The 576,716-nt window shown below is 41.7% G+C and overlaps 3 protein-coding genes, 2 long non-coding RNA genes and 1 pseudogene across 5 annotated transcripts; 4 read left to right on the forward strand and 2 right to left on the reverse strand.

The window, feature by feature from the left end:
- The first annotated feature begins 334 nt into the window (after positions 1 to 334).
- Positions 335 to 167,320, forward strand: LOC148776419 (uncharacterized). Its single transcript, XR_016038175.1, has 4 exons — positions 335 to 864; positions 160,960 to 161,180; positions 163,301 to 163,448; positions 167,153 to 167,320. It is a non-coding gene; the product is annotated as an uncharacterized LOC148776419 (long non-coding RNA).
- Positions 3,421 to 51,860, reverse strand: HIF1A (hypoxia inducible factor 1 subunit alpha). The gene is made up of 15 exons (XM_055435408.2): positions 51,455 to 51,860; positions 28,596 to 28,786; positions 27,956 to 28,101; positions 27,784 to 27,868; positions 22,581 to 22,693; positions 21,822 to 22,024; positions 15,909 to 16,015; positions 14,719 to 14,866; positions 11,661 to 11,881; positions 10,796 to 11,082; positions 9,295 to 9,417; positions 8,736 to 9,160; positions 5,908 to 6,016; positions 5,221 to 5,347; positions 3,421 to 4,744 (listed from the first exon to the last, which is right to left on the reverse strand). The coding sequence occupies exons 1-15, from the start codon at positions 51,487 to 51,489 to the stop codon at positions 4,593 to 4,595; spliced, it is 2,472 nt and encodes an 823-aa protein (XP_055291383.1). The 5' UTR covers positions 51,490 to 51,860; the 3' UTR covers positions 3,421 to 4,592.
- A 3,763-nt stretch (positions 167,321 to 171,083) lies between the features above and the next one.
- Positions 171,084 to 186,196, forward strand: LOC129562919 (uncharacterized). Its single transcript, XR_008687278.2, has 4 exons — positions 171,084 to 171,180; positions 171,284 to 171,362; positions 171,622 to 171,674; positions 186,021 to 186,196. It is a non-coding gene; the product is annotated as an uncharacterized LOC129562919 (long non-coding RNA).
- Positions 186,197 to 217,989: 31,793 nt separating this feature from the next.
- Positions 217,990 to 451,837, reverse strand: PRKCH (protein kinase C eta). The gene is made up of 14 exons (XM_055436882.2): positions 451,323 to 451,837; positions 378,459 to 378,522; positions 329,479 to 329,629; positions 324,234 to 324,268; positions 322,287 to 322,375; positions 320,667 to 320,796; positions 317,663 to 317,790; positions 314,464 to 314,607; positions 314,109 to 314,282; positions 284,891 to 285,045; positions 241,115 to 241,253; positions 240,286 to 240,474; positions 220,670 to 220,813; positions 217,990 to 219,279 (listed from the first exon to the last, which is right to left on the reverse strand). The coding sequence occupies exons 1-14, from the start codon at positions 451,683 to 451,685 to the stop codon at positions 219,133 to 219,135; spliced, it is 2,052 nt and encodes a 683-aa protein (XP_055292857.1). The 5' UTR covers positions 451,686 to 451,837; the 3' UTR covers positions 217,990 to 219,132.
- Positions 275,467 to 276,043, forward strand: LOC129563155 (large ribosomal subunit protein uL11 pseudogene; annotated as a pseudogene).
- Positions 451,838 to 495,690: 43,853 nt separating the features above from the next.
- Positions 495,691 to 499,153, forward strand: CDC50B (cell division cycle 50 P4-ATPase accessory subunit B). Its single transcript, XM_055436658.2, has one exon. The coding sequence runs from the start codon at positions 495,957 to 495,959 to the stop codon at positions 497,016 to 497,018; it is 1,062 nt and encodes a 353-aa protein (XP_055292633.2). The 5' UTR covers positions 495,691 to 495,956; the 3' UTR covers positions 497,019 to 499,153.
- Positions 499,154 to 576,716: the final 77,563 nt, after the last annotated feature.

A 576,716-nucleotide genomic window follows, 5' to 3' on the forward strand; every position in this document is an offset into this window, starting at 1 on the left:
ATGCTTAATTTAAAACGCAATCTCTGAGTGCCTTAAGGCTAAAATCTTGAAATAAACACACAACTCCTCTATTTTTGACAAGTTATTAGTAGATGGGGAGTAATTTTTTAAAAAATCTTACATAGCTATTCAATCTTTTAGGCAACCCCTCGGTATTTCTCTGTTCTACAGAGCAGAGGATCACACTCCAAAGCATCTGCTTAGGTGTTCAGAAAACAGTTCAAACTACAGCAACAATGCCTATCTCCGTCCTTCAGATCTCTCCGCCACCACCTGCCCCTCTCCTTCCGCAACCCCAACTTCCAAAGCGACCAAGTTTGAGGAAAGGCGGGCAGCAAAACCCGACGAGTCTCGGAAGACAAGAAGCAGCACGGAGCCCTCGCGTCAAGCGGCTGCTCGCGATCACCCGCCCGCGCGCGTGCTTCCAAAGGCCGGGCTGGGCAGCGCCTCCACATGCTCTCCCACACGTAGGCGGCAGCCTGGGGCAGCGGCTCCACGCGCTGCTCCTGCTGCCTCGCGCCGGCCCCCAGCCCCGGGGAGGGGCCAGAGCTGCGGTGCTGCGCCCCAGCACGTACTGGGGCGTGGCCTGCAGGGCGGCGGGCGGGGTTTGGAGAAGTTTCTTTGGGCGGTTCACGTTTCACATCCTTATCATGTAGGCACTAGGGCGCTAGAAACAGAAAGGGTAGCCGGTCCCTTCCGCATCCTAGTTATTTTCCCCGCTGAGGGTCTGATCACTGCCGCTCTCAGGCACCTGTCTTTCCTCTCCGTCCGGGAATGGAGCCAAGAAAAGGGAATAAAAGAAATTAAATAATACAAGGAGATCGGGTGTCTGAGCAGCGTCTTGGATAAAACCGTCCACTACAGGTAAGAAAAAAATTATGTCCAAACCTCGGAAAGGTGTGAACACAACAAAGCTCCAGAAGGCGTTCATAGGAGGTAGTGGTAAAGTGTAGCTTTTGTCTTACAAGGAGACTATTTTATTTCAGATCCTACAGATTGAACTAATTCTCTGTAAAGTGATCTGGGACAACAGGTTCAGCGCTATTTAAAGGGGTGAAATACGAGCGAAGTGGTTAGTAACAGACTTAAAAAAACACCCGAGTAACATTTTTTTCTTTACATTTTTGTTGGTTTTAGCTAACAACATGTTTGCAAAGGTTTTAATCAAACTCCGTTGTTAAATTTTTTTGTATTCGTTGCAACTTGTTTTTGACGTTGCTACATTATAAATTTGAACTTTTAGAATGCTTAGGTTTCAGCAAACCCTGTAACTTTAAGTTCATCTTGTTTTTTTTTTTTTTTTTGTATTTTAAAGGTTGTAAGGAGAAATCGAAATTTAGAAATGGTAGTTGTGAGATTAACAGAAGCTTAAAAGAAAATGAATGTCTAGCATGCCTTTAAATCAAATAGCGCTGCCAAAATCATACCATATATTCATGTGGCCTTTTATAGTTTATCACTGGGCTTTTCATAAACCACCTCATTTACCTGCGAGTTAATGTCGCCATAAGCAGACACCTGAATCTCTAGCTCAAACTCAAAATTCACTAAATAGCACCAGAACACTTTTATTCATTTCCATTTGTCTTGTCATTCCTCTCACAGAACATCCCCTCATGTCCTCTGGGATTGCATTACCGCCCTCAGTTCCCTACATCCCTATTGCTTTCTATTGATACTTGCCATTTAAACAGTTAATGGGGAAAGGGGTAGGGTTTTACTGGACTGGCTAGCACCCCACCAGCTCAGAGGCTCTGAATCTTAGGCTACCTCTCCAAGACTTTTGTCATCTACAAAATGAGATACAGGTCCTAATTCATAGGGTTTTTTGGAAGATTGTGAGATAACACGCAAAAAGCTTAGCACAGAGTACCAACAGACATTAGGTTTATTTTAACTTTTAATCTAAAACTAGTACGCAGCAGTGGTAGAATCTCTGTGGAACTCTTTCAGTTCCAAAGTGAACAATGAAACTTAGAGCAAATGAACAAAATACACCAAACTCCTTTGCCATACTCTCTTCAGATGTGAAAATAACACTATGGTCATTCATTCACATCAGCATCAGAGAAGGGGAAACTATAGCCATGCATAAGGAAGGGAGACATTACAGGTCTGTCTATGGTTGCTGGGGTAGAGCTATACTTGGATGAAGACATAAAGATATTTGTGGTGGTCTCAAAGAGGCTGACATGCTGCTGGAGGAAGGACTGGTTCTGCTATTTAAAACAGCTTCAAGCACTCCAGGGGGCTTGTTTTCTGAATGAGAGGGGTGGATACTTGTTTTCTTCCAGCTGCATTGTCCTTTGAAGTGGCTTTCTCATCTAAATTACTGCTCCCAAAAGTCATTTTCCTGCTCTTGGTCATTACAGATCTGACCATTACTATTACTTGAAAATGATAAAACTTCTAGATTTCAGCTTAGTTTGCTACCAAAATGAGAACTTATTTCAACCGGGAATATTAAGCAACTACTTTATTCTAAAATACCACCTCCAGTACTATCTGTAATTAAATCAGAAGCACTTTGGATCATAGTTTGCAGTGAAATATGCATATGCCTCACAAAACTTAGATTGAGCCTTAGTAAATGTTTGTTCCCAAACTTTCATATAATTGTAATCACATTTTCTTCATTCTAAGATTAAAAACAGCCACTTAAGGTCTGTGGCTTAATTTTATTCAGGATGTTCCTGTAACCTCAGTATACTGGGCCTAAGGCTCTGTATGTATTTAATTTATCCATAAAAATAATCTGCTGTTACTTTTAGGAGCAAGCATTCACTGTTTGTTATATCTTTTTGTGCTGTCTGAGTTTTTAAATTTTAAATGAGAATGTACTATTACAATTTAAAAAATCGCCATTTTTAAAATGTAGGAAAATGAATAAAGCTATTAAATTTTAAAACATACAGTATCATTAAGGCAGAAACAAAGCAAGGTTTTTCTAGTTTCATATTAAGAGTCAGAAGACCTAAGTTTAAATCTTTGGTCTGCCATTTATTACCTTTAAGGCTTGGACAAATCCTTTATCACTCAAGGTCTAAATAACTTCATCTGTGAGTGAAAATAAATTGGAAATCTTATGAGGAACTTCTAACCCTTACAAAATTATGTAATTATAATGTTAAGGGTTTGTTTCATTCATCCCATTCATATTAAAACATTAAAATTTTTTTTACTTTAATAAATGTTCATAAATTCATAAATGACAGTTTTCTAAAAGCATATTTTCTATGGCTTGTTATTATTTAACATTACAGTTAGGGACACAGTGTAAATTAAAGTGATGGCAATAGGGTAAATGTAGAAATAGCAAGAATAATGTAATATAAAATACTTAAACTATTGGTAAACAATTTCATGAGTTGGAGGTGTTGAGACAAATATTATTTCAACATAAAAGCTGGTCAAAGGGGGCCTGGTCCACAGAAGATGTTTATTTGATGTAACAAAACAATACAGTTAGTGTTAGAAGATCCAACCACAAAGAGCGAAAGGAATGAAACATTTGTACAATGCACATAGAAAAACAAGATGTTTACTGTGACAACTATGTATCTCTAAAATAATGCTTCTAAAATTACTCAATTATTGAAATCTATATGAAAACAGAGGATGTTAATAGCGACAAAGTGCATAAAACCAAACATCAAATTTTGAGCAAATTAACATTACTAGGCAATTCTGCTAACAAAGCATAATTTTTTTTTTTGTTCACAATCTGCTCAAAATACCTTTATACCAACAGGGTGGGCAGAACATTTAGGTTTAATATCAATTACACAATATTAGCATAAACTTCCACAACTACATATAGGGTATTGTCTTCTTTTGAGCTGGCAAAGTGACTACAGAAACATCAAATCATTTCTCTGAATTGAGAATTTTATCCAAATAAATGCCACATACCTTCCAGATATATGTATATCTTTCTATATCATGTAAATGGCTTTACCCATTTAAATAATAAATCATACAAGCATTTAAGAATCATTATTATATGATTAACAATGTCATGATCCAGGTTTAATAATTTCATAGGCCAAAAAAAATTTCTTCTTAAAAACTAGTTTTATAAATGCAGAATATATTGCATGAGTAACTGCTGGTATTTTTTTAAGAAAATATATTGTGCAATTGCGGCTACCATGTACTGCTGGCAAATCATTATTGTTTATGTAAAATGTGAAAAAACTGAGTAAAAATTTTTTAAACTCATCATGATGAAAGGTTACAGCCTTCTTAAAAAAATTATATTGGCATCTTATTAAAAATAATCCGATAAGGGACAAACTCCCTAGCCCAAAATAAATAAATAAAAAGGTGCATTTTAAAAATGACGCTACTGCAATGCAATGGTTTAAATACCGAAGAACTGTGAAAATGTGCTGTGTGTGATCTGGCGTTAAAGAACATACTAAAAAAGAGCATTAATGTAAATTAAGTAGAAAGGGGATCAAAATTGAACTAACCAAGTTTGTGCAGTATTTGTAGCCAGGCTTCTAAAATTAGATATAGAAAATATAAATAGACTGCTTTAGGTAATGAGCCACCAGTGTCCAAAAAAAGGAATGAGATTATGAAAAAGCTCAGTTAACTTGATCCAAAGCTCTGAGTAATTCTTCACCCTGCAGTAGGTTTCTGCTGCCTTGTATAGGAGCATTAACTTCACAATCATAACTGGTCAGCTGTGGTAGTCCGCTCTCATCCATTGATTGCCCCAGCAGTCTACATGCTAAATCTGAAAAACAAAGAGATATCTAAGTATTCATTCATTTAATCAATGAATATTATTAAACAGCAACTATACATTAGGTATTGGGAAAAACAAGGCCAGTTAGCTATAGAAGGTTTTTAGTCTGTTAGGCAAAACTACAATTATGTAATCAAGAAAGTACAAACAAGCATTACTGGTGCTATGTCACAACTGTTTAAACGAACCTTGAAGGTGCAGAGGAGTGATTTAAACCAATTTAGAAAAAGGTATTAAAATGTATAAGTTTCAGCTTCTATTCATTATTGATAGCACACAGAGACAGATCAAAGATAATTCAGAGTTCCATCTGGAAACTATTACTGATCAAATAAAATGCAACCTTACTTTTTAATCCTGGTAAGGAATGGAAATCACTCTCACTTGGAGTAAAGCTCGTAAATAAAAGTTTCATATACTTTAATTCTCTTTGTGATGTATAATGGCAGAAAGTGTAAACTAACCAGAGGGTATTAAAATAATTGTCTTTTGCTCCATTCCATTCTGTTCACTAGATTTGCATCCTTTTACACGTTTCCAAGAAAGTGATGTTGTAGTTGCACGATCATCTGGTTGCTGTAATAATGTTCCCTGAAAACAGTAAAATTATTTCAGTTTTACTATGTTGAATTTTTTTTTAAATCATGGACTTTGAAATCAGTATAAATTTGCTAACAAAACATAGGCAAGATTCTTAAAGACTGCTCTCAGTTATTAATTCTATTTCTTAATACTGCTGTGATGAATTCATTTGCCACTCATATGACAATTGTGTAAAAATGCTTTCCAGTTAATTTGGTCTGAAAATATCAGTATGGGTTATACTAGCACTGGCTATGTTCTGTGGGTAAGAAAAAGTAACCAAAGTAACCAAAAGGGAAGAGAAAAAGACTCAGCAGTGATCCTGGGTGTGGACTGAGGGGAGAACTATACTTACTCTAAATAGGTCTCTAGTGTTTGGAATTTTTTGAGACTGTATTCATTAAATGTTTGTACTTTTAAGAAAGAACATGTACAAAGTGAAATAAACCAATGTGTAACTTCTGAGAATGTAACATTAGTGTTTGGAAGATATAAGGAGTTACCTATATATCTAACTCAGAAATAGCACATCAGCTAGAATAGAAAAGCAAACATGCTGTCACACTTACAATTCCTACTGCTTGAAAAAGTGAACCATCATGTTCAATTTTTCGCTTTCTCTGGGCATTCTGCAAAGCTAGTATCTTTGGATTTAGTTCTTCTTCAGGAGCAGTAGTTCTGAAAACAATTTTTTAACAAAAAATATGGTTGTTTTATTTATTTAAAAAATATCCCATTTGCTTTTTAAACAAAATATATAATGCCTACTTTCCAACATTAAGGGATATAATGTTATACATAAGAGTTTTCCTGATTATACTAAAGTTTATTGCCCTAAAAGTCAAAGCTTAGTTTTTAAAACAAAATTTCCTATTCATTACCCTATTTATAAAACAGAAGTGAACAGAACTAAATTGATGTTAAAGAGTTAAATATTGGCCTTTCATTCCACCTAATACATACATATTCTTGGGACTACTGTAATACAAGATCAGTTTCACATTTGAATAATGCTTTCACTGTTTATAAAACATTGCATCTTCGTTAGTTCATTTTAGCTTTGCTCTAGCCCCCAAGATAATACACATATATAATACATATTTTATAGATGAAAAAATTGAGCCTGTTAGGTAACTTGCTCTGTTTCTAATTAGCTGCAAATATGGAAGTACACTGTAGGTCTCCTAATACCCACTCTCCTTCCCAGTGATCTTCCCACTAAGCTGTTTTGCCCTCAGTATTGATCTGGTTATCAAACTTGAACTATCTGCATCTAAAATTAATAGTAAACAGTAAAGAACTGTTTTATGTGTCAAGTACATCGATTTTGTTATATGTTTTGTGTTTTCAAGAACCAGCTCCCTACCCCAAACCCCAACATAATGATAACAGATGCTTGTTTTGTTCATCTAGTTGAGAATGGAGTATGGGTAAGTGAGGTACTACTCTAACTGCTCTCCTACATGCAGTGTTGTTTTGTATTTTTAAAAAATTCTATAAAACCTTCAATATATAGACAGGCATATTTTAATTTTTTATATACATGTTATCTTTATTAAGGATAACTCAGTCTATCATGTAAATATCATCTTAGTAGTAGTACTTTTAATAGTTTATTTTCAGTCTTTAAAATTTCAAGTTGTCTGGTTTAATACAGCACTTTGATTTTTTCAAATTACCAAGAGAGGTAGTAAAGAAAAAGCCTCCATATAGTTCTGAAAGGTAAATTCATTTCTTAAAGTGTTTAGTGCATACTTTATTGGAACTAATATAAAAAAAAATTTGTTAATTTGACTAGATGTTTGTTGGGCTTTGGTTTTAACAAGTACATACTTATATAGAAAACTGAAAAATCTCATCTCTGTAACTATAAATTACAGATCATTGTTACTTCTGTTGCTAAGTTCATTCTTTTCTTCATCCAATAACCATTTATAAAGCAAGTACTCCATGTTAGGTACTGAGTTAAATATTAGTAACACTGTCATTGCCCAGAGGAGCTCCAGAGTTGGTTGGTGATACAGTAATAGTTCTTTGTTAATTTAAAGATGCAAGATCTTTTCCAAGTTCCGGGAAAAGGTCTCTACTAGCATTCTAGGTCAAAGTAGTGATGCAGGGCAGAAGAAAAAGTCATAAGCTCTGGCTATGGCAGTGCTTTTTCCTATTGCTATTAATATCTCAGTCTAGGCGCTGTGGAAAAGGAATCGTTTCTGTCCCCCACACACCGCCCCACTGACTTGTTTTCTCTGACTATAGCCTCAAATTTAAAATACATAAAATCCTATTGCAAATCATACACCAAAATTATAACTTAAAATTTTGGTGGTGTCCATATGTTTGCTCAACTTAACTCCATAGAAGCAATGCTTAGATTCCTATTGTAGCTCTTAAAAACCTATTTTAATACTTAGGGACTCCCCTGGTGGTCTAAGAGTTAAGACTCTGCACACCCAATGGATGTATTTATCAATATATCCATTTCCAGCTCTATGGGTTTGATCTCTAGTTCCCACATGCTGCAACCAAGGCCTAGTACAAACCACCCTCCCAAAAACCAACCTATTTATTCTGTGATATAGCTAGTGTTCTATAAATAAAAAGGAAAAACAAAAAGCAATAGTTATAAATATGGTTATATATAACTACATAGTTATCTATCTACTATATATATATGTATATAAATATAGCTGTAACTATACATACAAAATTTTTAAATGCTTATTAAGTATCTGTATTGAATGCTGAGGACTGAAGACCATCAAGTTCAGTTTGGAATGGAGAATTATTAATACCCTTAAGTTGGAATGGCTTCCCTGGTGGCTCAGATGGTAAAGAATCTGCCTGCAATGCAGGAGACCTGGGTTTGGTCCCTGGATTGGGAGGTCCCCTGGAGAAGGAAACAGCTATCCACTCTAGTATTCCTGTCTGGAGAATTCCATGGCCAGAGGAGCCTAGCAGGCTCCAGTCCATTGGGTTAGAAAGAGTTGAACACAACTGGGCAACTAACACATACACTTAAGTTGGGATGGCTTTTCTTCAGGTAAGCTTAAAAAGAGCTCCGAGAGGATAGTTAACTAGTCTGATTTAAGCAATTACAAGAAACTGGGCCAGTTTTTGTACATTTATAGAACTTACTGGCTGGATTTTATTTTTAGAGGTATTAGAAGACCCTCCTACTCCTACATTTAGATAAGTGATGTGACTATGAAGTAATACACAAGCTAATTTAGAAACAGTTTTTTGAGTACTTGTTTTAAGTTCAGAATTAGTATGTCAATTTTATGTTTCTTAAAGTATAAATATGAAAAAGTTTTCTATGTTTAAAAATAATTTACCATCATACACATTTCCTTAAGAATAATGACCAAACTATAAGTTTAATGTTACATATAAATACCTTTGACTCAAAGCGACAGATAACACATTAGGGCTTCTTGGATGAGATTTTTCTGTCTGTTCTATGACTCCATTTCCTGCTCTGTTGGGTGAGGCTGTCCGACTTCCAGTATCACTATATGGTGACGTTGTGGCACAAGGAGGTTCTTTAGGTACGTGGGGAGGAGATGGAAATGCAATCAGTATTTTAATGTCTTCCATACCATCTTTTGTCACTGTTTTCAATTCATCATTGGTGGCTGTGGTAGTGGCGGTGGCTATAGGAGGTTCTTGCATTTGAGTGGGCTGGAATACTGTATTTGTGCTTGCACTTTGAGGACTTGTAGAACTGTTTTCCAGTGGTGACAACTGATCGAAGGAACGTAACTGGAAGTCATCATCCATTGGGATATAAGGAGCTAACATCTCCAAATCTAAATCAGTGTCCTTTAAAACAAGATACATGAGTTTTTACAATGGCCATACCTTATGAAGCAAAAACAAGTTAAACCCACAGCCACTTGAGAATAAAAATTAATAAATTTTAATAGAAAATATATATAATAAACAAGTTTATATACCTGAGTGGAAAATGGATTCTTTGCTTCTGTATCTTCAGCAAAAAGTTTCTCTACCAATTCCAACTTGAATTCATTGACCATATCACTATCCACATCAAAACAATATTCACTGGGACTGTTAGGCTGTAAAAAGAATCAATCTATTTTACTTTTCTCTGAGGAAGCTTGCATAAATGTTTTGCTAGTTGTTAGAATTTGCAAACTTGATCTCAGAGAATACACAACAGAACTCTTCTCTTCTATCAAATTATCTAACTAGTGAGAAATTAAAATTTTGTCAGTATATTCATTTCTAACTGTACATAACATCATTTGTAAAATTAAAAGATGTGTTTATCTGCTTATTCTAAGGAATAAAACTCACCTAATAGTTCAACTCCCAATGGTACCTAGCTGGCCAATAACTAGATGATACACTAACTGGAATCTAGCTGTGTACTGAGGCCACGTTGCTATAGTGATCTACCTAAAAACTGCACAGCAACTCTGGGGGGTGGGGCAGGGACAGGGCTGCAGACTGAAGTTTTTTACTTGTATTCACCTTAATGAATGTGGTACTAGTTAAGTTTTCAGCAAGAATTCTAACCAAAAAATGATAGCTGTATATTCTAAGCATAAACTTTTGCCTTCCTCATCTTAACAGTTTTGTTAAATTTTGGTTGGATTAGAAACAAAATGATTCAAACATTTTTGTGCTAGACAAAACTGAGCCCCCAGAGAATAGATATATTCTCTAGAAGGCTATGACATGTCAGATCTCCTACTTTTAGCTTGCCAGTTTGAATCAATAAATATTTAATGTAAAATAATGTATCACTTTTTAAGGCCTACTTGAGCCTCATTTATCAACTCATAATACTCAAATATGAGCTTCCCCGTCCATGAGCATGTTTTTAGACATAAGAAGCTCTGAAATCAAGTATGTCTAGATTGGGATATAGAGCCCTATTTGATATCTTCAGTCTTGGCCCAGCTAGCCTTTAAAGATTGTTTTTATTCTGTATATGAGAAAACTAATATCAAGACAGAACTTAAATTTAATATAAAGTTTTTACTCTGGGTAAGACTTGGTATTTTCATGTAATACTTACATAGAACATCAATACAGTGATGGAAATTGTACTAAACTGGGCAAAACCCTTTGCTACTGGATAATTCTCCTACTCAAAGGGTAATATAAATGGGCTTGGAGCAATCATAAGCACACAGTATTGTCCTCTGTGGATGTCTAAATTCAAGACTTTTATTGTCCTGCTGATATTAAATAGAGAAGCAATATATGTTTCACCTTTTGCCTTATGTTAAGGCATCTCCTTCCCACATTCCTGACTGTTTTTGCGCCTGAAACAATGGGACTGAGGTCTAAGTTAGGCATAGCTTTTCCAGTAATTTTTAAAAGTCACACAAACAAAACTATGACATGTGGTTCAAATTTACAAATACATCCCCAAACATTAAAATCTATAAAGTTATCCTTTTCTAATTATATTATGACACCTACCTCAGGTGAACTTTGTCTGGTGCTTCCATCAGAAGGACTAGCTGGCTGATCTTGAATCTGGGGCATGGTAAAAGAAAGTTCCAGTGACTCTGGATTTGGTTCTAACTTTAACGCAACTTCTTGGTTGAGTGCAGGGTCGGCACTACTTCTAAGTGGCTTTGGAGTTTCAGAGGCAGGTAATGGAGACATTGCCAAATTTATATTCTGCAATTTCTCATTAGATGAGGGGAGCATTACATCATTATACAATGGAACCTCCTCAAGTTGTTGGTCATCAGTCTCTGTGTCTGTAGGGGAAAAGTCAATTTAAAGATCACCTAGATTTTAACATATACAGAAATTTATGTCCCCTCTTACAAAAGGTTTGTCTAGTTGACTTAAGTAACAAAAATGTTACCAAATTTTACTTAATCTAAAAGTCTGCAGATAATGTGGTATAACTGTAAGTCTGAGTTATCTTACCAATCCACTATTGACAACTTCTGTAATCTATATAGCATAAAACCCCCTGCATTCCAACCTTCTCCATTAAAGTTTAACCTAGTTTGAAATTAGTTTTCTTTTTCAATATCCGGTATTATGGTATGACTCCTTATTTATTCTTTAGCTCAGCTTATGGCTACTGCAATATAACTGCTAACATGTGAAGAAAATATGACAGCAGGATACAGAAATAGCAGAGTAGCTGAGAACAGTTAAAAGTGGGAAGAAGAAATACCCTAAAAACACTATGAAGCACAATTTCCAACAATATGACAAAAGCAGGAATGCTAAGAAATTACATGGCCAAAGGCCACAATGTCCAAATGATTATTAACAAAAACTGTTAACGTTTAGGCAATTAACAAAATAACAAAAGACCCACCATTGCTGCCAAAATCTAAAGATATGATTGTGTCTCCAGCAGCTGGGGCCAGCAAAGTTAAAGCATCAGGCTCCTTCTTAAGTTTATCAAAGAGACTGCTTGTGTCTTCTGATTCAACTTTGGTGAATAGCTGAGTCATTTTCATGTCTGAAGATTCAACTGGTTTGAGGACACATTCTGTTTGTTGAAGGGAGAAAATCAAGTCGTGCTGAATAATACCACTGTCAAAAAAGAGAGATTAGTAATTCTTAAATGAGCACCTGACACAATGTTGGAGTAGAAGGACTCTGAAATGTCTCAAAAAAATTCAAAATTCTGCTTTATGGAATGATGACTTAAAACATCTCTCATGCCTACCTGGTCATGTTCAGGGTTTAAAATCCCAATATGAAATAAAGACCTATTAAAATTCACAATACAGGATAATTCAAATATTTGATTAATTTCAATTAAGAAACTTCAGCTATCCCTTTGAGAAGACTGATGGTGACAAAGAAATGTAATAGTCAAGTACATGTAGGACAATAAACAGATCTTTTGTGCCCACATGGAATGAAATTAACACAGAACTCTTGGGCACTAATATATGAAGCATGATCTAAGGATGGTCCTAGAATATTAAAATATAAAGATAAATGACGAAGGTCCTTCTCAGAGGGGCACTGCTTTTTCCTTGGTGGTAAGAAAATGATCTGTGATACCACCTACAGGATAGAGTTGAAGACGGATGATGAACAACAGCTTCATCTTCATGTTTCGCTTAATTTTGTTGTTGTTTAGTTACTAAGTCATGTCTGACCCTTTTGCAACCCAATGACTGTGGTCCACCAGCCTCCTCTGTCCATGGGACTTCCCAGAAAAGAATCCTGGGGTGGACTGCCATTTCCTTTTCCAGGGGATGTTCCTGACTCAGGGATCAAACCAGGGTCTCCTGCATTTGCAAGCGGATTCTTTACCACTGAGCCACCGCTGCTTTAATCAACAAACTTTAAGTGTTTACTAAATGAACTGAGGATTCAAAGTTCAAAATATCTAACCCTTGCCTTCAGTTCAGTTCAGTCGCTCAGTCGTGTCTGACTCTTTGCGACCCCATGAATCACAGCACGCCAGGCCTCCCTGTCCAAAACCAACTCCCGGAGTTCACCCAAACTCATGTCCATCTAGTCGGTGATGCCATCCAGCCATCTCATTCTCTGTCGTCCCCGTCTCCTCCCGCCCCCAATCCCTCCTAGCATCACTCTTTTCCAGTGAGTCAACTCGTCGCATGAGGTGGCCAAAGTATTGCAGTTTCAGCTTTACCATCAGTCTTTCCAATGAACACCCAGGATTGATCTCCTTCAGAATGGACTGGTTGGATCTCCTAGCAGTCCAAGGGACTCTCAAGAGTTTTCTTCAGCACCACAGTTCAAAAGCATCAATTATTCGGCGATCAGCTTTCTTCACAGTCCAACTCTCACATCCATACATGACCATGGGAAAAACCATAGCCTTGACTAGACGGACCTTGGTTGGCAAAGTAATGTCTCTGCTTTTTAATATGCTATCTAGGTTGGTCATAACTTTCCTTCCAAGGAGTAAGCGTCTTTTAATTTCATGGCTGCAGTCAGCATCTGCAGTGATTTTGGAGCCCAAAAAAATAGTCTGACACTGTTTCCACTGTTTTTCCATCTATTTCCCATGAAGTGATGGGACCAGATGCCATGATCTTTGTTTTCTGAATGTTGAGCTTCAAGCCAACCTTTTCACTCTCCTCTTTCACTTTCATCAAGAGGCTTTTGAGTTCCTCTTCACTTTCTGCCATAAGGGTGGTGTCATCTGCATATCTGAGGTTATTGATATTTCTCCCAGCAATCTTGATTCCAGCTGGTGCTTCTTCCAGCCCAGCATTCCTCATGATGTACTCTGCACAGAGGTTAAATAAGCAGGGTGACAATATACAACCTTGACGTACTCCTTTTCCTATTTGGAACTAGTCTGTTGTTCCATGTCCAGTTCTAACTGTTGCTTCCTGACCTGCATACAGGTTTCTCAAGAGGCAGGTCAGGTGATCTGGTATTCCCATGTCTTTCAGAATGTTCCACAGTTTACTGTGATCCACACAGTCAAAGGCTTTGGCATAGTCAATGAAGCAGAAATAGATGTTTTTCTGGAACTCTCTTGCTTTCTCCATGATCCAGTGGATGTTGGCAATTTGATCTCTGGTGCCTCTGCCTTTTCTAAAACCTGCTTGAACATCTGGAAGTTCACGGTTCACATATTGCTGAAGACTGGCTTGGAGAATTTGGAGCATGACTTTACTAGCGTGTGAGATGAGTGCAACTGTGCGGTAGTTTGAGCATTCTTTTGCATTCCCTTTCTTTGGGATTGGAATGAAGACTGACCTTTTCCAAACCCAATGTGAAAGTAGGTGTGCAAACAATTAAAATACAAAGTGATAATTGCTAAAATGGAGGAGGTTTGTGTCACAGAGGTCAACAAGCTGAAATTTGACAGCCATAATATTCACAAGCCAGTCCACTAAGAGAGAGTTCCTGAATACCCAAGAGTCATGTGTCCGATCATACAGCCTTTTACAGTAATCTCACAAATAATTTCACTTAATCCTCATTTTAACCTTTTGAGTTAAGTTTTATCATCTCTCCTAAATGGACGAAATTCAGAGAAATGAGATTTCCCCAAGTCATGGAGCTAATGAGGGACAAAAGCTATGACACAAACCTAACTATTCCAGGGCCAGAATTCCTTTCATAAAAATAATATAGTTGCCTTGAGATAGTTTATGATGATAGCTGTATGACTAGAACAAACTAATCCATCAGAGATGTGGTCTTTTTTCAAATGGGAGTAAACAGGATGGGGATAACTAGCTACTGATGGTAATTAGTGGAATCAGTGACAGATAGCTGGCCTAGAAACTCAGGTCGAAATACTGAAAACCATAATTGGGTAGAGATGTGAAAATAAAATCCAGTTATCATTTATAATCTTTTCTATAAAAGAAAAGAGTATTCAAAGACTTAATACTTGCTGCCCCCTAATATTTATTTTCCAAGCTTACCTCACAACATAATTTACACATACAATGCACTGGGGCTGAGAGTTCTTAGTGTTATATATGACAGTTGCTTGAGTTTCAATCCAGACATATCCACCTCTTTTGGCAAGCATTCTGTACTGTCCTGTTGTGACTTGTCCTTTAGTAAACACTAGGAGTGAAAAGGAAAAAAGTGTCATGTAGAGAAGATAACTTCCAATTTTCAATTGAATGAATAAATGCAATAAATGAATAAATTTAAACAGTTGTAACTGTTTAAATTAAGAAACAGTGAAAACACCCCAGGATAGCTGAAAAAGTACCTATTCCATTCTTCTAATCCCCCAAATAAACTTTCTTGCCAACCTTCACTTTAAATAAGATGAAAGCCAGGAATGAGGGACAGCAGTGACTAAAACTCCTTTAACAACTTACATGTTGAACATATCAGAAATATTAAAGAATGAATAACTCTAATTCTACTGAGAACATTCAAGAAAGTGGCACTGCTACCAGTTCCTTAAATTCCTGCTATAGTTTCCAGAGAAGCAAAGATGCTTCAAATAGTTGTGCTAGCATATTTGAATTTCAATTGGTATCATGCTAAAGTCTTCTGGCAATGTAGGCAATCTTACTTATTGATTTGGAAGAAATTACTAGATAAACATGATGATATTATCATGAGTATTGAGACCCTCACTGCAGACTTAGGCCCATTCTATAGTTCAAGGCTAATGATGCTAACTCAGTGACATTCAGTCATCCCTAATCACGTTGGGAAGTCATATTTAGGGACAGATTAAACAGGCAAGTGAGAATTACATCTTAGGTCAAGGGTACTTATTTCTACTAACTGTGCATGATGTTGATTATATTCACATTCATTAATCTGTTGAACAGAGACTTTCTGAGTGCCTTCTTTGTGTTAACTGTTCTGAATTCTTAGGCATGAGTTCTGAAAATGATGCTATAATATTCTATTTTTTTTTGTCTTTGTAAAATGCCAGGGTAGTTTTATACATTATCAAATGATTCTGCTTTAACTGGTATTAGTTATAACAAATATGAAACAAAGATTTAATGATCCAGATCACTTAAGAGGTTTATTCAAATGTTTGGTCTAGGAAGATTTGGTTAATTTTAACCAAAAAGTCAGATATACAACCAAACAGTAGAAATTGCAACAGTTAAATAATTAGAATGTCTATACTTACTATCATGATGAGTTTTGGTCAGATGGTCAGAGTCCAAGGCATGATAATATTCATAAATTGAGCGGCCCAAAAGTTCTTCTGGCTCATATCCCATCAATTCTGTAATTCTGTTAAGTAAAAAATACAAGTAAGAATAAAAGTGACATAAACTAACGAATAAAATTTTGCTTCATCAGAGTATCTGATATGCATAAATCTTACGGACACCTGAATTTTCAAAAATAAAGAGCATTCTTCTTTGTTTAAATAAACTTGATACCTCACCTTTAGTAACTCTACAGATACTAAATGCAGCACCATGCATTCCTTTAAGCTCCAAGGGTTCACCCTGCTGCTTAACCCTTATATCTCCTTCACCCAAACTTGTTACCTACTTTTATCATATTTTATTGTACATACTTTTGGTAATAAGACAGTTAATATAATAAATAGTTATGAAGGGCTGCTAAATTAAATAATATAAGCTTCAAAGGCAGTTAATGATATTTAATTTAAAATATAGAGTAAACCCATAACATTATTTTTACCATAAAACCAGATTATTTTTGTGTGTGTATGTATAAAATCAGATTCTTTATGCGACAGTTCTCCTAGGCAAGGCTTCACACTTTGGGGAATCAATATCTATGATAAAACTTTAATATGGGAACTAAATAAATTCTTATTATGTTGGTTTTGGAAGATGCTCTTGTACTTAGTTTTTGAAATTACAAAAAATTATAGAAATTCATTTTAGATGAAACAGTGATATCAAACTGAAAATGAACTAGAAAGTAATTCAGTTACCCATTCTGCTCCTTAGCAGTTCAGTTAGGACACAGACTATATTTTATGCATCTCTCTAACCACAGTCTGAAATGGAACCCATTTCATGAGAAATAGTATCATGCTAACAGAGATACTCTCTCCTCTTCTGGTAGCAAAAGATGAGTTAAGTTCTTTGATTTCTCAGACTTTAGAATTCAAAGGGCTTTCTAACTGAGGTTCAAGCAAAAGTTATGTAATATACTGCATACAAAACTATAAAAAAACCAACTAACTCTAGAAAACACACAGGGGAGGTATCTTTAGCCTAATAAATGTATAAAAGTAATACTGTTTGTTGTCACACCTTAAGGAAAGATCTGCCATAGTTTATTCCAAAATAAATAAATAGATAAATAGCTGATTTGTAAAAAAAAAAAAAAAACCCAAAACTCAACCTTGGACTGCAAGGAGATCCAACCAGTCCATCCTAAAGGAGACCAGTCCTGAATATTCATCGGAAGGACTGATGCTGAAGCTGAAACTCCAATACTTTGGCCACCTGATGTGAAGAACTGACTCATTTGAAAAGACCCTGATGCAGGGAAAGCTTGAAGGCAGGAGAAGGGGATGACAGAGGATGAGATAGCTGGATGGCATCACTGACTCAATGGACATGAGTTTGAGTAAACTCCAGAAGTTGGCGATGGACAGGGAGGCCTGGTGTGCTGCAGTCCATGGGGTCACAAGGAGTTGGACACGACTGAGTGACTGAACTGAACTGAAACCAAACTAAGCCAAAATCCAAAATTGTTTACTAAGGGCTATCTCTAAGCACATCAACACTAGGTGGCAGCATTACAAGGAAACGTTAAAAAAAAAATCACAACAGTCCTAATTATGTTTTAAAAGTGAAGTAGCTCAGTTGTGTCTGACTCTTTGCGATCCCATGGACTGTAGCCTACCAGCTTCCTCTGTCCGTGGGATTTTCCAGGAAAGAGTACTGGAGTGGGTTGCCATTTCCTTCTCCAGGGGATCTTCCTGACCCAGGGATTGAACCCAGGTCTCCCACATTGCAGGCAGATGCTTTACCATCTGAGCCACCAATATAATTTTAATTAGTCTTATATTTTAAATTTTTTTCATGGAATTAAATTGTTTTCATTATTTAAACCTTTATATTCTTTTATGTGCCTGGCATTGTTCTAGATGTGAAAATGCAAAGGCAAAAACTCAACTTCTGATACACTTAACCATACTACTTAAGAAATTATGCGGCACGCAGTGACAGTAATACTGCAGGAATCAGAGGAACCACCCCTATCCATGATAAGGAATCATGGGGATGAGGGACAGCTTCTTACAGGAGACTTATGAGTTGAGTATAGAAGAGAGTCAAAGAGAGTAAATTATTTGGGGAAGAAAGTACACTAAAAGCAAAGACAGAGATGAGAAAATGCTTGACATTGTACAGGCAAGCTAGTGGGGAGGTGAGGCTGGAGAAGTAGGCAGGAGAATTAGATTAATGAGAGCTTTTGTATATCATGTTAAGGAGCTTTGATTTAATCAGATGTCCATCATTGCCTCTCAATCTGAGTTGAGGTACCTCTACCACAAAGGGACAAAGCATGTCAAAATATAACAACATGGTTTCCTAGAAGGTCAATTTTATTCATATTTGAGGGAGAAAGGTAAAGTTAATTTGACATTAGCTTTTTGTACCAAAAGGGGAAGGAGTAATCAAGAAAATTTAACCAAAAAGTGTTTTTAATGGACTATAAACCTGTAATCTAAAACAACTATGCAGTACACAATTCATTTGTTCTAAGTATCATGGGGCAGGAACTATTTAATATTAAACTTCATTTCTACCTCAGTACGTTCAGTTCAGTTCAGTATGTTACTGTGCCACAAACATTGTAGCTACTCATGTTTGAATGATTACAAGTGGAATTAGTACAATAAAGTGAAGAGGAACTCAAAAGCCTCTTGATGAAAGTAAAAGAGGAGAGTGAAAAGGTTGGCTTGAAACTCAACATTCAGAAAACAAAGATCACAGCATCTGGTCCCATCACGTCATGGGAAATAGATGGAAAAACAGTGGAAACAGTGTCAGACTTTATTTTTTGGGCTCCAAAATCACTGCAGATGCTGATTGCAGCCATGAAATTAAAAGACGCTTACTCCTTGGAAGGAAAGTTATGATCAACCTTGATAATATATTAAAAAGCAGAGACATTACTTTGCCAACAAAGGTCCGTCTAGTCAAGGCTATGGTTTTTCCCGTGGTCATGTATGGATGTGAGAGTTGGACTGTGAAGAAAGCTGATCGCCGAAGAATTGATGCTTTTGAACTGTGGTGTTGGAGAAGACTCTTGAGAGTCCCTTGTACCGCAAGGAGATCCAACCAGTCCATTCTAAGGGAGATCGATCCTGGGTGTTCATTGGAAGGACTGATGCTAAAGCTGAAACTGCAATACTTTGGCCACCTCATGAGACGAGTTGACTCACTGGAAAAGACTCTGATGCTGGGAAGGGTTGGGGCGGGAGGAGAAGGGGACGACGGAGAATGAGATGGCTGGATGGCATCACCGACTCTGTGGACATGAGTTTGAGTGAACTCCGGGAGTTGGTGATGGACAGGGAGGCCTGGCGTGCTGCGATTCATGGGGTCGCGGAGAGTCGGACACGACTGAGCGACTGAACTGAACTGAAATAATAGTCATTTGTGGGATATTTTTTATCTAAGAAGTCTGATATGTTAGAATTCCTCAATACTGAGCAAAATATTTTCCACGTTGGTTCTTAATAGGTATAGCTGTGAGAAGTTCTAGAAAGAGTAACCAGAAAACATCTATCTCCTGGTCAAACTCAAAATCTTACTTGGTTGGCTTCTAAGCAGGCTGCTTTTAGCTCTCTATCATGACCATTTTGCCAGCTTTCTGATATAACCACACTCCCTTTCATTATCATTCTAACTCCATCACTTTCCTTTCTTCCCAACCCACCCCTACACTTTATATACTGAGTTCAAAAACATAAAGATAGTTCCTGAAGAAGGATGGGCATATCTGTTCTATCATGCATTGATATAAATACTGGCACCAAACACCATATCTCTTAGCATTTCTGTCTTCATTTTTCTTAAAGTTAACCCCAGTGGTGAAGCAGTCACTATGTGCACTAAGCACTCAACAAACTCTTAAAATCCTTTCCACAGCCTTTTGAAGCATGGCCCTTATTTCACAGATAAGGAAGATGAGATTTAGAACAGCTAAGTTCTAACACCCAGGCCACACTAAGTACCAGGACTACAAGCCAGGATTGAATCAAGAATTATGTGATTCCAAAGCCAGTGCTTTGTCACATTTTCCCGTCCAGTAGGATAGGTCTTAAAATCAATTTTCTTGTATAACGTTCAATTTTAAGATAATACAAATATACATGTATTATACTGTGACAAACTCATGCTCAAAGAAAAGTAGAAATGTGTCTAAAATCAACTGGATACAAGCAGCAAAGTCAGCATTTAGTAGTCTGGTTACAAAACATATGCCTTCAGCCACTATGTTACAGTTTTACAGTAAAAAATGGGACAAGCAAGCAAATAATTATGAAACAGAAAAAAGGCTATGACAGACCACATATAAGGAACAGTAGTTTTTTAAATAAAGAAAGCTCTACAAGTAGATGCAGTAAGTGACTCTTAGAAGCTAAGTTTGTGTCTGGAATTAAGAAAACTATCACTGTACTAAGACAACAAAATAGCATGTGGAGTTCTCTGGAAGTAGGGTATTAAGGGCTACATCAGAAGAGTCGTCCCATCTTCCTGATTAATTCGGGAAAATCAGGAACGTCTGTGGTGGTCCAATGGTAAAGAATTCACCATCCAAAGCAGGGGACACAGGTTTGATCCCTGGTCACATCCCACATGCCACAGGGCCACTATGCCTGCACACCACAACGAGGAAGGCCGTGCACCACAACAAAGGCCTAGCACAGTCAAAAATAGTCAAAAGTCTCCTCAAACAAAAAAACTGGGGGGAGAAGTCAGCAGGGGCCAGATCATAAATATCTTTCCTTGCCATGCTAAGTTTAGATTTATTAAAGAGGTCTATTTTTCTTTCAGCTTTTCAAAATGCATGTCTTCTTTTGATAAATAAAAATCTCCTACCCTTCTAATATTTTTATAAACAAAAGTTTGTGTGTGAAGACGAAGGGAAGCAATGAGGCATTTTCACAAGACATGATCTGATTTTCACATTAGGAAGTTCACTTCTTGGAAACCTGGATGAGATTAAAAAGGCACAAATGCTGGTAGAATGCAGTTAGGAGACTTTAATGGCAATAGTTCAAGCCAAAGGTAATAATGAGCTGAAGAACTCAATGGCAGGAAAGCAAGAGTGGAAGGAGGGAATAGAGCAGACATACATAGTAAATCTATTAAGATTTTGAAACAGAATGTAGATCAGTGAGCAAAAGAAAAGTTAAGGATGACTTTCCAATTTTTGCTGGAGTTATATGTCTATACTGGTATATTAATCATGACAGGTATTGTAAAAGGAAAAACTGTTTCTGAAGTTGTTTTGGGATAGGAGTGGTTCAGTCAAGTATGGAAATATTTAGTTTATAATACAGAAGAATATCTATCTAGATAAAAATATCAAATTGGCAATTAAATGTAAATGGATAGAAATCTGCGAAACAGCACCATCAGCATGGATAAAGTTGCTCAGGAAAAATACGTAGGATGAGGAGATGACCAAAGACTTTCCTTTCTAGTCCACAACCAGAAGTAATCCTTCCTCAAATTATGTACTGTATGTCTCTAAAATATTTTTCTTTAAATAAATTAGAACACCTATAGGAAAAAAAACACCTCATCTTAATAATCACTGGATAGCACCTGCTAGAGTAAGTATGCATGGTACACAGTAAATGTTCAATAAATGTGGTTGAATTAATCTATAAAGTTAATCTTACCAAATTCGAGGATGTATGACTGTATTCAACTTAAGTGGAAGGAAGCCTGCACACCACAACTAGAGAACTAGATTTATTAAAGAGGTCTATTTTTCTTTCAGCTTTCAGTCTTTACTATAGTCAATAGTTAAAACAATTCTGTGGACTAATTAAAAAAATTCAAGTTATATTTTATATTTCACTTACCTTTCATCACAATAAGAAAATTTCATATCCAGACTGTGACGACTGAGAAAAGTCTTGCTGTCTAAAGGAATTTCAATATTTGATGGATGAGGAATGGGTTCACAAATCAGCACCAAGCATGTCATTGGTGGTTTTTTATACCCACACTGAGATTGGTTACTGTTGGTATCATATACATGAATATGGCCTGTGCAGTGAAGTACCTGAGTATGAAGAAAAACAGCAGTTTTTTAAAAAACTTATGCTAGTGAAAAACAAAATACAGAGACAGTTGAGTCTGACATGGCAAGTTTACTATCATTAGTAGATCACTATACTTTTGAAAATCAGTGTTTTTTCTACACTACCACCCATGACCTACTCTTCAGGTACCATAAGATTAGTCCTTGAAAAAATTTCCCTTCATACAAATCTGAACTTGTTTTTCATTTATCTGGCCACTATATCTGTTTGATGGTTATTTCTTGCTCTGATGATGATGTTTCAAAACTGAGCAAAGAAATGACACAACAATGAATAAAATATTAAAGTGTATCAAGAGTCAAACACTGGGTGGTTGGCAAAGCCAACAGTGCACATAACTTAAGTTCATGCCTCTTAACTGATGAATCACTAAACTTTTTTGGATATCAAATCTATAAACATAAAGGAACAATAAGTTTTCCCTCATAGTTCTAATGCTGTCTTAATACTAGTAATGTCAAGATGCATTAATTTATCTAGAAATCAGCTGCATTCACAGATCATTTTTATACTTACTTTCCATGTTGCAGATTTTATGTTCATAGTTCTCCCCCGGCTAGTTAGGGTACACTTCATTCTGAGAAAAAAGCTCCGCTGTGTATTTTGCTCTTTACCCTTTTTTACAAGGCCTAATGAAAACATGAAATAAAATTTAAAAACATAATTAAATACACAAATTTGTTACAGTAGAAGCAGCACAGTACCCAGTACCTAGGTGCTACTCAATGAAAAGTCTCAATATGAGAACAATGCTTCACACCTGCTTTGCTCATTAGAATACATCCAAGGGATTTAATACATTTGTAGTAAGTAATGGGTTCACAATAGCAGTGATTCCCTGAGATGGTGAGATGAGAATAACAATCATTTCACATTCAAGCCATTAGAGATGGTCAGATTACAAAGAAATATAAACATGGTATGAATATGCTCCCTAACTGTGTTATCAGTATATAAAGCACACTCCCCCCAAAAATGAACTTAAGCAAACTCCTCCAAACTTTTACTAAATGTGTTAGCTCAATTTATAACAAACATTCTGTATATTTATAGAACTTTTAAAATATAAAATTTCTCTTCAATAACAAATAAAATTTTTATATATCTGATTTTTCTAAAATCTTCCTCTAAAGCAAGGAAGAAATTATCTCTACTTTGTTACTAGGGGAAAAAATAAAACATATTAACCGGAAGTGTGTTTACTCCCATTCTAAGCCTCAATAACTAATAAAATGAGATTACACTCAACTAACAAAGAGCAACTTGATTTCTTCTCTTCATTGATCAGTCTGATTCAAGCCAAATACTTCATTCAAGTATTCATTATTCGGGATCTGGATTGGCTATTTCAGGCAATATAAAGATGAACAGGACAAAATGCCTGTCTAGAAGAAGTTAAAAATTGAGTAGATGTAGTGAGGTCAGTGACAACAACACAATGTAAAGTAAATGCTCAAAACTTACAAGAACACTTTAAAAAAGTACAAAGAGAGATCAGGAGATAAGTTTAAGTCAAGGGGAAATCAAAAAGTCCTTCTCAGAAAAACAGACATTATAATTTCAGTAAGTAGAGTTGAGTAACAACATTTGAGCAGAAGGAAGAGTAAAAAACATAGAGCTGAGAAAAAACATCACATATTTGGGGAACAGTGTGCATAATTGTTTTAGTGTATAATTCAGTTTGACTCTAATATAAAGTACATACAGAAGAGTAATCGGACAAAGTTAGAAGGGATGGTTAGGGCTATAACTAGAAAGAGCCATGGGTGCCACAATTACATCAGTCTTAAATATACAAATGCAGCTTCCAAAAAATTTTGAGTTGGGAAGCACAATAGCAACCTAAGGAACATTAATATAGCAGCAATATATACGTGTTAGAATATAATGATGGTAACGAGGGGCTAAGCAGCAGGCAGTAGAAGTGAAAAAAAGGGTGACAAAAGACAAATGAAGAGGTAGAATCTATCAAAACTTGGAAGATTAATGGCAATAAGGGAAAAGAGAACCTTTAAAATAAGATCTGGAGATATTAAGGCTAGTATATTGAAAGTGTCAAGTCAAAAAGAATACATTTAAATTTAGGCTTGCATAGCTAGAAATACTAGACTCTTGAGAAAGAAGAGTTCTAGTTCATACTCAGAATTATGGAACACAGGCAAGTTGGGACAGTCTTGGTGCTGATACAAGTTATTCAGGTTTACTTAAATAGGATTGAATTTGCCCTACCTGGAAGCAATTGAAAGTGAATTTTAAAAAGATGCGACAAGAACCATAATGGCCTTGGTGATGGTATAGGTGTGTGTATTGGGGCTGGGGCGGGGGGGACAAGGAAGGGTCCTTGTGGTAGCAGCAGAGATCCACATGTAAAGTCTCTGAGGTATTTTCAGTTCTTCATAATCTAAACTTGAATTAGATTGCCCGTTGGAAACCTAAAGCCTTTGAACTGGGACATGAAGATAAATTTAACACTAAGGTAAGTGAAAACTACTAGCATTTTCTTAATAAAAAAAATTTTAAACAACTAAGTTTTCAGCTCTATAAAAATAAATACTTTATAATAATTTAATGAACTCTAAATTCTTTTTTTAGAATTTAAATGAAATAGAATTATGCTGTATAAACATACCATAGGCTCTTAGTATATCATTAAAATGTACTGTACTGTAGCAGCCCTACTTTGCTAAAAGTGAAAAATCTGCATTTTTGTTTCCCAACAAAATATCAGAAATTCACTAACCACCATTAGGAATTATTTTAAGTTCATAATTAAATCACAAATCTATTACAATAAGAGTAGTACATGTGCTTTAACAAAAGCATTTGGTTAAAAACATACATCTATTATGTGGAAATGTGTTTTACAGTGATATATGGTGTTATATTTCTATTATTGTGATGAAAAAGAAAGCAATACAAAAAGACGAAGTGTTTATTAAAACATGAAGAAAAAAAAAAGAAATAAATGGTTTTGCCAGCACTGAAGAGATTATAGAAAGTAAATAAGCTAGATCAAACCTGTTTTATGTAGTAATTTTATAGTTTATTTTAATTATTTCAGTTGTAAAACATTGTTATACTGTTAATTAGTTCTGATTGTTCATATTAAACTATTGAAATGCAAAAAAATAAATAAATAAATTTTAAAAAAATACATCTAAGCTGTAATAAGTAGACTAGATCTGATTTAGAATAATGCATTAGCATCATCACCAAACCAAAATAAGACTTCCAAATATCTATTCATTTATAGTCTAGACCAAGGGAAGCACTGAGCTGCCAATACAAACGTCAAAGTATAAACACTAGAAGTTATATATTAAACTCATCAACCCACTTAGGTCCTTGCTCAGAGTATATTTACTCCTTTACACAGAATTCTAAAAAGTATGCATTTGCTTTTCCAAGTTCACAGTAAACACACGACATGAAATTAAAAAACAGAAGAGGGCTCCAAGGTAAGAAATGGCAGTAGGAATGTATTGAGAGTTGGTGAACATAGAAAGAGCTCTGAAGTACTAAGGAGTATGGACTTGAACCACTCTACCTTAGTCTGACCCTCACTGTGCTAACCAAATAATCTTCGGCAAGTTACTCAGTAACTCTATAACTCAGTTTCCTCAGTAGAACAGAAATTGTAACTTCATAAGGTTTTTAAAGGAGTAAAAGCACATAAAATGCAGAAAAGTGTCCTGGCACAGATAATTTCTAAATAAAGGTTAACTTTTAGTAGAAATGAGATGAGGTTAAAACAAAAACCATAAAGAATGACTGACAAAGAATAATCAATAAGGTTTAATGTAGAAACAAACAAACATACACTTAAATGGGAGAGCTGCAAAGAACAACTGCAGAGCACAGTGACAAATTTTCAGTGTGGTAACTGAGTCATGAAAGAAAGATCCAGTTATGATCCATATACTCTGCTTAAGAAGGCACAGTTATGAAAAGACTTTATTTGTTAAGATTTGTAATACACAAAGTACTTTTTCCTCAAATCTTGGAACATTTGATTATTTTTAACAATTCATTCCTAAAAGTTAAAGGTCCTAGTAGGTCTTTTTTAAAGAGATGGGAATACCAGACCATCTTACCCTTCTCCTGAGAAACCTGTATTCAGGTCAAGAAGCAAGTTAGAACCTTACATGGAAGAACTGACTCGTTCAAAATTGGGAAAGGAATACCTCAAGGCTGTATATTGTCACCCTATTTATTTAACTTATATGCAGAGTACATCATGTAAAATACCAGGCTTGATGAATCACAAACTGGAATTAAGATTGCTGGGAGAAATATCAACAACCTCAGATACGTAATGATACCACTCTAATGGCAGAAAGCGAACAACTAAAGAGACTCTTGATGAGGGTGAAAGAGGAAAATGAAAATGCTGGCTTTAAAACTAAAAATTAAGATCATGGCATCCAGTCCCATCACTTCATGGCAAATTAGAAGGGGGAAAGGTGGAAACAGTGACTGATTTTCTCTTCTTGGGCTGCAAAAATCACTGTGAACAATAACTGCAGCCATGAAATTAGAAGATGCCTGTTTCTCAGAAGGAAAGCTATGACAAACCTAGACAGCATATTAAAAAGCAAAGACATCACTTCGTCAACCAAAGTCCATATAGTCAAAGCTATGGTTTTTCCAGTAGTCATGTAAAGATGTGAGAGTTGGACCATAAAGAAGGCTAAATGCCAAAGAATTGATGCTTTTGAACTGTGGTGCTGGAGAAGATTCTTGAGTCTCTTGGACAGCAAGGAGGTCAAACCAGTCAACCCTAAAGGAAATCAACCCTGAATATTCACTGGAATGACTGATGCTAAAGCTGAAGCTCCAATACTTTGGCCACCTGATGCGAAGAGTGTACTCATTAGAAAAGACTGTGATGCTGGAAAGGATTGAAGGCAGAAGGGGACAACAGAGAACGAGATGGTTGGATGGCATCACTGACTCAATGGACACGAGTTGGAGCAAACTCAGGGAAATGGTGAAAGACAATCTGGTGTGCTGCAATCCATGGGGTCACAAAGAGCTGGACACAACTTAGCAACTCAATAACAACAACAAAAAATGCAAGGGCATCTGTAATGTAATACTTTGTAACTGAACTATATAATATTCAATTATTATGAACAATCTGAGGGGTCACATAAGCAGTTATGTTTTAAAATTTGGTGAACTTTTCCTTGGGCATTCAGTTTGAACCCAAACTGGCACCTTAACTTTAATATTAAACTATGTAAAATCCTATTATATGTATGACTGACTTCCTTGCCTTAATATTAATATTAAATTAATTTACTTGGTCCTGATTTTTATTTATTTTTCCATTTTATTTTATCAAGTCTTATATCTCTATATTTACAGAATTACATGGGCTTTTTTCAAAACGTAGGTATTTTTATGAAATTTCTAAACAATAGAATAACATGGATATAAAAAAGAACAGAGTAACATTTTATCAAGCATGAAATGAGGTTTTGCCTTGCTGCCACTGCTGCTGCTAAGTCGCTTCAGTCATGTCCGACTCTGTGCGACCCCATAGACAGCAGCCCACCAGGCTCCCCCGTCCCTGGAATTCTCCAGGCAAGAACACTGGAGTGGATTGCCATTTCCTTTAGGTTAGTACAACAGCAAAATTTTAAGATTAGTGATAGTATCCAATTAAGTAAAATCACCTGTCACAATAAATCAAACAAAAAACTGTTCTTCTCACCATTTCTGTGTGTAAGCATTTCTCTCATTTCCTCATGGTCACATGGATGAGTAAAATCAAACACACTGTGTCCAGTTAGTTCAAACTGTAAAAATAAAAACATTTAAAAAATTAGATCTATAACAAAATCATAAACACATACAGAACAGCTCTTAATATGTGGGCATTTTACCTGAGTTAATCCCATGTATTTGTTTACATTATCAGAAATGTAAATCATGTCACCATCATCTGTGAGAACCATAACAAAACCATCCAAGGCTTTCAAATAAAAGCAATTCATCTGTGCCTTCATTTCATCTTCAATATCCAAATCACCTAAAAAAGACACAAGAAGAAAAAATGGTTAAAATTTTATACTTAAATGACAGTAATATTCAGATGATTTTATATAAGTTTTCCCCAGATACTTTATTTAATACATGTAGCACATATTTTTTCCATATATTTAAATTTTTTCTTCTGTCATTCTTTTAATACAGAACAGTCAAGGCCAGAGAACAGAGACTAAATTTAGATTTGCCAGCTGCTTTTAATGATTATTTAAAGTAATGAAGCAAGGCAAACCACTGAAAAGAGAAGGGTCATGTCATTAAAAGTAAGATAAATATAGGTAGGTAGGTAAGTATGGCAAAAGTAAAAGATGGAGAGGGAGGCCAATATCTTAACATTCCTGACTGAAGCTTTAAAAGTAGGTAATAAAAAGGATATCATGTTAAAGAAGTGAGAGTAAGACCACCTTCTAAAAGTAATTTCCAATTACTTTTGATTTCTAATTTTTAGACCTATCATGCCCTTGTAAAACAACTCACCAGCATCTAGAAGTTTCCTCACACGCAAATAGCTGATGGTGAGCCTCATAACAGACGCCTTATCAAGATGCGAGCTTACATTATGGGGGAGTGGCAACTGATGAGCAAGCTCATAAAAAACTTCAGACTCTTTACTTCGACGAGATCTGGCTGCATCTCTAGACTTCTCTTTTCGACGTTCAGAACTTATCCTATTTAACAAAAGAGGAGGAGAGAAAAAAAAAGACAAAAATTTAAACGTCAGTTTGCCTTTGCTTCAATAAAATTCATTTTACATTTTTCTCTTTACCATGAAAAGATTAGAAGATGCCATGTAACTGTATAGAGACTTATCCTACTACATAAATGTATTTTTACAAGATAGCTATACAACTTTTTGGATTACTGTAGACAAAAGGAACTCTCATAAGAAGTCCAATATAAAACTTTTTATCTCTCCAAACCAGTGTTTCCTCCCTGGCACATCAAATTAGAGGATGTTTTTGATTTGGCCAAAACCTTACAAGTAGCCTGTATATCTAAGGCTGTACTTTCACAGCCATTCATAAGTAGTCCTCAGAGCTTTCTTACCCTCTCCCCTACCACACGAGCAATCCAGACTATAAGCTATAGGAATTTATATTAGCATCTATAATCAGCTACTGTTTTCAGCTTGCTTACTGCCTTAGTCCCTTTTCTTTACTGACACAAAAGGTACCAAATAAATGCAGGGGTAGGGGAAAAAAAAGATGTGGCACAATACTAAAAATTTAAGAGAACAGGCTAAGAAAGATTACTGGTGAAGATGCATGCATGTGTGCTCAGTTGTGTCCGACTCTGTGACCCCATGGTAGCCCATCAGGCTCCTCTGACCATGGGATTTTTCCAGGCAAGAATATTGGAGTGAATTGCCCTTTCCTTTTCCAGGGGATCTTCCTGACCCAGGAATCAAACTTGAGTCTCCTGCATTGGCAGGTGGATTATTTACCACTGAGCCACCTGGGAACCCCAAGAAAATTACTGAGGGTGTCAATATAATTATGTATCTTTAGGCAATGCTTCCAAGAATAAAACCAGTTAGAAAGATTTTCATAAGTCATCCAAGCAGAACCATCTTTCTTTGCATCACTATGTAGCATCATCTATTCCTCCTGACCCAGCTGAAGGTAGACAAGGCTAACCTGGTTCTGGCCTTAGCGGCTTCTTTAGTAGCTATTGTTTATAGCCTACCAGGCTCCTCCGTCCATGGGATTTTCCAGGCAAGAGTACTGGAGTGGCTTGCCACTGCCTTCTCCGTATTAAAAACCTACTACATGTCAAACATTATCCTGTACTACTTCTCTCAAAACAATCTATAAATAGATTAAATATTATCCCTATTTTACATACTAGGAATCTGGGATTCATTAGGTTAAAAATAGCCATGCTGTAGCAGACAGGATTTGAATGCAGGTATTTTCTTATTTACCTCTCTGCTCCTCCACAAGGCTTTATCTTCTTAATGCAGAGTGTGGCTTCTACCTCAGTCAGCTGCTCTCCTATGACCCTCAACCTAATCCAATTAAGTCAATTATTTATTAAATGTTGAAAATAACCACTACCATTTACTAAGCACTGAGCAGTAGAGTATGTTAAGGATCTTGCCAGCATTATTTCAGTTAATCTTCCTTATAGTCTACGAACTAAGTACATAATTGCTTCCAGGTAAATATCTTCTCCCTCCAGCGATCTGCAAAGCTACAGATTCAATCACAGAAGTACCATTCCCAAAAACAAGCAAGGTCCTCGTTCTCAAGAGTATGCTTCTGTTAAGCTGTATAATAAAAAGTGAAATTCTAGCATCTGTGTTTTGACAACAGTGGTGATACAGTTTTAGCACTTGCTCAAGTTTGTGTGCTCATCTGACTTTTATACTTTCATAAGGTATGTGAATATTTACTATTATTAAGTGAACTTTGACAGAAAAAGTTCAATTCAAGCATCTAGATCAATTTAACTTGAGTATCTTGAGATTTAAGGTGAGCTATTAAAAAATATTACTACTTATAACTTGGTATTTGTGAATCAGGATTATCTCAATGCTGTAGAATTTTTTTAAAAAGACACAAAAATATATTACATGCTAAGGCTAACATGAAAATCTGACAATGTCCTCAGTCTAAAACTTCATTTTTTTATTTGCATTCATTGTTCTCATTGACTTTAACTAAATGTTTTAAATGTACAATAATAAAAGTTTAACATCTCAGACACTATTTCTCTCACTTCTTTTCCCTTTTGGATTGGTAGGTAAGAGGAAGCAATGGCAGTGGGAAACATACTCCTATCTGGTTCAAGTAAAATCAACAACAAAAAAAGAGTGATAATCAATGATCTTATGATAAACATGGATATTGATTCAAATGCCATAATTAGTCCAGGTAATCAGAATTTTACCAGAAACTTCCATCAGATTTACTAAGCCCTCTTTCATTTAATTTCTCAACCAAATATAAGCTACCAACAAATTACTACCCAACTGAAATACTTGGTGAAAAACAAATCCTTATATTACATATTATATGCTTTTAAAGGGCATCTGATCAAGCTAACCATCATGATGTATTATCTCCATACCTTTAGAAATATTTGTATTGTTCAGAACTTTGAAGATAATGATTGTCCAAGATATGGCAACTAAGTTTATAAGACAAATCCATTACAAATGAGTTTGAAAAAAACGTTTAAAGAACAATGTATAAGCTAGTGAAGACTGTGAGAACAGGAATTTGAGCATTAGCCAAGTTTTTTGGGGAAAAAAAAAGTAAGCCTTATCAAAGAAGTAATATGATACCTCAAGAGCTGACAAACCTAAATTAGATGAAGAAGGTGATGAAAATCAGTATATCTTCTATTCATAATCAATCTAGACATAAAGCAATCAGGAGACCTGTAATAAAGATTTAATGAAGAAATTTATCTGGTGTTCTTCACATGTGACTCTAGGAGCTCTTAAAACATTTCTCAGGTTAAAGCTAAAACTTCCAAAACTCTTAATAGAAGTTTCAGCATCTGAACTGCCCAGTTTCTTGTCTACTCACAATAAGGTTCTTTTTATCAGGTCATACCCCACAGAATTACAGTACTATTGACCAATAATTATTTCTAGTAGAACATGGAATCTAGGTTCCACAAAGGTGAATCCTGTACTATTTACTTACTTATTCTTAGATGGCACAATAAAACTTTTGTAGACCAGAACAGGCAGATTTTTAGCATGCAAATAAGGGTACCGTTTTTCTCTAAATTATCAATTCCATCTATGTTGTTTTTATTAATACAGATCAAGTAAAGTTCTGCTATTAATATGTCTGCATAAGGTGCCATTCATAATCTGATAGTCATGCTAGAAATCAGTCAAGAGTACAGTAAAAATTCTGTCTTTTGAATAGTTTGCTTACCCATTTCCATGACCATTTTAGAATCAATGTTTGCATAAGCTAGCAATATAGCTCAATCTTTGTGATCCTCTAGCTTTCACATACTATTTCATTATTATTTAACATAAAGTACTGGACAAAAAGCTAACAGTTATATCTTCATATGATTTTGTATAGGAAATACATTTACAGCTGCTTTCTTATTCAGTTTCTTGAGTACAGAGTTCATGAATAAGCAATAGGCATTTTACAAAGAATGCCTATTATTCTTCAGATTAGTAAGAATACAAAACAATTGCATATATGTTAATGCATCTGTATTATCTACTAACTGCACAAGAAATGCCTGTTGGCATTCCTAATTGTAAATATGTATGACTTCAAGAACTGAAGTTAGATCATAATCATTCAAAATGTTAACAGATGATCAGACATTTCTAATAAATTTAATGTATAAATTTCTTAAAAATCAACTGTATTATTTGCTGCTTTAAATATTCTTTCTGACCTTGAAGGTACAAGTTGTTGTTCTGCACTTCTCATGTAAGTATTTATATAAGATAGACATTCTGAAGTGAAATTCCATGATCTAAAGGATGTGGCATTTAAATTATCCTTTCCAAAACGGTCTGTTTCCATTATTTTGTCTCTGCCAACCCACGAATGTGTGTATTTATTTGCCCATGTTTTCTGCAGTAATATATCAATATTATGGATCTTTTTTATCATTTTAATTTTTGCCAAGCTGTTAGGTAAAATTTGTGTATCTCACTGTTTTCACTGCCCGGTACTTCTTGACATCTCCTCAGGTCAGAGGAAATTCCAAGGAAATTTTCATTCTTTAGTTGGTATTTTGGCCTGTAGCTTTGAGTCTAAACATCTATACATGGTACATACAATGTAAACATTGGTATTCTAAACATTTTTCAACTATTAACTTATTTAAATTATTATATCATCACCATATTACAGATAATGGAACATGAACAGTTTACCTAAGTTTACGCAGTTAATTAATGGTAAGCCTGTATTCAAATAAGCAGTCTGACTCTAGAAACCATGGTATTAAATAACACTAGACTATGCCGCCTCTCAGAAACTTATTTTAATTACCAAGATAAGTACTTATAAGTCCAGACCATTATTATAAAGTTCAAAATTGGTTTCCTTCACATCTCCAAAGACATAAAGGGGAGGTACAGGGGTTGGCTTTGGAATTTAGAACCTGATCCTAAACTATTCAGAGGAACTCTTTTCTAGAGTCTGCTTGTAAATCCAAACTTCTAATCGAAAGGCAAGGCATCTTTCTGCCCCACCAACTACCTCTTAAAGCAAAGCAACTTTTAATTGGTACTGCCAAACACTAAGGGGAGAGAATCAGTAATCCAGTCTACCTCATATACTCTCACTAGACTTTATTTTTAATTTGTACAAAGGAGTATCTCTGTACTTAATTTAAATATCTTAGCTCACTATTGTTGGTGTTTTATTTGCATAACATTCAGATCCCCAGAGTAAAACCAATCTGCATACATACTTCAGGAGATGTGGCCAAGGTACTCTGGTACACAAAGTACCTTGAGAGAAAAGATGTAGAGAATTACCCCCCTTCAAACACTTATTGAGCACTTACTATGTGCCAGGCACTGTGTACTGCTTTCACATACATACAATGCTTTCGTTATATGTATTTTAATTATCATAATATTTTAGAGAACCAAAACACTAGATGGGAAGTGACCTTCCTGAACCTCAGAATAAACTTCATTCAAGAACTAGTAACTCAATAAATATTTATTGAATATTTATCAAGTACTATGCACTGTGGAGGTACTTGGAATATAGTGATAAGCAGAACAGAATTCATGGAACACAGCCAGCCTCCCCCTTAGTCTACTAGTTACTTAATGCAATATTCGCAAATGCCGGTCAAGGTGCATCATAATTACCTGGGAAAGTCAACATTTCAAACTTCTGGGCTCTATCTTTGTAAATCTGATTCAGTAGATCAGAAGTAGGGCCCCCAAATCTGGGTTTTTCTAAACTCCCAAAATGTGTATTATACACAGTGAAATTTAGGAATCATTGACTGAACTAATCTTCACTGTCACATTCATTTAATGTTGCCCTCAAATTACTACCTCAATGATACTTTCAAAATAAGAACTCTGATTTTGTCCTTAAAATCCCATCAAATGTACTCTTCATAAAGTCTAATTATTCAGGTGAAACCTTCCTTTAGCTAGTTTCCTGCCCATCTCTTCATCCTCATCATTTCCCACATTTCTTCAGCCACAGTATAGTTACTCAAAAGGATAATAGCTTATTCATTTCTGGCTCACTATCCTACTCTCTCTGCTGGGGTATCCTTCTCAATATGTAACTTGGTAAATTTATGTGAGAAACTTTCAAAATTCAATTCCATCATCATTTTGTCTCTGCATTTTTTCAAAACTGCTCCTCTCCCCTAGATCAGACCACTCTGGTTATTTTGCAATAATTATGTCCCTCTGAGTCGGACACGACTGAGCGACTGAACTGAACTGAACAGTCCCTTAAAGCTTCTTGGAGGCAGGAAACTGCCTCATTCATTTCTGTGTTCTTAATAGGAAACATGCACAAGTGGCTTTAGTACTTGGCCCAAATCTGCTATTTGATTTGACTTCAGCACTGAATTTGTGCTTTACCAGCACTCCTATGATCCTATAGATTACAATCATAATTAAACAGCATAACAATGTCAGCACTATGAACAAGGCATACTATTGGGATTTACTGTGATTATCCAGATATGCATTTTCAAATATAAGTAAGCATACTACACATAAGTTAGAATGGGGGGAAAAAGCTAAAAAAAATAAATAAATCACTAAGCAGTATTAACAGTGAACAGCACCAATACCATCACCAAGGAAGAGTAAGTGATCTCAACAGAGGGGAGATTTAGAGCACAGGCAGAGAGCTGAGAAACTAGAATACCACCTTGCTAAAAAGAAGCTTGAAGTTTAAGATTACTTCCCTTATCACTGCAATCTATTCAGGAAAATGCATGAGGTATAGTTAATGTTCTTAACCAATTAAATCAACACCTTTTTCACATTTATTTTATGTCTTCCTAGTCCAGCTGGAAACATGATAGTTGATTCACTTTGTTTTCTATATAATCTTTTCCAAGAGAGCCTTGTAATTATTATAAGACATGAAAGTTTTCATTAAGTTGATTTCTAACCTTGTTCTTTTTTTTTAAGGGAGGGTTATTCAGAAAACAAAGATCATGGCATCTGGTCCCATCACTTCATGGGAAATAGATGGGGAAACAGTGGAAGCAGTGTCAGACTTTATTTTTTTGGGCTCCAAAAATCACTGCGGATGCTGATTGCAGCCATGAAATTAAAAGACGCTTACTCCTTGGAAGGAAAGTTATGACCAACCTAGATAGCATATTAAAAAGCAGAGACATTACTTTGCCAGCCAAGGTCTGCCTAGTAAAGGCTATGGTTTTTCCCGTGGTCATGTATGGATGTGAGAGTTGGACTGTGAAGAAAGCTGATCGCCGAAGAATTGATGCTTTTGAACTGTGGTGCTGGAGAAGACTCTGGAGAGTCCCTTGTACTGCTAGGAGATCCAACCAGTCTATTCTAGAGATCAATCCTGGGTGTTCATTGGAAGGACTGATGCTAAAACTGAAACTCCAATACTTTGGCCACCTCATGCGACGAGTTGACTCACTGGAAAAGACTGATGCTGGGAGGGATTGGGGGCGGGAGGAGAAGGGGACGACAGAGAATGAGATGGCTGGATGGCATCACCGACTCGATGGACATGAGTTTAAGTGAACTCTGGGAGTTGGAGATGGACAGGGAGGCCTGGCATGCTGTGATTCATGGGGTCGCGAAGAGTCAGACACGACTGAACAACTGAACTGAACTGAACCCTTAGACAAGTATTTTGTATTTATTATTAAAAGTATTCTTATTATCCCTAGAGGAGGAAATGGCTACCTACTCCAGTGTTCTTGCCTGGAGAATTCCATGGACAGATGAGCCTGGCAGGCTACGGTCTATGGGGTTACAAAGATATGATAGAGTAGTATGCAAAAACAGCAGACTTTACAACAAAATTTGAGTATGAATCAGTTTCTCTCTATGTAACACATATGTATGCATATAAATAAATTTATAACTTACAAATGCACAGATAAAACCAGAAAAATACAATGATAAAAAGTTTAGCAAAGTTTACAAACGTTAAAAATTAGCAGTTTCAAGATGGCAGAATCAGATTATTTTGTTTTTAAGAAAAATTCCCATTGAATTAACACTATCAATGCACCTGCACTGAAAAACCTGAAAGTAGCAGTCATGTAACTTTTAAACGTGTTTCCCAAAAAGACTACTGAAAACAATTTTTTTTCTTCATTTTGGAATAAAGCAAGTACAATCATACTTTTTCCAGGGAATGGAAAGTAAAACTGAGTAAACAATATAATTCAATGTTTTTAGTTTCTCATTCTAATCAATTTTCAGATTCTGAAAATTAAACACTTTGTAATTAATTTGAAATGCCAAAAAACAGGTGAAATAGTTTGTTTCTAGCAAAAAATATTGAGAATACATACAATTGTATTATTTTTGAAAGCAGCTTAAAATTTTTTTGGTTTAGATGATCGTTATCTTACTTAGTTGTTGCTGTTTATTCACTAAGTCATGTCCAACTCTTTGTGACCCCATGGACTGTCACTCACCAGGCTCCTCTGTGCATGGGATATCCCAGGTAAGAATACTGGAGCAGGTTGCCATTTCCAACTTAATATATCCAACTTATAAACTTATGATCTCTTAAATGTCCACAATTAGAGAAAGATTATTCACCTTCCAATAATCTCACAAAGTGCTTAGTTTTAACACTATTTTCTAATGTTCCAGGGAAATAAAAAGAAAAAACTGAATCAGTTTGAAATTAGAGGGTACATTCTGAAAATGAAATCTGTATCACATCTGAGATAGCTTTAATATGTAAATGTCCTATTTATGCACTAATTAAATTTCTTAATTTGCTAATACATTTACATCTGTTTACATGATTGTGTGTGTGTAATGAAGTTGTTTTGAAAAAGAATATGCTTTTGTTTTTCTTCACTAATGATTTAAAAATCATCTCTCTCTTGGTTCAGAATCAGTCTTGAGCCTTTCAAAAAAAAAAATCTCTGATCCCCTGCAATATATAAAGTATTAGATAAATTAAACCAAAAAATGTGAAGCTATTACTCTAAGATGGAGGTTTCTCAAACTTTAGCTTCCCTCACAATCAGAGTTTCCAATTTGAAAGACTGGATCATCTGTAATGCTAATAAATTAGCAGGTAATACCAAAGATGTTGGTCTGGAGAATACCTTGAGCCCCTCTGCTCTAGGAAAATACTTTGTTATGTGTCCTTCAAAAATGCCCAGAGAAGTAAAAGATTGTTTACTAAATACCTTCTCTTTAAAAAAATCTGCCCAAATTCTTTACAAACACAGACAATATATCTGGACTGTAAGACATTAACACTGCCACATATTTAGAATGTAACTATAAAATACAGTATGGACATAGACTAATCAATGGCTGACCTATGGTATGCATCACAATTGCCAACAGAATTTTTCTCCCCAGATATTTGTGACTAGATCCCAACCCTGGAAATTCAAATCGTAGGCTTGGCACGTTGGTTTAAACTACAATTTTCTGTGTACAACATGATTAATAAATTGTCACTGCTATATGTTACATATGAAAATTGCTGAGAGTAAATTCTGAGTTCTCATCACAAGAAAAAACTTTTCATTTTTAAAAATTTTGTATGTATGTAAAATGATGGATGTTTGCTAAACTGATCATTACATGACGTATATAAGTCAAATTATTATGCTGCCCACCTTAAACTTATTCAGTGCTGTATGTGAATTATATCTCAATAAAACTGGAAGAAAAAAACAGATGACACCCATTAAAAAATAATAATAAAAATACAACCTTCCCGATGATTCTGATGAGCAGTCCTAGATGTTTGTGTTTCATCTATGGGTGCTCATAAAATTTACATATTTTGAGTCTCATCTTCAATTTACCAAGTCAGAATCTTTGGAGGTGAGCACCTGGGAATCCTTCTATTAATTAAACACCCAGGTGATTCTTAAGCTACAGCACTTTGAGAACTATTAGCAGGTCTTATTGGAGAAGGACATGGCACTCCACTCCAGTACTCTTGCCTGGAAAATCCCATGGATGGAGGAGCCTGGTAGGCTGCAGTCCATGGGGTCGCTAGGAGTTGGACACAACTGAGCGACTTCGCTTTCACTTTTCACCTTCATGTATTGGAGAAGGAAATGGCAACCCACTCCAGTGTTCTTGCCTGGAGAATCCCAGGGACAGGGGGGCCTGGTGGGCTGCCGTCTATGGAGTCGCACAGAGTCGGACACGACTGAAGTGACTTAACAGCACAGCAACAACAGGTCTTATGGAGAAGGCAATGGCACCCCACTCCAGTACTCTAGCCTGGAGAATCCCAGGGACAGAGGAGCCTGGTGGGCTGCCGTCTATGGGGTCGCACAGAGTCAGACACGACTGAAGTGACTTAGCAGCAGCAGCAGGTCTTATAGCAGAAATTTAACAGGATAGCCAGCAAATTTGAAAACTGAGAAAAACTTATTTTTAACTATAACTACATAAATATATCACTAGCTATCTAGGTGGCTCAGTGGTAAAGAATCCGCCTGCCAATGCAGGAGACTCAAGAGTCCTGGGTTTGATACCTGGGTCAGGAAGATTCCTCTGGAGTAGGAAATGGCAACCTACTCCACTATTCTTGCCTAGAAAAGTTCATGAACAGAGGAGCCTGGCAGGCTATAGTCCATGGGGTAGCGAAGAGTCAGACATCACTGAGTGACAGAGCATGCACGAACATACACATACCACAACTATGTCTGTCAGGCAGAACACTGAACTGAGTGAGCAGTAAAATTGCTGGGAGAACAAGATACGACTGCTGGGAACAAGAAGCTAGAGGCACAATTCAATAAGTCAGTAATAAAGTGTGTGCTCAATAAAACCAGTAACTTTTCCTCAAAAGATCAGAGCATTATTAGGTTTTGCATGCGTGCTCAAGTAGTGTCCAACTCTTTGCGACCCCATGGACAGTAGCCTGCCAGGCTCCTCTATCCATGGGATTTTTCAGGCCAGAATACTGGAGTGGATTGCCATTTCCCCCTCTAGGGGAATCTTTCTGACTCAGGTATTGAACCCGTGTCTCCTGCATCTCCTGCAGTGGCAGATGGATTCTTTACCATGGAGTAAAGATGACTAAATGAAAAATGTGACAATGGTGCAATGTTTTTTCAGTTCTCTGAAACAATTTTTTATAAGTCAGTTCTTAAAACTCTTTATGAATGTCACAAACATCAAAGCATTGAGACTCACTCTCTGTAACAGCTGTGATTTAACGGCTTTCCCAAAATCATATCACCTACTCTACCACTCTTCTCCCTTTGTATTACCTCCCTTCTTACCTTGTAAATTCCTTTCCATTTCCCTTAGCATATGCTTTCTTTTGATAGTTACAGAACTGAGACTGGTAATCAAGGTCAGTGACATTAAACTTTATGCATGTGTATATTCAGAAAAATGTTATCCTTTTTTAAAAATATTGTTTTTGATGTGGAGCATTTTTAAAGACTTTGTTGAATTTGTTACAATATTGCTTCTATTTTATACTTTAGTTTTTTAGCCCTGAGGCATGTGGGATCTTTACTCTCTAACCAGGGATCAAACCCGCAATGCCTGCATTGGTAGGTGAAGTCTTAATCACTGGACCACCAGGAAAGTCCCAGAAAAATATTTCTTTAATTATTTGCTTAAAATATAACAAGATACGTAAGTTATAACGATGAAGTTTTTTTCTCATATAGTAGGAGGAAAACACATGTACCAAAACAAAGGTATATACACAGAAATCATATCCTGAAGATTTTTCCTATTTAGTTCTAAACGCTGACCATGATGAAGTTTCTGAAAATAATGACAAAAGAGAAGCTCTTCTGAAGCCATGGCTTGATTCTCCACCTACACTAATCCATCCTATCCAATGTTACAAAATAAATTTTCAACTAACCCTCTGATCCTATTTGTCTATAAAAAGAGAATAAATAACACTATTACTAAGCAGCAGCTCTCAGATTCCACCTAGGAATAATGCCGCTGTATTTAATATGGCCTATGCCTTTCCACAAATCAGAAGCTTAACACAGAAATTTTAAATTAAAATATAAAGAAATTTAAGGATGTTTTTACAGAGGAATAGAAGAAAGAGACACAAGTACCTTTAGATATTTGAAAAGGATGTCATACAAAAGGCAGATTTGGCAATTTATGCAATTTTAGAGAGTAATAAGTGGGAGTTAACATGGCAGGCTTTGCTCAATAGAGTGAAAGTGGTTCTAAAGGTAAACTCTGAGAATTTCAAATTTTTATTCTTATTTTGGTGGCGATGTAAGAAAAAAGGGGAAAAAGCATGTTCTGGATCATCTAGAAGATCTCTATAAGGTCTCTATTCTTATGCTATAAACCTTCTATGTTTGAGGTTGCATATGTTTATGATCAAATCGGTACCAAACAATCACTAAAAGGAACAGGGTTACATTTTAAAATATGGTATAATCATGTTGAGGTCACTAGGCACATCTCAAAGGTTTACAAGTATTACTTTGCTCTAAAAGAGATCTAAACATTAGTTGGGATTGAGAAATATTGGAATAAAGAACTTTCTAACATTTAAAGCTGCAAAAATGTGCTTTTTGTGTGTCTCTAAGAAAATTCTTTGGCTCCAAAATCACCGTGGACAATGACTGCAGCCACGAAATTAAAAGACACTTGCTTCTTGGAAGAAAAGCTATGACAAACTTAGACAGCGTATTCAAAAGCAAAGAAATTACTTTGCCAACAAAGGTCTGTCTAGTCAAAGCTATGGTTTTTTTCCAGTAGTCATGTATGGATGTGAGAGTTGAACCATAAAGAAAGCTGAGCCCTGAAGAACTGATATTTGAACTGTGGTGTTAGAGAAGACCCTTGAGAGTCCCTTGGACTACAAGGAGATCAAGCCAATCTAAAAGAAATCAATCCTGAATAATCATTGGAAGGACTGATGCTGAAGCTCCAATACTTTGGACACCTGATGTGAAGAGCTGACTCATTGGAAAAGACCCCGGTGTTGGGAAAGATTGAAGGCAAGAGGAGAAGGGGGCAACATAGGATAAGATGGTTGGATGGCCTCACTGACTTAATGGACATGAGTCTGAGCAAACTAAGGGAGATAGTGAAGGACAGGGAAGCCTGGGGTGCTGCAGTCTATAGGGTCGCAAAAAGTCAGACATGACTGAGCAACTGAACAATAAAGAAAATTCTCAGAGTAGATTGGCAAATTTGTAAACACAATTATAGAGGATATTCCTGTGATGGTTGATATTAAACTAATAATACTTAAATCCTAAAGTCAATTATTTTGCAAGAATCTCAAACCTTAAATCACACTGCACTAAAAAATAAAAGATGCAGCACATAATAAATGAATCAATTAACATAAAAAACTGAATATTTAACTATAGGCTGAGCCATCAACAATTCACTGCTCTGCTTAACAAATAAGATGCACAAATATCTGCTGAACAAATGAATGTGCAATAATCTGTTATAGGCCATCGTGCTTAGGTGTTAAGAGTAGTGGTCTAGGGCTGAAAAAAATTTTTGAACCATTGAAATAAATCAATTTATTATCCAAGAAAGTATCCCTTCCTCCACTCCTATTGAAGGCTCTACTGATTTGAAACATAACTCATATAAACATTTTAGCTATGTTACTGCAAAGGTAGGCAATTTCCAACTCTTCTCTGAAGACTAAACAGACATTTAATGAAATTTTGACCCCCAAAATGCATGGAAAAGCAGGCTTTCTTAATTTTCCATCCTCTAACAACCAAATAAATAACCTTCAGAGTATTTTTCTTCCTTTACTATTACCACTGTAGAAAATGATTATTTTATAGATGTCTGCACAAAAAAAGTATCTCCATGTAATTTTCAAAGGCCAAACATTCATAGAAAAATACCAATGTAGAGGAAAAGCAGCACTAACTATTCTTACCACTATTATAAGTTCACTGATGGTTTGGCTCAAAAGGACATCAGCCCTTGCCAAACTGTCCTAAAGAAGACTTGACGGACTCTAAATAATATCAAGAGATTTCAGGGAAGTGGAACTCTTCTGAAAACAACTTAATAAATATAATAATTGTATGAATACAATTATGGTTTCCAGTTTATTAAGCCCTTACTTTATGCCAAGAACTGTTAAGAGTGTCCCACATGGGTTGATATCTTGTTTGTCCTCACCACAATCCTATAAGGCAATTATTCTTATCCTAATTTACATATAAACAAAGTGAGACCTAGCGAGGTAAAGCAACTTGTGCAAGATTACACAACTGAAGGAGCAAAGCAAGCAGCCAGCCTCTAGAGCCAAAGCTCTTAGCCAGTAGTCAGTCATTATGACAGTTCTCGTAAAGAAATGAAATGAAAAACCTAGTCCAGAGAAGAGATTTTAAGCTTCCCCAAAGGCACACAGCAAGAACAGTTGTAGACTGACCAGGCTTAAAAGAAGACTCTGTAGCATATGAATTCAGGCACTTTGCAACAAAAACCTATAGCCCATTCATTAGGATACCAGCACTGATCAAGAGTCCTTTATAAGGAAATAATTAATAATCTACATCAAGACAATCAAATAATATACAAACGATATTTGACTCATGTAATCAGAGAACTCCATTGACATAGTTAAAAATAATGGTCCAAGCAGGGCAAACTGGCATTCATCCAGGAGACTGATACGTAGATATTAGAAGACAGAGGGAGTTTTTCTTCTTTTTCCTTTTTATCATCACAAACTGTATGGAGGCAAGCATGGGAATGCTTAGTGGCCATATTTCATACCACATTAACAGACTGTCACTGGCAGAATGAGGCAACATGCAAATCGAGCAAAATATAAACCAAGTAAAATTTAAGGGAAAGCCTGAGATTACATTTTAAGGACATCACTTAAGATTACTGGGTCTAGTTGTCCCTTAAACCAAAGCCAAATTGTGTGAGCTAGTAACAGCCTCCCCATCCAGCCCCTGAAACTAGTTTCAGCGGTGTTTCATCACTTGCAATAAAAAGAATCCTAATATACTAACAACAGAGAAGGCAATGGCAAGCCACTCCAGTACTCTTGCCTAGAAAATCCCATGGACAGAGGAGCCTGGTGGGCTACAGTCCATGGGGTCGCTACTAGTTGGACAAGACTGAGCGACTTCACTTTCACTTTTCACTTTCACACATTGGAGAAGGAAATGGCAATCCACTCCGGTGTTCTTGCCTGGAGAATCCCAGGGATGGCGGAGCCTGGTGGGCTGCCATCTATGGGGCCGCACAGAGTCGGACACGACTGAAGCAACTTAGCAGCAGCAGCAGCAGCAATATACTAACAAACAGCCAGTGTTTCATATTAAAAACAAACTTTAATGATGATCAAGTATAAGAAAAGGACACTCTCAAATACTGCTAGAGAATATAAACTGATCTAAACTTACTAGACATTTAGAGTAGATTGTAAGAAATGTTTGCTAAAGATGAAACAAAAGTAGATATCTTCCACAGTTACCTAGCTGATTTTCCACAACCATACACATATGCATCGTAGTAATATAAACTTTTTATTTGGTGTTCTGCATATATAGGAGAGTACCTGGTGGCTCAGTCAGTAAGGACTCCACCAGCAATGCAGGAGACCTGGGATTGATGCCTGGGTGGGGAAGATGCCCTGGAGAAGGAAATGGCAACCTACTCGAGTATTCTGGCCTGGAGAATCCCAGGGACAGAGGAGCCTGGTGGGCTACAGTCCATCAGGTTGCAAAGAGTCAGTCATGACTGATCAACTAAGATACACACACTGCATATATAGAATTAGTTTTTAACATATCTTAAGATAGGGTATTGAAATATTTTCAAGGCTTGTACATGTTACATAGCTATATTTATTAACACAATGTGTTTTCTGATCTGGTATTAATCAATTCAGTTCAGTCACTCAGTCATGTCCGACTCTTTGTGACCCCATGGACTGCAGCACGCCAGGCTTCCCTGTTCATCACCAAACTCCTAGAGCCTGCTCAAACTCACATCTATTGAGTCGGTGATGCCATCCAACCATCTCATCCTCTGTCGTCCCCTTCTCCTTTGGTATTAATAAACAGCATAAATATTTAAGTGACAAAAAAATTAAAACTCAAGATTCAAGAAGGTTCTAAAGTAGCACAAAAGATGATGCAGACGCCCCAGCGTAAGAAAAATTCCTATGAAAAGAGCAACATAGAAGAGCAACGATGACTTCCAAAAAAATCCTCTTAAAATCATTCTCTGCTTTCTTTGTTCACGCAGTTATTCTCCTTGTTTATTTACTCATTTAAATACTTATTAAGAGGTCACAGTATACCAGTAATCTCTTTCACATTACAACTTTCAAGTTAGGTCTATTTGTGACCTTGTTCATTGAAATGTTTCAATTTCACAACTGAAAAAAAGAGAAAGGAATCACTTTAAAGAAATTTGCTTAGCATCTGAATTCTCAAGAAAAGATCTATATATAAGCAGAAATACACTCAACTCAAAGATTTAAACGTTCTGCCTTTAAACTTTATGTTTACCGTAGTATGATTCATTTGGAAAAACAAATTCTCACAAACTATTAGAAAAAGTGGAGAAGCACATGGAAATGTCACTAATAAGGGGAAACTCAATATTAACTAGTAGTAGTCATTTTAAATACTGTAACTTCCAAACCAATAGGTAGAACTACAGTAAAACTGCAAGAACTACAGTGAATTATATTTCATTACTAAATTCTGTCCCATTTATGAAACAATAAATTTTCAAAATCATACTTGGGAACAATCTTTATGTTTAATATTATAACCAAGTGAAATTTTTAAATGAAGACACTCATAACAGGTGAGATCACCAGAGCAAAGAAAACATAACATCTTGAGAACAGTTTTCTAATATAAGTAAGCCACTTCAATTATTGTTTCAAGTACTTTTAAAACAAAGTTACTAATGAAATGGGACTTTAGCAACAATATAACAAGTAGAGACCATTTTAAACACTAAATACTCTTCTGAGAAAGTACTGGTACATCAGATCTTTCAAAGTCACTAGAAAAACTTAATTCTCATTTTACAAATGCTTAACCTCACTTCTGATAAAGCTTCTAGGAGCAACTGTTCTCTGTTGTTTTAAGTTGGTTAATTATCCATAAGCAAATCCTTAAAAACACAACCACTTCAACATATACATTATGACGGCTACTATCGTAAAAACAAAAAAATAACAAGTGCTGGGAAGGATGTGGAGAAAATAGGAACCCCTGTGCACTGCCAGTAGAAACATAAATGGTGCAGCCACTATGGAAAACAGTATGGGCAGCTCCTTAATTTAAAAGAAGAGTTATGATATGATCCAGCAATCTACTTCTGGGAATATGTACAAAATAACTGAAAACAAGATCTCCAAGAGATATTTGCACACCCATGTTCATAGAGTCACTATTCACAATAGTTAACAAGTGGAAGCAACTGATAATAGAAATTTTCACATATTGCGGTATGAAGAAATCATTCTGGCTGTACATGAGTTAACTTAAAATTTTATGCTAATTAGAACAGACTGGTTTACCAAATATACACTGTACATATGCTTCAGTTATTAAAAAAAGGCGGGGCGCACACTGACCAGAAGTATGATTTCAGTTCTGTCATTTTGCCCTGTGCTTGTTTTTCATTTTTCCTTGCTCTATTACCATTTGTTTTCTATGCTAAATGGTGTTTTCTTTCATCCACTGATTTAAAAGTTATGTCTATTTTTGTTCTACAAGTGATTTCTTCAATTAAAAAATATATTTGTGGGCAAAAAAGATTAAATGCCTCCCTTTGGGATGCCAAAGCTGGTACTTCTTGGATGATAAGACTCCCTTCCCAGGTGCCAAGGACATACTGACTCGCTGTGTTCATGCTGATCTGTGGCTTTTTTTTTTTGGAAAGCTTGAATGAATGTATCCCTATTGTTCTGACAAGACATAAACTGTGCTGAAACCATGCTTCTCCAGAGCAGTTTCTTAGAGTAATCTGGGAGGCTGTCTTCTGGGCTATAGTCCTCAGTTTGGTTCAAAGAAAACCCTTTCTTATTTCTATTATAGATTGTTAATTGATTCTTTTTGTCGATATAATCTAAGTGTCCACTGAAAGATGAAAGGATAAATAAAATATGTTATACACTATTCAGCCTTAAAAAGGAAGAAAGTTTTCACACATGCTACAACATGGGTGATCTTAAGGACATTATGTTAAGTGAAAGAAGTGAACTGAAAATTTCTCACTCATGTCCAACTCTTTGCGACGGACTGTAGTCTGCCAGGCTCTTCTGTCCATGGAATTCACCAGGCCAGAATATTGGAGTAGGTAGCCATTTCCTTCTCCAGGGGATCTTCCCAACCCAGGGATCGAACCCAGGTCTCCCTCATTGCAGGTGGATTCTTTACCATCTGAGACACCAGGGAAGCCCCAATGAAATAAACCAGTCACAAGAAGACAAAAATTGTATGATTCTACTTATAAGAGGGATTTAATAGTCAAACTCATAGAGCAGAATGATGGTTGCCAAAAGGTAGGAAGAGGGAGAAATTGGGGATAGTTGTTTAATAGAGTTTCAATTTTACAAGATGAAAAAGTTCCAGAGATTGGTTATACAACAATGTGAATATACATAACACTATTGAGTTGTACATTTAGAAGCAGTTAAGATGGGAAATTTTATGTTGTTTTTAAAACCACAACTTAAAAAACCCCATAATCATTTTAAAAGCTATGGGAGAAAAAAGTCACGAGGTAATCACTTATAAATGTTTCTATTGAATTAATTTTATAGTTTTTCTAAAAGAATCATATCTGGCAAAGATATGTTTATTATTTTTTACTGCAGAAAACACAACTTTTAATATAAAACTCAATGCACATACAAAAAACTTAATTTTTTGATGCTCCAAGAGACAGAGATACAATTATTTTTAAAATTCCAAGACCTAAAACAAATTTTAAAATTATCATTATACTTTTACTGCTTATCTTAGTTTCAAATTCTTTTTTCTAACCCTCTAGTTAAGTAGAAAACATACAACACATACATCACAAACAGCAGAAGGCTAAGTATAAAATCCACCAACTTGGATAATCAGTCCCAATGTTTACAAAAGAAAAAAAAGAAGGGAAAAAAGCATTCTTCTTATGAATTAAAATCAATTTCTTAATAGAAAACTAATCCAACAACATGTTTAAGTCAGTATTTTCTTCTGCTTGGAAAACCAAACCTATGTTAACAATCTCAGACAAGGAATATAGTACTTTAAATATCTAAATTTTTTAAAATTACATTTTAAGAGGACAAGTGTATACACAAGCACAATAATCTAACCCAAATCTTTAATACCCATGCATGGTAACATTTTTACTTTACCACCAAACATAGACTGTTATAAGTTCTTCTGAAAAATATCAGTCAAGAGACTAATTCCTCAGCCTTCTACACACCATTCTTAGCATACAATAGAATGTCACCACGAAATCTTTACCTTGAGCCCAAACCCCAATAGAGCTGCAAGGACAATGAAAGTCAACAGGTAGAAAGATTGGATGTTACCTAAACTGCACAAAATGCCTCGTAGTGGACCAGTAATGAACTACCACAGTTAATCTAAAACAACGTGGTAGTTCAGTAAACAAATACATGTGGAAGAATGCACTAATATAAATATTATACAAATTAAGCTACAAAAAACAGATAAATAATACAGACTTGAAGCCTTGCCTTGAGATAAAAGCCAATGATCTTGGTAAGGACACTTTTTCTACTATGTAGACTCATATGTTTTACCACACTTATTTTATCAACTCATCATATTTAGGAAAGATTAATATTTACAAAACTGTCTACTCCAAACTGGCATCAAGACACACATACACAAAAAGGTTTGTTACTGCCATTTGTAAGACTGCAGTGCCTTGCACATACCCTGCTAAAATGAACTGTCTGACTAGTATATGTGATTATGACTCCAGTCTCTGAAGTCCAGAGAAAATTTTTAGTAGCCTATTTCGGGAGGAAACAAGGGGATAAGGAAATGTGAAAAAAGGGGGCCTACGGTAGACACTAGATCAGATGCTCAAGAATACTTGATGCTAGATGCCAACATAATTCAGGTACTGTTTTAACTAAAAAGAATCCCTTTAAACTTCTGGGTCCAATGATAGTCTTTTCATTTTTAGGAGATAAAGAAAAGAAAGTAGGGAGAAGAGGAAGTAACACAAATATCTGGAAGGACTTGCAAAACCAAAAAGTTTTTAAGTGCTGTGGAAGTTCAATTAAAACTTTAACAAGTAACATCTACTTTCAAGTATATAATGTTACCAAGACTCCTAAACCAAGCACTAGGCATTATCTCATTTAATTTTCTCAATAACCACTAAGATGGCTGCTATTATTACCATCATTTCAAAAGGAGGAAACAGGCTCAGAAGCAAGCATTCACTAAAAACTTGCCCAGGCTCACAAAGCTAACAAGTAAAAAGCTGGACTCAGAGGTGTCAAGTTCAAATCTTAAGCTCTCAACCATCAGGCAACCTCTTCAAAGAGGAAATCAAAGTAAAACTGTAACAAGAAAAATGTTCACTAGTGAATGAGAGGTTCTTGATTTTTAATGACCAAAGTTAAGAAGTTAAGGAATATCCGTTCTCAGAGATTTTACTTTAATGATACAACTATGGTTTGAAAACTCTGAAGGAATCTGCCCTGAAACCTAAGAGAACAACAATGAACCTCTTGATATTCCACTGAAATCGAAAATTCAATATTAATGTGCTATAAATCCAATCCTTATTACTAAGCAGTCAACATGAAATTTCCTATGTGAAATTTATTATAGCCATACCCAACTTTTGTTCTGATTTCTTCTAATTCTTTAGCTTTTGAGTTTCCTAGCTCTCCTTTAAAAAAAACAAATTTGTCTCCCCCACCTGCACCCTACAGGCTCATTTAGTGAAAAAATTCTAAGGAGAAAAATCTCTGCCCCTCGATCTCCCAATTTTCTTTTTAAAAAGTTTTAAAATTGTTAGTTAGAAAAGGATAAAAAAAGACCTCTCTAACAAACAGTACCTATAAGTTGTTGAGTACCATTTGTTGTGTTTAACTTAATTTACCAGTTATAACAACTTCTGTAATAAGAAACATTAAATCCAATTCAAGTTTACGCTAAATTTTCAAATGAGAATATTTTGCAAATAACAAATGGGACTGAGGAAAATTAAGAACTGGTTTAGACTTGGGAGTGATTAATTCAGTAGGTAATTAATTCATTTATATTAAAGCTGCTTATGCTCTTCTCAACTTATGAACTGCAAAGGAGATACAAGTACAATGTTCTGTTCTGTCGCTCAGTCGTGTCCGACTCTTTGCGACCCCATGGACTGTAGCCTACCAGGCTTCTCCATCCATGGGATTCTCCAGGCAAGAATACTGGAGTGGGTTACCATTTCCTTCTCCAGGGCATCTTCCCGACCCAGGGATCCAACCCGGGTCTCCCGCATTGGAGGCAGACGCATTAACCTCTGAGCCACCAGGGAAGCCCACAAGTACAATAAGGAATACAAAAAGGGACTGACTGGTGCGTAACTTCATGTACAATGTTAACTATGTTTAAGCACTAAGGACAGAATATTGACAATACACTGAGGTGATGTGCCTGAGGTTTACAGCAGCCTCATCATTTCATCAAAAGCCTTGTAATCACCTCTACAAAATTAATTGCAATTAATTCCTGGCAACTCTTGGAATTAGGTCTAGATTTGTTTACTCACTTTTTAAATTTTATACACGCTTTCTCTGGTGTATACAAACTGAGAACTTATCATTCTATTAGAGACAGACCAAAAAAGAATCCACAAAATCGCAGGAACATAAACAAGTTTATCTTCTGCTGATACTGATTAGGGCACTTAATCTGTCCCAGAAGAGTGCAAGGACTTAACAGTAAAGCCAGACTACTAACCAGAACTCTTAGCATAAATCTTCAATTCCTTAAAATAATTTCCTCAAAGGTTAAAATACCAGAGTGAACCAAAAGGTGGGGGGACGTGGCGGGGGTGGGGGGGCACTTAATTCCACTGGTTGGACTCACAATTCTTAATCCTATAATGCACCAGTTAAGACTCAAACTTCGAGGTGTTTTTAAAACTTGCATTAAGTTCTAACAAGATGGTTATTTATTTACTTCGCGTATATTTTAATATACCTCAATTTCAGAAAAATCAGTCGGGTCAATCTAAAAACTTCGCAACATTTTAGTGCTGCATTTCATTTGCTCTGATCATATACCCATATACGTCCCCCCGCCCACAAACTCATTAAAAGCGTTTGCCTGAATTTAGCCACCCGCTACGTTTTCACTAAGATATTTTCAAGAATGAATGAAGCATATAATTCACTTAACATCTGGGCTCTCATGACAGGTGATAGAAACACAGGTATCCAATTCTGACGTTCTCATTAAAATGTTACTATTTCTCTAAATTCCCGTTACTCCGAGTCCTGCTCTAGGCAAGTTTTTCAACGCGATTAAAACAAAACAAAACCAAACCTGCACGTGCAAACGAAAAAGTTAGCATCCCAGGCCACCGCGGCAAATCCCTAATGCACAAAGGCAAAGACACCCGCCTGGCCGGACAACCGCAGAGCAAGATCTCTCCCAACCAACCACGCGAGCTCCTAGGTCGGAAACCCAGGGCCCCGAACCCACACTGAAGCCAGGACCTGCGTGCAAGGGCCGCCCCGGGGCCGAGTTTTCAATGGAACAGGAGAAGATGGGGGCGGGAAGGAGCGGAAGCTCGGGTGCAAGTGGCGGCGACCAAGCTGCGGCTCATTTCTCTTCCCGGGGTTTTCAGGCTGGGGGAAGTCCACCCGGAGCAGGGCACGCGGCAGGCCGGGGGTTTGAGGCGGGTAGGGAGGGCGACGCGAGGCCCGGGCTGCCGGGAAAGGAGGCGAGCAGGGCCCAGCCCCCGGCCCCCGGCCCCCGAAAGCACTTTAGACGCGTCTCCCACCCCCCCACGACAAGATGGCGACGTGGACAGTGGGGAGCCCGGCCGGCGAGGCTGGGGGAGAAAGAGAGGAGGGGAGAGAGGCAGAAACAAAAAGGCGGCCCCCAGGGGCGCGGAGGCCGGCCCGCGAGCCCCCGGCGGCGGGCGGGCGCGCCGGGGGGGAACGGCGGCCGGCGGAGGGGAGTGGGCTTACTTTTTCTTGTCGTTCGCGCCCCCGGCGCCCTCCATGGTGAATCGGTCGCCCGCGATGCCTTCACGGCCCGCGGCCCCCAGGCTCGCTCCGGCCTAAGCGCTGGCTCCCTCCGCACGCGGGGAGGGGAGAAAAGGCACGTCCAGAGGTGGGGGCTGCGAGGCGGGAAACCCCGCGTGAGATCAGAGGAGGGAGAGCAGACGGCAATCGCAGAGGTCCAACTCCGGCTCCGAAGAGCCTCCCCTGGGGCAGCTTGTCAGGGCCCGGGCCGACGCACTGGCCAAAGCGGCAGCGACGGCGATCCTCGCGTCCCCTCAGACGAGGCGGCTCTGTGCTCTGAGGAGCTGAGGCAGCGGCAGGGGGCGGGCAAGGGCGGAGGCGCGCTCGGCGGCGCGCGCGGAGGGGAGTGTTGGGGGGCGCGCGCCCGCGGAGCCCGGCGCGCGCTCACGCAAGCCCGCCTCACCTGAGGGGGAGGCGGGTTCCTTGAGAGCCAATGGCGAGGGACGCAGGCGGCCAGTCCCCACCCCAGCCCACGTCGGTCTCAGCCAATCAGGAGGCGGTCAGCTGAGGCACAGCTGGGACGCGCTGCCGCGCTCACGTGCTCGTCTGTGTGCCGCTGCGGAGGCAAGAGAAAGGAGATGGGGTGCGGCCAGTCTGGGTCTGGGGACTCTGCGCCTTCTCCTAGAGAAAGCAGTGGCTGGCTTTGGGAGGCGCTGCTGAGAAGGGATTTCGGTGTTTGGGTCTCAAGCCCGCATCACACTTCCTGCTGTCGGTGCAGCAAGTCTCCAGTTCTCTTTCTTTTCGGCAGCTGTGCTGTGCAGGGTTGCCGCCCGCTCTGCCAAGTCCCAGTTCAGAAAAGCAGACTTTTTTGCGTCGTGGCAGGAAACCCTCGGTCCTTCTACTCAGATGTGTTACAGTGGGGTCTTTCTTGCCAGGTTACCCAACCAGGCCATGTCACCGACCGCACCCTTTGCCATATAACACTAGGGTACTCTCTTTATCCATTAAGTTTCTCTGTGATGAAGTTTGATTCCTGAGTAAATACGAATGCAAATATAAAATAAACAAGCTCCTCTTGCTGTAAGCCACTCAAGGGAAGTAGTTAAGACAGCAGGAACTCTTAGAATCTGAAATTATTTTAAGCAATACAAATAGGTGTAAGTGACTTTTAAAAAAGTACAAACCTGAATTTCAGGGGCGGGGGAAGAGTAGGAAAAATGGCTTTAGGTGGACGGTTATATTCTTGTTGCTTTTCAAAGGGTAGAAAATAATCTTAGATGGATTTAGAAAAAGGCAAAGATGGCCCTTAGTTTGGGACTTGGCACCTTGAATTGAGATCACCGTGTAGACAGGAAAGAAGAAGGAAAACCCTTACCAAGACCTAAGCAGGAGACCTGCACCAGAGTTAACTCAGTGGCAGCAGTATTGCCTATTTGCTAACATGACCTGGAAAGCTGCTGGATAAGACTTAATCACTACTTGGCTTTTGAAGCCTACTTTTCAAGCCCATCAGTCTTTGAAATGAAAAAGAAATGTGTTTTGAGTCCAACAAAGGAGAATTGCACACATATCTCCAGTTTGACACTAGATTATTTTACTTCTCACCTTTGCCTTGTTAGTTATATTGCTACAATCTGGCTTCAGATTATAAATTAATGTGGATATCTGAGGAAATTTCAATTATATTGTCATATAAAAACAATGGTCTACGTAACAATGGTCTACATAAACTCTGATAAGACAAAAATCAATTCACATAACACATATTTTTAACTCATCAGCAAATCCATAGAGATAGGATTAAAGATTGATCTTAATGCCACTTTCCCCCTCCAGATCTACAACTCTGAATGACATGCCTTCTTGAAAAGTAACATGGGAAATGCCTGAAAAAAGGAAAGGACCAAAAATAGTTACTCATGTTTTCCTTCTTAATCGTGAAAAGAATGACTGTGTAAATTAACAATTGTTTAATGTTCGAAAAACTCAGTGTTAAGAACACTAATTCCAGAGTTAAGAGTGAGCTTAAGTACCAGCTCTGATATTTACTAACAAGTCATGTAATGTGTGCCTCAGTTTACTCATTTATGTCTAAACCACAGAATCAGGGCATGATTAAATGAGACAGTACATGTAAAGTACTTAGAACAATACCTGGCACATAATAAACTATCAATAAATGTTAGCCATTAGTATTGTTAGGGTTGTGTTTTCATTATTCTTATCATTATTATTACCTCCATATTTGTGCCACTGCTAGTGGTAATTACTTGGGCTTCTACCAAAGGTCACAAGTTTTAACTATCCAAGACTGCCGATTATATTAATATAAATTCACATATATTCTTTGTTTTCAACTGTGAAACTGCTCACAGTGTTCCCACACTTGTATATGACCATGATTGCAGAGATCTTCAACCATTTCCTTTTTTATTTTACTGGTAAGAAATTCTATCTGGCCAGTAATCATACCTGAAGGGTATAGTGTTTATTACAACAGAAAAGTGAGCCTTTTGTAATATCAAATCTAAGTCATTTTTTAAAGTTTGCAGCAGAATGCTAATCCAATCAGCAAAGATATTTTTGGATAGTCATTACATTTGCTCAGTTTACTTTTCCTTTCAAAAATATATAAAATTCAGTATTTTATGTGTGTATGTATGTATATTTGTGTTTACCCACACAAGTGAACTTGGAAAGCAGTAATATTCAGCTTGTGTTTTCACATAATCAAAAAGGAGCTAAATGGTATACCTTAATTTAATCAATTCTGTTAACTAACAATTCTAAAAAGCAAAATTTCCTATGGGATAAAATTTTAAATTATCCTCTCTATAAACATCCATTAACAAATGCATTTAGATGATTATAATGTGACTAAACCTTAGCAAACAATCATATTTGATTACTCTCTAATCTTTGTAAGTGTTCAAATTTCATTCCAAGTCACTTTGCAGAACTTTCTAAGTAAGCTGAAAGATTACTCGAAAATGATGCAATTGACCCTTAACCCATATTTATAGTAGGAAGTTAGACAGTGACTCAGGAGGAGGCAGGATAAAACCTGAAATTTTAGTACTAAGTAACATGGAGTGTTGAACCTTTTAAAGAGTGAAACACATCAGATTCAGATCATTTAAAATGCATCAAACTATATAACAAGACTTAATGGTCAGCAAGTGATTTTGGCTTAATATTATTCTTAGTTCTCCTCCTCTGCTCCATCTTTATCTAGTCTAAGAACAACAAAAAAGCATATCATTTGGAAGGAAGTGCTTAGCAGATAATAGACATTTAAAAATTCTCTTTTTCTTTTCTTTCAAGGATCAAAACAGAAAATAAATATGTATATTTGTCTGAAGTTTTGGAAAATAAGAATACACTGAGATTTTGACACTCAGTTCAGTCGCTCAGTCGTGTCCAACTCTCTGCACCCCCATGAATCACAGCACGCCAGGCCTCCCTGTCCATAACCAACTCCCGGAGTTCACTCAAACTCATGTCCATCGAGTCGGTGATGCCATCCAGCCATCTCATTCTCTGTCGTCCCCTTCTCCTCCTACCCCCGATCCTTCCCAGCATCAGAGTCTTTTCCAGTGAGTCAGCTCTTCGCATGAGGTGGCCAAAGTATTGGAGTTTCAGCTTTAGCATCAGTCCCTCCAATGAACACCCAGGATTGATCTCCTTTAGAATGAACTGGTTGGATCTTCTTGCAGTCCAAGGGACTCTCAAGAGTCTTCTCCAGCACCACAGTTCAAAAGCATCAATACTTCGGCGATCAGCTTTCTTGACACTAGCACTTTTCTATTATGATAGGTATTTTAAGCATAAATTTACAAAGGAATGTCAAAGGATTTTCAGTTTCTGGTCCAACATGTAAGGAGCTTGGAAGCATCCATCCTCACAGTAAGAAAAAAAGCTTAACAAACTGAAAACCAACAACTCATCTTAGATTCACCAGGGAAATGAGGCCACAGGGCAAACTGCCACCCTGAAAGTGGGAGAGACAGACAGACAGTTATAGAGAGTCACAGCTTACCAGAGGATCACAGTTTACCAGGAACAAAAGCCAGAAGTTGAAGTCAACATCACAGCTGGAGTCAACCAATATCAGTAGGAACAGTTTAAACTGCAAGTGAGGAACTGCTGGAGGCTCTAGTGGACCTGCTTGAGAGTTAAAAACTGCAAAGGAGGCTCAGCCTTCGAGGAGCCCCACAACTTTCTTGAAATTCAACTCTGAGAAACTAAGAGATTATCAGTGTTAAGATCAGAGGAAAATATCTTACTTTTTGCATGGCTAGTGAAAAAATAACCCTTCTGAAATACTTTCAGAGCATTCTGTTTTTCTTAACAAGATCCATCCTCAAGGGAAACTATTTTACCAGAGCCTTGGCCACCTCATGCGACGAGTTGACTCACTGGAAAAGACTCTGATGCTGGGAGGGATTGGGGGCGGGAGGAGAAGGGGACGACAGAGAATGAGACGGCTGGATGGCATCACCGACTCGATGGACATGAGTTTGAGTGAACTCCGGGAGTTGGTGATGGACAGGGAGGCCTGGCGTGCTGTGATTCATGGGGTCGCGGAGAGTCAGACACGACTGAGCGACTGAACTGAACTGAACTGAATGTGCGTTAGGGAACAGGGACCACCCAATGCCAGCCCCTTTTAGCCTTCAACGTGAGAGAAGGAAAGTGCTCAACTCAGTCTCACAAAACAGCTGATCCCTAATCACAGGACTATATCGCATGTTTCTCTTCTCCCACACCTTGCCATATCACCACATCAGTAGGGCTCTTGGGTAATAATAGAGGATTACAGCTAAGAGAAGTGCAAGCCTCAGACCCTAGTTAAAGAGTTACTAGGGATATGCAAAAGCAACAAGAGAAACAAAAACAAGGACACTAGAGGAAATTTTAGCTTCAGACACCACAGCTACAGCAAACAATAGCATAGCCTATCTTCTGGCCAAACAAATATAAATTTCAAAGTAAAGGCCTATCTACCTAAGTTCCTTTTACCTGATATTCTATGTATGATTTTCGACAACAAAACTATGACTTGCTAACAAGCAAAAACCATAATTGAAGAGATAAACCAAACATTAAAACCAGACTCAGATATGGCAAAGATTTTATAATTATCAGACCAAGAATTTAATATAACTATAATTAATATGCTCCTGGATCTAATGGAAAAAGAACTATATGAAAGATGAATAAAGTAAGCAGAGAAATGGAAATTCTAAGGAAGAATAAAAAAATACTAGAAATTGAAAGTAACGTAACAGAAATAATGCTTTTGATGCGCTCAACAGTAGACTGGACATAGCTAAGAAAAGAATGAATGAACTTGAAGATATGCCAAGAAAACAAGTCAATGAAAAAGATGGAACAAAATATCTAAGATCTGTGGGACAATTATAAAAGGTGTAACCTAACTGTAATGGAAATCCTGGGAAGGGAAGAGATATAGAAGGAAAAAGGAATATGTAAAGAGACAATGGCTGAAAGTTTTCCAAAATTAATGACAGACACCAAACCACAGGTCCAGGAAATTTAGAGAATGCCACATAGGATAAATATTAAAAAAAAAAAAAAAAAAGTTTGTTCAAACCGGAAAAGCAAAGACAGAAAATCTTGAAAGAAGTTATGGGGCAGTGGAAATATTTTACCTCTAGAGGAGGAAGAATGAGAATTATATTGGATTTCTCTTTAGAACCATGCAAGCAAGAAGAGAGTGGGTGAAATATTTAAACTGTTAAAAGGAAAAGAAAAACACAAAACACCAATCTAGGTTTCTATTGCCAGTGAAATTATTCTTCAAAAGTGAAGAGAAAATAGCCAAAGCAATCTTGAAGAAGAAAAATGGAACTGGAGGAATTAACCTGCCAGACTTCAGGCTCTACTACAAAGCCACAGTCATCAAGACAGTATGGTACTGGCATAAAGACAGAAATATAGATCAATGGAACAAAATAGAAAGCCCAGAGATAAACCCACGCACCTATGGACACCTTATCTTTGACAAAGGAGGCAAGAATATAAAATGGACAAAAGATAGTCTCTTTAACAAGTGGTGCTGGGAAAACTGGTCAGCCACTTGTAAAAGAATGAAACTAGAACACTTCCTAACACCATACACCAAAATAAACTCAAAATGGATTAGAGAGCTAAATGTAAGACCAGATACTATAAAACTCCTAGAGGAGAACGTAGGCAAAACACTCTCCGACATAAATCACAGCAGGATCCTCCAAGACCCACCTCCCAGAATATTGGAAATAAAAGCAAAAATAAACAAATGGGACCTAATTAAAATCAAAAGCTGCTGCACAGCAAAAGAAACTCTAAGCAAGATGAAAAGACAGCCTGCAGAATGGGAGAAAATAATAGCAAATGAAGCAACTGATAAAGGATTAATCTCCAAAATATACAAGCAGCTCCTGCAGCTCAATTCCAGAAAAATAAATGACCCAATCAAAAAACGGGCCAAAGAACTAAACACACATTTCTCCAAAGAAGACATAAAGATGGCTAACAAACACATGAAAAAATGCTCAACATCCCTCATAATCAGAGAAATGCAAATCAAAACCACAATGAGATACCATTTCACACCAGTCAGAATGGCTGCTATCCAAAAGTCTACGTGCAATAAATGCTGGAGAGGGTGTGGAGAGAAGGGAACCCTCTTACACTGTGGGAATGCAAACTAGTACAGCCACTATGGAGAACAGTGTGGAGATTCCTCAAAAAACTGGAAATAGAACTGCCATATGATCCAGCAATCGCACTCCTGGGCATACACACAGAGGAAACCAGAATTGAAAGAGACACATGTACTCCAATGTTCATTGCAGCACTGTTTATAATAGCCAGGACATGGAAGCAACCTAGATGTCCATCTGCAGACGAATGGATAAGAAAGCTTTGGTACATATACACAATGGAGTATTTTTCAGCCATCAAAAAGAATGCATTTGAATCAGTTTTAATGAGGTGGATGAAATTGGAGCCAATTATACAGAGTGAAGTAAGCCAGAAAGAAAAACATCAATACAGTATACTAACGCATATATATGGAATTTAGAAAGATGGTAACCTGAACCCTGTATACGAGACTGCAAAAGAGACATAGGCATATAGAACAGTCTTTGGGACTCTGTGGGAGAGGGGGAAGGTGGGATGATTGGGGAGAATGGCATTGTAGCATGTATATTATCATAAGTGACCAGTCCAGGTTCGATGCATGATACAGGATGCTTGGGGCTGGTGCACGGGGATGACATGGAGGGAGGATATGGGGAGGAGGGAGGTGGGAGGGGGGTTCGGGAGGGAGAGCACATGTACACCCGGGGCGGATTCATGTCAGTGTATGGCAAAACCAACCAATATATTAATGTAAGGTAATTTGCCTCCAATAAATAAATTAAAAAATAATAATAATAAAAATAAAATAAAAAGACAGACAGTAAATCAGAGAGAAAAATACAAATATAAAAAAAAGTGAAGAGAAATAAAATGGAGGAAATGTATTGCTGGTAGATCTGCCTTATGAAAAATGTTAAAGGAAGATTTTCAGAGAGAAGGAAGGTAATATAAATTAGAAACTCAAATCTGCATAAAAACCAGAAAAATATTATGGAATGAATAAATGAAGGTAAAATAATTTTTTTTAATGTTCTTATTCGGCGATCAATCCTGGGTGTTCATTGGAAGGACTGATGCTAAAGCTGAAACTCCAATACTTTAGCCACCTCATGTGACAAGTTGACTCACTGGAAAAGACTCTGATGCTGCGAAGGATTAGGGGTGGGAGGAGAAGGGGACAACAGAGAATGAGATGGCTGGATGGCATCACCGACTCGATGGACATGAGTTTGAGTGAACTCCGGGAGTTGGTGATGGACAGGGAGGCCTGGCGTGCTGTGATTCATGGGGTCGCAAAGAGTCGGACACGACTGAGCGACTGAACTGAACTGATTCTTAGTTGATCTAGTAAATAGCAGTTTGTTCAGAAAAATAATAGTAAAGGTATATTTGGTGATTATGTTTTACAGATAATGAAATGAGTGACAGGGATATTAAAAGGGATAGGAGGGAAGAATTGAGAAAATGCTAGTGAAAGGTATTTGCACTACTGATGAAGCAATATAATGTTGGATTTGGATTAGTTATAAAAGTATATTGTAAACTCTAGAGCAACCACTAAGTTTTTTTTAGATATGATTGATATGCCAAGAGAGGAGAGAAAATACATAGAATGAATCACAATGAAAGCTTCTTTTTAAAACCAAAGAAGGCAGAAAAGGAGTAGAAGACAAAAAAGAAACAAAGAACAAGGCGAATAAATAAAATTCACAGAAACAACACAAACAGAAAAACTCTGGAATGAATAATCAATAATAGCAAGATTTGGATATAAGGTTAATATAAAAAAATCAATTGCTTTCCTAAATAAAGAAATAAGCAATTGGAATTTGAATTAAAAACATACAATACTATGGACTATAGTTAATGATATTATATTGTATACTTGAAAGTTGCTATGAGAGTAGAGTTTTAAGGTCCTCACCATAACAAGAACAACTATCAGAAAATGGTAATTGTGTGAGGTAAAGGATGTATTAACCAACCTTAGAGTTCTCAGAATTTTGCAGAAGATTCATGTGTCAAATCATCACATTGTACATCTTAAACTTACACAGTATTATAAGCCTATTATATCTCAGTTAAGTTGGTGGGGGAACGTGAGACTCTTTATACTAGCAGCCCCCTCCAAAAGAAATACTTAGGTAAAAATCTAACTTAATATGTACAAGACTTATGTGAGGAAATAGAAAAGGAAATGGCAACCCACTCCAGGATTCTTGCCTGGAATTCCATGGACAGAGGAGCCTGGCAGGCTCCATGGGGTCACAAAGAGTCAGACACAGCTGAGTGACTATCACTCATTATGTGAGAAAAACTATGAAACTCTAATGAAAGAAATCAGAGAAGAGCTAAATAAATAGAGATTTCGTGTTCATGGATAGGAAAACTCATAATTATTAAGATATCAGTTCTTCCCCTGATTGATCTATAGACTCAATGCAATCCAAATCCCTAGCTAGTTACTTTGCAACATTGAAAAACTGATTCTAAAGTTTATATGGGAAGGCAAAAGATCAGAACTGTAAATACAGTACTGAAGAAGAACAAAGTAGGAGGACTGACTCTACCAAAATTCGAGATTTACTACAGAGCTACAGTAGTCAAGACAGAGTGTTATTGTCAGAAAAGTAGACAAATGGAGCAGTGAAATAAAATAGAGAACTCAGAAATAACCCCCACAAAAATAGCCAAATGACCTTTGACAAAGAAACAAAGGCAATCCAATGGATAAAGAATAGCCATTTCAACAAATGGTGCTGGAATAACCCTACATTCAAAAAAGTGAATCTAGAGTTCAACCTTATTACACATTTCACAAAGGTTAACTCAAGATAGATCCTAGACCTGGATGTTAAATGCAAAACTGTAAAGTTTCTTAATGATAACATAGGAGATAATCTAGGTGACCTTCACTTTAGTACCAAAAACATGATCCATGAATGAAAAATAGCTAAATTGGACTCCATTAAATTAAAAACTTCTACTTTGCAAAAGACACAGCTAGGGAAATGAAAACTCAAGCCGCACACTGGCAGAAAATATCTGCAAAACATCTCCCATAGAGGACTTCTATCCAAAATATACAAAAAACGTAAAACCCAACAATAAGAAAATAGATAACTCAATTAAAAACTGGGAAAAAATTCTGAACAGACACCTCACAAAAGAATATATACAAATGGAAAACAAGCCTAAAAGAAATGTCCAATATCATATCTTGTTAGGGAATTACACATTAAGTAACAGTGATGTACCACTACATATTTAAAATGGCTAAGATCCAGAATATAACCAAATGCTAACACAAGGAGCACTAGAAGCTTTCATTCATTGCAGGTAGCAATGCACAAAGGTACAGTCATGCTGAAAGACAGTTTGTCTTTTCCAAAGCAAACATAGTCTTACCATATAATCCAGCAGTCACACTCCTAGACATTTACCCAAAGGAGCATGAAAATTTAAGTTCACACTAAAGCTACACATAAATAGTTATGGCAACTTTATTCCTAATTGTGAAGAATTTGCAACTGAAACTTGCCAAGAAGTAAATGGATAAACAATAGACTATCAATCAGTGCTAAAAAGAAATGATCTATCAAGCCACTGAATGGCATTAAAAGCATGTTTAAGGAAGACCTTAAATGCATACTGCTAAGTCAAAGAAGCCAATCTGGAACAGCTTCATTCTGTATGATTCTAGCTATATGGCATTCTGGAAAAAGCAAAACTTTTGGAGACAGAACAAATACCATTGGCTGCCAGAGACTAGGAGGAGGAGAGGAGGAATGCATAGGTGTAGCACATGGGATTTTTAGGGGAGAGAAACTATTTTGTATGATAATCTCATGGTGGATACATGACATTATGCATAAGGCAAAACTCATTGAAATGTACAAAGTGCGGGCCCTAATGTAAACTGTGGACTTTACTCAATAGCAATATATCAATCTTGGTTCATCAATTATAACAAATGTAACACACCAATACAAGATGTCAGTAATAGAGAAAACTGTGGGTTTGTAAGTGGAGTAAGAAGGAGTACATCGGAATTCTCTGTGCTTTCTGTTTAATTTTTCTGTAAACCTAAAATTACTATAAGAAATAAAATCTATTGATTACAAAAGAAAAATGAAATACTCTCCCAAAGTCAAATTTTCATATATTCCTGAATAAAGCAAAGGGCTTAAATTTGTAGGAATAAATCTTGATGAAGCATCCCTTTGATTAGGAAGAAAAGTGATCTTTGAATATTTTTCCAATATCAGAGTCAGTTGGGAGATTCTGAAAAGTCACAGCTTCTTAAGTTTTTTCATTTCTAGAAAGTAAAGACATAAGAGAAAAGAGAACTGTCTTTTCTTTGAAAATAAGTGGAATTAATACCTCTTGATCTGATCCAAATACTTTCAGGATTTCAACTTTTTTCATCTGTATAAAAGTTGATAATTTAATAAACCAAAAAAAAAGATGCTTATTAAAAATCTGCCTTGCCCATTTCCTAGCCCCCATCCCATCCCAGACCACACCAATATGTTAGCATATTTAAAACATATCATGTTTAATTCATTGATTCAATATATATAGTAACCCTTCTATTATGGCCAGACATATACTTCTCACTTAATATGCAGGTTTGTGCTCCATTATAGAGTGTAGAGGGGCTTCCCAGGTGGCATTAGTGGTAGAGAACCCACCTGCCAATGCAGGAGATGTAAGTGATGCAGATTTGATTCCTAGGTCAGGAAGATCCCCCTGGAGGAGAGCATGGCAACCCCCTCCAGTATTCTTGCCAGGAGAATCCCATGGACCAAAAAGCCTGGCAGGCTAAGATCCATAGGGCCACACACAGTCGGACATGACTGAAATGACTTTGCACGCACATAGAGTATAGAGACTTTTTATGGACAGAAATTTTATCTTGGCAGCCCCAGAAGATAGGATAGCAACCAGTTCAAAGAACAATTATCTCTTGAACACTGGCCATGTTCTAAGCACTGTGCTAAGGATTTTTAGAAATGCTCTTTCATTTATGAGTTAGAAATTGTGGTGTACCATTATGGAACAGTAAGTTTATGGTCAAAGAGCTAGAAATACAAAGTCAAAAAGCTAGGAATCAGTGAAACCATGACACGCCTTTATGTTATTCAAACTGTGATACCTGCGTGGCGAAAAATGCTCAGAGCAGTAGAAGAGGGGGCTGGGGGGACAAAAACCTAGTGTCTATTTTAGAATGAGGAAAAGCCAAGTAATACAACTACCTGTGTGGGTGTGTTATGCATTTGACTAGGAAAAAAATCAAATGCAGCAAATGAACAAATATAAAAAAGTTGTCCTGACTTCTCTTGCCTATTCTTTCTTTGTAGAAGGACCTGCTGTTACCAATTATTTGTGTCTACAGAGAAATATTCAATTAATACACCAAAAAATCTGTCTCATGTCCTTTCCCTTTTGTACAAATGATGGACTAGTACATGCTTTGTCTACCTGTTGAATTCATTTGATGTGATATTGTTTGTAGGTTATTTCTTCTCAATTTGTATATAACAATTTCAATATTTATAAAAAACAGATGTACAATAAAGAAGAATGCAAAATCACAAGAATTTTAAAGTAAAATTAATATAACATTAACATCTATGAAAAAGATCTCTTAAATTTGATAAATAAAATGGAGTTTATCTAGATTAGTAGAGAGATTCAACAGCTAGAAAGACTAATTTTCATAATACAGTTTGCTTTGGGAAAACCCTACCATGTCAATTTCTGTTCATGGAAGCTATCAACCTTAAATGAATTATAAATAGAGAATATTGCTTTCTACCTATACACACTATTCTAACCAGTTAAAAAATATTTTTTTCTCTTCTTCATCCTTACTATCTCTACAGCAGCTACTCTGATTTTACATATCATGATGTGCTGTGCTTAGTTGCTCAGTTGTGTCCAAATCTTTGCAACCCATGGACTGTAACCTGCCAGGCACCTCTGTCCATGAATATTCTCCAGGCAAGAATACTGGAGTGAGTTGCCATTCCCTCCTCCAGGGGATCTTCCAAACCCAGGAATTGAACCCATGTCTCCCACATTGCAGCAGATTCTTTACCGTCTGAGCCACCAGGGAAGCCATAAATATCATATATTCTATTTTTCTACCTGCAAGGACATGAAGTCTGTTTATTGTGAATAATTAACAATTTCAAAACCTGGTTCAAACCAGCTTAGCTCCATCTGATTTTTATGAAAATGAAGGGTGAAAAGTACACTATGAATCTAAGAATTCTAAATTAGGAGTTTTAAGAATTTGCTTGCTTGATTTTTAGCATTTATAGTTGTGATATGAATTAATATTATATAATTATTGCTTATTTGGGGCCAAAATTCAGATTTGCTCACATATCTCTAGAAGAGAAAATCTTCAAGTTCAAAATACAATCTGCTGAATTTCTACCAAAATTCTGATAAACAATAGCTCTTGCTAGACTGTAACCTCCCAGAATTTCTGTACATCTCCATCCAACTTTGTTTTGATGCTACAAAGAAAACTTTTTTTTTTAATAGTGATTCCAGCAGTCAGATGACTGAGGGTAGGTGAGAGAATCCCAAAATAAGTATTATGTCAGAAGTGCTACTTTTATATACTTTGCAGTCTAGTCATCCTCTCCAAAACAACTGTGGTTTCTATCAGGAAGAAAACACTAACAGAATATTAAAAGTGCCAGTTAATATGCCATTTAAAAGGTATTTTCCTTCTAAAATGATAATTTCCACTACAGGTTGCATCTTTTGTTTTACCCAGGGATTTTCAAATAAGCATTTATAAATGAAAAACTGATAGAAAAATTAAAGGAGAAAGAAAAGAAGGATCTTACATTGCCTAATATTTATTCTAGCTTGGTTTTCTTTCCATGTGCCCTAAGCCACAACTCAAATTTTCCAAATTTTGGGTGGATAATGTTTTCCCTTTGATTTTGTGTGTGTGTGGGTAATGCAGAAACATTAGCTGTTTGGCTCTTATATTGGAAAATTTATAAAGATCCTTTGGTTAAGTGTGTCAGAACTTGCCTATGAAGAACCAGAGGCAGTTGCAAGAAGTTGGTTAATTTTATACACAGACTTGCAAAAACAGGTTAGCTACTCTCCTGTGTAAGTGTGAATTACAAGGCAATATCAAGGCAGCCAAAGCTTCACAGCGTTACCTTATTATCAGGGGTTAGGATATTGAGCATGTCCTATGTGCCAAGGTTTGGGGTGGATCTTGAGAATTACAGACATTGTCTCTCATTACTTCAACCAATACCTTCTAGTCCCAATCCTCACCTTCACCTGTTTCCTGCCTACACTCTTGGGATTGTGAGAGATAAAAGGAAGACATTCCAGTAAGTTATTAAAAGGTTTTGTATTTGGATAAGCATCTGGATACATGACCTGACTATTCCCTCTACACTACCCATGTGACCAAGCAGTGGAACATCTGTGATCCTTGCAGCATGGGTGTTCTCCAATCCCTGTCCAGATCCTGTTAGCAATATCTATGGCAACCAGCTTCAGGGACAAGATTTTACCTTAAGGTTTTGTTGCTACTGGAACTTCCCTGATACTTTCTGTTGGAGCAGACAATCCCAGAGCTTGGCTATCCTAGGACCTCTGCCACTGCTGCCGCTGCTAAGTCACTTTAGTTGTGTCCGACTCTGTGCAACCCCATAGACGGCAGCCCACCAGGCTCCCCCGTCCCTGGGATTCTCCAGGCAAGAACACTGGAGTGGGTTGCCATTTCCTTCTCCAATGTATGAAAGTGAAAAGTGAAAGTGAAGTCACTCAGTTGTGTCCTACTAGTAGCGACCCCATGGACTGCAGCCCACCAGGCTCCTCTGTCCATGCGATTTTCTAGGCAACAATACTGGAGTGGCTTGCCATTGCCTTCTTTGCCTAGGACCTCTAGGAGAAACCAAATGAGAAAATTATGTTGTAGGAAAACAGGAATCCATCCTGAAAGCTATCATATTGGTGTCATGGTGGATACACAAGTATATCCATATTTCAAAACACATCAAATGCATAAAATGGATTTATATTATTGTTTGTGAATTATACCCCAATGAAGTTAATTAAAATTGACACGATCATAGGAGACTCACCACCTGTTCGCTGTTCCACTATTTTAATTTCTGACCCTTTACTTGCTATCGTTCCCACCAGGTTATACTTTAACTAGCAATTAGTTGATCATCAGAGAGTTGTCTACACCTTAGCTTTTGCTTGTTCATCTCAGCTCTGTCAGTGGCCCATTGGCTCCTGGATCCCAGCTCTGTTTCTCAGAGCCTTACACACCCTGTTCTCACTACTCCAACCAGAAGAACAAATATAGCAGTTGATTGCCAGCTGGTTCAAAGGAGAAGAATCCAGAGGATAAAATAGCTGAATGAATACTCTCTGCTCTGAAAAGTAGAGAGCAAATAAAATGGTCAGACCCAGATTTTAAAAGCTGGCTCTTTTCTTCTTCCTGCTTAACCAAGGGCTGCTGGGTGTTTAGGAAATGAATGCCACCAAGGGTATAAGCAAAATACATGTGTCATTCTGTACAAGGCAGATATGAGACATACAGGTGGTTCTCACATTGCATGTGTGTTTCCATAGACATATTCTTAGAAGACTCAAAGACTTGCAAACTACCTCTTGGAAGACTGAAACTTGAATATTAACCCAATACAGAGAAGCAGTGGTCCAATAGAGCTTCCCAACTAAAGAAATATACTGCCCAAAAGAGTATTAGCTGTGTGTCTTATAAGCCTGAGAGAATAGGTTACTTTTAACAACACATGTATCCTTTTATGCCCAGTATTTCAGTAGACTATAAGCTCTGGCAGTGGTTTTCTGTCTTGTTGAATGCTAAATCTTTAATGCCTTGAATAGTACCTAGAACAAAAAAGGAAGTCAATAAATACCATTTTGTCGACCTCCAAAAACCTGGGCTCCATGAACACTAGTGTGAAAAGATCCTGGAATAAGGAGTGGTGGTAATAAATATCATATAGCTTACTTGGAAGCCTATGGAATAAGCATGGTGGACAACTGTTCATTGAATAATTTCTGATAGGAAGCATAATATCTGAGAGCACTCTTCTTTGATGTGATGAAATAAGTATGACACATGCATCAATATCTTGGATACCTGATGTTTTATCCCATCTGCTATCTAGATTCTTTGGGACTCAATTTTATCACCTGAAAAATGAGGGATTTGAGCTATAGAATCTTCAAAGTCCCTTCCAGCTCCAAAATTGTATGACAAAACTCACCTAAAATAATTTAACTCACAGCTTCAAAAAAATTAAACTGAGAAATACAGAATGAATGTCATTACTTAGTAGTAGATGGACAAAGACCAAAATTTTAATTAATGAGAATAATAATCCTTCATCTTTGATTAGTACATTTAATATTTTTAAAGCACTTTCACATCTATCATCTTATTTGATAGTCAAAGCCGGTTTACAAAACTGTTGAATATAATTCTCTAAGAAATAGGTTCATGGCATGAGATCTCACAGAAAATTAGTCACAGAGATAAGATTATAATCCAAATTTCCAGAATCCTAGTTTTAATTTAAAATTGAATTAGACCACAGCTTTGTCTAACTCAATGAAACTATTAGCCATTCTGTGTAGGGCCACCCAAGACCAATGGGTCATTGTGGAGAGTTCTTTCAAATCGTGTCCACTGGAGAAGGGAATGGCAAACCACTTTAGCACTGCTGCCTTGAGAACCCCATGAACAGGATGAAAAGGCAAAAATATAGGAAACTGAAAGATGAACTCCCCAGATCTGTAGGTACCCAATATGCTACTGGAGAAGAGTGGAGAAATAACTCCAGAAATAATGAAGAGACAGAACCAAAGCAAAAACAAAGCCCAGTTGTGGATGTGATGGTGATGGAAGTAAAATCCAATGCTATAAGGAACAATATTGCATAGGAACCTGGATTGTTAGCTCCATGAATCGAGGTAAATTAGATGGCAAGAGTGAACATCGACATTTTAGGAACTCAATGAACTAAAATGGAATGGAATGGGTATATTTAACTCAGATGGCCATTATATCTACTACTGTGGGCAAAAATTCCTTAGAAATGGTGTAGCCCTCATAGTCAACAAGAGTCTGAAATGCAGTACTTGGGTGCAGTCTCAAAAATGACAAAATGATCTCTTTCATTTCCCAAACCATTCAATATCACAGTAATACAAGTCTATGCCTCAAGCAGTAATGCTGAAGAAGCTGAAGTTGAATGGTTCTATGAAGACCTACAAGACCTTCTAGAACACCCCAAAGAGATGTCCTTTTCATTATAAGGGACTGGAATGCAAAAGTAGGAAGTCAAGAAATACCTGGAGTAACAGGCAAATTTGGCCTTGGAGTACAAAATGAAGCAGGGCAAAGATTAACAGAATTATGCCAAGAGAACACACTGGTCAGCGCAAATATCCTCTTGCAACAACACGAGAGATGACTCTACCCGTGGACATCACCAGATGGTCAATACCAAAATCAAACTGATTATATCAAGATGGAGACATTCTATACAGTCAGCAAAAACAAGACTGGGATCCGACTGTGGCTCAGATCATGAACTCCTTATTGCCAAATTCAGACTTAAATTGAAGAAAGTAGGGAAAACCACTAGACCATTCAGGTATGACCCAAATAAAATCCCTTCCAAGTATACACAGTGGAAGTGACAAATAGATTCAAGGCATTAAATCTGATACACAGAGTGCCTGAAGAACTATGGATGGAGGTTTGTAACATTGTACAGGAGGCAGTTATCAAGACCATCCACAAGAAAAAGAAAGGCAAATGGTTTTCTGAGGAGACCTTACAAATAGCTGAGAAAAGGCAAAGTGAAAAAAACTCTAAGCGAAAGGCAAAGAAGAAAAAGAAAGATATACCCATTTGAATGCAGAGTTCCAAAGACTAGCAAGGAGAGATAAGAAAGCCTTCCTCAATGATCAATGAAAAGAAATAGAGGAAAAGATAGAATGGGAAAGACTAAAGATCTCTTAAAGAAAATTAGAGATACCAAGAGAACATTTCATACAAAGATGGGCACAATAAAGGACAGAAATGGTGTGAACCTAACAGAAGACGATATTAAGACGAGGTGGCAAGAATACACAGAACTGTACAAAAAAGATCTTCACGACCCAGAAAACCACCATGTTGTGATCACTCACCTAGAGCCAGACATCCTGGAATGTGAAGTCAAGTGGGCCTTAGGAAGCATCACAAAGAACAAAACTAGTGGAGGTGACGGAATTCCACTTGAACTATTTCAAATTCTAAAAGATGATGCTGTGAAAGTGCTGCACTCAATATGCCAGCAAATTGGGAAAATTCAGCAGTGGCCACAGGACTGGAAAAGGTCAGATTTCATTCCAATGCCAAAGAATGTTCAAACTACTGCACAACTGCACTTACCTCACACACTAGCAAAGTAATGCTCAAAATTCTCCAAGCCAGGTTTCAACAGTATGTGAACCTTGAACTTCCAGATGTTCAAGCTGGATTTAGAAAAGGCAGAGGAACCAGAGAGCAAACTGCCAACCTCCACTGGACCATCAAAAAAGCAAGAGGGTTCCAGAAAAATGTCTACTTCTGCTTTATTGACTATGCCAAAGCCTTTGACTGTGTGGATAACAACAAACTGTGGAAAATTCTTCAAGAGATGGGAATACCAGACCACCTGACCTGCCTCCTGAGAAATCTGTATGCTGGTCAAGAAGCATGAGTTAGAACTGGACGTGGAACAACAGACTGGTTCCAAATTGGGACAGGAGTACATCAAGGCTGTATACAGTCACCTTGCTTATTTAATTTATATGCAGAGTACATCATGTGAAATGCTGGGCTGGATGAAGCACAAGCTGGAATCAAGATTGCCAGGAGAAATATCAATAATCTCAGATGACACCACCCTTATGGCAGAAAGCGAAGAGGAACAAAAGAGCCTCTTGATCAAAGTGAAAGAGAAGAGTGAAAAAGTTGGCTTACAATTCAGCATTCAGCAAACTGAGATCATGGCATCTGGTCCCATCATTTCATGGCCAATAGATGGGGAAACAATGGAAACAGTGAGAGACTTCATTTTTGGGGGCTCCAAAATCACTGTAGATGGTGACTGCAGCCATGAAATTAAAACACACTTGCTCCTTGGGAGAAAAGCTATGACCAAGCTGCTGCTGCTGCTGTGTCACTTCAGTCGTGTCCGACTCTGTGTGACCCCATAGACAGAAGCCCACCAGGGTCCCCCGTCCCTGGGATTCTCCAGGCAAGAACACTGGAGTGGGTTGCCATTTCCTTCTCCAATGTGTGAAAGTGAAAAGTGAAAGTGAAGTCGCTCAGTCGTGTCCAACCCTTAGCGACCCCACGGACTGCAGCCTACCAGGCTCCTCCATCCATGGGATTTTCTAGGCAAGAGTACTGGAGTGGCTTGCCATTGCCTTCTCCAATATAGTCACTAGCTGTCTGTGACCAAGCTAGACAGCATATTAAAAAGCAGAGACATTACTTTGCCAACAAAGGTCCGTCTAGTCCAAGCTATGGTTTTTCCAGTAGTCATGTATGGATGTGAAAGTTAGACTATTAAGAAAGCTAGCACTGAATAGTTGATGCTTTTGAATTGTGGTTTTGGAGAAGACTCTTGACAGTCCCTTGAACAGCAAGATGATCAAACCAGTCTATCCTAAAGGAAATCAGTCCTGATTATTTATTGGAAGAATGGATGTTGCAGCTGAAACTCCAATACTTTGGCCACCTAATGTGAACAACTGACTCCTTTGAAAAGACCCTGATGCTGGGAAAGATGGAAGGCAGGAGAAGAAGGGGACGACAGAGGATGAGATAGTTGGATGACATCACTGACTTGATGGACATGAGTTTGAGCATGCTCCGGGGGTGGTGATGGACAGGGAAGCCTGGCAAACTGCAGTCTATGGGGTCGCAAAGATTTGGACATGACAGAGCAACTGAACGGATACTGATCGTTTTAATTTTAGTTTCTTATATATATGTATATATATATATATATATATATATATATATATATAGGGGCTTCCTTGTGGCTCAGACGGTAAAGCATCTGCCTGCAATGCAGGAGACCCAGGTTCGATCCCTGGGTCAGGAAGATCCCCTGGAGAAGGAAATGGTAACCCACTCCAGTATTCTTGCCTGGAAAATTCCATGGATAGAGGAGCCTAGTGGGCTACAGTCCATGGAGTCGCAAAGAGTCAGACACGACTGAGCGGCTTCACTTTCATATATATATAATGTCCAGAAATATCTTTTGTATTTCCTCTCAGAAGGTAACAGAACATTCTAGGTGGGCCAAAACTGGAATTTGAATAAGCTTACTTATGGGCAAGTAAATAACTTCCTTTCTACCTGCCTTTGTGTCTATTCTGTTTGATTTTATTTAGACAAATATATCTAGAGAAAACCATAATTCAAAAAGATACATCATAATTCAAAAAGATACATGTTTTTGCAGCACTGTTTACAATAGCCAGGACGTGGAGGCAACCTAAATGTCCATCAACAGTGGAATGGGAAAAGAAGATGAAGTACATATATACAATGGAATATTACTCAACCATAAAAAGGAATGAAATAATGCCATTTCCAGCAACATAGATGAACCTAGAGATTCTCATACTGAGTGAAGTAAGTCAGAAGGAGAAAGATAAATATCATATGGTATCACTTATATGTGGAATATGAAAAAGGGTACAAATGAATGTTATCTACAAAGCAGAAATAGAAGAGTTATAGATGTAGAAAACAGACTTATGAATACCAAAGGGTAGGAAATGGCAACCCACTCCAGTGTTCTTGCTTGGAGAATCCCAGGGACGGGGGAGCCTGGTGGGCAGCATCTCTGGGTTCACACAGAGTCAGCCACAACTGAAGTGACTTAGCAGCAGCAGCAGCAAGGGGGAGATATAAATTGGGAGATTCAGATTGACATATACAGGCTACCATACATAAAATAAACAACTAATAAAGACCTACCATATAGCATAGGGAACTCTACTCAATACTCTATAATAACCTATATGGGAAAAGAATCTAAAAATGTGTGAATATGTGTATTTGTATAACTGATTCATTTTGCTGCACACATGAACCTAACACATTGTAAATCAACAATACTCCAATTAAAATTTTTAAATAATTATAAAAATTAAATTTAAAAATATTAATGAGCTATGCTGTCATCCAAGTCGTTTCAGTGGTGTCCAACTCTTTGCAAACCCATGGACTGTAGCCCACCAGGCTCCTTTGTCCATGGATTTTTGAGGCAGGATACTAGATTAGTCTGCCATTTTCTTCTCCAGGGGGTTTTCCCAGCCCAGGGATTGAACCCATTGAACTCCTAAATTGCAGGTAGATTCTTTACCACTGAGTCAGTGGGCACTAAACCTTTATGTCTTCCAGTCCTGTAATTTGCTCCATCAGAAACACAGGGAACCAAATTCTATGGTACTTGTGTTTCAACAAACCATAATTTTACAGCAGCAAAAGCAGATGCCCTAGTATAATCAGTTTCTTAAAAATTTACAAACATGCATTCTTACAACTTAAAATCACAGGTTCTATCCCTGGGTTGGGAAAATCCCCTGGAGATGGAAATGGCAAGCCACTCCAATAGAGTTATACAGATAACAAATCATTGTCTTATTGTCAGAAGGGCCTTATTGTCAGTAACTGTGTTTCATCAACCTAAGCTGAAATTTTTATTGTTTTTAATGTATCAAGTAATTGTTTTTCAAATGTTAACTGATATCTCACCTTTGAATTGAATTATTGCTCAATGGCAGTTCTTTTAAAATACCATATTTTGTTGCAACACTATTGTAATTGCAGTCTCAGCAAGTATATGAGAACTACCAGATTTTGCAGTGGTTTTTGCAATCTTGTAAGACCTAATCATTCCATTGTTATTTCTTTACATTTTAAGACTGAGTTTTGAGAGATGACCCAGAAAAAAAAAAACATGTTTCAATGTACCCATGTTTAACTGAAGTTCACATATTAATTTCTTTTCTCAGTTCAGTTCAGTTCAGTCGCTCAGTCGTGTCCGACTCTTTGCGACCCCATGAATCACAGCACGCCAGGCCTCCCTGTCCATCACCAACTCCCGGAGTTCACTCAAACTCATGTCCATCAAGTCGGTGATGCCATCCAGCCATCTCATTCTCTGTTGTCCCTGTCTCCTCCCACCCCCAATCCCTCCCAGCATCAGATTCTTTTCCAGTGAGTCAACTCGTCGCATGAGGTGGTCAAAGTATTGCAGTTTCAGCTTTAGCATCATTCCTTCCAATGAACACCCAGGATTGATCTCCTCTAGAATGGACTGGTTGGATCTCCTTGCAGTCCAAGGGACTCTCAAGATTCTTCTCCAGCACCACAGTTCAAAAGCATCAATTCTTCGGTGATCAGCATTCTTATTGAAGTAGAACTGGTACAGAACATTATGTTTCATGTGTACAACATTATGATGCCACATCTGTGCTAATTACAAAATGATAATCACCAAATATATATTCTTCTTTACTAAAAAAAGTATTTATATTACGTAACTCCAAATTCTGTTTTTAAATTTTGAAATATTCTATGCATTTGCCTGCTTTCTCAAGATGTTTGCTTTCCAAGTGATCCAAAAGTCTTAATGGTTTTATAGCCTCAGTTGCAAAAGTACTATCACAATATACGACGTATAGATTGTCTTGAACAGATTTGCAACAAAACCACAGGCTGATGTTCAGTAAGATATTGTTGACCATCTTTTCCATTTTGGCCCTTAAAATAATTAATGGTAGGTTGACGGACTTTTGCAGAATCATAATAATAAAATGTCGATTATTTTTACCTAATCCTCAAAGTTCAAATCACACATAAACACTGAGAATCAAATATAGACAACATCTACAAGGTAGTCAATGGCAACCCATAGGCACAAGCAGTGTACTCTCGATTTACAACTTTAAGATAGAGCAATCCATCAAGAGAAAACCTGCCAATCACAGCTATTGTTCATCATAGTTTTCTAGCACTCACCTTGAGTACCTTTTGTGTATTTTCTGTGAAATCAATGTCAATCAATTCAGTCCAGTTCAGTCGCTCAGTTGTGTCTGACTCTTTGCCACCCCATGGACTGCAGCACGCCAGGCCTCCCTGCCCATCACCAACTAGCAGAGTTTACTCAAACTCATGTCCATTGAGTCGGTGTTGCTATCCAACCATCTCATCCTCTATCATCCCCTTCTCTTCCCATCTTCAATCTTTCCCAACATCAGGGTCTTTTCAATGAATGAGTTCTTCACATCAGGTGGCCAAAGTATTGGAGTTCCAGGTTCAGCATCAGTCCTTCCAATGAATATTTAGGACTGATTTCCTTTAGGATGGACTGGTTGGATCTCCCTGCAGCACAAGAGACTGTCAAGAGTCTTCTCCAACACCACAGCTCAAAAGCATCAATTATTTGGTGCTAGCTTTCTTTATAGTCCAACTCTCACATCCATACATGACTACTGGAAAAACCATAGCTTGGACTAGATGGACTTTTCCTGGCAAAGTAATGCCTCTGCTTTTTAATATGCTATCTAGTAATGTCAATGCTGCTCATATAATGCCCATGAAAATTCAATAAGAGAAATGAAACTTTAAGGAATAATGATTTTGGTCAGATAGAGTTGAACTTTGGAGAAACATGAAACATTGTAATATCTAAGAGTTTTTTCCATCCAATAATCAACTTTTGCCCTTGTTCAAAATGCAAATACTAGAGGTATTTGAACATGGGAGACAGTGAAGGACAGGGAAGCCTGGCATGCTGCAATCCGTGGGGCTGCAGAGTCAGACATGACTGAGCAACCGTACAACAACAACAGAGGTATTTGTCATGAGAAATGAGATCATTTGTAGTTCATGGGGAGCCTCAAAAGGAAAACCATAAGGTATACCTCTGGTGTTCTGGCTCAACACCATGTCTTTTGCTGCAAAGAACTATAAACCATTCAAAAACCACTCCATAGGCTCTTGGGCCATGATAGAGACAGAGCATATGACCATGAGACATCTAGTAGCCATTTAGCTAGTGCAACCCATCATAACTTACCTAAGGACCCACTTGACTGCAAAGGAGTGCAGCCATGGGACATGGCCAGGGATTCATTGGTCCTATCTCACTGTATCCCTCAGAGGCCATCAGTCTGATAGAGCAGTGAAACAGCCTCTTAAAGATGCATCTGAAGCTCCATCTTCAAGGTAATCTCCCAGGATGTTCTATACATCCTAAATAACAAAGATTATATGGTACTCCTGTATTGCTTATAGGTAAAACTACAAGAGTTTGGGAACCAAAGAACAGAAAGGGACTGTCTCTTTATATTATCATCTCGGAGACGCATTTGAGAAATCTGTATGTCTTATCCCTGCTTTGGGAACTGTGGGGCTGAAGGCCCTTTTATTACAGGATATAATAAAATTCTCATTGCATTTTAAGTTTCAACATTCATTTGGTCACTTTGGGCTCCATGTGCCAAAAGACCACTAGGCAAGGGAAAGAATCGCTACCCTGGCAAAAGTAATTGCCCCTAATCATCAGGACAAGGTAGGGCTACTGCTCTACTGTAGGCACAGGAAAGAAGATGTTTGGCTGCAGGTGATCCACTGGAATCTCGCTTGGTTTTCTTATGCCCTCTTGTTAAGAGTAAACAGAGGGACTGCTCTGGTGGTACAGTGGATAGGAATCTGCCTGCCAATGCAGGGGGACACGGGTTTGATCCCTGGTTCAGGTAGATTCCACGTACCATGGAGCAACTAAGTCTGTGTGCCATGACACACCTACAGCCTGTGCTCCACAACAAGAGAAGCCAGCCAGTGAGGAGCCTGTGCCCAGCAACAAAGGATAGCTGCTTGCTGCAACTAGAGAAAGCTCAAGCAGAGCCACGAAGACCCAGCACAACCAAAGACAAAAATAAATAAATAACCATTTTTAAAAGAAAGAGTAAATGGGTACCATCAGCAGCTACCACCTGAGGAGGGAAATGCTAAGTAGCGGCTCAGATTCCTCATGCTGCCTGGATCACAGAGGAGCTAAATGAAGGTGGATAGTGGAGGAGGATAATGAGGAGGAGGACTGCGATTTTAAGGTCAAATACTGCTTTGGGTGCTGTACTTGACTTTCTAGGTTGCCCAGAAAACATGAGATTCCCCAACCAAACTCCTGAAGAAGCTGCTGCGAGATGGAACAAACTTGTAAGAAATAAGTGGATTGCTGTGTGTGATGGTGGGATCTAGTGGTTTCCATGGGCGCCACCCTCATCTACTTTACTCCTCAGTGCTGACTCATCCAAGCCATCCTGCTGGGAATGGCAACTGACAGCACAACGCTTTGTCTCTCACAGGACATTGCCCTCAACCACGGAGAACTGCCTCACCACATGCTGTATCCCGTCTTGTGGAATGGTCTGCAGCCAAAGTCTTGTTGATTTAGGTACAAAGGCAATTGCCTTAGTTTGAGACAACTCTGAAGGGACTTTTCATACTGTTCAAAAGGCAAAAAGATAGGAAACTGAAAGATGAACTGCCCAGGTTGGTAGGTGCCCAATATGCTACTGGAGAACAGTAGAGAAATAACTCCAGAAAGAAAGAAAAAACAGAACCAAGGCAAAAACAACACTCAGTTTTGGCTGTGACTGTTGATGGAAGTACAGTCTGAATCTGTAAAGAGCAATATTGCATAGGAACCTGGATTGTTAGGTCCACAAATCAGGGTAAATTGGAAGTGGTCAAAAAGAAGATGGCAAGAGTGAACACTGACATTTTAGGAACTCAATGAACTAAAATGGACTGGAATGGGTGAATTTAACTCAGATGACCATTTTATCAACTAATGTGGGCAAGAATCCTTTAGAAGAAATGGAGTAGCTCTCATAGTCAAAAAAGAGTCCAAAATGCAGTACTTGGATGCAGTCTCAAAAATGACAGAATGATCTCTGTTCGTTTCCAAGGCAAACTATTCAATATCACAGTAATCCAAGTCTATGCCCCAACCAATAATGCTGAAGAAGCTGAAGTTGAATGGTTCTATGAAGACCTACAAGACCTTCTAGAACTAACACCCCAAAGAGATGTCCTTTTCATTATAAAGGACTGCAATGCAAAAATAGGAAGTCAAGAAATACCTGGAGTAAGAGGCAAATTTGGCCTTGGAGTACAAAATGAAGCAGGGCAAAGGCTAACAGAATTATACCAAGAGAACGCACTGGTCAGAGCAAACATCCTCTTCCAACAACACAAGAGACAACTCTACACGTGGACATCACCAGATAGTCAATACCAAAATCAAACTGATTATATTCTTTGCAGCCAAAGAAAAGAAAGGCGAAAAGGCAAAATGGTTTTCTGAGGAAGCCTTATAAATAGCTGAGAAAAGCAGAGAAGCTAAAGGTAAAGAAGAAAAGGAAAGATACACTCATTTGAATACAGAGTTTCAAAGAATAGCAAGGAGAGATAAGAAAGTCTTCCTCAGTGATCAATGCAAAGAAATAGAGGAAAACAGTAGGATGGGAAAGACTAGAGATCTCTTCAAGAAAATTAGAGATACCAAGGGAACATTTCATGCAAAGTTTGGCACAATAAAGGACAGAAATGATGTGGACCTATCAGAAGCAGAAGATATTAAGAAGAGGTGGCAAGAATACACAGAAGAACTATACAAAAAATATCTTCATGACCTAGAAAACCACCATGTTGTGATCACTCACCTAGAGCCAGACATCCTGGAATGTGAAGTCAAGCGGGCCTTAGGAAGCACCACAAAGAACAAAGCTAGTGGAGGTGATGGAATTCCAGTTGAACTATTTCAAATTCTAAAAGATTATGAAAAATTATGTGAAAGTGCTGTATTCAATATGCCATCAAATTGGGAAAATTCAGCAGTGGCCACAGGACTGGAAAAGGTCAGTTTTCATTCCAATCCCAAAGACAGGCAATGCCATAGAATGTTCAAACTACCACACAATTGCTCTTATCTCACACGCTAGCAAAGTAATGCTCAAAATTCTCCAAGCCAGGTTTCAGTAGTATGTGAACCGTGAACTTCCAGTTGTTCAAGCTGGATTTAGAAAAAGCAGAGGAACCAGATGTCAAATTGCCAACGTCTGTTGGATTATCAAAAAAGCAAGAGGGTTCCAGAAAAATGTCTACTTCTGCTTTACTGACTGTGCCAAAGCCTTTGTGTGAATCACAACAAACTGGAAAATTCTTCAAGAGATGGGAATACCAGACCACCTGACCTGCCTCCTGAGAAATCTGTATGCTGGTCAAGAAGCATGAGTTAGAACTGGACATGGAACAACAGACTGGTTCCAAATTGGGAAAGGAGTACGTCAAAGCTGTATACTGTCACCCTGCTTATTTAACTTATATGCAGAGTACATATGTGACATGCTGGGCTGGATGAAACAGAAGCTGGAATCTAGGTTGCTGGGAGAAATATCAGTAATCAGATGACACCACCCTTATGCCAGAGAGCAAAAAAGAACAAAAGAGCCTTTTGATGAAAGTGAAAGAGGAGAATGAAAAAGTTGGCTTAAAATTCAACATTTAGAAAACTAAGATCATAGCATCTGGTCCCATCGCTTCATGGCCAATAGATGGGAAATCAATGGAAACAGTGAGAGACTTTATTTATTGGGCTCCAAAATCACTGCAGATGGTGACTGCAGCCATGAGATTAAAAGACGTTTGCTCCTTGGGAGAAAAGCTATGACCAAGCTAGACAGCATATTAAAAAGCAGAGACATTACTTTGCCAACAAAAGTCTGTCTAGTCAAGGCTATGGTTTTTCCCGTGGTCATGTATGGATGTGAGAGTTGGACTATAAAGAAAGCTGAGCACCGAAGAATTGATGCTTTTGAACTGTGGTGTTGGAGAAGACTCTTGAGAGTCCCTTGGACAGCAAGGTGATCCAACCAGTCCATCCTAAAGGAAATCAGTCCTAAATATTCATTGGAAGGACTGATGTTGAAGCTGAAACGCCAATACTTTTGCTACCTGATGTGAAGAACTGACTCATTTGAAAAGACCATGATGCTGGGAAAGATTAAAGGCAGGAAGAGAAGGGGATGAGAGAGGATGAGATGGTTGGATGGCATCACCTATGCAATGAACATGAGTTTGAGTAAACTCCGGGAGTTGGTGATGGACAGGGAAACCTAGCGTGCTGCAATGCATAGAGTCAATAAAGAGTCGGACACGACTGAGCGATTGAATTGAACTGAACTGAACTGAAACCCTCCCCTAGTTCCAGGGCTCAGTGTTGGATTAACTGAAGTCTCGTTGTAAATGTATCGTGGACTGATTTCTCCTTCTGCCAGTTCTATTTTCGTGTCTTCTTTGTAGGTGCATTTCTTTAACAGTTATTCCTAGTAAGTCTGCCATGTACAGCTTTTGGTTTCAAAGTATGTTTCCAGGAAACCCAATCTTATACCACTACCTGGCCATGCAACCAAAAGCTTTGCAACAAATTAACCCTGGCAGTTATCCCCAGCTCAATCAGGTGGTCAAAGTTTTGGGGTTTAGAGAAACAAGATGTGGTTAAACAAGAACTCACTCAACTTCCTGCATCCCCATCACAAAATTACTTGCACCTATTCTTATCCTTATCTCTTTGTCTTTGGGAAGAGATATCTCGCCTGTTGTAAGCAGCTAATTCCTGCTGTTTTGTTTGGATTTCGTCACCTGCCCTTTCCTCAGGGATCTGGAACACACTTTATCTCCTCTCTCACTTGTATCCTCAACCTCCGCTCTGATTCTTTCACCTCAGAATACAAATAAGCTCACATGCTTTCCATCTCAAAAAGAGACTCTTGCCATAGTCCCTTCTACCTACCTGATACTGCTTTTACGTCACAGCTAAGTTTTCTTAAGAAAGTAGTTTACAGTCATTGTTTCCACTTTTTACTTACTGGCCATTGCTTGTTCCCATTGTCTTCTGTGCCTATCACTCTAAGATAAACTACCTTTACATAGGTTGCAAATTACTTGATTCAATAAATGATTTAGAATTCTTATCTTACTTTACTGATCTGCAGAATTCAACTGTTAATTCCTTCTTGAGACATTTCCCTTGATTTCCAGAATACCACCCTTTGCTGGCTTTCATGCCATCTGCCTCTTGTGCTGCAGCTTCTTTATTTTATTCATTTATTTTACTGTTATTCTGTTCTTCTATTTTTCTTTATTTTCTCCAGTTTCTTCTCATTTATTCTCAGTGCTTTTTAATGAAGAATTTCCAACTGGAGAAAAGTTGGAAGAAGTGTGCAGTGAATTCCAATATACCTATCCTTTTCTCACGTACGTTTTCACACAGCCATTCTCATCTCATATGTCTATTTTAGACCATTTCTGAGTTCAGACCTATCTGATCCAAATGGACTTTTCTATCTTGATGGCCCAGAGGCCTCTCAAGGTCAGCACGGTGAAATTCAACTCATGATTCTAGATTTACCCTTTATTTTTCCTTTTCTTTATCAATCAAGTCATCAAGTCCTGTTAACTCTATTTCTTTAATATTTCTTTACTCTGTCCAAGTTCAGGCTCTAACTATTGTCTCAACTGCTCTTCCTGCAGGCAGCTTGCTGTCTCCAATTCATTCCTCACATGGCTGCCAGAGTGTTGTTCCTAAATACAAGCACAATCATCCGATTTCTTGTTTAATATCTTGCAGGAATTTCAGCTTAAGCTCTTAACGCTTTAGCAAGGTCATCATTATCCTTGTTAGCCTCATCTTTCACTATCTTTCCTCTCAAACGTTATGAACCAGACTATATGAAGCTACCTGAAGTTCTAGAGTGTGCTTCTGTGTTCAAACCGTGTTAACTTTTCTCATACCTTCTCTTACTTCTTCACCTACTCGTCTCCGTTCCAACTTCCAATAACTTTTCCAAGTTGTCCTTCAAAATTCAGTTTTGATACTACTTTCTCTGGGAAAATTTCCCCAGCCTTCCCTTCCTACCATCCTATCAGCCCCTTACAGGGCACCTTTCCAGAGCACCTTGTCCTTATTAGTTAATTAGTTGATTCTTTTCATCAAGATTTGAAGGCCTACAATGTATCGTGCACTATATAAGGTGATAGCAGTAAAACAGTAAAAACAAACAAACAAAAAAATCAGAGCTCCTGCTCTTAAAGAATTTAACCACAATTTGAGGATTAAATCAGTAAAGGGACAATTATGATAACGTGCGGTTAGCTAATGAAAAAAAGTATGCACAAGGCACTCTGGGGATTCTTAGAAAGAAGACAAGTCTGCACTTGGAGAATAAAGGGAGGTTGTTCAGAGGAAGATTCTTCTAAGATAAGAAGGAAGAATACGAATGAGGGGAAGGGAATGAGTGAAGGAGGGGGTGGCTGGAGAGAGGAAGGAGACAGGGAATGTGGTTTTCAGGGTGCTAATTAGTGACAGCCTGAATCGTTCATGGTAGGGAGTGTCCCCAGTGCTTGGCCCAGCGCCTGACAGAGAGTAGGCACTTAGTGAACATTTACTGACCGAGTGAATGCAGACAGGCCTGAATGAGTGAACAAATAAACACATGGGGCTGAAAACAGAAGGGGCCAGATTTGAAGGACCTCATAAGAAAAGGAGTTTGGATTTCATTCTGAGGACACCCCACTGGCGCTCCACAGAAAAAAGGCTTTAAGCAAGAGGTTGACATAGTCAGATTTATACTGTAATTAAGAGTCTGGGTGAAATGAATTGGAAGGAACGCGAGACGCAAGTCTAGCAGCAGGAGGTCAGTTAGGAGTCTGGTGTGATCACTGATGTCAAATGGCAGTGATCTGAAAGAACGACATACAGTTGGGATGGAGAGGAATAACTCTTTCGAGAGATCAAGAACACAGGTCAAAGGACTTAGCGATTGATTGTCAGAATGAGGACAAGAAAGCAATCAAGTTAGCTCAGGCAATTGCTGGCAGCCACGAAGGCAGGAAAACAGACAGGATGAAGAGGTTCTGGGGATGAAAATTTGTGTTTTGAACATGTGAGTGAGTTGGAGGCATTCTCTGGTCCTGGGCCTATTTGCCCACAGATCATTTTCCTTGCTCTGTTGTGTGTCGACTTGCTGGCTGCAATCCTTGCGCTCTCATGTTAGCTGGTTTCTGGCTTGGTTTGGGCATGGGAGGCACTGGCAAGGGATTAGAGAATCAGAGGAGGGGAAAGGCCAGGATATTGTTCCTCTTCCCTTCCAGCCTCCAGCATGTCTCCAGCTGTGGCTGCGACTGCTCTGTGGCCCTAGCTCTCTCCAGACAGGCTTGTTCCACTTTTTTCCAATAACCCCACGCTTTGTGTTTGAGTGACACATCACCTGCTTGGTCTCTCCTGTCTAGGAGTGGCGGTGACTTCCTGCTGTTGCTAGACCCAGGATTCCCTCAAAGCCTCCTGTTTGGCCTTTCAGCTCTTTGCTCCCATGGAGTATTCAACTCTCTTTTTATTATCATTATTATTTTAATTTATTTTTAACTGGAATGTAATTGCTTTATAATTTTGTGTTAGTTTCTGCTGTACATCAATGTGAATCACCTATAAGTATACATATATCCCTTTCATCTTGAGCCTCTCTCTGACCTGCCATCCACCCTTCTAGGTCATCACAGAGCAGCAGGTTGAGCTTCCTGTGCTCTACTGCAGCTTCCCACTAACTATTTTACACATGGCAGTGTACATGCTTCAGTGCGCTCTATTATCCCACCCTCTCTTTCCCTCCTGTGTCCACAAGTCCATTCTCTGCATCTGTGTCTTTATCTGTGCCTGCAAATCAGTTCGTCGGTACCATTTTTCTAGATTCCATATATATGTGTTCATATACTAAACTTTCTATTTTAAATATTCAGAGTGGGTTCTGTTTTTCTGAGGAACACCCAAGTGGAGATATGCAAAAAACAGCTAACTGTGTAGAAGAGAGATATGAGCTCAGAGTCATCAACACATGGAAAACTGGAGTTTCTATCATAGCACGTACTTCCCTGGAGGGTAATCGACTCCTTACCTATCCAGGTGCTGCATCAGCCTGAGAGATCCTGAAGTATAGAAAGATCAGCCTAATTTCTGTCCATACTCCCAGGGCCAACTCAACACCTGGTGAAGAATAGGCACTCAGTAATGTAAGTTTATTGAATGAAGACATGAATGCTTAATTCCTTCACACTATTGTTAAGCAGTATTAATTGGTGGATCCACTTTTACAGTAAAACTGAACTCAAGCAACCTGAGGAGTGCTCAATCTGAATTAATAAGAAATCTGAACCACTGAATACTTGTTAGCATAGGTAGTTTTATTGCCCTCAGGATTGTCATGATACAAGTGAAACAAAAGCAGTAAGTTGCCCCAGTTGTTAAGTCATTTACTGAGCAGATAAGAATAATTAGAAATCATTGCTGTTATGCATATAACTGTGTATATAAAGGATATTGCTAAATAAACAGAAGATAGCAGGTTTGTTTCGATGCGTTAAGCATTTCACTGAATCCTCTAATCTTGGATACACAATCGATTTCCCAGGAAAGGATCTGCAGAGGTAACCTCAGCCAGGGTTCATACTACCAAATCTGAGCCATGGCTGAATAAATCAGAAGTTACAAACAATGCACTGCAAAGTGCAAATGTTGATATGGTATTAGTGGTTTTGACAGTAAGAGAAAAAAAATGCTGTCAATATAGGACATTTCATAATTCAGTAAACTGAGAGCCAGTTGTTGTTGGTTAGTCACTAAGTCATGTTCGACTCTTTTGCAATCCCGTGGACTATAGCCCTCCAGGCTTCTCTGTCCATGGGATTTCCTAGGCAAGAATACTGGAGCAGGTTTCCATTTCCTTTTCCAGGGGGATCTTCCTAATCCAGAGATCGAACCCATGTTTGCTGTGCATCTCCTATTGGCAGGTGAATTCTTTACCATTAAGCCACTTGGAGAGCCCAAGAGCAAATTTTATTGATTTAAATCATGCATTGTTCAATTTACTAGTTATATGACTGTATCTTTTTACACACAAACACACACATAAAGTGGAAATTCGTTGTTTGGGGCCTATAAGAATTTTGTTTCATTATTTCAGAACATGCAAATGAGGGTATCAGAAAACAGACTCAAATGGCACAAGACTAGTCAAATCAAGGAACGCTAAGGCTCAGAGTTTAGTAAAATTGTCAAGTAAAGAGGGAATTTTGGCAGCAGTATATATCTTCTATCAATGCTTATATTGGGATTTAGAAAAATGGTACTGATGAACTGATTCGAAGGGCAGGCATAGAGGTGCAGATGTAGAGTCCAGACTTGTGGACACAGTGGGGAAAAAGAGAGGGGAACAAATCGAGAGGGTAGAATTGGCATACATACGCTGCCATGTGTAAAGTAGATAGCTAGTGGGAAGCAGTTGTATAGCACAGGGAGCTCAGCTCGGTGCTCCCATGATGACCTAGAGAGTTGGGATAGGAGGTTGGGAGGGAGGCTCCAGAGGGAGGGAGTATATGTATACAAATGGCTGATTCACGTTGTTATACAGCAGAAACTAACACAACATTGTAAAGCAATTATATTCTAATAAAAATAAATAAAAAGATTGTTTTCATACTAGGAAGGCTCTCATTTAAAGTTATTGATACCTATATATGACAATTTCCTTTAAGAGCAAGGACTTTCTAATTCAGAGGAGAGTGAGGTCTGTTCTTAAGAGCTAGGGTTTCTGGGCTTTGCTTTTGTCACCAGTAGGAGGGGCCATACTGGGTTCTGCTTTGCATGCTGCGAGATCTGTGATCGGGAGGAAAGGAATGAGGCCAGTGACAGCTTCAGTTTGTCAGAAGACTGCTTCAGAGGACTGTCTTCTGGTGGTGGAGAGCCCATCAGAAATATTTCCTCTTGCTTTCTACATGAAAAATGGAAGTAGCAGTGAGAAGCTAGAGACAGTGTGTTCTTGATATCATACTTTGACTAAATGACAAAACTCTTATTTTAGAATCATTTTAATTTTGAAAAAAACAGCAGCAACATGGATTTATCACAAAAATAAAAATAAAAAAAATTAAGTCATGCCTAATTTCACTATGTAGAGGCAATCTCTTCTCTCAATTTGGAATGAATTCTTCTGAGACCACTGCCAATTGCTGTAGACTGAATATTTGTGTCCTCCAAGAGTCATTTGTTGAAACCTAATCCCCAAAGTGGTGGTATTTGGAGATGGGGCCTTTGAGTCACAAAGGTAGAGCCCGTAAGAATGGTTATGCTGTGATAATGAGACCACAGATTGCTCCCTTGCCTCTCCTCCCCTGTGAAGGTACAGCTCGAAGATAGCCATCTGTGAACCAGGAAGCAGTCTCTCATCAGACACCAAACCTGCAGCGCCTTGATCTTGGACTTCTCAGCCTCCAGAATTGTGAGATATAAATGTTGTTTATAAGCCACCCAGTCTGTGGTATTCTGTTTTAGCAACCTGAACAGACTAAGACACAATTATGCATATTTAAAAGGATCTTCATATTATACATACAGCTCTACAATCCACTTTTTCTGTGCAAAAATATGTCATCTTCCATGTCAGTACCTAGTTGCACTATTGATGATGTTTTGGTATTCCATTTCATACATTCACTGTAACTTATTTAACCAACAGCCCCACAGAGAGATATTTGGCCAACCTCCAGTTTTTCACTATTGGATGCCTAAGATGAACTCTTAGCAACAATTTTTTAAGGTGAAGCCTCAAGCACCTGTCATAAGATATTTGTGGATAGGGTGAGAAAGATGGAGAAGGAATTAAAAAGGCACTCACAGGAGGACGCAGGGAGGTGTTTATGAATTGATACTATTCTTGATGGTTCTTGACATGTACAGTAAATCAGTTAACAGGAGTGGGGTGGAGGAGGATAGTGTGAGGAGGGAAAAAGTCCAAGAGACTGAAATGACAGTTATGGAGCAAGAGAAACACAGAGTCAGACAACAGATTGAGAGACAGACAGATGGCAAAGGGAAAGAAGGAATGCTACTAGAAAAAGTAGAAATGATTAAAACATTTATCAAGGCTGCAAAAGAAGTTTTGTGATGATTGCAAAAAAGACAGTGACATTTATACCACTCAAGTAATCATATATTATTGAATAAATAAAAAGGGGGACAAATTTCCCCAAGCCTGGAAACTTTGATTATCAGAGTAGATATGAAGTAACCTTCTAAAACCTAAAAAACAGTAGCAGATGCAAACTATTATATATAGAAACAAGGTCCTACTGTATAGCACAGGGAACTATATTCAATATCCTGTGATAAATCATAATGGAAAAGAACACAAAAAGACTCTATATATGCATAATTGAACCACTTTGCTGTACAACAGAAATTAACACAATATTGTAAATCAATTACACTTCAATTAAAAAACAAAATAAAAACCCTGGAACAAAGAATAATAATTAAGAATTTTCATTTTACTTCACTTAATTCACTAACCCACATCACAAATTGAAGATTGTCATTTAAAAAATAGCTTATGTTAACCCTTAACTCTGACACTTTGTTTTCCCTTATAGTGATTAACTGGGGTTAAAATATTTTGCATCACTGCTTTGCATCACAGCCCCAGAGAACATGAAAGAGGAAGGTTAGCTTCCCTTTTCTCCTACTGTGGTGCCCGCTTCCTGTTTTAGAAAAAAGTTGTGAACTGTCACTTTCTCTAGAAAATCATTCTTCCGTATATTTTAGAGTAGGGTGGTATGTGCAATTTGTGGGGGCTTGAAGATGGCCTCTATGGTGATATTTTCTACATGCATTTGGAGAAAACAATGAAAAAGCATTTGTATAATGAACATCACTTATATACATATTACAGTACATTTAAAGTTTTTAAAAAATCAACATATGTAAAGAGAACAATCCTGACATCCCATGGGAGGCTATCAGACACAAATGAAATTATTTATGTGAAAGTGTTTCTGCTGCTGTTACTTAGTTGCTTAAATCAGGTTCAACTTTTTTGAGACCCTATGGACTGTAGCCTGCGAGGCTCCTCGGTCCATAGGATTTCCCAGGCAAGAACATTGGAGTGGGTTGCCATTTCCTTCTCCAGGGGATCGAACCCAAGAATCCTGCTTGGCAGGCGGATTCTTTACCATTGAGCCACCTGGCAAGTGTTTGGCAAGCTCTAGAAGTCTGTACAAGTACAAGATCTTTTTAATATTACTGGAACTTGATTATACCCTGGCATCTGCAGAATCTTCTCAAAGACAGAATTTCTTCTCCTTCCCCACATCAATTGGAATGAGGGAACAGATCAACAAACAGCCTTGCTCTTCATTCTCCTTCAGTATGATCACTTGCATGGACAGAAAAATTAGGAAAACGCCTTTTCCTTTGTTAAATCTGTAAGAATTGGTCAGGTTTTCACTCTTTTAACTGAAAAAAAAAAAAAAATCTACTCAAGCCCGGCTCATATGAATTACATCCTGTGTGGGACTCTGTCCTGTGTCACCGACACACCCCAAGTGAAGGGAAAGGGTGGTCATTGCTTCCCAATGCTCCTAAGGGCATTTTAATTAAAGCACTGATGCTTCATGCCCCACAAGTATAGCATGACTCAGCAAGGTTAGTCACGCCATTGCACCTCTGGAGCATTAGAACACATCTAGTCACATGACCTTGGAGCTCAAGGCCACCAAACCAGACTCATTTAGCGGAACTGCTCACTCAAGTCAGTCCTGTTACTGAATGACCATGGGATAGGGCAGATCAAGGGCAGCACAGACCACTGTGAATTCTTGACAGAAAGTTTTTCTATCATGTTACCTTGAGTCTAAGCTAAGTGTGTGCCAATCACCTCTAAAGAGGGGGTGGAGGCAAACCTCCTTAAAGATTCTGATTCATGTCTTCCACTTGGAGAGAACTTTTGGTCTGTTCATATTTGTGGCTTTTCTCTGTTCCATTGAAGACTGAGGCATCGCACACATGAATGAGCCCAAAGTATTTTAAAGGAAAAAAAGCTCCAGATCTCACCTTCAGCCAGCTATGCCCCACCTCATCATTTTTTTCATAGTACCCACACGTAATTTAGGTCTCTCTGAGCATCCTGTTTTTCTGAAAGTGTAAGCATTGCATGTATAATTTGCTCGCCGTGTCATTCTGAAATCTTTAATGCATATGGTTCAAACATCTTGCTTGCTTTTTGATTAATGCAATGCCAGCTTGATGCTGCTAAGTCATGTCAGTCGTGTCCGACTCTGTGAGACCCCATAGACGCAGCCCACCAGGCTCCTGTCCCTGGGATTCTCCAGGCAAGAATACTGGGGTAGGTTGCCATTTCCTTCTCCAGTGCATGAAAGTGAAAAGCGAAAGTGAAGTCGCTCAGTCACGTCCGACTCTTCGCGACCCCATGGACTGTAGCCTACCAGGTTCCTCCGTCCATGGGATTTCCCAGGCAAGAGTACTGGAGTGGGTTGCCATTGCCTTCTCTGGCAATGCCAGTTTATTTACTGCAAAAAAAAATCTACTTTTTCTTCTGGAAGAGGAAAGTTAAATACCATACACATTTAAGGTATTCTGTGTTCCAGTCTAATACAGAGGCTGCTGCTAAAGTATTATACTTTAACACACTGTCAGGTAATTCCACAATTCTGTTTACTTATTGGTTTTATTTTTATGTTGTTTTTTTTTAAATATGGTGTTTTGTTTAACTGCTACAAGTTAGAAAGACATCTTTAACGTCAATGATGTAGCTTCTTCACTCAGGAGTTTTAAACTGGCCAATTCTAGAAGTGAAAAAAAAACTAGCATATGTGGTTAGTTGCACTTTTTATGGCTCAGCTTTGTGTTTTAGAGATGTTAGGGATTCCAAATAAAACAAACAAGCTTATCTGCAACTGCTCCAGCAATTCTGGTGTATAATTTTGTTTGTTGGTTTTGTGTCAGGGCTTCATAATCGGCATGATATTATTCATGCAGGGTCTAGTTTTGGGTGTAGGAAAGGTGCTACTTGGTAATTTTTTCTTTTACTTCTTGGAATTTTTGAATTCTGCTTAAAAATGACAAATGTCTGCTCCCTTGGGCTTTCGGTACCTGTCAGACTTCACATTTACATTTCTGTCCCTTTTTTTTTCCCATTAATCTTGATGAATGTTTTGGAATGTGCTCTGAAAAAATGCACACTAATATGTAGCAGAGACACTTACTTTTTTTCTAGCAGAAGCTCATCCTGTGACATGTTTAGGCATCAAAGGATGGTTGCTATGGTAGATAATATCTGAAACTCCATATATACCTTGATTTCTGATCCCTTGGAAAATGTGGTCCTTGAGAAAGGAAGTGGGAACCCACATAGGCTTTCAAATACTAGATGGATTCAGATTCCAATATCGGTGCCTTTGAAGTTGTTGTTAGGAAATCATTTGAGTAACAAGTCAAGTCATCACCATATCCTGATAACCCACCAAGTAGATAAATTACTTCCTGTAAATTATGACATAGAACCTCCACCCACGGAGATCCACTCTATTACCCAGCTGTCTTTTAAGTAAATTTTCTCTCTGAAAATGGTTACAAGAAACCCAATGTAAAATATACTCACAAGTATTTACGTAAGTACAGAGAGAGGTAGCATTTAAAAATGAGTCTAACAGTCTTCTCACCCTTTAAATCTGCCAGTTACCAAAATTTTCTATGGCATCTTGATCTTTAAAGGAGCCCCAGGAAGTAATTTAATCCATTCCCAGACATCTGGACAGACAAGCTAATCTTATCTTATTCTTCAACAAATGTAGCCAAGGCTACTCCTAGCCCTTACAGTTTTGCTTTATAAGTAGCTTTTTAAAATTTTTTCCTCTGTTAGTTGAATATACCTGTTTCCGAGAATTGAGTCAATGACTGGCCCATTAAAAGGAGCAGAAAAGAGAAAGATTTGCCAGGACAAACTTAATATAATTGAATTTTAATTCAGACCACACAATGAATTTTAATTCAGACCACAAAGTAGACAATGATAGGCGTATTATTATGAAATGATTTAAGTGTGGCCCTAAAAATAGTATTTTTACCTTGCTATTGCTGGCTATTGCTCTAGCCTGGCTATTACTCCCTTTACACCTGCTCAGAAATGGAGCTCTTACATCTCCTTTGACAGCTATGCACAGATTTCAGTTGAGGAGTAACCTGACATTCAATCCATGTCACAATGACCCAGGTGGTGTGCTTGTTTCAGAAATGGAAATATATAATAAATTTGTTCCTTCTCTGGTCCAGTGCATTGGGCAGTATTATGGCTACAACATGACTGTGTGTGCTTATCTCAAAGAGTTTCTTTTTTGTCTGCTTGAGTACTTTCATGGCTTTTCAATGTCCAAATGTAATTTAGTATTTTCTGACAATTATACTTTTTTAAAAAGTATCTCTTTTGCGTTTGTTATTTTCTGTAATTTCTTTACTTGGTCATTCAGAAACTCTTTTAACCAGATACTCTATTTATTTTGCATATCCAATTTATTCACTCTGATAATTTTTGTTTGCTGTTGCCATAAAAAAGCACAGCATTTTTACCCCGAATGGAATATATCTAATCTATTTCTCTCAGGGTTAAAACACTAAGCCCAGAGAAAACAAGTGAGCTCGTCAAGGTCAACAGACACTAGAGTAGTTGAAGGAGCTGAGTCTAGCACCTCCAGCCTTCTGATTCCTAGCCCAGGAATTTTTTGGTGAGTGGGGAGGAATTATTTTTAAATCACTTTTTAATATGTTTTGTCACATGGATTTCAAAATTCCTGCAGATAATTTCAATGAGTGACTAGTTTCTCCTCTAATTATTCAGATTATATCAATTGTTCTTTAATGATTTAAAATTTTGTGCAAGTGGGGCTTTCTTCTATGTGAAAGCAGATACATCATTTCCCAACTCTCTCTTCTAGGAGCCACTAAACATGAGCAAAATATTTACACTTATATGGATACAGTGTTGTACCATTTAACTCGCTGGTGATCAGTCTGGACCTGTACTTGGAACAGCTCTATTCATGTTTTATTTTCTCCTTCCAGAGAGTGCCGAGAATACAAAGCAACTCTCACCCATCTACTTGCTTAAGTCTCACTAGAAAGAATTTCAGTGAAAACATTAAAATATACAGTACTGAGGCATTCAAACTATATCAGCAAGTAGGTAGAACACAACCTTCTAAACCATCATCCACTGAAAGTATCCTTTTATTTGTGACACTAATTCATTTAAGAAAGACTTCCATCTAAATTAGTACCACATCTGAAAACAAACTAACACATAAATCCAGAAACAATTAGGGAGAACAGTCAATTAAATCATCTAAATAATATAAATGGGAAAACACTTTCACAACTCTCTGCCTGATTTTGCACTAGCCATGATATCTTGAATGTTTCTTCCAAACAGAATGTTTAAATTAAAGTTGTCCAAAAGCAGCTATTTTACTCAGGGATGGGAGTATCACTGACTAGTGCATCTGGATTAATTTATATTTGCATTCACTACGTAGTAATCATCTTAGAAAACAGAAGAGCTTTGGTGGGTTTGGATCCATGTTTAGGGAGTTCAGGTGCTAGCTGGATGGCCTAGAACTGTTTCCCAAACTTTAGTCATTTGCCAGTCCCCTTTATGATTTTTGCAACTTCCAACCATATACCCTTTATATATTTCTTATGCCATATTTTATTTTTCTTGAAGTTGAGTAAATTGAAAACTTAAATATGTCTATTTAAAAGGAAAATTGTATTACTCTTATAAACAGGAAACTACTTGCCAAAATATATAGTAAGCGTGAATGTAAATAAAATCCAACATTATTCTATTTTATAGTGTCACTTTAGAAGACTGTGATCTTCCAATCTGTCATCCTTTTTGATAAAAGTTAGAGTAACAGATTTTGCATCAGAGGACTATTAAATACAAACTTGCATCGAACTGAGATTTTCTTGAGGTTATCGGAAGGATTGAAAGAAATTTAGAAAAAGGAAAATCTGCTTCTGCAACATCCTCTCCCCCAGCATTATCCCACACTGTGATGCTGGGGGTCTTTGAGCTGTCCTGCCAATGCACAGAGCTCACGTCTGCCTCTGTACCTTCACAATTGCTATTTATGCCCTTCCCCAGAAAGGACTTCCCCCAGAGTCTTACAGAGCTCTCTCTCCCACTGGCTTTTATTCAAGTCTGCTTTATCAGAGAGTTCTTCCCTGCCTGACTACAGGCAGTAAAATACAGGCATACTTCATTTTAGTGTGCTTTGCTTGATTGGGCTTCATAGATACTGCCTTTTTATTTTTCTTACAAAGTAAAGGTTTGCAGCAGCCCTGTGTCAGGCAAGTCTGTCAGCACCATTTTCCCAACAGCACGTGCTCAGTTCATGTCTCTGTCATATTTTGTTAATTCTCGAAATATTCTAAACTTTCCTATTATTATTATATTTGTCATGGTGATCTGTGATCAGAATCTTCAGTGTCACTATTGTTTAGGGACACCACAAATTGTGCCCATACAAGATGGTGAACTGAGTTGCTAAAATGACAACAAAGGATTTAGAATATTACTTATTCTATTTACTTTAGAATAAACTTAGTTGATAAAGTAGAGGCAAGTTTTAAGAGGATTGACTCCAATTTTGTGGTAAAATGCTATCAAACAGCACTGCAGCTACAGATAAATCATTTATGAAAGGAAGAGACAATAGATGTGACAAATTTCATTGTTGTCTTATTTTTTTGAGAGAGTAATCATTTTTATTGAAGTATATATAATTGATTTACAATGTTGTATTAATTTCTGCCATATAGTAAAGTGATTCAGTTATCATTTCATTATATATGTATATTTTAGATATGTATACATATATAATTCAGTTGTTATATGATTAAGTTTTATAAAAAAAGAGACATTATATATCCAAAACAAACCCCAGAAGAATCTGCAAAACATATTGACCTCTTAACCTCCAGGTTATAGATGTCCTGGTGATTTTCACTTCTTTTGTTATACTTTAATTTGATGACTGATTTTATCCCCAGTAAAACCAGTCCATGATTACAAAATTTCTGTTTTTGTAATCAGGCAAAACAATAGTGCTAGTTCCGTGTAGAAAAATGAGTGGTGTTTAACACAAGTCCTCAGCTCATTAAAGTTTGGAGTCAGTAAGAATTAGGGCACTGAATCAAGCCTTGTTTAGGTAAATAAATTTAGTGAGAGAAATTCCAGTCTACAAAGCTGCGGTTTTAATCCTTAACTCCAGGCGGTCATTTCATAAGTGGTTTCCTTTGGTCATATAAGGTAACTGTGGGTCACGTAAGTTCTGTTAGAAAAACAAATCAAGCCTTCTGTCCCACTAATGGTGGATCAGGTAACTTTCTCTCCAGGAAGAAAGACCATATTCTATAATATCAATAAGCTTATCAAGGCTTCCCTCACCCCCTGATTCTGCTTAGTGTCTTATAGGGCAGGCTAATGTTCCAAACAAAATTTAGATATGTTAAATTGATAATTCCATTTTGCCATTAAGAATTATTTTGCACTTATAAAATTAAAGTGTCACCTTGTGTTTATTTTTAAAGCAGGAAAATATTGATGAAGAAATTTGTCTTTCTCATTTATTGTATTCTGGAGTGAGGTTTATTTATACTCAGTGAAATGATCACTTTTCTGGTAATTTCTCTTTTTCCCAGCAAAGAAAGCTTAATCTTCTTTCTGAAAATGATTCTATTTGGGCAGCAAATCCCACACTGAAAATTGTTCCAGATCTCAAATTACATAACTTGAACAGATGGCAGTCTCATGGTTTTGACATGTTGGGCTACAGTCCTAGGCCGTGCAGAAGAACCAGCTCTGGAGCCTTCCAGTGGACAAGCAGACAGATCCCATGAGCAAGCAAACCTGTATGACCATGGGATCAGGTTGAGAACTGCAGTCTGGCTCAGCTTCCCATGTTCACAACTCCGAAGCAAATTCCTCAGGATCCTGAAGGACATACCAGTAGTCCTAGAGAAACTAGTAGTAAATTTGGTTGAATCAAAAAAATAAACAAACCTTTTTCTGTGAGAGAAAACAAACTCTCAGGGAATGCTATACCAGAAGAGGGATATAGTTTATAATAAGAGTTGCAATGTCACATGCAGTTAGTTATCGAATGGATATATTATAACGGTGTCTTGGGTTTGGAGCACAAAGAGATGAAACGGCTAAAAATGTCTGTCTTCACAGAGCTCGAAATTTAGTGGGGAGAAGGACAACTAATCAATCAATAAACAAATGAACAAATAAACGTTCACATATGCAGGTGAAAAGTGCCAAGGAGAAAAAACAAATGCAGAAAAGAGAGATAAGTATGTGAAATTTTAGACAGGATGGCACAGAAATCCTTTTTAAAAAGGTGACATTTACTGGAGAAGGAAACAGCAACCCACTCCAGTATTCTATTCTTGCTTGGGAAATCCCCATGGATAGAGGAGCCGGGTGGGCTACAGTTCATGGGGTCAAAAAGAGCAGCTGAGTAGCTTTTACTTCATTTCCATATATACATAACTTTAATATCATACCCATTGAGCAAAATAAGTTTCATAAAGGTGTTTCAGATCTTATTTAAATTAAATTAGACCTTTTGTATCCAGAACAACAACAATGTTCAAAATTTCACAGGTCAGTTTTGTTATTGTATTAGTCCAATGTTAAACATTTTAAATGCCTGTTCCTAAGACTTGTTTTTGATAAGTTTATCTTTAGTGTATTGTTTTCCAAATAAATACAATAAACAAACATCTTATTTCCTTAAAAAAAATAAATAAAAAAAAATTAAAAGGTGACATTTGAGTAAAGACTGAAGAAAATAAAAATGCAGATCATGTGTACTTTGGGAGAAGGGTATCTAGAGAGAGGATACCTCCAGTGCAAACGCCCAGGGTCAGAGGGACAGTTGGACTGTATGAAGAGCTACAAAAATCCCAGGGTGGCTGAAGCAGGGGAAGGTTGCATGAGATGAGATCTGGGAGAGAAAGTGAAGTCAGATTATGCAGAGTTTAAAAGAGCATAATTTGGAATTTGTCTTTTATTCTGAGTGAGGTGGAAACCAAGAGGAGGGTTTGGAGCAGACAAAGGACATGATTTGAATGATTATTTCTCAGGATCCTTTGTGTAGAAAATCAACTGTAGGGTAGTAAGTGCAGAAACAAGGGGTGAGGGAATGAGGGGCAAAAGGGAAGCATTTAGAATGAGCGATAAGGAGCTAAGAAATAATGATTTGAACCAGAAGGGTACCAGTGGAGGTGATGAAAAGTGCACAAATTCTAAGTCTATTTTTAATGTTAAACTAACAGTTCTGGTTCATGAATTAGATATGTAAGAAGAAAGAGAAGCGTCTAGGATCATTCCAAGATTTGGGGCTTGTGCAGCTGGAAGGATGCTGTAGAGCTGAGAAGTGTTGTGAACAGGAGAAGAATGTGGGAGGAGGAGCAGATTTGGGGGATATCAGACTTTTGAGATGTTTATTAGATATCGCTGGTGGCTCAGAGTAAAGAATCCGTCTGCGATGCAGGAGACCTGGGTTCAGTCCCTGGGTTGAGAAGATCCCCTAGAGGAGGGCATGGCAACCCACTCCAGTATTCTTGCCTGGAGAATCCCCACAGACAGAGGAGCCTGGTGAGCTATAGTCCATGGGGTCGAAAAGAGTCGGACGTGACTGAGCAAATAAGCATAGCACACATTAGATCTCCAAATGGAGATGTTGAGTAAACAATGGGATATACAAGTTAGGTGTGCCAAGGAGAGATTTGGGCAAAAGATAAAAAAGTCTGGGAATCATAAAGACATACATAGTATTTAAAGCTATGTGACTTGATGAGTTTACCTAGAGAGGGGAGTGAGAGTGAGTGTAGAACCAGGTAAATATAGACAGTAATCATTTGTATGGAATGCTGCTGATTAGTAAGATGAGGCAAGTTGGCAATTGAATTTAGCCATATACAAGTCATCATTAATCTTTATAAGAGGAGCCATAGAGAGTCTAGGGCAAAAAGCCTTGTTGCAGCAGGTCCAGGAGAGAATGGAGACATTGAAGAAAGACAATTCTTTCAAAAACATTAGCTTTGGGGACTTCCCTGGTGGTCCAGTGGTGAAAGTGTTATTCGCTCATTTGTGTCCGACTTTTTTGCAACCCCATGGACTGTATCCCTCCAGATTCCTCTGTCCATGGAATTCTCCAACCAAGAATACTGCAGTGGGTAGCCATTTCCTTCTCCAGGGGATCTTCCCAACCTAGGGATCGAACCCACGTTTCCTGTATCTCCTGCATTGCTGGCGAATTCTTTGCCACCAGGGAAGCCCAGTGGTGAAGACTTTGCCTCCTAATGCAGGGGGTATGGGTTCAACCCCTGGTTGGGCAGCTAAGGTCCCACATGCCTCGAGGCCAGAAAATCAAAACATGAAACAGAAGCGATATGGTAAATGGTCCATATCAAAAAAGTACTTTTAAAAATTTGCTTTGTTTCAAAAAGAAGAGGAATGAAGTGGTAGCTAGATAGGGAGGTGGGAGCAAGAGAGGATTAAATAAAACTTTCTATTAAAGTATAATGATAAAGTACATGATAAAATGCACACTGCTTACATGTGTAGCTATCTTTAATACAACCAAACACACAGAGAAGCACCTGGGAAGCCTCATGCCTGGTACCTCCCAGTCACTATTCCCACCCTACTCAAGGGCAACATCTGTCCTGACTTCTAAAACCACAGATTCACTTTGCCTATTTTGTATTTAACTTAAATGGAATCACACTGTTTGTACTCTTTTGTATTTTAAAGAGTAGTTTAAGCTGTAGCTTAATCTTCCTTATTACTGTATAATAACCCATTGCAAGAGTATACCAAGATTTATTTATCTATTCTACTGTTATTGGGCACTTGGGTATTTTCCAGTTTTATAAATAGTGCTGTTATAGACATTCTGGAATATATCTTTCACTGAATATGTACATGCACATTTTACTGGTTATATGTCAATGAGTGGATTGCTGAGGCATACAGTATACATATGCAGAAGGACACAGCAACCCACTCCAGTGTTCTTGCATGGAGAATCCTATGGACAGGGGAGCCTTGCAGGCTAGAGTTCATAGGGTCACACAGAGTAGGATACGACTGAAGTGACTTAGCGTGCATTTTTCAGCTTTAATTTTCCAAAATGGTTGTACTAACTGCCTCTCTCTCCAGCACTATAAGAGGGACTTTATCAGTCACAGCAGTGATTTTATCTCCATCTGTCACTCATTTGTCCTATATCTCAATTTGTTGAGAATTAAAGTTGTAAATGGGAGTGGAATTTATTGGGCCCCCTTAAAACCTTAAGGATAAGATTACTGCCCACAGTTTTATGAGAACTGACCACCAGTATAGAACCTGGCACCGTGCCCGACACAGGATATATATGCAGCATGTGTTAGTTGTTGCTCTTATTTTGCCATCCTCCTCTCAGACCTACTTCCAAGCAGTGATATCTGCACATGCTTTCTTTTCAACTCACACTTACTCATCTGATCTTATTTTACAGGGTTGGGAAAGGGGAAGACTCAGGTTTCTTCACTGATCCTATTGTAGGGCCAAGAACAATACTGAAGCTCAAACACTCCTTTCCATAACTCCTGTTGCAAGCGTCCATTAGATCAGGCATCTCACCGGGTTGTTGGAAGGGCTGAAAAACAGTTACACCCTGGCTGTGATAGGTTTCACTGTAAAATAAGTCAATTAATAGGCCATCTCCAAGAAAAGGATACTCTTTAGAAAAGGCAGAGGAACCAGAGATCAAATTGCCAACATCCGCTGGATCATGGAAAAAGCAAGAGATTTCCAGAAAAACATCTATTTCTGCTTTATTGACTATGCCAAAGCCTTTGACTGTGTGGATCACAATAAACTGTGGAAAACTCTGAAAGAGATGGGAATACCAGACCACCTGACCTGCCTCTTGAGAAACCTGTATGCAGATCAGGAAGCAACAGTTAGAACTGGACATGGAACAACAGACTGGTTCCAAATAGGAAAAGGAGTACCTCTAAGGCTGTATATTGTTACCCTGCTTATTTAACTTATATGCAGAGTACATCATGAGGAACGCTGGGCTGGAAGAAGCACAAGCTGGAATCAAGATTGCTGGGAGAAATATCAATAACCTCAGATATGCAGATGACACCATCCTTATGGCAGAAAGTGAAGAGGAACTAAAAAGCCTCTTGGTGAAAGTGAAAGAGGAGAGTGAAAAAGTTAGCTTAAAGCTCAACATTCAGAAAACTAAGATAATGGCATCTGGTCCCATCACTTCATGGGAAATAGATGGGGAAACAGTGGAAACAGTGTCAGACTTGTCAGACTTTATTTTTTTGGGCTCCAAAATCACTGTGGATGCTGATTGCAGCCATGAAATTAAAAGACGACCAACCTAGACAGTATATTAGAAAGCAGAGACATTACTTTGGCAACAAAGGTCCGTCTAGTCAAGGCTATGGTTTTTCCCGTGGTCATGTATGGATGTGAGAGTTGGACTGTGAAGAAAGCTAATCACCGAAGAATTGATGCTTTTGAACTGTGGTGTTGGAGAAGACTCTTGACAGTCCCTTGGATGGCAAGGAGATCCAACCAGTCCATTCTGAAGGAGATCAGTCCTGGGTGTTCATTGGAAGGACTGATGCTAAAGCTGAAACTCCAATACTTTGGCCACCTCATGCGAAGAGTTGACTCACTGGAAAAGACTCTGATGCTGGGAAGGATTGGGGGCAGGAGGAGAAGGGGACGGCAGAGAATGAGATGGCTGGATGGCATCACCGACTCGGTGGACATGAGTTTGAGTGAACTCCGGGAGTTGGTGATGGATAGGGAGGCCTGGCATGCTGTGATTCATGGGGTCGCAAAGAGTCGGACACGACTGAGCGACTGAACTGAACTGAATTTTCTGAAACTACGAGTTGCTCCAGGACCATTTTGTGTCTTTCCTGACCTAGTCCTAGAACCATAATGTAGGGCCATATTTCTCTGAGGAGTCCTGGTTCCTTTTCTTGGCACGTGGTATTAGAAACCAAGATCTGGGTACTAGGAGTGCTCCTTGCTACTGGGATGTCATTATTTCTGGGCTCTCTCAGGTTAGAGAACAAGGAAATGTACTTGTGTATACTAATCCCTGTATATACGTGCCTGTGTGCATGTCAAGTCGCTTCAGTTGTGTCCGACTGTTTGTGACCCTATGGACTGTAGACCTCCAGGCTCCTCTGTCCACAGAATTCTTCAGGAAAGAATACTGGAGTGGGTAGCCATTCCTTTCTCCAGGGGATCTTTCTGACCCAGCAATCGAACCCAGGTCTCTCACATTGCAGGCAGACTCTTTACTCTCTGAATCACCAGGGAAGCCCTCAATTTCCTAAACTAATTTTTAAGTTTGCATACATTAAGGTTCAGCCTTCTTGCTGTGAATATCTTTGGGTTTTGACACATGCATAATGTCATGCCTTTATAATTACAGTATCATACAGATTAGTTTCATCACCCCAAGAAATTGCCTGTGCTTAATCTACTTAACTCTTCCTCCCCTCTTCCTTAGAAATCACTGATGTTTTTACTGTCTCTAATAGTTTTGCCTTTTCTAGAATGTCAGAAAACTGGAATCATATAGGGTACAGCCTTTTCAGACTGGCTCCTTTCACTTAGCACTATACATTTAAAATTCATCCCATGCCTTTTGTAACTTAATAGCTCATTTCATGTTATCTCTGATGCCATAACAAAGACCCCATATGCCACAGCTAAGATCCAGCACAGCCAGGATAAGTAAATAAATAGTTTTCTAGAAAGTTTTTTTACATCCATAATCACAGTATCAGTACAGTAGCCAACTTGTTCAGGGGAGAATCGTGGCTCTGCCTCTAACCTCCGACTTGACTCTGGGCAAATGTCTAATTCCTTTCTCCTGTAATAGGGGATACCAGTAGTGCCTACGTCTAGCTCAACACATCGTGAGAATTTAATGAGGCTCAAGAGTGGAGAAGAAAATGGCAACCCACTCCAGTATTCTTGCCTAAAGAATCCTGTGGATGGAGGAGCCTGGTGGGCTGCCGTCTATGGAGTTGCACAGAGTCAGACACGACTGAAGCGACTTAGCAGCAGCAGCAAGAGTGGTGTCCTTCTTTGGACAAGTTATGCTGCTGTTTGAAGGCTCAGCCAAGATTAGCTACAAATCTGTTGATTCCTAATCCCATGCTTCCTCCACTAGAGATGAGTTAACACCTCAACTTCATTTTCCTGCTCCCTAGCCAATATGAAGACCTCTTCAACACAAAGTCATTGATCTAAACTAGTCAGTTAAGGAAACCATCTTACCATGTATGTGTGCTTGGTAAGCAAGGGATCTGATTTTAGCTAAATGGTATGATCCAATAGATCCAATAGCCATCAGCAGAAACAGTCTTTTTTTCATCTTTAAATGGAAGAAAAGAACACTTTAAGGGATAGGCTCTCCCTTAAAGATCAATGAATGGACTAAGCATTAAAGTAGTTCAATGATTCATGATTAAACTGCATGAACATGAATTTAGTGCATTAAAACTCTATGAATATATTTAAAATGTCTAAAAAATCCCCTCGGTGGACATAAAGTGAATCTATTCAGAAACAAGTTTGGGCAGTTCACATCTGATACCTAGTGTTTTCAGAGTAAGGTTTAATTATTCTTAGAGATTTTAGAGCTCTGTATCCCAGCCAGAGAATGCTTATCTGCTTTATGCTAGTTTTTACCTGCAGAGTTTTTGTCTCTGTGACATCATTTATTTGTTCCTGCATTTTAAAACGCATTGCATAATGATGGGAACTGAACTAAGAGGGTTAATCATACCCTGGCAATCCTTGAGCATGCTGGAAGCTACTAAGAAAACTTGAAGAAGAATGCTATTTCAAGATATACTCAGATCTATTCTGAGTTGAATATGGCCAGGTTGACTTTCTATGATTATTTGTTTGCTTATGTAAACAAATGAAGGTTCAAAATTCCTCTAGGACTGACAGATAGAGATTAATATTAGTAAAATAAACAAACAGAAAAAAATACACAAGTGCTTTCACACACACACACACACACACCTTTGCTGCAATCTTTTTGGCTTGGACGAGATAGATGTATGTGTGGTACGTGACTGGAACTATCAAAGAGTATCACTGAATTTCCAAATGACCTGCAATGATTGAGGTCAGTTGAACACGCTTAAATTATCCAACTGGTCAGTGTCATAGCCTAGTTTGGAAACCATTTGTAGATAAAATTACATTCTACACACAACAGAAAATTTTAAATATGCAGATATCTTTATAAAGATACATTTAGACTAAATGTAATGGAGAAGGCAATGGCAAGCCACTCCAGTACTCTTGCCTAGAAAATCCCATGGATGGAGGAGCCTGGTAGGCTGCAGTCCGTGGGGTTGCTAAGGGTCAGACACGACTGAGCGACTTCACTTTCACTTTTCACTTTCACACATTGGAGAAGGAAATGGCAACCCACTCCAGTGTTCTTGCCTGGAGAATCCCCGGGATGGGGGAGCCTGGTGGGCTGCCGTCTATGGGGTCCCACAGAGACTGAAGTGACTTAGCAGCAGCAGCAGCAGCCTAAATGTAAATTATATCCTAGTATCATTAGAAAGGAATAATAATGATCAACTCATTTAGTGTTCAGTTTGTAATATGAAGGATAGCTTTCTGTTGGGTGGGCCAAATCTTTGTCCCTGGAATATTGGTGTCAGAACTTAGAAGTGTTTACTGACCTGTGTACTTCTATTGGGAAAATCAGGAAGTGTTGAAATTTTTGTTCCTTACTTCACTTGTTTTATTCATTCTACAGATATTCAGCACTATGTACCTGGCATCAGGCTTGGCCCTGGGGAACAGACAATCCAACAGCATTTGGGGAACTGAAACAGTTCTAGAGCCAAGTGCTCTGAGTGACTACATGTTTTAAATCAAAGTGGAAGACCCAGGCAAATTAAAACAACCAAAAAGTTTTGACCAGTTTTACCTGTGCACACCTAATGTACCCACACCAACTTTCACTAAATCTTTATTGGTACCTTTGCCTTCTTTCTAACCATTGTCTATTGGCTGTAACTCCAGTGGATTAGCTATAATTGACAAACCTGATGCTAAAGCTGAAACTCCAATACTTTGGCCACCTCATGTGATGAGTTGACTCACTGGAAAAGACTGATGCTGGTAAGGATCGGGGGCAGGAGGAGAAGGGGACGACAGAGAATGAGATGGCTGGATGGCATCACCGACTCGATGGACATGAGTTTGAGTGAACTCCGGGAGTTGGTGATGGACAGGGAGGCCTGGTGTGCTGTGATTCATGGGGTCGCAAAGAGTCGGACACGACTGAGCGACTGAACTGAGCTGAACTGAACTGAAAGGCTTATAAATGCAAACAACCTCCATTTATTTACTTCAACTATTCTTGAAGTACAATAAGAGGCAAATAAATGTCATTTCACACCATAATTAGGTACAAGATTTCAGACTTTTACTTAAAAACATCAAAATAGACCCAGAAATGACCACTACAGAGGTATGTGGACATTCCTTAGAATCTCTTGCTACTTACTGTCTATTTGCTGGTATTGTTTTCCTATAGCTTATTCTTCATTTTGGATCACAGATGACTATTTGGTAAGTGTGTTTAATTCTCCTGCAATTAGATTTGCAGAACATATTATTTCATGTTAATGGAAAAGTTTTTGAACTGCAGCCAAATTGCTGTAGGACAAGCAGATTTTGTTTTCTTATAATTTCATTAGTAAAATATGAGGATACCAATATTGAAATGTCACAAAAATGGAGTTTTAAGTCAAACATCTGTGTTCCCTTAAAGGAGAATATCCTTTCTGAAGCTGGGAGCTTCATTAGTGAACAATTAGAAATAAACCTGCAATAAAATAAAAAGAATTCAACTAAAGGGAATTTTCTTTCATTGCCACTGTTCCAGTAGTTTGGCTGAATTCTTTTTGTTTTATTTAAAGTTTATTTCATTATCGTAAAAATAGAAAAAACACATAAAACTATAGAACAGAAAAAAAATCACTGGCTTTACTCTGTATATGACTCTGATGTGCTTCCCTGAACACAAGATGTAACCTGAGCCCCCAAGAACCTGGTTCCTTTCCCTGGCTTGACACAGCACCTGCTTCTCACAGATGACTGAAAAGATACCCTGCCCCTCCAGGTTGCTTGGCTTCATTTCTGTTCATTGCACTACCATTTTACAGGGTGTAATTACATATTCTGCAAGAGGTGGAAGGTTCTAGTGTTTAATGTTGACAACACTTCAAATTCTATGTGTGCTCAGTGCTATGGAACTAATGTTTGAGTTGCCCCAACATTCCAGTGTTGAACTCCTAACCTCCAATATGATGGTATTTTTAGGTGGGGCTTTGGGGAGGTCGGAGAAGGCAATGGCACCCCACTCCGGTACTCTTGCTTGGAGGGTCCCATGGATGGAGGAGCCTGGTGGGTTACAGTTCATGAGGTCGCTAAGAGTTGGACATGACTGAGCAACTTCACTTTCACTTTTTTGGGGAGGTAATTAAGTCATGAGGTTAGTACATTATAAGAACAGACGTGAGAATGATCTCTGTCTCTGCCACACAAGGACAGGGAAAGAAGGTGGCCATCCATAGATCAGGGAGTGGGATCTCACCAGAACCCAACAATGTTGGCATGCTGATCACAAATGTCACAGGATTCAAAACTAACAGAACTACATTTCTGTTAAGTCACTCAGTCTATTTTGTGATAGCAGCCCCAGCAGACTAAGACATCCTTGTACCAAAAAGAGAAACTACTTAATTCATGGCCCATGGTGGTACAGACAATAGGGAACATCATGTCTAGTGCTGCAAGAGAGCAAGTGAAAGAAAATAAACTCTTATTTAGATATAGCAGTGAAAAGCACATATCCAGGATGAAGGGTATGGTATCTGCTCCTCTTAGTTCTGGGGACTGCTATCTTTAATAACTTTAGAGAGACAAGGATAAATTGGACTGTGAGAGCATGACTACTGCGTCCCGCTGACTGCACTACCCTGGTGCAGAGAACTCGGTGGACACTCACAAATAGTCAACAAAGTGAAAGGAAAACAAGGAGAAGGTAGTAGAGTTCTAAAACTGGCCATGTGGTCAAAGATGAAGAACACATTCAGCCAAGGAGAAAGAGGCTCAAGGGACACAAAAATTCTCTTCAAAGTATTTGAAGGAAATCTTCACGTAGAAGTATTAGGCTCAATGTGGGGAACAAAATAAGTGACTGCACACGGAGGAATTTACAAGTGTAGTTGCTTGAAATTGAAGAGTAGCCATTGTAACAACCCTTGATTAGTCTTGCCCACATCAATTCTTAGTCCTCACATCTTCCAGTCACTGTAATTGTTCATTCATTCATCTGTTCCTTCAAAAATATGTATTGAGCATCTTCTATATGCCAGACACTCAGTTAGCTGCTAGGGAAACAACAGAGAGCCCAACAATCATGGCCTCTTCTTGCATTCAGTTTACAAGCTCATGAAAGAAACAGTCAACAATGAAATCAGACTGTGCAAAGTAACTTGCTTAAACAGAAGCTGCAGGATTGTTTGTTAAAGAAAACAAAAAGGAAAATTCTGAAGGGCTGGACAAATGATCTTACTAGTCCTTACAAGCCCAGAGATGGCTGGGATTCTACATTTTCTGTCTGTATTCCTGTCTTTTGGGGAGGCCTGTGACTCCCAGACACCCGGGAGTCAGTATGTTCATCTTCATCCTCTTCCCCTTCACTTTCAAGCCACCACTGAGTGTTGACCATTCCAATTCTAGCTCCCATACCCATACCACAAGGTCATCCTCACGATTGCTGCTATCGTCTTACTGAGTCCATGTCTCTAGTCCAGCAGTTTGCAAAGGACAGAGGGCAGCATTCCTGGAGATCCCAAGGCAGTTTGTCTGTTGATCATAGGTTGAGAAATAGGATTCTTCTGTGAAGTGGATGGAATGATAGTTTCCCCAAAGATATGTTTATGTCCAAATTCTTGGAACATGTGAGTGATGTCTTATTTGGAAAAAGAAAAGAATCTTTGCAGACATAACTGAGTTAAGGATCTTGAGATGAGTCAACCTGCATTCCCCAGGTGGAGCCTAAATGCGATGACAAGTTTCTTTACAAGAGACAGAAGAGGAAAAGACAAACAGAGAGAGGAGAAGGTGATATGAAGACAGAGGCAAAGATTGAAGTGATATGGCCACAAGCCAAACCAAGGACTACCAACAGCCACAGGAAGCTAGAAGAGGCAAAAAGATTCTCCCAGAGAGCCTCTGGAGAGAGTGCAGCCACATTCACACCTTGGTTTTGGACTTCTGGCCTGCAGAACTCTGAGAAAGTAAGTTTCTATCTGTGCCATTTGTTACAACAGCTTTAGGAATCTAATACATTGTGCCTCTCACCATTCAAAACAGCCCAGTATCCACAGTGCTGTCATGGGGATCTTGTTAAGTGGGAATGTGAGTAGCTCACACTTCTGCTTTAAATTATCCTTTGCTGTTTCTGTATAGCGTGGTAGCAGTACTTCCTTTCCTTACCAGGACTCTAGGAAAGACCGTGTTATCTTAAGTGACTTGTGCCCCTGGGGGCACACAGGTGACAGTCAACTCACAGAATGATGAAATTAGTGCCCATTCCCTCCCACTTAAGAATTCAGATTTTAGAAGAGAACTGAGATGAAACTTTTATAGGGAGAGACACTCTGATTTAATTATTAAATGTAATTAAATTGCCTCAGTCGTATCTGACTCTCTGTGACCCTTTGGACTGTAGTCCGCCAGGTTCCTCTGTCCATGGGGTTCTCCAGGCAAGAATAGTGGAATGGGTTGCCATGCTTCCCTCCAGGGGACCCTCCCGACCCAGAGATCGAATCTGTGTCTCTTATGTCTTCTGTACTGGCGGTGGGTTCTTTACCACTACTGCCATCTGGAAAGCCCAATAAAAACGGAAAAGAAACCATTTGCAAATGCCATTTTAGATTACTTAGCACGCACCCCTGCTGATCATCATTTGCTAACTGCCTGGTGTCTGCCTTCCTCCCCAGTCTCTCCCCTGAGTGGGTGAGGTTCAGCAGGGCCAACTTGTTGCTAGTTCTGAAGACACAATTTGCTTTTTCAGGCCTCTTATCCTTTGCACATACACTTCCCTTTGCTTGGAATGCCCTTCCATACTTACCTACCTCCTAACTCCTATTCATCTTTTAAAGCCAGATTCATACATTTACTCCAGGAAGCCTGTTTGCCTGTGTAAGATTTGATCATTCCTTCTCTTATATAATGACCTCACTTTTTATAAAATAAGTTTACTTATTATACTATACTATCAGTTCAGTTCAGTTCAGTCGCTCAGTCGTGTCCGACTCTCCGCGACCCCATGAATCACAGCACGCCAGGCCTCCCTATCCATCACCAACTCCCTGTTACTATAACCCTATGTTTATGTGTCTATTTCCTTGAAGGTCAGGTCACTGAAAACTCATCTTAGTATTCTGAGTGTCTAACGCACAGAAGAAACTCAATACCAGTCTATCAAATTATATTGATTTAGAATATACACTCTGGAATCATTGATCACGCTGAGGCTTGTGATACTGCTTTTGTGTTGAAAATAGCACAAATATCAATATTTAATGGAATTTTTCAAGGTTTTCAGGGAGCAGTTGTGAGAGGTTGATAAAGATAATGAAGAAAATACAGTTATTCCTTAGGCAGTCACATTGGATTTCATAGAATGAATTCAAGAACTGAAAACATGATCCACTTTAGGAAGATTGGGTGATAAAATTGAAAGAGACTTTTATACTCCACAAGAAGAAACATTAAGGAATTTTGAGAATGAGACGGCATTTTCTCTTCATGTTTCACATGCAGCTTTGTCCTGGACCCTGGTTCTTGTAAACTGTCATCTGCTGAATCCTTCTACGTAGCTTTCCCCACACCAACAGAAGAGTCCCGTTTTCCCCAGAGACCAGAAAGGCACTGTGGCTCAGGTTTCCTGATGTTTGGAATAAAAATAACACAACAATACCATTTCCACACGTTCTCTAAATGGCTTTAAAGGACATCTCTTGATAAAAGCAGTTTCTCTCCCTGTCCTGAAGCCGGGATTCTGCCCGAGCTGTTTTCAGCCTTGTTTTCAGTTGCCGCTGGCCAGTGGCAGGATTTCACACTCAGCTGCCACTTCTCATTATTGCCCACGGCTCCCTTTTTCAGGCAGGCTTCTTCTTCCAGGCAGACATATACACACCAGAGGCAGACTGCAGATGGGTGAGGTGTGGCCCCTGGCCTTGCTGGGCTGGAAGGATGCTCTGGGAGGTCTGACGTACATTCATTTTGACTAGGCAGGACTTGCACCCCACTTTCCAGACAGACAGTGCTTTCTCGCCCAGAACTGTGAGTGTGGGAGGTTTAACTACTTCTCAGGAAATCACATTCAGAAATTTATTCAGATCAACATAGACATCAATGAAGCAGACATCTCTACCCTGGGACAGTGAGCCTATGGACAACACTGATAGGTTTCCTTGCTCTCTGGCTTCAGATGGAGCTTGGCCAACAGGGAGCACCAGTAGAGTGTTGGAAGCAGAGAAGTGAGGTCAGGATACATTTTCCCCGATTCCCTCTCTGAGAGGTTGCCTCGGGCTAGCTGTGCTCCTTGACCTGAATCACTGCTCCTAAAGGTGCACACCTTGAAACACTCAAGGTGTTTCTCTACTTTGGACTCTCTCCTTTTGAGTTCCAGTAATCATTCCCTTGGGTTTTCCTGGTGGCTCAGCCAGTAAAGAATCTGCCTGCAATGCAGGAGACCCTGGTTCGATTCCTGGGTTGGGAAGATCCCCTGGAGAAAGGGATGGCAACCCACTCCAGTATTCTTGCCTGGAGAATCCCCTTGAACAGAGGAGCCTGGTGGGCTACAGTCCATGGGGTCACAAAGAGTCGGACACAACTGAGAGACTAAGCACAGTACAACCATTCCCTTCCTTTGTGCTTTCAGGTACAGTGTGGTAAATGCTGTGCAATTACCAACCTTGGGTTTCTGTACTGTCCCCTGTGGCTCTACTAATACCCCACACCTTGGTAAGTCTTCAAGTTGAATGTTCCATCTGTTTGCTATTGGGAGTTTTGCTGATATACTCATCTAGACTGGAGTTATAGTAGAAGGTCTATTGAACAGGGATTTTTTGGTCTCGAGGGACTATTTGGTTTCAAAGAATAGAAACTTAGATGTTGAATGAAAAGAGGGCTGATTGAAATGGTACAGGGAAACTGAAAAACAAAGGACATATGATATGGTCAAGTCATCCCCTTTGAGAGCTACAAAGACTCTGTTTCTTGACTTTTGTAGTTCCTTGTCTCTATTGTCTGTTCCATTTTCTGTATAGAGCATCCTCCATTTTCTCTTGATTCTTCCTTTATACCCCCTCCCAAAACTTTATCTTGTGCATGGTATTGTCCTGCCAAAATCCTGACTTCATTTTGCATCTCTGACCTGGCAATTGCCCTTAGTAATTACGTAGAGATTATTGGATCATAAAGAAAATTAATAAATAAACTAACAAGATTGAAGTTATCAATGAGGAGATGAAGCAAATCCAAATCCTTTTGGAAGAGGTAGAGTGAAAAATGAATGGATACTTTAGGGACAACATGGAATACGTTCAGTTCAGTTACTCAGTCGTGTCCGACTCTTTGTGACCCCATGGACTGCAGCATGCCAGGCCTCCCTGTCCATCACCAACTCCCAGAGTTTATTCAAACTCATGTCCATTGAGTCAGTGATGCCATCCAACCATCTCATCCACTGTTGTCCCCTTCCCCTCCTGACTTCAATCTTTCCCAACATTAGGGTCTTTTCAAATGAGTCAGCTCTTCACATCAGGTGGCCAAAGTATTGGAGTTTCAGCTTCAGCATCAGTCCTTCCAATGAATATTCAAGACTGATTTCCTTTAGGATGGACTGGTTGGATCTCTTTGCAGTCCAAAAAAAAAGTGAAAAAGTGAAGTCGCTCAGTCGTGTCCGACTCTTTGCAACCCCGTGGACTGTGGCCCACCAGGCTCCTCCGTCCATGGGATTCTCCAGGCAAGAATACTGGAGTGGGTTTCCATTCCCTTCTCCAGGGGATCTTCCTGACCCACAGATCAAACCTGGGTCTCTGGCACTGCAGGCAGATTCTTTACCATCTGAGCCACCAGGGAAAGTGGCTTTATTTTAACACCCTTATTTTACATGAGGAAATTGAGGCCAGGAAATGCAACTTACCTAGTCATAGTCACACAAAATTGATATATCCTGTCCCAGTTCTCCTTTCTTAGTTAATTACCTGTAGTACCCAAGATGATGTCTTCAAATCTAGGATGTCTAGGATAGAGGCAGATTTCAGTGTTCATGGAAAACCCTTGAGAGACTGACTTCCACAGTAGGTCAATAAGACATGAGATGGCCATATAATTTATTGTCCTAATTGGGGCCATTTTGAGAGTGGAAGCAAGTTCTGTTAATAATTGGGCCAACAAGAGAAGCCACAGGAATGAGAAGCTCATACTCTGCAGCAAAGAGTAGCCCTTGCTCACCACAACTAGAGAAAACCCATGTGCAGCAATGAAGATCCAGCACAGTCAAAAATAAGTAACAAAAAAATTAAAATGATTGGGCCAGAACATCAGGCAAAATCTGAGAGTGTCTCTCTATATAAGAGACCATTACAGAGAAGTGGTAAAAGGGAAATTTCATGCTAATTCATGAAACTCGTGAAGCCTGAAGAACAGGTGCCAATGTAACCAGGCCCTTGTCAATGAAGTTTGCCAAGGCTCAGAGCCACCATTTCCTGAAATCAAGAAGATGGACTCATCTTAAATGCAGAGCTTTGGGTGAAGGTTCTTTATATAACTGTGGGTTTACTGTTTCCTTTGATGGCAAAGGATAACCATTTATCTGTCAAATTATAGACCACTTGTCTGTTGGACAGCTCTCAGAATCACATATGTCTTTTCAAATTGTGAGGTCAAGTTTTTCAGTCTAGTACCTTGAGGAACAAAGAAGTTATGGCATCAGTTCTACCACTGATCTTGATTTGTTCTCTTTTACTTCATAAAAAAAAAATAGGGGTAATGGAAGTCCTTTTATAGGGCAGATCTGTTCTCTTATTTATCTTACTCCATAAACAGAGGACCAAGCTACATCATGTTTCCAGGTCACTGACCATTAATTGATGCTTTTGAACTGTGGTGTTGGAGAAGACTCTTGAGAGTCCCTTGGACAGTAAGGAGATCCAACCAGTCCATCCTAAAGGAGATCAGTCCTGGGTGTTCATTGAAAGGACTGATGTTGAAGCTGAAACTCCAATACTTTGGCCACCTGATGCAAAGAGCTGACTCATTGGAAAAGACCCTGATGCTGGGAAAGATTGAGGGCAGGAGGAAAAGGGGACGACAGAGGATGAGATGGTTGGATGGCATCACCGACTCAATGGATATGGGTTTGGGTGAACTCTGGGAGTTGGTGATGGACAGGGAGGCCTGGCGTGCTGTGGTTCATGGGGTCGCAAAGAGTTGGACATGACTGAGCGACTGAACTGACCATTAATGCCTCTTCCATGTCTGTATCATGGCACCTCTGTCAAAGTCTAGTGTTAATTGAACTCCAGCCATAAACTGTAGGAAATAGGGCTGTATACCAAATCTTTTCCCTCTTCCTTCCTGTGTATATTCAAATAACATGTTACCATTACACAAAAGAATAGGATCTATGCCTTTCAGATAGAGCAAAAAGGAAGACAATTTCTGCTCAGGAATTGGCTTTATATTTTTTTTAAATACAAGTAAATTAACCTACTGACTAATACTAATAATTTCCAGAGAGAGCAATATGCCTAAAAAATGTCAAAAGTATAATTTCTCAATTGGTGGAAAACCTTCCTCAATTAATTGAAATATAAAGCAGCTCCATTAGATAGATTGTCTACTCATTCATTTGTTCTTCCCTTCCATCAATAACCCTTGAGTTCCTTTGGTCTGGTTCTAAGCTGAACACAAGACGGTAGTTTATTTTATCATGTTAATTGTTGGCTTATTTTTCTTCTAATTTATCCTGGCTAGCTTATCAAGGAAAAATATCATGGAAAATTTGATATTTTTTAAAAGACTTAATAAACTTTTTTCATGATCAAGGCAATTAACCATTAACACCTATTTTTAATATTTTTTTAACATCAAAATTGTATTTTCCATGTTGGCACAGAACTGTGCAGTGTCAACCAAATATCTGTCTATATGCATGGATAGATTCAATGGTTTTCTTTTGGAAAAATATTAGCCTAACAGCCAGGAACCTTCATAGCTCTTGCCAACATTGAAGAGGAATGACTTTCTCTCTGGCTATCTCTGAAAGACAACTCTTATTCCCTCATTCCAGCTTTCTCAAGTGCCTGGCTAAATTGCCCTGCAGTCAGAAATAGTGTCTCATACTTTCCAGTGTCAGAAAATACCCTTTGACATTTTCCACGGTTTCTCTTGAGACATCTGATATTTGAAAGAGACACTCCAAAGATGCTACCTGGTTCTTCTTCCAGGCTGCCTAAATTCTGTTGAACTAAAGCAGTTTCTTGGCCAAAGTATCTGTAATTCTTCACATGCCCTTTGGAAAACTCTCAGACTTATATACATTGGAAGACATTCTAGGATCTTATTTTTAAGGAATTTAATTAAACATAATATAAACAGGTGAAATTTAATGTTTAAATACAAAATTATAGACAATTTTATACTCCCCTATATTTAATAATAGAAATCATATTTCTGTCATTTCCCTTTCTATTTCCTCCGTGCTGATCCTCCCAAATTTAATATGAGTTCAGGCTGTTTCATATTTGACACCACTGGGAAAATATCAAAATGAGGAAATTATGATGAAGTCATGGATTTAGGATTTTTGTTTACTTGTGGCACTATGTAGGGAAATTGTAGTTTTTCCTGAGTTACTCTCTCCTCTCCTCCCACTTCTGGGGAGAAGTGGGTGTTGCTGGACTACTCCTTCTATCTTAACTCCCACAGAATCCAAGTAGAGGATTCTGAAAAGCTTCTGTTATCAACTCAGCTGTAACTAGCAGATCAGATTAAGTTTAAGACAAGAACACAATCAAGGCATGTAGTTTCTTGAAGGTCATAGTTTCTATTTCTTTTAATGAGAAAAGGTTGCACTAAGAAATTAAACTATCAATAATATTTTGAATCTCATTAATAGTAAATAATTCTATTTCTCAGTGTTCATCTCTTAAAAATTAAACATAGACTCTAAACAATCCAATATTTAAGTTGAGAGGGATCATGGGGATAGAAGAAAGAAGGACCATTTTGGAAGAGAGCTCATGTTGGAACTAATCTGATGTCAGTACTGGTTAGATAGCTGAATTTTGCAAATTATTTACCTTCCTTTCTAAGTTAAAACAATATTAAGATTATACCCATGGCAATGTCCCCAGTTTGCATCAGATGTCCTTTCTTGAATGGGAGAAAAAGAGAAGAAAGGGATGCAAAAGAAATTAATTATCCAGAAATGGTAGAAGTTCCTTGACAATATGTTACACTTGTAAGCATGCATAAATTTCTGCCTTAGTAGAACTACAGAATTCGTAGTTCTAATTCTAGTAGTTCAAAAAATAAATTTCTTATACAATTTCAAACTATATTTCCAATAAAATGCCTTCACTGAGTTACAATTTAATTTTATACCTTTAAGACTTTATTTAGAATCTACATGAAAGTTCTTTTGAACACTTGCATAATTTCATAAAATTGTAGTTGGAGATATTGAATCCCCATTATCTAAGGGCCATACAGCAACTCATCTTTGAATTTAGTCTAAACATTATTTTATTTTATAATTTTTTTTAATTCATATTATTAGAGAAAGGTACAATATAGCCCAATATGTTTCTATTTTTGTCAAAGCTGTTAAAAGTCTCCAAATTAGATTTATTTCCCAGCTGTAGCAATTCATTTAGTTCAAATGCCTGGTGATTGTCATTTCTCTCATTTTAAAAGTTGGGCATATACTTTTGTATTTACCATAACAAAATGGAAAAGATACAAATAAGAAATAGATTAGGCATTCACATTCATAAATTCTATTTGATTGCTTTTAAAAAAAGTTCTCATTAACCATGAGTCATATTGTTTTTATTTTGTCTTTGACAACATAAGCATTTTTTATAAGGCTGAAATTAATTTCATTGATATTATTAGTGGGGACAGACACTTGCTCCTTGGAAGAAAAGCTATGAAAATCCTAGGCAGCATATTAAAAAGCATAGACATAAATTTACTAACAAAGATCCATATAGTTAAAGCTATGGATTTTCTGGTAGTCATGTACAGATGGGAGAGTTGGAACATCAAGAAGGCTGAGCACTGAAGAGTTGATGCTTTTGAACTGTGGTGTTGGAGAAGACTCTCGAGAATCCCTTGGAGTGCAAGGAAATCCAACCAGTCCATCCTAAAGGAAATCAACCCTGAATATTCATTGGAAGGACTGATGCTGAAACTGAAGTTCCAGTACTTTGGCCACCTGATGTGAAGAGGCAACTCATTGAAAAAGACCCTGATGCTGGGAAAGATTGAAGGCAGGAGGAGAAGGGGACAACAGAGAATGAGATGGTTGGATGGCATCATCGACTCAATGGACAGGAGTTTGAGCAAACTCCGGGGAACGGTGAAGGACAGGGAAGCCTGGCACGCTGCACTCCATGGGGTCACAAGGAGTCGGAACACAACTGAGTTGACTGAACAACAGATGACCCCCATGGGGTCACATGGGGACAGGACTGAGAGACTGAACAACAACAAAAATAAGTGGGAATCATTATAAATAGCAAGTTTGTTTAAAAAAATATAAACATATGTTTTCTCTTACACAACAATTATGAGAGGTGATCATAAAATTAACTTCCAATGTTTTGCCAATTGCCTAATAGTCAGGAATAAATACTGATTGCTTGGTTAATGTGCTAATTTTCAGGTCTTTATCAACATGGTCTTCCTGGCTATTGGCCTTGAACGTAATTATGGGTATAGATTTGGCTTGATACTTCACTTTGGTAAATAAATATATTCTTTCTTTAGCCATGTCTTGATGGAAAGAGGAATATATTTACATGAAGTAAGCAGCATATTACTCTGGGGAGAGATGAGTCTTGATTGAAAAAATGGAATTTTAGTTTTATGTGACAGCAGCTGTTCTGCAATATGTGTCACAATATAAACTAATTTTGATTCTTGTAATAAGTATCTGGCATTTTTCCTGACTTCTGACTTTCAGCAAAAGTCATGCTTAGGTAGGACAATACTTCTTAAGGATATTTCCTTTATCAATATTAAATGTGAAAACTATAACTAAATACATGTTTGACTTTGTGTCTTACAATATTAACACAGGCTGCCAAAAAATTTGGTCAACTTTTATATCAGTGAGGATCAAATTCGGCCACCTAGATAATAGTAATAAAAGAAAACATAGACACACACAAATATAAAAACAGCACCAACTGAAATAAGTTGAAGAGTAATTCTCTTAGCCTAGAAGAAGATCCGAGGTAGGCTTCCTATGGTTCATGTAGTGGCTCCACAACATCTCACTGTTCTCTCATCCTCATGATGTCATTTTATGGCCGATAATGGTTGCTTGCACTCCAACCTCCGTGTCTACATTTCAGTCAGAAGAAATCGGGGAGCAAGAGAAAGGTCTGCCCCTCTCCATTTTAAGGAAACTTCCCAGAAATACCAAATAACAGCGTCACTTACGCATATTAGTCAGAATTTAGTTATATGATCACACCTCGTTGCAAGGAATATTGGAGCTTTGGTCAGTGAAATGGGCACATTGCTATCCCAAATAAATGCAGGATTCTGCAACTAAGGAGGAGAGAGGGAATGGATATTGAGCCAGGCACTGTTTTGTTCACCAGATGAAGAGTATCACGTAATGGTTAAGGGCATAGGTCTGGAATGAGGTTCCCTAGTTTCAGATTCTGGCTCCACCCATTACTAGTTTTGTAATCTTAAGCAAGTAACCTAACCTTTCAGTGCCTTGGTTTGTCACATGAGTTGACAATGGAACCTAACCCACAGGGTTCAGTTCAATTCAGTTCAGTCACTCAGTCGTGTCCGACTCTCTGCGACCCCATGAATCACAGCACGCCAGGCCTCCCTGTCCATCACCAACTCCCGGAGTTCACTCAAACTCATGTCCATCAAGTCGGTGACGCCATCCAGCCATCTCATTCTCTGTTGTCCCCTTCTCCTCCCGCCCCCAACCTTTCCCAGCATCAGAGTCTTTTCCAGTGAGTCAACTCGTCGCATGAGGTGGCCAAAGTATTGGAGTTTCAGTTTTAGCATCAGTCCTTCCAATGAACACCCAGGATCGATCTCCCTTAGAATGGACTGGTTGGATCTCCTTGCAGTACAAGGGACTCTTAGTGGAAAAGAATATAAATCACTTAATACAGTGCCTGACAGAGAAAATTATCAGTGATTGCCATTAATGTGCTTTAAAATTTTTATTTATTTATTTGTGGCTGTGTGGGTCTTTGGTGCTATTTTCTATGCTGTTGCGGGCTTTCTCTAGTTGTGGCAAGGGGAGGCTGCCCTCCAGTTGTGATCGGCATGCTTCTGATTGCAGTAGCTCCTCTTGTTGTGGAGTGCGGGCTCTAGAGCACTGGCTCAGTAGTTGTGGTGCTGGACTTAGTCGCTCTGCGGCATGTGGAATCTTCTCCAGCCAGGGATTGAACCCATGTCCCCTGCATTGCAAGGTGGATTCTTAACCACCTTGACCACCAGGGAAGTCCCTACTAATGTGCTTTTGATGTGTATTATCTCATTGAGTCCTTAGAACTATGAAGTACAAATTCTTACTACCCTCATTTTACAGATGAAAATCTGAAAGATGCAGAAGTTAAATAATCTCTATATTGGGGTTCCCAGGTGGCTCAGTGGTAAAGAACCCACCTGCTAATGTAGAGATGTGGGCTGGACCCCTGGGATGAGAAGATCCCCTGGAGAGTAAAATAGCAACCCACTGCAGTATTCTTGCCTAGAAAATCCCATGGACAGAGGAGCCTGGTGGGCTACAGGCCATGGGGTCACAAAGAGTCAGACATGACTTAGAGACTAAATAACAACATATGTCATTCACTTAGCAAATGGCAGAAGCTATACCAGAGCCCAAGTCCCTTGACTACAATCTGTAAATTTTTCTATTGTGCAGATGGTTTTATTACCAGATATTGGTAATATGATATCTTAGTCAGAACTTTCCAGAAAACAGGTCTCAAGACAAAATCTGGGCACCACTTGTTATCAAATGCAACTGATTCTTTAAACCCCCCAGGACTGTTGCATGAAAGTTCATATGAACTACTCCTCCAAATAGCCAGTGTTGGAGAAGGAAAAGAAAAAATGGTATTTTCTAGCTCCCATCTCCCACTGATGAAAAATCTCCTCTATATGTAGGAGCAAGTGGGCCTCACAGTATCACATTTCAGCAGCAATATGAAGGCCCCAGGGTAGAAGGTCAGACGCCTGTACTATGACTATGAGGCAAGGTACTGTCAGGTTGTTTCCACCTGAGTGATTGAAGCCCACCCAGAATTGGTGCCACAGAAGTGGCTGGAGCAGAACCTGTATCTGTAGACTGTGGACACAGGTGAGGTCAAAAGAGTTCATAAGAAGAGGGGGGGTTCATAAGAAGTGTTCAACAAATTGGACAACCGATCCGCCCTTAATAAATCTTTTATAGCTCATAGCTTGCAGCTAGGTCAAACAGGATATTGCTTAGAGTAATTGTTTAGCTTGTGCTTACCCTTCCAGGTTTAATAGCAGTTAAATATAAATAGCAATGAATGCACTGTTGACTAAGGCAGTTTGTAGGTGGAGTTGCCAGGTAAAATAGAAGTTGCCCAGTTAAATGTGAACTTCAGACAAACAATGCGTAAGTTTGTTTCCAATATTTCATGGGCATCTAGTTAAACTTGACTTTCAGGTAAATAATGAATAACTTTTTGCGGCAAATATGTCAACCCACTCCAGTACTCTTGCCTGGTGAATTCCATGGACAGAGGAGCCTGGCAGGCTACAGTCCATGGGGTCCCAAAGAGTCAGACACGCACTCACAGATCACAAATATTGCATATGACATATCTATATTTAAAAAGTTGTTGTTTATCACACAATCAATCCTAATGTTAGCTCACATTTAGGTCATTTAAGATCACATAAGATCATTTAGGATCTTAGCTAAGCACCCAGAACTGGCTCCACATAAAAGTAAGTAGATACATGTGATTGAAGAGGATAACAGAACTTTTCTACTCAAAAATAATCTTACTGTGTTTGAAACATAGGAACTGAAATTTCTACCTTTCAAATAATTTTTATGATATTTCATCTGCAGAGATTTTAATTGAAATGTAAATAAAGTAACTCTAAAGGGTTCTTCCCATCTGCTATCATACCTACTGCCAAGTCAGAATGGCTTAGTTATCATCCTGTAGCTATATAACCTGAAACATGTGAACTTAGATGCTATTAGGGGAAGTGGGACTAGAGAATCGTGCATGGGTTTTGTATGGTTCCATTGTTTATTAGCTAGAACATTTCATGTCACCCCATGTAAGAAAGCTGAGCAGTCGTCTCTGTTGTCTTTCTCATCTAGGATGAGAGGAGGACTGGACGTCTGAACACAAATAATAATTTTCTCATAGAACACTGAAAGATTAGGAGAAAGCCTTAAAAGTTAGATTTTGATTAGAGAGAAGATCAGTGAAAATGATGATCTCTTTTATCACGTGTGCATGCATGCTCAGTCACCCTCTTACGTCCAACTCCGCTTTAGATTAGCCTGCTAATCTCCACTTGGCAGGATTTTTCAGGCAAGAATACTGGAGTGGGTTGCCATATCCTCCTCCAGGGGATCTTCCTGACCCAGGGCTTGAGCCTGCGTCTCCTGCATTGCAGGTAGATTCTTTACCCACTGATTCATTGGGGAGGTTCCTCTTCTATCATCCTGCACCATAATTAGTAGTATTTTATTTGTTGCAAAATCCTAAAAGTTATGCAAATATAAACAGTCCCATTTTACAGATTGAAAATTTGAGACTGAAACATTGACTTGGCCAAGATAGCATAGAGACTGAACGTTCATTTGGTAACTTGAGATTTCCTGCATTTTCTACATTCAGTTCAGTTCAGTTCAATTCAGTCGCTCAGTCGTGTCCGACTACATTGCTGCTGCTGCTGCTGCTAAGTCACTTCAGTCGTGTCCGACTCTGTGTGACCCCATAGACAGAAGCCCACCAGGCCCCCCCATCCCTGGGATTCTCCAGGCAAGAACACTGGAGTGGGTTGCCATTTCCTTCTCCAATGTGTGAAAGTGAAAAGTGAAAGTGAAGTCGCTCAGGTGTGTCTGACCCTTAGCGACCCCACGGACTGCAGCCCACAGCTCAAATTTTTATTCAAGTGACAGAACATCTAAAGGTTATGATATTCCTTGGGTAACATCTACTTAATTCATAAAACTATATTATATGTATACAGCTTAAAAATCAAAATCATGAGCAAACATTTAAAACATTTAAAAAATATTTAAAAATGGCTAAAATAAAAAATGAGCCATCTATAAGTTTTTCAAAGAATATTACTTTAGAAACTAATAAGCAATGTACAACAACGTTTTGAGACAGATACAGGTATTACTGTCACTTTGCATGTGAGAAAATGGAATACAGAAGTAATGGCGCACAGTCAGACAGCAACCCAACCTCTTTCCATGGAAACCCACCCCATTTTCCTTACAACAGAGAGTGTTATTACTGGAGCAGGGCTCGTGGGGGAGGGAGTGCCTTATCCTCTTTTATTTCTTGCTCCAACAACTCATGGAAATACAGCTACCAACCACATACAGTGTTCTTCTGGAAACGATTTCTGAGTAATACTGTTTTCTTTGTCCTGTTATATTTCTTGTGATGCCCAGTGATTTTTTAAAAATTTATTAATTGAAGGATAATTGCTTTACACTATTGTGTTGGTTTCTGCCATCCATACATCCATGTATGACTGATACATGAATCAGTCATAGGTATACATATGTCCCCTTCCTGTTGAACCTTCCTGTCGAACCTCCCTCCCACCTCCCACCCCATCCCACCTCTCTAGGTTGTCAGAGAGCACTAGTTTGACCAGTGATGTTTTAATGTGTCCCGTTGTTATCAGGTTTTCCATGGTGGCTCTTTGATCTAGCTTAATAGGAGCAAGTGTCCTAGTTTTCAAGCAGGCAAGTGTCTCCCTCTTGGATTTTTGTAGTTCTTCCTATGTTGAAACTACATGGAGAGACAGCAAACCAAAATTCTGCAGCTGACCACCCCAAAATATTATTTTACTGCTATTATTGGGGCCTTTTTGTACCCACAGGTGGTTGTGGTTTGAGCAAACAAAGATGGGATATGGTGTAAATAAAGTAATCCTCCTTGCCTCCCTGAACATCCTGATCATATGATTTGGCAGGGTCCAAGCAGCAAACAGGTGGCATTCAAACCAGCTGAAGAAAGAGAGTGCAGTGAAGGGAGTACACACAAGGGTGAGGGCAGGGTTGAGGGAAACCTAGAGGGGATAGTGAAACCGCTGTGTGCTAACAGTAGCAGGGTGCTGCTACCGTCTCTACGGCCTCTATGCCTGAGAGGGAAGAGGAGGGGGAGGTTACAGACGTCCACCCATGAGGACCTGTGGCATTTAATGGAGGAATGCAGTCACTGTCAGACTATGACCTGGCAGGGTAGAAAATCCCTGTCTTTTTCTACTTCCTCCTGACCTTTAGCTGGTGATCCTCACTGGCTAAACCCAACCAGAAATCAGAGGGCCAAGGAGCTGAATAGACGCAATCCACAGAGGTCAGACTCTTGGTGGCATGGAGCAGGGCAGAGGAGGGTACAGCACAGATCTCAATCAAGGAAGGAGAGAAGATCCAGTACAACTTGTACTGTAATCAATGATAACCTTGTCTTGGAAATGACTGAATCTTCTCATATATTGTTACACAGTGTGTATACTAACAATTATGGGGAATTACTTATAATGAGATCTTAAGGGTACAGCATGATTAAAAAGTCATACCTCTTGTCTATACATATTACAGGTGTATCCGTAAAATTTCTGAATTCATCTTTAAGAAGAACTGTACTTTTTACACAAGGCTTTTAAAGGAATCATTACAACATCAAAAACATTATTGTATGTTCACTAAAGGCTATAATTAGTTTTTCACAACGTATGGGCTTTCAAATGCCTTGTTCAGAGAGACCAAAATTTCTAACATTTTCGGGAAGAGAACTTATGGGCAAGACAGGGATGTTATTATGGGTTAACTGTCCATGTAGTGTGATTCACCAGCATCAGCAAAGTATCTCCCCATTGGACCCTCAGATGGTACATCAAATAATTAGAAATTCCTTTTTATGGATTAGTGGTTTATTGTTGTTGTTGTTTTTGGTAAAATGCAAATGCCCTGAGAATTAGAACATCATTCACTCACTTAATTCTTCCTTTCTGTTCTGTCAGTCCGTTCCGTCGCTCAGTCGTGTCCGACTCTTTGTGACCCCGTGGACTGTAGCCTACCAGGCTTCTCGGTCCATGGGATTCTCCAGGCAAGAATACTGGAGTGGGTTACCGTTTCCTTCTCCAGGGGATCTTCCCGACCCAGGGATCGAACCCGGGTCTCTCGCATTGGAGGCAGACGCTTTAACCTCTGAGCCACCAGGAAAGCCCTAATTCTTCCTTTAATAAACATTTATTGTTACTATCTATGAGTAATTTGTTAGATATTAGAATAAAACATGAATAAGACAGTCCTTGTTCTCACTGTGCTCAGAATCTAATGAAAATTTGGCAGAGTTATCAATGACCCCTGAATTGGTTGACAGATGCCATGGTATAATATCACAGTATACTGTGGAAGACTGTATAACTTTCTTGGAGGAGAGAAGAGGGAAGGAGGATGGTAAAGATAAAGAAAGACTCTTTACAACTGAAATAAGACCTGAACTGAAGATCAATGAGGGTGCAACAGATGGATAAAGTAGAGGTGAAGTGAGGGTAGAAATTAGATTTTATAGGAAAAAACTGGGCCCTTCATCAGATCATATCCAGAGGACATGAAACTAGAGATTATTGTAAGGTCAAATGATGAAGGACCTCAAATACCATTCTCAGCAGTCAAGGAAGGATTAAGTGGAGGAGTGGCTCTTTAATATTCGACCCACAGAAAAATCATCCTGAGCAGTATGGAGAACTGAGTGGGAAAGGCAAGACTGGAGAATGAATCGGTTAAGAGGCCCTTTTAAAGGTTTTAGCAAGAGATTAGAAAGTGTGAGCTAATGAGGTAGCAGCAGTAAGAGTGGAGAAGATGGAGGATTCTAAAAGTATTTCGTTTCTGCCATAAAACAGTGTGAATCAGCCCTAAGTGTACATACGTTCCCTCCATCTTGAACCTCCCTCCTAAAGCTCTAAGTCATCACAGAGCGCTGGGTTGAGCTCTCTGTGTTATACAGTATCTTCCCACTAGCTATCTGTTTTGCAAATGGTAATGTATATAATTCAATGCTCAATTCATCCTACCCTTTCCTTCCCTTGCTGTGTCCAGACATCTTTTCTCTGTGTCTGAGTCTCTATTCCTACTCTGTAAATAGGCTCATCGGTACCATTTCTCTGGATCCCATATATATTCATTAATATATGAGGTTTTTTTTTTCTCTTTCTGACTACTTCACTCTGTATAACAGGCTCTTGGTTCATCTACCTCACTAGAACTGACTCAAATTCATTCCTTTTTATGGCTGAATAATATTCCATTGTATATATGTACCACACCTTCAAAGAAATTATCCTCTAATTAAAAATAAAATAATTTTCAGACAGCTGGTATGAGGGATAAAGAAAGTATTGTCTTAGTACTTTAGAGTTTTTGTACTTTCTTATTAAAAATAATAAAAATTTTAGAGAAGTAGCAGGTTACTGGACATGACCTTGTAACCCATTTGCTGTGGTGAAGACTTGAAGAGGGTGTGAATAATTGAGGGAGGAGCTCCAATTAGAATCATGCCCATGTTATTGTCCTGGGTGACTGGGAAAAGGTTCTAGCATCAGCTGAGATGAGAAATACAGGAGGAAGAAATGTGTGCAAAGGAAAATGATTGAATTTGGTTTTAAACATCTTGAGACAGAGCCTGGTTGAGGGGTCTGTGGGACTTGTCAGAGTATGGCTGGGAATAAAAGTGGTGGTCTGGAAGGACTCTCCTCAAAAGACTACATGGATTAAGCACTAAAGAGGTTTAAAGATTAATTTTTAGGGAAGCCCCTAATAATATATTAGAAAGAAATGTTAAGAAAGAGGAGATGAGAACCAGAGATGACTGAGCTCATGGGGAGAGCAGTTTCTAAGGAAAAAGTGGTCTACAATATCATATGCTTCAGAGAGAAGGTATATTAATCAGGACACATTTGGCTGCAAGAAATGGAATTAAAATGAGTGATGTTATTACAGATGACTTCTCAACACATCTGAGGTGGGTGGTCTCTGGTTTTGTGGCCACTTTCCATCCTTCTGCTCTGCCACTGTCAGTGTATCAGAATGGTCTCCCTAAGGCTTATAGGCTGGCCGCTCCACGCAGTTGAGAGCATCTCAAGCAGAAAGCAAGGGGAGTGGAGACAATGAAGCATTCTCTTTGTGCACCTCATTCCCTTCCAGGAGGAAAAATCTTTCTCAGGGGCCCCATCAGACTTCTCCTTATGTATCATTGACCACGGTTCATTCCCACTGTTAGACAAAGTGGAAGGAGTTGCCATGACTGGTTAGATCAATCATGACTCATCCCTGAGGTCTGGGCAAATGAAACAGTTTAGTTAGCAAGAAGGATGGGAAAAATGACAATTTTCATCATCTGTCTCCTACAGGACTGAGTGTATAAATATTAGTATCGATCTCCCAATTCATCCCACCTGTTCCTTTCCCCCTTTGGCATTCATATGTCTGTTCTGTACATCTGTGTCTTATATTTCTGCTTTGTAGATAAGATTGTCTTTGTGCTGTGCTAAGTTACTTCAGTCGTGCCCAACTCTTTGTGACCCTATGGGCTGTAGCCAGCCAGGCTCCTCTGTCCATGGAATTTCCCAGGCAAGAATACTGGAGTGATTGGCATTTCCTTTTCCAGGGTATCTTCCCCACCCAGGGATTGAACCTGTGTCTAGACCAATCTTTTTCAGATTCTACATAAATGTGTTAATATACAATATTTGTTTTTCTCTTTCTGACTTACTTTACTCTGTATGATGGTCTCTAGATCCTTCTATGCCTCCACAAAGGACCTAATTTCATTCCTTTTATGGCTGAGTAATTGATCCAACCAGTCCATTCTAAAGGAGATCAATCCTGGGTGTTCATTGGAAGGACTGATGCTAAAGCTGAAACTCCAATACTTTGGCCACCTCATGAGACGAGTTGACTCACTGGAAAAGACTCTGATGCTGGGAAAGGTTGGGGGCGGGAGGAGAAGGGGACGACAGAGAATGAGATGGCAGGATGGCATCACCGACTCTGTGGACATGAGTTTGAGTGAACTCCGGGAGTTGGTGATGGACAGGGAGGCCTGGCGTGCTGTGGTTCTTGGGGTCGCGGAGAGTCGGACACGACTGAGCGACTGAACTGAACTGAATTTTCCACTGTATATATGTACCACATTTTCTTTATCCATTCCTCTATAAAACAGATACCTAATGAGAGCCAACTATATAGCACAGGAAACTACTCAGTTATCTGTAGTGACTTAAGTGGGAAGGAAATCCAAAAAGGGGGGATACATGTGTACAGATAGTTGATTCACTTTGCTGTATAGTAGAAACTAACACAACATTGTAAAGTGCTACACTCCAATAAAACTTTTTAAAAATAAAAGGACTGAGGAGAATCCATTGGATTCAGCAGTTAGAAGCTTATTGGTGAGCTCAGAAAGAGATTTCTGCGGGGGGCTGAGTTAGGGATTGGCACTGAAGCCAGATTCCAATGGACTGAGCAGTTACAGAAGTGGGCTGTGGATGACTCCTCAACTAAATGTAAATAAGTTTTTCAGTCCTTTCGGAAAACATATATTGATGAATTTATCTATTTAGCTATAATTTCTTGCCAGAAATTATCTAAGGGTTAAAGGAAAGAGAAACCAGGAAAGAAGTTGGAACACAGAAGACAAGTTTTGCCCAATTCATCATTTGAACAAGGAGCTCTCTTTGGCAAGGAACATGGTTTTCTCGAAATTTCTCCAAATTTAAATTTCTCCTCGTTGCTAGGCTCAGCCACAGACTGTAATTTTTAGAAATCTGAGCCAGTAATGAGAAATGGAAGTTGTTTGGAACTCTGAATAGAGCCACACTATTTCCCAGCTGCGTACAATTTGGGGGGTGGGATGTGATTAAAAAATTGCTACAAAGCACTTAAATTAAATTAGTTAGGAGGAGATTCAATTTTGAACTCCTTCCAGGATTTTTAAGAGAGATTATATACTTCATTAAAACTATAAGGATAAAACAGAAGGTGGAGTGATACAGCTTATTGAATGAAAGCATAGATTGTCTACTAATGCAAGGCACTGCATTTTTTCCTTCTGGCACTTAAAAATAGTTTGTGTGTGTCTGTATCAGCTTCAAAATGCACCTTTTCCATCGCTGAGTAGAGTGGTAGGTAGTTTTCCCTTCATATCAATCAGTCTAAGAATATATACATAATCAGTTAATTTTTTTGGTTGCTGAATCTCTTTTTTGGATTCTTGTCTATTTTTCACAATTTTATTTTTTAGAGCAGTTTTAGGCTCACAGCAATATTGACAGAAGATGCAGAGATTTCCCATACATATACCCCATGCCTTTATACACCCACAGTTTTTTTAAATTTATATCTCCCACAAGACTGGTACATTTGTTATAACTGATGAGACCGCCTTGACAGATTATCACCCAAAGTCCATACTGTACACTAGGGTTCATTCTTGGTGTTGTACATTGCTTGGATTTGGACAAGTGCATAAAGACATGTATCCATCTTTATAGTATCGTGCAGTATCATAGTCCTCTGTGCCTCTTTTATTCATCCCTGGCTTCATTGATCTGTTGACTGCGGCCACAGTGTTGCTTTCCTAGAATGTCGTGTAGTCGAAATCATATAATCATATGCAACCTTTTTAGTTTGACTTCTTTCACTTAGTAATATGCATTATAAGTTTCTCCATATCTCTTCATGCCTTGATAGCTCACTTCTTTCTAGTGCTGAGGTCTAGATATACCACAGTTTATCTATCCATTCATCCACTGAAGGACATCTTGGTTGCTTCCATGTTTTGCAATTATGAACAAAACAAACATGAAGACAAACATAATAAGCCAGTCTTCTTGGTTGATGAGTTGTCTCCTATGCAGCTCTGGTCACTAGGTCTTAGGTTTTGAGGTTAAGAAAATATAAAGCAGTAAGAAAAACTGTGTCTTGTAGATAAATTTATTGGTCAAAGTCATCATAAGATAACGTGACCTCTTTCTCATTGTATGGCACTATGTTTAAACACGCATTTTAGTGAAAGCATCTTAAGTACAGGGAAGTTAAACACAGAGTAATTCAGTCTGACTCTATCTGGCTGGCGCCTTTTTGAGCGGTATTATTCAATAGGAAACAGAATTCACTCTGGGTTTTAACAATTTAGAAACATAAAGTATCAGAGCTGAAGGACTCTAAGCAATTGTCTGATTAATAGAAAAAGAAAACAGAGATTTAGTCATCTTTGTTAGATACAGTCCTACACTAGAATCTGGGTGTCCTGACTTCAATTTGGCTTTTACTCTATTGTGGCGAGTGTCCTCACTTTCCCAAGATCTTATCTAATTAAGACAAAATCCTAAAATCTAAACTGTTGTACAGTTCACTTTAATTTTCAGGGCTTCAAATAGCTTAAAAATCCATATTGCCCTGCAACTGTTGTTCTAAGCAATGATAAGCAGCCAGCTCAAAAAAGCTTTACACATGTAGAATTGCTAAAGGAAGGTTAAGCTGCTATTTACTTACTAACCCAATCCTTTCAGTTTCTTTTCTTAATGGAAAGTTAAAAGAAAATTTCATCTAGTTCTTATAATTATTCTTTCTTACAATAACAGGCTAGAAACTAGGCATTGTAACAGTCCGCGTTCTTAGCTGCAAATAACAGACACCAAACTTGCTAATTTGAGAAGAAAGTGGAATTTAGTAGAAAGTTATTGGATACTTAACTCTCCAGAAGGAGTAAGAATCAGGGTTAGAGGATATACATCCAAAATCAAGCTGAAAATCATGCCTTGGAACTAGTCCTATGAGCACCAGAACTGCAGTTACTGCTGCTGGGTGGTAGACATTGCTGATGGTGTTCCAAGAATCACCAGAATTGAAACCTGAGTATTGCTACTTTCCCTGATGACTCTGGAAATTGGATGTAGCTGCCATCCCAGCTACTAGCCATCAACAGGAGGGATTTGGTTCAGTCCCCTCTTTGGACTTTAAATAGTCTCTAATTTAAAGTTTGGGGCAACTGAATCTGATTGGCAGAAACTTGATCAGGTGTCAATGTCCTAGCAGCAAAGGAAGCAGGAAAAGCTAGTGTCTGGCATATTCAGTTTCTACACTGGGAGGTTAACTCTTTCTCATAAGATGAATAGTTCAGATGCTGGGTAGCCAAAAAGAAGGACAAATGTTGAGTATAGTGACTGATCACAGTAGTTTCATTATATTTGTTTTTTAATTTAATTTAAAATTAAAAAATCATATAGAATGTTTACATACAACATTATATCAGTTTCAAGTGTATCATTTTAATATTATTGATTGTTATGAGTAGGTAATATGGTTAATACACTACAAAATTCAAAAGATAAGAAAAGAAATACAGTAAGAAACAAGTGTTCCCCTCACGTGACTTCCAGCCATCCATTTAGCCTCTCTTGCATAGTTTACTGTCACCATTTACTTCCCCTCCCTGGAGGAGGATTGTATCTCTACACTGCTCCTCAATCCTTTGAAGTCAGGCTAGGCCATGTGATTTGTGTAGGTCAGTGAAATTCTGGGCTGAAGCTTAAAAGCCAGTTTAGGTATTGCCTCATTTTCTTCCCTTCTACCATGTTGACTGTCAATATTCAGGGTGGCCCTAGCCTGGGTTCCAGAATGTACTAGATATTTTATATTTGCCTTTCCAGATTCCACCCTATCCATGATATTCTATGCCCCAGGAGGCTGCCTTTTACAGCCTATGGCTGCAGATCCCTTGTCCTCTCTCTTCTGGGTGGTTCTGAGTAATGAGAGGCACTGGCCAGATATCAGAGGGCAGAAGGAGAGTGGTGTTGGGTTTATTCTTTCACTCCCTCCCTTCCAGGTCTCCATGGGCTGGTTGCATTCTTCTACCAAAGATCTCCATCTCCTCCTGGGTAGCATTTTATCTCTTTAGGTCTGGGAGCTACTGTCATAGGCCCCAGTGTTAGTACTTTCTTTTGTTGATTTCCCTCAACCTTATCCCTCACCCTTGTAAATAGTCTGCTTATTAAGCTGTCCTCAATTACTTCTTTGAATGTGCCATCTGTTTCCCATAGAACTGTGACTGACACACAGAGTTAAGGACAACTATTGTGAACTGAAGACCCTTCCACCAACCAGCATTGGTCATGTAGCATGAACACTGAGATCTCTGGGTTGTTTGTTACCCCAGCAGAACCATGTCTGTCCTGACATACTGTGTTTGTCACATGTATGTGACATGTGACACACCCCATGTTTCTAGTTCATATAATGCAGTTATATTTTAACCAGCAATTGATGTCACAATCAGTATGGAGCTTAATGAAAACAGACATGCTCAGGTTCTATTCCTAGAGAGTCTAATTCAGTAACTGTTAGATACGGCCTGGCCTTCGTATTTTTACTAAGCTCTAAACTTCTGGTTTTGAGGATTTCTGATACTAAGAATGTGATGGTCCAGTGGCTAAGACTCTGCACTCCCAATGCAAGGGACCCAGGTTTGATCCCTGGTCAGGGAACTAGATCCCACATGCCACAACTAAGAGTTTGTATGCTGGAACTAAAGATCCCAAGTACCAAAACTAAGACCCAGTGCAGCCAAATAAATAAATAAAAACAAAATATTTTTTTTTAAAGAATACTGTTTCTCATATTGGCCTATGGCTGTTCAGAGATGCACTCTGACTTATGGAATATGAGAGTATATTAGTCGAGTTCTCCAGAGGAACAGAATCAATAAAATATGTACCTATATATATAGAGGATTTTATTTCAAGAAATTGACTCATATCATTACGGAGGCTGCTACTCTAAAATCTGAAGTCCAAGTTTGAAAGCTGTCTGCTGATAGAATTCCTTCTTGTTCAGAGGAGGTCCATCTATTGTTTTGATTGGGCCTTTAACTGCTTGGATGAGGCCCACTCACAGTATGGAGGGAAATTTGCTTTACTCAAAGTCCATTGATTTGAAGGTTAATCTCATCTAAAGATGTCCTCACAGAAACATCGGGAATAATATTTGGTCACATATCTGGGCACTATGGCCCAGCCAAGTTGACACATAAAATTAACCATCACAGGGAGTCATGTGATACCTGCATAGGATTAAATGCAAATAATTGACAGGACTGGTAAACTGATTCCATTGGCAGAAATGGTAAAAAATTTGAATACATGCCATTATCTATATCTGTCAACGCCAGTCAGATTAGACACTGGCAAAGTCTAATATTCACTATGTGTATATAATTTCCCTTAAATCTATGTAGAACAACTCTGTGTAGCCAAGTCTGTCTGCTTGGCATCAGACAGACCTAGTTTTGAGCCCTTGATTCCATTCTTTGCTTGCTGTGTAGATCTGGACGAGCTCCTTGAACTCTATTTTTCTTTTCCTTAAATACTTCTCTATTTGGCTGCGTTGGGTCTTAGTTGAGGTGCTTGGGATCTTTCCTTGTGGCAGGGGCTCTCGAGCTGTGGCTCGCCAGCTCTGGAGGTCATTGGCTGGGTAGTTGCAGCACGCAGGCTTTGTTGCTCCCCAGCATGTGAGATCTTAGTTCCCTGACCAGGAAATGAATCTGCATCCCCCACATTGTAAGGTGGATTCTTAACTGCTGGATGACCAGGTAAGTCCCTCCTTGAACTGCTTTTTTAGTTTTCCTCATCTAAAAATTATTTTCTTTAATGTGAGGATTAAGTTAGAAAATGTATATAAAGCACTTCGTACACAGTACGACCAAGGTCCGTCTAGTCAAGGCAATGGTTTTTCCCGTGGTCATGTATGGATGTGAGAGTTGGACTGTGAAGAAAGCTGATCGCCGAAGAATCGATGCTTTTGAACTGTGGTGTTGGAGAAGACTCTTGAGAGTCCCTTATACTGCAAGGAGATCCAACCAGTCCATTCTAAAGGAGATCAATCCTGGATGTTCATTGGAGGGACTGATGCTAAAGCTGAAACTCCAATACTTTGGCCACCTTATGAGACGAGTTGACTCACTGGAAAAGACTCTGATGCTGGGAAAGGTTGGGGGCGGGAGGAGAAGGGGACGACGGAGAATGAGATGGCTGGATGGCATCACCGACTCTGTGGACATGAGTTTGAGTGTACTCCGGGAGTTGGTGATGGACAGGGAGGCCTGGCGTGCTGTGATTCATGGGGTCGCGGAGAGTCGGACACGACTGAGCGACTGAACTGAACTGAACTGAACTGACACAGTACCCAAAACATAGTTGATGCCCAATATGGGTTTAATTAAACATACAACTTCAAAAACGACTGAGTGCAAAATTGTATTATAGTTCATAGTCATATATAAAGAGACAAACCACTGTGAAGTCACTTAGATATATTTTTCTTTGAAAAATACGAGAAATGATGCTAACATAACTCATCATTCCAGATTTTTATCTGATGTACACACACCATGATAGGATTCCTGGAAGTGAGGCAGAAAAAAAGAGTTCAGCTAGGCGGGGTGGGAGAACAGCTCAGATGTCTTAGCATTCACTAATCTTATGTCTGGGAACAGTTTCAGACTGGGGATAGTTACATGGATGTATTGGCAAAGAGCCCCTCTCTCCTTTAACTAAGTATAAATGACTCATTCCTAACCTTAATGAGAAAAGTGAGAAAGGAAGTGTGAGCCCAGCGTTGGCGGGAAGAGTCTACGTACATTTTCTGCCTTTCCGCAATCAAGACTGTGGTGTATTGTACAAAGCCAGTCCCAGGCTCCCCTCCTTTTGCAGGGTAGAGGAAAACTGATGCTATTGAACCAGGGATTTATTCAGCTCAACATAATCAAGAGCCAGAGAAGAGATTAGCAGCAGTCGTAATTTTTATGAGTAGAAGTAGTCAGAGCTAGACATGTACTCCCCTGGATCATAATCTTGACCTTTGCCTCATCATCTTAATTATTTGCAGCACATCTTCTGGGCAGCTACTAATATTCTGAGATCACCAGTCTGTGACTATCACAAACCCCGTTCTTGTTAATCTGGTTTAATCCCAAACTGCTTAAAAGACAGGGGATCCAAAATAGCAGTATTAAAATTTGGGAGATGAAATTCCATTGCTTCCAACAGTGCTCTGCTACTGTTCCTAAGAAAGTTTTTGGATAGAACAGCCAATAAGTATTTCCCCCTTTGTGTGGTGCTCTTAGCTCTTCCTTATACTCATCATATCTTGCTTTGCTCTATTGATTACCTGGGTCCTAGGATATTGGCATCAAGGTTCTGGTGAGAACGACTTTGGATCTTTTGAATGTCTGGTCACCTTCTAAATACATTCACAAAAAAACTAATGAGGATTTTTTCAGAAACACTCCTCTGTTCCACGTTTTCCTGCTCTTATTAGAATCACAAAACAATTGTGCCATCAACTAAGTGTATGATAATATCAGTTGGGGGTAAACATTTTACAACTCTACACAATTTTATCACCTTTAGAAGGTAACTGATTATATTTTTGAGAGAAATCTCCCTTTAGAAGCATCAGTACATCGTTTGCTCTTATTGTTTTCAGGCATCTTTCTTCCTCTGTTCCTTCCTTTCCTACTACCCTTCAGCAAAGATAAGGTGGTTCAGGAAAAAGGAAGAGCTGGGGGGGCGGTGAATCAGGAAGGAGATCAGTAGGACTTAATCTTCCCCAGTCACATGGTGTAACATTAGGACTGCATCTCCGATGGACTTTGTGAGATACAATAGAGTAGAACTACATCATCTCTAAGTCTCTCCTGGTCTGTAATTCCATGAACCCCAGGAAGTATAAACAAGGATGTTATCTTCTTCAAATGAGGAAGTGACAGGGTTACATAATACACTGCTTCATCCAAGGTTTAGGGCTATCCCTTAGTGGGACATAATTGTACCCATTTTTGAAGAACTGAGTATTTATGAACCTTTGAAAAATAAAGGCGATTTAAAATACTGACACAGCTTGCTACTATCTTAAAGAATTGTCTTTCTTTCTGGCATTTTTTGGTGATTTTCACCCCTTCATGTACTTTTTTTAAAACCGAAGTACAGTTTACTTGCAATGTTGTAATAATTTCTGCTGTACAGTAAAGTGGTTCTGTGTTATCTGTATTTATAATATTCTTTTCTATATTCTTTTCCATTATGGTTTATCACAAGATATTGAATATAGTTCACTGTGTTATACAGTAGGACCTTATCTATCCATTCTATACACACTAGTTGGTATCTGCTAACTCCAAACTCCTATTCCATTCATCCGTCACCTTGCCTCCTCCTTGCATTTTGAACTTTTTATTGTGGTTAAAAAGCACACATACCATAAAATTTACCATCTTAACCACTTTTAAGTGTACACTTCTGTGGTGTGAAGTAGATTCACATTGTTGTGAAACAAGTCTCCAGGACTTTTCCACCTTGCCCAACTGAAATTCTATACTCGTTAAATAACTCCCCTTCCTCTGCCTCACCTCAGCTCCTGGTAGCCACCTGTTCTACTTTCTATTTCTGCGAGTTTCACCACTTTAGATACATTATGTAAGAGAAATCACACAGCACTTGTCTTTTCATGACTGGCTTATTCCACTTAGCATAATGTCCTCAAGGTTCATTCAAACTGTAACATGTGAAGGCCTTTCCTTCCTTTAAAGGCTGAATAATAGTCCATTTTTTATACATATCACCTTTTGTTCATTCATTAGCCAACGGACATTTATGTTGTATCCACTTCTTGGCTATTGTAATATTGTTGTTTTCGAAATACTGAAATTTAAATTTCAACTTCTGACTGACTCTGGTGGATTTCATAAACACAATATCATCTGTAAGACACATCTGACAATCAGGGAGCGTATGGCATGAGAAGAGAGCTGAAGGCAGAATCCTAAAGAATCCAACCCCTTTAAGATGTCAGCAGATGAAGAAGAATGAGGCTGAGAAGGAAGCATCAGTGAGAAAAAAGAGGCCCAGGAGATGCGGGCGTTTCCAAAGGGAAGCAGACAAATGTCAGAGATTGCAGGGAAGCCAAGTACGATAATGACAAAAGGGTGTCGGTAATAACAAAGCTGTTAGGATTGTTGCAGTTTCAGAAGAGGCAAGATGTTTGATAAAAAGTGGGCAGAGAAGTGAGTGGGAAGGGAAAAGTTAGAGAAATCTGTTGAACACCACTCAGCATTTAGGCATGAACAAGGGGGAAGAGATTGAGAATCGTGAGAGGAAGATGTGGTGTTTTTTGTTTGTTTGTATTAAGTTTACAAGAGACTTGAGAATGTTTGCCTTCTGGTTTCAGTGTAACTGAAACCAGTTATAACTGGCAGCTCTTTTAGACTATCCCCCATCTGAACAGATTACAATAATTTTTTTGTTTGGCCCCATAATTTCGTGAGTCAAGAATTCAAGAAGGGCTTAGCTGGATGGTTTGGCTTTGAGTTAGGTAGTGTGTGAGACTGAGGGTCCACTTCCAAGGAGCTGCTTCACCCACACGTGTGGCAGCTAGTGCTCCTTGGCACCTCTTTCCTCCAGGGCCTCTCACAGAGTAATCACACTCGTTACATGATAGCTCTCTTTCAAGAGTGATTATTGACCTAGGCTTGAAAGTCAGAGAATGTCACTTCCATCACTTGCTACTGGTCATGCAAGGCATTAAGATCCACTCATATTTAAGAAGAGTGAAGGAATAGACTGTACCTCTTTGGGGGATGGCATGAACCCATAGAGAGGCAAGGATGTGATGGTGGCCATCTCGGAAACAGGTGGAGAAAGAGGATTTGCTGTTATCCAGGGAACTGAACGTGCAGGAGTGGATGAGACTTTTGAGACTGGATATCCAAAGATGGGTACATTGAAAAACGTTTGTCAAGAGGAGCGAGTTCCTTTCATGACACTGTAGTCCTTTATACAGCACACTGGCAGGTAACCTGAGGATATTTTTCAGGATGGTGCAAAGTCTCAGAGTTCAATCTACTTTTTTCAAGCAACTATCCCTCCCTGAGAGGGAGTTCAGGTACTTGGGGAGCCCTTTGCTAAGCCAAAGGGTACTGTGGAGGGTCACAGGTAAATATACAAATGATCTACTGCCATTCATTGATCTTCTGAACCCTCCCATCTCAAGTGCATGCTGAAGTACCTCTGTGGTCAAAGGTCATTCTTGCTGTCTGCCCACCTATCTTTAGGAGTGTAACCTTCTAATAAAGATAGTGTTCTGTCTCTTTGAAAGGAAGTGTAGTGTACAGTTCCCAGGGTGAAGCTATCTACTCCATTTACTAGTGATGTGATCTTGGGGCAAATTGCTTGACCTCCCTGACCATCAGTTCTCCCATCTTTACCACAGGCAGCAATAACCTCACCATAATCTCAAAGGCTTGTTGTGGGAATAAAATAATTCATGAAAAGAGACACTCCATAAGCTCTCAACAAAGAGATGCATTTTTTTTTTTTTAATTAAAACTGTATGTCTACAGATGAGCTCCTCAGTTTCATCTTAGGGTGGGAAGCAGAAGTTCGGATCACTTAACAGCCAAAGGCATTTGCTTGGAAAAGCTGGAAATCACGATGACTCACTCTCTACAAATGTTGCACTTTGAACAGAATGGAATTTTACCTCGTGTGCCACAAAAGCTTTACAAGCTTCTCCAAGGCCTAGTTTACAAGGAGAAAGTTTCCTGAGCACTTACATAAGATAATAAAACTCACTGAATCACAGGAGTAAGAAAGGGACTTTGAGAGTCTGTCTAGTCTGCTGCCACCTAAGCCACCAGACATGTGAGAATCTGCCTTTGTGCAGACATATCCCTCCTTTCCCAGCCAGCCTTGCCCTCCCAGGACCCAGCTGAGCTCCTGGAACCCCGGTCTTGCCTGAGTGAGAGCCCTAGGCCTCTTTGTTACCCAGGAGCAAAGTTGGAACAATGGTGTTAACCAATCTCTGGCCTGATTTTAAAATGAGATGTGACAATACAGCACTTCGACTAGCAGTTTTATAAATACTATAAAAGAAAATCTTCCTTGGGCCCGTTTCAAGAATGTAGGGCCTCGTGCTAATAAGTAGTAATGTGGAACTGACTTGATCGTTTGTTTAGGCTGCCAAATACCCATGGCATTTGTAACCACCTTCGAGGTTTCCCAGCCATCCCCCAAACCCTTCATAACATTCAGGTTTCTGCAGCTAGGGTCTTTCTCGACGTGACACTCTGAGCACTCCCAGAGCCTGATTGCCCTCAAGAGTCCCAGTTAGAATCTGACCTCCAAGTTTCCCTGGTGCCCGTTTCATCTCCTGCCCTTGCCATGAAAGTTCAAGGGACCCCGGTAGATCCTCCATGGTTTCCCTCCAGCCTGGGTATGACCAGGGCCTCTTCCTTCCCCACCTGCTAGGTAGGGTTTCCTGACCCTTTCTTTCCAGTCACACACTCTTCACACCCCAGTTAACTCTCATAAAGACAGAGTTTCCATATATGTTTATTTTTTCTTACTGCATAAAAAGGGAAGAAGCCCTGATTCTAGCTCTTAATCCAAAATGATTCTGACCAGACTGTCAGGAAAGGGGAAAGAAATGATGGGGGTTGGGAGTGGGTGTGTACATCTCCCTTATTCATCTGTTGATGGACACTTAGGTGGTTTTTATGCTGTAGCAATTATAAATAATTCTACTGTCAACATTGGGGTGCATGTATCTCTTCAAATTAGTGTTTTTATTTTTTTCAGATATATACCCATGAGTAGAGCTGCTGGTTCATATGTTGTTCTATTTTTAGAGTTTTAGAGAAAACTTTGTACTATTTTTCACAGCAGCTGTACCAATTTACTTTCTCACCAACAGTTTCAGAGGGTTCCCTTTTTCCCATATCCTTATCCTCGCCAACATTTGTTATTTACATTCAGATGATAGCCTCTCTGACAGGTGAGAGGTGATATCTCACTGTGGTTTTGATTTGCATTTCCCTGATGATTAGCCATGCTGAGCATCCTTCCACGTGCCTGTTGCCCATCTGCAGTCCCTCCTTGGAAACATGTCTATTCAGTTCTTCTGTTCATTTTAAAATTGGATTGTTGGTTCTTTGATGTTGAATTTTATGAGCTATTTATATATGCTAGCTGTACATGTGTGTTAAGTCACTTCAGCCGTGTCCAACTCTTTTCGACCCCATAGACTGTAGCTTGTCAGCTCACCAGGCTCCTCTGTCCATGGGATTCTCCAAGCAAGAATACTGGAGTGGGTAGCCATGCCTTTCTCCAGGAGATCTTTCCGACCCAGGAACTGAATCCACATGACTTGTGGCTCCTGCATTGCAGGTGGATTGTTTACCACTGTGTCACTGGGGAAGTCCATATATGTTGGTTCAGTTCAGTTCAGCTCAGTCGCTCAGTCGTGTCCGACTCTCTGCGACCCCATGAATCATAGCACGCCAGGCCTCCCTGTCCATCACCAACTCCCGGAGTTCACTCAAACTCATGTCCATCAAGTCGGTGATGCCATCCAGCCATCTCATTCTCTGTCGTCCCCTTCTCCTCCCGCCCCCAACCTTTCCCAGCATCAGAGTCTTTTCCAGTGAGTCAACTCGTCTCATGAGGTGGCCAAAGTATTGGAGTTTCAGCTTTAGCATCAGTCCTTCCAATGAACACCCAGGATTGATCTCCTTTAGAATGGACTGGTTGGATCTCCTTGCGGTACAAGGGACTCTCAAGAGTCTTCTCCAACACCACAGTTCAAAAGCATCAATTCTTCAGCGATCAGCTTTCTTCACAGTCCAACTCTCACATCCATTACTACCCCTTTATTGGTCATATCATTTGCATATATTTTCTCCCATTCAGTAGCTTGTCTTTTCATTTTGTCAGTGGTTTCCTTTGCTTTGCAAAAGCTTTTAAATTTCATCAGGTCCCATGTTTTATTTTTGCTTTTATTTCCTTTGTTTTAGGAGATAGATTTCCCCAAAATATTGCTCCAATTTATGTTAAAGATTGTTGTGTGCCTATGTTTTCCTCTAGGAGTTTTATGGTATCCGATGTTACATTTAGGTCTTTAATTCATTTTGAGTTTATTTTTGCATATGGTACTAGAGAATGTTCTAATTCCATTCTTTTACATGCAGCTGTCTAGTTTCCCAGCCCCACTTACTGAAGAGATTGTCTTTTCTTCAATGTATATTCTTGCCTCCTTTGTCATAGATTAATTGACCTTAAGTGCACGTGGGTTTATTTATGGGCTCCCCCATGAATTTGTAATACCTGACATACATTGAAAATGCTAGTGTACTGTGTGTATATCTGTGTTTTTTTGGTATAAAGTACACTTTTATGTGTAAAGCACAGACACACATATAGCACACTAACACTCTCCCCAGATAACTGTTTCACCCCTTTGGAACTCTAATCACCCCTGATGAAAACATATGCTCTAGAACCAGATCAAGACAAGGCAAGCAGTTAATTTAGGAGATGAGGAAGCCTCAGTGAAGGGGACAGTGGGACAGGAAGGAAGCCAGGAGAGTATGAATCAGAGCAGGTTCCTGCTGGCCTTTCACCTACCAGGGGTGCTCTGGGGGTCAGGGTGCAAGCCCCACTTCCAGGATATCTTGCCTGAGGGGCCAGGTATATACCCAGCCACTTTCATCAGTTGCTGGTTGTGGATAGTTCCCACCCACGTCCTTGCTGAAGGATGTTAATTCTCCAGCAATTTAATTTTGCCCCTTGCTCTGGCAGAATGGCCGTAGAGGACAGAGAAAGTCTCCAGGCAGTCATGTGTGTGGCAGCACCACAGTCATCTGTGGTGCTCATCCAGGGCACATAAAACCCTAAGTGCTGGTGGGCTCTGGGCTGGGCACTGACATTTGCTCTGTTATTTATTTATTTAATTTTGGATAGACTTTATTTTCTAGAACAGTTTTTGGCTCACAGCAAAATGGAACGGAAAGTACAGAGAATTCTCATATACTCCCTGCCCTCGACACATTGGTAACCTCATTCATTATCAACATCCACCAGCAGAGTGGTCCATGTGTTACAATCAGTAAACCCACACTGACACATCATTACTGTCCAAAAGTAATAGTTTACCTTACATAGTTACATACATCACACATGCTAATTTACATGGTTCACTCTTGGTGTTATATATGTTCCCTGAGTTTTGATAAATATGCAATGATACAGACCTAGCATTATAGTACCATACAGCTTCATTTCCTTAAAAGCCCTCTTTGCTCTGCCTATTTCATCCCTCCCTCCCTGCTGCATTATTTTTTGTTTCCTTCTAGTTCAGGTTACCATGTTGCACAATTTGTACATAGTTATAATCACAATCAGGGTGGGGGTATAATTTTGTACTGTGCTTTCTTTCAATTGAAGTATTTTTTCTGGGAAATTTTTATAATTATATATTTTAAAGACTGCATAATTTTGTTTCAAATGCATATACTGTAACTCCCATGACTATTTCCTTATTATTTATTTTTAGCATGTTATTTATTTCCATTTTTCCTGCTATTATAAATAAATAAATAAATTCCTAGAAAGATAAAACTAGAAGGCATTCACTAAAACACAGCAAAATGTTAATAATGGTTCTCTGTATGTGATAGAATTCTAGGCAATATTTTTTTGTTCTGTCCATTTTTCTATAATTGTTTTTATAACAGGAAAAACATCAGGTTTATGTATTAATTGACTAGGCCTAACCTAGTCGTTCAATCAAATGCTAATCTTGTTGTGAAAGTATTTTCTAGATGTGCTTAACATCTAACAATCAGTTAACTTTCTGTAGAGGAGATTATCCTCAATAACCTGGATATACCTGATGCAATCAGCTGAAAGACCTTAGGAGCAAAACTGAGGTTTGTGTGAAGAAGGAATTTTGTCTTGGACTGAAGCCTTGGCTCCTGCCTAAGATTCCAGCCTGCCCTTCCTGACAGCTTGCCCTATGTATTTTGGACTTGCCTATTCAGGTCTCATAGTCACAGAGGCCAATTCCTTCCTATGAAAGTATTCCCTTTGATCATTACCTTAATGATCTAATAATCTCTCGCTCTCCATTACCCACCCTCCAAAAAAAAAAGACATAGCAAAGAACATCTTATGGCATATAGATTTACCCCCTTATTTGTACTTTTTTGTCTTCCCAGTATTGAGATTTCTGGTTGTGGCATGAATACATTTAACTAACATACACATTCTTTATTATGAATCCCAAATAATTGGTATAATGAACCCAGGAGTCAAATTTAAAAATGAGCCAGATGGTCATGTAATGAGGTGTTGTTCTAAAATGGGTCCTGAAACATCTCTAGAAATATAATAAGATGGAAAAAATTGTATTCACCAGGAGCCCTCTCAAGGAGATTGCTATGTGTGATTGGAAGAAATAATTTGTTAAATTGCTTGGGCTGGGGGCAATGAGACTTCCAAAGAGAGTGATCAGAGAGAAGCTGATGGTCTCTAAACTGCCCTCTAAAAGTTGTGGTGGTTCCAGGTAATTGTCAGAACTTTTGTGGGCTGCAGTGTGTTACTTTGAACCAGAGCTGAACTGAAAGGTGAGGCATAGTTCTGTTTCAGTGGGCACTGTACCCCCATGAATTCCTTGGTCTAGTCTTTAAGAAATTTGAACAAATATTTAAACAAATGTTTGCTGAACGGAGCACCAAAAAGTCTGCTTGAGTTGTCCACTTAACTGGGCCACTGTTATGGACTTCAAGTTGAAACTTGAATTAAGTTGATAAACCACATGTAATATATGCTTACTGCCTTGGAATGACAGGGGCAAATGTTATGACATTTTTAGGGTTTAGAGTAGAGAGAGTTGCGCAGAGGTAGTGCTATGGAGAGCCTGAATCCCAGAAGATTCCAAAAAAGATGTAGGGTTTCAAGAACTGTTTTCCATTTATTCAAGAAATATATTTCAGGTACCAGGCATTATACTAAGAGCTATGGGTACAGAAGTAAGAGAGACAGTGATGGACACTCTTCCCAATGGAATCTGGGGGTAAATCAGGCAGGAACTGCATGATGATTACACACATAATTATTTCACAGTAAGCCTAGTGAAACAAGCACACATGATGCCATGAGGACATACAATGAGGGAACAGATTTGGATGAGTCAGAACGGCGGAGGCAGCTTTGCAGAAGCAGGAGGTGTTTTGGTAGGACTGACAGATGGAGCTGACATTTCTTAAGGTGCCCCAGAGTCCCTGAATTAGAAGTGAGAGAGAGAGAGAGAGAGAGAATGTGTGTGTGTGTGTGTGTGCTCACACATGTGAGGAAAGAGCAGACAGGAGATAGATGGAGGAAATCAGTACTTGTGGCTATTCATCTTGATATTTAGAAAGACCACCTGATCATATCTTAGCAAGTAGCCGAAGGAAGACAGCAAATACAGTAGGAATATGAGGAACTTTCTGATGCCTTAAATAGTTCTTGTCTCAGCAGGTGCTTACTGAAGGCTAAGTGAAGGAATGCTCTTGGATCAAAGGAATGGAAATCTCCTCAGTAAGCTGCAATAAATGTTAATTCCAAAACAATTTTATTAACATAAATGTTAATGATTTTTATTAACATAAATGTTAATTCCAAAACATTTTTTCTTCCAAGAAAACATAACTTTTCTTGGAAGAAAAGTTATGACCAACCTAGACAACATATTAAAAAGCAGAGACATTACTCTGCCAACAAAGGTCCATCTAATCAAAGCTATAGTTTTTCCAGTGGTCATGTATGGATATGAGAGTTGGACAATAAAGAAAGCTGAGCACCAAAGAATTGATGCTTTCGAACTGTGGTGTTGGAGAAGACTCTTGAGAGACCCTTGGACCACAAGAAGATCCAACTGGTCCATCCTAAAGGAAATCAGTCTTGAATATTCATTGGAAGGACTGATACTGAAGCTGAAACTCTAATACTTTGGCCACCTGATGCGAAGAACTGACTCACTGAAAAGACCCTGATGCTGGGAAAGATTGAAGTCAGGAGGAGAAGGGGACGACAGAGGATGAGATGGCTGGATGGCATCACCGACTCGATGGACATGAGTTTGAGTAAGCTCTGGGAGTTGGTGATGGACAGGGAAGCCTGGCAAGCTGCAGTCCATGGGGTCGCAAAGAGTTGGACACAACTGAGCGACTGAATTGAAGTGAAGGAAAAATTGCTTAGGTGCCCTACTATGTGACAGGCACTGTAGTAGGTGCTTTATCTAAAATTTCTCAATCATTCCAAGGTGACATGGCTACCCCAAAGGAAAAAGGAGGGAACCTCAGTCGAGAGATTTTTAAGAACTTACTCAAAGTCATAGACCCTAATACAAAAAAGCTAGGTGTTTGCTGTAACTACAATGGATATAAGAATAGAATCAATAATTTTGGAAAGAAGTCAACTATGAATTGAATACTTATACTGCATGTAACCCATCCCTGTAGTATGTTTTGGAATTAACATTTATCTGTAGCTTACTGAGATTTCCATTCCTTTGATTGAAGAGCATTCAGAGAAGAGCAAGTAATTAACAAAAATAAATGGTTGGATGAGATGTTTTTAACTTTGCTTTCAGACTTTTGTTGACAAGGTACCTTCTGTTCCTCTATTATTTCTAATTTTTTTGCCTTAACTGTAACTCTTAACTAGATGTTTTAAAAATGGTTTTGGCCCTTAATTTATTTTAAATGGAGTAAACTCTATAAAAGTGAAAGTCACTCAGTCATATCTGACTCTGCCACCTTATGGACTGCTGCCCACCAGGCTCCTCTGTCCATGGGATTCTCCAGGCAAGAAAACTGGTCCTGATCCAGGGGTCAAACCTGGGTCTCCTACCTTACAGGCAGATTCTTTACCATCTGAGACACCTGGGAAGCTCAAAACGCTATGAAAGTCTCTCTAATCAAAGAGAGCCTTGGGTTTTTATCTTGCTGAATCTACTAAGATCTGACCAGGGCAGGCTGGGGATAGTTGATATGTTAGATGGGCTTTGACAAGTTGGGAGATATGCTTTGACATTTCTGGGAAGGCCACTGCTCTACATTTTTAGGGCTCTTATTTGTCGGCTGTAAATAATAATCCTGGGCTTCAAAGTTCATCCTCAGCCTATTCTTGTGAATTAGGAATACCAGTAAAAGTTTTTGACTGCAAATAACACACTGACTCTGGTTAACTTAAGCAGAGAAGGAATTCACTAGAATGATATCAGGGAGCTCTGAGAGTCAACTGCAAGCCCAGCTGACAAACAAGTAGAAACCAAGGTTTATAATAAGAAGGCCAGATACCACCCTGGCACTATCACCACTTCTACGAAGATGAGTTCCAAACTCTCCTTCCATCTTTGAGTCACTTGCTCCAGATTAAAAATTCCAGGTGGAATTCTGCCGTACCTGATGGGCCAAGCTTAGGTTAGCTGTCAGTGCCCCGGCTTCTGCAACCGAGAGTAAGCAGGTGTGTTTTGGATTTCCATAGTACGAGGCACAGCTAGCAGTACAGTGAGGTACAAAATTGAAGCAGACATTCATTCTCAAGGTCTTCAGTTCTCAAACAATTAACAGTTTTCAGCAAGAATAAATTTCAATTTTAGAGATCTTCAAATTCAGCCAAATATTTCATGGATGAACTGAAATTTGCACATAAACAAAAATACTACACCATGCAGCCTACAATCTGTTTCATTGTCTTAAATTTTAAACACAAGTGAAAGCTCTGTGTGGTCAAATAGAATTGAAATCATGCATTTTTCTGTTTCTTTGTCTAGGCAACCGCTCTGCTATCTTTGCTTATTTCCAATCTGTTTAAATGTAGGAATGTGTTGTATCACAGTAATTAGAGATACAAAATGTGCAGAAAAGGGACCTTGGATGATTTTGAACTGTCACAAACATACTTTCCAAAGAACACCTGTGGCTGAGTCTACCTGTGTCATGAGCCACAACAACACAAACAATTGTTCAGAATGTGTTGGGAGAAGTGCTTTATTATCAACACTGTTTAAATTGTCAGCATGAAGCAGCAGACTGACTTGTTGTCAGTTTTATTATTGTTTTTATGTTCACTGTAGTAGTGTACCCCCCAATTGCCTGCACCCTCTTTCTCCCATCACCCCACCATTGTATACCGCTGAGTGGACCACCACACAGGAAGCTGGTCATAGAAGCTGACTCAGGAAAGAAACAATGGATACAGTGGAGGGAAAGGAGACCTGATTTGTACCAGGTCCATATATTATTAATAACTATCCCAAAGACAAAGATAAAACAAGATGGTTTCATAGGGCTGTCTTGGCTCCAGTCCCCTTCTTAAGCTAAAGCCCAGTGTGTATGAACCAGCTGGTAGGCTGTGAGCCCAGAATTGTGTGGTCCAGTTGGCTGCCCCCAGCTCAGCGCTGGCAGCTACCTCCGAGGTGGATGCCTGTGGCCCTGCAGGCAACAGGGGCAGAAAGATTGTCAGTTCAGTTCACAGGCAATGCGGCTGTGAGAAAGACAAGGAAAAATACACAGTCTGCCCAAGATGTGCCCTCATCTCTGAAAGATGGGATTCTACTGATCAAGATCAGATTCCTATCCTAGAAGCAGATCTTCCGCTAATTAGGCACATTAGCTTTGTGCAAGGTCGGGTGTAAAATAACTTTCATTTGGCTCATCTCAGAAGATGGGGCTGATGAGGGCAAGAGGATCTGGCCCTCATAACAAGAGCCATGATATTCAGTTCTTCAGGAAGACATTCCCAGTGCTGCAGCTGGACTTGCCCCCAAACGATGATTTTATAAAGAGTGTTCATTTTTAAAAAAATCTTTTCAACTTCATTAGAGAATACAAGAGTTGCCTAAACTTACCCCTAAGCCCAGACGAACAGACATAACGAATTCCCAGACGCACAGACTTGGCAATGACTGCTTCATCCCCGAAAAGTTGCTTTGCACTAAGCGTTTCTGACACTAATGTTCATGCTTAAGCAAACACATTACTTAGACAGAGAATGGCTCTGTCAGCCTGCCCAGGCTGCTCGGCACCATGGGAGTTGCAGCTGCATGGGGTCTCATTCAACCAGGCTTGGAGATCCAGTCCCAGAGACACATACGGAGACCCTCAGGTTCACACGCTTTTACACATCGCACACAATTGGCATCAAACAGCTGACTTCAAGAACTTCCTAGGGACAGAGAGAAAACTTGACTGATTATTAATAAGCTTGGCACAAGCTTTGTGCCATTCTTTCCCTTTCTCTTTCCTTTTTTTTTTTTTCTTTCTCTTTCTTTGACACGAAAATATCCACATTTGTGACAAACAGACCCTGTTGGAGAATCAAAGGATTTCTAGAGAAAATTCTGTTTGGGACCATTTCTTAATCTTTTCCACTGAAGTTGATTTCTTGGAGCATCTGTGTTCACATTAGCATTTCGGTCTGGGGCTATGAATTATGCTGTCAGAGGGAGTTTCAAACTGGGTCTGTTACCTGGATACCCACAAATATGCTTGGTCTGTTTGTATAAATCCGAAAAACCTTCCTTGTCCTTAGGAAACCAGGCCATTCTACATATTAGGAAGAGGAGAGTGAGTCCAAGCTCCTGTCGGTGCTCTGGGCCATTCGGGGAACAGTGCCTGGATAAATAACTGCAGCACGGAGACCAATCCATTCTGGACTCGGTGGCTGTGTTCCATTCATAAGGAGGTAGACGTCTCTGCCTGGAGAAACAGGATTGAGTGTGCCAGTAGACATGCCTAAGGACAAGCTCACAACTAAGTCACGTCTGCTTACACTCACAGCCATCGCTGCTAAGAAGTTCCTCCACGTGGTGCACACGATGCCAGAAAACAGCCCAGCTGCTGATGTACAGACAAGACGCAGGGACCAAAGGAGACAAGAGCAAAGCAGGCACTGGAGGGATGACAGCATTATTTTATGGCGAAAATCCTGGGCCATCTGCACACTGAGGGGGGCTACCAGGAGACTTGCTTAGAGATAATTCCACCCATTCTTCTCTCATCGGGTCAGACTCCAGCATGTGCTTCTGATGATGCCCCACATATGTCATCTTCACTCTCTTCATAGCCCACTTCCCCGCAGCCCAACTCCCGGAAGCCGACTGGGAGTGAGGGTGATCACATTAAGCTCAGGACTACGGGAGGCACCAGACTCCCAGCAGGCTGGTGAAGAAGATGCTTCTGGGGGCTTCCTACCCATAGATGCACGCCCCAGATGGCTGTTGTCAATCTCCATCACCCAAATCCCCCCAGGTTAAGGCCCCCGGGATCGACTCCCATAAGAGGGAGGGGAAGAAAGGGAGCCCCACGCTGAGGGGGCCAGCTGCTGGAGCGTTGGTTCCCTGCTGCTGGTGCCAGGCAGATGTTCTACTCCTCGCCTCTGCTCACTCATTTCCTCCTTCTCTCACAGCAGCTTGATTTTATCTAGTTCAGGGTGTCTTCAAGTATGATCCAGGGTCCACTGACAGGAAGGTCATCTAGAGTGCATGGTAACATGTAGGTTCAGAATCTCTGAGTGTGGAGCCCATGCATTTGTTCTTTTAGCAGGTACTTCAGATGATTTTCATGCACATGGAAACTTAAGAACCACTGGAGTTCTTTGGCCACTGCATTTCTATTTTTTTAAATTAACTAATTAATTTTTAATTTACCTTATTGAAGTATAATTGGCTTACAATGTTGTGCTAATTTCAGCTGTACAGCAAAGTGACTCAGTTATATATATATAGATATACATATATATAGATACACTCTTTTTCATATTCTTTTCCATTATTGTTTATCACAGGATACTGAATATAATTCCCTCTGCTATACAGGAGGATTTTGTTGCTTATCCAATCTATAAAAGATAGTTTGCATCTGTTATCCTGAAACTCCTAATCTATCCTTCCCCCACCCCTCCCCCTTGGCAATTACCAGCCTGTTCTCTATGTCCATGGGTCTGTTTCTACTTCATTGATAAGTCTGTGCCATACTTTAGATGCCACATATAAGTGATATCATATGGTATTTGTCTTTCTCTTTCTGATTAACTTTCAGTTCAGTTCAGTAAAGTTCAGTCGCTCAGTCGTGTCCGACTCTCCGCGACCCCATGAATCACAGCACGCCAGGCCTCCCTGTCCATCACCAACTCCCGGAGTTCACTCAAACTCATGTCCACAGAGTCGGTGATGCCATCCAGCCACCTCATCCTCGGTCGTCCCCTTCTCCTCCCACCCCCAACCTTTCCCAGCATCAGAGTCTTTTCCAGTGAGTCAACTCGTCGCATGAGGTGGCCAAAGTATTGCAGTTTCAGCTTTAGCATCAGTCCTTCCAATGAACACCCAGAATTGATCTCCCTTAGAATGGACTGGTTGGATCTCCTTGCGGTACAAGGGACTCTCAAGAGTCTTCTCCAACACCACAGTTCAAAAGCATCAATTCTTCGGTGATCAGCTTTCTTCACAGTCCAACTCTCACATCCATACATGACCACGGGAAAAACCATAGCCTTGACTAGACGAACCTTTGTTGGCAAAGTAATGTCTCTGCTTTTTAATATATTATCAAGGTTGGTCATAACTTTCCTTCCAAGGAGTAAGCATCTTTTAATTTCATGGCTGCAATCAGCATTTTCAGTGATTTTGGAGCCCAAAAAAATAAAGTCTGACACTGTTTCCACTGTTTTTCCATCTATTTCCCATGAAGTGATGGGACCAGATGCCATGATCTTTGTTTTCTGAATGTTGAGCTTCAAGCCAACCTTTTCACTCTCCTCTTTCACTTTCATCAAGAGGCTTTTGAGTTCCTCTTCACTGCACTCAATATGCCAGCAAATTTGGAAAACTCAGCAGTGGCCACAGGATTGGAAAAGGTCAGTGTTCATTCCAATCCCAAAGAAAGGGAATGCCAAAGAATGCTCAAACTACCGCACAATTGCACTCATCTCACATGCTAGCAAAGTGATGCTCAAAATTCTCCAAGCCAGGCGTCAGCAATATGTGAAACGTGAACTCGCAGATATTCAAGCAGGTTTTAGAAAAGGCAGAGGCACCAGAGATCAAATTGCCAACATCCGCTGGATCATGGAGAAAGCAAGAGAGTTCCAGAAAAACATCTATTTCTGCTTCATTGACTATGCCAAAGCCTTTGACTGTGTGGATCACAGTAAACTGTGGAGAATTCTAAAAAAAATGGGAATACCAGACCACCTGACCTGCCTCTTGAGAAACCTGTATGCAGGTCAGGAAGCAACAGTCAGAACTGTACATGGAACAACAGACTGGTTCCAAATAGGAAAAGGAGTGCGTCAAGGCTGTATATTGTCACCTTGCTTATTTAACTTTTATGCAGAGTACATCATGAGGAATGCTGGGCTGGAAGAAGCACAAGCTGGAATCAAGATTGCTGGGAGAAATATCAATAATCTCAGATATGCTGATGATTAACTTTACTTAGTATGATAATCTCTAGGCCCATCCATGTTACTGTAAATGGCATCATGTCATTTTTTATGGGTGAGCAGTATTCCATTGTATATATGTTTATTTGGACCCCAGAAGAACTGAATAATCATTCATCAGTTCACACACCACTGTCATTATCCATTTAGTCTCTTTACTAAAGTATAATTGACATACAAAATACTGCTTATGTTTAAAGCATACAACTTTTATAAGTTTTGATATATGTATATGTAGACAGATGTGTATATATATCATCACAATCAAGATAGACTAAACGCTTCCCATTCCGTTCTCCAACATGGGTACTGACCTGAACTTCTACGTATCTTTCCAATCTACCCCCACACGTTAGATATATATTCTTAAAAATATTCTGTGTTGCCACTTGTGTGTGTGTATGTATGTGCTCTTACTTCACAAATATGGTTCTGTGCTATGGAATTCATTCTGCTTCTTAACTATTTTCTTCATCATTAGGCTTTGGCGACCCACCCTTATTACTCTATATGAATCTCCTTTACTACCTCTCACTAGCCTAGTGGCCCATCCTGTTTATGTTTATGCTTAATGAAGTCACTGCTTTGTTAATAAATACTAGGTTGTCTCCAAGTCCTTGCTAACACACACACACGTTTGTGCACCATGATGAACATCCTTAATGTGTATCCTTACAATCTTCACATTCAAGTTTCACTGGGCACATACTCAGGGCTGAGACTGCATCTTCTACTTCTCTAGAACTGATTGCAGAGTGGTTCCACCAGTTCACATTCCACTAGCAATGTACCTTGGCTGTACTTGATAGTATCTAGCTTTCTGAGAAGTGACCTCACACTGATGCTTTAATTTGCATTTCTCTGATGGCTAGTGATGATGGGAATCTCTTTGTAAACTTATTGGCCATTCAGAGGTTTCCCTTTCTATTGGTGAAGTCCCCTCTTACCATGGACCAAATTCCAATCAATAGCTAGGTCTATTTCTGGGTCTATTTCTGTTCCATTGATTAACTTGCCTTTTTTCCTTTTTAAAATCATGCTTTTGTGATATACCTTAATATCTAGTATGGCATCTTTTTATTTACTTGTTAAAATTAGCTGCTTGGGAATGTTTATTCTTCCATATACATCCTAAAACCAGTTTTTCAAAGTCCCTCAAATTGTCAGAAGGGTATTTTACTGAAATTACATTGGATCTATAATTTGTAAAAAAAGTGATACTCTTAAAATACTAAACCATACCATAATTGAAGTAACACACCATTTTTTTCAGATCATTGTTTATGTTTATTCTTGGAATTTAATTTTTTTACAAAAAAATGTCTTGTGCATTTTTGTTAGATTATTTTCTAGACAATTAAGAAATTAAATTTTTCCCTTCCCAATTCCTCTATTATTCTTATTTTTACTTGACTAGACTTTTCCTTCACCCCAATCTTTTAACTTCTTATTTTTTATGGCTTCTTGGTCTCTCTGCTTTCCTGGCTTCAGCCCTTACTCCTCTGCCTCTTCAATTTTACTTCCTCATCCCATTCCATTGACCTGTAGCTACCTGGTCACCAGGTGTGACAATTTAGAAATTCTTTGTTCAGTGGGATTTAGAGGTGTTACCTAAGGCCAATTTTGACATGTAGCACAGGATGCCAATGAGGCTTATGTCTGAGGTAAACTGTAACTTGTCTGGGGGTAAAAACAGGATCTTTGACCTGCTTACCCAGCTCTAGGTCATGGAATAGACATGAAATTGGACTTGTTTCACAGTGAATCAGAAAAAAATTTTGGGTCCTACAATGTAAAATTCAAATCAACAGTTCAGTTCAGTTCAGTTCAGTTCAGTCGCTCAGTCATGTCCGACTCTTTGCGACCCCATGAATCACGCCAGGCCTCCCTGTCCATCACCAACTCCCGGAGTTCACTCAAACTCATGTCCACAGAGTCGGTGATGCCATCCAGCCACACTCGTCTAAATAATGAAGGCGTTTATGATCTCACATAACAGGAAATCTGGAGGTAGTGCCACGCTTGGTAGAGAAATTCAATGAGGTCATGTTGGCCTTTCTTCAGGCCTTTCCTTCATGGTTGCAAGATAGCCACAGTTCTAAACATAACAGCCTCACTTTACCACATCTAAGAAGTGAGAGGTTGGGGGTACAGGAGGCTAAAGAGAGCTCTCTCCTTATACTTTTTTTCTCCTTCCATCAAGGACAGAAATCTTTCCCAGAAGCCCCCTAGAGATATCTTTCTAGCTCATTAGCCAGAACAACGTGGCAATCCATTGCTGGACAAATGGAATAAGATTGCCATGATTCATCTAGAACAATTCATGATTTATTCTCCGTACTGGGCATTTTGCCAACCAAACAAAATTAATGTTCTGGAAGCAGAGAACACATGGGGAATGGCCTTGGGTAGAAAAATAACAAAGGTTCATGGTGTGATTGGGAAAATATTTGAGGCAATATCATCCATGTTCTTCCATCACAGGGCCTTGAAGTTGGAGTTTCTCACTTATGGATTTAGCAATATTGATCAAGTACTTGTTACAGTGGGCACTGGAAATACCATGATGAACAATTTAAGAAACTGTCATGCTGTAATATTGTGTGGGAAGAAACATTAAATGAATGTTCCCATAAAAATATAAAGTTACCAATTTAGTGAAGCGTTATGAAGGACAGGCACAGGGAACTAGGGGAGTAGATTCTTTTACATCTCAGTGAGGAGACACACAGGTGCTGGGAAGATTAGGGGCCCAGCAGAAGCCTACCGTTGTCGGGAAACGAGAGGAATCTCGAGGCAAGTAGCTGGTGCTCTATAATTCAGCAGTGGGCTCCAGCCCGTTCAGCCCCAATAGCCAGACAGAAACAAGGGCACATTACTGCTTACCAGTCCAGGGAGCAGACTTGTTTAGCTATCTCACAGCAGAGATCAAAGGGAACTAGAGGAAGCTGGATGGATTTAAGGACCTTGTCTCTCCTCTCTGCTACAAGGTCCCTGACCCACAGACCTCTCCTCAGGTATCCAGATACATCTTGGAGGAAAGAAGCAAAGGCGTAACATTTATTCCCAAAGAACTGAGATCTCTAAAGAAATATTCCAGGTATTAAGTCTGTATAAAATGAATGGATTGGGCAAATATTAACATTCTTTTCACACTTCTCAGCAGAAACTGTGAGGGAAACTAGAGCACATAACTAAAAATTAAACACATTTTTACTGCAACTGAGTTAGTGAGAGTATATTTGAATTCCTCAAAACAACATTGTAAGGAAAGTACTATTATTGACTCTATTCTGTAGACAAGGAGATTGAGGCTTAAATAAGATAAGTAACTTATTTAACCCTGGAGAAGGAAATGGCAACCCACTCCCGTATTCTTGACTGGAGAATTCCATGGACAAGGGAGCCTGGCAGGTTACAGTCCACGGGGTCACAAAGAGTCAGACATGACTGAGCAACTCTCACTCACTCACTCAACTTATCTAAGGACATGTAGTTAACATGTGTCTGATCCTGAATTTGAACCCAGTATGACTTCAAAAACTTCATGCTTTTAATCACCTGCACCTCTATAAGGTGCTGCTGCTGCTGCTGCTGCTAAGTCACTTCAGTCGTGTCCGACTCTGTGTGACCCCATAGATGGAAGCCCACCAGGCTCCCCCGACCCTGGGATTCTCCAGGCAAGAACACTGGAGTGGGTTGCCATTTCCTTCTCCAATGTGTGAAAGTGAAAAGTGAAAGTGCAGTCGCTCAGTCGTGTCAGACCCCTAGCGACCCCATGGACTGCAGCCCACCAGGCTCCTCCATCCATGGGATTTTCCAGGCAAGAGTACTGGAGTGGCTTGCCATTGCCTTCTCTAGCTATAAGGTGCTAAGGGCAAAAATAAGTACAGAAGCACTTTCAAGATTATGTGGAGAAGGAAAAGATGATTTCTAGAAATGGGGAACCCAAGAAAACTTATGGAAGACAAAGCAATTGGTTCTACCTTATCATCACTGTTGTCCATCTTTCCCTTTTAAAAATCCAGTGGTAGTGAGTTGTCAGTCCTTGTTGGCTAACTTCACAACTGAATCACTTGTGTGTCTCTGTCTGCTTTTCTTTGGGTGTTTCCATTCATGTGATCCTGTCTTTTGGTAGCCCCAGTACCTCTGAGTTGAGTGCACGACATTATGTGTACTAAGTCATACAGACTTCAGATGACCTCTTCTTTTGGAAAGGATTTACCATCCCCATGCTGTCCAGATGGAAAGGTAGCTGATTGTGTTGTTCCAATTAGTGATTTGCTGAGTCAAGTTTGAATTACAGCTCTGGTAAGTCTCAGTCTTCCACTGGTTCGTCTCTGACTTCCTGGACTTTCACAAAAAGCCCACTGTATTCTGCAAGGCCCTACCCCCACTGGGTACTAAGCTCTAATCATAGTCTTACAGGACTGCTAAAAAAGTTCAGCTTTTCAGAGGCAGGTTTTCCACTTGCATTTTAAAACCCCTGCTCTGAACAGCCAGCCCCAGCATTAGGCCAAAGTTCTCAGAGGGAAACAGGCTGTATGCTTGAGGGCTTTTCAAGTCTTTCACTAAAACTCTGCTGGTTTCCCTTGATCCTTTGCAGCCCTCTGCCAGACTGCACTGCATCCTATCTTGGGATTCTCAGTTCAGTTCAGGAGCTCAGTTGTGTCTGATTCTCTGTGACTCCATGGGCTGTAGCACGCCAGTCCTCCCTGTCCATCACCAATTAAGAAGAGGTGGCAAGAATACACAGAAGAAGTATACAAAAAATATCCTCATAGTCCAGATAATTATGATGGTGTGATCACTCACCAAGAGTTAGATATCCTGGAATGTGAAGTCAAGTGGGCCTTATAAGCATCACTACAAACAAAGCTAGTGGAGGCGATGGAATTCCAGTTGAGCTATTTCAAATTCTAAAAGATGATGCTGTGAAAGTGCTGCACTCAGTAAGCCAGCAACTTTGGAAAACTCAGCAGTGGCCACAGGACTGGAAAAGATCAGTTTTCATTCCAATCCCCAAAAATGCTCAAACTACCACACAACTGTACTCATCTCACACCCTAGTAAAGTAATGCTCAAAATTCTCCAAGCCAGACTTCAACAGTACATGAACCATGAACTTCCAGAAGTTCAAGTTGGATTTGGAAAAGGCAGAGGAACCAGAGATCAAATTGCCAAAATCCACTGGATCATCTAAAAAGCAAGAGAGTTCTAGAAAAACATCTACTTTTGCTTTATTGACTATGCCAAAGCCTTTGACTATGTGGATCAATACAAACCAGAAAATTCTTCAAGAGATGAGAATACCCGACCACCTGACTTGCCTCCTGAGAAATCTGTATGCAGGTCAGGAAGCAACAGTTAGAACTAGACATGGAACAACAGACTGGTTCCAAACAGGAAAAGGAAAACGTCAAGGCTGTATATCATCATCCTGCTTATTTAACTTATATGCAGAGTACATCATGAGAAACACTGGGCTGGAGGAAGCACAAGCTGGAATCAAGATTGCTGGGAGAAATATCAATAACCTCAGATATGCAGATGACACCACCCTTATGGCAGAAAGTGAAGAAGAACTAAAGAGCCTCTTGATGAAAGTGAAAGAGGAGAGTCAAAAAGTTGGCTTCAAGTTCAACATTCAGAAAACTTAGATCAAGGCATCTGGTCCCATCACTTCATGGCAAATAGATGGGGAAACAGTGTCAGACTTTATTTTTCTGGGCTCCAAAATCCCAACAGATGGTGATTGCAGCCATGAAATTTAAAAACGCTTACTCCTTGGAAGGAAAGTTATGACCAACCTAGATAGCATATTAGAAAGCCGAGATATTACTTTGTCAACAAAGGTCCGTCTAGTCAAAGTTATGGTTTTTCCAGTAGTCATGTATGGATGTGAGAGTTGGACTATAAAGAAAACTAAGCGCCGAAGAATTGATGCTTTTGAACTGTGGTGTTGGAGAAGACTCTTGAGAGTCCCTTGCACTGCAAGGAGGTCCAACCAGTCTATCCTAAAGGAGATCAGTCCTGAATATTCATTGGAAGGATGAATGTTGAAGCTGAAACTCCAATACTTTGGCCACCTCATGCAAAGAGCTGATTCATTTGAAAAGACCCTGGTACTGGGAAAGATTGAAGGTGGGAGAAAGGGATGACAAAGGATGAGATAGTTGGATGGCACCACCAACTCAATGGACATGAGTTGGGATTCTCAGCCTCCTGCAAAAGCCCTGAGCTTTAAAATGTATACAGAAGCAGCTCTTTCCTCTCATTTCCCCCTTTCCAGTGCCTGAGCTTTTCCAGTTTTCCTTAACTTCAGTAGCTCTCTGCTTCCTTCAAAGAGATCATTTCTGTATTTCATTTATTTGCCTTTTCTAACTGTTCTATTGGGAGTACTGTTCTGCTGATGGCAATTCCATCCACCCAGAAGAGGAAGCAATTGAGATGGAAAGGGTGGATGGGTTTGAATATGGGAAATGACCTGCTCCAAAGAGCAGCAATGAACTTCCTGTCACCAAATCCACTGTTTTGTTTCTTTATCCTTAACCTCATTGATCTTTTTGTATTATTTGGCTCCTCCTCAGAGACTCTGCAGTCTTCATCTTTTATTTTTCCATTGCTTCCCAGGTTGCGCCAGTGGTAAAGAACCTGCCTGCCAGTGCAGGAGACTTAAGAGACGCGGGTTTGATCCCTGGTTCAGGAAGATACCTTGGAGAAGGAAATGGCAACCCACTCCAGTAATCTTGCCTGGAGAATCCCATGGACAGAGGAGCCTAGCAGGCTACAGTCCATGGGGTTGCCCAGAGTTGGCCATGACTCAAGCAACTTAGCATGGCATGGCAGTTTCTCCTCTAGATCCTCCTTCACTTTTCTTTGTGTAATACAAGTTTCAGCAATCGTCACTCTTTTTCATCTACATACTCTTTCCTGCAGATCAACATTCTCTGGGCTTCAGCAGCCACCTCTGTGTTGATAACTCCTGTTTGTATGCTACGAGCCCTGCCTTGACTCTGAAACTCCAGTCTTACTGAAAGAGCCACTGAGCTATAACCACCTGGATGAGAGGAAGGATTAATGATGGAGGCGGGGAGAAAGGGGAGCAATTTGCAATATCTCCTTAAAAGGGAAGAAGAGGCACAGGTGATCCGGAAAGTAGGGGCAATATCTGTCTGGGAAAGCAGAAACACTGATACGAAGAATATGAGAGGTTTAGAGGAGGAATTGGCCTGCAGCATATATATATATATTTGGTATAAAGACAATTTTCTTTAGAGCAGTTTTAGATTCATAGCAAAATTGACAGGAAGGTACAGGGATTTCCCATGCATTTCCTGCCCCAGCATATGCATCGCTTCTTCCATTATCAACCTGTCCCACCAGAGTGGTACGTTGTTATACCCGGTGAACCTACACTGACACATCACAATCACCCAAAGTTTACATTAGAATTCATTCTTGGTGTACATTCTATGGGTTTGAACAAATGTATAATAACATGTATCTGTCATTATAGTATCATACTCTGCCCTGAAAGTCCTCTGTGCTTCTCCTATTCATTTCTCCCCTCCCACCCCCTCCCCAGACTTTTAGCAACTGTCTCTGTAGTTTTGCTTTTCCAGAATGCCATACAACTAGAATCATACATCATGTAGCCTTTTCAAATTGGCTTCTTTTACTTAGTAATACACATTTAGGATTCCTCCATGTCTTTTCACAGCTTGATAACTCATTTCTTCTCAGTGCTGAATAATATTCTATTGTCTGGATGTATCATCGTTTATTTACCTGTTCACTTACGAAAGGACATCATGGTGGCTTCCAGGTTTTGGCAGTCATGGATAAAGTTGCTATAAAAATCTGTGCGCAGTTTCGGTGTGGATAGAAGTTTTCAACTCCTTTGGGTAAATGCCAGAGTGAGAAATTGCTAGATCACATAATAAATTATGTTTAGTTTTGTAAGAAAACTACCAAACAGATTGCCAAAGTAGCTGTACCATTTTGCATTCCCACCAGCAATGTGTAAGAATGCTTGTTGCTCCACATCCTTGCCAGTATTCGGTATTGTCAGTATTCTGAATTTTGGCCTTTCTAATAGGTGTGAAGCGGTATCTCAATTATTGCTTTAATTTGCATTTCCCTGATGATAAATGATATGGGGTTCCTTTCCATATGTTTATTTGCTATCTGTATAACTTTTTTGGTCAGGAATCTGTTAAGGTCTTTGGCCCATTTTAAAGACTTTTTTGTGTGAGCCATTTTAAAAGTTTTCATTTATTACAATATTGCTTCTGTTGTTTATGTTCTGGTTTTTTTGGCCACGAGGCACATGGGATCTTAGCTCCCTGACCAGGGATTGAATTCACCCCTCCTGCGTTAGAAATCTAGGTCTTAACCACTGGACCACCAAGTAAGTCCCTTTGGCCCATTTTAAAAGTCAAACTGTTTCTTCATTGTTTGTACACTCTGGACAAAAGTCCTTTATTAGGTATCTTTTGCAAATATTTCTATTTGTGGCTTGCTTTTTCAAAGTCTTGACATTATCTTTTGTAGAAGTTTTTAACTTTAGTGAAGACTGGATTATCAGTTATCTCATGGATTATGGCTTTGGTGTTATACCTAAAAAGTCATTATCATGCTCAAGGTTATCTAGGTTTTCCCCTATGTTGTCTTCTAGCTGTGAATTTTACATTTCGGTCTAAGATACATTTTGAATTAATTTTTTTGAAGGGCATAAGACCTATGTTTAGAATCTTTTTTTTTTGGTATGTGGATGTCCAGTTGTTCATTATGGAAAGGAATGTTTTTGCTGGATTGTATTGCCTTTGTCAAAGATCAATTGACTAGATTTATGTGGGTCTATTTTTAGGCTGTCTATTCTTTCCTCAGTACCACAATGTTTTGACAACTATAGCTTTATAGTAAGCCCTGAAGTCAGATAGCGGCAGTCCTCTAATTTTGTTCTTCTCCTCTAATATTGTACTGACTATTTTGAGTTTTTTGCCTTTTCCAGTTTGTCAATATCTACAAAATAGCTTGCTGAGATTTTTACTGGGGTTAAGCCCAATCTGTCAATTAAGTGAGGTCTTACATCTAGACAATATTGAGTCTTCTTATTTGTGAACATGGAGTATCCCTTGAATTTATTTAGTTCTTTGATTTCACTTATCAGAATTTTGCAAATTTCCTCATAAAGATCTTGAACATATTTTGTTAGAATTACAGCTAAATATTTAACTTTGGGGGCTGTTAACGTATGTGGCATTGTGTTTTAAATTTCAAATTCCACTTGCTCATTGCTAGTATACATATAGGAAGGAAATTGACTTTTTTGTACGTTAACCTTAAATACTGCAACATTGCTAAAATCACTTACTAGCTCTAGGCTCCAGGAGTTTTGTTGTTGTTGTTGTTACTGTTGATTCATACTTTCTGCATAGATGATCATGTCGTCTGTGAACAAAGACAATTTTATTTAATCCTTCCCAATCTGGATACATTTTGTTCCTTTTCCTCATCTTACTGTATTAGTAAGGGCTTCCAGCATGGTGCTGAAAAGGAGTGGTGAGAGGGGACATTCTTGCCTTTTTCCTGATCTTGGTTGGGAAGTTATTAGCTTTATATCATAAGTATAATACGACATTAGTTGTTGGTTTTTTGTAGATATTCTTTATCAAGTTGAGGAAGCTCTCTATTTCTGGTTCACTGGGGACTTCAGTCATGACAAAGTATAATATTAAAGCAAAAAGAGGGAGAAAAGTAAAGGGAAGAAAATAATGAAAATGCAATTTTCCAGTGATTTTTAAGAGACTGATATGAAATCACTGGGGCTTCCCAGGTGGCACTAGTAGTAAAGAATCCACTTGCCAGTGCAGAAGACTTAAGAGAAGAGGGTTTGATCCTTGGGTTGGGAAGATCCCCTGGAGGAGGGCATGGCAACCCACTCCAGTATTCTTGCCTGGAGAATCCCATGGACAGAGGAGCCTGGTGGGCCACAGTCCACAGTGTCAGACACGACTGAAGTGACTGAGCATGCACACATGAAATTATAAGATTTACAAAGATTTTGAGGACAGTTGTTACAAAGGAAAAGTTCATTTTAACTTATAACATGTGAATACCTTGAAAGTATAGATATTATAAGGACAGTATTTCAAATTAGTAAAGAAAAATTGTTTAATAAATAGTGTTGGAATATAACTATTTAATAAATTGTGTTGGAATAATTGGTTACACATCTGGGAAAAAATATATTCACATCTAAAATTTCATACCAGGATAAATTTCAGAGAGATCAAATATTTAAAAGTAAAAAATAAACCATCAGTTTACAAAAATAAGCCATAAGTTATTTACAATCTTATTCTTGGAAAGCCTGACAGAAAACCCAGAAGCCATAAAATAAAAGGATTTCTAAGTACCAATAGTTAAAAGACAAAGAACAAATTGGAAAAATAGGGACAATCAAAATCACAAATAAATCACTAGCTGCTCTACTGTATAAAATGTTCTTCAGTTCAGTTCAGTTCAGTCGCTCAGTCGTGTCGGACTCTCGGCGACCCCATGAATCACAGCACGCCAGGCCTCCCTGTCCAGCACCAACTCCCGGAGTTCACTCAAACTCATGTCCACAGAGTTGGTGATGCCATCCAGCCATCTCATTCTCTGTCGTCCCCTTTTCCTCCCGCCCCCAACCTTTCCCAGCATCAGAGTCTTTTCCAGTGAGTCAACTTGTCGCATGAGGTGGCCAAAGTATTGCAGCTTCAGCTTTAGCATCAGTCCTTCCAGTGAACACCCAGGATCGATCTCCCTTAGAATGGACTGGTTGGATCTCCTTGCGGTACAAGGGACTCTCAAGAATCTTCTCCAACACCACAGTTCAAAAGCATCAATTCTTCGGTGATCAGCTTTCTTCACAGTCCAACTCTCACATCCATACATGACCACGGGAAAAACCATAGCCTTGACTAGACGAACCTTTGTTGGCAAAGTAATGTCTCTGCTTTTTAATATACTATCAAGGTTGGTCATAACTTTCCTTCCAAGGAGTAAGCGTCTTTTAATTTCATGGCTGCAATCAGCATCTGCAGTGATTTTGGAGCCCAAAAAAATAAAGTCTGACACTGTTTCCACTGTTTCCCCATCTATTTCACATGAAGTGATGGGACCAGATGCCATGATCTTAGTTTTCTGAATGTTGAGTTTGAAGCCAACTTTTTCACTCTCCTCTTTCCCTTTCATCAAGAGGCAAATCTTTAGTTCTTCTTCACTTTCTTCCATAAGGGTGGTATGATCTGCATATCTGAGGTATTGATATTTCTCCCAGCAATCTTGATTCCAGCTTGGGCATCTTCCAGCCCAGCGTTTCTCATGATGTACTCTGCATATAAGTTAAATAAGCAGGGTGACAATATACAGCCTTGACGTATTCCGTTTCCTATTTGGAACCAGTCTGTTGTTCCATGTACAGTTCTGACTGTTGCTTCCTGACCTGTATACAGGCAGTTCAGGTGGTCTGGTATTCCCATCTCTTTCAGAATTTTCCACAGTTTACTGTGATCCACACAGTCAAAGACTTTGACATAGTCAATAAAGCAGAAATAGATGTTTTTCTGGAACTTTCTTGCTTTTCGATGATCCAGTGGATGTTGGCAATTTGATCTCTGGTTCCTTTGCCTTTTCTAAAACCTGCTTGAACATCTGGAAATTCACGGTTCACATATTGCTGAAGCCTGGCTTGGAGAATTTTAAGCATGACTACTAGCGTGTGAGATGAGTGCAATTGTGTGGTGGTTTGAGCATTCTTTGGCATTGCCTTTCTTTGGGACTGGAATGAAAACTGACCTTTTCCAGTCCTGTGGCCACTGCTGAATTTTCCAAATTTGTTGGCATATTGAGTGCAGCACTTTCACAGTGTCATCTTTTAGGATTTGAAATAGCTCAACTGGAATTCCATCACCTCCACCAGCTTTGTTCTTAGTGATGCTTCCTAAGGCCCACTTGACTTCACATTCCAGGATGTCTGGCTCTAGGTCAGTGATCACACCATCATCATTATCTGGGTCATGAAGATCTTTTTTGTACAGTTCTTCTGTGTATTCTTGCCACCTCTTCTTAATATCTTCTGCTTCTGTTACATCCCTACCTTTTCTGTCCTTTACTGAGCCCATCTTTGCATGAAATGTTTCCTTATACTAATGCATATTTATGGAATTTAGAAAGATAGTAACGATGACCCTATATGTGAGACATCAAAAGAGACACAGATGTATAGAACAGTCTTTTGGACTCTGTGGGAGAAGGTGAGGGTGGGATAATTTGAGAGAATAGCATTGAAACATGTATATTATCACATGTGAAACAAATTGCCAGTCCAGGTCCAATGCATGAGACAGGGTGCTCAGGGCCGGTGCACTGGGATGACCCTGAGGAATGGGATGGGGAGGGCAGTGGGAGGGGGGTTCAGGATGGGGAACACATGTACACCCGTGGCTGATTCATGTCAATGTATGGCAAAAACCCACTACAATATTTTAAAGCAATTAGCTCCAATTAAAATATAAAAATAAAAAAGCACATTTATCTATGAGAGAACTGGTTTAAAAATATGCTTTATTCATGCATTAGAGTGTAATGTAACGAAGCTATGACAAGGAATGAAGTAGCTTTTTATGTACAGACATGTAGCATCCCCAGGATGTATCAAGTAAAAACGTCAAGGTGCAGAAAAGTGTGTGTAGCATGCTACTCTTTGTGTAAAACTTCTCACAGAATAATATATGTGTGTACTTATGTATTTGGATATGTTGAAAACAGCTCTGGAAGGGTATATAAGAAACTAGAGTTTAGTTTTTCCTAGACAAGGAACCGGGTAGCTAAAGACCACGGGTGGGAGTGAGATTTCTCACTATAGTCCTTTGTGCCTCTTGAATTTTAAATCATATGTCTACATCTTCCTACTAAAAAATCAAAGTACATAGTATCTTTAGGAAACTAAACTTTTTTTTTTTTTTAAACTAAGCGTATTTGGAAAAGACTCTGGTGCTGGGAGGGATTGGGGGCGGGAGGAGAAGGGGACGACAGAGAATGAGATGGCTGGATGGCATCACCGACTAGATGGACATGAGTTTGAGTGAACTCCGGGAGTTGGTGATGGACAGGGAGGCCTGGTGTGCTGTGATTCATGGGGTTGCAAAGAGTAGGACACGACTGAGCGACTGAACTGAACTGAAAACGTATTTTAAAAACTTTAGTGATGTCAGATAGAAAGTGGTTTGCTAGGGAAGAGATTTCCACCATGGGGAGGTGGGAGGGAAACTGAACGGCTTTTATAGAACACAGTTTAATAAACTAAGTGATTACAGAGGGGAGAGTGGTGGGGGGAGGTTGGAAGAGGGGCAGGGAATTAAGCTACTAAATATAAAATAAGTTACAAAGAGGTAATGTACAGCACAGGGAATATAGCCAATAATTTATAACAACTTTATAGACTATAATCTATAAAAATATCAAATCACTATGTTGTACACCTGAAACTAATATAATATCGTAACTCAATTATACACCAATAATAAAAAAGAAAGAAAGAACAGTTTGAGAGTTTTCTTGACTGAGAAAAGAAAACACAACACATACAGAGCCCTCCTCACATTGTCAGAGTTTCCTCTCATACCTTGCCTACAAAAAGCTTTTCTCCTTTGCTGCGTTCCCAGAGCGCCACACATTTCCTGCCTCTCTGCTGCTGGCTCTTGCTGGCGTCTGACCTCAGTGACCTTCACAGAGTCAGCCAGGGTGAGAGTGGCACTCCTGAAAAATGCCTGGACCTGCACGACCTGGATAAGCTGCTCCTATTGATTGCACATGTGTACTTGTGTGCTCACTCTCTGGTGCATCCGTGATGTCCCTTTTTCTGCTGAATTTTCTAAGGACTCAGGTAACAGCAGGGGCTCCTATACATTTAACTACTTTCTCAAGGTGGTGCTCCAGAAACCTCCCATTTCCCTGCAAGTTCCTGGAGATGTAGAACAGAAAGGATCATCCTTTTATTAACTCTGATTCTGCTGTCCTTGATAGACCTTCACTCTAACCATCTTCCTCCAGCATGGATTTAGGGGAATACGACTTGGTTTGAGTCTCAGCTCTGCACTGCTAGCTATGTTAACCATAAACAAGTCAATTAATATTTGTAAAATTAGGCCTTTGGAACAGACGGTCTTTATATCTTTCCATATCAAAGCCCTATGACACAGGGAGAAAACGCTCCCCTTTCCCACACCTCCTTAGGATGGAAACAGACCTCGTTCTTTCTATTGAAAGTCGCATTGATTATTCAACCATCTTGTGGAGTCTACAGAATAAGAATTTTCAATCTAGATAGTTAAAATGATAGCTAGTTCTAAGAGACTAACATACATGGATTTAGGGTTTCAGAAAACTACAAAAAAACAAATAACAGAAGAACTCCGGTGTCTTGTTTGAAACAAGTCATTTCAAATCAGTAGGAAGAATACAGATTATTTAGTCCATATGTTAATGAGACAACTCACTGGCAAGTCAGGAAAAAAGTTTAGATCCATGCTTTATACTACCAAGCAAATTCTATATGACTTGAAAATATAAATGTAAAAAAACAAAAGCGGATAGAAAAAACATAGGTAATCTTGGAATGAAGGATACTTTTCTATCCATGAATCAAAAGTAAGAAACAACAAGAAAATTGTATGTATACTGATTCCTTAAGACAAAACATCTGTATGTCTACATATTCAGAGTTATGAAAAACTAAAAAGAGAATTCACAACATATATGGCAGCAAAGGGTTAATATCTTTGCATTATGAAGAACTCCTAGAAATTAAGGAAAAGACAAAGAACACATTGGAAAAATATAGTTGAAACACTGTCAGGCAGGTTACACAAAAAAGGTGAAATGCAAATAATGAAAAAATGTGAAAATTATTTTACCTCACTAGGAATATATGCAATGCCAATTAAAATAAAAATGAAAATACCTTTTAACCTATAAAACTAGAAAAGTTTGAAAAGAACGATAATAACTAGTGTTGATGAGGGCGTGAGATAATAGGTACTTTCATACACTTTAAAGAGAATGTAAATTGGTTCAGAGTTTCTGGAGGGCAATTTGGCAAATTGATACAGCATTTTAAAATGTACATATTGACACTTAAATGCTCACATCTAAGAATTTATCCTAAGGAAATAAATGCACAAAAAATGTCTCCACAAGAATGTTCTTACTGTGTAATTTAGAATAATCAAAAATTGGCAAACCTAAATATTTTCCATAGGGGAACAGAAAGCTGTATAATAATATTTTTAAAAATGGACAGAGATGTCCTCAACATATTCAACTAAACAAAAGATTATGTAATGTAATATACGTATATGTATATATAATATATACATCTATTTTTTGTATTAAAATCTGGAATACCAAATGTTAATAATTATCACCTCTGGATGTTTTGACTAATATGTAATCTTTGTTTTCTTGTTTACATTTATCTGTATTTTCTGATGATTCAAAAATAATGACCATTTAAAATGTTTTATCATTAAAAGAAACAATAAAACCCTATCCTTCCTTCCAAAACTCATGTGTGATCCTTAGAGATGCAAAGAAAACAGTTTAGATGAGTGACGCATATATTTCCGTGACATGGCTTCTGTTACCATGGAAAAGTGCATGTCCAAGACTAAACAACTGTGTGTCTGTCAAATGTCTCAGCAAGATTTGCTTCCTCTAGCAGATGGAAAGCTGAATTTTCCATGAACATCCCACAAAATTGCCACTTTACCAGGTGGGTTCCAGCAATAATATTTTGAACAAGCTCCATCATGGAAATGGTCTCTGATTTTCATTTTCCATAGGGAAAGACGTCTAAGGCAAAAGCAATGTACGGTTGTTCTATCTCACTCACTCTATCCACGCCACTTGTTGGCTTATTCACTCCCCTTCTTCCTTTGTCTCTCTCCCTGTTCTTTCTTCTTTTTTTTTCTTCTCCTGTTCCCCACTCCCCCTTTTCCTTTTCAGCCACTCTCTCACCAGACGTTTCCTGCAAGATTTCCAGATGCCAAGCACTGGGCGAGACGCTGAAAGCAGCTTCAGAATCATCACGAGGGGCGTGAGAACCAGCACTTCTCCACCTCCCTGTGGGTGATGGCAGTTCTAAGGCAAAATGGTGACGTCAAGATTTCAAGACTTACTTCGCTTCATGGTGAAATACTGGCCTTGATACTGTTATTAGAGTTTCAAATCTTCAGAATTCATAAAATTTAAAACATCAGTGAAACAATATGTGCAGTACTTTTCAAAAGTATGCATTTATAAGCCTCTTTCAAAACATTAAGGAATTGTGTAAATTATTCAAGATATAAACATTAATATACAGTGTTAAGCTATTATAGACTAGAATAAAAATTAACAAAACATGGAAAATGAGCACTCATAAAGTGAGAATTTCATTAAATTTGAAAAAAGTACGTGAAATGCCATAGCATTAGTATTTGATTTTTTTAAAAGAGTGCAATTTTTAAAAACAAAGTGCTTCAGTGGTGTCATTGTTGAAGTGCCAATGTGTGTGTATGGTCTGTGTGTATGTATGTTGTAGGGGATGTATGCAGTACATGGTGAGTGTGTGTGTGTGTATACACATTGCATGCATACATGCATATAGGGTGTAGGGGATCTGTGTGCATGTGTGGTGAATAAGTGGACAACTATGAGGGCTGTATGTTCGTGGGTGAGGTGTGTGGTGTGTGTATGTAGTGTGTGTGGTGTGTAGGCATCTGGGGTGGGAGCTGGCAGAGACTGGCCAAGTTCTCTAACTCTACAGTTTGATTGTAGATCTTTCTCCACCAAATCTCAGCCATCTGTGATCAGAAGGCCATGTTCGTGCTCTGTTTATCCACATAGGGACAAACTGCCACAAGGCCAGCCAATACTAGTTGCTGAGACCAAAAAACTGATAGTGTCAACCTCCAAGTCATTTTGGAGCTGCCAGGTTCAGAGACAGTAGCCACCTGCCTTACTAGAAAGAAACCTCAAAGGATTCTGGGCAGCCCTGAGGAATGTCAGGGGACCAGACTAGGACGCATCTCAGAGGGGATCCAGTCCAGAGTTTGTCAACTTGAGGATTTCAAATTCTAGTGGGTAGTAAAATCAGTTTAGCGGATTGCAAAGAGCCTTTTCCTGAAAAAATAGAATAGAAAAGTGAATGAACTCATTTATAAAACAGAAACAGACTCACAGAGAACAAACTTACAGTTGCCAGCAGAGAAGGATGGGAGGAGGGGATCGTTAGGGAGTTTGGGATGGTCGTGTACACACTGCTATATTTAAAATGGATGACCAACAAGGACCTTCTGTATAGAACAGGGAACTCTGCTCAATGTTATGTGGCAGCCTGGAAGGGAGGGGAGATTGGGGGAGAATGGGTAATATATATGTACTGCTGAGTCCCTTTGCTGTCCACCTGAAACTATTACAACATGGCTAATTGGTAATACTCCAATATAAAATAAAAAGTTTTTTTTTAAAAAAGAAAAGCATACATTGCTCTAGTAAGGATAAGTACATATTATTGGAACTTTTGTTCAATTCTGGGTGTGGATGTGCTGAATTATAAGATTATTTGTTGTCATCAGTTGTAGTCACTTTACATTTTTATTTTATATTAAGAAAACAGAGGGTACCAAGGAAAGTGATGGGCCTCCTAAGGTCACTGCCACCAATGATGGGAGGAGAGTCTTTCCGTTACATGGCATGAGCTCGGGAGCCAACAGTGAGTCACTAGACACAACTTGGTAATGACTTCCCTCTTCCTTTAGTGGAAAATACCACTTTGATAGTCTTTTTCTGAAATATTATGGCTTCTCAAATTTTTTCAAACTTCCTAAAATTTCCAAATGAGAAAATTCAACAAGTCGGTTGTCAAGTTTCCCTACAACTTGGAAAATTCTAGAGTTCCATGACATTAAGGAGGTCAGAGAGAGTTTGTAGGTGACTCAGTGGTGGTCTGTGGGAAAAACCATTTTAATCTAGAGGCAGTTCATGTCAGTTCAAGTGTCCCCTCTGGGCAGATGGAATTTGATTCAAGTCACTGGACATCTTCCTCAGTTAAAATGCCCTACTTCACACTTATTTTGTTGTTGTTCAGTAGTTGAGTTGTGTCTGACTGTGACACCAGGCTCCTCTGTCCTCCAATATCTCTGAAAGTTTGCTCAAATTGGCTTCCCTGGTGGCTCAGATGGCAAAGAATCTACCAGCAATGTAGGAGACCCAGGTTGGGAAGATCCCCTGGAGAAGGGAATGGCTACCCACTCCAGTTTTCTTGCCTGGAGAAATAGATGGACAGGGGAGCCTGCGGGCTACAGTCCATGGGTTTGCAAAGAATCGGACATGACTGAACGACTAACACTTTTACTTTCACGCTATTTGTGGGGAGTCAAATGTGATCGTTAGATGTTCAGGAAAGCACAAGAGTGAGACAGAAGTTATTAACAGCGAGTTTCAATAGTATTTGGTCTGGTTTTTGCATCCCGTCTTGGAGCCAGTTTTCAGGGCCAGGTATGGACACCTAAGGCACTCTTCACCTACACAAGGTGACTTAAGGTGCTTCTCTTAATCTTGCAAGAATTACGTCCTGTGATTATTACATATTTAAAGAATTTTTCAGGTTATGGAAATGCAACAAGAAGATACTCCTGGGAACATCAAAATCAAAACAAAACCTGGGACTGGGTAAAACACTATGTCCTGACTTTTCCGTCACCCTGTCTGCTCACATAATAACCCCTGTGGCTGGAACTACCCTGCGTGGCTCTCCAATCTATATCCCAACCACTGTACCCCTCACTCAAGGAGTCCAGCCACACTGGTCTTCTCTCAGGTCTTCAGGCATCTCATGCTTCCTCTTTGCCTTGGTCCATGCAGTTCCTGCAGCCTGGAAAACTCCTCCGTCCATTTTCCTCTAAATATACTTGCTCAGCCTTCAGAGCTCAGCTGTTACTTTCTGGAGGCCAAGTTAGGACCTCTGTGCTAAATTGCCCCAGCACCAGAGGTCTTGGACTTGCCTTGAGGGAGTTTGGGTTGTCCTTTTACATTCTTCTGTGGAACTGTTGGATTAGCATTCCTTTCCTCAACTTACAAGCTCCAGGAGGGTAGGGGCTTTTCTGTCTCTCTGTCTCTCCCTCCCACTTTGTCCCCAGCACCAAGGAGAGTGTTTAGTGCATAGTTCAGTGCTCAGAAATGATGTGTTGAATAGATATGTGTGAGTCTATAGCCCACACACAGGAAGCACGTTTCATGCCCATTTCTAACCAAGGGCTGTGCTCATGGTTAGGTAACAGGTATTGAATGAGTAAGGCAGCTCTTGAGCAACTTAATGTTGTGACCAGAAGTGATTCTTCCAGAGAAAGTCTACCTCGATCGAAACCTCTTCATTGCAGGAAGGTTCTGTATTCTCAGTGGGCATACTTTGCATTTTCCCAAATAGCCATTTTAAATGCTGTAGTTTCTTCCTGCTGCCTTTTGGTCCCTCAGTAGCTGAAGGGAGAGGGAAGAAAGAGGCCCTTGTTTCTCCTCTTCATTTCTTATTCACTTCATACAGTGGAGATTCAGACCTGTTGGCATTGGTCTGACAAGTACGTCCCTGTGGCCTGGATTCATCATGCATCGAGGAAGAAGCATTTGGGTGACTGCCTATGGAATATTTAACAAACAACATTTGTGTAGCATTTCACAAAGCACCACTGCCAATGTTACTTAATTTAAACTCTACAATAATGTTAGTGAGATGTGTGCATGCTCAGTTGTTCAGTTGTGTCTGACTGCGACTCTGTGGACTGCAGCCCACCAAGCTCCTCTGTCCATGTTATTTCACAGGCAAGAATACTGCAGTGAGCTGCCATTACCTCCTCCAGGGGATCTCCCGTGCCAAGGGATCAATTCCGCGTCTCTTGCATCTCCTGCATTTACCACTAAGCCACCTGGGAAGCCCTAATGAGAAGATAGCATGTTTCAAATTTCACGGACAGTGAAACCCAAATATGTTAAGTGACCTGTTCAAGGTAACAGCAAGTATTTTGGAAAGCAGAACTCAAACCCAGCTCCCTCAATTCCAGTGTTTTATATTAATATACTGCTTTTGTACCCTGTTTCATAGGCTTGGTAATGTTTCATAATTACTCTCTATATTTTATAGCATTTCTTATTTTTCATATATGCTACCTTAATTCGTGTGATATAACAACTTCTTGAGATAGATGGGGCAAGTATTCATCGTATTTTTATTTTATTTTAATATTTATTTACTTGACTGCACCAAGGCTCCACTGCAGCATATGGGATCTAGTTCCCTGACCAGGGGTCAAACCTGGCTCCTACATTGGAAGTGTGGAGTCTTAGCCACTGGACACCAGGAAGTCCCCATCCTATTTTTATAGCAAATAAGCAGATCCATACTGGTTAAATGACACATCCTAGTAGAATGGCTTAGGTCAGATTTCATTTTCTGCTTTCTAGGTGACTGTCATAGAAGGGCTTCCAAAAGTGCTAATTCTTCAAACCTGTGACTCTGTTACCTTACACAGCAAAATGTAATTTTTCAATTGCAGATGTGATTAATTGAAGAATCTTGAGATACAGAGACTGTCCTGAATGATCTGGCTGACTCAAACATAATCACAAGGGACCTTACATGAGGAGGAGAGTCAGAATCAGAGAAAACTGTGATGGTGGAAGGAGACTCATAGACAGATTTGAAGGTTTCTATGCTGTCAGCTTTGAAGATAGAGAGAGGGACCACAAGTCAAGGAATGCAGGTGGCCTCTAAAAGAAACAAATACATCCAGAAGAAACAGATCCTGGGATTTCCCTGGCAGTCCTGTGGTTAAGACTCTGAGCATCCAATGTAGTAGATGCAGGTCTGGTTGGGGAGCTAAGATCCTGCATGCTGCATGGTGTGGCCAACAACAATGACAAAAGAAACAGATTCTACCTCTGTAAGGAACACAACCCTGCTCACACCTTGATTTTCGCATTCCTGACCTCCAGAACTGAAATAAAAAGGTGCTGTTTTAAGCTACTGCTGCTGCTGCTGCTAAGTCACTTCAGTCGTGTCCGACTCTGTGTGACCCCATAGACGGCAGCCCACCAGGCTCCCCCGTCCCAGGGATTCTCCAGGCAAGAACACTGGAGTGGGTTGCCATTTCCTTCTCCAATGTGTGAAAGTGAAAAGTGAAAGTGAAGTCGCTCAGTCGTGTCCGACTAGTAGCGACCCCATGGACTGCGGCCTACCAGGCTCCTCCGTCCATGGGATTTTCCAGGCAAGAGTACTGGAGTGGTTTGCCATTGCCTTCTCTGGTTTTAAGCTACTAAGTTGCAGTAATTTGTTACAGCAGAAATAGGACACCCTTCTAAACAATGATTGACTTCAGTAGGTAAGGAAAGGACCAGGCTATTCCTGATATATACTAAACCCCAGGCCTGGAGGGAAAGGCTGTGGCTGGTAAGAGACAGGACTTGGGATGCAGAGAGAGGTCTGCACATCTCTGCTATCTCAGAGATGGGAGGTCCTTGGTTCTTCCCTCTAAAGTCTTCTGAACATCTCTAGGACTTGGGGGGGAGGGGGGAATACCCAGACTCCTGGACCCAGCCTACCTCTCTGACCTCGTCTTGGTCCATCTCACTCTCGCTCACCACCTTGCGGAGACATGTATCTTCTTCCTGTTCTTAGAAGACTTGGCACTTCCTGTTTCCTCTGCTCAAAATACTCTCACCCCAGAATTTCACATGGCACCTTCTTATCACCTCCTCAGAGAGGGTGTAACTGACCACTTCTCCAAAATGGTATCCCCTTAGTCACTCTGAACTCTATAAACTACTTTTACTTGCATGATAAAATCCATAACTACCCAAGACTATCTTCTTTATTGTTCACTCATACTATGTGCACCCCTCACTAATGTGGACACTCCAGGAGGACTCTCTGGCTCACAGCTCTGTCCCAAGTGCCTGAGTATATTAACTGCTCAGTAAATGTTTGTTAACAGAATGAACAGACTAGGGGCAGCCTTACAGCATGAGCACCTGGCTTCTCAGGCTTCTCTTCCAGCCTTTAGGGAAGAGCTTCCGCTTAGACATGAGCATTGCAAGCCCTCAGACCATTTTCTCTCCAGGGTTCCTGGCTGCCTTTAGACATGGTCCTTGGTTCTTATCAAGAAACAGCAACTCCAGAGAGCCAGGACCCAGCCTGGCACTCACAGTGGGGCCATGGTGTTCTCCTGTTAAACGTAGTTCTGTCCATAGAACACCATCATCAGACAAGGCCACTCTGACCATGAGGGAGCAAAACAAAACAGGATTACTTCATAATCATGGCTCGACCCAGACAAAAAGAAGAACATTGTCTAAATCATATAAATCACTAAAGCTGCCCCCTTTCCTGGCTAATGTGAGTGGCTACCGTTTCTTTACTATTTATAGCTTTAGACATCTCATTTCTCCTTGTCTTCTAGGTAAGAATGATTAAGATATCCAATCACAGCATTCCTCTTGTTTCCTGATAACACCCAGTCCAGAGCAAGTCGCCCTTCTTCGCACATTCTCCCAAATCACCAAACCTGAGCCCAAATCATTTTTATATATTTTTAAAACTGAAATATAGTTGATTTACAATGTTGTGTTAATTTCCACTATACAGCAAAGTGATTCAGTTATATGTATATATATTTTTAGTGCTGTGATTCATGGGGTCGCGGAGAGTCGGACACGGCTGAGCAACTGAACTGAACTGATAATTCTTTTAATATTCTTTTCCATTATGGTTTATCTCAGGATATTGAATATAGTTCCCTGTGCTATATAGCAAGCCCTTACTGTTTGTCCATTCTATATATAATAGCTTACATCTCCTAACCCCAACTTCCCACTCCATCCTGCCCCCAACACCCTCCCCCCAGCAGCCACCAGTCTGTTATGTCTGTGGCTCAGTTTCTGTTTTATAGGTAGGTTCATTTGTGTCACATTTTAGATTCCACACATAAGTGATATCATATGATATTTGTCTTTCTCTTTCTGACTTATTTCACTCAGTATGATAATCTCTAGGTCATTCCATGTTGCTTCTGTAAGGTCTTTATCTTTTCCTCTTACTGAGATGCTCCATGGCTCCCCTGATGTGTGCCCTTTCTCACTGCACTTAGTCTGTGGACCCAGCATTGTTTGCCTCCAGGGATCCCTGTGCTCTCTGCCTGGAGGACACTTACGCTGTGGATTGGAAGGCAGGCCCAACTGTTTTGCCATCTTGGAGGGAGAAATACTAGTTGGGTCAGCTGGACAACTAGAACATCCTGAACCACTCTGCCCATGAAGCAATCATGCTGGCTGCAGAGTGGGTGAATATCTCTCAGCTTGCACAGGAGAGGTGCTGCCAAGTTCCTGGTGGAGCTGCTGCCTTCCAGACGCAGGGCATGAATGGGCTCAGCAGGTGCAGCTGTGGCCTGCCTGGCTCTCCTTGGGTGTGCCCCTGCCCAAGGCACAGCTCATCCCTGTTGCCCATCTATCCAAGTCAATCTCCTCAACGGAGGTTCAAAAGCCTCTCACACCTCCATTCTTTTCCCTGCCCATTCCCCATCTTAAGCTCTCCTTCCTGCCTGCATCAATTTCCTCACTGATTTCCTTCACCTTCCCACCGCTCCACCCCACTACCACAGCCTGCACATCAGCTGCAGATCTGTGCATTTGTGCTGCCTGGGGCCCTGACCTCTGCACTTCCTTCCCTCTTTTAAAGTCCTGCTCGATGATTAACTTGTCTCTTCTCCAAAGTCTTTTCGGTTGTGCCCAAGTGGCTACCCAAGTTTACAGCAGCTGCTCTCAACATTTACCAAGCAAGCTCAGGTTACAGTAGCTGGGTAGGTTGATTGATGGGTTTGGGGCAATCATGTGGACAGTGAGCATGTTTGATCTGGGTGGAGTGGTGGGAGTGAGATTCATGGCATCCATCTCCTCTTCTAGAGCTTAAACTCTACGAGGGCAGCAGTCACATCAGCAGACTTCTTTTTTGGACCATTTTCTAATACCTGAGTCCAAAATGGTAAGTGCCCAGTACCCCACAGGCTCTCAATGCTCCAGGAGAAGGCCGGTCAAGGAAGAGACTCTACGGGGTTGCAGGATGCTACCTGCCTCTCCCTCATCCCACCCCTAGGCCTACAGACGCCAGGAAGGGGTCAGAGGAGGCTTTTTATCAGGGATCCTTACTGACCATCCTGACAGGCCTAAGTTGTTTGCTCTTGACTCTGAGCTTCATGACTTGCTACCTACAAAACAATGATCCAGAATATTTTTATTTCTAGAGCTGGTCACTTTTCAGCCTGACTACTCCAGAGCCCAGCTGAGTCCGGCTCGGGTAAGTTAATTTCTGATGCCCTTCTCACCAACCAGCTCTTACAAACACATGATGACACTTTAAGAGCAAAGTCAAAGATACATCCAGGGCTTTCCTGGTGGCTCAGAGGTTAAAGCATCTGCCTCCAATGTGGGAGACCTGGATTCGATCCCTGGGTCGGGAAGATCCCCTGGAGAAGGAAATGGTAACCCACTCCAGTATTCTTGCCTGGAGAATCCCATGGACGGAGAAGCCGGGGTCTCAAAGAGTCGGACACGACTGAGCGACTTCACTCACTCAGGGATAAAAGATACCCTTCTGCCTTAATAAAACCAAGTTAATTTAAATGCAAGGTATTGGGAAATGTCCAAAATATGATGTTAATTGAAAAAAGTAAAGGTTGCAAAATAGTACATACACCATGAGCTCATTTACAAAATAGTCAGTGTGTTTTGATGTATAGAAGGAGTTACAAGAGGAATTCACTTTTAAGTTTTTATAAAGTCATATTTTATATTTTTAAAATCAGTAAAAAGATAAATAAAAATTTTTTAAAATAAGTTAAAAAACGGACTTGGGATAGAAACACTTGCTTTCATCATTGAATTACATTTTTAGTGTTGCCTCCAAAAATATGCAATTTTGCTTCACCATTAAAAGAATTCTGAGTGAGTGAGTGAAGTCACTCAGTTGTGTCCGACTCTTTGCAGCCCCGTGGACTGTAGCCCACCAGGCTTCTCCATCCATGAGATTCTCCAGGCAAGAATACTGGAGTGGGTTACCATTTCCTTCTCCAGGGGATCTTCCCAACCCAGGGATCAAACCTGGGTCTCCCGCATTGGAGGCAGACGCTTTAACCTCTGAGCCACTAGGGAAGCCCTAATTAATTGAGGTTTATATATATATATATCTTCAAGTTTTTATTATCTATCACTTGTATTATTCTTTCCCTTCTTTTAACATGTCAAGCACTTCAGATTTCTCACAAACTTCATACTGACACTGGCCTGGGGATAACTGAGAAGCAGGGACCATCCTACAACCCCTCAGAAAAACATTTTTCTTGGGGAAATGGTTTAGGGGCAATTATTTGGTGTATTCATTCAACATACATTATTGATGCTGCTGAGTACTGGGCCGTGCACTTGATGCCAGGGCTAAACAGTTGACAGAAAGGGATTACAATTTCAAGGAAACACTCTAGGCCATTGGGTTGCCCTGGACCCAGTGGCTTCCCCCAACTGCGGATCAGAATGTGGGTTGGAGAGTCAGGCTGCTTGGGTTTAGATCTCAGCACCACCTCCTAACAGCCTCAGGGCCACATGCCAGTTCGGGACTGGGTCAAATGCTAGTAACAATAACCGAAATTAACACAGGCCTAAATAAGATAAAAGTCTGTTTTGCCTTCTTTTAAACAAACAAGTCTGGAAGGAGCCAGTCTGAGGCTGGGACAGTAAGCATGGTCATCAGGGTTGCAAGCTCCTTCTGTCCTGCCATCTTTAGCTTGAGGCTTCCTTTCTCAAGGTCACAAGTTAGTGTTGGAGACTTAGCCATCAAATCTGTACTCTAGGAAAGAAGCAGGAAGCAGGAGGAAAGAGCAAGAAAAAGCCCATTTGACCAGCCTATACCCTTTTAAAAAACCTTTTTGGTGGTTTAACCCAATGACCTCTGCTTCCATTTTATGGCCCAGAGCTGCTGGCAAAGAAATCCAGAAGATGAAGATTTTGAACTGGCCATATTGCCTCCCCAAGATAGTCAGGGCTCTCTTCATTAAGTAATAAGAGGCTTTGCTGCTGCTGCTAAGTCACTTCAGTTGTGTCTGACTCTTTGTGACCCGATGGACTGTAGCCCACCAGACAGCTCTGTCCATGAGATTCTCCAGGCAAGAATGTTGGAGTGAGTTGCCATTTCCATCTCTAGGGGGTTTCCTGACCCAGGGATGGAACCTGCCTCTCCTGCATTAGCAGGCAGATTCTTTACCACTAGTGCCACCTGGGAAGTCCAAGAAGGGGCTTTAGATCCTGGTAACAAGTGGTCCCTGCCCCAGGGTAATAATATTGCCCACTTTCTCAAGTACAGGGGTAGTGAATAAAATAATAAGTGTAAAGTCCTCAAAGGTCACCTCCCTTAAAACCTTCCTCAGATAAAGTTGGTCATTTTTAAGTCAGGGATTCAATGGCACATTCTTTTAAATTCTAACACTGGTTGATGTTTATTGTAACTTTACTTTGACTGTGGCTCTCACCCCTGGGAATTAAGGTCAGGGGTGAGGCCTTAGTCACTTCTGTACCTAGAGTGTCAGCACACTGTGGAGTCTCATAACTTTTTGTGAAATAAAAGAAGTTCCCTTCCTTATTTCCTTGATGTAACTTCCTGAATCAATTTTATTTCTAAATCCAAATACCCTCCAGGCTCTAAGCCATCATCTTTGAAAAGTCACTTTCAGGCTTTGGTCTCCTCAGGCCTGAAACAGGGTAGAAAGAGCCATAGCACTGGCCTCAGATATATCTGCTGTGTGACATTAGGAAAGCTGCTTAACCTTTCTGAATTTTAGTTTCTACTGAGAAGTAGGAATAATATTAGTGCATTTGTGTGTGTATGTGACACAAGGATTAAATGAAAGCACGTACCTGGAATAGACCAGCACCCAGTAGACATAAGCATCTTTGGTTTTTTTATTTTGTTTCTCTCCTGTCTAGAGCTAAACCAGCAATTTAAAAAGAGCAACACTTTTTGAGCACTTTCTGTATTCCACGTGCTACTGTGAGGTAGGTACTATGATAATCGCCTCATCTTACAGATGAGGATACTGAGGTTCAGGAAGTCACCCAGCTAGAGAACGGAGGCAGAGGCAGAGAAGTCTGGCTCCACACCTTATGCTTCTATCCATCAGACCATACTGCTGGTTCTTGTTGCATTTGGCAACATTCAGCTTCAGTGTGTCCCCCATCAGCTCTTCCAACATTGAGTCACTGACAATATTTCTGGGTACCCCAGAGCCCACATCAGTCTGGAGGCAGGCCAGGAGGGTTCTGGGTCAGTTTACACACAGGACTGATTTCCTCAGCTAAAAGTTTCCACCAAACCCTGGAAGCTGCTCATACTCCTCAGAGAGCATTAGGAAAGTAGTTTCAGAGAACAGGATGACCTCAGACCAGTCATCATTATAAGTAACAGGCACCCCTACCTCCTGAAAATCCAGCCTGTGAAAAACAGCAAGCTTATAAAAATAAGATCAGTGTATTGCACGGGAGGGATGATGTGCATTCTGTAAAGATCATTCACTTTATAAAGTATGGTCCTTCAGGCTTTCTTTCTTTAGCAATCTTTCCTATGAACTTACAGTGATTTAATTTTTTTAAAATTCCATTTATGTGAAATGTTACAGGGACACAGCTATTAAGCCAAGTGAGATACACCCACAGGATTCTGTGATCTTGCTATTACTTGGAAATTGCCATGAACTTTTCCTTATCTGACCCTTTCCCTTGTGTTTTTCTCTTCCAAATTCTCCTCTGAGGAGGTAGGTTTTGTATCCAATTATAAGAACATCCTTGAAAATCACTCAATTATCAGAGTAGAAAGAAGTTAATTTTGGCTATGCTGGGGAGCTCCCATCAACCAATACTATCTTTTCCCAGCACTGGAAAATTACAAAGTTTCTTTCCCTGGTGTTTGAAAACCTGCGGAGTCTCTGGGAGCTGTAGTTAAGGATCTGGCTGCCAGCCAGTAACAGTGGGACGGGGTAAAGTGCTCATGGAACTCAGAGGCTGGTGAAGAAAGAGAGTCCAGAGCTGGCCACCCAAAGCCAGGCTGGGCCCCGTTGCTCTCAGACGAGCTGCCCTCGTGCAGCCTCCAGCGAGGATTAACGATGCTCCTTTCTGACCAGAATGTCAGTGATGGGGTGTGAAATCACTGACAAAAAAGCAGAAAGCAAGGAGGAGGAGGGGCCATGAGTGGGGATGAGCATCTATAAACCTTGGAGAGAAAAGTGAAGCGTATACTTTCATTACATTTTCAGGTTAAAACCATACCTAATAAACAGAAGCTATGGGTTGCCAGGGACTAGAGCCTACTCAAACATCACCGGCCTGAATCGAAAAAGAGGAACCCCAGCATTTTGTAATTTTTAGGAGTGGCCTTCTAGAGAAAACTAGAGCTGGCTGCAAGTTCACATTTCAGAAAAACCTGGCCTGGTGAAGCCTCTCCTGACTCATGCTTATGGGCTAGAGCTCATATCTGTTGCTCAAAAATGTTGACATTTCCTAGTAAAGTATCAAAATGTGGAAAGGGGACTCAGGGCAGCTCAGAAACCCCCTGCAGGCTCTTCTCCACAATCCTGCACTTATTTCTTTTTAACATGATCTGACTAGGGTGAGGCTAGCAGGGACTTGGTATTTAAGGAGGCCCTCACTCTCGGGCTTGTGCAAGGACAAGGTCAGCCCTGAGAGGGAGAGCCTCCTTAAATCCTACTACCCACCCCGTCCCCCGACCCCACACCTCACTTGCCTCACTCTCCTCCCAGTCCTGCCTTTCAACCCTGACACTCAGCAACCCCCCCCATTCAGTAACCCCCCAATTCTAAGTCACTTGGTTTGAGACAAGGCGGAGGTAGTTTTAAAAGCTCCTTAGGTGATTCTAATGTACAACCAGGATGGAGAACGAGAGAATAAGAGAACATGATGGGTGGCAAATTGAAAGAATCCAACTCAAAGACAGGAATCGACCTTGACTTTATCCTTTCCTGGTATGTTAACTGGAGAAAAACTTAACCAAATTCATTTTGGTTAAGTCTGTGCACTATATTAGAGGGTCAAAGAGGGTTCTGTATAGGACTGCCTGACAAAACCCAAGACAGTTAACCTGAATTTTAGAGAAATAAATAATTTTTTAGACTTACCTGAAATTCACATTCAACTAAGCATCCTGAACTTTTGTTTGCTAAATCTGGTGGCCCTCATTCTGTATGACACGCTGAAGTATTGTTGTGTAGAGCAGCATGTCCTGGTTTGTATTACAGAACACAAGTTGCAGTAGAAATAATATGTATTATTATATCAAGAAAAAATTTTCTAGTGAAATAAATATGGCAAACACTGGGTTAAACCAAGATAACCAGGCTTTCCGACTATAACTTCTCAGAGCCTTTAATATACAAACACACACCGTGACTCCTCCAGATGAAGACTTACAGAGTTCTCAAACTTTCACAGCCTGGGGGAACATCTTACAGAACTATTGTTTCAGCAAACTTAATGTGGAAAACACTGAGAGGTGAGGTGTGGCTGAAGGGTTTTAGCACCTAAGTGACAGTCAGGCTAATGATTAAAATACTTTTAGAAGTATCCATTTGAGAGGCAACCCAGATAGAAAGCTATATTGGTTTGCTAGGGTTTGCCATAATGAACATCATAGACTTGGTGGCTTAAACAACAGATTTTCTCACAGTTCTGGAGGCTAGAAGCTTGAGATCAAGGTATCAGCAGGGTTGGTGTTCTGAAGCCTTTTTCCTTGGCTTGGAGACGGCCACCATCTCCCTCTGTCTTCACAGGGGTCTACCCTCTGTGCCTGTCTGTGTTCTCATCTCCTTTTCTTATGGGAACACCAGTCATACTGGATCACTAGGGGCCACTGATATGACCCCAGTTTACCTCAATTACCTCTTTGAAGGCCCTATCTCCAAATACAGTCACATTCTGCAGTATTGTGTGTTAAGACTTCAGTGTATAAATTTGGGGGCGGGGACAAAATTCAACCCATAACAGAAGCTTTTAGAATGACCTATCGGAAGATGATGAGGTTGCAAATTAAGGTAGTGGCAGTGTGGATCCAGAGAAGGGATTGGATCCTAGAAATATCATACAGTCAGGACTGTAAGGATGGGGGAATTAAATAGATGTGGTGAAGGCGCAAAAAGAAAGCCTGGGGTCAAGTCAGAGTAACCCTCAAATATATTTATTTCCATTTCTTCACTGCTCCTGAGTTTAAAATAGAATCTTTCAAGTAACACAAATTCACATACATAATGCAGTGTTAGATTAAATTCATTTCAGGGACAGAAGCATGATGACACAGTTATTAAATATTTCCCATTTATTTCCAAAAACGTTCACTAGTGTTTGTATTGGGATGACTGACTAAGCTCTGTATCATCTTTCTCCACCTTTGTAAAGAACACTGAGCATTATGGGAATGTTTGACTTACCTGTACCAGATTCATTTTGCTCTAGTGGGTGGAGTTCTGGTGGTTTCCAAGGAGAACAAAAGCTTGATGAAGCGTAACTGCTTGGATAGACATGGCTCCCATGGGGGCTGTGGTCCTTGGGCTCTTTAAGATACATTGAGGACCAGGCCATGTCTGGCCTTCAACCTGAGAATTAGTCAGAAAAGTCAAAAGGTTCTGGGAAGTCAAAAAGTCAAAAGTCAAATTTTGATAGTCTGAAAAACTCACTGGGTGGTATGGACAGATGAAAAAGAGGCCAAAAGACATGTTCAAGGGTGACCTTCAGTTCTTTAAAACAAGCTGCTGCTGCTGCTAAGTCACTTCAGTCGTTTCCGACTCTGTGTGACCCCATAGACGGCAGCCCACCAGACTCTACCGTCCCTGGGATTCTCCAGGCAAGAACACTGGAGTGGATTGCCATTTCCTTCTTGCATTCCTTCCTTTCAATGCATGAAAGTGAAAAGTGAAAGGGAAGTTGCTCAGTCGTGTCTGACTCTTCGTGATCCCATGGACTGTAGCCTACCAGGCTCCTCCGTCCATGGGATTTTCCAGGCAAGAGTACTGGAGTGGGTTGCCATTGACTTCTCCGTAAAACAAGCTAATTCCACTCAAAAAAGGAACTCTTGCCATTTCTGGAGGCAGGGATTAAGGACCCACAAGTCAATGCCCTCTGAGCACCAGCCATTGGGTTCACTTCCAGGCTCATTTGGCCTGGGCAGAAGAACACAAAAAATTGGATGGCTTTGGTATGAAAGGGGTTTCTTGCTAACACTCTGAAAATCTGCCAGAGTCACCACAAGCTAGGACCCATCTTTGCTGAGGTGTACAGAATTCTTGTTGATACAAGTGTTCTTTAAGTTAACAGCAATAAATGCTTTCTGGTTTAACTTTTAAAAGAATCAGCTGGGAGAACTAGGATTCTTTTTCTCCTTTGTTTCTTGAGGATGAATGCATTTCTTAGCTTTTTGGCCTCTACCAATTAAATAAGGGTGCTGGCCAAAATGCAAGCATTGCCTGTAATCTTTGTCTCTTTTGAGTCTTTAATCTTTTCATGGCTTCTTGTTCTCAGCCTACACTTGTAGTCTACCTCATTCCAAAGATTTCCCTTGTCCAGTCACCTCAAAGTATTAATATTCTGCCTTGTTATAGAGTTGGAGAGTTGCCCTGCACTCTTTATTGAAGTCATCACTACTTGAAAAGCAGGAAGTAGTTCTGTGACTCTCCCATGGCTCCCAGCTCATACCTTGATTACGGCAAATACTCAACTGGTTGTCCTGAATCCGATGCAGAGCCTCTGCCACTAACTCCTCTATACCCAACACTCAAAAATCACTCATATGCCCTACTGTTGATACATTTTCTCCTTATATCTAATTGAAATCAATGACACAATTTAATTTCGTACTCCATTGGTAGTATGTCTCTTGTAAAATGGCCATCCTCTTCTTTGCATCCATGCTCCTTTGCAATGTGGCTTTCCATCTCTTCCTATCAAGGGATGGAATCCACTTTCCCACCCTTTGACAATGGATTGACCATGTAACCAGCTCTGGCCAATAAGTCACAGCAGAAGTGATGTTGTGTCCTCCCTAAGCCTAGCTCTAAAGAGGTTTTGTGAGTTTTTGTTCTCTCTCTTAGAACTCTGCTCGGCTACCAGTGAACAAGCTTGAGTGAGCCTGTTAGGTAGTGAATGACCACATGGCCAAGTCAGTCCTGTCACCCCTGTTGGCATTAGCTGAAACCAGTTAATCCCCAGGTGCAAAGCTCCTTAGCTGACCTCTAGCTGACCACTGATGCATGAAAGAACTTAGCAAAGACCAGAAGAATGTATAGCTGATCCACCCTAAATTTCTGATATGCAGAATCATAACTTAAATAAATAGTTACTGTTTTAATCCACTGAGATTTGGGATGGTTTGTCCCACAGAAATACTCCATCCACAATGTTCAAATGTTTGAAGAGTGTAAGGAACTTCCAAGTCAATCATATGGCTCCACAGACATGCTTTGATACAATTTTGGTGTTAAACTCATAGTAATAAGAGAGAAAGCAGAAAACAAAAACTGTATCGCTGGCTCATGGATAAACATCTCCACAACCATAAGTCTACAATGACCCAGAAATAAAAGTAGGGTGAGGTCACTGCTTAGTGTCTGCAGAATAAAGAGAATTAAAGAGTTCCACCTGAGGCAGGGAATAAAAGGCAGTTTACTGCTTGAAGCCAGGAGTTGGTGGGGGTAAATAAAGCCTCACTTTTGCCCACTCATGAAAGGCCTAAACATAATTGCCAGGTATTACCATTCTAATCAGGCATTCTCTCCATCCAACCCTGCCTCCCCTATTGACTTTGCTAAAACCAACGTTCAGTTCTCAGCCCCCCAGATTAAAAAAAGAGAAGCGTCTTCATACTTTAAGATGGATAGAGAAAGCCCATGCCCACCAGACAGACTGAAGTAAAACAGCACAGCATTAGCAGTAAAGAAATTTAGCTCAGAAATTTCCAGAGAGGAAATACTTATTATCTTATCTAGAAAGAAGTGACAATTGCATTGACAGTAGATTTCTTATCACAAGAACAGAGTTTTAAAAAAAATTGTTTAAAAATATTAAAGAATGGTATGTGGCTCAGCTGGTAAAGAATCCACCTGCAATGTGGGAGACCTGGGTTCTATCCCTGGATTGGGAAGATCCCCTGGAGATCTGTATTCTGGCCTGGAGAATTCCATGGATCATACAGTCCATGGGGTCCAAAGAGGTGGACACAACTGGGCAATTTTCACTTTCACTCACAAAGAAAAGTGAGCCTAAATCATAAATATAAGAAATAATGATGAAATAGAAATTAATTACATTATCAATAAGTTTAATTAATTATTGACCATAAGGGTATATATATTAACCTTTTTTTTTAATATTTGAAAGGGGAAAATTCAAGCTCCACACAGCAATACTAAGATGGAAAGAAATGCCACGTTTAATCTATGATGCCTGTGCAATAGTGAAGAGGATGCATAACTTTAGCTTTTGCTTAAAAAAAGTTCAGGGTTAAATAGGTATGTTTTAAAAATTAAAGGAAACCACTGAAATCAGTAAGTAAATTTTTATTTATTAAAATACTGTAAGTAATGGAAACCTTGTTAGTACAGTAGAAGATAGAAAAGGAGATATTTCCAAAACTTAAAAAATTATGGTAAGGAGAAACCCCAAAAAAAGGAAGCAGAAATTCAAATACATCACAACAAATTGTATTGTGACATACTTGAATATATCACTGGGCTTCTCTTGTGGTTCAGATAGTAAAGAATCCATCTGCAACGTGGGAGACCTAGGTTCAATCCCTGTGTTGGGAAGATCTGGAGAAAGGCATGGCAACCCACTTCAGTATTCTTGCCTGGAGAATCTCCATGGACAGAGCCTGGCAGGCTACAGTCCATGGGGTCACAAAGAGTCAGACACGACTGAACGACTAAGTACAGTACAGTAAAGGTTATCACAGTGAATTAAAAAAAAAAATCCAGCTATATGCCGCTTATGGGAGAACAAACTAAAACAACACTGAAAGAAAAAGTGTGAATATAAATGAACTAGAAAGATGTACCACATAACAATGATAAAGAGAAACCTGGCTCGTTTATGTCAGACTAACTAGAACTTAAAGACTCTTGAGAGTCCCTTGGACTGCAAGGAGATCCAATCAGTCCATTCTAAAGGAGATCAATCCTGAGTGTTCATTGGAAGGACTGATGCTAAAGCTGAAACTCCAATACTTTGGCCACCTCATGCAACAAGTTGACTCACTGGAAAAGACTCTGATGCTGGGAAGGATTGGGGGCGGGAGGAGAAGGGGACGACAGAGAATGAGATGGCTGGATGGCATCACCGACTCGATGGACATGAGTTTGAGTGAACTCCGGGAGTTGGTGATGGACAGGGAGGCCTGGCGTGCTGTGATTCATGGGGTCGCAAAGAGTTGGACATGACTGAGCGACTGAACTAAACTAGAACTTAAGGCAAAAACACCACATAACAGAAGGAGCAATCCACCAAGATGTAGTACTCATGAACCTGGAGGTACCTAACAGCATAACTCTGCAAACCACGCTTAAAGGAGAGTTTCTTTTTTTAAATTGAGTTATCTTTAATTGAAGGATAGTTGCTTTACAATATTGTGTTGGTTTCTGTCATACATCAACATGAATCAGTCATAGGTACACATGTGCTCCCTCCCTTTTAAACCTCCCTCCCATCTCCTACCCCATCCCACCTGTCTAGGTTGTTACCAAGCTCTGGTTTGAGTTCCCTGAATCATAGAGCGAACTCCCACTGGCGATGTCTCTTACATATGGTAATGTAACTCTCCATGCTACTCTCTCCATTGGCTGCACCCTCCCCCCCCTCCGCCACCGCCTGTACTCAGAAGTCTGTCCTCTATGTCTGTGTCTCCACGGCTGCCCTGCAAATAGGTTCATCAGTACCGTCTTTCTAGATCCCATATAGATGCGTTAATATCCAATATTTGTTTTTCTCTTTCTGACTCACTTCACTCTGTATAATAGGCTCTAGGTTCATCCGCCTCATTAGAACTGACTCAAATGCTTCTAAAGGAGCCTTTATTTTAAAATAGAAATAGTGTCTTTTAAGGAGGATAGTGATTTGCCAGACACCATTTCCTTCTAAAGGTTTTCTGTTTCACTGATTGGATAAAACAAAAACCTGCTGTGTGAGAAAACTGCATGTTCTGCAAATGAGCACAGTAGACCATGATGCCTGTCGTGTATGAAATAGCATCTCACGGTTGCCAGCATCATTCGTTAGGAACTGCCTTGGGGATAAACACAGACCAGTGACTCAACAGTGATGTCACACAATTATTTTAAATAAATGAACCAAAAAGGCAACTTGTGCCACATTCCAATTAGGTCATAACATTTAAGGTTTGACCCTTGGATTTCTCTAAGCCTTTTATAATACTTTGTTTGGGCTCCTTTCTCCATGTGCCATAATTCAAAACAGGGGAACCCAAGCTCCTTTTAAATGTTTCCTGAGAAATCTATCTGCCTCTTAACTTCAGAAGAGCGCTGAAGTGTCAACACATGGCTGAGAGATTGTTTCCAGACGCTTGGCATGACGCGGAGGAGAAGCGCGGGAATATGTGGTAGTGTGGGGTTGCTGAGAGGAAGTGTGAGGGGGGAGGGAGAGCGGAGAGAAGAGGGAGGAGACGGCCAGTGTGCCATTTTCAGAGGAGCTTTACAGACGATTCGTGAAGTCTACCAGCCCTACCAGGTGGCGCTACTGATAAAGAACCCACCTGCCAAGGCAGGAGACATAAGAGACTTGAGTTCGATTCCTGGGTGGGAAAGAGTTCCCTGGAGAAGGGCATGGCAACCCACTGCAGTATTCTTGCCTGGACAATCCCATGGACAGAGAAGCCTGGTCGCAGAGAGTCAGATAGGACGGAAGCAACTTAGCAAGCCTGCATCCCAGCCCTACAAGTCCACAAGGTCTCTCTCACCAGACAAAACTTTTTGGTGAATAAGGGTAAAGTTTTAGACTGAGGGCTTTGGAAATGTTCCACGGTGGAGAGTAATTGCCAGAGATGCAAGAGGAGGATGCAGGTTCAAGACATGTGTTGTCACTGCTTTCTTGGTTGGTAGATTATGGAGGGTCTGCTGGGGTTGGCTATCTGAATGGTTTAGGGACCTTACTCATTTTCCAGCAGGTTCACTTTGGGTGCGTTGTTTGGGACACCACTCTCTCTGGCCCACCAACAGCTCATGGTTTGGTCCTGCTTTGTCTGATAAAGTCATAGCAACCTTTGGGTTGATGGCACTCACAGCATCTTGATAGCCAGAAAGAGACTTAGCAAATGCTGCCACTTCTAACAGCACAGTTTAGGTTTTCAGTAAATTCCCTACCTCTTCCTTTTATGCCAGAGTCTGTCTGTTTTTATTAAAATTACTTCAGAAGACAGAACATAGGACCAATCCTGGAAGTTCACATTTCATTACTGGTGAGTGTTGAGGGTTAGGAACAACTTGAAGATTTCTAAGCTGTCCCTGAGTATCATCATGTCCTGGGAGATGACCATGCTATGGGATTTCAGCCCTGATCATATTTCACCTGACCACACCCCCATCACAGCTGTTCACTACAGAAAGACTTTCCAGACTGGTTCGGCTAAGCTGAGAATTTCTAATCTACCAGACAAAAGTGTGAGGCCCTCTCCTAAACCCTGCTCTCTGACAGTTACTAGCTTTGAAGAAAAAAAGAAGAAAAATAGGATTAGATGAAAATAAATATTTCATAGGAGCACTCAGTGAGGGTTCTGGTGGAATTTTTCAGGTCATAGATAATGCTAGAAGATAGCAATGTTCAACTTTTTTCTATTAGCCCAAATTTTATAAAGTTGCTCCAAATGCTAAATAATAATTATAATAGAGCCTGTCTCTACTCCTCCCTCCACCAAAGGGTTTCATTGAACACCAGCTGAAACCTCCAACTAAAAATGAGACTCAGAGAAATTGAGAGCCATAGCCCAGGCATGCCAGATAACTGGTGACAGCACTGGGACCAGAGCCCTTTCACCCACAGAAGCATTTACTCATTGCCTAGAACTCACTGCATCATGAAAAATGGATGGCAGAGACTAGTCTCTGCCCCCAGTAATTTTCAGTGTGAGAAAGAGAGAGTCAGCACACACACACACACACAAATGTTTTCTTCAGCCCTCCAAATATGGGCAGCCAGGCTGAAACTCTTTAAGGCATTTATATTAATATGCAATAGATTATGCCTCCAGGAATTGTATGACTTCTCCTCCACCCCAACATGAGGCCCAGGCCATAGAGACAGTAAAGCAAGAAAGCAAACAAAGCAGAGATGCAGGTTTGTGTATTCCTGGGAACCCAGGGATGAATCCCATGATTGTGTCAGCCTTCTCCACTCTGGCCAGGACTTAAATTAGGCATGCCATCACATTGTTTGGCAAGGACTTTGTTTTTTTTTTTTCCCCCAGGGGGGTTAGGGAGAAAGGATAAGAAAACCCTACTTCACATAACAGCATGGTTATATTAATAAACTATTTTAAAACTTGTCACTGTTCACCCACATACTGCAAATTAAATAAGTTTCACAACAACTCTATGAGAGCATAAGACCAGTATTCTCCTTAATTTATAAAGAAAGAGGAGAAGGAGGTCATGTGGTTTCCCCAAGGCTGTTCCATCAGTTGGTGACAGATGGGATGATCAGTGACTGAGGGAAAAACACTCTTTTTTTTTTTCATCAGACTCTAGACTGGGTTCAGACTCTGCCCTTTAGTAAACACGTCACAGACCCAAACAGAGGAGCTGTTCTAATTTGGAGGAACAAAGCAGGGAAGACGTTCCAATGGCACATGAGTCAGAAAAGAAAAAAAAAAAAATTAGATGATAACAGACATCATAGAATTTCCTCTGGCCCCTGTGTTCTTTGGAATTGTGTGTAGATGATTTATGTCCAAATGTAACTATGCATTTGGTGGATGAGTTCTGGCACCATAGATGGATGTATCCTCTAGAACCTCTATTAGCTGATTGAAACTACACTTTTCTATGAAGAACTTTATATCCATGTAACTCACCTCCGAAATGAGGCTGAAGAAACACCTCAGACATGAAGAGTGGGCTCTAGCAGGAGAGAACTGCGGCAGTGCCAAAGCCGGCTCAGGAGTGAGAGGGCTAATTTGCAGCTGTCAGGACAGATCAGCTCACGGAGTGAGAAATGGGATGATGGGAGGGAGCTTTGTCTGCAAGGACAAAGTTGGACACGTAGGTCCAATTTTTTAAGCTGCTTCTCTTCCGGGGAAAACCACCCATAAAACCCCAAATGCCTTGAAACCTTTCCTGATCGAGGTAGAATGCACAGGAGTCATCTCTAATTTCAGTGGCATTACTGGGGCCTGAAATATCCACACTCACAAGTTCTGAAATAAAACAGGTTTTTCAGTGGCTTGTTTGGGCTCTCCCATAATTCCTTTAAAATGCAGAAGATGAGTAACCCTGGGTTCTTTTCTGCACAGAGGGCTGGGGAAAGGCCCAGACACAAGCTGCCAACAGTGTAAAATCTGTCAAGTAAATCTAGTGAATAAGTGATTACTTTTCAGGTCAAAACCTGTCGAAGATTAAGATGTCTTTCCAGCAACCCAAGGGTTGTTCCCAGGCCTGTTTCAACTGTACCAGGAGCTTCAGGAGCTGGCAATGTGGGACAACCAACGAGAAAGCTATCATCATCCACAAAGGATGGGCGTGGTTTTCAAATAAAGAATCACTTTCTAGTCAAAGGGAGCTTCTTACCACTCTAGAAGGTAATCCTGGGGACTGAATCTTAGAATAAACATGAGCATCAACGAAAAAAAATGTCTGGGGAACACACATTCTTTCTTTCTCCTTCTAAGTGCTCCATATTACAAGGTCCTGACAATATTCCTGAGGGGCACATCTGCCTGGGGTACAGGGAACTAGAAAGCTGGCCTTGGTATGGTAGCTGACTAGTCCACTGACCTTGGGGTAATAATTTAATTTGAGATTGGTAATTCACAGCTGAAGCCATGATTACTGTGATCCAACAGAAGTGAGCCTGCCTGGGCATGGGAAGCCAAGGGTTATAATTTTAAGGATTTATTCCTTGGGAGTGGAGGCAAACGCTCATGGAAGTAAAGCAGCCCAGATTTGAATGCCTTCACAGTGAGTTTTAGCAGGACTCCCACACCTTTCAACAAGCCCTCTGGGCTTTTCAGTGGGTCTGGGGAAACATCACCCACTTGGGCTCAGAGGTTCAGAAGTAGAACTTGGGCAGTTCATTAGACTCTTCAAGGGAGACTTGGAAGAGAAGTAAGTGATGACGTTTTTGTTCACCATTGTCTCACCAGAGCAAACTTCTGGAAACAAATTGAATGTTCTCATCACCTGCTTATAATGACTTTCCATTGTTCTAAAATAAAAGCTGGGAACCTCAGTACTGTTTACACCCCGACCTGTCCCAGCCCCTGTCTATCTCTCCTCATCCCTGCTCTCTTCATTCCCCTTAATCCAAGGACTTTATTTCACTTCCTCCAATGCTCAAGCTCTTTCTCAAGCCCTCCCTTACCCCCTCTTTACTTTTTAATTTCTATTTCTCTTTTGGTGTTTCACTCAAATATCACTTTCTCTGAGAAGCCCTCCCTGAATCTTCCCCTCCCCACCCCTATTAGATCAGATAGAAGTGCTTGTAATGTTCTTGTGGAGCATCCTATTCTTTTTCCTTTAGGGCCTTTATCACAGTTGATAATTATAGCCTTGCTTGTTTACTTATTGGATCAATTCCAAACTCTCCCACCACATTACAAGCAGTGTCTATTCACCACTCTATCTCTAATGCCCACACAATGCCTTGCACTTAGCAGACACACAATACAGCGGTCTCGTTAGGATGAAGGCGACGTGAAGTGGAAGACTGCCACATTTTATAGAAATCCAGAGCTCTGCTCTGATCCACACCTGCAGACTGTTTTGGTCAATGGCCTTCAACATCTCAGCTAGCCAAACAACTACTTTTGGAGGAGCATTAATACCTGTGAATAAAACAAATCCATTCTTTTCATTAGTTTTGGCTGTTCAGAACACTGGTGAAATCTGAGAAGAGAGGAAATCTCAGAATGCCCTGTTCACTTTCCTAGACTGTAGACTTGGCTTGAACACATTCCACCAGCTGCCCCATCTCTGGTGGGTGCACAGGGCAGAGTTAGGGAATCTGTGTGTGGGGACTCTGACCTGACAGCAGGATCCAATACAAGCAGATACTTAAAAATATGCTGACAGTGGGGGTTATGTCTCTTCAATACATTGGAGGCAAAAACCCTTGTTTTAAAAACAAAGCATTCACACAGAGCCAAGAATGTCCCTGAGTCAATAGTCCTAACCCTTTTTCTGTCTGTCAAAGAGGCCCTGGGTCTCAGATGGATGAACCAAGGACCTGCCACTTAGAGGTTACAGCCTCAGTAAACCCAACTGATATTGCTCAAGCACAGACTGGGTATAGTAGGAGCTTGGGAGATAACAGGAGATGCAGAACATGGAAAACTACTACTGATGGATCTGTGTAGGCAGATAAGAACAAACAATAAGAGCATGATTCCAAGGTGACACAAAAACAAGAGGGGAGATTTTGCTCCTGGGCAGTAGATTTCCTTTACATTAGGATAAGCTGAGATCATTCAGGAAGTCTTCCTGGAGAAGGTAAGTTTAAGCGTTAAAGAAAAATAGTAATTGGATTGGCAAGGAGAATTGAGCTGTAAAAAGCTGGGCCCACAGTTATGTGGCTGCCTGGAGCTGCGAGTCTGTTCAAGCTGTGATTCGAGATGCCTCTAATCAACCATTTTGGGATAAAGAAATCCCTTTGCAGTGGCTATAATAAACCACCCAACTACGTGATGGGGGTGAAATTTTGTTTTTCTTTGCAACTGGATGCTGGGATATAATGCAGTCCCAGTGGCTCTCTGATCCTCTCACTAACCCAGGATCCTGAGTAACAATCACTTTGTTCCACCAGCTGAATGACCCCACCCCAGTGTAACTGGGACTGTGCACTTTTGCTTACTCTTGGTTCTCTCTCCTGTTGTCTGAATTGTTCTCTGTGGAGATATTTATGTCCTGAATTTTAAGCAGCTGTGTCCACTTAGCTACTGTTCACCTAAGCGCAGATGGAAGAATAAAAGGCACAGTGCTAAACCACAGCAGCAATTACTTTCCACAGGAGTCAGAGATTGGAAGTGAAGCTAAAACATCTTCAGCCATAACAGCATCTCTTTTTAAGATAAGCCATTTCCCCAGGGAGAGTTTGCTGCTCTGAGCAAAGGCAGGACAAACGATCAAGGATGTCTTTTTAAGGCTGCAAACAAAGCAGTTGACACCTTGAAGCTCGTCTGTTTTTGACCCCTTTAAAAGTCAGGATGGCAATAAAGTGCCACATTACATTTTCCATAAGCTGGCCGAGCATCTTTTTTTGTTTTTGTTTTTTTTAAGGCATAGAACCCCAGTACTTGCAGAGAACAGGCAGGGAGGGACATCCTGGGAAATCAGGTCTGTGTCTCAGTAGGGTGTCACTGAAGCCTGTCTTCCCTGAGCAGTCTTCTGCACTTCTCTTCCACTTCCTGTCAGGCCCACTCTGGAAGTCACCGGTCTGTCCCCTCCTTGCCACCCACAGTTTCTGCACTTTCATTTCCAAAGGCAAGTGAAATGAGTACTAGACAGTACAAATGCACAATTGCAGAGAGTTACCCTCCTCTCGTTTCCCCTAAAGTATTCAGCCGTTAGACCCTGGAGCTGATTCCAGCCACAATGGGGTTAGAGAACACTGAAGCTAAAGCCAAACTGGGTTTTATTTAGGAGGTGTTCCTTGTCACTTTCGTCTCCAGATAGAAGACTTTTCTGTTTTCCACCCCCAGATAAAATAATCGAATGGCAGTAACAAGGTGAGTGACTCCGTAAACAGGTAGATGAGCTCTGGCTGAGGGAGCAGGGGATAGGTAGTACTGGGTCCCCTTGAGAGTGTGACCATCGTCTCCTACAGGCACAGCTCGGAGGAACTTGTGTTTTTCCCAGGTGGGAGTAAGGGATGACTGCGACTCTACTGAAGACCACTGTCAGCTGAATTTGGGTGGGTGGGGTCCTCTCAAACTTAAACCCATATGGAGATCTTCTCAAAATCTCTTTCCAGTGCAGATTTCCCAGTTGGTCTGGGACAGAGCCTGCCTTTCCACCAAGCACCTGGTGATGCCGAGGCCACTAGTGCCATGCACACTTTGCCTAGGCAGAGGTTAGGTTTTTATTTACTGCCTTCCTACCCACTGCAGGGCTATGTTACTTTATCAAAACAATGTGGTAGGAGTGAGGGCCAATTACTAGCCTCCTGAATCATCCATTGTTAGAGCTGTTTCTTGCAGAACATTAAAAGGGGCCCTCCCAGGAGTTCCCCATTACTCAAGAAGCCCATTTGTAACAAGATACTTCTGGACAAGCAAGCCACTGTGAAAGCTGCTTTGGCTGCTTTTGCCTGCTGCCAAGCAGCTCCTGGTTGGTGTCAGAGTAGGAAGTTTTATGTGACAATGTGGATGGTGCTGATTTTGAAGGGGCTGGGGAATTCTCTGCTGCAGCAGCTTCAGCTCCTATTAGCCCCCCTCCCCAGGCTCACACAAAGGATGAGGTGAAAGCTGGGAGAGAAGCATGAAATTCTGCAGACCTGGGGGTGTTTTCACTTTCTCTGCTACAGGACATCCCACTCCTTATATAAATATTTATAGCACAATTTCCCTGTAGAGAGTGCCCAAGTGTGGGAGTCGGTGAGGATGGTTGAAGGAAAAAAGGGGGAAAAAAGCGGTGCTCTTGGTGTACAAGGATTGGAAGTTGAGGGAAACCCCGAGGGCTTGTTTCAGGCCAGTCTTCTCACCCACAAGAGGAGGAGTTGGACTAGATTGGAGATGATAAACCAGGGGTCTGTGATTTACGCCAGAAATTCCCTGCAGCTTATAAGCAATGTTTGATCGGTGTGTAAATTTTTCTAGGGCGGGGGCTTATAGCTTTCAACGGAGTCTCACAGGGTCCATGATTCACAAAACGTTCATCAGTACCTTTTCAAACAGGATCATCTTCTAGTCCCTCCCAGAGTGAGTATTTGGAGCTCCAGGCTTCTAGAAGCCGCGACATCAAGCTCAGGCGCGGGGGATTAGGAGGGTCAGGGCAGCCACTCAGAATCATTTTCAACAGACGCGGAAGGGGGTCAGCTAACAATCCCATTTTACAGAGGGAAGGCCGAGCTGCAGCCAATTCCAGTGACTCTACTGAACCAAGTTGGGAGCTGAGTCCGGACTAGAACTCAGGCCTGCCTTCAGAAAGCAGATCTGCTTTGCGGAAAAACCCCTACAATTGGGCCGTCATCTCCGAAGGGCAGGATATTTGTGGCCGCAGCGCCAAGAGCCCAGCCAGTTATTTCTAGCTCGCTGAATGCCAAAAATCCAGGCCGCTTCTCACAGCAGCCTCCACCTGTCAGACCAGATCAAGGCATCCGAGCGTCAAGCAGGGCAATCAGCTGCCTCCAGCTCGGGCCTCGCTGTGCCCGGCCGCCCGCCTGGTGCACCTGACCCCGTCCGCGCAGCCCCGCCCCGCGCCTGCCCCCGCCCCGCCCACTTGTCACCGCAAGTCACGCCTGTGCAGCCGCCGCCGGGGTTTTCTCGGCGTGGAGCCTCTTGGCAGCCTGCCTTGGCTGACTGTGACCACAGGACAGTCTCCCACGGCCTTTGACCCCCAAGGTCAGATAGCGCAGGACACTCTTCCTTCTGTTTTATTTTTTGACCCTCCCACCTTCACTTTTCTCTTTCTCAACACAACTCTCATCTCCCAGTTCCTCTCTAGATCCAAATCGATTCGCTAGTTTGTATCCAGTTTTCCAGAATCCAATTTTACAATAACACATAACGCCAGTCCTGAGTGCTGTGGGTTTCCCTTCATTGAAATATTAATATTAGAACTACTGATGGCTAGGCTTTGAACACAGGAGGCCGACCTACCCTCAGGGAGCTGGCAGTCTCCTCGGGGAAGAGAACTGTGATTGGATGGTCTCAATGAGCGTCGCAGGCAGAGTAAACCTTGGGAGAAGGCGGGGTGCCCCTGCCCTATAGAGAGGTGGGAGCCAGTACCGGAGATGAGCTGGGCAGGGGCCAGGAAAGGACTCGAATCAGAGAAAAGTGTGAACTTCCCATCCTGACAGTGCAGGCCTTTGGAGGGGATTTTTAGTTGCTTCATTTTGCTTTGGAGGGTTTTAACCAGGAAGTCCCCAATTAGATTTGCTTTCTTAGGTGGGACGAGAGGCAGAACTCCCAACACAGAGGCATCAGCATCTTTAAAGATTGTAGCATATTCCAGTGCAGAGGCCATGTTCTCCCACATGGAGCTCAAATTCCCCATTTTCTTCTACTTACTCCCACCGCGGCTCTGCTGCCTTATTCCTGTCCCTGGCCCCACGCTGACTGGCTTGACCTTCTGCATCCTATCAGCCCTCACCTCGCCTTTAGGTAAGATGTTAGGTTGACTGTACTTCCAATCCACCACCACGTTTTCAGCATCCATTGACTCAATGAATATAAGTGGTTGCTGTGAGCCAGATGCTGTGGTATTCATTGGGGGTATGCAGAAGGGAGGATTCACATCATTCCTGATCTCAAAGAGCTTAGAATTTGTCCAGTGGTTCCCAAATTTGCTCATGCATCAGAATCATCTGTAAAGTTTGTTTTAAAAAAATACGGCTGATGGAACGTCACCTGGACTGACTAAACTGGAATCTTTGGAGCTAAATTCCAGGGATCAATATTATGGAAACTCTCCTCCAGGGAATACTGCTAAGCAGTCAGAACCACTGATCCTCAGAGGAATGCTGAACTGGAACTTCTCTGGTGGCTTTTCTCTCCATGACCCAGAGTCTGACTGTTGGCCACAGGATGATCAGAAATCATCGGAGGAAGACAGGGAAAGCTCAGCTGAACTGGGCTGTAAACCTAGGACCTACTCACATGACTTCAAAGAAGCAGGAGGGTCAGTGGGGAGGGATGAATGGAAGACTAGAGTAGAATGTATTGGGATGGTAGGCTGGGCTGTGCCTGCCTAGAGTGGATGGGTCCAATTATTTTACCTAAATTATATAAATCATCCATTAGAAAGCAGGAGACCTGCTCTCTGACTTGTTGACACCTTTTCAGGACCACCTTGATAGTCATGGTCAAGAGTTAGGGATGGTTGCACCAGGAAATTCAAATGGTGGCTGTGATGAATAATAAGAATCATCAGGTACATTATAGACAAACCCATAAATCTCCACCAGTTAAGTCTGAGTCCTGGGGCAAGCTGAAGCAAAGAGGGGTTGCTGATAGCTCACCGGTCACAGAAATATCCCCCATGTGCTTGTGGCCACTCTCTGAGGGATTCCAGGAAGGGGCAATCCTGTCTGATCATGCCTGGAATCTCACACCCCAGGGGATGGATCTTCATGGGTTTGAGAGGATTAAATTTTCAGTTCCGCCTTTCGTCTCTTGGTGAAGACTGTTCTGAGACATTACGTATTTTTTTTAGAGCTAACTCTATGGGCCAGGCACTGTGAGGTCTGGCCTGAAACATGAAAATATGTACAAGCCACTTGGGAAGAAAGAACAAAATTGTGTGTAAAAGTTAACATAAGACTTGGATATTTCCAGATCACAGAAGAGCTGGTTTTGTTCTTGCTTGAGGCCCTGTATCCCAACCACTTATCCACATGTATTTGAGAGCAATGTATTTAGGGCGATATACAGGCCTGGGTGTTCATTGGAAAGACTGATGCTAAAGCTGAAACTGCAATACTTTGGCCACCTCATGCGACGAGTTGACTCACTGGAAAAGACTCTAATGGTGGGAAAGGTTGGGGGCGGGAGGAGAAGGGGATGACAGAGAGTGAGATGGCTGGATGGCATCACCGACTCTGTGCACATGAGTTTGGGTGTACTCCGGGAGTTGGTGATGGACAGGGAGGCCTGGCGTGCTGTGATTCATGGGGTCGCAGAGAGTCGGACACGACTGAGCGACTGAACTGAACTGAACAGGCTTCCCAGTGACCCAGTGGTTAAGAATTGCCTGCCAATGCAGAACATGCAAGAGATGCAGTTTCAATCCCTGAGTTGGGAAGATCCTCTGGAGGAGGAAATGGCAACCCACTCCAGTATTCTTGTCTGGAAAATTCCATGGACAGGAGAGTCTGGCAGGCTGCAGTCTGTGGGGTCGCAGAGTTGGACACGACTGAGCACACAGGCATGTTAAGGTGTAGTCTTTGCCCTCAGATGCTCACAGTCCAAGACAGGACACATCTGTTTATACACATATGTGTATATTTTATACACATAAACTATAGTAAAAAATAGGCTGGGACAAGTGAGTGATTCAGCTTCAGCATCAGTAGGGCTTGTTCTGAAACATTTTTTCCCAAACCCTGGGTCATCTTTCAGGAAGATAATTCTGGTCATTTTGGGATTCATCTTAGAGTCTTATTTGTGCCAATAATGTGAACTTTTCATCAGAGTTTGCACTTAGTTCTCTCAATTATTTCTCAGAGATACCTGCAATTTAAAAGGACAGAAACCAAGAACTGCAAGACTAGAAAAGTGGGTGGAAAGTGATTTCCACCTGGACAAAATCATGGCACCTCTGACAGACGCAAGTGCCCTGATCCTTGCTTGAAAGCAGCTGGCAGTGTTGACTAAGAGGCAGGTGGGAGAAGAGGCTCATGGGAGAGGTGAGGAGTCTAACTCCTGCTTCAAAAAATCTGTGTGTGATTTGTGTGATTTTTCAGGCCCAATCTTGGGCAATTATAAAGGCTTTGCCTGGCAGGCCCCTACCTTGGTGTGTAGCCTGCACATGGCAGTTCCTGGAGGGAGGTGCAGTCAAGGACTTACCACTCCCACCTTCCCCACTGGTCTCACTCTTTGTATATTTACATTCCTAGCTCAGAAGCCTTTTCATTCCTGTGTCTGTCTGACTGAGGCCTTGGGCAGAGGTCTTCTTCAGATGCTGGCTTTCCTGAGGCTTCCTTGTGTGGAAACTGAAGATTCTTCCCTGCCTCGCTCAATACCCAGTACTTTTCCACTCCTAGCCCTTCCCCTCCCCCCACTAACTCCAGGTGCCATAAACTGCCTTTTTTTTGTTAAGGAATTCCCTTTAGAGAGGGATGACCCTGACATTTAGGCAGATCGACCTGACCCTAGGCTGGTTTTGCAGCTCCATGAGGGAAATGAACACTTTTTCCAATTGTAGACTCTTATTTATACCATCACAGTGATTAAAAGCCTGTTGCTTTAATTGGCTATGTGGACTCCTGATAATATAGCCCTCCTCACTATTTCCCAGTTGAGCTCTCAACAGGAGGGACCCCTCCAGCTCCTTCCCTGCTGAGAACATACACTCAAAGTTTAGTCGCTCAGTCATGTCCGACTTTTTGCGACTCCATACACTGTAGCCTGCGGGTATTTTCCAGGCAATAATACTGGAGTGGACTGCCGTTTCCTTCTTCCGGGGATCTTCCCAACCCAGGGCTCGAACCCAGGTCTCCCACATTGTAGACAGATGCTTGCCCCCATTTACACTGCTGAAGGGGAACGAAAGAGCCCAAGAGGTGAGTGACTTAACCAGGGCCACCCAAGCAGAACCTAGGTTCTGGATATTTCCAGATTGCCTCCTTGATCATCTTTCTACTTCCTACTGCAGGTTCTGTGCAGGGCTATGCCCCTGGTGCCCTGGACCACGCTAAGCCTTGTGTGGTCAGAACCCTCACAGAGCCTGCAGCCTAACTGGTTCTCAAACTAGAGAACTTAGAATCCTCTGGAGCACTGGTTAAAATAGAGCTTGCTAGCCCCTCCTCTGGAGTTTCTAATTCAGTAGGTCTGGGGTGAGGTCTGAGGATTTGCAGTTCTAACAGGTTTCCAGGTGTAGCTGATGAGAACCACTGGGCCAGTCTGTATATGACCAAAAAGCTGCAGAAAGACAAAGAGTGAAAACTGAGCAAAGGAAGGTAGGCGGAAGGAAAGGAGCTGGGGTGACCTTATTTATTGTGCTGTACTGAGTCGCTTCAGTAGTGTCTGACTCTTTGCTTGCTGTGGACTATAGCCCACCAGGCTCCTCTGTCTATTCTCCAGGCAAGCATACTGGAGTGTGTTGCCGTGCCCTCCTCCAAGGGATCTTTCCAACGCAGGGATCAAACCCGCGTCTGTTTCCTGCTTTGGCAGGCAGGTTCTTTACCACTAGAGGGACCTGGGAAGTTTATTAGGGCAAGAAATGAACTCTAGGGCCTGGAAGGCAATGGCAAGCCACTCCAGTACTCTTGCCTAGAAAATCCCATGGATGGAGGAGCCCGGTAGGCTGCAGTCCGTGGGGTCGCTAAGGGTCGGACACGACTAAGAGACTTCACTTTTCACTTTCACACATTGGAGAAGGAAATGGCAACCCATTCCAGTGTTCTTGCCTGGAGAATCCCAGGGATGGGGGAGCCTGGTGGGCCTCCGTCTGTGGGGTCACACAGAGTCGGACACAACTGAAGTGACTTAGCAGCAGCAGCAGCAGTCCCTAGGAGGTTTGTTTTTCTCTTCCTTATCCATCCTGACTTCAAGCTTATATAGAAGTTTTCACAGTTTCCTTCAAATCCCTCTCCCACTGCTGAGGGTCCCTGGTCCATAGGTGAGACCAAAACCTCCACTTAGATGACTAGATTCCCTAGAATTGGAGCTCTCGAAGCCCCAGGCTGACTGCTATCCTAACACCCCTCCCCCACTGCCTCCCCGTTCAGGTTGCTACAAGCTGCACAGCCACCTGTCTTCCCTGAAGCCAGAGGGCTCATGTCCTGAAAAGACCACAGGGATGAAGAGTCTTGGAGGGTGGTTGAGGCCAACTCAGCCATCTCTCTTCAGCTTCCACAGTGCACTCACGTGAGTCCTGGCCGATCAAGGCTGCTGACGTTCAGAAAAAGGTAAGGAGGTGGGTACATGGCAATGGGATGGGTGGAGGGATTAAAAACTCCACGGTCATATTGACTCAGCTCATCTTTCAAGTTCTTCTGAATCATCAGTGAACATGGATTTGCTTTCTTAATCATTAGGTCTGAATGTGGGTCACTGAAGTCTAAACCCGTGTTTGAATGTAATAGCATGGAGGTGAGCCAGATACGCACATACACACAACTAGGTCTCATGTGGGTATGAAAATCAGCAGCGACCCTCCTCTCAAAATCTGTTAACTATTTGCCTGGATCCATTTGTCTGCGAGAAAAAACTAAGGCACAAATGCTATGTCCAGTGGCCCAAAGCTGTTCCAGGGTAAGTAGTAACCTCAGAAGGAGGTCAGAGGTTGGCCAGTACAAAGGCAGAGCGTAGAACACTCCACTTGGAGTGGAGGTACTAGAGGGCCCAGGGCAGGGTAGTGGGAACTTGGTCACCCCCTCCTTTTCCTAAACCCCATCCATTGCCTAGTAACACACAGATGACCAGCCAACAAGCTTCTGGGAGCTTTGAAGACCCTGGCTGGCTCTGTAATTAAGAGAATGATAACACTTGCGGCAAAAACAAGTCACGTCACCTAGAATGTAGAGACCTCTACATTCCAGATGAATGAATGAATTCCAGAAGAGAAAATCAGGAACTTGGAATGGATTTTCTGTAGCGAAATCCTGAGAATATTTTCAAAAGATGTAGGTAGGTCCTGGGGCTGTGAGGTCCTTCATGTCATCGCATTTCCCCCAGCTTTAGTGCTGGGGAGCTTCCCTGGAGCCCCCCTTTCAGTCCCTCCCAGAAGAGCCCATGTGTGGCTGAGGGGTTTCTCCTCCTGGAGAGGACATGGGTGAGGCCCTGAATGAGCTTCCTGAAACCACAGGAAAAGAGACGGTTGCTGATTCACCAACAGCTGCTTCCTGGAATTGCAGTGCCAGGCTGGCAAATGAGCGCTATTTTTCCAAGGTGATCCAGAGCTGTTACCACATTCCTCCTCTATCCCCATGAGACCTTCCTGTAAGTCACATCAGAAAGCTACCCAGACCATGCATTCCTGAGGACTCAAGTACACGAGATTCCAGACACACTATTTCCAGTATGCCTTAATGTCCCTCTCGAGACCCAATCCAGTCATCCCCACGCCTCTGGACTTTCTCAGCGGGGCCATGCAGTTGTCTGGCTGGCCTGGAGTCATGTGGAAGCTGATGTGTGGCTCCAGGTCATCCAGGAAGTTCAGGACTGGCCTGATTCCACTAACAGAACCGTCAGCTGAGAAAGGAGCAGGGCTTCTGTCTGGCTTTGCCCAGCATTTCACAAAGACCCATTCCCTGGTCCTGCCAGGGACCAGTTCTCCAGTTTATCTGAGTAGAAAGCTACCATGTCCCAGGCTGGCTCAGTCTTGGCCTTTCCTCAGAAATAAGAACTGGTTTGGAAGAGACCTTTCTTGATCCCATTTGTTTTCTTGACCAAGATCCCACTGCCCTGCCCTGGGCCCTCTGGTGCCTCTACTCCAAGAGGAGTATTCCTGCTCTCTGAGAGAGACAGACCCTGTCTGTTTCTCTCTCACGTAAAAGAGACATGAAGGAGAATCTTAGTCCCTTTCCTGCTTTTGGAGGGTCTTGGCTTCCATGTGGGATGAAATCCCTGTGGGTGCAGCTGGGGAGGTGCAGAGGGTAGGCGAGGAGAAGTTCTGGGCTACTTATGCTCTGCCTCTAAGACAGATTTTAGTAGGAAACAAACAAAAAATACAGCTCCTTGGTTCCACTTCCCTTATCCCTTCCTTGGCAAATCGAGAGCTAACGAGAGTGGAGGTGTCTGGGGAGTATGACAGATGGAGCTGAGAACTAGGCCCTGCTCTTAGCAGCAGTGACTGAACCCTGCGCCTCCTCTAGGATGAGTTGGAACACGATTCTCCCTCCTCTTCTTCCCCTCCCCAGTCTTCCATTTCTCCCTCCTCTCCTCCCAGCTCTTCCACTGATGTTTTTGAGCATTTAGATGGGGAAATGCTGACTCAGCTAAAGGTCCCTGCTTTTAAAACTGATTCTTCAATTATGCTAACTGTAACTATAATTTGTATGAAGTAAGAGCTTACAAGTCATCCTATTTTTTTAAAATCACCATAGTCATGTAAAGTGGGTATTATTGTTGCTATTTAATCAATGAAGAAAGTAAGGTTTAGGGAGTTTGCTACTCTAGGGCGAATGCAGAGTCAAGTTTCAAGTCTGTGTCTCCTGACTCAAGGTCCATGTTCTTCAAGATCCATTGTATAGTCTCAGCAGTTACTGTTGGTAGCCCCCCTGGAGTCCAGGAAACAGCTCTGAGCCTCAGGAAGTCAGTCCCTAGAATCTCAGCTGGGGCCTGTCAAACGATAAAACTAAATCTAGTAGCCATCTAGTTTGTCCTTTGTTCAAGGGGAAACCATCCGTAGATTGGGGGAGGACAGTGTCTCAAGCACTCTCCTTGAGGGATTTCGGGCAATAGAGAGTCCTTTAGTGCATGAGAAGAGGCAATGCTGAAGAAAGGCATGACTGGGAGTTCAGGGGTTTATAAGACTAACAGAACCTGTTTTCTAGGCTCAGGTGAACTAGCTATAGCTGAGTTGGAGGACTAATTGGTGTAGACTTCCTTGACAGGTGTTTCCCATAAGTGCAGGCTGACTAAAGTTTAGGTTTGTGATGTGTGCTGACCCCATTTGAGGGTCCTGACACACGGATTAAGTTCATCAGGGCCCCAGCATTCTGGGAAGATAAGCGAAGTGGAAAATTCTGCTGTTCCTGTGGCTCTGTCCCAGTGATGGCCTGCAGGAAGCACACGTGGTTGTGATATTGTGATTTATAATAAATATATTGGGTTTCCCAGGTGATGCTAGTGGTAAAGAACCCGCCTGCCAATGCAGGAGACATAATGAGATGCAGGTTCAATCCCTAGGTTGGGAGGATCTCCTGGAGGAGGGCACATCAACCCCCTCCAGTATTCTTGCCTGGAGAATCCCATGGACAGAGGAGCCTGGTGGGTACAGTCCATAGGGTCACAAACAGTTGGACACGACTGGAGTGACTTAGCACACATATATTTGGTCTTGGACCCTATTCCTGGCACAGAGCTCTTAAAACCATTTGGATTTCCTGTGATAAAGCTGTCTTTTGTTACATTCATGAAGCAATTTTGGAAAGCACCGAAGGATGAGGGCTGGTTACCAGTGGAGCCACCATGTGATTAGAGGGTTGCAACTTCCAGTTCTCCCTGCCCCATACCCCTTTCCCTGTAACCCTCTCTCTGCACTGAGAGGAGAGGGGCTGGAGATTAAGTTCAGTAACCAAAGGCAATGGTGTAACTAACCACACTTACGTGATATTGGGTTCGGAGAGCTTCCAGGTTGGTGAGCACATAGAGATTTGGGCAGAGTAGCAGGGAAACTTGATGCTTTTTCTCCATACCTTACCCTGTGTATTTCTTCCATTTGGTGGTTCCTGAGTTACAGCCTTTTAGAGTCAGTCAGTTATCTAGTATGTAAATGTTTCTCTGAGTTCTGTAAGCCTCTTTAGCAAATTAACTAAACCCCAGGAGGAGGCTGTGGAAACCTCTACAGCTGTTTGGTCAGAAATACAGGTGAATTTGCTATTGGCAATTTTGTAGGTCTTAACTGGGGGCATCTGAGGCTATCTCCCTGTAGATAGTGTCAGAATTGGGTTGAAATATAAGATACAGCAGGAGTCAGGAAATGCTGGTGTCAGGAACTCACACCTCCCCCCAGCACATCATTGAATTAGTGAACAGAATCTTAGAGGTCCTCACAGGGCCCCCTCCAGTGCTGTAATACAGGAAGAATAGAATGAACAGAGCAACATGTCTTACCCTCTCAGGATAAGTTGTAAAAGCTTTCTTTTCTTTCTTTTAAAGAATATTTCTTTTTAATTAGAGAAGTATTTGGTAATTGGGCTTCCCTGGTGGCTCAGATGGAAAAGAATCCACCTGTAATGCAGGAGACCTGGGTTCGATCCCTGGGTTGGGAAGATCCCCTGGAGGAGGGCATGGCAACCCACTCCAGTATTCTTGCCTGGAGAATCCCCATGGACAGAGGAGCTTTGTGGGATACAGTCCATGGGATTGCACAGAGTTGGACACGACTGAGTAACTAAGTACAGCACATTTGGTAATTAAAAAGGCTATTTCTGTTGATCGTTTTGCTGTTTATTGAGATATCATTATAGGCTTCCCTAGTGACTCAGACAGTAAAGAATCTGCCTGCAATATGGGAGACCCAGGTTTGATCCCTGGGTTAGGAAGAGCCCCTGGAGAAGGGAATGGCAACATCATTATATTAGTTTCAGGTATACAACATAATGGGGCTTCCCAGGTGGCTCTAGTGGTAAAGAACCCACTCCACTATTCTTGCCTGGAGAATCCCATAAACAGAGGAACACGGCAGGCTACATACAGTCCAAGGGGTTGCAAAGAGTTGGGCATGACTGAAGTGACTCAGCACATACAACATAATGATTTGATACATGTATATATTGTAAAATAATAAGTTATGATCAATCCACCCACCACAATAAGATCCATCACCTCACATAGTTAGTTTTTTCTTAATGATGAGAACATTTAAAATTTACTCTTAGCAACTTTCAAATGCACAATACACTGTTGGTAACTATAGTCACCATACTGTATATCACATCCCCAGAATTTTTATCTGAAAACTGGAAGTTTGTAACCTTTTGACTCCCTTCACCGATTTCACTGCACCCACCACCACCAATCTACTCTCTGTATTTATGAGTTCTTCTTTTTTTTTTCTTTTTTAGGTTTCACATATATGTGAGATCATATAGTATTTGTCTTTCTCTGCCTAACTTATTTCAATTTGGATAACACACTCAAAGTCTATCCATGTTGTTCTATATAGCAGAATTTTCTTCTCTTTTATGGATGAATGATATTCTCTCATATATATTTAACACATCTTCTTTATCCATGCATCCATCGTAATGGCCTCTTATGGTAAATTCATGTCTTGGCTATTGTAAGTAATGCCACAGTGAAGTAACATGGAATGTATTTATCTTTTAAGGTAGTAATTTGGGGCTTGTTTTTTGGATAAATACCCAGGATTGGGGTTACAGGATTGTCTATGGTAGTTCTATTTAAAATTTTATTTTAAGGAACTTTCATACTGTTTTCCATAGTGGCTGTACCAATTTACATCCCTACCAACAGTGTACAAGAGTTCTGTTTTCTTCACATCCGTGCCAACACTTGTTTTCTCTTGTTTATATGGGGGAGGGTTGATATCTTACTTTAGTTTTTACCATTTATTTTAATTGAAGTATAGTAAATATACAGTGTTGTGTTAGTTTCAGGTGTATAGCAAAGTGATTCAGTTATATATATACACACATACATACATGTATATTTCATTTTGAGATTCTTTTCCACTATATGTTATTACAAGATATTGAGTAGAATTCCCTGTGATATAAGGTTCAGTTCAGTTCAGTCACTCAGTCGTGTCCGACTCTTTGCGACCCCATGAATCACAGCACGCCAGGCCTCCCTGTCCATCACCAACTCCCGGAGTTCACTCAATCTCATGTCCATCGAGGCGGTGATGCCATCCAGCCATCTCATTCTCTGTCATCCCCTTCTCCTCCCACCCCCAATCCTTCCCAGCATCAGAGCCTTTTCCAGTGAGTCAACTTGTCGCATGAGGTGGCCAAAGTATTGGAGTTTCAGCTTTAGCATCAGTCCTTCCAACGAACACCCAGGATTGATCTCCTTTAGAATGGACTGATTGGATCTCCTTGCAGTCCAAGGGACTCTCAAGAGTCTTCTCCAGCACCACAGTTCAAAAGCATCAATTCTTCGGCGATCAGCTTTCTTCACAGTCCAGCTCTCAAATCCATACATGACCACGGGAAAAACCATTGCCTTGACTAGACGGACCTTGGTTGGCAAAGTAATGTCTCTGCTTTTTAATATGCTATCTAGGTTGGTCATAACCTTCCTTCCAAGGAGTAAGCGTCTTTTAATTTCATGGCTGCAATCAGCATCCACAGTGATTTTGGAACCCAAAAAATTAAAGTCTGACACTGTTTCCACTGTTTCCCCATCTATTTCCCATGAAGTGATGGGACCAGATGCCATGATCTTTGTTTTCTGAATGTTGAGCTTCAAGCCAACCTTTTCACTCTCCTCTTTCACTTTCCTCAAGAGGCTTTTGAGTTCCTCTTCACTTTCTGCCATAAGGGTGGTGTCATCTGCATATCTGAGGTTATTGATATTTCTCCTTGCAATCTTGATTCCAGCTTGTGCTTCTTCCAGCCCAGAGTTCCTCATGATGTACTCTGCATATAAGTTAAATAAGCAGAGTGACAATATACAACCTTAGGCCCTTGTTTATCTAATTCATATATAGTAGTGTGTATATGGAGAAGGAAATGGCAACCCACTCCAGTGTTCTTGCTTGGAGAATCCCAGGGACGGGGGAGCCTGGTGGGCTTCCATCTGTGGGGTCACACAGAGTCGGACACGACTGAAGTGACTTAGCAGCAGTAGCAGCAGTGTGTATATGTTAATCAAACACCTATTTTATCTCCTGTCCTCCCCTTGCTACTCCAGGCATCCCTTTTGGTAACCATAAGTTTGTTTTCTAAGTCTGTTTCTGTTTTGTAAATAAGTTTATTTGTATCCTTTTAAAAAATTCCACATATAAGTGATATCATGACGTTTGTCTTTGTCTGATTTCATTTAGTAGGACAATCTCTAGGTCTATCCATGTTGTTGCAAATGGCATTATTTCATTCTTTTTTATGGCTGAGTAATAGTCCATTGTATATATGTACCACATCTTTATTCATTCCTCTATTGATGGACATTTAGGTTGCTTCCATGTCTTGGCTATTGTAAACAGTGCTGCAATGATGAACATTGGGGTGCAGATAACTTTTTGAATTATGGCCAGAGTGGTATTCTGGATCATACAGTAGCTCTATTTTTATTTTTTAAGGAACCTCTATACTGTTCTCTATAATGGTTGTGCCAGTTTACATTTCCACCAACAGTAGGGGAAGGTTCCCTTTTCTCTGCCCTCTCTCCAGCATTTATTATTTGTAGATTTTTTGATGATGGTCATTCTGACTAGTGTGAGGTGATTTCTCATTGTAGTTTTGATTTGCATTTCTCTAATAATTAGCATCACCGACTCGATGGACATGTGTTTGGGTGAATTCCGGGAGTTGGTGATGGACAGGGAGGCCTGGCGTGCTGTGATTCATGGGGTCATAAACAGTCGGACACGACTGAGCAACTGAACTGAACTGAACTGAATAATTAGCAGTGTTGAGCATCTTTTCATGTGTATACTGGCCATCAGTATGTCTTCTTTGGAGAAATGTTTATTTAGGTCTTCTGCCTCCTTTTTTTTTTTTAATGTTGAGCTATATGTGCTGTTTATAAATTTTGGAGATTAGTCCCTTGTTGGTTGCATTGTTTTCAAATATTTTCTCCCATTCTGTGGGCTGTCTTTTTGTTTATGGTTTCTTTTGCTGTGCAGAAGCTTCTGAATTTAGTTCTGATTTGTTTATTTTTGTTTTTACATCCATTACTGTAGGAGACAGCTTGAAAAAGATATTGCTGTCATTTATGTCAAAGATTGTTCTCCTTATGTTTTCCTCTTATAGTATTTGGGCTTACATTTAGGTCTTTAATTCATTTTGAGTTTATGTTTGTGTATGGTGTTAGAGTATGTTCTAATTTCATTTTTTTACATGTAGCTGTCCAGTTTTCCTAGCAGTAGTTACTGAAGAAACTGTCTTTTTTCCCATTATATCGTCTTGCCTCCAGTGTCATAGATTAATTGACCATAGGTTCATGGGTTTATTTCTGGGCTTTCTAGCCTGTTCCATTGACCTATATTTCTATTTTTGTGCCAGTGTCATACTGTTTTGAAGGCTGCAGCTTTGTAGTATAGTCTGAAGTCAGGGAGACTGATTTCTCCAGCTTCATTTTTCTTTCTCAAGGTTGCTTTGGCTATTTGGGTTCTTTTCTGTTTCCATAGAAATTTAAAATTGTTTTTGTTTTAGTTCTGTGAAAAATGTGATTGGTAATTTGATAGGGATTGTATTGAATATGCAGATTGCCTCAAGTCGTATGGGCATTTCAACAATGTTGATTCTTCCAGTCTAAGAACATTGTATATCTTTCCATCTATTTGGGTCATCTTTGATTTCTTTCATCAGTGTCTTGTAGTTTTCAGAGTACAGATCTTTTGCTTCCTTAGGTAAGTTATCCCTAGGTATTATATTCTTCTTAATGGTATCGTAAATAAGGTTTTTCTTTAATTTCTCTTTCTGATCTTTCATTGTTACTATATAGAAATGCATCAGATTCTATGTATTAATTTTATATCCTGCAACTTTACTGAATTCATTGAGCTCCAGTAGTTTTCTGATAGCATCTTTAGCATTTTCTATGTATAGTATTATGTTTTCTACCAACAGTGACAATTTTCCTTCTTTTCCAATTTGGATTCCTTTTGTTTCCTTTCCTTCTCTGATTGTTGTGACTAGGACTTGCAAGACTATGTTGAATTAAAGTGGAAAGAGTGGATATCCTTGTCTTTTTTTCTGGTCATAGAGGAAATGCTTTCAGCTTTTCACCATTGAGTATTATGTTGGCTTAGGTTTGTCATAAATGGGGCCTATTTTAAGTTGAGGTATGTTCCCTCTGCTCCCACTTTTTTTTTAATCTCTTCAGATATTTTTTCAGGTCCTTTCTCTCTCTCTTCTCCTGGGATCCCTATAATGCAAATTTTGGTGCATGTACTGATGCTAAAGCTGAAACTGCAATACTTTGGCCACCTCATGCGACGAGTTGACTCACTGGAAAAGACTGTGATGCTGGGAAAGGTTGGGGGCGGGAGGAGAAGGGGACGACGGAGAATGAGATGGCTGGATGGCATCACCGACTCTGTGGACATGAGTTTGAGTGTACTCCGGGGGTTGGTGATGGACAGGGAGGCCTGGCGTGCTGTGATTCATGGGGTCGCGGAGAGTCGGACACGACTGAGCGACTGAACTGAACTGAACTGAATGTTGTCCCAGGTAGCTCTTAGACTGTCTTCATTTCTTTTCATTCTTTTTTTCTTTATTCTGTTCCATGGCAGTGATTTTCACCATGAATTTTCTAAAAATTCAGTTATTTTACTCTTTCACTTCAGTTCAGTCACTCAGTCATGTCTGACACTTTGTGACCCCATAGACTGCAGGCACGCCAGGCCTCCCTGTCCATCACCAACTCCTGCAGTTTACCAAACTCATGTCCATTGAGTTGGTGATGCCATCCAGCTATCTCATCCTCTGTTGTCCCCTTCTCCTCCTGCCCTCAATTTTTCCCAGCATCAGGGTCTTTTCAAATGAATCAGCTCTTTGCATGAGGTGGCCAAAGTATTGGAGTTTCAGCTTCAACATCAGTCCTTCCAGTGAACACCCAGGACTGATCTCCTTTAGGATAGAATGGTTGGATCTCCTTGCAGTCCAAGGGACACTCAAGAGTCTTCTCCAACACCACAGTTCAAAAGCATCAATTCTTTGGCACTCAGCTTTCTTTACAGTCCAACTCTTTAGCTCTGTAATTTCTGTTTGGTATTTTCTTATATTTTCTCTTTGTTGAAATTCTCATTTTGTTCTTACATTGTTCTCCTGACTTTGGTATGCATCTTTATGACCACTGTTTTAATTCTTTATCAGGTAAATTACTTGTCTCCATTCCACAAAGTCTTTTTCTGGATTTTATTTTGTTATTTTGTTTGGAACATATTCCTGTGTTTTTCATTTTTCTTTACTCTCTGCATTGGTTTCTGTGCGTTAGATAAAAGACCTGCTTTCAGTCCTGAAGAAGTGACCTGGTGTAGGAAATGAAACTTATCATTCAACTCTGCCCTAGCTCTTGGTTGTCTCACAATCATCTGTGATTGTCTAAACAGCCATCTTTATTCTTGGTGACTCCCAGTATTTGAGGGAGTGCCAAGACCTGTCAGTGGGAATCTCAGTGGGGAAATCTCAAGGGGATCTCAGTCAACACCAGATGTGGGCTGACTGGAAGCCACACCCCCAGGAAGCAGCATTTTAGAATATGCAAATATACCTCTTTCACCGGGAAGATGAGAGGCATTTCTGTCTGCTCCCTTGGTACTGAGCCCTGGAGGCTAGCCAGTTTATAAATAAGACCCATTGATTTGTTGGCTACCTTCCAATTGAACCTGTTAACACAGCCCCACTGGACATCAGACTCTCAAGGATATATTTTTTGGGTGACAGCCACAAAAGCCAGGGTACCAGATGTATGCACAAACTGCTTTATCAGAGATACTGGTGACCCTGGGCCAGTGGGACAGAGGGAGACTGCAAAGATGGACACCCACTGGCCTCCATCGTCTTTGGAGAGGATAGCGGTCAGCTCCTAGGAATATATTAAGTTAGAAACCTGACCTTCAGGCTGCAGTTTGTTTTAAATTTTTTTCTTTATTTTTGGCTGCAACTGTTCTTTGTTGCTGTGCACGAGGTTTCTCTGGTTGTGGCAAGAGGGGCTTCTCTCTAGTTGCTGTGCACAGATTTCTCATTTCCAGTGGCTTCTCTTTGCAGAGCACAGGCTCTAGAGCATGCAGTAGTTCTAGGCTTCAGTAGTGATGGCTCACAGGCTTAGCTGCTCTGAGGTATGTAGTATCTTCCTGCACTAGGACTTGAACCTGTGTCCCCTGCATTGGCAGGCAAATTCTTAGCCACTGGACTACCAGGGAAGTCCGACGCTATAGCTTTTAAGATATGGAGATAGGCCTCTTTGATGGAAAGACTGGGCTTTTCAGTCTGTTGCCTCTGTACCATACCTTGAGTGGGTAGCTGGTTAAGAACTGTTTTTCTGTCTGTTTTTGCACGGGGGAACCCACAAATACACACTCTGCTGGCCACCAAAGTCAGGTTATCAAGGGTTGCATCTCCTGGGTGGTAGCTGCAAATGCTGGGGTACCAGTTGTGTACACCTTTCTTGGAGATACTTGTGACCTGGACTGAGACAGAAGCAGAGTGTGGAGCAGATGGCACCCGCCAGCCTCCGCAGTCTCTGGAGCAACTGTTGTTGTTTAGTCACTAAGTGGGAGAAGGCAATGGCAAGCTACTCCAGTACTCTTGCCTGGAAAATCCCATGGATGGAGGAGCCTGGTAGGCTGCAGTCCGTGGGGTTGCTAGGGGTCGGACACGACTGAGCGACTTAAACTCACTTTTCACTTTCACACATTGGAGAAGGAAATGGCAACCCACTCCAGTGTTCTTGCCTGGAAAATCCCAGGGAAGGGGGAGCCTGGTGGGCTTCCGTCTATGGGGTCACACAGAGTCGGACAGGACTGAGGTGATTTAGCAGCTGCAGCAGCAGTTGTCCCCTAGATGTCTTAGAAGCCTACCCCTCAGGCCATCACTTTTAAGATAAACAAATATGCCTATTTTTTAGAAAGACTAGACATTTAATTCTGCTGCCTCTTCCTGGACCCTGGGGCCAACCTTGATGAATCCATGGGAGTCGGTTAAGAACTGATTTTTAGTTTTTAATTGTAGATCTCATGGATATAAGCCCAGTTGCCTTGTAGAGGCAGATGTTTGGGGGGCTCACTTCTCAAATGGAAGTCTTAAAAGTTGTTGCACCAGATATGCAGACTAAACCCTTCACTCCTCAGAGAGAAGCTCAGAATTGCCAATTCCCATCCCAGTTTTGTGTCACTGAGCTGGGAGTGGGGTTTATGGCAAGATTGTGTCTCAGCACCTTCTGCCTATTTTGATATGGGTTTTTTTTTTTTTTTTTCATTTTCCAAATATGTAGGAGCCACTCATCTAGTTTCTGGGTTTCTCTCAGTGGTACTTGCTCCCTTGGGAGCTGTAGATTTGGTATATCCGTAGGAGGAGAGGAATTCAGGAACCTCTTATGATGCCGTCTTGAACCAGAACTGCAAATGCTTTCTTTACCTTTTCCCTGCCATGCCTTATTTTCTCAAATCTCAATCTAAGAATTCATTTCTGTTTTTCAAACAGTTGAGTATCTCACCTCTAAGAACGGTTTCTTAATACCTCTGGTTTTTCCCACTGAACTCTTTGTCCCCCAAAGCTCCAGTGGCTGGGGATGCAGACTGGGGCCAACACTGCTGGTTACCTGATACACAGCCTCCTTTATCCCTCTCAGGAGCCGTGGTTCAACTTCTGTTACCCTTGCAAAGTGAGTGCTTTTAGGTATAGTCATGTGATGCAAAACTGGCTGATAGACTGTGAGGAGGTAAGGTCGGGACATTTCTGGGAAGGTTTTACACATTAAAAAAAGAAGTAGTTGTGATTCAGAGGTGTTCTTTTTCTGTCGCTGGAGATTGTTGTTGGTATGTGCTCCAAGGTGAAGGAGCTTTGTTTAGTAAATGATCTGTGAACATTATCTCATTTGATCCTCACACTACCCTCTTAGGTAGTTAATAGTTTGATCTTCATTATTATACCCATTTTTACAGATAAGAAAACTAAAGTTCATGGAAATTTCAACACATTTCCAGATCATTTTGGTTCTTAAAATTATGACTTTCTTACTGTTAATCAGGGGGTATGCTGGTAAGCTGTCAAACCAAACCAAACCCTGATTTGTAACATTTACTGATTTTCATGGTATAAATAGTTCCACCAGGCCCGATTTAAAGCTGCCATAGTGAGCTCACTCATTACTGACTTGGAAAGAGATGTGTCTGACTGGTTCCTGTGAGCCAGTCTGAGCCAGCTCCGGCAGAATGTGAGAAGATAGGGCAAGTGCTTGAATCCTGCCTTTGATGCTGAGACCCATATTTCTCCCCAGACTTTCTCGCAATACAAATATCCCCTGAGAAGATCTTTATACTGGAGTTCTGCTTGCTTACGGAGGACATTTAGCTCTTCTTCCTAGAAAGCAGATCAGCACAATGAGGGACAAACCATTAGGGGTGAATTCGATGGTTTCCTAATGTGCCCAGGATGCTATTAATGCAGACAGGAGTCCCAGAAGGCTATTTATCAATCTACATGATGGCGAATCAAGAGAACTGTTACCATTTGTTTTACCTCTTTGTCATCTGAGCTGCTCTGCAACTGGTACACACTTGCTGAGCCCATCAGCAATGCTGGGCACAGGCGCAGGACTGGTGGTAGTGAAAGCAGCAGAGGCCCTGGCCAGTGGAGACATTATGGTGAGCCAGCCCCAAGCCTGCCTCAGTGGGCCCTGGGGTGTGGCACATTTACAGTATGCATGCTAAGCCCATTCACCACCTAGGGTTGCAAGGAGCCTTTCTGACATGGTCTGGTCTGACTTCCTGTCCAGCATCCCACCAAAGATCCTTGAAGATGTCCAGTGATGGTGAATTCCTTCTTTCCCAAGAAAGTTGATTATATGCTTGAGTACCTTTGTGAAAAATGTTCACTTTTATGCTAAAACAAATTCTCCCAGTTTTAACCCTGAGAGCTCTAAATTACCAGACTTTCTCCATATAGCAAGCATTAGTCAGGATGACGTTGTTCAGTTGTTCAGTCATGTCCAACTCTTTGTGACCCCATGGACTGTAGCACTCTAGGCTTCCCTGTCCTTTACTGTCTCCCAGAGTTTGCTCAAACTAATGTCCATTGTGTTGGTGATGCCATCCAATCATCTCATCCTCTGCCACCCCCTGCTCCTCCTGCCCTCAATCTTTTCCAGTGAGTCAGCTCTTCCCATCAGGTGGTCAAATTATTAGAGCTTCAGCATCAGTCCTTCAGGATTGATTTCCTTTAGGATTGACTGGTTTGATCTCCTTGCTTGAGAGTCTTCTCCAGCATCACAGTTTGAAAGCATCAATTCTTCAGCACTCAGCCTTCTTTATGGTCCAACTCTCACATCTGTACATGACTACTGGAAAAACCATAGCTTTGACTATATGGACCTTTGTTGGCAAAGTGATATCTCTGCTTTTTAATACTCTGTCTAGGTTGGTCATAGCTTGTCTTCCAAGGAGCAAGAATCTTTTAATTTCATGGCTGCAGTCACCATCTGCAGTGATTCTGAAGCCCAAGAAAATAGGATGGACTAGGTTATGCCACAGTGGCAAACCACCACCACAATCTTAGCAGTAATAAAAATATGAATAATTATTGCTGATCTTGTAAATTACCCATCAAGGGTTGGTTGAGGGCTTGAAGGTGAAAGTGTTAGTTGCTCTTAGTTCATGTTAATCTCTCAGGGACCCAGTCATCATGTTTCAACATGGCCATTTATTGGGAGAAAGAGAAAGTATGCTTGCTGAAGGGAAAGAGAGACTTTCTTAGCAGTGAATGGTCTAGCTTACATGTACTATACATCATTCTCCTCTTAACTTGTTGACTAGAACTCTTCACATGGCCTCATCACCCATAATGGGGCCCAAAAGGGTTTCTTACCCTATGCCCAGAAGAAAGAGAGCTGGAAACACCTGGAGAGCAGCCTTAATGATCCCCAGGGTAGTTTTTTGTATAATCGAAGGTCCTTTCCTTCTCAGGCTCATGCCCAGTTTACCCCCTCATTGCTATGTTACATGCTTTTTCTCCTCCATCACCCAGTTTACTCTCGTCTGAACATGATGGAGCTTTGTATCCACATGCTGGTATCCTCAGCTGAGTGCAGTTTTTCGGGCACAATCTAATCACAGCAAGCTCAATGGGGCTCATCACCCCCTCCTCTGAAACAGTGCAGTGGGAACTCTGGGGCCTTGATTGCATTTTTATTTATTTGGCAGCCACGGCACCCTATCCCTGTATTCACTGGGCCGTAAGCTCGAGGATGCTGGGGACTGTGACTGTCTTGCTTGTTATAGTGTCCCCCTCACTTGGCAGAAGGTCTGATAAATCCTAATAAACACTTTTTGGATGAATACGTACACCGAATTTACTCTCTTTGCTTCTGCCTACTTTTTACTCATGCTGTCATCTCCATCTTGCCCCGATATACTCAGCTTCTTCAGACCCATGTACAAGTTATGCTTATTTCTTAAATTTATTCCAGCATAGAGATGAGCAAGAGTATTATCTTTGGAGTCAAAAAAGTGGGTGGCTGACACCTAGCTCTGATGGTATCATTCAACAGCACATATTTCTTTAGCACCTACAATGGGCCAGGTGCTACAGACACGATTATGTGGAAGAAAAGACCACAAAGCTGCCTTACCACTGAATGGGTTCATTTGGGTAAACACTGTCACATCTCTAGATTAGAAGGCAGGGATCTTTTGGGGGTTTTTTTTTTTGCTTTAGTTTTTCCACCACAAAAACATGTAGACATATAGTTGATGATTAATAAATGTTAGTTTCATGAGTGAATAGATGTCTAAGCCCCACTTTACTCTATGTACCAGAATCTCCTGAGAAAGCATGTGTAGTTGGAAAACAAAGTAGCACTGTGTTTAACTGTTTTATTTTTGTGGTAGGTCATGATGTTTGAAATCTAAAATAAGACTAAAGGAAGATATGAAATTTGTCTATTAATCCCAGGGAAGCAGGTATTACCTTAGGTTGCAGAGCACCATTTCAGACTGATACTAATCTATTAATCGCTACACTTTGGGTACCATTGTTCATTGAATCCTGCTGGGCCACAAGGAAGTAAGACTCTGTCATGTATGTTTTTGAAGCTCAGTTATGTGAAACTGATCATACATGCCTGATCAACCAGTCTAGTAACCATCAACAAAGAAAACAAGATTAGACTTTTAAGACATGTCATTTATGAACCCCTGTACAATCCTAATGATTAGTAACCCTTCAGGTGCTCATAAATTACTGCTTAAATAATTCTGCATTTTTGCCTGTTCAGTTCAGTTCAGTCGCGCAGTCGTGTCCGACTCTCCGCGACCCCATGAATCACAGCATGCCAGGCCTCCCTGTCCATCACCAACTCCTGGACTTCACTCAAACTCATGTCCACAGAGTCGGTGATGCCATCCAGCCATCTCATTCTCTGTCGTCCCCTTCTCCTCCCGCCCCCAATCCTTCCCAGCATCATGGTCTTTTCCAGTGAGTCAACTCTTCGCAGGAGGTGGCCAAAGTATTGGAGTTTCAGCTTCAGCATCAGTCCTTCCAATGAACACCCAGGATTGATCTCCTTTAGGATGGACTGGTTGGATCTCCTTGCAGTCCAAGGGACTCTCAAGAGTCTTCTCCAACACCACAGTTCAAAAGCATCAATTCTTCAGCGATCAGCTTTCTTCACAGTCCAACTCTCACATCCATACATGACCACGGGAAAAACCATAGCCTTGACTAGACGGACCTTGGTTGGCAAAGTAATGTCTCTGCTTTTCAATATACTATCAAGGTTGGTCATAATTTTCCTTCCAAGGAGTAAGCGTCTTTTAATTTCATGGCTGCAGTCAGCATCCGCAGTGATTTTGGAGCCCAAAAAAATAAAGTCTGACACTGTTTCCACTGTTTTTCCATCTATTTCCCATGAAGTGATGGGACCAGATGCCATGATCATCTCTTTCTCTCCCTTGGCCTACAATTCATTTTATCAGTAACAATTGTATCCTTGAAAATAATTTTCTTTGAGAAAATAGGGAATTGAGTTGAGGAATATTGCTTTCTCTTTCATCTACAAGTGCTATATTATCAGTTTCTAGAAGAGGGCTTATCCTTCTTGTGATCTTGGCCTGATGGTAACTTTAGAAAGCCTCTTTCCTTTTCATGTGTGGACAAGCATGAGAAATGTGAAGGGCAGCCTTCACATGAGACGAGATATGGATATGTGATTTTAGGGGGACAAGTGATCTGTGTGAGCCTCAGGGAGATTTGGGATAGAGAGAGCTTGTGGAGGTGCAGGAGTGTGCCAGGGTGTGAAGGTTGCACAGAGAGGGATGGGGGAGGAAATCTGAGAAATGGGGGTTTTGCATGTGGTGAGGATAGTATGGAGTTAACATCTACTGACGGAGGCTGATGAACCATATTCCTCTGTTCATCTGTAGTCTTGAGAGCGTAAGACTGGAAGAACTTCAGAGATCATCCAGGCAACTTCTGACACTGTCAGATCAAATGACTACTAGACTAGCTTTGGTTTCTCATTTGACATGTCTCCAAAGAAGATTCCTGTTTCAACCACTTGAATGTTGGACTGTACTCAGTGCCTGCACAATCTTCACTTTATTTAGCCCAAACTCTCCCAGCTGTGGTCTGAGCCCTTGGAAGAATGAAGCCTCTGTGGGTAAGAACTGCCTTGGTCGGGTGAGAAAGGGAGCTCTGGGTGTTCTTTGGGTCTTGCGCGAGGACAAGGGTGCTATGGCTCAAGTTCCAGTAAGAATACATAGGACTATGAGGTCTCTGGCTTTACCAGAAACCTTCATAGATATCTTAAAACAGGAAGAAAAGGCCCAGTGTGCTATGATTGGCTTCAAATCCTAATTCATGCCAGGGTGCGGTGGACATTGTGAGCACATGTGTTCTCTTTTCTGACCTGGTGTGTGAGCTGAGTGTCCAGAGCATGCCCAGCAGGTGTTGGTGTTGGGGTGTGGTTCTGTGTTATCTGGTCAGAATCGAGTTGAATCCAGCAGAACAAAAGAATTCCTGAAAGGTTTAAGATAAGAGCCATTTTATGGAAAACCATGGGAACTTCTTAAGTCTCTTTTTTTAAAGGTGAGCAGCACAGTTTCAAGCTTAACACTGACTCTGCATGTCAATCAGAGTACGATGGACTTAGAACATCCTGGAAGTTTTAGAAAGAATCTCCTGAGAAATCTCTGCAGGCAACTACTCAGGAAAGTACAAAGCCCTCCAACTTGGAGCTAGCATGGCATCCCCATAGGTGAGATGGGCAGCGTGAAGAACATGGGGGGTCCCACTCGCCCACTTTCCTGGAGGACATCACCTGCAATCTTCCCTTGTCCTCTGAAATAGCTGACGGTAATAATCACTACCACTGACCAAGCATTTTCTACGTGCCCCGCTGGGGTACAGGCTTCACAGAGAGCATCACAGCTAATCCCTGCAGTGACAGGATGGGCCAGGCAGGTGTCAATTTCACTCATTTCACAAATGAGCCCTGTGGACACAGGTTCATCTGAACTGAGCTGCAGATTGGACAGAGTGGGCCAGAGTGCAGAGTGTGGGCTAGAAAATGGTAACCTGGGGAAATGACTCCCTTTCTCCAAGAACACACATTAACAGGCAGATTCAGTGCACAGATGTGGGCTCTACCCAGCTCACTCCTTGATGTCTTGCCTCCCAGAACCATGGTGGGCAGAGCAGGCAGGGTTCCCTCAGAGGCAGCCTATGCCTGGGCAATACCTGACATAGTGGGTAGAGTGTGGGTAGGGGGGTGAAGCCGAAGATATGGTAATACAAGGGATGGATGGCTTCCATTTCTGGACCCTAAAAGAGTGTATAATATAGGCAAATCAGGATTTTATGTCATTTTTGTGTTTTGAAAACTGGTTGTATGACCCATTGGGCTTGAAAACCAAATGATAGAGGGAGGGAGAGAGTATAGAGCTGGCTTATTACACCAGGGAATAAAGAATGCAAAAGGTGAGGAGGAGAGAAAGAGGAATTGACAGGGGAGTGGAGGTGATGGGGGTGCTCCTGGAACAGGAAGAAGCCGAGGGTGGCACTCTTAGCCGTGGTTCTAATTCAACACAGTAAGGCAGAGAGACGATAAAGCCTCATTGATAGCTGCACTTGGACCCGATCTGTCCACCTTGCACCTCAGTTTAGAGTGACATATGACCACAGGGCCCGTTTCCACTGCACATGTCTCTGGCAGTATCAGAGTCTTATCCCTAGATGACGTAAAATGAGGAGTTATAGGACCTGGTGCAACTCTGAGCCAGGGGCAATCAGAGAGAGCTGCCTAGTCATTTTAAGTCAACACAGCCAGACAGAGCAATCAGGATGGCCAAATCAGGGAAGAGAGGGGACATAAAGCCTTATGGTGTTGGCCTGTGATACAGTCAAGGCCAGATCTGTGACTAGAATATCTTTATAGCAACGTTCACCCGATTAAGATCAACAAGTGATAAATGGGGTGCTTTTAATTTGGTCTTTTCTTGGTTACCAAATTACATCAGCTCTGAAGCTGTAAACATGCAGCTGCCCAGGTTAGCCCCAGTCTGCATGTCTCCTTTCTGATGATTCCATGTTACCAGCAGGGTGGGTGGCCAAGGTGGGTTACTGAAACACCGGGGCTGCTCCAGGAGGGAAAAAAAAGGGACTGGACCGCCCCTCACCATGCACTCTAACCTCCAAGGCTCAGAGATTACCCCAGGGGTTCACACAGGGTTTACAGGATCCAGTTTGACCCAGACTATTTCCTCTTCCTCAGGGAGGTCCAAGTCCTGATTGCGTCATTCTGGCCTGCTCCAGTTCCTTTAAGGGACAGATGCGGCAGGGCAGGGTTGAGCCACTCCAGGCCCTTGACATGCAAACCACACAATTTCACTGCTGATAAAGGGTTCTACAGACCGGATGAGTAATACTGTCCTGCCCAGCTGGCAGTTTATCTAGCGCTCTCTGCTAAATCCAGTTTCCACCCTTTTTATTGTGCTCAATACCTCACAAAAGTGGGAACAATAAAATTGACCTTAATAGAGGAATTTGAACAATTTGGACTAAAACTAGGGACTCAGGAGTTAAACTGCCTGGCCTCAATCCTGACCCTACTGTTTCACTTGTGTGACTGCAGACAAATTACTTAATTACTCAATACCTCAGTTTCCCCATCTGTAGAATGGAGATGAGACTGCCCACCCCTTGGGGCACTGAATGAGTAAATTCATTGAAAAGTGTAACAACACCTCATCTGTGGTAAACGTGCAATAAATGTTATCATTAGTAAGTGAAAACTCCTTCTGCAGCCAAAAGATAATCAACATGTCAGAGCAAATGCTCTATTTTCCTTTCAAACACTCAGGGCTGCATGGCTAATAGGGTAGCATAGAATAGTTTGGGAGAACAGGGACAAATGGGTGTGGGGATGAGGGAGAAGGGTGTTAAGGCCTGCAGACTGTACAAGATTCCTTTCTGAAGAGGTGAGATGGTCTTGGGGGAGGGCAATGGCAGTGTGACCTCATCTTGACCTCCACGGTATCCACGCAGCTCAGGGGACTGAGCAGGCCTGGCAGACTAAGCACCTGCTGATCAAATGGCTTGTGGCCAGCCCGCCTCAGGAAGTGCGGGCCCATGGCCTTGTGATCCTCAAGAGGGAAGTAAGGTTTAGGAGGACAGATGAAAGATATGAAACAGAGCGCCAACCCTAGGGTCGAAGACTCTCTGAGTTTTAGGTCAATATCCTGTACCTCCTCTCTCTCCTCACATAATGAAAAAGAGGGATGGGGCACAAATGTTAGAAACCCGATCATTGCCAAGTCTGGCTGTCAGATAATCTGACAGGTCTGCAGTTATCTTAAAAGAATGGACTGAACCCAAATTAGGGGACCTAGGTGGCAGACTTGGGAATAGGTTGCCAAGAGGGAAGCTGCTGAGTCTAGAAGATATTGGGGTCCTTTGCAGGCCTGTGATAGTGGATTTTGTAAACGAGCACAGGAGGCCTGCTCTGGGCTTTGTGTTTCTTTACACTGTGGATGAGACCGAAGCTAGTCAGCCCCACAGAGCAAAAGGAGACACTGAGCTGCAAAGTTGCTTCGAAAGCCAGAGTCCTCGAGTCCCTTTCCAGAAGGCTGTTGGATTAGAACATCCAAGATTTAGACTCTAGACTGGACCTACTCTTTACCAAGTCTGAAACCTTTGGGTAATCAACTAACCCAGCTTCTCAGATCCTCTCTTGTTCTCGGGTACAAAATGCACCGTGGTGCTCACACTGGACAAAGTGGTAGAATGAGCAGCTTGCCTCACAGCAGGTATTGTGACGGCCTAGTAAAATTACATGAGTGAGTATGTCCAAGAATGGCTGAGAGTGAAATATAAAGGGAGGCTTCTAACTCTTCTCTTCATTTAAAAGTCATTTTCCATCTTGGAATACAAAAAAGGACCTCCAACAGTGACTGTCATTACTGCCCAGATACCCCTTGGCTCCTCTGTAATTTCCAGTCCTGTATGTTGTTCTGGCTAATCTGCTGTGAGCACAGGTGACGTGTGTTCCTCCAAGGAGAAGAAGGTAAACAGTCAGCACTGCCTCCATTTCTTCCTTCCCTTCCTATGGCAACCTTGGAATCTGCACAATCGGATGGCATAGTGAAGAGTAGGAAGAGGGCTGTTGAACTTGCTCTCACTGGATGAGAAATAAGCAATTATTGTGTCTAGCGACAAAGAGTTTGAGGATGAGTCTGTGGCAATGAGGCTTGGCCATCATTACCCTGACTCAGAATGAAAGTTGTGGTTATGAAGAGACAGGCCACATTCATTTAAGTGACACACACAATGGGATGCCAACCTTTGCTCTCAGGAAGTTGCTTTGAGTCAAAAGTTCTATCTGTTTTGCTCAAAGCTTATTTTAATTACATATCTCCTCTCCTAGTGGGAATGGGACAAATCCTTCTAGACAAGTAAAATCCCTTTTGTTACAAAATGCATTTATTTCAGCCAGATAAAATTCTCCAACTGCATACATGGGTACATATGATAAGGTCCTTCTTTAATACATGTCCTGCTTACAAGAGCCATTTCTAATTATTAAAACGCGTAACAAACATCTTTGTCTCTTAAAATATAATTTAAATAACTTGCTAAGGTATAAGCCATAAGTCTGGTCATAGACCCGAGTGGAGAGCGGTTCTCCAGTGATGAGACCAGAGCAATATCGGCACATTGCCTCCACGATGAGATTCCACCAGTCTGCGAGCTGCTGAGCTCATCTGTTGGTCAACCCACCAAGTATGTGGATAGTTGCTGTTGGGGCAGCAAGCTGCCTTCTGTGAAAAAAGTTATGTGCTGACAAAGTATGACGTAGACAGCGTGGAGAGGCATTTCACAGAATGCACACACCTTTCGGGTAACTTAAGGATGAAAGTTTGGTGAGAGCAAATCTGTTTACACTGCTGGGTACGGTGGCACCGTTTCACTGGGCACTCAATAAATATCTATGAAGTGTAAGGAAAGATAAAAGAATAAGCTGTAGCAGTTGCCTTGATGTCCAACTGTTGTCAAGATTGGGCTTCATGAGCTTTATGGACACTATTTCTTGTTCAGAGTAAGTCATTCTATTTGGAAAGCCATCCCTTTCCTTCTCCTCAAGTTCTTCATGAGCATTTAGAGACTTCTTGCAGACTGACAGTATTCGGGGCTCATTGGCTTACAGAAGAGCTGGGAGTGGGCCATGCAACGTCTAGGTTTGTCCCTTGAAGTAAGAATGCCTGAGTGACTTGGAAGTTCTAGGATCTGGCTTATTCTTCACACCTTTTCTTCTTTTGGCTCCTATTAATATCCTGAACCTGAAGTAGCCATGGAAAATCAGAGCTGAGCAGTGTATTTCTTCATGAAATCTCATTTCAGCATCTACTATTCCTAGGACCCTGGCTCCCTTGGAATTTGAAGTGGTTGATCTCTTGATGTTACGTCCTTCTCAGAGTTCTCCACCTGTTCCCTGAAGGTAAGGGTCTTCTTCTAACGTTGACACTGAGGAGTTCCCCACAGAGGAAATTCCTGGAAAAATCTCTCCTTTTGCTTCTCATACCATCTCTCCCATTCACCACAGGCTATGGATGCAACTCTGGAGAGACAAAGGAAAAGTTTCTAAACTCATCCTGGTTGATCATAGGAAGATGTCCCTCATCAATTGGAGTTAAAACCGGTTCTTCCTTTATGAAGTCGGGGTCAAAATTACTGACATCTTCTCGGGATTTCTGTCAAAAAGGAAACAAGGAAAATTTCAGATTCTGTGCATGAGGCTTATTAATCTTCCGTGGGACTTAGCCCTTGCCAGTGAGTTCAAAGGACGGCCCTGCAACTCTCTCAGCAGCATTATTTCCAGTTACGACAATTGGTTAAACAACGCTTTTTACTAATTCTACTGCATTGGGTATTATTAGGCATTTGTAACTGCCAATTCACTAGCCTCATAAAAATCTTGCTGAGCAGACCAGTCTTAGGCTGGGAAGCTAAGGAATTAACTTGCTCACCTGACCCAGCCAGCTGGTTCACCTTGTCCATTTTGTGGAGGTACCACTTCTCAGCAGGCCATACAGGGGCCCACAAGACAACAGAGGTTAAGTCAATTCACACTATGTGCCTGAAGAGATTTTCCTCAAAGACTTCTTGGAAATTCTGAGTTCAGGGAACAAATGCCTCTCACTTCACTCACCAGCAGATTCATTCTGCCCTGCTGGCAAAACTTCCCCTCCTCCCAGAGGGGCTGGCAGGGGGATGCCCATGAAAGGAAGTGGTTTTATGCTCTGGGTGTCTGGTATCTCAACCTAGCAGGCTGTTACAGATTAAGCCAATGACATATGGAAATGTGTATTTTACATCTTTGTAAACTAATGCTGGAGAGATCATTTTTACCATTGTGAGATCTCTCACTTTTCTTCTGGAGTCGATGACATTTCTCTCCGAGCCTCCCTCGGCTCCCTAACTTGTGATGTGCTGGAAGCCCAGCTTCCCTGCCTTCCCATTGTGGTTCTCTTGACTCTCCCATGAGAAACAGCTCAGCTCTCAGTCTAAGAGCTGGACCCCTTCTGGAGTGCCGCCCTACTTAGCTTCCTCCCTTGGGGAGGCACCCACGGTGCACCCAGTATTTCCTAGACAAAAAGGACTTGGCCTCTTTTGCCCTGAGCCCTGTCCTGCAGGGGCTGTCACAGCCCTAAGCTCTCCAAGCCAGGGAGCCAGGCTCAGGGCCCTGAGGAGCATTTCACGTCCTCTCTACTTTCCTGGGGGCCTGGGAAAGGCTCCCTGACTAAGGAGCATAAGGAAATCAGCTAGGACAATGAATTTCTCAACCAAACTCTTTTGGGGAAACCTGGAAAGTTTCAAGGCCTCTTCGACTCCAGGAAATTTTAACTTGAGAAGATGGGGCCAAGGCAAGCAAGAGGTAAATGCTTTTTGAGATGTAACCCCGGCACACCGAGAGCTGTTGCCTCGGGGGCAAGGAGGAGTCCTGGATGAGGCTGCCCTGGAAAGCCTCTGGCTGAACTTCCAGTCTGGTCATTCCCTGGTGGACCATCTAGCTGCTCAGTTTAAGAAACTGAGACAGTTTAAGAAAGAAGAAGGTCTACTCAGGTGGTCTCGGGCACTTACGATTCTGGGTCGGAAAGGTGGTTCTACTTGGCGATGGTTCAGCTGGGTCCAGTCGATTTCCTTAAAGAAAGGGTGTCTCAAGATGGCATGCTCACCGCCTTGACTTGGGCTGCCCAAGCGCATGGTGGGGTTCTTGGTCATGAACTGAGATGGGGAGAAAGACAGTCAGTCATACAGTCACACACAGTAAGGCTGTCACAAGACGGTAGGCATCAACCCTGGCAGAGGAGATGATGTGGGGCTTCATGGCTGATCTTGCTCAACCAGCTGAATTTTCCATCACAGGCAGTACAACCACTATGAATCATCCCGTCAAGGCCCAGTTGCTCGTGTGTATTTCTGGCCTTCCCCACTTCCATTTCAGACGTGGCAACCGAAATAAAACCGAAAGGCCCAGTTTTCTTTCCTGTAAATACCATGTATTTTTTTTTCCCCTTTAAAGAAAAGAAACTCTCTATAAAACAGTGTGCCTTTCTCCAGCACTGCAGTTGAGGACAGCCGGCAGCTTATGAATGGGGCTACTTTTCGGAACAGCTGTGCCATTTTTCTGAGTGACCTGACCAGCCGGCCAGGATTCCCGCTCTCTGACAAGACCATGGAGAGAAGAGAGACAGTCATTATTCTGATGCTCTGGGTGAAGGAGCCGCAAGGGTGAGAAACTTAAAGTTCTGTGTTCAGGCTCCAGGAAAAACAAAGTTGGATACTTTTATTTATGCAACAAAGATATTATAGTTTTGACTGAAGAGTTTTTTCCTTCAAGATGCTCCCTTCTCTCCTGCACTTCCATTTTGAAATGTTTCATGACTGAGACTCTTGCCACACAGACCAGAATTGGAACACATTGCCACACATTTAAGGATTGTGTGTGTGTGTGTGTCCATCCTCTGTATTTATATATCAATTGGGCAACTTCCTCGCAACTGAACTCCTATCAAGATGTTTTGGGCCAACTCCTTTCACGAAGTTGTACAATACAGGCATTCTGATCATTTCCTGACCAAGGACCAGTACAGGATAATTCACTCTTCATGGCAGGATGTCATTTCTAATTTTAAAGACACATACTTCTCCATTATCAAAAGAAAATGGCCTTGGATAAAAACTTTTCAAAAATTTAAATCAAGTTATCTTTAAATGGCTTTATAACAGCCCCAAAACACCCCTTTCCAAGTCTGACTTAAGAACACGAGGCAAAAGTAATGAGCAGAAGTTGATAACTTCCTTGGAGTGGAATTTATCCAGTAAATTTGAAAAGATCTTGAAGGGGCACGTAAGAAAGGGTCAGGTCGGGAGATGACCAGCCCTGCCATGTCAGCTGTCTGTCCAAAGCTGCCAGACCTCCTGGATTGCTTCAGGTGAATGTGATCAGGTGGAAGGAGGAGGCCGCCAAGGTCCCTAAGCAAACTGAAAGAGAGACCTCATAAAATGCTACAAAAGCTTCAAACGAGAGCTAGTAAAAAATTATGGAGTTCAATGGTTTCTCCTCTTTCCAAGAGACAGAGAATGAAAGGCCTGGTGGTGCTGAATTTGGAGGTGGACCTGTAAAGTAAAAGCAGCTTTGAGAGCTCCTGAGCAGTGAGTGCTCCGGGTATGCGGGGTGATCAGCAGACTTATAGGAATTGTCTCATAAACAACTCCATTCTGGAAGAGCTAGGCACTTGTGCTGTGTGGGCTCTGCCTAGATAAGTGTGTGCAACTCAGAAAGACAGGGGAAAATACACACACCAAAGAAACGAGTAGACTCCCTTCTTAGGAAAGTCAATGGGATAAAATCCCTGATGGAGTAGCCGTGTCTGTTCTAAAAGCTAATTAACAAAAGACAATGCTGCAAAAAACTCAAGCTACAAGGGCAGCAAAACAGACCCAGATGGCTTGTGGGAAACTCCCAGGCCTGCCAATGGTGCGAGCAGAGGACACCTCGTGAATGTGTGGGTACAACTTGTTCTTCTGGGCAAGAGGAACAGTGTGGGGCTCTTGGTGCCAGGGTGGCAGAAACCCCGGTGTCTGAATGCCTTTGCCCATTCTTCCTTGCCCAAGCACAGAAGCCAAGCTTCCAAGGGGCACTGTGGAAAGGCACTGACCAAAGAAAAGCAGACCAAGTCGTGGCTGTTCTCCTCTACAGACGTCATTCCTACGAACAGTCAGGCAGAATGACCCTTTCCACTAGCTTACACTTAGAATTCTGATAATGTTCATTCGAATGACCAGGCAGTTTTGTGTTAACTTTTAATATCTTGAGCCCTTTAGATATCGCCATCCTCCATGTAGAAGAAGAAAAAAATTCAGTTTCTAAAAGTTGCAGGTGTCTATGCAAGGCAGTGCCCTAGGCCTCGTGGTGGGGGGCATGCAGGAGGCGCACGGAGGACATGGACAGTGTCTGCCCGTGAAGGAGCTGACAGAGAAGCAGGCAGAGGCGAGCACGCTTCACCTCGCACGGCTGGATAGAAGGGAGACAGTCAAGTACAGCGGAAGCTGTGGAGAGAGGCCGGGCCACTGGCGCTGGGGGGCTGCTGGTGAGAAGGCAGGTGGTGGCCTCACAGAAGAGGGGACATTTGATGACATGAGGTGGCTAGAATCACCACATGCCTGAGAACGCAGACTGGCATGGCTGCAGGCAAGCACCCGCCACGTTGGGTGTTCGGGCTGGCATGAAAGGACAGCTGAGGAACCACGAGGGAGCCAGCAAGACCTGTCTACAGTGTACGATGTGAATGGCGTGAATGATGAGAGCTGCCCTTGACCTAGGAGATGACTCTAGCCACGACACAATGGCTAAATCCCTAGTAGAGAGGGAAGGGATACACGGTGGTGACGAGTTAGGAGGCTGAGATCACTGCCAAGAAAACATACGTTTGGAAACTAGGGTCTCTCGCGAGTGAGAGGAAAGGCAGGGAGCAAGCCCTGGAGGGCTTGTGGAAAAAGAGTAGACAGACTCCACACTGCCTGGAGCTGGGGGGCAGAGACAGGAGGGCGGCCAGGTCCCAGGGTCCTCTCTGGCTGCTGAGTGACGGAAACGGGTGACAGAAGAGGAACCAATTATTGTTGGGAGTACTGGTGTTGGTAGAAGTAGAAATAGTAGCAGCGATGACTTTTGTCAGAGGAATGAAGACATAATAAACATCTTCCATTTTATCATTTCTCAAGACCTTACGGATCTGGGAAGTTGGTGAGCTCAGCTTTGCATCTGAGATGTGCAGACATCCACCAGGAGGAGCCTGACCAGGGTGAGAAGTCTGATTCCCAGGGATGATGATGACATCTGGTAAGACGGAGCTGAGGCTGGGAGGGAGGCTGGCGTGCAGGGAAGGCGGACATGGAGGGAGACAGAAGAGGACCGAGGGCAGCCCCAGGCCGCAGACATTTTATTTGGCCCACGTAGGAGGAGCCTGGTAGACTGCAGTCCGTGGGGTCACTAAGGGTCGGACACGACTGAGCAACTTCACTTTCACTTTTCACTTTCACACATTGGAGAAGGAAATGGCAGCCCGCTCCAGTGTTCTTGCCTGGAGAATCCCAGGGACGGGGGAGCCTGGTGGGCTTCCGTCTATGGGGTCACACAGAGTCGGACACGACTGAAGTGACTTAGCAGCAGCAGCAGCAGAGTGTTTTAAAATAATTATAACTACTTGTCAAAGAAATAGCAAATGTCACATCACATGAAAGTCAGGTTTTCCAAATTCTCTTGGGAGATAGAACATTCTGGAATGTTGGACCTGTACTACTTCCTGGTGAAAATGACCTGAGTTGAGCATGGCTGCCTCCTTGGCTGGGGCATGTGACCCCTGGTCCTGGCACTCCTCACGGCCTCACACCTGGCTCCACATATGCCTGTGCTTCCTCCCTGAAGAAGGCCAGGGTGGCAGCAGAGCTCATGAGACAGTCAGAGGAGGACAGAGATCATTTCAGGGAGGAGCAGGGGGTAATCTGTGGCGCTGAGGGAGCAGAAGGCCAGTTGGGGGGGGCGGGGTTATAGCTCCTCTATGACTAAGCCCCACCCCCTAGCAAAGATGCAGAGCTGGGAGATTCAGGGAACACTGAACATGAGTCCCAGGCCTGGAATCTTTCTTGGCACATATCAGTGGAGGGGGCTGGGGGCAGAGGGGGTTTGCGGCCCTAGGCCAGGCCCAGGACTCGCCGTAAGCACCATGTTCCTGCTGCTGTGATGGTGATGGCACCATCCCGTTGCAGAAAACTTTCTCTATTTGCTTATATCCCTACTGGGACCCGAAGCCAAACAAGTTAACAACCACGGTGTTTAGAGGCATCACTCATCCATGTCTAAGGTCACACTTAAAACTTGCCTCACCTCAACTGACCTTCTCCCTGACTGTGGTCTCAAAAGGGGAAGTCAGCCCGGGAGGAAAATAAAGTGACTCCATGAAAGATTTTGGATGCATTTACTAAAGGAAGCAGAATGTTTGCTAGGTTCAATGAAAGCGTTTTATAAGCTGCAAAAAGTGAGGAGGCCAGAGTGGAAAATCTGATTCCACCTCGAATGTAAGTCTCCAGCTAACTGGAGATCAGGGGCAAGAAAGTGTGGACACCTCTTGTATTCCCCTTTCTCCTGAGGCCCTCATGAAAGTGGAAAGAGGGTCCTAAAGGAATCAAAGCACACCTGCCCAGGGAATGAGAAACAACAGTTCCTTCCAGGCTGCAGAGAAGGCAGGACCACAGTGGGAAGCAGTCAGCCAGGTGCCCCGCCTGAGGAAACACAAATGATATGGGCCCAGGTCTGTACAGGAATGTGCTGCAAAGCCTCCTGCCAGCCAGGGATGGGCACATAAAGGATGTGAGAGCTCCTCTGATGCGCAGGGCCCAGAGGGGAAGTGGTTCGGCTCCTCAGCTGCATTACTGTGTTTGGATGCCAGTTCTCCCATGAGCTGTGTGACCTTGGACAAATGTATTAACTTCCCTGGACTTTAGAGTCCTCAACTATAAAATAGAGATTTTTAAAAAATTTCCTCATATTACGATGAGTAAATGAATGTAAAATACCAGCACGGACCAAGCCCTTAATCAATGCTAGTGAGTTTCAGCACGCATCCTGTTAAACCACTTGGAGGGCCATCCTGTTCTACCTAAATGCAGGCGCATGGACTTGAAACGCCTCTCAGAGAGGAACATCTGAGCTGAGCCTTGGCCCTGAGGTTTATCCGGCTCTCTCTCTCTGCTATTCTACTTTGTAGCCAGGAAAAGGGCACAAGATCTGTTTCTGCCTTCACAGTCCCAGACTCCAACAGGTGGGTGGTAGTGATGGTCTCAGGAAAAACAGCAAAGATTTCTCAAAGATTGCTTTTCTGACGTCAAAGATTTCTAAAGACAATCTGAAAACAAAAATACAGATGATACTAGGGTTTTAATGTGCAGCTATATCTGCTTTAACAACAGAAGAGACGTGCTGAATGCACAGTGAAGAGAGCCCCGGAACACCTTCTTGTAAATCTGAGACTAGACAATACCTGTCATGTCTTGTGGGCTCTCCTACACCTGAGGCGGCTGTGGTTTTGAGTTGTCAGATGTTCCAGAGGATAGAGTTCAAACTCACCCTGTGTAACAATGCATCTAGAGATAGGATCCAAATGTACTTTGAAACTCATTCAAATGTACACAATGATTGAAAGTATTTTTTCTTTCGGAATCTGATTTCATAGGAGGAAGACTAGTTATATAAACAGAGTGATTAATAAGATTTTCTTTCAGGAGAGAAAGAACACTGTATTTTCTGCTTAACAGATGGATTTGGCTGTTGAGCAAACAAAATGACCTCCTCCTTCCATTCAACTTCAGACCAAAGGTCACAGAGCTGGCAGTTAGTGCTGGAAGCTAAGAGGGCATGCCACAGAACATCCCCATCAGTATTCCAGGGAAAGACTCCTAGTTAGGAAGAATGAATTTTATGGCTCTACAGAGAGTCCTGAGGCGGGAGAGCAGAACAGAACAGAACATGGTCCATGGCTATGAAGGCTTCCCCCACCTCGAGGACAGATAAAATGCATGCTTGTATATGTTGCAGCCACCAGGGTCTATGTGTTTTGCCGCTGTCACAGGTAGAATCTGACATCATTATAAAAACTAGTCAGCCACCTTTTTCTCTCACTCTGCTTCCAGCAGGCTGTGGTGGTAGGGCACAGACCCGAGAACCACCTGTACCAGCAGCACCATGTGGCTCAGGGCCATGGTAAGACGGATGAGGTTGGGCACTGAGTCAGCTGATGGGGCAGCATGGGAGGAAATGCAGATTAGGAAACTGAGAAACAAACAATCCAATAAAAAAAAAACTGGGCAGAAGATCTAAGTACACATTTCTCCAATGAAGACATACAGATGGCCAAGGGGCACATGAAAAGATGCTCAATATCACTAATCATTAGAGAAATACAAACCAAACTACAATGAAGTATCACTTCACACTAGTCAGAATAGCCATCATCAAAAAATCTCCAGTAAATGCTGGAGAGGATGTGGAGAAAAGGGAACCTTCCTACACTGTTGGTGGGAATATACATTGGTACAACCATTATGGAGAACAGTATGGAGGTTCCTTAAAAAAATAAAAATAGAGCTACCATATGATCCAGCAATCTTACTCCTGGGTATATATCTGGAGAAAACCCTAATTTGAGAAGATACCTGCATCCGTGTTCACTGCAGCCCTGTTTACAATAGCCAGGACATGGAAGCAACCTTAATGTCCATCAACAGAAGGATGGATAAAGAAGATATGGCACATATATACAATGGGGTATTACCCAGCCATAAAAACAATGAAATAATGGCCATTTACAGCAACATGGATGGACCTAGACATTGTCATACTGGGTGAAGTCAGACAAATATCATATTGCTTATATGTGGAATCAAAAAAAATGGTACAAATGAACCTTTTTACAAAGAAACAGTCACAAATGCAGAAAACAAACTTAAGGTTACCGGGGGCAGCAAGGAGAGAGGGATTAATTGGGAGATTGGGACCGACATATACACACTTCAGTTCAGTTCAGTCGCTCAGTCGTGTCCGACTCTTTGCGACCCCATCAATCACAGCACGCCAGGCCTCCCTGTCCATCACCAACTCCCGGAGTTCACTCAAACTCATGTCCATTGAGTTGGTGATGCCATCCAGCCATCTCATCCTCTGTCGTCCCCTTCTCCTGCCCTCAATCCCCCACAGCATCAAAGTCTTTTCTAGTAAGTCAACTCTTCACATGAGGTGGCCAAAGTATTGGAGTTTCAGCCCCAGCATCAGTCCTTCCAGTGAACACCCAGGACTGATCTCCTTTAGAATGGACTGGTTGGATCTCCTTGCAGTACAAGGGACTCTCAAGAGTCTTCTCCAGCACCACAGTTCAAAAGCATCAATTATTCGGTGCTCAGCTTTCTTCACAGTCCAACTCTCACATCCATACATGACCACTGGAAAAACCATAGCCTTGACTAGACGGACCTTGGTTGGCAAAGTAATGTCTCTGCTTTTTAATATGCTATCTAGGTTGGTCATAACTTTCCTTCCAAGGAGTAAGCGTCTTTTAACACTACTATATATAAAACAGGTAACTAATAAGCAGGTTTGTTCATTATATTTTTCATCCTGTCTATGGTTGGAATCCAGCCGGCCGTTCATGGGCATATACTTAATTCTTCATCAATGTTCTTAACACTGTGCCTTGCTGATGTTTTACACTCATTATAGCTTCCCCTGAAACCCAAGCTATCGCAGTAGCTTCACTACAGTTATGTTACAGTGCTGGTCAAAAGAAGAGGTAAAGGTCAGAAGCGAGTCTCAGAGAAGGAAGCCCAAGGTCGGGCACTTGTGCCAATGCCAATGTTGTTGGTCAAGATGGTTTTATTCCTGGCAAAGCAGTCCCAAGCACCTCTGACTGATGGGGAGGGTTTAATTGCTCTCCAGTAACTCCCAAATGTTAAAGGAAAGGGAAGCTCTTCTGACAGCTATGATCCTCTAAACACAGCTATTGAAAGGGAGCAAGTGTTGAAGAAGGACCCTCCAGAGGCATACTACACAATGTCTTCATTTCCCCTTGATAAAACCAGTCCAACGCCCTTCTTTATTCTGGATACACATTGTCTTGGGTGTCCCAACCAAACCTAACCATCACCTGCTAAAAAGAAACACTGTGTGATAATTGGAAGTGACAAAGAAAACAGAGTGTGCTACTTCTGTTCATTAGACTTTTTCCAACTCAATCTCTTTCCAACTCAACCCACAGACATCAGTTAGCAAATCTCTACATAGAAAAGATTTCTATGCTCATTTTATAAAACCTGACATTTTTATCCTGTTTGAGATATGAAGATTAAAGAATCATGTGATATTAATACTTCATTAAAAAAAAATCCTTCATACTGTTAGCCACAGATAAAATGTAAGTTTTCTAAGAACAGAGATCCTAACAATCTAAAATGGGGGAAGGAAGTTGAGAACAGTAACTTTAATAACACGCCAAAAATGAAGTCTCTAGGATGATCAGCATTTTTTTGTCTTCTGCCTATACCAGCCTGGTCTGTCTGTGAGTACATGACCCGTTTCTATAGAGTCAGTTCAGTAAGAAGCCCAAAGCTCCATTTCCTCCCACGGGAACTCCAGTCCTGGCCACGGGTAAGCACTGCCAGGCTGCATGTTAACCATTCTCTTTTTAAAGGATCTTTCAGTAACTGACTTTTGGTTTCTCCCCGTAACAGTATTTGAAAAATTGGCTGTAATGATGGAGAGCTGGATCCTCTGCAAGACCCTGGTCCCAGGCTTCCCTCTGCTTCCTCGGCCTCCCCCTGGCTGACCACCTTTGGCTACTGCCTCAAGCATTCCAACCTTTGCCAGGAGGGGAGCAGGAAATGCTGAGGAACACGCTCAGTGCCACTCCGGTTAACTGCCTGGTGACAGGTGTGGGATGCACTCAGCGCCAAAAGAGGATCCCCGATTACTTGTGGTTCCCTCTCTGTACACAGAGGTGAGCGAGACTCCTGCAGACAATGCACAGAGGAATGAAATCTGATAGGTGTGATGACAGATAAGCCCACACGCAAACATACACTTTAATTTCTGTAAAGCTCAGAAGCAAGAGCACGCTATAATCTCCTTCTGAGGCCAAGTTTACAGTGTTTCCTGAGCTGACACAGGTGACTCAGGAGAACGCACCAAACTCCTTTCAGCACTTATTTAACCTGGCCACCTGTGTGAGCAGGAGGAAAGGGCGTTGACTCACCTGAGTCAGCACTGGCGCCTTGTGATCTCTCACCGGAGATGATGGAGCACAAAGGAACGCTCACCTCAGGGAGGCCTTCACCTTCCTAAGCTCTGGGGACTCGGGAGGACTGCCCCCGCCAAGCCTCTCTGGAGCTGATGAAGCCAAAGTTCAGTGCAACTGCCGAAGCTCTAAGCAAACCATATAATTTCTTCTGTGTCATGATTATTAGCATTTTGGAATAACTGAATGCCAGTTTAGGAAACTCAGTGACATGGTGGCCAACAGAAGATGTGTTTATACCAAAACAAAGTAAAAAAAATTTTTTTAAATCATCTTTAAGGTCAGCAATCTAGAAAGTCTACATCTGTTTTTCACACAAGAGTGCATATCTTTATTTATCTTTCCTCTCCTACCTTCTGTGGATGTTGCCAGTTTTTATATAACCTGTTCTTTGAGAGCAGGGGTAGGAGAGTTTTGCTTTTAGAACATGCATTTAACATAAACCTTCACAGAGGAGATGAGATAGGAGAGACAAAAGGGGAAGTGAGAAAAATAGTCTTCGCTATTGGAGTGGATACTGTGGTTATTTTTAGTTGTCAGGATCACTGCTTAATGACTTGAGATTTTTTTTTTTTCAAGTAGAAAATTGGGCCAAAGACTGTATTCCACTTCCCCTCCCCCTCTGACTCTGTGCTCCATGGGGAGTGTTCTCACCAGCAAGCTCTCAGCCCTCTCTCCATGTTTATGTGAACTTTGGGGACACTCTTGAGTTTTTGGTGTAAGGCTATCCAATCCTGTGGTGGGGGTAAAGATGATGAATGGCAGAGGGAGGGAAGGAAAGGAATATGGGGTTAGGGGCTATGCTGGGTGACATGTCGGTGCCCACCCTGTTCAGCCCCTCCCTCACCGTGAACGACAGACAAGAACACCCCTCACCCTGAATTCAGGGGACTCACTGATGTTATTACACCATACAGAGCCCCCGGGACATGGACATCTATGACTCTATGGTATTACATAAATGCGTATCCACACAGTTTCTACAGACATGGGATAATTATAATACCTTCTATTTTAAAGTAAGAAGGCATTTAGAAAGCATTTCCTTCTGAAGGAAAAAAAAAAAAGGGCAGGAAAATATCCAGAAGACGCCAATTCCAGGAATGCTGCTGACCTTATGATCCAAAGGCAAGACTGTCGGGAAATCTCAGGAAGCCAAGCAGGGATGACCCACCACACTGAGACAGTGGTGAGAGCGGATGTGAAGGGCTGGCTCAGGGGTCCTGGCCCTTCCTGCCTCTCCCGTGGGGAAGGGCACACCCAGCAGAAAAGGGTCACACACACAGATGAGAGGAGCAGCGTGGGCACGGCTCACCAGTGGGCGCTCTCTCCTTCTCCGTGTGTTATTTGTGAAAAGTCCTTCTTTGGGGTGCCCTCAACTTACGAGTGGGAGAGGTAAATTAGGAGTTTGGGATTAACAGATACATACTATATAAAGTGGATAAAAAACAAGGACCTACTAAGCACAGGTAACTATATTCAATATCTTGTAATAACCTATAACAGAAAAGAATATGGAAAATAATATACATATTATATACATTACATATATATATATATCTGAGTCATTTTGCTGTACCCCTGAAACTAACACAGCATTGTAACTCAACTATACTTCAATTTAAAAAAGTACAAGAAAAACATTTTAATTGAAGAAAAAAAGGCTCCTGGGAAAACAGGAATACAGCTCTCGCCAAAATAAAAAGCTAACACAACCTCATGTACAATTAAGCACTTAATAATCTTGATGATGTTGGTGGATGTTCAAAGAGAGGATGAAGATAATGACAGCTCCCAGCGTGCTGTGAAATTACTACTCATAATTTAACAATACAATAACTTCTCCTGCATTGTGCCTACCACTTTGAAAATGCCTTCATGGTGCTACCCCATTGGAAGTGGGTCCCACAGGTGTTACCATCACTGCGTTAAGGAGTAAAGACTGGGAAGCAGTGGCAGGTAGAGGTCTTGCGACCCTCGGATTCGTGTGTGTTCTTTCCATTCTCTTATGTGAGGTTGCTTCACCTGCCAACCAGGGATTTAGACAAACTGTTTTTATACATCCTCCATCTCTGAAATTCTGTGTTTAAGTTTCTAATGGTCAGCAAGCTCCATGACAAATGGTTACAATCCAGAAGAGCATGCATCACTTTCTGACAGTTTGGGGATTATGACACCCAGTGGAGTCAACATTAAGAACTCTTTTTTGTTTGTTTGTTTTGAAATATACTTGATTGACAATGTTATATTAGTTTCAGGTGTACATTACAGTGATTAAAATGTTTATAGATTATATTCCATTTATAGTTATTATAAAATATTGGCTATATTCCCTGTGGTTGTACAATATATTCTTGTAGCTTGTATATATTTTATACATAGTAGCTTGTACCTCTTAATCCCCTACCTTCGTCTTGCCACCTCCCCTCTTCCCTTTCCCACTGGTAACCACTAGTTTGTTTTCTATATCTGCTGCTTTTTTGTTATATTCGCTAGTTTGTTGTATTTTTTAGATTCCACATATAAGTGATATCTTGCAATATTTACCCTTTAACTTATTTCCCTAAGCATGATAGCCTCCAGGTTCATAACATTAGGAATTTTTGAAGTCAGTAAGCCCCCAGAATCACAGATGGTTACAAAGTCCTTGGAAAAGGCCTGAAGTCCCTATTTTTAAAGGAAGCAGGGTATCTTACTTTGATCTGGAATTGTAAAACAAAATGAAAGTTCGTTCAGAATCCTTAAAAATGTCTCAACCTACCTAGCTCCTAACAGATGCATTTCCCAAGCCCTCGGTTTTCTGGGCGAGGACTAGCACTGAACCTGGCTAGCACTACTCAGAAGTTACTGTGAGCATCAGTGTCTGAGGAAAGCACACTGCAAAAGCACTAGCCTATTTCACCACAAGTAAAACTAGCAGATAGGCTCCAGAAGGAGCTGTTTACACAACCCGAAGTCATTCTTTCTCAACCTCCTCACCGAGTCCTCTTCCACTGTCACCCCTTCGACACTGGTGTCCCCAGGCCCCATCCTTTTACTCTTCACTCTCTCCCCCAGTCCATGTCTGCTCCCCTGCTATAGTGGTCATCTACCACCTCTCTCCTGAGCTCCAGACCCACGGGACCAACTGCAAGGAACAGACCACTTTCTGAATGTCTCCCGGACCCCTCAGAGGTCCCACGTCCTAAACTCATCTTTCCCAACCCTCACCCTCACCTAATGCACCAACGGTAGAACCGGTGACTGCACTTCTTTGAACACACATGCTCCGCTCCCCTCTGAGTACTTGCACAAGTTAGTTCCTCTGTCTAGAATACCCTTCCCCTACCCCACCACCCCCCGCCCCATGTCTACCCTGCTGAACCTTTATTTGTTTCTCAACGCCCAGCTGAGACGCTGCTTCCTCTGCCTTGTCCTTATGTCACTTCCCTGTCCTTGACCCCAGAGAGAGCTTTGATCATTCCTCCTTGGCATCGAGCTAAGTATCCGCTTACGTGTTCTCATTCCTACGAGGCTGTGAGCAACAGAAGAGGCTGTGTCTTTTCAGCTTTGCTTCCCGGCACTTCACACAAGGCCAAGCCAAGGGAAGGCATCTGACAAGTATTTGCCAGGTGGAATGAGACAGGGATCCTAATTCCCTCATGTATCAATTTCTCCTATGGTCACAGGCTCATCTCAGGTCAATAGAGAAAGACTCAAATGCACAGTCTTTAAATAACACTAACATTCTTAAACGTTATATCTTACTTTATGGAAAGTTAGATGGTTGGCAGATTCATGCTCTGTGAGTATTAAGTACATGGCACCCTGGAAGCTTCCTCCAGTGGCTCATGTTTCTAGGACAGTTGGAAAGAATCTTATCAGGGAGTTATTTGGGTGCTAAACATGTGGGGCTCTAAAGGCAAAGGATGCTTATTAATGGAAAGGAGAATAAAAATGGCGAGTGTTCAGGTGTAGGCTAGCTCAGAACCCTGGACTGGGAGTCAGAAAAAACTGGATTTTGATCCCAGGGTATTTCCCCCTCACTGTGGGATAATATATAGAACACAATATTACCTTCTTCACCATTTTTAAGTGTTTAGTGGGATTAAGTATATTCACATTGTTGTACAACCATCACCACCATCCACCTATAGAACTTTTTTCATTTTCCCAAGCTGAAATTTCTCATCCCTTAAACTCTACCTCCCTACCAACCCCTCTGCCAGTCCCTGGCAATCACCATTTTTCTCTTGTCTCTATGAATTTGACTACTCTAGGGTTCTCATGTAAGTGGAGGTCCCTTTGTATTTGGTTTATTTCATTAAACATAATGCATTCAAAGTTCATCCATGTTGTAACAAGCGTCAAAATTTCCTTCCTTGCTAAGGGTGACTAATCCATTGTATGCATATAACATTTTGTTTATCCATTCACCTGTTGATGGACACTTGGGTTGCTTCCACTTTTTGCTATTGTTCAGTCGCTCGGTCATGTCCAACTCTTTGTGACTCCATGGATACAGCACACCAGGCTTCCCTGTTCTTCATCATCTTCTGGAGTTTGCTCAGACTCATGTCCATTGAGTTAGTGATACCCTCCAACCATCTCATCCTCTCTCACCCTCTTCTCCTCTTGCCCTCAATCTTTCCCAGCATTAGGTCTTGTTCAGTGAGTTGGCACTTCGCATCAGGTGGCCAAAGTATTGGAGCTTCAGCTTCAGCATCAGTCCTTCCAACGAATATTCAGGGTTGATTTCCTTCAGGATTGACTGGTTTGATCTTGCTATCCAAGGGACTCTCAAGAGTCTTCTCCAACACCACTGTTCAAAAGCATCAGTTCTTTGATGCTCAGCCTTTTTATAGTCCAACTCTCACATCCATACATGACTACTGGAAAAACCATAGCTTTGACTAGATGGACCTTTGTCAGTAAACTGATGTCTCTGCTTTTTAATATGCTGCCTAGGTTTGTCATAGTTTTTCTTCCAAGGAGCAAGCGTCTTTTAATTTCATGACTTCAGTCACCATCTTACAGTGATTTTAGAGCCCAAGAAAATAAAATCTGGAACTGTTTCTACTTTCTCCCCATCTGTTTGCCATGAAGTCATGGAACCAGATGCCATGATCTCCGTCTTTCTGAATGTTGAGTTTTAAGCCAGCCTTTTCACTATCCTCTTTCACCTTCATCAAAGGCTCTTTATATCCTCTTCACTTTCTGCCATAAGGGTGGTGTCATCTGTGTATCTGAGGTTAATGATATTTCTCCCGGCAATCTTGATTCCAGCTTGTGCTTTATCCAGCCCAGCATTTCATGTGATATACTCTGCATATATGTTAAATAAGCAGGGTGACAATATACAGCCTTGATGTACTCCTTTCTCAATTTTGAACCAGTCTGTTGTTTCATGTCCAGTTCTGTTATTTCTTGACCTATATACAGATTTCTCAGGAGGCAGGTAAGGTGGTCTGGTATTCCCATCTCTTTTAAGAGTCTTCTGGTTTGTTGTGATCCACACAATCAAAGACTTTAGCCTAGTCAATGAGGCAGAAGTAATTTTTTTTTGGAATTCCCATGTTTTTTCTATGATCCAGCAGTGGATGTTGGCAATTTGATCTCTGATTCCTCTACCTTTTCTAAACCCAGCTTGTACAACTGGAAGTTCTTGGTTCATGTACTATTGAAGCCTAGCTTGAAGGATTTTGAGAATAATCTTGCTAGCATGTGAAATGAGCGCAAGTCTACCTTTTAGATTTTGTGAATAATGATGTGAACGCTGATATACAAATATGTTCAAGCCCCTGCTTTCAGTTCTTTGGGATATACACCCAGAAATGGAACTGCTAGGTTATATGGTACTTCTAAGTTTGATTTTCTGAGAAACTGCCTGCCATACCACTTTCCACAGTGCCTGCACAACTTTACATTTCCATGAGAGCCACACAAAGGTTCTAATTTGTTTGGTTGTTTTAAGTAACGTGCTGAATGGCCTTTGGTGAATCACAATGTCTCTGGATCTCAAGTTTCCTCATCTATTGAATGAGGAAATTGGAATAGATAATCTTTTAGGTTTCTTCTAGAAAAAAAAAAAACACCACTATATTGGTCTAATTAAATTAAGTTGCAATTAGAACCAGAAAGCAGTCTGAATGGTCTGTGAGGCAGGACTTGCTACCTTAAACCCTCTTCCTAATACATTAAGTAGAACATACTTTTTCAGAGAAAAGGGCAAAGAGTCTAAAAACGCACCCCGCTCTCACTGATGACACTGGCTTCTGCTTCCTGAGCATCTAGTCGGTGCTCAGCACTGTTCCAAGTATTCCCCTCACATCATCTCCGATCCCGAGGGTACAGATGAGGAAAACCGAGGCATGGCACAATCACACTGTGTGCCCAGGTTCCCACAGCCAGCAGGTGAAAGAGCCAACATCTGCCCTCGGACGGCTCTGCTCTGCAGGCCAGTTCCTTACCACCAGGCGCTGGCGCTTCCCTCCTGGGTGCTTCTCCCCACGTCTTGAGAGCTCTTCACTGTTTTCTTCCTTTTCTTTGATCACAGTTCTGTTTAAATACCTCAGCCCTCTGCCAAGAGCAGCTGAATTTCCTCAGCTACAGCATTTAAGCCTTTTATTTTTAGGCCTGGGGGCTGAAACATACAAAGCTGTCTCCGAAACCCTCTCCGTGAATATATTTTAGTGATTTTCTCTGACATCTTTTCCAGTGTTTTTCAGAAAATTGCTCTTAAGGTACACTCCTTGAGGGAGGAAGAAACAGAATGCTTACCATGTCCCTGTGTGGCTTACATGTACTAATTCACTGAGTCTGGGAAGTAACCCTGTGACATGGATTTTATCACTTCAATTTACAGATCTTTTGAGCAAGGACACAGATTCAGAGAGGTGTGTTAGCTTGCCAAGGTCACTCAGCCAGAGCGTAACACCGCTGGGAGATAAGCCTGCCATGGACTGAAACCTAAGCTTCTTCGTACAGGAAGATACCCAACAGAGAACACAGAGAGCCACTTAAGAAAGTCAGTGCTCAGCCAGTGACATAGCATCATCCACTGAGCTGCTAGCATTAGAAAGGGGCCAAAATAAAGGGAAGCGAAGAGGTTCACAGCTTCCCAGAAGCGAGTCTGCAGGAACAACTCAGTCCCCACTGAAGAGCAAATTCTCGTGAGGCACCAGAGGCTGTTTTCTCCCAGAACAAAGATTGTGGAGGCAGGATGCTCCTAGATAACATATATACTAGTTACCAGCAGTGTTTCTATATATATCAAAGATATAAAGTAATTGAGGGAGGGATAAATCAGGGATTAACATACACATACTACATATATAAAATAAACAACAAGGACCCACTGTAAAGCACAGGGAGCTCTACTCGATACTCTGTAATAACCTATATGGGAAAATGATCTGAAAAATAATGAACATATGTATAATAGATTCACTTTGCTGTACATTTGAAACACAACATTGTAAATCAACTTTACACTAATAAAACTAAAAAAAAGTAATTGGATCTATCTGGTTAAATATAAATCATCTTAATAGTTCCATGTGAATCTTAACCTTGCTTAGTAGCTACTCTAGGTTTTATAGGGATTGGGTTAAAGGGGGTGAAACCTGTGTCTCAGATTTAGTGGGGAAGAATTCTCTTAAAAGGATTCTAAATGCTAAAAAGAGGTTGAGGACTTCTAAAAAAATTAAGAGGAGCAGATGGGAGTGATGGTCAACTCAAATGCTGATGTGGTCTCTAAAGATTTCTCCCGGACCTGGATTCAAAAGGTATTAAGTGTTTATCAGAGAAAGACTGAACTGGACTGTTAATCCTTAAATAGGGAACATTAAAGTTTCTTGAGGCACAGACTGACTTTTGTTTCCTACCCTTCATGGTACCAAGCACAATAACTTTTATATACTAAGGCCAACAATGCATATTTCCTTATGGCATGAACTAGCATTTTCATTTGAATTATATAACTCTGGGGTCTTTCTTTTAAATAGTAAAAAAGCTAAATCAGCTATGGTAATTGGACTAAATATGTGCATCATGAAAAACCATTAGTACTGTGATGGTGGTCACTGCAGGCCACAGGGGATTAGCATGCCTTGGGAGTCAGAAGGATCCCAACTCTAGACCATAGGACTGGGAGAGTAATAACTCAAAAGCCTGCCCAACTCTGCAGCACACTTTGTTGTGTTATCATAGATTAGGTCATCATAGGTAGCTGGGGCCAGCTGAGGTGAGTACATTTCCCTTCCAAGGGCTGAGAAATTTTAAGGCATAAATCTATAAAGACAAACCCTTCTCCCTGATTTTTTATTAATGAAATTATAAAAGCCACATTCTCCTTAGTCTAAGTTTTCTACTAAATATACAAATAAATTTTTCTTATGAAAACAGGGTAGAGAGAAGACATTTGGTAGAATCCCAAAGTACTTCACGTTTATTTCTATGTGCAATTAAAGCTTCTTCAATATCAGGAGAGCACTGGTGCCTGAACTTGAGAATCAAGTTATAAATTATGATTCACTTGGGCAATATTTCCCTGAGAAGGATTTCTGTGATCATTTCCTGAAAAGTGGAGAATTCTCAGGAACAATCATGCCATCGGCTCCAGGACAGAGGGATCTGCAAACAACATGTCCTTAAAATGACACTAATTATATGACTAGAGATTTCCAGAGAGACAAGTCTCTCACCAACAAAGCTAGTATTTCCCGAATTTAGGTGTTTTTTTGTCTCCAATCACTGGAAGTGATATGATTTGAGCAAAGTAATTTTTATCCCATAGATATCCCCCAGAGAGAATGGATTAGTCTGATTTCCCCCTATTTGAAGAATATTCATCTTTATTCTCTATGTGCATATACTGGGGAATAATAACCTGATTTCCTAATAGGGTATTGACCCAAATTATGTTATTCTCTTATTACATGTTAACTTCTTTGTAACTTTATATTTTACTGGTATATTCGGGGTCTACAAGATATGTAAGACTGTAAGGACAACAGGTGATGTCATATACCTGGTAATAAACAATAAGAAAAAATTAGTTACATTCTGTACATTAAACAGGTCCCAGAATCAGAAGTGGAGAAGGAAGTGGCAACCCACTCCAGTGTTCCTGCCTGAAGAATCCCAGGGACGGGGGAGCCTGGTGGGCTGCTGTCTATGGGGTCGCACAGAGTCGGACACGACTGAAGTGACTTAGCAATAGCAGAATCAGAAGGTCATTGGCACATGGCAGGGCCCCTGATCAAAGCCCTGGAAGAATTTCTCTTTCTTGTTGGTTGTTCCTTCTTAATTTTTTTCTGGTTTTCTTCATCTGTATCTTTTAAAAGCTTTTTATTTTATATTGGAGCACAACTGATTAACAATGCTGTGATAGTTTCAGGTGGACAGCAAAGGGATTCAGCTGTCCATATAGATGTATCCATTCTCCCCCAAACTCCCTTCCCATCCAGGCTGCCACATAACATTTAACAGAGTTCCCTGTGGTACACTAGGATCTTGTTGGTTTATCCATTGTGTATATTACTTGTTACTTTCTTATTTTCCACATAAAAGCATCAAATCCACATTTCTTCCACACTTGAAAATTAGGCTTGATCACATTGCCTTAAATGCACAAAAGACAGACCTTTTCTACACGATATTCCACACTGCACCTAAACTGTGGGCCTGGCACCTGATTTGCACAGGGACAACATGGAAGCAAATGAGATCTTGCCCAAATCTGAAAAACCTCTCTTCTCCCCCAGCACTGCTGGAAAGGGCCCTTCATCCTGCTCCTTGGATGTTGCCAACAGAAACACAATCAGTACAGAAACAACTGGTAGAGCCATTTACATGACCCAACAGCCTCATACGTCCTGACTGGATGAAACAGGAGCATCATTTCACCTACACTGAAGCCACAAGTGGTAGAAATACTTGATATCTTGCCAATAATGCTATCAACGGCTATTATGTGTGCTCAGTTGCTCAGTCATGTCAGACTCTCTGCAACTGTAGCCCACCAGGATCCTCTGTCCATGGGATTCTCCTGGCAAGAATACTGAAGTGGGTTGCCATTTCCTCCTCCAGGGGGTCTTCTTGACTCAGGGATCAAACCTGCATCTCTTGTGTCTCCTGCATTGGCAGGCAGATTCTTTACCACTAGCGTCACCTGGGCAGTTGGCTCCAAAATAACTATTGCATAAGAGGACAAAAAAGCCTGAGAAAACTCTGGTTCTTTGATTCTATAGATTAAAACACACATTTCAGTTAGAGCTGGTAGGTGGTATCAACAAACAAACTTCAAACCCAAACAGCACACATAGCAAGCTGGTTTGCAATAGTTGGAAAGCTGGCTGAGTATGTCACACTTACAGATTTCAGGATCCCTGTGGCATCTTCATGCAGCCATGTAGGGTAGACCACTTCATCGTTCAGTATAGCCTCAAAGAGGTCATCTTCGTTCTCTGCCTCGAAGGGTGCATGGCCACACAACATCTCGTAGAGCAGCACGCCCATAGCCCACCAGTCCACTGCGGGCCCGTAGAGCATCTCCTGGAGGATCTGTGCAAAGGGGTGATGTGAGAGGAGCTATGTGCATCTGATGAACAAATGCGCTCTTAATGACTACAGAAAATGAAGGATTAGGAGCTGAAGTAAAGCAAGGTAATTTCCTGCACTGGCATGCATGTTTCAGTCCTGGGGTCAAATCAGAGGCCTTCTCATTCCGGTGGTCAAACATCTATGGTCTACTTAGGCCAAAGTAATAGTATACGCAGATCCAAACCAGAAAGCACTTCGGGACTACATCTGTGGAGGAGGAGGAGGAGATGGGCTCACTCACTCATATGGGGGCAATTCAAGAGCTTGTGGTTATTTCTGCTAAATGGGGCCGGGATCAAAGCTCTGCGTAGAGACAAAAAAGAAAATTAAATGGGCCAGGTGTAGAGTGCACTTTGTCCTCATTCAGGGCTAAACCCTGAAGCAACTGCAAAGTTTACAAAACTCTTTTGGACTTGAATTTGTACTGGGAGGAACCAAGGACATTTTCAGCCATCATTCACCCAAGGAGCCAGAGAGGAGTCTGGAGGTGTCAGCTTTCAATGCCGCCCAGAAGCTGCAGCGTCTGCTCGGCCTTGTCTTTCCCATGGAGCTGCTGGGGAATCTGGATTCCCAAAGCCGCTTAAGCAGTGAGCACACTCACCTCCGGAGCAATGTAGTCAGGTGTGCCGCAGAAGGTGGCCGTGGTAACCCCGTTGCAGATCCCCTCCTTGCACATCCCAAAATCTGCCAGTTTGCAGTGGCCCTCGTGGTCCAACAGTACGTTGTCCAGTTTCAGATCTCTGCAAGAAACACAGAGCAGCAAATATGGTGGGGCAGCCGGGCCCCAAACCATCTACCTGGCTGAGTTGGGTCACAAGATGGGGGGGTCACAAAGGCGGAAGAGCTTTCTGCACCCACCCTTCAAAGGGGACACACTTCTTTGTGTTATCTGGATAAGAGATTGAGATCTGCTCTCGAAATCTGCCTGGTGGTCCTGGATGATGGTTCCATCTGAATGAGCTAACCACGTATCAGAACACAGGCTGCCCATTAAAAACTGACAATGTGACTGCCAGGCTTCCCACTGACCTTCGATCCAGGAGACATCTGCCCACCCTACACCCTGTTCTGTGGCGTCTATCTTGGCCCACTGGCCTTCGCTCGGTGAAGTCCTAGAGCACGTGGCCACTGTGTAGCACACACTGTGACAGGCATCAGGAGCAAGATGATCCTTCTCCCTAAGGAACGCGCTGTGTGTTTGGGAGACAGATACTCACTAGCCTGTCAGCTCCACAGAGGAGGCATCAGATGCGTCTGGTTCACACTGTGCCTAGCACAGTGCACTCAATAGATCTTTGTCCAAAGTATTACACACAGATGAGTGTGTGTGTGCAGATACATAAATATGTGTGTACACATACACACATATACTGGGGGAAAGAGGGAAGAAGAATGAAGGGGGAGGGAGACAGAACCAACTGTTGCATAATACAAGCGGCATGAGAGAAGTAAGAACCACGTGCTGTGAGAGAAAAACAAGAAGGAACGATTAATTCCTATTAGTGGCAGGACAGAGGGGCAGTTCCACAGGAGAGGCAGAAATTGAGCTGGGTCTTCCAGCATGAGTCAGTCTTCCAGGTGGGGAAGCGGTATGAGACGGTCACTGTGGGCAGGTGGCCAGGGCAGCGCACAGAGCAAGAGCAGAGATGCAGGTGGGCTCAGGAACCCCATGTGGCGTAGGAGGACTCACATGGAAACACTGAGGCCATCAAAATGCCAGGGCTAGAAAGCAGAGTTAAGTCCATACTGTGAAGGGCCCTGCACACCACGCTAAGGAATTCAGATACTTAGATATTAGGCAAACGTGACCCACTGAAGCTCTCTGATTAAGTTCTCCAGCTGATGAGAAAAGATCAGTTAGAGCGAAGCTGAGAGAGTCCAGGGAAGAGATGTTAAGACCTGAACTAGGACGGTGGCAGATGGAATGGAAAGTAGCGATCAGTCAGCAGTGCTTTAGTGAAAACACTGTCAGGATTAAGGCTTGGTGACCACTTACAGGTAGATGAGGAGAAGCAGCAGCAGAACTGATGACTCCTGGGGTTCTGCCTTAGAGTCACTGGGTTAGTGGGGACATTAACGAGCAGGGAAAAGCAGAACAGGGTTTGTTTGGGTATAGCCCAGATACATAGAAACCTCAGATATTACAGTGTATGCAGAGCAAAACACTCATCCTCCCTCTCCTAACCTGGAGGAACAGAATCCAATCAAGGGAAGTGAGTTTCCAGCAGCAGAACTACTTGGTGAAAGGTACTGATGGAGGTAGGAACATGGGTCAAATGTCAATAAAACTGTCTGCAAATGAAAGGCAGTGCTCCTAAACACCCCCTCCCCGACATAGGCTTCTGGCACCAAGGCAAGCTGGGAAAGAGTCCCACACACCTACATCCCATTGTTGGCCTCTCAGTCTAGCCTTGGGGAGGATGAGGGGGGGGAGCGGCCCTGCCTACAGGGCAAAAACCTCTATCCTTTGATCTTTGAAGGAAAGATGTGCTCAGAGGCAACCACACTGGCTTAGCAGTGAAGGAGGCTGCCCAGCCAGCAGCGATGCTAGACGACCACCCTGACCTGGAGGTCTGCAGTCGACTGCCAGGTAGGAAGCTGCAGTAGCCGCGGCCTCCTGGGGCTGTGCTATGCAGAGTGATGGTGGCCCTCACTGGGCCTCTCCGCAGTGGGGGCTACTGACTGCTGCTCTGGGCCTTCGCATCCCCAGGGGGCTGTGTTGGGGCATTCATAGCTCTGTTTTCCCATGTCTTCCCATCTCCGCTCTGACAATAAAGGCCTGTTGGGCTGCTTGGCCCAAGGGAAGAGGCTGGTCTCCGTCCAGCCTGGGATCACATTGCGACTCGGGGGAGGCAGGTGATGACAGAACTGGCAAGACTGGTTTCCACACTGGGCCCTGGGTGTTGATGCGGCCGGACCACGTGGGACCTGCAGACAGGGGTCACTGGAAGCCACCCAGGGAGGAGAACCAAGTCCCGTTTTCTAGGAATCCCCAGATAGGCAAGATGAGAGCAGCAGCACTTTCTCAGGCCAGCCTCCACTCTGAGCTCATGCTCCAGGCGTCTCCTGGGTGACAGGTGGAGATACGTTGGGTGCCTGTGCAGCTACTTCAGCAATGTGAGGCTCCTCCACCTCTAAACCAGACTCGGCCCTGGCCCCTCAATCGGTCTCCTGCCCCTTTCCCTGGGCAGAATCCCACTTCCCACACAAGCTTTCAGTAGGCTCTGGTCTGTGGAAACCGTGTCCTCCTCCACTGCCCTCTCAACACACACACAGTTTGAGCAAGATTTATTAGCTCATATGAAGGCAGGATCCCAGAAGAACAGGTGTGTCTGCTGTCGGGGGGCGGGAAGGATTCTGGTCACGGCCTCTGCCAAGAGCATGGTCTCGGTCGTTCTAGAAGTGGTTTCAGACTCGAGGCCCTATCAGCGCCTGGTTGTCTGGCTCCTCTGGGGACTCATCAGTCCAAACACTGTCATCTCTAATCTCCGCCAGCCTTTTCTCATCTGTGGCTCCAGGAGGGATCAAGGCCTTAGGGGATCTGAGCCTCGGGGCTGGCTTTATCAGCACCATGTTCCAGCCCAGCAGTCCACATCTGTGTGGTCCTACACTCGAGACCTCTGACTCTCACACTGCCAGAAATGGTGACTGCATTTCTAAAATCTCCTGAAGCCACTGTGCCTGCTGAGAGCTCAGAAAGGATCTCCTTGGGTAGAAGAAGCAAGTGCTAACAGAAACCCACAATAGTCTAAAGAGCCGACCTGAGATTGCTCAAGAGAGCTTGTGACTAACGTCCCAGCTAAGAGGTTTGACTGCTTATTACTCAGCAGCTGTCACAGGTATCAGGACTTGTTTGGCGAGGGAAAAGCGCTTTGTCATCAGTTTCATACGCTGCCCATCACAGTGCCCTCTGCACAGAGAAGTCTTGGGACACGGCCCCGTTGCTCAGGACAAGGAACTGAGCAGCCCTAGGGATGTGACTTGGCCTGGTCATAGGATGCCCCAGGGCACAGAGGCCAGTTCTACATCTCAGTCCTGACTTTGTAGTCTCCTTTTAGGCATTTTCAGAACTGGACCAGCCTTGAGGGAAATGCCATTGCTGGTTTCATACCAAGTACTACCTAAGAGCCTGATGCTGGGAATGATTGAAGGCAGGAGGAGAAGGAGACGGCAGAGGATGACATGGTTGGATGGCATCACCGATTCAATGGACATGAGTTTGAGTAAGCTCCCGGAGTTCGTGATGGACAGGGAAGCCTGGTGTGCTACAGTCCATGGGGTCGCAAAGAGTCGGACACGATTGAGCAACTGAACTGAACTACCTAACAGGATAAAACTCTCAACTAGAAATAATAAGGGGGTTTGATTAAGAGCATAAGATAACCTGAGGATTCAGTTCTGCCCTTAGCCCAAATGTCTCAAACGTCCACTGTGAGGTCTGTGCTAATGTCCCCAGATAGTCAGCTCTGCCCCCAGAGCACCCAGTTCACAGCTCTATGACCGAAAACTTTCCCTGCATTCCAGAAGACTCTGTCTATACACCTGGCTCACCCCTTGGCTGGGGCTGATCCTTATTGCTCCCTAGCCTCAGCGCTCGCCTGGCACAAGATGCTGACCAAAGAGATAAACAGAGGCATTTTGGACGGGTCACAGTGAGCTGCACCAGCCAATTCAGCGCCTATTTTATTCTGGGGGGAAGGAATGAAGTTCCATTAACTTCACTGGGACACTTGTGCCAAAGTAATTAAACCTACAAAAATCCATGTGCTTTTCCTCTTAGAGAGAGATTCCAGGGGTGAAAGAAAGAACCCCGAAATATAATAAATTCAAATTCTTTGCTTTAGTGGAGCTAGGGAAAAGACACCACTTTAGAAGCAGCAATTATAAAGCAGAGAGGACCCAAGCATAATCTTTTCCCCTGGCTCACACGCATATGAAAGAGGAGAACACAGAGTCATTTGTGGCTATTGTCAGCTTCCACTCTATGGGTAAATAGCTATCTTAAACAAAAAAACCAAAGCAAAAAAAAAAAGTCACTCTTTGACTCCTGAATTGAATATGAAATAGGCAGAGAGGTCAGTTTTCAGCTTTGGACTTCCTCAGCCTCCCCAGCCAACATGTAAGTCAGCAGGACTCCACAATGAAGACTACAAGTTCATACAGGGCACAGGCTCAGATCCTAAAACACCAAATACACAATTATGGCCTCATCATTCATTAGCTTATTGAACAGTGGTATTTAATAGCTCTACCTTTGTTATGCAAGCACAGAGGGTAGAAAGAGTTATTTTATCCTCCCTGATGGTCTGAAAGGTACATTGTTCTTGCCGGGGTAATGAGGGTTACTTAAAATGCCCACAGTGGTTTCAGAGAGGATTCTGAAGTGGTTGAAAACAAAGGAAATTCAGAAATTGTATTTGTTTTGTTTCCACCATGAGCTATTCTGAGAGTCATAAAACAGAATGACAGGAGTCTTACTGCTTAGATCTCTGGACTCAGTTATGCTTCCAAAAGAAATAAAGAACAGTGAGTTGAGACTGGCTCCTTGAACAACAATGCATCTAAGAGGCTATTCAGAAGCTATTTTTAATGTATCTTAAAAATTTTTATCATGGAACATTTCAAACTTATATGGAAGTATAGTGAACAACATAACGACTCCTGTAGTGATCACACAGCAAAAACAGCTATCACTGCCCAATCGTGTTTCAACTGTACTTCTACTCCCTTCTTGACCCATCTTTTTTGTCGGATCTGGAAGCAAATCCAAAATATGAAATCGTCTCATCTATACATATTTTAACATCTAAATCTAAAAGACTGTTTCTTTAGATAAAGTACAACTTTGCTATTAGTTTTCCTAAAATATACAGTCAATATACTATTTTAAGTATATAGCTCTTTGTCTGTTTGCTTATTTGGGGGGGGTGTGTGTGTGTGTGTCTGGAGAACCTGAAAAAACCTTCTGTGGATGATGATGATGATAACAAAACAACAACGATTAGTGTCAGTAGTAACATACGCTGAGTGTTCACTAAATGCTAAGTGCTTCACCACATTCTTATTTTACCTTCAGAACAACCCTATGAAGTAAGGTCTACATCAACATCATTCAGTGATACAGGGATAAAGTCAGCATTTGAATTCAGTTCTGCTCACCTCCCTCTAAGGCCTGGGCTCTAAACCCAGCATGTAGGCATCCTCTATTCCATACAGTGCTACTGTGTCACTGGCTAATTCTCCTAGTAGGCTGTTTCCTGAGAGAATTTCATCAATTGAAACAAGAACCATCTGAAAACCAACAAATATCCTGAGACTGATTTGCCAAATAATGTGTCACATTTTTGTGATACATTATTAAATGCATAATCAAAATTCTAAAAAAATAAATTTTTTGTTTGGGTCTTAACTTTTGCATGGAGGAGTTGATTGGATTTCACATAATCCTTGAAGGTACAGGAGTAGGGGAACACATAGCAAATCTCTTTCTAGTTGTCAAATACTACGATGATAACTCTAAGGATAACTTTTCTAAGGAAGAAAAGCTGACATGTAGGCAAGAGTTAAGAGGTGGCATTTGCCAAGACAGTGAATTTGGATTATGATCTTAGTCTCAAAACAAAACCATTTAGGGTTAGTTTGTGTTTTAAATATCTGGGTTTATATAAACCTGACAGTGTTTTGAAGCAGGGCCAATTGTATTAAATTGGTAAAAGAATTCTAAAACGTCACTGAAAAAGCAAAAGCCTAAAATGTGGTTTTATCACATGTCATAGCAATGCCATTTGTGTGCTCCCTAACAGAAGACATTCAGCCATTCATTCATCCAACAAATCTCTGGGTACCATCCATGAGCCAGGCAATATGCGAGGGGCTCGGAAGATTAAAGGAGACAGGAAAGAGCAGGAGCCTCATACAGCAGGGTCCAGTGAGGATTTCAGTCTTTGGTCCAAGAGGGGAAAAAAAACCAAAACACTGAAAGGTCTTACACAGGAGAAGGATGGCATTAATCTGATTTTATAACAAGCCCCTAGAGCCACAAGGAAAACAGGTCAGAGGGGAAGAGACAGAACATTAAGAAACCAGTTGGGAAGCTGCTGGAGTATTCAGAGAAGAGCTGATGGTGGTCTGGACCAGCGTGGGGCAGTAATGTAAACAGAACTAGACAGACGGAGAACTACCAGGGGAAGAAAGTAATAGGATTTAGTAATGGAAGGATGTAGCAGGTAAAAAAAGAAGAACGTATGAGCATGTTCTGGCTCAAAGAATTTATTTTGGACATATTGAGGTATTTTTTAGACATCTGAGTAGACATGTTTAATGGGCAGCTGAATATACACTGCTGGAGCTTAGATGAAAGGCCAGGCCAGGGATAGAAAATGACGAGTCATTAGTTGGGTGTGGATGAGTTCACCTGGGGAGAGAGAATGGAATGGAAAGGCAAAGGCTTGGGATGAAGCTTTGGAAAAATCATCCCGAGGATAACACCCCTGGTCACTTTCACACTCAGACCACAAACACTCTTTTGTTCAGTCACGCAGTTGTGTTCGACGCTTTGCGACCATGGACTACAGCCTGCCAGGTTTCCCTGTCCTTCACTATCTCCCTGAGCCTGCTCAAACTCATGTCCATTGAGTCGATGATGCCATTCAACCATCTCATCCTCTGTCGCCTCCTTCTCCTCCTGTCCGCAATCTTTTCCAGCATCAGGATCTTTTCCAGTGAGATAAATTACAGTCAGAGTGGGCAGCACAACTGAGTACCAGGAAGGAAAGATCCAACTCTTTTGCCTTCAATGAACCATATGGAATCCAGTTAAGATTTACAAGACTTAGAAAATGTTTCCCTTTCACATTAAAAACCATTTCTTGAATTCTTTCTAGGTTAAACTCTCAACCTCTGCTACGTGAAGGGATCCTTTGGGGAATGTAGATTTAGGTCTTTTACTTTACAGAGATGTTTGTTGCTGTATTGTGCATAACAGAGCAAATTTTGGAAGCAAGCTAAATTATTTATTAAGAGGGGAACAGCTAAATAAATTATGGTATATCCATGACAGAATTTTATGAAGGCTATTAAAATTGTATGAGGTATAATGAAGGACAAACAGACACAGGAAAATGTTTATGACAGAAATTTTGTCTTTTGAAAATGACTTCTTTTGTGATTATACAAGTACTATTTCCATTACCTTAAATTCCATCATTCCTGAAAAAAATTATGGAGAAAACAAGAATAGGTTTATAGTGATACAATCTTTTCTTAATGTTACACTAACAAATGTTATGAAGTAACTTGCTTTTCTCACTTAATGAACTTTTGGACATATTTCTATATCCTGTAGATCTGCCTCATTCTTTGCAATAGTTACATAAAATTCCATTATAAAGATGTTCCATAATTTAATTAGGTCCTTCTCCATAAACGTGTAGATTGTTTATAATTGCTTGCATCTTTAAACACATTACTCCATGTGTCCATGGAGTAATGAACATTATTTGCACTCTTGTAGGAGGGTTACATTTTTAGAAGTGGAAATGCTGTGTTAAAGTGTACAAATGTTTAAAATTGAAACAGACGTTGAGTAACTGCCCTCTAAAAAGCTGGCACCAACTTATACTCCCACCAATAGTGTACAAGAGCATCCATTTACCTTCCTTATTCAAGTTAGATGTAATCACCCTTCTATCCTTGCCAATTTGCTAGGGGAAAATGATCTCACTGTTTTACCTTCATTTCTTGATTACTGAGATTAAACTTAAAAAAAAATCTATATGGTTAATGACCATTTGTATTTCTTCTGTCTGTTGCCTAGTTACAAGTTTTACCTGTTTTAAAATTTGAGTTACTTTTTGGACCATATTGTAGAGATTCATTACACATAATGGACAGCAGTAATTTGTTATATTGGTTGCAAATATTATTGTTCAGCTTGTTTTGTTTATGATAACTTTCATGTTTTTATATAATCAAATCTATCAGTCCTTTTATAGCTGCTGGGTTTCATGACTTATTTACAGGATGATACAATTCTAAATGAAAAAGCAGAACACAAAATTGTACTTTCAATATTCTCTTAATTATGTTACAACTGTTGGAGAGGGAAGGAAGAAAGACAGGAGGGAAAAGAGAGAGTTGGGAAAAGTTAAAAGATTACATGTCTAGGTGATATGTTCATGAATGATTTTTTCTTTTTTGTACTTTCTAAATTTTTTGTAGGAATTACGTATTACTTTGATAACCAGGAAAAAGTCATAAGATATGTATTTATATATTTTGGCTTTAATCCTTTTCTTTAGTCTCTCTACTCTTCAGGCTGTAATTCCCAAGGAAGATGTGTAGGACAAGTGATCTACTGGTAGGAATGGAAACGATTTATTCTGGAAACCAGGTTGCTACAGCATGTTGAAAAAAATCACCTTACTTCCTTAGGGAACGTGAACATTTGTGGACTCAGCATTCTGACCTGTTGTCATAAGCTCATTTTTTTTAACCAATGAAATTATTTAAAGTGTCTCACATGTACGTAATTATCATGAATGGTATTGATATTTTCAAATGCTCCATGATATGTCCCTAAAGTCTTAACCAACTTAAATATGAAAATGAGGCCCCTGCTAAATGAAGCAACATTCTGAATTATTAAATGAGGTCCCCATGCCATTTATCCTCATAAAGTGACATTTTAGCTGGTGTTTGTGAGGCTGATCTATTGCAACACTGGCTTAAGAACTAATATATGAAGCATGAACATTCATCATTATGAGAGTGAATATAAAATAGCTTATTTTCTAGTGAATGAAAAACAGTAAAACAATTTCCAACCAGAAAATGTTAGAAAATGTTAGAAGCTCCTTTGTGGCTCTTTTCCCCCTACCTTTTCATATTTCTTCCCAACAGCTACTTGAGATGTGAAATAATCACAAAAAAGGACTCTGTGGCAAGGCTAGCTATTACAGGGCCCTTTAAAACAGGGCCAGAGACTCACAGACGAACCCCCCCAGGCCAGGTGCTGGGCTCCATCCAGCTCTGTTGTTTGGTGCACTTGATACACAGGCAGCTTGTTTCCACCATCACCCCTGTGTTCACACAGGACCAACCTGTGCAAAGGGACTGAGAAATTTCCCCCTGCCTTGTCTGACAGTAAGAAAAAAAAAAAAAAGAAGCACAAAGAAAACACTTGCTGACTCTCTGGACAAATGCAAGAGGCAGTGAGTTTGGCTAATGTCCACCTTGTGTGGATCCCACACCTCCTGAGGACCATCAAATGAATGAGGTATCAAACTGGCAGTTGAGCCCTCCACATTTTTTTTTTTTCATTCCACTTTCCCCTACACTTCCAGGAGGGTTGGAATTCCCTGGCTGAAGCAGCACAAATTTATTTAGGAGCTCCTTACAGTACTTTTATTTTATAGTTGCCAAGAAAACACTCTCACTGATCCTTCTTGTCAAAACACTTCCTACAAGATGCCTGGCAGCATCCCGTGGGACAGCAGGAGGCAGAGCGGAGGGCTTGGGACAAAGACACCAAGGAGATGACAGCCCCTCGGTGGCCAGGGACCTTCTGGCCATTGGGCCTAACTCCAACAGAGAAGAGATGCTAGGTACAACGTCATACCTGGACTTGATGATTCAGGGGAAACAAAGTGATCAACAAGCTGAATCCTCCTTTAATGACACAGGCCCCCCACTGCAGAGAGCCAAGTGCAACTGACCCATGGAAAACCACTTGCCAGGGCAGCCTGACTTCCCAACCACAGAAATAAAACAAGGAAATAAAGGTTCTCCAGCTTCAAGATCACCAATAGCATCAGCGAGTCATGGGGATTCTGAGAGCCTGCAAGCTGGGGTCAGGGTAGGCAGGCAGAAGCTCCTCACTGGCTGGCTACTTGCAGGGCATGTGCACAAAGATGAGGATTGAAAGATTTCCAATAAGGAGGAATCAGAGCACGGCTCCCTCCTAAGCAGGAGGGGTCTAAGGACAATTGGGGCAGCTGTGGACCGGATGGAGACCCTGGTTGACAGATCCTACTAGGTTTATGTTGGACACACAGCACCAATACCAACAAACAGCCTCATAGAGTGCAACTCTGTTAACATTACAGGGCACATGGAAACGCCAGCTGTGGTTGCTGCCATCATTGCTGGAGACAATGGAGACAGTGTAAATAAGGGACAATGAGAATCCTAACCTGTCCAGCTGTGACTCCTAGCTCCCTCAAAGGAAACCCAGGGCCCTTCTGACTAATGGGACTAGATCCTGTCACTGAGGCAGTTCCCTGAAGAGAGTCCACTGAGAAGAGATAGTAATGTCCTTCCTTTGCCAGGGTTACCACCTGGGGTGAATAAGTAGCAAGAGTTGTTGCAGTGGATGCTGAAGGAACGTGCAGCCTTGGAGAATATATGAAGGGGACATGGGTACTACTGGGAGGGGGTAATGACGAATAGTTAATGGCAGGAAGGAGTAGAGTTTATAGCCCCAACCCAGGAAGGGATATGCTTGGCAAATGGCTAAACACAAACCTTTGCCAGCATTAGTAATACCTTACACAACAGCAATTTCAGAGGGGAGGGGCGGGGAGGGGAGATGGAAGGAGACCATGGCTGACTTGAACCGGAACTTTCAGCCTCACCTACAGGTCTCATACAGTTACCTGCTCTCCCTATCCGAGAAGAAACCTGAGCCATCTAAACGGAAGTCTCTGAAAAGCCCAAGGACACCTGGAGTTCAGAGCCACTCCCAGGTCCTAAGAATGCAATGGAAACCTCACATCTTAGTTCTGGCTTATACTCGGTACTGCTTTGTCTTCTAATTCTGTTTTGCACAAAAAGTCTTGCTTTCCCCAATCAGATTACAAACTCCAAGAGTAGGCCTGGAATATTCCACAGGTCATTTCCAGACTACTGATCACAAGCTGGATGCGGGGCAGCAACACACATCTGAGTTCCTTTCTAAGAAGGAACTTTACTGGTTTCCTCCTAATGCTATGCATATCAGAGCAAAATGTACAAAGCATCAAAATTTCTTCTAAGACATTACCTTTGGGAGAAATCATTGCTACTTCCTCAACACCTACCCTATCCGTTCCCAGGACTTAGTCTTGAAACCAAAGAGCCCATGTTTTTCAAGAAACCATGTATATTGTTCACTTTGGAATATGTGAGCACTTATATGTGGAGATGCTGCCCAAAGACTCCCCAATTTTATGTAGTAATATTCTTTTTAATTGAACAAACTCCAGAAGATAGTGAATGATAGGGAAGCCTGGCATGCTGGAGTCCATGGGGTCACAGAGAGTCAGACACAACAACAATTCTTCTTATTAATCTGTTAAATGCATAAGTGAGAATCATGATAACTTTCTATGATCTTAAAAATCAACAGAATTCACAAATCAGGAGGAAAAGTATTTTTAGCTTGTACATCTTAGTTTTGCTTTGGAAAATATCACCTAACTTGCAAGCAAAAGTAGCAGATGAACACACCTTTTGAGAGGAGATTAACATTCTTCTTGCCTGAATGCTGGACTAATCTTGATCCAATAAATATAGGCTATTTCAGTTTGGTCACTTTCCCAGCACCTCAGTTTCTCTGTTAAAACACTGTTAAGGTCACAAGGTGATCAAACAGACCCTAACCCCGGATTTCACTTCGTAAGTAACCCATACCACAGCATTATACATGCCTCTATGTATATTAAAAAAGCTGTCTAAAGATCTTTTGCAAATATAAAGTCTCATGCAGCAATAACTATTTTCTGAAAGTGAAAGTCGCTCAGTTGCATCCAATTCTTTGTGACCCCATGGACTATACAGTCCATGGAAGTCTCCAGGCCAGAATACTGGAGTGAGTAGCCTATCCCTTCTCCAGTGGATCTTCCCAACCCAGGAATCAAACCGGGTCTCCTGGATTGCAGGACGATTCTTTACCAACTGCTGCTGCTGCTGCTAAGTCACTTTAGTCGTGTCCGACTCTGTGTGACCCCATAGACGGCAGCCCACCAGGCTCCCCCGTCCCTGGGATTCTCCAGGCAAGAACACTGGAGTGGCTTGCCATTGCCTTCACCGTCTTTACCAACTGAGTTATTTCTAATCCTCCTGTGGGGCATATTTGACATTTCCTAGGGAACCATAGTTCATGCTGATGATTTGATAACAATCCAGAGTGACCAGTTCTGGAGACAGAGCAAACCAGGACTTGTGGCCAAGAATGACAGATAGTCAGAGGCCAAGTGTGAGTTCTCAACTATGCCCTTATGAGCAATACCCCCATTTACCTCTCTCAGTCTGCTTCCTTCCCCTTCCCCCAGGTAACCTTGGGGAGGTCATTCAGCCAACTTTTGCCTGCCTATTTCCAAGAGGTAGTGTAATGTGTGGTTAAGGGACTCTGGAGCCAGGCATCCTGGGCTGGAGTCTTGGCCCTGTTCTCTACCAGCTGTGTGATCTTGGGCCAGTTACTTAACCATCATGTTTATTTCCTTATTGTGAAATGCAGATAACAGCAGTTCCTGCCTTATGGGAATTATGAATTTTTAGTATGCATTGCTTAAAACAGTGCCCACAAAGCATTGAAGCGCTATGAAAGCATTAGTTATTATTTCCTCATCAACCAAAAAACCAGATAACAGATCACAGCATGGCCTATTACTTCAGATTTTTATGGGAATCAAAAATAATAGAGTATACACAGACATTTTAAATTCTAAGTAACTACTGTAAGCTTCTGAGTTTGGGGCAGAGAAGTCTATTATATCATTAAGTGACACACCTGGCTTATAAATGGCTCTGCAGGGAAGAGATCAAGAAGTCAAAGCAGGTTGCCTTGCGGTGCCCCCGCCCGGCGCCAACAACCAGCAAAATGTCTCAAGAACTGGCACAACCTCATCATCCAACACTTTTGTCTCCTTTGCACATCTTTGCTGAGACCACATTCTGAAAGACTAAGATGCTCTGTTTGGTATCAGCAGCCCCACCCAGCACAGCAGGAAAAGATTGGTTTAAGTTCATGTACCAGCCAGTTCAGTACAGGTACAGTTCGCTACTGTACCATTTTTTTAAATACATGTTTCAATGCTATTCTCTCAAATCATCCCACCCTTGCCTTCTCCCACAGAGTCCAAAAGACTGTTCTTTACATCTGTGTCTCTTTTGCTGTCTTGCGTATAGGGTCATCATTACCATCTTTCAAAATTCCATATATATGTGTTAATATACTGTATTCATGTTTTTCTTTCTGACTTACTTTACTCTGTATAATAGGCTCCAGTTTCATCCACCTCATAAGAACTGATTCAAATGTGTTCTTTTTAATTGCTAAGTAGTATTCCATTGTGTATATGTACCACAGCTTTCTTATCCATTCGTCTGCCGATGGACATCTAGGTTGCTTCCATGTCCTGGCTATTGTAAACAGTGCTGCAGTGAACATTGGAGTACATGTGTCTCTTTCAATTCCGGTTTCCTCAGTGTGTATGCCCAGCAGTGGGATTGCTGGGTCATATGGGAATTCTATTTCCAGTTTTTTTCCTTAAAAAGCTATACCATTCTTATAAGCAGTATGTACATGAGTGTGTACTCAATCAAGTCCAACTTTTTGCAACCCTATGGATTGCAGACCATCAGACTCCTCTGTTCATGTGATTCTCCTGACAAAAATACTGGAGTGGGTCGCCATTTCCTCCTCCAGGGGAGCTCCCCCACCCAGGGACTGAACCCCAGTCTCCTGTGTCTCCTGCATTGACAGGTAAGAGTCTTTACCACTGTGTTACCGGAGAAGCTCTTTAGGCAGTGTAAGCTGGAGGAGAAGAAAGTCACTAGATCCTACTGTTGCTATCAGTAACATCACTGTGAAAGTGTTAGTCACTCAATCGCGTTCGACTCTTTGAGACCTCATGGACTGTAGCCAGCCAGGATCCTCTGTCCATGGAATTCTCCAGGCAAGAATACTGGAGTGGGTAGCCATTCCCTTCTCCAGGGATCAAACCTGGGTCTCTGGCATTACAGGCAGATTCTTTACCGTCTGAGCCACCAGGTAAGCCTCACCATCACTGTGGCTGGGGACATTTATTTCCTTTCTGGAGAACTGACATGAGATCCACACCTCACAATGCAATCAAATAAAACTCCTCCTCATCTTCTACCCTCTCCCTGCCTCATTATTTGGGACATACACCCAATCATGGAGATGGGCCTCATACATGCAACGAAGTGATAAAACCCAGACATCACTAGGCCACTTGTAGTAACTGTTCACTGTTAAAACAACAGGATGATAAATGAAAGTATCTTTTCAGTGTATCCAAGTCTCTTTTTTTGTCACGTGTTTTCACAAATGAGTAGTCAACTCCAAGTACCATGCTTACACTGAAGCATTTCTATCAAGGCCACTGCACTGGTGTTCACCTTCCTTTAACCACAAAGGTCACAGGTATTTAAGGGAAGGGGTGGGCAGAGAGTTCAGTTCAGTTCAGTTCAGTTGCTCAGTCGTGTCCGACTCTCCGCGACCCCGTGAATCACAGCACGCCAGGCCTCCCTATCCATCACCAACTCCCGGAGTACACTCAAACTCATGTCCACAGAGTCGGTGATGCCATCCAGCCATCTCATTCTCGGTCGTCCCCTTCTCCTCCCGCCCCCAACCTTTCCCAGCATCAGAGTCTTTTCCAGTGAGTCAACTCGTCGCATGAGGTGGCCAAAGTATTGCAGTTTCAGCTTTAGCATCAGTCCTTCCAATGAACACCCAGGATTGATCTCCTCTAGAATGGACTGGTTGGATCTCCTTGCAGTATAAGGGATTCTCAAGAGTCTTCTCCAACACCACAGTTCAAAAGCATCGATTCTTCGGCGATCAGCTTTCTTCACAGTCCAACTCTCACATCCATACATGACCACGGGAAAAACCATAGCCTTGACTAGACGGACCTTTGTTGGCAAAGTAATGTCTCTGCTTTTTAATATACTATCAAGGTTGGTCATAACTTTCCTTCCAAGGAGTAAGCGTCTTTTAATTTCATGGCTGCAATCAGCATCTACAGTGATTTTGGAGCCCCAAAAAATAAAGTCTGACACTGTTTCCACTGTTTTTCCATCTATTTCCCATGAAGTGATGGGACCAGATGCCATGATCTTTGTTTTCTGAATGTTGAGCTTCAAGCCAACCTTTTCACTCTCCTCTTTCACAGCAGAGAGTACAAGTTCCAAAATCTTGCCGTGGGCTGCTGTTTTTTTATGGTTCTTGTTTCCCAACCATATATGACCTCCAAGGAGGTGCCTCCTGGTTTTTTCTATCTTTGTATTTTTTAGTTCCCCTTGGTGCCTAATACAGTGCTTTGCACCTCCTGGGCCCTTAATAAATGGCTGATATTCTGAGGAGCCTGCCCCCTCTGCTATCTGGTGTCAATTTGGTTCTGAGACCCCAGTGAAGCTGGATTAAGGGAGGCAGAGGCGGGAGACTCCTAGGAAAGTGGTTGATTCTGGTTTGTGCTGACACTCTGGCACGTCTCTGGGATCTCTGGAGCAAACGGGAAGCTGCCATTGCCTGCTGCGGTCCTGTCCTGGGGGTGACCTAGGACCAGGACGGCACCCCAGGAAGCTTTGGGGCTCTGAACACACTTTCAAGTCTACCCCACTCCAGACAGGAATCCTTCCTGACCCGTTTAGAACCAAACCAATTCCAACCAAGAGATATCAGAAAGGAAAACTGCCCGTGCTTGGTGACTGCCTGTGACGTCTGGCTGACATGTGAGAGCAACCTTTGTTCCTGTGCAAGGAGGATATTAAGTTGACTGACTAAACAGGGTGTATGTGAATCTAACTGGCCATCAGAGGACACAGTGAACCTGGGAGTGGTTTCTGACATTGAGACAGTAGTTGTGAGCCGAGAGCACAGGGAGTCAGGCCCTCTGGCTGAGATCCACTGGGCAGCGTTGGGGAGGGGAAGGGGGGTCGGTGTGCAGGCTGGCATCTGGGCACACCAGAACCTTCTGATGGACATGCATCCTACCCTCTCCTCAGAGGCAGCACAGGGGTCAGGCGGTCAAGCTGGAAGGGAGGTACTACCTGGTGCACTGTCTGATCAGTCAGTCAAGGGACAGGGACATTTGTCTCAAGTCAGAAAGCAAGGTTTCTTGTCTCAGCTCTGCCACCTCTCTGGGCCTCAGTTTCTTCATCTGTAAAACAATGGAATGGGACTGGACGACACCTTCTCTCCACTGTTAACATCCAATTAAACACATCCAATGAAAATTACACCTCCTTATATTTAGAATTGGATGCCTTCTTTGCACCACACTGCCACAGGCTCTATCCAAGCCATCTCTTGGATCACTGCATTTCCTTATTGGTCTCTTTCTCCTTTTCAATCCTCCATTCTCCATGCTCTGCCAGTTACTTTTTGGAATGACGATTCTGATCTTGTCCCTTGAACACCTGAATTTACGAGGTTCCCGTTGGCTGTAGCTCTGCCTCTGGCCTCTGCCAGCCCTGCCAGTCTTGCTTCCTCCCTACACTGTCCCCTGCCTGCTTTTCATTCCCCGGTGAGCAACATGCTCTCTGGTGGACAAATGCTCTCTGGGCCTAAAGCAGTGATGCTCAATGTGTGGTCTGGGGACTGGTACTCACCTGCAAACTGCTACTGGCCCATAGTGAAGTAGAAAATGAATGCATGAGGTAGCAAGGAAGTAAGCAGAAATCTTGAGAGTCAGCATGTATTTAGTAGACACTTTTACAACTATTTGACAGTAATTTTATGCCTGCTCAATCTAATAAAAATTTGGGCTTCTATGAATGTTTTCTTTTAAAGTTCATTTTTCTTATAAAATGAATAAAATAATAAAAACTTTATTACATTTTATACAAGCTTTGGTCTAAATGGATTGGAAAGGAAGAAAATCCACTGGTTTACCACTGCAGAGAGTTTGAGGAGCTCTGGCCAGCATCCTTCCCTCCCCTCTACCAGGCTGGTTTGACAACGGCAGTCTCACTAAAGGCTCTGTGTCTCAGAAACCTCCTGTGTCCCTTCTTTGGACAAGCATTGTGTCTCTCCTCCATGCTCCGTGGGAATTTGGTGCATACTTCTAATTATAGCATTGATTGCACTGACTGTAATCACTGGTTTCCCTGTAGGTCTTTCCCATGCTTATTTCAGCTCTCTAACCTCAGAGCAAAGGGCCTGGCACAGGGCTGCATGGACGATTATGTGCTGGTTGAACTGAACAAGCCCTTAGTTTTTTACCTTGAACTCTGGTTACATTCCCTTTATCTATATACACCTTGAATATAAAATTCTTCTGGCCAGTGACTCTCCGTCCAATGCCTAGCTAGTGTTCTGTGTATCATGGGTGCTTAGGAAATGAGGAAGAAATGACAGGAAATGTTATCTGTATCTGGGGTTGACTTCTTTGTGCCATCGAGCCAGTTGTACTCAATCCTCTGGCTCTCAATCTAGTCCTAGAGCTAATATAAGAGAGCTGGGCTTGTAGGTACAACAACCCATGACTAATGTGTGTGCCTAGTGATTAAACATCCTTACAACAGTGTGGTATTATAGCCAGACAAGACAAATCACCTCTGTACATTCTGCATAAAATTAAAAGGTCACTCCAGGAAGAAAAAGAATAATGAGATTCCTGAAGTCTTTCATCAAGTTGAAAAACTCATCTAATTTTTTTTAAGGCATCTCATGGAAAACTCCAAAACCAGAAGGGATGGAATATTACAGAACAATTAACTTTAAAATCTCAAAATCCTTTAAGCCTGAACTAAAGAACACAATTCCCACGGTATAGTGCTACTCTCCTTTTGAAAGCTGATAAATCCCATGTTTATTTGGGATTCACTGGGAACCAGTGGTTCCCTGCGTTTTCCAGAGAAGGCAGTTTGAGAACACATTTCCTAAACCTCAGTGGGATTCTACACTTACACTTTCTCTTTGAAGCCATGGAAAAATTCTCCTCTCTGCTTCCAAGATCTTTCTCTTAAAATGGTATTTCAATCAGCTGCCCACTTTCAGGATGTAGGTTACAAAATCATCCCAAGGCTTCATGAGGGCTTCTGAAGCCAGGGACCCTAGGTTCACGTATGGTCAAGAACCAAACAAAACAAGCCTCAGGAACAAGACAAGTGATTTTTTCCCCCAATTAGAGAAGGAACTCTTCCTCATTCAAATTGAAAACAGAGAAGCAGTTGATGAAAGAAAAATCATCAACATTTAAGATCTAAGTGATTATTCTGAAAATAGAACATTCTGACCAACTGATGTAGGTAATGTACAGAGTTCCACCCACTCTGAGGAACTCCAGTTTCACTCTGAGTTTCATGACCATTCGCAACAATGTTTTATCTGCCTATGGGGCCTGGGTCCCCCCAAGTTCACAGATGTGAACTTTCGGAACTTTTAGTCTGGGTTTTGTGAATACCTTTCCGGCCAGGAAGGCAGTGCTATCGCTCCTCATGTATCTTTCCACCATGCAAACAAGGTCATGAGTGCTGGGAGGCAGCAAGGACAGGTCTGCGTGGGCAGAGACTCATCGCCAAGTCAGGGCTTTGCTTTCTCTTCTGCAAAAAGCATTTGTACCATCTTGTGGGTACACGTGGGGTAGGCTGTGAGCTCTGCTCTCATCTGCGGTGACAGATGAGACAGCCTCCAAGCCATGGCTCTGGGAATGCCTTCTCCTCTCTGCATGGCTCAGGAGGCGAGGAGCTTCCTCTGCCTTGCCGGGCCCTCAGTGGTCAGGACTCAGGGCCACCAGAGAGGTTCTGCCTGTTCTGGTCTGGGAGCGCCCCTGGCAACTCCTACCTTCTAGCTGGCCGGAGCCAAATGTGACAGGGGTGAGTGGCCTGAGAGTCATGGGGGTCAGCTCTGGAGTGAGCACTTCAGAGACATCTCTTCACTCTGAACGATGCTCACCTGCCCAGTTCTGGTCTTCGGCAAGCAGAGCCACAGGTCTGATGACGCTGCATCCTAAAGAGGTGAAGACTCTTAACTAGCCCATTGCCCAGGATCCCGTGGGATATGTGAGAAGGAAAAACTAAGGGGTATTATTTGCAGAGGCTACACCTGAGTCCTTAAACCAAATAAGTTGAGAGCTCACTGAGCTGGGACTACTTTGTTAGGTAAATTTCAAGACAACTGAACTCAGTCTTCCTTAAGTCTCTAACCACTCCTAAGTATCTCCCTTCTGGGCTCCTCCTCCACCCTCCCTTGAAGGGTGGGCGGTTCCCTGAGGTTCTGTTCTTGGCCCTTGCCTGGGTCTATTTCCAGCACAGATGCTAGACCATATGGCGCCTTTGTGCAAATTAGAGAAAGGCACCCCTTTCTCAAGACATGTTACCACCACCTCTTGGGAAATTCATAGTCATCATGCACATCATCACAGACTCCGATGGAGTGGCACTCCCTGGAGTTGCCCAGTGCACAATCTGGCTGGTTGTGTGTGCAGTGAAAGGCCTGGATTCAAATATCACCCTGGACAGATGGCTCCTAATTTGAAATCTTGACCCTGACACCTCTCTCCGGAGATCCAGAGGTATATGAGAAGTTAGCCATTAACTGATTTGGGAGCATAGCTTCTAGGAGTATTTCAGCCCTTCAAACACAAAAGGATAAAACTGGATGCTTCCCACTGCTGTCTTCAGAGTTCTCCATGGGAAATCTCCGAGTCCACCTGAATGCGTGCTCCATGGCCCCCACATCCACAGAGTCCTCTCTGCTTTCCCTCCACCCCACCACCCGTTCCTCTCTTTTTTCCATCGTTGTCACTGGCATGATTTATCACTAGGTCTTGACTGGCTCATTCCACGATGGTTGGAGTTGCGAACTCCCAGCTTCCAGACTTGCTCTTCTGCCCTCTATTTTAACACACCGCACTTACTTCCTACTAGTCTTTCTCCTTCTCAAAGGTTTCTGATAACTCCAGTTGACAAGCAGATAAAACCCAAACTTCCTAGGCCACATCCCAAAACCTTCCATGCTCTCACCCCAACGTACCTCAAACCGCCACGTGCCCCCTGCTCTGGTCCTTCAGTCACACGGAGTCCTCACGATGCCCCAGCAAGGAACACGTCCTGTCTCCAGGCCTCTGGCCCTAGTGTCCCAGCTACCTGGCATGTATTTCCACATTCTGCTGTCGACTAAAAACCTACGGCCCAAATGCCATCTCTCCTCCAAAACCTCCGCTCCCCTCTGCGTCAGAATGAACCGCTTCCTTCTCGGGGCTTCTCATCGCCTTCTGTTTATGCGTCACTCTGAGAATTGACGGTACCATGGCTTAAATTGTCGATTTACGTATGTTTGGAGCCCTCAGCAGACGAAAGCACCCTATTCTATTTATCTTCTGGTCTCAGGGACAAATCCGGTACAAAGCAGATGTGCATGACATACTGAATGAGTAGCTCAATGGTGGAGACGGCGCCTTTATGGTCAAGCAAAGCCTGTGGAAAGACTTAACAGGGGTCTACTCTGAGCCTGCATGTTTTAAACTCCAGCCAAACAAGGGCAAATGAGAGCACCACAGCACGTCAGGAGGGGTGAAGGGCACCTTCCAGACCGAAAAGTCCCTTTAAGACAAACACACATTGGTGCCATAACTCACAACCTGCATCAAATGTGGTTCCCGGAAACCAAAAGCTCTTGGCAGGGGCTGAGGCGAGACTCCTTGGAAGAGAGCTGGCAGGATTTGGGGCTTCGTTCTGGAGTCCCCTTCTGCCTTTGCACAGCTCTCCAGACCCTGGACTGAAGCAGGTCCACAACCCTTGCTAATAACAGGTTAGAGGAATTCTGGACATGACAGAATAATGCTCTCCTTGAAAAGGTGAGTACCTGGATGGCAGTGAAGTGACGCCAAATGGGAAGTTTACGAATCTAATTAGTAGCACTGTTTGAGAACATAGCAAATAAGTTGACTATAAATTCTGAGTGGAATAATGTCCTCAAGCTTCGCTCATTGAGACACATTTACAGACATGAGAAATCAATCAAAGAAAGACCATTTACAGAACAGGAGGCTCATGTGTAAGATACATTCAACCACCTGACCGGTATTTCTTCGCTTTTACCCTATGTATTAATAATACTAGGAGAGGCAAACCTTCTCTTATGTGAGACTGGGTTCCCCAGTTTTGGGGAAAGAAATGACCAGGAACACAAATCTACCAAGACGGAGACAGAGGAGGGGTAGACTTTGCTTTTCTGACACATTGGAAAATGGTGTCTGCACATAACCCTGCCTGTTATACACTGTCTTTGCAGAAGCCTGACTAGCACAGAAAAAAAAAAGGGAAGAGCCTTCAAAGTCAGCTGATTATACACTTTCCTTGCCATCTAGGTTTCTGTTTCCTTTCACTGTCATGCTTCTAATAATATCATTAACCAAGCCACCCTAGACAGCATATTAAAAAGCAGAGACAACACTTTGCTGACAAAGGTCCATATAGTCAAAGCTGTGGTTTTTCCAGTAGTCATGTATGGATGTGAGGGTTGGACCATAAAGAACGCGAAATGTCGAAGAATTAATGCTTTCAAACTGTGGTGCTGGAGAAGACTCTTGAGAGTCCCTTGGACAACAGGGAGATCAAGCCAGTTAATCCTAAAGAAAATCAACCCTAAATATTCATTGGAAGGAATGATGCTGAAGCTCCAATACTCTGGCCACCTGATACGAAGAGCTGACTCACTGGAAAAGACCCTGATGCTGGGAAAATTGAGGGCAGGAGAAGAAGGGGGCAGGAGAGGATGAGATGGTTGGATGGCATCACTGACTCAATGGACATGAGTTTGAGCAAACTCCAGGAGATAGTGAAGGACAGGGAAGTCTGACATGTTGCAGTCCATGGGGTTGCAAAGAGTTAGACATGACTGAGCAACTAGACAACAAAAGCCACACTCACCATACATAGGGTGGGGGAAAAAACAAAAACCATCTGTCACTACCTAGAGAAGAACGAAACTCCAATACCTGTATTGCTTGATGCTAAGATTCGTGCCCACTGCATCCCATGGAATGCTTTTGAAACAGGAAGTTCCCTGAAACTAATGACAAAAAAACTTGTCAGTTGCCAGTATTCTCATTTTCATCATATCAGACACCATCAGCATTTTGTGATCTTTGGTTTCTTGGAATCAAGGATATATGGTAGTTATTAGTATGCATTCTCCTTGTCAGCTGCCATGTTAAAAGTTGAGGGAACCAAAGGGAAGGAGATGTTAACAGGGAAATGCAGGACTTACGCATACTGATTTGCCTTCAAAGGAAACAGTCTAGGTAATTCCATTTGAAGACATCAATGGCTTCAAAGAGGCTTCATGGAAGGCCACTGACTGCAAAAACTTTCTGTTACAAGCAAAGTACTGCATTAAATGTTCAGGAGGAGTCCCTGTGGCCAATAGGAGTAAGAGGCAGTCAGGTTCCTCCTTATTCGGGTTTCTCTTTTTCCCTTTCTGTCTTGGTCTCAGAAAGAGCTCCAGGGAACCACAGGGCGGAGGACTGATAGCCTCTCCCATCTGCAGAAATCTAGGTTAAGGATAGTGTCTGGTTTCCTAGGAGATTCATTCTTGGCACCAAAGAGAAATTTTCTGGGAGAGTGGCAGGGGGTGGGCGTTGGCTAAAGATGGGAAGATGAATTTTCCAGAGTCAGCCCACCCAAGAACCCAAGGAAAGCAGACTTGGCTTCAGAAGGTCATCATCGTCCGCTCGAAGAAGCCTGCATTCCAGGGCTGGCATGGAAGGTGACACCACGCAGCCCCCCGCACGCAACTGTGGAGCTGGGCAGCTGCCAGAGCCACTCTGATTCGAGGCCTAAGGCTGCAGTGTGGTGACGTTCCTCCTGCTGACTCATGGACACTCTGCAGAAGTGTACAGAAATTCCACGATGAAAGACGATCATCGTGACATTTCTACGAGCACTCAGGTTCTCCAGCAGATTTCTTGGAGCAGACTCTGTCTGCCATCCAAGCTGTGGAGGCATAGCTCAATGTTTTCCAAAGAAAGGCAGAAAAGCTCCCTGTGGCTGTAACATCCTAACATGGGCCCTCGTTTCCTCTGAGGGATCCACATGGGGACCAACTGCAATGGGAGACTTTGAACCAGGCCTGTGGGCACTGAGGTGGAGCTAAAGGACATCTGGGAGTCTGGGAGGAAATGAGTGGCCAGGGCCAAATGGAGTGTGGCCATTTCCTGCTGGTCTGGCCTCAGGTTCCCTGTTTTTCATTTTTAAACTGAACTTTAGTTGTACAGACACATGAGTTCTATTTTGTTAGAATGGTGTGACTTTGTGTCCCCTTGGGTCCATATTCTGAAGCTATTTGAGACCCCAGGTCAAATACTTTAGACATTCAACAACGAAAGAAGTGGACAGAGAGGTATTCATCTGTCTCTCTCTCTCTCTCTCTCCCCCTTTCTTTAGCTCCACTGAGTAAAACTAAATGTGAAAAACTCACTTATTTCCTTCCATGTCATTTTTACAACTGGCAATTACTTTTAATATGTTTACATTATAATATATGCTTCCTGTACGCAGGGTCCTGGCCTGTCTTGGCCACTATGGTATCCTCAGACACAAAGTAAGTCTCAGTGAAGATTTGTTACCTGAATAAATGAACAATGGCTAAATAAACAGATGCACAAATAAATAATGAATGTGGACCCAAAAAGGTAAGACTACTAACAAATTTGTATCTCGTGTAAATATATTAAGGTATCATGCAAAGGAAATAAAACATGGGACTCAGGGGAAATGCAATTTTCTTCCATGTGTCTTTCAAATCAAGATGGTGACCAATGCGAAAAAGATATTTTTAAATGGTTAGTAACTAAATTTCCAATTCATGGCCTGGGGGAAGAAGAATCCATGAAAGGAAAATGCTGAGAGAATTCCTTTCCTACAGAAGGGAACCGTTTACACTCCTAAAAAATATCCCTTTGTCTTTGGTTCTGTCATCTCACAGGAAAAAAAAAGGTTGTAGAATGCGGACACCTCTTTGTAGGGTGACTGTACAGTATACTGTCCAAAATGGGACTCCAAGTAAAAGGGAGGAATCCCAGGAGCAAGCTGGGACTTCTTGGGAAAACTAAGACCCAGGGTTGACCCACCTCTCCACTGTGTAAGCTACCCACTGAAACTGGAAGCAATTTCTTGTAATTTTTCTCTTTAAAAGTGCTGTTCTTTTTTTTTTAAATTTGGCCATGCTGAGTTACAGTATGCAGGATCTTTAATTGTGGCATGTGAACTCTCAGTTGCAGCATGAGAGATCTAGTTCCCTGCCCTGGGAGGGAACCTGGGCCCCCTGCCCTGGGAGCACAAAGTCTTAGCCACTGGATTACCAGGGAAGTCCCACAAAGTGCTTGCTCTTTCCTGAACTCTTCTCATCTTAACTCTCTGTTGAGTTGTTATCTTGACAACAGATTCTTAGGAAGCAACGTATCTTGAGCTTCTCTGGCGAGTTACTGGTTCTGGAGTTAACTCTTTCTACACCCAGTGTGACCCAGACCACCCTTCCTGGATTATATATCTAGTGAGATACTGTGAAAATGCTCTGCATTGTAAGCCCTCGACACTCCCTCTTTGGATGCAAACACTGTTGTTTGCAAACTATACCCTAGCTGCCGCAAACTGGACAAAGCCAGCCGCCCCTCAGACAGACTGTGGAGGGAAAGTGCTTTTTAACATACTTCCTCTGGTGGTGCCACAGCACAAAGATTATACTCAGCCTCCCTGGCCATAAAAGTTTCAGTTTTTCCCATTCTCGCTGCCAAAGCTGAAATGCCAAGAAATGCTGGGAACTGTGATTATACACACTTCATATTTTACATTCTGAAACCCCAAGGAATAAGCCACGGAGAACAGAGTCCTATTTCTTAAATGGCAGCTGAACAGATAGAGCACTCGAGTTCTGCGGAGCATGGCTGAGGATTTGCATGGAGAGAAACAAACAGAGACCTCACAGACGTTTCCCGTCTGTGTGGACCTTCCTGGCATCTGGGAGAGACCTTGGCTAGCTTTTCTCGTTTCTTTCTCCTCTGCTATTTTTTAACTTTCTGAATTACTCATCCAGATTCTTACGGGAAAAAAAAAAAATTGATGCCACACATACAAGTCAGTCATAAGGAAACTCAGTGACTGCCTCTGACAGGTTTGAACCTGTGTCTTCACAGACAAGAAAACAAAACTTCAGTGTTCTTCAGACCAAAACTGAATCCCTCCCCTTTTTAAGAGTAGCAATAAAAACAGCCATCCTGACAACATTTAGCCCTCAGGTTCGCTTTGTCAAAATTTTCCTCTGTCAATGGAGTCTTAAGTTAATTTCAAGCTGTCAATGGGGTCTTAAATTAATTTCACCACCCCAGCATATTTTTCTCAATTCCAACAAGTAGTGTAGGAATTAGAACAAACAAACAAACACAAACCCCCAAAACAGGCCTTCCTTCCTCCTCCAAGAATTAACACAAAAGCCCCGGGTCCCTCAGGAAAGGCTCATGGTGGCAAGACCTGTTATCCTAAAGGGTGAATTTCATGACTCACTATCACCTGCTTTCCTGTGTTGCTCTGTGTCATTTCTTCGTCAAAGGAGTGTTAAAATCCTCACTAAGGGCAAACCAGGGAGGAGCAAGTGTCTCATGCCTGGATTAAACATTTAACACCTGCTCTTGCTTCCCGGGTGGCTCAGCAGTAAAGAACCCACCGGCCAATACAGGAGACTTGAGTTCGATCCCTGGGTCGGGAAGATGCCCTGGAGAAGGGAATGACAACCCACTCTAGTATTCTTGCCTGGGAAATCCCATGGACAGAGAAGCCTGATGGGGCTACCGGCCCAGGGAGTTACAAAAGAGTCAGACACAACTCAATGACTAAACAACAACAACTTGCTTGATTTGCAGGCTCTGGAGAGCTCTCACGTGTTTTCAGAACGTAAGAGCTCATGTCTTATTTTTCTCCCTGTGACTGTGCCTGCTCCAGTGCTTCACAGAGAAAGAGGCTTGAGAAACTTGGTAAATGAGCACTCTGCCCCAAAGCAATGCAAGCCCCATGCAGCCAGCGTGGATGTGTGTGCTGCTGCTCCTTACTCCAGTTATAAATAACCACTGATGCAACTGCAGGACGTGTAGGGCTGGAAATAAATTTCTCTTTGTAGCTACATAACTGCAATAAACTTTTATAAGCCTGTTGCATGATCTGAACAGATCTGCACAGTTTCCCCAACAAGAGCAGAATTCTTTGCAGGTTTGAGCCCTCACCCACAGACCCTTCTCAGAGAAGAGAAGGATTCTCAAAACTTCTAGCTTTTTATGGGAGTTCAGAATTGGTCTTTCAAAAGGCTTAGGATAAACCTCTGTTCTTCGAGTATATAACACCCTTTGTTTTTCAATAGGAAATACTCTTAAATATAGAACTTGTGTATGTGTAAACAATTTCTGGAAGGACATACAAGAAATGGATAACTGGTTGCCTTGAGAAAGAGAAATCGGGAGGCTGGACTTACTTTCACTGTAATCTTTTTAGAATAGCTCAACATTTCTCTTTATCAAATTATGTATTAACACATCTAAATAAGTTACATCAACACTGCTCTTTAGTCAACAACTAATACCCTATTTATATCCATCTTTCTGTCATTTATCTCTCCCAATGTGATCTCCCCAGACAAGCTCATTTGCTAGACATAAAAACAGAAATGAAAAAAACAAAGAAGAAACATTCTATACCATGTGCCAGAAATGGAGGGGTGCCTATTGAAAATGAACAAGGAAAGCAAAGCTCTGGATGCCAAGCTCTGATAGAGCCATGACAAATGACAGAGAAAGCCTGAGGCTCCCAGCTCTTCCTCCTGCACCCCCCGCCAGAGAATATCCCTTCCTGGGCTGACCATCCCTTCTCGTGCACTGCTGATTGATATCTCCTCTTCCTCTGCCCCTACTCCTTTTGCTTCTTTCATTTAAAAATACTGGTTTTCAAAAATCACAAAAGTAACCCATTCTCACCACAATCTGTGGTACAATCTGAAGACACATAATGAAAAATTAAGAACGGTTCAACCCATCCCAGACTTGTTTCTGCTCTCCCACTTCTTCCAACCACATGTCTATGTACAGTTGGCTTTGCTACTGTTTTTTTTTAAGCAAAAAATGGGACATTAATTAGCATCAGTTCAGTTCAGTCGTTCAGTCGTGTCCGACTCTTTGCGACCCCATGAATCACAGCACGCCAGGCCTTCCTGTCCGTCACCAACTCCCGGAGTTCAAACTCATGTCCATCGAGTTGGTGATGCCATGCAGCCATCTCATTCTCTGTCGTCCCCTTCTCCTCCCGCCCCCAATCCCTCCCAGCATCAGAGTCTTTTCCAGTGAGTCAACTCTTCACATGAGGTGGCCAAAGTATTGGAGTTTCATACTATTTATTTTTCTCATTGATTTATCAGGAGAAAACCACCCAGGTGAATAAATATGTCTAACTCAGTTATTCGTTCAATAGTTGCATAATATTCTTCAGGATGGATATACCATAATTTATTTACCCTTTCCTTATTAAATCTGTGCACCTCTTAAGTGGGTTCACTGTTCACGTTTCTTCCCTGGATTATTTTCTAACTGATAACATGTATGGAAGATTAACTGATATCAGACATGTTATCAGGCTTGTCAGAAATAAGCCACATGAATTGAATTTTCACAGTAATCTCATGGGACAGGCAGTACTGTTATTTCCATGTTATGGATTAGAAAACTGAGACTTAGAGGAATTAACGAGTTCATCCAGTATCACGGAGCTAGTACACTGCGGAGGTAAGTTTCAAATCCAAGTTTGATTCCAAAGTCTTGCTCTTAACTGTAAGTCCATACCTTCTCATTTGCAGTGTTGCCATGCAATCAGCCTGGAGCCTATGGCCACTGAAATGTTAGCCTGGTATTTACAACTTTGAGATGGGTCACTGGACTAGGAGTTCCACATGTTCCTCTAACTCGAGGTGTTCAGGTCTTCATCTCCTCCATCCCCACGTCTGTACTCATCCTCTGCCTCACCTTTGCGAAAGGAAACTGGAGAGCCTAACGTCACACCGACAATCAACTTCCCACTAGGCTTGCTACCCCTACAATCAGCACCAACAAAGTTCAGTTAAAGCCTAAGTCTTATTTAAGAGGAATATAATGAGCTAACCAATTCCTAGCTATGATACTGCTGATTTTACAAAAGAAGAATGTGACACACCAATTAGATACTTAATCAGGAATGAAAAATTACATGGATGGCTTATGACTGCTCAGAAATCAGTGACTGAAAAAGACAACCAGGATGAACAATATCACACTAATCATATTTCCTTCTTTGACAGACAAACTACACTGGAAGAACCACATTGCCTCCAAATATCTGAAAGGCTTTTTTTTGTAGATGATTTGTGTTTTTTCAGTCTCCTCTTTATGAGTGGTTCAGAACCAGGGAATAGAAGATACTGAGAGTTATGGTTTTAGTCAATACAGTGGTGAAATTTCCAGGAGTCATCGATGCCTAGAAGTGAAGGAAACAAGTTCCTCTCCAGTTGGAGGTGTCTAAGTATAGACAAAATGACCATGCAGCAGACTATTAGGTATGCATGCTTTGAAAAAGAAGGGTTGAATTTCCTTCCAACCCCAAGACTCAAAAATCGTGTCAGTGAGACATGGACCAGGTAAATATTAAGAATGTAGGCTACAATGCAGGACAGAGATCCTGTATGTGAAAGAGAAGGTTTGGAGGGATACTCTGAGGTTGAGGAAGGAGAAATGACAGGTCACACAGTCAAACTGCCATCTCCCCATTGTGAGCAGTATCACACATTTTGGGAACTGGATCCCTCAATGATGTCATTCTTCAAGGTGAGAGGCAGTTTGCCCGTCAGTTTCACTCACTCCTCTTTGCAACCTAACCCATAGAATTCATCAATGTCTGGGCATCTTTGCCAAAAGGTAACATGGTTATACCAAGTTATATTTCTTCTTAGGAAGTGTGCTGATTAGTAAAATTTGACATTTGCAAGACAATGGAAAAAGATTCCACCTTCAGGCAGGCTATCTATCAAAAGGCAAATGGTAACACCACATTCCGCTTAGCTATTTCTCCTGCCAGGTTTAAGTACTGGGATCCAGGAGGAGGATTTGGTCTCAACACACTGGAAAATATAGCTCTAAGACTAACATACACGGCTCAGTGAGCCAAAAGAATGGTAATGCCCTCAGCTAATCCCCAGCTGTTCTCTCATGTCAGCCCACGGTGTGTTCAACTCCAGCAGGTGCTATTCTCTTCATGGTTGAAATTATTTCCGGGTAGATTCTGTATCATCAAGTAGACTCAAAGCACCTTGCTTCACATAATAGAAAACACTGAAAGCTTAATAAACATATGAATGAACCACTGCAATGGACTGAATGGTTGCACACCTCCCAAATTCATATCCTGAAGCCCTGACCACCCCGTCCTTGGAGATGGGGCCTTTGGAAAGTAATAGGGGTTAGATAAGGTCATGAGGGAGGCCCCCTCCACAATAGGAGTAGTGCCTTTATAAGAAGAGACATCAGAGAGCTGGTTTCTTCCCCATCAGACATGTGAAGATACATCAAGGTGGCAGTCTACAAATTGGAAAGAGAGCTGACACCAGAACATCAATACTGTATATTAACGCATATATATGGAATTTAGAAAAATGGTAACCTGAACCCTGTATAAGGCTTGATCTTGGATTTCCCAGATTCTACAACTACAGACATGAACTTCTGTTGTGTAAGTCACCCAGTGTACAGTGTTCACTGTGGCACCCTGAGTAGACTAGGATGTGACTCACAGACCAAGAGTGATCACAGACTGAAAGCCAAGGCTTGACAGAACTTAACTGGTACAGCAGCAGCAAGGCACTGATTTTTGACATAATCAAAAAACTTGTACTAGGGTATATTCAATATCACATATGAGATCCCTTTTGAAAATAACATTTTTCAATATTGAAAAGGCAATGGTTGTTTTATGCAGAACATTTTAAAAACATTACAAAAAAATGAAAACCACCTTTATTCCCTCAGATACTCAGACAACCACTGTTGATGTGCTGATGCTAATCCTCCCGGAACTATGTTCTCTACAGAGAGTAAAGCTGACAGAAAATGAGGGCTTTGGGGGCTTTCTTCTGAACATGACCATTGCTGCATCCAGTCACCTAAAAGAACTGCATCCTCTTACACTCACAAGGATGTTACTGAGAAGTGATTTTACTTTCAGGCTCCTAGTATGGATATTCATATTGTACAACGTCCATATGGAATCAATGCTAGTTGATTAGGGAGAACTGAAAGGAAACTTTCTGAGATGATGGAAATGTTCTATTATTTGGAGAATTGATCACATATTGTGTACACTTGTCAAAACCTATTAAACTGTACATTTAAGATCTGTCGGGGGAAGTGAATTGGCAAGATCAATACAATCCATGGGGTAACACCGATACCCATCATTAAAATGTGTGCTTTGACGCATTTTTTCCCAAAGAATGTTCAAAAAGTGAACATTATTGAGCATGCACAACCAACATATTAGGCTCTGGGTTAAAGGCTTCACATGCACTCTCAGGCGTGCGTTTCTTAGATCTGTATTTTATCAATGAAGAAACTGCAGCTTTAGAGGGGTTAAGTAACTTGCTCAAAATTCCACAGCTGGGAAGTGGCAAGACAGAACCTGGCAAGCCAGGTTCCTCAAATCCCAGAAAAAAAATTACAACAATGTGAATGTCTTTTGACTCAGTAGTAATACCTCTAGGAATCTGTTCCGGGGGGGGAAAATCAAAGACTGAGCCAAAGAGATGTGTACAAAGAAATAATAAACTCACCATTATTAATAAATCAACTTAAATGTACTATAAGTTAAGTAAGATCATGTAATATTAGGTTTAAAAGAGAATATAAATGACTTTCATGATGGGGGAAAATGATCATGACAGATTAAGTGAAAAAAAATCAAGTTGAAAATGTATATATAGTATGATCTCAATTTTGTTTCTTTTTTTTAAAAAAGTAAATACATTTTAAAACTCTAAGGAAATATATCTAAACAAAAATTATTATATTTCAGTAGTAGGATTATAGGTTATTTAAAATTTTCAATGGTTACTATATGTTCCTTTTATAATTAGAGAGGAATCAATTTTATTTTCAAAATTAGAAACAAAACATGGGAAAATGACTGTTCTCACTAAAGAATATATATCCCATGAAGACTATACATACACATTTTTATGGGAAAAATATTTGTGTACAACTCCTTAATAACTTTAGGGTGTTAATGTTATTCAGTAACTTACACATAATCATTAAAAAAGTGAAATCACCAGGATTTCTACATAGTCATATATATATTTTATATATTATTTTATAGGATGGGAGAGTTCTACCACAGGTTGCATGACCTCGAATAAGTTACTTTACTTCCCAGAGCCTCAAGTGTCTTTATCTGTAAAAGAAGAAAGACACAATCCTCTTGGAGAGATGTCATAAGAAGGTAAAACTAAATAGATCCAACTTCTTACAGAGGCATTTATCCACACAAGATAAAGGCTCCTCCTGTCTCCCCCAGACCTCCCTGCACCATCATTCTTGTCCTTGCAGAGCGCATGCCCCCTCCCACAGGCTGTGCCCTGCCGTTCCTTCAGACCAGAATGCTCTTTCCCCAGATATTCACAGAAAGCCTGTTTCCTCGAGTCCTTAGGTCACTGCTCATCTGCTCAAACAGTCCTTACAAGAGAAACCTTTCTTAATCCCCTATGTGTTAATAAACAGTAAAACTATTCTCCTCAAGCTTTATCTTCTCTGACAGAGCTTTTTCTCCACAGAGTTGATCACCCCAACACTCAATATACTTACTTTTTATTTGTCTAACTACCTGTGCTAGAATTTAAGCTCCTGGAGGGTAGAGGGTATTGTCAGCTTTATTTTCAGAGCTTTGAATAGTGCTAGGTCCACAATGGATGCTCAACCAGTAAGTATTAAAGGAATGAACAAGAAACCCAAGCTGGAGGGCAAGGCCTCTCTTTACTCCTCTTTTAGTCTCTGAGAGTCTGACATAAAGCTTTGCATTAAGTAGGCATTTCACAAGCAGTTGTTGAACTGAACAACTGAATCACTTGTTACAAATGGCAGTGTTCACCCGATACCTAAAGATCAATGATTATATTTTTAGAGCATAGCAAATAAATCCAAGGTTGTATTTAATTATAATGAAGCAGTAGATTGCTTAACCAATTTGGTGGGGAATAGAACAAAACTGATGGTCTGGTTTCGTTAGTCAGTGGAATCAATTAATATATTTATCATTTAGTCCCAAATAACCACATCTTTTGTTGATGTGAAGGTCACACACTGATGAGGTAGGCCAGGATCTGTATTCTGATCTAATAAGTGAAGTACAGAAACAATCAAAGTGTTTCAGGGCTGAAATTTCTTTCTGTCATTAATCTGGGTCCTTGGAGAAATTGCACCAGGATATTCACTCTAGTAACAGTGGGATAGTGTTCTTGAGTCTCCCCTCAAACGAACACCCAAAATATTTGCTTCAAATGAAGCAAACAAAATGACTTTGACTGTTTTCCCCATACATTACAGAGAGTTGAAATTTAAACAAAATGTAAGAGTAGAGTCTCCAAGTTTTACAACCTGTCCCCTATGTTCCAGGGTTTCCTAAGGAAGCTATCTTTTTTTAAAAATATAAATTTATTTAATTGGAGACTAATTACTTTACAATATTGTAGTGGTTTTGCCACACATTGCCACGAATCCGCCATGGGTGTACATGTGTTCCCCATTCTGAACCCCCCCTCCCCATCCCAACCCTCTGGGTCATCCCAGTGCACCGGCCCTGAGCACCCTGTCTCATGCATCGAACCTGGACTGGTGATTCGTTTCACATATGATAATATACAAGTTTCAATGCCATTCTCCCAAATCATCCCACCCTTGCCCTCTCCCACAGAGTCCCAAAGACTGTTCTATACATCTGTCTCTTTTGCTGTCTCACATATAGGGTTATCATTACCATCTTTCTAAATTCCATATATATATGAGTTAGTATACTGTATAGGTGTTTTTCTTTCTGGCTTACTTCACTCTGTATAATAGGTTCCAGTTTCATCCACCTCATTAAAACTGATTCAAATGTATTCTTTTTAATGGCTGAGTAATATTCCATTGTGTATATGTACCACAGCTTTCTTATCCATTCGTCTGCTGATGGACATCTAGGTTGCTTCCATGTCCTGGCTATTATAAACAGTGCTGTGATGAACATTGGGGTACATGTGTCTCTTTCAATTCTGGTTTCCTCAGAGTGTATGCCCAGCACTGGGATTGCTGGGTCAAATGGCAGTTCTATTTCCAGTTTTTTAAGGAATCTCCACACTGTTCTCCATAGTGGCTGGACTAGTTTGCATTCCCTCCAACAGTGAAAGAGGGTTCCCGTTTCTCCACACCCTCTCCAGCATTTATAGCTTGTAGACTTTTGGATAGCAGCCATTCTGACTGGTGTGAAATGGTACCTCATTGTGGTTTTGATTTGCATTTCTCTGATAATGAGTGATGTTGAGAATTTTTCATGTGTTTTTTAGCCATCTGTATGTCTTCTTTGGAGAAATGTCTGTTTAGTTCTTTGGCCCATTTTTTGATTGGGTAGTTTATTTTTCTGGAATTGAGCTGCAGTAGTTGCTTGCATGTTTTGAGATTAATTTCTTTGTCAGTTGCTTCATTTGCTATTATTTTCTCCCATTCTGAAGGTTGTCTTTTCACCTTGCTTATAGTTTTAAGGAAGCTATCTTAAGGACTTACGGTAAGTACATATAAGTATAGTAACTACACACAGTATCAAAATGTGGCTAAAATGTGAAGAAAATGATTTCCTTTGAAAGAAAAGCATAATCAAATTTAGTTTATTATAAAAAAGATCAGTCTTCTTTCAGCTCAGAGGAGGCCAAGGTGCAACTTTCTTTGTTCAACCTGAATCCCAGTTCTTCTGACACCAGCTGCCTCCACCATGCCTCTTAAGTTCAACCCCAGTGAGATCAAAGGCATACACATGAGGTGCACCAGAGGGGGATTTGGTGCCACATCTGCCCTGGGCCCCAAGATCGGACCCCTCGGTCTGTCTCCAAAAAAGGCTGGTGATGACATCACAAAGGCAAGTGGTTATTGGAACGGTCTGAGGATTACAGTAAAACTGGCCATTCAGAACAGACCCAGATTGAGGTGGTACCTTCTGCCTCTGCCCTGATATCAAAGCCTTCAGGGAACTGCCAAGAGACAGAAAGAAGCAGAAAAACATTAAATACAGTGGAAACATCACTTTTGATGCGATTGTCCACATTGCCCAATAGGTGCTATTGAACTGACAACTGAATAAACAACTGATGGTCCTGAGAACTTTCTGGAACCATTAAAGAGATCCTGGGGATTGTGGCTGCAAAGTCGGTGGCTGCCACCATCATGACATTATAGATGACATCAACAGTGGTGTGGTGGAATGCCCAGCTAGTTAAGAACTACAAAGATTGGTCTTCAGTTCAGTTCAGTTGCTCAGTTGTGTCTGACTCTTTGCAACCCCATGAACCGCAGCATGCCAGGCCTCCCTGTCCATCACCAACTCCTGGAGTCCACCCAAATCCATGTCCATTGAGTCAGTGATGCCATCCAACCATGTCATCCTCTGTAGTCCCCTTCTCCTCTTGCCCTCAATCTTTCCCAGCATCAGGTCTTTTCAAATGAGTCAACTCTTCGCATCAAGTGGCCAAAGTATTGGAGTTTCAGCTACAACATCAGTCCTTCCAATGAACACCCAGGACTGATCTCCTTTAGGATGGACTGGTTGGATCTCCTTGCAGTGCAACAGACTCTCAAGAGCTTTGTCCAACACCACAGTTCAAAAGCATCAGTTCTTCTGTGCTCAGCTTTCTTTATAGTCCAACTCTCACATCCATATGTGACCACTGGAAAAACCATAGCTTTGACTAGACAAACCTTTATTAGCAAAGTAATGTCTCTGCTTTTTAATATGCTGTCTAAGTTGGTCTTCAGAGGGTTGATTTTTTACAAGCCATAGCTCCAATTTCTGTGAAGTGAAGTGAAAGTCACTCAGTCGGTCCGACTCTTTGTGACCCCGTGGACTATACAGTCCATGGAATTCTCTAGGCCAGAATACTGGAATGGGTAGCCTTTCCCTTCTCCAGGGGATCTTCCCAACCCAGGGATCGAACCCAGGTCTCCTGCATTGCAGGCGGATTCTTTACCAGCTGAACTACAAGAGAAGCCCAAGAATACTAGAGTGGGTAGCCTATCCCTTCTCCAGCGAACCTTCCCGACTCAGGAATCGAACTGGGGTCTCCTGCATTGCAGGCAGATTCTTTACCAGCTGAGCCATGAGGGAAGCCCAATTCTCTACTATTGAGGACACATCTTGAGCAAAATTTCAGCTGAAGCCTATGCCACAAAGAAAAATCCAAATCAGCTGATAGCATGTATGCAAATAATAATCTCATTTGTCCACATAGCATGTTTCAAAGAGCTTTCACATGTCCACTTCCATCTGATTGGAGCTTCATTAACACCTTGCAGGGAAGTTATGTCAATGGTACCCCTCACTGAACAGACCAGTAAACAGGCTTGGAGCGTTCAACTATGCCCAGCATTCCTTCAGTTCAAAGAAGATGATGATCTCAGCCAGTCCTATGATCTGAACTAACAGCTACATCCTGATGACTTCCAAATATTTAGTTCCTGCCCATTTTCACTGGGCTTCAGACTCAAGTCCAACTGTCTATTGTGCATTTCCACCAGTGTGAGTCTCAAGTACTTAATATCTTACGTTCTAATTCTCATCTTCTTCACCTGCCGAGGTCTCTTCCCAGGCTCATGATCTCTCATACCTAATGGTACCATCATTCGTTCAGACTTCTAACTAAACACCCAGGTATGACCCCAGGTTTTTCCTTCACCCCCTGGGTCCACCCAGTCACTGAGCCCAGTCTGTTCTACTTGCTGGTACCTCAAAAACATATGGCCTTCTCCTCAGATCTATTATCAGAGCCTCATTATCTTCTTACCCAGAACATGGTAATAGCCACAAACTCAACCTTCCCCTTATGCCCCCATGCACATATCCACGCACTCTCCCACAAAATATATGTAAAATATAAAGCCACTCATGTCACCCAACTTGCTGAAGATTCTTCAAAGACTCTCCATTACCTGCTGCTGCTGCTGCTGCATCACGTCAGTCGTGTCCGACTCTGTGCGACCCCATAGACAGCAGCCCACCAGGCTCCCCCGTCCCTGGGATTCTCCAGGCAAGAACACTGGAATGGGTTGCCATTTCCTTCTCCAATGCATGAAAGGGAAAAGTGAAAGTGAAGTCGCTCAGTTGTGTCCGACTCTTAGTGACCCCATGGACTGCAGCCTTCCAGGCTCCTCTGCCCATGGGATTTTCCAGGCAAGAGTACTGGAGTGGGTTGCCATTGCCTTCTCCGCATTACCTGCTACACAGAGCCAAATTCCCTGGTATGAAATTTGTATCTGATAGTGCAAGTTTTCATCAAATAACTATTATCCTTTTTTTTCCTTAATAAGAGAACCCTAATTTTTAGCTAGAACATGGCCATGTAACAACATCCTAGCCTTTACTGCAGTTAGGTGCAGCCATGTGTGACCAAGCTCTGGACAATTCCATGGTAAGTACTGCATGAAAGTTCAGGGAGGATCTTTAAAGAGAGCTGACTCAACTGGAAGGAATGTCTTTCACTCTTCTTATTCCAGTACTGCCTTGTATTGGAATACAGAGATGACTTTTGGAGCTACAGCAACCATTTTAAGACCATGAGGTGACTTTGAATATAGTAGAATATAAAAGATAGAAATCTGGGTCCTAGAGGACTCCATGGAGTTTTCATGGCAGAGCCAGATCTCCTACCTCCAGACTTCTCACAGGGAGGAGAACCAATGTAATTTTACATTTCCTATGACAGGCAATGGTGCCAAACCTCAAGTGATATGAATTCAAACTTCTCCAGAACATTAAGCCTTATATAACTTTGTTTCTGTCAACTCTTCTAGCCTTATCTCCCACCACACTTTAAACTTTAGGCTTTAGTACTACTAAATTTCTAATAGTTTTCTACCCCACCGTCCATGGACTTCCCTACTTCTCAGCGTTAAGTTCTAGATCTTGTCCCCTACCTAAACACCTACTTAACTTTATTCAGCTTTTAACCTTACACACTCAGCTCAGGAATCATCTCTATAGGAAGTTTGCCTAAATCTGCATCTTAGGCTAAGTGGCTGTTCTCTGTGCTCCCATAATGCCCTGGGCATGCTTCACTTTTGGAACCCACCTGCTGCTATTTATGGGTCATTGCTCCCACCCCACAGAAAGAACCTTAGGGCAGACACCACATCTACTCATGTCGTACCTTTACCTCCTAACATCAGTGGGAGCTCTAATTATGTCCTGAGTTCCACTGCACTTTCCTCAGTGAGATGGAGTGAACAACACCACGTGCTTCTGCATCTCCTGTTTAGCCCTTAAGCTCAGCATTCCATGAAGACTAAACGAAAATTTCCTAATGGTGATATATTTTTCTGAAGATGAAAAACAAGTTGCAAGTGAGCCCTCCTAAGAAAACATCCATCCTGAGAAGCAATTTACTGTTTGGATATTTCAGGCTTGAATTCTTTCATCTGTAACAGGGAACTTGGCACTAAGTACTCTTGGAGGTCTCGTCTGGTTCTGACATTTTGTAATTTCATTGTTGAATATAAACACATAGATCTGGACACAAGAAACTCACTGTGAGCGGATGGCTCCTCCAGGGACTGACAACATGACCAGCCTTACCCAACTTTTAAGTAAATTATTTACACGGAGTGCCTAATAAAATCTTAAAGTCATCAGAGGACAGAGAGCACACTAGGTTAATGAAATGTCAACTAAGGGAAGTTATGCCTCCTAGATCTCAACCATACTGGACTTCTTTCTCTAAAAGGTTTTGAACTTGCCATGCTCCCTCCTGATACTGGGCACCTGCATTTGCTATTCCTTCCATCTTGAATGCTCTTTCCTTCCCTGTTTACCTCAGCTCATGAGTCACTTCCTTAGGAAAATCTTCCACCTTTCCTTGAGCAGATTGAAACACCCCATGAGACATTCTCATTCATTGCAATGCATTCCTCTTCTTCATAGCACTGGTCACAGTTGCGATTTTGTATTAATATGATCATGTAATTGATGTCTTTCTCCCTCACTCAACCATACTCTCTACAGGACAGCACTTTGTTTTTGCTCATCACTGTATCCATATCCTTGGCAGAGAGTTGATGCTCAATAAATACTTGTCAAATATCCCCAGAGGCTGTGCAAGGGAGGACAAAGAGGGGAGATGCGTTTCCCTGGAGGGGGAAACATCAGGCTGTTCTAATAAGCTGGTAATTCTCAGAGCTCTCCATCATACCTTTGAAAAAAGATCTTGGGAGTCAGGGATTGAAGTCACTTTCTGGTGATGGAAGAGCAAGCATGGAAAGAGGCCACCAACTGGCAGAAAAAGCTAAGAAGAGAGAAGGCAAGAATATGACTAAAAAGTTTGGAGTTCCAGGAACAAGGCTAGGTAAGGGCTCACAGCCAAATCCGAAGTGAAAGTTACTAACGTATTGAGAATCCCACGACCTGCGCATCCTAAAGAAACAAGGGCTACTTATGAAGATAAAAATGACAATTGTAACTGTTTTTGTAGCAAGCATATCAAGAAAGAGTAAACCTACTTCTTGGGGCAGAAGGAATGATGTATTGTATGGCAAAGGGAAAACAGAACTCCTAACTTTGACTTTCATCTTTATCTAAAAAGACCACCGTTATCACTAGAATGAGTAGAATAAACATAAATACAGAACTGAATTCCAATCCAGAATTCTATGCGCAAATGAAAGACCTTTGGGGACTCTGTAAGTTCTGCTAATACTTAGGAGTTAGAAAGGCCCCAGGAGATGGGAATCAGACAGGTGTTGCCCCAATTTTCAAGAGGGGGAAGAGGTAGATAACAGAGAACAATGACTCAAGCACATGCTACTACCACCGACCCAACACCAAGCTGATCTGGAAGCAGATGATTTGTGACTTCTTAAACCTGAAAACAATGCTCACAGAGGTGGCCTCTAGCATGGGTTCTCTGAGCAAAGCAATGCTCAGCTAACTTTAGATCATACAGGAACGTGAAGTGAGCAAGGAATCTGATGGTCCCTTACAGTATCTTTGAGAAACAAGGGTCAGATGATATTAGAGACTGGTGTATTCATGCAGATGCTATAGCTGTGCTCAGAGAGAAGCTTAAAAATCTCATGTGTCAGGGAGATTGCTAATCCTCTCAAATTCTGCATTTATTTAAAAAGTCAAATTAGGTAGTGATTGTTCTCTAATTTGGGGAGAACTCAAAAGTGATTTTCTTTTAAAGCTAATGTGCTGCGTGCGTATATGAGTACAAGACAGTATGTAAAGTCTGGCAATCACCCTCTGTGACCAGTCCGACATCTGGGCAACAGGAGAGCAAGTGACCCCAGGAAGCACTTGGAGCTTGAGGAGTAAACTGATTACCACGCACCCCTCATGCTGAGAACTGCACCGCCCACAAAGCAGCTAGATGTACAAGATGAAAACTGTGCATTACAATGCACTGTGTTCAAGTATAACCTCAGAAGGATGAATCAAAACTTACACTGAGCTCTTCTATAAATTCTTCCTCTCTCAACCTATTTTAGATACATTCCATGTTTTCTCAGAAACAGAAAATCCAATGGGTGCTGGCTGGCTTTGGGAGCTGAAATGTCAATGATGGCTGAGTTCCCGTAAGTAAGTTCCTGTGAGTAAACTTTAATACAGCTTACGAAACAGGATAGAAAATGGTGCCCGTAATGCTGGCAGGCAGGTAAATGGGATGCGGGGCCCTTTGTTTCCCCAATTCTGTAGGACTTGACTCTGGAAAAAAGTCAGTGCCCATGTAAATTATTCATGAGTACTATCTGGGCTTCTAATCAGCCAACAAGCCCCGAACAAAGGAATGAATGGTCTTTTTTTTCCCTTAGCAAAAGTGAGTCATTGACTGCTTAATTCAAAGCCCTCTAGACTTGGTCTGCAGCCACACCAAAGCTCCAGACCTTCCAACCAAAGGCAAAGGGGCAGACTCTTTCCTTGCTGTAATGCCCAAGAGCTAGACTTCTGTTCCTCCATGAAATGCAAGTGAACACATGAACACATCTGAGAAATCAGCATCAGAACGTAAGCAGAAAAGCACCTGAATGTAACTGCCCTGTCTTGTCTCACGCAAGGCACAGTTGGCAGAGAGACAGAAGAGAGTCATGTCAGAGGGAGCCTAAGGCAGTACCTTCTAAAGTCCCATTTGATGATGACTTGCAAGTGGTACCATCTTTGTAATTCACTGGAAAAGAAATACCTCCCCTGGAAAAATAAGAAAAAACAGCCAAACGACAACAATTCTATTTGAATAGATCAGAGGTATCATTCAGGGAGATCTTTTTAGCTCTGATAAAGGCCATCCCAGGACATGTATGATACACGAGGCTGTCCAACAGTCCTCCTGTGCTCTCTGGATCAAATTCATACCCCTGGGATCCAAACGTGCCCTTTGCTGTGTGTGGATCTCAGGGACTTGGCATCCAAAAGCTTATCCTTAAGACTCTGCTCTCAGGCCAATACCCTGAATGGAATTAAATTATCCAATGAAATAAATCCACAGGATAAAAATAGCATTGGAATCGATCCTAATTAAATGTGCTCCCTTTGAAGTCAAGCATATCAGTTAGAGAATGCACGTGGAATTCAAGTCAAAGAGTACATTAAATTCTCAGATTTGAACTGCAATACCAAGAACTGAAATAAAATTTCTCAAGATGTGGGCTGATACTGCTTCACCAGAAACCACATCAGGTTACACTGTCCATCCTCCACATTTCAAAACAAATGAAACAAGGAGATGGAGAGGCAGGTGAAGCATGTGCCTTGCATGAAGAGTAATGCAGTCCTATGAAAAGCCAGAATATTTAAGTTATTCGAGTGTTTTTCCCCCTTGCTGGTCTGAATATTTGTATCTTCCCTTTCCCACATTGTATGCTGAAATCTTAATTCTCAAAGTTGATAGTATTAATAGGGAGGGCCTTTCAGGGGTGCTCAGGTCATGAGGATGGGGCCCTGATGAATAGGGTTAGTGCCTTATAAAAGCGGCTCCAGAGAGATCCCTGGCCTCCTTTACCATATGAGGTCACAGCGAGAAGGCACCAGCTAGGAACCAGAAAGAGGGTCTCCATCAAACATGATCATGCTGGTGCTCTGATCTTGGATTTCCAGACTCCACTGTGAAAAACAAATGTCCATTGTTTATAAGCCACCTAATCTGTGCTATTTTGTTACAGCAACCTGAATGGACTAAGATAACCATTCTGCCTCATTTTCACAAATCAAAGTCACTCTATCACCAAAGGGGGAGTAAGAAGTCCACTCTTCAAGGGGTTTACTTGAAAATTTACTTTACAGTTGTACTCTAAGCCTTTAAGTCTCTCCTGAGGAGACAGTGTAGCTAAGTGGTTAAAAACAGCATTTGAATTCGGGCTCCACTACCAGTTAATAGTCTGGTTATTAAGTCTTTTGAAGATCAGTAATTCATCTAAATCCCATGGATAACACTAGTGTTATATAATTTATTATTAGGAGGATTAAGAAAGAAACGCCGGTCAAGTACTGAGCCTGTAACAAGTACTCCATTTAGCTTTTGTTGCCATTTTTTTGTTTGTTTGTTTTTAAATTAACAACACAAGTCCTTGTCAAACAGGAAAGTGGTTATTCTTAAAAATTAAATGTGGGGAAGGCTCTCCGTGGGGTCAACAGACCAGAGATGGGTAGCTCAGCCATGGAAAGGAGAACAAACACGAACACACAGTCCAGAGTCCCATACCACCACCAGGAAGGACCTAGAACCCCCTCCAGCATCAGAGACCATGGAAGCAACCACCAACAATCATGCGCTGGGCTCAAGGCTGAGACAGGAGACATGCCCTGCTGGAGATGCCAGGACAACAGCATGGCTGGGTCGAGGAAGCACAGACCTTCCACAGAGTAACCTGTGGCTGCCTCATGACTTAGGAGTGAGCAGAGATTCCTGGCTACCTTCAAGGGATGACCCCGCTGCTGGCTATCCTGCCTAGCTGCCCACTCTGCTACCTCACAGCTGGGGCTGTGACAGAGCACTGTGTCCACTGGAGCCTCCACAGCTCTGCACTGCAAATTTACTAGAAGACATTTTTGCACCGCGCCTGCTCCATCTCGTTTTTCCACTTCTTTCTGGCTCCATGGACCAGTCCTGCTGCATTCTTTACTGATCTCACTTCTCTTTGCCTATTTTTTTCCTCTCAGGGTACTTAAGCATATTTAGTTTTTAAAGCTCTCTCACACTTTAATAATGATGTTCATACTGTCACCAGCTCACAAAGGAACAGCAAAGCTAATAAACGGCAAATTTCAATCAGGAAATTCTTTACATGAATGCACCTGAGAGAGAATTTTTCTCAAAGGAAAGAAGCAATTGCCTCTCAAGAGGGAACAATAATGGAGCATATGTGGCAACTAAGTTACAATGTGATGTAAAGGGTAGAAAGACTTTGACAATGGGAAAAAAGGAAAACTTGAGGATGAAAATTACCTAACACTAACATTATATTTTCCACCATACTCAGCTTTGTGTCTGAGTAAAGGTTACTTTGATCTGCTCTGAGATCTAACAACATTAACCAGATTTCAAGCCCATTTAACATACGATTTATTATGATAAAGACTATGTGTCATGAAATCAAACAAGATTTAGGAGGGGACTTCACATGATAGACATCATCAAGCAGGACCCTGCTCGTCAACAGGTCACCTCTTGGCTCCTGGACTGGTGAGCGGCAAGCCTATCTGACCATGATTCTTATCACAGCCATTTAGGGCAAGAGGTATCCATGCTCTGCGTTTAGGCATGGATTCTGAAAATGGAATGAATCACTCCCAAGGTTAAAAAAGAAGAGACCAGCAAGTTTAGCAACTTGAAAACCCCAGCTGAACAAATTCATGAACAATCTCCTTTCGAGACTCTCAAGCCTATTTTACAAATACCACACAGGCACAAGCTTTAGTCTGCAGGCAGTGTTTATCATTGTGTTATTCATTTATTCTAATGGACACGCAAAACTTTGTGAAATTCATAAAGAGTCCAACTGTTCATCATGAGAACTGGAAGGATAAGCTGAATTAGGGGAATGAATCAGGGATGAATTTTGAGAGGGCAGAAACCAAAACTCACCTATAGATGATTCCTTTGTCATGTAGGAACATAAGCGCCGAAATGATCTCTGCAGCATAGAAACGAGCCCGTGCTTCATCAAAACGCCGTGACTTCTGAATGTGAAACATCAAGTCACCCCCATTCACAAACTCCATCACAAAAAACAGACGATCCTGGGTACAAACACAAAAAAAGGATCCAACATGGTATAGCCATCAGCCTAGAGATCAGGCAGCATCATATGATCTGGGACTGCAGCGTGGGGAGAAGAGGCTGTCAAATGGAGGTGCTCAACGGAACATCCTGACAGTGGCTCAGGGCAAAGCAGGAGGGTCTGATGGATTAGATCCTTGGGATGGCGGGGATTGCGGGGGTGGGGGGAGGGGTTGGGCGGTAGGTAGTGATAGTAACACCTGGATCTCTCTTAAAGAATTCCACACAACCTTGAATTTCTGCATTAGGTAAAAAGTAGAGAAGGTATCAGAAGCTTTTGGTTCTAATTCTGCACCTTAAACCCCATGTAATCTTGAATTTAATATTTTTTTGGATGTTCAGCATTAGTAGGGTGAGAATGATGTCACTATCTCTACCAAAATCACTGAGTTTCATAAACTGAAAGAGAGCAACATAATCAAAAGGTGCATTCTTTTTTTGTCTGGAACGTGCAGGGTTATTCACAGCAAGTAAGAGATATTCCATAGGTCCCACACCCGGGCAGAGAATAATCAGAGAAAAAGGAAAACATTTTTGACCAATCAGCCAGACAACAGTCATATGAGAGCCTCAGAGTTGCCTGGATGTTAGAAATTCCATTAAGCCCATCAGAAGGTTCCTGAATCAGAAAAGGGAATTTAAAGTCAAGTGAGATGCTGTCTCCATCTGGAATAAAACTCTAACCCAGCAGGTTAAATGGGCTCTTAAAAGTCATTGATGCAGTTGGTGTACTAAGTACTGTGCAAGTGTTATGAATAAAGTGCGTGGAAAGTAACATTGCTTAATGGAAGACGTCTACAGGTCCCCATTAACAAGTGGTGTCTCCAAAAGGGACAGGGTAAAACACTTTGCTTTGGGAACCTCTGAGATCAAAGGACTTGCTTGCTCCTTCTCATTAGCATGTATGGAGTCCCAGGTTAACCAAGTGCTGGATTAGGTGCTGGGAACCCAACAGAGAGTAAGAGAGACAGAAAACACAGTCTCCATCCACAGAGCATCTGCTGTGGGAGATACACATTACTTTAAAATAAAAACACAAAGTCATATAACCAGGTAAATTTTCAAATTCTGGTAAATGCTGTGAAGGAAAAGTGGGGGAAGCAATGATATCATATCATCTGTTCGTGGGGCTGGGAAGGTCACTCTGAGCAAGTGATGTGTGAGCCAAGACCTTCAGAATGAGTGCCATCAGGGCCATTGGTCATCTTTTTGGTGGGTAGGAGGTTGTTCTGTAAGGAACCTGGTATTTTACCAGTTCACAAAGGATATGTATATGTACCCAGAAGCATTTTTATTTGTGTTTTCAAGTGCTGCCATCTCTGCCAGGGGCTGCCATACAGTCACAGCTGAACGGTAGACAGAGAGGGCAGAGATTGTGTGTGCTCCTGTTCACCTCCTGATCTGTCATGGGTTTAATCAGGCTCTTCCCCATTGGAAGACACTGCAACTTATGACCTCGTATTCCCAATTTAAGACAGACCTTAATTAGAAGGAAAAATAAAATCCTCTGGGTCTATGAAATATCTCTTTCTGCTAATGAGAAGCAAGACTTCAGGAGTAAAGATGGAATAGCAAGATTCACACACACAAAACCAAAAACCAAACATCAGTAGAACAACTCTCCAGGCTGGCCAATATAAGCCAACAGAAAACTAAAAATACTGAGTCATCTGACTAAGCTAGAGGCCTTCAACTGAGGGGGAGTGACTGGCTAGGGGAGAGGCCAAGTTGGGCAGGACAAGCTTGGATGAGCAATAGGGCCCCCTATTTCTTGTATGGGGCAGGCTTGTGTGGAAGGAACAGGTTAGCAGTGGGTGGGGCAGAGAGTGAGCCTGTGATAGAGACAGATCTAAGAGCTACAGCCACATGGACGTTGTCATGCCCCTGCTGTGTTCATTTGGAGGGGCCTCAGGGGCCTGGATGAGGATCCAGGCCTCAGCAAGAAGGTACATCTGATACATTTTTGTTAACTGGCCTGTCCACCTTTTCATGGCTGTGTCTGGCAGCCATATGAGTTCCAATAGCTCAAAATGCCTTGACACTGGAACTGAATCAGTAGGTAAGTGGCTACTCTGCAGGCTGTGGACATCAGTGAAGTTAGCACAAGCATCGACAACAGCAGGCATCAAAAAGATGAGGGCATTCCAAGGGAAATTGCATCTATTTCTAGCTTGCCCTTAAAACAATCCTCATAACTTCAAGTCTGAAAAGCCAGACTTTGGGCTAAATTCCAGATCTGGGGAAGGAAATACTGCCTTCCTGCCTTGGTCCTGCTTCTCTGTCTCAGTCCCACCATCTGCCCTAGAGGCAGATTCTCAGATAACGCAGGGGGTCCTGGGAGGCTTGCACACCTGGGATGCACAGACAAAGGTCATAAACTTTAGAACCGAGAAAGCAGGGATTGCTTTTCACCCAGAGTTTAATTCTAACCTCCTGTCTGGCACCATCTAGAACAGAGGGTACAGCTCATAGCCCTTGGGCGACACACGACTCTTTAAGCAAGCAGGAAGGGAAAACAAGCCAGCTGAGACACAATGACGCTTTAACAAAAAGCAATGGCCCATCTTACCAAAGACCTACAATAAGGTCACAAGGTAGGAAAATAAAAGCATGTTTATCAGCTAGCAAAATGTGTTTGTTGTGAAGAGATCTTCTGTTTACATACAGTTCTGTTCACTCTATTTTAAAATGTCTGCTGCAGAGACAGTTAACATTTGGCAGCAATTTCTCCACAATTTATTTTGCAGAGGTGGAGATAAATGATAAAAATCTCAAGCTTTTAGCAAAGAAGATTCACTCATCATTAGCTGGGGGTGAGTGAGAAGCCATCCTTAGCAATAAGTTTTCATTAAACGTGTCCTCAGGTGGGGCTTCTAGAAAGTGTGCAATAAACAGTAGGGGTTGCCACTGCTGGCAGCTATAATGGTGAAGATGTTTTACATCAGAGAAAAAAAATCATACATGTGAATGTACAGAATGATTTCAGTTTTAGCCAAAGATGCAGATATGCACAGAAAAGATGAAAAAAAGAATGCTTACATGTGACAAGTTACTTTCAATTGTGAGATCTCGGATGACATTTATCTCTCTTTTATATTTTTCCATATCGCTGGAGATTTCTATGATGACTATTATTCATAATTAGAAACAAACCAAAGTCACTCATGGCTTCCTCCATTTTCTCTGCTTTTCATATGAAAGATGGGACATTGGAAAGGACAATTTTGAGACTGTCTCAGAGCAGGTATTCAGGCAGTAGGAGGTAGGATTAGGAAGCCAATAGAAAGAAGGGTCTTTACATCCCTTGTTGTTCATTATTAAGGCCCCTAGAAACCACCTTCTCCCTTAATAGCCAGTCTGATGCCTGATGTAACCAGGCCATGAGGCTGGTTGCAATTACATCCAAAGAGAGACTCAACAGCCTCTGACTTGGGTCCCGACGCTCCCCTGAGTATACAGGGTCTGAGTTCTGGTATGGGCTGTATAGAGTCTACTGAGTCTTTCAGAGAGACCTTCTGGGCTCACTTGAGTCTCAACAAGGAGGAATAAATGTTTACTGGGCACACACTGTGCCAGACCCTGGGTAGGGACTGAGCAGCATGAAATGAAGGAGAACCCAGCCCTGCTCTCAGGAGCACACCAGCCCAGTGTGCCAAGCGCAGTACATGGGCACAGGGGGCGTCATGGGACACATGGGGGGACACTGGAGCAGCCCGGAGGCTGGGGCGGGCTTTGGGGAAAACCAGGAGGAGCTAATTTCACCGGCCTTGAAGGTGAGGAAGCACGAGTCAGGCTGGAGTGGGGATGGACAGGGCAGGACTCAGGGTGAATGAACAGCTGGAGTGTCAGGTGTGAGGCAGGCTGCGGTGACTGCCAAGGTGGACACTCCCCAAGCACTGAGAGTGCTGAGTGAGGGCCTCATTGTAACACATGCAGCTTTCTTGATCAAGTGCTGGTACAAAAAGCCAAGGCTAGTTAGGAAGCGTCCCTTCGCCCTTTCCCCAGGTCACCCACAGCTGAGAAGAGGGCCCTAGACCTAGGAATACATGGGATCCCTCACTATAGGCTTTGGTCATAATTATAGGCCCAGTGTCTGGGCCAGAACATGTGGCGACTATGCTTTTTCCAGGGCTTGGCTTGAAAAAGAGTCCAGGAAGTGTCACAAATAATAACATCAGCTACAAAATCCAGCGACTCTGGCTGAATTCTACTCCTATGGAATGAATGCCATCAAGCTAGAAACCTTTCATGTTAAGCAAATACCCTTTAAAGGCAGAGATGAAGCAACGAGAAAGAAGATCACCATCTGCCTACTACTCCATGATCTGTGGTGCTTAAGATCTAGTCTTGCTGGTGACTTCACAAACACTAAGTCACACTGAACAAACCCAAATGGGAAGCGACCAAAGGAAGCATCTGCTGGGATCCATGCATTTAGGGAGGCCCTTACCGCATGGCAGGGTGGATTAAGGTTGCCATGAGTCATTTCTGGGGCACAGAAGAGCTTCCAAATCCCACTGTGGGCAGGGAGGGCAGACGGCTGCTTCTGTATGTAAGCCTGTATAGACAGTATTCCAGTTTTTCTAAAATCCAATTTCCTAGATGCTGAGCCTGGACACCTGCACAGCCTCTGGCTCCTTGAAGGGAAGTCTTGCCCCGATGTGCATAGCAGCAGATTAAAGGTCCCGCAGACTAGCTGAATCTCAGTTCTAAAGCCAGTGGCCCAGCCCTTTGTCTGTCCCTTGCTCCTTTTTTGTCCCTGGTTCAACCAACCACAAACGCAAGTCATTAATATAGAGGAATAAAAGCAACTCAGAAATCCCTTTGTACCACACAGCCTAGCCCAGCCTAGTGCAGACGAGCCCGTGTGAGTTACAGGAGGCCAAGGAGCTGGTCAAACTACAGCACAATTGCACTCATCTTACACACTAGTAAAGTCATGCTCAAAATTCTCCAAGCCAGGCTTCAGCAATATGTGAACCGTGAACTTCCAGATGTTCAAGCAGGTTTTAGAAAAGGCAGAGGCACCAGAGATCAAATTGCCAACATCTGATGGATCATGGAGAAAGCAAGGGAGTTCCAGAAAAACATCTATTTCCGCTTCATTGACTATGCCAAAGCCTTTGACTGTGTGGATCACAATACTGTGGAAAACTCTGAAAGAGATAGGTATACCAGACCACCTGACCTGCCTCTTGAGAAACCTGTATGCAGGTCAGGAAGCAACAGTTAGAACTGGACATGGAACAACAGACTGGTTCCAAACAGGAAAAAGAGTACATCAAGGTTGTATATTGTCACCCTGCTTATTTAACTTATATGCAGAGTACATCAGGAGGAATGCTGGGCTGGAAAAAGCACAAGCTGGAATCAAGATTGCCAGGAAAAATATCAATAACCTCAGATATGCAGATGACACCACCCTTATGGCAGAAAGTGAAGAGGAACTCAAAAGCCTCTTGAGGAAAGTGAAAGAGGAGAGTGAAAAGGTTGGCTTGAAGCTCAACATTCAGAAAACAAAGATCAGGGCATCTGGTCCCATCACTTCATGGGAAATAGATGGAGAAATAGTGGAAACAGTGTCAGACTTTATTTTTTTGGGCTCCAAAATCACTGCGGATGCTGATTGCAGCCATGAAATTAAAAGACGCTTACTCCTTGGAAGGAAAGTTATGACCAACCTAGATAGCATATTAAAAAGCAGAGACATTACTTTGCCAACCAAGGTCCATCTAGTCAAGGCTATGGTTTTTCCCATGGTCATGTATGGATGTGAGATTTGGACTGTGAAGAAAGCTGATTGCCGAAGAATTGATGCTTTTGAACTGTGGTGCTGGAGAAGACTCTTGAGAGTCCCTTGGACTGCAAGGAGATCCAACCAGTCCATTTTAAAGGAGATCAATCCTGGGTGTTCATTGGAAGGACTGATGCTAAAGCTGAAACTCCAATACTTTGGCTATCTCATGCGTCAAGTTGACTCACTGGAAAAGACCCTGACGCTGGGAGGGATTGGGGGCGGGAGGAGAAGGGGATGACAGAGAATGAGATGGCTGGATGACAGAGAACGAGATGGCTGGATGGCATCACCGACTCTGTGGACATGAGTTTGAGTGAACTCCGGGAGTTGGTGATCGACAGGGAGGCCTGGCGTGCTGTGATTCATGGGGTCTCAAAGAGTCAGACACGACTGAGCGACTGAACTGAACTGAACTGAAGGAGCTGGTGCCTGGTTAATAATAGAATTCCTGTCATCACCTGCCTGCTTCCATTGACCCGCTGCAGGCTGGGCCAGGTCCATCTGGGCTACTGTCAGTCCCGGGCTGCTACTTCTCCAGGCCACAGGGGATAAAAATATCCTGTGACCTGATAGTGACTGTCAGTATAAGCAGTGTGCATTCCCTTCAGTTCAGTTCAGTTCAGTCGCTCAGTCATGTCCGACTCCTTGCAACCCCATGAATCACAGCACGCCAGGCCTCCCTGTCCATCACCAACTCCCAGAGTTCACTCAAACTCATGTCCATTGAGGCGGTGATGCCATCCAGCCATCTCATTCTCTGTTGTCCCCTTCTCCTCCTGCCCCCAATCCCTCCCAGCATCAGAGTCTTTTCCAATGAGTCAACTCGTCACACAAGGTGGCCAAAGTATTAGAGTTTCAGCTTTAGCATCAGTCCTTCCAATGAACACCCAGGATTGATCTCCTTTAGAATGGACTGGTTGGATCTCCTTGCAGTCCAAGGGACTCTCAAGAGTCTTCTCCAGCACCACAGTTCAAAAGCATCAATTCTTTGGTGATCAGCTTTCTTCACAGTCCAACTCTCACATCCATACATGACCACGGGAAAAACCATAGCCTTGACTAGACGGACCTTGGTTGGCAAAGTAATGTCTCTGCTTTTTAATATGCTATCTAGGTTGGTCATAACTTTCCTTCCAAGGAGTAAGCGTCTTTTAATTTCATGGCTGCAGTCAGCATCTGCAGTGATTTTGGAGCCCCCAAAAATAAAGTCTGACACTGTTTCCACTGTTTCCCCATTTATTTCCCATGAAGTGATGGGACCAGATGCCATGATCTTTGTTTTCTGAATGTTGAGCTTCAAGGCAACATTTTCACTCTCCTCTTTCACTTTCCTCAAGAGGCTTTTTAGTTCCTCTTCACTTTCTGCCATAAGGGTGGTATCATCTGCATATCTGAGGTTATTGATATTTCTCCTTGCAATCTTGATTCCAGCTTGTGCTTCTTCCAGCCCAGCGTTCCTCATGATGTACTCTGCATATAAGTTAAACAAGCAGGGTGACAATATACAACCTTGACGTACTAAAGCCCCTCATAAGGACTGTTCTCTAGGAAGTAGAACTGACGTGCAATCCATGAGGTAAAGCTAGAGACAAAACACCTGTTTAGGACTTCCCTGGTGGTACAGTGGATAAGAGTTGGCCTGCCAATGCAGGGGACATGGGTTTGATCCCTGGTCTGGGAAGATTCCACATGCCACAGGACAACTAAGGCTGTGTGCCACAACTACCCAGCTCATACACCGCAACTTACTGAGTCTAGATGCTGCAACTACTAAAGCCCTAAAGCCTATGCTCCGTACCAAAATAAGCCACTGCAATGAGAAGTCCATGCACCACAACAAACAGTAGTCCCCACTCGCCACTAGACAAGGCCCATGTGCAGCAAAGACGACACAGTGCAACCAAAAAACAAACCTACCCATCCAGATAAAAGTGCTATGGTACCTGTGGCAAGGTGATCCTACCTAAGGAGGGCGACTCTAGAGAGAGCAGGGGCCAAGGATGAGATGCCTTAGGGTTGGTGTGCCAGGCACCTGCAGAGGTGTTGGCTCAACTCACTGAGCCCTTTCTCAGAGACCTGCCCTGGTGCAGTCACACAGGTAAGTGCTGGACACATGGCATGTGGCAAGTCGGACCAGGCTGCCCTTTTGCCCCACCCCAGTCCCCTTCCCAGAAAATTGGAACTGAGATGAGCAGGTGTTCAAGTAGGCTGTGCTGTGCACAGGACCTGAGGAAATGAACTAGGGAGCGGAGGCTTCTGCCTTTGTGATGTGAACACATGAAAAGTCTTGCTGTATCACAGTGGTAAAAGCCTGGATGGGCAGATGAAAGGGAAGCATAAGGGCAGAGACAGCATGAATGGCTGAGAAGGAAACTGTCTGGGTCCCTCATGCCCTTCCAGCTTCCTGTCTCTGGAGAGACCAGGCCAGTGTGTGCCCTTGGTTTCCAGGAGACACCACTATACCTTTGAATCTCTGTTTTCTCGTCTCCCTTTTTGAATGACCCTGGTTTAGTATTTTCCTAATTTTTTTCTACCAGGAAAATTTTAACTGAAACATTCACCAAATTTTAAGGGGCAGGAGGTTTCCTGATTTCTAAATCTGGGGTAATAACATCTCTAATTACACTGATCGTGTGAAGATTAAACCAGAAGCCAAGTGCTTGGCGTGGCACCAGACCCACAACAGGATTCTCAACAAACAGATGTTACTGTTATTACCACATACCAAAAAGGACCAAAGTTACAGCTGGAAGACCTTATGCCCAGCACTGAAGTCCCTGGAATAGCTAAAGGGAAGCACTGTGTGGTCAGGACCATGGGTTCTGGAGCCAGGGAGCCTGAAATACCAAAGCAGCTCCTGCTGTGCTCTATTTTCTCTTCCTCAAAACTCTCATCTGCAAAATGGTTACAATAAGATGACTGAACTCACAGGTATTGGAGGATGAAATGACTTAAGCTTAGAATTTCAATCAGTATATGGCACATAGTAAGTGCTGGATAAAAGTTACCAGCTATTAGTGAAAGTAAATATTAGTCACTCAGTCATGTCCGACTCTGTGTGACCCTATGGACTGTAGCCTGCCAGGCTTATCTGTCCATGGGATTCTCCAGGCAAAAATACTAGAGTGGGGTGCCAGGCCCTTCTCCAAGGGATCTTCCTAACCCAGGGATTGAACCTGGGTCTCCTGCATTGCAAGCAATTCTTTACCATCTGAGCCACTTGGGAAGCAACTATTAGTAGTATTGATATCTATTGATAGCTTCTTCCTCATCACCACCTCCCCCAGGCTGCAGCCACCCTGGCTCTCTGCTCCTGGGGCTCTGACCCCTGGGATGGGGTTGCAGCAGACTAGAGAAGCACCTGCCGTGGACGCAGAGATGGTGCTCACAGCAGAGCACTGGGCCTGGCAAGTACACGGGAACGAAATAGCAGCTGAAATGCTACTGCAGCAGCTCCCTGCTCCTTAGTTCAGGACAGGATTCTCGAGGGTTCAGGGAGTCAAGAGGACCCCAGGGCAGCTGCCGGAATGCAGGAACACTTCCTGACACTGCATGATCATGGCCTTGACCTGATAAGGAGGACTTATCTTTCTCTGACGTGACTACTGAACAAGGAGTCACGAAACCAGATTTGATAAGCCAAGTCACATTAACTAAAGTTTCCTCTCCAACAAATTTTTTCATTTTTCTAATGTTAGATGACAATTCATACTATTTTAAGAGCTTTATGATAATCATAATTATTACTGCAAGGCAAATGTGCTCCCCCATGAACTGCAAACTTTATGGGACTTCTTATAGTGGCTATTCTCCCCTTCAATGGAGTTCATTTGTTCTCATAAACAGATTGAGAAAGATTTTTCTGTTTAAAGCAAGAACCCATAGTCACTACCATTGACACATGTAAATCTCACCAAAACATGTATTTATAGTGAGGATATAGGTTACCTTTTGGAAATAACTCCAAGAATAGAAACAACATTTAAAGTTAAAGACTAATTTAGTTATTGCTTGAAGATGATGTTAGGCTGGGAGCCACATCTATACTTACTCATCCAAATTCTAAGAATTGCTTTGAAATTACTTCTAAATAAGTAACCTATCAATCCGGTATCAAATGCTGCTATTGACCAGCTCTGAACAAGCAAAAGGAAACCTCCAGGAACAGATAGCACTGTGCTGCATTTCTCGTAAGTGCCTCCTGCTTTGTGATTTTTCTCTGACGAAGTCATCTGCAGGGTGAATAGGGAGTTCAGATCAACAGGAACAGTTACTGACGTCAAAAGAGGTGGCAGTGGAAAAGCACCCTGGTGAGGAAATCTGATTGCACCATGCCTGAACTGGAAACCACTTGAACTTAACCACATTAAGAACAATTACAAAGGCTTCAAGGAAGAAACAAGGAGAGGGAAGCAAATGGCTTCTTCGTTTTTTGGTTTCATTTTGGGTTTTTTTGTAACCTCATTTTGTGGAGCCCAGAAGAGATGAGACGTTAATTCAATCACCCGGCAAGTCTTCTGTTAAGCCCACAGGCATGATACATCCTGTCTGAGCTCAGACACTAGTCTTTGGGAAGATAAAATATGTCTCCAATATAACAAGCCCCAAGGAGCTTGCATTTGAAAGCTGCAGAGACACACAGTTCTTTCCAGAAACCAAGTGTTCTCCTGGTAAACCGGACACATTATGGTCTTCTCTTGTAATGTTACTCGACAAGGCTTACTGGCATACATACCAGATGAGAGAAATGTTTGACAATCAAACCTGCAGTTCAACACCCTATAAAGCATCTGGGCCGGAATATTTCTTAAAGCATAAATAAGTTGCAAACATATGATAGGGGATATAGTGAAGTTGGTACTCAAGTTCTCCCTTTCTGGTGGAGCCTCCTTTGTGCCTCTGATCCACACTTATCTTCCCCAGTATCACTGAACTGGCTATTCTGGCTTTCTGCACTTGGTCTTGTTTTCTCTGGAAAACCTGCAACCTTTCAAGGCAGAGTCCAGATGCCAAATGATGTATCTCTAGTACCACCGCTCCTGGTGCCTGGATCATGCTAAGAGTTAATATGCCCAAGGAACTAACATAGCAGGCCATCTTTGCTTCCTGATAAGATTTAAACCAGAATACCAGAAAAGCTGGAACAAACTGCCAAAGACTAGTTTTATCGGCCATTTTGTGGGAGTCAAGCGCAAAGAAGTAAAGTGCCTTGCCCACAGTTAAAATAGTTGGTGGAAGAGTTTAAGAGAAGTTAGGTCTGCTTGACGCCACTTCATCTCCCTTTATTTATAAAGCGTTGGCTTTTCTGTTTATAAAAGTAATTACATGTTCTTCATTCAAACGTAATTACAAAGTAAATACATGGAAAATTGAGGAGAAAATAAAATAGCTATAATCCTGACACCCAAAGATAGAAGTCTAAATACGAGGAGAAACAAAATTATTTATGGCTTTTAGCATCCAAAGAATTGTAGATTTTAGAGCACATAAGATATTTACAAAATAATTTTAACTATGTTTGGTTTCCCCGTTATGTCCTAATTACACTTAATACTTCACAGCATATGAAAGAACAGAAAAAGAACAGAAAGGGAGAAAACAAAAAAAATACCCCTTCTTTTTCACTTATATTACAAATATTTCTTCATGCACTTAGTCATCAAAACCATGATTTTTTAACAGTTACATACTATTCCTGATGCCATTTCTATGAAATCCTACAATTAGCTAGACTTCTGCTTAAGTTGACTTGAATAAGAGGACATAGTATTAATAATCTAGTCACTGTACTATGATAAAGATCAGATTTATTAGCTTGGAAAAACAAGCATCTCTGACAGCAGATGATTACTAACTGAACATGGTGTTTTAATTCTGAATGTAGATTCCCAAAGAAGAAATCTTAGGTCAGGAGTCCCCAGACTCTGGGCTACTGACTGATACCTCCAGTCAGATCAGCAGCAGCATGAGATCAGGAATAAAGTGCACAATAAATGTAATGTATTTGAATAATCTTGACACCATTCCTCCCAGCCCGGTCCGTGGAAAAACTGTCTTCCATGAAATCAGTCCCTAGTGCCAAAAAGGTTAGGGACCACTGTCTTAGGTGATTATTCACTTTTTTTTTTTTGCTTAAAACATTTAGATTTGTTTAAATTTATGTATTTTTAATTGGAAGATAATTGCTTTACAATATCATATTGGTTTCTGCCAAATATCAACATGAATCAGCCATAGGTACATGTATGTATACCTCTCGAACCTCCCTCCCATCTCCCACCCCATCCGACCCCTTTAGGTTGTCACCGAGCACTGGGTTTTTGATTAGTCACTTTTTTAAAAAGTTTGGGTCACTTAAAAATATACAGAATAGGATTTCTTTAAATCATCATTTTGCACAGTACATTCTTTTAAAAAAGATTTTGGTTTCAGCATCAAATAGGAGCAAGTCTATTGAAGATACTTATGCATTTAGTTTGTATAGGGTGATAAAATAAAGATTAAAAATGTCATCATGCCATTTCACTTATTTAGATCCTTTTCACAACAGAGGTTCTGAAACTTTGCAGCTTTTTAAAGAAGATTTCATCTCTCCCTTTGATTTGTGGATCAGTTAGACATGTCTGCCTTCTAGGAAGAGATTCCGGGTTACAGCTGTCTAATTAAACATTTTTCCCAGTTAGGGAGGTATCGAATCTGGCCAAGAATATACACGTCTGCTTTGAGAAGATGCCTGGGAATCCACTGGCTGAGAGGCTCTTCCTTCCTCTGCTCCATATGCTGCAGTTTCTGTCTGGAATGTGCCTTCCATGCGCTATTTTGAGTCTGATTTTTCTAGTGCAGCCACAAGATCGTTCTTCTCTGACCCTCAGACTGGGGAATAAAACCCCCTAAAACCCCCTACAATCTCTCGACCCTTTTTTCAATGTGGGCAAAATATGGATCTCCACGGTCCACTGAAGAAGAAAGATGCAGACCTTAGTGTAAAGGGTGTGTGTGTGTGTGAGTCACTCAGTCGTGTCTGGCTCTGTGCAACACCATGTCCTGTAGCCCACCAGGTTCTTCTGTCCATGGAATTCTCTAGGCAAGAATACTGGAGTAAGTGACCGTTCCCTTCTCCAGGGGATCTTCCCAACCCAGGAACTGAACCTGGGTCTCTTGAGACCCAAGTAAAAGAAGCATAGTTATAATAAGATGAGGGACAGAGTAATCAGAAGTAGATGAAGAAGGTTTACCCTGGGGAGAGGATATTGTGTTGACTTTGTCAAGAAGCTTCAGCTAGTGAAATAAAGTGCAGAAGTGCCCTTCAAACCCCAAGGATGAGAACGGTGACTAAGACAGCGGTACCAACAATTACACCCCAGATTCAATGGACAGCTTTGAATCCTTTGGTGAACTGACTTCAACATGGCACTTGATGCCTCCTCCTACGAAACCTCTTCCTTCTGATTCTTCTTTTTTCCCCCACTTAGAAATTTCTAACTTAGGGCTTCCCTGATAGCTCAGTTGGTAAAGAATCCGCCTGCAATGCAGGAGACCCCGGTTCAATTCCTGGGTTGGGAAGATCCCCTGGAGAAGGGATAGACTATCCACTCCAGTATCCTTGGGTTTCCCTTGTGGCTCAGCTGGTAAAGAATCCGCCTGCCATGCAGGAGACCTGGGTTCAATCCCTGGATTTGGAAGATCCTCTGGAGAAGGGAAAGGCTACCCACTCCAGTATTCTGGCCTGGAGAATTCCATGGACAGTCCATGGGGTTGCAAAGAGTCAGACACGACTGAGAAACTTTCACTTTCACTTTCGCTCTCCTCTCTTCTCCTTCTATAAACACCTATGGAAATATTTAAAATTACAGTTTCTGCTATGCCAAGAAGAACTAAAGAGCCTCTTGATGAAAGTGAAAGAGGAGAGTGAAAAAGTCAGCTTAAAACTCAACATTCAGAAAACTAAGATCATGGCATCCAGTCCCATCACTTCAAGGCAAATAGATGGGGAAACAATGGAAACAGTGAGAGAATTCATTTTTGTGGGCTCCAATATCACTGCTGATGGTGACTGCAGCCATGAAATTAAAAGATGCTTGCTCCTTGGAAGAAAAGTTATGACCAATCTAAACAGCATATTAAAATGCAGAGGCATTACTTTGCCAACAAAGATTTGTCTAGTCAAAGCTATGGTTTTTCCAGTAGTCACGTATGCATGTGAGAGTTGGACTATAAAGAAAGTTGAGCGCCGAAGAATTGATGCTTTTGAACTGTGGTGTTGGAGAAGACTCTTGAGAGTCCTTTGGACTGCAAGGAGATCCAACCAGTGCATCCTAATGAAGACCAGTCCTGGGTGTTCATTGGAAGGACTGATGTTGAAGCTGAAACTCCAATACTTTGGCCACCTGACGTGAAGAACTGACTCATTTGAAAAGACCTGGTGCTCGGAAAGATTGAGGGCAGGAGGAGAAGGAGGCGACAGAGGATGAGATGGTTGGAGGGCATCACCGAATCGATGGGCATGAGTTTGAGTGAACTCCAGGAGTTGGCGATGGACAGGGAGGCCTGGTGTGCTGCAGTCCGTGGGGTTGCAAAGAGTCAGACATGACTGAGCAACTGAACTGATACGGGTACTATGCTAGGAGGGTACTGATGACACAAATCTAATCTTCCATCTGGGTTACCATCTAATCTTAACACTGGGTTTTCTGTAAAGTTAACTATGTATTCCATTCCCCCAGACTCCAAATGGGTCAGAACTCTGGCCACTCCTCTCACTCTTTTACTCTAAAAAGTCCTACCAATTCCACCTCCAACGTGTTTCCCTGACTCCACTCTTGTGACGGCTGCCTTGGAGCAGAAAGGCTCTGCCGACCAGTAGTTCAATGGCCTTACCAGGGCTGCCCCGTCAGTCTCCTCTGCAGACAGCCACCTAAAGCCCTCCCCAAATGCAGATCTTAGGTTGTTCTCTGACTTCACATCCTCTGCCAGTTGCTTTCACCTCTGAAGAGTCTAAACTCTTCAGCACAGGATGTCTTCTTTCCTCCCCTGCAATCCTGCACCATCAAGTTATTTGGGGGCTCCTGGCCACATCATACAGTTTTAAGCCTCTGTGTCTTTGCATGGCTGTTATTTCCGTCTGGAAGACCCATCCCCCTTCTGTCGCTGTAGGGCTCCTATTCATCCTCAAAACCCAGCTCAGAATAGGCCCTCCCATGGAAGGTCCTCCCAACCTCCCCAAGGGCCAAGCTATGACTATCTTCTATCACACAGTGAGGAAATGTACCTGTTTAGGATAGGGTGATCCTTGACTGAAAGCAACCAGAGGACAGGTCCACATTTTATTTTCCTTATGCTTTCAGTCCCTAGCATATAATGTCCCTGACTCAGGAAACATTTCCTAAATTGAATTAAAAATGCAACATACATACAATATTACCATTCAGCATATCAACAGGTAATGTCTCTGCTGGCTAGGATCTACTTGTTTTATTTTTTTAATTGAAGCATAATTGCTTTACACTGCTGTGTCAAGTTTCTGCTGTACAGCAAAGTGAATCAGCCGTATACATATATAGATTCCCCCCTTTTTTATTTCCTTCCCATTTAGGTCACCACAGAGTGCTGAGTAGAGTCCCCTGTGCTATACACTAGGTTCTCATTAGTTATCTATTTTATAGATCAGTTCAGTTTAGTTCAGTCGCTCAGTCGTGTACGACTCTTTGCGACCCCATGAATCACAGCACACCAGGCCTCCCTGTCCATCACCAACTCAAACTCAAACTCACCTCCATCAAGTCGGTGATGCCATCCAGCCATCTCATTCTCTGTCCTCCCCTTCTCCTCCTGCCCCCAATCTCTCCCAGTCTTTTCCAGTGAGTCAACTCATCGCATGAGGTGGCCAAAGTATTAGAGCTTCAGCTTTAGCATCAGTCCTTCCAATGAACACCCAGGATTGATCTCCTTTAGAATGGACTGGTTGGATCTCCTTGCAGTCCAAGGGACTCTCAAGAGTCTTCTCCAGCACCACAGTTCAAAAGCATCAATTCTTCAGTGATCAGCTTTCTTCACAGTACAACTCTCACATCCATACATGACCACTGGAAAAACCATAGCCTTGACTAGATGGACCTTGGTTGGCAAAGTAATGTCTCTGCTTTTTAATATGCTATCTAGGTTGGTCATAACTTTCCTTCCAAGGAGTAAGCGTCTTTTAATTTCCTGGCTGCAATCAGCATCTGCAGTGGTTTTGAAGCCCCCCAAAATAAAGTCTGACACTGTTTCCACTGTTTCCCCATCTATTACATAGTGTATATATATCATTCTCAATCTTCCAATTCCTCCCACTCCCCTACTTTTCCCCTTATATTCATACATTTTTTCCTCTATATCTGCATCTCTATTTATGCTTTGCAAACAAGATCTTTACCATTTTTCTAGATTCCATATATGTGAATTAATATACAATATTTGTTTTTCTAACTTACTTCACTCTGTATGACAATCTCTAAATCCATCCACATCTCTGCAAATGACACAACTTTGGTCCTTTTATAGCTTAGTAATGTTCCACTGTATATATGAACCACATCTTCTTTTTCCATTCTTCTATTGATGGACATTTAGGTTGCTTTCATGTCCTGGCTATTGTAAATAGTGCTTCAGTAAACACTGGGGTACATAAATCTTTTTGAATTAAGGTTTTCTGTGGGTATATGCCAAGGAGTGGGATTGCTGGGTCATATGGTAATTCTATTTGTAGTTTAAGGAACCTCCATAGTGACCGTACCAACTTACATTCCCATCAACAGTGTAAGAGTGTTCCCTTTCCTCCACACCCTCTCCAGCATTTACTATTTGTACATTTTTTGATGACGGCCATTGTGACCAGTGTGAGATGATACCTCATTGCAGTTTTGATTTGCATTTCTTTAATAATTAGGGTGTTGAGCATCTTCTCATCTGTTTATTGGCCATCTAAATGTCTTTCTTGGGAGAAACATCTATTTAGGTCTTCTGCCCATTTGGGGGTTGAGTTATTTGTTTTGATATTGACCTGCATGAGCTGTCTATATATTTGGGGGATTAATCCTTTGTCAGTTGCTTCATTTGCAAATATTTTTCTCCCATTCTAAGGGTTGTTTTTTCATCTTGTTTATGGTTTCCTTTGCTGTGCAGAAGCTTTTAAGCTTAATTAAATTCCTTTTATTTTTGCTTTTATTTCCATTACTCTAGTAGGTAGGTCAAAAAAGATCTTGCTGTAATTTATATTAAAGAGTTTTTCTATGTGTTTTTCTAAGGGCTTTATAGTGTCTAGCCTTACATTTAAGTCTTTAATTCATTTTTAGGGTCTACTTTTAATATGTAGAGACCACACAGTTTTGCAGACAGCCGCTATGGTATCTGTATCTTAAGCTGAAATGATATTTCCATACATGGAAAACAAAAGAAAACAGCAAGTCTGTTTTCCCCTAGAGCACACTTGTATTGCTACCAGCACATTTTTTCTACACTGATTGGGAAATGTTTCTTAAAACTTTATGTCCGTCTGTAAATTCCAGTTATATGCAGCCCACAGAGGACAGGAATCTGACTCACAGATAGGAACCCCTTTAAGACCAGAGTGACGATGACGAATTTCATAAAATGTCACTCATTCAGTGCCTTGTTGGCAAAGCAGAAATATAATCATTAAATGCCAAAACATGAAAGCTGCACTATATGGACTGCTTGCTTTCTAACATAACCCATTTTAAATATATGCTCGCTGAGCTAATCTTTTGTTCCCTGGATGCCCCCCGCTCTGATAACTCTGCCCCATCACAACAGCTGGCAGCCTGCTAACTCCTGCTCACATTCAACAGACCCCTTATTTCCACCTCCTCTTCCCAGCTCAGGGCCCCAGTCCCCTCAAAGGCCACAGTGTAGCTGCTGATAGCTGTTAGCAGCCCCTAAACAGGAATTCTGTCTAAAAACTCAGGAAAAAAAAAAAGATAATATTTATGTTTTTATAAAGAAGATCTGACACATTGCTTTGACCTCTGTAGAGAGTAAATTGATCTAGCTTACTTGACTTTCCATATGTAGGCTGGACCACCAGATGCTCATATAAGGCAGGGGTTATCAACTGGTGAGATTTTCCCCCCAGGAACATCTGTTCATGTCTGGATACTTTTTTGGTTGTCATAATTAGGGATGTGCTATTGGCATTAGTGAATTGAGGCTGGGGATGCTCTCATCCTACAGCACACAGGATAGCCCCCACCCTCTCATAAAAAAGGATTATCCTGCCCCCAGTTAGCAGCGGGCAAATCTCATCACATTACATAAATAAGTGATTTAAATTTTATATAAAATTTTTAGTAAATTTAAATAAATTCATATATATATGTTATTGCTGTTGTTTAGTCATTCAGTCATTTCTGACTTTGTGACCCCATGAACTGTAGCCACCAGGCTCCTTTGTCCATGGTACTTCCCAGGTAAGAATACTGGAGTATCCGGTTGCGATTGTCATTCCCTTCCCCAGGGGATCTTCCTGACCCAGGGATTATATATATATATAAATTTTTTTTTTTTTACTGTAATGGTTGATTATTCATCAGTCATTTAATTCCTTGACATATCGACCTGCTGGTGAAGGTCAAGGCTGTGGAGATAAAGTTCTGAGCAACGTAGAGGGAACTTCCTGCTACAGATCTGACCCGAAGCCAAAGTAAAGAGGGACAAATTGAATTTATGAAAGTGAAAGTGTTAGTCGCTCAGTGTCCCACTCTTTGTGACCCCATGGACTGCAGCCTGCCAGGCTCTTCTATACATGGAATTCTCCTGGCAAGAATGCTGGAGTGGGTTGCCATTCCCTTCTCTAGGGGATCATCCTGACCCAGGGATTGAACCCAGGTCTCCTGCATTACAGGCAAATTCTTTACCAGCTGAGCCACCAGGGAAGCCCTTGATGAGTTTATGAGCAGGATCTCAATTCCGCAGGTTCCCAAAAGAGCAACCTGAACCAGTCTGTAGGTCCAGCTCCCTTTGCTGGTCGTGTCTAACTCATTTTGAACCACCTTTCACCACTGGTAGACATACACTAGCACAGAAGGTCTGGGCTAGTCATCGGCATGGGCTACTTTCCCACTTTGCAAGGAGATCTGAAATGAGGAGAGGAAGGACAAGAATGAAGGCACTTCCCATGGTCACAGGGTTGGGAATGCATGTAGGGAAGTGGGGAGGCGTTTTGCTGGAAGGGCTCTCCTCTTGTTTTGGTTGGGAATTAAACATTACATCATTTTAATGTTGAAAATATCATATACCATAAGGATGAAATTGAGTTTCTGGGAAGAGTTCCAAGACTCCCTTTGTAAGACCTAAGCAAGACATCACCACAGACCATCCTAAAGAAGTGGGTAGGAGTGAGCTCCAAATACAGCAAGCTCTTTTGCTGTGCAAATATACTGAAAGCTGGATGGCTGCACAGAAAGGAAACAGGAACTCTCTGGGTGGCCCTAAAGGGGAGACAGGGCCTGCCAAAGCCTCTGCTGGTGCAGTACGGAGGGTCTCTGGTGAGAGGTGCCAAGGTACTCTCTGGCTTCAGAAGGCAGGAAAAGAAACCCTGCACAGCAGCAGTCAGTCCTGAAGGCATGGATATGGGGGTGGGGGCAGGGAATGTTGTCCCTGCAGCCTCCTATGGGGCTTCAGGGAAGAGATCAGTCTTCCCAGCAGCAGGAGGGGAACTCTGTTCCAACAGCAATGGTGAGCGCAGCAAGTAAGCTGAGCTGCTGCTTAGCCATGACACCTCCTGCTTTGGACCCCAAGCCCGTTGCCCTCCCTGCCCCCAGGAATCTCCATCAGGTCTTCAATTCCCTGCACCAGATGGGAATGCACAAGCAAATACAGCTTCAAGACACTTCTCCTGGACTCTCCTGTAATCAGATGGCTGCTCTGAGCCTGCCCTAAAAGTAATCCCAGAAATTCAACCATAACCAGCCCACCACAGAGGGGTGACTCTCTGCTATGGGCCTGCTACTTAAGTCCCAAATTCCCCAGAAGGACACCGGCTCCATGAGGGAAGGGGCTCCCTCCTGCTTTGTCCACTGCTGTGTCCTCAGGGCTCAGAGCCGGGCCTACACCCTGGAGGAACTCTGTGCACATTTGCGGAATGAACAACAAATCTTCATTTTGTCTGATCTTCACCAACTGGTGAACGAGTCTCTGAAATCTCAGGTTGGCAAAGTTTATACTGACAGACAGGGCTGACTTTGTTTTGCGAGGCCCTTGACCTGGAGCCTGAGAAGAGATGGACATAGCTGTGTTCTGACCAGTGATGAAGTAATTATGGAAAAAGCAAGTATTTCAAAACTAGAAGACATTAGAGTCTATGGTTTCCACCTAGTGCAGTTGGGTTTCTAGACTGCATGATTCTGGGGGGGGCTTGCTCCAGCCACCCACAGATGTCGCCTTAGATCTTGGCCCCAAGGTCCTACTTGGTCCTGACAAAGGCCAACCCACTTTCCCAGGGAAATACTCGCAGGGTGCTAGTTGGACTGTTAGTCTTATATTCTGGTTGCCCTTCTGAGGAAAGACTGACCCGGAGGTAAAAATGTCCCCCAGATCAGAGCTCCTTTGCAGCTACCTTTCCTTTTGTAGCAGGAAGTAAATACAGTCCTTATACCATCTATGCCACGTATGTGACTCTCCTCTTGCCAGCGAGACTGAGCACTGCAAACACTGTTTCTTTCCTTTGCCCTCCATCAGTGTGATTCCGGACTGGCTGACTTGTCACTAAACTATTTGGCAGAAAGCCCATCACGTTCTCATGCCTGGAGCCACTCCCGGCACTTCCAGCCCAGAGCTTTAGAACAGGGCCCCGCTGAGGTCTGAGCATCCATAGTTTGGCAGGTTCCCAGGCATGGTTAGGGAAAACCGTAACTAACACTCCCTACCACAGAGCTTCGCCGGTCATCAGACACACAGGGGCCGAGTCTGACCCTGGCAAGTCTCGGCCAAGTCAAAGGAAATGACACACAATCCGTGAACCGCCTTCCACACACTGGAGGTGGGGGGTCCAGGCCATCTCCAGGTCATCACCGTGGGTGACAGCTAGTGACAAGGCCAGTTGCAGCTGAATAACCTCAAAAGGAAACACATGCCAACCCTTTCAAGCCCTTTGGTCACACCAAGTGTTCTGGCATCCTCCCCGAGCAGAGACAGCCAAAGGAACAGCAAGAACTCTGGGTTCTCCTATTTCTCATTCATTTTCACGACCCTACTGAGTCAAAGATAGTCGGGAATCTGGGAAGCCTCTGGGGACAGAAGCAAAGGTCCTAAATCAGCCCCCGCTCCCCCGCTAGAAATTCAGAGCCCAGAGACGGCCCATGTGCATTCTGTCCCCAGCGGTAACGTGATTAATGTCAGGAACATCCCCAACTGTGAAACACCACGTTCTGGCTTGTTTTTTATTTTGATCTGAGCCAAAGGCAAACTATACCAAGTGACCCATAAGCAGACCACATTGTGTTTATGGCACTCAATGCTCAGTGGAAGGAGGAAGCAGGTTAAGAAGAAATGGCCTTTCCTTAGGAGTTTTATAAAAGGCCACAAAACGCTATGCTGTGAAAACCTGCCTTTATTCCTGCCTGATAACAGGCAGGGGACCTTCCTGAAGACAAGGGTGCTATTAGCTCAGCCAGGATGAGAACCCAGAGCTCGCCTATGGAAGGCTGCAGGGCAGTCCCCTCCTGACGAGATTCCAAAAGATGCACTCCAGGGCGACAGAATGATTCTGCTGCCCATCCCTCCTGTCTGTGTGTCTCTTTGACACGTACACCCCTCTGCTAATGTTTAACATACTGACAGAGAAAATAACTCAAAGACTGTTCCCCTGCACCCCTGTTGCTGGGTGATCTTCAGACATATTTTAAGTGTGACTTATGTGCACTGAAATCAGTTTGCACCGGTTAGGTAAGCTGACAGCACTTGGGTCACAAAATTCCTAGCCACCCTACCCTTCAAAGGCAGGGTTTCTCCTTAATTGATGGACACTGAGGTGTGGCTTCTTAGGGAAAGCGATGGCCCCCCGCCAAGAACTCCAGGTGCACTGCTTTGTGAGCAACCCCCCGCAGGTGACACCTGACGACACCCCATCAGTAGGGAGGTGAGAGCCCGGGCTTCTGTCCCTGTAAAAGGAGGTTCTGTGTAATGCCTCCCCCACCCAGGGCAGCAGATCGCCAACGCACAAATGGGATCATGGCTCCATTGCGGCCTGGGCACCAGGCACAGTGTGTTCTATGTTTTCCAAACGGAAACCTTTGCTCTAACAAACTGGGTCTCTGAACAAAGGCTAAAGCATCTGACCAGTGTTTACTCTGCCGCTCCCCCTCCTGCTACCGCTGCCTCTTTGTTCCTCCTGGTCTCGGCCCTCAGCTTTCAGCCAGGCTCCAGGAGTGCCAAGGAGCGCCCGGGGAGCTGGGGGTGGGGAGACCCGGATTCCAGGCCATAAATGCCAGCAGGCTCAGCTGCCGACACAACAGTCCCCATTAAGATGAAAGGAGTGTGAAGTGAATTTAACCTGAAAGGGTGGGAAAGGCAGTGTACCCCAGGCCAGCAGCCGGGACCTGGGCCCTCCTGGCTTCAGGAGGCCTCACTTTCCCCACCCCATCCACAAAGAAACAGAAGCATGTTGCAGGAACTGGCAAACAGAATAAAGAAGAAAAAGATCATCCATAATTCCACTACCTTCATAAGAGTCCCTGATAGTTTACTGGCATCATTTCCTTTCTGGGCTTTTTTTTTTTTTTTGGAGGAGGGGACAGGTTTGCCAAATTGCTCTCCCAGGAGGAACCTGAAATGGATTCACACTGCTCATTATCATAAATTCTGTACTATTTCCTGGCCTCCCATCTCTGGTCCCACCATTTACTCTGTTTAATTTTGGGCAAGTAATTTAGCTCCTCCTTCACTTTATCACTCAGCAAAATAAAGATAATAACTGGACCCATCTTCTAGGACTAATGTAAGAATTGTATGGAATAAATCATATATGTTAGATGTTTCTGAAAGTAACACAATCTTTTAACTACTTAATATTCAATCATATCTCTACTGGCCAAATACCTTCATCAAGCAGTACATTTTTAAAGTAGATTCCTATTGCTGAAGACTGAGGTTGTTTCCAGTATCTTCCTAGTATAAATTATGCACTGAAAATTAAACATATTTATGCATAACATTTTATTCTTTATGTTGCTTTCTTTGGCTAGGTTATCAGAAATAAAATCAACAGATCCAAGAGTATAAGCATTGATCCAGACTGTAAGCCATGATCCAGATTAACAAATTATTCACAAACTATTAGAATTTACTTTCAGATAATGCTTTCAGAAATTTATGAGAATGCCAATGGAATGATGTACTTGCAAGTAATATGTATTATGATAAAAAAAAATCTGGGGCAATAATTCATGGGCCCATAATTCTAGGTAGCAAATTTGATAAATTATCTAATATTTGAAATTTGCTTATCTTTTTGTTCTGACCAAGAACAAAAAGAGCTCCCAAATCCCTATTTTGTGAGTGTTTGTCGTCACCGTCATGTAGGGTCTGTGCTGGCCCCTGGGAGTCCCAGGACATGTTTTGGTGTGGGGAAGGAGGCAGTCATCACAACACACAGTTGGTTCACTTTTGAACCATGTCATGCATGTGGCAAGAGCGTGTCTGCCTTCTCGCCTTTGGTCCTCACAGCAATCCTGCTTTCATCTCCACCACGAGAACTCTAAGGCTCAAAGGAATTTTAAGGGAGTTGCAAGCCATTGAGACAGAGGAAAAAGAGAGTTGGAAGGACTCAGCTTCCTTTTCCAAGGGCAAGGCTGCTGCCATATCAACAGGTTGGAGGGGAGCCAGTGCAGACAAGAGGGGCTGAAGCAGATGCTGAATCAACAACCTCAATGTTGTACAAGATACCAAGTGGATGGAGCCGGACTCTAGAGTCAGCCTGACCCAGAGATGAACCTTGTTTCCACCACTCAGCTCAAGGGAGCCTTAGCAAGCTGCTTCCTTTCTCCTGGGCCTCAGAGACACTCATTTCTGCAGGCCTGGACAGTGAGAGAAGCGCTGTTTCTACCAGCATCTTCACAATGAAGTGACACATTGCAAATGCTGGGGAGTGGCTCCCACGCCTCACCTCGGGTCCCTTCTAAATTCTGCAGGGGCTACTGTTACAGTTTTTGCGTGACACACTGATCAGCATCTTCTTTTAAGATGAAAGGGCCTGCCAAACCCAGTTGCTGAAAAGTAGTCATTTACCTGCTGTAATTTCTCATAGTAACTGGCATTTTCTGTTCTTTATACTTAGCTTTTCAATAGCAAACGGGGATAGTGACCGAGGACTTCTGACAGATGGACTGATGCAGAGAGAAAATGACATGCATATGTAGAGTCTGATACCTTGCAAATCCTAGAGATGGCTTAAACTATAGCAATATGAAAACTGCATATCTTTATCTCAGCATAAGAAAAATGCACTTGATTCTTTTAAGCTGTTCCTACCACTTTATCATCCAGACTTAGGGGAGGGGAAAATTACCTTTATCCTTTGCTTTGGAGACATCTACTGCAACACACAAATTTTAAACCCCAAAGTCAGCTCCTCTCTGGTGCAGAAATAAAAATCACCTTGTGGTAACGACTGCCACCGTGTGGCCATATATGAAACTGTCACTAAAAATAGATGGTCAATGTTAATCAAGGCTTCACCAGCTTCAGTCTATAAGGTCACAAATAGTCACACACAACTGAACACGTATGATACATACATACATCAGCTGAACACTGTGGAAATCACATGAAGACACTGATATCTAGGGATATTTTACAGTTCACATTTTCCTGGAAAATTCTGCATTGTATATTCTATATTTATGGACCTTCCAATCTGTTTCAGGTTAATTTCTTTTCTACTACAACACCACCTAATTGTTCGTAAGACCTCAGATTGCTTCTATAGGGTCGTGGGGATTTCCTTGGGTAGGTAAAAGCCCCCTGGAGTTGGGCAGGAGACACTACTTTATTTGTTCATTAGAATAACTTGAAGTGGCCACTGCATGACCATGTCAGTCAGCTGTCTGACTCAAAGATTATCACCAGTTAGTATCATCCAACCCAATGTCACAGAAAACCATTGGCTCTTTTGTGCAGCCCTGAATGTAGTCCTGTCCGGCTCATGAAATGAGGAGGAGCTGAGCTTGAAGCCCAAGTGGACAACCAGTGCTACCCACCAGTCTTGCCTTCTTCACAAGGGTGTTCTGAAACCCAGAACTGTCACCCAACTTTTCTCTGAGAGAACAGCTGGATGAGGACCAGCAAAAGACTTTAGGTGGACGAAGCACAGAGTGTGGGAAATAACGTTTTGAGGTTACTCCGGGTAGCAATGGAGGATGGGCAGAACTGAGCTCTGATGGAACCGTGGACCCAGAAATGGGAAGCAGAGAATCAGGGGCATGGTGGCAGGGGCAGAGTGGGCTCAAAGACTCCTGCAGCCACTGAGGACTATGATGAAGAGGGTGTGGCCTCGAGGGGCCCAGACTATGAGAGGCAAGAGGAAGGAATGCAAGGGAAACTGCAGCCCAAGAAGCTATTAGTTGGACCCCGAGGTGCTTGGACAGCACGGGAGTGCACGCCACGCATCCCCTTTCACCTGTCCTTCTGCCTCCTGGCTTCCCTGCTCCATCCATTCTCCACGCTGCCTGTGTGCCTTTGCCAACACAAGGGGCCCTTACACATATGCAATGCTCAGCCTCACTTACTGTTGGAGAAATTCCAGTCAGAACCAAAGTCACCTTTTAAAAAAAATCTCTCCAGCCATCAAAATGATAGGCAGTGTCATAACAGGAGAGGAGGGGAAATAGACCTTCTCAAATGTGGTTTGGGAGTGTGAATTTAGAAATACGGCCAGCAAGTGGAAAGAGCTTGGGCTCAGCACTCAGACTGCCCGGCTTTAAAACCTCTGCCACTTGGAAGCTAAATTTCTTTCTGCCTCAGTTTGCTCATTTGTAAAATGGGATTGATGTTAACAGAACTTACTTCACAGGATTACCATAAAGATTGATAATACACATAAGGCACTTAGAACAGTGCCTGGTATATAAGTGATAAAGTCTTAGCTATTTTCAGCCATGATAGGGAAGAAGGCCCGCTAGACTCCATCAGAACCATAAATCCATCCATTTTTGACCAAGCAATACCACTTCCAATAGTGTCCCATATAGAAATCATAACACAGGTACATAAGATAAAAGTACAAGGGACACACTGTACATTTGATTGAAATAAAAGTTACATATAACCTATGTATATACCAATAGGAAATAGGTTAAATAATTTGTATTATGTTCTTAAAATGGAATACTATGCAGCCATTATAAATGAGGCAATCAGGTATATACAAATATGAGACAATCTCAAGATATAGTATGTTTTTTTTCAGAAAAATAAGGTGAATGGGGATGCAACGTACAATGTGGTGACTATAGTTAATGATATGGTATTGAATATATGAACGTTGCTGAAAGTATTTCTTAAAGGTTCTCAACACAAGAAAAAAATTCCTTAACTGGGCTGATAGATGCTGACTGGACTTAGTTGTGGTGCTCATTTGACTACATATGCAAATATAAAATCATTTTCTGTACACCGAAAACAATGTTAAATGTCAATTATACTTCATTTTTTTAATATGCAAATTTTTAAAAGGTTTAAGTTTTGCAGGATGTATTACAGAGATTTACTCTCTTAATAAAACCATTTTGGGTTTTTTCCTTAAGAAGACAGGGGTGGGGGGGACTTCCCTAGTGGTCCAGTGGTTAAGAATCTGTCTTCCAATGCAGGTGACACAGGTTCGATCCCTGGTTGGGGAACTAAGATCTCACACACTTCAGGGCAACTAAGCCTGAGCGCCGCAGTTACTGAGCACACGTGCCTCTACTAGAGAGAAGCCCACGTGCTGGAATGAAGAGTCTGTGTGCCACAACCAAGACCCAAGATGGTCAAAAATAAACAAACATTTTTCAAAAGGAGAGTACAGAATGGTGTGCAAATATATACCACCATTTGTTTTTTTTTTAAATAAATACGGATGCATATATGCTGTGTACATGTATGCTTTTGTGTACAAACAATTCTCTGAAAGGCTATACATGAGACTCCTAATAATAGTTTCAATCAAAGAAAGGAGATGAACACTTGGAGAATGCTTATATTACCCACTGCATACAAAAAAATTGCTTTTTAAAAAATAGTTTAAATCTGCAATCTGGTACGTCATTCTGCTTAAATGTCTTTCATTCATTCTTAGGGCTGAAATACGAGCTCTTTTAGCAGAGCCTTCACGGCTCTCACAGCCTGGTCCTGGCCTGGCCCACTTCTCCAGTGCCAGTTCTTAGCAGGCCCCTTCTCAAACTCTCATTTCGTGCTTGTGGGCTTTATTCACCCTCCTTGTTCCTGTTTACTGGTGGTGGTTTAGTTGCTAGGTCATGTCCAACTCTTGCGACAGCATGGACTGTAGCCCTCCAGGCTCCTCTGTCTGTGGGATTTTCCAGGGAAGAATTCTGGAGTGGGTTGCCATTTTCTTCTCTAGGGGATCTTCCTGACCCAGGGACCGAACCTGCGTCTCCTGTTTAGGAGGCGGATTCTTTATTGACTGAGCTACCATAGAAGACCTGTTTACTGGTAGACCCACCCAGAGCTGTTAACCGTGTACAACATGCTCCCTTTCACTCTCTCTGCCTGATTAATTCTATCTGGTCCTTCTGGTTCCAGTGTAGCTGTCACTTTCCCTAGAAATGCTCTGCAGCATCCCTGGACCAGGTCTGATGCCCCTGTCCCCCTCCTACCATGGCCTTTACATCCCTGATGGTGGCAGAGACAAGGGATGTGTCCTGAATTCTCTTTCAGAATGCCTTTGAGAAGCAAGAAGATCGGGAAATAACTGCCAGACCCTCCCAATGCCTTCATAGGAGCCCTCTTCCCTCTCCATTGACAGCAGAAGCCCAGTCCTGAGTCCAGTCTAACTGGGCTGCAGAACGCCCCGCCTCAGGGATAAGTCAAGGTGGATGGGAGCCCATTGTGACAAAGCAGCTTATCTCAGCTAGCTATTCGCTCTTCCAGCCTCCTCTGCAGCTCAGGATGAGCCTATAACTCAAGTCTAGGAAAGATTTTTCTATCCCTGATAAGAGGAAAGTGCATGAAGCCCTTCTACCTCTGTTCCCTGTGCTTCCTGCTTTAGATGCTGTCATGTGATGTGTGATGGTTAGTGCTGTGATCTTAGGGCAAGGACCTTGAGACCTCAAGGGGAAGAGATGCCTAATGACACTAAGCATCTCATACAATCCTAACAGTGCTACCATCAGACTTATCAATAAAAAAGTCTCTACTATGAACTAAACTCATCCTTTCTGTTCATTGTGTAAACCACTATAAGTCATATGTTCTGATAACCGCAGCCAAAACCATTCCTAATTGCACCCTATGATGAAAGTGAAATCACTCAGTCATGTCCCACTCTTTACGACCCCATGGGCTGTAGCCTACCAGGCTCCTCCATCCATGGGATTTTCCAGGCAAGGGTGCTGGAGTGGGTTGCCATTTCCTTCTCCAGGGGATCTTCCTGACCCAGGGATTGAACCCAGGTCTCCTGCATTGCAGGTAGATGCTTTACTGTCTGAGCCACCAGGAAAGTTCACACCCCATGATGGGGTAGACAGAATCCCAGGATCAGTCCACAGAATCAAGCAAAGGGTCCTTGACTGAGGCCAGAAGCAAGGCCTTGGGACATTACAAATCAAGGTGCCCTCTTTGGGCCTATCCTGATCTGAACTCTTTTCCCTGGGTCAGAAACAGTTTAGTATTTAGCAGAGGAGAAGGTCAAAGTCACCAGGATAAGCAGCCCATGATGTTTTCTGTCTTCTTGGATTTCTGTAACTTTCACTCTGCTAGAGAAGACTTATGTACAAAGACATTTTCAATCTTAGGACACACAACCCTCAAAGTGATCCTTCTCCAGGACAGCATGAAAGGAAGCGGTTAGTTCACTGGTTCTGGTCATCAGAAGCCACTGGGTATTTCAAATGACCCTGCCTTGGGAGTCTCCACGAACCCCCAGTTTCTGATCTGCTACTTTATGAAAGCTTCGACATATGGCAGCCTCAGCTTCTGAAGAAGGGAGGCGGCGGGATGGAGAATGGGAGTCATACTCACGGGGGTCTGGAAGCAGCAGAAGAGCTGAGTGAGGAAGGGGTGACTGCGGGCCAGGGCCAGGATCCTTTTCTCCGTCATGGTGCACTCCACGTCATCGTCCTGCAGGATCACGTCCTTCTTTAGCACCTTCACAGCATAGAGGTCTCCTGTTTCTTTTACTCTTGCCAGCATCACCTATGGCAAAGCAGCAGGAAGGAGCGTGAGCAGAACTCCTGCAGCTCTTAGGGTATGGCCTTGCCCGGGGCAGAAGGCCGATGGCAGGTGGGAAACAGGCAAGTGGATACATTCCTGCCCATACAAACAACCTCCATGGAGCAGGCTTCCTTTAACCCAAACAGCTGAAGCCAAGACTCACCTTTCCAAAGCTGCCCTTCCCCAACACTCGGATGAACTCAAAGTTGTCGATCCCAAGTCGGTTGGAGGAATTTACCCCAATGCCATTTCCTTCTTTGGTGCTCTCCTTTCCCTGTCGTCTTAGGGTTGATCTAGAAACAAGCTTCTGCAAAGAAGAAATACATGGAATCAGAAATCCCAGTGGAACTTGAAGCAGTTACAGATGGAGAAGACCTTACTTGCAGCTTCACCCCTCAATATAGGACATGGGGAGAGGTTAATACCACTTGACATGTGATCAGGTTCTGCCACTCAAACCTGCTTCAGCATAAACTCCTGACCTGTGCTTACTATATTTGGGTAAGAATCATTTAAAAATACATCTAAGCCACTGAGTTTCAGTTTGTGCTTAAATGGCAGTATACAGAAACACTGTCTCAGCCTGGTCCACCTGGTTGCTTTCTACAGGTGACCACATTCTAAGAGCGCCATCTGCTGTCCATGTCCTACAAGTAGCAGATTTCACAACTGCTCAGAAAATCAAGTACCACCCACATCAAAATGTAAATAAAAGAAGCAAGGTTATAATATACATTTTAAATTATAGATGAGAAATGAAAATTAATGTAAATATTGGAATAATGAGCAAATATATGAAGGATAATATCGACAATACCTATAATCTCATCAGCCTTCTTCAACAAAATATAAAAACATCAATATACACACATCTATCTTTACGCTTGATTAATTTTTAAAAAGACAATGAAATTGTTGTTTCATAACACTAACTATAATAACATATTATGTTAATTTCATGCTATTAACTTATTATCCACAGTTCTAAATGTACTTCAAGAACATGAGTTTTTAAAAGCTGTCCAATAATTCATTTTATGGATATATCACAATTGATTCAATAACTCCCCTGATACTGGACATACAGATTATCCCCATTTTTCTCTATATAGATAACACTCAGTGATCATACTTGCATGCAAAAATCTTTATATCAGGGTGATAAGGAGTCTGGGCTCTCAAGCAGGCTGCCTGGGTTCAAATCACAGCTCTGCAACCCAACCCTGTGACCGTGGACCAGTCACCTACCTCGCTGTACTTCAGTTTCCACTCCTAACAAAGGGGACGTTATAGCAGCTGCCACGGGGATCGTTATGAGGAGTAAATGAATAACTGCACCTAAAGCTCTTAGATCAGTGCCTGGCACATTCAATAAACCTAAGCTGTATTGTCATCATTATCAACAAGATCATCATTAGTATCATCTATTCAGATAACTTTCCAAAAAGGGAACTCTTTGAACCAAGGATTTAAGTTTGAAGACTTCTGAAGCATGGTCAACTTGCCCTCCAGAAAGGATAACTGCCTATACAATGAGAGCTCCTAACCCACCAGGTGGAACCAGAAGAACTCTTTAGGGAGTTCTCCAGCCCCATCCTGCAGAGGACGCCACCTACAGACAAGGCGACGGTGCAGATGTCCATCTTGGGGTATTTATAAGACAAGCAGACCAGAAGAGACAAGAGACCAGAAGTCTAACATCTTGGAGCATTTGACCTATTAAAAAACAGCTAATTTAGGGCAACTTCTAAGCAATGTGTGCAATAAACAGCTGGGCAACAGTCTGAAACTGCAAGGATTGTATTTCCTCAAACGAGTGAAACAGTGATTGAAGATACAAAATGGATCATTTTTAAAAATCCAATTGTTTTAATAGTTTCTCCTCATAAATTTTTCAAAGACAGAAAAATGTTACCAGCTTGAACTTCACTTCCTCCACCTAAATCCTTCCCCTGGTTGGGCTGGCCCTGGCCAGAAAACTTCAAGCCAGTGTTTCTGGGCAGGCTAAAAGCCTTAACCTGACACTCTTCAGGCACAGCAGTCTGCGTGCATGCATGCTAAGTCACTTCAGTCACGTCTGACTCTGCAACCCTAAGGACTGTAGCCCGTTAGGCTCCTCTGTCCATGGGATTCTCCAGGCAAGAATATTGGAGTAGGTTGCCATGTCCTCCTCCAGGGGATATTCCCAACCCATGAATTGAACCTGCTTCTCTTACAACTCCTGCGTTAGGAGGTGGGTTCTTTACCACTAGCACCATCTGGGCTTCCTTGGTAGCTCAGATGGTAAAGAATCTACCTCCCAATGCAGGGGACAACCCCTAGGTCAGGAAGATTCCCCGGAGAAGGAATGGCAATCCACTCCAGTATTCTTGCCTGGGAAATCCCATGGACAGAGGTGCCTGGTGTGCTATAGTCCAGGGGGCTGCAAAGAGTTGGACACGACTGAGCCACTTTCACTTTCCTTTTCCTCAAATCAAGAAACACAATGTCAGTCCAAGGCCCTGATCTACCAGGTGGGGCCCTCTACCTGGTAGAGGTGGTTAGTGAAAAAAAAGGAAACGGGGTGGTTAGTGATGACATTTTTTGGACAACCAAGCACCTGACAGTGATTGCACTTCCCTTCCTAAGTATCCAAAGATATTTGCCAGTTCAGTCTAGAATTTTCCTGAACCGGACATCAAGCTACACATTTTAGAAGCCACAGCTATAGCCATGGATCATTCCCCAGCTCTCGGCAGACCCCAACTAGCAAGGCAGCAATAGGATGTGGCTGAAGCTCTAATGGACCAGGGGACGGTATGGGTCACTCAGGGAGGGGACAAGACAAAACGTACACAGCAACAGACCCGCTCCACCCACCCCCAAGAGCCCAGAGGAAGGAACTCCTGTCTGTGGCTGGACCAGAGATAAATTCACAGTCCATAAACAAAAACTTCACACTCTGGATTCCAGGACTGTGGAGAATGTCAGCTCTTCAAGTTCAACTCCTTCAGAGAGGAGGAAGCAGAAGCCCACAGTTACTGGTCAACTGTACCGCCAGGGACCCCACCCTAGCCTGGAACCCAGGCCCCTGGATTCCAGGCTTTTCACCAGACCACAATGACAGGAAGCTGATTTATGAAAAAAAAAAAAAAAAAAGATCCTTTTTCTGCTTAATGCAATATCTGCACACTCACTATTTGTTGTTACATAACTGTATATAGAATCTTATTTGTAGAAGAAAATGCTCTTTAAAAATGCAATAAACCCGTTTACTGTATTTGCTGAGACTAGGACTTGGATTACGCCACACACGACACGAGGACTCACCACATCTGGGAACAATGTCCAGATTATAATATGGGAAAACAGTAAAGGCTCACCGAGGTTGGAGAAATATTTCCGGGTTGGAGGCCCATTCCCGCCAGAGTCTTGGCCAGCTCCACTGCGTTTACACCGCAGTTAGGGGCCACGTTCGCCTGACATCGAATGTGTACATTCATTTTACATACTGGAGGGAAGAGGAGAAAGGAATTCACATTCAGAAAAGAGCCACATCAACATGAGATGTAAAACAGAACCCTGATGACCTGAAAGATTGTGATTGGGCAACTGCACAGGCTGAACAATGCCATCTGCTCTTAAAATTCAACTGACACAAATGATGATCCCTGACGGGGGAGCCTGGTGGGCAGCCGTCTATGGGGTCGCACAGAGTCGGGCACGACTGAAGTGACTTAGCAGCAGCAGCAGCAGAGTGTAAGTAAATCCCTGACTTTCTCTATTTCTGTTTTGTGCAAAAGAGAAAGCCTAGCATACTGAAGAATAATAATTTCAAATACCCTTTTTTTTCTTCACCGCGACTTGATGAAAGACATTCAACTACGTTACATTTTAACAATCATCACCGATTTCCCAGCACGATTCAACACAGATTAAAATGTTCATCAGAGTGACAGCTCAGTCAACTGAGTAACAAGGAAACATGCCAAGTGACTTTATACCTTGTACCTCTCAAAAAAAGGTAGCGATCGCAAAGCCATGTGTAGATGGCTGTTTGAACAGTGAAATGGTGAGTCTGAGAGAAAAACCTCTAAGAACAGCCTTCTTTCTGAGCACTGTCTTTGGGTGGCCCTCACTGCACAGAACCCGGCATCCTGTGTGGCTGCGTTTCTCAGGGCTTGCAGCCTGTGGCTTCATGGGTGACAAAAAGCAATTGTTTTAAAGGTCAAAGTAAGGGGCAGTTGGAAGAGCAGAGCGAAGCAAGCTAAGCTCCTGGCGCACAGGAAGCTGACTTGGGATGATGAAAAACCTGCTGTTTAATCAGCACAAGGTTCTGCTATGATTTCTTGACCTGGTTCTGCAGAGGGGAGGCAGAAATGAAGCAGCATAATACATGTTTTGGGTGTGTCAGCCCATCTTTGGAAGGATGCACAGATCCAGATCTTGTGGGGGCTAAATTTATGCAATTTAGGGTTATCTTCTTTGAGAAAAAGAACACTCTGGGGCTTCCCTGGTGGCTCAGTAGTTGGGAATCCGCCTGCCAATGCAGGAGACGCTGGTTCAATCCTTGGTCCGGGAAGCTCCCACATGCTGTGGGGCAACTAAGCTGGTGTGCCACAACTATTGAGTCTGAGCTCTAGAGTACGGGAGCCTAAGCTACTGGAGCCTGCACACCCTAGAAACCATTCTCCCCAACAAGAGAAGCCACCGCAATGAGAAGCCCGTGGACCACAACTACAGAGTAGTCCCTGCTTGCTGCAACTAGAGAAAAGCCCATGTATAGCAACAAAGACCCAGAGCAGTCAAAAATAAATAAACAAAATCATTTTAAAAAAAGAAAAAGAACACTCCATCAAGTAGAGAGCTTGGAAGGTGGCTTGCATGGGAGGGACTCTGAGGCTTAAGCTTTATTAGCTTCATAGGACATCCTCCTCTCTCAGGAAGGCTGGTACGGAGACATACAAGCCAGTAGTGGCCTTTCTAAAGTATCACGTGACAATAAAAGCAAAAATTATAGGAGCTGGAATTCTGTAGGTGTGCTATCCTTAGCACCACCAGGGACAAGAACCACACAGATGAGCCCCACCCATGGCCCTGTACAGAGCATACAAAAGCAGAAACTGACTTTCACCCTAGAAAGGGACACCACCCAGCTAATGATCAAGCAGTACCTAAAACAAAGCCACACGGGCACTATCTGCTGTTTCAGTTGAAAAATAATTTATTTCACAAATCTATGAAAAAAGAATCCTTGTGACTCCCATGGACTGTAGCCCTCCGGGCTCCTCTGTCCATGGGGATTCGCCAGCCAAGAATACTGGAGTGGGTCACCATGTCCTCCTCCAGGGGATCTTCCCAACCAGGGATGGAACCCAGGTCTCCTGCATTGCAGGTGGATTCTTTACCGTCTAAGCCACCAGGGAAGCCCACACACACAAAGCACACATGAAAAAAATAATAATCAAACGGGGCTCTGGAGAAACAAAAGAATTGGCCTTTCTTAAAAACAAGGGACTAGCCCCTTTTTGGTAATAGAAGCAGCTTTGGTAATTCCAGCCAGTGGAAGTTGCCCAGTTTTATTGACATGAACTCTGCCTTCCTCTGGTGACTTAGAATGTGCCTAAGGCTTTAAGCTGAATTTCACATGTATTTCAGCAGGGGACAGTGCATCCCACAACAGCCAGACTGTTACAGAAACAGTGAGACATGACTCCAGGCCTCTCAACTCCTAACAGGACAGGGATCAGCCCCCATTTCCCAACCCTTTGCAAAGGCAAAAGCTCAAAACTCAGGCTCCCTTGGGCATACCTGTTGAAGTGCAAGCCCACATGGGGCCAAAGCTGAAGAGTCCTTCATTCCACCTACCCTCCCTCCAATCTCTATCAAGCTCTTTGAGAAGACATAGGGCAGCTCCAGCTATGCCTTTGTAACTCAATTTCTGCTTATTTCTGGTGAGGTCATCAGACCAACTCTCTTGCCAGTTCTTTACCAATAACCCAACCTTCTCTGCTGACCACCTCACCTCCTACTATCTCCCATTTCTGACCAGATGCCATTTTTCCCTCTTTCATATACCTATTGAAATATACAATGACTAGCCTGTACTCAGCACTGAACAGATGATAGCCAGTAGGCTCGCTAAGAAGATGGGACATTTAATTTAGCAACTGCATAAACATGCTGTAGTGAGGAAATGTGTGGATCAAGTGCAGCTCTCTTTACATGCCTGACAAGGGGCACATTCGATCTAGGGTCACAGAGATGTTTGTTTATAAAGGATCTAAAACCATCAGTTCTAGGTCAGATTCTGAACTGCAGAATTTGGAAAGCTCACAGCGAGGTGTTCTCATGAGGAAGCAGCCACCCCACACCCCAGCATCTCACTTTTACACTGAAGTCCTTGTCGCATTATACCCCAGAGCAGGGAGCCACAGTGGTCGCAGAACGTCGGCACCTTGTAGTTGTGGACGCTGAACTTGTGTGGGATGTTGATTCCAAACCTCTGCTCAGCAGTCTGTAAAAAGGAAACAGGAGGATGAGAGCTGAAACGCCACACCTTCTGCGAAAACCGTTAACAGGAGCCCACCAAATTCATAGTGTTACTCTAACACCTGAGATGGGTACATCGCTACTGCTCAGCAGCAGTGAATTACCCAGGCCTGACAATGCAGACTGAGCATGTTTTCTAGAGAGCAAGACTGGACAGAAGCATGTGGTATACAAGATTGTTCTCCATCTTGGGAGATTAAAAGAAATTTGAATTTTCATTTCATCTTTTATATTCAAGCTGTGTGTCTCTCCCTACCAATCCCCTCACACTTATGTCCATTTCCTAGAACCTGTGAACTTCAGGATTAAACAAGCCTTTTATAGACTACATACACTTATGTCATCATAAATTCTTCCAAAAATTGATTATATCATGAGAACAGGGCAGAGGGTGGTACCCAGAGGACATGGAACCACCTAAGGAATTCATTCCAAAGTGACATTCAAAAGTGGTGATCTTATTTCGCCCTTCCAGCCTCTGCCTGTCTTTGCCTTTTGGTATCTCCGTGCAAAGATTCTGCTTTTGTGTCACATACAATCACTTCTTGGATCAGGTGTAATCTCACATATTATTTTCCGCAAATACTTAGATTAGGCATATGCTCTATGGTCTACATCAAATTTAAAGCAATAACAACAGAGCCACACATAACAGGAAGTGGGATAATATTACTCCTCTTGAAACCTTTCTGGCCTCCTTCTCAACAGAAAGAACACACGCCTCTAAGTGTACTCTATAGCAATCCTGGTTTGTACCCTGTAAAGGACCATCAATTCGGAGCCAGACTTTTCCGTGCACCTGTGAATTTACCACTAACTGTTGGTAATATTTCACCTGCCCTCCACCTTCAGAATTTAGAGCTTTATACCCACCTCAGCTGGAAGCAAAATGGCAAGAGTGAAGTTCAAGAATTTATGTATAAATAAACATCTTCCCTGAAATTCCTTGAGAGGCTGGAAGGGGCCAACAGTCACTTTATTTAGGGAGTGCAATTTACAGTTAACAACATATTTATCACATCAGTTGTATCTTGCAGTATTGATCCTATTTTGATTTAGGCTGAGAGAGAAACTAGCTAGCAGAGGCTGGATTCTACATTCAAATACCAGTCATCCAATGCCAAACTCAGGGAACTTCTCACAATTCCAAATCTCTCTTCAAATTAGAAGAACTGATCCCTAGAGCTTTTACCCAGCTGATCACTAATGGAATTATCTTAAGGACAGGTTAAGTTAAGCAAGTATAGGAATACAATGCCATAATATAAAAAGGAGAGACATTTCGATTCTGATACAATCGTTGGCTTCAAGGAGTATGGAAGGAGAGTGGGGGGTGCAGCAAAGAGGGACAGAGGGAGAGACACAGAGGCGGAGAGGGAGAGAAAAAGGAGGAGGGAGGGAGAGAGACTGTGCACACAGAAGCATGTGTAGACAATCAGCAAACTGCTCTCTTACCTTTGAATCCACTTTGTTAATATTGTTTTGGCAAGTGCAGGCTGTGACAATTAGATGATGGCAGCGCTTGTGGACAACACAGGTGCACACTAGGGAATTAAATCCAGCAGTTACACATTTATCAGAGGCTGACAGCCCAGGCAGTTTCAGTAGAGTAACAAGGGCCACTCTGGCCTCATTTAGATGCTGGGCTCACGGGAAGCCTGTGCTCCTGTCCTTCCTAGGGTAAATACTCTTTACCCTCACCCTAACCCAGGCCTTTGCTCATGCTCAAACTATTCATACTCAAGTCTGGAACCAATATCATCATTCCTGGCTTTAATCCGTCCTGTGCCCACCTCCAGAGGAATCATCTCACAGTATGATACTGGTATCTTCAGCCCCAGGATCTAAAGCACTCAGCCGTGTCTCACTATCAGTCAGAACAGAGCTGAAGTTTTCCAGATGAGTTCCAGGGTTTCTCAAGCCCACCCATACTCACTTGTCACATTTCTTCTCTGATGGTTTTTTGTTCCATTAAAAACCAGACTAGTTGCACTTCCTGCAGTAAGTCTTCACCCTCATCCACACACTGTCCCTGTCCTTCTCAATTCCTAAGATATCTTCCTTTCCTATCACTTAACTAAATTAAATTTATAACAGGACACGATTTTTAAAAATGCTTCTTCCATGGAAACACACTCCCCATGACTTCCCTTCTAGACTGAAACTCTCTCCCTCCTCTGATCTCCTAAACTTTTAGCTGGCCTCCCTCATTTAAAGTGTTCCACATATGGCCTCCAGGGTACTCAGGATTCCCAGCCAGCATGATGACTTGAACAAAGTAGGCATTCATTAAGTATTTGCAGAATGACTCAATCAATTGTTTGAATAGCTAGAACTTTATAAATAACTTTTTCTTCATTTTCATTTAGATAACTGATAGAGTGTAGACACAGTCCAATTTCCATTAAACAGCAATGAAGCAATATTAAAAATACACATCATTTTTAAGATCTTTCAAGACATATGAAAGTTTCCAGGATTAAATACATAAAGACAGATGACAAGTCAGTAAATAGCACTACAGTCTAAAACAAATCTAGCTTTCATCAGATTGAATTCTCAGGAGAACCGAATTGAAAGTGCCCAGGGAACTAACTGGTCTTTTTATATGAGGGAATCCTTCACATAGAAAAAATTTATATTCTGAGGCATTTGTGTTTTTCACAGTCAGCTTGACTACAGGTTTATTAATTTTATTGATATTTTCAGAGAACCAACTTTGGATTTAGTGGATTTTCTTTACTGTTTCCCTAAATTTCACTGTTTCCCACTCTATTTTTATTATTTATTTTCTACCACTCATTTTAGGCTTAAGTTTCTCTCCTTTCTGAGATGGAAACTTAGATGATTGATTCTAGATCTTTCTTCTTTTGTAATCTATACATTTAATACTATAAATTTTCCTCTCAGCACTGCTTTCACTGCTCACAAACTTTGATAAACTATATTTTCATTGGATTTAAAATATTTTTAAAATTTCCTTTTAAGTCTTCTTTGACCCATGAGCCATTTAGAATATATTGCTTAATCTTCACATACTTGGAAGAGTTTTAATTATCTTTCTGTTATTGATTTTCAGTTTAATTACACTGCTGTCTGAGAAGATACTTTTTAGGATTTCGATTCTTTTATATTTGTTATAGTTGGTTTTATATCCTAGAATGTGGTCTCTGTTGGTAAATTTTCCTAGGAAACTTATGAAGAATGTGTATTCTGTTGCTCTTAGATGGAGTAGTCTATAAATGTCAATTTGATCAAGTTGTGATAATGCTGTTATGGGGTCTCATTTGACCTACAGAGAGTTATTTATGAAAATATTAATGGAATGTACCCTGTTTCCTCTTGGTATAATCACTTAACACAGGAACAAGATTAAATATACTTTCAAAAATGTTTTCTTACCTTGGCATTGATAACCCTGTTTTCCAAATACACCCCTGGTTCAAGACAATAGAGAAAAAAGTAACCATTAGTCAAACATTTCAGCAACAACTCCTATAAGGAAAACAAATTTCATCCTCTAGTCCTTTATAAAAATTAAAATTTCAGAGAAGCAGCAGCGATGATGTCCTTTTTAAGTGCTTGTTAGTGAAGTGAGTGAAAGTGAAGTCGCTCAGTCATGTCCGACTCTTGGCGACCCCATGGACTGCAGCCCACCAGGCTCCTCCATCCATGGGATTCTCCAGGCAAGAGTACCAGAGTGGGGTGCCATTGCTGGTGCTTGTTACCATAAGACAAAAAGGAAATTGACAAATTAGAATACTCCAAATCATAAAAACAGGTAAGTATTGCCAATTCTCATTCTACCAACCTCTGTGGCAATCCCCCTAGTCCTTAGTGAAAATAAGCCCTTCTCTGTGTGTGACTGAGCCTCAGGCTGAAGTGTCACTCTACCGCCTAACTGAGCATTCCCTCTCACATACACATAAAGATGTGTAGAAGGTGAAATAAACAGTTACAGATATACATACAGAGGTAAACAAGTGAGCCCAGAGGACCTGAGACCTGAGGCATCTTTCCTCTTCTCTGTGCCCACATCACCCCAGAGTCCACAGGGGAGAAGTACAACCACAAGATGCCCATCCTGCTCATAGCTCCCATCTCTGTCTCTCCCTAAAACAGTCTCTGGGTGACAGTGACACAATTTTCACCCTCATTAATAAAGATCACATTTTACTAAGCCTGTAGGATGTGCTAGGCAATGAGCCAAGCAGCTAACATGTACTATCTCACTTAATCCTCACAAAGGTCATGTGAGGCAGCACACGTGACAGGATGACCTAGAGCACAGATCATAAAGTCAGATGGCCTGGATGCGTTTTGGGGCAAATTATTAACTTCTTTGAGCCATTGATTCTTAATGTATAAAAGGCATAATGATAACAGTACTTACTTTATAAGGTCATCATGAAGATAAAAAGGGTTGATAAAGACTTAGAATAGTGTCTGGCACTCTAAGTGTACATAAAAGTTTACTATGTAAATAAAATTATTATCTCTGTTTTGCAGATGAAGAGACACTGATGGGTTATATAACTTGTCCAGGTTCACATATCTAATTGGTGATGAGAATGAATGCCAGTGTCTATATGCTTAACTATATATATGTATAACACATATACCACTATTTTAAGTGTGTGTGTAGGGAGGGGGAAGGTAGGTGGGAGTTAAAGTTCCTTGGTAGAAAAATACTTAGTTAAATTATCAAGCAACTTTCCATTTAGAATGTTAGTTGAGATCACAAGTTCTCACCCAAAATGCCTACTAAACACCTGTACTAGCCAGGTCATGTAAAGAAGAGAAGCTGAATGGTGTGACATGAAATAAACAGCAATGGACAGTCACTCTTCTGATTGGGCAAACCCAGGGAGAGGAGTGTCTACAGATAACTGAAGCATGTAAAGAAGAGAAATGGGCTCAAAGTTGCCAGAGATGCTAATTTTTCTCATTTAAACATGGAATAGGGATAGTTTCCTAAAGACTATAACTTAAGGCTTCATCATATCAACAACCAGTATAGGGCCTTTGGTTTAGACAAGACTTTCTTTTTTTATTTAATTTTTTAACGTGTACAAAGTTAGGGTCATTTCTTTTTTAAAATTTATCTTGAAGTATAGTTGATTTATGATGTTACATTAGTTGCTTGTGTACATCAAAGTGATTCATTATATATAAGTTCTTTTTTAGGTTCTTTTCCATTATAGGTTATTAGAAGATACTGAATATAATTCCTGGTATTATACAGTAGGTCCTTGTTGTTTTTCTATTTTTTATATATATGTGTGTGTGTGTGTGTGTGTGTCTGTTAATCATGAATCCTTAATTTATCCCTGTCCCCTCCTTCCCTCTTTGATAACCATAAGTTTGTTTTCTATGTCTGTGGGTCTATTTATATTTTGTAACTAAGTTCCTCTGTATCATTTTTTAGATTCCATGTATAAGTGATATCATATGATATTTGTCTTTCTCTTTCTGACTTCATTTAGTAAATGAAGTTGGTTGAAAGAATACAGAAACAAGACTCGTATCTATGGTACCTACAAGACACTCACTTCAGATCTAAAGAAACACAGACTGAAAGCCAGGGGATGGAAAAAGGTATTCCATGTGAATGGAAATCAAAATAAAGCTCAAATAACAATATTTATATCAGACAAAATAGACTTTAGAATTAACACTGTTACAAGAGCTAAAGAAAGACACTATATAATGATCAAGGATCAATCCCAGAAGAAGATGTAACAACTGTAAATATACATGCATCCAACATAGAGGCACCTCAATATATAAGGCAAATATTAACAACCATTAAAGGGAGGAGTTGACAGTAACACTATAATATTAGATGGCTTTAATACACCACTTTCAGCAATGGACAGATCATCCAGACAGAAAATCAATAAGGAAACACAGGCTTTAAATAAAATATTAGACCAGATAGACCTAATTAATGTTTATAAAACACATCACCCAAAAGCAGAAGAATACACATTCTTTTCAAGTGTATATGGAACATTCTATAGGATGCATTCTCCTAGATCACATGCTAGGCCACAAAACAAGCCTCAATAATTTTAGAAAATTGAAATATCAAGCGTCTTTCCAACCACAATACTATGAGATTAGAAATCAACTACAAGAAAAAAACACAAACACATGGAGGCTAAACAATATGCTACCAAACAACCAATGGATCACTGAATAAATCAAAAAGGAAATTAAAAAAAAGATACCTAGAGACAAATGAAAATGAAAACATGGCAATCCAAAACCTATGGGATGTGGCAAAAGTAATTCTAAGAAGGAAGTTTATAGGGATACTATCTTGCCTCAGGAAATAAGAAAAAGCTCCATTAACAACCTAACCTTACACCTAAAACAACTAGAGAAAGAAAAAACAAAGCTCAAAGTTAGTAGAAGGAAAGAAATCACAAAGATCAGAATAGAAAAGTGAAATAGAAACTAAAAAACAATAGGAAAGATCAATGAAACTAAAAATTAGTTCTTCAAAGAGATAAACAAAATTGATAAACCTTTAGCCAGACTCATCAAGGATAAAAAAAGAGGGCCCAAATCAATAAAATCAGAAATGAAAAAGAAGTTACAACTGACATCACAGAAATACAAAGGCTCACAAGAGACTACCATATGCAACTATATGCCAATAAAATGGACAATCTAGAAGAAACAGAAAAATTCTTAGAAAGATACAATCTCCCAAGTCTGAACCAGGAAGAAATAGAAAATCGGAACAGACCAATTACCAGAACTGAAATTGAATCCATAATAATAACAATTAAAAAATCCCTCCCAACAAACCAAAGTTCAGGCTCAGATGGCTTCACAAGTGAATTCTACAAAACATTTAGAGAAGAGTTAACATCTATCTATTTGAAACTCTGCCAAAAACTCGCAGAGGAAGGAAGACTTCCAAACTCATTTTATGGAGCCATCATCAACTTAATACTAAAACCAGAGAAAGATATCACAAGAAAAGAAAATTACAGGCCAATATCACTGATAAACATAGATGCAAAAAATCATCAACAAAATACTAGCAAATCGACTTCAGTAATACTTTAAAAGGATAATAGACTAGACCCTGTTCATGATTTAAAATACCAGAAACATAAGCTAAGCCTGGATTCTGACTTATTAAAAGGTATAAAATCCACAGTAATCACAAAAACCCACATAATACAAAGCAACTGATCAATATTCAGAAATGAACCAAATGTTTCTGCCTTAAACAAAATGACTAAGTTCAGTACAGTTCAGTCGCTCAGTCATGTCTGACTCTGCGACCCCATGAACCGCAGCATGCCAGGCCTCCCTGTCCATCACCAACTCCCGGAGTTCACCCAAACCCGGGTGCCATCCAACCATCTCATCCTCTGTCGTCCCCTCCTCCTCCTGCCCTCAATCTTTCCCAGCATCTGGGTCTTTTCAAATGAGTCAGCTCTTTGCATCAGGTGGCCAAAGTATTGGAGTTTCGGCTTCAGCGTCAGTCCTTCTAATGAATATTTAGGACTGATTTCCTTTAGGATGGACTGGTTGGATCTCCCTGCAGTCCAAGGGACTCTCAAGAGTTTTCTCCAACACCACAGTTCAAAAGCATCAATTCTTCTGTGCTCAGCTTTCTTTATAGTCCAACTCTCACATCCATACATGACCACTGGAAAAACCATAGCCTTGACTAGACATACCTTTGTTGACAAAGTAATGTCTCTGCTTTTCAATATGCTGTCTAGGTTGGTCATAACTTTCCTTCCAAATGACTAAAGTTTGCAACAAAAGCAAAATACAAGAGTGTTTTCTTCCTTCTGAGAAGGGTGTGTGTGTATGTTTTGTGCAAGTGAGGGGGTGTTTCTTCTCTCTCCATGCAAATAAATGTGTTTAATGTTGCCTCTAATTGAAGACTGGAGGAGGAAATGGCAACCCACTCCAGTATTCTTACCTGAAGAATCCCATGGACAAAGGAGCCTGGCAGGCTACAGTCCATGGGGTCACAGAGTTGGACACGACTGAGCGACTTCACCTTCACTTTCTAACTGAAGATAACTACTATTTAAATTTATTTCACATTATAGTTTGCCTCTTAGACTTAAGCTTGAGTGACATATATAATATTATTCCAAATCATCTAGAATTTCTCAACAGTTAATTATCTTAATTCTTAAATGCCAGGGATTATAGTATGTGGTCACTGAAAGTATTACCTTCAGCTACATATGATAAGGCTGAAGACCACTGTGTGCTTAGTGTAGCTGAAACAATTAATTTCTGTAAGTCATCATGTGATTCACGCCTTCTGAGAGAAACCCTGTTGATAGTTCTTTCCTCTTCAGGGGCAGACCATTTATTAATTGATTAGCCTCTCTAATTATTGCTTTTTGACCAATTCATGACTCATTAACATATTTACCAAAATGACTAGCAAAAGAAATAACATGTAAAACTTAATCTGTAAATTGTGTAATTTTTTTCTGCTGGTTTGGGGATTAAAGTTTCTAGGTCAACATATTAGAATAAGAGGGGAAAAATCAGATTCTAAAACAATTCTTAATAATCATGTTTTCTCCTGAAATCACACACAACCAGAGGAAGTCTCAACTCATGGCAGGAGAGAAGCCAAGGAGCCTCTTACCAGATAAACTCCCTGCAGTGAGAGCAGTAGGTGGGCTGCCTCAGGTATGTGGCCATGAACTTGTGTCCGTTGATCTGGTGGACTCGCCTTCGCATAGCCCTTTGGCGCTTCCTGGTAAAATGTTTGAAGATTCGGTCTCTCTGGAGAGTCGCTGTATATTAAAAGAAGGGGGGGAAAAAGAGTGTAATGAATCTATCTGCATCTAATGTGTGAGAAATTTGGATAATTCAAATACTTCCCAGATTATTATTATTATTTTATTTCTTCAAGATGCAAAACAGTCCAAAAAATCATCATGCTTTGTTGGACCTATGAACTCTGAGATTCCCATTGCCTATCTTGGGCTAGTCTCTCCAGCACAGAGCATGTGTTCCCCAGGGTTCTGATGTCCCCATATGTGGTATGTGACAGCAGCATGGTCTCATGGTACCTGTCCAGCTGTCTAGGACCTTAGATCCACTGACTGACTGGCAAACAGGACTCCTCATTACTCTCCTTCCATGCTAGTGTCGTCACAAAACTTAGCAAAGGAATTGCCCCCAACACAGTGTGAGCCCTGCCCAAAAGCATCATTTCCAGCACCATCTCTGTTAATTTGGAATATGTAGAAATTAACTGGGAAGACACTCAAAGTTCCTTTTCTAATCTCACATTTTAAAGATAGTGGCTCCTAATCTGAAGACTTGAGAACTGTGCACCATTTAAAGATGGAAAATGATCTTTTCTACTTTACTATTTTAGAATGCTCCCAATGTATGCGGACTTGTGATTGTAAAATAAAGATTCCTTCTTCAATAATGCTTTTAAATAAATCACTGCTCCAAAGGAAATTAGAGGAATCATACAAGAATAATCTGCTAATAAATTTTAAAACCTGGAAAAAAAGCAGAAGATTTCTGTGTAAACATAATGATCAAAATTCACTAAGAGTTACATAAAACAATAGTCTACTTTTTAGAAAGAATTATAAAGATTTTAAAGGACTACCTCTAATTTTGAAGTAGTCATTTTAGGTAGACTTTTCCCAATAGCAATTATACTCAAATAACCAGAAACTTCTGTACTACTCAGCATTACCTTAAAAGAAAAACTCACTGTGACCAAGTAGGAATTTTCTCAGAAGCATAACAATGGGCATATTATTACAAAATCTATTATCTCTTATTCTATTAATAGGTAAAAGAATAAGTATGACAGTTTCAATAGATGTTAAAAAGGCACTTGGTAAAATTTAACTTGTAATCCAATAAAAAATTCTTTTAAAAAGACTAGAAGAGTATCTCTTTAACATGACTAACACATTATTTCACAGCTCAAAAGCTAAATGGTAATTTTTTAAAAATTCCGGTGACAGTTAAGAACAAATAAGACTAATTATCACCACTATTGTTTAATATTATTCTGAAAGTAGTTGCTAAAATGATTAGATATGAAAATTAAAGATCAAACTATCAGGAAAAGGTGCCAAAGATACCACTATTTGAAGTTACTTAACGAATGACTAGAAAACTCAGGAGAATTTAGCCTAATTTATTAAAAAATGAGTACAGTATGATGGACGGTAATAAGTCATTAAAAGTCAAGGTATTTATTATGTCAAAAGAACTTATTAGAATAATCTTAAAAATCCCATTCATATAGCTACAAAAACCAAACTATCCAGGAAATAATTTATCAGAAGTGCAAGATTTATATGAAAAAAGATTATAAAACCAATTGAAGAAGATGAAAAGATTTGTAAAAATGAAGTTCTTAAATTGGAACACTCAATACTATAAAGCTGTCAATTCTTTCTAAACTAATCTCTAAACTGAACAAAATCACAATCAACATTCCCAAAGGATGTTTTTAAACTCGACAATTTTTTTCAAAGTTTATTTGGTACCAAAATATTTTAAAACTGTTCAAAAATTTCAATGAGAGAGGACTTGCTGTACATGCTAAAACATATTATAAAATTACAATAATTTAAACAGTGCTTTATCCCTTCAGGAACAGTCCAAAGCTAGAAATCAATTTGGCTGAAAGATAATACGGTTCAAATCAGTGGGAAAGATGAATTTATTCAATAAGTAGTGTTCAGACAACTAGGCAGCCTTTTGGAAAATATCTTTACCTCACTTCTTACACCTAAATAATCTAAGATAAATGTTAAGGTGGAAATAACAGGAAGAAAGAAACCACAGGGGAAAAAAAATATTCCTAGAATGGGATAAGGATAACAAACTTCTGCAACCATAAAAGAGCCACAGATTCGTAACCTATGAAATTTAAAGTCCTGCTGTCAATAAGCAAAACAGAGTTGAAACTAACTGGGGATTTGCAACACATGACAGAGTGTTACATTTATAATGTGTACAAATCATTTAGAGGATAAAAATCTAGCAAATAGGAGGGGCATAGGAAGTGAACAGGCAATTCATAAAATTATAAATGCAAACAGACATTAAACATGCCAAGATGTCCAATCCTATCCAAGACAGCCATGTAAGAATCGCGAGGTAAACAGCATTTTACCTCTTAGGTTGGCAAATACTTATAAAGATGGTTAACATGCCCATTCTTACAACCTGGTAGGGAAAGAAGCACCTCCAGCTTCTGCTGGGAGGAGGATAAACTTGTCTCTAGTCCTGGCCCCACCATGCTCTGGATGTATTTATCCTGCTAAGCTTCCCTGTTCTCATCTATAAATCAGGTACTAGCTTCCTCCTAGGTTTTTTTCCCCCAAGGACTGAATGAAGTAATGCATTAAAAAGGTTTTGTGTAAAGCTAGACACATGGTAGCATTCAACACATATATCCATTTCGAGAATGATTTCTTTTGATAACCAATTTAACAATACCTGTTTTTTTTCCAGTTTTATTGAGAAATAACTGACATAACATCACTGTATATGTTTATGGCATTATCAGCATGATGGTCTGATTAAATACTGTGAAATGATTACCATAATATGTTCAACTGACATTCATCTTCTCATAGAGATATAATAAAAAGAAAGAAAATATTTTCTTCTTGTGATGAGAACTCAGGATTTATTCTCAACTTTCCTATTTATTACACAGAAATGTCAGCTGTAGTCATCACGCTGTTCATATGATATCCCTAGTAATTATTTATCTTATAACCAAAAGTCTAAACCTTTGGACCACCTTCCTCTAATTCCTCTTCCACCTCCACCCTGCCTCTGGTAACCACAAATCTGACACCTTTTTTCTTGGAATTGGTTGTTTTGCTTTTCTGTTTGTTTTTTGATCATATAGTATTTGTCATTTTCTGTCTGATTTCTTTCAGTTAGCATAATGCCTTCAAGGTCTATCCATGTTGACGTAAATGGTGAGATTTCCTATAGTGAGATTTTTTATAGTTGAGTAATGCGACCCCGTGGACTGTAGCCTACCAGGCTTCTCTGTCCATGGGATTCTCCAGGCAAGAATACTGGAGTGGGTTACCATTTCCTTCCCAAATATTTAACTGTGTGTATATTACCTCAAATTCTGTATTCATTCATCATCGATAGATACTTAGGTTATTTCCATGTCTTGGGGGTGCAGATATCTTTTCAAGTTGGTGTTTTTGTCACCTTGTTCAAGTGTTATGTTCATTTCTTTGCATGTAACAATTCAACTTATAGGGTTTTTTTCCTACAAAAAAATACCAGAAAGCAGGAGTATATATCAATTGTATCTATATAGCATCATAAAAATGGATGCTATATTCTTTTTAACAGTAAAAATGAAGTTCAATACAAGAAATCTTAGAGAATGAAATGCGAAAAACATCCAAATAAATTTGGCTAAGACAGCAACTCTCCAGAGGCTCTAGTATGATTAAAATCATACCTACTTGAATTTTTGTTTTGTAGAGTGTGTGTGTGTGTGCGTGTGCAAGTTCTTTGGTAAGTAGTCTAATTACTTTCATCCTTAGGTTTCCCACCTATCCACAGAAGATGAAAATATACCCAAGTCCTCAGGCCTATGGGGAAAGTATTATATAATCAGTATTCCTGAGAAGGTCTTACAACTTTGGATAAGGGTCACATAAGAACAGAAATCACTCTACTGCTCTCTTTCACAATAATTTTAGAAGCCATCTAGTAACCACAAAATAAGCAGATTTTAATGTCGTTTTGCTGACAGATGATGAAATTTAGCCTAGATGATAACACCCTATATCTGATCTACATTATCACCAACCTAAGACCCAGCTCAGCACCGGCCAAAGTAAAACTTGTCCTGAATTACTGAACACATATCACATCTAGATGCAAATTAAATTCTCCCTGGGGAGTCTAATTACCAATAATTTACTTATATAATCCTTTAATACTATAAAGGTTGGTTAAAAGGTCAGCTCATTTGCAGTTTTAACATTTCATAAATTGAATCCTTTTTCCCCCCTCAGCAGCTATTACCATGGCAGTAATCTGACCTATGAATCTTCTAGGTGATCTTACAGCCAGAAGGATGTAGGAAGAAACTGCATGTAGTTGTTCACCAAGTCAGTCATCCCCCAATGCATTCACTCCTGCCTTTCACCCTTCCTCGAATGTTCTTTCCTTGTTTTTTTTTTCTTTTCCCCCAAATGAGTTAACATAGATTTTCTTGTGCATCTCAGAGCCTAAGCGCTGCCCCCAAACCCTGAATCAGGGTGAAATGCTTCTCATCACCCTGTTTCCATAGCAACCTGGGAGCACACCTCCATCTTTTCCCTTATCCCAGGAAACTAGGGACTGTGTCTCTTTTACCTCCTATCCCAGGTGCCTCACCAGACCTCATACATGGTCATTTATAACTAAACTTCACTCTTCCTTCCTCTGTATTCGTTTGCACATGTGCCTCCTTTTATTTAAAAAGCAAACATACACATTTACCCACATCTCAGAATCTGCAAGAAATTTAAGTCATGTAAGAAAACTGGGGCTGCTGTGGCTTCATATGGCTTTCTGTGTCACCACTGTCTTGCTGGCTGCCCTGAGCAGAAGAATGAACTCTGGGACTTCACTCTATTGCTCTGAGTACAGACTGAACCCCCACTTGAGAGTGCAGGGAGAGCTTCTTCATTGTCTGCATGGCCTCCTGTTGAATTAGGACTGAGAAGGGCTTAAAAAGACAATTTAATCCTGTTGTACTTGAAACCACCCTGGGCTTTGAGAAATCTTTCAGATCATCTGTTAGTTGAGCACGTCAAGCAATCCTAACACGCTTTGCAGCCAAAACTTGCATCACAACTTCTATTTAGCTCCTGAGGTGCTCAATGCCTCTAAGTAAATAGGAAGCTGGCTCCATGCCCCAGCGTGGAAACTCACATTGCCATCTCTGGAAGTGGGCAGGTCTGGAGCCCTGATCTGTCTTTCCAGGAGTTGGTTTTTACAAACCCTCCCAACCACAGGGTGGAGACTAATTATATTAAATGTAATGATGATTAACTATTTTGAAATAAACATATTTCATAAAATCTGATTGTCATCCCACATATTCTTTTTCAGAACCTGAGAAGGCATAAGTGACCAGGAGCCACCACAGGGTAAGTTATCCTTGTAGAAAATTTTATTGGTATGAAACTTAGAGGATTTGTAGGGGAGAGATGGCTTTCAGAAGTCTCCGTTAAGCTGTCTTAATTTTATCTCAAAAATGGTAACTATTCCATCTTTTTCCGTCATCTGCTCTCCCTACCTGAATTTAAAGTTTCACATACCAGACATGGGCTTCCCAGGTGGCACTAGTGGTAAAGAACCTGCCGGCCCAGATAGACATAAGAGTCGCAGGTTCAATCCTTGGGTTGGGAAGATCCCCTGGAGGAGGACACGGCAACCCACTCTAGTATTCTTGCCTGGAGAATCCCACGGAAAGAGGAGCCTGGTGGGCTACAGTCCATAGCGTCACATAGAGTTGGCATGACTGAAGTGACTTAGCGTGCATGCACGCAGGCACGCATATCAGACGTAGAAATCCATGTTTGAGAGTACTTTGGAAACATTCTGATGCGAGTCAAGAGCAGAAATCATAGTTACAAATTTCCAAGTTAAAATCAGAGATAAAAAATCTATGGCATTTTGTAATTTTTAGAATTACTGATATAGAATACATAAAGGAGATACTTTTGTTTTCGTGTAGAATGCAATTTAAGTTGAATTTGCTCAGCAGCACCAGTACTTGGTTTACTATACTCTGTAACTGGTCTTCAAGGGGCTGTGCAGAGGAGGTCTTGAGGCCTTTATACATGACCACAGGTATAAAGGCCTGCAGGTGGGTGAGGCAGGCGAGGGCCTGGAATCTGGAGTGCAGCTGTGAATCCTGCCTCTCCCCCTTACAAACTGGGAGACACTGAGCACATTGTTCGGTCTGTGCCTCAGTCCCCTCATTTGTAGAACAAGAAGGCTAGAGAACCCTCCTCAAAGGGCCATTTTGGGGACTTGCTGAAATAACAAGTGTAACATAATTAGAGAAATACCTGGCAGGAGGCACCTGTTACCAATTACAACTGTTGTTAAAGCTCTTACTTCAGCGTTCAAAGTCTAGAAAGGATTTTTAAACCAGTCATCCAATCGCCTCGAAGAAGAATCAATACCTAGGAAACCATTTCCTAAAGAAGTTCAACAACATTCCCAAGGCTCCTCTAGCTACTTAGTACCAGAATCACTCCCGGAATCCTCCACTCTAGATTTTATCCCAGGACCATACGGTTAACATCATACTGCACTTTGTCCTTTATTAACATTATTAACAATGGGTCTCCTAGAATCTCCTAGAATCAACTGGGTCTCCCCCTGGAAAGCAGTAAACTTTCTGGGGAGGAGACAGAGAGTAACAGGAAGGTTAAACGAGGTCAAGCAGCCAGTGACCGAAGTGGGTATGCCAGACCCTGTTTACCGTGTTGAACTACTGAGCAGTGCTATCAGATGTCTTTTTTTCTTCTTCCTGAGATACTCATTTTGTCATGTGTGCACATGGGAGGGAATAACTGTGGGAAAAACAAACAGGAAAACTTTTGTATTGAGCAAAAGTCACTAGTCAAGAAAGAACCACAGAGTATTATGTTGTGTATGTCTCCAAAATACATCCCTTAAAGGTAATGCAGTAAGGCAGTGAGAGAATTTTGCTTAGCATTATCCAACGCACTGAAGAAGAAACCATGTGATCACAGAACTGTGTGATAAAGAATAATACTTAAGAATTTAATTTAGATGACTCCTGTCTGAGACAATAATGTTAATAACAGAAAGATCAGCACACGTATAAGGCAAATACCTAACTTAAATGAAATCTTTACAAGAACACATCACCAGCGGGAGCGGGCATTTAGTGGGTGTTGAGTGAAGACAGAATCACGGAGATGCATACCTAGTCCTTTGATTAATTAAGGAAGATTTGACAAATGGGCAGAGATTAGCAGCTGTTTGGAAGGGGAGCTTGGTGAACCAGGATGGGGAGAAGATTCTGGGAATTTGTACCAGCAGCGGTGACAATGACTGTGACAAAGAGTATTGGTATTAAAAATGGCAGGCAAAAGCCCCTAAGTGGCACTGAGCAGAAGAGAATCTTCTGTTTTTTAAAAAGAGCTGAACCACATGACTCACAGTTATTTCCAAATTCAGAACAAGTGATTAGACTCAATGTATAATGAGACCTGCTTCTACAGAAGCTATACACAGATGTTTCTCAGGGACTTGGCTTCTTCTGAGGAAGCCCAGCCTACAAAAACATCTATCATCATGCAAACTCAAGGAGATGACTATCAATGGCAACAGAAGGAGAGAAAAATAATTTGTACTAGACTGACTCTCTCACGTAGGACTCATGGCTCATAGTACTATGAAAGCTGAGCTCATCCCCCCGCCCCCACCTACCCATTCCTCCAGCCTCCTCTGTTAGCAGAAACAGGAGCAGAACAGAGGTCCTGGATAAGGCCATTAGAAATGGTACCCAGGTTCCATTAGAAGTCAGTACTCTCCTCAGTACTTAAAGAAAGGGATCTTGGCTCCAACAACATCTGGTTCCTCTCACCCCACAATTTCTTAGTCTCCTGCACCAGCTAGTCTCATTCACCCAAACTTTAAATATGTGCATGTCCCAGGGTTCTTTGTACATCATTCTTCTGGTCTTTCTGGCTGCTCATTCATCTCCTCCAAGATTCCATAAGATCTCTTGACTTCCAACAATTGCCTGTGTACTGAGGACTCCCAAATATGCAGCTCTAGTTCTGGCTTCGAACTACTAAACTTGTTTCTAAGTAGCTTCTCAGCATCTCTTCAAGACACACCCAAGACAAACCTAAAACTTGACATTTGTAGGCTGAACCCACTTCCCCAACTTCTTGAAGCCATGCTAGGAGCAGTAGCACCACTCTGCCTGAAATCATCCAGAAAAACAAAACAAAACAAAACATAGAAATGTCTTCATATACTTCTTCACTCACAACAAATTGATCATCAAGTCCTACTAAACCTTCTATGATCTAACTGGGTCTTTCCTTCCCATGCTCATGCCTTCTTCTTCTCATCTGGACTGTGAAATAGTTTCCTAACTAGTCTCCCTGTGTAAGTTTGTTCCCTTCCAAAATCGATCCTGCATCCATCAAGTTACACTTATGAAATATGCATAATTCAATGTATGTGAAACTCCTTAGGGAAATTAGGTTTACTGTAGTTGTCCTATTAGAATCATATTTTATTTTAAAGTAATAGGCATAGGCTTTCCCCAAAGGGTGGTGCTTCCATTGTCCAACATCTGAGAGAAAGCTGAGTCCTCAGACAGCAAGATACCTTTCAGGTGGGCCTTAGGTAGGAGATTAGTCTCTCTCCTTGGTCCTCACTTTCTGAGGTTCAGACCTGAGGTCCCAGGAATGGGGCATCCCCAAGGCTCTGCAGAGGAAGACTGAGGTAGACCGGGAATAAACCCAGTAGTAATGGGCTTGGAGGACCAGGGTTCCTTTCATTAAGAACCTAGCAGACTCCTCTACTAACTCTGTTTGGGATTCCCTCATAACTCAGTCAGTAAAGAATCTGCCTGCAATGCAGAAGACCCAGATTTGACTTCTGAGTGGGAAAGATCACTTGGGGAAAGAAATGGCAACCCACTCCAGTATTCTTGCCTGGAGAATCCCATGGACAGAGAAGCCTGGCAGACTATAGTTCACGGGGTCACAAGAGTCAAACACAACTTAGCAACTAAACCACCACCACTAAGTCTGCTTGGTAGATACCAATGTGAACATCCCTATCCCGACACCCACAACTCTCAGGAACCCGTCAAATCTTCTCCATTTCATCCTGCCACCTGGGTTCCTTCAGGGATCTCAAGGGGTTGGTAGACCATACTCAAGGGGCAACGAAACTAGGATATTTATCCTCTAGATCTCATCTGACATTGGTTAATGGCCGCTTCAAGGAAAGGGGACATTAATTCTCCAACATTTCCACCCTTCCTTTGTGGGCTGAGAGGAAATATGGGTGGATCACTCATAGTATCTACCGTAGAATGAGTTCATACTTAGCCTGGCCCTGGTTTCTTATTTATATTTAACTGCTATATATATTTCTTAACAAGGAGCTTCAAATTCTTTGTGGAATGAGATAAAGTATAAATAGAAAATTCTTACAATAATAAACTTTATGATTGTGCCTACTCTTTTCTGCACACATAACTTAATGAAAGAAACTTCCTCTTGCTCCCTATGATCAAATGCAAGAGTCCTACAATTCCTTGCTGCAAAACAATGGTAAGAATTTCTACTCTGCTAGCGAGATTCTACAAATATTTTATTTTCCCCCACTGATTTCATCCATAAATGGACTTCCAGCAGCCATTTCTTCATTCCTCAGTTTTTTAAAAGAAAAGTAAACACCGCTCAGTGGATTATTAACCATCTGCTTTCAGGATGAGGAGGAAACACATTTCTGTCCCATCAGATTTGTGTTGCAGCCCTGGAGATGTGTCCATATCATCCCTCTCATTGTCATCCTGACTATCTGGAAAATACTTCAAAATGACATTATCCACAACTTGAAGCTTAAGTTAGATAAAGTATCTTGGTTTTATATGCTTTAAAATGGAAGCATTTTCCAGTTATCTGGCAATTTCCTTTTATCCTTCATTACTAAATTTAACTGGAGAGAAAATGCCCCACTCACGGACTCCTGTCCCTTTGATAACCTTCTGCACTTCAGAGGATAATGAAGCCATGAAGTGGTTTCACTTGTCAGAACAGAGGTAACATAAAATGTCTTTTTGCTTTTTCATTGTAGCTGTGTACAAAGATAATATATGGTCACTATAGAAAATGCAAATGATAAAGAAAATAAAGAAAAACATCTTCTTTTAAAAAGTCATCTTCAATCTTACTAAACAAATAATCACTGAAAATTTTAGTCAACATGCCACATATATACACTGTATAGATACGCAATCTTTTATAAGTGGTGTCACTCTGTGTTATCTCCCAACTACTTTCCAATTAAAACCTCTTTCCATACACTTTTAGACTCTATTTTTTAGAGCAATTTTAAGTTCACAGTAAAACTGAGAGGCTGTACAGAGGCTTCTCATATACCTCCCGTACCTGCCCTGCACATGTATAGTCTCTATTATCAATGTCATTCACCAGACAGATATATTTGTTACCAAGGATAAACCTACATCAATCACATCATAATCAACCAAAGTCCACAGATTACCTTAGGGTTCACTCTTGGTATGGTATATTCTACGGGTTTAGACAAATGTATAATGATATATATTCATCATTATAATATCATACAGAGTATTTTCACTGCCTTAAAAATCTTTTGTGCTCTGCCTCTTCATCTGCTTCTCTCCTCCTGAGTCTGGTAACCACTGATCTTTTTGATTATCCATAGTTTGCCTTTTACAGAATGTCACAGAGTTGGAACCACACAGTATGTAACCTTCTCAGACTGGCTTCTTCCACTTACTAGTAAGCATTTAAAGTTCCTCTGTATCTTTTCACAGACTGAGCGTGCATTTCTTTTCAGCACTGAACAATATTTCATTGTGTGGATGTACCACACTTTATCTTTTTACCTACTGAGGGATAACTTGGTTGCCCCCGAGTTTTGGCAATTATGAATAAAGCTGTTATAAACATTCATGTGCAGGTTTTTGTGTGGACATAAGTTTTCCCTATGTTTTTAAAAGTTACTATTTCTGCTTTTATAGCAACTAATGCTAAAGTTACCATTTAATCATATCTTATAAAATGAAAATGCAGCAAGGCTAACTTAAAAGTAAGCTAATAGCATTAGCATATCATCCCTATGAAAGCAGAGTCTCCCTATCTGAAAACTGTATTTTTTCCTCATTCACTCAAAGTTTAGAGACGGTTTTCCCCACTCCCACCCCCACCCCCAGCCTCCACGCTCAGGTTGGTCTTCCTTCCTCACAAAAAAGATTCTTATACAAACAACCTATCCAACCAAAATCTTTTCCAGATAAACATGTGTTTCCTGCTGAGAACTAAAAGAATCCTGCCCTTTAGTTTGGCTGATTCCATTTCCCTTTCATTTCCCCCCCGCCGCCCCCCTTTCCACTGGTAGACTTCTGAGGTCCCTTCTAAGCTCTAGAGTCCTGATTTCATGATTTTAGAAAACTTCACAGGATATTAGCCATGAAGAGTATGATGTCTAATCATTTCCTTTTCCAGCTACATGGCTGGAATGAAAGCAATGTTGCTCCCTCACATTGCTGATTCAACATGATTTTTAAAACCACTGTACCACTGCTCATTGTAAACAGACTAATTCAAAACCTAACACTGAGGGTAAAACATCTTTATCACACAACCAAATTTCCTCTAACTTCCAACACCAATGCCAGGGCTTTAAACCTCAGTCAGCTTTATTTGAAAATTTAAAAAAGAGAGATAGCTGTTCTAACCAAATGTCATTTATATCATACAGTCACATCCTATTAGAAGCTAACAACTTAGTATATTTGGCTATTAGATTGGTGGGATTTTTGTTTTGTTTTTTAACAATTGCTTTATGCCTTAAACAGGAACAAATAAAAGGCAACAAATTAAACTTTTTAAAACAATGTAAACAAAGGTTTGGTACTGACAGGGATTGAAACCATTGATAAAAGCAGAGTTTTGGATTAGCAATAAATTCCCATCTTCATGCTCCAGTGTTATTATTTCTGTGCTACCAGAAAGAACATTCCACTAGTCAAAGACAAATGAATTCTCTTTTCTTAAAATGCATTCAAAGTGTTCTTTCTTTATCATTTATAGTCCACTCTATATCCTTGAATAAGAGCTCTTATCTTTTGAGGAAAAGCAGAAATGTATATAAGTATATACCAAATAGCTGGATAAGGTGGGACAAATGCCTCCAAATTCTACAGCACTTAGTACTAGCTCAACACATCACTTTAGAAAAGTTTGTATATTTTGATTTTAATTCAGAGCTTTATCATAACCTAGTAAACAGTCTAAATACACAATAGTTCAACAAACTGCTAGGGTTCTACGGGAAAATGAAGAGCAATAGACTTCTCAACCCTAACCTGTCATTCAACTCACAAATCACTTTAGGGATAAGGAGGTGTTCTGCCCCACCTCAGACATTAAAGGGCAGGTCGGTTTTGCTACAACCTTGGTCCCCAAACAGGCTCTGAGGAGACACCACCTCTTCTCTATCCTGCGCTTCGTCACTCAGTCGTGTCCAATCCTTTGCGACCCCATGAACTGTAGCCCGCCAGGCTCTTCTGTCCATGCAGATTTTCCAGGCAAGAAAACTGAAGTGGATTGCCATGCCCTCCTCCAGAAGATCTTCCCAACCCAGGAATTGAACCCAGGTCTCCTGCATTGCAGGCAGATTCTTTACCATCTAAGCCACCAGGGAAGCACTTCTCTATCCTATGTGTATTCAATCCACAGATTTTTGAATCTTTATTAAATGCTGGACTTTGCAATGGGAAGTAGGGGTATGGTGGTGAACAAGGTACAGTATTGCCTTCAACAAATGAGTCTATGTTGGAGGCAGACTATAAATAGCTATTACTGTGCAGGAGTGTGGAAGGGCAGAAGTTTTACCCACACAGGGGCAATCAAAGGTGGCTTCCCTTAAGGACAAGGAAGCTACAAATTTCAGAACAAGTGAAGGGGAGGTGAAGGAACAGGAAAAATGTTCTTAGTGAAGGGAAGGAACAGGAAAACTGGGGAAGAGTGTTGCAAGAAGAGGAAACAGAATGTACCCATGTCCAGAAAATACAAGGATCAAGCAAATCCCTAATAGTCACCTTCTGACCTAGTCACTTTAATACCTAGTAATACCACCATCATCAAATATTTGCCAAGTGTCTACTATTTACTAGGGCCAAGAACACCAAGAAGTAGGGTAACACTACTCCAAGAGGCTCTCAAATCATTACGGTGGGGTACAGGAAGAAACTACTGCACCTTCTATTTACTTGTTTCTCACATTCCTCACTTTAAAAAGAAAACTTTTAATTTTATATCGGAGCATAGTTGATTAACAGTGTTGTGTTAGTTTCAGGTGTACAGCAAAGTGATTCAGTTATACAGATACAGCTATCTATTCTTTTCCATAGTCTTTTCCATTTTGTGGTTCAGTTGTGTCTGACTCTTTGTGACCACGTGGATTGCAGCACACCAGGCTTCCCTGTCCTTCACCATCTCCGGAGCTTGCTCAAACTCATGTGCATTGAGTCTGTGATGCCATCCAACCATCTCATTCTCTGTCATCTCCTTCTCCTCCTGCTTTCAATATTTACCAGCATTAGGGTCTTTTCCAGTAAGTCGGCTCTTTGCATCAGGTGGCCAAAGTATTGCAACTTCAGCATCAGTCCTTCCAATGAATATTCAGGGCTGATTTACTTTAGGATTGACTAGTTGGATCTCCCTGTAGTCCAAGGGACTCTCAAGAGTCTTCTCTAACACAGTTCAAAAGAATCAATTTTTTGGCACTCAGCCTTCTTTATGGTCCAACTCTCGCATCTGTACATGACTACTGGAAAAACCACAGCTTTGACTAGATGGACCTTTGTTGGCAAAGTCTGCTTTTTAATACGTTGCCTAGGTTTGTCATAGCTTTTCTCCCAAGGAGCAAGCGTCTTTCAATTTCATGGCTGCAGTTACCATCTGCAGTGATTTTGGAGTCCAAGAAAATAAAGTCTGTCACTATTTTCATTGTTTCACCATCTTTTCTATTTAGGTAGTTACATAATATTAAGCAGAGCTGCCTGTGCTATACAGTAGGTCTTTGTTGATTATCCATTTTAAATATAGCAGTGTGGACATGTCAATCCCAAATTCTTGCTTAAATTCTGTGATACATTGTATTTATAGCAACTATAGTATTATATACATACCATATATATATAATTATATATATATAAAACTTGTAAAAAGTATACATATATGTGGGGTTCATGCTCAAAACTTGTTCACTGATGTCTCCTTGATCAAAAAAGTTTGAAGGCCATTTATCCCAATACATTTATATTCCAGTTTGAGTCACAGCTATAATGAGATGAAAAGCACCAAGTAGTGAGGCTAAGTGCTACCTACAGGTGTTAGAGGAGTAAGGGGTGGGAAGAGCTACCTGAGACGCTGGGGTGTTAGGAGAAGCTCCAGAGCAGAGGTGGCATTTCATTTAGGTCTTGGAAGAAGAGTAGAACTCAATTCAGGGTACACTATGAAGGTTAGGGAGGACATTCTATCTGGGAAGACTGACATAGCCCAGGAATACAGGTCCCAGGGAACAATGAGAAGGCCAGCTTCTCTAATACAAAGACTTCCTAGAGAGGCACACTTTTTTTTTTTTTTTGGTACCATCACTAGCTGAGTAAAATAACCCAGTTAAATTTTAATATTTTTGAATTTTAATAAAATAACCTCAATTACATTGATTCTATTTCATTTCTGTTCACAACTCCTACTCTGTTGCTTCAATCATGTCTGACTCTTTGCGACCCCATGGACTATAGCCCACCAGGCTCCTCTGTCCATGGGATTCTCCAGGCAATAATACTGGAGTGGATTTCCATTTCCCTTCTCCAGGGCATCTTTCTGACCCAGGGATCAAACCCTACTCTCCAGGATTGCAAGCAGATTCTTTACCTAGCATATACATGCATATTTTTTTTCTGGCCTCATTAAAATGAATCATGCTATATCTTTGTCAAGTTCTTTACTGACTAAAATACATTTGGTTTTAGCAACTGCTGCTGCAACTATGGCAGAGTCTGCAGGACACAGATTCCAGGATCCCTCAGACTCTGGAAGCACCAACAGTGGATGTGCCACTCACCTTCTTTATTTAGAAGTAGCATCCCTAGCTACTGATGCTGATCTCTGTTGCTGTTCAGTTACTAACTCATGCCCACACTTTGCGACTCAGACTCCATGGACAGCAGCATGCCAGGCTTCCTTTTCCTCCACCATCTCCTGGAGTTTGCCCAAATTCACGTCTGTTGAGTCAGTGGTGCTGTCTAACCATCTCATCCTCTGCCGCTCTCTTCTGCCTTCGATCTTTCCCAGCATCAGGGTCTTATCCAGTGAGTCAGCTCTTCGCATCAGGTGGCCAAAGTATTGGAGCTTCAGCTTCAGCATCAGTCCTTCCAGTGAATATTCAGTGTTGATTTCCTTTAGGATGGACTGGTTTGATTTCCTTGCAGTCCAAGGGACGCTCAAGAGTCTTCTTCAGCATGACAGTTCAATAGCATCAGTTCTTCAGTGCTCAGAATTATGGTCCAACTCTCACATTTGTAAATGACTACTGGGAAAAAATACCTTCGACTATACAGATATTTTCTCCATAGCCATCTTTGATCACAAAGACCAAAAACAGGGGATCAGAGCATGCCCTCTCACTGTGAAGTATTTATAAACCCCCACTGTTTGCCCCTGAGAAACAGAATGTTCACTCAGTTTTATCTGAGCTATTACCCAAAGCTTACAAACTGGTTCCTAAACGTAGTTCTGATGAAAGGAGCCTCGAAAGTCTCTGTGCTCTTTCTGGCCTTCGGTCTCCTTTTTCTCCGTTTCTTTCTTGTATTTAATGAGAAGATAGGAACCGGTTTCACTTGATCTGTAAGGAATGAAGTTTTTCATGTTTCCCTCTGCTCCAGATCACCTGGAAACTCAATGTAAAACTGTAGGAGTCCTCCATAACAAGTAAGAGATAAGCCCTCTTGCTTTAATTTTGCTTTAAGAACTTAGTTTTGATTGTCTTGCAGGCTAGCTATGGCGCAGACTAAACAAATGGCTCACAAGTCCACCGGTGGCAAAGCCCTGTGCAAGCAGCTGGCCACCAGGCAGCCCGCAAGCACTTATTTTTAACCTTTGGCCAAGAATGTGAAACAGGGGTGAGATGGGAACAATGACATTCAAAATTCTTTAAACCATCTATGCAACAAAGCAAAAACTACTGTTAGTCAAAGTTTGATCCACTTCACTCACTCCCTCTTTCAAGAAAGGGGGTATTTTAAAGAGACATTTAGAGAAAAGCTCACCTAGTAAAAAAAAATATCTTTTTTTTAAACTTTTAGGCAATGACTGAATCTCAGAAGCAAAGCAATGGGGAATATTTTCTGTGACTGATAGACAGAAATGTTTTACTTTCCACAATACAAGAGTCCCCACTAACATCAATTGAAGTATTTTTGGTGTTAAGTGCCAGGTGAAAGCTCTAGCCCATAGAAATAAAGTGGACCAATTCTCAATCAACCTGTTTTGGGAAGGACCCCACAATAGTCACGGCCTATTCTCAGCATCTGGTGTAGACTGGTGACAAAGTGGAAATTCTGAGGGGAGAGTCACATCGCTGCTCTCGTGAGCACATGTATTTCCCCATTACGAGCTGACTCTAATCCACTTTGGTAAACTGCATTCCTGGAGCAATAACTCATGAGAGATGAAAGAGTAGAATTTCCTCTAACAAAACTTTCTGCATTTTCTTGTAGTTGTGTGAGAAAATTCCTCCATGAACACAAGAATGAGGTACTCCAGCTTCACACTGCAATTGTAGATAAAAGGCTGGGAACAGGAATGATTTTAAAATAAGCGACAGCCTTTTACATAAAACAGTATAAACAAGGGTAATAACAGAAGACTTTCTTCTACCAGTATTTGTGGCCAGCTCTAAAGAAAACAAGAGTCTTCACGGGAGTCCTCTTATACCTCCTTGGGGCAAAATTTCCATCTAATTCTACAAAGAAGCTACCTTGGATCAAAGGGTTGTTAAGAAGTGACACCTCTGATGGAAACATCACAGGCTGTCTGCCCAGACTTGTGAAAGAGCGAAGAACCTGGCTTCAGCAATGACAGGGGCAGCGTGAACCAAAAATTTTATTCTAGATCACATGTCTGGTAGCCTGAGCACTGTGTTTTGGATTAGTAACTAAGAAAATCATAATTCTGATTTTTTTTAAACCATTTTCACTGAAGGCACTGGCAAACACATGGCACCATAGGGAACATGACAGCTTGGTGGTGTGAGCAAGGCATGGGCCTGAGGAACCGGTGGGGAATATGAGAACTCCCCTCCCTAGGAAAAGCCAGACAAAACTGTCCCTGGATGCAGCCTGGCCTGCTTTCCACTCACTAGGAACTCAAGTGTGGCCAGAGCTCTCCAAAAAACAGTAGTATATAGTTATCTCTTAGATAGCTATCTCTGATAGCTCAGTTGGTAAAGAATCCACCTGCAATGCAGGAGACCCCAGTTTGATTCCTGGGTCAGGAAGATCCACTGGAGAAGGGATAGGCTACCCACTCTAGTATTCTTGGGCTTCCTTTGTGGCTCAGCTGGTAAAGAATCCACCTGCAATGTGGAAGACCTAGGTTCAATTCCTGGGTTGGGAAGATCCTCCGGAGAAGGAAGTTAGCCACTCCAGTATTCTGGTGGACAGCACTGAGCGACTTTCACTTTTCAGTATCAGATTCAGAAATGCCTGACTTTGCTAATGTGAACAGAGCTGGAGACAAAGAAAACCAACCTGAAACAGGCAATTACCCAGATCCCCAGCCTTTTCTTTAAGGCCCACCTAAGCTTGAAGCAACATCCCCTTCCAGAGTGATACCTGCGGCCCCTCTACACACATCTGCTCCAAATGGGTGTCTCTGTCGCTCAGAGCCCTTCCTCTGGCCAGATTCTGCCCAGGTCACTCTCTTGAGCATGACTGGTTGCTCACCTTCCCAAAGCCAACCCTCTTTCAGGTGCTTCCTCTTCCCAAGTTGTCTGCAGCCCCTCATGTTCTCCTCTCCTCTTCCTCCTAATCACCTCGTGGCCTGATGCTCTTCCATGGACAGCACCCCACCTGGCCTTCACCAGCTCACAAAGTCAGTCAACTGTGCATTTTCCCCTTTTGCCTCAAGTAGACCAAAAATGTCTTGGAGGCCAGAGCTACTTTTTACAGTTTTGTATCCTCACAGGATTCCATTAGTGGAATCCTTGCAGATTATACCAACACACAATTGAAAATCATGAAAGGCAAGTTAAAGGCCCCTTCTTTCCCATTTCTGGGTATGTAGAATGCTGTAGTTCAATGGGACTGCCTGCTTCTCTGGGGCTATGACAATGTGGCAGCTTTAATGTAGTGAACTGTAAAAGGCCCTGGCCTCAGAATCATCTGGGAGATTTAATTTTGACATCAACATTTACACATACAAATTTGTTCTTTCATTAGACCAAACATTTGTAGCATACCACATCTGTACCAGGCACTCTGTTAAGTGCAGCTTTAAGTATGACTAAGGGGCTTCCCAGGTGGCTCAGAGGTTAAAGCATCTGCCTCCAATGCGGGAGACCCGGGTTTGATCCCTGGGTCAGGTAGATCCCCTGGAGAAGGAAACGGTAACCCACTTCAGTATTCTTGCCTGGAGAATCCCATGGATGGAGAAGCCTGGTAGGCTACAGTCCACGGGGTCGCAAAGAGTCGGACACGACTGAGCGACGGAACGGAATGGAAGACAAAGTGTGTGAGTGAATACAGCACGCACACATGTATGTAAGACACGGGACCACATTAAGCTCACAGTCTGCTGGAATATTTCTTATTAATAAGTGGATATTCCCAGACTCTGAAAGTGAAAGTCGCTCAGTCTTGTCCAACTCTTTACGACCCCATGGACTATACAGTCCATGGAATTCTCCAAATCAGAATACTGGAGTGGGTAGCCTTTCCCTTCTCCAGGGGATCTTCCCAACCCAGGGATCAAACCCAGGTCTCCCTCACTGCAGGTGGATTATTTACCAGTTGAGCCATAACAGATGCCCTCCCAGACTCTATTCCAAACTAAATCAGAGTATCTGGGCTAGGAACCAAGAACCTGCTTTTTAAACTCCAAGAACTAATGGTCTAGCAGGGAGAACCCTCAATTGTGTTTTAATTGTTAAAACACAAAAGCAACTGTTGCCTCATTTCTAGGCTGCATGTCCAGGGTGCTATGAGACAGGGGAAGGAGCCTGGAAAGAGCCCAGAATCTGGAGCAATGCAGAAGAGACGTGGCTGAATTCAAAGCCAAAGCAGTGCTGGATCGGGGTGCGGGGTGGGGGCGGGAAGCAGAAGGAACAGGAAACCCTCAAGAAAGTCTTTCTGAGCCATTACTCCCCAGCCAGCTCCTACTTAAAGCCTTTTAGTGGCTGCCTTCAGGCCTCAGGGCAAAGTCCTTAAGGCAGCACATATGCTGGTTTATCTCTCTGCACCAAATCATTATCACTCATCCGACCCTGCCTAGCCCTGGGCTCCGGACCAGCCTCATCTCTGCCTTCCTCTCTCCTCTCCTTACTCTCCTACCCTGCCTCCCACTAAGATGACTTATTTGCCTTGTTGAACATTATTCAAGTCAGGGTTTAACTGCCCTCCCGGTAGTGTCTCCAGCCCCAACACCAAAATTCTTATCACACAGACTCTCATTTATCTGTTTAGACTGTGAACTAGAGGTATGTTGGGGTGGGAAGATGTATCCTTGGGCTTCTCAAGTGGCTCAGCAGTAAAGAATCCACCTGCCAATGCAGGAGACACAGGCTCCTGGTCAGGAAGATGCCCTGGAGTAGGAAATGGCAACCCACTCCAGTATTCTTGCCTGGAGAATCCATGGACAGAGGAGCCTGGTGGGCTACAGTCAATGGGGTCACAAAGAGTCAGACACGACTGAGCATGCATGCATCCACCCAGCAAAGAATGAATGAGTGAGTGAGTGAATAAGTAAACAAAAGTATAAAAGAGTTTGCCACATTCAGATACCTACAGCTCAGTTTCAGTTCAGTTCAGTCGCTCAGTCGTGTCCGACTCTTTGCGACCCCATGAACCACAGCACGCCAGGCCTCCCTGTCCATCACCAACTCCGGAGTTCACTCAAACTCATGTCCATCGAGTCAGTGATACCATCCAGCCATCTCATTCTCTGTCATCCCCATCTCCTCCCACCCCCAATCCCTCCTAGCATCAGACTCTTTTCCAGTGAGTCAACTCGTTGCATGAGGTGGCCAAAGTATTGGAGTTTCAGCTTTAGCATAAGTCCTTCCAATGAACACCCAGGATTGATCTCCTTTAGAATGGACTGGTTGGATCTCCTTGTAGTCCAAGGGACTCTCAAGAGTCTTCTCCAACACCACAGTTCAAAAGCATCAGATACCTACAAGTAGTATACGATTAATACAGCTGGAACTACCCTGAGAGTGGAGGACTAGTAGGAGATGAGATTTAGAAGGAAGATGAATAACAGACCTGGGTAGGAATGAGCCTTCACAGATCAAGGAAGGCACTGAGAGGATTCAATGTTATCAGATTCCTGAAATTCTCTTGAGATAAGGCCAAGAGAGTACCCAGGTCACAAGGGCTGGTTTCTGATGATTAAAGAGGAAGATACATATATAAAAACAATGTATACTTTATAAATTCACATATAAGTATAAAAATACTTTCTGCAACTCCTATCTCTGAAACTCATTCAATCTTACAGGATTAGTTTTCACAGTCCAGCATTACCTAAAACTGGCTGCATAATTTGATGATAAAAGGTGACAACAGAGCAGCGGTCAGGAAATGCAGTCATGAGTCCTAGGAATCCCACTCTCCTTTCAAAATAAACCAGTTACATCCCTGGGTCATTCATCAAACCATCCACTAGATCATGTCTACTATAGACTCATCTCAGTGGTCACCTTTGCTGAGCCTCTGTTTTTAGCTCCATGGTTTGTGTACTTAGAGCAATAAACCACAGCAAAGATGCAAGTCAATAAAATTGATTGCAAACCTTAAGCAAGGAGTAGAACCCTTTTTTCCAAATATTCTTACAACAAGCTTCCCCATCATGAGTCAGAGGGGGCTTCGGGGTGTCTCAGGTCCCTTACTCAGTTCCAACCTAAGGTGTCCTTCTGAGCTTCTCTCCTCTAGCCCAGGCGGCAGCGATGGGAAAGATCAGGGTGACGAAGACACATCACAACAGGCTCGTAACAGCCTCCTCCAGGAATTCTAAGCAAACCTCTACAGGGCTCCTGCAGGATTTTGGAGAACGGGTTTCTAAGAAGAGTTAGAGACTCACAGATGAACAGATAACATGAGTTTTACTCATTCATTTGTCCCCGGAGCTCATTGCAACGGTTATACCATCTTTGAGGAAAACAAAACTTTGCTCTAAATGCCAAAGACCTTCACAAGCAGCCAGGCAGACAGCTGGGATGAGGAGCGAGCCCTCAACCAAGGCACAAGCTCTCCAGGGATCCAACGCAGGACTCCAGCTGTGGCATGGAGTTAGAAGGAGTTTGCTGAACAGACCAAGTGAAGCCAAGCCCTCTGGGCAGTAAATCCCCTCCCCCCTGAGCCCATGCATCTGCCCACAGGTGAGACTGACTCACTCAGCAGTATTGCCTTTTACACTGATGCCCACATACCTAGGCTAAAGAGTCTGCCTGTGGGACAGACTTCCACACACTTGCATCAGCCTGGGTAAGCGAGGAGAAGGTGGGAGTGGCACGTGCCCAGGTTATATGTCCCCACCCCTACCCCTAACTGGTGCTCAGAATGGCAGGGGACAGGAGACAGCGCTGGGCTCCTTGAAGGAGAGGCGTGGTCACTCACACACATACAAAAGCACACATTACTCCCTAAGTACAAAGCGTAGAAGTGTAAAAATCCATCCAGTGATTTTGAAACAACTATGGTCCAAACTGGAATCCAGCCAGCATCTGGCTGAAAGAGGCTGCAGGGACGAGCCCACCCTGTGCAGCAATCTGGTTCTGTTGAGTCTTGTGGAAGCTGGGGTCCACACAGCAAGGGTAGGCTCTGGCACAGGGCTGGCATCTCTGGTAAAACATGACAAAACATGGTAGCCAAAGCCCAGTGCACAGGGAGTTAGGTGGCTCTCTTCCAACCATCTCTCCTCCCTTATTCTGTACATCTAAGCTCACCTACAAAGTACATCTTCGTATACATGGAACTGCTCAACATACATCCAAAATACGTGTAAGTCTAATTTTTAGATTCTCTTCATTTTAAGCAGGTCCCCACGTTCCAGATCTTAAAAATGACAATCTATCCCTCTCGGATTGTGTCTCTGTGTGTTAGCTCAAAGCTCTGGTTCCTTAAATACCAGCAGTGAGAGTCAGGGACCTTGGACAGAATTTGGAAGGAGTTTAATCCCACTTCCAAAAGCATTGGTTCCTTCTTTTTTTTTAAAATCAGTTTTACATCCTGTACTATACTGGCTTTCAACTGAATGTGATTTTACCTCCTGGGGACATCTGGCAATGTCTGGAGATATTTCTGGATGTCACAACTGGGATAAGGGTGGGGTTGTTCCTGGCATCTAGAGTGTACAGGTCAGGGATGCTACTAAACTTCCTATAATGCACAAACCTGCCCCCATGACAAAAAATTATCCTACCCAAAGTGTCAATCATGCCAAGGTTGAAAGAACCTTATGGTATTTGGATTCTGTAGATTTCATTTGGAGAAAAAAGAAAGAGTATTTTGTTGCTTAAAAATAAGCTTGAAAACTTCTGCTCTTGGACACCTGCCTGGACCTGAACTATTCAACAGCTGATAAAGGCTCTTTTGTACTGAGCTTCAAAGTCCTCAGATAGTACATATTTTCCCATCAGACATTTGCTTTTAAATTCCCATAATAGGTCTTTGGAGAAGCTCTAGCTGCTAGAAGGGGTAAGACCTTGTCTTTTTATCTTTAAACACGGGTTGGAAATCAAGGCCAGGTAGCCACCTAGTAGGACTTAACAGAAGACTCCTACTGAGCCGGTGTAGAATCTAAATACCTTCAACCCAAGCTAGAGAAGATCAGATGGACGCTGAGGGTCTGTCCTGCTGGGAAGCCACGGGTGTTGGCTTCATAGAGATCAACCCTCCATTAGTCAGGCAGAAAGCCAGAAGTTAAATATATTGCTTCTTTTAGGAAGGAAAATGAACAATGGCCTCTTCACTTGAAACCACGATGGGAATTTAGGAAGTGGCAGAGCTTAATTCTCAGGATGGAAAATGGCCCAGGCTTCAGGGTTAACATCCTTGTTCTTGTGAGACAGACTTCAAGAGGCTTTCAGTCTCTGCCGGTGAATTCTCTACTTACTAATTCTAATGCAAAACCCAGGGATTAAGTGGCATCTCTGATGCCAAGTAAAGAGATAATTCTGACTCTGGGGTCAGAGGAGTAAGTAGAGCTGCCCAACCTATTACAAAGGCTTCCTGGTCCTCAGAGGGTCTCTGAGACATCTCTCAGTACCTGAAACTGACACTCCTGGCTTAGGCTAATCCTTCCAGATACAAACACAGAATCCACATAACCCATCACATGTGGCTGTTCCTGAGCCCAGGTTTACCTTCTATCCCCATCCTCTCTCCTGAGGTCATCAGGCCTTCCAGGAGGCGCCCTGGACCCTTGTATGTAAACCATGACCTGCCATGCTGTGTTTACTCCTCTCCAGACTGAAGGCAGGGATGCTGTGACAGTCACCTTTTTATCCCTAGGACACAGGCTAGCGCCCAGCATGGGAGGGGCTTAATATTTAATGAATGACTGAATGAGCTTGACTGTCAAACATGTAACATCCTTCAAAGTATGACCTCCCCAAACTGGACCCGGCAGGCCAAACCCGCCTTCGCACTTGTACGTGCAGTTCACGGTGTGAATGTAAGGGCAGAACTCGCTTTGGTAAACACAGCCGAGGGACAGGATAGACCTGTGCAGATGTTAGATCTTTCTGCAGGAACCACTCCATATGGAAAACAATTGCAGGGTGGATGAATTCAATAAACAGCTGCCCTTTGAGGTGGCAAAAGACACACTCTCCCTTTTCAAATGTAATCAGTGGGTCAGATGACCTTGCCTCAGCCCTTCCAGCAGAGAAACAAGCCTGGTGTGGCTTCCTCATCAGTCCTTAGAAGCATCTACAAAACCCCTCACACCCAAACCAGCTGTGCACACAAACACAGTTTCAACCTCAACGCTTTCATTTCAAGTTTTATCAGATAAAGATTCAATCACTCCATAGGCTGTTTTCTTTTCTTTCTTTTTTTAAAGAAAACTGGCTATTGGGACCACTCCCAAGCTATGAGTTTATAAGTGCTGGGGTAGACTCCTTATAAAGGAAGATGACTCCACAATGCATCAAACACTGTCTCAGACCACAAAATATATCTAACATATATACAAGTAGTGTTGACATACTTTTGTAAATTAAAATCTAATTAAAGACTTTGCAGAATTTAATTTTGTCATTAAGTACATTACTGGTCCAAAAAGACACAGAGTCTAAGTAGCTACACTTATGTGAGGCACTGGGAACTTGAGCAAAGGCTTGGTAACCAACAGAGTTAGAAACCACTAAGCCAGCCCATTTAAAGTTGCTGCACCACACAAACAACCCTAGAAATAAGGCTCTTTCAGTTACAATGATGGTAGATCAGGAAAGATCACCAAACGAGGAGACACTAACAGGGATTCTATTCGGTAAAGCGATCTGGGGTGCTGAGAATGAAAGGAAGCCCTTTCAAAGAAGTTCACCCCAAGGACACGGCTCACCTCTGGAGACACTGCGCTTGTACTCAGTGATCATACAGTCACATAGAACTGGTGGTGGTTGAGTCACTAAGTCATGTCCGACTCTTGCGACCCCACGGACTATAGCCGGCCAACTAGGTCACTTTTAAGTGAAGGAAGATGTTAAGTGGGAATTTTCTTGACATTCTCGAGTTTTCACTGAGTACAAAAGGTACTAAGCACCCCAAATCTAAGTTCTGAGAGCCCCCTCCCAGCAGGGCTTCCTAGGAACAGAACCCTCAACCCCACTACCAGATCTGTGCATTCCCTCAAAGTCAGAACCTGTCTGAGAAAGGGAGGGGGCTTCAGCATTAGAGGGGGGTCAGAGGCTATTCCCTCCCCAGCCTGCAGCAGAGGGAGGGAGACTGACTCCAAGAGAATCACTGTTGGGGGAGGAAAGAAGAGGAAGGGGAGATGGAAAGGACAGAAGGGGATGCTGGATCTCAGGATGAGACTGTGCCCTCCTTCCAAAAAAATACAAACTTCCAGTTATAAAATAAGCCATGGGGATGTAATGCACAGCATGGTGATGACAGTTAAAACTGTATTACATGATTAAAAGTTGTTCAGAGAGTAGACTTTAAAAGTTCTCATCACAAGGAATTTTTTCTTATGTAACTATGTATGGTAATGGATGTAAACTAGACTTATTGTGGTGATCATTTCACAATACACACAAATATCAAATCATTTTATTGCACACCTGAAACTAATGTCATGTTATCGATCAATTGTACCTCAAAAGAAAAATGGACGTCATTGTCCCCTTCACTAAAGGCAACCAGGTCACGGCTGGGAGAGGTGCGTCAACGAAGTTTCAACTAAGTGTGAGATTGAAGCTTTCAAAATGAACAGGATTTAGTCTAACATATTAATATGAGAATGTTTTAAAACTGAAGGTGAGCAATCCAAGAGTCCATTGACAGAGGAATGGATAAACAAAATGTGGCATTTACATACAATGAAATATTCAGTTCAGTTCAGCCGCTCAGTTGTGTCCGACTCTCTGTGACCCTATGAATCACAGCATGCCAGGCCTCCCTGTCCATCACCAACTCAGGCAGTCTTAAAAAGGAAGGGTTCTGATACATGCTATAACATGGATGAATCTCAAGGATCTCATACTAAGCAAAATAGGTCAGTCACAAAAAGACAAATATTGCATGATTCCACTCATATAAGACACCCAGAGTGGTCAAATTCAGAGACAGAAAGAATGATGGTTGCCAGGGTCTGGAGAGAGGGGAAATGGGATTTATTATTTAATGAGTAGAGTTTCAGTTTCACAAAAATTCTGTTCAGTTTTGAAAAAAGTTCTAGAGATGGTGATGGCTACACAATAATATAAATACAATAAAAGCCACTGAACTGTACAGCTATCACAGATTTAAGATAGTAAATTTTTATGTTAAATGTATTTTACAATTAAAAATAACTTTAAAAACTGAAGGTAGTGATGGATGTGTTAATTAACTAGATGGTATAAATCCTTTCATGATGTATATGTATTTCAAATCGCTATGATGTATACTTGAAACATCTTATAATTTTATTTTTCAGCTGTACCTCAATGAAGCTGAAAAAAGAAACTGAAGGTAACAGGACAGTGATGGAATTGGCCCCATATAGTGTTAAGGAATCTACCACCCAAAGAAAAAGAAGATTGTACCTAGCACAGTCTAAAGTAAGAATGGTTAAAATAATTTCGGTAAACATCCCCAATGAGAATCCTCATTAAACTGATTCCACATCCTCATCTGTCAGTGTTCTTCCTGAGCTCCCTTTCTGGGTTAGAAATAGAAGTCTGGGTGAAATCTCTTCCAAAAATATCACTTCTAATGTGATCACTTAATGTCAAAGTTGGAGTGGGTGGGGACTCTGCAGATGCTTGTTAAAACAGGAAATGGTAGGGACCACTTCTCTCTGCCCCACTTTATGCCCTCACAGATCGACGTGTTGGGGGTGGGGTGTACAGACAGAGGTAAAAAGCAGAGCCGAAATTGTGCTTTTGGTTTTAGCTGGAGAGACAAAATGCGTAGGTGGGGGAAATATGTGGGTTCAAGCTTGGTGTCTAGAAGAGAAGTAGCAAGGACAGAAATGGAGTAAGTAGAGGGGGCTGAGAAGGGAGGAAAACGATGACTCGGGTCTGAGTCTAATGTGTTTGAAAGACTTCACTGAACCAGGGCTCACGGGAAGAACTGAGGCTGAAGGTAATAACTGACAGTCTCCCTGAAGATGAGAGACCCTGTAAGGGTAGGTGCTTAATTTTAAGATACAGGAGGAGGAGTGGAAGCCCACAAAGGCAGAAAAAGAAGAGATGGAGCAGGATCAGAACAGGATTAGCACCAAGCAGAGGAGGGCTGCTTCCTTTCATCATCAGCACTTCATATTCAACAGAACGTGGAGATAGGAGATTTGGTGTTTAATCGCTAAGTTGTGTCTGACTCTTTTGCCACCCCATGGACTGTAGCCCACCAGGCTCCTCTGTCCATGGGGTTTCCCAGGCAAGAATACTGGAGTGGGTTGCCATTTCCTTCTCCAGGGGATCTTGCTGACCCAGGGACTGAACCTGTGTCTCCTGCACTGGCAGGCAGATTCAATACCAGTGAGTCACCAGAGATGCCGTGTTTGCTAACTGAAAGAATGAATGAACAGCCACGATGGGAGTGCCCAGCATGTGACGGGATGTGGAATGCCGCCACTCAGGAGAGTGGGCTGGACTGCAGATGGCGACGTCAGGGTAGAGAGCACCAGGCAGAGTGAAACCCCTAGACTAAGAGAGGTTCCCCAAGGATGTGCATGAGCACAGCAACGGACCGAACCCGGGAGAATACAAACTGAAGCGGGATGCAGAGAAGCCTAAAGACACAGAGAAGCAAGAGGCAGGGAGGACATCAACAGATTTCAGTGTCGTGGAGGTGAAAAAGTGGAGGGCCCCGAGGTGGAAGGAGTGAGGACACTGTCAAATGCACCAGAGATGTCCTAAGATGAGGACTGAGAACTGCCGACTGGATCTGGCAATGCAGATGCCCCTGGTGACCTCATCAAGAGCTCCTTGAGGAGCATGGTGTGAAGGAAGCCAAGAGCTTCAGGAGTGGCCAGGGGAGAAAACAGAAGGTGAAGAGGAGGTGAGAGGCAGGGCACACTCCGAAGACGTTTGGATGAAAAAGAAGAAAAACGAGGGAAAGTACCCAAGCAAGTGCTGGACTTTTAGGCTGAGAATGTTTGGGCCATGTTTACAGATTGAGGAAAGAATCCAAGAGAGAGGGAAGTGAAGAACTAGAGGTAGGGAAGCAAAGTGAATGAGGAAGCTCAGGTCTTTGGCAGAAGCAAGGACAGCTGTCCCCTGGGACAGAGGCTAAGGAACAAAGGCGATGGGAATGCAGATACAGTCAGGAGCAGGATGTAGCTGAGGGAGGGAGGTCACCCCTGCGGCAATATTCTTAGTCGCTTAGGAAGCAAGGCCACCTCCTTCGAATGAAGTGTGTAAGCTGCTTAGTCGTGCCTGACTCTGTGATCCCATGGACTGTAGCCCACCAGGCTCCTCTGTCCGTGGGACTCTCCAAGTAAGAACACTGGAGTGGGTAGCCGTTCCCTTCTCTAAGGGATCTTTCTGACCCAGGGACCACCAGGTCTCCTGCACTGCAGCTGGATCTCTTACTGTTTGAGGCACCAGGGAAGTAAATGGGGTCTTGAAGAAGATGAAGGTTAAGTCATCATGGAAGCGAATGGGAGAAGGAACTGGAGGTGCAGATGATCACCACTCAGAACAGAGGACAGATATCTGCAGTGGTGATTGGAGGCTCCCAAAAGAACAGGAAGCAGAAACAAATACAGCAGCAAGGTCAGAGCAGAAGACTTCTCAGAAAAGCTGCTATGTTTTGTAATCAGGAGGTGGCTGAACAAGAGAGACTCAGAGACTGAGGTGAAAGTAGGTGGTCAGGAGCAGAATATTTGTCAAGATCTGTTGTTGCTGTTCAGTCGCAAAGTCAAGTCCAACTCTTTGTGACCCCATAGACTGCAGCACACCAGGCCTCCCTGTCCCTCACCATCTCCTGAAGTTCACCCAAGTTCATGTCCATTGAATCAGTGATGCCAAGATAGTTGGCTATCAAAGTGGAAAAGAAATAGGATGGCAGCTGAGGATCAGGTGAAGAATTTTTTTCTATCAACATAACCAAAGGAGAAGCAACCAAAAGCAACTAAGAGATTGTACAAAGTGTCGTCAGACCAGATAAGTGAGCAAGCAAGGATACACTGAGAGGCCAGAGACGATGAATCTGCCCAGGAAAAGGGTGTAGCCTCTGTGAGAAGAGGTTTCCTTGGCAACTGGTAGAAAGGAAGAAAGGAAATGGCCATACTGAGGGACAGTGGGCACATAAAGATAGAAGTTATTGCAGGATATATTTTAGCAGAGTATTAGAACCAGAATTTGTGTGAGAGGGAAAAAAAGGCTTGCAAGTATAACGGTTTTGGAGTTGCTGAAAAAACAAGAAACACACGAATTTTTGCTGAGCACCTGGTTATACACCGAGAATTCAGATGCATTCCTTGTCCCAGGAGCAGTGCTGTAGAAAAACTGCTTGCGTCTGGCACTAGCAGAGCAGGCATGAAAGAAGGGAAAGGTACAACTGACTCCTGGCATCACTGAGTCAACACTGATTGGTGATCCCTAATCTGGGCTCAAGAGAACACTGAATGGACCAGGATGGGCTTAGCGATCAGATAAATCAGTAGGGGCCAGGTTTGGGTCATGTGAATTTGACGGAAGTAGCATTGGGATTAAGTAATAAAAGACTTGACTTAGGTACATCATGTTGGAGGATCCAATTTGTGGGTTTTTTAAAATCTTCCTTCTCTGCATTTAACTTTTTTGAACATAGGGAATAGTCATCATAACTGTTTTAATGCTAATCCTAACATCTGTATTAGTTCTAGATCAGTTTCAATTGATTAATTGATTTTCCATTATAGGTCACATTTTCTTGATTCTTTGCAGGTCTGGTAGTTTTTGATAGAATGCCAAACATTATCAGCTTTACCTGTTGAGTACTGGATAGTTTTGTATTCCAGAATCTTGAGTTTTGCTCAGGGACACAGTGAAGTCATTTGGAAATGGATCCTATCACATTTTGATTTTTAGATTTTTTTTTTTTTTTTAAGTAGGCCAGAACAGTGCTCAGCCTAGTGCTAACTATTCCTCACCAGGGAGGCAAGACCTTTCTGTATACTCAACTTGGTGCTCCATGAATCTTGATATTTTGCCATTCAGTTGGTAGGAACAGGCAGTATTCCTGGCCCTTTGTCTGCACCAGGCAGTTCAGTTCAGTTCAGTCGCTCAGTCGTGTCCGACTCTCCGCGACCCCATGAATCACAGCACGCCAGGCCTCCCTGTCCATCACCAACTCCTGGAGTACACTCAAACTCATGTCCACAGAGTCGGTGATGCCATCCAGCCATCTCATTCTCCGTCATCCCCTTCTCCTCCCGCCCCCAACCTTTCCCAGCATCAGAGTCTTTTCCAGTGAGTCAACCCGTCGCATGAGGTGGCCAAAGTATTGCAGTTTCAGCTTCAGCATCAGTCCCTCCAATGAACATCCAGGATTGATCTCCTTTAGAATGGACTGGTTGGATCTCCTTGCAATATAAGGGACTCTCAAGAGTCTTCTCCAGCACCACAGTTCAAAAGCATCAATTCTTCGGCGATCAGCCTTCTTCGCAGTCCAACTCTCACATCCATACATGACCACGGGAAAAACCATTACCTTGACTAGACGGACCTTTGTTGGCAAAGTAATGTCTCTGCTTTTTAATATACTATCTAGGTGGGTCATAACTTTCCTTCCAAGGAGCAAGCGTCTTTTAATTTCATGGCTGCAATCAGCATCCACAGTGATTTTGGAGCCTCTAATTCTCTTGGGGGACTCTTTCCCCTGCCTCAGGTATTTCCTTATCCTGATTAGAACTCAAATACTAAAGGGGTCACTTTGCATATCTGTGGAGTTCCTTTTCTTGGCAGCTGTCTCCACTCTGGTGTTCTAGCCAGGGATCTCTAGCTGCCTTCCTCTTTATGGACCCTCAGATCCCCATCTCCTCAATTGAGGGAGTCCATAGGCTCCACCTGAGAGAAGGGATGGGGGAGCATCTAAGAATATGTTGAGGACTGCAGAAGGAGGACCTTAGCCATGATAGTTCCCACGTCACAGTCTATGAGTTGGAAACAGTGCTAGAAGCAGGAAGCAAGCACCCAGATCTAGACTCTGTTCACCCTTGCAGGCAGCAGCACTTCCCCAAGACCCCTAGAGGAAGAGAGTCCTTAACACTGCTTGATGACACCTGTCAAGATTTCCTACCCTCAGCCCTTTGGATTCGTATTGCCCTCCCTATATGTACCACGCAGCAGAGAGGCTAACCTAACCCAAATTCACACAGAAGTTCACAGATTTTCAGCATGCACTCCTCCTTCATGTGCAACGAAGTTATAATTTTGCCTTCAAGATGTGCAAGAGATATTTTAATTAATAATTAAGTACTGGATTTAGAGATGGATTTTCACTTGAATAGAACACCATCCTTAAGAAGGAACCGGGTGGTGGTTAAGCCCTAAACAGAGCAAGCCAGCCTGCAAACAAACCCTGCTTATGGACTCAAACAAGAGACACCATCTGGTAATACAAAGACAACCAAGTCTGTAAAATTAAAACCATGAAAATCAACATACACTTTGACTGATAAATGAGAAACTAATTTAATAAACTAAGGCAAATATTTGTGAAAAGACTAAAGGCTACAAAAACATCCACATGCAGTGAACCAACTGTAAGGTGCGAATAAACAACAAAAGAAAACAGTGCTGTTCCGAGTTGATGGACAGCACTTTGGTCATCAGGCTGATGACTGAACCTAACAAAATCCTGGTGCAGGGCAAAAGATAGGGAGCCAGGGCCAATGCTGCCCGACAACTTACAATGTCCAAGCTGGCACTTCAGCTTAAGTCCTCTAGGGATAAGAAATTAACAGCAAGTAGCACATTTCAGTTCAGTTCAGTTCAGTCCCTCAGTCATGTCTGACTCTTTGCGACCCCATGAACTGCAGCATGCCAGGCCTCCCTGTCCATCACCAAGTCCCGGAGTCTACCCAAACTCATGTCCATTGAGTCAGTGATGCCATCCAACCATCTCATTCTCAAGTAGCACATATAATCTGCTTTTAAAACATACCTTCATTCTGGGACCTAGAAATATCTTATTAACTCATTCTTCTTAAAACAGCTATGGGAAGAAGGTACTCATTGCATCTGTATTTCTGCACCAAAGGAACCAGCCAACTGTGGGAGGTGGTTTACGATATGATCCCAAAGGACAGTTCCCTGGACCCACTGCTCCCTGGGCTATGCTAGACAAGGGTGTAGACTCTAATGCTTGTCCTGGTGTCCTGTCAGCATTCCTATGGAGCGATCATGGCAGTTACACACTCACGCACACACCTTTAGCCCTCACAAGGAGATACCATACAATAGCATCCCTCCAGGCATTGGCTAAACCCTGAAGGGATGACTTGGGAAAAGATGTAGAATTTGGTCTGGTGGGTAAATTTAGGAAGAGGGGCAACCTATGATCCCTGAGGCCCAGCAAGCAGGAAACTGACGAAGCAATGGCCCTTTACAAGGAAAGAATCCTTCCCATACCTTCTTTTCCAACCAGGGCTTCCCTGACAGCAGCTCCCATCAAAAGCACTTAGACACACAGACCGGAATGTACCATGTGCCCTTCCAGAACACGAAACACATGACAGGTTCAAGTGCTGTCTAGGATTTGAAACAATGGTCGAGAAAGGAGACTTATGTCATTATATCTTTCCCAGTGTCTTTTAGATGATTCACCACAAAGTACATGGAAATATATTAGGTATGGATTTCCTTCCCAAATGGGTGGGTACAAAACAGGCATCAGGCCATATAATACTTGGCCCCATAATACTTTGTGGGTATGTGCAAGCATGTATCATCTCATGTAACCTTCATAGCAGTCCTGGGGGTAGACACCACCAGTCTTGTGCTTTTCACATAAGGCACCCTTTGCTCAAGGTCACACATGGCTGGGAAGCACAGGAAGCAGAGCCGGGTCGATCTTATCTAAAGTTGATGTCCTTCTACCACCAACCCCACATCTTGAGCACAGTATGAGACCCCCTCCCCCGACAGCAGTTCCCAGGGGACTGTGTCTGTGTGGTTCTGTTAATGACAGGGTTAACACTAACACCAGAAATGAACTTTGGGGGGTATTCGGGAACCTGGAGACCTTTTATCTAAAAGCCTGACTTATTTTCTTGATTTAAAAAAAATAAATAAAAGAGAAAGAGTTCTCTCCCTACCCTTCCCCCTAAAACTCCCCAGACCATGAGACTCTGTCTGACCTCAAACCAGAAGTGGGAGTGCTTCTGGGGTTGGCTGGGATGCTGAACAATGCAAGAGAGGAACCTTTATATTCTTCAGCGAAGGGAAAGTGCTTTCAGTTGACTCCAGCAAAGTGATCCTTCTCCTTACAAAAACAATTAAGAGTGCCCCACGGCTACTACACACTGCCAAGAAGAAACGCTGAACAAACACTCATCTGGGATTGCAAGCTGAGAGGTGGAGACATGAAGGTGTGAAGTCAGAGGAAGTAAAGACAACTGGGAGTGCTGGAGACAGGGGTGCCCTGGAGAACCCTGCTGGGTCTGAAGAGTTCAAGTTAAAACACTTCAAAAGCATTGCACTGTGCCACATACCAAACCAAACCCGCCTGCAGGCCAGTCTCAGCCCATCAGAAGTTCATAGTTTCTGGTTAGAGGCAGAGAGAGAGAGGACTGAACAGACACAGTTAGCACAGGGTGAATATCCTACCTGTGAAACAGAACATCTGTAAGGCTGGACTTAGAGTGACCCTGGAGCATTCACAGAGGCACTATCAAGAACGTAGTGATTAGAATATCCACTAAGAACGTGCAACCCCTGAGACAGAGGCACAGAACAAGACACTCACTGACTGGTAACAGGCACCCTTGAGCAGGACTCATCTACTATTCCTTCTGCGTCTTGGTTGAGCGTCCCTACGGTATCCTGAAGGGCCAGCAGAGGCATCAGTCCTACTGAATCATCACTTGTTAATATGTTTAACAAAATTAATGGTTCCCTCTGACAGTTAAGTTCTGTCTTTGTGAATGAACCTCCCTAAAGTTCACTGTTGGAAGGACCCCTCCAGGTATTTTTAGGCTCTCCTTTGGGTAGACTCTAAGCAACCATTAGGTGAGACAGTGATACCGACATGCAGTCACTTTTACACAGTGATTTCTGAACACTACAGACTTTAATGTTGTTCAGTTGCTCAGTCACGTACGACTCTTTGCCACTCCATGGACTGCAGCATGCCAGGCTTCTCTGTTCTTCACCATCTCCTGAAGCTTGCTCAAACTCACGTCCATTGAGTCAGTGATGCCATCCAGACTTATTTCAGAGTTATTACACCTTTTCTAAGAAATAAGTTATTCATTTCATTCCACCAAGACACCCAAACTCATCAACTGAGTTTTATCAAAATCCTTGTAATAGGGAGATTAATATAGGTAAACTAAATGCTCAAAGCTTAATCATCAAGGGAACACTTTTAAACTAGCCCCTTCTCTGACATTCTTACTTGCTTAAAACTATCCTAATTCTTGCTCACCATGTGAACAGCTGCTGTTTTCATTTTCTGAGTATAAGCTATATTCCATAATACAAGTTACACAATAAAAATCAGGTGCGGGGTCAATGTGAGATCTTGTAGTTGATGCATGTCTTGGAATTGGTTGATAACCTGGTCCAATCACAGCTACTGTGCTGTGCTTAGTTGCTCAGTCATGTCCAACTCTTTGTGACCCCATAGACTGTAGCCCACCAGGCTTCTCTATTCATAGGATTCTCCAGACAAGAATACTGGAGTCAGTTGCCATGCCCTACTCCAAGGGATCTTCCTGACCTAGGGGTCGAATCCAGGTCTCCTGCATTGCAGGCGGATTCTTCTACTGTCTGAGCCACCAGGGAAGCCCAATCACAGCTAGGCCCCTGACAAAGTAAGTCTGTATGTCAGGTCCACCACCAAAGAATAAGAGATCAACACCAATGGAGCTATGCCCAGCCTTCAGAAAACTTGATGATACCTTCAAATATTTTTGCAAAATTAACCCTCCTCATGATAGTGCTGAGAAAGTCAGTGTAAAGTGGAAGATATCAAACCTTTGAATCAGAAACGTACACACTGAGTTATTTAATCTGTTCTTGGTTCTAAGAATTAGCATACAGGTGCCACCATAATACAAATACTGATAAATAAAAGATGAAAGACACTTTCATAATTCTTGGACTTTTTAAAGACAGAACACCAATCAAATCTTTTAAAACATATATACTGTCTTTTAAATGTTGGCTTCTATTGTAACTGGAATCACTTTAAATCACCTTTTTCTGATCCCAGCTACTCAAAGAGAAGGGGAAACGCCTAGAAGTTGTCTCAAAGCCAAGATTCCCATCCTGATTTTACATGTTCAATCCTGATTTGAGTCTCAGCATTAGCACCAAATTTAGGCATATATACATATATACTAAGCAAGGCCCTTAGCCTCTGAGCCTCATTTTCTTCACCCAAAGGTGCAAAAACTGTAACCCGACCTGTTTATGTCACAGCATAGATTCTTTAAAAAAAAAATGCATTTGGGGTTTTGTCAACTATTAAAAGACTACAGCAAAGTAATACACTCTGCTATGCAGTTTTTTCCCCTGGTTTTTTTTTTTTTTTTCCCCAACCTGCAAACTTTCCAATCACCAAAATTTTCCATTAATCAAATTAGATATGATTTAAAGTACAACAGGGGCATTCAAACTTGGCCAACCATTAGAACAAGTCTAAGTGCTTATTAGGAATCTGTTTTCCTGGCCTCTTCCCTGGAGATTCTTATTCAGTCTGGGTCCTGAAAATAAATCTGCATTTTTCAGAATTCTCAAGTGATTTCATTGTTCTAGAATAGATCCTCCTCTCTTGCAATTTCACACTTTCTGAAGCCCTGTTTTCAGGACTTGGTAATTCTCAATCGAAGGACTCAGATAATGGAAGTGTCCTTGTTTACACAAAATGCAATAAGAATTAACCTTCAAAAAGTTATATATGAAGTCTCCTATGTGCCCAGACTGACCTTTAATCTACTTACTTCTCCAGATGTCACTAGTATTTATTAAAACTCAACAAAAGTGAGTTTCCACCACATTCATGGACAGAAGATTCTAGCTGAACCTAAATTTTCTGTGTTTTAGAAAGGTCAGATGTACAATGAGAGCAATTTCCTAATATCCTATAGCTGGAATTGAATTATATCTAATTATATTTAGCAGTGTATGGAATTGTTATATATTGCCAGATAGTACATTTGAATGCGTATTAAACTATGCAACTGATCCTAATGTAGCTTAGAACAACAAAAATCCCTGATGGAATGCACAGAACTTGATAAGGGAAGTGACATTAAGAGGGTGCAGACTTTGTCAACAAGGATGCTATCACCTCCCCTGAACTTCAGTGCTCAGTAACAATCCTCTCTTCTGCTAACACTCACTCACCCACCACACACCCACCTTAGGGTTTTGTATTTCCTGTCCCCTCTTCCTGTAACACAACCTCATGGTCCCTCCTTCCCTTCAGGTCGGCAGCTCCAACAACAACCTAATTTGAACAGAACAGCACACACACAGTCCCCTCACTCTGCCCTATTTTTTCCAGAGCATTCTGGAATATTATGGCATATTATGTCAATTTGTTTAGTTGTTTGTGTCTCTGCCCACACACCAAATTTTGAGTTCTATAGGAATAAACTCAATGCCATTAGTAAATACCTTCCTACATACATGCATGCATACATATATCACATGTTATACATAAACACACTGTGTGTCCAGAGAGAGTTCTCTTGATCCACTGGACCCAAGTGGTGATAATTTGGAAGTACTGCCCAATCCAGTATATTCTGTAACCCAAGTAAATTCACAGAGATAGCAACCGACCTTCTCCAAAACAATGTTAGAACTAAATCGCCACTTAGGAAAATCAAAGGCAATCTCTGACATGCACAAAGGATGCGTCTTCAACCCTAGACCACTAAGGCTCCCTTCGCCCACACTCAACCTCACACAGGAAGTCATCAAGTGCTGAACAGAAATTTCAAACACCAGGATGAAATCCTAATGCTGATGACACGTTTCAGGGGAGAAGAAACAGGTTTTCCTGCCTCTTCACCTGCCCACTGACACAGGCGTTACTGGGGGAAAAAACCTACTAAAAGGGATGTCAGTATAACTGGCCTGGCACACAGAACCTCTGCTGCTTTGTTCACTTGAAACCATAAGGGCAGAGAGCATGGGGGTTGCTGGAAATGAGATTGAAGCACAATGAAACGAGACTCTGTAGCAATTGATTTTTCTATCAAAAAATTAAATCATTTCTGTTTTCCCCAGATCTCAGCTCCACTGAGAGAATTCTGCATGAGTGTAATTCCAACTAAAAAATATATATATATGAAGCTTGAGAAAATGAAGATACTAGTCAGACTCTGTGTTTTGCATGAATCTTGATTTCAGATGAACATGCTGGTGGGTGAGTGTCACATAAGGTGAATCTGCAGATGCTTCCATCCATAGGCTTTTGAGCTATTTTTGCGGTTCAGCTTTTAGTGCTAACAGCTCTGACCACTTGCTCAGACGTACTGCGACTGCCTTGTTCTGCACAAATCAAGCAAAGGTTTAGCACCAAGCTACCAATAGCAGCATCTCTAAAGTTAGAAACCACCACAGGTTTCTGGGTAGTTTGGGTGTCATTTCCTGACCTCCCTATTTTTATGAGAAAGGGCTTATAACAAAAACTGGCTGCAGAAGTACACCACACAGTAAAAATAATTAGAGAAAAAGGATAACAGCTTCAAAAAATGACTGAATTTTTCTGTTGCATATATCACCTAATTGACACCTAACATCAGTCCCAATAGAGCATACACAAAAGCTTGTCACTTCCTTCTTCTTTAAATTATCACTAAAAGTGCTGGACTTCTGAAAGGAAGATTAAGGGGGAGATAACCTAGAAATTCTAGAGATAATTTGGCCTCAGGACCCTTTTCTAGTCTTAAAAGTCAAGGGCTCAGTTTTGGTTTATGTGGGTTCTCTCTACTGTTATCTATCACGTTAGAAATTAAAACTTTAAAAAAATTTATTCATTTAAAACAATAACAAGTCCAATGCATGTTAACATAAATAACATTTTTATGAAAGATAACTCTATTTTCAAAAAAAAATAAGTGAGAAGAGTGGCATTGTTTTACAATTTTGCAAATCCCTTTAAAGTATGATTCAGAGGCCAGTAGGATTCTTAGATCTGCTTCTGTATTCCATCTTCTACAATGCTGTTTTAGATGAAGTATATGAACAAAATCTAGCCTCGTATAGAGAGTAGTGGAAAAGAGAGTGTTTTAATAGCTTTTTCAGGTGCTTCTTTGATTCTATACCAAAACTTGACAAGTGGTAGTTTAAGAGTTAGTTGCAATGCAGAATCTCTATAATCAATGAGTTGTTATACTGTTACACTAAATCAGTCTGTCTTAAGCTTTCAATGGATCCTTGACTCATGCATGGTTTTGTAACATTTTGTATCAGTCATTTTGAAAATGCGGGTTTACTGAGTTATGCAGATATTCTTCCAAATGTTGACCTATTTTACAATATTAAAAGAACCCTCACAATTGTTAATAAACAACAAATTCATAAGAAAAGTCTTTTAAGTATTGCAAGCTGACAAGCTCATATGGTGAGTACAAAATTTCCAAAATTCTACCCATGCCTTGCAGGACCCAATTTTATCACTAGCATCATATTCGGCTTTTTTGCTTGGAAATAACAAGCTCATTTCATTCATTTTTAAGAAAATACCTGACAAAATCCTATGTCTCCATAACTACAGTTTGTCATTCTTTCAAGTAAAAATGGTGTCCCGTGGGGTGAAAAAAGTAGATCAATTATTCAAGTGTTCTTTCTTGAGACAATAGTATTGTAGTATGTAGCAGAGTGCCTTATGCATTGTTGTTGTTTGTCCCTAAGTTATGTCCGACTTTGCAACCCCATGGACTACAGCACACCAGGCTTCCCTGTCCTTCACTATCCCCAGAGTTTGCTCAAACTCAAGTCCATTGGGTCAGTGATGCTATCGAACCATCTCATCCACTGCCACCCTCTTCTCCTTTGACTTCAATCTTTCTGAGCAACAGCATCTTTTCCAATGATTCGACTCTTCACATCAGGTGGCCAAAGTATTGGAGCTTTAGACTCAGCATCAATCCTTCCAATGAATAATCAGGGTTGAATATTCTGAAACTCCCAGAGATCTGCAGGACCACACTTTGGGAACCATTTAAAAGTTTATCATCAATAGTCAATGAAAGTAAGAGAAGTAGTCAGGATGAAGCCAACAATGGTTGAGACATAACTAGGCAAATATAGCTATCATAAGCTAACTGAACTCATTTGACTTATAATTTTTCCAAGTTCTAGTTTAATGCTTTCATTAAGAGAACCTAATGATGATGGAGAAGACTCTTGAGAGTCCCTTGGACTGCAAGGAGATCCAACAAGTCCATTCTAAAGGAGATCAATCCTGGGTGTTCACTGGAAGGACTGATGCTAAAGCTGAAACTCCAATACTTTGGCCACCTCGTGTGACGAGTTGACTCACTGGAAAAGACTCTGATGCTGGGAGGGATTGGGGGCAGGAGGAGAAAGGGACGACAGAGAATGAGATGGCTGGATGGCATCACCGACTCTGTGGACATGAGTTTGAGTGAACTCCGGGAGTTGGTGATGGACAGGGAGGCCTGGCGTGCTGTGATTCATGGGGTCGCAAAGAGTCGGACACGACTGAGCGACTGAACTGAACCGAACTGAACTGATGATGATGGTAAAACTCAGCAAATCTCAAGCTGTCTTCCCAGAGTTCTCTGATCTATACCTGGTATTTAAGGAAGTGGTACCTTTCCCAGGTTACTGTCAACCTTAGGTGTAAGAAGGGGGACTCCAAAGAAAGTCTAACTAAAGAACATTACCCCAAAAGAAAACAAAACTCTGCGGAGGTTGGGATTATATCACCTAAAGGACAGTTTTTATCCAAGGTAGAATAAAGAGAAAACATGGAAACACCTCCCAGATAATTGATGGCCTAGAAAGATCTGGGACCTCAGCATCCCAGTCTGAGCTTGTGTCTGGGCTCCAGCACTCATTATTCAGGAGACCATAGCAACTCAGCATCCCGGAGCTGGATTCACCACTTGCATACTGAGGATTACATCAGCCTCAGAAGTTTGTTGTAAGGAGCAAATGAAATAACATACATAATGGCATGAACATATAGAGGGCAACTATTAGGAGGGTAAGAGGCTATCTTGCTAGTGGAAGAAAATGAAGCAAGAGCTGCTATTGCTCCTTGCTCAATTTTCAGGCTGAGCACAGCATCTGGTCCTCAGAAGGAGCTCAATAAATGAGCCTGCTCTCATGGGAAAGAGGATCAGGTCAACCATGATATGGGCAGTTTAGTTTCAATTCTTTAAAAAGATCATTTCCTTTTCTAGTTTTCCTTCTCTCCCCATTGCCTCAGTGCCTCTTTGTTACCCTCCAGCCCTGTCTCCAACCTGGCACTCATTTCCAATGGGAGCCACAGAACTGCTTGGACAACCAGGAGAACCAAAGTATCCACTCATCCCTCAGGTTGAGTGTACAGAAAGAATATATATATATTTTTTAAAAAGCTAACTTTAAAAAGATATATCAACAATAGGTCACCAGGCTTGAAACATGAGAAAGGAATACTGAAAACTGTTATCAGAGATGACTTATTCCCCCTTTAAAAATAACACAGAGTGTGAGAAACTGTGAGTTGCAGCCTTCAAGCAGGTGACACGTTTCATCTGCCTTGGTGCATGAGGCCATGATGATTTAGCAGAGAACATAATTACATGTAAACCAGTGGTTTGACACAGGAAATCTGAGCAAAAATGGTTCAAAAAGATCAGAATCGTACTTGATCTTACAGTGCACTCACTTAGAAGAACGAATACTTTTGGCAGATACCAAAAGTCCGGCACTTTCCATCCTCTCCCCAGGGGAAATGAGTATTAGCTCCAAGTAACAGAATAAGAGTCTGAAAGAAGGGGGCAATTCAAAGCTTCAATGAAGCTTTCTCGATGAGCTTCAAACCCACAAATGACAGGTTCTTTGTCAGACTGTAATTTTGTTTATCTTTTAAGAAATCACTTTTTCCTCCAAACTGGTACAGAATACTCTCAACTTTGCTTGGGGAACTTTGGGGGAAAGACATATCCACAAGATTCGTCTACCATTAATTCTTTTGCTTTACGTCATTCTTTAAGAAAACTATCTTAAAATGAAACTTTCTAAGGGCAAGTGTTATGTAATTGTTAATAGATGACTTACCTGTCATTCGTTATGAGTGAGAACTTTACGACAGAACTAAAGGATTTGTCTTACTCATTTCTTCCTACCTGCAGTTTTTGACTCATAGCCTAGTATTTATTCAGAATCTTTAAAAATATTTCTGAAGTACTCTAGTCATTTAAATTTTTAACTCTTCCTCTTGGTCATACATAAAAATTGGGAATTAAGGATAAAATGTATACAGATAAAAAACACCAGCTTTAATTTATAAATGAGAATAGATATCATGTGTTCAAAGTTAAAGCATCATTTGGATGTTGCAGAGGCAACCCACATACTGTTTTTTGTTTAGGAAATAGGTATTTTAAATGTGTAATTTTGATTTCTTATTCAGGAGAATTTCAAAATTCATACACATGAAAAAGTAGTCAAACTTATAAACCGACATGTAACTGTTATCTAGCTTCAAGAGGCAACTTGTGGGAAATCTGGTTTTATCTGTACCCTCTCTCCCCTTCTCCCACCTCTGGACTATTCTGAAGTGTACCTCAGAAATCATTTCATCAGTAAACATTTCAGTATGTATCGCTCATAGATGCTCTATTTTAAACAACCAAAATGCCACAATCACAGCTAAATAAGATTAATAATTCCTTATTATTATGATGTATACAGTCATACATTTTTATGTTTCACATGTTGAAGGTGGTTAATATGTTTCTCATTTGTTATTTTGGTTTTCTCTCCTTTTTTCCTTTTTTCTTTCAGTTTTCAATCTTTTGTGATTTTTGGTTTTCCCTTCTCTTTTCTTTTTCTCTTCCAATTTTTAGTCAAAGGAAGCAAGTCTCGTCTTATCAAATGTTTCCACATTTTGAATTTTGCTGATTGTACCTCGGTGTCATTTTAAATGTGTCCCTATTCCCCTATTTCCTTCACAGTGGTGGTTAGATGTGGAAGCCTGTCCAGATCTGGGCTTGACTTTTTGGCAAGACTACTTCACCAATGGGATGGTGTATTCCCATGAGGAAACACACGTCATCTGGTTCTCACTCTGTGGGCCAATCATTTAAGTATGAGATACCCTGAATCCAGGCAAACTTCACTTAAATAAACTACATCATCTTCAAATCTTACACTGTATTTCTTAATAGCATTACAGTGCAGCAACATCTTTTTGATTTGTTGAGGGGATATCACTATTTTAACAATTTCTTTTGTTGTTTCTCTTCCAATTATAAAAGTGACAAGTTTAGTTCAACGCATTTTCATCAATACTTCAAACCTTCTTTTTTTTTTTTGGCCACTCCATTCTTCCAGGTAAGAACTAGTCCAGCATAGTGACCATCAAACAGAGCCATAGTGACAGCATCTAGATGTTGCATTAAAAATCCAGGTTTCTTTCATCACTTTAATAAAATTTCAGCTTGATTAGGTGGCTGATCAAGTGGTTAGCTCCAGAAAGGTTTTAGTTCAGTTCAGTCGCTCAGTCGTTTCCGACTCTTTGCAACCCCATGAATCACAGCACACCAGGCCTCCCTGTCCATCACCAACTCCCGAAGTTCACTCAAACTCACGTCCATCGAGTCGAAGATGCCATCCAGACATCTCATTCTCTGTTGTCCCCTTCTCCTCCTGCCCATAATCCCTCCCAGCATCAGAGTCTTTTCCAGTGAGTCAACTTAAAGGTTTAGCCAGAGCCTAATAAAGAATGACATGAGACAGTCCTTTCAAAACAATAAGTCAGTTCAACTGTGTCTTGGCAGCAGTGCTGAGGGGAATTCTATATCTGATCAAGAGTGATAATAACTTTCTTAATATGAACAATGGTGATGGGTTTTTGATCCAGTTGACAATGTTATGCCTTCAGACTGTGACAGATTTCCATGAAGAGTTTTTCTTGCTCCATCTCAGTTTAACGTTGGGTTTTGAAGCAGGCTCATCTCATCAGCTTTAAACATAAATCTATACATAGCACACTTCATGATCAAATTGTGAAGCTACTACTGTTAACACCAATTTATGCATAATTTTTTTTCTAAAAGTCTTTTATGTTCTGTCCTTTCTCCAAACTTCTTTAGCAAACATTTTGAAGTCAATTTGGAAGATGTTCTACCATCTGGCGAAACAGTCCCTAACAGGCAGTAAGCACTCAAATATTATTAAGTAATAAATATACTAACAAAATGAGTGATCATTAAGTAAACCTTCAACAGAGTTTGCGTAAGTTTGACAAATTATCATCTGGGAGCCAGATTCTTAATTATTGGTGTTCCACAGAGTTCTGCTCTTCGTCAACCTTGGTTTTCTAAATCTTCTCAGTGGGTCTCAGTCTCCAGACTGGCTCCCACTGGCAGCCAGAGCTACATCTCATGCCTAGATCCCTTAACAAACTTAGACTCTTATTGCTTCTAAGAATCTCCTCTTGGGTTTCCCACAAGTGTCTCAAACTCCACCTGCTCAAAGCTGAATTCATCCCTTTCTACTGCTGTGTTTCTAGTCTGGTGAATGGCTGCACAGCATCCTCTGAGCCTCACCAGAGTCTCATCCTTCTTCATCCCTGACACCCCATGAATTGCCAATTTCTGCTGGTTTCAAGACCTATATATTTCTCATAGCTGTCCCCCACTCTCCATTTATCCCCACAAATTCCAATTTAACTCCAGTTCTAGTAATCTCTCTCTTACAAAACTTTAAGTGTCTCTTACTGGGTATCTATACCCGTCTCCTCTTATGATCCTAATAGCCCCCTGCCACCGACCCCATGTACCCATGGCTACCAAGTAAGATTTTCCCATTCCTTAAAACCCTTCACTGGCACTCCATCATGTCTGTGAACCTAGAAGTAGTGTAACCATGCAGTTTATACTCTAACCTGGGATCCTCATGAGACTGCAAGGTGCTGCTGTGAGTGGTTTACACTGGTACTGCAGACAAGCTCAGACTGTCCTGGGCAAACCAATGCATGCCTGCAGGCTCAGTTGTTCATCTGTGTCTCTTTTAGATCCCATGGACTGTAGCCCGCCAGGCTCCTCTATCCATGGGATTTCCCAGGCAAGAATACTGGAGTGGGTTGCCATTTCCTTCTTCAGGGGATCTTCCCAACTGAGAGTTTGAACCCACATCTCCTGCATTGGCAGGCAGATTCTTTACCACTGAGCCATGTGCCTGAGGCCCTCCTCCCAAGTCTCTGCCACACTTCTGGCCACACTCCCTCTCACTCAGCACCCTTCTCACTATGTTCAGTCTATGGAACTCTTCACTGTTCTGTCACTCCTATGCCTGTGAACACGCTATCTTGCCCTTCTTGAACTTTCTCCTCCGCCAGCAATATTTCTATCAATTGTTCCACCATGCTCCTCCCCAGTGGAGCTTCCTCTCAAATCTCCTGGCTGATATGATCACATGTTCCTGCCAGCCAGCACCAAGACTTGGACTTATTCCTGTGCTGGGCCCTGGGCCCCCGCACTGTACACATGGGCTGCATCTGCCCACAGCAGATGAGCTCGTTCCAGTGTCTGTATCTTGTTCATCTTTATATCCCCAGCATCTGTGATGAGATCACAGGTCTGTACCCAGCAGGCATCGCTCATGTCATTTCTCATGTCATGTCTTATATTTAATAAATACTCTTTGCCTTAGCTGCAAATTCAGCACAATTATCGAAAGATGAGAAGATGAGACAGGATGAAATAAGGACTAGTCAGCAGCTCCTAATGCCAGTCCAGTATATCACAGACCATACTTCCATTTAAGCAATTGCTCTTTAAAGGAGAGCCTTGGGATTATAGCATCTCAGTTAATGGCAGAACCCCTAGAGCAGGCCATGAAAGGGAAACAGGCATGGCGATAAGCCAACATCACATTAGAAACTGTCCACTAAATTCTTGAGGCTTCTAGTATAAAAGAAAAACAGTGTCCAAATAATATACACCTGCTGAGTATACATGGGTGCCATGCAGGGGTGGGGAGAATGACAGGAATCTTGCTGCCATGACAACGGGAACATGGAGATGTGCCTTCATACAACACTCTACACTTTCCTACACATTCTATCATCTGACCTTCCAAACAACCCTGTGAGATAGATCAGATGTACACTGAGGCTCAACCAACATTTCTTTTTTAACTTCACTTTTTATATTCTAGTTGATTTACAATGTTGTGTTAGTTTCTGCTGCACAGCAAAGTGATTCAGTTATACATGTATCTATTCTTTTTCCAGATTCTTTTCACATACAGGTTATTACAGAATACTGAGTAGAGTTCCCTGTGCTATAGGTCCTTATTATCAATTTTAAATATAATAGTGTGTATATGTTACTCCCAACCTCCTAATTTATCCTTCCCCTCACCTTCGCTTTCCCCTTTGGTAACTATGAATTTATTTTCTGAATCTGTGATTCTGTTTCTGTTTTGTAAATAAGTTCATTTGTATCATTTTTTAGATTTCACATATAAATGATATCATATATTTGTCTTCTTCTGCCTGACTTTTTTCATTTAATGTGATAATCTCTAAGTCCATCCATGTTGCTGCAAATGGCATTATTTCATTCCTTCATCAACCAACATTTCTTGAGCCTTGACAATCCCTCTGGGATCCCAGGCCAACACCCGCTTCATAGCCTGAGCCACACCAGGCAAGCCTGACCTCACCCTGCTTCTTTATGTAAAGCCCTCCAGGACCCCAGGTAGGAACTAGAGCTCCAAATGTTCTACCAGCTGACCTGTCACCTCATAGCCAGAGATGATCTAGGGTGGCTGACAGGAGAGAGGCCAAATCAGGGACATTCTCACGGAGCCAGGTCCATGTGCTACCACAGCTGAGGCAGGAGTGTGGGGGCTGGGGAGCTCCATTCCTTCCTTGCGTAACACTCCCAGAGACAGCCATCACATTCTCTGCATCTGACAAGGAAGCTGTGCCCTAAGGCGGCAGCAACGTGCCAGCTCAAGTTGAGCCCCAGCCTAGGAGCTTAACTGACAAGGCTCCCACAGACAGGGAGATCAGCTCTGAGATTCTAAAATACAGCCCACACAGTGATGCTATAGATCCTGAAACTTGAACATTAAAAATCTCCTTCTCACGGGTAAAACAGCCCTTTTAAAATCATTTAAAAATACACACGTACATCTAAGAGGGGTAGAATGCTAAGATATCGATCACTATCACTTTAGTGTGAATTAGCCCATGAATTCCCTGTCTTCCTTATTAGCAAGTGTTCCTGGAGAGAGACCACTAAGCATCTTTCTGGAGTAAGAGACATTTGAAGACAGAGAACAGGAAGGACTAATTTAAAGGGGAGGTGGAATTACCAAAGATGAACTTGGCCTGCGTCACCATTTTACCCAGGGTCACGTCTGAAAGGATTATTATTGCAATGGCCTAGTAAGAACTCACCCCGAGTAACACTTGACATTCCTTTATCGCCATAACTAATAAATTAACACTATGAGAATACTGAGGACTATTCCAGCACCATTGTTCTGATGTTTCTAGTGTACAATTAAGGAAGATAGAAACGTAATAAAATTTCTTCTTAGAGAGCCAGCATAACTCTGAAAAGAGATGTCATGTGACAACAACAGCACCATCAGACCTGGTCTAACACACATGGCCTTACTCCTCTGGCCCCTCGCAACTTACTGCAGCACATTCAGAATCTCACCCTCTCCTCATTCACGCCTCTATACTCACTGCTGGGTTTGTCTGTACCATGGTTGTACCTACCTTCCATGTGCTGTAAGAATGTTCTATCAGCAATGTTCCGTAATATTACATTATATTTTATTTGACTGAGTTATGAGCAGATTCATTTTTTCTCATGAATCCTGTTTGTTCAAAATGCCAAGCAAAACCAAAAGACTTGTGAGCAAGCAGAAGATCCCTAAACTATAATTTGGACAGTTTTTTCATGTTCAGATAACCCAAGTTTCTGCTAATTTCAATATCAGAGCAAAAAGATAAGATGCAACAATTGAGACAAGTTGAAAAATATTAACCTTAAGATAATTTGCCCACATGAAGGAGAAGGGTTGAATGGGATAAGAGAAAATCATTTCTCAAAGGTGTTACCAATTTGCAAAATGCCAACACCAAACAGACAAACCATAAAGCCACACCTCTACAGACCTTTGCAAGGATTTTAGTAATGGCAGAATAGATTGCAAAGGACCCATCCTGCCAACAAAAATAATTAAATACTTAGAGATATATTCTAAAACAATTAATTGGAAACACTGGAAAGTCACTAGAAAAGGGACAGAAATTGCAAGGAATTTGATATGCAAATTAATACCACAAGTTATCATTCCATAGCCACCAGCATGTCTAAAATTAAAGAGAATTACCACATCAAATATTGGTGAGGACATGGAGTAATTAGAACTCTCATACGTTGCTGGTGGGAATATAAGAATACAACCACTTTGGAAAATCATGTGAGTTTCTTATAAAGTTAAACATGTATCTACTCTGTTATTCAGCAATTCCACTGCTAGGCATTTACCCAAGAGAAATCAAGGTGTAATTTATGTACAAGAATATTTATGGAAGCATTCTTCATAATAACCCCAAACAGGGAAAACTCCAAAATGTCCATTAGGACAAGAATGAGCAAACAAAATTGTGCTACATTTATAGAATGGAATATTCAGCAATAAAAAATAACAGAATACTAATATACACAATTATATGAATAGATCTCACAGAAATTATGTTGAGCAAAATAAATCAGACACAGAAGAGAACACGTTATATAGTCCCATTTATATGAACTTCCAGAATAGACAAAACTAAACTACAGTGAAAAAACAAAACAAAATATTGCATTTACTATCTCTGGCAGTAGGGGATTAACTAGGAAAGGACACAGGGAACTTTCAGAAGGATGGAAATGTTATGTCTTGGATTGGAGTGCTAGTTACATGGCTGTACGCATTTGTCAAAATCAAATTCTTCACTTCTGATCTATTCAATGCATTGTATATAAACTTTACCTCAATTAAAAATAAAGGAAAGTGGGAGGTGAGGGTAGTGTCAGGTGAAGAGGAAAAGAATCACTTGAAGGACAGGATGAGATACAGATTATAAGGAAAAGAATATGATCCTTCAATTTTTAATACATTAAGAGGCAAACTGAAGGTTTGGCCCAAAGCCAAAAATTTAAGTACAATTTAATAGACATGAACCAAAAGAGGCAAGAACTTCTTGAACTAAGAAGATGATGAATAAAAAACAAAACACAAGATTGCCAGAATTAGCAAATATATTTGCTCTGGCAACCAAAACCAATAGACCATTAGGCAATAAAATACCAACCAGCCTAATTTAAACAGTTGATTTTTTAAAGTATCTTTTATAAAATATTCTTTTTATAATTTCTATGATAGAAATTCCTATTGATTATGAACTCAATAGTACACAAATACAAGAAACCACCCCAAATTCATTCTTACCTTCAGTGAAACTCCCTGTTAGAGTTATTACGACAAATACTTTCCCTTCTGGCTCCAGATCCACCTAGAAAGAGAGGGGAAAATATGTTATATTCTAATTTTGAAGTATTCTTTTGGTGGATCTCAAAAAATTCTTTACAGAGAGGCCTCAATGTGCAAATCACAGCCACAGATCAGATCTAAGTCTTTCACTGAACAGTAGACGGGCAAGAAACAAGTAACAGTGAAAGAAGTTGTAAAGGATGAAAAGCAGATCTGAATGAAACTATCCTGGCAATGTTTCCCCTCTCTTGAAATTTTCCCTCTTCCATTTTGGCTCTTTGAGATATTGATAAGCATTCATACACAAGGTCACTGTTTCTGAAACACCCCTAACTGATGTGCAGCATTTGTAAGAACAATATTTTGCTAAACCACATGGCAAGTGCATAAAGCAGAGAAATAATGGCAACACAAAAGGCTGTGAACCAATGTGGCATGGTCAGCTGCACACCTGTAGTTTGGGAAGTAAACAGCGTGACTGGAAGAGTGCCGTCTCTGTCTATACCACTCCCACTTGAGTGCAATCCATCTTCAGGAAGCACCAGGAGAAGCAGTACACGTGCCGTGCATTCACTACTCTCAACTGTTCACAGGAACATCAAGGTTCCTTTCTGTTCTCACCTACGAGCTGAGAAAACAAGATGGACATCCTGCCAATGAGGTAGCTGGACATCTTCTCTCTAGATCCCATCCTCTGAAAACATGCCCGTCTCCCACAAGCCTTCACCCAGAATGGCCCCAGGACAGGGCAGTGCCCTCCATGTCTGCTCTGACCACATGGGCCCAGGTAGGCAGGCTCTGCCCTCTTCATGCCAACCTTGAACTACTCATAAACAGCTCTAAGCCATGGACTCTGATACATAAATTTACAATATTTTAATTGTAATTAAACACATACATTTACAATTGTCCTTACATATTTGTTGGCCAAGCCCAAATGAATTTCTTGGCCAACCCAATAAAGACCTCATCAAGTTTAGTCCATTACTTCAGTTCTGCCTTTGACCTGAAGACAGAAAGGTCTGGAGAAGTTGAGTAGAGATATGGATGGTATTTTGAGTGGAATATTAAATTTAAATGAGCTGCAAATCATATGGTACAGTGTTCAAACTAGACTAGAACATGGACTCCAGTCTGACCAGCACAGTGGCTCTGAGCAAGGTCTTAACATCCCTTGTTTCACTGCTCACATCTTTAAGTCCATGATATCATTACTCAGCATTTCTGACACTGCTCCCGCGAGACAACCTCAAAGAATTTTGACAGCACTATTTATTGCTTGTATTATACCAACAGGTGACCCATACTGAAGGGAAAAAAATGCACTGACCATACACTAGCTCACTGCCACCTGTCTTTAAACACTACATCCTGCTTTTACTTTTTCAAAAGTAATGACAAACAGTACAAAAGTACTGTTTTGTACTGACTCAGAAAGCTTCATCTACATAGGAGCTGATTCTTACAAACTCTGCCTTTCTCTGCCTTCAGTCTACTACTATCAACGTGGTTCAGCTCAGTTCAGTTCAGTCGCTCAGTCATGTCCGACTCTCCGCGACCCCATGAATCACAGCACGCCAGGCCTCCCTGTCCATCACCAACTCCCGGAGTTCACTCAAACTCATGTCCATCGAGTCAGTGATGCCATCCAGCCATCTCATTCTCTGTCCTCCCCTTCTCCTCCCGCCCCCAACCTTTCCCAGCATCAGAGTCTTTTCCAGTGAGTCAACTCGTCGCATGAGGTGGCCAAAGTATTGGAGTTTCAGCTTTAGCATCAGTCCTTCCAATGAACATCCAGGATTGATCTCCTTTAGAATGGACTGGTTGGATCTCCTTGCAGTCCAAGGGACTCTCAAGAGTCTTCTCCAGCACCACAGTTCAAAAGCATCAATTCTTCAGTGATCAGCTTTTTTCACAGTCCAACTCTCACATCTATACATGACCACGGGAAAAACCATAGCCTGACTAGATGGACCTTGGTTGGCAAGTAATGTCTCTACTTTATAATATACTATCTAAGTTGGTCATAACTTTCCTTCCAAGGAGTAAGCGTCTTTTAATTTCAAGGCTGCAATCAGCATCTGCAGTGATTTTGGAGCCCAAAAAAATAAAGTCTGACACTGTCTCCACTGTTTTTCCATCTATTTCCCATGAAGTGATGGGACCAGATGCCATGATCTTTGTTTTCTGAATGTTGAGCTTCAAGCCAACCTTTTCACTCTCCTCTTTCACTTTCATCAAGAGGCTTTTGAGTTCCTCTTCACTTTCTGCCATAAGGGTGGTGTCATCTGCATATCTGAGGTTATTGATATTTCTCCTAGCAATCTTGATTCCAGCTTGTGCTTCTTCCAGCCCAGCGTTCCTCATGATGTACTCTGCACAGAAGTTAAATAAGCAGAGTGACAATATACAGCCTTGGCGTACTCCTTTTCCTATTTGGAACCAGTCTGTTGTTCCATGTACAGTTCTGACTGTTGCTTCCTGACCTGCATACAGGTTTCTCAAGAGGCAGGTCAGGTGGTCTGGCATTCCCATCTCTTTCAGAATTTTCCACAGTTTATTGTGATCCACACAGTCAGAGGCTTTGGCATAGTCAATGAAGCAGAAATAGATGTTTTTCTGGAACTTCAAGCCAGCCTCTTGCATCACGACTACTGCTAACTTAACAACGTCCCCTTAACTACCTTAACACCACGTGTGAATCCTTATAGAACAGCTCTGAAAATAGAACTCTCTGGAGAGATGACTAAACAGGATGTCAGTCTCTAATTGTCTCCATTCTCTGCCTTGACTTGTTTCAAGTCAAAAATATGTTATTTTTAAAAGCCACTCCCTCATCTTCAATATAAAACCCTGTCAGAGCCACACACATGCACACACGCTGACCTCACATCATCAACTGCTGCTGGCACAGAAGGAGCTGCTGCCAGCCCCCAGACAGACAGACTGCCAGACCACCTCTGTGACCCAACACATGAACTCCCTCCAACACTGCCTGATGGCCTACAAAGAAGGTCCCTTCACCCCACGGGTCAGGAGTTGCTCTGACAGACAGCAGGAGACTCCAGCACGGAGAACCAGGAGCTCTAACAGTGCAGCAGGTTTGATCCTCAATTTTGACCCAAGCCACCATTGTGGTGGAAAAGCCAGACTCAAATACCATCTGTAAACTGAGTTCATCTAAGACCTCTGACCTTAGAACAAGATTTTACCAACTGCAGGTCGAGACTCATAAGTGAGACATGAAAATCATGTGATGAGTTTCATACAACAGAGATTTTTAAATGGAACAGAAAACATGAACAAACCAAATATGAAGGAAAAGTACTATGTCATGAAAATTATTTGCAGTTCTGTATGCATAATAAGGGCATACTGGGCTTTACGGTAAAAATGCATTCCTTACTGTGTTACAGAGAAACAGTTTGACAATGTGGCCTTAGAGGTTATCTGCTCCATCTACACAGTGCAATGGCTTGGCATCTATTCATGGTGGCTGTTCAGACACTTTCAGGGACGGCCAATTGATACCACTGCAGCTGACCTCTTTCACTCCTGTCCCCCCCAGGGTAATCGTTCTCTGTAACCAATAGCTTCCATTGGTGGAAATGCAGTGACCAATAGCTTCCATTCACCAACCCTAGTTTTGTGCCCTATAGCTGTAGTGCATATTTTAGCTCTAGGTAGAATATCCATGCCAGCTTCTGGCAACAGCACTTCAGCTTTGAGAACTACCCTGCCCTCACATTAGTCCACGGCTCATCTGCGATTCTATCCCTGCTTCAGAGTGGACATGTGACCCAAGTTTGCCAAGCAGAGCAATGAACTCCCTCAGTCACAATGACTGTCCTGAAACTGACGTATGCCCTATATCGCCGTCTGAGTACTTGCTACTCCCTACCCTCAGTCACTGGTGCAGCTTTGGGAAACAAAATGCAAATAGGTTCAATCAGGAATCCTGGATCTATACGGAGAAATACAATCTCACTCCAGCTGAACTTCAGTCTGGAAGGACTTGGGAATGTCTGGCACCATTTTGTGACACTGGGATGCAGAAGGAAGCCAATAAAGAAGGGAGAACTGAGAAAGAAAGAGACCAGGTCTCGATGTCATTCAAAGCCTCAGATCAAGCCCTGCTTGATTCTTCTGGACTCCTCAGTTATCTGAGCCCATACGTTCTTTCTCCTTTAGCCAGTTTGAGTAAGGTGTGTGTGTGTGGTTTTTTTTTAATCACTTGCACCCAAAAAGGCTTATCCAAATTGGCAGCCTAAGAGAATAAGTCATATTTTTAATAAAGTCAATTATCACCTCCCCTGTACACCGTCTAACACCCATGCCATCCCCTACAATCTGTTTCCCTGTCTCTTCCCAGCACTGAAACAGCTCCTCTAACCCATGCATGCACCCGATGGTCAGATCCAAAGATGTGTCTCTCTTTCCCTCGGCTGACTTCTCTGCAGTATCTGATGCCCTGGCCAGCTTCTTCTTCCATGAATCTCTCTATAAACCCTGCTGCTCCTAAGTCCTCTTTTCCTCCCATTGGAATATTCAGACTCACGATTTCAAAAGCCACCTGAGAATCTTTTGCAGCAGGAGAAAACACAAACTCATCAGAACCTCCAAAAGGGTATGGCCACTTACCTAAGTCTCAAGCACAGACTTTACTTCCAAACCTATCTATGCACCTTTTCTGAAAGTCTCCATCTCTACGTCTCATTGAGACAAGTCCCTTTAGTTCAACATGTCCAGAGTGAAAAGTCTTATCTTGTACCCACTGACTCCCCCATTCCTGATTCCACGTTTTCCCAGCAGCCCACACTCCTCACCATGTGCATGTAATCCTACCACATACTCCAAGTCCACTTTCCGAGAATCTTCTCAGCCCACCCCTTCCTCTCTATTCTGCCGCTCTGCCTCATCTAGCCTCTTGCAGAACCAGCCTCCTAGCTGGTTTCTATCTCCAGACGCATTGTCCTCCAGCTGTTTCCACTGACATTTCAAAAGTGAAAGTCTAACTTTCTAACTTAAAATCCTTCTATGTGTCCTCTCTCTTCTATGATAACAGCCAAACTCCTCAGCAGGGCACACAGCCCTGCATGCTGTGTCCTCACCATCCCAAACACATACAACCCATATCTCAGCCTCTTTCAGTTATCTGTAGACTCTGCGGGGAGGCATGTTATTTCATTTATAAGCTGACAGATCAACAAAATGGATTCTGGGTCAGACAGCATAATGGAGAATGTGGTCAAAATGGTGGAAAATACCCACTACCTGTCTGAAGCTTATTGCCTAGTGATTTGGGGCATGCGGGCTTTTTATCTAAAAAATCCTTCTCTTTTTAAACTGTCAAACTCCTATTTGTCCATCGAAAACTCCTATTTGTCCATCGAGAGTCAACTCAAAACTCACTTTTTACAGGAAAACCTTCTGAGACCACCTTTGTTTTAATTATTTATTTTTATTATTACTTTTTAAAGATAGCTTTATTACCTTGCCAGGCAAAGAGGGGCACATCAGGCTTTTTTTTTTTATAAGGGAGTGGGATTGATTTATTTATGGCTGTGCTGAGTCTTCTTTGCTGCTCACAGGCTTCTCATTGAGGTAGCTTTTCGTTATAGAGCATGGATTCTAGAGCACATCAGCTCAGAAGCTGTGGCGCGAAGGCTTAGCTGCTCTGCGGCATGTGGGATCTTCCCAAACCAGGGATAGAACCTGTGTTCCCTGCATTGTAAGGCAGATTCTTAACCACTAGACCACCACGGAAGTCTCAAGACCTCTTTTAGACAAATGGACAACTCCACACCATTACAGAGACCATCGTTAGAACCCACTTATTGTTATAGTCATTATGCCCTGGTCACTTAGGACACTGCCTTGCACATAAGAGGACTGAAATGGTTTTGTGGGTGAGTAAATTAACAAACCAACAAGGATATTCCAAATAGTTTCACGTAGGACATGGTTTTCTCCTCCTTTACCATTCTGATAAGTTTCCTCCAGATAAGCTCCAATTTCCCCACACCCCCATGAAAGAGTGAACATCAGCCCACAGGTGCAACCAAACCTTAACAGGATAAAGCAAGGTTATCACAAACCTTGATGTCAACACTGACAGTGCCCTTTAGTGATGCAACTATAGACTTCATGAACACTTTAGAGAAGATACAGTGACCCAACCTGAGTTTGTCATCAACTAAAACCTTTGCATCTTTTCTACCTGCTGTAAGTCTCTGCTTCCCACATCCTAAACAGTGATTAGGCCCCAAATCCTAAGCTTTGTATTTTTCTACAGTATTTCAGCTCGCTTCTGTGGGTCCCAAGGCTCACTGAATCCCAAATCCAGTCATTGTTACTCGGCTCGTCAGCATCATGGCCTCTCAAATTAGGGCCTGGATTACGCTGTCATCATCTATGGCACTTACAGAATGCCCACTATAACAGGGCTGAGGTCAGAGTGCCCAGGAGGTCCCACTTATAAAGTCAGACCTTGAGTATTCTTTCTGTAACAGTCATTCAGGGAGAAGAGAATAAACTAAGTCCTGTTTCCTATAGACCACTTCTATTAGTGAGGAGGGCAACTCCTGAGTCCTTGTTGAAATTCAGAAAGCAATGGCCTTCAAAATGTGGCCTTCTTACAAACCCATATAGGATGTTCCTATACACAGTACTGAACTTCAACTCACACACTGTTGCTTATACAAAAATTAACTCAAAACGGATTACAGACCTAAATATAAAGTATAAAACTTTAATACTTCAAGAAAAATACATCAGAGCAAATCTTTGGGACCTTGGGTTAGGCAAATATTTCTTAGATATAAGACCAAAGTGCAACCCATTAAAAAACAAAATGATAAACTGGACTTCATCTAAATGAAGATGTCTGCTCTTTGAAAGATACTTTCAAGAGAATGAAAGACAAGCTACAGTTCAGGAGAAAATATATGTAACTTTTTCTCATAAAATCAAGAACTCGTTTAACTCTGTTTTAAAAAAAAAAACAACAATTTAAAAAAAAGAGCTTCATCACTTAATTTCACCAAAGAAGACATATATAAAGATGGCAAACAGGTACATAAAGACAAGATCAACATAATTAGTCGTTCAGTTCAGTTCAGTCGCTCAGTCGTGTCTGACTCTTTGCGACCCCATGAATCACAGCACGCCAGGCCTACCTGTCCACCACCAACTCTCGGAGTTCACTCAAACTCATGTCCATCGAGTCGGTGATGCCATCCAGCCATCTCATTCTCTGTCATCCCCGTCTCCTCCCACCCCCAATCCCTCCTAGCATCAGACTCTTTTCCATTGAGTCAACTCGTCGCAAATGCAAATTAAAACCAAAATGCAAAAACAATGCATACCTATTAGAAGGTTTAACATTAAAAAGTCTGACGATACTAAATGGAAGAATGTGGAACAATTGAAATTCTCATATGCTGTTGATGGGATTGTAAAATGGTACCATCACTTTGGAAACAGCTTGATATTTTCTTTAAAGTTACACATACATCTCCCATTTGATCCAGTCATTTGACTTGTATTTAGGGAGGAATAATGCAAGCATATATTCAAAGATATGTATGCAAATGTTCACAAGGGCTTTTTAAAAAATACAATATAGCCATACAATGGAATGTGTATTAGTCGCTCAGTCATGTCTGACTCTTTGAAACCCCATGGATTATGGCCTGCCAGGTTCCTCTGTCCATGGAATTCTCTAGGCAAGAATATTGGAGTGGGTAGCCATTTCCTTCTCCAGGGGATCCTCCCAACCCAGGGATCAAACCTGGGTTTCCAGCATTGCATGCAGATTCTCTACCACTGAGCCACCTAGGAAGCCCTAGTATTCAAGAATAAAAAGAATAATCTGTTGATGTATGCAGCAAAATGTAAGAATAGTAAATGAAAGAAGCCAAACACAAAAGAGAATATTCTGCCTACAAAAAGCAAGACAACATATAGTTTTACATGGCTATAAATATATAGCTTCTATATTGGCAGAAAACGTATCCGTGGTTGCCTGGGGAAATAGGGAAATAGGACAAATGGTAGAAAGTGATTAAAAAGGGGTAGGAGAGCATCAAGGCTATTAAATGGAGAAAGAATACTCTCTTTAACAAATGGTGCTGTGACAACTGTATTCCACATGCAAAAGAATAAAAGCGAACCCCTACCTCTCACCATATGTAAATATGACATCAAAATGGATCACAGACCTAAAACTAAGAGTTATAGCTATAAAACTCTTAGAAGAAAACAGGGATAAATTTTCTTGACTTTGGGTTAGGCAATGGTTTCTTAGGTATGACAGCAAAATTACAAGTGACAAGAAAATGACAGATTGAACTGCACCAAAATTTAAAACATCTATGGTTTAAAAACAAACAAAACAAATGCCTACATCTCACTGCCCAAATGCTCTTCCCAAAGCACCACTCTCATCAACTTTCCTCCATCCAAACCTCCGGAGACTTCCCAGTGCCTCCAGAAGAAAACTCATTCTTCTCCACCTGGCTTTCCAGGGCACCGCAAGCTCCCCTCTGTATCCCCACTAATTAACCCGAACCTCTTCTTCAAATTTCCATTCTTTAAACCTGCTTTGCTAGTCAGGTCTGTCTCCGCACTGTGGTACAGCCACACCTGTGCCTGTGCTGCTGTCTCTGCCTAGAAAGCCATTCTCTCTTCATCTATCCATTCATCCCAACCTTGGCTGGGTGACTTCTAGGGTCAGGATCATTGCCAGGTGCTCAGATTTCCCAGAGAAGTTCCCTGAGGCTGAGGGTGAAAGGAGCAGCTGAGTGTACCTGGCAAAGATGACTTAGCTACAGAAGTTGAAGGAAGAAACTTTTGCCGGGAAGATCCTGACATGTGCATTGATCCCTCCAGTCTCAAAATTCCTTTCTCGATTATCTTAGTATTTACTAATGCCCTTGAACAATGAGATAAAATTTCACAGACTTATATCTCATCACTTGCAGTTATGTCTGTAAGCTCCATTCCCAAGGGAGCTGACAATTTTTTTTTTTAATTCTCCAAAGGACCTAGCAGAGTTCCTTGAACCAAGTAAGCACTCAACAAATAGCTGCTGATTTGGTCTAGTGAGCCAAACTGGGAGGTCATCTGACCATCTCAATTTCATCACCTATAAAATAGGAATGACAGTATTTTACCCTATAATAAATCCTCTGGGACAGTACTTCATAAAATATAAAAGCACTTCAAGATGGCTCCAAGGCAAACCAGTAGCATATGGACTACACAGGCCCACTGCTTAGGGATCATATTCAGACTGCTTGGCGTGCCACCATACTGCCAGCCACTCTCTCCCCTCCCCCACCACACATCTTGAGCCAGTGTTTCTTTTGGCATCACTTTGCAGAAGTTGAGCGAATCACCTACATCCTGAACCTGGTCTTCTTGCCCATGAAACAAGACAATTGTTTAACAATCTTTCAAGCTCTAATGTTCCATGATTCTAAACAGGCTTGGATAAAAGCCTGCACACAGGACTCAACGGAAACACTCATTTAATTAACTGGTAATAATTTACAACCATTTCCCTTCACAGAAGGCATTAGAATTGATCACAGGCAGGAAACTTCTGGCTACTTGATATTCATCTGAGCATGGGATAAGCAAAAGGCTTTAGCATATTAAAAGGAAAAAAAAACGCCAACCCTTTATTGGGCAGAGGTAGAAGTTTCACCTAAACTCTATGGTGAGTTGACATCTTCAGCCAGACACCTGTGGTACACCTAGATTCTTGGCTAGGTAAGTCCTTTCTATAACTTTTCTAGGTCTTACTCTAGGGATAAGTAACCAAAGAACCTCAAAACATGATAAAACATTTCACAATTCTCTTCCAGCTACAACCATCAGACTTAAAAATGAGAGCTCAAATTCTTGGAGGGAAAAAAATTCTTTACAGAATTGTACCAATAACCAATAAGGAGGCATGCAGCTGTGTTTGTTAGCAATAGAAATAGCAGTTACTGTATCGTGAATTCATCAATGTGCAGGGGCCCTGCCTGGTGCCTGACCTACACTATTTCTCAGCTTCCCCCTACCCTGCTGCCAGGTAAGTAATTCCACCGCCAGTGTACAGACAGGAAAATGGAGGGTCAGTGAGGTTACGGAATTGTCCAAGGTCACCCAGCAGTGAAGGCCAAGCCAAGATCCAAACTCAGGGAAGCTCCCGCTCCAGCTCCACACCAGCCTCCCTGGAGGCTGCTGTGCCTACCTCTGCCTGTGGGTTGCCATAGGTTTGCCTGATGCCTTCTGTTCACTGAACCAGCCTGCCTGGACTTCGCGGCATGTTAAGTCAATCACATCACCCATCTCCCTGGGAACTCGGGCTGGACTTGTGCCCTCAGCACCCCAGGGCACTCCCTGCCAAATGCCAAGCTTAAATGTTCCAGCCTCCCTTCTTCGCTGCCAAGGCCAGTGGGAGTGGCGCTAGCATGATGGTGTTGCCCGATGGCTCTTCACAGGGGCACGTGGCAGGAGCCATGAAGTGTGGCTAGTCTGTGCTGGGGCCGGCAAAATGCAGCAAGTGGCTCAGGTCCCACTAGTCAGCTGCCTGGAGGACCTGACTCAGGGGCATGTGCTGCACACACACAGCACATTGCCTCGTCATGGGAAGGAGTTTAAAAGAAAAGGGGGTAAATAAGGCAAGTCCTATGTCCCTGCTGACTTTCTACTTTCACAATCAGACAAGGTTTGCGTGTTAATAGCACATTAAAAAGCACCACAGATTAAAAATGAGAATGGATACAAGTAAATGCATGGGTGAGTCCCTTCGCTGTTCACCTGAAACTATCACAACGTGGTTAATCAGCTATATTGCAATTCAAAATGTGCTTGGTGTTTAAAAGAAAAAAAGAAATGGCATCATGGGTTGATCCACCTGTCCAACTACAGATAAAAAAAAAAGATGAGACGATAAGGTGAAACTTATCAAATCTGATTATAGTTTAAAGTGAAGGAAAATACCATCATTTGTCAGTGACTAAATCCTCATCGTGCTAAGCCCGGACCTTCCGTATAGTTGAAGAGGATGGTAGGGAAAGAGCCCTTGGCTGTGACCACAGCTCCCGTGGCAGATTATCTGGCTTCCACACCTAGACACTAAAGGTGAACTAGGCTTTAAGCCCTCTTCATATCTGAGATTCTACAATTCCATGCCAGAAACAGGTTTTGAACTCGTGGAGGAAGTAAAGACAACACAAGAGTCTGTTTCTCAAATGCATGTTTAAGCTTCATGATAATTCTTAATTACCAATGTTAAGCCCCATCACCAGCTCAACACACCCAATCACTATAAATTTAAATTTAGAATTATTTCAATTCAGAGCCCATTACCCCTATGTCCTCGTGTAAAATGTGTATCTCCTGGCAAAACTGGAACTCTTTTGCATTAAAATTAGTTTTCCAAAGTCTCTCTGCTCAAAATGAAAAATCAGGAAAAAATAGTCCAGACTGGATATCTCTTAGGACTACAGCATTTTTAATGAGCTAAGGATAGATAGAAATGGTCTACTGTATAAGTGCTATGTGTGTGTATCTCAATCTTTGACTCCAGTATCCAAGGATTGAAAATGTCAGTTAGATGATGGATGCCTTAGGCTCTTCAAAACACTCCACTACAATTCCTCCCTCTTCACCTCCTAGGGCATTCAATTCTGTGCTGGGAGGGCTACCCGATACCTTCTTTATGAATAAGGATGGCGGCTCTGAAAGGATCTGCCCAGCCAAGGAGATCCAGAGCTGCTGCTACTCCAGATAGACAGAAAAGGCTGGGCTGAGCTCTTCTTAGCCAAAATGCCCACCCTTGAAACCAACAGAGGACTCTCAGAACAGCACCCTCCAGAACCAGGAAGGCACTTTCTTTCTCCTCCAATAAGTTATCTGCCCAGCAAGAACCTCATGCCAGACCGACCCTAAACTGAGAGAGGAACCACAGTAATTGTGCTCCCTACATCAAAGAACACCTTAAAAGTGCACATTTGACATGATCTCCACCCTTCTCTTTTCTGTTTTGTAGACTCCTCCAGAAAGATAACATATGCTATCCTTGCCAGGATGAGATAGTAAGTGAAGGGGACAGGTGACCTTTGCACGTGGCTGGAGGTGAGAAATGCCATCCATGCCCCCCTTTCTGCTCAGAGGCCTCCACAGCCCTAGGGGATGACCTGGGGTGAGCTGTCAGTCCCACAGTAAGCCTACTCCTGAGGCCACTCCCCCACAAGAACAGAGAAATATTAGGAGATGGAGATTCCAAGTTTTTGCCACAGAAGATCTCAGTTTTTTTAAGAAAAGGATATAAATAAAACCAGAACTATTCTACTTTATAATGGAGGAAGAAAGTCAAGCCGAAGCAAGAAGTCGAAACTACATATGTAGCATACTTAAGCATTCAGGATGTTTTATAGACCTGTCTCCTTAATTTCTCACCGCTCAGGCTCTTGGTCACCTTTAGATGACTGTGAATCTGAAGGAACATTAGCAAATGCATCAAGCCCAAGGTCTCTCCCAAGGGTTATACTGTGACACTTTCACTCCCTTTGGTCTTCCAGAGGGAAGGAGAGAGGAATGCTGTAAAGAGGGACATATGTGCCCTACCTAGATATACAGGTAACAGTTTTCCAGATGGGCTAGGGAGGGAGAGACAGGAAGTATGTGCAAATGCACATCGACCATTAGGGTTGCCTACAGTGGAATGCAGACTGTGTAAATGAGATGGGTTAGAAACAAGGCTGGAGAGGAAAAGCTATCAGTGGCTTCCTGGCACCCTGGAAAGCTAGCCCTTATTCCAAGGGAATGGGCAGCCACTAAGGGCCATCAGCGTGTTTCAGGATTATGCAAACGTGACAAAGCCCTACTGGTATTGGGTAATAAGGAGAGAGAGGCTGGTGGTGGGAATGCATAGTTGAAGGCTATTCCAGTGGTCTTAGCAAAGGATGCAGTGACCTGAGCTAAGCCAGCAACAGAGGGACTGGAGGAGGGGAGCAGAAAAGGAGAGTTAGGGGAGGGAGCAACAGCTAGACTCTGAAATCAGAGGTGGAGTAGAACATGAAAGAGAAGTGGGCACAGAGAGAGTCTATGAGGCCAATGACAATCATGGTACCATTAAATAAGACGGTCTCTAAAGAGACGAGCTGATCTAGAGGAAGGAGAGTTCAACATATGACCATTACCATGTCGACTGAGCACCTACTGGGCACCCTGGTGGTTGTTCAGAAGCTAAGTCATGTCCGACTCTTGGCCACCCTTAACAGCTTCTTAAACTTTAGATGGAGAAGTAGGAATACCACCCAGATAGAAAATACTACCCAGTACATTCTCAATGGAATAGGTAAGGACAACATCAAAAGCACTATTGAGATCAAGAAAAGGAGCTATCAGAGACTTCCCAGTTGTTAAGACTTCACCCTCCAGTGCAGGGGGTTGTGGGTTCGATCCTTGGTCAGGGAGCTAAGAACCCACATGCCTCACAGTTGAAAAATCAAAACATAAACCAAACAATATTGCAGAAAATTTAATAAAGACTTTAAAAATGGCCCACATCAAAAAAGATTCTTTAAAAAAAAAAAGAGAAAAGGAGCAATCAGATGACATGATATTATACAGAGAAAATCCTAGACACCATCAGAAAATTACTGGAGCTCATCAATGAATTTGGTAAAGTGGCAAAATACAAAATCAATATATAGAAGTCTATTTCATTTCTGTACACTAACAGCAAAATATCAGAATGAGAGCTTAAGGAAACAATCCCATTTACCATCACATCAAAAAGAATAAAATACCTAACGATAAACCTACATAAGGAAGCAAAAGACTTGCACTCTAAAAATTATAAGATACTGATAAAAGTAGCTGAAGACAAAACAAATGGATGGAAAGAGGGCAACACTGTGAAAATGACCATGTTATCAAGACAATCTACAGATTCAATGCAATGCCCATCAATGGTGTTTTTCACAGAGCTATACAGCAAAAGCTTTAAATCTGTATGGAAACATTACAGGCCCCAAATGGCCAAAACAATCTTACAAGAGAATAATAAAGCCAAAGGAATCATACTGCTTGACTTCACACTATGCTGTAAAGCTACAGTCATCAAATCAGTATGGTACTGGCACAAAACAAGACACATAGATCAGTTAAACAGGATAAAACATCCAGAAGTAAATCCATGCACTGATGGTCAATAATTAATGACAAAGGCAAGAATACACGATGAAGAAAAGACAGTCTCTTCAATAAATTATGATGGGAAAACTGGACAGCTACATGTAAAAGAATGAAATTAGAACACTCTCTAACACAATACACAAAAATAAACGCAAAATGGATTAAAGACCTAAATGCAAGACCAGATACTCTAAAATTCCTAGAGGAAAACATACACAGAACACTCTGACATAAATCATACAATGTTTTTTTTTGGATCCATCTCCCAAAGTAATGGAAATAAAAGCAAAAATAAACAAATGGGACATAATTAAACTTAAAATATTTTGCACAGCAAAGGAAACCAAAAACAAAAAGAATCTACAGATTGGGAGAAAAATATTTGCAAATAATGCTACCATCAAGGCTTAATTTCCAAAATACTCAAACAGCTTACTATCAAAAAACCAACAACCCAACTGAAAAGAATGTAGAAGACCTAAATAGACATTTCTCCAAAGAAGACATTCAGATGGCAACAGGTGCATGAAAAGATGCTTAGCATCTTTTGCTAAATAATTAGCATCACTAATCATTGCATGCTCAGTTGCTTCAGTCACGTCCAACTCTCTGCAAACCTGTGGATTGTAGCCCACCAGGCTGCTCTGTCCAAGGTATTCTCCAGGCAATAATACTGGAGTGGGTTGCCTTGTCCTCCTCTAGGGGATCATCCCAACCCAGGGGTCGAACCTGTGTCTCCTGTGTCTCCTGCACTGCAGGCAGATTCTTTATCACTGAGCCACCTGGAGAAATGCAAATCAAAACTATACAATGATGTATCACCTTGCACTGGTCAGAACGGTCATCATCAAAAAGCCTATAAATAATAAATGCTGGAGAGGGTGTGAAGAAAATGGAAACCTCCTACACTCTTGGCAAGAATGTAAATTTGCACAGCCACTATGGAAGTTCCTTGCTTCCCTTGTGGCCCAGCTGGTAAAGAATCCACCTGCAATGTGGGAGACCTGGGTTCAATCCTTGGATTGTGAAGATCCCTTGGAATAGGAAAAGGCTACCCACTTCAGTATTCTGGCCTGGAGAGTTCTATACAGTCCATGGGGTCATAAAGAGTTGGACACAGCTAAGCGACCTTCACTGTCACTTTTCATGGGTGTTCCTTAAAAAAATACAAACAGAGTTACCATATGATCCAGCAATCCCATTTCTGGGTATAAATCTGGAGAAAACTACAAACTGAAAAGATACATGCTCTCCAATGTTCATAGCGGCATCATTAATGATAACCAAGACATGGAAGCAGCCTAAATGTCCATTGACAAATGAATGGATGAAAATGTGGTGTATACATACACAATGGAATATTATTCAGCCAAAGAAAGAATGAAATAACGTCATTTACAGCATTATTTACAGCATCTAGAGATTATCATACTAAGTAAGTCAGACAGAGAAAGACAAATATCATATGATATCACTTATATGTAGAATCTAAAAAAAAAAATGAATGATACAAACGAACTTATTTATAAAACAGAAACTGACTCACAAACTCAGAAAACAAACTTATGGTTACCCAAGAGGAAAGGTGGGGAGAAATAAATTAGGAGTTTGGGATTAGCAAATGCATGCTGCTATATATAAAATAGATTAAAAAAACAAGGACCTACTGTATAGCACAAAAAACTATATTCAATATCTCTTAATAACTGATCACGGAAAATGATAGATAAATACATATATATACACCTGAATCACTTTTCTGTATCCCTGAAACTAACACAACATTTTAAGTCAACTCTACTTCAACTAAAAAGAGAGTGAGAGAGGGGCAAGCACTGGACTCGGACAGAACTTCACCTAAGTTGAGGCCTGAAGACAAGTCTCAGTAAGTGGGAGAGGAGAGCCCTGTGAGTCATCAGCACATCATGAGCAGAGATAGAAACAGCATCAGAACATAAACTAACCCAGCATGGATGGGAAAGTGTTCATACAGAGGAGTAAGAGAGAAGGTTAGAGGCAAAAACTGTAGAAACAGCTGCCTTTAGAGAATTTTAACCTTATTAAAGAGGAGTTACTAGAAGTTTTGATTATGTAAATTGATGGAGAATAACGAGATGGCTGGATGGCATCACCGACTCGATGGACATGAGTCTGAGTGAACTCCGGGAGTTGGTGATGGACAGGGAGGCCTGGCGTGCTGCGATTCATGGGGTCGCAAAGAGTCAGACACGACTGAGCGACTGAACTGAACTGAACTGAACATGTAAAAGAGGTTATTTTGTCTACTAGACCAATGGATGGGGGAAGAATGCTGCTGCTGCTGCTGCTGCTAAGTCTCTCCAGTCGTGTCCGACTCTGTGTGACCCCTTAGACAGAAGCCCACCAGGCTCCCCCGAATATGATCCAGAAATATGAAAGGTTTCTTAAGGGTGGAGTCAGTAGAAATTAAAATCATACAAAGCAAACAAAAGCAGTAGGAAGGTCAAAGGAATGTTGAATTAGAGGCCTAGGTGACCCAGATCAGAGGTCAGCAGACTATGGCCTACAGGTCAATTTCAGCCCATTGCTTGTTTTTGTAAGTAAAACTTTATTGAAACACAGTGACCTTCATTTTTGTTTACATATTATTTATGTCTGCTTTTGTGCTTCAAGGGCAAAGACGAGTGGTTATGACTGAGACCTTACGACCCACAAAGCCAAAAATACTTACTGGCTGGCCCTGTACAGAAAAAGCCTCCCAGCCTCTGTTGCCATTAATCACGCAGGGAACTCAGGGGGAAGGAACATGTTTTAGAAGGAAGGAAACGAGTTCAAATTTGGACACAAAGGAACCCAAATAGAAACATCTGGCAAGAAGACAGAACTAAAGACAAACTGCGGAGAGGACCAGGCTGGAGTTCTCATCCAGGAATCTTTCTCAAAAGGTGATCACTAAAAGCCTTCAACTTTTCAAGAGAGAGCAAGGAAAGGGAGAAATAAGAAAGCAAATTCATTTTACAAGGAGGAAGAAAGAAAAACCAGAGATGCCACCTGAGGGATGGGGGGATTTGCCCAAGTGTGGTTTCATGGGAGGAAGCAGCTTCAGAAAAGAAGGCACAAGCTGCAGAGGTGAAGGAAGATAAGGACTTTAACGGGAGGCCAGGCTTGGGAACCAGAAAGTAACGGTGGGGCTTCTCCCACGGTACCCCCTCCTCCTAAGCAGTTCTGTTGGAAAGGTCCTCCTCATACTTACCTAAAGTTCATTTATGCCACTGAATCTTCTACCTGAACGTTTAATTCCCCTCTAAAATTTAACCTGCCTAGATAAGTGGGGTGGGGGAAAGGAGAGTGCACAGCACTGAAGCAAGAAGGAACATGTAGTTCAGTTATATAGTTTAATTAAGCGGGAAGGTAAAGCTGGAAATTCAAGTTGTGCCTTGGATGCCAAGTTAAGATTTTAAATTTAAGAAAAATTAGACTAGCAATAGTAAAGGAGAACAGGCTGGGAGACAAGTTAGAGGACTGGGGGAAGACGACACAGTTAAGAGTTTGTTCCAGTGGAACAGGCCAGTGACGGAGGAGGAGACAGGAAGGAAATATTACAGAAGGAGCTCAGTACGGCTTGGGAGCTAAGGGCTAGGGACGATGAAAAACCAAAAAGGGTTCCTGGATCTGAAAGCTTGGAAGACTTATTCTGGAAGAAGTAAGATAGTCTAGAAGGTCACTTGGCTTTGTTGTTGTTAAGTTTGCTAAGTTGTGTTGGACTCTTTGCAACCCCATGGACTGCAGCATACAAGGCTTCCCTGTCCTTCACTATCTCCCAGAGTTTGCTCAAACTCATGTCCATTGAATCTGTTGGTTTAGGATGACTAATTTTTAAGTACACTGATTTTTTTGAGAAGACATTGAGGTAGAAATATTTGACAAAAAGACAGATGGGGCCTGCAACTTAAAACAAAGGGCTAGACAGAGTGATAGGTGTCATCCATACACTAAGGATAACTGAACCTCAAGACAGACCCCCGCCAAGGACAAAGGGTGAAGTTCACAGAGCAAAGTCAAGAGGCAAAGCTATGTTTACAGAACAGGAGACAACAAAGCCAGCAAAAGAGAAAAAAGAGAGTACAGAAAGGCACTTCATCTATCTTGGGTACCCTGAGAAATTCTGCACATTTTTTCCCATGTATCTTCACAACTGCCTTCTGAGTAAGGGAAAGTATAGGACTATTGTCCCCACTGTACTGCAGAGACACCCAGGGTAAACCACTTTAAGTTGGCAGGCTGAACTAGAGAGGGATTTTAGGTCCTCAAATGCCATTCCCACCATCCTGTGGATGGAATCCTAATATATTGATGACTTTCAATAAACCTGATTAATATTTGCCCAAGAAGCTTTCCTAAAGTTCGCCTGTCCTATTCTCTTACTAAATTAACTTTGCCAACTCTTAGAAACTACACAGCTGCAGTTGAAAGCCACCTAGGGCTTCAGCCAGGGGACAGCCTGATAGCAGACCAGTCTCTGAACCTCACATAGAAGTAAAACCAGAACTGCTCTCAGATGTAGCTGATTGGTAGGACTCTGGGTAGAATGTTAAGCCAAAGGCTGAGCTGAGGCCACTGTAGAACTTGGAAAAAAAGAAGGGAGGCCTGAAACAGCATGTCCACCACCCACCTCTCACTTCAGATCCACTGGAGGTACTTCAACTAGGATTCTTTGGAGACTTTTTGCTAAAATGAAAAACCCACCCCATACTCTTTTCTGCCATGTCACTTGACTCTAACCTAAACACATCCCTGGGCCCTAGAATCTGCCTTCTCCTAAAGCAGCAAACAATGCCCCACCAGCCCTTGCCTTTTCATGAGAAGACTTTTTCTAATACTCTTTCCTATTTCTTTCGCCTAACCATAATTTCAAGTTCTTCATTCATCAGTACAAGGGTCTTTTGGGGGCAGTGAACTATGCTGTATGCTGCTGTAATGTCAGATACAGGACACTAGGCATTTACCAAAACCCACAAAACTTTACAGCACAGTGAACTTGAACGGATGCAATTAATGAAATAAAAAGCATTTGGGGAGTCAAGTGATCCCTAGATGGAACACAAACCGCAACATAAGAATCAAGTATACTCAAAACTATGAAATAACTGAGGGAGGGAGGGAGGGAAAAGGCACTGACCTAGTAACTTGGGAAATGAGTGAGGACTCTAAGACTAAAGCAAAAGGAACTTCACATAAGCGCAGAACCCTAGCTGGAAAAGTTGAGGGCTGGGGGTGGGGTGGTACCAGTTAATCATTCTGAAGCCACATGTAAGTCAATGGATGATGGGTGGTGGGAGGAAGTTCTCACTGTTAGAATCTGTAGACAAGAGACAAGTAAGGGAGAAAGGCTAGAACGATCATGTAGCAGCATACTGAAGTTGAAGCCACCAGTGCAAACTCATATTCGGCTTAACACAGATACATATACGTAGACAGAGAGAGAGAAATACTTACAGATATGTGGATATGTAAACTGAAAGTGTTAGTCACTCAGTCGTGTTCGACTCTTTGTGACCACATGGACTGTAGCCGCCAGGCTCCTCGGTCCATAGGATTCTTTAGGCAAGAATACTGCAGTGGGTAGCCATTCCCTTCTCCAGGGGATCTTCTCAGACCAGGGGTCAAACCCGGGTCTCCTGTATTGCAGGCAGATTCTTTACCACCAGGAAAACCCTTCTCTATTTAAGACTTGGTATAAATACATCTGGAGTATTCCCTGGTGGCTCAGAGGTTAAAGCATCTGCCTCCAATGCGGGAGACCTAGGTTCAATCCCTGGGTCGGGAAGATCCCCTGCAGAAGGAAATGGCAACCCACTCCAGTATTCTTGCCTGGAGAATCCCATGGACGGAGAAGCCTGGTGGGCTACAGTCCATGGGGTTGCAAAGAGTCGGACACAATTGAGCAACTTCACTCACTCACTCACTCATAAATACACCTCTCCTTGTTCTGTCAGCTGAGATGACCTAAATGCAATAACACTCCATTAGCAAAAAAGAATACCCAGTGCCCAGAATGTGGTTTCTAATACCATTCTCCAAAAATAAGGAACCAGCGTTCCTGGGGAAATGGTTGATTCTATGGCTGGAGCAATAAATATACAAAATAAGACTGGACCATTTGTAGTGCCAGAAAGAATAAGGAAGTACTTAAAACATAAAAACAAAACAAACCCACAATGATAGGGTTATGTCACCAAGAGACACAGGAGCCTACTCAAAGAGCTCCCAAAGACTGAAGCTGGACAGCCTGTACAACCAAATAATGGAGTCCTGGATTGTAAGCTAAAGTATAAAATAAACATCAAGTTAAATTGACCTAAACAAAACGTTGAACAAATAAATAAATGGGGAGGGGCAAATCTCACAAGCAGAACACCAAATCATGTATGGACATACTTCTCCCTGCCCCTCAGCCCAGGAAATGGAACCTAACTCTCCAGCCTTACATGTGGGCTGTACATAGCAACTTCCTTCCAAAAAGTACAGGAAGGAAGGGCGGCGGGGGGTAAGTACAACCCCATGGGAAAAACCTCACAAACACAAGCTCATCCATGCAATCAAGGTTCCCATCAACATTAATAATGCATTTGCTAGTATGTGTGTGTAGAATGCATGCTGAGGTAATTAATGTGATGTAATGACAGACTGTAAAGCAGAGACATTACTCTGCCGACAAAGGTCTGTATAGCCAAGGCAACGGTCTTCCCAGTGGTCATGTACAACTGTGAGAGCTGTACTGTAAAAAAGGCAGAATGCCAAACAATTGATGCCTTCGAACTTTGAACTGAAGATGTCTCCTGAGAGTCCCTTGGACAGCAAGGAGATCAAACCAGTCAATCTTAAGGGAGATCAACCCTGAATATTCACTGGAAGGACCGATGCTGAAGCTCCAGCATTTTGGTCATCTGATGCACACAGACCACTCATTGGAAAAGTCCCTGATGCTGGGAAAGATAAAGGGCAGAAGGAGAAGAGGGCATCAGAGGATGAGATGGCTGGATGGCAATGAACATGAACTTTCACAAACTCCAGGAGATGGTGAGGGACAGGGAGGCCTGGCTTGCTGCATCCATGGGGTCACAAAGAGTCGGACACAAGTGGGCAACCGGACAACAAGGACAGACTGTACGTTATCTCTGGTCTTCCTCCCCACGACCCCATCACCTCAGTCCAAACATCAGACAAACCCAAACTAAAGGGTATTCCACAGAATACCTAACGAGTACTCCTCAAGTTTTTAGGTCATCAAAAACAAGACAAATCTGAGAAACTGGGACTGTCTTGAGGAGCCTAAGGAGATGTGACAACTAAATATAATGTAAGATCCTGAATGGGATCCCAACACAGAAAAAGGACACTAGGTAGAAACTAAAGAAATCTGAACAAACTATGGAGTTTAGTTAGCAATAATGTATCATTATTGGCTCTTTATCTGTGATAAAAGTATGATGCTGATGTAGGATATTAAAAGAGGAAACTGGGTATGAGCTGTCTGGGAAGTCTGTACTATTTTCATAACTTTCCTGTAAATCTGGAACCATTCTAAAATAAAATGTCTATTTAAGAAGAGTAGCTTTTAAATTAAAAGTGCCTCCATAGAGCCCTGATTCCAGGTAACCTCTAGAGAAATCTGAATTAGGAACAATACTACAGGTGAGAAATGTGAACCCTACAATATATAGATGAAAAGCCAGTTGGAGGCAGCAGAGCAAAAGGACCCGACTTTTTTAGGTTGTGTAGGTAGCTTTGCCCTATCAATGTTAAGTGAATCTTGTTTCCAAATTTCCCCATCTTGCGAGGGGTGAGCCCACCCCAGGCTGAGCCAATTTTTTCATACTGCAGCCTTTAGTGTTGCTCCATGCTACTGGAGAAGGCCCCCACTGAGAAGCCAAGACTGTTCTTTTAATAAGTACTCCCATTCATTCCTTTTCTCTAGATTGTTTTCAGATGAGCTGCTGGTGAAGGGTCTTCCCTTTAGCTAAAAGTAGAAGAGAGAGTGAGAGAAAGAGACAAGGAAAAAGGGGGAAAGGCAGAGAAAGATGCAGGAAAAGAGAGAGAGGCCAAGGGGCTGGGAAAGAAGGGAAATGAGCCACTCACTGCCTCCAACCAGCATCTAACATAATGAGGTTTTAGTTTTTTTGGCACTAACCCTGTGTAATGCAAATGATGTCATGCTCATTACACTATCTGATTTCACAAAGAGTTGCAGAAAATCTGAACAGGAACTCCTCATCCGAAAAAAAGGATAAGGACTTGGGAGCAGGTTTTCAAGACACCTCAGTTTTTCACTTTTCTCCCCAGTGCTCAAGGAGCAAGGGCTGCAAGAACTTCTCTAGGCCCCTTGAGCCAGAGTCTCCTGATGTACTTAGTACAAATACAGAGCCCAAGCCCCATAAACCAGCCTCCCATGTAACAAACCCCTCAGGTGACTGACTGACGCGCACTGAAGCCTGGCAACAACTTAAGTAGTTCTTCCTCCCCCCTTCTCACCACTACCTCCCTTCCCTGCTCATCCTACAATCTAAGAAACTGTAAAGTTTGTTTTTATGTAGCAAGTGAAGTGAAGTCGCTCAGTAGTGTCCAACTCTTCGTGACCCCAGGGACTGTAACCTGCCAGGCTCCTCCGTTCATGAGATTTTCCAGGCAAGAATACTGGCGCGGGTTGCCATTTCCTTCTCCATTTATATAGTAAGGTTCTCAAAAAATATACATTTCTGTGTGTATGTTATATCGTATTATCTATGCACTGGTTGTTTGAAAACAGCTCTCTTTTTTTTTTTTTACTGAGAACTTTCTCACCCTATTATGCCTCCTATCCAATTTTTAAATTTTCAATCCACTTTGTTTTGTTGTTTAGTTGCTAAGCCATGTCCAACTCTTCTGTAACCCCATAGACTATAGCCCATCAGGTTCCTCTGTCCATGGGATTTGCCAGGCAAGAATACTGGAGTGGGTTGCCATTCCCTTCTCCAGAAGATCTCCCCAACCCAGGGATCGAATCTGTATCTCCTGCTTGGCAGATGGATTCTTTACCACCGAGCCACCTGGGATATTTACACTAATTACATATTTTTACATGAAACAGCAAAATATATGTCTGATATATTTAATATCTGCATCCCCTACTAATAGGGTAATTATTTTAAAAATTCAAAACTACAGATTGGTTGGCTAATGGTCTATCCTAAGGTCTAGACACCTGGTTTCATTTCATTCTGTAATTTCAGTTAATATAAAGTAACTACTATGTTAATGTACCATTCTTGAGTAAAGATTATGACTTTGAACAATATTCACCATCCTTTCCCATTACTAATGATTTTATAGAGCCTAATGACATAGCTTTGGGAACTGTAACCACTTGCTAAATAAATATTATTTCTAGATTTCGAATTTAAGGGTCATCGATCTTCACTGCAGCGGACAGGAAAAGGTCTTTGTTTTCCAAATACCCCCAGTGACTTTTGGAAATATTTACTGATACAAACTGTTTACAATTGTAAAGTGGAAAACAAAAACATAGTATTTTATAGTTGATTTGAAAGCCAAATGCCCAAGAAAAGAATAGTGTTGGCAATCATATTTATCAATAGGTACTACATTCCACAAAATGCAGTTTACAGGAAGTTTTACAGTAAAATTGCAAAATATAAACAGGTAAAAAGAATAGAGAAAATGAAATAGACAGTCAAGGCTGGAGTCAAGTTTAAATGTAAATAGTTTAATTTTTATTGAAGTTGAGCTAAAAATTTCAATCCAGATTTCTGAAGCAAAGCAAAATGAGAACCAAGATCACAACCATGAGTCACATTAACCATAATAAAATCTGAAAAGGAGCAGAACTTGCAAGGTGCTTAGGGCTAAAGAAATGTCTCTAATGCAGTGGCTCTCCACTGTGGTCCCCAGACTGCATCAGCTGTTGGTCGTGTCTGAATCTTTTGTGACCCTTAGACTGTAGCCTGCCAGGCTCCTCTGTCCATAGGATTTTCCAGGCAAGAATACTAGAGTGGGTTGCCATTTCCTTCTCCAGGAGATCTTCCCAACCCAGGAATCAAACTCGCATCTCCTGCATTAGCAGGCAGATTCTTTACCACTGAGAGCCATGAGGGAAGCCCAGGCCACATTAGTACCACCTGGGAATTTCTCAGAACAACACACAGTTAAGCACCCCACTCCCCTTAACCTGTCAATCAGAAATTCTGGGGATAGGCCCAGCAATCTGTACTTTAAGAAACCCTCCAGGTGATACTGACACAGGCTAAAATAAAGTTTAAGAACCACCATTTTAGTGCATCGTCATATATGATCCACTGAAAGTGGTTACAGACTTGCTCAGAAATATCTCAATGACTCTATGGTACATTTTGCACAGCAAATTCTAAGCAGCAGTTTTCTTCTAAAGCTGATTTACAAAACTCAAACCACATGGCCAAGTACACAGCTAGGATGTCAAAAGGAAGCATGGGCCCAAGTATGTTTCCAGGGTCTGGCACATATTAGATACACTTCCATCCATTTTCTGAATAAATAAATAATGAATAAATGCATACATATTATTAAATACCCTTCAAAAAATTCCCCATAAGCACCAATTACTATCAATTGTGCTTTGGATGCCTCTATCAAACATATAATTTCAAAGACTGCAAAAATGTCTTATGAATTTATTTGCAGGAGAGAAATCACCATTTATAAGTAAACATCTATTAATATTTTAAATTTTTGTACACATTTTGAGAATGTTCAAACCTCCACAGCACGCTCCCCCCTTGTTAGCTCCAGTCAGGAGGTGATGGGTATCTAGTTTTACAGATGGAAGATCTCTACAGGAGAGTGACAGGAGCTGCCAACGGGCATATCAGCATGAAGTCCTCTGACCTCTGGCCCAGCTGTTCCTCCTCTGTTGCTTCATAAACATCCATGTGTCTGCTGAGCAAAGACTCCATAAAGTCAGCTCTGCCTTTAAAGATTTTCCTGACAAATCAGTCAGGCTGCGGGCCATCAGCAGGAAGTCTTTTTCCTGGTTGGGACACAAACCAGGCTCAAAGGCAAGATCATCTTGGAGGCACAGTTTCCTTTTTTTATTTTTTTCATAACAAGAGGCAAAGGGTGACCTCTGTCAGGAACCTCCAGCAGATGCTGGAACTTGAATGGGTTGGCTCGCCCATGCTGGGGTGAGGCTGGGTTAAAACCCTGCCCCTCAGCCAGGATGGGTCACAGACCCATTCTGACTCTTTCCCTAGAAAATCCCAACTGTGCGTTCTATTCCCAAGCTCGGGTTTAGAGCCTCTCTATCTGAGTATCACATTATTTGCAGTTGTAACAAGAGAGTTACAAGCAGGACACAAATCTGCTCTGAGCCTTCTCATTCCTTGTATGGTGATTCCAGGTCACAAAACTCCCAACAGGGGTCAGAGTTAGCACCCATTCATCCAGTGAGTCATCCAGCAAGCATTGATTGAGCGCCTACTGTATGCTAGGCACCAGCATGGGTGCCAAAAATAGGGAAATCCTAGGAAGAGAACGGCACCAAGGGCAGCCCGGCCATGCAGTGCCTGTTGCATGTACCCTCACCCACTGTGACCTCACCTGCTATGACCTTGATGGCAGTTACATCAGGGCTGACCTCTGACACACAAACGTACGCACGCATGCACACACACACACACACACACACTTGCAATGCAGGAATTGCACCATCTTGGATTCATTTTCCTGGTGCGTGTCCTCCAAGGAAAACTGAGTCAGACGTGGACATTTAGATTGAGAAAGAGGCAGACACGTCACTTTGAGAACCACTGGCTGACTCAATCCATTCCCTATGGATGTAATGCAAGCCTTCTTCAGCTTCTCATCTCTCCTATTTCTCCACTGTTCTTTGTCATATATATTTTCTCATATTTTCTACCTTCTTGTAACTCTGGGTCCCCAATCTGCCAAAGTCATGCTTACAGCCCTTGGGTCACCAGTTCCATAAGCAGTGAAAGAGTGGACCAGTGGAGGATGTAGGCAACTGGATATAATCAGGAAAACAGAATTCCCTACTCAAAATATTTAATTCAGGAATTTTAGTTTTAGTCCATCTTACTACTGCTATCTTAGAGAAGGGAAGTGAGACCACATCAAAATGACTACCTCCCTAGAGAGAGAGGTACCCTCAGTGGATGTGAAGCTGAAGTTCCACGGTCCTAAGTTTAGCCCAAGAGTCCTGGATGCCTGAAAGTCTTTGGCAATTGGGGCAAGTATAAATATTGCATAAACATGCACTAGAGAGTGGTTGAAGGATCAATGGATATATAAGAAGGGTCCACATTAGTTACAGTCTGGCTACAAGCTTCCTTGCCTAATTGATATCATATCCCCAAAGCAACTAGCAGAAAAGTTGATATGACTAACACTCATGTCCTTATATCCAGGAAATCCATGAATTCTGAGGCCACAGTCTCCAAAATGCCAGGGGCAAAGCTGGATTCACCTCAAGTAGTTTCGAGCCAGTCTGCAACTTCCACTAACTTTCAAGGACTCCAGGTGAACAAGTGAATACAAATTATTTTCCTCCCAAATTGGAATTGGGTTCCTCTCGTTTTGCTTACTACTTATTATCTTTGCTCAAGGAAATAAAGATTAAAAAAAGAGGATACGTGGTCACGAAAAGCGTTTTTTCAAAGTAATCACTGCTCTAGTAGTTTTGCATAAAATATCTTCATAGTTTTATGAGTCTTTCCTTATTGTAAAAAAGGCCAAACTTTTAGCAATATGGTAATTCTTTGCATCTCAGTAAACGGGAACAACAGAAACGAATAACCTAAAACTTCCAAAGGTGTACAATGTGTACCTTCTACACATTATGGAAGGACCAGGACTCATCTGCAAAGAACTCTGCAGTCACTGTCTCACCTCCTGACAGTTTGGGAGGCAACATATCATCATCATTCCCTTCTACCGATTGGGAAATTGAGGTGAAAGGTCGGGCAGAAGCTGTCGGACAAGGCTTCATAACTCCCAAGGTTCAGTCCCTCTACTTAACCCTGATCATCTTTCCCTTCATCTTCTGTCACTAACACCCCTTCCTTTACCGCCACTGCCTGAAATGGCCTTTCTTCTGAACTCCTGCAGATCTGCTGTCCAAACAATGTGTCTGTCCATTAGTCATGTCATGTCTTGCAATTTACATCCTGCATAATTATCTAACTTTTCCTGTGTTTTGTTTCTTCAACTAAATTCAAAACTATTAGGAGTCAAGATGCAAGTCTTACGCATCTTTTTGTCATCATACCAACCAGTACATAGTAGGAGATGAAAAACTACATGTGATTTGCTTCTATATCTTCTCATCTTAGAAGACATAACTGCAGTTTAGAAAATCAAATACAGAAATATATAAAGTTGAAAATGAAACTTTAGGTGGAATTCAAGTGTATATAGTTCAGCATCAATCTATTGCTTCCCTTAGCATGAGAAAATACTTAAATTTATCTTAGCACTTTTAGATCTTTTTGTTAATTACCCATCCTTTTATTCAGTGAAATATATGGGTTATATACTTCTTTCTACCCTCTCTGCAGAAAGTAGCAAACTAAAAATTGACTTTTAAATAGATTACCCAGAACCACCACACTAAACTGAATAGCAAAATGTGAAATATCTCTGAAAAGTATAAAGTAGTATCATAAATTATATTCATTGTCTAAGCTTTCTTACTTTCCTCCTTAAAGAGATGCAAACCCGGACTTTTCCCCACACTTTAAATAAAGGCATTCCAACAGGTGTCTTCAGAGACACTGAGGGGAGATGCCTCTTCATCCTGGCAGACTGCTCAAAACATCTAGGACACACACCTATCTATCATGTTCTTAAACATCCAAATACAGTTTTATTCTACATATTTTCCTGTGATTCAGAGTGAATCTTACAAGGTTGTCCATGTGGAATCAAAGTCCCTTTTCTATAGTTTTCCTTATGGGTTGCCCTCCACTCAAGTGGTTGTCACTGCCAGGCCACTTCTGCCACCTACTCCTATGCCCACACCCTGGAACTGCTCTGTCCTGAGATGGGCACCACTCTCCAGCCTTTTCCCACTGCCTCCATTCTTTGAGCACAGAGCGCTTCAAGGCCGTGAACTGTTCCCTTTCCACCTGCGAGGGCGCCTCCTGGTCACACTTCCTTCCCAGTTCTTGCCAGCACCCCTGTGTCCTCACACCTTCCTTTTCTGCCACATCTGATTGACAAAACCCCACCCTGGGCCCCTCTCCTCATCTGCTTCCTCTCCCCCTGCACTCTGGCTAAGGAGTCACATGCATGCCGGGGCCACCAAACGCTCAGAGTTTCTAATGTCAAGCCCCAGCACCTCTTCACCTTTATTTCACTCACCTCTCATTTTCTCCAGTGACTGGATTATTCCTAATAATCTCCAATCTCTTCAAATGCCCAAATCCATTCTACCTTGACTGCTACTACATCAAATACTTAGAGTGGCCAGGAGTTAGGTATCTCAACGACAAACCTCTCAAAAGGCTCCCTGCTCCCCGACCGCCAGCTTCTAGAACAAGCACAGATGCCACCTTCAGAGCTCCTCCTCTCAGTCTTTTCTAGGAATGTATTCTTCCACTTCTGATACTCCCTAGGACTGTTCTCTATCCACTGCCTTCATCATTCTCTGTTCTCCTTGAGCATCAAACTATTCACACTAGTTCTAACTACCACCTTTATTTGGGTGATTCCTAGGTTCCGGTCTCCAGCCACCCATCTTCCCAGAGCTTCAGAATCACATTCAGTTGGCTGATAGACACTTCAAAATCAATACACCACCTTGGCTCCCACACCAATTCTTTCTCCGGCATTCCCTAGATCCATTAACACCACCAGAATTTTAGAGGCCATCCTGGTCTCTTTCATCTCATCCATTCCCCATAGCCCATTGATCAAAATCACATAAGCTTCACATCATGGGAATTTCTCATATCTATCTTCTTTCCAGCCCTAACTTCCATTGCTTTCCTGCATGGCTGATCCTCTACTGTGACAGCTTCCTGTCATTTAGCCTCAAACCTATGATCCACCAAGCTGCCATGGCAACCTCCCAAAAGACAAATCTGACCATTTACACTTCGAGTTAAATTCTTCAATGACAAGATTCCCTAGTAGTTCAGTGATAAAGAATCCATCTGCCAATGTAAGAGACACAGGTTCGAACTCTAGTCCAGGAAGATCCCACATGCTGCGGAGCAACTAAGCCTGTGTGCCACAACTACTGAGTCTGTGCTCTAGAGCCCAGGAGCTGCAACTACTGAAGCCGTTCACCCTAGAGCCCAGGCCACTGCAACGAGAGAGCAGCCCAGGCCGACCACATCTAGAGAAAATTTCATGTAGGAACAAAGATCTAGCACAGTCAAAACTAATTTTTTAAAAAAAGCATTTCTTCAGTGGCTCCCCATCTACTAGAGCATATATCTGAGCTTCATATAGTATATCTGACTCTTCATGGTCTGGCCGCCAACTGCACCACTTCCCTTACAGCCCTTGACCCCCTCCCCATGCTTCACATTCAATTAATGTCAAAAGGCTTGCACTTACCAGGGTACACAGGATGTTTAATGCATTAACACTCATGCTATTCCCTCAGCCTACAAACAATGGCCTTCTTCTCTCCGACCCATTCATCATGTGACTAAGTCCTACTCATCATTCAAGACTCAGTTCAGGTGACTTCTCCACAAAGACACAATGAGGTAAGGAGCTGTTTTCTGTGATCTCCCAGCTCCTTGTCAGCACTCATCATCTGGTGCTGACATCGCCCGTGCTCATGTCCACATTCCCTTCTACATGATACGTGTCTCTAAGGCTGGGACGCATCTTCTACCTCTGGGAATTAGCTCAGTACTGGGTGCAAAAGGGTCATCAATACATGCTGTGGCTTCAACAGGACACACGTCTTCAGCCGTGCTGGCCCAAGCAGCCCAGGCACTAAGGAAAAGGGAACTTCGTTTCCTTCTGTGGTGATCGCTATACAGTGTTCATGGGAGGAACATTTGATTATTCCACCTCCTCTGTGTCAGAGTCACATGAATCCTGACTTTTGCAAGTCTGTGATAATGTCTGTGATCACTCAAGACTGAGTAGTCTGTCCTCAAAAACTCTCTAGAAGTTAAGCTGGTTTCTTTATTTCTCTTAGGCTAGATGGAAATCAATGAACAACAACGTTCCTCAAAACAGCAAAATTTTCACATAATCAAGGGTTTTTGAACAAATGAACATCCTTTGAATTTCTCAGCTTTCTCATTTCCATGGGCCCCTTTCTTTTCTTTTAAATAATACAGTGATTTATCTTAAAAGGAACTAATCCTTTCAGCATTCAATTTTATTTTCTGATTAATTCCCTGACACTGGTACAGATTCTGAGACGGTCTAATTTCACCACAAACCCTTTCTCCTTAAAGTTTTATAACACTAAGTGAATACATGTGGTAAAACTCAAAAAAAAAAGATCAACATAAACATAAAAGTGATCAAGAAATATGACATGTTTATTAATTTTCAAAGGTCTTTCTGAATATAAGTCAACTTGATTTAGTTTTGTATTCCACATACGAAAAGGTCCTTCTCTTGCCCATGAGGTAAGCATTATTATTCCCATTTTGCAGAATGTAAAAATCAAGGCTCAAAAATTTAAATAACTTGTACAAGCAGTGACCATGGGTTTCCATCCCTATCTACCTGCTCCAAAGCCCACACTCACAACATAAGGTTCAGTTCAGTTCAGTCGTTCAGTCGTGTCCGACTCTCCGCGACCCCATGAATCACAGCACGCCAGGCTTCCCTGTCCATCACCAACTCCCGGAGTTCACTCAAACTCATGTCCACAGAGTCGGTGATGCCATCCAGCCATCTCATTCTCGGTCGTCCCCTTCTCCTCCCGCCCCCAACCTTTCCCAGCATCAGAGTCTTTTCCAGTGAGTCAACTCTTCGTGTGAGGTGGCCAAAGTATTGCAGTTTCAGCTTTAGCATCAGTCCTTCCAATGAACACCCAGGATTGATCTCCTTTAGAATGGACTGGTTGGATCTCCTTGCAGTCCAAGGGACTCTCAAGAGTCTTCTCCAACACCACAGTTCAAAAGCATCAATTCTTCAGCGATCAGCTTTCTTCACAGTCCAACTCTCACATCCATACATGACCATGGGAAAAACCATAGCCTTGACTAGACGGACCTTGGTTGGCAAAGTAATGTATCTGCTTTTCAATATACTATCAAGGTTGGTCATAACTTTCCTTCCAAGGAGTAAGCGTCTTTTAATTTCATGGCTGCAATCAGCATCCAAAGTGATTTTGGAGCCCAAAAAAATAAAGTCTGACACTGTCTCCACTGTTTTTCCATCTATTTCCCATGAAGTGATGGGACCAGATGCCATGATCTTTGTTTCCTGAATGTTGAGCTTCAAGCCAACCTTTTCACTCTCCTCTTTCACTTTCATCAAGAGGCTTTTGAGTTCCTGTTCACTTTCTGCCATAAGGGTAGTGTCATCTGCATATCTGAGGTTATTGATATTTCTCCCGGCAATCTTGATTCCAGCTTGTGCTTCTTCCAGCCCAGTGTTTCTCATGATGTACTCTGCATATAAGTTAAATAAGCAAGGTGACAATATACAGCCTTGACGTACTCCTTTTCCTATTTGGAACCAGTCTGTTGTTCCATGTACAGTTCTGACTGTTGCTTCCTGACCTGCATACAGGTTTCTCAAGAGGCAGGTCAAGCTGCCTCTTTTCAAAAGAGGCCATAAAGGGTATAAAATGAGCCCCATTGCGATGAAAGGAGACAGAGTTGAAAGTTTTAGAAAAGAGTCCACAAATAATTAACTCCCTGAAATTCTAATGTTTCACTGAGAAGTAAAAGTTCATTGGTAAAATAAACTTGTAATGTGGGTCAGGAACCCACTTGGCCTACACTATAACCACTGATTATTATCTAGGACAAACAGCCTTCGCTCTCCACTCTCTTACAAGCCTTTCCACACATTACTCCAAATTACAGGCCCTCTATTCTCTGCCTCAATAATGAAGCACCCTAAGAAGACAAAGGTACAGGAAGGTCAAAGCAGAATTCAGTGTCCTTCACCCTCAAGCTCACATCCCTCCTTTTTAAAAGGATTAAACTGAAGAATGTCTCCAGGCACTGTTTTAAACAGAGTGGGGAAAGAAGCTGCTACTATGAAATCATAGCCTCCATAATTCAAAGAAACTCCCACCTGCCGTAGCCTCTGAACTGGACATCAGAAGCCATTCAGGTGGGAGTCACCTATGGCCTCCTGGGGTCTCTATTTTTCTGGTCATTACCTCTTATTTTTATTTAAATTTTTTTTAATTAGAGTATAATCGCTTTGCAATATTTATTAATTTCTGCTGTACAACGAAGTGAATCAGTTATATGTATACACATATCTCCTCCCTCTTGGACCCTCCCTCACACCCCCACCCCATCCCTCCAGTTTATCACAGAGCACTGAGCTGAGCTCCCTGTGCTATACAGCAGATTCCCACCAGCTATGTATTTCACACACAGTAATATATCTATGTCAAACCTAATTTCCCAACTCATCCCACCCTCCCTTTCCCCCCAACCCCATGACCAAACACATGTCCGTGTCTCTTTAATCATGGAATGACTCATACCATACTTCCCTGTGCATGGCAGCCATGGGTGAATCTTTGTGCAAGATGAACTGTACAGGTCTGTCACTTTTATTCTTTCTGAACAATCATTCCAACCCGCCCTCCATCCCTTGATGATACTGGCATCCAAGGAAGTCAGTTTTAAAAGTTGCTGTTCCCCAATACAGTAGTCTAGTGAGTTCCATGGTAGTACAAGATAGCTCGAGTTTCCTAGCATGGTTCCAGTTAAACTAAATCTATGCTTACTTCTTAAATTTCTCAGGCCACCAGAAGCTTAGTGGATAAGGTAAATGTGAAAGAAAACAAAAGAAAGAAGAAGATCGTGCCTTCATTTTGCTTTTAATTTCTTAAGTGTTTTAATAATATCCAACTATACAGATCATTTGTTTCCCTTTCATCCAGCGCATGCCCCCCCACACACACTTTCTCACAGAGAAATAGCATTCTTTAATAAATGTTATTTAATTCCAGGATATATTTTAGCCTCTGAGTTTTTCTAGTAACGTGAAGCAAAGAAAAATAATTTCATTTATTCACCTTACACTCATTTTCCCCCTATGAGTTGTATAAGAAAACACTTCCAGACAGACAATACAGCATTTCATGTCTGAATGTCACTGTCCCTGAAGATAAAGACAAGATCAAATGATAGGGTGATATAATGCTATATACACTACATAAAATGATACAGCAATTATATGGTGTTCCCAGTAAAAATCCTTATTGCATAGAGCTGTAAAACCACCTCTGTGGTAAGGTGGCTTTGATATTATCCAACAAGAATTTTACATTCAAAAACAGTGTGTCCAATAGTACTTTTTGTAATGAAGGAAATGTTTTGTATCTGAGATGCTCAATATGGTAGCCTTATGTGGCTACTGAGAACTTGAAATGTGGCTAACACAATTGAGGATCTGAATTTTTTAAATTTTAATTCTATTTAAACTTAAGCAGCCACATGTGGCTAGAAGCCACAGTATTGGGCAGCAGAGTTCTAAAATGTCCTGAGCTTTTCAGCGTTCAGCTGTCATCTTTTTAAAATAGAAAATTAGGAAACAAGCAGCCTCTCAAGTAGGTCAGTCTATTTTCCATCCCTAAAGATGTTCTGTCTCATGGTATATGTGCTTTCTATCTCCAAATCAATGGAAAGTAGTTCTGCCCTGCTGTAACACTACTCAGAAAACTTAACACCTGTGATATCTCCTATCAGGGAAGTTCTCATGCAAACAGAAAGTGTTAACACTACCACAGGTTTGAAAATTTTAAAATGCTCTCTGGAAAAAAATTAAGCCACTAATGTGACCTATTTTATTCTTCACAGGAATAGTTTTCAGGCTCAGACACTCGTGAGCTGACAGTCTCACTCCAGCACTGCTACCTAGGATGAGGAACTCCAAGGAAGCAATACCAGAGTGTCTATTTCAGCCGTGGCTGCCCAGACAAGGCTTGAACTGCTGAAACCCAGTCCTGTGCCAGAACCAGAAAACCAAGGTTGTTGTGAAGTCTGCTTGTTCTTGAATTCAGTCATTAATCTAACAAATATTTCAGAAGTATCTACTACATGTCAAGCACCAAGTTAGGTACAAAATATAAGTTTGAATGATACATAGTATCTGCCCTTCAAGATTTATGTTGAAAGGAAAGACCATAAATAGATCATGATCCAACCTGGTAGGCACACAATGAGTACAGAGAATGACAGGATTCTTGAAAGATTACCAAACTATCCTGGGAGGGTCTGGGAAGGCTTCCTGGAGGAGGTGGCAACTTAGCTGAGTCCTCAGGAGAAGGAATTAGTAAAGCAAAAGCAGGGAAGATAGCATTCCAAGCAGGGTGGATGGCATGCACCGGGAACAGTACAGGACATTTCTGTTCATGTACACAGCTGGAGTCAGGGAGTGTCAGAAAATAAACTAAAATGCCACCAAGGCTGTGGGCCAGCAAGGTATACCACATTAAGGAGCTTGGTCTTTGATTTACACCAAAGGGCTTCAACCAAGAGAGAGGTCCTGTTAGCAGAGATAGGACATCTAGCAGCAGAGTGGACTTGCAGGTAAGAAAAGAAGGCAGGAGACTGTGGTCTCACCTTGGGGAGTAATAATGAGACCCTGCATGCAGGCAGTAGACTCAGAAATTTCTAGGACTAGAAAAGAAATGGTAAATAGAAATCAGCCATACTGGGTGACTGGCTGGATAAAGGAACCAAAGAAAATAGGTTTTAAGAATGACTCAGTGGATAAACGTAACTAAAAGAGAACACCACCAGCAGAACAAACATTTACTGTACTCTTATTCGGAGCCAGGCACCAAACAGGTGCATCAGGGTCTACTTTCTGAGACGGGTACTATTTTTATCTCCATTTTAAAAAGGAAGACTCTGAGGCTGGAGAATTAAATGATTTGTTCATGATCAAGTATCAGCAAGTATCAGAATCCAGGTCTGTCTAATTCTAGAGCATCAACCTTCACCACCAGACAATATAGTCTCTGAAGATGGGAGAAAGGGGGCACTTAGGAGGAAAGGTGGTATGCTCAGCCCCTGTACAGCTAGGGAGCCTTTCAGATATACATGTGATAACTAGTCGATGCTGGAAACCAGGCTGCAGTATAAGGCAAAGAACTGGGGTGAGGGGGGCGGGGAGTCACAACACATACACGGTGATGAAAACCCAGCGGGTGGATGAAGCCCTGAAGCCAGAGTATGTGAGAAGAGAGAAGTATTCCTCCCAGAACAGAGCTCCAGCTGCACGGGGGGAGAAAAGGAGGACACATCCACTAAGGAGAGCAGCAGCAGGAAAACCAGAGGTACGGACCATCCCTTCTAGAAACCAAAGACTCTTCAGGAGAAGACAGGAGACAAGTTGTATCAGACACAGCAAGGATGTCCAGAGCAACAAGAACTACACATGTCCACTGGATTTAACAAACAGGGGTTAGTAAGTACAAGAAACGCAAACACAGGAAACACTGAGAGCTATTCAGAGCCAAAGGAAAAGAGACACTCAGTATGCAAAGGCTGAAATTAGAGAGGAAGGCACAGCAACTAACAGAGTAAGGCTTGGGAGGAGGAAGGAGGGTATGGGGAGAAACCCAGAGGAAAGCAAGTGAGGTGACCATACATGTGTGCAGGTATCAGAGCAGGAAATTGGTAGAAATCCTTCTAGGTAGTCTAAGTTTTTTTTAACGAAGTCAGATGCAGGGTCGTCTGAGTAAGAGGGTAGAGAGGCTTTTGGGAGAACCAAAAGCTTGGAGTAACTTTTCAGTAGAAGAGGGAAGAAATGGACAGCATCAACTGCCCAGGGGCAAGTCTTCCTGCACAATTTGGTCGTCCAGATACGGGCAAGGAGAAGGCATCCAGGTTTTGGTCTGGGCCTGGGGCTTCCCTGGTGGCTCAGAGGTTAAAGCGTCTGCCTCCAATGCGGGAGACCCGGGTTTGATCCCTGGGTCGAGAAGATCCCCTGGAGAAGGAAATGGTAACCCACTCCAGTCTTCTTACCTGGAGAATCCCATGGACGGAGAAGCCTGGTAGGCTACAGTCCACGGGGTCGCAAAGAGTTGGACACGACTGAGCGACTGAACGGAACGGAACTGGGGTGTTGCTGGTCAAGGATAAAGCACAGAACCAGGGAACCAATCAGCCTTCAAATGACCCACCAATCCCCACCTTGCCACTGGCTGTCTACTGAAATCTTCATTCTACTTCTTAGTGGGTTCTACCGAAAGTCACTGAGAAACAAAGAAGATAACTCTTTTCCCCCAAGATGTCCCAAGACAACACTTAATAATTAAAACAGCACCTTAATAAGTCCTTTGACTCTTACTATGTAAGCTTCTCAATTGAGACAAAAGCCAACTAACAAAACATGTCAGAGGCAAAGCCAGAAACAGCTTGTGAAAAATCTTTCGACTCTCAGATTTCACAGAAATTTTACACAGAAGAATCTCAATTCTTAAAATGATGCTAGAACTATAATTAGTAGTGCTCCAGGGGTCAGTGTGAGGAGAGTATAAGGGATCACAAGCAATCCAGATTCTGAAGCAATGCAAGGATAAAATGGATACAAATTCCCCTCCTTAATAAAATGGTACATTTCCTTAGACATCGACAATGAAGGGCATGATTCCAACTACTCCCCTCCCCCAAGCAACCACCCAACTAGAGCTAGCAGTCTACAAAACAATGGAAATGTCAGGTCACCTTCCTGTTCTGTGCCCCCCTCCACTTCCTCTTTCACCCTAGATGAGTTGTCATCTTTCCATGAAAGAATGCCAAGAGTTCAGACAGTCTGACTAGCAGGTCCTGCTCGTCAGGTTCTCTGGATGCTTCAAAAGGGTGGTAATATGTTACCGGAAAGACTACCCTCTTTGGCAGTCTGTTTTCCAGGCTTCCACCCCTGGTGAGTCACCTGCAAGTTTCTATTATGTATAAGGAGATCTATGATTAAAGGAGACTTCATAGGAGTCTCATGAACCTGAAGTTGCCTCTCTTGACAGTGACACTTCTGAATTTAGATTGAATTATACAGGTGTTTTGGTGGAGATCTTCCAGATTCCAAGTCAGCTAGAATGTGGAAGCAGCTACAAATAAAATCATGACGTAGCAATACTAACAACATCAGCCCTGAGTAGCAACATTCCAAGCAATGAATTCAGAAGCTATCCATTAGGCAAATGATAAGTCAAAGCAAGAGTAGTCAAGAGATTTAAATCTTGAACATGTGACTACCAAATTCTCCCTTAAAATTTGTTTACTGTACATTTTTAGTACAGAGGTAAGAATATAAATTTTGGTCCTATTATTCAAATACTTATTTGATGATCATCCTTTTAAAAAAATCCTTTGACCCAAGGGATACATTTAAACATATGTAAAAAAAAAATGAATTTTCTGGTGGAGAACAATATAGAGGCTCCTTATAAAACTAAAACTAGATCTACCATATGATCCAGAATCCACTCTTGGGCATATATCCAGAGAAAAACCATAATTCAAAAAGATACATGCACCGCAATGTTCACTGCAGCACTATGTACAATAGCCAAGACACAGAAGCAACCTAAATGTCCATCGACAGAAGAATGGATAAAGATGTGTTACATGTTTACAATGGAATATTACTCAGCCATAAAAAAGAATGAAATAATGTCATTCGCAACAACATGGATGGGCCAAAAGATTATCATACTAAGTGAAGTAAGTCAAAGACAAATATCTACTATATAATATTTATGTGGAATCTATAAATATGATACAAATGAACTTATCTACAATCAAAAACAGACTCACAGATTTAGAAAAGAAACTTGTAGTTACCAAAGGGGGTTAATCAGGAGTGTGGGATTAACATATATACACTACTATATATAAAATAGATAACCAACAAGGACCTACTGTATAGCATAGGGAAGTCTACTGTAATAACCTATATGGGAACAGAATCTGAAGAGGAATAGATACATATGTATATATAACTGAATCATTTTGCTGTACACCGAAAACCAATATAACATTGTCAATCAACTACACTCCAATACAAAATTAAATTAAAAAAAAAGAAAATGAATTTTCCAAAGTATCCTATTCAAAGTTTTTTTATTACCAACCCTCTTCCACATGAATTTTTATTAGATACTATTGCAGATTAAACCATCCCTTCCCTCAAAAAACTAACAGCTTTTGAAAGGGCATAAAAACCAAAATAGGAATAGTCATCAGACAACACTAGTAAAACAGATCCTGAAAAAACATATTTTTTTTAAATATGAGGAAAACAAGAAAAAAAATGTCAAAATAAGTCCAAATGGTGAATGTTATTGGTATATAATACAATGAGGGATCAAGGAGGATTTGTACAGAAAAGCAATAGCTTTAGCAGAAAAGAATTTAAGATGAGCCCACTCCTACTGCAGAGTAGGGCAAAATCAGGTAAGACACTGAATAGCATGGTGGCACTGAGTCTTCCTCCAGGAACTTTGTTGCAAGGGGGAAAGGCTTATTTTCATAAAGCAATAAATAAATGAATTTCAGTCACTGATTTACATAATTTGCCATTTCTGACTCTTTGCGACACCATGGACTGCAGCAAGCCAGGTTTCCCTGTCCATTACCAACTCCCGGAGCTTGCTCAAACTCATGTGCATCGAGTTATTTATTCAAGCACTCATTTATTAGAGATACTGGAGTGCCTAGTCAAGTGCCAAGGGGTACAAGTCAGACATGGACCTATTCTCAGAGTTCACAGTCTATTGAAGAAGGCAGAAATAAAACAAATAATCCCAAAATGACTATGTGTTTATAACCATGATTAAATGAGAAGAAAAGGTACAGAAAAACCCAAACTACTTTGGGGCGACTCATAGAAGACCTCTCCATGAAGTGGAATTCAAATGGAGAATTAACCAGGTGGTAGGGAAGAGAGATCTAGGAACTGGCCATAACTCATGCAGAGGTTCTAAAACTTCATCTCTGTATCTCCAGAACCTCAACACTTAGCAGGCACTCAATAAATGATTATGGATACACTTTAAGTTCTTATGACATTCAGAAAATCTTTCATAAGGAAACAACCCCAAGATATAGGAGGGGAAATAAAAAGGAAGACCTACTGGCACGGAGAGTATTCTTTATGAAACAACAATAGCAACAATTAGAAACAGCAATAAGGAGTCAACAAATTATGTAAAGCAGTGACTGAAATATTCTGCAAATAGTAATCTGCATAGTTTGCAAATATGCATATGTTGCAAATTTGCAACATACAAATAGTAATTATACCATTAAGAGGGGAAAGGTAACAAATGAGTGTATTTTGATTACAAATATGGAAAAAAGTGAAAATTAAGAATAATATATGTCCTTATGCATCAACTGATAAAGTTAAATAATCAACTACCAACCGTCCCACTTATGTTTCATACATAAAATTGCAAATTCCTTCAAATTTGGAGGGATCCTTCCAGTCAATTTTCAGACAAAGCCCATTCCCACCAACTTCATTCATTCTGGGCCCCCAAAGATCTGCTACATTACTTCAATAACATCTTTTATCTCTTATATTTCCATATAAGGCCTTATATTTCCATAAAGTGTTTTCCCATACATGATATTTTGGCTATTAAATATATAATTGTTTCTTCCATGTGATTTTTATTATATAATAGGTTGGTATAATGTGCTCTACAAACTCTAAGGGCAGAAAATGAAGACAAACCAAAGAGTCTCTTGATAAGGGTGAAAGAGGGGACTGAAAAAGGTGGCTTGAAACTCAACATTCCAAAAACTAAGATCATGGCATCTGATCCCATCACCTTAAGAAAATAGAAGGGGAAAGGTAGAAATAGTGACAGATTTTATTTTCCTGGGCTCCAAAACCACTGAAGCCATGAAATTAAAAGACGCTTGCTCCTTAGAAAGAAAGCTATGACAAAATTTGACAACATATTCAAAGGCAAAGACATTACTTTGCCAACGAAGGTCCATACAGTCAAAGCTATGGTTCTTCCAGTAGTCATATACAGGTGTGAAAGCTGTGTGCTTAGTCACTCGGTCATGTCCAGCTCTTTGTGACCCCATGGACTGTAGCCCACCAGGCTCCTCTGTTCATTGGTATTCTCCACATAAGACTATTGGAGTGGGTTGCCATGTCCTCCTCCAGGGGATCTTCCCAACCCAGGGATTGAACCCAGGTCTCCCACATTGCAGGTGAATTGTTTACCATCTGAGCCACCAGGGAAGCCCACAGGTGTGAGAGTTGGACTGTAAAGAAGGCTGAGCATCGAAGAATTGATGCTTTTGAATTGCAGTGCTAGTGAAGACTTTTGAGAATCCCTTGGACAGCTAGGAGATCAAACCAGTTAATCCTAAAGGAAATCAACCCCGAATATTCATTGGAAGGCCTGATGCTGAAGCTCCAATACTTTGGCCACCTGATGCGAAGGGCCAACTCATTGGAAAAGACCCTGATGATGGGAAAGATTGAAGGCAAAAGGAGAAGGGGCCAGGGGATGAGATGGTTAGATAGCGTCACCGACTCAATGGACATGAATCTGAGCAAACCCTGGAAGACAGTGAAGGACAGGGGAGGCTGGCATGCTGCAATCCATGGGGTCACGAAGAGTCGCATATGACTTAGCAACTGAACAACAACAACCCAGTAAGGCGAAGGTGGCTCCTGACCTCCCACATGGGACTCCAAAGGACTTAGTTTTTTACCACTGACTTTTTAATTACTATCACATATTCTTTTTATAGTTTTCTAATATTACTATCTAGAAAAAAATTTAAGTATATGTAAGTTATAGTCACACTTCATAAATCTGAAAAATAGAGAAAAAATATCATTCAAATCTTAATGGCCTAACAAACACTGCAATGGATTTGTTAAGTGTGCTTTTAGCTGTTTAATGCATATCTTTAGTCACTTTTTTCTGATTATAAAATTAGACATGCTCCGTAGGAAAAAAATACATAATCTGGAAAACAAAAATTTTTTGTAATTCCACCCCACTTCTACAGCCAAAAAACCATTGCTAAGAGTTTGATACATAATCTTCCAGATCTCTTCCCTTTAGTTTTACAGGTCCATAATCCCTTACTTACAATCCTGATACTCAAAAAGCTCCAAAACACGAAAAACTTTTATAACATTTGTTGTCAAATTTGACCTCAACAAACATAAGACAATTTGTCATCTTAATTTTTCCCACTTAATGTGAATATTCATGTTTCACTGCAGAATGTTAATGTTTTGGATGACAGCATGCCATCCTAGCCCCCAGGGGAAGTATTGCTTAATAGAGGATGCATGGCCTTGCGTAAAACCAAAAAGTCCTGAATTCAGGAACACATCTGGCCCCAATAGTTCAACTAAAAGATAGAGACTTATACTAATATGACTGCCATTCATTATCATTATTATTTTAGAAATGGACCATACCATGCCTACTTCTCTGCAAGTGGATTTTTTTCACTCAGTAATATCAGGGACATCTTTCTTTCCATATCAATTCCCTGTATTCCTTAATGGCCATGTGAACATGAGTGAGGCGGTAAAGGATAAGAACAATGAGGCAATCCCTGATTTTAAGGAAAGGGTAGGTAATTCAACAGTCAGACCCCTCAAAACAGCTAGAAAGTCTCCAAGAGTAGATATTGCAGAACTGAGAGCCAGAAAAGCCCTTGGAGATAATGGCCTGATTTCTCGGTTGAACAGATAACCTCAATGTAGACGGAAGTGATGACTCACTTGAGTTCACTGTTCTTCAGCAGTCAACCTGGGACTGTCCCCTCAGATTCCTAATCTCCCACCCTTCCTACCACGCACTGCTGTTGCTCTAAGACTCTGCACTTCATGACTGACTGAAAAATGTGAAAGCAATTTTCTCTGTGAGGGAGCACCGACTGCTCCCAGGGTTAGCCCAGCTTTCAGCGCAGAAATCTGCTCACCTGGATGATGAATAGTAGCCATGCAAACTTAACAGCATTCTTTTTTTATAGTTTTACAGCTAAACAGTAAGACATATGGGAGGTCATCTCCTCCTTGAATTCATTACTAAGAATTCAAGCTCAAAGTTGGGTCACTTTTTCCTCAATACAAACCACAGTGTTCCAAGAGCATGTCATTTTCTTGACTAATTTGGACTTGTCTTTTGGGTTGCTGCTGCTAAGTCGCTTCAGTCGTGTCTGACTCTGTGCGACCCCATAGACGGCAGCCCACCAAGTTCCCCGTCCCTGGGATTCTCCAGGCAAGAACACTGGAGTGGGTTGCCATTTCCTTCTCCAATGCATGAAAGGGAAAAGTGAAAGTGAAGTCGCTCAGTCGTGTCCGACTCTTCGCGACCCCATGGACTGCAGCCTACCAGGCTCCTGCATCCATGGGATTTTCCAAGCAAGAGCACTGGAGTGGGTGGCCATTGCCTTCTCCAGTCTTTTGGGTTCCAAAGAGCTAAATCTGTACCAGAGGAAAGGACTTTCTATCAACTGGAAAACCACCAACACCATTCAGGTCTCCCCCAGAACTCCCTGCCCCTCACTCTGCCTCCAAACACCATTTAGTTCACTTGAATACGTCCCTCCCAGCTGGAAAGATTTCACTAACATAGAGCAAATCTTAAATATATATATGCTCCCAGAAGACATAAAAACAAAGGGGAAAGGACAAACTAAAGCCACAGAATGTCAGCCTGCTTCTCCCTGCCCTCTTCCCCAACAGGCCCCCAACCACGACCACACCTCCTGCCCACTCCCTGCGCCCGCAGGCCCAGAGCAGGAAGTGTGCAGGAGTCGAGCTAGAAGCGTCATCTGTGAGAATGAAGATTTAGAAACACAGTCCTCCAGAATCCTGGAGCCCTTCAAAGGAACTCTTACCCCACAAAGACAAGGGAATTAAATGACAGTGATGCAGCCCTCACTCAGCACCCCTAGTGCTATAGCCCAATCATTTATTTGGGGGATCAGCAGCTACCTTTAAGTTATTTCATTGAGTATCATTTCATGAAGCCACTGCTGCTGCTGCTGCTGCTAAGTCGTGTCCGACTCTGTGAGACCCCATAGACGGCAGCCCACCAGGCTCCCCCGTCCCTGGGATTCTCCAGGCAAGAACACTGGAGTGGGTTGCCATTTCCTTCTCCAAAACTGTCCACTAGGAACTATTTAATACAATCTAAGTTTTCTTTAGGTTGTTACAGAATATTGAGCAGAGTTATGAAGCCACTACAAAGTTTTAAATGAGCATTGCTTAAACTGTGTAAACTACATGACGATAAACATGTGTCACGTACTGCTTACCCTGGGATCCTAACCCACAAAGCAAAGTGGAGCTTCATCAAAGGTCCGGGGCGAACAGGAAGCACCAGAACCTACTCATTTCCTTGGCTGAGGCTGCACGAGGCGGGCTGGGATCTTTCAGGCAGAGTCGAAACATTACCCACAATCCCTCAACAGAAAACCCCTGCCACTAAAGGACTGATCTATGGGTACTGTAAGATCGAAGTCACCAAGGATATTCTGGAATTATGTGAAGGTCTAAGCTAAGACAAGAGCTTTTTTTTTTTTTTTAGGTATTTATTTTAATTGGAGGCTAATTACTCTACAATATTGTAGTGGCTTTTTAACATGAATCAGCCATAAGTGTACATGTGTCCCCCCATCCTGGACTCCCCACCCCATCCCTCTGGGTTGTCTAAAGGGTTGGCATAGTCAATATCTCTGTTCCCACAAAGGAGAACTAATATTCCCTTCCTTCCCTCCCAGGATGCTGGGGCACATGGAGTTACAAAGCACTTTGAGTTTCCCGGTACAGGCAGCAATAGGGACGAGAGAACATTCTGGTCGTGTCAAGAGGCACAGGACTCCGAGGAAGAGACGAGGACAGAGATTCTGCTGCAGCTCCCAGCCTCAGTCTAGAAAGGATCCGGAGAGACAATGGGATGTTCTTAGTCTCCGGAGGAGTATGGAGCCAGCAGCCAAGGTACGAACACTGCCCAGATGAAAGCAATCTTCATTTTCTGTACAAGTCCATAGATGTAAATATCTGTTCGTTCTCTTTTATTTTTATACTGTTTGTATACAACACAAGCCAGGTAAATAAGTGTATAGGTGTTCTTCTAGGGCCCAATAGCCAACAGGTAACCTTTGGATGGACTGCCGTCTTGACCCCAGTGCTGACAGTGAGGGAGCGGGATGGTGGAGAGGAGAAAAAGAATACAAACAGGGTGACCATGAAAGCAAGAAACATCATATGAATACCAGTGTCGGTTACCTTCCCTTCCCCTTCACATTCCTGTAACACACAGACCTTCTGGGGGTCTTTATAGGGCTTCTCTGGTGGCTCAGATGGTAAAGAATCTACCTGCAATGCAGGAGACCCTGGTTCAGTCCCTGGGTCGGGAAGATTCCCTGGAGAAGGGAATGGCAATCCACTGCAGTATTCTTGCCTGGAGAATCCCATGGACAGAGGAGCCTGGTGGGCTACAGTCCATGGGGTCACAAAGAGTCAGACACAACACAGTGACTAACCACACATAATATACTGTCACAATTCTCTGTATGGTCACTTTATTCATCCTTGCATCCCAAGCACAGTCCTGGCATCTCACTGACATTTAACAAATACAGTATTTCTAACGCCACAATGAGCACAAGAATGAACATATGGACAGCAACCAGAATTTCTAAAGTGACAAGTCTTGTTCCCCATTCCCCACCAGAAGGATCAGCAAGGTTTCAGCTGGCACTCTCTGCACCCTCTGTGGCAACAACTGTGCCCTCCAGCACAGAAGAACTGGGCTTGGACCCAGACTCTATGTCTTTTGTTAACACTGTGTGTCTCTGGGAAAGTTACTGAACCTCTCAGAGCCTCCATTTCCACTTCTGCAAAATGGGCATAATATCTCAACTGAACTGATGAGAGAGTAAATAGGTAACAAATATTAAGGACTGATACACAGGAGGTGCTCAATAAACATGGGGGTGGGGGAAGAACAGCATAAGACAGCAGATCAGTCATCAAGCCCCAGCTATGCCCCTTAAGTTACAGGCTGTGTAACCTCCTGAGTCTCCTCAACTGAAATGGAAATGATGCTCTACCTGCCTCAGAGAATGCCTGTGAGAGTCAAAGTAGGAAATGCACATGAAAGGAAACATGGAAAATCCTGTGAAACCTGTAAAGCACTAAGCAAACAAACTGCCACTTACAAGCCTCGAGGGCAGACTTGTAAGATTGTAAACTGATACCATCAGCGTTTTATCAAATTCTCAGAATGATTTCATTTAACAACACTTCCAAAGAATGCCTCAGTATTAATCTGTCAGTCTGCTGGTCAGCTGGACAACCAGTCCTAACTGGTCATCTTCTAGGTGCCGAGCAGCTGCTGGGAGCAGAGGATGCGCCTGGACCCTGCCTTCAGGAAGCTTAGAGTCTAGGAGGGGATAACTAGTCAATTGTAAATAACTGTGTATAAAGTGCTACAAGGAAGAAGTACCAGTTGCTAGGGAAGTGTAAGATGGGGGAGGGGAGACTAACCAGGCCTGGAGGAGTCACAGGAAAAATGATATTCACAAAGGGCTACTTGGCTTTTGTGACTGTGGCAGGGGAGAAAGAAGTGGAAAAACTTCAGCCACAGAAGTTACATACCAAGGCTGGTGCACAAAGCAGTTTGGCAGAGTTTACTAAAATTAAGAACACCAGTAATAAAGGCCCAGGCTTTCCTGGTAGCTCAGCTGGTAAAGAATCCGCCTGCAATGGCAGGAGACCTGGGTTCTGTCCCTGAGTTGGGAAGAATCCGGGAAAAGGGAATGGCTACCTACTTCAGTGTTCTGGCCCGGAGAATTCCATGAACTGACTGTATAGTCCATGGGGTCGCAAAGAGTCGGCCACAACTGACTTTCACTTTCTCCGTTATTGGCCCCCATAAAGAACTAGAGAAGCTTTCCTCCATTTTGATACAATCGAAGCAGAAAAGTGACTTATCAAGCCTGCACATGAGAGGCAGAGTTTTGTTTCCCTCCATCTGCCGGCAAATCTGGTCCCACCTCCTGCCTCTCCAGAGGCCACACGTGGTTCAGAGGGCCTCACTAGTTGATCCACCCAGCCTTTCCTTTTATTCATTCAAAATCCACTTTCTGGCCATGCACTTCCAGAGCATTCTAACACTGGGCACCCTACTCTGGCTGTGACCCCTTCCCCCAAAACACCACACTGTACAGCCTGCCATTTAGAAGGACGTAAAAATATAGTGCAGTGCAGACAAAACTGGAAGGTTGGCCAGTAAATCAGCTGATCTCAGATTGTATCAGAAAGAGGAATGGAAAGGAACTGGGGAATTCCTTTGTGTGTTTCGACAACTTTCTTGGCACCTGGATGAACCAGCTTTGGGAAACTAGTGAAATCCTCTCTTCCCAGATCTATTAACTTTCTTCCTTATCCCACTGCCCCAGCCAGGCTCAGTAAAGTGCATTTCATCCCACTCCTGAAGAACCTGGGTTCTTTCTTCCTTTCTCTTTGCTTAAAGGTGGTTGCATCCTTCCTTACTCTGAGGACACTTCACTGTGAGTAAAGTTAACATGCATAGCATAAAATGCTTTAGTATCTAACACCTCAGATCCGCCAATAAATCACTAAAGAGATTCATTACCAACGACACTAGACTTCTGGTGTGTAAAACAGAGAGAAACATTATTAACCAATTCTAATGAAAATGGACTGAGTACCTCTCTTCAAGGGACATTACCTTGGGCGTCTTGCCTCCTATGATCCCTGGATTAACAATGACCACCACTTGCTGCTGCTGCTAAGTCGCTTCAGTCGTGTCCGACTCTGTGCGACCCCATAGATGGCAGCCCACCAGGTTCCCCGTCCCTGGGATTCTCCAGGCAAGAACACTGGAGTGGGTTGCCATTTCCTTCTCCAATGCGTGAAAGTGGAAACTGAAAGTGAAGTCGCTCAATCATCAGCGACCCCATGGACTGCAGCCTACCAACCTCCTCCGTCCATGGGATTTTCCAGGCAAGAGTACTGGAGTGGGTTGCCATTGCCTTCTCCATGACCACCACTTTTGAAAGTGAAAGTGAAGTCGCTCAGTCATGTTCAACTCTTTGCGATCCTATGGATTGTAGCCTACCAGTCTCTTCCATCCATGTGATTTTCCAAGCAAGAGTACTGGAGTGGGGTGCCATTTCCTTCTCCAGGGGATCTTCCCAACCCAGGGATCAAACCCAGGTCTCCTGCATTGTAGGCAGATGCTTTACCGTCTGAGCCACCGGGGTAATTAAATCTAAACTGAGAGCACGTTATCTCCACAAAATGGGGATTTTTGAATAAATGACAAATGTTCCAACTGTATGAGGCCCAAAAATGCCACCGCTAAGCCCAGCAGGCAAGAGGTACCAGGTGCCCGCCAACCACCTGGATGTGGGCACCGAGGCCTGAGAGAGAGCAGGTGACAGAGGCGCGGGGGACGGATGAGTCTGTTCTGACACGTTCCATACAGTCTTAGAGATCATCAGAAAATTACCATCAACACAAGGTATCACCTTAAACTGCAACACCCCATCCCTATGACTTCAAGGAAAACAAGTGAAATAAAAAGCAATTGCATTTTTTAAGTAATTAAATTTCCTTCAAACCTGGCACAAACCAGACTGCCTTAGATAAGCAGCATCTCCTGGATTTTCACCCAAATACCATCAGTTTTGGGAATACCTATCACTGGTTCCTCTCTGGACCAGTCCCCACGTCCCACTACCAAACTCAAAGGAACTCAAACACAGTAATCATTAGTGAACAGACTGTAAAATAAGGGGAAGCAGACAGGTCCAAGTAAACATATGGTACAATTCCTAAGCCATGCCTAAACTTAAAAATGACTTGTGAGAACTTCATTAGCTAAGTTATGGAATGAAGACATGAATGAGAAAAACTAATGCTTAGGAAAAGGAACTCATTTAAATAGTCATTCCTATAATGGTTGCCTGGTTGAAGTCTGGGACAGAATGGTTCACAAAACACAGGCAGAAAGCTGTGAAATGTTTGTTCATGCTTGCTTTGCTCATGAAGTTTAATTTCTTTAGAATTCTGCATTAAGGCCATATTGGACACACAAAAATTTTGTGCTCCCTAGAAGTGTTGGGATGTCTGTTTCCTCTATGAGGCAAGCTCCTCGAAAGTAGAGAACCTATCTTTTTATTTCTTTATGATCCATGTCTAACAGAACCCCAGACACATAATAAGTGATTCAAGAAAGTGCTGAACTGGTTACAAAGTAACAGTTAATTTAAAAATATCTCAAAGGAGTTTTTGTGGGTTTTTTTGTTTTTTGTTTTTTAAAAAAAGGGCCATCAGCAGAAGCTATAGCCTTAAGCACTAGAAAATTCCCCTGACTACCTTCAGTGACTATTTGTAGGGTACAGCCAACACTTTCTGTACCAGCTTGTGCTGGTAAGTTCCATTACAAGGTCTCTACCTAGTAATTCACTGTTCTACTAAGAAAGCATAAAATTAAAGGTAGAAGAAATGTATAGTGCAGCAGCACAGGGTTTGAGGGGAGGTAAGTCCCAGAGAAAGCCCATCAGATGTGTACTGAGATCATCTGATCTCACCCCACTACTAGGACAGGCACTGTGGTGAGGACCCGTTGTCTGCTTCAGAAGCACACTTAGCACACGGAACATGTTCTCTGTAACCAGGGCCTATGAACTCTTAAGCCCTTGATAATGTCTTTGACACAAATCAGAAATGAGGAGATATATACCTTTAAAAGGCAAATACATGGAAGTTCATCTCCCAGTTTTACGTCTTGCTACTAATCAATCACCTGAAGCATGTGTAATGCCACCTGGTGGTTCTCTGCAGGGGTTCAGACTCCAGCTCCATCACTTAACTAGGCAAGTATCTTAATCTCTTTGAGACTCAGTGGCCTCAGAAGGAAGGGCTAATAAGAAAAATACATCTCAAAGGCATTCTGAGGATTGGATAGGTTAATATGTGTGAAGCGCTCAGCCTGACACCTAATTAACCTTTACTGAGTACCTACTATTATTATGCATGATCCCACCTTCACATGACTCTATTTATCACTTCTCTGCTCCCTCTGGACCCTGCAGCAGAACTCTTAGACGGCACAAGTTGAGACTCACAGTGGAGGATCATTTATCCTCTTCAATACGCACAGTTCCATCAGATTTGCACCACCATCAAATTACTGTTTGCGGCTCTGTCAACCTGGTCTCCAGATACAAATACTGGAAGTTTTGGTCTGTGGATGGGGAAAGGATATGAATGACCTGCCACTCCTACGTAGTGGTCAATGTTAACTAGAAGCCGTGGGAGATTAATACATCTAACATAGGCCCCTGTCTTTTTATGTGAAATCTAAAATCTACGTAATCTGGAATAATTAAACATTAAGTGGAGACCTCTAGAAAAGACTTGAAAACACTCTCCTCATGATAGCCTCAAAGGGACCACAGATGACAGAAGACCCTAGAGAGAGACTATCCTCCATAAATGTGCTCACAGGAGAAGGTTCTGAGAAGGGAGGGTATCTGTATGTGAATATCTTGGGACCTGCTGCCCTAAAATCAGGAGAAAGGGGAAAATGATTTGTGAGGAAATATACTAGAAAAGGGAACTGCTGGAGGGTGAGGGTGCAGCCTAGCGTTGTGGCAGGAACAGAAAGAGCCCCTCGCAGGCCTGAGAAGGTCATTCTCTCAAAGTGGAAACCGAAAAACTATCACATGAAGTAGGAGCCTTGGTAAGCAACTCGAGCCTGGCCTCAGTCACTCCACTGGGAGCTCGAGGCAGTCATTGGAACTTGAAAAAGGAAAGGAAAACTTAAGTCCCAGATGATCTCTAAGATTCATCTAGCTTGAAGGAGCTATCTAGCAATCTGGATCTGGTGAAAACAGAAGGTCATATAACCAGCCATGGGAAGCTATTTTAGAGTCACACCCAAGAAAAGATCAGCAGGGCCAGTACCCTCATCAGAGCAGATCAGCAGGTGACCAGCCCACCTTTCTCATCCACAAGCAAATCTATGGATTACAGGCCCTGGTGGCGTTCCAGCTGTACCTGCAGCTGTCGTCTGCCCTGGGGCTGGCTCTGCCAGCTGAAAAGAATAGTCTGGTCACATAGCAGCCACCCAATACTCTCCATGGTCCCTTCTCATAGGGAAGTTACTTTCAAACATCAAATACTTTGTTTAGGTGCTGCATGCTAAGTCGCTTCAGTCATGCCCGACTCTTTGTGGCCCCATGGACTATAGGCCTCCCAGCTCCTCTGTCCATGAGATTCTCCAGGCAAGAATGCTGCATTGGATTGTCATGCCCTCTTTCAGGAGATCTTCTCAGCCCAAGGATCAAACTCGGGTCTCTTACGTTTCCTACACTGGCAGGTGGGTTTTTACCACTAGGCTCCATGTGGGATGCCCATCCTTCATTCAACAAATCACCAAAAAAAAAGAAAAACACAAGAGGATCAAATTGGGTCTTCCCTGGGGGTACAGTGGATAGGAATCTGCCTGCTGATGCAGGGGACACAGATCCAATCCCTGGTCCAGGAAGATGTTACAGAGCAGGCTGCAGAGCAACTAAGCCCAGGGGCCACAACTACTAAAGCCTGTACACTCGAGGGTCAGCAAGCCACAACTACTGAGCCTGCGAAATGCAACTACTGAAACCCGTGTGCTGAGAGCCTGTGCTCCACAACAAGAGAAGCCGCTGTAATGAGAAACCCATGCACCACAACCAGTGAGTAGGCCCCACTTGTTGCACCTGGAGAATGCCTGCACACAGTAACAAAGACCCAGCCCAGCCAAAAATAAATGAATTGTTTAAAGAAAGGATGAAATCGGTCACTCACGCCAGCCTGCAGTGTACTACACCTGCCACACGGCAGCTTTCTTTCCTGGGAACCCCTGGCACACAACAGACCCTTCGGCCTGCCTCTGTGTGCATCACAAGACACTTCTGCTCTGCGATGGCTGAGAAATGCCAGGCACTGTCTCACTCGACTCCTGACCCACTTCCCGTTGGCCCAGTGGAGTTATGTCTTTCATTTATTTCCTTTTCTTCTTCCACCTCCAGTGTCATTAAGCTGCAAGCCTGGCAGCAGACGTGGATGACATCAGAATTCTCAGAGCTAGGGGATCTTTCAGAGATCTGCCGGTTCCATCAACAGCCTAGACCAAGGCTACACCTTTTTCTCAAGCGCATAAGAAGTCGTGCCCTTCAAATGAGAACCTTCATGGTGTTTCAGAGGTAAATGGGCATCATTTCGGGAAGATTACTAAAGGCAAGGCATCACCATCCAAAAGAGCCACGATTAACAAAATATAGGCCTGGTGTAGCATAAATGGGATGTGATTCTGGGGGTAGAAGGCTCACACTTAAGACTGTCAGAATCCTGGAACTGAGAGAAAGCCAAGAGGTAAGGCTGTGCTTTCCACAGAAGATAGGACCTGGAAAAAAACCTATTCTAAATAATCCAGACCAACTGCCTTGTGCCATATATAATTCCACTCATCTCAGCCTAAAAAGTTATAAACGACACTTTTTTTAAACATCTTCAGACTCAATAAAACTAATGTTTACACTTTCACAGCGTGTCATGTATTGTTCGGAGAAGGCAATGGCAAGCCACTCCAGTACTATTGCCTAGAAAATCCCATGGATGGAGGAGCCTGGTAGGCTGCAGTCCATGGGGTCGCTAAGGGTCGGACACGACTGAGCGACTTCACTTTCACTTTTCACTTTCACACATTGGAGAAGGAAATGGCAACCCACTCCGGTGTTCTTGCCTGGAGAATCCCAGGGATGGGGGAGCCTGGTGGGCTTCCGTCTATGGGGTCACACAGAGTCGGACACGACTGAAGTGACTTAGCAGCAGCAGCAGCAGCATGTATTGTTACACAGTGAGTATTATTCAAAATATCACTTGGTTACTAAAAAAAAAAATAAAAGGCCAGGTCTTACTATTGCACATGAGATAAATGTTTTAGGTTTAAGACAAACGTCTAAAGAAATCTGCCTTTGTACTGTCTATTCCTGGTTCTATCATAGCTCCAGAATGCATGAAAAGTTAAGACCTTTTCCTTATACAGCCTAGTTCTTTTGTAGTTTTATAAGAGAAATCGACCAGTCTGAACAGATGAGTCTTCTCTATCTAACCTAGCATCTTATTTTTCAATGAGCTGGTCACTATTTCTCTAAAGAGCCACTCTTTTGGAAGATCTCTCACTTGAGTCATAATCATTTGAGATTCATTAATTTCCTAACAAGAGTTACAGTGACCCTTTCTCCAGGCAGTACACAAGCCTCCCAGCCATTCCTTTGACTTATTAATCCAAATAACTACTGATTACAATGGTAACTGGTCTGCCATAAATACCAATCAGGCATAACATGAAGTCCAGTTAATAGCCAACTATTCCCAGCCTCCTGGAAGCACTCAGAAAAAAGGAAAGCAAGTGATTCAATTAGAACAATTATCTGCTGATCCACTGAGACACTGAAAGGGTCAAAACTGCATTTGCCAGAGATAAGTCTTAACTTGGCTTACTTAATGGTAATGTCTTTGGCTGTCTTAACAGAGATGCTACACAGTTCTTGGACCTTACGAGCAACTTGCACAGGGTGTTGTCTAAGTTAGCTGCTAGAGATATAGACTAAATGGACTTTCTGGATGCTGATCTTCAACGGATCATTTACCACATCTAATAATCAGTTCTTAGGTGGTAATCAGTAAACCTGGTTTTAAGACTCCACGGTGGACCAGAACACACTGGAAAATTTGCGGTGAGAGATGGAAAGATCTGTGGCATTTTCAGTGAAGGCTAAAACACCTCCGCCCTGTGGGTTCTGCCGTACAGCCACAACAATGACACTGGCGAAGGGCAGAGTTCCTGTGGAAATACTTACGGTGCGGTTCTTCTGGTGGAAAAAACAAAGGCCTCATGCCTAATAGTAGGCAGTGACCAAACCCAGTGGAACCAGGGGTCTAGCGCAGATAGTTCCGAGCCCAAACCAAGATAATCATTAACTTCACATACATGGAGATAAAAATCTGTAATTAACTGGAGGACAAAGCCTACAGATATGACATAGTCTGGTATTTTGAGATTTTCGAGCAGCCGCCCTTTGAGTAACTCATAATCCAGGGCATATCTCCCAGGCTTTTCTGCAGTTGGGAGAAGACAAAAAGCACCAGCATCTATATTTACAGGAGTTTGAGCGATCATGTCATATGCTGATAAATGAGTTAGCTCCACCTCCACCACCCTCGGCTTGAGTCTAATACTAGTTTAGCCTTTAAAAGGGCACTCCCTTCAGCTGCAAGTGAGTCTGGCACTCCTGCCCAGAACAGAGCTGGACATCTAGCCTGCACGCTGCCCCTCCCAGAAGCCAGTCCGGTTACTTGGCACAGGCAGGCCACTATGCTCAGGATGCCATAGGCCCACCCCACACAAGCCTCAACCATTACACTGACTTGAACCACCTCTGGGGTAAGGAGGAGAACCCTTTCTTGCCCCTCCCCTCAAGAAGCCCAATTCAACCATTTATTCAGCACCTACCAAAACCAGCCACTGGGAATCAGCAGGGTTAGGATAGTCCCTTGCCCTCAAGAAGCAAGTTTCTGCCAATGGTCTGAACCAGACACGGTTTGCCTTTGTTAATTTTTTTTAAATTTTTTAATGAATTTAGCCTTTAAATTTTTTTTTTCAATTTTTAAATTTTTTATTGAAGTATAGTTGATTGACAATGTTGTGCTGGTTTCAGGTACATGGCAAAATGATTGTTACCTACGGGGCTTCCCTGGGGGCTCAGAGGTAAAGAACCCGCCTGCCAATGCAGGAGATGCAAGTTCAGTCCCTGGGTTGGGAAGATTCCCCTAGAGGAGGGCATGGCAACCCACTCCAGGATTCTTGCCTGAGAAATCCCATGGGCAGAGGAGCCTGGCAGGCTACAGTCCATAGGGTTGCAAAAGAGTCGGATACAATCTATCTACTGAGCATGGCATGGATTTGTATCTATATATTCTTTTTCAGATCTTTTCCACATATAGGTTATTACAAAATATTGAATATAGTTCCTTGTGCTACACAGGAGGTCCACATTATCTATTTCATATATATATATACACAGTTTGCTTTTAAAAGGCACTGAAGTGTTAGCTCTGTATAAAATGACCCACATGGGTAAAATTCTGGGGGAAAAATATAAATCCCCAAGGGGGATACAGGACAGGAGGCTGTGCCACCATAATCCTGATGAATACTGCCTTTCATATGAAGACTGAACTTGGGTGTGTCGTCCTCCACGACGTCCTCTCTGAAGCAGGTTTCCAATTCCCTGCATCCTGCACGCATTTCTATTCCTCAGCTCCCCGATGATGAAACAATGGGCTTGTGCCGTCGGCCTCACTACAAGGTGAACTCCTTGAACTGTGCGCCCCTAGCACCTGATGCACCTCTGGCTGAAGCAGGTGCCCTGGGAATGCCGTGTGTGTTGGTATGTTTATCTTCATGCCCTGGCCTGTTTGTGGGTGTGTGTATGGTTACATAGAAAGTGACACACTTTTGCTACGTGACCTCCTTCACCCCTGTCTCCTCCAGTGTTATGTAACAAGTCCTCTATCCAAACTACAAAGGAATACCTGCGCTCCTCCCCTAATATGTACTGAAAACGAAGACAATTAGTCATGAACAGAAGAAAGAAAACCTAATTAGCTCATCTGTACCTAGATCACGAACTGGGAGACAAGGAGAGATGGGAGAAGGAGCTGGGGAGGGAGACAAGGGCCAGACTCCTGGGAATCTTCCCAAGGGGCCTGAACTTTATGGGCGATGGGAAGCCTTTAAAAGACTGCTAGCAGGCGAGAGGTTAAGGTTGGGTCCTAGACAGCTCATCCAGGCATCTCTGAGGAGGACAGATTTGAGGGAGCATATTCATGGTGACCAATTCCAAGGCCACTGAAACAATCTATCCGTGTGGTAAGGTTCTGAACAAGTGTGGTGCTGATGGAAAAGAGAAGCTGACTGAAGAATATACAGCAAGCTAATTCAGAAGGACTTGGCAGTTGATGAAAATGGGAAAGAAGTGGAGAGAGAGAGAAAACTAAACAATGAAGCCCAGGTGCCCAAACGATGGTGAGATGAACTCTGACGGGGAAAACGCGTAGAGGAGCAGGCAGGGATAAAGACGGGGTATTTAGTTGTGGGCAGTGTTGACTTCAAGACACCAGAAGGATGTCCAAGTAACTCTGTCCAGCAAGCATACTAGACATGAGGCCTTAGGCCTGTTCTTGAACCTTCTAAGCCAGTTTCCTCAGGTAGGAAACGCAGGAAGCATGGAACTGCTCACCCCTCAAGACTGTTGCAAAAGATTGAAGAAGGCAGAGTATAAAGCCCTTTACCCTAAGCCTGACCCAGTCCAAGAAGCATTAATCAAGTTCAGGGACAAAGACGGGAGATAGAGTTTTAGAAATTCTTGGCCTACGTGCAATACAATTAAGACCATGAGAGCAGATGAGACTATCTGGAGTAAGACAACAATGTAAGGACAAAACCCCAGGAAACAACGTTAAAGGAGATTAAAGGATGAGGAAAGAGATACAATAGGAAACAAAAAATCCCCAGAAGGTGCTGGAGAAACACTGAAGCAGGAAGGCAAAGAGAAGGAAGCAGCAGAAGTAAGTGACATGATTACATGGTCATTCCTGGGCTTTGCAGGAGTGGTATTCACACAGTGATGTAGGCAGAAGGCAGCCTGCACTGGTAAGAACGAATGGGCTGGAGAGGACAGATGCAGTCAGCTCTTTGGGAAGATGGCTGAGATGAGAAGGGGAGACACTGAGCCTCACCACAAAAGGGAAACAATCAAGGCCAAGACAGGCCTGGGTCACTTATTCTGTGGGGTTTGGGGAACTTGAGTGCTTAGAGATCTGGGTCATTTCTAAAGGGAAGGTGTTGGGAGGAAGGGAGAGGAGAAGGTACAGGAAGTGAAATACCTGACCCAGACAGACACAGGGGACCCAAACAGAGCAGGTATAGGTCTGGGCCTCATCTCAAAACTGCCTGCAGGATATGCCACAGGTGGGAGCAGGAAGTTCACACCTGTGCACTTCAGTTTTCTTGGAACATTAGGGCCCTTGACTACAGAGAAGACTCTGGGTGTTAGGAAATACACTTAAATTCTCTCTGAGTATAACCAGGACTCTAATCTGAGCGCTTCCCACTAATGACTCAAGCAAAAGACAAGTAAGGAAGCAAGGGTCTTGTGAAGAGTAAGGGGAGAGGGAGTTGGGGATGGTGCTTCGGGATACTTCATTCTTTTCCTTTTAATTCTCTCAGTCAGTTTTTTCCTTTTAATGTAAGCTTCACTGAAGCAAAACTGTCAGCAGGTAATTTGACTTCAAAATACTAATAGAAATGATATTAATGGAAAGTCTCCTTTAATATCTTGACAGGAACACTTTTTCAGAATCATTTTTTTTCCCGTTTTAAAACAAAATTCTACATTCACAAGCCCAACAGGACCAAATCATAGCAGAAGGAATTGACAATGAGCACCAGAAATTCCATTCAGAGAAGGAAATGCACACTGGACTCCTAATTAGGCAACTTCACAGGCCACTTATTTATCTTTCCAGAAACAGGATATGTTTTTTAAAAATAAGCTTAAATGGCAACTATTCCTTCAAGGTCACAGTTAAACCATTATCCAGTGTATGCCCCTCACTGGTATCCTTTTCTTACCAAAGTCAGGCTGCCGTTAATAGAGTCCTGACATCTGGTATACCAGAAGATGGTTTGAGTCAGTTTTTCCTACATTGAAAACCACCTCTTATCACTTAAACACAAGTTAACATTTTATTTGCGGAACCTAGGGTTCAGTTTAGTCTTTCCACACACCTTTTACATGTATTTAAATAATCAAGGGAATAAAAATCACACTGGCATATTCACTCTCCCTAAACTACTCCTGAGGCTGCTCTTAAACTCATACAAAGTATTAATGTCTGCATCTGAAATAGGAATATTTTTCAAGAGATGATCTCTTAGCAAAAGTGGATGACAGTGTTTGAATTCTGAGGCCAACTCAAGACATGAGAACGAGGAGGGGCTTCTTCAGTCTACAAAAGTTTCCTGAGTCTCTCCCACATGCAGGGGACTTTGCCAGGGACCGGGGGGGGCGCTGAGGGTCACCGGTGCTCACACAGATTATCTGGACGCTCACACAGATAGCGGTACAACTGGGCCGAAAGGAGGTCAGCAACCAACATCAGGCCGACACCCACGAACACGTTCTCACTCGCCCCCAGACATCTGCAACAGCAGCGCCCCAGCAAATCAATACAACCACAACCCAGGTACAGGATGTGCATGACAAGAAGGCGAGGGGGCCCAGCAGGGAGACTCAGAAACAGTGTCTTCTCCGGGAAGCTTAAGAGCCAACCAAGACTTCTGAACAGCCAAAACCAAGGCTGCACTGAACATCACTATGAACACTAGGGCCTTACTATGGAGCAGATGAAACTTTTGTTCTGAAAAAGAAAACATTTTCGTATCAGAACACATCTAACTTAAAATCACCCATGAAATATCTCGGACCCCAAACAAGTGTTGAGTTAACTGATAAAGCTATAGATAATCGATATGGGGGAAATGGTCATATTTTCTGTAAACCAAATCACTATTGTTGGCATTCACCCAGAAATCCACAAGGTCAAATGATGCACTTTTATAAAATCGTTTCCTCCTTGAAAGCATGAAAGAATAATTCACATCCAATGCATGATATGTTCAAACTTAAGTCAAGGAAACATCTTTTAATGCCTATTCAAAGAGGCTATTTACCATCTTTTCTCAGCAATAAACATGCTCACTTCAGCTTCTGAAAGGCGGCTCCATTGGACTTTTGCAACAAAAACATTGCAAATTTACTTCTTTCTGGTTATTTCCCCAACTCAGAACCTTATCCCTGTTCAGCATCAGATGGGCTAACAGACTCAAACTCAAGGTTTTCCATAAACTAACTTTGGCCAACACTGCAACTATAGTAATCCTAGCTTCAATTCCCCAGACTCCTTTCGAGATCTTTCAGAATGGACATATGTGCAGAATTTACCCCAAACCCAGGATAAAGGAAACCATCTCCTCTTTCACCAATAACCCTCCTATTTACTGATTTACATACCAGAATCCTAAATAAAAAGCAAACGTGCCAAGAAGGTTAGACTCAAAAACTCTTTCTAAAATTCTAACCTCTAAATTCTTTAAAATTAAAAACTCCAAAATTCTGTATAAATAAACATCTTACTGCTTTGAAAGCTAATTTCTGAAAAGGCTGGGATCATGACTTCATATTTAAGTACTGGGGTAAAGTGGTGGTAATTGTGACTTTGGCTTTTCTACAAAGGTATATGTCACGCACTATACTAGTTTATATAAATCTTCACTATATCGTCACACAACCCGATGAGATAGGTAGTAAGTTACAAGGACAAAGCTGGGGCTAGCAGAAGTTAAGCGACCTCGTTAATAAGAGGCAAAATGAACAGTTGAATCCAATCTGGCTGACACTCAACCATCACACTGTGATGCACTGCTAATTATGGTCATTGTCCAATAAATATTCCTCAAAGCCTGTATTTGTGTGCTATGACTCTGTCATTGTAGATTCTGCGTTCTGATTTATATGGCTTGCTGCTGCTAAGTCGTTTCAGTCGTGTCTAACTCTGTGCGACCCCATAGACGGCAGCCCACCAGGCTCCCCCGTCCCTGGGATTCTCCAGGCAAGAACACTGGAGTGGGTTGCCATTTCCTTCTCCAATGCAGGAAAGTGAAAGTGAAGTTGCTCAGTCGTGTCTGACTCTTCGTGACCCCACAGACTGCAGCCCACCATGCTCCTCCATCCATGGGATTTTCCAGGCAAGAGTACAAATGCTAATATGTCTTTATACATTCAACAGAGACCAAATAGATATTGAAGGAATGGTCAGAAATATTCCGGAGATCAGGCAGATGCCAAAATAGGCATGACCCAAAATTATTCAAAAATAGACAAAAATCATCCAGAGTTAATTCCCCAAATTATACTCAATCAGGTAAATGAGCTTGCAGGAGTCAGCAAGAATCAACTGTACCCACTTATAATTTCTGAGGTTTTATTTTCTTTATGATTACTGGCACTATGGTTATTAATTCTCCACACATTTATAGTTTCCTAAAAAAGTAAAACACCTGGAACCCTATCAATTATATCACTGTAGTACAATTATCTAAGTATTAAAAACATTCCATTAATACTTATGACTCCATAGAAAATAAATATATCATTTAAAAATTCAAGAACCTGGAATAAACTTTGAGTTCTTTGTTTCCTTTCCTCTATTCTTTTTTTTTTTTTTTGGAACCTATGGCACTGAAACAGGTTACAAGCAGGCAGATGCCTTGGTGTCTGTCATGTGAGGGATGCCCACAAGACTAACAGGTGGGTCAGCGATAAAGACTCCGCCTGTCAATGCAGGGGATGGAGGATCAATCCCTGGGTCAAGAAGATCCTCTGGAGTAGGAAACCACAACACACTTAAGTATTCTTGCCTGGAAAATTGCACGGACAGAGAAGCCTTGCAGGCTACAGCCCATGGGGCTGCAAAGACTCAGACACGAGTGAGCATGCATGCACACGCACAAAACTACAGCCTCCCCCATTCCTCAGGAAGCGCCTACATCTCCACCTTCATTGTCTAAAGTGAAACCATTCGAATGTCTTTCCTTGGCCAATATTATTATTTTCAGAAGGTCCTTGTCAAAATATTAATTTCCTTGGGAGATTAAAAGCAGCCAAAGCTACCATTTCTTGAGGGCCTATTTTGTGCTGAGCATGTTTTATGTATTAAACCTAATCTTTACACCAGTCTTCTGTGGTAGCAAACTTGAACACCATTTTCCAGGAAAGAGAATAGAGCTGAAGGGACAGGCTCACTGGCACAGCTGGAATAATACACTGCACCTGCTAACACCAAGTCTATCCTCTTTCTCATAGCTTCTCTGTTCCTCCACATGTCAAACCTGTTGCCACCTTTGGGCCTTTTCCTGAACTGTCCCCTTTGCCCGGATGCTGCCTATAATCTTCACATGGCTGGATGCTTCTTGCTACTTGGGTCTCAGCCAAAATGTCACCCTATGAGTCCTCTGCCACTCTAGGTAAAGCAGTCACTTTGTCACACTCCATCACACCACCCTGTTTTCCTTCTCTACTTAGCACCTAACCACCATGGGCTATTCTTGTAATTACCTGTTTGCCTGCTTATTGTCTGTCTCTCCATAAGAGGGTAGAAGCCCTGTGAGAGCTGAGATTCTGAATGTTGTGTTCTCTGCCCCAACTATGACACTTATAACAGAGTGGGGTACCCAGCATATAGATCGATGAATGATTGAACGGCTTTCCTGCTGCCTCCTCCACACATTAGGATGGTGTCAGGAAAGAATCAAGTCCAGAGAGCTAGATTCAAGCTTCACCTCTGACTAGGTAGGGGGTTGCACTCTGGGCAATCTCCATTCAGCTCAATTTCTAGGATCATCAGGCTATTTTCCAAGGCGTCAGCAAGGTGATCTGTAACTCAGGAACAGAAAATCTTGTTGGGCTGGTGGCTCCGATGGTAAAGAATCTGCCTGCAATGCAGGAGACCTGGGTTTGATACCTGAGTCAGGAAGATCCCCTGGAGAAGGGAACGGCTACCCACTCCAGTATCCTGGCCTGGAGAATTCCATGGACAGGGGAGCCTGGCAGGCCACAGTCCACAGGGTTGCAAAGAGTCAGACACAACTGAGTGACTTTCACTTTCAAGACAGACCCAGGCCACAGGAGACCTGTAATCACAGGACAAGAGGAGCAGGCAAGCACCACTGATTCCATCATTTTGTCTTGGACTAGCACAGTGGTTCACCATAAGGCCCAGCTCAAGAAGACGGTAAATATTTTAAGTATACTGATAAATCCTATCTCTTTTTATAGGGAGTTATCTTAACAAAAGATATCAAGCCAAGGTCATTCAAAATGTCCCAGTTTGGTTTTTTTTTTTTAACTTTCCATCTATTGCAAGCCTCAAAGAAACCCTTCAACAGTAGAGACTTCTGAAAATACCTAAATAACACAATCCAATAGGTCCTAAAATGGGTCATCATCTAGTATATTTCACCAGGAAACAGAAGTGAAAACACATTTTAAGTACATACCCGAGGAATTGGAAATTAATAACAACCTCATTTTTGATTCCTTTAACACCTGAAGCCGGGTATCCACAGTCAGACTTCTGGGGACCATGAAACTGATGACACTGTTCCCAGCATGTTGTCAATATGCACATATATGCATTCTTCTAGAAACAGGGTCCATAGCTTTTATCATCACTAAAACGGTCCAGGGTTCAAACACGGTTTCAGAAGCACTGCATCTACTAAAAACCCATTCTGAACTCTTCCATACTGTGATAAATCAAGAGTAATATATAATAAAGCATAAGAGATGCACAGCTCACAAATTAATAAATGCATTTTGTTTAGGAAATGCTGCTAATATGGCTTTTCTGAGCTCTTCTAAGAATAATTTCAGAGCCTAGAACATATCAGTATCAGCAGAACAATCTCCTGAAGACATTTCAGAAGGGAGCAGAAATTGCATTGTCTAATGGAACAACGATCAGAGCCACATAACTCTGATACTGGAAGGGGCCACAGAGCACAGGTTGCCCAGCCGCTGCCATCACAGACAAGAACATTAAAGCCCCGGGTGAGGACAGAGGCACATCAAATGTAAGTGTTAGGAGACAGATGCAGAAATAGCGCCAAATAAGTGCAAGAGATATACATGACTTGCAAACAAAACTTCAGCTTTGTGGTTCCAGTTTAAGCACTTAGAGAGCAAGCACTACATCAAGAACATGCTCACACTGGCCCCACATGACTCATTTCATTAAGGTAATTATGAGGGGCTCATGTTGGCCCTGGTTCTATCCTCTGGCAAATTTCTTTTTTTAACCATAGAGCAAATTAAACACTTTTGGTTACCTTTTAAGCATTTCTCCCCCTGTAAGGTCAAAGTTGTGTCAGGGTGAAACTTATGTAAAAATCAAAGGAACTTTACAGAAGGCAGAACATAATTAAAGCCCTGTTGGTATAGTTGTTTTATTAAAATATCCTAGATGCTTTGACAATCACTGCTCTAATGTACACGTGCTACAGAAACACTCTAACATAATAATCTTGATAAATCTCTCTATATAGGGCCATGATTCTCAACAAAAATGTCCCATCTCATAAAATTCTCCAGTCTAGCACTTAAACACTACAATAGCCAATACCCTTGGGCCCATTCTGCCATCTAATTAAAATGTCTATCGTACAAGTGATTTATAGGACTTGTCATCACGTAGGGTGGATATATAGACTGGTGGCTACAGACACCTCATGACAACAAAGCATTAATTACCATGCTAGTGAGAATGGCTTCTAGCAAAAGCTCAACGGGTGGGATTCTCAGTCTCTCTCTGATGCAAGAAAACAGGGACATAACTTACCAGTCCCATAGAACGAGGAGCCCATTAGCGTAAATCAAGAGATACAATTGCATGGCTTAAAATCAGAACCCACTCATTTTAATTCCTTAAGGTTGATTCTAAGCCAAGGAAATAACACCAACATCACTACCAATGCTAAAAGTCATTTAGACATGAGCTAAATCCTCTCCAAGCCTGAGCAATTTAGATTTGGACCAATTTAATTCTTAGGAGTTACTAACTTTGATAAGACATAAGTCATTTTGACTGCTTAAAACCAAACCAATTACTCCAAAAGCAAAGAAATGATGTAATTGCCTAACATATGGAGGCAGCAGCTTTAGAGATGGAAGGGTCCCTAGAGGGACTCTAGTGCAATCCCCTCCTGCTAGAAACCAGGGAGCTGAGAGCCTATTACACAGAGGCTTGCCTGAGGTTACAGCTGACAGATGGCAAAGCCAAACCTTGACCCCAGCTCTCCTGACTCTCATAGCACAGTACTTAGATATTGCTGTAAGTTGTACAATGAAATACAAAGAGTTTCTTTTTTAATTGGGTAGTTAATACCAAACTAATTTGCGGTTAAAGTAAACTTCCCATATATTTACTAATAAGCCAGCTTCCACTAAAATTTTAGGAAACATATTAAGAGGTAAATAAATATCTAAATAAGCAAATATCTAATTTAATATATTTAATAAATAACTACATATCTAAATAGATTTGAATAAGTATATCTTCATATCTATGTAGATGTTAGTGTATAAGTATGTGTCTGTCACATATCACAGTAATGCTTTAGCTAGAGCTTCGGTTCCCACATTCTGAAAACAAATACTTGAGCTATCGTAGATTCAAAAACCTCCCAGGAGCAAGCAGCTAACAGGGGACTGAGAATTAGGGAGTGGTGAGGTCTGCAGCAAACCCCACAGAACGAAATGTCTTCAGAGTCAATGTTAAAAACATCTCTGCCCAGTGAATATATCTGCAGGGCATCCATGGGCCTAAGAGCTGTTTCGGACAAGAGGACCTTCCTGCTTCAACATCTATGATTCTTTTCTGATTTGCACAAAACTTGGGATGTTTGATGGTTCAAAAAAAGGTGTCACTGTTTTCTTTCTTGGGGAGTTAAATGTTCTTTCAGGTCATCTGTTCACAGACATTGAAATTTAGTTCCCTCCAAACTTTCAGAAGATGGAAAGCTTTCTAGAGATCAGGAACATTTACCTTTCAAAAGGATCTGTGATGTATCTCTGGGAAAATATGATCAAGTCAGAAGTTCCTTTTCTTCTTTTGAGGGATGGTTTTTCCAAATCCTTTAACTGAAGTAGACCTGTGGCCATGCTATCTATACTGAAGCCTTAAAAATTAGCTGTTTTTCTTCAGGAAAATGTTTCTGGTCTCCCCAAAGTTGGCATTCACCAGCATCATAGTCCTTACTTCTGTCCTGTCATTTCCAAGTTGTGTTTTCCCCAGTCTCTCTCCCCCATGGAATTATGAGGTCTACGAAGAAAAGGGCCATGTCTGTCTTGCCCACTGGCCTCTCCAGGGCAGAGCACCATGCCAGGTACATAGGACATGCTCAGTGGTGGAGGAAGGCTCATTCAGGGCCTGGCATTTCATAGAGAAACATGTAATAGTCTGTCAGTAGCCACCCCAGGGGAAGAGGGGATGAACCCCAGTCAACAGCCCACACTTTTAAACTTTGAACTCCTCTGATCAATACCATACACTTCCATGAGAGACCAATCAATTCATACATCTGTCCTTTCAGGAGAGAGGGGAAGGGGACAATAGAGATCTTAGGATGCTGAGGGAACACTAAGGAGGAGGAGAGCCAATCCCAGACTTGGCATGTCAGGGAAAGTTCCTGGGTCAAGTGATGTTTCCAGTGAGACATGGAGTACAAGCAGGAATTAGCATGATGGCTCTTGAGGAACTGAAAGTTGATCATTGCAGCTGGAGCATGAAAGTGTGGGTTGGGGAGAGGTGAGCCATAAAGCTGAAGAGGAAATCAGAGCCCAGCTCATGGAGAACATTCTATACCATTTTCAAGAGTTGTGCTTTATCTAAGGGCAGTGGGGAACCACTGAAAGGTTTTAAGTAAAGTAATGATTATCAGCTTGGCAATTGAGAAAGATAATTTTGAATACAGCAGTGATGAAAGTGGAAAGAAAGTGATCAGGCACTGAGTTTCAGACCTCATTTTTATCATATTTTAACAAAACGGGGCCAGCAGCCAGCATAAATGGAGTACCAGACCTAGCCAACTGTTTTGCAAAATAGAAGAAAGACTACAAAGAATCCAAGGCATCTCTCTGATTCTACATAAATGCTACCCATCTTGTAAAAAATTACTGCACTTTTACTATCACAAACAGTCATCATTATAAACTCTTGCTAGATACCAAAACTGTACTAAGAATTACATAAGATACAATGATTCACTCTGCCCACCAAACTCATTAGCTCCACTGTTGAAGTACAACCAAATTTAACATGTCGGGCTCACAAATTACCAGTGAACAAACTTACATCACATTAACAGGCTTGATGATCAGTCTTTAAAATGAACAAAAGCCAGTAATGTTCCAAATGCAATTTTCAATTTATTACCATATACAAAGGACAAAAATCTGATCAGTCTTTAAAGCACAAATTGATATGCAATTAATTAATTTTTTAAATGGAACACTGATCATTGGAATAACTGGTTCAATCCTCAATTCCATTTATTTCTTTTTTAAAAGATGAATGTTTAAATAAAAACCTTTCCAAAGTGCTTACATTCTACTTGCTCCAAAAGCACATTTTGACAAATATTTAGTACCTACTATACACCTGACACTGCTCAAGATGCTGGACTTAGAACAGTGAATAAGAGAGATGGGGGTCCCTGATCTCAAGGTGCTTATAACCCAAAAGAGAAGGGTATAATAAAACAGATTAACAATGATCTGAGAGTGTTGAGTGCATTGAAGAGTAATAGATAATGTGGTCCAGAAAATGCCTGAAACATTTGAACCACAACTTAACCATGATGAGAAACAGCCAGCCCCACTGCAGTGAAATTCTTATCATGAAACTGAAGACAAAATATAAATAATACAATTCACATATACTGGGATAAACCTCCGGATACATACTAAAATGTTTTCCTCCTAAACACTCCACCCCAATTGACTCCAAAGAAAAACAACTGTGAGAATGAAAAACTACAAAATACAAAAAAGAATGAACCAACAGATAATGAATCTGGAAGATTCAATCCGATGCTCTAAATCCATGCACCTAGATCCACGAATCAAGGGCAAAGATAATCAGTGATTGCCCAGTGGTAACCTGGCTGCTTCCCCGACAAGACTACCAGACAGGTACCCTGAGTGAGAAGTTGAGAGAAAGCAGCCCTCCCAGTGCTGGAGGAAACAGAATGTCTTCAGGAGGGTTGAACCAGGAAAACAGCTTGGGATCCTGCCAAGCAGGTCCTTCCTTCCTGAGGGGATGCCAAGGTCTTTCCATGACGCAGCCTCCAACTCCTCTTGTCTCCTCCCATGTCCCCATGTTCTGCAATAAGTATATTAGGTGCCGGTTCCCATGTGGAAAGTTAGCGAAAAACAAGCAAACAAGTGAAAGAAGGAAATAAGGTTTTAATCTGGACAAATTTTCGGGTATCACAAGTCCAAGAAATTATACAAAATAAACCAGTTCGAGAAGGAAAAGAGAAAAAGCTGACAGTGATAATTTAGAAAATGAGACTGTCCTAAAGTCAGAAACTATACTGAATGACTTTGTTGTTTTTTTTTAAATGTCCCTACTCTGATCTTTTTTTTTTTTTCCGCTAAAGAGACAATGTAGTTTTCAAGAGTCAGCCTTGGCTCAAATCTAATTCAGGCATTTTACTTACTTAACATCTTCTTTGGAAAAATAAGGATAATAAATTCTCGTCGTTTTTCCCCTACAGCTTTATTGGTACACTTGTCCACATGCACATACTTAACAGCGAACTATCTGAAGCTCTTAGACATTAAGTATATAACTGGGAAACCACCACCACAATCAAAATAATGAATATGTTCATTTCCCTCAAAAGTTTCCTATGCCTTCTTTATAATCCATCCCTCCATCACTTTCATTCCCCTGGTCCCAGGCAACCTCTGCTCTGCTTCCTATCATTGCAAATTACATTTTTCTATAATTTTACATAGATGAAAATATCCACTATGTACTCTCTTTGGCTTCTTTCAGTACATAAAGTACATATTTTGAGAGTCATTCATTTTGCTGCATATTTCAATAGTTCATTACTTTTTATTATTGGGTAGTATTCCATTGTGTAGATACTTAATTTGCTTAAATATTCACCTGTTGACTGACTTTTTCCAGTTTGGGGGCTATATAACAAATAAAGCAGCTAAAAATATTTATGTGTAAATGGTTTCATTTAAGAGTAGCTAGGTCCCACAGTAAGTACATTTCTAACACTAAGAAAGTGTCAAAAGTGTTTTCCAACGTGACAATCGTTTTATATCCCTCACAGTAGTATATGACAATTCCAGTTATTCTACTTGCTCACTCAAACGGTATGATCAGTCTCTTTTAGACTTTCCCATGGGTTTTGGTCTTAATTTACTTTTCCTTAACTAATCTTTTACTGTGCTATTTTCCATGAAGGGTGCCTATTCAAATCTTTGTCCCATTTTTAATTTGAATACATTTCCCACTGCATATCATTTTTAAACTATTTTTCTCACTGTCATTTTATATATTCCTGTTAAAAGTCCCCTGTCTGATTTACATGTTACAAATAATTTCTCCCAGTGTATTCTGTCTTCTTAAGAATCTTCTGAAAAGCAATAGTTAAATAGCCTGATTTGATTTCTTTATAGTACTTGTTTTTTGGGTCCTATCTGAAAAATACTTGCAGTGACCAAGGTCACTAAGATTTTCGTCTATGTTTTCTTAAAAAATTTCACAGCTAAAATCCTACTTTTAGGTCTATGATCCATTTTCAGTTAATTTTTGTGTGTAATGTAAGATTAAAGTCAGTGCACAAGTTTCTGCATAGAGCTATTCAATTGTTCAAGCAGCACTTGTTGAGAAAATTATCATTTCCACAATGGAACTGCCTTGACATCTTTGTCAAAAGAAAGTCAACTGATCACATATGTATGAATCTATTTCTAGACTCTCTTCTATTCCACCGATCTCTCTGACTCTAATACCACATTACCTTGATTACAGTAGTGTTGTAGTAAGTCTTGAAATCAGATACTTTAAGTCCTCCAACTCATCCTTTTTCAAAATTATTCTTAAATAAGCCTGGGTCCTTCACATATTCATATAAACTTTAGAATCAGTTTGTTAATTTTTACAACAAAGCCTGATGATATTTTGACTAGAAATACATTAAATCTATTGAACAATTTGGGAAAAATCTGAGGTCTCAAGAATACTGAATCTTCCCATTTATGAACACTCTCCATTATTAATCTCTCCATTTATTTAGATCTTTAACTTATTTTAGGAGTGGTTTCTCATTTTCAGTGACCAAGTCTTGCATGTTTTACAGATTTATCCAATTTCATATTTTGATGCTCTTTTAAATGGTATTTTTCTATTTCACTTTTCAGTTGTCCCCTGAGAATGTGAAGAAACAAGTAACTTGTAGATTGGTTTGGATCCTGCAACCTAGCTAAACCTAGCCTGTTGGTTCTAGTAACCCTTTTGTAGGTACCCTTTGCATGTACTTTATTAATCGCCTGTTGCACTGACTGCGACCTCCACTACACTGTTGAACAGAAGTGGTAAGGGTAGCTATCCTTGCCATTCTTGATCTTAGGGGAATATCATTCAGTTTTTCACCATCAACATGTTACTTGTAGCTTTTTCACAGCTGTCCTTCATCTGGTTGAAAAGCACTCTTTTATTACTAATTTGTTGAGAGTTTTTATCATGAATGGATATTGAATTTTGCCAAATTCTTTATCTATTGACCTGATCGTATGAATCTTTTCTTCTGTTATTAAACTATTCTGTTAATTTGAAGAGTTGCACTGATTGATTTTAAATGTTTAGTCAACCATGAACCTTGCAGTCCTGGTTATAGCCCCATTTGATCATTTGCTATATTGCTGTTGTTGCTGTTAAGTCACTTCAATCGTGTCCGACTCTGTGTGACCCCATAGACGGAAGCCCACCAGGCTCCCCCGTCCCTGGGATTCTCTAGGCAAGAACACTGGAGTGGGTTGCCATTTCCTTCTCCAATGTGTGAAAGTGAAAAGTGCAAGTGAAGTCGCTCAGTCATGTCTGACCCTTAGCGACCCCATGGACTGCAGCCCACCAGGCTCCTCCATCCATGGGATTTTCTAGGCAAGAGTGCTGGAGTGGGTTGCCATTGCCTTCTCCGATTTGCTATATTACTGGGTGTGATTTCCTAAAATTTAAGATTTTTTAATATCTACACTCAGAAGGGGCATTGGTCTTTAGTTCTATTTATTTGCAAAGCATCCATCAAGTTTTAGTATAAAGGTAATGTTGGCCTCATGAAATGTGCCAGGATGTGCTTCCTTTTCTTCTGTTTTCTGGAACAGTCTGTGTAATTGCTAATGTTTCTTCCTTAAATATATGATAGAACTCACCAGTTAAGCCACCTGGGACCTCAAGTTTGTACTGTGGAAGGTTTTTTAACTACAAATTCAATTGCCTTAATGGACATAAAGCTAGTTGAATGAGTTTTGGTCATTTGTATCTTTCAAGGAATTTGTTCATCTCATCTAAATTGTGGAATTTACTGGCATAAAGTTATTCATAATATTCTCTTTTTTTTTTAATGTCCGTAGGATCTATAGTGATGTTTTCTCATTTCTAACATTGGTAATTAGTGTCATCTTTTTTCTTGATCATTCTGGCTTGAGATTTATCAGTTTTATTGTGTGTGCGTGTTTTTCCAGAGAACCAACATTTTTCACTGATTTTTCTCTACTGTTTCTGCTTTCTACTTCACTGATTTCTGCCATCTTTATATTTCCTTCTTTCTGCTTACCTAGGATTTGACTGGTTCTTACTTTCCTAATTTCAGGCAGAAACTCAGGTCTTTGAAATCTTTTCTAATTGAAGAGTTTAACACTGAATTTCCATTTAAGAACTTCTTTAGCTGTCATATTATATCTCACTGCCTCCTTGGATGTAATGCAAATTAAATGAATAAATGTAGTTAGGAAAGAAATGGTTGATTGCCTAATCCACGGCAAGCACTGTGCCTGGTACTAGGAATGTGTGCATGTGTGCTAAGTCACTTTAGTCGTGTGCGACCCTAGGGACTGTAGCCCGTGAGGCTCCTCTGTCCAATGGGATTCTCCAGGCAAGAATAGTGGAATGGGTTGCCGTGACCTCCTTGGTACTAGGAATATAACTGCATAAAACAGATCTCTTTCTCTCATCAAGTTTAGAAGGTGATATCAATGAAACTGGTACAAAATCAATGTCAAAGACTATTTTCTTAATATTTAGAAACTATGTTAAGCAAAAAAGCATAACAACTTTGTTTTATTCTAATAATAAAGGTATCTTCTGTTTTTGTTTCTTCTGATCTAGGAAGAATTAAACTGCTAGTTTATTTACACTGTTTAGCAATCGGTAATTTCATTTGCAAAAAATAAATTTATCGTGGAGTAAATTATTCCATTTATAGCTTTCTGAATAAACTGCATTTCAATATAATATGCTAAGGACAAATAAGTACTTCTGTAATTCTAAATTTCAAAACCACTTTAGATCTATAGAGGATCATTTAAAAACAAGCATTCCATATATTTCCAAATATTTTAACAAAATTTATTTAAAAAAGGAAACTCACTGCCTATTTTATCTACCTTATCATCACAGTTTCAAAATACCAAGAATTTTAAAGACTCTGCCTTCTCACTGAATGAGTGTCTGACAAATCACCAATTTCAAGGTCATTTAAATGCTGATATATCGTACCAAACACTCATATTTTTCATAACACCACTACCGGGATACATTAAACACCTAAATATAATTAATTCAGACAATTAAGATATGTAAATTTTACACTTAAATCTACAGCCAGTGGAAAAATAAGCAGATCTAAATAGGCACCCCACATTTTCAAGTAACCTGAATCTTCCTATACTTATGCTTCTTCCAGCCCTTACCTTGTGGTCTTCATTTAAGCTACAGGTTCTCAAACTTGACTGCACACTGGGATTACCTGGAGAGCCGAAAAATACTGATGCTGGTGTCCACAGCCATAGAGTCTCATCTAGAGTCTTTAAAAGCAGGGATTTTTAAAAGTCCCTCAGGTGATTCAAATGTGCGGATTACGGGTAAGGAAAACCAGTCTAGGATCTCTCTTGGAAAACATGCTTCTAATGGCCATCGGGCAGTCTGCACCATTATATTTCAGAACCTAGTTCTTTAGAACTTTGCCCAACCTAACTCCTAACCGGATACTAATTTAATAATTCCATTCAGATTCCTAGACTGACCTCCACTTCACATTCAGAAATTCACAAAATGAAATGTCAGTCTCTATTCTGGCCATTCCTCTCCAGTCCACTTCTAAATTCCACCAAGTAAACTCAGCTGAAGGGAAACTAACTCAATATAATTTGATGTTACAGTTAAACAGCTGTTATGTTTTTTCTCCTATTTAAGAGACTACTCCACAAGCTAGCTGTAATTTTACAAAATATGATAAAAGTATCAATTCCTCAAAGTGTAAAATAAATATCTAAATGAGTCTTTCTTATTATCCAATTCCCCCACTTGTTAATTTCAAACAGGGTTTTTCAAAACTGATTCACATTCTGGCCTCAAAACTGACATCCTCCAGAATTTAAATCATTAAACTCCTGAGAGTCTTCAAAGGACTTATTTGGCCAAACCAGAGCACTTCATTCTAATTATCATTTCATCAAATACATGTGGGAAGGATAACACCTGCATTACAAAGGCAGTATGAAGATTAAGAAGCAAAAGCATTTTAGCACTGTGTAGAGTGCTCTAGACATTTTAATTTATTTGCAGCAGACATTTTGCCTCATGGAACTATGTGAAAAGCACAGGCAAGTAGGAAGTTGCCGGCAACTACTTGTCAATACACAGAAATACAAGCAGGTGAGATGAGAAACCGGGGGTGGTTCACAAACTGCTGAGGAGCCCTGGAAACTCTCAAGACCAGTAACAGCAGAAACACCAACTGCAAGAATTAGACCTCTTGGGCTGCAATTGAACTGAAGTTACCTGCAAACACATGTAAACCTCATCTCCTTGAAACACTGCTTAACAAAACTTTGCCAACTGCAAACCAGGCACTCCGATCCCCGCCAGTGTAGGTTATTTACCTCTGGGATGTAATGGATGTGCATGCTGAAACACGTGTGCACGTCTGAGCGGCTGAACCAACACGTATCCATAAACATTATGAATAATACCTGCGAGAATGCATGGCTTTCGCTTAAGAAACGCTTAAAGAGCTTTACCCAAATCAAGCCACTTTCCTAACACACCTTCCTTGCCTTTCCTGTATTACCCGGGTGCAGAGAGTTGGGGCTCCTTATTCAAAGTCTGGGCGGAGAGAGTGATCGCCCCTTCACCCGACTTCCCGTTAGCCCAAGCTGCCATCCCCGAGAGGAACCGTATCCAGGATGGCTTCCTAGAGGCACGGCTGTGCCCTCGCATACCCACCGCGGTCGCATCACCAGTGCCACGGGCCACCTGGAGTGGACCAAAAGTGGAGGGAATTCCCTGAGCCGCGGAGCCTGGGAAGATGGGAAAGCGGGTCCCAGGCAAGTTCTGTAAAAGGAAGGAAGGGAAAGGTGCGGAGTGAACACCAAGGGGAGGGTTCCAGGTACTCACCCAGCCCTCGAAGGTGTCCGAGGCGCCGGCCGTGCGCAGCAGCTCCTGGAATTGCAGCGTGCAGTTGGCCACAAAGTGGTCGTAGCCCAGGGGCGTCTCGTGGAAGACGGCCAGCTCCAGGTGGCCACCGTCGGTGACGTTGGCGCAGAACTCCTCGTTGTACGTGGGCTTGTTGGTCTTCTGTTTGGTGCTGGTCTGGCCCACGCGGACCTGGTCCACGCTCACCGTCAGGTAGGGGTCCAGCAGCTGATAGCCCTTCTTGAAGAGCGAGTGGCGCAGGGACCAGCGGGTGGGCTGCAGCCCCACGGCCTCGCCAATGCGGACCCTCAAGTAGCCATTGAACTTCATGGTGCCGGACGACATGCCGACGCCGCTGTCCCGCCCCGGGGACCGCGCGGTCTCGCAGCCGGCGAGCGGGGAGCCCTCGCTCAGGCCAGCCCTCGCGGCGGCCGCAGGAGTGGAGGCAGCTCCCGGGGAAAGCAGCACCCCAGCTCCCCTCGCCCGGCCATTCTGCCTCCTCCGCCGGCCCTTCCCTCCCCTCCCTCCCTCCCTCCCTCCCTCGCGAGGTGGAAAGGAGGGGAGCCGGGCGCCGAGCTCTCAGCTGGCCGGGGTCGCCCGACCGTCGCTCTGGAGCGCGCGGCGCCTCCCGGGAGCTCGCACGGGACTCGCCCCTTCTTCAGCGCCAGGAAGCGCCTCTCCCGGGAGAGCCGGAGCGACCCGTCCGGTTAGCTCGAGCCTCCCGCGGCTCCTGCCCCCGCCTCCGCCCGCTCCGGCTCGGGCTCCTGCCCCCGCCTCCGCGGGCTCACGCTCTCCCCCACTCGGCGAGCTTCAAACCAGGAAGCAGCTGCAGCCGCATCCCGGGCAGGAGCCTCGAGCCGCTCGGCCCCAAGTTCACAGCCAGCCTGCGAGGGGCTCGCGCGCCGTGCGAAGCCCGGGGGCGTGGCGCGCAGCCGGAGCCGGCCCCGCGTTCGGGCAGTGGCGGGGCGCCCGCAGCCCGGGGGGCCCCGCGCGGGTCGACTAGCACCGCTCCGTGCGCACTCGCTGCAGCAGGGTCTGGCGGGGCGCTCGGGACTGGAGGTTACTCCAGGTGCAGGCCCAAAAGGGAAGGGCTTGTGGCCCAGCCCCCAGCAAACACCTGAGGCGTGGGAGACAGACCCAGCGAGAGCTGGCAGGCGGGTAGGAGAAGGAACAGGGAACCCGCGCGGCTGGGAGACTCCCGCGCCCACCCTCTCACCCTAGGAGGTGGTCTGGCGACCCAGCCTGACCATCTGGGAGAGGCCCTGGCCGGAGGCGGGTGCATGGCGGGGAGGTTCCTTTTCCTAATCTTTACAGGGATGGCTCATCCCGAGTTCAGCTCGGGCCCATCCTGTTGTGCGCTTTTCCTGCGGAGAGTAATTACACGGTTGTTGTGTGTGTGAGTGTGTGTGATTTTTTTTAATAGGGCAGTAGTAATGATGTCCGCCTCCTTCCTCGGAGAGGTGTGTCTTGTTGCACAAAGAGCAGGAAAGGTCGGTTCTGAAGACAGACGTGGCCGAGACTACTAAATCTCTTCCTCTGCGGGGCGGTTCCTGGTCCGCCCAGCCCTACAGGACAAGGGCAGAAGATGTTCACTCACACAAACACACACGCACACACAGACACAGTCCCCAGTACACGTGCACCGAAGAAATCACCTCTTCTAGGAACACTCTAGGCTGTGGCTCTGCTTGTGAGTCAGAGGGGGCCCGCCTCCAGTAGCTTCTCCACTCAGGGCTCCTGCAGGTTTGGTCCCCTGGGAGCTCCTCACTCCCTGAGGGCCATCTCAACCAATTTGTCTCCCATAAAGCCTAGGCCATTGTTAAGATCCCCAATTACATTCTCTTTGGCGACTATGAGTCTCCTGGGAGCAGGTCAGCCTTTCTATTCCCTTCTTCCCACTACCCTATTTGGGGCTCTCAACCTAGGTTCTCAGCATTTCACTTAGGCACACTGTGGAATGAAAACAAAAGAACGATGGGTGGTGGGGAAAGGCCGGTCTTAAAAACAGCATTTCCTTAGAAGAACGGGGCAGGGATGCAGCGCATCGCCCAAATGACACCTTAGCTTTAGACAGAGCCATAAAGCAAGCTCTCCAACATCCAGGGAGCTCCTGTATGGGCCCAGTGGAAAAGGTCAAGGGGATCGTTTGGGTCAACTTTGTCATCCTCTCTTCCAAAGAGTAGGACTCTAGCTTTAAGAACCACTGAAGGATTTGCTGCTATTGGATCTCAGCACTAAGAAAAGACAGTCCCAAATGCTGAGTGGCTACATAGCTGCCCTGGGGTTAGGTGGTGAGGCCACCACGTACTCCATTTTTGTCCTATCAGTCACTGCCAGGCGTAGGTGGGCAGTGGTGGCAGAGCAGTGAGCAGGACAGCCATGGTGCCTCCCTCCTGGGGCTTAACAGTCCCACAAGAGAGGAAAAACAATAAATAGAGGGTGAAGTGGAGGAACAGACCAACGTATCTTGGGATAATGTAACTGGAGGGGTGAAGGGAGGCTAATCAGAGAAGGGTTACCTAAAAAATTCACAGCAGAAGGATCTATTTATTCAGAGTTCCTGAGGAAACAGTGTGTCCTGTTTGGGGAACCAGGAGGATTCCATGTGGCTGGTGGGGCAAGTGGCTGAAAAGAGCCTGTAAAGGTGGGTTGGGGGCCGAGACTAACCAGATTGGTAGGTCTTTGGACCTTAACTGCGAACAGCTGGAAGCCTCTGGAAGGCTGTTAAGCAGAGCCAGGGCAGGATGAGATTGAGGTTTTAAAATCTCTCTCTGGAGTTGTGCAAAAAATGGACTGGAAGGAGCCAGCACGGGTGTGGGGACACCAGTGAGGAGGCTGTGGCTGAAGTCTAGAAGGGAGAAGATGGTGACAGAGACTCGGGTGATGTGATGGTGATGACGCTAAGGAGGTGGAACTGAGATGGAGAGTGGACAGGTCTCAGTGATGGATGGAAAGAAGGGAACAAGGAAGAGCAAAGTATTAACAGAAGCATGCTGGAAATGGACTTGAGCAATTGTGTGGATGACGGAGCCATGAGTGATTAGGAAACACTAGGGGAGGAGCAGCACATTTGTGGAGGAGGGTGAAGAGTTCAGTTCGAAACACGTCAGGTTTGATATCCCTTTGATACATTTAAGTGGAAATCCAAAGTGGGCAAGCAGCTATGTGGTTGTGAAGGTCAGAGGTAGAGTCAGGAGTAAAGGCATAAGTGGAGAAGCCATTAGTATAGAGATCACAATCGAAGCTAAAATAGTGGATGTGACCTCCATTACAGGAAAAAATAGGAAGAGAATGCAGTTTGAGAAAATGAAGGGGCTTAGGCTGCAGACTTCCAGAAACCTCAACATCTACAGGTAAAGGAGAGGCAGACAATGGGGGTGAGAAGCGGCAGGCAGAAGTGAGAGAAAACCCAAGAGGATGTGTTTTCCAGTTATTGTCCAACTCAAAAGTTCTCAGGCAGGAAGGAAAGGTCAGCTAGGTCAGAGGATGCTAAGGGATTAAATAAACAAGACTAAAGAAAGCCTGTGGAGTTGGACAGTTTCTGAGTAAACTTTGAGCTGATTCGGTAGAAGGGTAAATGTGGAAGCCTATTTAGAGTAGGTTGAGGTGAAAAATAAGAGTGAAGAGAGTGAGTGTAGATACTCTTTCAAGACATTTGGCTGGAGCAGGGAGGAGAGTGAGAACTGAGGAGGAAGATGGACTCACCAGACTTTTTAGTAAGGAGAGCTGTGCAGGGAAAGAGAGGGTTTGCACAGTTCTGAGACCGCAGGAGCAAATGCCATCCAAGGCATGAGTGAAAAAATGGACCTTAGTTTAAGAACCACCTATGCTTGTGGCACTCAGCTTTCTTCACAGTCCAACTCTCACATCCATACATGACCACAGGAAAAACCATAGCTTTGACTAGACGGACCTTTGTTGGCAAAGTAATGAAGAAAGCTGAGTGCCAAAGAATTGATGCTTTTGAACTGTGGTGTTGGAGAAGACTCTTGAGAGTCCCTTGGACTGCAAGGAGATCCAACCAGTTCATTCTAAAGGAGATCAGTCCTGGGTGTGCATTGTAAGGACTGATGCTGAAGCTGAAACTCCAATACTTTGGCCACCTCATGCGACGAGTTAACTCATTGGAAAAGACTGTGATGCTGGGAGGGATTGGGGGCAGGAGGAGAAGGGGACGACAGGGAATGAGATGGCTGGATGGCATCACCAACTCGATGGACATGAGTTTGAGTGAACTCCGGGAGTTGGTGATAGACAGGGAGGCCTGGCATGCTGCGATTCATAGGGTCACAAAGAGTCAGACACGACTGAGTGACTGCATTGAACTGAACTGACTGATGCTTGTGGCTCTTAACCTGCTGTCTAACCTTGACTGCCAACAGCCACGGAGATGGTCTCCAGCACCCTCAACTTCCTGGTTTTCTAGTTTAACAGCCCCAGTAGAATAAGAATTTTCTCTACTTGCATCTTTAAATCAATCTTGAGGAAGACTCTGATTGTCTCCAGCCCATGTCATGTGTCATTAGGTGGCTGGTAGGGGACAGGCAAAGTCCCTGTAGGGAAGGACTAGGTGCCAATACAAACCTTACCTACATGACAGCTGTTATGCAGAACTGATCCTCCTGAGTTTTAATGAAGGCAGGGGAGAAAGAAGTTCACTCTTTCTATGCATCCCACCCTGATCAATAGTGGCTTGTACATAATACAGTGTAGAACTTGCATATCTGTATGGTAGTGGTTTAGTTGCTAAGTCGTGTCCAACTCTTGCAAGCCCATGGACTGTAGCCCGCCCGGCTCCTCTGTCTGTGGGAGCCTCCAGGCAAGAATACTGGAGTGGGTTGCCATTTCCTTCTCCAGGGGATCTTCCCGACCCATGAATCGAATCTGAGTGTCCTACATGTCAGGCAGATTCTTTACCAACTGAGCTACAAGGGAAGCCACACATATCTGTATAGGCTGCTTTAAAATATGTATTATAGGGTTTTTTTTTAATAGACTATAGGTTTGTTTTTGCTCCACTTATCACTTATTAAAGTGCACTGTATCCAAATGAGTTCTATTCTGAGAGCATGTTCATTAAGTCCAACAAAATTACATTTAGGTACCCAACTAACACAATCAGCTGTACAGTACTGCACTGTAATAGGTCTATAATAATTTCATACAAATAATACATAAAAAACGAACACAAAAAATAAAACATTTTAAATTTTACAGTACAGTACCTCAAAAAGTACAATACTATGATACAACAGCTGGAATACAGGGGCTGGCATCAAGTGAAGAGGCAAGAAGAGTTATTGACTGGAGGAGGGAGAGGAGATGAGGGATGGCAGAGCTAAAAGAGCATCAGCAGTAGGGGATGAAAGACCAGCTGCAGTTTCCCTCATGCCTGACACGGATGGAATGCTCAGTTGCATCTTTAACAGTTTGCAACTTGAGGTTCATATGTAGGGGACTTACTGTATTCTTTTTTCTTGTCTTAGTCACACTATAACTTTGGACTTCTCTATATACAATTCCTGCTACATTATCTAAATTCTTTTTTACTGCTTGATTGACAAAATCATTGCTATTTTTCAGTTTTCTTATGGAACATGTCACACAACCCCCAGTCCATTTTAAAATAGAATTAGAGAACTGAGAGAGAAATGCAGGCAGGTCAAAAACCACCCCATGTTACTATAAAATAACATAACCTTTGATACCAAGGAGGGTAGTTTGATACCACACATCAAAAGCTTTAAAGTTGGAAATCACTTCTTTGCATGAAGAGGTCCAGTTCAGTTCAGTTCAGTTCAGTCACTCAGTCGTGTCCGACTCTGCGACCCCATGGACTGCAGCACACCAGGCCTCCCTGTCCATCACTAACTTCTGGAGTCCACCCAAACCCATGTCCATCGAGTCAGTGATGCCATCCAACCATCTCATCCTCTGTCATCCCTTTCTCCTCCTGTTCTCCATCTTTCCCAGCATTGGCATCTTTTCCAATGAGTCAGCTCTTCGCATCAGGTAGCCAAAGTACTGGAGTTTCAGCTTCAACATCAGTCCTTCCAATGAACACTCAGGACTGATCTCCTTTAGGATGGACTCATTGGAACTCCTTGCAGTCCAAGGGACTCTCAAGAGTCTCCTCCAACACCACAGTTCAAAAGCATCAATTCTTCAGCACTCAGCTTTCTTTACAGTCCAACTCTCACATCCATACATGACTTCTGGAAAAAACCATAGCCTTGACTAGATGGACCTTTGTTGGCAAAGTAATGTCTCTGCTTTTTAATATACTGTCTAGGTTGGTCATAACTTTCCTTCCAGCAATAGTGAAATGACTGAGTAAATTACAGAATAACAACTCAGTGGAATATCACATAGTCATTAGAATGACATATGATAAACAACATAGGAAAAAATAGTGAATAACATTTTAAAAATCTAAAGTAAGAAATATAAATATGTCATGAAATACATAAAATATGTATGCCAAAGGATTAATATTGGAATGCAACATGGATAAAAGAAAACAGTTCTTAGGATGTTGAATTTAAAAATGAATAATGATGTACTCATCTGTGAGGGCTCTGAAGATAAAATATTTAATGATTCAATACAAAGCATGTGATACATTGTCAAGCACATGGTACATTTCAGCTGTTACCCTGATGCCATATTATCATTTATTAAGTATTCACCAGCACTGTAACAAAGCACTTGACACACATTTCATTTGAGTCTCATGACAACCATGGATGTAAGTATTATTGTCTATATTTACACATAGGAAAAGTAAGAGCCAAAATGGTTAAGTGAATTGTATCACATACTTAATACATGAAAGAGCTAAGATTTGGCCCATTTTTCAAAAAATGCATGCCTAACCCCTATCCCAGGTGGTTTTATTGCACAACAGGAATGAAAACTATTAAATACATTGAGTACAGAGAAGAGGATGTTGGAGATTCTCAGCAGGCAGAAGCGAGTGGTACACAGGGCAGGGGTTATAGCAGTGCTGCTTCTCTTCCATTTTTAAATATGCAAAGGTAAGTATGTAAAAGGGTATAAGCATAAAGGTACATATAATGTGGCGAAGGTGGACCACACTGTCCTTATACACGTTCCAAAAAGAATAGAAAAAGGTCAGATACATCACAGAGATAATAACATTTCTCAGATGGAAGGAAGACATGAGTCTCATATTGAAAGGACACAGTGTACTAGGCAGAATGAATCAACAAAGACACACCTAAACACATCACTGTGAGGCTTCTGAAACCAGGATAAAAGGAAAATCTTCAGTGACATGGAAGAAGAAACAGAGGCCAAGTCAGAAGGGAGGGTGGGTGGGAGGAGTCTGGGATGACGTCAGGGTAGTGAGGTCCTCAGAGAGCCACAGGGCCCTGATGCCAACAGTCTGTGTCTCGGTGGATGAACAGTTCATGCTGAGTGAGGGAATGAGGGAAAGGAAGGCTGAGGGGCAAAGTCCTAAAGAGCAGATGGAGTAGACTGGCTCAGCTTTCACACTTTCTCAGCCTTCCTCAAAAGACGGGCCTTCCAGGGACTGATCTCAGAACAGAGGAGCAAACATCAAAGCAATACGCCCTTAAAAAAGCAGTCAGGTTGCCTAAACATAGCCTAGTAATCGGGAGTAATAACTCAGTAAGACATTTCTGCCATTGTTTTCTAACAGGAAACTCCACTAAAGTTAAATATTTTCTGAATATAAAAGGAACAAACACAAATCTCTCCCATGGCTGGTTTACTTTCGACATAACTCACCTACTCGAATCTACCCATTAGAATATTTTCACTTGAAACTTTTACATCACCCAAGAGCCTTTCCTATGCCAAAGAATGCTCAAACTACCACACAATTGCACTCATCTCACATGCTAGTAAAGTCATGCTCAAAATTCTCCAAGCCAGGCTTCAGCAATATGTGAACCGTGAACTTCCAGATGTTCAAGTAGGTTTTAGAAAAGGCAGAGGAACCAGAGATCAAATTGCCAACATCCACTGGATCATGGAGAAAGCAAGAGAGTTCCAGAAAAACATCTATTTCTGCTTCATTGACTATGCCAAAGCCTTTGACTGTGTGGATCACAATAAACTGTGGAACATTCTGAAAGAGATGGGAATCCCAGACCACCTGACCTGCCTCTTGAGAAACCTGTATGCAGGTCAGGAAGCAACAGTTAGAACTGAACATGGAACAACAGACTGGTTCCAGATAGGAAAAGGAGTACGTCAAGGTTGTACATTGTCACCTTGCTTATTTAACTTATATGCAGAGTACATCATGAGTAACGCTGGGCTGGAAGAAGCACAGGCTGGAATCAAGATTGCTGGGAGAAATAGCAATAACCTCATATATGCAGATGACACCACCCTTATGGCAGAGAGTGAAGAGTAACTCAAAGGCCTCTTGTTGAAAGTGAAAGAGGAGAGTGAAAATGTTGGCTTAAAACTCAACATTCAGAAAATGAAGATCATGGCATCAAACAGTGTCAGACTTTATTTTTTGGGGCTCCAAAATCACTGCAGATGCTGATTGCAGCCATGAAATTAAAAGACGCTTACTCCTTGGAAGGAAAGTTATGACCAACCTAGACAGCATATTAAAAAGCAGAGACATTACTTTGCCAACCAAGGTCCATCTAGTCAAGGCTATGGTTTTCCCATGGTCATGTATGGATGTGAGAGTTGGACTGTGAAGAAAGCTGATCAACGAAGAATTGATGCTTTTGAACTGTGGTGCTGGAGAAGACTCTTGAGAGTCCTTTGGACTGCAAGGAGATCCAACCAGTCCATTCTAGAGGAGATCAATCCTGGGTGTTCATTGGAAGGACTGATGCTAAAGCTGAAACTGCAATACTTTGGCCACCTCATGCAACGAGTTGACTCACTGGAAAAGACTCTGATGCTGGGAGGGATTGGGGGTGGGAGAAGACGGGGAGGACAGAGAATGAGATGGCTGGATGGCATCACCGACTTGATGGAGGTGAGTTTGAGTGAACTCCGGGAGTCGGTGATGGACAGGGAGGCCTGGTGTGCTGTGATTCATGGGGTCGCAAAGAGTCGGACACGACTGAGCGACTGTACTGAACCGAACTGAACTGAGAGCCTTTCCTAATAGTGGTATGGGCCTGTTCAGTCCCTCAGTCATGTCAACTCTGTGCGACCCCACAGACTACAGCCCACCAGGCTCTAGGCTCCTTTGTCCATGGGACTTTCCAGGCAAGAATACTGGAGTGGGTTGCCATTTCCTGCTCCAGGGGATCTTCCTGACCCAGGGATCAAACCCACATCTCCTGTATCTCCTGCACTGTAGGCAGATTCTTTACCACTGAGCCACCTCTTACAATCCTAATAGTAGTATGGAACCCTGGAAAACTTTACAGGCATTCTGTTAAGAAACAGATTCATAAAAGTCCTTGGCCTAGATTACAATTTGGTAGATTTTTTAAAAAAGACATACCTTCATATAAAATAAGAGATAAATAGGGGAACTAAGGCAAATCTGCACTTAGTAACTTTAATTATTACTTCCTATCTAATTATATAATTACAACCTACAGTGGCATGTCACCAAATGAGACAAAAATATCTTTTGAAGCTAAAAGAATTTAAAATTCCTTAATTCTGAACACAGAACTTACTATAACTTTTCATTTTAGTATGTTTCTTAGCATTTTAATATTTCTAAAAAGCACTAGTAATAGAAAGCAAGTATATATGGTTTAAAATAGTAATAATTTTCTCTAAACCTATTATTAATGTAGTTAATGGTCAGGTTGTTCCATTAACTTTTATCATTTTGTTCTAGTCCATTAACCAAGTGGTTATTAAGTGGCAAGCAAGTTATTAGATTTTATGGGTTGTGTAAGAAATCTGTGAGAGGAAAATGATTATTTTGCTCTGATGGTATCTTTCTTTTGCCCTTTGCTGGGTTTTCTCTGTGTCTCATCAATGGCATTCTCAGGTTCACTCAGTGGCCATCTAATCAGTATTCCATTCTGCTCACTGGGCAGCATACTCAGGCTTTTTCTTTCAGCCTTGGAATTGGATAGTAGATAGTAATAAACTTTAGTACTGGGAATGGCTTTTGTGAGTCAAGTAATCTTAATAGGAAGATCACTTGGGCCTTCATGGCTGTGCTTTTTCTTAGTTGTACAAAGGGACGGGGAGGAGCTTCACTTTAAATAGAATATTTTGCCAGGATGTAGCAGTTACTATTTACTATAATAGCCATCACAGAAGTTCACAGTATACTATTAGTGAAAAAAGCAGGGATCCTATTTAGTGTAAAGTGTGCATGTGTATGTTGTATGTGTATGCATATGTGTGTGTGTGTTTTTGGAAGGGTAGACCCCTAAGTGTGAGCATGGTTATCTGGGGTAATGGATTATAGAATAGAGTCTGGCTAGTGGAGAGTTTGAAAAATGGTCTCTGGAAGCAGATTGCCTCCACCCAGATCCTATCCCCTCTAGCAGTGTGACTTCAGGCTCTACCTATTCTTACTATTCTTCAGTTTTCTCAGCTGTAAAGTGGGTTGCTCTGAGCTCTACAGAAATTGTTTGTAAAGCCCTTGAAATAGTGCCAGGCACATGGTAAGTAACTTTATAAACATTTATTATTATGGATGATTTTTTTCTTCTTTTCATTTATCTATATTTTGTGATTTTTCTATTTTTTCTATAATTGCTGAACATTTCAGTAATTTAGTTTTTTTTAATTAATATTAAAAACTCCACACCAAATCACAGATAGGTGGACTGTAACCCCTTCAAACTGTAATCATTTCCTGTCATCTTTCTAGTGAAGCTTGAACGTCTTCTGGTTCTTGGAAATGAAAAAGCAGTTTGGCCCCTGTTCCCAAGAGCTTATAGTTCATAATAAGGAGGCATAAAAAAAGACTTTCCATCCTTGAAATCTTGGTAATGAAGTGTGAAAGTTTCACATCAACCTCAATCATTTTGTCATGTGAGGACATTAAAATCGCCCAAATAGCTTCCCCTTTGCCCTTTTTAAAACTCTGAATCTAGGCATTTGTTTAGAACACAGAAAGTTAGCAAACTTTTTTTACATACTAGAAAAGGTAAATACTTTATACTAAATCAAGGTACTGTTTGCTTTCTAATAGTTTAATGGAAAATAACTACTATACCGTCAATATAATTTTAGCTCTAGAAGCCAACAGGTGAGAGAAGTGCAATTCAGACCTTCTGGCCATGATTTTTGGGGTGAAACAGGGAGTGAGATGACCCAGGAATTGGCATTTTCAATAAAGTTTAACAATCTCAGGTGATTCTTTTATACTCCAATTCAAGAAGCCCAGACATAAGGGACAAAAGCATTCAAAGACAGGTTTGCATCCTCTAAAATGGCGAGATGACCTGAAAGAAGTCACATAATAACACAGAATTAAACGAGAAATGGGCTGTAACGCACATGGCAAAGTCCCACAGTATTACGTAAATGCGATCGGTTCTGCCTCACCCTCACTTTCCCCTCCCCTACCTCATTCTGGCTGCTTCACACTCTACGCTGTCTGTCCCCCTGGGCTGAGGAACTGGTACTCAAGACCAGGGCTCAATCCCAGCACCTGCAGAGACTCTTCAATCAGAGGCAGGATTTTTGACACATTCTCTTAGTTCAAATATAATTGCTCATCAGGCCATCCTAAAGGAAATCAACCCTGAACATTCAATGGAAAGACTGATGCTGAAGCTGAAGCTCCAGTACATTAGCCACCTGATGCAAAGAGCTGATTCACTGGGAAAAACCCTGATGCTGGGAAAGACTGAGGGCAGAAGGAGAAGGACACGACAGAGGATGAGATGGTTAGATGGCATTATCAACTTCATGGACGTGAGTTTGAGCAAACTTCGGGAAATAGTAAAGGACAGGGAAGCCTGGCATGCTGCAGTTCATGGGGCTGCAAAGTCAGACAAGACTTAGTGACTAATCAAAACGGTTGATGTGGGTGGACGTAGAGCCTGTCACACAGAGTGAAGTAAGTCAGAAAGAGAAAAACAAATATTGTATATTAATACATACATATAGAATCTAGAAAAATGGTACAGATGAACCTATTTGCAGGGCAGGAATAGGGACACAGACATAGAGAATGGACATGTGGACACTGAGGGAGAAGAGGAGGGTGGGACAAGTTTGGAGAACAGCAATGATATATATACACTGCTGCTGCTAAGTCACTTCAGTCGTGTCCGACTCTGTGTGACCCCATAGACGGAAGCCCATCAGGCTCCCCTGTCCCTGGGATTCTCCAGGCAAGAACACTGGAGTGGGTTGCCATTTCCTTCTCCTACCACATGTAAAATAGCTAGTAGGAAGCTGCTGTACAGCACAGGGAGCTCAGCTGGGTGCACTTCAATGCACCCAGAGGGGTGGCATGGGAGCTCACGAGGGAGGGGACATATGTACAGAGCTGATTCACTTCATTATACAGCAGAAACTAACACATATATCATTGTAAAGCAATATAGTCCAATAATAAAATAAAAAGTAGAAAGAATATTTTTAAAAAGAATAAATGCAGTGATTACAACACAAAACAACCCAAAATATATAATCACTCATCCTGAGATTTTAAATATGGAGGAAAACTTGAAAAGAAAAAAAAAACACTGGTAATAAGAAACACAAAAGAGACTTCTGATGAGTATAACAAATAGGGAGAAAAATAAGCTCATGGGCTAAATGGACAGGGAAACACATAAACCACACATAGGAGGAAGATGAAACTTGGGTTCAGTACAGGCGAAAGGAAGCCAACAAAGGAATTTTACACATTTCCCTGCCTTACTCTTTTTTTTTTTTTTTTTTTGAGTCTGAACAACTGAAATCAGGAAACACCTGGGCTTGTTAACATTAGTTAGGAAATGACTTTAAAAACTTGGACTCAGTTTGAGATAACTGATGGCAGGCAGTGATATCATTCCAGAGTCTATATTTCCATGTAAATATACAAGCTACTTCGCTGAGTTTGGGTCCATTTTTGTAATAGCCATCAGAGACTCAGTGCATTATATTTATAGGGTGACTGTTTTCTTTTTAGTTTTAAAATTACCTGGCACTCTGCCACAGGTTTCTTTTTTGTTCACATTTATAAGTATTCAATGAATGTTAATAACCACCCAGAAATATAGCTGTCATTACTTTGAGATGAAAATAAATGCATAGAGTGAACATTTTAAGATGACAGACAAAAGTACAACATTGTAATAAGAAGATGGTCAGAAAGTAAAAATACAAGCACAGAAAGGATGGGTCCTTTGATCTGGAAGGCATTCCTGAGGATTTTAGGTCAAACCTATTTTACAGATGAGGAGCCAGAACCAGAAGTCAGGCATTTCTCATGTTGTTTATTACACATTTCCTGGGCCTTCAGACTGGGAACCAGGGCTCCTCAGAGTGGGCTCTAGTCTCAAGTAAACTATAGACTCAACATGTCTTATCTCTCTAATTGAGTTATACAAACAGTGGTATCATTTATATCACTTGTATGTTTTGTTAAACAATAAATGAAATGAAAGTCACTCAGTCGTGTCCGACTCTTTGCGACTCCATGGATAGTCCATGGAATTCTCCAGGCCAGAATACTGGAGTGGGTAGCCTTTCCCTTCTCCAGGGGATCTTCCTAACCCAGGGATCGAACCCAGGGCTCCCACATTGCGGGCAGATTCTTTACCAGCTGAGCTACAAGGGAATAAAAAAACACACACATTAATGTACAATTGATGATTTATATCAGTTTCTTAGAAATTCGGTGTTGGGAAAATTTGTTTCGAGCATTTACTTTGATGTGCCAGTCAAATTACAACCAGTGAAAAAGGTTATTTTTGTCATTTTAAACAAAATTACAAATTGGGTTTTGTGCCAGTGAACAGCAAGGTTTATATACACCATTTTATTGTTTCATAATTGTATTATACCCCATTTTTTAAAATAGGAGGACATTAGAATATACTTTGTTCTACTCATAGTTTGTATTAATGTCTTTAAAGATGTCTTTTCAATGTTTGATAAACACTATAATGAGTCTCACAGATATTAATGTTAATTATTGATCTTTATGATTTAGAAGTGGTAATTATAATAATTTAAAGGAATCTCAACAAACTAATGATATTGAGGTTTAAGAATAAATAATAATCATATGGGATCGGAGAAAAATTGGTATAGATGATCTTATTTACAAAGCAGAAATACAGATCAGATGAAGAGAACAAACATGGACACCAAGACAGAAGGGGGTGGGTGGGATGAACTGGGATTGATGTACATACACTATTGATACTATGCATGCAATAGGTAACTAATGAGAACCTACTGTATAGCACAGGGAACTCTACTCAGTGCTCTGGGGTAACCTAAATGGGAAGGAAATCCCAAACAGAGGGGATATATGTATATGTGTAGCTGATTCACTTTGTCGTGAGTAGAAACTAATACACTGTAAAGCAATTATACTCTAATAAATTTTTTTAAAATAATACATAATAATCATCGAGAACAGTGCCCTGACATAGAAATGAAATAAAGATCTTTATGTGGAAAAAAGGAAAGTGATCTTTTGTTCTAGTATTTTATTCAGGTGCGCATGCTGTACCAAGACATGCAGAAGAGGACACCCACTTCTGGGCCTACAGAGTGACTGGTGCTCGGCTGGCCCTCCCTGAAAACCACCATAAATACCTGAGGAAGCAACTTCCCGCACTTGGCAGTAAACACTGTAGGACTGTGATACTTGGGAGAAGGGAAACACACCCAGAGCGCCACGTCTCCTTCAGTTCTCTGCCTGGGGACACCAACAGAATGATAAGGAAGTAGAATCCAAAAGGATACGCATGTTCTGCTGAACAAAAGGGGTACAGACAGTTTAGAATGTCCATGGTCCCTGGAATTTGTAAGGCAGGATATCAAAAAGGAAGAAGCTGTTCAGAGGATGGTGACAAAGAAGACTTCATGAGTGTTTCGCTACAGCCAGTGTGCAGAATAAGACTTCATGAGCCCTGAGAATGGGCTCATGCAAGTAAGAGAGCTGGGCCAGGATGTCATAAACCATGTAGTAATGGAAACATGAGAATGTTGGCCCAGACACACTGGCACGGCCTTACTAAGCACCTAATGTGTTCAACTGAGACCCCAAAGAGGCACACCTTAGGTGGAAATACCATGCCCCAGAGAAAGGGCCATACCCCAGAGAAAGGGCCACGCCCAGGAGTAAGGACAAAACTGAAACAGAACTATGCTAACAAATAGTAAAACAAAGCCCAACAAGATCAAGATCTGCCAGTAATTTAACAGCCTGATAGAAGAAACCTTGACACCCTTTAGAGGAAGATAAAGTAATCCAGACTCTCTATAACTCCCTTATAACAATATTTAAGAATAACATTTAAAATATTAGAGATGTGAAGAAGCAGGAAAATGTGACCCATAATCAAGAAAAGGAACAGTCGATAAAAGCAGAATTCAAGAGGACCCAAATATTAGAATTAGCAGATGGGGTTCATTAAAACAGCTATTATAAATATATTTAAGGGTCAACAGAGGAGGATGAGTGTCTTGAGTAAACAGATGGGGAGTATCAGCAAAGAAATAAACCAAATGGATATATTAAAAGTAAAAAGTTTTACACACACACACACACACACACATATGGGCTTCCCTGGTAGCTCAGATGATTAAGAATCTGCCTGCTAGGCAGCAGACCTGTGTTTGATCCCTGGGTTGGGAAGATCCCCTAGAGAAGGGAATGGCTATTCACTCCAGTATTGTTTTCTGGATAATTCCATGGACAGAGGAGCCTAGCAGGCTATAGTCTATAGGGTCTAAAAGAGTCAGACCCTGAGCAACTTTCACTTGCTCACTCACTCACATATATAAACATATATGTACCTATATATATATATATATATATATGTACACACACACATATATATCTGTGTGTGTGTTTGTGTATGTAATTTGGGTCCTAGTAAAAAATATGAAAGAGAATGGAGTAGAATAAAAGTTGAAGAAACAACGACTGAAAATTCTTCTAATTTGGCAGAAAACATCAGTCTACACATTGAATAATCAACAAAATCCAACCAGAATAAATTCAAATACCACACTAGGTATGTCGCAGTCAAAACACTGGAAACCAAAGATGAAGAGTAAAAAGCCAATTACCTACAGGGGAACAACACTGTGAGTGACAGTTGCCTTCTTACTGGAAACAATGGTGGCCGGAAGAGGCAGAATATCATCATGAAAATGACAGAAAGAGTAGTTAACCCAGAATTATAAGTGCAGTAATAATATCTTTCAAAAATGAAAAATGGATGCTGGAGTAATTCACTGTGAACTATAAGAATAAATAATATTAAGATAATTGTTAATATTAATATTATTAATTTTCAGATAAATGGATGCTGGAATAATTCACTGTGAACTATAAGAATAAATAATCTTAAGATGATTTGTTAATATTAATAATATTATTAATTTTCAGATAAATGGATGCTGGGATAATTCACTGTGAACTATAAGAAATAGGAACAGAAAAGTTTTTGAGGATGATGGGAAATGACAACAAGAGGAAGCCTGCACGGGAGGGAAGGAGCACCAGGATCAGGAACACTGCAGGAGGAAGAGCAGCGGAAACACAAGTCAGTGCGTCAATGTGAGGGGCTGTCTTCTTCTCTCCTTCTCATAATTTAAGTGACAAAAGACTGCTAGAAGACAAATATATTGTAGGGGTTTAACTCATGTAGTAGTAAATATATATGACAAACAATAACAAAGAGGGTAGAGTTAAAATGACAATATTATGAAGTTCTTATGTTTTACATGAGGTGGTTAACTCTAAGTAGAACGATAAGGATGGAGGACTTCCCTGGTGGTTCAGTGGCTAAGACTCTGTGTTCCCAATGCAGGGGTCCAGGTTCCATCTCTGGTCAGGGAACTAGATTCCCCATGCTAATACTAAGAGTTTGCATGCTGCAAATAAAAATCCTGCATGCTCCAACGAAGAACTGGCACAGCCAAATAAATAATTTGAAAAAACAAAACAGGCTTTGATCTTTAAAGAAATATTAAAAACTAAAAAAGAATGATAAGGATGTGTCATCCTATACAGAGGTCAAACCTAGACAGCACATTAAAAAGCAGAGACATTACTTTGCCAATAAAGGTCCATCTAGTCAAAGTTATGGTTATTTCAGTAGTCACATATGGATGTGACAACTGGACCATAAAGAAGCTGAACACCAAAGAACTGATGCTTTTGAGTTGTGGTGTTGGATAAGACTCTTGAGAGCCCCTTGGACTGCAAGGAGGTCAAACCAGTCCATCCTAAAGGAAATCAGTCCTGAATATTCATTCAAAGGACTGATGCTGAAGCTGAAACTCCAATACTTTGGCCACCTGATGCAAAGAGCCGAACTCATTAGAAAAGACCTTGATACTGAGAAAGAGTGAAGGCAGGAGGAGAAGGGGACAACAGAGGATGAGATGGTTGGATGGCATCACCAACTCAATGGCCATGAGTTTGAGTACGCTCCGGGAGTTGATAATGGACAGGGAAATCTGGCGTGCTACAGTCCATGGGGTCACAAAGATTCGGACATGCCTGAGCAACAATAACAAAAACCATGGGTGACTGAAACTTAAACTTTAAATTAAAATTAAGCATAATTTAAAATTCTGTTTCTCAGTTCTACTAGCCACATTTCAAGGTCTTAATAGTCACATATTAAGCTCTCATATTGGAAAAGCACATGAAATATTTGCATTAAGGAAGAAAGTTTAGCTGGAGAATGTGAGAAACCACTGGAAAAAAAGTACACAAATGTATAACTTAAAACCAATAGAGGAATTCAATTAAAATAGAGTACTAATCATCTCAGATTTGCTATCCTATAAGTTCAATAGATGCAGAAATACTCACTTTATTCACTATTGTGTGTAACACCAGGCTCAACGGCAGGCATACAGAAGTTTTACAATTTAAGATTATTTGTTAAATAAATGAATGTATCAGCTCTTCCAATTCTTTAAAATTAAATAAAATAGAGTGCTAAAAATGTTTTATTAAACAAAACAAAGAAAAAAAGGAAGAATATGAGGAGAAAAAAGACAGGACAATAGAAAACAACTAGCAAGTTAAAGACTTAGATTCAACCAAATCAATAATTACATTAAGTGTAAATGAACTGACTAATCCATTGAAAAGGAAGAGATGGCAAGGATAAATAAAAAACAAGATTCAACTATATGTTGTTTGCACATGATGCGTTTTAAAGGGCCAAAGAAATTGAAAGTAAAAAGACAGGCCAAATAAATCTAAGGAAGCTTGTGTTCATACCATCATACAAGATAAACTTCAAGTCAAGGAAAATGATCAGAGTTGAAGAGTAATAATTCTTTATTAATAAATAGTCATTTCATCGTGAAGGCATAAAACAATCTAAATATCTATGGGACTAAAAAAGCTTTAAGTACCAGAAGCAAAAATTAGAATTTAAAGGACAAATACACAAATCCATAATCATAGTTGAAGATTTTAAAACCCTTCTCTGTAACTGATAGAATGAAACAAAACAAAACACAAAAAGTGAGTAAGGATTAAATGATTTGAGAAATATTATCAGCCAACTTGATCTAACTGATACTTACAGGGTAATCATACTTAGTATTTGCAGAATACAAATACATAGTATTTTCAAATGTGTATGAAATAGTTACTTTATTAGTGAAAGTTCTCCAAAGAAACAGAACCAATAGGATAGATAGGTGGGTAAACGGGTAAACAGACAGACAGACAGACAGATAAATAGATAAGGATTCTAGTATAAGGTATTGGTTCACATGATTATGGAGGCCGAGAAGGCCCTTATCTGCTGTCTGTGAGCTGGTGACCCAAAAAAACCAGTGGTGTCCTTCAAAGACTTGAGAACAGAGACCAATGTTATAAACTCTAGACTGATGCTGAATGCCTAAGAATCATGAGCACCAAGGGCAGGAGAAGATCCATAACCCAGCTCAAGCGGTCACTTTCCTTTTTATTCTATTCAGGCGCTCAGTGGATTGGATGAGGTCCGCTCTACCATGGGGAAGGCTATCTGCTTTACTCAGCTCACCGATTCAAGTAGCTCTACAAGAGCTACTCTCTTGTAGAAACACCCTCACAACATACCCACACAACATGATTCTAGATAACTTATGTGTCATAAAAGAAATCACAGGGAATTTAAAAAATTTAGGAACAAAAAAGGTCAAAATTTGTTAGATACAGCTAACGCAGTACTTAGAGGAAATTTTAAACATTTGTATTTTCATTGGAGAAAAATAAGGTCTTAAAAGCTGAGGGGAAGAGCCAACTAAACCCAAAATGAGTAACAGAAAGAAAATACTTGAGAGCAGAAACCAATAAAATAGAAAACAGAGAAAATGAATAAAGTATAAAATCAGTTTTTTTAAAGATTAGTAACATTTAATCGCCTAGCAAGATTTGTGAAGGAAAAAAACTCACACAAATTACCAATATTAGGAATAAAAAGGAGACCTCACCAGAGGTCATATAGGTATTAATAGAATAATAAAGGAATATTATACTTAACATCATGCCAATGAATTCAACAACTTAAAATAATTGGAAATATTGAAAAAACGTGATATATTAAAAACTGACACAAGAAACTGACACAACAGAAAGTCTGAATAGTCCTGTATCTGTTAAAGAAATAGAACAGACAAAACTTTGGTAACAGAAACCAGATCAGTCATTGTCTGTTGAGCCTGGTGCCTGTTAGAGGTCTTGAGAGAATTCTCTGGAATGATGGAAAAGTTCTGTAATACAGCCAATTCTTTGTGCTGGTTACAAGGATGTATCATTAGCATACTCATAACATTGTATCCTTAAGATGAGTACATTTCACTATTATGTACATTTCACCTCAATTAAAACTAAATAGGTTGTATCCACCAAACTACAACAGAAACATTTCAAAAAATTGAAACATTCTGAAATTTTAAATATACAATTTTTAAAATAATTGAAATTTAAAGTTCCATAAGATAAGTTAGATAGTATAATGCCAAAATGATCTTAGAGCCTTATCTGAAAAATGTTTCCTCCTGAATTAAAGTTCTAGAGTTCAAACCCAACTGCATTTCTTTCTGCAATGAAAATAACGGCCAATCCTGACTTCCTTGTGATCCTTTTGCAGTGTGATCTTTCTGGAACCAAGAGGATATAAATTCTCCTTTTGCTCCTTTGCCCTCCAGTGTATATCTGCCTTACAGCACCTATATACTGCATTCTTATTCTTTAAAAATAGTTACTCTCTTACTCTACACTATGGATTCTTTGAAGATAAGATTGTGCTTTTATCTCATTTCCCCAGTGCCTGGCATGATTCCAGGCTTAGTAGGTACTCAATAAATACTGATTGAGCAAATAGTCGAATGATATTCATATAGAGGTTCTTTGAGCCAGAATACACTATTGGTCTTGAAAAAAGTATCTAAACATTTTCCCTTTAAATAGGATTCCCTTCCTGTTACATGTTATCTAAGGAAACATATTCCATAAGCGTATTCCAGCACCCCAGAGGAAAAATAAAACATCCAACAAATATTAGATAGGAGATACTGAATGAAATGCTCAAAAATGCTCCAGTCCAAGATTAAGTGAAAAAACAGAAAAGATAAAGGAAAACTATGAGATAAAATGAAATAGGGAAATGAGGCCATAAGTTTTAGATTATAAAAGGAAGAAAAGTTTACATATGGGAAGGAGCTCTTTCTAAATCACTTTCTAAAAGGTCAGATAATATTCAAATAGTATGGAAAAAATTTATTTATCCTTTGAAACATTTATTTTAAAATAGCCTGTCTCATAATGGATAAATACGTATGACCACATTGTGTTATACCAATTAACAATATAGCTTGCTAACTTCTGTAGCCATCCTGTGAGCTGCAGTGCTCTGGTTTGATTTCAAGTTAGGTGGAGTGTACTCAAATATATATGAACTCTTAGAGATAAGATGTGTGCTATACTATTAGACCCAGTGAATAATGTTCAGCAAGAGAGCCTGTAAAACTCAAGAAGTCTCCAAATTAGCATCAGGAAGATGGAAGAAAAGTAACTTAGCAGTTAGAGATCTGTGATCAAGAAAAGCAATAACCTATTTGCAGGGCAGGAAAAGAGTTGCAGAGAGAAAGGACTTGTGGAAACAGCAGAGGAAGGAGAGGGGATTGAGAGAGTAGCACCGTCATATATACACTGCTGCTGCTGCTGCTAAGTCACTTCAGTCGTGTCCGACTCTGTGTGACCCCATTGACGGCAGGCCACCAGGCTCCCCCGTCCCTGGGATTCTCCAGGCAAGAACACTGGAGTGGGTTGCCATTTCCTTCTCCAATATGTGAAAGTGAAAAGTGAGAGTGAAGTCGCTCAGTCATGTCTGACTCGTAGCGACCCCATGGACTGCAGCCTACCAGGCTCCTCCGCCCATGGGATTTTCCAGGCAAGATATACACTACCATGTGTAAAATAGCTAGCTAGTGGGAAGCAGCTGTATAGCACAGGGAGCTTGGTGCTCTGCAGTGACCTAGAGGGGTGGGATGGGAGGTTGATAGGGAGGCTCAAGAGGGAGGGGATATATGTATGCTTACGACTGATTCACAGTGGTGTTAGCAGACACTCACACAACGCTGTAAAAATATAAATAAATAAATAAAAAGTCAGGAAAGAAGGCTCTCCATTTATGGAGAACTAAGCAAGACTGCTTATCTTAAGAAAGTGTTAAGGGAGATGGGAAAGTAGGCTTAAACACCTGCCAAGTAAAGGGTTACAAGGCTTTTTGCAGAGTTTTGGGCTGAGGATGCTCTGATCTGAGTCAGAGGAGATGGGAGGTTTTGGTAACAATCTGCCCTTTTACTTACAGATATTGACATACTGAATGTGACAATGTTTTATGGTTGTTAGTATCCTCAATCAAAATAATCGTAAATATATCCTGTCAAATTTCTATATAATGAAAATAGTAGATAAATAAGGTCATGAGCTAGAGGCAAACTGCTTGGGTCCAAATCCTGCCTCCTCTGCTCATTCCTGGGTGAGTTACTAAATCTATTGGTGCCTCAATCTTCTCCTCTCTAAAATGGGTATGCTAACACCTATGTCAAAGGGTCTTTCAAGGACTGAGTTAACGCATGTAAAATGCTTACAACAGCATCTGGCACATGTGTTTAAGAAATAATACTATATGGTATCACTACAGAAGGGATAGTCAAGTCCCTTCCTCTGAAGGAAGTGAGTACACAGAAGGGCCAGTGGAGGGAAACAGGAGTCAGAACACACACACACACAATCCTCACACATACCAGAAACTTAACAGCCTCACTCACACGTTATGGGACCTAACACCCTTAAATAGTTGCATGAGTAATTTTCACCAAGCCATGATTTGTGGCTGTAAACCCTGGAGTTTAAAACTTTTTTTCTGGCAAGGCTTTATTGGGGCCCCTGCTGCAGCAGAGGGGAGTGAGAACAAACAACAGGTGCCCCTGCTTGTTGAAGATCATAGACATAAAAACAAAAAAAGAGAGAAGTTGCTCAGTCGTGTCCGACTCTTAGCAACCCCATGGACTGCAGCCCACCAGGCTCCTCCGTCCATGGGATTTTCCAGGCAAGAGTACTGGAGTGGGGTGCCATTGCCTTCATAAAAACAAAACCAGGCCTAAACCCCTAAATCAGGTGAAAACTTAGTTTGTCTTCGTCATATTTTGCTGCATGATCTTTGGAAGCAGGAAAACCCTGTTGCTTCTCCACTCTCCGGAAATACCTGATGAGGACACTGTCCTGCCCTGAAGTGTGCAGAGTCTAGTGGAGATGGTTCACACCATTTCCACACAACATACATGCTCTGACTGAGGTCTGTGCCCAGGGCCATGATGGTGGTTGATGGAAAGGACTCACTCCTGCTGGGGTGAGTAGGGAAGGTGATGGACCTGGGTTATAAAGAGTGAGTGGAAGTGAGCTGTGTAGATCAAGTCTTCATTCAAAAGATATTTATTGAGGACCTATTATGTATTAAGAACTGTGTTGGATGATGGAGATAGGTAGAGAGTAAGAGATTTATATGAGAATTCCCTGGTGGTCCAGTGTCTAAGACTCTTTGCTCCCAGTGCAGGGGGCTCAGGTACCATCCCTGACCCATGAACTAGACCTGCAACTAAGAGTTCAAAGGCCAAAACTATAGATCCAGCATACCACAGTGAAGATCAAAGATCCTGAATGCTGTAGCTAAACCCAGTGCAGCCAAAGAAAGAAAGAAATTTGTTTCCGACAATCTGCAAAGTAGACTAACAGACTGTTACCATACAGTATGATAAGGGCTGTGGTAAGCAAGGTGATCAAACCAGTCCATCCTAAAGGAAATCAACCCTGAATATTCATTGGAAGGAATGATGCTAAAGCTGAAGCTCCAATACTTCAGCCACCTGATGCAAAGAACTGACTCACTGGAAAAGACTCTGATGCTAGAAAAGATTGAAGGCAGGATGAGAAGGGGATGACAGAGGATGAGATGGTTAGCATCACTGACTCGATGGACATGAGTTTGAGCAAGCTCCGGGAGATGGTGGTGGACAGGGAAGCCTGGTGTGATGCAGTCCATGGGGTTGCAAAGAGTCGGAGATGACTGAGCAAGTGAACTGAACTGAACTGAAGCAGAGAACTCATCCTATCTGGAGATGCTATGGGGAAGATTCCCTTCCTAGAGGTAGTGACATCTAAGCTAGGAAGTATACAGGAGATGTAAAAAGGTGGTGGGGGGGGTGTGGGCGGTGGAGAGGAAAGAATTTCAGGGGGAAGGTGTGTGCAGAAGTAGCAGGAGGGAGAAAGTCCAGCTGATCTGATAGGCTGACAGGTGTGTCAAAGGACAGAGTAGAGTCTGAGACAGGGGAGATAGGCCAGAGAGGTGGGACAGGCCCAGGGCCTTATGTTCACGTTAAAGAAGTTTGGATTTGTCTTGAGAGAGACAAGAGGCTATGGAGGATTTCCAGCAGGATCTAAACATGGTGATATCCCCACTATATACAAGAATCAGTCTGGCTACAATTTTTAAAAAAATGAGCTCAGAGGGACCAACACTAGGAGAAGGTTAACAATCATCAGCCAGAAGAGAGATGATCCAACCCAAGACCTTAGTAGTGACAGAATGTTAAGGATGGGGAGGGGAGGGGAATAAAAGCAAAAGACGGCAGAACCTGACTCTCAGATGTCTGCATAGGCAGCTGCATGGATGGAGGTGGCATTGCCCTAGAGAGGGAACGCTAGTTTGGAGGTAGGCAGAACTCATTTCAGATGAGTTCAGAATAACAGCGCCTGAAGACATCTAAGTGGAAGAAGTGGCTACACGGAAGACGAGGAAACAATGACATCAAAAGGTAACCAGAGTGCTGGGCAGAGGAGAGACTGCTCAGGGAGACTTGCGGGAGGGGAGGACAAGTGGCCTCTGGCAGGGCTCTAGAATGACTGGCAGTACAGCGGGAGTACTGTAAACAGGGAGGCTGGAAACAGCGGAACAGCAGACTATTGGTACAGCAGGCACCATGGTATATTCTGTCTGGGAATAAGACTTGGGAAACAGCTTCCAGTAGTTGGTTAAAGAAAGCCATGAAGCTAGCTCCTAAGAAAGCCATTTTCTTCTGTTCCAGAGTTAAAGCTAGCATTTTGGATAACATCTAAATGAATTTGCATCCTATATGTAAACGCTTCCAGGAATAAGGACCTCAAAGTGAGAGAATATAGCTACACTAATGCAATGGAGAAGGCAATGGCAGCCCACTCCAGTATTCTTGCCTAGAGTGTCCCTTGGACAGAGGAGCCTGGTGGGCTGCTATCCATGGGGTCGCACAGAGTCGGACATGACTGAAGCAACTGAGCATGCATGCATGCAATGCAAATTTATCACCAATATTAGAAAATCAGGAGCACAATGCTCCAAAGGAGAGGTGGAAGAGTTTTTGTATCTCATTCAACTCAGAATTCCAACACTCCAGTCTAAAAGTCTAACAGCTCTTGCTTTTATGTCACATAGGAAGGAACATTTTCTTTCTTCAAGGAGAGTTTCATGTAGGACTGTGGGATAATGTTCTAGGTTGTTTTTAACAGATTTTAATACTGGAAATTTTTATGTAAAAAATAAAACGTTTCTGCCCTCACTGAGAAAAGAATGTGACAATTTTAACTAATACATATTACTTTCTCCTGCACAGCCTGGCATTGGAATTTCATGTGATTTTCATATTTGAGATGAACAGCGCCACCTAATGGCCACAAACCATATTCCGAAAGAGAGGAAGAGAACTAACAATGAAAAAAACTTAAATAGGGCATCTGGTCCCATCACTTCATGGCAAATAGATGGGAAACAGTGGAAGCAGTGACAGATTTTATTTTCTTGGGCTCCAAAGTCACTGTGTATGGTGACTGCAGCCATGAAATTAAAAGACACTTGCTCCTTGGAAGGAAAGCTATGACAAACCTAGATGGAATATTAAAAAGCAGAGACATCACTTTGCTGACAAAGATCAATATAGTCAAAGCTATGGTTTTTCCAGTAGTCATGTATGGTTGTGAGAGCTGGATCAAAAATAGAGCTGAGTGCCAAATAATTGATGCTTTCAAATTGTGGCGCTGGAAAAGACTCTTGAGAGGCCCTGGGACAGCAAGGAGACCAAACAAGTCCATCCTAAAGGAAATCAACCCTGAATATTCATTGGAAGGACAGATGCTGAAGCTGAAGCTCCAATACTTTGGCCACCTCATGTGAAGAGCCTACTTATTGGGAAAGACTTTAATGCTGGGAAAGATTGAGAGCAGGAGGAGAAGCGGGCAACAGAGGATGAATGCTTGGATGGACATGAATTTGAGCAGACTCCGAGACAGTGAAGGACAGGGAAGCCTGGCATGCTGCAGTCCATGGGGTTGCAAAGAGCTGAAAATGATTTAGTGACTGAACAGCAACAACAAAATCATTAGAAACACCTTGGATGAAATAATATATTCAACTATGATGATTCTATTTTTTTAAAAAATAGAGGTAAATTAGGAGTATCAATAGAAGGATTTTATCTTGATTTCTACAAGGCTAATGTGGGACTAGTCTTCTGCATAGAAATAATTATTCCACACACTCTCCCTGGGGACACTATGGGTCTACTGAATGCATCTTGGACTCCAGAGAAGGAACCTTAAGCTGGCATCCACTAATTCTGTTGGGGAAGCTGTAGCGTGTGGCATGACCTTTTGCCAGCCCAGCTCTGGAGTCAAAGGAATTTTCCATTGCTCATACATGCCATCCAGTTCTGGGGGCATTCGTGAGAGAAGGGATGGGAGGAGCATGGCTGTGTACCATCTGAGTCAAGCTTGCTACTCTAAGAACAATGCCTCCCAGACTGAGACTTGGGTGTGGGGCTCCCAAGTCAAATGAGTCACCTTCCCTTCCAGGTCACTAGCATGTACAAGGCTACATCACTTTGGTCTCAGTCTTTCTGAGGTGGTTTGAACCATAGGCTATATAAATCTATAACTTCCTGTAAGAATTGTTCTAAAATATCCTGCTGTAATTGAGAAGGGATTTAAGCAATAAAGTGTGCTGTATCACTCTTCCCTCATCACATAGAATATTCAAAATGACCAAAATTCCACTAAAATGTTATAATGTGGAAAAGTGACATTTTATTGTATAGTCTTTTCTACCTGCCTTTAAGTTCTTTGGGGAGTGAAGATCACATACAGCTTTATGTACGATTGCAAATGTTTCTTGAATTAACTTCCAGGCTTACAAGAATGCAAGGAGACTTCACAATGCAAAAGCCACAAAAAAGCAGCAAAAGAGCTAACATAAGTTATTTTTGAAAGGTTTACTAGTGGTAAAGAACCTGCCTGCCAGTGCAGGAGACGTAAGAGGTGCGGGTTCAATCCCTGGGTTGGGAAGATCACCTGGAGGAGGGCATGGCAACCCACTCCAGTATTCTTGCCTGGAGAATCCCATGGACAGAGGAGTCTGGTTGCAAAGAGTTGGACACAACTGAAGAGACAGCATGTACGCATGCATGGTGATCATTAGAAATGATGATTTTTGCAAAGTGGTGTCAGTACTGAACAATCACTTTCTTTGCTTTCTTCTTGGACTCAGATAAGTTCCCAATATATGTTGGAAAGGAAGAAGAGGGAAGAGATGTGATAAGGAATGGCTTGAGAAGGAATTTGAGAACTGTGGGCTAAATGCCATGGAGACCAGGATATCACTTACCAGGCTTCACCACATGCTAGGCACTGGATTCGGCATCTTGTGTGCATTACTTCATGTTAGCCTTATCACCATTCTTGAAGATAGATGTTACTATCCCATTTTTGGAGAGCAGAGGAAGAAAAAAGATATTTTGAAGCTTGGTTTTTTAGTTGCTAACGTGTCCTACTCTTTGTGACCCCATGGACTGTAGCCCACCAGGCTCCTCTGTCCATGGGATTTCCCAGGCAAGAATATTGGAGTGAGTTGACATTTCCTTCTCCAGGGGATCTTCCAGACTCAGGGATCAACCTGCATCTCCTGCTTGGCAGGCGGATTCTTTACCACTGGGCCACCGGAGAAGCCCCCAAGTAAGGCATATATATTTATAACTAACTAAGTGGTTCTGTCCACTCACTGGTCCAGGGTTTGGCAATAGCAATTTCACCTGGTGCTTCTCCCAGGGGAGATATTTTTAAAAATCTCTTCCAATAATTGTGTTCAGCACAATGGTCTGAGAAACACTTTCTTGGATCTGGAGGAAGGTCTTTAGGTATATGCCGTAGGGATAGCTTTGATTTTTATTTCTTTTGAGTTTTTTAAACTGTAAAATACTTTGTTGTTTCCTCTATTTATAAAAGCAAGCCATGCTCAGTAAACAATTTTCTGGGAGATACATACAAGAATTAAAAAAATAAATAAACAAGTATTAGCAGTGCGGCCCCTCAGAGATAAACACTGACTTCTTTTGCACACATCTCTCTCCAGGCCTTCTTCCATGTTTACATCAGTTCAGTTCAGCTGCTCAGTCGTGTCCGACTCTTTGCGACCCCATGGACTGCAGTATGCCAGGCTTCCCTGTCCATCATGTTTACATACACCCACACATATTTTAACAACAATAGAATAAAAAACACATACTACTGAATGAATTTTTTCAGTTTCCAGTATATTGTGGACACCTTTCCATGACAATAAAGAGATCTCCAACAACACATTGGAGCTCATCTTACCATCAAATAAATCTACACCTAGTTTAACAAGGCAACACTGAGGCAAATCCAGTCAGCATTTTCACGTAACTTCTGTTTTAAAAATACCCTGATTTCATTATTTATTTAGTATTTTTGGTTGTGCTGGGTCTTCCTCGCTATTCAGGCTTTCTCCAGTTGAGGCAAGTGGGGGCTACTCTACTTGTGGTGGGCGGCCTTCTCATTGCAGGGACTTCTCTTGCTGTGGAGCAGAGGCTCTAGGGCATGTGGGCTCAGTAGTTGCAGCTCCCCGCTCTAGAGCACAGGCTCAACCGTAGTGGGGCACGGGCTGCTTGTGGAATCTTGGCTGGACCAGGAATCAATCCCCTGTTTCCTGCATTGGCAGGTGGATTCTTATCCATTGTACCACCAGAGAAGCCCCCAGTCAGTATTTTGATTAGTGACTTGAATGAAGGATTAAAGGTTGGGGTTAAGGTTATTTTGATCAAATATTTAGATAACACAAAACTAGCCGAGACGGCTAATGTACTAAAGAAGCAGAATGTAAATCATCTTAATAAATGCAATTATGACTCTAAATTGAAGTAAAACAACAAATATAAAACTTCAAGTCTCTGTAGCATCTCCCTGAACAATCCCCATATTTGGGGGAGTGGGGAGAGTTCTGAAGAAGGGGGTGAAGACAGGGCAGGCAAATCAACCACCCACCTCAGTCAGTATCAACAAACAAAGCACAGCAAGAGAAGGAGCGCAACACAAGTGATGAGAATGGTAAATCTCAATGCAAACCTATTACCTCGGAAGAGCTTGGCTGCCCGCTCTATGGATGGGCAGGTTCTGGGGCAGTTTCCCTGGTAAGATCTTCCTGGGAGAAATCCTGATATTTAGATCATGGGTGCTACCCAGAGGCTAGCTTTTCACAGCTTGCAAGGAGAAGGCTGACTGCTTTGTGTGCAGAGAGAGACTGCGACCTGGCAAGATCATTGAACATGTTTTAAAAATTGAGCTAAGTAAAACTCTTAGAGAAGACTGGTCACCCACAGATCACTTCTAACAGAGAGCTCGGATCTTAGCGAACTCACTATGTTTGGGAAATGAAGTGATTTGGTCTCCAAGATGAGTGTCTGTACAAGTTGGATAGTGGGAACTCTGCCATTTCAACGTGGGAATGAGATGTCATCCCAGTTGAATGTAAGGACTGCCAGAGGTCAACTGTGTGAACTTACAGGGGGAGGGCCAAATAGAGTCATCCCCCTGCTTCTGGAAGGAAGACCTAGGACCAGCACCTCACAAGGCTGTTTTCTGTTGCTGTCGCTCTCCCTGTCCAGGCACTGGGGTGCTGTCCCTGGAATGGTCATTTGAGATGGAGTAAAAAAGGGCCTACAGGTAGCCAGAAGTTTCTTTTTTGAGCCTTAGCTGGCAGGCCCTGAAAGAAGGCAGGAGGCTTACCGGATCACAAGGCTGTGGTCAATCAGACCTTTTAGGGCTTTGCCTTAACAGATTCCTTTTGCCAACCTGGGAAGTTAATAAAGATGAGCTTACCTTTGATTGATTTTACAATTTCCCTCTTTCACTGCCCAATCATTTACAGGTAAGTACACAGGGGTCCTCACACATACTAGTCTCACAGATATCTCTTTCAAAGGGTTATCACATGGCTCTGTGAGAAGATAGGAAAGATCCCTTGTTGGCGGTGTTTGAATTTCTCCTCATTGATTCACATTTTCCCTAAAGGCAGTCACGTACTCTTCTAATTTACTAGATGGTCTATCTAAAATGTATGTCACTTCCCTGGTCAAGGAATTCTAGGACTCCTGGGCCAATGTTCTACACAAAGGGAGCTATGGGCACAGCTATGCTACCATCAATCATTATCAAACTCTTTGTCAAGCTAGTAGAGCAATCTAACAAGAAAAACCTTAGTGTTTGCTGCTTTTATCGTTTTTCTATAACCTTTGACTCTGAAGACTATAATCAGTTGTAGACTGAGATATACAAGCCCGATACTGAGGCCCCAGGCCCATTTCCACCCTCACCTGAAAGGTTTATAAGGAATCCACACTTAACACTATTGCGTTTCAAAGTCAGCAATAAAAGTCCATCCATGGATCAGACAACACCAATGCCATGGTCTTAGTATGAAGAACCAGGAAGGCATAATAGCCATTTTTTACTGTTGTAGTTCAGTCACTAAGTCATGTCTGACTATTTGCAACTCCACGAACTGCAGCACACCAGGCTTCCCTGTCCTTCACTCAGTTCAGTCAGTTCAGTCGCTCAGTCGTGTCCGACTCTTTGCAACCCCATGAATACAGCACTCCAGGACTCCCTGTCCATCAGCAACTCCCGGAGTTCACTCAAACTCATGTCCATCGAGTCGGTGATGCCATCCAGCCATCTCATTCTCTGTTGTCCCCTTCTCCTCCCGCCCCCAATCCCTCCCAGCATCAGTCTTTTCCAGTGAGTCAACTCGTCACATGAGGTGGCCAAAGTGTTGGAGTTTCAGCTTTAGCATCAGTCCTTCCAATGAACACCCAGGATTGATCTCCTCTAGAATAGACTGGTTGGATCTCCTTGCAGTCCAAGGGACTCTCAAGAGTCTTCTCCAACACCACAGTTCAAAAGCATCAATTCTTCGGCGCTCAGCTTTCTTCACAGTCCAACTCTCACATCCATACATGACCACAGGAAAAACCATAGCCTCGACTAGACAGACCTTGGTTGGCAAAGTAATGTCTCTGCTTTTTAATATGCTATCTAGGTTGGTCATAACTTTCCTTCCAAGGAGTAAGCGTTTTTTAATTTCATGGCTGCAATCAGCATCCAAAGTGATTTTGGAGCCCCCAAAAATAAAGTCTGACACTGTTTCCGCTGTTTCCCCATCTATTTCCCATGAAGTGATGGGACCAGATGCCATGATCTTCGTTTTCTGAATGTTGAGCTTCAAGCCAACCTTTTCACTCTCCTCTTTCACTTTCATCAAGAGGCTTTTGAGTTCCTCTTCACTTTCTGCCATAAGGGTGGTGTCATCTGCATATCTGAGGTTATTGATATTTCTCCCAGCAATCTTGATTCCAGCTTGTGCTTCTTCCAGCCCAGCATTCCTCATGATGTACTCTGCATATAAGTTTAATAAGCAGGGTGACAATATACAACCTTGACGTACTCCTTTTCCTATTTGGAACCAGTCTGTTGTTCCATGTCCAGTTCTAACTGTTGCTTCCTGACCTGCATACAGGTTTCTCAAGAGGCAGGTCAGGTGGTCTGGTATTCCCATCTCTTTCAGAATTTTCCACAGTTTATTGTGATCCACACAGTCAAAGGCCTTGGCATAGTCAATGAAGCAGAAATAGATGTTTTTCTGGAACTCTCTTGCTTTCTCCATGATCCAGAGGATGTTGGCAATTTGATCTCTGGTGCCTCTGCCTTTTCTAAAACCTGCTTGAACATCTGGAAGTTCACAGTTCATGTACTGTTGAATCTTTTCTTGGAGAATTTTGAGCATGACTTTACTAGCGTGTGAGATGAGTGCAATTGTGTGGTAGTTTGAGCATTCCTTGGCGTTGCCTTTCTTTGGGAATGGAATGAAGACTGACCTTTTCCAGTCCTGTGGCCATTGCTGAGTTTTCCAAATTTGTTGGCATATTGAATGTAGCACTTTCACAGCATCATCTTTCAGGATTTGAAATAGCTCAACTGGAATTCCATCACCTCCACTAGCTTTGTTTGTAGTGACACTCTCTAAGGCCCACTTGACTTCACATTCCAAGATGTCTGGCTCTAGGTCAGTGATCACATTATCGTGATTATCTTGGCCGTGAAGATCTTTTTTGTACAGTTCTTCTGTGTATTCTTGCCACCTCTTCTTAATGTCTTCTGCTTCTGTTAGGTCCATACCATTTCTGTCCTTTATCGAGACCATCTTTGCATGAAAGTTCCCCTTGATATCTCTAATTTTCTTGAAGAGATCTCTTGTGTTTCCTATTCTGTTGTTTTCCTCTGTTTCTTTGCATTGATCACTGAGGAAGGCTTTCTTATCTCTCCTTGCTATTCTTTGGAACTCTGCATTCAGATGCTTATATCTTTCCTTTTCTCCTTTGCTTTTCGCTTCTCTTCTTTTCACAGCTATTTGTAAGGCCTCCTCAGACAGACATTTTGCTTTTTTGCATTTCTTTTCCATGGGGATGGTCTTGGTCCCTGTCTCCTGTACACTGTCACGAACCTCCATCCAGAGTTCATCAGGCACTCTATCAATCAGATCTAGTCCCTTAAATCTATTTCTCACCTCCACTGTGTAATCATAAGGGATTTGATTTAGGTCATATCTGAATTGTCTAGTGGTTTTCCCTACTTTCTTCAATTTAAGTCTGAATTTGGCAATGAGTTCATGATCTGAGCCACAGTCAGCTTCTGGTCTTGTTTTTGCTTACTGTATACAGCTTCTCCATCTTTGGCTGCAAAGAATATAATCAATCTGATTTCGGTATCACAAAGAAAAGCCAGTTGTTCTAAATCCAAAACCATCACCTTTCTAGTTTTACATAATTTTTAAATATACATAGACCCTTCTCAATATAAAAGGTAGATGTTCTGTGAGTAATTTATTGAGATTTGCTTATGGATAAATGAGTGTTTGGTTATAAGAGATGTAAGTTTTTCAAGCTAAAATCATTGAGGCTATACTTTGAATATCAACTTGTTAGTGCTAATGCCAAATTATTTCTTAAGGAGAATCTGGGCACCAACAGATGGTCATTTCTTAGCCCACCTCCAGGTGGAGAGGCAGTGGCCTTCTGTCCACCATATGTGCTTGTGAGTTACCTCCGATTTAATAAGAAGTTGTCAATCCCTCCCTAGCTTGCTTGATTATTAAAACACATGGCTCTGAGTTTAACTGGGGCTCTAGGAACTTACCATGATCTTTTTCATTTTCGTTGTTTAATTAAATGATTTTTGGCTGCACTGGGTCTTCATTGCTGCGTGCAGACTTTCTCTAGTTTAGTGAGTGGGGGCTACTGTCTAGTTGTGGTGCATGGGCTTCTCATTGCTGTGGCTTCTCTGGTTGCAGCACACGGGCTCTAGAGTGCTCAGGCTTTAGTAGTTGTGTCATATAGACCCAGCTGCCCAGCAGGATGTAGGATCTTCTCGGATCAGGGATCAAACCCCTGTCTCCTGCATCGGCAGCAAATTCCAAACCCCTGGACCACCAGGGAAGTCGAAACTTACCATGATGTTTAATCTTGGAACTCACAGCTGCTCCTTAACTATTGAAAACTTCAGAAAATGAACGATATTTATGAAAGACTACCTGAAGGACAGCAGTGCATGCATTCTTTAAGATGAGCCATTTTCAAACTTCTTTTTTAACCAAAGAACTCTTGTTCAAATAATGTCTTTATTAAAACCCCAGGTTCAGAGAAACGGGATGCAAAGGAGGGATGGGGAGCCCACCATCAGTGGGCCCCTCAGAACATAGCCTGAGCACCACTGATACATCTTCTGACACCATTCATAGTGGGGCAGAGAAGCACAGAGTGGCACATGCAGACTGGATTGGGGGCCTTCCTAGAATGGCTTCACGGAATTGTGCTTTAAACAAGCATCACCATATCTCACTCAGGCAGCTGTTGCAAGAAACACTGCTAGGAAACAAATTCAGTATTCACTGCAAGGTTGTTGTTAACGATATTGTTGACCTGGTTTTGTGATGTCTTCTCTGGGAAAACCCCAAGGAGGAAAGACTTCTAGTCTTTGGACCAGAAATCACACTCTTTTGCGCTAATGGTTTTTTCCTCCTATGGATGCAATGGTTGATCCCTCGCTTTTGGTGTTGGTCACTAGAAAGCTTCAGAAGCAAGCCTGCAGACTACCCCCAGCAAGTCACACAAGTTCACAGCAGGCACTTCATGAACCAACTTCTCCCTCAACTCCACCTTGTTTTATAAAATGTATTCCCTTAGCCTTCACTCTTCTGCTTTGAAGGACTTTTTGCATGTTGTTTTATTGCATATTTTAAAGCCACCTTGATATTTTTTAAGACATTACGTAAGAAAATTCTTATTAAGAATATTTTCCAGGACCTCCCTGGTGGTTCAGTGGCTAACACTCTGAGCTCCCAATGCAGGGGGCCCAGGTTGGCTCCCTGATCAGGGAACTAGATCCCATAAGCTGCAACCAAAAGATACGCACATGTCACAATGAAGATCAAAGATCCTCATGCTGCAACTAAGACCCGACACAGCTAAGTAAACATATTTAAAAAGAACATCTACCAACTCAAGGCATGGAAGGCACCAAGGATGATGAATGTCTAAACTCAAAGAGGACCAAATCGGGAAACTAAGCAAGAATATTCTGGAAATAAAAATCATGGAGCACACGTGATAGCCATCTTCACCACTCTTAAAGGGCAAGGAGTAAGATTATTCTGTATTCCTCTAGAGAAGGAACCTAGAATACATTATGGTCATTATCCAAAAAGCTGTCAAATCTTAGAACTAGACAAGGGAATTCAGTTCAGTTGCTCAGTCGTGTCTGACTCTGTGACCCCATGGACTGTGGCACGCCAGGCTTTCCTGTCCTTCACCAATTCCCAGAGCTTGCTCAAACTCATGTGCATCAAGTCGGTGATGCCATCCAACCATCTCATCCTCTGTTGTCCCCTTCTCCTGCCTTCAATCTTTCCCAGCATCAGAGTCTTTTCCAAATGAGTCAGTTCTTCCCATCAGGTGGCCAAAGTATTGGAGCTTCAGCTTCAGCATCAGTCCTTCCAATGAATATTCAGGACTGATTTCCTTTAGGATGGAGTGGTTGGATCTCCTTGCCGTTCATGGGACTCTCAAGAGTCTTCTACAACACCACAGTTCAAAAGCATCAGTTCTTCAGTGCTATGGAAAAACCATAGCTTTGACTAGAAGGACCTTTGTCGGCACAGTAATGTCTCTGCTTTTTAATAAGTTATCTAGGTAGGTCATAGCTTTTTTTCCAAGGAGCAAGTGTCTTTTAATTTCATGGCTGCAGTGACCATCTGCAGTGATTTTGAAGTCCAAGAAAATAAAGTCTATCTCTGTTTCCATTGTTTCCCCACCTATTTGCCATGAAGTGATGGGACCGGATGCCATGATCTTAGTTTTTTGAACGTTGAGTTTTAGGCCAACTTTTTCACTTTCCTCTTTCACTTTCATTAAGAGACTCTTTAGTTCCTCATCTCTTCATGCCATAAAGGTTGTATCATTTGCATATATGACATTATTGATATTTCTCCCTGCAATCTTGATTCCAGTTTGGGCTGGGGACTGCACAAATTGGTAAGTTGTCACAAGAAGTGTTCAAATGAGGCTCAAATGTCCTCCTCGTTGAGGTTACAAAGGTGTGGTAAACAGTGGTGGACAGCCTTTGAGTTCTTAGCCAGATCACACCCTCTCCTTAACAAGAGTCACTTCAACTTTTACTGAAGAGGTGGACACAGACAGCCATGTATCTATCTTAGGACTTTTTCCCACTTCTGCCACAACATATTGGACCAGGGCTGGAGCAGTGACCCAAGCTGGAGTCTTCCTGAACTAAAGAACATAACTGGCAAAGTCAGAGGAGCTAAAAGATTATCCATCAGCCTTGTATACATCAGAGTTGTGGCAACCCAAAGCATACGAAGTCCAGATCTGGAGAAGCAAACTTGCTGGGGAGGGCACCTACTGAAGTCAGGGAGAAGCAGGGGCAAGAATCAGTACAGAGACAGGACAGAAGCTTGATGACTTTCTCCTCCTATGAGAGCTAGACGCACTTCCCTCAGTTGCTCCTATGACATTCCTCATCTCTGAACAATAGCCAGCCATTGCCGAAGCTGTTCCTTGCATTGCAGAAACCCCTGACTACAATCAAAATGACTCCCCAGATGGATTATGAGGCTAGATTAGTGGCCCCAAATGATCTCACATTGCTCTGAGTACTTCCTGGGTGCCAGCCCCTGGGGCTTATGATTTAGTGGCAAGAATCAGATTCTAAGAAATGTGTATTTTAAAATACCACCTCCCTCCCCCAATGATTTTGCTACTTAGCCAGTTTGGGAACCACTGGGTCAGGTATCATGTAGTGTCTTGGTCCCTTTAAGATTCCCAAACTTTGGTTTAGAAGTTGACACAATGCAGTATCCTTCCTACTGAAAGAAAACTGAAAATTTTAGACACAACCACTTTCAAATTCATATTTCAGAGAGAAAGGTCAAGGGCCCCTGCCATCCTCCAAGGGTAATACAATCTTCAGACTGAATATTAACAAGGCGTATTGATCAACACACGTTCCCAGCTTCTGGGCCAAGGTATTTAAATATTTATATCAGTGACCTAGATAGTGAAATTAGAAGCATGTTTCTTTAGTTCATTGATGCTCTCAAAGATCATTAAGCACCTCTTTCTCGGGCACTTCAGTTTTACTAAGATGAGCCCTCCCTCCTCACATTATGGGTGTTAGAACACAGGGCTTAGGCTTCATGTGGCAAACGACATCTGCTTTATTTGATTTCAAAGCTGATAACTTTTTGAAAAACAATTTAAGTGTCTAACTATTCACTCCTGATTCAGTCAGGAATTCCTAAGTTTCAAATAGATATTGTCAGGACTTTCCTGGTGGCCCAGTGGCTAAGACTGTGCTCCCAATGCAGGGAGCCCGGGTTCGATCCCTGGTCAGGGAACGAGATGCCACATGGCACAACGAAGATCAAAGACCCTGAGTGTTGCAACAAAGACCCAGCACAGTTAAATAAATTAATTAATATTTAAAAACACAAACAGATATCATGACTGTGTAAAAGGGAAAGCCAGAGGATATATCACATCCAGGTGAGGGTGCCCTCTAGCCTCAACAGACAGGCTGATTCTTTAGACACTGCTCTGCCCACGTCCCCTCTCTCTTCCCATCCTCACCCTCGTATATGGCCATCTCACCTTTCACAGTGCATAGCCCAATTCAGTTTTGATTATACACTTTCTTATTTCTAGTTACAAAGCTCTTCCTTCCCCTCTATCTCAATTCTGTCACCCAACTTGTCCTCCTGATATTTCAAGTACAACTCCTGCAAACAAACTTTATGCACAAAGTTCAAGTCCAATCCCATCACTGCTGGTTTGTCCAGCCTTTTAACCTGGCAATCCCACACCCAATGCCTGTGCCACCTAAGACCTATTGTCACCTATCTCGGTCCCAATGTTTATTTTATACTGCCCCCTGCAGCTCAACTCACCCTATTCTTCTTACACATGACCTCCACTGTTTTTTCAGGAAGTTAATGACCCAAAATCCCAACACACCCCAGCAAGGAGTGGAAAGAATTCCTGTCTTTTCTGCCTTCAGTGCTTACAGGACTGATTCATTCAAGTTTCTCTGTATCTTCCACTAGGGGGTACCACCCCATAATTTTTGAAACAGGAAGTCTGCTGAATACAGTTCTTAATGAAAAATGAAGTCCAGGCACAGTGGATTTTTTTCAAACTTTTCTGAACACATGCTGTAATTTTATGAAGCAATTTAATTTGATTCCTTTTAAATAAAAGCTGCCCCATGGGCAGAGTAATAGGCAGCAATCTTGAGCAGTATAAACTTATATAAGGGAATGCCAATTAAAAACCCTTGGCTCTATTACGGTAAGATAAATAGTCATGAATTAAATGAAATAAATGCAAAACCTGAGTACAGCCAGACAAGTGAAGTTATTTTTACTTGAGCAAGAGAAATAGACATGCTGAACAAAAGTTGGCTTTACAATGAAAGCTTTTGTTAAACAAAAATAAGGCAACTCAGATGTTCTGGGACTCGGCATAAATGGAACAGAATTCTCTTATCTTTGGGCTATAAAAGACTTGCAACGCTAAAAATCGGTTCAAGTCTTTGGGGTTTTTTAAAGAGGAAGTATGCCCAGACATTACACTGTAGTGACTGAAAATACAGGATGCCTGGAATTTAGACTTTCCAATCTCCCACTTACCTCTATAAAAACTTGGCTAGCCTCCATTTCCTTAGCCTAAATCTTAGTTCTGCATCAGTTTGATGGCTTTAATGATAGGACCAACCACCTAGGTTTCGGGTGTGAATTACATGAGTTACTGCATATAAAGCGCCTACAGAGTGACTGGTCCACAGTAGGTACTCAAGAAAGGCTAACTATTTATTCAGTGAGTCAGTGCAGTGTACAGAAGACCTCTTAGGATGGCTAAGACCAGATATCTTTGCATTGAAAATGATATTTACTATCATTTTGGCAAACACACTCATACAGATACGTAATCAGGAGACCAGAGAAGTTAAGCAATTTGACAAAGGTCACACAGCTATTTCTTGATAAACTTTAGAATAGAACTTGGACTTCCTTAATGTCAGGCAACCTTCTTTCCCCTATCCTATATTGCTTCTCCTAGTACCTGATCGTTTATTCATGCAGATTGAATACATTCTGGAGCTAACAACTGGTTTTGTTGGCAAAGTTTTGTTGAATATAGCCACATTTACATTGTTGCAGCAATGTCAAAGACTCCAGCAGTATGTATCTTTAACAAGTTTGACTTTTAAGCCCCTTTCCTACTTTTAGAAATTTTCCCTTAGAAAATAATATAAAATGAAAAGTTATATGCAAAAAATACGTTTGCTACCATATTCTTTGGAATACTGAAAAAATAAAAATAATCTACATGCCCAACAACAGGAAAGTAGTTTAATATGGCAGAAGCATGGATTCTAGAATCATTCAAAAACTATGAAGACCACAAAGAAACAGAAAATATTTACTTTATTCATGTCATTGATTAAGGAGGTAATTTAACACATAGAATGATAATGTATTTTTGTAATTAAAATCAATTAATTATATACATAAATCCAGAAAATAAAAGAAAAAATAAAGTGATTTTAGGAATACTGGAATTGGAAAAGACATTTTCTTTCACTTTGAGTTCTCTTCATGATAAAGAGATGCAATAAAGACTTGTTTAGAATGAACTTTATTTATTGGGACTCGATTTACATGATCCAAGTATCCTTTAATGCATCATGATAACATATAGGCAAATGAAAGACAGGTCAGAGCCCTCACCATACACTGAACTGAGGGACACAGCAATGTATACCCATCCCTGGCCTCTCAGAATTTACAAGCTGGCAGAGAAGATATGACATAAACCTGGATCTCAACACTGCTACACCTGCAAAATCTTCAACATCCCATCTCAAACCAGAGCTGTTCCCCTCTCAGCTTTCATGCCATCTGCTTATTAACATCATCAGAACTGCCAGTCTGCTGGTCCCTATGCTCTCTTTTGTTCCCACAGCTTTGTTTCATTTTTCTTTGCTATTCTGCTTAAAGACTAAGGTATATCACTTTAGCTACCCTGTCCACAGTAAACTGCAATATCTTAGACCTTTATTTCTAATTCATCTGAGCTGAAAGCCCCAATGAGCTGGATGTGTTCACTTGTCTTTGCCCAGCCTGGGTTGCAGGACTTCCCGAGATGAAGCCACCCAGCATCCCTTCATATACCCCTGGCCAGTTTCCTCTCCCGCTCCTCATGGTCCTGCCTAGTCTCAGGCTTTCCCTTCCCCGCCCCCCACCCCAATGCACTTTACTGTACAGAAATTCTTACATGAGAAAGTTCTTCCCTTGAGCCAAGCCCAAAGTCTAGCTGCATTCTGCATCCATCCTTACTCCCTGCCTTCCAGTTTCAGAGGTGACCTGACCCTGCGTGTGCTCTCGAACCCAGCACCTCCTCCTGCCTAGTCCCACTTTTGTACTATGAGCTTGTTGCCTGTATCTTCAACTTTGCCTAAACTTTCATCGTCTTCCTTCAAACCCCTCTCCCCTCCAACTCTTGCCCTCGTCTATAAAGAAGCCTTTCCCTTGAGATGGATACATACTCTTCTAAATGATTACCACTTGCCTTTCTCCTCCCCTCCCCCATACTTCTAAAAGGAGTTGTCCTACCTTGGCTGTCTCCAAGCCCTCTTTGCCTCATCTGAGATAACCTGACTCCTCCCACTCTACCACCCAAACTGTTCCCACAGAAACTAAATCCAAAGGTACCTTTTCATTTCCTATCTCATTAGAAACCCTCAGCTGTGTTTCACCCTGTTTAACCATTCCTTGTCTTGAAATATTCTCTTGACTTTTGGGACACTCCACTGTGACCTTAGTTATTGGATAGTTATTTGAATGAAAAAACAAATGTCGCCTGAGGAGGGGAGAGCTAGTAAGGCTCTCAGCTCAACAGGAGGGCTCACACTTCAGGCGGGTGGTGGCAGGGCAGTTGTTAGATTTAAAATCCACTAGATTAAGTTTCGGAGAAGGCAATGGCACCCCACTCCAGTACTCTTGCCTGGAAAATCCCATGGACGGAGGAGCTTGGCAGGCTGTAGTCCATGGGGTCACGAAGAGTCGGACACGACTGAGTGCCTTCACTTTCACTTTTCACTTTCATGCATTGGAGAAGGAAATGGCAACCTACTCCAGTGTTCTGGCCTGGAGAATCCCAGGGACAGGGGAGCCTGCTGGGCTTCCGTCTATGGGGTTGCACAGAGTCAGACACGACTGAAGTGACTTAGCAGCGGCAGCAGCAGCAGCAGATTAAGTTTCAGGAACTGAATTCCTTCCTAGAGACTAGTTTTGTGGACTCTGTCAAGCCAACTGATGACTCAGTGATAACAGAGATGGATGGAACCCATCAAAACGATACAGAGAACTGTTTATTCTTTTATCTCATGGAAGGACAGGTGTAGTGGAGACTGGATCATACTATAGGAATTTGTGGATAATGCTGGGATTTCCTCTCTTGAAGATGATCAGGAGTAAGGGAAGTGGAATTCAAGTCAGCTGGGTCTCCCCTTAGTCTTCTCTAACAGCTAAAGCTTCCAGACTGAATTCATTCTATTCAATACGACAGAGTGAATTTTCCATTATTAAAAAATTACTTTTTCATTTTAGTATCATTCTTGTAAAGTATAATCTGGTACTGAAGTATATGCTGTCTCTTATCTATTTTGATTCTTTCTTATTCTTAAGTAATATGTCTTCTGTTAGACTGCAAAAGGCCTTGATGTCAAGGGTCCTTCTTAGTCTAACTGTCTTTTGTTTTCTACATTCCTTAGCAACCTAAGACTGACACTTGAAAAATGCTAAAAACAAAAATCCCAATTAAAGACCTAAATGTTAGATTGGACATTATAAAACTCTTAAAGAAAAACATAGGTAGAATGGTCTCTGACATAAATCACAGCAAAATATTTTTTAATCGATCTCTCAGAATAATGGAAATAAAAGTAAAAATAAACAAATGAAACTGACTTAAACTCAAAAGCTTTTGCACAGCAAAAAAAGTGAAAGTTGCTCAGTCGTGTCTGACTCTTTCCCACAGACTATATAGTCCATGGAATTTTCCAGGCCAGAATATTGGGGTATGTACACCTTTTCTTCTCTAGGTAATCTTTCCAACCCAGGGATCGAACCCAGGGTCTCCCGCATTGCAGGTGGATTCTTTACCAGCTGAGCCACAAGGGAAGCCCAAGAATACTGGAATAGGTAGCCTATCCCTTCTCCAGTGTGTCTTCCCAACACAGGAACCGAACCAGTGTCTCCTGCATTGCAGGAAGATTCCTTACTAACTGAGCTATCAGGGAAACAAAACAAAAAGACAACCCACAGATTGGGAGAAAGTATTTGCAAATGATGTGACTGATAAGGGATTAGTCTCCGAAATTTACAAATAGCTTATGACACTTGATAGCATCAAAACAAACATCCCACTCAAAAAATGGGCAGAAGACCTGAATAGACAGTTCTCTAAAGAGGACGTACAGATGGCCAATAGGCACATGAAAAGATGTTCAAAATCACTACTTATTTGAGAAATGCAAATCAAAGCTACAATGAGATATCACCTCACACCAGTTAGAGTGGCTACCATCAAAAAATTCACAAACCACAAATGCTGGAGAGGGTGTGGAGAGAAGGGAACCCTCCTACACTGTTGGTGGGAATGTAAATTGGTACAGTCACTATAGAGAACAGTACGCAGGTTTTTTAAAAACTAAAAATACAGCCACCATACGACCGTACAATTCCAATCCTGAACATGTATCCAGAGAAAAACATGGCCTGAAAAGATACATACACCCCAATGTTCATTGCACACTGTTTACAATGACCAAGACATGGAAACAACCTCAATGTCCATCAACAGAGGAATGGATAAAGAAGACATGGTATATAAATACAATGGAATATTACTCAGCCATTAAAAAGAATGAAATAAGGCCACTTACAGCAACATGGATAGACTTAAAGAGTGTCATACTAAGTGAGAGTATCATACTAAGTGAAGTAAGTCAGACAGACAAGGAGAAATATCATATAACATCTTTTATATGTGGAATCTAAAAAGAAATGATACAAATGAACTTATAAAACAGAAAGAGACCCACAGAAAATGAACTCATGGTTGCAGTGGGGAAGAGATAGTTAGGGACTTTGAAAAGGTCATGTGCACACTGCTATATTTAAAATGGATAACCAACAAAAATCTATTTTACAGCACACAGAACTCTGCTCAATGTTATGTGCCAGCCTGGATAGGATGGGTTTTGGGAGAGAATGGATACGTGTATATGTATGACTGAGTTCCCTTCACTGTTCACCTGAAACTATCACAACATTGTTAATTGGCTATACCCCAATACAAAATATTTTTGGAGTTAAGAAAAATAAAAGGAAAAGAAAAAAAAAAGAAATATACAAATGAAAAAAAAAATCCTGTTGTTTAATTTAGCAAGTATTTTAACTTTCCAAATTTCAACTGACTCCAGAATGTGATATATTATTCTAGGTGCAGAACTGTAATATAGAAAATATTTAAGTTATTTGCACTTTATGAGCAGGAAGAGAGGCAGAAACACCTCAATACCTAAGAAGGATTTAGCACAAAGTTGAAATGGCCTGACACCTTCTTGTGTATGTTGTACCAACCTAGATATAAAAGCTGGAATCTCAAGCAATGTTCAGAACTAATTTGGGTTTTCTTTGCAGTAAGTCCCACAAATCCTTGTAGTTCACCTCCTTAGTCCAAATGTCGTAACATCCTTGACTTGTGGATAGCAGCTAAGTCTTTTGGGATTTTGGATTAGGCTTTTTTTTCCCAGTCAGGCAAATAATCTGAAAAGAGAAAAAGAAATTACATGTAGTCCAGTCCATTTTTCTGTTTGTGTAGTTTCTGCACCAGCTAGAGATACTTAAAGGCTCTGAACCTCTTGCATCTTTAATTCTCTTTTTTAAGTGTCATTTTATTTTTAGAGAACTTTCCACTTTTTTAGTTCTACAGCCAGATTGGGGCACCTAGCTGGAAAATCATTTTCCCTTAAAAAGAAAAATGCGAGAATTTGAATGCAGGCATGAAATTCCAAACAGGTTTACTACAGTGCAATTCTTCCGACATTAACATTTATCGCTGAAAGATAACTGAAAAGGGTCCTTCTGTTCTGTCGCTCAGTCGTGTCCGACTCCTTGTTCTCCAGGCAAGAATACTGGAGTGGGTTACCGTTTCCTTCTCCAGGGGATCTTCCCGACCCAGGGATCGAACCGGGGTCTCCCGCATTGGAGGCAGATGCTTTAACCTCTGAGCCACCAGGGAAGCCCTGAAAAGGGTCCTTAAATTAACCTAAAAGGACAAAAGGTTCTAGAGACACTTTTCCCGCCTTTTAGATAAAAGGTGATTAATTACCTGTAAACTTCAAGGTTCCAGGACGCACGATACAATCCCTCAGTGGAACTTTGTGCTAGAAGCTGCAGCTTCTATGATTTCGGGCAAGACTGGCCCAGGCACTCTGGTCACATAGAAAGCGGAAGGGAAGAAGTACCTGAGCAAGGTAGGAGCCACTCAGAAGCAGCCTGGGGCCGCCACTCACCTCGAGGAGGAGGAGGAGCTGGCGTCCGGACCCACCCGGATCGAGAGGCCAAATGAAGCCTGGGTGCGCCAGGTGAGCGAGGGGAACGCCCGCCCTGCGCACCCCAGAAGAGGCGGGGCGCGGCTCGCGGTTACCCGCAGGGGCGGAGCCGATCGGACACCTGGGCGAGGCGGAACTGAGGGGATCCAGCCACCACCAGAAGAGCCTGGTACCAAGACTCACCTGTGCGGGGGCCTGAGGCCCGGGCCGGGGCCAGGACTCACCTGAGCCGGCGGCATCCTGCCCCGGGAGTAGCCCCAGGCTCGCCCAGCGCGGAGGGCGAGGCAGCCCGCCGGGCCGCCGCACCCGCGCGCCCCTCCGTGGGTCCGCGCGGCGCCATGACCTGGAGCGCCACCGCCCGGGGCGCCCACCAGCCCGACAACACCGCGTTCACGCAGCAGCGCCTCCCCGCCTGGCACCCGCTGCTGTCGGCCGGCATCGCGCTGCCGCTCTTCTTCTGCGCCGGCCTGGCCTTCATCGGCCTGGGCCTGGGCCTCTACTACTCCTCCAACGGCATCAAGGAGCTCGCGTACGACTACACCGGCGACCCGGGCACCGGCAACTGCTCGGTGTGCGCCGCGGCCGGCCAGGGCCGCGCGCCGCCGCCGCGCTGCTCGTGCACCTGGTACTTCTCGCTGCCCGAGCTCTTCCAGGGCCCCGTGTACCTCTACTACGAGCTGACCAACTTCTACCAGAACAACCGGCGCTACGGCGTGTCCCGCGACGACTCGCAGCTGAGCGGGCTGCCGAGCTCGCTGCGCCACCCGGTCAACGAGTGCGCCCCCTACCAGTACAGCGCGGCCGGCCTGCCCATCGCGCCCTGCGGCGCCATCGCCAACAGCCTCTTCAACGACTCCTTCTCGCTGTGGCACCAGCGCCGGCCCAACGGGCCCTACGTCGAGGTGCCGCTCGACCGCACCGGCATCGCCTGGTGGACCGACTACCACGTCAAGTTCCGCAACCCGCCGCTGGTCAACGGCAGCCTGGCGCTGGCCTTCCGGGGCACCGCGCCCCCGCCCAACTGGCACCGGCCGGTCTACGAGCTGAGCCCCGACCCCAACAACACCGGCTTCATCAACCAGGACTTCGTGGTGTGGATGCGCACCGCTGCGCTGCCCACGTTCCGCAAGCTGTACGCGCGCATCCGCCAGGGCAACTACTCGGCCGGGCTGCCGCGGGGCGCCTACCGCGTCAACATCACCTACAACTACCCGGTGCGCGCCTTCGGCGGCCACAAAAGCCTCATCTTCAGCAGCATCTCGTGGATGGGCGGCAAGAATCCATTCCTGGGCATCGCCTACCTGCTGGTCGGCTCCCTCTGCATCCTCGTGGGCTTTGTCATGCTGGTCGTCTACATTCGCTATCAGGACCAGAACGACGACGAGGAGGACGACGAGTGATTCCTGCTTTCAAAGTACCCTTTCTGCCCCTTGCCAACACTCTGGCAAACTTCTTTAGGCTTCTCCCCCTCGACTGTCACCCAATTCCAACTTCGCCTCACTTTGCCTCCTATTGTGGATGAGGGAACCAGAGAGAGAGAAATTAACACCTGATCAGGGGGCTTCCAGGCTCTTTTAGGGTGTTTGAACTGCTAGAGCGAGACACTCCTGCAAATTTCCCCCATCTCTTTCACGGGTGGACATGTTAGGTTCTTTGAGCGAGGAATGGACGCTTGCTTAGACGGTCTTATTCAATCTGATGAAGGCACAGACCTGTAGATGTTAAAGAACTCATTCGAGATCTAACAGCTACTCATTGGCTCCTGGTTCTGATTCTGACTCGGAAGCTAGAGCTTTAACCACTGTAGTACAGTGGTCTTCTTTTCCTGGGGGTGAGGGTAGGTGTAGAGAGTGAAGCCCACAGATAACCAGCAGAGGCATGGAGGCGTGGAGAACATACTGTTTTAAAATGTAGATAGATTAGAAGGCCCCATCCCCAGAAATTCTGACACTATAATAAGGCTTTGGTGAGACCCTCGAAGCTGCAGTTTTAACAAACCCATCTGGAGATTCCTCCTGTATTCCCTCAAGTTTGGGAATCAGTGCCCTGAACCAGGGAGCAAGTAGTATTCTGTTTCCCTATTTCCTTATATGTCTGAGGCTAGGTGTGACTCCATCACTGCCCGTCCAGTTTTTCAGGTGGTCATCTTTTCCCAGGGGCAGTGACAAGCATAATGTTCCAAGTTTGGTCTCACTCCTCCTTGAACATAGGAAGCTCTTTGTAACGTGCAGAGTAAGTGAAAACAATTAGTTGGCATACAGATTTGCAGAGCAGGGTTTGTAACAATTCATTTGATATTTCAGTGCAAGAAATTTAATTTTTTTTTCTTTTTTTTGCCAGGTACTGTGTAGAAACTTGAAAATGTCAGGTCAGTTTGTACAGTTCAGTGGGAAGGTTTTACCTTAGAATCAGATAGCTGGAGGGGACCTTAGAGGGAAAATGTTTTTCCTAAAGTCATATTGTGACTCAGTCTTGTCATCTAAATGATTTTTTATGCTTAGTGATGTTTTTATGCTTATGTTCTTCATACCTTTTCCCTTGTGTCTAAAAAAAGTTAATGTTCTCAAATGAACCATGTTTGTTTTTAATAATATGTTGAAGTGAATGCTAAGAAATTAGTCTTATGTAAACTAAACTCTTAAAAATTATTTGAACCATTGAGATAATGTTAAACTTTGACTACTGTAAAATCATTCTAATATATTGATATATAAAGTTACTGTAATAGAATTTTTAAAAACCCTTTTGTGGCAAAAGAACTTTAAAAAGTGAGATCATCTGTACAAGTTTATTTGCTGAAAGCAAACAGTTATTTGGTGTTCTGTCAGAATTCTTAGTGAGAGTCTGGTGGGCTTCCGTCTATGGGGTCACACAGAGTCGGACATGACTGAAGTGACTTAGCAGCAGCAGCAGCAGCAGCATTCTCTATTATGGCTACTTTCCAGTTACTTCAATCTTTGCTCATGCCTATAAGGCAGGGCAATACTTTGAAGTTTTTTGTTTTAATTGAGTCACAGAAATATTGAATTGTACTGAATAATTTATATTAATTTTATTTTATTCTTCTGGTTCTTTGAAAAATAATGGACATAGATAGCATGCATGTTCGCTGACATCTGTTGGATCTTCTGGAACAGTTGTGACTTAAGAGATTTTGTCCCAGTATTTATATAAACCAAAAAATATTTTATAATCCCAGTATGCTGGCTTCCCAACTCCTGAATATGACACAATTTTACTGTCAGATTGTGTAGTGTGATTTTAGGCTGTGTATATATGATCATATGTATGTAGAGTAATTTTTATTTATCATGAATTTTTGATCAAGCAGCTGCTTCTTTATAATTTACCACATTTTTTTTACTACTTAGTTGAGAAGAACCACGTGTATTACTATCATTTTTACAATATTCATTGCTATAAAATTTTAAATGAGTCTACAAAATTAAAGGTATTCTGATTAAATCAATGAATATGGTTCCAGGCCCTCTTCTGTGGGTTTTTGAAAGAGAATAAAGGTTATATTTGTGTTGCCTTTGTTATCACGTTTGCTTAATCCTTTTGAACTATGATCTTAAAGCCACAAACGTTAAAAAAGTTACCAGCTACCATCCACGTTGCTCATTTGTTATTAGCAGATTTATACTACAGCAAGAAAATCATCTTTCAGAATAAAGCTCAAATGAACTCAGTCTTTCAGTGTTAACTTCCTAACACAGAATTTGAACTTACATCAATATCAACATGTAGTATGAATCAGATAATCCTTGACTATTGTTTGAACTTAGTAAAATGTGGTCAATTTTTAATAATATTTAGTATTAAAAGTTACTAAAGAATGTGACTGCAGCAATCTTACTTCATTTCTGCATTTTACCCAAATTCTAAATTACAATTATTTATTGGGTATTTTGGAGAAGGCAATGGCAAGCCACTCCAGTACTCTTGCCTAGAAAATCCCATGGATGGAGGAGCCTGGTGGGCTGCAGTCCATGGGGTCGCTAAGGGTTGGATACGACTGAGCGACTTCACTGTCACTTTTCACTTTCACACATTGGAGAAGGAAATGGCAACCCACTCCAGTGTTCTTGCCTGGAGAATCCCAGGGACGGGGGAGCCTGGTGGGCTTCTGTCTATGGGGTCGCACAGAGTCGGACACGACTGAAGTGACTTAGCAGCATTGGGTATTTTGGACTACAAAACTTCAGAAACTTTAAAAACAAAAAATGAAACATTTTCCTGCACTGTAGCATTTTGTTTAGTATCTCTGGATTCTAGCTGGGTTTGAATTCTCATGTTGTCCAGTAAATGTTTCCTAGCTAGAGCTGTGTCCTCTGGAATGAGACTGAAAAGTGAAACTCAACAATTGGATAGAAAAATGTGCTTTGATCTACTTTGTAAAGTAAACCACAAACAAAAGAGAAACTAATGTGGTTGGTGGGAACTCCCAATACAGAATAATGTAACAAGAAAGACTTTCTAAGAATCTCCAGAATCAAATCAACAATTCAAGGACTAGACAGTTGTTTCAAATCAGAGACAGAATAACAGTCTGAGATTTTCTTTAGTAATAAGTACCACTTCACACTATATAAGCACAACCCTTTCTGCATCATGGTATCTGTGCCCTCTTCTTGTCATTGGGGATCTCAAAAGTCTTGAGAAATTCTCAGAGTTATTGGTAGAGCTGCAATGTAATCAATTCCTTATACGCCCCTGGGTATATAGGTTACTGTGTGTAAGTAACTGTAATAATAGTAAATGCCCTCTTCCTTTATTTTCATCAGGCATTTCTTTGCACCCTAGATTTTTTCCCACAGATAAAACATAGCTGACTGATTTAGATGACAAAATTGAATTTTTTTAACTTCAATTTTCCCCCCAGGAGAATTTCTCATAATTTCCCTCCGACAAAAGCAGTCACATAAAGTGTCATTAAGAAAGTCATTCAGTGAATCTGACTGAACTATATTAAGTTCCCAGAGAGATTTTACCCGAGGGTAGTATTTTTGTGTAAAGAATTTGCAAAAGTTATAAACAGTTCTTGACTCAGTGTATACTACCATCCCCCATGGTTTCTTTGATAAGACTAACAACGTGTATTCAGGGAAAAATACTTCCCCACTGGTTTGCCACCTGGCATTATAATTCTCACTGTTAGTGGTAATGAGGTAAATTAGTTCACCACAGCAAGGTGGCATTTCTTTCTTTATGCACTTGGCTGAGCAGCTCAGCATAGCACAGTGAAGACCCCGAGGCAGTGAAACCTAACATAGCCTGGGGGTATGGAGGAAGAGGAGAAAAGAAAGAAAAAAAAGGTGCAGTTTGGAGCATGAAGCAAGGTGTCCAGAAGGGGGAGACTTGGCTGTGACTGGAACCCACTGCAGAGGGCAGGGCCCACCAGTGACCTCACTGATGACAAACCTTGGAGAAATGTAGTAAGTGGATGGTAGCTCACCTCCTTCTGAACCTCTCAGCTTGTCTTTCTGATGAGTTTTAGTGATTTATCTTTTTGCTTAGAACAAAAGATATTACTGTCAAGCACCTCCTCTAATAGCCTTTCTCTCCACATTGAGTTCTTAACTGAATTCCTGTTAAAGTGGCTGAAACCTGACATTACTGATGAAAAAAGTAAATGATATGTCATTAATTATGATACTTTGTTCTTCTAAAAGGTCTTTGTTCTGAAAGCCCAAGGTGCTTAACACTATTGTACAGCTTCATTAATTTTAAGCATCAAAATGCATGAGGTTTTAGAAAGTCATCAAGACTGACGAGGGAGAAATTCATTCTGTTTTGCTCAATTTTGTTCAAAAGTCAAAGAAAGCAGTGTTCTACAACAAAAGCATAGCCTCTGGATGAGGCAGTCATAGTCATTTCAATGGGGGCACTTGAATATTCTCAAAGGAAGACTTGGTGAAGTCTTGCTATGATTTTAATAAGTTAAAGACATATTCCATTTTTGTTAAAGAATCCAAAATGAGAGCCCCATCACTTCCTACTCATAGTAAATGACAGAATGTTGTTGTTGTTTAGTTGCTAGATCATTTCCGGCTCTTTTGCAACCCCATGGACTATAGCCTGCCAGATTCCTCTGTCCATGGGATTTCCCAGGCAAGAATACTAGAGTGCGGTGCCATTTCCTTCTCCAGGAGATCTTCCTGATCCAGGGATAGAACCTGCATCTCCTGCATTGCAGGCAGGAGCCACCAGAGAATTCTTTACCACTGAGCCACCAGGAAACCCAAATGACAAAATGTGAAAGTGTGTGAAAGTATTAGCTGTGTCTGACTCTTTGAGACCCCATGGACTATAGCTCACCAGGCTCCTCTGTCCATGGAATTCTCCAGGCAAGAATACTGGAGTGGGTAGCTATTCTCTTCTCCAGGGAATCTTCCTGACCTAGGGTTGAACCTGGGTCTCTGGCATTGCAGGCAGATACCTTATCATTGGAGCCACCAGGGAAGCCCAAATGACAGAATGGAGAACACTTTTACTCTTTCCTTTTTGTTTTTACCTACAGGGTTTTAGGGGTGAAGGCTTGATATATCAATGTAAATTGTAAGGAACTGAATGATGGTATCTTTCATACCATTAGGAGGCAACTTAGCTCATTTGTTCACTCACTTTCATGAATCTTTAAAAACATTATTGACCATCATATAAGTAAATGGCATAATCTCTACCTCCAATTCTAACTTCTCTCCAAACTCACACGTCCAGCTGCCTCTGGTACATGCCTAAATGTCCTACAAATAGCATAAGCTCCACGTGGTCAGCAGGAAACCCACTGACCTTTCCTCCAAACCCATTCTTCCAGGAATAGCCCCAGATGCTGAAAATGACTCATCGATCCCACTCAGTCATCCAAGCCCCAAACCTGAACTACCTCCTTGGCTCCTCCCTCTGTTTCTTCCCACATCCAACTAGTTATCAGATCCTATTGCTTCTAGATCCCAAATGCACGCTCAATCGGGTCTCTGTCACTGCCCTGGCCCAGGACTTTGCTATTCTCCATCTGGAAGCTGGAGGAACCTGCTAATTGGGCTCTAGTTTATTTTCCACATCCTAACCACAAGGAGCTAGCCAAAACACAGATCTCATCACGTGACCCTCAACTTCAACTCTCTCACGTCTACACACAGCCTACAGGAGAAGGTCTAAACTCCTTAGCAGGGCCTACAAGGCCTTCATGGTTGGCCTCGCTCTGAATCTTCATGCCTTCTTTCTCCAAGGCTCCACCAAGTTCCAGCTATATCGAATGATTTGAAGGGGCCTGAACCCAGCATCTTCTCATGTCTTTGCCCATGCTCATCTTACATGTCCACTTGAGCATCAGAATGTGTCCAGTCACCCTCAAGACCCTGCTCAGTGTTTGGGTCATCGTCCTCTGTGAAGTCCTTCACAAGCCCCCTTTGCCCTCCCACTCTCTGCCCTCAGCCTCGTCTTCCCTTTGTGCTTATTCCTTCCTCACAGCACTTGATGCATTGTCTAGAAATCGCTTATTTGGTTATATACCTCCATATTCAAAGTGTCAGTGCTTTGAGCACTGAGGATTTCTTCATCTCATCTGCCTTTATTACTGCCAGTGCCAAGCTGTGTGACTTGCCTGTGGTGGGTCTTCAAACACATGTTGAATGATTATTAGGAAATAATTGTGATTCCATTACTTTACTACCACTGAACAGATTATTTCTTACGATATCACTAAATGCATAGGAAATCACTGAGGAAACAAAGCTGACACCCTAAACTTTTGAAAATGTTACAATAAGGAGTGTCGTGAAGGCACATATATTTTTAACAGCACTAAAGCCTAAGCTTAGAGTTCTCCTTTGGATAACTTACATGTACAGTCGGGTTTTCCTCCATAAACTAATTTGCAGAAATGACTAGCAGATGGGTTACATTAGTTCGTTGATAGAGGGGACAGTTACTTTATACTCAAAAGTCCTCAGTGTCTCTCCTATTAAACTGCAATAAGTTAATGGAATGTTTATATTTTTATGGTGCTTCTTTATAGAGGAGAATTTTTTACTTACTGTAGTATTCGATAATAAAATGTAAATGAACACTGCTTTCCTCTGCCAGATAATTACTCCAGAAACCATTTAAATGAAAATAGCATTTGTAGAGAAATATCCAGAAAGAAAAGCAAAAATAAATGGCATACTAGTGGTCCCATTTGCCGGCTGATGTTTGGTTTATAACATTTGGCACATCTTGATATCTACATAATAGTAGTTTTCAAACCATAAATAATATTTTACAGAGGTCACACCATAGTTATTTAAGTTCAGGGGTTTATTTCCCTGAGCACTAAGTAGCTATGAATGAATTATGTTTAGTCTGATCTGCCTCAGAAGGGCCATAAACCTCCAAGTCATAGCAAACCGTGGAATATTACTTCAATACGTCAGGAAAATTGTACATGTAAAAGAATAATGCATGATAAGGGAAAGGTATTTTTATTTTTCTAAAGTAATATATGTTACTGGGCAGGAGCTATAAAATTTTGTTATGTTAAACTTTCCTCTGATTCTGGAAAACAAGTTAAGAAACAGTTTTGCCTGGTCAGACCTAGACCTAAGCCAGCAAAGCAGGCTGTGGAAACAGAGACGGCCTAGGAAAGAGTTTGGCTTTGGTTTTATCCTTCTGAGAATCCTGCTCTTCAAAAAGATGAAAGCAAGGAAAAGTTGCAAGAATGCAAGAGACGGTTTCGCAAACTTCTCTTTATAATCAGCATTCTTCTCCTAAGCAAACATTTTGGGTTTCCAGGCAAGTGTTTTTGTAGATACCCAGAAGTATCTACAAGAAGAGAAGGTATAATTAACTCATAAAATTAAATCTACTTAAAAATGCTTAAATTAAATTGTTAAGCATTCCCCAGACAACGTGCTAAGCAATTTCCTTGGTTTCCTCCTTTAACTTCTATAACATACCCTAATAGTATCCCCACTGGGCATACACAGAAACAGAGGTTTGGAAACATAAAGAAACTAGTCCAAGGTGACATGGTTGACGAGAGACAGCAAGGAGGTCACTGTGACTGCAGAAACGCCAAGCTATTCAAAGTCTGTAGTGATGCCTTCCAGGCAACATTCTCAATACCTTACCGATGTTCCCCCATTATAATTCTCATGAGAGTCCTGTGACTCTGCAGGGCACAGATGAGGAACCTGAAGCTCAGAGAGGTAAAGTAACTAGCCTAAGGTGGCCCAGACAGTAATGAAGAGCCAGGATTCAAACCAGCTTGTCAGACTGAGGATCCACACTAAGGCACTCCATTTCTCATCCTCTCTGAATATTAAGAGTAATCTCATAAGGGAACAAACATAGGCAAGACATTCCTGAAAAAAAGGAACAGGGGATGTGGGAGTGAGGGGGTGGAAGGGGAATTTCCCTTGACCTACCGGAAATGAAAACTTACTGCAAAGTCTCAGTTATTTAGACAACAGGGTGATTTTAGACAAGAGGGAAGACAACTAGATCGATGGAATAGCAGGGAGAGGGCATCAGAGCATGAAGGAAAGAGCAGAAGTGATTATAATTCAGGAGAGTGGTTACTTCTGAGAAAAGAGAAGGCAGAGAGAAAGAAGCAGGGATGAGGGACAGGCAAACAGGGGCATCAAAGCTACTGGTCACATTCTAGTTCTTAAACTAGGAGGTGAATACACAGAAGACCATTTTGCTATGCAGGGCTTCCCAGGTGGCCCTAATGGTAAAGAAATGCAAGAGATGAGGGTTTGTTCCCTATGTTGGGAAGATTCCCTGGAGAAGGGAACAGCTACCTACTCCAGTATTCTTGCCTGGTAAATTCCAAGAGGAGCCTGGTGGGCTCCAGTCGGTGGGGTCACAGAGTCAGACACGACTGAGCATGCACCCTTAGCCTATGCAGATAGCATAGTATTGAAAAAAATAACAACCCAGGGAATATGCCCTGTCCTTGTGAAAGGCTTTTGGGGTGGGGATGGTTCTCATTCACTTAGAACATGATGCTCCATAACACTCTTAGAGTCCACTCCTTTCTGGGGTGTTTCCAGTATTTTTATAGACTCATGCAATACACATGGTTAGACGTCATTCTCAAGCGTTTGGTGAAAAAAAATTTTTTAATTTAACCTTTTCTTTAAATTGAATGATTAAAATGACTTTAGATGGACTACCCCCAAGCACTCCATTCTAATTTAAAGTTCAAAGGCACCAAGCACACTCAATGGTTGGTCCCCTGGGAATTCCGGCAGGTTGGACATTCCCAGTTTGTCCAAATATGGCAGGAAGGAAGCAAAGCTCTGGGCAGGGATGGTATAGAGAGGCAGAAACTCCTACAGGACCTAAGCCTCCACGTCTCCTCCTCATTGCCCTTCATCAGAGCAGAAAATAGGAGAAAATGCAGTCTAAGGGCAGATATCTCGAGAAAGGAATGAGTCATGTTTTAACCACATCCCATCCAGTTTATGGTCAAAGGTGAACTCAAGCAGCCAAACAGCAAGCCTTGGTCCCAGATGCTTTGCCCTTCAGAGTCTTGAATTGTTCCTGCATCACACAACCCTGGGCTGAGGGAGTACATCCCACAGAATTGGGAAGAGGAGGCTTCAACTCTGCCACCTGGCGCCCTGAAGCCAACTCTTCATGGCCTTTTGACCCTGCCAAGGACTTCACCGGATCCTGACTCAAAAGACTGGGAGCGCAACGTACAGCTTAGTTGAGGAGCCTTCCGCCGCCAATCTGCAACCGGAATCTCTCTTCTAAAGATGTGCACTACTGCCCTCCGCTGGACGGAGACAGAATCGCCAGCCTTTAACTGCCTCTGGGCCTCACGCGGGTGGGAAAGGAAAAAAAACCTTAGGTGACTGTGTAATGCTGGCCCCCTGATGCGAAGAACTGACTCATTGGAAAAGACCCTGATGCTGGGAAAGATTGAAGGCAGGAGAAGAGGACGACAGAAGATGAGATGGTTGGATGGCATCACCGATTCGATGGACATAAATTTGAGCAAACTCCAGGGGTTGAAGATGGACAGGGAAGCCTGGAGTGCTGCAGTCCATGGGGTCGCAAAGAGTTAGATAAGACTGAGCGACTGAAATGAACTGAACTGAACGCTCATGTGGAATACTAGTTTCCAAACTTAAGGCTCCTGAGAGTAAATAAAATATGAATGCTTATAAACTGCATAATAATTCTGTGTTTCAATACCTTCCAGTTAATCTATCAAAAAAGAAACTGGAATGTTTACTTTTTATTTATATTCAAATTATATGGAATATTTCCTTCAAATATAATTCTAGTGATTACTACCAATTTGTTTTTTTCTGCTAAAAATTGTGTGTTTATTTTAGAGCTATGTCATAAAGAAAAGATTCTTAACACTATTCTTGGAAAAGTACATGCCGTCTACTTCATTGTAACTTAGGTACAAAAATGAAAAAGACTGCTACCGTTCTTCTTTTCACCAAATAACTGCCAAATAGGCGTGAAAATGTTGGTTTTTATTAGAAATTTTTATTCAGTTCAGTTCAGTCGTTCAGTCGTGTCCAACTCTTCAAGACCTCATGGACTGCAGGACGCCAGGCTTCCCTGTCCATCACCAACTCCCAGAGCTTACTCAAACTCATGTCATTGAGTCAGTGATGCCATCCAACCATCTCATCCTCTGTTGTCCCCTTCTCCCACCTTCAATCTTTCCCAGCATCAGAATCTTTTCCAATGAGTCACTTCTTCACATCAGGTGGCCAAAGTACTGGAGCTTCAGCTTCAGCATCAGTCCTTCCAATGAATACTCAGGACTGATTTCCTTTAGGATGGACTCTCAAGAGTCTTCTCCAACACCACATTTCAAAAGCATCAATTCTTCAGCGGTCAGCTTTAGGATTGATTTATCTGAAATTACAATTTGGATTTCTTATAGTGAGAGGCTGATAAATATTGGCAGGCACCTTTCCCAGGAACTACATGAAGCTGCCTCACAGTCTTAAGAGACTGCCAGATAAACCCTCCCCATGGCCATGTTTTTTAAAAAAGAAAGCCTACAGTCTCTCTGCAAGCTCACTAGGATCCGGTGAACTGCTTATACTTAGTAATTTGGAGGTAGCTAAATTTAAAGTTTGCATTTTTTTTTTCCTGAGGTTGAAGTTGAGCCTTGGAAACAGAAAGAGAAATTTTTGTAACATATTTCTGAATTTTGTATACATGAATCTTGTACATGCCATGCTTTGAGACTGAGAGACACCGTATTTCTTCCATTCTAAGATATACCTTGGTTGGCAAAGTAATGTCTCTGCTTTTTAATATACTATCAAGGTTGGTCATAACTTCCCTTCCAAGGAGTAAGCGTCTTTTAATTTCATGGCTGCAATCAGCATCTGCAGTGATTTTGGAGCCCCAAAAAATAAAGTCTGACACTGTTTCCACTGTTTTTCCATCTATTTCCCATGAAGTGATGGGACCAGATGCCATGATCTTTGTTTTCTGAAAGTTGAGCTTCAAGCCAACCTTTTCACTCTCCTCTTTCACTTTCATCAAGAGGCTTTTGAGTTCCTCTTCACTTTCTGCCATAAGGGTAGTGTCATCTGCATATCTGAGGTTATTGATATTTCTCCCGTGGTCATGTATGGATGTGAGAGTTGGACTGTGAAGACAGCTGATCGCCAAAAAATTGATGCTTTTGAACTGTGGTGTTGGAGAAGACTCTTGAGAGTCCCTTGGACTGCAAGGAGATCCAACCAGTCCATTCTAAAGGAGCTCAATCCTGGATGTTCATTGGAGGGACTGATGCTAAAGCTGAAACTGCAATACTTTGGCCACCTCATGCGACGAGTTGACTCACTGGAAAAGACTCTGATGCTGGGAAAGGTTGGGGGTGGGAGGAGAAGGGGACTACAGAGAATGAGATGGCTGGATGGCATCGCCGACTCTGTGGACATGAGTTTGAGTGAACTCCGGGAGTTGGTGATGGACAGGGAGGCCTGGCGTGCTGTGATTCATGGGGTCGCGCAGAGTCGGACACGACTGAGCGACTGAACTGAACTGCACTGAAGATATACCTTCCCCCACCCCCACATTTTAGCATCTCTAAAATCAGGTTGTGTTTCAGTTTCCTGGTTTCTCACTACCCATGGCTTCTTACAGTTGCTATCACCTAGACTCACTGTCAGCCAGACCAGGCCATGGCGTGGTTGTCATTGTGTTGCACCGTCATCATATTTTGGGGCAAAACACGCATTGTGCATAATCATAGACATTGAAAGATCTGTCTCCAGAGGGATTAAGAAGAGTTGGGCTCTGGGTATGAAGACATGTTAGGGGAAACTTAGCCAGTTTAATTTTACATATATTTTCCTTTTTATTTCTGCACAAGTGGGACATATAATAAAACTCTAAATTAGTGTTAAAAAAATCCCTTGAATAAGGATAAAAATACAAAAATTTAAACATAAGGAGCTACTAGTTCCTCTTTAAATGGGCAGCAATTTTTTCATAGTGATACATAAAATAATGGGACATGTCATGATTGATGGCATCTTAAATTCAATGAATTATATGGCACAATAACAGGGCAGTGGAAAGAATGCTTCTGAATTCAAAACCAGATGACACAAGAAGGCATTAACTGAAAAGGCGTATTCACTCAATTTCCACTGTCTGGACTATCGATCAATTTTGAAAAGGAAATGGAATTTTAAAAATTCTCTCACTTCTCTGATGTGCCCAGATATTAGAAGAATAAAACAACGTGCCAGATGCCAGCATGGATCATCCCCTCAGTCTTCAGCATCTCATTGTAATTACTGGATACAGGCCAACCAACCTTCTGGATCACAAAGAGTGTAGGTGAGGGGCTCAGAGATCAAAGCTGACACGGAGCTTATCTGAAGCCCAAGTAATATACGTCACTGGAAGGATGCACAGGGGGATACGGTGTGAGAAGAGTGAGGATATTGAAGTGTCTTTCTCAGTCCCTGCGGTCTCCTTTGGACCAGGAAGCTTTGCTGGACAGGCATACATCACAGCTCTGTATATTACATCTCTCTGTGCTCTCTCAGCACAAGTTACATGTGAGTGTGTGAACTTGATGACCAAATATAAATCAGAGTTATTTCTGTTGACAGGAAATAAAGTTAGACCATCAGACATGCTCAGAGCCAATATCTGCTTTCATGTTTTTCAAAGTTATGGGGAAAAGATGGCTCCCATTATTATGACTGTCTTGTCAGAGCTAAGACGGAGCCAATTCCATTCCACCTCAGTTCTTTTACTTAGCCAAGAATGGAAACCATACTGTGATAAAATATTGCCAAGAGAGAGTTCTAAATAAAAGCCTCCCAGTCAATTTAGACTCAGCTGGTTGAAGACTCACTTCAATCCCACCTCTACCACCCTGACCAAGGAATCAGGTTTTCGTTTCTCCTTCGAAAATGTGGTTCTTATTCCCCACCCTCCTCACCTCCCTCCTTAGCAAAGCTAATAGAGTCAGATTTTTTTTTAATGTACTACACCAATGTTTAGTAGCGTAAAATGTACACAAATATGGGGAATAGCAGGTTTACAGGTGACCCAGGCAGATCAGCTGTTTCTAGTTACACGTTTCTTATGAGACAAATCCTCTTCTGGCCCTTTGGAAGATACTTTTCCATCTGCTTTGCTCTCCATCCCTGTTCCAGTGCTGAGTCAAGCCCCTGGTTCAAAGGCTGGTGAGCATTTCTCCCTGTAATTAGTGTTTCCTTGCAACTCCACCGTTTCTGTACCTCTGACTTCCTTGAGTTTGACAACTTTCCCACTTGCTGGCTTTACACATCTTCAGTGTCTTTTGGGCACTGCATACTTTCTGAATCTGGAATATTTCTAAAAGCATTGCATGCGTGCCTGCTAAGTCACTTCAGTCATGTCTGAGTCTTTGCGACCTTATGGACCGTAGCCTGCCAGGCTCCTCTGTCCATGGGATTCTCTAGGCAAGAATACTGGAGTGGGTTGCCATGCCCTCCTCCAGGGGACCTTCCCGACCCAGGGACTGAACCCATGTCTCTTATGTCTCCTGCCTTGGCAGGAGGGTTCTTTACCACTAGCACCACCTGGAAAGTGCTCTAAAAGCTTTCAGTCAATCCAAGCAAGTTGCTCAGTCATATCTGACTCTGCGACCCCATGGACTGGAGTCTGCCAGGCTTCTCTGTCCATGGAGGTCTCCAGGCAAGAATTCTCGAGTGGGGTGCCATTTCCTTCTCCAGGGGTTTTTCCTGACTTGGGGATCAAACCCAGGTCTCCTGCACTGCAGGCAGATTCTTTACCATTTGAGCCACCAGGGAAGCATTCATAGTCTCTAAAATTCTCCCCAATCCTGGAGCACCCTTCTTTCAAGTTCTAGTACTTTTCTCCTAATCGAGTCGCATCCTAGGCAAACATCAATACAGAACGCTGGTGAAGAAACATTTCAGTTTCGTGTTTTCAAGCCCAGATGAAAACTACGTGCTTTGAGTGACGGGATGGTGACACAGATGAGCACTGACTTGGGAGGAGATCCTGTGCATGGCCGTTTTTCCATCATGTGACTCCAATAAGTTATTTAATGCTTTGTGCCTCTTCTTCTGCAGAATGAGGCTGGTGGACTCAACCATGGGGTGTCTTTCCAGTGACAGAATTCTGTGATTTGAGACTTAGATGGAAATTGTTACAGTGGACTGGGCATAGGATTAATGTTTTGTTTTAATGTTGAAGGATTAATCATTCCTCTGGTGGTTCAGTGGATAAGAATCCGCCTGCCAATGCAGGGGACACGGGTTCGATCCCTGGTCTTAGGAAGATTCCACATGCTGCGGAGCAACTAAGCCCGTGAGCCACAACTACTGAGCCCTTGCTCCAGAGCCAGAGAGCCACAACTATTGAGCCTGCAGGCTGCAGTTACTGAAGCCCAGGTGCCTAGAGCCTGTGCTCTGCAACAAGGGAAGCCACCGCAATGAGAAGCCCGCACACGACGGAGAGTAGCCCATGCAAAGCAACGGAGACCCAGCACAGCCAAACAGAAATAAGTTAATTAAATTATACAGAAAAAAATCATTCCCCTGAAATGTCTTCTGCAGGTTATTTCTGTTTTCATGAGATGCTATTTGTAGCTGCTTTGCTGCACTGTGGGGAAAGCCCATGGTCAGACAAGTTCAAATAGGTTTTTTTCCCCCTGCAGGACTTTTCAGAGCTTTTAGCTTATGATTCTCCAGGAGTAAGATCAAATACTGCTAAACTATGCAAACATATTTGAGCAAGTACCTCTTTTTGTTCAAACACTAATCACCATCTTGTAGATACATGGTTCTACATAAGGCGTCTTGGAGAATGGTGCCCAGCGGTGGTTTCATGAGGAGAAATACATTTGTCAGAATTGCATAACAGAGTAGTATCCTGTCGCTTTCCATTGAAAATTTTTAAATAGATGATACTGAGGTTTATTATGGACTTGGTTTCTTTCAATCTCAACGTCTAAAATCTTTTTAATGATATACTTATTTAGTCCCAAGCATGCAGGGGAGGAGAATTTGGTATCTGTAGCCATCTTAACCCTTTTCCTACTCCAGAACCAGCCCAATTCATACTTGTCCATTCCTCCTTATTCCGCTCACAACACACACCCTGTCTTCTAAATTGCAAACCGAGCCTGCATCCTGGAAGAGCTAAAATCTAAGGAATCCAAGCCTCTATGTTTCACTGCCAAGCACTGTTCCGAGAAGTTCAGCGATCTCTGAAATCCGCCAGCCCCTAAATCGCTGACATGGGTCAGAAGAGTTAAAAGACTCCAGATGGGGCCGGAGTGGCCTCTCCAATTTCTTCCGCCTGTTGTTCATCCGGAGGGTGTGACCTGTACAGGTCACTAAATCTCTGTGTGCTTTCAACTCCCCATTTATAAAATTTGGCTGATACACATTGATTTCTAGATTTTTGCGTTATTACCCAGAGAGGCTGTGGGTACAATTCAACAGTCAGAAAGCAGCATGGGTGAGAAGTTGCAGAAATTGACCAAATCGGGCATTCTTAGCTCCAGAACCCCTGCTACCCAATTAAATCTGCACATTCACATTGGACAGCATCTAGTTTATAAAGGCAAATATTTAATTAGTGAGACCTAGGATCAGCAATACAAATTCTAACACATGTAACAAGATATCTCAAACTTGGGAAGCAAACCCTGTAAAGTTAAACTACTGCAAAGTTTAACATAAAAATGGAAAATCTTTAAATGGCTGTTTTGTGCAGTGTTCTTCACAGACAAGACTGCCACACAATGGAACTGTGTAATGGCTAGCAGCAGGCACTCCAGAAGATAAAATAAACTGGCTTTATGGACCTGAGGAATTGATTTTTAATGAGATTCTGCTTGACTGTTACGGCATCCTGAGAGGGTGATCTAGTTTCTACAGCCTCTGGTATACAGTTATAAGGTACAGAGCCGTACTTGCTTAAACAAGGCCCATGCATTTGCTCTTTTATTATATGAGATGAAATAAAATAAGGATGCTATTCTAATACACACCCCAGAAAGTGCATGTGCACACATGTGCATGGGTACACGCTACTATATACCTTCTGATACTATTCCCAAGGCATTACCTGCTTGTATATTCTGAATTTTAAAGGACTAAAATCCTTGAAGTGATACGCATGTATAACTTTTATATTTTTCTCTACCAGAGTATAAGGACCCATCCATAAATTATTACATAGACTTGATGGATTCCTTCATGCTCCATAACTTGGGCTTCATGCTGACATTTATGTTTATATGTATATATGTACAGAGGTGGGTATAGATAAGAATAGGTGGAGGTATTGATAGAGATATGGTTATAAATTACTGACGATGTAGAACAGAGAAGGCAGTGTAACATATTGGTTAAAACATATTAACCAATTTTAAGCTCTAAATCTTGTTTCTACCACTTCCTAGCTGTGTCCTTGGATATATTAATTTACTTCTCTGAGCCCCAATATTATCTTCAATACATGGCTAAAAATCCCTATTTCATAGGGCTATAATAAAGATTAAATGACTCAGAGACATAACAATTTACATGAATCTCAGCAATATAATGTGAAAAAGTAAATGCCAAAAGATTATATAAAATACATTTTTTATAAAGTCAAAGCTAAGTAACATTTAAATCTACATGTACAATAATTCACACGCTTTAATAAAACTGTATGTAAAAAGGAAAGGAAAGGAATGGTAAACACAGAGTTCAGGATGATGGTTACCTTGAGTTAGGGAAGTTGGGAAAATGGGAGATGGGATTATATAGCTAGATAGTAGGTTACAGTAAAGGTTCTAGTTAGTTCTTGGATGAAGGTCTTACAAGTACATATTATGAATAACTAGCTAACCGAATAAAACTAGCCATGCATGGACCAAAGGTAAGAAGATGTCATGAACCAAAGAATAGGGCTAATCCAATTTTATGCACTGGAGTGTCAAAGAAAAAGGGAAGGATAAATAGATAATATAGAAGACAGTGATTAGCACAGTGCTTGGTACACAGTAAGTACTCAAGAAACTTTCAGGTAGCTGGCTAGGGATTTCTATATCCGTGTACATTGTCATCCTTATTGAGTTTCACATCCCCAGCATCTCTGATTTCCCCTCATTTCTTCTATTTCCTGATTTCCTCGTTCATTTCTTTTTTCCTGGTACAACATGTGTATTCCCCAAATTCTTCTTAATTTTAAAAAACTTGAAGGATAATTTACACACAGTACCAGATACAGGTCTTAGGTGTTCAGTGCGTTATGTCAATTGTATTCACAAACACAACCATTTAAAACAAGATATAAAACATTTCTATCACCTCTGAAAAGTTCCTATGTAACCCTTTACAATCAATTACCCACATACCAGAGGCAACCATTTTGACTTCTGACTTCTGTTATTGTTGATTAATTTTGGCCATTCATGGATTTCATATAAATGAATTATGCAGTATATACTCTTTCATATCCCCCTTCTTTTGATCAACCTAATGCTAAAGCTGAAGCTCCAATACTTTGGCCACCTCATGCAAAGAGTTGACTCACTGGAAAAGACTCTGATGCTGGGAGGGATTGGGCACAGGAGGAGAAGGGGGTGACAGAGAATGAGATGGCTGGATGGCATCACCGACTCAATGGACATGAGTTTGAGTGAACTCCGGGAGTTGGTGATGGACAGGGAGGCCTGGCGTGCTGTGATTCATGGGGTCGCAAAGAGTCGGACACGACTGAGCGACTGAACTGAACTGAACTGAATCCTTTTAAGATTCCCCATATTCTTGTGTACCAGTAGTATTTTGTTGCACGCATATATTTGATTATCCTTTCTCTTGTTAATGGACAACTGGGTTGTGTCCAATTTGAAACTGTTATGAGTAATGCTACTATGAACATTGCCATGTAATAATTTTTGTAGATGTATCTTTTGATTTCTCTTGCGTAATCCTTAGGAGTGGAATTGCTGAGTTTTAGGGTAGATGCCTGCTTATCTTTTTTGAGAAACTGCCATTTTTTTCAATGTGGTTAAAAAATCATTTCAAATCCTTAAGCTTGTAACATCTAACTCCACAGAAAGCTGATTAAGTAACCATACTGGCAATGACCCATTTGTGTCTGGTCCCTGTCTGTTATTAACTCCAAAATGATTCCCAGGCCAGTAAAACAAATTTGAAAAAGAAAGAGATGAATGTAAAGAGCAATAGGTGAATGTAGACTTGTCTGATGGTAGAACGTACAACACGGAACAGTAAGAAAGCACTTCCCTGCTGATTCAGACCATGAAACGAATCATTTTTAAGACTGCGTACTACTTGAGTGAAGTGTGAGCCTAAATCATAGGTTCTCCAGCTGGGTGGATGAAGCTCTTGGCTTCAACAGACAGACTGAATAATCTTTGGGGGGGCAGGGGTGGGTGACGGATGGTAGGGACGTTAATTGCTTTCCATTGGCTGGTTGAGTTGGTTGTAAAGGGAAAGGTCTGCCCTAGCCCCAAAGAGCTTACATCTGTTTCTCATACAGCTCAGCCACCCGTGCTGCTTCAACCATCTCCTACTGCTGGCCAGGCTACCACTTTATTGATTTCTCCCCCTGCCCTTTTAAAAAGATGAAAGTTCCTAAAAGCTTTTTGTATGGAAGCATGTGTGTTTGTATGCATGCACGTGTGTGTCGGTGACAATGGTTTAGGTTAGCAAACTAAACAGCAGCTAGAAACCATCGGTTTGTGTGTGGGGGTGTGTGTGAGTGTTTAACCAATTACTCTAAGATTGGGCACCCCCAGTGGCGGAGCTGGCAGAAGCATAACAATTAGAATGTGATGACAACAACTTAAAGATAATTAGTTGACAATGACTTGAGACCTCATTAACCCCTTTAACACCTCATGGTTTATGATTAAAATGAAATAATTGGAGACCATTTTAAGAACATCTTGTCTCACTACCAGCAGCTGTTAAGGTAGAGTTACAATATTTGATGTTCTTTGATATGGCTCCCATTCTTTATAACCTCGAACAATAATTATTCAAAACAGTTATCATTATTCTATGGACATCAGTGGATTAAGGATTGGTGTTTTTACTCAGAAACCTATTCTTTTACTTCTTTCCCCAACCCACTCTCCCATTCTCATCCAGACTTTTAAGTAAATGATGGTCAAACTTTTTAAAGTCAGTCCCATTGTCCTTATAAATTACATTGGTTGATAATGTCAACAGTGATTTTTACTGAAATCGCAATCCAATTGGGAATTTACAATTGGAGGATTCCACCATGAGAACTCACAGGTGTATTTAGATGAAACTGGGATATTTCACAAACCTGCTAACCTCAGGCTTCAATAAACAAATGTTTTTCATTTTTCTTGATGGGTCCTCAATAAATATTTAATAGATGAATTGATGCTGAGATTCCACTATCTTCCAAACTTTGTTCAGTTTCATGTTGCCTCTAAAATAGACACCATTTAAAACACTGAAAGTGAAACCTAGTGGTTCTATCTGTCATTACTAAATATTTAAGTTTTGGTGCTTCTGGGACAATCTGATTATAATACATATTAAACTGCAAATATCAGACAACGTTTGAATATGTAAGGAGGTTTGAAATAAACTTTATTTGATTATAAAATGTTGATCACCTATAAAACTATAGTCTCTTTTTAAGCTATAGTCTTAGTATCAGTTGTACTGTTTAGATATATAATCAGTTGTACTGTTTAGACATTACAACCAATTATTTGATGTGGAAGTTTCATACTAATAAGGCCAATACTGCTAAGTTTTTCCATTTTTAGAACAATGATCTTTAACCTTTTGGGAGGTCACAGACCCATTTTAGAATATGTGGAAACTGCTGATCTGCAAAAAACCTCTATCCACTTACATGCCAACTTGATGGAATTTCCTGGGATCTATGGATTCCCGATTAATATTCTTTTATCATCAGTAATATAGAGGTGATTTTAATCTTCCAGACATGTTGGTGACAATCTATAAAACAAAAGAAGGGGAAATGGACCATTTATGAACATATTGTGTTCAAATTAGAACTATGTTAGCCAATCAGAAAAACGGTGTCTTGTTATAAAATAAGGTCAATTGTGCAGCGGATATTTATTGAAAAGATTTATTGACCAGAGTTCTGAGCAAGGGCTTCTACAATATCATCTATATGACTCCAGCAAAATTAAGAGAGATGCTTGTTTAAAATGCATATTCCTCAGCTCCATTTTTGGCCGAATAAACTGGCATCTCCTGTGATGGGAGCTGGCATCCTATAGCACAGTCGAACCAATTTCCAGATGATTCTAATACACCGTTAAGACTGTCTCTTCACATGCTCATTCTTAACACTTAGCTTATGTCTTTTGCAAAGTGCTTTATTTATATTAGTATTGCTAGTCAGTCAATGTGGATGAAGATCTTACATAAACATCCAGAAAATGCTTTTGATAACTCCAATTTGGATAGTGGATGTCATCAGGGAGAAAGCCCTTGGAAGGCAGCTGCAAACAATTGTCACTCCACTGCACTTACCATCAGAGTCAGGCCACTTTAGATTGGCCCATCACATTGTTTCATTTTTTGGTACTTAGTCATTTGTTACAATAAAAATTAAGTTACAGGGAAGGAACACTGTGACAGGATAATGGACTCCTGCTCAGAAGAAACCAGCCTGCCTCCAATTCATCACGGCATTTATAGTGCATTAGAAGACATTACAGTGACAACATCGTTCCTTTGGGGCAGGAAGAAAAACCAGATTGAGTGGAAAAGAGGGAATTTACTTCATGAACTTGGCAAAAGTGAAATAAAAATAGAATCCCGGGGTGGTTTAAATTGCCATGTTCAGCAAAGGACAAGGGAAAAGCTAACCATCTCTGAGGCTAACGTTCCAACATGTTACCAAAAAAAAAAAAATTAGCTTAGTTCACCTTGCATCACATGAGTAGTTTGTGGGTTAAAATGAAATGGTTGCCTAAGGAATAACAGAGAGGCATGGGAGAAAATGGGCAAAGTTAAGGCAATTTAAAATGATTAAAGCCCACAGAATATTTTGCAAATATAAAATCCTGGAGAGAAGCTTAATAATAATATTTGTCCAATGGACTGAGCCAAAGATATCTATATTGTCTAGGTATTTTAATTGGAGGCCTGAAGTATCATTATAAAATCATAAGAAATCTGTGTCTGTGTTCTCATAAAAGTAAAAATGGTTGTTTGATGTTAGAAAGCAATGTTTTGAAAAGTAGGAGCTAAAGGAATAGCATTGGGTAGGCAAGTCTGGCAAATTAGACCTGGGAACTTAATAACTTTATAGTATTTTTACTATTATACCCTCACTATGTTCAGCCTGGGGAGGGGGGCGGAATGAGAGGGCACCAGGCAACTTGGTATAGTGGAAACAATGTCTTCATTCTCTGATTTTTTTTTAAGTGCCATTTTTATAAACTACTTTTTTAGAAAGTAACATCTTTTTTTTTTTTTGTAGATCTCAGATCTCTCCAGTGGGGCCAAGTGGGGAGGGGAGATTCTGGTTTTCTCCTTAATAAAATCTTTAATTCACTTAAGAATCAGTTTGAACAAAAATCTGTGTGGGCTCATTTTCTTCCCCTGTCAATCTGTGTTATTTCCAGGGTGAAAGGTAATTTTGACCGTAAACATGGTTTCTATCACACATTTCTAATTTTAACCTATTTGTCTCCATTTGATTTACATTGGGTCTAGAGCAAATTAACTATTGTGAGCTTTTATTGAAAATTAATTAGGTGGCTAAAGTGCCCATGGCAGTCTCTGCCAGTGCATGTTTCTCTCTGGGTCGCCAGCCTTCTCCAGTTAAAACACCTAGCAACTTAAAATATCCATAAAACGAATGATATAATTAGTTCCAGAGTGGAACTCAATCTCTTTGAAATCAGATGCTTTCTTCTAGTGCTGAAGGGCCATGCTATAGCCAGCATTTTATGGTATCAGGGGATTTTCCTAGGGGTAAAGAATAGCTCATTGCAGCTGAATCATCTCACGTGACTCACAATAGGAGTCCCTGTGGTACCAAATACAGTTGCATCTCTGATCAGATTCCTAAGTCAAAGCAAGGAGAAGAGGGAAGCTGGGCTTACCACACTGTAAATATAAAAAACAAGCTACCCATGTGTGTGTGTTTGTGTGTGTGTGTGTGTGTGTGTGAAGAAAGAGAGATCTTATACTTAAGAAAAGCCAGGATGTAAATGTGATTTATTGTAAATAGTTCCACAACATTAAAATGAGTTTTTATTTTCGATGTATGCTGCTTCAAAGAAGAGCTCTGTGGGCTCATAAAAATGCAGAGAACAAATAGGGGCCTCTAAGTCCAATTTATATGCCATGCCCACTGTGCACTGAGACACATATAATCTGTAAAATGTCAGCTTCAAAGTTCCACCGAAATGGGTGTTAACCCTGACCTCTGGCCTCGCTGCCTCTGGCAGGGCCTGCGTGCTTTCTTTACCAGCTGTTTTAGATAAATGTGTTCCATTTTTAAGAGATTGTCTCAGCGTTTTTTTTACATGAATAGTGGTAATATTATTAACTCTCACTGGAGAAACCACCTTTTCTAAGAGGGTTTTACAGAGGAACCAATCATTTCATGCCCCATGCAGAGAGGAGTGGATTAATAAATATGTCACTGTCCTGAAAATATTTAAACAACACTGGGAGAAAAGAGCAAGGCACACAACAAAAGGAAAGCATATTAGTAGTGTTTCCTGTCAAAATACACAGAGGAAGCACTTTATTTGGACCATTTTCTCCATAAAGAGACATGGCGGGCCAAAATAAACACAGTGAAGGAATCTGGTTTATCCCACTTTGGAGATTGGAGACCATCAGCTCAACCAATGTTATGAGACCAAACCAGGTTTTCTCTCTTGAGGCTGCTGAGTAAAGCCATCGACAGAGGTGAGTAGACAGACTTAGTGGATCCATAGTGCACAGTTAAATGGTACACACTGGTACCATTTCTTACAGGACTGAGCAGAATAATTCACTTACGAGACTCAATAAGCAGAAAATTCAGAGATACATATATAAAATTTTCACATATGGGATTTACCCAACCAAGACTATAAACAATAGTTTCAGAGTCCAGGGATGTTTTCCCATTTCCACAGAACAAAGTAAATCCTGACAATGTTTACTGAGTGATTCCTGGATGCCACATAGTTCTTGATGGGAAATGGGTTTAAAGACATGTTGTTGTTCATTCACTAAGCTGTGTCCGACTGTTTGCAGACCCACGGACTACAGCACACCAGGCTTCTCTATCCTTCACCATCTCCCGGACCCTGCTCAAACTCATGTCCATTGTGTCAATGATGCCACCCAACTGTCTCATACTCTGTCACCCCCTTCTCCTCCTGCCTGCAATCTCTCCCAGAATCAGGGTCTTTTCCAGTGAGTTGGCTCATCAGGTGGCCAAAGTATTGGAACTTCAGCTTCAGCATCATTCCTCCCAGTGAATATTCAGGTTTGATTTCCTTTAAGAATTGACTGGTTTGATCCCCTTGCAGTCCAAGGGACTCTGAAGAATCTTCTCCAGCACAATTTGAAAGCATCGATTCTTCGGCACTCAGCCTTCTTTATGGTCCAACTCTCTCATCTGTACATGACTACTGGAAAAACCACAGCTTTGTCTATACAGACTTTTGTCAGCAAAGTGATGTCTCTGCTTCTTAAAACACTGTATCGGTTTGTCATAGCTTTCCTTTCAAGGAGCAAGTGTCTTTTAATTTAAAGATAATTTCTACTAGCCTAAAAAATTGACTTTCCAGGATCAAAAAGCCAGTCACACTTCACAGAGATGGGCATTGTCACCAGGAAGAGCAAGTGTAAATGGAAAGGAAGCTATGAAATATATAGTTGTGGGAGAAACAAGAAATGAAGCTACATGTGATGGAACGTAGTGATGTATGATGAGTTTCACTGAGGTGATACACTCTGAAATCAGTTCTGATGAACAATTGCTAGGACCCAGGTCAGCAACTGAGAAAGGGAATGCTACGCTATTTGCTAAAGGAGACAGAAGATGGAACGGATGCAAGAGAAAAATAGACCACCTTTTGGCATGACACATTCATTGTAACCCACATGAAGAGAGGAAAATGGGGGCAAAATGACCAATCCATTCTTGGTCAGCTTTTGCCAACTGTCAGAGTCTCTTGTTCTGACTGGTACCCATTTTGATGAATCTTGGAACTATGGTTTGTACTGTGTTCAGAATGTAATACAAGGATAGAAAACATTACAAAATTACGCCCCTTCAAATCCACATCCATTTGAAATAGGATCCCAAATTCTCTGCATTAAATTTTATCTAAGGACAGTTTTGAATTCTTCCATGTGTAGAGACTGATATCATTTAGATTGAATAAGCCACAATGAGTGTTTTTTTAATGTGAAAAAGTTCCTCAAAATAGGTAAGACTGTTGAAAGTCACGAAAGAAATCATTTTGAAAGGGTAAATATGCCTCCTCTAGAATGTCGTATTATTAGTAAATTTGGCGCTCCCAAATGTGTTACCCAAAAGTATTAAGTCTACACCAGGTGAGAAGGTTGTTTTTGAAATTGATCCTGCAGAATTGTCCCTTTAAAGTGGCTGCTTTCATGAATCAGCCAGTATTTATATATTATTATAAAGATAATACCCTTACTTTACCTCACAAGGGTGTTCTGAGAATTAATTAATGTTTGCCAAGTACTTTGAGCTCTGTAGATGAAAGGTGAAGTGGAAACGCTGAGTAGTATTATTATTTTCATCTGTATTTGAACTTGCCTCTTATAAGACAATCTTTTTTTAAGATAATGATCTCTCCTTTGGGGAGAAAAGGCAAAAATTGCCTCATCCACAATCAAACCCTCATAAGGAGGACAGGTGTGATTATGAGGATTTGGCCTAAAGAACAGATTGAAGTGGATGGCAAACTTCAAAAGAATATACTCCTAAATCCCAAGACTTCTCCTGGGAGTCCCACAAGTGCCAAGTTCATCCTATAATCCCTGTCGAGATATGGCCAAATCCAAAGGCCAGGACCAGTTAGGTATTTACATGGCATGTAAATAACAATCCAAACCCTTTCAATTAACCTCTTTCCTGCTAGGTGTTTGTGAGGTCCACAATCCAATTACTGAAGAGAAAGATACTCCCTTAATCCTGCTGCTGCTGCTGCTAAATTGCTTCAGTCATGTCCAACTCTGTGCGACCCCATAGAGGTCAGCCCACCAGGCTCCTTTGTCCGTGGGATTCTCTAGGCAAGAATATTGGAGTGGGTTGCCATTTCCTTCTCCACCCTTAATCCTACCAAGAAGTTAAAGGACAATGTTGAGAAATTGGTTTGGCTAAACCAGTTTGCTAAATTGCCTTGAAAGGAATTGATTTTGCTCTGTTCTGTATCTTCAACTCTAAGTCTAACCCTGGTCAGTGGAGGAGAATGATTGCCAAAGATTTTGACGGGTCCCTCTGAGAGTGTGTCGGACTGCAGTGAAGAAAGACAGTGCAAATCTCAGGATCCTGAAGGACTCAGAAGCTTTTTCCTCCTCCCCCTACAGAGTGCGTCCTTTTCAAGGGCAGAGAATGGATCCTTGTTATCAGCATCTCTTCCAACACCCGGTAGGTACAGAGCTGGTGAAGGAGGAACAGATGGCATACTGGCGATACATTGGGGGAACCCATCTACACCCAGAAGACCAGATTCCTTCCTGAAAAGTGTCTTGAAATTCCTTGGAGGCTTCTAACTCTGTACTTCGGTGGAGGTGTTCATATAGGCAGAGAAACTTTAAAATTGACTCGTTTTTATTCTTGCCCCAAATTAAAGGCTTGCCTACCATCAATGACTTCCCTCTCAACAACTGACATATGCAAATGCCAGTCTTTCAGCATGTTTTATTTTTTAATCATGATTATCTATATCTTCATCTCTAAGATTCAACATTTTCATCTAAAGCTAATTGGGATTATCCCGGGGTGATAGGAGACAGGTTTCAGCATCAGTCACTGAACCCTCCCAATTACCTGTTGAATTGGGCACCATAAGCACCCCTCTTTTACAAATAAGGAAAATGAGACACAGGAAGTTTAGAAAACTTGCCCAAAGTTGCCTAACTAGGGAGTGGCAGAGTCAGAAACAGGTGTGATTCGGCATTTTGACATGAGAGGCAGTGAACTGAAACACTGAACTCTGTTTCCTCCATGCCCCTATAACAGAGTGTTTAAAGAAGATATGGCAAAGCATAGCACATTTTAGTGCATCAGGATATACAATGTGCATAAGGGAACATTCTCTCTCTTTTTTTTTTTTTAAAAAGCATTCATCCTCCAAATTAAGGCCCTAAGGATTCTGAAAATATCCAGATTACAGGGTGACCAAAGGAAAAAGTTTGGTAAAATGTGTCAAGTTTTCTTGAATGTTTCCAACCCTGCTGACCTATCTTAAACACATCCCTTTCCCCAGGCAGTTCTGAAAACTCAGTCTTGAAGTTCACCATATGCTTTCAGGTTTATCAGAATTACTCCTGATCCTGAAGCAGATACACTCCTGCCTGCGCACAAAGAACTCAGAGCCCTGGCAGGCAATTAGATAGAAAAGAAACAGTTCAGCTATTAAGCTGCTTTTAGATGCCCTGCACAGAATAGATGAGCTCTTAAAAAATCACTTAACGTAAGTATCAAGGTGCTGCAGAAGTGGCAAACACTCAACCAAGTTTGTTTCTAGAAACTTAAAAAGGAATAAGACTTTCGGGTTTGTCCTTTAATCCAATAAATTTTAAAAAGATGATTAAGCAAAACAATTTTTCTTCTCCTCCAAAAGCACAACTTTAAAACATTTTCTTTTTTCCTGTGTTAGTCCCTGGCTATCCGAGTTTGTCTTCATTTATCCAGCAGGGGTCACTCTTGCCCACTGTACATTTTAAAGGAATCTCCTTGCTTCTCTGCACTATTTTCACCAACTTGAGTGTGTGTGTGTGTGTGTTCACATGTGCTCAGTCATGACCGACCTTTATTTCAGGCAGCAGAATGAAGAAATATGGACAAAGATGTCAGGCTTGAGAGATTGAAGAGAAACAAATCTGTGGTTTTGGAGGTGTGATTGCAATGTTGGGGAAATTGATGCTTTGATAATGACTCTGTATGAACAAGTAGGCTTCAAGTCAGTACTTCAAACTTCTCAAATAAATTAGTCAGTCCTTGTCACAAGATGATTAGCCTTAACTCACTCTTGCTGTGAGTTTACAGGTGACTGAAAGTTGCTCTGTTGTGTCCAACTCTTTGCAGCCCCATGGACTGTATTCTGGAATTCTCCAGGCCAGAATACGGGAGTGGGTAGCGTTTCTCTTCTGCAGGGGATCTTCCCAACCCAGGGATCGAACCCAGGTATCCTGCATTGCAGGCAGATTCTTTACCTGCTGAGCCACAAGGGAAGCCCAAACCTGAATTTATGCTGTGTCTCTTTTCTGTGTATCATTATCAGGCTTCTAAGTAGGGAATGGGTAATGGAGCTGCGTGTACTTCTGTTCATCTGGGCCATTGTCAGCCAGACCCTTCCTCGGGGTTCAGCCTGGCCTTGGTGATCACTCATACCTCGTAGAGCAATGACTGTCTAATACGCAGTGATTGTTCAGTCTTAGGTAAAAGTTAGTCTTTAACTGTAGCAACTTCTTTCCACAGGAACTCAGTGCAGGTTCACACAGCCCCTCAGATCAGACCCTGAGTCTCGGGGTGCAGGGGAAAGGGGCGTTAAGGAAGGCATGGCCTTCCTACCTCCCCACTTCAGGAACTTCTCCTGAGGCCACACAGGCAGCCCAAGCAAGAAACAGCTTGACGCGTGGCCAGGTTATGACACTGACGAATGCAGGAGTGGGGTGCTAACGCTGAACAAAGTGGTCGGTTGAGGATGGGGCTGCATCACTAAAGACACATGAAACATAAAGCACCACTTTTGATTACTCTACACCTCTATATACCTCTGGGCGACCAAACACTGATATGTAGACCAGATATTTCAAAGACTCCCTTTTACTCTGCTTCCTCTGCATCATTTTCTTTTTAGTGCTCTAGGGAAGTGAACGGAGAAGGCAATGGCAACCCACTCCAGTACTCTTGCCTGGAAAATCCCATGGACAGAGGAGCCTGGAAGGCTGCAGTCCATGGGGTCGCTAAGAGTCAGACATGACTGAGCGACTTCACTTTCACTTTTCACTTTCATACATTGGAGAAGGAAATGGCAACCCACTCCAGTGTTCTTGCCTGGAGAATCCCAGGGACGGGGGAGCCTGGTGGGCTGCCATCCATGGGGTCGCACAAACTCGGACATGACTGAAGTGACTTAGCAGCAGCAGCAGTGAAGTGAAAGTCATATACGACTCTTTGTGACCCCATGGATTGCATAGTCCATGGAATTCTCCAGGCCAGAATACTGCAGTGGATAGCCTTTCCCTTCTGCAGGGGATCTTCCCAACCCAGGGATCAAACCCAGGTCTTGCACATTGCAAGTGGATTCTTTACCAGCTGAACCACAAGGGAAGCCCAAGAATCCTGGAGAGGGTAGCCTATCCCTTCTCCAGTGGATCTTCCTGACCCAGGAATCAAACTGGGGTCTCCTGCATCATAGGTGGATTCTTTACCAACTGAGCTATGAGGGGAGCTCTAGACTTAAAAACAAGTACACCTTAACTTTTAGAACAGTGCCAGGATCATAGTAAAATTGAGTGGAAAGCAAGAGAGTTTCCAGATACTCCCTGTCCAGACTTGCATGCCCTTCCCCACTATCAGCATCCCACAGGAGAGGGGACGTTTGCTACAACTGATGAACCCACACTGATACGTCATCATCACGTAGAGTCCACAGTTGACACTATGGCTCACCGTTTGTGTTGTATGTTCTACACGTTTTGACAAATGTATAATGTCCTGTATCCAACATCGTAGTATCATACAGAATAGTTTCATTGTCCTAAAAATCCTCTGTGCTCCACCTATTCATCCATCCTGCCCTGACAACCGCTGATCTTTTCACTCTCTCCATAGTTTTGCCTTTTCCAGAATGTCATATAGTTGGAATCCTATAATATGTAATCTTTTCAGACTGACTTCTTTCACTTAGTAGTATGCATTTAAATTTCCTTCTTTTCAAGGCTGAGAGCTCATTTCTTTTTAGCATTCAATAATACTCCATTGTCTGGATGAAATACAGTTAGTTACTTATCCATTCATTTTTTGAAGGACATCTTGATTGCTTCCAAGTTCTGGCAATGATGAAATAAACCTTCTGTAAACTTCCATGTATGGGGGGTTTGTGTGGACATAAGTTTTCAACTCCTTTGGGTAAATACTAAGTATAGCAATTCCTGGATGAAATAATAACCTCAATACCTTTTCTTCATGGTCTTCACAATTCTGTCAACATCCTACCTTCCAAATTACACAACAGATGCATTCTGAAGTTTGCATTTGGGTGGATGACTACTCCCTTTGCTCCCCAATTCTACCATCAACTCCCGGAGAAGCACCCTGTGTCTGAGCAACACTTGTCAGAGGAGCAGCAGCTATGCTGAGGAGGATGCAGTCACCACAGATGCCTCTTCAGATGGAGACAAAAGTGGGGAGGTGTGCTTTTATGAGTGGTTTATCCAGAATTAGACCAAACCATATACAATGAAAGACACTCTTTATAATACTGGGGTTTCCAATTGCCACTGAATTCAATTAGTTTCAACTTCATATTCGGGGAGTGGGGAGAGGGCATGGAAGAAAATACTGTGTTAAAATGGTGGTGGTGGTGGTGTGTGTAGGGAGGGAGGCCTTAATAATTTGGTGTCAAATTTGTGTCCCAGCATTGGATACTTGTCAAGAGGATTTGGAGTTTCTGAACTATGCCCTTGCTCTTTTTAACTCCATGGAGTTTCCCAGACTGTGCCAGTGGAATCAAATAGCTGCTCTACAGATTGAGCGCTATTAGCCAACAACCCCAGCCTCCACTGTGCTTTCTACAGGTTGTGCAACGCCAGCCAGTATCTTTGCTTTGTTTACACTGCTAATGTCTCTCTGTTATTCACATCCTTTTTATGACTGACAACTTTTGATCTGCAGCAGATAGTTTTCTAAAAAATAAACCAACTCCAGATTATTTTGATGGTTGAGATAACATGCTGAATGTAAAAATGGACATTTTCCAGTAACTCCGGTGGGTGATCTCCGGTAAAATGAATGAAGCTGCTTGTCTCGAGGTGGCCCAACCCACTCTTCCAGGAGCATTAGAGAATACCAGGAAGAAAAAGATACCTACAGGATATCGATTTTAAAGGATAAATAATGTTGCCAGAGCTTGTGAGAAGTGAGGTATGTTCGACCCACTTCATTTAATGCTCCCATGTCTTAGAAACAAATCCCAAACTATACAAAGTAATCCTACAGCTGCACAATTGTGAAACAATAGACACTAAGTGATTATGTCTCCACTAAGCAGTTGAAGTAGTTTGTTTTAAAGCCATTTTAGAATTACAGAAGCTGTAAGACCCATAGGGACAAAGAGGTCAGCCTATCAAGGCTGGTAATTCCAAAGGATCCCTACTATCATCTTCAGGTAACAATGTCACTTTACTTCTTCCACTGGAGGGTATTTTAAAGCCTCCCTAAATCAGATGTCCTATGGTTTGTTTTTCTATTCTTTCTAGTTATTCCACAAAAACATCCTTTATAAGTGTTTGATTTTTCATTTACATTAATACTTAAGCAGCTAAGGTGTACACGGAATATATAGAGGGAACTAGTAACATTAATTAAATATCTATACTGTTGTGTTTCTACAGGGCTTAAAGAAATGTCTCATTCCTAGGGAACCTGGTTTTGGGAAACACTTCCTGGCAAGTTGTCATTTGGTTTAGTTCATCAAACAGTTTCTAACAGTAATTCTTGCTCTGTGCTGTGTTAAGAGGATGCATTCACACACAGGGCATCGTCCTCAGCCTTTTGATGCTCCCATAAGGAGATGGGACATTTCAGTGTGATGTGGGGGTGCTGTATAGGAGGGGGCGTCAGCATCTCTGAATCCCAGCCTGGAGGTCTTACTCCTGACACACCTCGAAACAACCAGTAAGTGTCAGGAGGTAGATGGGAGGGGCCGAAGACCCAGAAAAGGACCTCAGGCGTCTCAGATGACATGAGCAAAAGTACTGATGTGGTAGGTATCCGAAGGGCAAGGAGGAGACTTAACAGGGATAAGGCTGCGGAAGTACCTGGGAGTACACTGGGGGGCTGGTGGTCTATGCTATAGGCAATGGGGAGTCACGGCAGAATTTTAAGCGGGGAGTTCTTAGGATGGGATATTCTGATGATTATGTGGAGGACTGTGGCTTGGAGGGAGCATGACCAGAAGCAGGAAAGTTACTGGCAAGGCTTGGTCAAACACGCAGGATTGAGGTGAGGAGCGTGGCTTCCTGACTCCTAAATAAGCTGACTAGGCGAGCTCTCTCAGATACAGATATGCTGCAGTGCCTTCCACACTTGTCCAGTGGATGAGAGCACTTCAGGAGGGTGAAGACTTCGTGTGCCCCTGTGTACCCGGTCTCCTCTGAAATCTCTCCCTCGTCCCTAAGCATCCCAAGATCAGAGGCCACCAACTCCTGGGTTTCAAAACAGAGACAGCTCCCTCTTTCTCCCTGCAATACCTGCTCTTTGATGCTGCAAAACCCTTTAGGACAAGGATTAAAAATAAGATGCCTGCACAACCTCTAACTTTTCTTTCATATTTATTAGACTCGGGATGCTAAAGAATCTGAGTGAAGTAATAAATGGCCTAATCTGACGTCTGATCCTGTGCTGGCCGTTTGCTTTTGCCCCTCCACATGGATTCTTTGCTCTTCCATGGCCACTCTGTGCCCCCAAGACATTGGCTGCTGTAGGCAGCACCATCAGATTCTCTTGCTAAAGCTCCTGCTGGATTCTCATAAGGGTTCCACCATGTTGGGGTGGGAGTAGCTCCCTAAGGTTAGAGTCCGTGAGTGCTCCTCTAGCCTCTTACCGATTCTGTTTACCAGGCTTATTGGTGTTCAGTCGCTAAGTCGTGTCTAACTCTTTGCAACCCCATGGACTGCAGCACTCCAGGTTTCTCTGTCCTTCATTATCTCCTGGAGTTTGCTCAAACTCAGGTCCATTGCGTCAGTGATGCCATCCAACCATCTTATCCTCTGTTACTCGCTTCTCCTCCTGCCTTCAATCTTTCCCAGCATCAGGGTCTTTTCCAATGTTTACCTGCCTACGCTTTGCTAAATATCAACTTCATTTCATTCTTTGCAGTGTGAATAACTCTTTTGAGAGTTTCCTGCCATCCCTCCACTGATATAGGTTCTTTCCTGCATTTGCACTTAGGTAGGAGTAGGACACTGAGCTCCTGAGCATGAGGGTAGCCATGAAGAAAGGAAGACATCAAGAAAGAGGACGCTGGGGTCATAGAAGACCTCCTTCACACCTATTGCCTGGGTGCCTGGCTGCCCATCTGCCTATGTGGCCTGTGAAAAGCTGGCTTCGCAGATCTGGTTTGAATTTATACTAGAAAAATCCTGAATTGATTTGTAACCTCCAATCTGTAATTCATAAGCACTCCATCAGTAGGTATTTCTTGTCTAAGTGTGTAACTTAGTAGACGTCGGAGGAAGGGAAACCAGAAACACACAGATGTCGTCTTGAGTTGTACGCATAACGGAGTCTCCAAGGGTTAAGAAGCAGCCACATGTGGTGCAGCAGGTACGGTAGGTTTACCAGAGGTTTTCTTTTGTGCTTCTATAATAAAGTGGTTGGTGGTCTGCTGGCTACAGCCTGTTATACATTCCTTGCTTTTATTAGGATAACCATAAGCCTCAAAGACCCACCCTGATGTCAGTGGCAGGTTTTATAGAACACTCACAAGTTTCTTCTTGTTGTATTTGGGGGTATATAAAGTGTGAGGCATAATAGGTAACAGGTTGGAAGAGCAGCTTAGGGCCGACAAAAGTCCCGATTCCTGATGTGAATATTTAATACCTTCTTATTACAGGAAAGGGTGACTACCAGATGCCTGTTACCATGGCTCCAGAGCCCACTAAAGCTTTGAGTTCCTCCAGGAGAGGGTGGGTTTTGACAGCTCCCCCTGCCGTTCAAACAACCCAGAGACCAGGACACACCCTGTTGATTTAGGAACGCTGGAGAGGAGCATTTGCTGGAAACATCTCTTCTGTTATTCAGTGGCCAAGTGAACAATTACTTCTAAGACAGTGATTTCATGAAATGATAGAGCGTGGTGGTTTAAGAAGCTGTTTTAAATAAACTCAAAACCTTCACAACAAATGTAGGCTCCACGTTGGTGTGTTTGCATCACTAAGACAGCATTTCAGGATATACGTTCATGGAGATCCCTGATGTATCCCCTGAGCTCCAGTTGTAGTTAACTGACATGACAGAGACCCAGCCCTGCACTCCTGAGCAGAAAAACACCCTCACAGCTTGTCAGGTTCTAGACGCTGTAGTTTGTCCAGCTGTGTTCTGACCACAGCCAGTCTGGGAGTTGCATCATTTTGCATTTCCAGGGCATGTTTCCTGACATAATGCTCACTGGCTGCCTCCTACCTCAACTCCCTGGGGTGGTGAGGGGAAGGGTCTTTGCAGCCTGACTTCCACCACCTGCTCCTGTCACATTGGCATGTCCCATGGCCTTGGACTGGGAGGGGACCCAGGCTGCAGTGCTAAGCTCCTGTCACTGTCTCAGGTTCCCTGGGTAAAGGAAGCTGATGTTCCAAGAATACTACCTAGGGACTTCCCTGGTGGTTCAGTGGCTAAGACTCTGAGTTCCCAATGCAGAGGGCCCAGGTTCGATTCCTGGTCAAGGAGCTAGATCCCACATGGTCCAACTAAGAGTTCACGTGCCACAACTGAAAAACAAAGATCCCTTACGTTGCAATGAAGAGCTGGTGCAGCCTAAACAAATATTTTTTTAAAAAAGAAAAAGAATAACCACCTATTATAAAAACACTTTTATTCAATATTTTTATGTTAAGTTGGCCAGAAAGTTTGTTTGGTTTTTTAAGATGTTACAGAAAACTTGATTGAACTTCTTGGCCAACTCAATATATAGGGTGAGGCTACTGAATTGGTTTTAAAAAACTCTAAATTCAAGAACATCTAAACTGTAAATAACAAATGATTTGAAATACTTTTTTGTTTTTCTTTTTTAAAAAAATCCAAAATGGAAATAGCTATATGTTACTATCCTGCTTAAAACCCTGGCTCTCTATTCCTCTTAAAATCAAATACAAAGACCATTAGCAGGATCTCTGAGACCATCTTGCTCTTCTGTGAATTTCCTCCTTTCCCCAAGCAGTAAGTACTCTGACCTCCTTTTAACTTCTTAAACTCACCATGCCTCAGGGTCTTCGTACATGCTAATCTCCACATCTGGAATATTCTTCTCTTTCTTTCCTCTTCCTCTTCCCCTTCAGATTTCAGTTTTAATACTATTTCTTCAGAGAAACCTTCCCAGACTCTAGATTAGGTCAAATCCCTCTTGATTTCATAGTTACCTAGACAACTCTATTAGGCGTTAGTGTCATTGGAAGCATAAATTATTAGTGTAAATACTTATTCAATGTCTTATTCCCTTCTAGATCATAGACATGAGGAGATAATGGATGCTGTATTCTCAATGCTTAGCAGAGTATTGTTCATATAGACAAATGTCTAATTGTTGAATTAATTATTCAAATAATCCATACTTATTACAAAGCAGATGACCAAAGTAAAGAAAAAGGTAAAGAAGAAAATTAAAATAATCTATTTCTCTACATCCCAGCAGAACAACTTTAACATTTCAGTATATTTTCCTTCAGTTCAGTTCAGTTCAGTCGCTCAGTCATGTCCGACTCTGTGACCCCATGAATCACAGCACGCCAGGCCTCCCTGTCCATCACCAGTTCCCGGAGTCCACTCAAACTCATGTCCATCGAGTCGGTGATGCCATCCAGCCATCTCACTCTCTGTCCTCCCCTTCTCCTCCTGCCCTCACTCTTTCCCAGCATCAGACTCTTTTCCAGTGAGTCAACTCATTGCATGAGGTGGCCAAAGTATTGGAGTTTCAGCTTTAGCATCAGTCCTTCCAATGAACACCCAGGATTGATCTCCTTTATAACGGACTGGTTGGATCTCCTTGCAGTCCAAGGGACTCTTGAGAGTCTTCTCCAGCACCACAGTTCAAAAGCATCAATTCTTCGGCGCTCAGCTTTCTTCACAGTCCAACTCTCACATCCATACATGACCACTGGAAAAACCATAGCCTTGACTAGATGGACCTTTGTTGGCAAAGTAATGTCTCTGCTTTTTAATATACTGTCTAGGTTGGTCATAACTTTCCTTCCAAGGAGTAATCGTCTTTTAATTTCATGGCTGCAATCAGCATCCACAGTGATTTTGGAGCCCCAAAAAATAAAGTCTGATACTGTTTCCGCTGTTTCCCCATCTATTTGCCATGAAGTGATGGGACCAGATGCCATGATCTTTGTTTTCTGAATGTTGAGCTTCAAGCCAACCTTTTCACTCTCCTCTTTCACTTTCATCAAGAGGCGAGTTCCTCTTCACTTTCTGCCATAAGGGTGGTGTCATCTGCATATCTGAGGTTATTGATATTTCTCCCAGCAATCTTGATTCCAGCTTGTGCTTCTTCCAACCCAGCGTTCCTCATGATGTACTCTGCATATAAGTTAAATAAGCAAGGTGACAATATACAACCTTGACGTACTCCTTTTCCTATTTGGAACCAGTCTGTTGTTCCATGTCCAGTTTTAACTATTGCTTGCTGACCTGCATACAGGTTTCTCAAGAGGCAGGTCAGGTGGTCTGGTATTCCCATCTCTTTCAGAATTTTCCACAGTTTATTGTGATCCACACAGTCAAAGGCTTTGGCATAGTCAATGAAGCAGAAATAGATGTTTTTCTTAGATCCTTATAAAACAAACAAACAAACATATGTGGTGTGTGGATAAATATTACCTGCTGAAAGCTGGATCTTTGGCCTTTTAGAAAAATCTTAAAATGCACCAGGCTCCTGGTGTTCACAACGGATGTTAGTGGGGGAGAGTCTGAGTAGGGAGATCGCCATTCCTAGTCTCCACGCATGTGCATGCTAAGTCGCTTCAATTGTGTCCAACTCTCTGCGACCACAGACTACAGCCCGCCAGGCTCCTCTGTCCATGGGATTCTCTCAGCAAGAATACTGGAGTAGGTTGCCAGGGGCTCTTCCCAACCTAGGACTGAACCCACGTCTCTTATGTTTCCTGCATTGGCGGGTGGGTTCTTTACCATTAGGGCCACCTGGGAAGCCCCTCCAAGGCTGGGGAGGGATTATAAACCAGCTCTTGGGAGAAAGTTTGGGACCTTCCTATCCGACTCCACCATCATTTTAAGAATGTTTATTTAGACTTTTAGTACAGTATCGATTTCTTAAATATTTAGAAATACGTCACCTCACAGTTTAATTTGTGTTGCTCTTGTTGTTACCCTTTCCCTAATTCATTTGTGAGGGACATTTTCAGAACTGTGGTTCCAGATTGCCTATTCCTAGCTCTTCTGCAAAGGGAGATGTGTCTGGAAACAGACTGGGAGCAATGGCAATAATCTCCATTCCCAGGTAACTGCAAGATTTCTTTACCCCAGATGTTACCACAATTTACCACATAGAATCCATTTCTATCAACAGGGCTAAATTCACAGAGCAGGTACTTTTGTCCATATTATACGTCAGGAGATGTGATTAGAGGTCACAGAACTTACCCACAGCTACACAACTAATCAGTGGTTGTGTCAGGTTTAAAACCCAAGTTGGCCTGACTCCAGAGCCCAGGGTCTGAGCCACCATACCATACTGCCAAAAGCAGATCCCTCTAGATTCCACCAAGTGGATCAGGAATATGAGTGGACTTCACAGGAACTTAGGGCTTCCTGGGTAGCTCAAACGGTAAAGAATCTGCCCTCAGTGCAGGAGACCTGGGTTCAACCCCTGGGTTGGGAAGATCCCCTGGAGAAGAGTATGGTAACCCACTCCAGTACTCTTGCCTGGAGAATTCCATGGACAGTGGAGCCTGGCGGGCTACAGTCCATAGACTTGCAAAGAGTCGGACACATTTGAGCGACTAACACACTCACAGGGCCTTGGAAACCCCTGAGCTTGTGTATAAATTTTCTGTGTCTGTACAGATTTTTATCTTTGTCTGTATTTTTTCCTGGGAAGAAGTTCTTTATATTTCATTAGATTTATTTGGAACAAGAAAAATAAAATTTCATCTGGATTCACAATTATGCTAGTGTTTGTTGACTGGTTACCAAGTATGGTTCTAAGCACTTAACATGTATTAAATCCTTTAATCCTTGCAATAACTCTGTGCCACTAGGACTATTATCCCCATTTTATGATCAAAGAAACTGAGACACAGAAAGGCTGTCACTTGCCGTGGTCACACAGCCAACCGTGGTGCAGAGATCCTATCCAGGCAAGTCCCTAGCATCTATGCTCTTATTAGACCACAGTGAATGAATACCTTCTTCACAGATCTTCCAGTGTTTTGTGCATTTCCCTCCTTGAACCTGAGATGTTATCTCCCTGTTTCTATACACGATTCATGTAGTAGTTTTTCCTTCCTCCCCTTAAAGCTAATAATAAACTGTCTATGGATCTTACAAGAGGACACCCCAAAATAAAAATTAGCAACTACCCCCAGGAGGATTTGTCATATTAGTGATTCACACTACCATAAAAACTATCTTAAAGACTGTCATCCCTCTGGTTTGAAATCTGTACAAGTTCTTCATGGAGTTGGGGTTCTGAGTTAAAAAGAGGTCCTTTTGGTGGGGGTAGGGACAGAGAAGTGACTAGGAGGTGAGAGGGGGTCCCACTGACAGTCACTGAGTATATGGGTGTTGTCAGAGTTTACAAATACCTACTCTGCATCTATGAGTACACACTTCTGTTCTAAATATGGACCAAGACACACTTGACTTACATGTATTGATTAAGATGAATGAAGTTTGAACGATGTGATACTTTCTCTGCACCTTTTGAGATAATGAGGCACAACCTAAATTGTTCCCAAATGGCTTTCATGGATTACTGTGTATGAAGACTAAACACACTTCATGGTTTTTCCCTTTACAGATGGAAAAATAGAGGTAAGAGCATCAGGCTACTTGTTCAGGGGATTCTAGGGGATTTAATATAAAGCTAAGAAGAGAGTTATGACTTTCCTCTCCCTGCTGAGGAATTAGCATTCTCCTGATTAAGTGACATGGAGACCAAAGACTGAAATAACAGAGCCTCAGAGATGAGAATTGAGTCTGCCCCAGGGTCCAGATGAGGTGAAAGACAAAACAGGAAGCAAGTGCACTTAGAGCGTGAGGCCTTGGCCAGCACCAAACAGCCTTCATGGTTTAGGCTGAGTGGGTGTGGGAGAAAGGCCTGAAAAATACACGCTAGGCTGGCTTTCGAGAAAAGAAGATCTTATAGTGTTTTTTCTCTGAATGTTCAAATTCTGGCAGACTGCTACTTTCAGACCTATTAAAATTCAGGAAGGGAAAAAGGAAAAAAATTGAAACAGTTTTCAAAGAGGAAAAAAAAAACAACAAACACACCCACTCTTGCAAAAATAAAATCCCACCCCAAGAAAACCTTTATGAAAATGTTTTGAGCTTTTAAAAACAGAAGGGGTTGAAATGTCAGTGGGGCACAGCCTGTGGACCGTGGAATGACTATTAAATGTGGCATTCCCACCAGCGTCTGGGCATGAGTGTCTTAACTTTGTTTGATCCCTGGAGAAAAACAGCCCTGTTTCCTCCCTGGAAGAAGGAATAGAACCCATTTCTATGGATGGGCTAGATCCCACTGTGTTAATGTGGTTAGGTGGAGTGCGAGGAACAATTTGTTCTAATTCACTGCCTCAAAATAAGAGCCTCTCACTCTGGAAGTTTCCTTTCCAACCCACCCTCCCATGCAATCAACGGTCCAAGCCAAATCCTTCCTTCAGTCTCAGATTTCAGTTATATAAGCTGTTCTATCAAACAGACTCTTTCCAATTCAGACCAGGGTAAAATAGCCGTTTATTCAAACAGCTAGTGGTTTATGTAACCAGAGCCACTCAGGTGCCTCAGGTGAACAATGGCAGGCGGATTCCGCAGCTCTGAGCTCTGACTATGGTGGAACTTTGTTCCTACAGCTGGACGGCTCCTAAGAGGTCAGTCCTTCCCGCAGTCTCTCTCCAGGTTAAAGAGCCTCCTTGTAAGGTGCATGTTCCTTTGTATCCCTTGCAATTCTTGTTCTTTATAGAGAACAGGTTAAGCATTTTAATCTCAGGGATCAATGGTAGATTTTACTCCTGATGTTATGAAACTTTCTGATGATCAAAGCCATGTATATTCAGAATTTCAATTAGAAAAATACAGAGAAATAAGAAAATTAAATACACCTGTAGTTCCACTACCCAGAGTTAGTTACTTTTGACATTTTGTGTATATCCTTCTAATCTTTCTTCTACGCATATCATATACATACATATCTATATGTACATATAATGTACTATATATGTATACATATATTAAGGTGTACATGTATTAAAGTCATGGACATATACATAATATTTAAATGAATGATATATTATGACTATACTGGTCATTCTGTGTCTTACCCAACAATGACATCATCATCAACTCATTTTTTTTCTTCATTTCTGTTGTCCTTCTAATGCCCATGTGAATTATCACCACCCACATATAGCAGTTCAAATTTAAGGCCTCTGAAGCCTGTGATGTGAAGCCCTACCGTATGTCTCACTGCTATTAAATGCTTCTCTAAGGAAGACTTTGAATGACTGTCTGGCATTCCCATTGTATTCTCTCTAACCCATTCCCTATTTCAGAGTGTTTAGAAAATTTCCATTTGGGGGGCATTCTAAATAATTCTGTGAGGAACATTCTCTCATATAAATATTTATACTACTATTCCCATAGTATAAAATCCTAGCAATGGAAATTCTGGGCCAAGGATATGCCCTTTTTGATGACTTTTTATTATATAATGCCAAAATGCTTTCCAGAAAGTGGAAATGAATTTATATTCCCATCAGCTACTGCTCAATACTCTAACCAAAATCAGAGTTAGACTTATAAAAATATAAAATTTTGTAATATAAAAAAATGATTAAAAATGAAAGAAAGTCTCGTTCTCAAGCTGCTCTCCTTAGGAAAATAAAAATACATGCAAAAAATGTTTGATAATCTGCCTATTCTCTCATTTACAATTATAACATTTCTAGAAAAAAATCACTGGGCGACCAAAGTAGATTTGTGAACTGCTAGGGCTTTCCGGCGGAGAAGGCAATGGCAAGCCACTCCAGTACTCTTGCCTAGAAAACCCCATGGATGGAGGAGCCTGGTGGGCTGCAATCCGTGGGGTCGCTAAGGGTCGGAGACGACTGAGCGACTTCACTTTCACTTTTCACTTTCACACATTGGAGAAGGAAATGGCAACCCACTCCAGTGTTCTTGCCTGGAGAATCCCAGGGACGGGGGAACCTGGTGGGCTTCTGTCTATGGGGTCACACAGAGTTGGACACGACTGAAGTGACTTAGCAGCAGCAGCAGCAGCAGGGCTTCCCGGGTAGGTCAGTGGTAAAGAACCAACCTGCCAATGCAGAGATACAGGAGACACGAGTTCAGTCCCTGGGTCCAGAAGATTCCCTGGAGAAGGAAATGGCAACCCACTCTAGTATTCTTGCCTGGAAAATTCCATGGACAGAAGAACCTGGTGGGCTATAGTCCATAGGGCCGCAAAGAGCTGGACACAACCCAGCGACTAAGCACACCACAAACACACACACAGACACACACACATTAGATTGATGTGATGCATTCACCTTCAGCCCCTCCCCCCAAATATAAACCCTCCAGTTATTTTTTCCCTCCCTGTTTCCCCCTGCCCTGCAGACCCAGCCACAGCTTCTAATCACCAATCCTCCACAGGCTCACGGGAAGAGGCAGCCTCTAACAACACAGCAGAAGGGAACTTGCAGGATGGGGAGAAAAAAGGGCTCAGGTTCACTGCTGTCAGCAAAAAGCTCCTATAAACAGAGAAACACATTAAGCCTTTCTGTTAATATGCTGTCTAGACTTGAAAAGATTGCTTTTCTCTCTGTCTTCTAAGCTTCAACTTTTGACCTTGTTTCTGTCTTTATGTCTGTACTGGACTCAAGCAATTCTTCAACAGTCAATTTACTGAATTACTTGTCACCTAAGCTACTGCAGTGACTGGGTGGGGACATGATCCCTATGAAATGAATGGAAAACTTGACGACACTTGACCCCCGAGGCAGAAAATGCAGGGAGTCCCCCTTCTTTTGGTTTAAGGGTAAAATGATACTCTCCCTAGAAATTGGAGCAGATAATCCCTTTGTTGATTGTGGATGGAATCTTGGAAGGTACTGGAGGGAGGGTTGAGAAGAGGAGCTTATGAGTTCCACACTTGGGGATAGAAACCAGTTCCTAGCAACATGAATGTGAGTCTTTTTTTGGACTATGTTTTACTCTGGGACGTTTCTTCTTCCTCTCCACATTCCCAGGGCCGTCGTGCTAACAGCTAGTTGCTCAAGTCTCTCTCCAAGACATAGTATTTATTAAGCACTTGATGCATGCCAGGCATTTCTAAGCACTCATCTAACTGTTCTCTTTTAATCCTCCCAACTGCAATATTACAAGGTAGATTCTCTTGTTATTATCATTCCTGTTGTACAAATGGAGAAACTGAAGCAGTAAGAAGTTATGAAACTACCTGGGTCACAGGGGTTCTGCCAGCCACTATGGAAGACGGTATGGAGATTCCTTAAAAAACTAGGAATAAAACCACCATATGACCCAGCAATCCCACTCCTAGGCATATACCCTGAGGAAACCAGAACTGAAAAAGACACATGTATCCCATTGTTCATTGCAGCACTATTTATAATAGCTAGAACATGGAAGCAACCTAGATGTCCATCAACAGATGAATGGATAAAGAAGTTGTGGTACATATATACAACGGAATATTACTCAGCCATAAAAAGGAACGCATTTGAGTCAGTTCTGATGAGGTGGATAAACCTAGAACCTATTATGCAGAGTGAAGTAGGTCAGAAAGAGAAAGATAAATATTGTATTCTAATGAATATGTACAGAATCTAGAAAATGGTACCGAAGAATTTATTTACAGGGCAGCAATGGAGAAACAGACATAGAGAATAGACTTATGGACATGGGGAGGGGGGAGGAGTGGGTGAAATGTATGGAAAGAGTAACATGGAAACTTACATCACCATATGTAAAATAGATAGCCAAAGGGGATTTGCTGTATATGGCTCAGGGAACTCAAACAGGGACTCTGTATCAAACTAGAGGGGTGGGATGGGGAGGGAGTTTTAAAAGGGAGGGGATATAAGTATACCTATGGCTGATTCATGTTGAGGTTTGACAGAAAACAACACAATTCTGTAAAGCAATTATCCTTCAATAAAAAATAATTAAAAGAAAAGAAGTTATGAAACTAGAAGATCGTGAGGGCAGATGTCTGACTCTTAGAGTCACAGGATTAATCAGTGTTGTATGCTGCCAATCAATCTAGATTTGTTGTTGTTCTATATTTTTCTTCCCCATCATCAAAAAAATAATTTGTCCCCTTAATCTATCTGGGCCTGGCAGAGTTGGGTAAATTAATCCAATAAACACATTTAGTTTGCTAATGGCTAATGATGGACTGAAGTATTACCTGTATCAGTGAATGTATAGTTCTTTAGAACTTTCACAGTTAAAAGACTAGTGGTGGCATCCAAGGATATCTGAGAAAGACATGTTGGTGGGAGGGGTTGATAGTAGTAGGAGGTGATGGGGAGATGGGGATAGAATATTCTTCAGTGGGGGACCTCTCTCTATCAGTCAATGGCTCACTCAGCACAAAGAACAAGACAAGCCCTGGATGTAATATTTAGGCCTTTATCAGGAATGACCAAAAGCTCAGCTGTTTGTCTCACAAGAAAGTATTTCAGAGAACTCAGAAGCGCTTAATGACAACCATCATCTGCCAACCACCGCCAAACACCATGCTCTGTGGGAATCACATAATTCCACAGTCTATGCACAACATCCAGTTTTCCAGCACATTTTTGTGGTTAAGGACAGCAAGAGGAGTATGACAGGATTGCCCCATACAAATCTGTCACCCCAACCGGGTACAACCCAATTGAAACATCACAAACCCGCAACAAGTTGTCGCATCCTTTCTGTTTGATTGACCCACAACATCCTGCAAATACTTTCCTCTCCTGACTCTCTCTGGGGCCAGAGCAGATTGTGGAAGAGAAAAGATGACTTGATGAAGGGTGTGGCCAAGAAAAAATATAATCTTTGGCTTGAAAATGTATATTTTGGTCTGGACAAATGTATTTGAAAGATTTTAATGAGTCATGAAGGTCGTGCTGACATTTAGAACAATATTTTTCATGCTTTTTAGGGTGAATTACTAACATAGTAATTCCTGAGTCAGGAAGATCCCCTGGAGAAGGAAATGGAAACCCACTCCAGTATTCTTGCCTGGAGAATCCCATGGACAGAGGAACCTGGCGGGTTCCTACAGTCCATGAGGTCTCAAGAGTCACCGACTTAGTGACTTTCACTACTACTACTAAAACAGTGCCTGGTTTAGAGAATGCCTGTTGGTTGAAAGAGCAAGTGAGTACTGAGAACCTGACATGATGTAATTCACCTACAGTTAAGACTGTGCTGAAACAGAGGTGAACCTTTAGTGGGGTCTTGAAGGGGCATGAGATTTGGACTATAAAGAAAGCTGAACACTGAAGAATTGATGCTTTTGAACTGTGGTATTGGAGAAGACTCTTGAGAGTCCCTTGGACTGCAAGGAGATCAAACCAGTCCATCCTAAAGGAGATCAGTCCTGAAAATTCACTGGAAGGACTGAAGCTGGAACTCCAATACTTTGGCCACCTGATGCGAAGAATGGACTCATTTGAAAAGACCCTGGTCATGGGAAAGATTGAAGGTGGGAGGAGAAGGGGATGACAGAGGATGAGATGGTTGGATGGCATCACCCACTCAATGGACATGAGTTTGAGTAAACTCTGGGAGTTGGTGATGGACAGGGAGTCCTGGCGTGCTGCATTCTGTGGAGTTGCAAAGAGTCGGACACGACTGAGCAACTGAACTGAACTGAACTGAAGGGGCTTCCAGAATTTGGTAAATGATTGTCTTTTCATCAGTCATTTCTGTAAGCCACATCAGTTGATACAGGTAATTTGCTTCTCATTAAAAACACTCCCATTCTGGGACTTCCCTGGTGGTACTGTGGCTAAGACTCTGCACTCCCAATGCAGCAGGCCTGGGTTCGATCCCTGGTCAGGGAAGTAGATCCCACATGCTATAACTAAGAGTTCATATCCCGCAACCAAAAAAAGAAAAAAGACACTACATGCCACAATTAAAAAATCCCACATGCTACAGTGAAGATTGAAGATCCTAGTCCTGCAACTATGACCCGGCTCAGTCGGATACATATGTCCATACATACATACACGTTAAAAAACACTCCCATTCCTGAGATTATGTTTATATTTTTCAAGACTATGCATGTCCACTAAAGACTGTTGTTTTGCCTTGCTTATTTGTATAAGCTGACTGAAAGAAGAGGAGTTTCCAAGTTATGTTGCAATAACAGGACAGATAATATCTGCTCATAGGCATATGGAGCCACCTCTCCCAGAACCTCGGAGAGCTCATGAACGCTATCATGCACCCAGGCTCTTTGCCCCATGACCCCTTCCCAGGGGACAGAGGAGGAGTTCTGTGCCCCAGAGTCTTTGTAATGCGTCACTTCTAGACGTCAAGAGCTGTCCCTCTTCAGTTCATCTGATTCCGGTTATGAAGTGTTTAGCAAGATGCTCTGCTGGAGCCTTATGTCACCTCTCCACTTGGCAGGTGGCAATTCTGAGGTCCCAGGAGAATGAATTTCTCAAGCCCACAGTGTGGGAGGGAGTGGTAAAACAGAAATCAGTTCAAAGAGTTTTATTTCCCGACAGGAAGTTCCAGAGCTAGGACTACAAAGCACACATGCCATTACAAGTCTGTATGCATCAGCCCCCCAACCACTGACTGTCCTATGAGCCACACATTCTTTTTAAGAACTCAGATTAAAACAAAATCCAGTGTAAATCCACTGAAATTTAATGGAGAGAGCATTTTCCTAGAGCCAGAGCACTGTGGTATTCACCCTCATAAAAGTGGATTTTGACGTAGAGGGGTCGCTATAAAAGCATGATTAAAATGATAGCCTGAAAGCTCAGCAAGCTGGCAAGTGTGTGAGTTGCCTCTGAGAATGTGCAACTGTATCAGAAGGTGAGATCCTGCTGAGAAAGTCTGATTTTGGAGCCTCCACTTAGAGGAACAGTCTTAGCACAAGGTTTGGTGCTCCAAAGGGCCCTGCCAATTTACCAAATACAGATTAAGGAACATGTAAACCCCTCCCCCATGTGGGCCACTCTTAGGGACTTGCTTCTAAAGAGCTGAGTATGAAAAGCGGGGAGGGAAAAGGAAGTCAGTTCTCAATGGAGAAACCTGGTAAACATCACCCCAGCCAGGTGATCAAGGTCAATGTCAACAGCAATAAGTCATGTTGACAGCAGGTACCTGCTAATATGATGTGATGAGAATAACAGTACAGCTCTGTGGTCTTTGGACTACAAGGAGATCAAACCAGTTAATCCTAAAAGAAGTCAACTCTGAATTCTCATTGGTAGAACTGATGCTGAAGCTCTTGGCCAGTACTTTGGCCACCTGATGCAAAGAGTTGACTCACTGGTAAAGGCCTTGGTGTTGGGAAAGATTGAAGGCAAAAGGAGAAAGGGATGGCAGAGGACGAGATGGTTAGATAGCATCACCGACTCAATGGACATGAATTTAAGCAAACTCTGGGAGACAGAGGAGGACAGGGGAGCCTGGCATGCTACAGTCCATGGCATCAGACATGACTTAGCTACTGAACAACAACAACAGATCTATGGTCTTCCTCTTAGCCTAATTATGAGGAAAACATCAAACAAACCCCCAAAGTAATATTCTACAAAATACCCAACCCAGCACTCCTCAAATCTGTCAGCATCATTAAATACAAGAAAAATCTAGGGAAACGCAACTAAACACCACAATGAGATGTCACCTCACCACTGTCATTCAGAAGACAAGACACAACAGGTGCTGGTGAGGCTGTGGTGAAAAGGGAATCCTTACACATAGTTGGTGGGAACAGAAATTAAGCCCAACCACTGTAGAAAACAATACGGAGGTTTCTCAACAAATTAATTCCACCTCAAGTTATATACCCAAAGGAAATGAAAACAGGAGATATATATACTCCCATGTTTATCGCAGCAATTATTCACAATAGCCAAGATATGCAACCAACTCAAATGCCCATCAGTGGATGGATGGATAAGAAAGATGTAGTATATACACACAATGCAATATTATTCAGCCATGAGAAAGAAGGAAATCCTTCCATTTAATAACGCAAATGGACTTTGAGCACATTATGACAAGAAAGATAAGTCAGAAACACTTTTATGTAGAACTTAAAAAGTCAAACTGTAAACAAACAAACAATATTAAATGGTGGTTACCAGGGGAGTTGGAGCAGAGGGATAAGATAGATGGTATTTAATGGTACAAACTTGTAATGAGTACTAAATAAGCCACAGAGATCTAATAGACTGTATATAGAATATAGACAATAGTATTGTACTATAAGTATGTAATGTGATATCATTACAATGGAAATCATATTACAATATATAAATAGATCAAAGCAACACCATGCTGTAACCTTAAATTTACACAATGGTTTATGTCAGTTCAGTTCAGTTCAGTCACTCAGTCATGTCCGACTCTTTGCATCCCCATGAACCACAGCACGCCAGGCCTCCCCATCCATCACCAATTCCCAGAATCCACCCAAACCCATGTCCATTGTGTCGGTGGTACCATCCAACCATCTCATCCTCTGTTGTCCCCTTCTCCTCCTGCCCTCAATCTTTACCAGCATCAGGGTCTTTTCAAATGAGTCAGCTCTTTGCATCAGGTGGCCAAAGTATTGGAGTTTCAACTTCAACCTCAGTCCTTCCAAAGAGCATCCCGGACTAATCTCCTTTAGAATGGACCGGTTGGATCTCCTTGCAGTCCAAGGGACTCTCAAGAGTCTTCTCCAATATCACAGTTCAAAAGCATCAATTCTTTGGTGCTCAGCTTTCTTTATAGTCCAACTCTCACATCCATACATGACCACAGGAAAAACCATAGCCTTTACTAGACGGACCTTTGTTGACAAAGTAATGTCTCTGCTTTTCAATATGCTGTCTAGGTTGGTCATAACTTTCCTTCCAAGGAGTAAGCGTCATTTAATTTCATGGCTCCAATCACCATCTGCAGTGATTTTGGAGCCCAGAAAGATAAAGTCAGCCACTGTTTCCACTGTTTCCCCATCTATTTGCCATGAAGTGATGGGACCAGATGCCATGATCTTCGTTTTCTGAATGTTGAGTTTTAAGCCAATGTTTTCACTCTCCTCTTTCACTTTTATCAATCAACTTTATCCAATAAAAATTTAATTTTAAAAAAAGTAAAAATCTGTAAAACTATCACAACTAAGAGGAGCCAACGAAGACATGATGACCAATGTAGCATCCTAGTGGGATCCTGGACCAGAAAAAGGACTTTCATGAAAGATGAACAGTGTAAAATTTAGTTCATACTTACATACGATGCTCATTTCTTGGTTGTGAGAAATATACATAGTAGTATAAGATAATACCAGTAGAAGAAATTGGATGAGGAGAATACAAAAGCTTTTTACATTATCTTTGCAATCCTTCTGTAAATCTAAAGCTATTCTAAAATAAAAGGCTTATTTTAAAAGCAGGTAGAAAAAGAAGCACTGAAAGGATATACAAACACTAATACAACTGGTTACACATAGCCGGTGGGGATAGGGATGAATCCACCGAGTCAGGGGTGGGAGTGAGACTTCTGAACATACATATTTTAATACCATTTTGAGTTATACACAATGTAAATGTATTACCTGTTTTTTTAAAAAATACACAATCTACGTTTGCAGATTGTTTAGACATATTGAACGGGAACATCAATGACAAAGATTAAGCTTATCAGGCAAAAAGCTAATTTTTAAAAAACGGAGCCAGTGTCCCAAGTGAAGGCCAGACATGTGAGTATAAGGTTGCCAACTGCAAATGCACTCCCCCACAAGGAGCTGTTTGTGGCTCCCCGTCTGGACTGTGGAACTGTGAGTGTGAAGCTTTGAAAAACCAATCTGGCTCTGAGGGCCCTCCGGAGGGCTGGCTCTTTTGCAAGCCTCTGGCCCTTCCCCTCTGGGTGCCGACTTTCTACCACCGTTTATGACAAGCAGCGCCTCTCACCCCCTCTGCTGCGAAGGTGCCGTGTCAGACAGGAAGCACGGGGTTGTATATTGTAGGCTTGAGTCCTAATAAATAAATTCAGAGGCTGATATCACGCTGTATAATGGAGTGTGGGAAAAAAGCAATAAAGATCAGGCAACAGAGTCTTCCCAGGAGGCTGGGGAGGAGGGCAGGAGCTGGAGAAAAGCTGAATTTGGGCCAAATGGTAGGAGCCCGAGGTGAAGTTGTAGGCCTCAGGGCGTGGAAATTGTGCTAAGCTCACCTCAGACATGGCCTCAAAGGCAAGACACTCTAGACGGTCTGAAAGCTAAAGAAATGGGTTGTAGGGAACACTGTCGCTTCATTTTAAACCCAGAACAAAAGTGAAATCTTTAACTCACACCTCCTTCTTGTCTCTGTTGATGTAGGCCACTTTATAGGGCTCGTTGGTGGAAAGTATATGGAATGTGAAGGTTCCAGCAATCTCTTTTTGCTGTGTAAAGTTTCCCCAGTATTGTACAGTTCCTTCTCCCTCTCCTGGATCTTTTCCTGTGTTGAAACTGTTGAAATGGGTGAGACTGGGGTGCTTTTCACTTCTAAAAGACTATGAAATATCTTTGCTTGAGGGGAATTGGGTTTCAGAGCTTAAGTCTCCTGGGGCAGTTCAACAAGATGAAGAGCTGTACTGGCTGGTGCAAAGTTTAAAAAAAAAAGAGAGAGAGTCAATAGCACTTTTTTAAAAGTTAAAGAAAAAAAAAGTGTGTCCTGACAGGCCGAAAATATCTCCCAGGTTTTCCAGTTCTCCTAAATATAATGGGTGTGAAACTGGCCACTGGGAATAAAATATGGTAACAGGAATAGATTAATTAGTTGAATCTTTCAGGTTCAAATTTCATGAGCTCATGAGAGCTCTTTGGTTTTCTGAGAAGACAGAATATATGCAAGAAGCTGAAAGCTTTTTGTTCATGCAGAGTTTATTTTCTCAAATGCTGCTTATCCATTATAAAACTAACAGTCTTTGCTGAGAGATCATCTCATGAAACATTTCAGGTGGAAGTAGGCTATTTTATGCAATCATAAATCCCATGAGGAAACCCGTCCAAAGCTCAAGTGATTCACACACAGAAAGGTTAACGGAGTTGTTCGTGTCTGAACTCAAAATTCTCGGGAGACACATTTGCTTGTTTGATAAACCAGAAAGAACAGTGTTTCTTGAGCAAGTATTTTAATATAGGAAATATGAGTCTAGTCTGTATCTCTCCAAGTCCATGTGTATGAGGAAATTTTGAAGTAAAATGCCACTTGAGTCTCCAAAACATAGTTAAAAGAGATATACGTAAGGATGCTAGTGAGGAAAATGCTTCTTTGGTCTGTGCCACATAGAAGAAATACCAAAAATGCACACAAAACAAGAAGAACAGAAGTGAAGCAAGATGCCGAGCAACCGAGAATCATTTCAAAGACACGGATTTGGCTAAAGAGTTCATTTGGATTTTTTCATAACATTTTACGGAAAAACCCAAATGAACTTTTTTGGCCAGCCCAGTATTTGCCTGTGGAAATCTGTCTCGGCGGCCCTCGATATGCTAGTTTCTTGATAAAATCCAGCACCACACATCAAATTTTGTAACAGAGGGGAAGCTCAGAACCAGTCTGACAGCTTTTCTGAGATGAGAAAAGGGGAAAATATCACTTTACAGGATATGCTTTTCAGAGGCGGCCTCAGCACTCTGCAGAGACAAGGGCCAGGCCAGACAGTGCTGGGAGGGAGCCCTGTGTGGGTGACTGTTTCCCCAACCTGGACCCCAGAGAACTCAGTTAAAGAGGATATCAAATGGGTAGGCAATCTCTGTGGACTGTTTGGATTGTAAATACTCTCCCAAGCAGCCTTTTAACAAAAAGTCACCTGGGGAAAAAGGCACCAATAACTCTTCCTTCTCCTTCTGGTGAATGTTTTAGAAAATGACCCTGCAAAGCTACAGCAAGAAGGAAAAGGAAGGCAGCCTGCAGTGCCTGGCTCGGCGGAAGGACGCCACCCTCCTGAGGAGCAAGAAGATGAGAAGCTGCTGCGAAGGCAGTGGTGGTCCCAGCCGTGAGGTTCGCCGTGGGGCCTCAGACCGCTTCCAGGAGACAGAATCAATGTAGGAGGAATGCAGGAGGTCAGAGCCCAGACCTCAGACAAGGGTCGCCCTAACATGCCTCCTGTCCTCTCCGTCCATGGGATTTTCTAGGCAAGAGTACTGGAGTGGTTTGCCATTGCCTTCTCCTTCTCACAAAGAAGGAGAGAGCAAAGGACAGAAGAGAATGGGGAGGCACATGGGGGGAATAAGATGATGTGCCAAAATTTTCCTGAGCAGAAGATAAGGCCCAAAACAGAAAAGAGAGAAAAATGGTAATTAAAATGTGGAAAGCAGAACTAATTATGACGGTATCTAACCTCCAAACCCAACTCCGGTGATTTTTTGTCGAAGCTTACGGCTAATAATATTAATTTAAAGGAAAATCCCTAGGGAAGTAAGCAGCCAAAAAGACAACTTCCAGGAAGTCAGTGTCTCTCGTCCATAGGGGATCTGGCAGCTGGGTTTCTCTCATTCTTGATCACTGGCAGGTTTTCTAGTTCCCTCCAAGCCAACTGCTGCCCACTGACACCCCACCTTCTCTTTGCCTTCATCCTCTTAATATTTCTCTTTATTTATTTTAACCCTGCACATTTGTCCGAAATTTGAAGCTCAAGATTCATTTTTAAACAAATGACCTGCCACTACAGCATGCAATTTTTATAAATGTCTGCCCAGCACTAACAGCACCAAGTAATAAGATTCAAATCCCCAAAGCAACATTATTCTGCCAACCCCTCCCTTTCCCCCAGACTTACCAGAGTATGGGACGTCTGCCAGGGAAATACAATAAAATGTGGGAACAGGAATAAATAAAAATAAAAATTTAAATTCTGTATCTTTGCCTGTTTAATTCTCCTTTTCAATTTTTAATCCCTTTCTTTCCCTTCTTGATCATACCATCAGATTCTCTATCGTTACCTATCTTTGTTTTTGCCTCCGGTGTTGACGATGTTAAATGTATCTGCCCTTTCTTTATGAATTTTCCAGGCAAGCAAGTTTCCTGCACCATTAGAATAATTTCCTCTCTTGCCTTTTCTTATTGTATCTTCTGTGTGGAGCTGGTGCTTCTAACCAAGCTCTTCTCTGGCTTTTGTGTCCTGTGCCATGTTCTATCTCTTGGTTTCCTCATTGTTGACTCTTGCAAATCTTACCTAACTCATCTCACAATGCTTCCTTCTGTCACTGCTTGTAAACTCCGACCCCATTTCCTGTTGTATTTCTTCAGAATAATCCCCTTAATACTCAGATGCCCTATTCTCCCTAACTGGCATGGGGAGTGATTTGGGGCTTCCTTTTCCTTTACCCAATCTAATAAACTTTGAATACTGTGGGGGTTTTTTCATCCTGTTTAGTCCACCAGCTATACCTCTGTCTGGGATGATCAAAAAACTTTCCCTTTTGGGTGTATGCCTCCCAGCAGGACTCTGCCACCTGACAGGGGAGGTATCCTTAGGCAGGATTAGCAGCAGCATTCACCACTAGCATAGCCATTTGGGGTTGGGGTACATTCAACAGGATGTTGGGATTTGCTATTGGGGCGACTGGGAGAAAAGGGGGATTCTGGATTCCCAGGACTCTGCCTTTCCAAGGGTTCTCTAGGACCATGCAACTTCTCTCATCATTTACCACAAGCTCAAAAATACAGATGATGCTGCCCCAATGCAATCCTTCTACCCTTATGAGAAGAACATACTCCGAGTCCTCCCAGGGAACATAGCTGAGAGGCAGATTCTTGAGTCTAACATAGAACATCTATTCTAACACTGCCACCTCCCTGAACCTTCTGACTTCTTTTTCAATATCACAATAAAGCAATTCTGACATTTCTACCTCATTTCTCATAAACCATTTTTCTGTGGGCTTCAAACAGCAATGACAAACGTAATTTGTAAAGAAGCTTTGTTACAAAGTTGAAAAATATGACAAAAATTTCTAAATTATTACCACTAGACAAAATTATAACAACTCAAATGTTCCTTTTGTATGTTTCTATTTTTTATTTAATAACAGGTAATGGTAATGACTCATCTGAGTAACATCAAATAATACAACTCGTAGGGTAAAAAAGCTCTAAGATACAGAACTGATCCATATAATGACACTGTTTAAAAATTCTTTTATTGAAGTATAGTGAACTTATAGTGGCATGTTAATTTCTGCTGTATAGCAAAGTGATTCAAGTATACATATATATAATATATATATATGTACATTCTTTTTCATATTCTTTTAAATTATGGATTATCACAGGATATTGAATATAATTCCTTGTGCTAACAGTAAGACTTTGCTATTTACCAATTCTACATATAATAGTTCGGATTGCAAATTCAAACTTCCAATCCATTCCTCCCTCACCTTCCCTCCTGCTTGGCAACCACAAGTCTGTTCTCTATGTTTGCAAGTCTATTTCTGTTTCATAGATATGTTCATTTGTGTCAGATTTTAAATTTCACATATAAGCAATATCAAATGGCATTTATCTTTCTCTTTCTGACTTACTCCATTTTGTATGATAAACTCTAGGTCCATCCCTGTTACTGTCAATGGCATTATTTCATTCTTTTAATGGCTGAGTAGTATTCCATTGTGTACATGTACTGCCTCTTTTTTACCCATTCATTTGCTGTTGGAGATTTAGGTTGTTTACATGTCTCAGCTACTGCAAATAGTAGCTATGAACACTAGGGTGCATGTATCTTTTCAAATTATAATTTTGTCTGGGTGTATGCCCAGGAGTGAGATTGCTGGATCAACTGGATCATATGGCAAGTCTATTTTTGGAGGAACTGGACATGGAACAACAGATTGGTTCCAAATAAGAAAAGGAGTACGTCAAGGCTGTATATTGTCACCCTGTTTATTTAACTTATATGCAGAGTACATCATGAGAAACGCTGGGCTGGAGGAAGCACAGGCTGGAATCAAGACTGCTGGGAGAAATAGCAATAACCTCATATACGCAGATGACAACCCTTATGGCAGAAAGTGAAGAACTGAAGAGCCTCTTGATGAAGCTGAAAGAGGAAAGTGAAAAAGTTGGCTGAAAGCTCAACATTCAGAAAACTAAGATCATGGCACCTGGTCCCATCACTTCATGGCAAATAGATGGGGAAACAGTGGCTGACTTTATTTTTCTGGGCTCCAAAATCACTGCAGATGCTGACTGCAACCGTGAAATTAAAAGACACTTACTCCTTGGAAGGAAAGTTATGACCAACCTAGACAGCATATTGAAAAGCAGAGACATTACTTTGTCAACAAAGGTCCATCTAGTCAAGGCTATGGTTTTTCCCGTGGTCATCTATGGATGTGAGAGTTGGAATATAAAGAAAGCTGAGCACCAAAGAATTGATGCTTTTGAACCGTGATGTTGGAGAAGACTCTTGAGAGTCCCTTGGACTGTAAGGAGATCCAACCAGTCTATCCTAAAGGAAATCAATATTCATTGGAATTTCTGAATATTCATTGGAAGGACTGATGCTGAAGCTGAAACTCCAATACTTTGGCCACCTGATGTGAAGAGCTGAATCATTTGAAAAGACCCTGATGCTGGGAAAGATTGAGGGCAGGAGGAGAAGGGGATGACAGAGGATGAGATGGTTGGATGGCATCACTGACACAATGGACATGGGTTTGGGTGGACTCAGGGAGCTGGTGATGGACAGGGAGGCCTGGCGGGCTGCAGTTCACGGGGTTGCCAAGAGTCAGACACGACTAAGTGACTGAACTGGAACCGGAATGCTATTTTCCATAATGACTGCACCAATTCACATTCCCACCCTTTCTAGAATTTATTATTTGTAGACTTTTTGATAATGGCTATTCTGACTGGTATGAGGTGGTACTTTATTATAGTTCTTTTTCTTTTTAAAAAAGATTATTTATTTTTAATTGGAAGATAATTGCTTTACAATATTATGTTGGTTTCTGCCATACATCAACATGAATCGGCCATAGGTATACATATGTCCCCTCCCTCTTGAACCTCCCTCCCACCTCCAACTTATTATAGTCTTTATCTGCACTTTTCTAATAATTAGCGATGTTGAACATCTTTTCATTTGTCTGCTGGTCATCTGTATGGCTATAATGACAACACTTAAAGCATTTAAATTCTGGCTTATTGGGGAAGAGTGCCTATGGGCAGCAGTTTCCTTCTTACTCATGATGCTAACTCACCTGAAAAAAGAGTGACAGGATACTAGTCTTAAGGAGAAATCATAAAAATGAAAATGACCCAAAGTTTACAGATGGAGCTTTACAGAAGTCTGAGCCTTGCCTCAGTAGGAAGGAGGTACTATCAAGAACACCAAGGATCATTCACTCCTGGAAATTATTGCAATAACACTATAAGACTGGCACAAAAACATCAATAACACCAATAACACCATGGTAGCCGTGCAATATTGGGGACAGCAATACTAAAAAAATATTATCTATCTGAATCAAACTTAACTAGGCATCCTGTAGTTTATCTGGTAACCCTAATTGTGCTCAACCACCACACAGCATACTTCATTCCTACGGGGGTCTGAGGACAGCTACCCATCTGCTAACGATAACGTATAACACACCTATGAGAGACTCAAATTCCTTCCCAGCTCCAAAGCCAAAGGAGGTTTATGAAGTCCAATTTCAGGTCATTTCCAGACGCAGTTTGGACTGTTTACTTCAGGGACCCCTGATTAAGTCATATATTACAAGGGAGCCTCCCATTGCCCCTAATTCGAAACAGCTGAGCCAGCTTCTCCTGCCAACCCAGCCTCACGGCGGAAGCCTCAGGAGGGGACTGTGCTTGGGAGTAAGGGGAGGGCAATTGGGGGACAGGTTTAATATTATGCGGGGACATGTCTTAATGCTCTTGTGGAAATGCTCTTTATGAAGCATCAGGTTACAAAGCCCCAGTTACATGGGGGGAGGGGGGAGAAGGGATAGGGTGGAGGAGGGCACTGGAGAAATCACTGTAATATTGGAGGATCAAAGAATCCATCCTGTCAAGGGCTATGATATTTTTTCAATGAGGAAACAAGCTCACATTTTTCCCCTGAGGGCTGAGAGACAAAAGCCAAGTTTCAACTAAAACTTTTAAAGACCATTTTTAAGCCGCCAAACTGTGTCTGTGTGTGCTTTGCTTCCACTCTCACTGTTTTTTTCCCCTTGAAATTTGGAGAGGGAGGCAGGAGAACATTTTATTTTGAGGCAGTACTGATGAACGACCAGCTAGGCACATTTGGCCATGCTGAAATGTACAAAAATATTCATTTGGTGCCCATAAATCTGGTGCATGTGTAGTATTTTCTTACCAAAGCTTATCATTCAAACACTGAAAGAGGATGTTTTACCTAAATCTATCAATACAGGGTGATGGAGGGGTGGCTATGGGTGTGCCTATAGCTCAAGAAGACAGTATGAGGTTGGAGGATAAGAGAGGGAGAGGCCAGGAGGATGGGAAGATGATTGTGATGAGTGAGGTAGATGTATTTACCCTTCCCCCTACTGCCTTTAATAAACATTTCAAGTTTTGCTGTTTTGAAAAGAACCGAGTTTGTTTTAACTTCATTTTCCAGTAGCTAATGCTTCTATGAACTTGACTGAATCAGAAAAGAGACATGAAAGAGAGTCAAAAGTGAGCATGCTATGGACTGAAACATCCCATCTCAGGGTAGTTCTGTATTCCTGTCTACTGGCCATCAACATAACACCAGCTACTCAAAGAGAAACAGAAGATAAAATCAAAATTTCGTTCACCTCCAGGGCAGGCCCGATATTTGCCTTACCATAAGTGGGTTTCCCTGGTGGCTCAGATGGTAAATAATCTGCCTGCAATGTGGGAGACCTGTGTTTGATCCCTGGGTTGGGAAGATCCCCTGGAGGAGGGCATTGCAACCCACTCCAGTATTCTTGCCTAGAGAAGCCCCATGGAAAGAGGAGCCTGGTGGGCTATTGTCCATAGGGTCAAAAGAGTCGGACACAACTGAGAGACTAAGCACAGCAAGATTTACAGTATCTGTTCTAGCCTGAGAGAAGTTTGAAACTTATAAAACATGGGTTCTCTTCAGAAGTAGAAGAGGGATTTTCAAAGAGCAGAGGTTGCCTGTCAGAGATCCTCGCCAAGATCTGAGTCAGCTCTGTGAATCCAGAATTCACAGCTGTGTCCCACAGAACCAGAGCTATGTTTTCATATGCCAGAATAACCTTCTTTCCAGTCTTGGTGTGATTTTCCCTATCTATCAGGAAGACTCCAGTGGAATTCCCATTTGCTGGTAGGGAAGGAAAAGGAGATGATGTTCCTGTGGAGGCTGAGCTGATGCTGTGGAGAGGTCAGGAAAACAGGTGGGAACAGAGAAGCCTGGACTAAGGAAACATTAGTCTGTGTCTCTAAGTGCTAATGGGAATTCAAAAGATGGACTCAACACCAATCTACCCTCTACATTGTCAGATCTTCTTTGTCTCCTTTAAACTGAGATACAGTGGTACAGCTTAATGTCAGGGGAAAGCATTTACCTTACATATACAGCTTGATGATTTGTTATAAATGTGTGTTCCCATCTAGCCACCCCCAGATTAAGGATCTGGAGTTCCCCCCCACAAAAAAAGCAGCTCTGACCAGAGCATTTCATGAACAGAGTTTCATATTTAATGCTAGACTAGCCATTCCTGGCCTAGCCCCCAAGTCTTCCCCATGGAGTAACAACCATATTAAATTAACCATGACTTTTTAAAATCACTTTAATTTTGTAACACAAAGCTACACAAAACAACTGAAAGCTTTCACTTTTGCTGTTGCTGCTGCTGCTGCTAAGTTGCGTCAGTTGTGTCTGACTCTGTACAACCCCATAGACGGCAGCCCACAAGGCTCCTCCATCCCTGGAATTCTCCAGGCAAGAACACTGGAGTGGGTGGCCATTAAACCAGCCATGTGACAACTTAAGAACTAGCTCTTCAGCATCCCAACTTCTTTTAAGCCTGGAAAGCAGTGAAGGGCTTTCCATATGAGGATAAAAGCATGAATTATGAGCTTGCAGAAGTTAGAGGTGGAATTTATTAGGCTTTCCACCTTCAGAAGGCCTGAAAACGTCTCCATTGAACCATTACCACTCTTTCTTATTTCTTTGGTAACTCTTGACTTTTGAGTTTCCATTTTTATCTCCAGGTTTTCTGCCAACCTGAAAACAAAACGTGCCTAGGATCTGAATCACAAAATAAATGTGAAGAGAAATAGCCAAGAAATGCTGTATTGGCCAGAAGATTATGTGGAAGAACTTTGTACCACAAACTTATACAAGGGAGACTCTGTAGTCCCAGAGGCCCTGTGGTTCTCTTGGATGTCTTGAAAATTTGTACCAGTTCTGAGCAGCAGTCTTCATTCTGACACTGGCACAAAGGTCTCCTATATCACACAAAACTGAACATACATTGAGGAACAGGATATGAATTTAGAAATCTCTCCCACAGCTTTACTGTTAAATGGAAAGTAGAACCGAGCTGAGGCAGAATGGTACACACTCTTTTATTTAAAAATGGCAAGTCCTAAGACGGAGGCAAACCTCAGGATAGAAGCTTCGATAAATCATACAATTAAACAGCAAGCACTTATTCAATGCCTTTTGTTCATAAATACAATTACTTAGCAGATATTTCTAAATATTTATTGAGCATCTGTATTAGTCAGGATCCTTGGGAGAAACAGAACCAATAGGATATATTTGTTTGTGTGGACTGAGAGAGAGAGATTTATTTAAAGAATTGGCTCACGTAATTGTGGGGGTGGAAAATCTGAAAACTATAGGGCAAACTGTGTATGTGTGTATGCTCAATTGTGTCTGACTCTTTGGGACCCCCCTGGACTGCAGCCTGCCAGACTCCTCTGTCCACGGAAATTATCAGGCAAGAATACTGGAGTGGGTTGACATTTCCTGCTCCAGGGGATCTTCCTGACCCAGGGACTGAACCTACATCTCCTGCATTTGCAGGCAGATTCTTGACCACTGAGCCACCTGGGAGGCCCAAAGGGCAAACTCACAGACAGGTAAGAGTTGGTGTTGAAATCTTGAGTTTAAAATCCAGAGGGCAAGTTAATAGTCTTGAAATTCTGACAGGGTTTCTATCTTTCAGGCTTGAGGAAGAATTCTTTCTTTTTTGGAAAGCCTCAGTCTGTTCTTAAGGTTTTTGATTGATAAGGCCAGGCTTCCCTGGTGGCTCAGAGGTTAAAGCATCTGCCTCCAATGCGGGACACCCGGGTTCGATCCCTGGGTCGGGAAGATCCCCTGGAGAAGGAAACGGTAACCCACTCCAGTATTCTTGCCTGGAGAATCTCATGGACAGAGAAGCCTGGTAGGCTACAGTCCACAGGGTCGCAAAGAGTCGGACACGACTAAGCGACATAACGGAACGGAACCCACATTATAGAGGGTAATATGGTTTGCTTAGGGTTTGCTGGCTGTAGATGCCAATCTCATCTTAAAAATACCTTACAGAAACACCTAGCCTGGTGTTTGACCAAAGAGCTTGTCACTGTAGCCATGTGAAGATGATACACAAAATTAAGTATCACCATACCTAATAGTTTAAACACTGTGCTAGGAACCATAAATAACAGTCATGGAAAACAAGACACAAAGATTGATAGGAAATAACTCTTCCTCAAGGAGCTTATAACCTGGCAAAGTAGGGAGACATAAAACCTTTCCCTTCTCTTTCCAGAAATATGGTCAACTAGATCATCTGAAAAGTCCATCTGATGAAGTATTTTTAAATTATGATTTAAAGAATAATTTTAAATGATTCACTGAACTAAAGGAAAGTAATGAATCTGCAGAGGCCAAAAATTCACTGAAAGCAGGAACTCTAGGAGGATATCCATCAAATTTTGGTGACTTTGGGCTTTTATCGTGATGATGGCTTAGGATGTGAGATGGGATGAAAAGCTCAGGACCCAATCGAGGTGAGGAATCAAATAGGAGACCTCATAAGGCTGGGATCCCAGTGAACCACATGTCTGAGTTACAGTAGCCTGGAAATAAGCTCACATTATAGAGGGAGCTATCAAGGAAACTTGGTACTGGGTAGAGTTAGTCTTCATATTGGTTTATGACCTGAATTCATACTATCGCTGTGGGCTAAAAATCTTAAGTGAAGAATTATTAAAAGTAGTTCCAAGTTTTTATTTCCCCTCGGCAACTAACAACAGGAAATGCAAATCTTATTGTATATCAATATGCTCTTACTCATGTATGAAATAAAATCTACTTGCATGTCTGATAATTATCAAATATTTTTGACTTAAAAAATTCTTATTGAATATAGTTGATTTACAATGTTGTATTAATTTATGCCGTATAGCAAAGTGGCTCCATTTTTTCTATATACACATATATATAAATTTTTTCATATTCTTTTCCACTCTGGTTTATCACAGGATATTATATAGTTCCCTGTGCGATACAGTAAAGCTTTGTTGTTTATCCATTCTACATATACTAGTTTGCATCTGCTAATCCCAAACTCTCAGTCCTTCCCTCCTCCTTCCCCTCAGCCTTTGCAACCACAAGTCTGTTCTCTATGTCTGAGTCTGTTTCTGTTTTGTAGATATGTTCATTTGTGTGGTATTTTAGATTCCGCATAGAAGTGATAGCATATGGTATTTGTCTTTCTCCTTCTGAATTCATTTGCTTAGTATGATAAATCTCTGGGTCTAACCATGTTGTGCAAATGGCATTATTTTGTTCTTTTTGTGGCTGAGTAGTATTTCACTGTATATATGTATCTCATTTTCTTTATTCATTTATCTGTCAACAGATATTTAGGTTGTTTCCATGTCTTGGCTATTGTAAATAATGTTGCTATGAACATAAGGGTGAATGTATATTTTCAAATTGTAGTTCTGCCTAGGTATGTGCCCAGGAGTGGGATTGCTGAATCATATGGCAACTCTAGTTTTTTGAGGAAACTTCATACTGTTTTCCACAGCGGCTACACTAATTTACATTCCCACCAGTAGTATAAGAGGGTTCCTTTTCTCCATACCCTCTCCAACATTTATTATTTCTAGATTTTTTAATGGTGGCCATTCTGACCAGCATGAGATGGTACCTCACTGTAGTTTTGATTTGCATTTCTCTGATAACTAGTGATTATGAGCATCTCTTCATGTGCCTATTGGCCATCTGAATGTCAGGAAGCACAAATCTTTTCTGAAGTTGCCAATTGCAACTCAGGTTTCAAAGAATTCCCATGGACAAGTACCAGGAACATGAACTCACAGTCACAAAGCATAAACACACAAGGCATTGCAAATGACAGTCAGAAAAATCAGAGTTACTGAAGACCAGGTACTGAAATTACCAGATACAGAATGCAAACACAGGTTTACTATGCTTTAAGAAATAATAGAAAGACCTGAAAATATAAGCACAGAACAGGTTATTATATAGCAAATGAAACAGATAAAAAGAGGACTTATAAACCGAAAAAGAAGTTATCCAGAAGTTAGTCTAAGGAAACAAAAAGATAGATACTATGAAACAGTGGCTAAGAATTATGAACAAATTGAGAAAGTCTACCATAAGTCTAGTAAGTGTTTCAATTATTTCCAGAATTACTGAAAAATCACAAACCTGATATTCAGGAAGTCAATGACTCCCAAGTAAGATAACTAGAAAAATATATCTAGACATATCACAATGAAGCCAAGGAACAGCAAAGACATAAAGAAAGTCATGAAAACATCTGGAAGGAAAAGACAGAACAAATATAAAGGAGCAAGTTGTGCTCAGTAGTAAAATGAAAGGCAAAAGACTGTGGAGTAATATTTACAATATGCAAAAGAAAATAAGTCAAGTAAAATTTTTATACACTAAAAAACTATCAAACACAAGTATAAAAAAGACAAAAAAGAAAGCTTAATACAAAAGAATTCTCATTCAAGGAGAAATATAAAGGATATAAATTTAATCCAAGAGGGAAAATAAAGTTAACAGAGGAGACAAGGCAAATAGAAGTTACAAAATAAGATGACAGAAATAATGTAAATACATTAGTAACCAAAATAAATGTAAAAAAGAAAATCTAGATATATGCTGTTACAGAGATTCATAAAAACACTGAAAGGTTTTAAATACATTGGGTATAAAACCACCTTTCAGGCATGTAAGCCAAAAAAATAAAAAGTTGATATGTCCATTTTACTATCACAGCAAATAGATCTTTAAGAAAAAAAGCTGCTATACTAGTGGTAAATAAGGTCACTCAGTTCAGTTCAGTTCAGTTCAGTCGCTCAGTCGTGTCCAACTCTTTGCGACCCCATGAATCACAGCACGCCAGGCCTCCCTGTCCATCACCAAATCCCGGAGTTCACTCAAACTCATGTCCACAGAGTCGGTGATGCCATCCAGCCATCTCATTCTCTGTCGTCCCCTTCTCCTCCTGCCCCCAATCCTTCCCAGCCTCAGAGTCTTTTCCAGTGAGTCAACTCGTCGCATGAGGTGGCCAAAGTATTGGAGTTTCAGCTTTAGCATCAGTCCTTCCAATGAACACCCAGGATTGATCTCCTTTAGAATGGACTGGTTGGATCTCCTTGCAGTCCAAGGGACTCTCAAGAGTCTAGAAAATGATAAAAAGTTTGATACATTAAAAATATATCATAATTCTAAACTGATGTGCATTTTTATATGAAGTAAATGTATTAAGAAAACATAAATGTAAAAGAGGATAGTACATAAGTTTTTAACTAACAAGTATTATAGAAGAAGAATGAGCAAAACAATATGTTAATTCAGAGGAGAAAGAGGATAATGGTTAATAACATTGGGAATGTATAACAGAACCAGATTGTAGACGGTGCTGAAAGTTAGAGAACTCTTGATTCGGCATGATAGGAAGATGGTAACCAATCATATCCTTAACCAGGAAAGTTACATTAATGGAAACGGTTTCTTATGAAGGAAAACACAAATCTGGCTATTGTGTGCAAGATGAACTTTCCAGGTCAACACCAGAGTATAAGCAAAGAGAGGGGTCATAATATCTTATGTTGCGGGGACACAGACTTGGAAAGGAGGGAAAATCTAAGAAACAGTTCATAGATGAAATCAACAGGAAATGTTGGCACAGTGCCAATTGATATTTCCTGACTGCAGGAAATACATTCCCCAAAGACAACTATGTGAAAAGAAACCTGGATCCTGGCTGATTCCCACAAGGCTCATCTCTGTTAGTCTCAGAAAGGAAGGTCAATGACCCCAGTTTTTGTGGGTCAAGGTCACTCTCTACTTGGTTCCTTTACAGATGGTTTTAAAATATTGAATAAATGAAACACCACGGGAAAACTGTGACTCTAGAACAGTTTGAAGACCACTCTAAGTGTATTCACCTTTTTGAAAATTAATTTTATTGGAGAATAGTTGTTTTACAATGTTGTGTTAGTTTCTGCTGTACAGCAAAATGAATCAGCCATACTGTGCATATATCCCCCTTTTTTGGATTTCTTTCCCATTTAGGTCCATAGAGCATTGAGAAGTGTTTCCTGTGCTGTACAGTAGGTTATCATTAGTTATCTATTTTATACATAGTAGTTGTATATATGTCAATCCCATTCTCCCAATTCATCTCACCCCTCCCCCACCCCTGGTCCCCAGATGTCCATTGTCTATGTCTGTGTCTTGATTTCTGCTTTGCAAATAAGTTCATGTGCAGAGACACGGATACACCCAGAGACTATCAGACTGACATTTAAGTAATCACAAGCAGGTGGGGCATTTCAAGTCAGATCGAGAATTGCAGATTGTTTACGAGATAGATTTCTGCATACACATCCTTGAAAGTTTTTTCTTGGCTGAAACTATGAATATTATAACTGTGGTATAGGGAGCAGAACAGTTGGCCTCGGCAGCTTGTGAGCTTATGCATTAGCATAGATTCAGTTGGTTTCTGAGGAGGCTGCTCTACCCACAGTGTTCCCCAGGCTCAGCTGCAAGCACAGCTAATACGGCTGCTGATTCACATATGCATCTTTTTTTAATTTTTCAGTTTTTATAGAATTACATTAAATCTAACCTCAGAACAAATGTCTACTAAGTCATGTAGGTCTACAGCCAGTTAGAAATACAGGGCAACTACAACTGAGACAGAGAATAAAGAAGAAAATTCAAGTGCACTATGAGTCAATATTAGCAAGCGTTCAGTTGCAAGGACAATGGGGGTTGCTTGAAGGAAGGCATCTATTATTTTCTAAGTGACACTTTATGAGATATTCTAAAGTCTACCCATGGTCAAGTAAGGACAGCTGAGAACCAGTAACCTGGCCCACAGCATACCCATCCCCGACAGGTGGATTTTGCTGAATCCTGTTTTTGATGAGATGCTATCAGCCTCTGTTGAGGATCATTATTTTTAAAACTGTCATGAGATTTATTGCTTTTTTTTCCAGGAGTTTTAAGCAGGTTACTTATAAAACCACACAGTATCCCATATCATAATTCTGGAAGAAATTTCCATCCCATTCTAGTGTTAAAAATAGTTGCACTTCTGAAGTTGGTATTTATTTTCTGAATACCAAGTTGCATAATTGCCCAAGTTTCCCTTTCAGATTATAACCAAGCTTGTGGCCCACATAGGGGGAAGTATGTTGATTAAAGTACACATTTTGCCTTCAATCCTGGCATCTTTCTTAGGCTCTCCCCCATTTTCTTTCTTCTTGTCTTAGATCTTTAAGCAATCTTGTTGCATTTTACACATCCTAAGAGTCTGCCTTATATCCTAAGTGGAACAAGTTTGGTATAAATAAGTAAATCAACTGAAATGGTTTGAGACAAGGTAGAATTCCCTTGTAGTGTCAAGACAATGCACCATCTGTACAATTTTGTCTGAAAGTCACACCCTGCCTTAGCTTCCTTCCTGTCCTGTTCTACTCCTCCCATTCGGGAGCACTTTCCTAAGGAATCACTGGCTGGCACATCTCTGTCTCAAGATGAGCCCCTCTCATGGAGTCTCCCTCCCTCTTTCCCATCAAGTGATCACTGAGTCCCACTGAGTCTGCCTCCTAAATATCTTTGGAACCTGTCTGGTTCTTTCCATCCCTACTGTCCCCATCCAAGGCCAGACCCACTTTCTCATTTCTATTGTAGTACTATAAAAGCCTGCTGGATGTCTATAATATACAAATGTACTCTCCACATGATAGTCAAGGGAGATTTTTCTCAAAAATAAAACTCTGGAGACCTCCCTGATGGTCCAGTGGCTAAGGTTCCATGCTCCCAACACAGGGGGCCCAGGTTTGATCTCTGGTCTGGGAACTAGATCCCACATGCCGCAACTATGAGTTTGCCTGTGTGTGTGTGTGTGTGTGTGTGTGTGTTCAGTCGCTCAGTTGTGTCTGACTCTTTGCGACTCTATAGACTGATAATCCGCCAGGCTCCTCTGTCCATGGGGTTTTCCTGGCAAGAGTGGAGTCGGTAGCCATTTCCTCCTCCAGGGGATCCTCTCAACCCAGGAATCAAACCTGTGTCTCCTGCATTGCAGGCAGATTCTTTACCACTTAAGCATCAGAGAAACCCTAAGAGTTTGCAGGCCACAACTAAAAGAGATTCCATATGCTGTAATGAAGGTGCACGCTGCAACTAAGACCTGAAGTAGTCAAATTAAAAATTTATATATATAAAAAAGCCACCCTTAAAAAATTAAAATAAAACTCTGATCATGTCATTTCTCTGCTTGCAACTCTTTAAGGATGCCCCATTGTCCATACAATAAAGTCTAAGCCTTTAACTGGGCTTATAAGACCCTCTAATATCAGGACTCCTCTCTCTCTATCCTCTTTCCTTCCTCCCCATTCCTGCCCGGCCCTTCTCTCCCCGGCCTACTAAACGTCCTTCTCTCCCCAGCCCTGGGCATGCACTGTTCACTGCTTCCAAACACACCTCCTCTCCTCCTCAGCCAGCTCCCCTCTCAGTATCTGTTCGGAGAACCGTTTATTTAATGGATACTTCTTGAGGCCCCGCCAGGTATCAGGCATGGAGACTGGCCTTGCGGAGTGCAGCAGTCAGCCAGATGCTCTGAAGCTCTCAGCACAGAGGCCACGTTCCCACAGACTCAGTCCACCCACACTCAGCTGGTGACTGACCATCCGAGACAACTACCATGTTCCGTGCTACCTGCCTGTCTCATGTGTACACCTTCAAGTTGTCTGTACACTGCAAACTCCCAAACGGCCCAGTCTGTCTTGCTTCCTACAGATCCTCCTGAGCAAAGCATCATAGCTGGCTTTCAGTAGATGCTCAGTCAATAACTGAGAAAAGAATTAATTACTCCCTTTTATGCATTAGGAAGATGATAGCTCATGTGGTCAGTCCTTTCTGCTCCAGCCCTATTGGATGTAGACTCAGGTGCCACCAGAAACAACAGAGCAGCCTCACCTGGGCCTCTTCACCATCACTGCAGACAGTTTGAGTTTAGGAATAATCCAAAGTGCCTTTGTCCAGAAAATATTTTTCACCCACCAATTTTCGGAGCGCTGTTTATTTGAGAGGAAATTTGAACCAGATGTTTTAGGTTCATTTACATTAAACTCATCACCATGTGATACTATAACAGCTTTTGATGGCCATGAATTCCTTTTTCACAAACCAGGCAGTTGCCTTTTGCCAGTTCTAAGTGAGTGCAGGACCCCAGTTCTTTGCATTTGGGTCCAAATTTAGCAAGGATTGGGAGAGTGTGAAGTTTGGCAACTGTAAATTCTCCCCTCCCTGCATGGATGGGATTTTACAGACTTTGGAATGAAGATTTCCGAATGATTCAGACAAATGTCACAATGTGACAGTCTAATCTACTGAAAGGACAATAAAACAAGATTTCTCCTTGTCTTTGTGATTTCTTCTGACCATTTTAAAAAGAAGTAGGAGAAGGAAGAGAGGGGAAGGAGAGAGTTTCAGAAGAGTAGACAAGTGTACACATGAGCACATACAACATTCTTAACAGCCTAACAATTCATTAATAGCACCAGGGAATTTAAATAAGCCAGTTCCTTGGCAGGTCGAGTCAAGGCCCCCTCCCTGTGCTTTTCTCTATCCACCCCTCTTCCTCCTGACATGAGGGTAAGTTCTGGCAGAGAAAGGTGATTCTTCTTTCCACCCAATTAACTCAATACTGCAAAACTAACTCAAAGTGATCTGTAAGGATATTTTATGACTCAGAAAATACTCATACCAGGGTTCTCTGGAACAACGGGGAAAGGTTATCTCGGCATAATAAGTTGCTCCCTTCTCTTCTCACTGAGCATGTTCTTAATATGTTGTAATTTATCCTTTAAAAGACTATTACCACCAATAGACCGGTAAGACCCAAGGCAGGAACTGTTTGTTCTTTTATACTCAGAACTTAGTGTCTGGCACATAACAGTTGCTCATGAAATGTCTGATGAATGAGTGTACGTATGAATGAATGTGTGTCTATGTTAACAAGAACTGTCGAATCACTGTGCCACTACATAGATGAAGAGAGACAGACTGATGGATATAAAGAGATACAGACGGAGAATGAAGAGAGAATATGGAAGAGGAAGGGAAATCGCCCAGTTCTTAAAAATCCTGTGAGTGGAATGGGAGAACTTCAAATAACTCAAGCAAGTAGCAGCAAAATATAGATTTGAGCATGCCTGTACATTGCTCTTTCGTTCTACTTTTTGTTTCCCTTTTTATAGGCATTTGGGGAGGCAAATCCCTGAAAACAGACACTTCTCAGCCTCCCAGTGATGCCATATTTACAGCTTTTCTGCAGCAGGAAAATCCATGCCTTCAACAATATTGAAAAACATTCCACAAATCCTTCAGTGAGCCAGATCAGTTACGCCCCTGCTCAGATTCAATGTTAATGGCATCTGTTTATAAAGGGGAAAAAAGAGATCATAATTTTTTAAATTGTGTGCAACTGGATTTTCTAAGTCAGCCTGAAAGTTGCATGCCTGCTAGACCACAACAGTGCTCTAGAGAAGAAGCTGGGAGCCTCTGTCTGAAACGGAGGGTAGGGTGATGTCATCCCCAGCAGTTAAGGACTGAATGGATTACGAGATTTGAAGTGGGATTTGGAAACATCTCTGGTGCTGTGAATATTGGGGGCTGCTGGCTGTGTCTTTACCTGGGCAGAAACGCCTCGCTCTTGCCCCTCTGGTTACCAAAACTGTGTTATAATTACTGCCTTCTTGGCTAGCACCGTGGCAGGTTATTATTATTATTATTTTGGTCATTTTTTCCACTCCAAGTTTCAAGGGCTTTTTCCATGGATCTTAATATTTTTCCACTTTTCTTCAAATCTTTTTGACAAGGTTTCAGATCATGAGCAATCATTAAGTGTAGAGGGATATTAAATGAATGGTACGCTTGGCAACTTGGAAGCTATAATGGAGAAGCAATTAAGGAGGAGAGAGTGGGCTGCCATAATCTGGGGATCACTTCAAGGCTCTGAAGGCTGCACAGCTGTGTTTGGCTGACTTGTGCAGGACTTCAAACCAACAAGACTAATATTTAGATTATTTCATCAAAATGGAACACAGTTACAGAGTATCTTGTGTGCAGCATCCTTTTAGATGTTGTGCCGAATTGTAATACTTAGAGCCTTCCCTTCCACCAAGGCACTTTCAAGTCAGTAAAATCTATACAAAATGTGTGATGTGTCCACTTAGCCAAGCTGAAATTACTTGTCTCAGAATTTCCTTCCCACTTTGGTTCTGGGATACAGATGGCCCCATGAGAAACTCGTGGATGTGAGAGTGCTTCCAGGTTTATGCTCTGAAGGTCGGTGTGGGTATCAGGTACTGCTCACTCTGCCACCGATCTGCTGGCTCCGCTGGCACAGTGAGGGGCATTGCCTGGGCCCACAGCTCCTCCTTCAGTGGCTACAAGTCCTGGGCCATGTGCCGGTGTCACTCCATGGCAAAGGGACCAGCTTCTCCAGCAGGGCAACCCAGTACCTAGACAGGAATTGTTGAGGGCAAAGGCAGGTTGTTCTTGTGAAGTCCAGTTATCCAGATAGGTTCCAGTTTGCCCTGGCTCTTGACCACATTCATATTTCCTTCCCAATTATCACTGCCACTGACAAAGAGGGACCTCAGGCTCAACACAGGATGCAGAGAAAGCAGCCTGGCATGCACATGGCTACACACAGTCTAAGCCATTTACTGAATGCTTCATTCCACGTCTCTCCCAGAGTTCTACTCCTCTGATCCACTCCTGCCTGATACGGACCATACACCTATGAAAGGCTCTTGGTCTATTTAATGCAGTTACTAGGGGCTTCTATATGTTTATTCCAATGATGCTGACTAACGGAGGCACTAAGAGACTTGCAACATGATTTCATTCCCCCTAGGCCTCATCTGTAAAATGAGGAGCATGTTCTACCCTTGGCTTTTTAGCTCTGTCCCGTGCAAGGGCTGAGTCAGAACCCTGGAACTGGGGACAGCCCTCATGCAGGGAAGCAGGATGCAGGGCACTGGGGTGGGAAGTACCAGCATCATGGGGACTGTCCACATCACACAGGTGATCTCAGAAGTGGGCTGAGGGAACTTGGGACAAAGCAACAGCAGCATCCCCGGCAGTGGCTCCAGCTCACACAGGGCTTCCTTCCCTCGCCCCTGCAGGCCCAGAAGTGATGACTGGGCTTCCCGGGGTTGCTCAGCACTCCTTGTTGGTTTCCTTTACCTTGCCCGCATTTCTGTACATCTCTTCATTAAACCGTCTCTAAAACATCAACTGCTTCTGTCTCCTGCCCCAGAATCCTGACTGACCAGAGTGGGGCAGAGACAGGGGTCTTGCAGAAGGCCTTTGTCTCCCTAGAAGGAAACCCAGGAGCCCCCTTAACATATGCAAGCCCATCTGTCACTGCTGGCCACGGAAAGAGCTATTTCAAGTGCAGTAGGACCCCAGCGCCTAATGTCTTTCCGAGGATCACTTGTTTAAGCCTCACTGTTGACTCGGTGTTGGTGATGTTGGTCATTGCAGAAGAGACTGCAAAGCTTAGAAAATTCTGGTCTCAAGGAGAACTCAAGACTCTTTTTATATCTATATTAAGCTTAAATCTGAATTAAACTTTCATCAACATAATACATAGCACAGAATAAAATACTATCAGAGACTGTATCTAGTTTCAGCCTCTAGAGAAATTTTATTTTAACTTCTGGTTTTAGTTCTTTTGTTGGTAACCTCCATAGTTCTAGATCTTATCCGTACACTCCTATTTCTTAATTTATCAAGTCTAAACAATATCTATTGCCTCTCCAGTGTAAAAGACAAAAAAATGATCCTATCCCGCCTTTTCTCACCTCCTCCTCCTTGCAATATTTAATATTTATACTCTTATTCTTTTATTAGTTATCTTTGAAATTTAAAACTTTATATAAAGTATTACATCCCCATTTCTTGTTTCAGCAACTTAGTTTTGTATCTTAAATGTTTACTATGAAATATGAGTATAAAGAATAATGTAACACCTATTTATTTCTTAAATATCTTTTATATACACATTTGTACGTATCTATAAACAATACATAGTATTGCCTATGTTTAAAAATGTGTGTACGTGGTTTTCTTACTGTGAACATTTTATAATTTGCTTTCACTCAACTTGATGTTTTCAAATTGTATGCATGTTAACACAGTAAATTATAGTCCTTTCATTTCAGCAGCTGCCTTGTATTCCTTCTCGGAATGTGCTGCAGTATTCAGGCTTTGTTGAATAATAAAGCTGTTGGAAAATAATAGTAATAATAACAAGAACAACACTGAGTGCCTGCTCTCAGCCACGTTGCTCCAAGTACTCTCCATTACTTGGCTAATACGATCCTGTAGCAATCCTCATCCATCTATAAGAAAACTCAGAGAGGAAGTCACACGTGCAATGTCTCATCAGCTAATTAGTGACCATCTAGCTTGAGTTCCCTCTTTTAACCACTATGTACTGTTTCTTCACCTACATTGATTCCTTTGAACTATTCCACATGTTGCTATGAGCTTCTTCATACTCATGTGTGAGCAATTTTTTAGGAGAATGATTGGAGTATACAGTAGGGGGCATCTTCAGTTTGCTTAGCCCTATTGTCATATTAGGGCTTCCCTGGTGACTCAGCAACGCAGGATGATGCAGGTTTGATCCCTGGGTCAGGAAGATCCCCTGAAGAAGGAATTGGCAATCCACTCCTATATTCTTGATGGGAAATCCCATGGATGGAGGAGCCTGGCAGGCTAAAGTCCATGGGGTCACAAAGAGTTGGACATGACTTAGCAACTAAATAACAACAATAACAGCATGGCCAAATTGTTCTCCAAAAAAATTCTTCCAATTTACAGTCCCACAAATTTCCATTCACTTCAGACAGTGTTCCTTGACTCCTTATTTTACAAAAATGAGGCAATGATTATGTTGCTCTGTCTTCTGTCTTCCTTTTCTCCTACATCCTCCCTTCTGTTGGCTGCAGTTTAAGGCTGATGTTATTGACATTTATAGTCTGTATAACATCTAACTTTTCGCTGCTTTGCCAATAGGTTGACTCTAAAAGTTAGACACCAGTGAAAAGTATTTGCATGTTTATAACAAAGGATTCTTCCACACCTAGGCAAGCAGTGAGCTGGAATTGCACTTCCTTCTCTATTGGTCCTATTTAACCAAGGACCACCTCTAGTAGAATATTTATAGCATCAATGACTAATGGAGTCTCTTTTCCTGCATTTATCATTTGCTTTAAATCACATCATATTTAGTTAACTTGAGTTTTAAATAGCTTCCCCTGGCCCTTGAGATTTCTTACTTTTTAAAATTTTCGTAGTGTTTCCCATTATCATATTCTCAAAAATGTCCCAAACTCACCATCATAACATCTTTTCTACTGAGTGAATTGGCCTCCCCCTCCTAAGTCCTTCTGTTTTGAAAGTCTTCTCTTCTCCTGTACCAATCTGGATTTGCCCACATCTGGGCCTGCTGCACTGCTGTCATCCCAGAGATTTTTGTCTGTCCCTGTTCTTCTGGGTCAGAGTTGCTAATTTATGGATGGCAACTTGGCTTACTTCCTTATTTTGCTGGAGGACTTGCTGAAGTAACTTCCCACAAAAGAGAGCATGGAAGATAGAACTTTCTAAGTCTTCACAGCTCTGAGATTTTTTTTTTTTTACTCTCACACTTAATAGCTGGGCTCGACATAAAACTCTGACCAACTGTTAAACCATGGGAACGCCCTCATGTCCAAATGAGATTATTATATCTACAGAACATCTTAGCTTTCCCCTAGGTTGCCAATTCAAACTTTTTTAGAGCAGAGCTGACAGATTTTCTGCCCTGGATGAGTGTCCGCTGCTGTGCTTCATGCACTAAGGTGGGAGGCCAGGGATGACAGGGCTGTGCAACAGGGCAGTTGTCTAGTTTTCCACTCCCAGTGATCACTGTGAGCCTCAGCCACACCTGCTGATTCTAGGCACAGAGCCTCTTGGTGACTTTTTCAGACAGACTGGCTCCAGTCACCTTTGTAGCCCCCCAGGAAGAATATGTGAGGTCGCAATTTTCTCTACCTGTGTGTATCACTCAACAGCCTTCTCCCATCTGTTCTCCATCTTGTGGAAATCTATTGACTGTTTTCTATCACTAGTGTGCTTCCTGCTTTTTTCCTTTTGGAGTTTTATACTTTTGTTTCCCCATTTATTAGCATGTAATGAGAAAATTTTTTAAGCTTTCTGTATCTTAGTTTTCTCATACATAAAATGCAAAAATCTAGAAACTAAGTTTGTTAAGAGGATTAAAAGACTTAATACATTTAAGGCACTAGAACATGCTTAGCTCTATAATACAATTATTAGTACTATTTTTACCACTTACCATTATTATTATTATTTGGTGGGGTTTTGATGAGATGGGAGATAGGATCCCAGGATTACTATTGGCTGAAGTATTTACTAAGAGCTTTGGTCTGAAATGGACAGAACCCATGGAAGAGACCACCTGAGGTTCATAGGCAAGGTTTACTCATTTTTAGCTTGGAGTCCCTGAAGGAGTGCTTCTTAAACTTTATGGTGCATCCTAATTACCTGGGAACTGCATTAAAATGCAGATTCTGATCTAGTCAAAAGTGAGCTCCATAATTATATTTCCAATAAGCTCCCAAGTGATGCTAATACTATCTGCAGTGTGCATGTGTTTGTGTGTACACTAGATGTCAATATGAAATATGTTTTTACTCTAAGTCACAGTAAAAATATTTTAAAAACATCACCTAGAGGAATACCTTCCAGCCTCCTTCTCAGCTGTCTCCACAAGAGGTGTCTCTTGTCTTCACAAGAGCTGTCTCCGTGCCAACATTGGGAATGAGGTTTGATTTTTTTCAGGAGGCAGAAGGGCTCTACACTGTTCCTAATCACTCAGCAGGGAACAAACCCCAAGTCCTGTTATTCGAGGCCCCTTCCCCGCAGTGCCTGAGATGCTACCTGGCATTATCCACATCTCCTGCTGGTTTTCCCAGCAATTCTGGACTTCTGACTTGGGGCCTCTTTCAGACCACCAGAGACCTGGCATCCCCAGTCCTTCCCTGGGATATCTGGTTTCATTCTTCAGCTACTGGTTTAGGGTTTCTCTTCCTTGGAAGACAGGGACAGCTGGGAATGTGGATTTCATCCTGTCTGGGTTTTCCCCTGACAGGTGGTGGTAGTGGCAGGATGTGAGGTGCTTGAAGACCACTCGTGATGCTGTTATCACAGAGAGCAGGGTGAGTAACGAAAAGAACAGGTGTGGAAGACTGGGTTTCATTTCTTGAGCAAGTGGGAATAGCCAACAGGGCAAGCACAGGAATCAGGACTACCACAGATTTTTTAAAAGTCAGTTACAGGGAGGGATTGTAAAGGAAATACGAAAGTGAAAGTGAAGTTGCTCAGTCGTGTCCGACTCTTTGCGACCCCATGGACTGTAGCCTACCAGGCTCCTCTGTCCATGGAATTTTCCAGGCAAGAGTACTGGAGCGGGTTGCCATATCCTTCTCCAGGGGATCTTCCTGACCCAAGGATCAAACCCAGATCTGCTGCATTGCAGGCAGAAGCTTTACCATCTGAGCCACCATGGAAGCCCAAAGGATATATACTCCAACTTTTAAAAAAAAGTAAATAAAGATGGGAGGGGGGTTTGGGGGAGAATGGATCCATGTATATGAAATGTCTGAGTCCCTGCTCTGTTCACCTGAAACTATCACAACATTGTTAATTGGCTATACCCCAATATAAAATAAAAAGTTAAAAAAAATCAATTACAGGAAGGGATGAAGCACATGGGAGCACATGGGATTTTTAAGACAGCGAAATTATTCTGTTTGATACCCTAATGGTGGGTATATATTATGATACCTTTGTCAAAACCCACAGAATGTGCAACATAAAGTGAACCCAAATGGAAACCATGCACTTTAGCTAATAATAATGTATTAATGGGCATCCCTTGTAGCTCAGTTGGTAAAGAATCTGCCTGCAATGCAGGAGACCTGGTTCAATCCCTGGGTTGGGATGATCCCCTAGAGAAGGGAAAGGCTACCCACTCCAGTATTCTGGCCTGGAGAATTCCATGGACTATATAGTTCATGGGGTCTCAAAGAGTCAGACATGACTGAGCGACTTTTACTTCACTTCACTTCATCAATGTATTAATATTGCTTCATTAATTGTAACAAATATACCACAAGATCTTAATAATGCAAAATGCTAGTGATAGGAGAAATTGGGGAGGGAGGTAAGGGTAGATATATGAGAACTCCTTGTACTTTCCACTCAATTTTTCTGTAAACCTGAAACAATTCTAAAATATAAACTCTATTAACATAGAAAAAAAACCTTAAGTAGAGACCAAAACTAACTTTGCAGGCTACTGCAATGATCAAAGTGTAAAAAAAATTGAAAGCACTGAAACATCAATAGTACCAAAAGAAAATCAACAAGCCATATGATACATGAATACATATTCCACCTCGCCCATTCCCCTCCTCAGAGACGCCAACTGCCATTAAGTGGTCTGTATTCTTGCAGACTTTTTGTATGCATTTTTGCATACACATTAGGAAGATAATGGGGCTACCCTGGGGGCTCAGTAGTAAAGAATCCACCTGCCAAAGCAGGAGATGTGGGTTCAATCCCTGGGGTGGGAAGGTCCCCTGGAGAAGGAAATGGCAACCCACTCCAGTATTCTTGCCTGGGAAATCCCATGGTGGGCTACAGTCCAGGGGGTTGCTAAAGATTCAGACATAACAGCAACTAAACAACAAGGGAGATAATACTTTTGAAATACCTCTCAATATTCTGCACTCTTTTCAGTAGGATATTTTCCCTTCTTGTACCCCATCTGCTACTAAGGTCCAGCCATGAGGCTTATTATACCCTGGAATCAGCATTAGACAGAGATCAGAAGAGGAAGTAGAACATACTACCCTTTCTCACGCAGAAGTAAATATGAAAGAAAAGAGGCTAAGAAATTCAGGCAGGAGGGTCCTTGTTTTCTCCCATTTCTAGGCTGTATGTTGGATAGATGGAGATTTAAAGACATTCACATTTATGTAAAGGAAACCCAGACCATTGGGGCAACAGTGTTTACCCAGCACACCTTACACAGACTGTAATTCCAGCCTTTGGAATTTCACTCAGAGCCACTTCTGTATGTCCACAATGAGCAGTTTTCTGGGATGGAAACCTAGATGTTGACTTACTGAAGTAAATATTATGGGCATGGTTCTTATTATAAAACATAATGTATACAGATGGAAATAATCATTTAAATGGAAAAGTATAAAACAAAAAGTAAAAATCTCACTCCATGATTTCCACTCCAGGCCTACTTTTCACAGGTAACTTTTTCATCTGTTTATAGCTTTTTGTTTTCTGGTAGTCATCCACATAACTGAAATAACATGTTTATACTGTTTCTTGATTTATCAATTTTAAGAAGAATCTACTGAGGGCTACTTTTAAAATAAAAAATTTGGCTTAGTTATTTCAACACTCTTCCATTGTTTAGCTTATTTTTATTTTTAGTCCTACTAGTACTTTTATATAACTTTAAAACTTCTGCCCTTTTGACACAGTAACATTAAATAATATCTCTTTAACTGGGAAATATGAGGCAATACATAATCTTTTCCCTTCTCTTTTTCCCTCTTTGCCCTAACTTCCTTCTGTACTATTCTGTTCCAAGATCAATAATGTTGGCATTCTCTTTTGTAATTATAATCAAATTTTACATACTTTATCTAGAAATAATTTTTATAAAGATTATGTAAATATCATTTATTCCTGATGGGGATAATATGTTATTGTTATGGGGATAATATGTTATTTACATATAATAATATGTAAATATCATTTATTCCTGATGGGGATAATATGTTATTGTTATGGGGATAATATGTTATTTACATATAATAATATGTAAATATCATTTATTCCTGATGGGGATAATATGTTATTGATAATATGGGGATAATATGTTATTCCTGATGGGGATAATATAGTAAATCATGTCTGACTCTTTGGACCCCATGAACTGCAGTGTGCCTGGCTCCTCTGTCCACCACTATCTCCCTGAGTTTGCTCTAATTCATGTTCACTGAGTCAGTGATACCATCTAACCATCCCATCCTCTGTTGTCCCCTTCTTCTCTTGCCCTCAATTTTTCCCAGCTTCAGGGTCTTTTCCACTAAGTCAGTTCTTCACATCAGGTGGCCAAAGTATTGGAGCTTCAGCTTTAGCATCAGTCCTTCCTGTGAATATTCAGGGTTGATTTCCTTTAGGACGGACTGGTTGGATCTCCTTGCAGATCAAGGGACTCTCAAGAGTCTTCTCCAACACCACACTTCAAAAGTGTCAATTCTTTGGCTCTCAGCTTTCTTTATGGTCCAACTCTCACATCCATACATGACTACTGGAAAAACCACAGCCTTGATGATATGGACCTTTGTTGGCAAAGTGATGTCTCTGCTTCTTAAAACACTGTCTAGGTTTGACATATTCTTCCAAGGAGCAAGCATCTTTTAATTTCATGGATATAGTCACCGTCTGCATTGAATTTGGAGCCCAAGAAAATGAAATCTGAGTTTCCACATCTTCCCCATGTACTTGCTATGAAGTGATGGGACCAGATGACATGATCTTTGTTTTTTGAATGTTGAGTTTTAAGCCAACTTTTTCAATCTCCTCTTTCACTTTCATCAAGAGGCTCTTTAGTTGCTCTTCACTTTCTCCCATAAGGGTGGTGTCATCTGCATATCTGAGGTTATTGATATTTCTCCCAGCAATCTTGATTCCAGCTTGTGCTTCATCCAGCCCGGCATTTTACATTATGTATTCTGCATATAAGTTAAATAAGCAGGGTGACTATATACAGCCTTGATGTACTCCTTTCCCGATTTGGAACCAGTCTGTTGTTCCATGTCCAGTTCGAACTATTGCTTCTTGACCTGTATACAGATTTCTCAGGAGGCAGGTCAGGTGGTCTAGTATTCCCATCTCTTTCAGAATTTTCCACAGTTTGTTGTGATCCACACAGTCAAAAGCTTTGGGATAGTCAATAAAGCCAAAGTAGATGTTTTTCTGGAACTCTCTTTTTTGATGATCCAGTGGATGTTGGCAATTTGATATCTGGTTCCCCTGCCTTTTCTAAATCCAGCTTGAACATCTGGAAGTTCATGGTTCACATACCATTGAAGCCTGGCTTAGAGGATTTTGAGCATTACTGTGCTAGCATGTGAGAAGAGTGCAATTGTGCAGTAGTTTGAGCATTCTTTGGCATTGTCTTTCTTTGAGATTGGAATGAAAACTGACCTTTTCCAGTCCTGTGTCCACTGCTGAGTTTTCCAAATTTGCTGGCATATTGAGTGCAGCACTTTAACAGCATCATCTTTTCAGATCTGAAATATCTCAGCTGGAATTCCATCAGCTCCACTAGCTTTGTTTATAGTAATGCTTCCTAAGGACCACTTGACTTCACACTCCAGGATATCTGGCTCTAGGTGAGTGATCACATCATTGTGGTTAACTGGGTCATTAAGAGCTTTCTTGTATAGCTCTTCTGTGTATTCTTGCCACTTTGCGATAATACACCCTAGTCCAAAATATTATATATCATAGAGGTAAAGCATATAACTTAAAATAAGTCTATCACTTAAGAACTCTGTGACTTGATATGGTTATTTAACTTCTCTGTGCCTCAATTATTCATCTGAAAAACTTGGGATAATAATACCTAGCATACAGAGTTGTTTGAAAATTAAATGAAATTATCTAAAGCATTTAGCAAGTGCCTGAACGTAGTAGGAATTTAAATAAAAATTAATTATTATTATTTTGATAGTGTGAATGGACCCATTTGAGAGATATGTACCTCTTATGTTACTCAACCTGTGTTATGCTAAGGAGACTATTCCTAATACCAAAGTTGAATGGATTCTCTCTCAATACTCCATCAGTTCAAAAATCTTGTCATAGTTTAATTTATTTCATTTTTAGACCATGGTTTTTTTAATCTCCTGACATTTCTAATTGCCTTTTTACTTTCTTATCAAGGAAAGAAACATACAATAGCCTATATCATACTGTGTGTTGAATGATCAGTTTTGAGAAAAGACTGTACAGTTCCTGACAAATGAGAGAGGGAGAAAACCCCTGGTTTCTGAGTTTGCAGTTCTGGTCCCCGTGTGACCTAGCTTTTTTCCATTCCTCAGAGAGCTAAAAGAGTCCCTGTCATAGCCTTATAATAGCCCCCTTACACACACACACACGCACACACACACACATACAAACACACACACACACTCATTAAATATCACACATGATGGTTTCTGGACTTCCCAGGTAGTGCTAGTGGTAAAGAACCTGCCTGCCAATACAGGAGACATAAGAGATGAGGGTTCTCTCCCAGGGTCAGGAAGATCCCCTGGAGGAGAAAATGGCTATCCACTCCAGTACTTTTGCCTGGAAAATTTCATGGACAGAGGGGCCTGGTGGGCTACAATTCATAGGGTCACAAAGAGTTGGACGACACTGAAGCAACTTAGCATGCACACACGATGGTTCCTTTCCTTGAAACCCAATGATATTGTGTGTGGCTTAGTCACTCAGTTGTGTCTGACTCTGCGACCCCATGGACTGTAGCCCACCAGGTTCCTCTGTCCATGGGGACTCTCCAGGCAAGAACACTGGAGCGGGTTGCCATGCCCTCCTCCAGGGGATCTTCCCAACCCAGCAATCGAACCCAAGTCTCCCGTGTTGCAGGAGGATTCTTTGATGTCTGAGCCACTAGGATTGCAATGAATACATCTAGGTGTTCTTTCAACACTAACATTTTTGTACATAGTTTTAAGCTCTGCTGGTGGTCTGCTTATCTAGTCTTTCCACTCAGGGTAAAGTTATCCTGTGTTATCTCTCTGTCTCCACTCCATATCCCCTCTCCTCCTTAATACATTTAAAGGGATACTATATAAAATGAAACTTTTATTACATCAGATCCATAGTCACTTTACAGGAAACAAGAAGGAGCATTTTTGCTTCTTAATAAGAAAATAACTGATCATTCTGAATGACTTAGCAAGTATAAAATCAAAATTAGGAGGGTGGGAGTCAATTCAAAATTCTTGAAATGTCCTAGAAATGAATATCCTTAGGGTGTAGCTTGAAATTTTGCTTAATTCCAGACTTCCCTGAAGACCAAAGAGGAGAAGTACATCATAACAGGCCTAAGTTCTCTATAGGGAACTAGTGCCTGATGTTTGACGACGCTTTCCAACAATGAGAATGGTGTCAGTTCCCCTACATTGACTGTGGTGTTTTAATAAATCAAATTATCAAAGCTTCATAGATGTTAAAAAAATGAAATGAAAACAAGTGAAGCAAGCATAGTTTGCTACTCTAACATCAAAGAAACCCAAACCATAAATCCATAACATTCA

This window comes from Moschus berezovskii, chromosome 9, assembly GCF_049115385.1.
Source record: "Moschus berezovskii isolate FMDL1 chromosome 9, NW_MosBer_1.0, whole genome shotgun sequence".
Taxonomy (NCBI): domain Eukaryota; kingdom Metazoa; phylum Chordata; class Mammalia; order Artiodactyla; family Moschidae; genus Moschus; species Moschus berezovskii.

What these genes read in the sequence shown, in the direction of transcription:
- HIF1A (XM_055435408.2), bottom strand. Translation starts at nt 51,489, where the DNA reads ATGGAGGGCGCCGGGGGCGCGAACGACAAGAAAAA. An exon ending in AATACATGGGATTAACTCAG is followed by an intron (nt 27,869 to 27,955) that starts GTAAAATGCCCA and finishes TTATTTTTACAG; the next exon opens with TTTGAACTAACTGGACACAG. An exon ending in GACCAAAACTCATCATGATA is followed by an intron (nt 14,867 to 15,908) that starts GTAAGTATAGAC and finishes TTTCACTCCTAG; the next exon opens with TGTTTACTAAAGGACAAGTC.
- CDC50B (XM_055436658.2), top strand. Translation starts at nt 495,957, where the DNA reads ATGACCTGGAGCGCCACCGCCCGGGGCGCCCACCAGCCCGACAACACC.
- PRKCH (XM_055436882.2), bottom strand. Translation starts at nt 451,685, where the DNA reads ATGTCGTCCGGCACCATGAAGTTCAATGGCTACTTGAGGGTCCGCATT. An exon ending in AACAGGGAGTTTCACTGAAG is followed by an intron (nt 329,630 to 378,458) that starts GTAAGAATGAAT and finishes TTTAATATACAG; the next exon opens with CGACTCTCCAGAGAGACCGA. An exon ending in GACAAAGGAATCATCTATAG is followed by an intron (nt 241,254 to 284,890) that starts GTGAGTTTTGGT and finishes TGTTTCTTGCAG; the next exon opens with AGATCTGAAACTGGACAACG.